This window comes from Triturus cristatus, chromosome 3_1, assembly GCF_964204655.1.
Source record: "Triturus cristatus chromosome 3_1, aTriCri1.1, whole genome shotgun sequence".
Classification (NCBI taxonomy): domain Eukaryota; kingdom Metazoa; phylum Chordata; class Amphibia; order Caudata; family Salamandridae; genus Triturus; species Triturus cristatus.
In genome coordinates this window covers 519,406,156-519,982,871 of record NC_140583.1, presented here as the reverse complement: position 1 = coordinate 519,982,871, position 576,716 = coordinate 519,406,156, and the positions used below count along the sequence as shown (strand labels likewise).

General features: G+C 45.8%; 1 protein-coding gene and 1 pseudogene across 3 annotated transcripts; both read right to left on the bottom strand.

Moving 5' to 3' along the window:
- Positions 1–117,663: 117,663 nt before the first annotated feature.
- Positions 117,664–566,639, bottom strand: KIF7 (kinesin family member 7). Of its 3 annotated transcripts, XM_085644436.1 has the most exons (18): positions 566,213–566,639; positions 511,678–511,878; positions 489,796–490,213; positions 475,687–476,233; positions 474,461–474,586; positions 460,431–460,658; positions 437,114–437,319; positions 376,843–376,973; positions 353,697–353,861; positions 349,965–350,167; positions 349,524–349,721; positions 348,758–348,883; positions 312,408–312,584; positions 277,276–277,491; positions 248,252–248,458; positions 164,059–164,257; positions 122,943–123,119; positions 117,664–119,643 (listed from the first exon to the last, which is right to left on the bottom strand). In XM_085644436.1, exons 1-18 carry the CDS (start codon positions 566,523–566,525, stop codon positions 119,231–119,233), a joined length of 4,251 nt encoding a protein of 1,416 aa, XP_085500562.1. In that variant the 5' UTR covers positions 566,526–566,639; the 3' UTR covers positions 117,664–119,230. The 3 variants fall into 3 exon arrangements, with proteins under 3 accessions (XP_085500562.1, XP_085500561.1, XP_085500563.1); XM_085644435.1 differs by lacking the exon at positions 122,943–123,119 and having other exon boundaries at positions 117,905–119,643; positions 566,213–566,638; XM_085644437.1 differs by lacking the exons at positions 117,664–119,643; positions 122,943–123,119; positions 164,059–164,257 and adding an exon at positions 247,736–247,857 and having other exon boundaries at positions 566,213–566,638.
- Positions 269,400–270,201, bottom strand: LOC146860523 (fascin pseudogene; annotated as a pseudogene).
- Positions 566,640–576,716: the final 10,077 nt, after the last annotated feature.

The following is a 576,716-nucleotide window of genomic DNA, read 5'->3' as shown; positions in this document are numbered from 1 at the left end:
TTTTTTGCAGTTTTGTAACGTTTTGGAGACTCCTCTCCAGTCAGTCCCCAAATATTTTTCTGTTTTTCCCACTTCCGTGTGAAGTTTTCCTGCCTTCGAAAATTGAAAAATGTTCACAGAACAGGATACGTACACCTGAAGCTCACGTCTGACTAATCTTCGTTAACAGCCGTCCGTCGCTTTCATTCAGCTGGGTGACCGCCAGGCAAGTTTTCACTAAGCCTGATTACTGCCTTTCTCGCGAGGTGCACATCTGTATTCCTTTCACGGTCCCGCCGAAGAGAGGTCGTGATATAATACATATGACTGCCCGCGGGCTGCGCAAGGCGCGGGGTGAAGCTGAGTGCCCTCGGCTCCAACGGAGCCCACACGTGTGTTACCAGCTTCGTGAGAGGTTCTACATCACTCCAAGCGCTAATCATTCATCCAACAACTCAAGGAGTACACGTTCTTATCACAGTGACAGCACCAAAACAGTTAAACACGCGCCCTCCTGAGGTGGAGAGGAAAGGTCACTCGGTGGCAACGGACACGCTTCTCCTGCGTGCCAGATAATTTGGGACCACTATTCAAAACATACGTCATGTTACCGACTAAATCATGTAATTTCAGTCAGTGCAAAGTACACTGTACATTGAAACAAACATTCTCACATGGTTTCAGCAAAATGAATTAACTGCCACGCGTTACACAGGTCTTTAACGCTCGAGACGTGATTTTGGGCTGATGAGCAGATGCAAGGGGATTGTTCTATCTATCAGGTCGGGGGTAGGGGTGGCGTGGGGCATTTCTTCTGCACGGTACGGGCATCTCTCTCTTTCTTTTAGTTGCTTTTGTCAATGTTGCGTTGCTGTATTGCTCACGGGGTAGAGTCTGGGGTCCTCAGCTGTCCACGGGGCCCGCAGGTCAAGGCACTGCCAGGGAGCGTGGGTCCATCTGTTGTAACTTCAAGCCATGTGTTACCTCACGTTTTATCACCGTCCCACTGAATATGCATAACCTGCGACCCTTTAGCACGCCTTTGTGTATTCGTAAACTACGCGTTTGTCTGTGGCCTACTAATTTGCTGCTCACCAAATGTTTGATATTATTGAACGATGCTCATTTTGTCGACTTCGTGAGGATGAAAGGCCCAGGTCAACCACTCCGATCTGAACTCACCGCAACAGGAGAGAAAGGACGAACACAGGTCCTGGGCCTGCATTGAATGCTTTAGTCCACTCACCCATCAGATTCGGCAACGGAACACACATCTTTTGTTTACACTCTTAGGCCGATTGTCCAGTCCCAACTCTATAGCGGTATCTCCCTTTATTCAATCACTACTGCATGTGTGACTGTAAACAATAACTCTGGATCAGCAGCAGAAAGTTAGTGGCCCAGAAATCACCCCTCATTTAGAATATTTGGAGACTCGAACCTTCAGAACCGGGTTCTGTTTATACTCATTAAAGATGCGTCGGAATCTCTCCCTGACAGTCTGTGCCATTTACACACTTGGGTAACTAGTGGCCACCCTCTGTTCCTCTACCACGCATTCTTTGTATTTTTCTGTAGCATGATCTGGGCGGTGTGAGCGGACAGGATTGTGTTGGTGGCTGGTTTTTCATTAACAATGGAAAACATTGTAATTACGGTTCAGCGGTGGTAAGTCATTAGAGCGGCTATTAGTTGATTTCGTTGATGGCTTTTTTCAATATTGTGACAGCGCTGGCTTTTAGGTGTACTTTTTTTTAAAGACGGGGCAGTGTTTTCAATTAGGTAAGGTGCCATATGTTCTGATAGTAAAACGCAGTCGGTGCTTATGATATTCTAGCCTTCTGAAGGTTCCGGCAATATTTTTTACATTCCGTGCACTGAGGCAATGGCCTGTTAAGCGCATTACACGCTCTTTTAACTAAGACAGCAGTAACCCAAACAACCTTCATGAGCGCCATCCATGCTGCTCATAAATCTTCCTAACTGTTAACAGTGGCTTGTCTTATTCACTCAGAGGGCTAACACGGGCACCAAACGCATTTGAAATACAAAATATCTCGCATTTGAGAGAGTTTAAGCTATTGCCATTGTAAATGACAGTGCCTTTTATTCATTTCAAAACAACACATAAATAAAAGGCATTGTCATTTACAATGCCAATAGCTCAAACTCTGGAAAATGCGAGACCTATTACATTGCAAATGCTTGTTTTTCTACCGACTGGGCCATCAAAATAATCTGCTGGCAACCCTAACCATAGGACTGGAAGTTTGTTGCAGGATCAGCACATTATTTATTTCCTTCACCCTCGATCCCCGATTAATGCCGCAATAGTTTAACTTAGATCTTAAACTCTACGCCGCCGTCAATAACATGCTGAGTTACTTCATGGGTCTGGGAATGCACCCTGCATTCAGACAACTCATTCCTCATTCTCACCCTTCATTTTCACGCTCACCCTGCACTCACAGCGATCACAATGCACTCACACTGATCACCATGCACTCACACCATTCACCCGCTTACCCTGCACTCACACTGATCACCATGCAGTCACACCATTCACCCGCTCACCTTGCACTCACAGTGATCACTCTGCCCTCACAATGCACTTGTGCTGCTCACCCTATACCTCAACCTGCAGTCACACGAGTACACTACTCATCCTGCACTCATGTGACACTTCACTCACCTGTCCCCCTCACTACTCAATATACAACTCACTCAAACAAGCCCATCAGTAATCATACATTCATCCCATTCTGAACTTGCATCCGCACCCAAATTCATACGCCACCTCACCCTGCAGTCACTCCTCTTGTCCTACTCTCACACTGTTGCATCTCTCATCGTGCACTCACATGGGCACTCTTGTCACCCACACAGTGCAGAGGGTTAATGTGCCTGCTACAAAGAATATGTACCATGCAGATCCCAGAAATGAGTGTGAGTAAACTATGAGTAGTGCTATAAAAAATGAAATATTTGTCAGAAAGGTGCTATAGATAAATGCGGTGCATTGTTGGTGAATGGCAGTGAAGGAATTCATGGAGAAGGAGGAAACGGGGGTGGGGCATAAAAAAAGACTGATGCACCGGGTGCGACCAGCGTTAGGACCAGCCCTGACTGGGAGTGTTAGCCCCCCCCTCTGACGTTCTGGTCTAGTGGCTCCCCTGCTTCTGCCTATTATTTACATTTGTAGTGTGCTACTGTTACCAAAAGATGTCCTGGGGCTAATAACTATCTACTGCCTGAAGGCAAATGAGAAACACACAGAAGGAGAAGGAGAACCAGCCAAATGGGGTAACCTACAGAGCATAGAGAAAGGTTTTTATATCTTCCTAAAGGATAATATATTCTTGGTGGAACAAAGCAAAGGAGGATGTAAGTTCCATAACTGCATGACCTGCATCAAAACAGCGAGACAGACAACTCATGCCTTCTTGAATTAGGGAACAATAAGCAGAGTGGCACCTGCCGAGAGGAGCATACGGGTCCGACCCGTGTGCTTGGTGATGAGAGGATGAGAGAGGACAGCAAGGGAGTGAGAGAATTTGATTGAAGAGGTCAGGGATGAGGAGAAATGTGAATTGCCGAAGAGAAGTGTGGACACGCAAGAAGTGAGTGTGATCCAAAGGTGAGGGCTTCTGTTAGAACAAAGGGGAGATGTGAAAGAGGAATGGGGGGTCTGGAGAGGTGTAAGATACAAATAGACAAAAATTTGAATAGAGAGACAAGGTGAATGAGAAGTGCTGAGGGGCACGGGAGGTGACAGGGCCAGAGAGACCATGAGATAAATGTGAGAGACTGTTAGAGATGAGGGCAGTGAAAAGACAGAATGGCAAGAGGTGATTAAAGGTGAAGTGAGAGGTTGAATGGGGAGAATTCAGAAGTTGTAAAAAGGGGTGAAAGAAAATGGCCTGCAAAGTGAGAGAGGGATCCGGGGTTAGGAGAGGAGAGAGGGATGGAAGGGAGGGGGTGAGAGGAAAGCTGCATGGGTAAACGGCTTAACTCTGCACAAAACCGCCAGGGTTTTAAGGGACCCCTGCTTCTCCCGGTCAGGGCCAGGTGAGCTTCTAATATGGCAGCACGTATTGCTGCAGAGTGGAAGGCCCTTAACAAAGGTTGACTTGAAATCTTTCTGATGATAATTGCTGTATTTTGGTTATAAATGGGTACTGATTGTGTGAAATCTTTCCTCAGTGTTACTGTGTGTAACAAATGTTAAAATAATGAAGCAATGCTATCCAAAAGTTTGAAGACCTCTGCTCTAGATGCTGTTAGATGCGGCTCTCGTCCTTTAGGCCAGATTGTTGTTGGTTCATAGTTACTCTGTCATATTCCAGGGCACAATCTCAGTTTTTGAGGAAATGCGATTAAGGTTGTAGAAAATCATCCATTCGTCAACAGTACTGAGACAGTAATCAAGCCTAGGTGATTCTAGGTCCTTATGGTTTTTTCAATTGGAGGATAATCCGTGTCATTTGCAGATTAATCTGTGTCATTTGCATAGTTATTCTGTATTAGTTTGAAGGACTGATCAGGTCTGGTGAGAAAGAGGTTAAACAGGAGTGAAGAGGTCATTAAGTCTTCTTGAATGCTACAGTGTGAGGAGTGGGTATATATAATCGTATTTTAAAAAATACAGTGTGGAGAGAAGAAGCGAATAGTGGGATTGCGTTGTGCTTTTGAAACATGCTTTGTGTGTCATTGAGATGGGAGGAGATTCAGTCTTGGATAGTACTTCATGCTGAAGTTTTTTTTTTTGTCTTTGTAGTAGGATTTGGTTATGGATGGTTCCAAAAGCTACCAATAGGGGCACAACACCAGTGCTGCCAGTCCATTAATTACCACCCTCAATTTCAGGTCATTGAAGGTGAATAACAGATTAGGTTCTGCCCAGGCAGAGTCACAGAACATTAATTCGTTAGGTAGTAGTGTTCCTTGCAAAGGAAGAACGGCACACCAGATTAGATACAAGTTTTAGATAGAACAAATAGAATAAAGGCGTATTGATGTCAACAATCTACAGTTGGATTGGGGTGCTCACAGCTAATACTGACGTCTACTACCTGGAGACATCATCCGTATGCACAAGACATACACAAATTGACAATCCCCCCCCCCCCCAAAAAAAAGACTTAAATGGCACACCATAAGTGATATGAATTTTCAGTTTAAGAGACAATGAGGGAAAACAGTTCCATTGGTTGATTATCCTGTTTGATAACAAATCCGAGACCCCTACAAATTCAGTTGCTTGTCATCTTTATTATTTAGGATTGAACATTCCAATACACGAACCAGCCACAGAACATTGTTTGCTAGTCTGAAAGTAGATTGTTCACATGAATAAATGTGGAGACTGGAGAAGAAACATCTCTCGTAAATCAGTTTTGTTATGAATGGGCCATTACCGATCAGGCATTATTTGGATAGTTTAGATAGGTCCTGATTATTTTTTTTTTAGGGGTAGTCTGATGAGGGAGGCCTTCTATACAGAAGATCATGTATCCAGGAATTTTGTTTTGTATGTTATTTGCTGCTGTTGTGGCGCATGTGCTTAGTTGGATGTTTTAGAAGATCTTAGCCAAAACAGGGCACCGTCTAATGGAAATCTGGAATTACTGTTTTTTGCCTTGACTAGTTTGCTGGTGATGGCAGTTAGTGTCAGATATGTATTTGGAGGTTAATGTCTGTTGTGTGTACACATCTTTCATAATGTCATTCGTGTTCTTTGTAGATTGGACTTTGGTTGCTTTATTGCAGAGGTAGTCTTCTAGATTCTTTATTTTGTTGATAAGCTAATTGGTGATGGCGTCACACAAGGCTGTGAATGTGTTATCTCCATGGTGGTGCATTCTGGGATGCAGAACTCTGAGAGAATCCAACGTGGTTTGAGTAATAATTCATATTCATGAAGCTTTTGACGCAATGAAGACTTTTTGTATTTCTTTATTGCCAGTTTGTATAGCCTATTATGGAGAGAATGGCATGGCAACACACCTGTAAACAGATTAGTGTAGTGTTGCATGAGTTTTTGTTTTTTGTTCCAAAGTAAAGTAGTTTTCCCTCCTTGGGCTTGGGCATGAAAATAGGTGGTCAAAATAAGCTTTGTCCAACTTGCATCAATTGTGTAAGACCAGCTTTAAACATTATAATTGGGGGCTGCAATTCTCCGTGTGTTAGGAAGTATAGGGGATGTGTAAGGGATGTGGATTTTGAAGAGTTGAAAATCCATCAATGTGGAAGAGTGTGGTAAATAAGTTAGAATGTTGGCACGGTGAAATGTTCTGATGCTCTGGAGTGACTGGTGTGTCAGTCGCTGTCAGGATCTCAGACAGCAAAGACGTGGCAATCCTATGTCTTGTCGTGGGTGCATGTATTGTTAATAAATTAAGTATTCCTCACTTACTCTGTGTAAGTTGCTTGCTTTGTTTCGGCGACGAGGATGCAATCTATTGTCATGTCGTGGGTGCATGTATTGTTAATAAATCAAGTATTCCTCACTTACTCTGTGTAAGTTGCTTGCTTTATAGTGGCGACGAGGATGCAATCCTATGTCATGTAGTGGGCGCATGTATTGTTAATAAATCAAGTATTCCTCACTTACTCTGTGTAAGTTGCTTGCTTCATATTGGCGAGGAGGATGCAATCCTGTGTCATGTCGTGGGCGCATATTTTGTTAATAAATCACTTATTCCTTACTTACTCTGAGTAAGTTGATTGCTTCAGAGAGCATATATAGCCTTGAAATTGCCATACATCGTGGTTGGCCTACGTGGATGAGTTTAGAAGCCAAGGACTATAATTATGACATTTTGCTGTGTATAAAAATAGGAAGCTTATCAGTATGGGATGCTGGGCTAGTGAAGTTGGTTTTCACCAAGCCCACGAGCCAAAGGAAGTTGGCAGGTGCAGTACTTTTATCATCTCCCTGCATTGCTTTTCGGCGGCAGCCTGGTCCCAGTTCTTTAATCAGCCATGGCCTCTCCTATAAGATATTTATTTATTGGATTTATAAAGCACACTGTCACTCATAAAAATAATTCCCTGTTGCTATAGAGAGTAACTAAAGTCCTAGGTAATTGAGAAAAAATGGGAAAATGTGTAGATGTACTGAATGAAGAGCCAGGAGATGAGAAGCTTCCTAAATGGAAACAGGTCTAAGGCCTATCTATTAGAACATGCAGGGAGTTCCATAAGGAAGTGGCTTTGAGTACCAAATACGAAGATTTATATTACATTCTCTTTCTAGAGGGCAGTCAGTGTAGCGGCCTAAGATAGTACCACTGACCGTGTTTTTTATTTTCATGGTATTTTAGATGAAAATGTTCCCACCACACACCAATAGAGCTGTGTTTTTTTTTATTGTTCAGCTGTGCAATATAGGCAGCGTAAGCTGTAGAGGCAGTCAGTGTTAGCTGCTCCAATAGGAATGTCTGCAGTATTTCCCATTTATAGTGGGAAACACATTTTTATTTTTATTTTGGAGTGCTTTATTGCGCGAACGTGACCGGAAGGTATCGGAGCGCTTTACATGAGCACCAGTTGGGGTACAGACGGACACATTAATTTTGTTAGGCAGGGGGCGATTAAGTGATTTGCCCCAATGCACTGAGCATCCCTGCCCAGACTCAAACCTGATTCCCCAGCTTCGAGGTCGACGTGCTAGCCGTTAGGCCACATCCTCTTCCCAACTATTATAACAGGAACAAGAATGGACAAAGCCAGTAAATCTGGCTTTAATGTGTAAGTACTTTACAGCCAAGCCTAGTAACCTGCTTGTTTTTAAAGAGGTGAATGAGGTGGCATGAAACTAGTGTAAAAGAATGTCTACCTTCTATATTTTCCTGTAAGGGGAGGGAGACCAGACGACCTCATAAGGTAGATGAATTTCTTGAAGGAAGATTGAGCCTTATTTAGAAATAAGCTCGAATAAGACAGCCACTAAAATGATAGATCTTCGCACTTACCTTTGTCGTGTAGTTTCTACTAATCCGTAGGATCTGCGTATTGTTTGGACAACATAATCTAAGGGCTTGGTGCCTAGAGTGATTCAGGACACCCCACAGGATATGTTGGTGTTTTCCCTAAGTCAGTTCTCTCTCTCTCATTACAGCAGTCTGCACAGGTGTGAGAATTTTCTCAGTGGATGCAAAATGCATTTCAGCGTTTGTGTATAGATATGATTTGTATGCTATACGTACCGTATCACCTTCATTGTAAGTGTACCCAGTAGGTCAAGCGACCAACAAGAGATCACCAGGTAAGTTGTGTTGACACGCGTATGTAAATGTCTGGAAGCTAGCATGTCAGCTTGTATGGAACGTAAAATATCAGTATTTTCCGGTGTCCAATGTCGCCCTGAAAAGTTGGGTCTAATTAAGTCGATGAATGGTTTTACCCTTTCTGCATAATCCAAAATGTAAGTTTTGCCAAAATTTAAAAATCCCAAAATGGACTGTTGTCTCTTCAGAGTTGTTAGAGGTTGGTGCAATGTACATTTTTCTTTAAAAATGTGTTGCCCGGCTTTTGCCTTTACCTGATAACTCGTATCCCAAAAACAGGACACTGAGATGGGCTATTTTAGATTTTTATAAATTAAATTTGTAGCCCAGGAAAGTAAACCCCTTCTTTTATGTTGTTTACTCTAGCCAAATGTTCAATTAACTAATTGTTCGTCAGATAAATGTCATCTACATAGGACACCGCCCACCTCCTCATCAATACTTTGAAGTAACTCTGTTACTCTGGCTGAAAACAGCCCTGGGATATTCTTATACACTTGTGGCAAACAACAAAGTTGATACTCAGACCCTAGCGCTGAAAATGCAGTCAGATATCTACTTCCAGGCACTATACTCTGGCAGAAAAACCCATTTTGATGTCTAGTGTTGTTTTGTATTTTTTCTGCGCAATGTTATTCATCAGTACGGCACTGTGTGCATTCTTTACTGCAAATGTGCATGAGGATGCATTTAAATGTCTGTAATCTAAGACTAAACAATATGAATTGTCAGGTTTCATTATGGGAAACAAAGGATTATTCCTAGATGAGGTGCAAATCTCTATTACACCCTGGTACTCAAGTTGATTTAAGATTTCTCTGACTTGTTTCTTTGGTTCATGTTTAATTGGGTATGTCTCTGCGGTTGAGGGATCATTTTTAATGGCATCTCGTGATGAGGAGCCTCATCATCCCACCCAATATAATTTCAGTATAGAGCTGATGCCCACTCCTGGGCGTATACATTTTTTAAAATTTTTATTTGTATTAGTTTATCATAACGAATGTGCTGACAGTATTTGGCATATGCGATCTCATTTTGTACAATTAACACGGTAGCACAATCATTGACATAAAAATACAAATTTACTTTACATATCCACTGTTAAGACATTAAATTAACAAATATCGCTTCCAAGCCGTTTATTTGGTCCCGCGGTAGTGCTTGTGGTCTAGTCGCTTAGATGAGGGTCTGAGGCCTCATCGGGGTGGGGGCGGAAAATATTGCCACGGAATGTGAGGGAATACTGTCTTCTCCGCCACCATCACCCTATCTAAGTCTTGACACCAGTGTTGGTGTGTAGGGGCAGTAGGTACCCCCCAGTGTTGTGCAATATTTTGTTTAGCCAACATGATCCCCAAGGTTACCCAAGTCTGCACTGCATGGTTAAGATCAGTAGGTTCCCAGATATTGAGGAGGCACCACAGGGGTTCTGGGAGGACCTCCACCCCGCTGACCCTGGTGATGGTAGCCATGATCTTTCCCCAGTATTGTGTTATAACGGGACAGCCCCATAACGAGTGGAAGAATGTACCCAATTGCCCACAGCCCCTTAAACATAAAGGTGTCTCGGCCCGTCCGATCTTGTGAAGCGTTGTTCTAGTATAATATGTTCTGTGCAGTATTTTCAGTTGCACAAGTTGTAGGCGCGATGTGATCGCTACCTCCCATGGGGATGCTAGGGCCTCCTGCCAGTCTTGTTCGTCCATGGCCCCCACCTCTGTACGCCACCTCTCTCTCAAGGTGTGCGTGGGGTCTTTCTGGTTATTCACCAGCTTACGGTACGTGAGGGAGATTGCTTTTTTGGTGAGGTGGTCCGTTAGGAGGCGATCTTCTAGTGGCGATGACTCGGGGAGATTGCTACCCTGGGGTATGGCTTTGGTGAGTGCATGTTTGATTTGTAGGTATCGGAACCACTCCGAGTCCGCAATCTGATATGTTGTGCGTAATTGGTCAAATGTCATTATCTCCCCTTTCTTCCATAAGTCACCTACTATGGAGATTCCTATAAGGTCCCATTGAACGAAACCTTTGCTATTGCGGAGCGTACCCAATTTCGGCGAGTCCCAGAGTGGCGTGTGCTTGGTGATTTTTACCTCCCAGCCGAGCGCCCGTTGTGCTTTGAACCACGTGTGTATTGTGTGAGCCGTGGGGCCGATCAATGTGCGTAACTTGGACTTGTCGTAAAGTGGACTCATTAGTCTGTCCGTGCCTAAAGTGTGTCTGTTCATTCGGAGGGCTGGTTCCTCTTGTGGGGCATGGAGCCCCTGGTTCACTATTGTAAGTTGGGAGGCCCAGTAGTACAACTGCACGTGAGGCAGAGCGATGCCTTCATCGCACCAGCCCCTAATTAGTTTTGTCATTGCTATGCGAGGGAGTTTCCCGTCCCACAGCAGGAGGATCACTTCTGCCTCGATAGTTTTAAAATATGAATCGGAGACTGGGGTTGGCGTGTTTTGGAGGATGTATAAAGACCTGGGTAGTGCCAACATTTTGAAGAGGGCTGCCCAGCCCAGCAGGGTCAGGTGAAGGGAATGCCAATGCTTCACATCACTTTTAAGTCTCCTAAGAGGGGGTATGAGGTTATGTTCATAGAACTGAGTGCGGTCCAGGCTGATATGAATGCCTAAATACTTAAACCTGTTGCTTCTTAGTTGTATTGTCACGCCTTTGGGCAGTCGTAGGGGTGGGGGGGACCATGGAGAATGTACATGACCGATTTTGTCCAATTGATCATGGATCCAGAGACTCTGCCGTAGGATGCGCATATGTCTAAGAGGCAATTAATAGAGCGGCTGGGGGAAGCCATATTTAACAGAATGTCATCTGCGTAAAGGAAAAAACGGTCCTCCCATCCCTCCGACCATCGCAGTCCACGTATAACTGGGTCTCCCCTGATCCAGGCTGCCAGAGGTTCGAGCACAAGGGCAAACAGTAGTGGGGATAAGAGAGAGCCCTTTATAATCCCACGCCCCAGGGGGAAGTCTTCGGACACCTGTCAATTAACCACCACGTGTGCCAGTGGTTGTGTGTATAAGAACCGGACCCAGGCCAAAAATTTGGGCCCAAAACCTAAGTTTTGTAGCACTGAGAACAGCAAGGGCCATTCCACCCGATCGAACACCATGCTGGCGTCTAAAGATAGGATCTCCGCCTCTTCCTGATTTGTAGACATTCGGGCTAGCACTCCGTGAAGTCGCCTCAGATTCATTGCTGTGTTGTGGCCAGGCATAAAGCCCTATTGGTCTGGATGGATAAGGGATGCTAGGTAAGGCTGGAGCCTAGTCGCTAGTGCCTTCGCTAGTATTTTGGCCTCTGCATTTAGGAGCGAAATGGGGCGGTAGGAGGTGCACTCGTCAGGGGGCTTGCCAGGATTTGGGATCGCCACCAGGGTGACCAACCTCTGGTCTCTCGGAGCAGTCCCTTTTCTAGGCTGTCCACGTACATCTGTAGTAGGTGGGGCCCTAATATGTCCGCTTCTCTCTTATAAAGCTCCACGGGGATGCCGTTCGGACCTAGTGCTGCGCCCGGTTGGAGTCCCCTGATGGCAGCCGTGATTTCATCAGCCATGAGGGGCGCCTCTAGCGTGTGAATCTCGGGGGCTGTCAACTTTGGCAAACGTATGTCGTTGAGGAAGGCCAGGTTTTCCTGTACGGTGGCGTTCGTGGCTGGCGTATAAACTGTCGTATAGTGATGTACGAAGGCCGTGACTATACCCTGCGGTTCTTTGATTACCTCCCCAGAGAGTGAGTGCACCCGGGCCACCAAACGATTTGCACACTCCTTTTTGTCGAGCCATGCAAGGAGCTTACCGGCCTTGTCCCCCACTTCACAGATTGTGTGTTGTGTTTGTTTTACTCTGGCCTTGGCTTCTTCCCAGGCATGGTTTTGAAGGCCTGCTTGGCAAGGGCTAGTTTGTGAATCGAGTCCTCAGTTGGGTCTCTCATGTGGTCTTCTTCTGCTAGGCTAACTGCCCTCTCAAGCTCCTGCATCTGCTGGGCCTTGTCGCATTTGTGTGAAGTGATCAGTGAAATGGCTTGTCTGCGCAGGACCATCTTGTATGCCTCCCAGAGAATGGAGGGGGAGGTTACTGAGTGTATGTTGTAGTGTTTCGTGGTCTTGTGTAGGGTTTTCCCTATGGTCGGGTCTCTCAAATATCTGGGATATATGGGGTATATGAGCCGTCTCCCAGTGCATTGTAGGGTGTATGTTGCTGAAATCGGGGAGTGGTCAGATATCCCTCTAGGGAGGTGCTTGATTTCTAGAATGTGTTCAAGGCTCGATGGAGACGCGAGTATGCAATCAATTCTGGACATACTGTTGTGGGCCCCTGAGTGATGTCTGTATTGATGCTCTGTGGGGTGGCGTGTGCGCCAAACATCCACCAGTCCTAGCGCTTCAGTGAAATCCCGCAGGGGTGCGGGGGAAGCCCCTTGTTTTCGTGGTGGAAGCCTATCCAAGGCAGTGTCAAGTACAGCGTTAAAATTGCCTCCCATAATAAGTTCTCCTAGGGGTAACGAGAATAGGAACTCACCCAGCGCCGGGAATGTGAGATTGTGAAGCGCAGGGGGAGCATAGACGGAGACTAGGTTGTAGGCCCGCCCCTCCCAATGACATGAAAGCGCAGCGAAACGGCCTTGGTCATCTGTCTTGGTGCTTCGGACCACCAGTGGGCAGCCCTTTCGGACAAGTATACCCACCCCTCTGGAGCCAGAGGTGAACTCAGAGTGAGCTACCATCTTGAAGTCCCATCTGTCAAGCGCCTTGGTGGCAGTCCCCACCAGATGAGTTTCTTGTAAGAGAATCACTGACGGCACGTGTCTTTTGAGGTAGTGTAGTGTTAACCCCCTCTTTATTTTGTCACAGAGACCGTTCACATTCCAGGACATCAGAGTAAGAGGGGGACAAAGCTTGTGTGTGTCCCCAGACTGTGGCTGTGCGGGGGCAGGAGTTACACCCCTTGGGGCATCAGAGTGGTCATTAGGCATTGGACTAGTGTGTGGGGGCCATATATGTGCTAACCTTGGATTGCACTGCATAAGCATTGGGCAGCAAAACATTAACAAAATAAACAATTCAAACGTGAACATAAACATAGGTCCATGTCTGTCAGACAAAAAATGGAACCAAACAGTACATAGCACCAATAACTGTCCCATAAATCCTTCCCTCCTCCCTGCCTCCCTGCCCTGCGTAACCCAAACTACCCGCCTCCCCAACTGGGCAGAGTGCTTATGTCCCAGAACAGGTACTTGCGTGGGGGGTGAGTGATTGTCCGTGACCCTAGGGGCCCTCTCTAAAGGTGTCGCCATCAACGGCTAGTTTTTCTCCTGAAGGTGGAAAAGTTGTTACTATACATGCGGCGTGCCCATTGTTCATACTACTAGGTGAGGTAAACGTGTATTGGAACAGTTTGTGTCTAGGGATGAGTAAGCCCGCGTGTTCGTTCAGTGTTACTGTTGTTCTTGCCCGCTAGGTCGCGTCTCTTTAGTCCCCTTTGTCACTGGAGGCAGACGACTTCGATCTTTGCGATTCGTGGATTCGCTGTTGGTTTGCCGGGTCTTGGTTTGCCGGGTCTCGTTGCCGGACGCCATCCTTCCAGCCTGTCCCTGGCTTCCTCGGGCATAACAAAGAACCAGGTTTTTCCCTCTGCCTCCACTCTGAGTTTTGCTGGGAAGAGCATGGATATTGGAGCTCCCTATCCCGCAGTTCCTTCTTGACGTCCAGGAAGCTGTGACGTTGTTTGGTGACTAATGCTTTGTAATCGAGGTAGAACGTGACCGTGGAGAGTTTTCGATACAGATCGGTGGGGCTATCCTGGCCGTCTATAGGATGGAGTCACGGTCTCGAAAATTGAAGATGCGGGCAAGAATTGGTCTTGGGGGAGCGCCCAGGCGAGGCCTCCCCCCTGGTACTCAGTGAGCTCTTTCTACAGAGAAGAAGCTGGAAAGCCCTTGTGGTTGCAGCTGGTTTTTTATGAGGTCTTCCACAAAGAGGTCCAGCGCCGGTCCACCCACCCTCTCCGGCACGCCAATGATGTGCACATTGTTCCGGCGTGAGCGCCCTTCCTGGTCGTCAGGTTTGGCAAGGATGAGTTTGTTGTCCGCCTCTAGATTGCGTACTTGATGTTGCAGTGTAGCCGTATCCGTGGAGAGGGTCGTTGTTGTAGATTCCACCTCTGTCAGCCTATGTGATAACTTTGAGAAGTCTTCCTGGATCAGAGAAATGTCAGTTGAGATCGTGCCAATAGATGACTGCACTTGTTGGAGGGCGGCCATTATGTCCACCAGTGAAACTGCGTCTAGTTCCTTTGCAGCAGGAACTTCGGATTGCGTCGGGTTCGATTGCGTTTTGTCCGTAGAGTCTTTGATGTGTGCAAATTTATCCAATTTGCCAGCAGGTGCGTCTCGTGTGCCTCGGCCTCCCATCTCCCCTGTTGTAGCTGGGGGTAGCAACTGGTATACTGAGAGGAAGAGGTAGTAATCACCGCTGCCTGCCGTGTGGTGTGGTGTGGTGTAGTGTGGTGTGGTGTAGTGTGGTGTAGTGTAGTGTGGTGTAGTGTGGTGTAGTGTAGTGTAGTGTGGTGTGGTGTAGTGTGGTGTCACGCGGTGTCATGCGCGGCCTTTCGGGTTTCTCACACAGACCCCCACAGTTGGACGTGCTAGTGATCTGGTCACAGGTCGCTTCGCCGCCCACCACTCTACTGTGGGGCGGTGGGTATTTCAAAAGAGAGTCCTGTTCTTAAGAAAGCCTGCGGGCCCACAACAACCCCGCTGATGTTACAAGGTCCGTTGCTAGCCAGCCAGCCCAAGCAATGCCTCCCCCGCCTTGATCACTTACTGCATCTGAGGTGAAGAGCAACGACGCCCGTGGGTGTAAGGTGGGTCCTGGTGCTGTGTGCGCAGTGCTGCTATAGCGCTGCCTGACCACGTAATGCGGTGGTAGAGAGTCTTAGCTAGCTGTGTGGACACTGGTCATTGTGGTCTTATGGTGGCGAGTTGTCCCGGTCGTCTATATCCTGTGCGTGCGCCTGTTCCGGCTGTGGGCCACCGCTTGTGGCAGTGAAGGAGGCCGCTGGGCGCAGGAGCAAGGCCGTGCAGCGGCAGAGCTGGTGGTTGTGGGAATGGGGCCCTGGAGGAATGTAGACGCCACCACTGCTTCGTCGGACACTTTGTTGGACACTTGAGTCCCAGCGTTGCTAATGTCAAAATCGTGGCAGTGGGTACGCGCGGGGACTTGGTGTCCACTTAGGAGCCAGGCCCCAGCCTTCCAGCGCATGAAGCTCCGTGCAGGTATGGAGCGCAGGTTCGTTTATGGGGCCTTATGGATTGCAGCAGGCCACCGTCCGCCCACGCGCTTCCACGAGGCCCGCTGTTGATTCAATTGGGGCCCCCTCGATGCGGTGTTTGCTCGTCGTCTGACTCACCGGGGTCCCAGGCTCCGGGTGTACAAAATCTACTTCCACCCTCCGGAGCGTCCCGGCCAGTCGCTCCTTGTTCCTCAGCTGGTCGTCGCCCCGCACGTTGTCGCCCCCGCCGCTGCTGGTTCCGGCTCGGCCGTAGGTGAAAGGCTCATGCAAAGGTCCCGGCTCCGATAAGGCTGGCAGGCCACAACTCGCCTCCGCTCCGTTTTTCGCCACCGCTTAGTCTACGGAGCTGCAGATAGGCACAATCTGTAGCGCTGACAGTCCAGTTGTGGCGGCGCTTCGATTCCGCCGTATAAGGGCCGGATAAGTGTGCGGATTAATAAAGAGGGTCCTCCCGGTCGCGGAGCTTCACTAGGTTGTGGCCATTTTGCTTGGTCGCTAGCCACGCCCCGGCGTATACATTTTTAACTGATGCTGCTCCAAGGTCAGAGAAAGCAGGTAAAGTTACTTCTTCCTCCATCGGGCAATCTATTACAAACTCAGGTGGCCAATTCTTTTCAGCCAAATGACTGTTGTAACCAAGTGTCAGATCCTCCCAAAAGAGAAACTTCACTCCTCTTTGTATGTCCCCTTCTATCTGAAGCATTATTCTGTGTACACGATGTGGGACACTCACTCTCGTATCAGGTGTTTCCACCGTGATATACTCACTCAGCATTACTGCTTCCAGAAAATCCATCATGTTCCGACAAGCTATTGTGACTTCTGCTGCGCTGGCCAGCATGGTCACTGCCCATTCCCCATTCAGAAGCAGAGTCCTCAGCAGCCTGGGTACATCTGATCTTAATCCCTGCTACCTTTTTATTTTTAAATTGAGGTTTCGTAGATTTTTGTTTATCTTCTTGTTGGATGATGTAGTCTGAAGTGTGATGTATCCCCCTTTTCGGCTTCGTTCGCTCTTCTGATCTTTGCTCTGACTGTCCTCTCTCCGAGCGTTTTTCATGATAATCCTGAATTCACAAGAGGAACGTGCATCATTATACGGATATCTGTCAGGCTTTCTAATGTTATCACTGTTTCTGTGATTGTATCTCTTTTCAGTGTGCTCCTGTTGAGGAGACCTACTCCGTGATTGTTGTTTATTTTGTTTATTATTTTTTTTGTTTATTATTCCATTTCTTTTTAGTAGACTCGGGTGTTTGCTTAGAGTTATCCTTTTCAGAATTACCCTTAACCGCTGGTTTCCCCGGTCTGGCTCCCTGTGGGGAGGCGGTCTCGGGGGCTCCCACCTACCCGACACTACAGCGACCAAGACCCCTTGCGTTAACAACCCGGAACTGTGAGGGCAGATACACACAACAATCGACCGGGAAAAAAGACGCACCCACCTGTCCTGTTTCTCTGCAGCACCTCCCGGAGGCGGAAGGGGGAGGAGTTGACCCCGGAAACACTGCCGCCACAACAGTAAAAGATAGGACGACTCCAGCGGAAGGGTCGTCATCGACCAGCGGAAGGAGAAGGCTTTGTGGAAACCCGGAAGCCCAACGGTACGCTGAGAGAGAGGACGGCAAGCCGAGCGGAACTGAGGAGGCGGAGAAACCAAGGCCGGCGGTACAGCCGGACACGGAACAGAACCCCGGGCGAGAGGACGGCATCCCCAACAAGGAAGAGGAGGCCGACGACCACTGGACGGAGGAGTGGTGGCGTCCACCGGAGGAAGCTGAGGAGCGGCCGCAACTTGCGGGGGTGCCAGTGAGTGATACGGGACCTGAGGAAGGAGGGTTGTTGTTGTTGAGGGAGGAGAGAAGGGCTAAAAGTGCGCACGGGCCCCACAGAGCTCCCCACAGAGAGGCGCAGAGCATATTTTCTTGCTGACCACCCCAGAGCCTGAGCACCGATAATGCGCTACAGTATATTCAGTTTGCACCCTCACTCCAAGCCCTGAGATTAGGCACGTTTTCCCCATAGTGGCTTCTTTTCCCATCCCTGAATAAACACACGTCCCTGATATCTTCCCATCATTTGTGAACACCACCGGGTGCAGGTGACGGGTTATTATAAAGGTCACAGCAATACTGACGGCCTCCATTTCTTTCCCTCCTGGTGAGCCTCTGGGTGAATCTGACAAAACGGACGAGCCAACATCTCACCCCCTGCGAGACAGCCCTGAAGACGAAGGAGGGGAGCAAGCGTCTGGATACTGTCACCCTGAGAGAGAGAAGATCCCTTTAGAGGACGAACGTGTCAACCCTATTGTAACACCCAACACTGTGACTGCTTCTAATAAAACACCCCCTTAGACAATAAATCCAGCCTCCACGTCTGTATAACCGCCCTGCACTCCCACACTCCCAGATTAGCCTTTCCCAGGGAAGCTTAAGTTTCTGTGATAACCTTAGGTAACTCCCTCTCCTGTTGTATAGGATAGGTTTCCCTCAGGTGTTGGCGTATAGCCATTGCGGCTGCCTCCCCTTTTATGTTGCTTAACATAATTGCAGACATTTGGGCAAATTTGCCTATTTGTTTCATCCCTAAGTCCAGGGCAGGTTCTGCCCCCTACTCATTCTGTATTTGTTTCAATACATCCGGTATTACCACTATTGAACGGGTACCATGAGTTATGGTGTAAATGGCAGCAATGACTGTACCCCAATCTTCTATCAGGGGAGCCATCCCCATTGGCAAGCAAATTGTTAGAATTCTGTGTTTTTCCTGTGGGCCCGTATGGGGAAAAACGCTTCAAGCAGTGCTATTTTTTGTGCTATCAAGAACGGTACTTGTTCCTGACTGGTGGGAATTCTTCCCATTATGGCATTCAGGGTTTGAAGGCTGATACCCGTAGTATTCAATTGCGGTTGTGCAGCCCTCACAGACAAACTATAAGTGTTCGCTTTATATATTGTGTAAGATTTCTGTACATTTTCACTAAACCTTCGTATAGTGTGTGCATTTTTGCTGTTCCTAACCTGTAAATGTCTGGGTGTGGTGTATATGAAGCTAAGACTGGTCAGGTCGCTCCTTCTTTACTGAGCGAACCGAGTCTCACGTCTTCTACAGTGTGGGGGAGGGCTCTTGGTAAGTTAACTTGACTATGTCCACATATGGAAAGTATTCATCTGGTGTCTCATCTTCAATGTAAGTGATAAACAGTTTTGTGCGTGTCTGCAGCTGGGAATGTAACCCAAGGATAAAATACCTCTGTCCTGAATGCTTTGTGTACCAAAATCATGAAGGCAATATCTCACCAGTTGCCAGGAGGCCATGTTGTAAAAAGTTCATAGTAACTGCCTGTCTGCAATTTTCTGAAATATTTAGAGTAGCTTCTTGTACTTCAACGCCGTTTCCATGTTCGGAAATGTTTTTAATGAAAAATAAATTTGAGATTCTGTTTGTACAATACGGGAATATTCTTTAATCCTTCAAGATTGATAAAACATACAGCTAATACATAGGACGTACATACTCAGCCGAGGTGGAGTCCCTTTTCCCACTCCGGACGTCTTGGGTATAATGTGAGTAGGGGTCTATGAGAAAGCATGACTGAACTACTCAGATTTGACCGTTAAATATGTGCCTAACCAACATTGGCTGCACCATGTCGTGTAGTTCCTACTGATATGTAGGATCGGTGCATGGTTTGGACAACATAAACCAAGGGCTTGGTGCCTAGACTGATTCTGGACACCCCCACAAGATATGTTGGCCTATAGACTAGCTAGCTCACAGTGCCACTGTAAGCCCCCCAATCCTACCAGGGAGCAAACAGTTTCTGGCAACCACTGAACATGACAACCCTGATACCTCAGGAATCGTGGAAGCAGGACAGAATCTTTTGCTCAGTCATCTGTGCTCACTTTTTCTCAGAGAAATATACAGAGAATACACAGTGGGACGTTTTCAATAATATTTATTGAGCCAATGTTATTCTTGCATAAAATTCATGTGCTGCAATGATTAGGAGACAGAAGCAAATAAAGGAGATTACAAGCTCCAGAAGAGTAAACAGTAGATACATTTAGAACAAAGAATGGCAACTAGCACAACTTACTGCACCACCTAGTATAGTCACACTTGAGTCACAAGTTGTATACTGCCCACATCAGATGACCAGCTGCCACATGGCCATAAATCAATAAAGGTATCACAACAAGATGAGAGGCAATATTGATCATAAATGAAAATCCAAATTTCAGTGGTTTCAATCCACAGTTTCCAATGTGAACAGGAAATTCTTTATTCCAAATTACGTCTATATCATGCGGGCACAGCCAGCCAACGCGTTTTGCCCTACATCAAGGGCTTCTTCAAGGCACTATAAAGTAATATCAATAATTGTTGATCACGGTAAAACACGCCAGATTTCTGCCACAGTTCTTCAATTCCTTTTAGTATTTCCAATTCTGTCGTCCAGTAGATGCATATGTCAGATGATCACATTTCGATTTTGCACGTTATCATCAGGTATTCAGTAGAGTCAGATCAGCGTAAGTAAAGGAACAGCCATAGTTTAAAAGTTTATGTCCCAGTGTCTACACAGGGTCTCCTCAAGTCGTCTGAATCATCATGCCCCTCCCGCGTCTCTTCAGGAATCGTGGTAACAGTACAGAATCTTTCGCTCTGTCACTCGTTCTCAGAGAAATACAGAAAATACACAGTTGGACGTTTTCAATAATATTTATTGAATCAAAATTATTCTTGAAAAAAATACGTGTGCTGCAAGGATTAGGAGACAGAAGCAAATAAAGGAGATTACAAGCACCAACAGAGTAAACCGTAGATACATTTCTACCATGGTGCTGAAGCAATGAATATATGCAGGCATAAATGAAAAAGGGTAATCTAACATATTCCTACAATGTGGACTCTACTCCAAGTGTACCTAGAGTGTGTGTAGAGCCAAGAATCCCCCGTAGGGACGATATATATATGTGTGTGTGTGTGTCCGTGTGCTTGTGTGTATGTATATTTTTAACCTACAATATATCTATAACCACTGAACGGATTTACACCAAATGACAAAAGCACCCTTTCTTGACCAACATCCAGCTTTCTTGCAAATTTGGTGTAATTCCGCTGTTCGGGCTGTAGTTGTGTTCACAATCCGTATGGGATAATAGATAGGAAAAATGTGTTTTGGGCCTCCCCCTTTTTTTTCTTCAGCCCTCGCTAGACAGATCACCCCGAAAGTTTCAACACAGCAGCTGAACTGACTAAGGTATACGTTTTTAATATTTCGCGAAGATTCGTCATACGGTGCCAAAGTTATTGCCAAAATAAAAGAATGCTCTTAATATGGAAACTAGATCGTAACTATAACTACCTACTGGCGAACGCCAGCAGAAGAAAGATATATATATATATATTACCAACTGGCGGTCGCCAGTAGGTAGTTATGATTAGGACCTATTATCCATAGGAAATCCACAACATTCTATTTGGAATAACTTTGGCGCAGGTTGACGAATCTTCGCGAAATTTTCAAAACTGGTGGGGCGCTCCGGTCCACTCCTATCCCGAAAGTCTCGGGGTGATTAGTCAAGCGGGGGGCCTAGAAAAAAGGGGGTCCCAAAACGAGTTTTCCCCATGCAAGCCCAAACTGCTGAACAGAATTACACCACATTTGGCAAAGAAGTAGCCCTTGGTTTACACTTGTGCCTTTTGGTTAAATGGTGTAAATCCATTCAGTAGTTCAGAGAAAATCAAAAGTAAAATCATAGATATATCTATGGCCTCGGAGGATCCGCGCACCCTATGCGCACCCAGCGCGCAACCCTCCCGATCACAAGCTGCATGCTAATTGGCTGTCAACTGGCTGTCAACACTCCAAACCAGGAAGTGTTGGCAGCCATCTTGTGCCACGGCACAAGAAAACAGAAGAAAAAACGCCCAAGTCCCGGGGGCATGCACAAAAATTAGTGTGGGGGCCCAATCACCCCCACACTGCCCCTGGGACCGCCACCCCCCCGGGGCAAAGCATGAATAATTGCAGGGGGGCGCACGGCCCAATGCGCTGCCCCGGGGACCGCCACCCCCGGGGCTTTATAGTATAATGTTGGGGGGGCCGCTAAGGCCCCCCCGTGCCCCGGGGTCCGCCACCACCCGGGGTTCGACTCAATTGTGATTGCGGGGGGGGCACACTGCCCCCCGCAGCCCCAGGGACCACCCCCCAGGGCTTTTAAATAAATTAAAAAATGCCCTGTGTGGGGGGGCTGGACCCCCACACGCCCCCGGGACCACCACCCCCCGGGGCTTTGAAAATGTTGGAAGGGGGGCCGCGCAGCCCCCCTCCTGGAGCCCTTGATGGCCCTGGGGACCGCCAACCCCAGGGCCGGCTCCTGCAGTGTCCCGGCGTGCCCACCCCCGGGACACTGCTGTTTGCTATGGCAGGGCGGGAGCCTCGCGGCTCCCGCCCTGCCATAGCAAACTCTGCTTTGGTATTTGAAAGAAAGAGCAGGAAAACTGCTCTCTCTTCCAAATACTAAAGCAAATTGCTTTTCCACACGGGGAGCTGCATCTAAGCAGCTCCCCATGTGGAAAAGCAATGCCGGCTCCCGCAGGAGGCGGGGGGCCGGCTGGGACCGTGGGGGCATTGGGGCTCCCTCCACGGTCCCCAACGAGGTGGCCAGGCCCCGGGGGATGGGGTCCCCGGGGCCATAAGTGGCCAGGGAGGGTGGCCACGCGGCACCCCTCCCCAATATTATTTATTTAATTTTTTTTTAAACGCAAAAGGAAGGGCCCCGGGGGATGGGGCCCCCGGGTCCATAAATGGTCCTAGGAGGGGGGCCATGTAGCCCCCCTCCAAAATAATATCATTAAAAAAAAGGCCATGCCCCGGGGGATGGGGTCCCCGGGGCCTGGAATTGGGCACAGGAGGGGGGCCCTCGCGGGCCCCTTCCGGTAATATATTTTTTTGTTTTTTACATTGGGGGTCAGGCCCTGGGGTCCCCAGGGCCACACAAAAGAAAAAAGAAGGGAGGCTACACAGTCCCCCTTCCTAAAAAAAAAAGAAAAAAAAGACGGGATCGTGCCTAGGCCCTGCCCCCTCATGGAACCACTCTGCAAACGCGCCCTGTGGCGCATTTTAGATTGGGGAATTAAATCCCCTTCAATACTGGGGGTCCCTGGGGGCCAACTAGCCCACCAGGAACCTTCAGTATACGCCACGGAGCTGCGTTGCAGAGAGGAGTTCTGAGGCCACGCCCCTTTTTACAAACTCTGCAACGCAGCTCCGTGGCGCTTACTGGAGGTACCTGGTGGGCTAGTTGGACCCCAGGGACCCTCAGGATTTAAGGGGAGTTAATCCCCCAACTTAAAACGTGCCATGGGACGCGTTTGCACAGTGGGAAGGAAGGGGCGGGGCCCGAGTTGACATGTGTGCAAGCACACCCTGTGGCACGGTTTAAGTTGGGGAATTAATTCCTCTTCGATCCTGAGGGTCCCTGGGGGCCAACTAGCCCACCAGGTACCTCCAGTAAGCGCCACGGAGCTGCGTTGCAGAGTGTTGTAAAAAGGGGCATGGCCTCTGAACACCTCTCTGCAACGCAGCTCTCTGGCGCATACTGGAGGTACTTGGTGGGCTAGTTGGCCCCTAGGGACTCTCAAGATTGAGGAGGAATAAAATCTCCAACTTAAAACGCGCCACAGGGCGTGTTTGCAGACATGTCACCTCAGGACACGTCCCCTTCCTTCACCATTGTGCAAACACGCCAGTGAGGAGTTGTACGTTGCGGAATTAATTCTCTTTCAATACTGAGGGTCCCTGAGGGCCAACTAGCCCAACAGGTATCTCCAGTATGCGCCAGGGAACTTCGTTGCAGACAGGTGTTCAGAGGCCACGCCCCTTTTTACACCTCTCTGCAACGCAGTTCTGTGGCGCTTACTGGAGGTACCTAGTGGGCTAGTTGGACCCTAGAGACCCTCAGGATTCAAATGAACTTAATCTCCCAAGTTAAAATGGCCACAGGACGTGTTTACACAGTGTTGAAGGGAGGGAACGGGGCCTGGAGGTGACGTGTGCAAACACACCCTGTGGCGCGTTTTAAGTTGGGGAAATAATTCCCCTCCATTCAGGAGGGCTCCAGGGGTCCAACTAGCCCACCAGGTGCTTCCAGTAAGCACCACTGCAGAGTAGGTGGTGCCCCTTTTTACACCTCTCAGCAACGCAGCTATGTGGAACTTACTGGAGGTACCTAGTGGGCTAGTTGGACCCCAGGATTCAAGGGGACTTTATCCCCCAAATTAAAACCGCTACAGGGCGTGTTTGCACACGCCAGCTCGGCCCCCCCCCCCCCTTCACCAGTGTGCAAACACGCCCTGTGGCACTTTTTAAGAGGTAGTTTTAATCCCCCTGCCCTATTATTATACTAGGGGCTTACAGAGGAGGTCATGCTAATCACAGGGGGACCCCACCGCATAGTGTTCCCTAGTGTATGTAGGAGTTTTCACTGTATTCTAAGTGTCTTAACATAACACTGTCTCTAGGACTGGTTAGTCAGACTCTGTTACCACCAGTATCCGTCTGAAAAAAGTTGAGGGTACAGGATGATTTTGCAACATGGCTTCTTTCTACTCCTCTGTTTGTTCTTTCTGCACGTTTTCCTTCTTCCTGTACTTTTCTTCCTCTTTGAGGATTTCTGTTGCTTCTTTCTGCATTTCTTTTTTTTCTTACTGTGCGTTTTCTCTTCTTTCTTCACATGTCCTATCTCTGTAGGCATATTTAGAAATTATCATTTAAAAAAACCTTTAAAATTCACTGAAAAAACCATAGGTTTAATGCACGTTATAGTTAGGAATTAGCATTTAAAAAACCTTAGAAATTCACTGAAAAAACCATAGGTTTCAGGGGCGTTATAGTTAGCTGGACATTTCACTCGTACAAAACCATAGAAATTCCCCCGTTGTAGTTAGTTCAGCTAACTATAACTCGCGCGCCCGCAATGCACTGCTGATGTCATCACATATTACATCACTCATGACATGGTCAGTGACATCACTCATGACATCACTCATGACATCACTCATGACATCACTCATGACATCTCAAATGACATCATCCTTGTGAACGTGGCAGACCTCCTCTCACCCTAATATAACCTTTTATACACACATTCAAAAACAGAAACTAAAATTTTCAAAACAATTGACATACCAATACCAGTTACAACAATCTATTCAGTAATTCTAAGATCTACATACACATCCACTCATTCACCAACAGTCCTATACAGTCACTCATACATGTACTCACTCATCATATGTACTCATACACCTATGCATCCTGTTATACACTGCCACTCATCCATAGAGTTACTCACACACATAGTCACTCATGCTAATAAAGAATCAAACATCCATTTACTTGCTTATACAGTTATACACACATCACCACACTTACTTCTACAGAAACTTACACATACTTAGTCTTTTAAACAATCACTTATAGAAACACATACTTATTCATACAGGAACTCTTCCAGTCTCTCACTCTCACATATACTCACTTATATACACCAATACTCACATAAACTAGTTTAAAATATATGTAGTTACTTATAAAGACACTATTGAGTCAGGCATTCACTCTCTAACACACCCATACACACACCCATACACACACTCATCGACCCATACAGTCCTGCACACATACTGTCTTCAACACATACAAACAGTGGTGCACTCATTCATGCATCTATGCACTAACTAATACCCCCCACTGAACAATTCAGACACTCAGATACTCATACTGATACTCGAAAAATCAAGTAATAACCCATATAGACACTCATGCAGCTACTCACCAACCCATGCAGTCACTTATACACAAAGTGAGACTGATACAGATATTTACATATTTAAACATTACTCACTAACCCATGTATTCACTAAGATACACTTAATCAGTCCGTTATACAATCAATTTTACAAAAAAAATCATCCATTTAGACACTTACATACCCATTTATTGTTTCATCGACCTTGAGATATACATATATAAAACATATTTAATTTTCAGAAAAACACACATTCACTGGATGATGTCATCAGTGATGTCATTTGAGATGTCATCAGGGATGTCATCAGTGATGTCACTGACCATGTCATGAGTGATGTAATATGTGACGTCATAAGCAGTGCATTGCGGGCACGCGAGTTATAGTTAGCTGAACTAACTATAACGGGGGACATTCTATGGTTTTTTACGAGTGAAATGTCCAGCTAACTATAACGCCCCTGAAACCTATGGTTTTTTCAGTGAATATATATATATATATATATATATATATATATATATATATATTACCTACTGGCGGTCGCCAGTAGGTAGTTATAGTTAGGACCACGTTTCCATAGGAAAACCTCAACATTCTATTTTGAATAACTTTGGCGCCGGTCGACGAATCCTCGCGAATTTCTCAAAATAGGTGGGGCGCTACGCTCCGCTCCTACCCTGAAAGTCTCGGGGGGATCCGTCAAGCGGGGGCTGAGATAAAAGGGGGGTCCCAAAACGCGTTTTTCCCATGCATTTTTCCATAGGACCTTTAGAACGAGCTACAGCCCGAACGGCTGAACAGAATTACTCAAAATTTGGCAGAGAGGTAGTCCCTAGGTCAAGGAAGTGCCTTTTGTAGGTTTGGTGTAAATCTGTTCAGTAGATTCTGAGAAAATAGCCTTTAAATCAATATATATATCTGAGCCCGCTTACGGTACGCTTACCGTACGCTTACGGTAAGCGTACGGTGGCGTGCGCGAGCGCGATTCTGATTGGCTCTTAGATCTTAGTAAACATTCGAATCGGCCGAAACCAGGAAGCGGCGGCCGCCATTTTGTGTATTTCACTCTGATAAAAAAGAGTGAAAACAAGGAAAGGGGGCAATGAGGAGAGTTACAGACCCCCTAACATTTGTAAGGGGGTCAAAGAAGGACAGAAAAGTACAAAAAAAACATTTATTGATTTTAAAAAAAATCACGGGGTACGCGTACGGTAAGCTTACGGTAAGCGTACGGTAAAAAAAATAAAAATAAATAAATGAAAAGCAGATTTAAGAGTTTAGAAATTAGGGAGCTCTAAAAAGAGCTGTTGTGTTTATGAAGTCATTTTTTTAGTGGTACCTACAAGTAAGTACCGATGCAGAGTCTAAGGTTCAAGAGGAAGACTCTGTTCCCTTCATCATTGAAGTGCACACCATCTCCTCTATAAATGTCTTGCATGTCATAACGCAAGTTGTTGTGGTAAATGGCACCCATACCATAGTCACGGAGGAAAGCAGAAACAGATTTGTTGACGTGCTTTCTTGCTTTGTCAATCTGTGGACAGAAATGATTGGACCAGTTCCATTTTTGCCTTTGGCATATGTTGGAAAACACAAAGGCAGTTTTAGGGAAAAGTGTAAACAGTTGTGCAAAGGTGTCCTTCATAAGCATTTCCAGACCTACCCCAGTCAAAGTGCCTAGGTCATTGCCACCACAGTGCACTATTATGAGGTCAGGGTGTTGGATTTGAATGAAGGATTTCACCAATGGCATCAATTGGTGCCACTTTAACCCTCTCTGACCAATCCATTTAATGTCTACATTTGGCAAAGCAAGGTCTCTCACCATACCTGTTTTCTCTGCAAACTTTTCACTCCAGAAGACATAGCTGTGCCCTACAATCCACACTGTGAACATCTTCAAAGGAGAACTGGATGCACTCAGGAGGTGCCTTTCAGTAGAATGGCAATATGAAAAGAAAGACAGTTTGGAAATGGAGGCATACATATTTTTTTCAAAACAAAAAGAACTGATTGGCTGTTTCATACCATTCTAGAATAAAAACTAGGCTGTATGTGTAAATTAATAGAAGCATGTTTTGTATTGGTAAAAAAAAATGTGTAACCAAAGAACAGTACTATGGATTTGCTGTTAGGTTTGATAAGTCAAGCACTCTTGCTCTGTGGAATTGAAACATTGTTTGGCGAACTTCTGACCTAACTCAACACAGCAGTGTTCCATGAGCTGTTGCTATGGTAGCAGGCAGAAGTCAAGTTGGGGGAAGGGTACTAGGCAGAAGTCAAGTTGGGGGAAGGGTACTTTTGGAAAAGGGTTGGTTTTCAACCAATAGAAATGTGTGATTACATTTGAAAAAAAGGGGGAAGCACTGAGATTTGAAACTTACAAGTATATGTGTGGAAAAATAGAGGGAAAGTTTGCCATTATCTGGTTCTGCTGAGAGGAGAGAGGTGAACACAACAGAGATCCTGGCTCTGATAATCTGCTGTTTGAGTGTCACATTTCTTTCACAACTAACTAATTTTAAAGGTGAGTTTACAGTTTGAGAGGGGATGTATGTGGTAACTTAAGAAATGAATAATAGAAATGGAAATTGTTTTTGTTGTAGTTACACATGGTGGTTTCATAATGTGTCAGTCTGTAAAAGTGATTTTCACTTGCCCCGAAAAAAAAAAGAGCAGTAAGTGTGCTTTCAAATTGGCAAAGAAATTTCGTTTTGGGACTAATGTGAAAACATGACTCTGTGTGCAGAGAGGAATTATAGGCAGAGATTTATTGCGTATTGCTCTGGTGATTTCACAGTTGCATTAGATGGAAAGGGGGAGCGAATTTTTTGGGGAAGAAGCAGAGTCTTAGCACACACCCATGTGCTTGCCATGTATAGTCATGCACAGTATTTACAAGCGAGTGGGGTTTTCAGGTATCAGTCTGTAATGCAAATACATTCAGCATCACTAAGGCTGGTTGCCCTTGCTGGAGTGTAGGCAGTCACCGAGAATACACATGGTGGTGGTCTGAAAAAACAGTTTGGACATGTGCATTTAAATAAATCAAAAAAAGTGGTTTCATAATGTGTCAGTCTGTAAAAGTGATTTTCACTTGTAAAAAGTGATTTTCACTTGCCCCGAAAAAAAAAAGAGCAGTAAGTGTGCTTTCAAATTGGCAAAGAAATTTAGTTTTGGGACTAATGTGAAAACATGACTCTGTGTGCAGAGAGGAATTATAGGCAGAGATTTATTGCGTATTGCTCTGGTGATTTCACAGTTGCATTAGATGGAAAGGGGGAGCGAATTTTTGGGGGAAGAAGTAGAGTCTTAGCACACACCCATGTGCTTGCCATGTATAGTCATGCACAGTATTTACAAGCGAGTGGGGTTTTCAGGTTTCAGTCTGTAATGCAAATACATTCAGCATCACTAAGGCTGGTTGCCCTTGCTGGAGTGTAGGCAGTCACCGAGAATACACATGGTGGTGGTCTGAAAAAACAGTTTGGACATGTGCATTTAAATAAATCAAAAAAAGTGGTTTCATAATGTGTCAGTCTGTAAAAGTGATTTTCACTTGCGCCGAAAAAAAAAAGAGCAGTAAGTGTGCTTTCAAATTGGCAAAGAAATTTCGTTGTGGGACTAATGTGAAAACATGACTCTGTGTGCAGAGAGGAATTATAGGCAGAGATTTATTGCGTCTTGCTCTGGTGATTTCACAGTTGCATTAGATGGAAAGGGGGAGCGAATTTTTGGGGGAAGAAGCAGAGTCTTAGCACACACCCATGTGCTTGCCATGTATAGTCATGCACAGTATTTACAAGCGAGTGGGGTTTTCAGGTTTCAGTCTGTAATGCAAATACATTCAGCATCACTAAGGCTGGTTGCCCTTGCTGTAGTGTAGCAGTCTGGACATGGGCTTTTTAAAAAATCTGAAAAGTGGTTTCATAATGTGACAGTTTGTAAAAGTGATTTTCACTTGCCCAAAAAAAAGAGCAGTTAGTGTGCATTCAAATTGGCATAGAAATTTCGTTTTGTGACTATTGTGAAAAGAAATGTAGTAATATATTTAAATACAATAAAGGAATTGTTACAGAGAATCGGTGAGATCTGTACAAATAAAACTTTAGAATTTTATTGGATTACCATTGGAAATTTAATCAAAAAAGAATTTTAAAATTACTATTTGGTCTAAAGGAAATGAAATCAGATGTATTTTGGAGTTATTTGAGATATAATATTGTGATTATACTTCTGAAACAAACATATCAGACGGTATTTTAAAGAAATAAGTATTGGTATTAGATGATATTTTTTTAGAATATTATGCATTTCTATAATGTTAAGTTTAAGTAAAAAAAGAATCAGGGCTTTTTTAATACAATCTTTGTGATTGTTATTTTTTTTTGCCCGCTGTAAAATGATGAATGCAATTGCTTTCACAATTTATAGTGAAATGCAATATATTCTGAAAACAGCAAAAATAAGGCACAAATATTTTATGGAAAAAAATGTAAATATGTGTACTGTATTATAAAATGTTTTAAAAATATTAATACTTTTTTCTTTTTTTCCAGATAGATATAGAAAATTTTCGAAAACTACAAACATTTTTAAAACTATTTTAAAAAAAAACAAATGAATAAATATTTTTTCAGTGAGTATGGTAAGTCAATAATAATAATTGTAGTCTCTCAAGGACCTTGTAATGTGTTTATTGATTTTTAGTGTTTTTAAAAAAAAAAAAAAAAAAAAGTACGCGCACCGTACGTGTACGGTAAAAAAAAATAAAAAAAAGTTTTTAAAAACATATGTAAAAAAAAGAAGAAAGATAAGGTTGGCTCTTAAAAGAACCGTTGTGTTCATGCAGGGACAGAGGAAAGGAAGCATGGGAAAATTATTCAAAGCGACAAATGTGCTGATCTATTTTGTTGTTCACTAGGGAAACACTGGTCTCCCTATAGCAAATTAGATCTTGACAAAATGTGCATCGAATATCAACCTTCCAAAATCGAGGGTTGATTTCCAGAGGGCCAGCAAAAGGAGATTCTCCCCCCACAGATGAAGGGCTCACCTGACCTGCAGAAGAAGGAGTCAGCCCTGCAGATGATGGTTCAGGCTGAGCTGCTGTGGATGTACTGGCTTGTCTTTCTGAAGAGTTACCTCCAAAAAGATGACCATGTGTCCTTCTGTGTACATCCTGGAGGTGTCTCTTCATGGTGTGATTCCCAAAGGAATACTTCCTGTTAGGATTACCTCTAGAAAGTACACGCTTACACAGCTTACAAGTCACTAAGGGTGCATTTACCTTTTGCTGGCCTTCAGGAAAAGTAAAATAATCCCATACATAAGAGGGCTTTTGTTTCCTCGATCTCTGCCTCAAGACAGTGCTGCTAGTGCTAGCCTCACTCTCAGAAGAGCTCTGCTGTTCTGCCATCGTATCCCAAAGACAAACCAGCTCCTTCTCCCAAGGGATCACAAGCAGAAATGAGGGGAATGGGTGTGGTGTAGGAGAGTTCTAGAACTGAAAGTAGTTTCAACCAATCAAAAGTTGTGTTTCATGATCACATGACCTACCGTACGCTTACGGTACGCTTACGGTACGCTTACGGCAAAAGTGCGCATGCGCGTAAAAAAGACACGCGCTTGCGCGCATGCGCATAACAGTCACTTCCGGCACTTCCGCGTAACGTGCGCGTGTAGCGTACACGCGTACGCGTCCCACGCGGAGTACGCGCGGCTACGCAAATTGCGTAACTATACGCAAGCAGCGTAGGAAAATTACGGACGTTGCGTAAACCGTACGCTTACCGTGAGCTTACGGTACGCGTACTAAAAAAATTTAAAAAAAAATAGAAAAAAAGTACTGCAAATAAATTTTACATGTTTATTTTAAAAAATATATAAAAAAAACATATTAAAGAATTTTAAAAATTTAATCATAGTCTTTATAAAAGGTAAGAAAATTAAAATAAAAATGTTAGAAAAAATAGAAGAAGAAAAAAAAATTAGCATTTAAAAAACCTTGCAAATTCACTGAAAAAACCATGGGTTTCACACACGTTATAGTTAGGAATTAGCATTTAAAAAACCTTGCAAATTCACTGAAAAAACCATGGGTTTCACACACGTTATAGTTAGGAATTAGCATTTAAAAAACCTTAGAAATTCAGTGAAAAAACCATAGGTTTCACACACGTTATAGTTAGGAATTAGCATTTAAAAAACCTTAGAAATTCAGTGAAAAAACCATAGGTTTCACACATGTTATAGTTAGCTGGACATTTTACTCGTAAAAAACCAATGAAATTCCCCCGTTATAGTTAGTTCAGCTAACTATAACTCGCGCGCCCACAATGAACTGCTGATGACGTCACATATTACATCACTCATGACATGGTCAGTGACATCACTCATGACATCACTGATGACATCTCAAATGACATCACTGATGACCTCACTGATGACATCATCCTTGTGATAGAGTGGCAGACCTCCTCTTCCCCTAATAAAACCTTTGATACACACATTCAAAAATAGAGACTAAAATTTACAAAACAATGGACATACCAATAACAGTTACAACAACCTCTTCAGTAATTCTAAGATCCACATACACATCCACTCATTCACCAACAGTCCAATACAGTCACTCATACATGTACTCACTTATCATATGTACTCATACACCTATACATCCTGTTACACAATGCCACTCATCCATAGAGCTACTCACACACATAGTCACTCATGCTAATAAAGAATCAAACATACATTTACTTGCATATACAGTTATACACACACCACCACACTTACTTCTACGGAAACTTACACATACTTAGTCTTTTAAACAATCACTTATAGAAATACATACTTATTCATACAGGAACTCTTTCAATCTCTCACTCTCACATATACTCACATATATAAACCAATAGTCACATATACTAGTTTTAAACATATGTAGTTACTCATAAAGACACTATTGAGACAGTCATTCACTCACTAACACACCCATACACACACTCATCCACCCATGCAGTCCTGCACACATGCTCTGTTCAACACATACAAACAGTGAGTCACTCATTCATGCACCTATGCACTACGTCATACCCCCCACCGAACCATGCAGACACTCAGACTGATACTCAAAAAACCAACTAATAACCTATATAGACACCCATGTAGCTACTCACCAACCCATGCAGCCACTTATACACAAAGTGAAAAAATGATACAGATATTTATATATTTAAACATTACTCACTAAGCCATGTATTCACTATGATACACTTAATCAGTCAGTTACATAATCAATTTTTCAAAAAGAAATCATCCATTTAGACAGTAATATACCCATTTATTCTTCCATCAACCTTGAGATATACATATATAAAACATATTTAATTTTCAGAAAAACACACATTCACTGGATGATGTCATCAGTGAGGTCATCAGTGATGTCATTTGAGATGTCATCAGTGATGTCATGAGTGATGTCACTGACCATGTCATGAGTGATGTAATATGTGACGTCATCAGCAGTTCATTGCGGGCGCGCGAGTTATAGTTAGCTGAACTAACTATAACGGGGGAATTTCATTGGTTTTTTACGAGTAAAATGTCCAGCTAACTATAACATGTGTGAAACCTATGGTTTTTTCACTGAATTTCTAAGGTTTTTTAAATGCTAATTCCTAACTATAACGTGTGTGAAACCTATGGTTTTTTCACTGAATATATATATACACACACACACATACATGCAACCATAAACACATATATATAATTTTAATCACTATTATTCATTTTCAGTATGTATTGAGGAATCAAGCACATCTGTCATATATGTATGCTGTAATGATTTCTTACAAAAACAGAAAAAACTGTTGATGATTGAGAGGTTAGTACCATTATTTATTGGCAAACATTGTCTTTTCTTGTGCAACATATGATGCCCTGAAATAAGTCTATACTGAACCACTGTTTAATAGTTGCATTTACCCACACAAAGTAAAATATATTCCCAAGGTGGAGAAGTGTGGCTCAGGGGTTAGAGGCGGCAGACCCGGAAGCTGAAATCGGTCCTGGACCAGGGTTCAATTCCCGCCTCGGCGGGTCTTGGGCTAAAAATTCCACGGACTCGATAATTATCGCCCCGGTGCCTCCTCGACTCACGGGTTCACACTCTGCGACTCTGGGCAATAGCTTGCTTAATCTCCACAACGGCCCCTCGCGGCGGGATGCCTGACTTTCACCTTGTGGATACCCTGTTATCTCACAGGGGAATACCAGGACGGGTTCCCTAAGCAAGCGCCGGGAAACCCACAGCGGGTAGCTGTGCGCTATATAAGCTCCACTACAAGGTGGTACACAACATGGATGGAAAAATAATATATGCAGGGATGGAATAAGGTGAGCAACGCATTGTCTAAGCTATAATAGAAAGACTTGGTCTGTTGAGATTAGAACATCATTCTTAGAGCTGGCCTTCTCAAAGCAGCAACTTGAATTCCTTTTTTAAAAGTTTCAGGGGAAGGGATCCTACGGTTGTAACCTTGTACTCAGTCTCTGCACCTTTACAAACCTAAACTGTGTCAAGGCAGTCTGACACTCACACTTAAGGCTTCAGAAATGGGTGAAGTTTCGATGTACAAAGGGATTTTTAGGGTTCAGAAATGGGCGAGTTTAGAGTTGAGTAGGAGATTTTTTAGGATTTAGGGATGAGTGCAGTTTAGGGTTAGACATGGTTTTAGGGATCATGGATGGGTGAAATTTAGGAGTGATGGGAGTTTATGGATGGCAAGGTTTTTTTTTTAGGTATCTGGCATGAGTGATGTTTGTGGTGTGAGTTTTAAGAGGTCAGGGATGGGTGGGGGGTTTAGGCATATAAAGTGATTTTTAGGGTTTAGAAACTTTCAGAGATGGTAGAGGTTAGGAGCCTATATGACTTTTAAGGTTCAGGTATGGGTGAAGTTTAGGGGTCAAGAATAGGTGGAGTTTCTGGTGTGTTTTGTTATGGTTCAGGGATCGGTGTGGTTTAGGGGTAGAGAGGGCTTAAAGGTTCCAGGATGGACGATTGCATTGCAGAGTTGTTTTTTACACAAAAGGCCGGTTTCCAAATGCTTACAGACCAAAGAACACTAGTGGCTCGAGGAAAGATGAAAGGCCTGGGTAGTGGACGTGCCACATTTTCCCACAGTGCACAGTTCAGCTGAGAGGGAAGCTGATTTGACATGCCCATGGCCATCCCTCGGTTTGTCAATCTTCCTCAAATGGGTGAGCATATTTTTGCACCCCTTAACGCACGGAAAGCCCAACAGATTATGCCTTTTCTGATGCCTGAGGAGCATAGAGGGGTGTAGATGGAATACATTGTTCCATAAAGATTTTCAGTAGTCAAAGCGGATAATTAGCAGACTAGGCACTCAGAGGGGCATGCAGATTCCGAGAAGTACCAGTCAGTCAGCAGCATTGAGAGCCCTTCCACCTCTGTAAAATATGTTTCAATAGTTCAAGCCAAGAAAGTCCATAATCAACTGATTCACTGTTTAAAAAGGTTCATAGAATTCCTCGGAGCTGGGGTTCCACAGAATAAGGCAATTGTCCTAGCTTACAGGAGTAACAACACCACAATTAATGTGCGCATATGGAGGTGGTAGCAATAGTGAACCAAAGATCATTGTAGTTCACCATGCAAAACACATTTTATCCACTTACCAAGACTGAAGAACACTTGTACTCCCTATCTGTGACAATGGAGAATGAAAGTGATTTAGAGGTACCGCCGACTAGAAGTATTATTCAACCAGACAGCTTTCATAGATTCAGAGGTCTTGTGATTTTGAGCTATTGCAGGAATCTGAATCTGAAGACCTCACTCGGAGTCATGCAGCAGAGGAGCTAAGCCTTATTTTGGAAGCATTCTGACAGAGCCTCTTGAAAATGACTCAGCTAGGGGGCGTGGCCGAGCCGGCGACTAAGATGTCCGCCTGACTCAGAAGCTCTAGAGCAGAGGTCTTCAAACTTTTGGATGCCGAGACCCCCCTGTCAACATTTTGAGGCGTAAGGACCCCCTCCTGACAAAAATGTCTAAACCTGTTGACTAAATTGTGTGGGATGAAAATGTAAATGAGGTTATGTGATGCCGCGTATTTTGGGATAGCATTGCTTCATTATTTTGACATTTGTTACACAGAGTAACACTGAGGAAAGATTTCACCCAATCAGTACCCATTTATAACCAAAATACAGCAATTATCATCAGAAAGATTTCAAGTCAACCTTTGTTAAGGGCCTTCCACTCTGCAGCAATACGTGCTGCCACATTAGAAGCTCACCTGGCCCTGACCGGGAGAAGCAGGGGTCCCTTAAAACCCTGGCGGTTTTGTGCAGAGTTAAGCCGTTTACCCATGCAGCTTTCCTTTCACCCACTCCCTTCCATCCCTCTCTCCTCTCCTAACCCCGGATCCCACTCTCACTTTGCAGACCATTTTCTTTCACCCCTTTTTACAACTTCTGAATTCTCCCCATTCAACCTCTCACTTCACCTTTAATCACCTCTTGCCATTCTGTCTTTTCACTGCCCTCATCTCTAACAGTCTCTCACATTTATCTCATGGCCTCTCTGGCCCTGTCACCTCCCGTGCCCCTCAGCACTTCTCATTCACCTCGTCTCTCCATTCAAATTTTTGTCTATTTGTATCTTACACCTCTCCAGTCCCCCCATTCCTCTTTCACATCTCCCCTTTGTTCTAACAGAAGCCCTCACCTTTGGATCACACTCACTTCTTGCGTGTCCACACTTCTCTTCGGCAATTCACATTTCTCCTCATCCCTGACCTCTTCAATCAAATTCTCTCACTCCCTTGCTGTCCTCTCTCATCCTCTCATCACCAAGCATACGGGTCCGACCCGTATGCTCCTCTCGGCAGGTGCCACTCTGCATATTGTTCCCTAATTCAAGAAGGCATGAGTTGTCTGTCTCGCTGTTTTGATGCAGGTCATGCAGTTATGGAACTTACATCCTCCTTTGCTTTGTTCCACCAAGAATATATTATCCTTTAAGAAGATATAAAAACCTTTCTCTATGCTCTGTGGGTTACCCCTTTTAGCTGGTTCTCCTCCTTCTGTGTGTTTCTCATTTGCCTTCAGGCAGTAGATAGTTATTAGCCCCAGGACATCTTTTGGTAACAGTAGCACACTACAAATGTAAATAATAGGCAGAAGCAGGGGAGCCACTAGACCAGAACTTCAGAGTGGGGGGGGGCTAACACTCCCAGTCAGGGCTGGTCCTAACGCTGGTCGCACCCGGTGCATCAGTCTTTTTTTATGCCCCACCCCCGTTTCCTCCTTCTCCATGAATTCCTTCACTGCCACTCACCAACAATGCACCGCATCTATCTATAGCACCTTTCTGACAAACATTTCATTTTTTATAGCACTACTCATAGTTTACTCACACTCATTTCTGGGATCTGCATGGTACATATTCTTTGTAGCAGGCACATTAACCCTCTGCACTGTGTGGGTGACAAGAGTGCCCATGTGAGTGCACGATGAGAGATGCAACAGTGTGAGAGTAGGACAAGAGGAGTGACTGCAGGGTGAGTGAGGTGGCGTATGAATTTGGGTGCGGATGCAAGTTCAGAATGGGATGAATGTATGATTACTGATTGGCTTGTTTGAGTGAGTTGCATATTGAGTAGTGAGGGGGACAGGTGAGTGAAGTGTCACATGAGTGCAGGATGAGTAGTGTACTCGTGTGACTGCAGGTTGAGGTATAGGGTGAGCAGCACAAGTGCACTGTGAGTGCAGAGTGATCACTGTGAGTGCAAGGTGAGCGGGTGAATGGTGTGAGTGCATGGTGATCAGCGTGAGTGAAGGGTAAGCGGGTGAATGGTGTGAGTGCATGGTGATCAGTGTGAGTGCATTGTGATCGCTGTGAGTGCAGAGTGAGCGTGAAAATGAAGGGCGAGAATGAGGAATGAGTTGTCTGAATGCAGGGTGCATTCCCAGACCCATGAAGTAACTCAGCATGTTATTGACGGCGGCGTAGAGTTTAAGATCTAAGTTAAACTATTGCGGCATTAATCGGGGATCGAGGGTGAAGGAAATAAATAATGTGCTGGTCCTGCAACAAACTTCCAGTCCTATGGTTAGGATTTCCAGCAGATTATTTTGATGGCCCAGTCGGTACAAAACAAGCATTTGCAATGCAATAGGTCTCGCATTTTCCAGAGTTTGAGCTATTGGCATTGTAAATGACAATGCCTTTTATTTATGTGTTGTTTTGAAATGAATAAAAGGCACTGTCATTTACACCGGCAAGAGCTTAAACTCTCTCAAATGCGAGATATTTTGCATTTCAAATTCATTCGGTGCCCGTGCTAGCCCTCTGAGTGAATAAGACAACCCACTGTTAACAGTTAGGAAGATTTATGAGCAGCATGGATGGCGCTCATGAAGGTTGTTTGGGTTACTGCATTTCTCACCAGCTGTCTTAGTTAAAAGAGTGTGTAATGCGCTTAACAGGCCATTGCCTCAGTGCACGGAATGTAAAAAATATTGCCGGAACCTTCAGAAGGCTAGAATATCATAAGCACCGACTGCGTTTTACTATCAGAACATATGGTACCTTACCTAATTGAAAACACTGACCCGTCTTTAAAAAAAGTACCCCTAAAAGCCAGCGCTGTCACAATATTGAAAAAAGCCAACAACGAAATCAACTAATCGCCGCTCTAATGACTTACCACCACGGAACCATAATTACAATGTTTTCCATTGTTAATGAAGAACCAGCCACCAACACAATCCTGTCCGCTCACACCGCCCAGATCATGCTACAGAAAAATACAAAGAATGCGTGGTAGAGGAACAGAGGGTGGCCACTAGTTACCCAAGTGTGTAAATGGCACAGACTGTCAGGGAGAGATTCCGATGCATCTTTAATGAGTATAAACAGAACCCGGTTCTGAAGGTTCGAGTCTCCAAATATTCTAAATGAGGGGTGGTTTCTGGGCCACTAACTTTCTGCTGCTGATACAGAGTTATTGTTTACAGTCACACATGCAGTAGTGATTGAATAAAGGGGGATACCGCTATAGAGTTGGGACTGGACAATCGGCCTAAGAGTGTAAAAAAAAGATGTGTTCCGTTGCCGAATCTGATGGGTGAGTGGACTAAAGCATTCAATGCAGGCCCAGGACCTGTGTTCGTCCTTTCTCTCCTGTTGCGGTGAGTTCAGATCGGAGTGGTTGACCTGGGCCTTTTATCCTCACGAAGTCGACAAAATGAGCATCGTTCAATAATATCAAACATTTGGTGAGCAGCAAATTAGTAGGCCACAGACAAACGCGTAGTTTACGAATACACAAAGGCGTGCTGAGGGTCGCAGGTTATGCATATTCAGTGGGACGGTGATAAAACGTGAGGTAACACATGGCTTGAAGTTACAACAGATGGACCCACGCTCCCTGGCAGTGCCTTGACCTGCGGGCCCCGTGGACGGCTGAGGACCCCAGACTCTACCCCGTGAGCAATACAGCAACGCAACATTGACAAAAGCAACTAAAAGAAAGAGAGAGACGCCCGTACCGTGCAGAAGAAATGCCCCGCGCCACCCCTACCCCCGACCTGATAGATAGAACAATCCCCTTGCATCTGCTCATCAGCCCAAAATCACGTCTCGAGCGTTAAAGACCTGTGTAAGGCGTGGCAGTTAATTCATTTTGCTGAAACCATGTGAGAATGTTTGTTTCAATGTACAGTGTACTTTGCACTGACTGAAATTACATGATTTAGTCGGTAACATGACGTCTGTTTTGAATAGTGGTCCCAAATTATCTGGCACGCAGGAGAAGCGTGTCCGTTGCCACCGAGTGACCTTTCCTCTCCACCTCAGGAGCGCGCGTGTTTAACTGTTTTGGTGCTGTCACTGTGATAAGAATGTGTACTCCTTGAGTTGTTGGATGAATGACTAGCGCTTGGAGTGATGTAGAACATCTCACGAAGCTGGTAACACACGTGTGGGCTCCGTTGGAGCCGAGGGCACTCAGCTTCACCCCGCGCCTTGCGCAGCCCGCGGGTAGTCATATTTATTATATCACGATCTCTCTTCGGCGGGACCGTGAAAGGAGTACAGATGTGCACCTCGCGAGAAAGGCGGTAATCAGGCTTAGTGAAAACTTGCCTGGCGCTCACCCAGCTGAATGAAAGCGACGGACGGCTGTTAACGAAGATTAGTCAGACGTGAGCTTCAGGTGTACGTATCCTGTTCTGTGAAAATTTTTCAATTTTCGAAGGCAGGAAAACTTCACACGGAAGTGGGAAAAACAGAAGAATAGTTGGGGACTGACTGGAGAGGAGTCTCCAAAACGTTACAAAACTGCAAAAAAAACAAGACAAGCCCGGCGGAGCGTGGCGCGTGCGCTTGGCGGGGGCGGGGGAGCGCATTCCAGGCGGGTGAGCGGACCCTTTGAAGTACGATGCCAAACGGATTGCATGGCGGCACGATGCACGTGATTGTGCGCGTGCCGCCATGCAATCCGCTTTTGGGAGCCCTTTTGGGAGCCCCTTACTAGTGTCTCGCTGCGCGATCGCTTACGCGATAGCCAGGCGAGACCTAAAAAGCAGTCACCTAAAGCGGTATTTTCAGCGCTTATCTGTGCATACTTCCAACAGCAAATATAAATAGAAAGCACTTTGAATTGTGTTCTAGGGCTGCCTCAATGATCCATGACTGATAATTAAAGAGAACAGAAAAGTCACATAACGAATGCATATATACCTTTTTATTTCTAAGTCTATTTAGTACCAAGAGGAGATCTTTGCAGGCTCTTTAAACAAAACACGGCTGGCATTTTTCTTTTGGCAAGCCTACTTTGTATTCCATTCCATGAAATGCATTCTCACTCTACAGCAGTAAATGTAAAATACAAATGTAAGGAATAGGCTGAGTGGGGACGCAGGGGGTACTGGAACCAGCAAAAAAACCTAAACCTCTGTAACCAGTTTGCAAAGGCATGTAAAAATGCAAATGGTCTTTAAAGACCTGTAAAAAACACGGGGGTGCCAGAGATAAGACTCCAGACACTGCCCAGCTGAGCCCCCAGCAGCTCAAGTTTCACTGCAGCAGCCCGGGCTGAGACACAGGACGGGGGAAGTGGGGGGGGGGGGGGGGGCTGAAACCCTTGGGCCTGGGCAGAAGTGTGACTGGGAAGGCGCGACCCCCTTTGCATCACTCCACGGCCCCCCTGTGGGTCGCACCCCACAGTTTGAAGACCCCTGCTCTAGAGCAATCGCTAATACATTCCTGCCTGCCGGTGTCCCAATGATGTAAATCAAGCCTCTGCGATGTGGCGTACACACCTGGTCCGTGGGCAATAGTTCGCTCCAAGAACTGCTGCTGAGGGTGCCCGCTGTACAGAGATCTGAGCGGCTGCGCTCCCGAGCCTGATGCGGCCCTCGGAGGCCCCGAGTTGACAGGGGACTCAGGTGAGCCTGAGGGCGGGGCTCGGTGCGCATCGACGAGATGGTACGTGCCGGACAAGTCGCGACCACCTTTCGAGGGTGAGTGCAGCCGGAGTGAGACACCGTCTGCCCCGCGACTGGCGTCGGCGCCCTCGACTCACAGAACGCGGAGGACGAATCAATCCTGCTGGCGGCTGAAGTGAGATGCAGGAACTGGGCCGAACAACGGTAGAAGGCAAGGTGCGGATGTCGAGCTTCACTGCAGTAGACCTCGCATGACTCGCTCTGGTGTGACACGCAGTTATTTACCGCACTTCCCGGGACTCAAACGGCATACATACGCAGTTACTCTTGCCCCAACCCGGGCTACTGGGATGCTATAATTAATGCGCATATACACAGTCCTAAACAGCTGGTAACCGCCCTGATATCCTCACGCCGTACTACTCTGGGCTGTGTGGTGGACTGTGCCACTCTATGCAATTTGCAGCGAGCAGCTGAGGCCTACATATATACTTTGTGCTAGACCAGGACACTATAGTGGCTTGAGCCTGGGTGTTGGATTACAGCGCTTGTATCCATACACAGAGCGCATTATCAGTTCCAGCTGCGGCTATTTCCGAACAGCTGCTTTCTCACCTCCTATGATCCACAATGGGCTGCACTGACTCTAAACAGAGGCAGCTTAATTTTGAGGGTGGGAAGACCCCCCAGGCATGAGGAGAGAGACAGCGCCACCGACCCAGAGCAGAGCCTCTACGAAAGCGGAGGATTTGGAAGCACGCTTGTGCAGAAATAACCTACGCGTCGCTGGTATTGCAGAAACTATGAACATGGGTCCCATGACCAGATTTATTGAATCCGACCTAGTGGAGTTATGTGGCATTGAGTCCTTCTCTGCCACATTTGCTGTTGAATGGGCACACCGATCAATGGGGCGCTCCCCGCCACCTGGACAGTGTCGACTCGTCCAGGGTGTGCTACGGAGCGGCAGGGCGAGGCGGAGGAGGGGCAGGGTGGGGGGTAGTAAACTCCGGCTTACGGCCGAAGAGAGTTAAGTAAATAAATATATAAATAAAATAATTTACATTGTGCAACGCAGAGTTGCCGATGCAGCGCGCGCAATGTAAATTGTTTTATTTATATATTTATTTACTTAACTCTTCGGCCCTAAGCCGGAGTTTACTACCCCCCACCCTGCCCCTCCTCGGCCCGCCCACAGCCCCGCAGCACACCCTTGACGACACGCCACTGCACCTGGAGCATCCCCTAGGATAATCATCGCTAAACTTCTCAATTATAATGACCGGGATACGGCGCTCCGATTGTCCAGAGAGCGTAGTTCGCTCACTTACCAGGGCTCAAATATTTCACTGTTTCTGGACTGGACGCCCTTAGTACAAGAAGCCCACAGCAAATATGTTGACGTTAAGCGTGCACTCCAGAAGGCGAATGTTAGATATGCTATGTTGTACTCTGCCAGACTTCGTATTCGGATCGGAAACCAATCCCACATCTTTGACACTCCAGATGCAGCGGCCAAAGTTTGGAAAAACCAGCAGCAAGCGTTGCAGCGGCAGGGAAAAGATGGCAGACTCGAACCCGCCCCTTGATGCTCTTCGAAATCTGTCATGACGCCCCACATGCAGAACATTGCCTGTGATGGAGGAACGTTGGTGAAATCATTGACTCCTGTGAGATGGGATTGACAGTTGGTTCATACAGTACATGCACAGAGCTGTTATTCTACACCTCGGTTTGGCGATACGGACCTATGTTCACAATACGAGACCGGACTGGGCAGGCATATTTCCATCATTGACTATCCGGAAGTAAGAAGGCTCCGTTGGGATGTTGCTACCCCCTTCAGGATAACTTCCTGCACTTTTCTCCCCTTTCCTCTCCTCCCTTTCCCTTTGTTTACTGTCCCTCGCTTGGGATTCACGAGGTGCCTTGTTTTTGTGTATACGCTGGGGATGGGATTTTTGTTGTGATGTGGCTATTGTTAGTTTCTTAGTTAGTTCGGAGCACATTATCTTGTACAATATGGAAGTTCGCAACTCAATATCCTCGGTTAGTAATAACTAGACCGTTAGTGGTTGACTGATTTCAGATGATGTAAACACCTCTGGATTGCACCTCTGAAGTATGTCTTGGAATGTAAGAGGGCGGTCATGCCCGAAAAAGAACAGACAAGTGTTGGCATATCTAGCGAGGCATTCCATCCAGATCGCCTTTCTCCAGGAGACACATTACGCACCACTCCCTACACATGGGTTTGCAGCGACATGGGGGTCAGAATCGGTTCTTTTCCTGGTACAGTACCTATTTGAGTGGTGTGTGCATCTTAGTACACCGCTCTCTCCCTTTCCAGAACATAGCAGTAGTGACAGACCCCGAAGGCAGATATTTCCTTGTGCAGGGATCTCTGTGGGGCAGGGGGTGTCTGTGCTTCTCATTAACATATATGCTTCAAATATAGACACTTCTGACTTTTTCCCTACAATAGCTACGCACATTGACCGATTAAATGCGGATACTATATTAATGGGCGGGGACTTTAACCTTACACTAGACCCTACTACTCACACTACCGGATCTGGGTGCACTACAAAGCCACGAGCTGCGAAGGGCCTTCTAACTCTATTAGTTAGGTGGAGAAGTGTAGCTCACTGGTTAGAGGAGGCATACCCCGAAGCAGAGGTCAGACCCGGGACCGGGGTTCGATTCCCGACGCGGCAGGGTCCAGAGCCCAATTGTCCACGGACTCGATAATTCTCGCTTCGGTGCCCACTCTAAGCACGAGTTCACACTATGCAGCTCTGGGCAACAAGCCTGCTTAATCTCCACAACGGCCCCCCGCGGCGGGATGCCTGGCTTTCACCTTGGGGATGCCCAGTACGGGTTATCTTACAGGGAAAAACCAGGACGGGTTCCCAATGCAAGCGCCAAGATGCCCGTAGGGTGATAGCTGCGCTCTATAAGTACATCAATCAATCAATCAATCATTACAGGCAGCATTGCTGGAAGACCCCTGGTGCATTAACTATCCAGGAATTTGTAACTACTTCTTTTATTTGGCCCCACACGGCCCCAAATTGACCATTGGTATCACACCGCAGTTGCTCTTGGAAGTACGGAGGGTTGAATAGCTACCCCGCACTATATCCGATCATTCCCCGGTACTGCTAGTGGTGGATTTCCCTTCAGTTCACAAACAGCGGCCCTTATGGAGATTCCCTACAGCTGCTCTGCTTGACCTAGTGTTCCGCAGTGAAGTGGGAGATGCTTTTAAAGAATTCTTTGAATTGAATGAGGGAACAGTAGAGTCGCAACTGGTACTTTGGGATGCCTTTAAAGCTTTAATTCAGGGAGTCTGCATCTCGAAGCATGTTAGGGTGCTGCGCTCCATATAGGGGGGAATTAGAAAAAATAGAGCAGAAACTAAAAGACATTGACGCTACCATGCAGGGTACCCCATCACTAACACTACTTTGTGATCGATCTAGTCTTGTGGCTGAATTCACTGACGCTGCAGCCCGAGAAGTTAAATATCTTGGGAAATATGCTATGGCCCGAGTATACGGTGAGGGAAAGAGGCCCGGCAGGACACTTGCCCGCCTCCTCCGACCACAGTATCAATCGACATTTGTGACATAATTTGTCACTGACGCAGGCGAATCACTAACAAAAGGAGCAGACATTACTCCGGCTTTTCTTGATTATTATACTCAGTTGTACCAGACGCAATGCCCACCTGCGGGACAGGCCCTTAATGATTATTTGCAGAAGATAGCTATGGTGTGGCTTGAAGGAGGACAGCGGGATGTTTTAGCTTCTCCAATAGATGTAGAAGAAATCCAACAGGCGATAAAAGACCTGGCCAGCAGCCGTTCCCCGGGTTCTGATGACCTCTCTGGAGACTTTTACAAAGCCCATCAACACGAACTTGCTCCACGCCTCTTGGCGGTATATGATGAGGCATAACAAAGCAGATCACTCTCTCCAACAATGCGCAAAGCCATAGCCACGCTATTACTTAAACCAAGCAAGTCACCACATAAATGTCAGTCTTACAGGCCGCTATTACTACTTAATCACAACTATAAAATTCTTGCCAAAATACTTGCCACTCGACTGGCACTGTTAGTCGATACCACATTATGCCACTTTCAGACCGGATTCATTCCCGGTAGATCCATGACATTAAACCTACGTGCAGTCTTTTCAATGATGAATCAAATGGAACCTACTTTACCGGCGGCAGTGGTGATGCTGGATGTCGAAAAGGCCTTTGATTCCTTAGAGTGGTCTTTTCTATATGCTGTAATGCAGAAATTAGGTATCCCCATCGGTTTTTAAAATTTAGTTCACCTGCTGTACTCAAACCCGGTGGCACGGCTGAGGATAAATGGGATGATAACATCTCAGTTCCCTTTAACGCGTGGCACTAGACAGGGGTGCCCACTCTCACCCCTGATATTCATAATAGCTATGGACCTGCTTGCCCGTCACAAACAAGAAAGACATCCGCACCCTGGGTTACAGCTACATACGGGCCCACTCCCCACCTCATTCTATGCAGATGACATAATGCTGTTTGTGCGCAAACCTGCCAAGAATCTGTCCCCTCTTCTGAGAGAGGTGGTCCGATTCGGGGTGTATTCGGGTTTAGTTACAAACTGGACAAAATCAGAAATATTTCCGTTGACCCCTGCCACTATCCCTGGAGACCTCGAGTTTCCTTTGCGCTGGTGCACTGACCCCCCCCCCCCCTAAATACCAGGGCATCTACCTACATTGTAGCGCTCCCGAGGTCATCCGTTTGAATTATGGTCCCACGATTGACCGACTTGGGACACAAATCCATAAATGGACGAGAGTTCCCCTCTCCATCGCTGGTAGGATTGCCATGTTAAAAATGGTGGTACTGCCACGTTTTCATATCTCTTCTTAAACATCCCCATCGCCCTGCTGGCGAACTTTTTTAATACACTTCGATCACTCCTGATACAACTGGTCTGGGCGGGTAAACAGCCGCGTGTGAATTGGACCACCCTGACTATGTCATATGAACGGGGAGGTTTTTCAGTCCCTGACTTTTACCTGTACTACCTAGTAGCCCAAGTCCACTTTACGTATTACTGGTATGACCCAGATGCCCAAATTCAATATCTCAAACCTAACAGATCACAGATATACCCTAACTTGTTTTCGACAGTACTGCCTCGAGGCCTGCCACAATGTGCTACTGAAATACAAACAGTGCCTACAACATGTTGGGCATGGACCAAGTTTCTGAGGTATCTGCAATACAAGTCCCTATACTCTCCACAATAACCATTAGCAGATAATCCGTGGATACCCCCTGCCATGGAGAGGCTTACTAAAAAGACACTGCTTAAACATAGACTTCTAAAAATGGGAGACTTGTTTCACGACTCCAGGCCATGTACGACTGCCGAGCTAGCCTCCCGAGGAGCCGCTACATACATGGATTTATTTTTGCTCCATAGAATGTGCGGGTCCCTATTGGAAGTTATACCAGAATCCTCGTCTGAACCAGATGACTTTCCCCCAATTACGCTGGTTATAAACTCACTAGATAACACTCATCTAGTGTCTCGCATATACCATTTATCGCTGTCTCTCCGCCCAGCAGTGGGCATTAAAGCATGAGCATCCTGGGAACGGGATCTTGACATTACTATTACCGATGACATATGGTATTATTGTTGCGCACAGACACGTTACATCTCAAACAATTATAGGCATAAATTACATTTCAAATATCTCCATATAATGTACGTAACTTCAAAACTATTATCCAAAATAAATCCAACCATGTCGAATGCATGTATGAGATGTGGAACTCCAGAGGCAGACTTTTCGCACCTTGCATGGCATTGTACACTTGTAAACCCATACTGGGAAGAAATCTTTTGACATCTGTCCATCATGGTGGAACAAACTATACAACCCATGCCGCTGACGGCTCTATTGGGATATGTCAAGCTACTTAAAAGAAGCATTAGACGGTTCTCAAAGAAATATCTATTGATAGCAAAGCTACAAGTTTCATTACACTGGGGCAGAGCGCAGACACCATCAGTACGGCCATGGCTTCAGGACCTCACTTACTGTGATACTATGAGTGATATTTATGCCACACTACTGCCCATCTCTTCGCGCCCATGTGATATTTGGCAACCACTGAAAAACTATCAACGAACCCACTCCATTGATAACGACTGAGAAGGGTACACATACACAGATAAAATATAACTATAAAACAGGCTGGAAATAGGCGCAGACTGAAAGGTTCCAGGACAAATAACCACTGCAAGAGTTGAAATGTACGAAACTGTACTGATGTCACGATTAATACTGTGAAACCACTGTACTGTGATTATTACTAGACTATTTCACGATGGGATGCTTCTTTGTAATTTGTTTTTGTGTTTGATGAAGGAGAGTGCTTTACAATTGTCATAATGGTACAGTAGGACCTGCACTTGCGGGCCATTGCTACTCACTCCCTGATTGTTTTTATTATTTTGAAAAATGCAAAAAAGAAAAGAAAATGGCTCAGCTGGCACCCTCTCAGTAGAAAGCTCCACTGTCTATTGCCCTATACTCAAGTAATCTAAGAAAGAAGGATTCACATCTAGACCCCACATGGGGTATTTTCTAGGTGTCTATCAGTAACAATTTAAGGTCATTTTCACTCTGTTCTAATGTCAGCAGGATATTGGATAACTCAAAGCCCAATTTTTCACAGTTGCATGGGCAAATTATCAAATGAAAGCAACAGCTTAAGACAAATAATACATCTGTGGTAAACCATCTAGAAGAATGTAAAGCAGGACTTCGGGATACAAAGGACAATTCTGCAAAGAACAATGTCAGACAAGGGTTGCATAGGAAAGTGCTTTTTGACATGGTCACCCCCACGTTTTGCCTGGCATTTAATGCAATTTTGACAAAAGTGCACTGGGTTCCTGCTATCCAGGTCCTCAGTGCCAGATCTCTTTGCATAAAACAGTACAAGTGTTCCCTAAATTGGCAATACCTTTAGCACTCACCTGTAAGTCCCTAGTAAATGGTACACCAAGTACCTAGGGTAGGGAAGCTAAAGAGAATCCCTAAGAGCTGTAGCAAGTATAGTGTCACCCTCAGCACACTCATACAAACTGCCATTGCAGGCTGCGTGACATGGTGTAGAGAAAAATGAAGGCACGACATGGCACACCTCCTGTGTGCCTGTTCTGCAGACACTGCATGAAGTATAGGTAATTCACCCCTAAAGCAGGCCCTACATACACTATACTACATGTGTGGACATATCTGTATGAGCAGTTGTGCCCCTGTGATATCTAAATAGATTCTTAGACATTACAAGAGACAGGGAAGCCATTTAAGTACATGTGCTGGACACTGGTAATTACCAGTTCCCCAACTACAGGATGGCAGCACTGAAACTAGAGATGTTCACTATCAAACATTTTGTAATAATGAGGACACACCAATTCCATTGATGGATTTAATAATACAACACCCAGGGGGCACCTTATAGGTGCCCCCTGAAAACCTACCAACTACCAGTGTAGTGGCTGACTGGTGTAGACCAGCCCAACACCACAGACAGGTTTCTGACCACTTGCAGGGGAGTGCTCACGCTCTCAGAGGGCAGAACATGCCTTCTATGGCCGGCAGTGTTGTCACCTCCTCCAAGCAAGATGGCTAATTATCAGCATATCAAAGAAGGAGGCTTCAAAGGCCTCTGCCACCTTTGATATGCAACCTTGGCTTCCCCCAGACAGGGGAAATGCCACCCCTTTCCCTGGGCCCATTTGGTACCAGGACAGGTGGCAAAAATTAGTCAGGAGGCGTGTTCCCCATCAGGCTCGTTCCACCCCTAAGGTGGGCTACCTGATGTGAACACAAAAAATTAAATTACACTATCTTGGTTTTTGGTGGAATTCGGCTCACTGGGTCAAGGCTATGCCCACTTCCCACAGGAAGTGGTCATAGAGGGGGTGTAGTCGCCCTAATGATAAGTAGCCATTAGCTACTCTTAACCCCCTAAATTTAATGTTTTGGTGGCACCCCTTATGCCAGGAACCTCAATTCAATGGATCCAGAAGAAGAGGACAAATAAGAGTCACAAGACAACAAGAACTGAAGACTGATGTGGACCTTTGGCGCCAAACCATGTCTGCCTACCTACACCAGTCTCGACAATCATGACCAAGTTACTTGTCCTGCAGCTAAGCAACTACCAAGAACCCTGGTAGACTGACTACCAGCCCTTGACTAACTGCAAGCAATCTCCCTTGGAGTAGAGGATATACTCCCAGGCAGTCTGCAAGCACCGAAGAACCAAAGTCTGGTTTACCATGCTGCAGCTCCCCAGCCAGCCTGACGCAGCAGCCCCTCAGGAAGTAGTACCTGTGCTCCTAAAGTTCAGATCTGTCGCTCCACCAAGTGAGAGGACACCAGGACTGACCGTAGCAGCACAGCACCAATACCCGGGGTACTCGACCCCTTGCAGCAACCAAGGCCTGTTTAAGTCCCATCAGGACTCTAACAGCACTGAGACCGAGCAGCCATCGAGGGACATCAGCACCATAGAGATCCACTTCCAGAATAGCCCAGCTGTCCTGATTTCTGCACCCTCAACCAACGAGACAGACAACCGCAAGGACCTAGGATACACAGAGTCCAGATGACATATCGACTCTGTATCCGAGCACCCCAGCCTAGGTACCGACCAACCGGCTGTGCCTCCTTGTTCCCAGGACCCTTGTGATTCATGCCATCCCGTTGGAGTTCCTGAACTTGTCCCCATGCCGCCCTATGCAGACTGTTTCTAGGTGGCCCCTCTTCTTTTCACCAGCATAGCGTGCAAAGCTATCAACCGGACCAGCACCCCTGCACCCAGGACGCCACAGGGCATGTAACCAGTAGCTGCTGGTGGCACTTTGTACCTTAGCCCCTTACAACTCCAAGTACCAAAGGAGACCTGCCCCCCCAACCCCCCCAAAAACCAACCGTACATAACTGTATGCAACAAATGTGGTTTTTCCCCATAGGAAAGCATTGCTGCGTAAAGATGCATTTAAGTCAACTGTTTACTCACCTGTGAAATTCAATATTTTAAAAAGTACTTACTTGATAATGAAGTTCTTGGTGTCAAGATTTACCTAAAAATACGACTTTTTCTAAATTGGTCTTGGATTTATTCGTGTGTGTCTCATTGCCTCTGTGAGTACAACAAATGCTTAGCACTACCCTCTGATAAGCCTAAACAGCTCGCCCACACTACCACTAAAGAGAGCATTTAGGGTTATCATTTACCTCGTTTTGGTCCACTATATAATGAGCCAGCTTCCTAAGTTGGTGTTGGAGCAAGTGTATATATAATAGTCAGTTGAAATGGATGAGGTGGGTAGCTGGCATTCTTGGTCAGCCTTAAGGTAATTTGTATAAAGAGTGCTGCTGGGATCAGATTTAAAAAACAAAACAAAAGGTGTGTGATTAAGCTCCTGACTCAAGCCTCATTACCAGTTCTCTTTATTGAACTGGCAATGCCCTCACTATTATGAAAGTGAGCACACCCTTCTCAGTCGGGACCACGAGGTGTTTTGCAGTCAAGGTCATATACCTTTTTATTAGCCAATTATACAGCATTACAAAACAAATATGCTACTTTCTTTATGCCCCAAAAGACCACCTCAGCCTTGGCCTACCAGTCTGCCATAATCGTCTCTCAAATACTGAGCAAGGATTAACCTTTCTCCTTCGTCCCACCCACCTTGTTGTAATAAACTTTGTACTTGCATTGGGCAAAGGTCACCATCAAATCTCAGATCCAAGAACACAGTGGAAAACATCAGACGTCACTCTGAAAATATTCCAGTTCAAAACCAAAGACTAGGCCTAAGCTGGCACACACCTTTGTACAGCAGAGCTCTTAGAATGGCAATATCCCCTCTGAAAATCTTCCCCAGTCTCCACAATCCCTGAATCTTTACCAGGATGCAAAAAAACTCCCCATCTGTAGAAATGATCATGACCTGCCAAAACCCAATATACCTTCTAAAGAATGCACAGTGATGATTTCATTTTTTATTAGAAGATTTATATAGCATGAACTTGATCTATGTGAATGATAGAAACTTGTAAAGCGCCAACAGGGGCGTCTAGATTTTCTGGCTCTGACACTGCAAACACATTGACAGAAAAAACATGGGAGAAAAGCAGGGCTTGATTTAAAGCCTCTTGATAACCAAGATGGTCAGAATTCATCCCGATTGGGCGGCAAGCTGATGGAGCAGGGCAAAATATACAAAAAATGTTGTACCCCCTTCAAAATTAATGACCTCATAACCTTAATTTTACTAATTGTTTGAATGAATGTACTAATCAATCAATTTACTTACAATCTAATTTACTTACAGATGTGAAATTAAACTAACATAGCTTTGTGCTTCGTGTAGAAAATAGAAGTAAAATTGTATGTATTACATGTGTAGTTAAATATATTGTGGCAAAAAATGCAGATGGTAAGTAAAATGGCTTTAAATGTCGCTTATGCTAGGTAACACCTAACACGGGTCATTAGAATGGTGGGTGGTAAACAGAAGGGCTTATTTTCTATGTCTAATTCCTGCTATGTTGTTTTCACATTAGTTCCGTTCAGGCCTGCTAGGCCTTGCTGAGAAAATGGCCGCTGCCGAGAGATGTGATCACGTGTGATCAAGATGGACCCTGCGCATGAGCAGAATGGAAGTTACAGTCACGAGTGTGGCCTATGCCTGGAGTGTCAAGGTCGCACTGGTCTGGGGCAAGAGTGGATGCCAAGATTTCTTTATACAAGAGCCTGGGAATGGATGAAGAATTTGGACTGCAGCATTTATTAAGAATAACAGTTGTTACAAATGGTGGAACATGACAAGTCACAAGGATGCATGAATATGTAATTTACGGAACCAGTTTAGGCAAGGAGGACAATGAGGTGACCATCATCAACCCTCCAATGGACCTATGGAAATTAATCACAGCCCTTAAAAAGTTTCAATCCTGGGTATAGCAAGTTAGTGAAAGGGTATAAAGTTTGGTGCTTATGATGACGTTGTGGCACTTGCTTATTTCTATTCAACACAACACGCTGTCTGTTGAAACAATTTATCTCCCTGATGCTGAAAAGACTTTGAGAAATTCTGATCTTCGAACTTTGATGGGAGAAAGGAACTAGACCATCGCGGGATTCAATCCTGGGAGGTAATACGTCAGAGGAGGTTAGAGGGACAGTCAGTTTGGGAACCTATCCTATGATCTGCGGTTGATGCTTCGGTGAACCATTCTCGTCATCGCCCTAAGGCTAAGGGTAATGAGTATTTTCTATTTCTTTCTGAATCTTTACTTGGAAAACTTGTGAAATTAATGATTATAGATTGTCTAATAAATTTACTTATTCAATTTATTCAATGAATCTAGATAAAATGTCATGCTAACTCAAACTGAGTCTGGGGTTATTAGAATTAAAGTTAAGATCTATAAAAGTTAAAGGTTTAATTGTGATTGAGCTGGACTTGATCGCTTTCAACTGATTCCTACTAGTTGGTCCATCGACCCAAAATAATGGATTACCTTGATGTTTAAATCGGGAAAACTCTAGAGTTAAATGTATATAATGTATATAGATATTAATTAGAGAAATAATAGTAATAAGGTACCCTGTGTTGTCTTGCAGCTCGTCAGCTTGTCACTTATCCGGAAAACTGAATGAATGTGTGTTTTCGGTGTTATGGGCCCCACCGATGAATAAGTGGTGTGTGTGTTTTCCTGGGTTGGGTGACGTTTGTAAAGGGTTTGTTTTAGTCACGCTGCATCAGTTTTCTTGGTAGCAGAGGATGGTTTCAATAGGTCAGTTAAGCGGATTATTGATTATGGATTATTAATCTCTATGTTTAACACTCCATGTTGAGTCTGTGTCACGTTATATGTAGTCGGAATTTGAAGCTTTCGGGAATTAAGAAGTGGATTTGTGTGACGAGAGAAGTCACATGGAATTGTGCATTGTCTGAATTCAATCTGGTGATAACACAGGATTGTGTTATGTTAGGGAAATTCATGTGTGAATTATGTTGAATGGAATAGTAACAGGTTTTCTTGTGAAACTCTGGACTTAATTCTTAGGAGCAGTGTAGTCTCCACATGTGTTTTATCTCCAGAGAAACGGGTTCACCTCTTGCTTGAGAGAAGGGAAAGGTAGAGGGAAGTGCTAATTTATTGTCGAAACTAAATTCTGTGGTAGGGTAGAGGTAAGCGCTGACTACTGGAAAAACAATTCTTGAATGTTTGGGAAACTATCACTTTTGTTTAGCTAAACGGACAGTGGAAAACGTGTTTGTGTCGTAACTAACCGACTTTGTAAAATAAACAAGTCTTAAAATTGTGCCGATACATTTTTTAAAGGAGGGGTGAGCAGAAGCAGGAGTAGAGCTGTCATCAACAATAACTGCGCTGGGATTGGTCAGTTGCGGAAATACGAAGAACTCTCCGATTGGTACATAGGTGTGAGTCGCGCTGAGATTGGTCAGTGTGTAGGTGATGTAAAAGCTTTCTCATTTGTGTGTTAGTGTGGTTCGCGCTGGGATAGGACAGAATAGTTAAACATATTGTAGAAGAGTTGTGTGAATTGTTTTGGCAAATAATTGTGAAATATGACTTATTATGATGGAAGAGAGATAGAGAAACCTTCATGGTTTAAGAAATTCAAGATTTTTTTTAAGAAAGATAAAAGGATTGTGACGAGAGAAGGAGAAGTGTTTCCTCCACAAAAAACACCCACATCTTACATGATGATGAAATATGGTTACCATACTTGTATTTGGTTGGAAAATTGGGCAAAAAATACTCAAAATGATGGAGTATTGGCATTTCCAGAAACTGGTTCATTTAGCACAGCTATAATATGAAATTTAAGAAATAAAATGATGAAGCGTGAACCGAGACCTAGACTGACACAGTTTGATGCTCTAGGTGAATGGGAAGAAGAGATGTTTGAAAGAGAAAGACACAGAGGTACAAAGGATGATGGTTTAGTTCCTGGAAGAGTATGGGGTTGGAATCATGAGGACAGGATGAGACGATGGCGTAACGCTAATATGATGGATGGTAGGTTTCCTGCTAGAACAGTTGAAGAGGGAACAAGGAAAAAGTGTACGGAGAAAAAGAACCATACAATAACAGAAAGATGTGGATATGGAGACAGTGATACAGATGATGAGTTGCTGGAAGGCATATTAAATAAAAGACCCCCTCCATATGAACAGGTTTCTGCGGTGGTCACACCAAATGCACCGCCAATGTAAACTGGGATAAATCAAAATCTAGAACGATTTTCTGAAGTAAATAATTCATTTAATAGACAGAAAATACCACATACTGTAGAACATGATAATCATAATGCATCTGAACTGGCAAAACAACAAAAGAATTGGCTGAAAAGATAAAAGAATTGACAAAGAATTTAGAAGCTGTAACTGTGCCAGTAACTATAGGTCCAGTGATACCTGTATTTGAAAATCAGATGATAAATTAACATTCCTTAACGATTCCCTCAAATTCCAGTATGAAAATGAAAGAGAAAAAATGTATCCTGAAATTAGGGAAACGAAAGATTCGGTCAGATTAACTCATCCTATGGATTTGACAATAAATCAGAGTCCGATAAATAAAATTCCTATGGGAACTGAATCCGCAACAGAAACACCAGAGAAAAGTGTGAATAGGGTAGATTTAACTACGATCCCTGTGGGTCCAACGGCAGAAGAATTAAGTGATTGGGTCAGGAATTTGCAGAGAAAAGATACAGAACCACAACCTTTGGATATAGTGAGATTAAAAATAGACATGGAAGAATTGATTATATGAACTATTGTAGTGTAGTTCCTATATCCCTGATAGGTTCTGCGCATTGAAATAGTATACACTATAGTTTTGACATAGGACTGAGGTCAGTGTGTCTCTATCGAGTACATTAAACTTAATTACTTGTATGTGCCAGCTAACTCAGAGGTCACTAGAAACTTCTCGAATACACAAGAAGGGATCAGTTTCTGACAACCACATAAACATGACAACTTTGTTTCCCTTAGAGTCGAAACAATCTCAGAACCGTGGAAACAATAGACAACAGTTTCACTCAGTCAATCGTGCATGCTTCGTTTCTACAGAGTTACACAGAAATAGATAGACAGCGTTTCAATAAAAAAGGGTTTATTGAACAGTCTTATTTCTCGTGCAAGGGGTATGAACTGCTACAATCGTAAGACAGAATGCGAAGTATAATATGTACAGCGTGATCAGTAAGATAAAATAATACTGCAATAGCATGGTTTGTAGCGATGACATATTCATAAAAATACATACATAAATAAATGAATAACTAAGTCTAAAATGTTAATACTCATCTGATGCTTCTAAATAGTTCTACCCCAGTGTACTTAACCTAAGTGTAGTACGAGGTAAGAAGTAGGTGCTGTTTTCTAAATTATAGCTAGCTATAGTTTTAGTTTTGCCAAGAGTTGCCAAAAGTTTCTCTAAGTTCTAGTCTGCTCCATACCTTAGAATGTGTGAGGTTGGAATCTCTTTCCGGGATTCGATATCCAACACCCCGCAAGGGGAGTCAGAAACACTGGAGCTGGATTCTCTGCGAGGAGGATGACAGCGTCTGGTCAGTGCGTCAGGCGGGAACTCGATCTTCTTCCGAACTGGTCGTGGCGAACCGCAAGTAGGCAGTCTAACTGGACCGTACCGGAACCGTGGTTTGCCAGGGCAAGTGCAGATATAGTCATACCTTGAAGGTGTTTAGGAATGCCTGTATTGACGTAAAAGTCGGGCATCGGAACGTCATGAATGAACCCCTAAGGAATAGATGTTCATGCATAATAAATGAGTTATTGGAGAAATCAATATCCAAGCAAGGGAAATTCCTAAAGGCTTAAGAGTCTGCTCTTCCAAGAACTCGTTGTGACGTGTATTGACGGATGTAGGAGACCATGCCTGTATTTGGTTAGCATGGACAATGCCTAAATAAGGGCTGGATTTTCTATTCCTAAATAAGGGCAATATGAATTGTACCTATATAAGGGAATAAATCGGGAAACCTATATACGGAATCTAAATCTACACACAATACTATTGGTACAGATCGGTTAAAAACATACCAAGATGAAGAATTAATGTTCAGGTGCAAAAGTATAATGTGGAGAGCTAGGAATTTGCATGAAAAATTGGAAGAAACAGCAAGTAGATTTTGCAAAAGTTAGGGGATTACAGAAACCTTATAGAGTAGATTTTAGTGAGAAAGATATAGAGAATTTGAACACTTCAGGACGGTGAAGTACTGGGAATTTTAAGCCCAGCGGTGCAGGGGAACACACCCTAAGACTTCAGGTTCTTCCTGTTTCAGACCAACAGAAACACAGAGTCTTCTAGGTGAAGTCAAAGATCGATTTATTGGCTGCAGACCAATTACAGGTATCCGAGAAGTACAACACAATGTATGTTCTCAGGAGACTGCTTAAAGTTACAGAAACGGGCTTCTCCTTAAATACAAAATATCATGCTTCAGGCATACATTCCTTGTTTTACGATATGGCCATATACATGTATCCATTACAAACGAAAAAGCAGAGTCATGATGACCATCCCACATTCCAGTTAAGCCAGCCCACAATTATTTACCCAGCAAGGCTCAGATCCCACATCAGATATCAACAGGCCCCAATAAACATGAACATCTCCTGTTTGGAAAACAATCCATAAAGCAGGAAGAGTCAGGTGTGAAAGAGATTAGCTGGAGGCTTGTGTGGGATGAAAAGGCTTTATGGTGTGTCAAACCCTGATGCTAATCACAGGTGGCCGTAGGACGGGGAGCTCGTGAGACCGGACTGACCGGGGGCAGCTGAGCCAAGCTGCCCAGGTCACAGAGAAGTCAAAGGAAGGCACATGTGCTCTAAAGGCCCGTATTTGCTCGTAATGTGTAGCCTAGGTGAGGGCAACCATAAGATGGCCACCGCTCTAAGATGGGACCCACGAAGTCAATGTATAATAACGTATACACAGTGCATTTATAGCTAAAACGTTCTACAAAGCACTTGTACATACCGCATTGACCATTTGCGGTTCGCTAATACCGGGATAGACAGGGGTAGGGCCCTTCCTCCCACGCGGTCCCAAATTCTAAAGTACCACAGACCCTCCTTTTGCCCTTACATAGGCAATAACTATACTCACATCAATCCGAGTCTAGGTCAATATTCACGAAGTCATGGAGATGTTGCTGTAGCATCATCCTATTACTTAGCTCGTCCCTCGATACAGGTTTCCTTACACATAATGTAGCACAGAGGCCACATATCGCAGGAGCACACTGTATGCACAGACAGAACAGGAAAAGGATGGCTAAGATCATTCCAATGACCATCATAATCTTCCAACCCCAGGCAGATATCAGTTCCCAGAACCACCCCATCAGTGACCAATCTCCTTTATCCACGTGTATGGATTCAGATATTTTATGCAGTTTGGAGATGGCTTGATAAACTGTTGGAGCGTTATCTGGTATGAAAATGCAACAACTAGATTGGATAACCTTACATACCCCACCGCGGTCTGCAAGTATGACGTCTAGAACCATGCGGTTCTGCAAAGTCATGAGGCGATCCGCTTGGAGCTCAGCTGTCAAATTACCAAGGGCACCAGCCGTAACATTGACAGTGGATTCAACCACACGAGTCAGTTGTCTCAGGTTCCTACTATTAACCATAGGTCCCCAAAACGGCAGGAAACCCAAAAAGAAGTCTCCCGCTTCCTGACCGGCAGTATCCTCCTTACTAATCACGCCTCTCACAACTCTGGTCTTGTGATAGTCAGAGGCAGCAGTAAATGTCGGCGGTAGCAGATTTGCAATACAGCATGTGCCCGAGAAATCAGGGGGCAACCATGTATATGCTCGGTCATTGCAGACAAAATATGTACCCTTGGCAGCCAAAAACGCAGGGGAAAACTGTGATGGAAAAGTGTACGTTTCAGTACAGTCACTTCTCCCCAGTTGAGCTCTTGGATTCTGACCATTACCTTGTAAACAGAACCGACCTATGTGGGGTACGACCCAAATTGGGGATGAGATTTTTCGCTGTCTTTCACCCAGACTAATACTATACCCAGTCGCGTTCCACCCTACATAAGCTCTCAATTCATCTTTGGGAATAGATGAGTATGCATCGATATCTCTGCTCATATCGGCAACTACTTTCATTAAAGCTTTATTATTTGTGCTAGGTCTGATGGAACGCGGTTGTCGCGGGGAGTAGGTATCTAGTGCAAAGAGAAACATGGTCTGAAATGCCCATGACGATCCATTGTAACTAAACGGTAGCACTAGATAAGGAATACCCTTATTAATGGTATGTGGCATTAAACCGCACACCCAGCAATTGGTTGTATTCATGACTAGTTGGTGCTGGTGCAGGAGCTGAATAAACGAGTTGTTTACAAACTCTGATCGTCTAGCTTGTTCGTGTTCAGGCAGAGGGTGAAAAGAGTGTGAGGAGACAGTAGGAGGAGGTATAGGCTGTACAGTGGGTGCAATGGGCTCTTGAGAGGAGAAGAATACAAATCCTACAGTAAACACTATCATACTACATAGTATAAACAGACATAATAATACAAAACGTTTGCTCTTCATTATTTTACATATTTTTGCTTTAAAGTTCATTTCCTCAGCGAGTCTCTCCATCTTGAAAAACTCCATCCTCTAATCGTGCCGCTCGCGGCGGGTGAGTATCTTCTGCTAAGGAGTACGCCTGTCGGTCCAGGGAACGCCCTAGACCAACCAGAACCGTTGACCTAACGTCTTCGGCCTGTACCCCAAAGTCTGGGCACCGCGACCCTGCGGCTGAACCCGGATGGTGGTTCGAAAAACAAAAATCAAGAAAGTCCTTCAGATGGGAGAGCTATGGTATCAAAAACAAAAAGGTAAGGGAAAAAGAATATTTATTTGTCCATAGGCCTTGGTCTCAGGTTGTAGTGGAAACGGCCAGGTACTGTCTGATCTTGAAACAAGAGTTCAGGCTCTGTGGTGTGCAATCAAATTGACGGTGGCACAGCTTCTTGCAAAATATCGTCACTCTGTTGTGCTGAAGTTGTGCCTCTTACGCGTGCATCACTGAATGGTACAAAACGAGGTACAGTGTCTGTTTCAGAATCGGCGATACCCTCCTGGACCCACTGGTCATACGGTAGAGGCAAAGGGATCCTTTTGATGTGGGCGCCGTGAATCCAGTTTTTCTTCCCCTTTACTCGAACAGCTGATCTTGTAGACAGAAGTACGAGGTGAGGGCCAATCCAACGGGGCTCATCGTTGCTCTTTCGCTGGAAGTTCTTGATGAGCACCCACGTGCCAGGGTCAATAGGGTGTCCTGGAGCTTCAGAGGCCTGAGGGAGAGTATCATGCACCTGTTGGTGTAAAACACGCAATTTAGCCGTCAATTCATACAAATAATCAAGCAGTACTGGATGTTCGATTTCGCTGAATTTCGTCGGTCTTGGCACACCCCATACATTGGCCGGGCGGCCAAAAATTATTTCATATGGGCTAAGTCCCACTCGTGAATGCACAGTCATTCTTGTGGATAGGAGTGCTAAAGGCAGAGCGTCAGGCCATTTAAGACCGGAGCTCGCCTGGATTTTGGCCAGCTTTAGCTTCAGAGTGCCATTGTAGCACTCTACTAATCCAGCTGATTGGGGGTGATTTGCAGCGTGAAACTTCTGCTTAATCCCTAATCCCTCACACACATTCTTCATCACTCGACCCACAAAATCACTCCCATTATCACTCCACACCATTCTTGGCATTCCAAACCTGGGAAAGAATTCCTTCACAAGGGCTTTGGCTGTGGATAAAGCAGTGTTGTCCTTTAGCGGATATGCTTCTATCCATTTTGAAAAAGCGCAAACAACAACCAGTACATATTTCAGGTTGTTGCACCTTTCCATGTGGATAAAATCTAGCTGCAAAACTTCAAATGGATATGATGGAGGCGCAAAATGACCAGCTGGAGTTGGGGTTCCTCTACCAGGGTTGTACTTCAAACATACCATACAATTCTTGACTACATTCTCTGCACACTTGGGAATTCCAGCATTCTGCCATACTGGAGCCAACAACTTACAGATTCCTTTCATACTGATATGTGCCATTCCATGTGCCATAGTAACCACTGGAAGCACATATGCATCAGGTAACAACCATCGCCTATGTTCTGACAGATCAATCCAACAACCATTCTCATCCAATTTACCCGTACTTTCTCTCCACTTGCTCAACTCTTTCTCTGTGGCTTCAGCTTGAAGGGACTTCACACTCTCTATTGTGTTTTCACACATTCCAACATCACCAACCCATCTTGCAGGGCCATACATTCGAGTCTTCACATCTTTTGCTGTTTCTTTCGCGGTTTCATCAGCAAACGCATTACCACGACCAACATCATCAGTGATTTTCTTGTGCGCACTGCATTTCATAATCGCAACTTGTAATGGTAGGGTCAGCGACTCAAGGAGATCATTCACCAACTTGCCATTCTGAATTTTAGCTCCATGCGAAGTCAGGAACCCACGTTCCTTCCATAGGCGCCCAAAACTGTGCGCCACGCCAAAGGCGTACTGGCTGTCAGTATATATGTTCACTTTCATTCCTTCAGACAACACGCATGCTCTTGTAAGGGCAATTAATTCTGCTGCTTGGGCCGAATTATGTGGCACACGTGCAGTTTCCACAATCGTGTGCAAAGTCGTGATAGCATATGCAGCAGTCGTATCACCATTCGGAAGCTTGAAACACGAACCATCCACCCATAAAGTACCATCACACTCAGTCAGGGGAGTATCTTTAAGATCTATTCTCCCTTTCGTCTCTTCTTCTGTTCTGAACAGACAATCATGTTGCTCAATCTCATCTAGGTCTGCTGGAATTGGTAATAGTGTAGCTGGATTCAACGTGTTGCATCTCTTTATGTGTATATGATTTGCTAACAGTGTTAATTCATATCCTGACAATCGCGCACTAGTTAAGTGCTGTGTCTTGGTCCTGTTTAACAATGTGTCCACAGCATGTGGAACCATAACAATCAATGTATTATCCATTACTAGTCCAGCAGACTGTCGTATAGACATAGCTGCTGTAGCTCTCAGACAAATTGGCAATGCCCTCGCTACCGGGTCCAAGGTTGACGAAAAATATGCGTATGGACGCGGTCTGTCGCCATAAGGCTGTGTCAACACTGATAATGCGCAACCATCTTTTTCATGAACATACAATGTAAAAGGCTTGCTGTAGTCGGGGGTACCCAACACAGGAGCTGAACATAATGCATTACACAATTCCAAAAAACTTTTCTGACACTCCTCAGACCATGGGATAGGATTCGGTGTGTCTTTACATGTTAATGCTAACAAAGGTTTTGCCAGCAAGGAGAAATTTGGTATCCAGTGCCTACAGTATGAAGTAATGCCCAAGAAAGCACGCACTTCTCTCTGTGTTCTAGGCACACTCAACTGTGCAATGGCTTGAATTCTTTCTGGGGTCAGTTTCCTTCCCTCCTTCGATAAGAGATGACCTGGAATTTTAAGCCCAGCGGTGCAGGGGAATACACCCTAAGACTTCGGGTTCTTCCTGTTTCAGACCAACAGAAACACAGAGTCTTCTAGGTGAAGTCAAAGATCGATTTATTGGCTGCAGACCAATTACAGGTATCCGAGAAGTACAACAATGTATGTTCTCAGGAGACTGCTTAAAGTTACAGAAACGGGCTTCTCCTTAAATACAAAATATCATGCTTCAGGCATACATTCCTTGTTTTACGATATGGCCATATACATGTATCCATTACAAACGAAAAAGCAGAGTCATGATGACCATCCCACATTCCAGTTAAGCCAGCCCACAATTATTTACCCAGCAAGGCTCAGATCCCACATCAGATATCAACAGGCCCCAATAAACACGAACATCTCCTGTTTGGAAAACAAGCCATAAAGCAGGAAGAGTCAGGTGTGAAAGAGATTAGCTGGAGGCTTGTGTGGGATGAAAAGGCTTTATGGTGTGTCAAACCCTGATGCTAATCACAGGTGGCCGTAGGACGGGGAGCTCGTGAGACCGGACTGACCGGGGGCAGCGGAGCCAAGCTGCCCAGGTCACAGAGAAGTCAAAGGAAGGCACATGTGCTCTAAAGGCCCGTATTTGCTCGTAATGTGTAGCCTAGGTGAGGGCAACCATAAGATGGCCACCGCTCTAAGATGGGACCCACGAAGTCAATGTATAATAACGTATACACAGTGCATTTATAGCTAAAACGTTCTACAAAGCACTTGTACATACCGCATTGACCATTCGCGGTTCGCTAATACCGGGATAGACTGGGGTAGGGCCCTGCCTCCCACGCGGTCCCAAATTCTAATGTACCACAACGGTTAACTCAGATAAAAGAACTAATAGTGTTACTGAGAAAATGGGGAGATGTAGATAAATGGAGAAGTAGATGGACAAATAAAAAAGAAGATAGGACTGATAAAATGACTTTAGCTTTCCCAGTACAGGAAAAGGAACCAATAGCGGCAGAATGTCCAATGAGAGAAATTCCAGGAGGAGGTTATGTACATGTCCCATGGTCTAGACAGGATATATTGTCATTTACAAATGATTTTCCGAGATTGAGAGAAAAGCCTGTATAGTGGTACAGACAAGTGGAAAGATTTCTAAAGGTATCGAAGGTATTGTGGGAAGATTTGGATAAACTGTTTGAGATTGTTGTACTTGCTGATTTATGGACAGAATGTAAAATTACAATTGATTGGCCAAAGGAAGAATATCCTAGAGACGCCAAAACAGGAGCTCCAGGTCCTGAAGTAATGAGAAAATATGAACAAGTAATCACATGTTTGAAAATAAGATTCCTCCGAGAGAAACAGATTGGGTAAAGATAGATAGAACGACACAGGAAGCAAAAGAGTCTGTGCATGCTTATTATGAAAGGTTGCTTCTAGTTTTTAAGCAGTACAGTGGATATGAGAGCTTGAGTGAAAAGGACATGAGTCACTTTGTATACCGATTTGTGTATGGTCTGAGACCCGAGATAAGTGAAATGATTAAACAACACATGATATGTTGGCAGTCTAGTACAGTGGATGAGGTGGTGAGGTATGCAAAATATTGTAGTGATGACATAGAAGCTAGACAACGTAAGCTCAAAGAAAAAGCAATGTGGGCACAGGTAAAGGTCGCAGAACAGCAAGAAGCTCAAATACTTGACCAGATTAATGACGCAGGGCAGACAAAGATGAAACCCAACATTGGTAAGGGAAAAGGTCAGATGAATATAGAAGAAGCTAAAAAGAAATGGCCATGTCATAATTGCGGAAAATTATGGCATTGGAGAAACGAGTGTAAATTACCTCCAAAAGTTAATCCGAAAATAAATCATTAAATCCATAGGTGCAGAATGAGGTGGGCTATCAACAACTGCCACAGCAACAGGTAGTTACTCTACAGAGTCAGGTGCCGCAGCCACCTCTCCCAAAGAGTGTAAATCTTCAAAGATACAGTGCAGAGACAGGATTCTATGGTGGAGAGCAGGTAACGAAATTGCCGTGCGCAGCTGCTGTTTCACAGTATTGGCTACGACCGGATGTAAATGAATCGGATGAATTATGATGGTGCCTAGGAGGGGAAGAGGAGTGCGAGCTTGGCACAACTCTAGAGGTAGATCAGTCAGGTCCGTTTGTGGATTGAAAGGTGAATGGTGTACATGTTACTTTCCTTGTGGACATTGGCGCTACCCGTTCAACTGCAAGATCAGTTGAAATTCCAAACCTTCCTCTCTCAGGTGATTTCATCCAAGTTGTAGGTGTTTCTAACAGACAAATTAAAGCCCCTCTTACTAAACCAGTAGAGGTGGAAATTGGTCCCTTCAAAGACATGCACCGTTTTGTAGTGTGCGATTGCAGTCCCATAAATCTACTTGGACGCGATATCCTTTGTAAAATGAACTGTGCCATCTATTGTACCCCAGATGGTATTGCATTTCAGACCTCAGATGCAGCTGTTCTGTATAAAGTGACTATGGCAGCCCTTGAACCAGATATTTGTGATACACTTCCTGTGTTTGATGCAGAGAAATTCCCTACTGAACTGAAAGGAACAGTGAAGACAGATGTATGGGATTTTACGGGTGAAGACATAGGTCTAATGAAAGGAGTTAACCCTGTAATAATTACTGTAAAAGAAAAAGCAATTTACCCGAATATTCCACAGTACAAATGAACACCAGAAATTATTTGAAGGAATAACACCAGTGATTGATAAAATGATTGAAAAAGGGATTTTGAGAGAAATAAAAAGAGTAGCCCATGTAATTCACCTATAATGGGATTGAAAAAGCCTAATGGAACCTATAGAATAGTGCAAGATCTGCGAAAAGTAAATAAAATTGTTGTTCCCTGTTGTCCAATTGTACCAAACCCTGCTGTAATACTGTATCAAATTCCACATGATGCAGAATGGTACACAGTCATTGACTTGTGCCATACATTCTTTTCAATTCCATTGCACCCTGATAGCCAACCATTATTTGCTTTCCGGTTTGGAGAGCGCATTTTGGCATGGTGCCGAATTCCTCAAGGGTATACTGAAAGTCCTTCCATTTTTAATCCGCTTTTGAAGAAATTTTTAGAAAGTTTGAGAATGCTAGAGAAATCTGTGATGGTCCAGCATATTGATGACCTGTTGGTGGCATCAAAGACCAAAGAGGCATGTATTACCGACACCATTGTACTGTTGAATCATTTGGCAGAAGGAGGACATAAAGTGTCTCCATCCAAACTGCAGTTCTGTCAACAAGAAGTACAATATTTAGGTCATAAGATTGAAAAAGGGATGAGGAAAGTAACAACAGAAAGAATCAGGATTATCAAAGGAATGAGAGCCCCAATGACACAGAGAGGTGAGAATGTTTCTTGGCATGGTTAGTTACTGTCGGCAGTGGATAAATGGATTTTCATTGATTGCCAAACCTTTACAGCTGTTAACAAAAAGTGATGTAAAAGATCCAATTGTGTTGAATGAGCAAGAGATGGAAGCTTTTGAGCAACTGAGAAACAGGTTGTGTGAAGCTCCAGCATTGGGAATGCCTGATTATGAGAAAGAATTTGAGTTGTACTGTAGTGAAAGAGATGGATGTGCACTTTCAGTACTAGTACAAAGGCATGGAAGAATGAGATAGCCCATAACGTACTTTTCAGCTGTTTTAGACCCAGTAGCAAAGGCATTGCCTGGATGTCTAAAAGCAGTAGCAGCCACTTGTGTGAGTTTGGAACAGAGTGAAGGTATTGTGATGGGATATCCATTAAAGGTGTATATCCCCCATTTGACCAGAACAAAAACCCAATTCATGACACAGTCATTTAACCAGATATGAGAAGGTGATTTTGGGTGCAGACAATGTAACGATTGTGAGATGAATAAGTGTGAATCCTTCCACTTTATTACCTGATGCAGTAAATGCAGAGGTCAAAGATGACGTTGATCACAATTGTCTGGATGTACTTGAATTCTGTACAAAGCCTTGCCCTGACATCAAAGATGAACCTCTGGAAGATTCAGATTATGTGATGTTTGTGGATGGATCATGCTTGAGAACGAAAGAGGGAATTTTGAGTGCCGCATATGCTGTATGTACGGTGGCAGACATCATGAAAGCGTCTTGTTTGAGAGGAATACATTCGGCCCAAGTTGCCGAGCTGATTGCTCTGATTCGAGCTTGTAAACTGGGAAGAAATTTCCGAATCACTGTAATCTCGGATAGCCAGTATGGCTTTGGAGTGGTGCATGATTTCGGACAGATCTGGTCCCAGAGGGGATTCATGATTTCTTCGGGATCTCCAATTAGAAATGGTGAATTTGTGAAATTGTTGCTTGAGGAGATACAGCTGCCTAAATGGATTGCAGTTGTGAAGTGTGCTGCACACAAGAATGGTGATGACTAGATTACAGAGGGCAATAGGTTTGCTGACTAAATAGCTCAATATTGTGCCAGACATACAATCTCAATGAATCGGAGAAGGGAAAAAGAAAATGTTTCATGTCCTTTGATGTTTACTAACACAGTTGAAACGTGGGAAGAAGTTGTAATGGTTCGCAGGATCTTCTGCAGGAGCGTCAGGAATCAGAAGAGTAAGTCTCCGTCTTCCCCTACGGCCTTCCGTCTCTATCAAACACTAGAGAACCGGATGACACGCCAGGGGAAAACAGGGTAACAAAACAAGGGAAGGAGGGTGTGACTTCAGTGGTGTGGCCGTGTTGGAACCAAGGACGTAGTTCTTCTCTGAGTGCTGCAATAGAAAATCCTACTTACTTTTACGCATCACCTCATGCACTTCACAACCGTAAACATATACCTAACCCACCTACCACTGGGGTCTTGCTTTTGTATAAGAAGGTGTCACCTCCACTGGGTTTGTATGGGACTCAGGACGGGGCAGGCTTGGAGCAAGCAGGCCAAGAATTCCTACACCCTATAAGGTAAACAATTCAGTGAATGGTCTGCCTGCAACATCAAATTCTGCATACAATTTCTTATCGGTCTATTACTCACTATGGTTATATACATATGCTTCCCTCTATTTCCACATGGTAGGTAACAACGAAAGGCTATTTAGGAATAGGTCAACTCCTAGAGAAAAAGACAAAACAATAACAATTATATCCACCCACCCTGTGCTGTATTCCTAAGTGCAAGTGAAATGAGTAGCGCACTGCGCTGTTACCGTGCTTCAGAAGAACACTGGTCTCTGTAACGTGGTCCACGCTAGCATCCCCTATGGATGATTCGATCTTCTGTCTCAGGGGAAACCAGCACCACTGAAGAGAAGTAGGAAAAGGGCTGAACAGGTACGGTGTGGGGTAGGAGGTGTGTGGTCTCCGCTGAGGATCAGGCGATACTAAGGCGCAATATTCAGCAGAGAAGGAAACTACTATTCAGGGCAACAAGAAAGGGAATGTGCTTGGAAAAGGAGCTCTGGCACCCTTAACCTCGGAGAGGGGATTGGAGGACAAGGTAAGTGGGATACAAACGTAACATACACACAACCGCCACCCAGGAGTGAGTACCCCCCACGACGCAGCAGCCCCGGGGAAGGGACAGTGCTTGCACTCACTCGTAACTCCGCCACTCTTGGCGGGAATCAAAAATGCTACTAAAGCAGAAACGAGCCTCCCAAATGGCAAAAGGGCTCACGAACAAAAACTGTCAGGCGTCTGTAGCAAGACGCGGAACACACGGGTAGAACCCGCGAAGGCTCAGAGCTCTGTAGCGCGACCGCGGAAACAGGAAGTTCCCTCCGGAAGTCAGGCAACCTAAACAAAGACGGAAACCAGGGCATCAAGCTAGAATGCTAAGCGCGTTCGTACGCGTCTAAGGTCCTTATATACTGGATCGTCTGTCGATCCGGATCACGGGGCATGACAGCACAATCCCCCCACAACGGTCCCCCACCGCTTTGGGTTTGTCGGGATGTTTCAGATGAAACAGGCGAACAAGACGAGGGGCATGCACATTGGTAACTGGTTCCCACGTACGTTCCTCTACTCCATATCCTTTCCAATGTATTAGATATTGGAGTGTATTCCGTACCAAACGTGAATCCACAATGGATTCCACCTCATACTCAGAATCATCTGAAAGAGAGACCGGAGCTGGACGTCGCGGGAGTCGGGTACCAGGTTCAACGGGTTTTACCAAGGAAACATGGAACACGGGGTGTATCTTCATAGAGGCAGGTAGTTCCAATTTCAAAGCCACTGGGTTAATCACACTGTGTACCTTGTACGGGCCTATGTAAGCAGGGTTGAACTTGCGTGGACCACGAAGTGCCAGATGTTTAGTGGAAAGCCACACCTTATCCCCTGGTTCATAGATAGGTTCTAACCGTCTATGCTGATCGGCCCCTTCCTTATATCTTGTCTTTGCGGCGTCCAGGTTCACTAGTGTACTACTATGTATCTCCTGCAGTTGAGAAATAAGCTCATTGGCCGCTGGGGTAGGGCCGTCCGGGGATACCCCTGTGGGTAACAACTTGGGATGGAACCCGTTGGCACAATAGAAGGGTGAATAGCCCGTAGAGGAATGGGGGTTGTTGTTATAAGCAATCTCTGCCACCCACACCCATTCATCCCATTCCACGGGTTTCTGCAGGGCCTGTGTTCTTATGTATTGCCTATAAACATTGATTGACCCTTTCGGTCTGCCCATCTGACTGCGGGTGATGACTCGAGGACAACCTGACGTCTATCCCAAGAAAAGAGCGCAAACTCCTCCAAAATCGTGCTACGAACTGTGCTCCCCTATCAGATACTAATACAGAAGGAAACCCATGTAGACGGACGATCTCACGTAAAAACACTGACGCAAGTTCACTGGCAGTAGGTAACCCACTCAAGGGGACAAAATGAGCGGTTTTAGAAAACATATCCACCACCACTAGCAAGGTATTATTCTGAGTTTGGGTCATGGGCAGCTCGACAATAAAATGAAGGGACACAGTATGCCAGGGTCCAGGCGGAGCAGGGAGAGGCAAGAGTAAGCCCACGGGGTTTTGGCGGGAGACTTTGGATTGAGCACATACATGGCAAGTCTTGACGTACGTAACTATGTCTTTCAGCATGCCTGGCCACCAGAACCGTTCACGTACTACTTGTGTAGTCTTCTTGATCCCTGGATGGCCCGCCAAGGAATGGGAGTGGTACCATTCTAAAACCTGGTGCTGCAGTTCCTTAGTGGGCAAGACCACACCCCCTTGTACACAGACACATCCGTCCTGAATGGTAGTTGCATGAGATCCTACGATTTCCCTCATCTCCGATGACAACTGGTTTTGCCGAACCTGGGTGAGAAACTTTTCTTCAGTAAGTACCCCCCCTACAATAGCCTCACTGGGAACAATGGTCGGGGATTCTAAGGGTATATCTGGTTGATGAAAACCTAAGCGAGACAATGTATCTGCCTTCCCGTTCTTCCGTCCTGGACGGTATTGAATACAAAAATCGTATTCGCAAAAGAATTGTGACCAACGCATCTGTCGCATGGACAAGGCCTTGGCGGACTTCAAGTATTGGAGGTTACGGTGATCCGTTAGGACCGTTGTTTGATGCCTGGCCCCCAATAAATACTGACCCCACTCCTCGAAGGCCTTTTTGATCGCAAGACGCTCTTTTTCACCCACCGCATAATTGTATTCCGCCGGGGTGAACTTGTGTGAAAAATAGGCCACAGGGTGAGTCAGGCCGCTAACAGGGTCTGTTTGGCTGAGAACCCCCCCCACAGCCACTTGTGAAGCATCGACCTCCACAACAAAAGGCAAGGCAGGATCTGGGTGGTGAAGAACGGGGGCTCTGGTGAAGGCCAAGCGCAACTGTTGGAAAGCATTCTCAGTTTCTCTAGACCAGATATATATGACACCCTTCTTCAAGAGAGCCGTCAGCGGTGATGCCAATTCCGAAAAATCTTTGATGAACCTCCTATAAAAATTGGCAAAACCCAAAAAACTCTGTAACTCCTTGACGGTATTGGGCGCCGGCCAAGACAGAACAGCCTTCACCTTACCGGGATCCATAGCTAGACCCCATGGAGATACAACAAAGCCGAGAAAGGGCACTTCTTGCGTGTGGAAAGTGCACTTCTCCAGTTTGCAGTATAACCTATTGTCCTGGAGGCGTTCTAAAACCTTCCGCACATGCAACACATGATCAGACAAGGAGACCGAGAAAATTAACAGATCGTCTATGTAGGCTATCACAAAGTCCTCCAGCATGTCTCTCAGTACTTCATTTATAAAGAATTGAAATGCTGCAGGAGCATTGCAAAGCCCAAAGGGCATGACCAAATACTCGTACAACCCGTATTTGGTGCAAAAGGCTGTCTTCCACTCATCTCCCTCCTTGACTCGCACAAGATGATAGGCTCCACGTAGGTCTAGTTTCGTGAAGTACTGTGCGCCCCGTACCTTGTCAAGGAGGGAGGCAATGAGGGGCAACGGGTAGCGATTCTTAATGGTGACTTGATTAAGCCGTCTGTAATCAATGCAGCATCTCAAACCCCCCTCCCGCTTGGGAATGAAAAACAATGAAGAAGAGGCTGGAGAACGCGAGGATCTGATAAACCCTTTTTCCAGCATGTCGTCCAGGTACTGTCTTAGATAGACATTTTCTTTTTCCGTTAAAGAGTATACTCGACTGCACGGAATTCTAGCTCCCGCCTCCAAGTCTATACGGCAGTCATACGCTCTATGAGGGGGTAGGGTTTCTGCCTCTCGGGGATCGAATACTGCTTTTAGATCATTGTAGCAGGTAGGTAACTCAGGCGACTGTTCCAATGTCTCCGAGGCAATATTTCCCAGAGTGCCTGCTATCACCGCCTCTTGCCTTTGGGAAGGTCGGAACTCTAGAGTGGAATTCTCCCAATCAATGAGGGGATTGTGGAGCTTTAACCACGGGATTCCTAACAAAACAGGAATATGCGGGGAATGGATTAGATCGAAGGACAGGTCTTCCTGATGGTGGGGTTCAATACTCATGTGTAGCTGTTCTGTTTGATGTGTCACAGGCCCTGAGCTAAGAGGCCTGCCATCAATAGTGGTAACCCTATTGGTGACGTCTTTCTTTTTACATGGTATTAGATTGGTCTTAGCCCAATCGACATCCATATAATTCCCTGAAGCCCCAGAATCAATCATGATTCGTACATGAAGGCCATGATGCTCAAGTGCGATATACGCTGGGACATAAAAGTGTGAGGTAGAAGCCATGTCTTGATCAACGGGGGAGACCGTATAACCTGTACTGCCCGGGAGCCTGGCCTCGGAAGACCCCGGACTCTCTAGTTTCCCTGTCGGTTTACAGTACTTGGCTTGACCGGGCAGGCTCTTACGAAATGGCCGGCTTTACCACAATACATGCAGAGTTTCTCTGCTCGTCTTCTTTGCCTCTCTTCGGGTGTCAAAGGGCCCCGCACCATGCCTATTTGCATAGGCTCACTCTCATCCACAGACTTGGGTAGATCACTCTTTTTCTCCTTGGAAAAGATATATCGAGGTTCACCTTTTCCCTTTTCGTGTTTTCGCTCTCTTAGCCTGTGATCAATTCGGACTACTAAATCTATAAGGTCAGAACAAGAGTCGGGTAAATCGACTATTTGGGATAGCGCGTCCTTTATGTCATCCCGCAAACCTCGGTAGAAGAGCGTGCCACGCTTTTCTTCTGGCCAATTGGCCTCCACCACTAGTCTCTGGAATGAAGTTATGTACTGAACTAACTCATGACTGCCCTGCTTCAAGGCCAACAGCTCTGTATCAGCCACATGGGTATACATGTGTCGATCAAATAGTTTACGAAATTCCCTCCGAAAGGCTCCGTAATTATACAATAAAGGGTCGTCTCTATCTACCAAGGGTATAGCCCAATCCGCTGCGGACCCACTCAAATAGGATATGGCAAAGGCTACCCTGGACTGCTCCGTGGGAAAACAGTTCGCCTTGCACGAAAAGTGCAACTGGCATTGACTAAGGAAAGCGGCACATCTAGCCGCGTCTCCTGCAAAGCGCTCAGGCGGAGCTAGAGGAATAGACTGGGGAGTAGTGACTTGGATCACCGGTTGTTGGACGGTGCTTCTCTCTCCCACAGAGGCCACTCTCTGTTGACCCTGTAAGGTATCTACTCAGGCCGCCAAAGCCTGAGTTTTGACCTGCAAATTGCCTATCATGTTGGCTACATCTGCCAACGTTATTGTTCCCAAGTCCATGACGCTCGGGCAGAACACACTGTTAGGCTTAGCGTTCTGTAATGGTTCGCAGGATCTTCTGCAGGAGCGTCAGGAATCAGAAGAGTAAGTCTCCGTCTTCCCCTACGGCCTTCCGTCTCTATCAAACACTAGAGAACCGGATGACACGCCAGGGGAAAACAGGGTAACAAAACAAGGGAAGGAGGGTGTGACTTCAGTGGTGTGGCCGTGTTGGAACCAAGGACGTAGTTCTTCTCTGAGTGCTGCAATAGAAAATCCTACTTACTTTTACGCATCACCTCATGCACTTCACAACCGTAAACATATACCTAACCCACCTACCACTGGGGTCTTGCTTTTGTATAAGAAAGTGTCACCTCCACTGGGTTTGTATGGGACTCAGGACGGGGCAGGCGTGGAGCAAGCAGGCCAAGAATTCCTACACCCTATAAGGTAAACAATTCAGTGAATGGTCTTCCTGCAACATCAAATTCTGCATACAATTTCTTATCGGTCTATTACTCACTATGGTTATATACATATGCTTCCCTCTATTTCCACATGGTAGGTAACAACGAAAGGCTATTTAGGTATAGGTCAACTCCTAGAGAAAAAGACAAAACAATAACAATTATATCCACCCACCCTGTGCTGTATTCCTAAGTGCAAGTGAAATGAGTAGCGCACTGCGCTGTTACCGTGCTTCAGAAGAACACTGGTCTCTGTAACGTGGTCCACGCTAGCGTCCCCTATGGATGATTCGATCTTCTGTCTCAGGGGAAACCAGCACCACTGAAGAAGTAGGAAAAGGGCTGAACAGGTACGGTGTGGGGTAGGAGGTGTGTGGTCTCCGCTGAGGATCAGGCGATACTAAGGCGCAATATTCAGCAGAGAAGGAAACTACTATTCAGGGCAACAAGAAAGGGAATGTGCTGGGAAAAGGAGCTCTGGCACCCTTAACCTCGGAAAGGGGATTGGAGGACAAGGTAAGTGGGATACAAATGTAACATACACACAACCGCCACCCAGGAGTGAGTACCCCCCACGACGCAGCAGCCCCGGGGAAGGGACAGTGCTTGCACTCACTCGTAACTCCGCCACTCTTGGCGGGAATCAAAAATGCTACTAAAGCAGAAACGAGCCTCCCAAATGGCAAAAGGGCTCATGAACAAAAACTGTCAGGCGTCTGTAGCAAGACGCGGAACACACGGGTAGAACCCGCGAAGGCTCAGAGCTCTGTAGCGCGACCGCGGAAACAGGAAGTTCCCTCCGGAAGTCAGGCAACCTAAACAAAGACGGAAACCAGGGCATCAAGCTAGAACGCTAAGCGCGTTCGTACGCGTCTAAGGTCCTTATATACTGGATCGTCTGTCGATCCGGATCACGGGGCATGACAGAAGTGAGACAATTGCAGGAAGAAGCAGGTGATGATGAAAAAGAGATATGGATAAAATCAGGCTGCAAACAAAGAGAAGAAGATGAAGTTTGGGTTTACAGGGATGAAAGACCAGTTATGCCTGATAGCATGATCTCTAACATGGCACAGATATACCATGGACAAGCACACATAGGTAGAGATGCAATGATCAGACTTTTTAAACAGACTTGGTACAACCCAAAATTTAGGGTTATAGCTGAAAGCCTTTGTCAAAGATGTCTTATATATCAACAATTGAATCCAGGAAGGAAAACAGTAGAGAGTCTAGGACCAATAGGAAAAGAGGTAGGTCCTTTCACCAGAATGCAACTAGATTTAATTGAAATGCCCCACGAGTAACAGATTGAGATATGTCTTGGTAGTTGTGTTTGTTTTCTCGTTGGGTGGAGGCATATCCGACAAGAAGGAATGATGGAGTTACTGTAGCTAAACTCCTGCTGAGAGAATTCATTCCTAGATATGGTTTTCCAGTCACGATAGAAACAGATAGAGGAAGTCATTTTCAAAATGAGTTCATCCAGCTGATATATGAAGCATTAGATATTCAACAAAAACTACATTGTGCCTACAGACCAGAAGCTTCTGGGGTGGTTGAGCAAGTAAATGGCACAATCAAGAATAGGCTAGGGAAAATGTGTCTCGCCACAGGACTCAAATGGACAGATGCCCTACCTCTTGTGCTTATGAGCATGAGAACCGTACCAGACAGAAAAACTGGTTTGAGTCTGCATGAAATCATAATGGACGAGTAATGAGACAAGCATTCGTACCCGTCAACAAACTGCTGACTATAACTGATGATCTTATTCTGGACTATTGCAAAGGATTGGCTGATGTAGTGCATTCTGTGTTTCATCAGGTTGGACTGGATGCGATCACACTTGAAAGAAACCCAGCTCATGATCTGAGTCCGGGAGACTGGGTCCGCATAAAAGTCCACCGAAGAAGAAATTGCCTGGTTCCTCACTGGGACAGACCACGACAAGTGATCCTAGTGACTAACACAGCAGTTAAGAGTGCAGGTGTGAAAAATTGGGTTCATGCCAGTCTTACGATCAAAGTCCCAGAACCTGGAGATCGACCTGTGAGCCGACATCTGGAAATGTCAGACACCAGTTTGGCATCTGAGACGGAAACTGAAACAATCAGATTTCCAGATCCTGAAGATCGACCTGTAAGTCGACATCTGGAAATATCAGATACCAGTTCGACATCTGAAACAGAACAATCTGAATCTGGTGAAAAGGAAACTGAAGACATTGAAAAGTAAACTGAGGACATTGAAAAACAGACAATTGATATTGAAACAGGAGAAACTGAAATAATTCACAGTGATGTCGAACCACCATGTACAGGTTTTAAGGAAATCCCTTCAGAAGTAATCGAAAGAAATGAAATTCAAATGGTGAATTAGAGATCATAAAGTTCAAAATTAAGGAGAACGAAGTAAGGTCTGAAATAGAATCAGAAGAAAGTGAAGAAGAACTAAGACAAAGGAGAGGACCAAGAAAGAGAGCTTGGAAAGTGGAACGAGAGGAAACAGAGGCTGGACTAAAAAGGCCACGAAAAGGAGATAATCGGCCCGACGAATATAAAAGACTGAGATACAATATAATAAATCTGAACAAAGAACAGGAAGAACAAGTGAATGAAATAAGTCAAAGAAATCAAATACATTTGGATAAAGGACAATTGCAGAGACCGAAAAGAGTAAAAAGACCTAATTTGAAATATAAGTCATCTGAATGGACTTACATAGCACTGCCTGACATTGAAGAGGTGGATAGCAGTCAAGAGAACTCAAAAGAAAATTGTAAACAGGAGGGTGAAAGTGAATTGTGCCCATCCTGTAGAGACTGAAGAAGCCAGAATAAGGACAAACTGATGAACTTGAAAAAGATTTGAAAGGACCAAACAGTGTGCCAAGGGCAATTGGTTCAAAGGCCATATACTTTGAGTGTGGAGAGATACATTTTTCTGTACATATCAGATTATAGTTTATCATGGCAGAAATTGAAAATAGAAGATCTAGGTGTCGTTTTCTACACAGATGGTGTAGAATGTGTTTTTACTGTACAGGTTTACTGATGCTTATTTGGTTCATTTTAGCAACAGTCATCCTGCTTAGATTAACTGCAGAAAATACATCTGGAAAGAACAATAGAACAAATAATGATAAGGCACATAACGCAAAGGATACTGCAACACTGATAGATAATACTGAGACACAGAGACAGGTAAATAAAGGATTTTTCTAAGAATATTTTTACAAAGTTTTAAAAGGAATATGTAGAAACAATGGATGTTAGGGATTGTTATGTCTGTATGAAGTTATCTGCGTCTGTGACAGAGGGTGTGCCATATCATCACCTTCCCTTGACGTATGGAATAACTTGCAGTGTGTTGGCTAGTTTATTTTATAAGACCGGCAAACTAGAATATTACTATACTGATATGGATGCTGTTTTTACTAAAGTTTCTGAACTAAACAAGGTGAAGCCTAGTAAAATATTTGGAGAATTTTTCCTAGAAACAAAAGAACTAACACTAGAATATGCATTTAGACATAACCTCACTTGTAGATTGAGAAAAGAAGAAAAAGTATTTTTAGATATGGTAGAGGATAGAAGGGTTAAGTTTCAAAGAAATGTGGCAGGAGAAAGGATGAAAACACCACCTTGGGGTTTTGAGGAAGGAAGTTATGATAAGAGCGATACTAATGTAGCAATAGGGCAAGATTTGCCTCAATAATGGAAATTGTGTATTCGTAGAGATAACACTATGTATGATAACTGTTTTGTAGGTGCTAGTGAATGTCGAGATACAAACAGAATTATAGGGGGATGGGGATTCAAAGGCGGTAAAGATCCAGTATTTCCAGGGATCTATTTTATTTGTGGAAACAAAGAAGCTTATTATAGGTTGCCGGACCATTGGTACGGAACATGTTATCTAGGTCTGGTCTTTCCAAAGATATATCAAGTAGATAGGGGAACTAGAGAAACTCATGAAATAGGTAAACCACTAACACGTAGAAGAAGGGAGAGTTTCTCGGAGGTAATAGGTGACATTTTTGGAGCATTGATACCAGCAGTGGGTGTATCTTTTAATGCATATAAGATTCGGAAATTGTCAACAATAGTAGATCGTTTATCAACAAATACTGCTGGAGGGTTCTTGATGGTAAATACCGAGATGGTTGCCATGAGAGCAATGGTGATGCAAAATCGACTTGCCCTTGATATTCTTTTGGCAAAAGAGGGAGGAGTCTGTGGAATGCTGAAAGTACAACATTGTTGCACTTACATTCCTGATAAAAGTCAGAATATACAAAAGTATATAAAGAATATTACTGAATTGCATAAAGAAATTTCCCCACTGGAGGTTGATGGTGCTTGGGAGAAACTTGGTAAGAGTTTTTCCTCAGTAAATAAATGCTTCACAGAAGTAGGTAGTTCATTAGTTGGGAAAATATTAATACCAGTGACAATAGTTATATTAATGACATTAATATTGAAATTAGCATGTGTATGTATTCGAAAAAGAAAAGGAGTACATAGGTTAAAAAGACAAAATAAGAAAAATAAACAAAGGGAACGGGAAATGGGAGAAAGTGAACTAGAAGAATTTAAAGAGAAAATGTACAACAAACCTAAGAGACAGAATGTGAAGAATACAATTGTTTGAACTAATGAAATAAAAAGGACAGGAAACATGACTACTGATAAATTGGTAAAGATGGTTTTTGTGGTGATATTAAAAATCACCAAAGGGGGAATTGATGGAGCAGGGGAAAATACAAAACTTTTTGTACCCCCTTCGAAATGAATGACCTCATAACCTTAATTTTACTAATTGTTTGAATGAATATACTGATCAATCAATGCACCTTTAATTAGACACTACACGCGGGAAAACTAACTGGCATATGCAAAATCTAATTTACTTACAGATGTGAAATTAAACTAACACAGCTTTGTGCTTTGTGTAGAAAATAGAAGTAAAATTGCGTGCATTACATGTGTAGTTAAATATATTGTGGCAAAGAATGCAGATGGTAAGTAAAATGGCTTTAAATGTCGCTTATGCTAGGTAACACCTAACACGGGTCATTAGAATGGTGGGTGGTAAACAGAAGGGCTTATTTTCTATGTCTGCTATGTTGTTTTCACATTAATTCCGTTCGGGCCTGCTAGGCCTCGCTGAGAAAATGGCTGCTGCCGAGAGATGTGATCACGTATGATCAAGATGGTCCCTGCGCATGAGCAGAATGAAAGTTACAGTCACAAGTGTGGTCTATGCCTGGAGTGAGAGATGTCAAGGTCGCACTGGCCTGGGACAAGAGTGGATGCCAAGATTTCTATATACAAGAGCCTGGGAACGGATGGAAGAATTTGGACTGCAGCATTTATTAAGAATAACATTTGTTACAAATGGTGGAACATGACAAGTCACAAGAATGCATGAATATGTAATTTACGGAACCGGTTTAGGCAAGGAGGACAATGGGGTGACCATCACCACCCCTCCAATGGAAATTAATCACAGCCCCTAAAAAGTTTCAATTCTGGGTATAGCAAGTTAGTGAAAGGGTATAAAGTTTGGTGCTTATGATGTCGGTGTGGAACTTGCTTGTTTCTATTCAACATGACACGCTGTCTGTTGAGACGATTGATCTCCCTGATGCTGAAAAGACTGACAAATTCTGAACTTCGAACTTTGATGGGAGAAAGGACGAGACCATCGCGGGATTCAATCCTGGGAGGGAATCCATCCGAGGAGGTTAGAGGGACAGTCAGTCAGTCTGGGAACCAGCACCTTGAGACCCTCGCGGGTTAGTAGCGCGCTCTACAAATGTCCTGATTGATTGATTGATTGATTGATCCTATGATCTGCGGTTCATGCTCCGGTGAACCATTCTCGTCATCGCCCTAAGGCCAAGGGTAATGAGTATTTTCTGTTTCTTTCGGAATCTTTACTTAGAAAACTTGTGAAATTAGTGATTATAAATAGTCTAATAAATTTACTTATTCAATTTATTCAATGAATCTAGATAACATTTCATGCTAACTCAAACTGAGTCTGTGGTTATTAGAATTAAAGTTATGATTTATAAAAGTTAAAGGTTTAATTGTGATTGAGCTGGACTTGATTGCTTTCAACTGATTCCTACTGGTTGGTCCATCGACCCAAAATAACGGTGTACCTTGATGTTTAAATCGGGAAAACTCTAGAGTTAAATGTATATAATGTATATAGATATTAATTAGAGAAATAATAGTAATAAGGTACCCAGTGTTGTCTTGCAGCTCGTCAGCTTGTCACTTATCCGGAAAACTGAATGAATGTGTGTTTTCGGTGTTATGGGCCCCACCGATGAATAAGTGGTGTCTGAGTTTTTCTGGATTGGGTGACGTTTGTAAAGGGTTTGTTTTAGTCACGCTGATTCAAAGCACATAAGAGTTTAAAAAATCTTAACCCCGCAGAATCATTAGATTATATTTTATTGAAGATTATGTTCCAATCAAGTAAGAAATGCAGTTTGTGATAAAACAACGTTTTCAATCAATTAAGCAGGACTTCTAGAGTGCAGCTAATCACCCGTAAGGGTATCCGGCGCTGAGAACACTGCTACTTCGGGAGTGATCATTTGAACATCCAGGTCTTGAGTCTTTTATTGAAATCCAGTAAGAAGGAGGAGGTCCGGAGGTGGAGGGGGAGGTTGTTCCAAGACTTTGCAGTGATGTACGAGAAGGAGCGACCTCCACTGTTGCTTTGGGCCGTGCGGGGCATGTGTGTGAGGTAGAGGAAGATGAAGCACTGGTGTCTGGAGGGTTGATCGAAATTCAGGCAGTGGTTGATGCATGCTGTTCATTGATTGTAAAGGGCCTGGTAGGTGTGGATCGGCATCTTGAATGGACATTTCTTCTGAATGGGGAGCCAGTGAAGCTTCTTGAGGTGGGGGTCATGTGGGTTCGTTTAGGGAGGTCGAGGAGTAGTCTGGCCACTCAGTGCTGTATGGTCTGAAGTCTCTTCAGGAGGTGAATTTGGGGATGGCGTCATAGAAGCTGGGCGTAGTTCTAGGAGTGTGTAGGCGAGGGTGCTACTGATGGTGGTTTTGCTGTTTGTCTGAAGCTGGAAATTGAGGTGTTCCATAATCAGGGTGATGTCGTCTGTGGTCGTCGTGCAGTAGATGGTTTCTTCGTGGATCATGACGATTCCACCTCTGTGCTTGTTGATGCAGTCTCGGTGTGCTATCTTGTAGATGTCGGGCGGGATGCAGGGTTGAGCCAGTTCTCAGTGAGGAAGATGATGTCAGGGGTGAGGAAGATGATGTCAGGGGTGAGGGAGGTGATGGTGCCCCAGATCTCTGTTGCGTGCTTGCCGAGTAATCGTGCGATAAGCAGGAGGCAGTGGAGTTGTTCTGGAGCAGAAGTGGTCGGTGTGGCAGTAGTTGTGTGTGCTGGTAATCCGGTATTGCAGCAGAAGAGACAGTGCTGGCAGGAAAAAGGTCCTTCCATAGATTGTGTAGAGGTGCAGTTGTCATTGGGCAGCGTGGAGTCCAGGTATCAGAGCTCAGCGGCAGTGTATCTGTGAGTAGCGAAGGAGCCAGTGTTCCTGCCGCTGGGCGCGGTCCACGCATGGACGGGAGCAGACTGCTTGCCTTGGGCGCTACGGCTTCCATTAAGTAGGTCCCGGAGGGTGGGAATGACTAGGAGGGTGGTGGGCAGGGGCAGAAACGGAACGGTTGGGGTGGTGGGCAGGGCTGCAAAACAGGCGGGAATGCGGGTGGCAAAACAGGTTGGAAAGGAGCGGGGGGACAGAGAACAGGAGACAAAAAACATTTTATTTAAATAAGTCTAGTACCACAAAGCAATGCATAATGGGCAAGTCTTTAACCAAAACGAGTAAGCAAGCAAAATAACACAATAAGGGTGTGTGCAAACAGAGTGAAACAGTCTTTATAATACTTAACAGAGCAAAGCAATACAAAATGGACACGATTATAACCAAAAACGAGTGAGCAAAACAAAATAGCAAGATAATGGACAAACAAGCTGTGCGGGCTAACAGAGAGAGACAAGTAAGTGATCTAAAAACAATGCAGCTCAACAGTCAAGAGAAAGGCCAAACCGACGATTAGCAAGCAGAAGGCAGCGGACCTGGTGAGCGAGGGAGCAGGTCATGTGAAGACCAAAAAAACAGATGCGAGTATCCAAACATCTAGTTTATCCTTTCACTTTGTGGGCAACCACCCATCACCTTGGAGCAGACACTGGTTGCTTCAAGGATCACTTGCCACCCATGCTGTCAGGGAAGAGGAAATTAATGCAGGGGTCCAAAGACATTGTGTCCTGACATCTCAAGAGGTTCATGCCAAATGTTGGGATATACTAAACTGCATGCTAGAATTTTCCAGTCAGTCATGGGATTGAAAGGCCGAATGATGATCTAAGTCGAGGATGGTGTCTGTGCAAAAGATGAGGGTGTTGCAATTGCTGGAGGAAAAAAAGCTTGTTTTAATTAAGCAGTTTATGTGGGTGGGTGGCCTTTTCCCCTACCTATGTGGCCGCCACCATTTATGCCATATTTTATTGTGTTAATAGAGCTAAATGATTAGTTAGGGGTTTAGTTATTGAATGTGACATGGTTGCCTACATATTATGGATGTGTCCTTTCTTACAAATTCATATCAAGAACAGACTACTGATACTTAGTCCTTCTGGTCCTTCCTTCTGCAAAAAGCAGTGTGCGACAGTGCACAAGCACTCTTCCAGCCTTTGCCCTTGTGCCGACGTACAAGACACCAGTCTCTGGAAGCATTTCAGTCCTTCCGGATGCCCCCTCAATTCAGTTTGACAGTCTCTCAAGGCCTATTAGGGGCACAGCAGCAGAACAAGAAATCACTATAAACTGCCGGTTGATGAAAACATAAAAGTCTTAAACTCCCTTATGACTTCAAGAACGCCATGTCACTTACAGCCCCAAACTTAGCTCTGTCTCATATGTCCCAGTAAATCCGTGCTCACTACCGCCTACACGTTGTCTGTAATCCCTCACAACCTCGAATGATGAACGTATACACTCTACCTCTTATGAACCCTCATTTCCCCATGCCCCTCAACTTTAACCAGGACATATAGTCCACTGGAGGAGGAGGTGAACAGGAGGCTTTTGTACCCCCAGTCATCGAGAATCCACCTAAAATTAAATATTGTGTAACTATCTAACCTGACATACGAACTTCTGCTGTTACTGCACTAAAGGACTCTAACCTGGCAACAGCCAATCCTGGCTGGCCCACACCATACCACTCAACTAGATATTGCTTGCTGACGAAATCAAGCCAACCAGGCTGTTGATGATTCAAACACCCCTTCCTGTCTGCTCTTCTAGCAGTAGCGCCCCCCCCCCCTCCCATCCGTCTTAATGGACCTCACAATCTATAGAATATCCCTTTCCAAACCAACCAGGATTTGAGTTCCATCCAAAAAACTGCTAAAAACTCTGTTTTCCCTTGGGTCGCGCCGGGACACTCCTTGGAGTAGCTGCGCGCGATATAAGTTTAAATAACATAACATAACAAAACAAACTTCCCCAATTAAAAGGCTCCCAAATCAACAGATCCCTGTCCAAGATGACACCTAAAATTCTGAACACCTAAAATAATAACCTATTCGTGCTTTGAAGAGTCCAGATTCATACCGTCTGCATATCGTCAGCATAGTTGTAAATCTGTACGCCCATCTGACGAAGCATGAAAATGAGGGGGCGAATATACACATTAAAAAGGTGCGGGGACAGAGAAGAGCCTTGCGGTACTCCGCAGTTCAAGTTGACAATGCCGGATTTGTAAGGCGAGAGTCACACTGATTGTTTCCGGCCCTCTAGGAAGGATTGAAACCAATTTAGGGCAGCACCTCTGATACCTGCTGCAGCAATACGTTCCAAATTCAAATCTGCTTTATTTCGATTCTAAATAAAAAATCATAAAAGCATACAATAAAATGATCATTCATGAGAAACAGACGATAAAATACCAATTTTAAAAACAAGATATTTACACAACAAAATGTATACCCTACCTCACGTTACTGCGAGGTATCTTTATGTAGGATATACACAACATTTATTTATCGCACAGTAAAAAATAAACAGTTCACAATCGAAAAGAGAGGGGTAAATCCATTGCTAATTATCTGATCCGTAGCTAATCTTCATTCTATAATTAATCTAGATTCCTACGGTGACGGATTATATATTTCAAAAAGCTAGCTATTATATATACTAACTTTTCGCTATCTAGCAACTGCAGAAAAAGTAAAGCTGGGCGACATTGTCTATGGCCAGAATGCCTTAAAAGCGGAATAAGCCAGTTTTTTCCTTGGTTCCATATAGAATTTACAAAAAAGAATAGTATGCAAAGTTGATTGTGGAGAAATGTCATCACAAGGACAAGGAGTAAGAACCTTAGCCCAATCGTTACAGTCTGGAAATGTAACCATTCGATGAAAAATATTCATCCTAAATCTTACCAGTAAGTACCGCTCGTAACTCGTGATGTTAAAAGTGAGGTACGGCTGTATTGTAGGGACCAGTTGTGTCATTAAACAGTGGGTAACAGTGGGTTTAATGATTTTGCTCATTAATCTCAATTCCTCTAAGTGGGCGAGACCTTTATTTTTTAGTGTATTCCTCGAGACCTCTCGTATTGAGGAGGGGTTGAGAAAATATTTGTCCCAGCCCAAGTCATGGAAAAAGTTTGCTATGTACCGTATCCACCTGGACCTACGGACATTATCCATGGCTAAACAATCAGACAAGATGGATTGAGTAAGGGTTGCTTTGTCTGAGGACCAAATCCTATGCCATAATAAAAGTGGTTGAATTTTGGCTAGGTCCGTCACATAGGCTAAACCCAATTCTATGTGACAAGCAAAGTTGCCCGCACTCCCAGGAAGTGCAAGGACAAACCTTAGGAACGAATTTTCAACTTTCTGGATTATATTTGTTCCCACAAATCCCCAAAGACCTGCACCATACAGAGCCACCGATAAACACTTGGCTTTGTAGATCGTAATGATTTCACGGGGAGCTTTATTTCCCAACCCTCTGGTAAATTTAGCCAGGGCTGTAGTTGTTCTTAAAAAAAGTAGTTTCCTTGTTTCCACAGCCAGTTTCCAGGTCAATTTATGGTCTATTATTATACCTAGGTAAGGATATTTTTGCGTGGTGGCTATTTTTTCTTTATTCAAATAGATACCCCTCATTTTACTTACAGTTTTATGACAGGAACTTGCCCTCATTACAAATGTTTTGCTAATATTTATCCTAAGGTCAAGGCCTGCCATAAATGTGGAATATCTATTTAAATTCTTTTGAAGTTCGCGAGGGGTACGTGCTAGAATAACAGTGTCATCTGCATAAAGAAGTGCGGGTATTGGGCGGTTATGAACCATTGGGAGGTCTTGGGATCCCTTCAACATCTCCTTTTCGAGGCCATTTGTATAGAGGGTAAAAAGAAAAGGGGCCAGGACACACCCTTGCCTAACCCCTTTTCTTACCGGAAAATCTTCCGTCAGCTCTCCCTCCACCCCGTAACGCACTCTTGCAGTGGCATTTGCGTAAAGTTCCCTCATGAATTTAACCAAGTTCAATGGAGCCCCCATATCAGCCAATAAGTTCCAAAGTTTAGAATGAGAAACACAATCAAATGCGGCTGATAAGTCTACATAGACCATATAAAGGTCTCCTCCTTTTATGTAAATGTATTTGTCTATTAAAAGTGACAGATTTAGGGCCTGTTCAATAGTCCCCAATCCCTGGCGAAAGCCGTACTGCAAATCAGATATAATCCTACCCTCCTCCGCCCACTCTTGTAGTTGCTCTAAAATGACTCTACCTGCAACTTTTCCCAGGGAGTCTAAAAGAGAAATGGGACGGTTGCAGGTTACTGAATACCGATCTCCTTTTTTGAAAGATGGGAACTAGTACGGATTTTGACCAAGAGGTTAACAGACCTATATTACAAGACGCATTCAGGACTCTAGTCAAAAGAGGAGTCCAGAGGTCCATTTGAGCTTTAAATAGATCGATGGGGACACCATCTGGGCCCGGTGCCTTTCCATTTTTACTTGCACTCAGAGCCTGAATGGTTTGTTTCAATGTGAACTGTAAGTCAATTGGATAAATAGTGTCTAAATCGTTCCAAAAATTAGGGTCCTGCAATTTTTGTTCCTGCGATTTAGGAGAATCCGTATCAACTGAAAAGATCTTAGAGAAATAGGAGACCCATTCCTTTTCCTCTATTGCTACATCTAGCTTTGGTTGATTAGTATTGTCTGCTAGAAAGGGAGACTTGACTATTTGCCAAAAAGCAGCCAGATTTTTATGATTACATGTTTCATGTAATTGCTCCCAAAGTTGATTTTTTAATTCCTTTTTTCTGTTTTTCAGTGCAGAGTTATAAATTTTCCTTAATGCTGTTATCTCATATGGGACCCTAACTGATTTCCTCAATGCAGTTTTTAAGTTTGAGTAAGCAATTGTACAGTCATGATTGAACCAGCCCTTCTTATTTTTTGAGTGATGTTTTATTTCTACCCACAAGGCCTCATTGATCGCTTTAACGATCAGTTCAAAATTTGTAATGATTTCTGCGTGGGTAGTATCCAGATTAAGACATTTCAAAATAGAGGAATAGGCCCTCATTATCACCTGTTTTGTAATTTTTACAGGGTCAACTTTTCCCCATTTAAGTGCATAACCATTTAATCTGCTTAGTCCCAGATTACTTTGTAACAAAATGGAACCCAAACCACTTTTTGGTTTGTGGGTCAATGGCAGAGAAATACTGAGGGGATAATGATCGCTTAGCACAATATTATGTCTATTGAATTCTGCATCTAAAATCCTTTCACCATTCGAAACCAAAATATAGTCTATGGTTGTTAAATAGCCTCTACCATGAAAAGTAGGAGCCAATAACAAGGTCTCGTTATTCAAGGTGTTTGCCATAACCAGATCTAGCTCAAGAAGGGATTCATTTAGGTAATTACCTAGAGTGGAATGAGTAAAATGTGGGATGGGGTTTCCAAATTCATCGAGGATACCACAAGTGTTGGTAGTTAAACATGGTCCCAGATTGAAATCCCCACCCCAAATAATTACCTCTTCAGTTACTAACTTCCTCCTTCTAGTTGTTAATGCTGATCGGATCAAGGATGCCATCTTTAATGCCTCAGTCACAGAGAGATTGTTATAGACATTCACTATTAGAAAGTTCTCACTATTGCTTAACATCAATCTAAGTAGCTGGAAATTTGGATCCAGATTTATCGGGACTATTTCCTTTATATTAAGGGTATTTGAAACATACATTGTTAGCCCTCCTTTCGCTCTGCCTGAGATGGAAGGTTGAGCGGGAGAAAAATATGTTTTAAAACCTTCCATATGTATCACATCAATCGTCCATGTCTCCTGAAGTGCTATAATATCAAATTTCGATCTAAAGTTCATCCATATATCATTTGCAACCTTAGAACGATGGCCTGCTATATTCCAAAATAGGGCTGCTATCCGAGGTTTACTTTCTTCCCTAGTACGTTCCTGCGTTTCTAGTACAGGACTAGTAATAAAATGTAAATCCTGTTCTATAATCTGGGTAGATTCAACCTGATTCACAGCTACAGACTTGGCCAATGGGACAATGGATGTGGTCTGGTATCGCTTAGGACTTAAACAGGAGACTGGAAGGGCGAATACAGTGTAACCAGAATTTAACTCTAAGGTCGAAAGAGGAACCTTTCGTGAAATATCCACAAAAACGTTTGATCTACCTTCCAAATCAAGTCAATCTACTCCTTCCAAACCTGATAATGCCGCATAGCGGTTATAAAGGGGTAGAGGGTGATCCTCCTGAAAACTGAAAGTAGGCCCAAAACGATCTTCCCGACAATGTGATAGGGGCCTAAATCGACCAGCCTGATGTTGGGAAGGAAACCTTGGATAATCATTTTGAAACCGATTTAATCGGCTCTGCCGGTCAACCTGGGGGTAAAACTGTGGGGCAGTAGGATAACTCAAAGTTTGAGAAAAAGATCTTAAAAGATCATTCTGATGTTGATATAGTGAGTTAGGACGAAAGTTCCTCTGGGCTAAGAAAGGAGGCCTTAAATGGCACTCCGAATGTTGGAATGAGCGATTTAAATGTTCAGCTTGACGTCCAGGTAGAGGCCTGGGATACACATCCTGTTTTTGGGATGGTGGTCTAATGAAATCATCATTATTATTAGATAATGGATACAGATCTGTTTCAGAGGTTAACATTACTCTAGGATAAAAATAGGGTAAATCATGGGCTTCAATAGAGCTACTATGGTTTGAAGAAGGCCAATTGAGAATGTATTTTACAGCCCTTTTATCTCTGAAATTGATTATAATGATGTCTCCCATGGAATCTTTTTTTCTACATCCTAACCAAGAGAGACGCCTGACATGTAGAATTTCTCCATTTATTTCTGGGGGAAGTGGACAATTCTGCCTGAGCCAATATATGACCTTATTTTTTAATTGAGTGTGATCTTCTCTTTTTCCATCTTTTAAAAGAGGGACTCCCGTGAGGACCACCACAAGGGGAGCTGCTTCCGGAGGTAGGTCCATATTGTAGTTTTTAGAAATAGGGGCCACTGTAGAATCTCCTTTAACAGTTGGCTTTTGAATAATTTGTTGGGAATTAAGTTTACCACTCACCTCTACATCTTTCCCTCTACTCTTTCCCTCTAAACGATGTTTTTGTGAAGACGACGAGTTCAGGATTTTTGAATTTACCTGAGTCAAAGCTTTGTCTCCCTGTTGATCAATAGTGTTTAAGGCTGGGGCAGTGGTAAGAATTTCCGATAGGGATTTTGGTAAATCTTTAGTTCCCTATTTGATCTCCCCAATGGTCTGTTCTAAATTCGCCAACTGGGAGGCTATTCTTTTTAGTCTCTCTAATAGTGGTAATATGAATGATCTAATTAATTTTTCAAACGTTTCAATATTTCCCACTAAGTGGGAATTTGATCCTTCAGATGTTGAAAGATATGATGGATTAACCGATGTGGATAATAAGGATTCTTTTAATGGGGAAGGCTTAGAAATATCAAAAACAGTTGGGTTAGACTTGTCCCTCTTTAGTCCATTCCCCCTCTTCCTTCTTTTCTTTGGTGGTGGACCTTGTGATTGGTGAATTTTCAAAATACTGGTCGTTTTTTGTATAATCACAGGTGGTGATAACTGGGGCTCTAATGAAAGATTTAGCTCTGGAATCGAATCTCTGAGAGGTGGAGACAGAGTTATTATTTAAATCAGGTGAAGGTAAAGATGGAGATGAAAGGGATCTGTCTTGAAGAAGTAGCGGTGTATTATCAGAAAAAGAAGAATCAAGTGCCCTGCTTTCACATGGCATAATAGGTTGCGATAACGTACCTATCAATGATCCTGAGATAGACGCTTATTTTTTACGGACTCAATAGAGCGGCGTCTCTCAGCCCGACGTTCCTCGAGAACAATATCCCTATCGATTGCTATATTGGGCCTGATTACATAGTTATCTAATGTTCCCCTGTTGATGGTCCCTCCTAACATGAGTTTCTCTTTAGGGACAGGTGGAGTCATAATAAAAACAAGATATATAAGAAAACGTCCAGTACCAATAACAATTGCCACTTACACAATAAAGGAATATATCTAAACAATATCTAAAGACAGCAATAGGGAATAACTTAAACAATCAAAGATCACGCTAACAGTCTTAGATACAGAATGTCACAGTCATGGCACTAAGACTCCGGTACCGGAACAACAATGGAGCGGCCCAGCCTGGCCTCCTCAGGCCTCTGAGGGCCCGCCCTTTGCCCGGGCTTAGCCCGCGCGGTCCCGCGAGGCGGTGACTCAGTTTGAATTTAAGCGCCTCCAGGCGCGAGAGTGCAGGAGGCGGGTTCCTGTTCCGCTTCCTGTTCCGCCGCTAAGGATGCTGGAAAACGTAGTCCCCCTCCGCACAGCGGCCGCGTTTGAATGGCGGCGGCGGGAGGGAGACAGACAACGATCGTGGAACAGCACCCAGAAAGATATGCAGGTAAGATGTACCTCAAGCAGCGATGTTGGCCCTCCAAAACAAAAGTCGCCCGCTCTGCCAGTGACTCAGTTTGAATTTAAGCGCCTCCAGGCGCGAGAGTGCAGGAGGCGGGTTCCTGTTCCGCTTCCTGTTCCGCCGCTAAGGATGCTGGAAAACGTAGTCCCCCCTCCGCACAGCGGCCACGTTTGAATGGCGGCGGTGGCGGGAGGGAGACAGACAACGATCGTGGAACAGCACCCAGGAAGATATGCAGGTAAGATGTACCTCAAGCAGCGATGTTGGCCCTCCAAAACAAAAGTCGCCCGCTCTGCCAGTGACTCAGTTTGAATTTAAGCGCCTCCAGGCGCGAGAGTGCAGGAGGCGGGTTCCTGTTCCGCTTCCTGTTCCGCCGCTAAGGATGCTGGAAAACGTAGTCCCCCTCTGCACAGTGGCCGTATTTGAATGGCGGCGGCGGGAGGGAGACAGACAACGATCGTGGAACAGCACCCAGGAAGATATGCAGGTAAGATGTACCTCAAGCAGCGATGTTGGCCCTCCAAAACAAAAGTCGCCCGCTCTGCCAGTGACTCAGTTTGAATTTAAGCGCCTCCAGGCGCGAGAGTGCAGGAGGCGGGTTCCTGTTCCGCTTCCTGTTCCGCCGCTAAGGATGCTGGAAAACGTAGTCCCCCTCCGCACAGCGGCCGCGTTTGAATGGCGGCGGCGGGAGGGAGACAGACAACGATCGTGGAACAGCACCCAGAAAGATATGCAGGTAAGATGTACCTCAAGCAGCGATGTTGGCCCTCCAAAACAAAAGTCGCCCGCTCTGCCAGTGACTCAGTTTGAATTTAAGCGCCTCCAGGCGCGAGAGTGCAGGAGGCGGGTTCCTGTTCCGCTTCCTGTTCCGCCGCTAAGGATGCTGGAAAACGTAGTCCCCCTCCGCACAGCGGCCACGTTTGAATGGCGGCGGCGGGAGGGAGACAGACAACGATCTTGGAACAGCACCCAGGAAGATATGCAGGTAAGATGTACCTCAAGCAGCGATGTTGGCCCTCCAAAACAAAAGTCGCCCATCAAGGACATAGACCACAAGCAGTGGCTAGAGTGTAGATGATGCAGATATCTGAAATAAAGTCCTTAGGACTGTCTGGCCAACCATAGCCTGTTGTCTAGCGAGGATGTTCACACAATAGTGTTTGGTAAACATCTGTGGCACTGAGTAGGTGGCTGCATTACATATGTCCACTAGTGGAAATTCTACAGAAAGGTCATGGTCGCAGCCTTCTTTCGTGTTGAAAGTGCCCGGGGTATAACAGGGAGGGCTGTCTTGGCTTTGTGGTATCAAGTATGAATATATTTAAATATCCATCTAGAAATACCTGCTTTGGATATAAGCGGAAGTATACAAATAAAAGATGAATGTAATACTTGAAATAATCTAAGCCACTGGTAATTACTTGGATCTGCATCCCAAATCATTGTTATTTTGCACACCACACCACCTCAGTTTCGAACCAGCCATATGCAAATCAGTTTTAACCCTGCTCCAATGGGAAAAGTCCAGCCCGAACTGCAATGACTGGTACTCCCTGACCCGGATGGTGGGGGCTATGACAATGAGAGTCTAAGATGTTTGCTGCATTTTCCATTGAAGGAAAGGAAGGAGAGTGAGAGGCAGAAAAGGGTAAGCAAATATTCCTGACCAGTTCACCAATAGTGCATAGCCAGGGACTGTGGGTACAAGGAGACAAAGTTTAGGTTTGGAGTGGTAAATGGATCTACTTGTGGGCTACCCTAGCAGTGGAAGTAGCTATGGAGGACTTGTGGGTGGAGGTCCCACTTGTGGACTTGTTGGTGAGTCCTGCTGAGCGAGTCCACATGGCCGATGTCTACTCCCAGAGGGTACTCTGCCATCAGATGAATATAGTGACACAGTGGCCAATGCTTTAAACTTTGTAGGAGAGTGTTAGAGAGTGAAAGCCTGACTGTTCTTTAGATAATACATGGTGGTCATGTTGTCCATCTTGACAAGTAGAACTTTGCCCTGAACGATTGGAAGGAAGACTTTGAGGGGAAGCTGGATTGCTAGCAACTCAAGGTATGATGCCCCTGCTCCCGCTCCCTGCACTGTAGTGAGATTTGAGATACGCTCCCCAGCCTGCTTGAGAGGCATCCGTGGTTATGGTACCCCGGATCTGGAAGTTAAATGTCACAAGTGGACTTCAGCCCTTATTGTGGCATCCACTATAGTGGCAGTGTAAACATTACTTATTTGCTATCTCCACTTAGGAAACAGCTACAGCGTTCATATTTTGACTTTTTAAAATATTTATTACAATCCTAATTTGCTGGCATTGGCAAAAGCCTTGGGTGTGGGGAGGTCTTCGGTTTCTCTGACAGGTTGACCATCAGGGCTGTGCCCAGGAACTTAACTACAAAAGAGCCTACCCTGTCACAGGCAGATGCAGTGAACACCTGGGCCTGCCTCCTTCCATTGTCCACCAAGCCAGTCCGGCACCTGTGTCGTATGGCTTATACTTTCCCCAGGTAAAACTGTGTGTTTGTTGGACAACATAACTACCAGATCTGTACAAGACTGATTCCACACACACTGTCCAGATATGTTGGCTCAAGTCCAGCTGGCTCACAGTGCACCATCTGTACCCCTACAGGTTAAAAAAAAATATGTGCAACCTCAGAACATGACAACCCTGACTCCCCAAGAAAATTGTGGTAACAGGTCTATAACCCTTTCGCTTAGTCCCTTATAAATACCCAAAGAGATACACAAGAAATACACAGTAATGTGTTTCAATATTTATTGAAGCATTGTGATTCTTTAAAAAACAAAATCATTTATTTTTGACAATATGAACTTACAATCACAGAAATCATGAATGCACGATACGGATTGATGGTTGGGTAGTCTCAGTTGGCATAGGGTAAAAAGCATATCAAAAGTTCCTCTAAACGAGAGCATAAGGTCGGAGTTCAACATAATATATGTATATATGCTAAGGGTCAGGGCCACCTTAATACCTTTCATCAAAGCCGGGCCCGGTCCCACAATCGTCAAGTCTCTTTCCCTGATCCTCCCAGTGGCAAGAGCAATCTCTCTTCTTCATCACCCAACTCAAAGCCATTGTATTTTATCCATGGCGCCCATATCTTTTGAAACTTTCGGGGACAACCCCTCGTTTTGTATGTCACTTTCTCCGCAACCATATATAGATCCATACTTGCTCTCCATTCCTGGAGTGTGGGTAGGCGATTGGCGCCCCAATACCTAGCTATATCCCTCTTGGCTACCACCAGCCCCAAATTAGCCAACAGGAGTTTATGCCTTGTCAGGTCCACATCTGTGGAGATTCCCAGTATGATGAATTTGGCGTCGAACTCAAGTTGAGCCTCCAGTATGTTATTTAGTTCCTGTAATATCTTGCCCCAATATGTTTGAACCCTACTGCACTCCCAGAGGGTGTGAATGAATGTACCGCGTTGTGTGTGACGTCTGAGACAATCTGGGTTATCTGCTCTCCCCATAGAATGAAGTCTTGCTCTGTCAAAGTAGGTCCTATGTAGGATTTTATACTGAATGCGAGCCGTAGCCATAGTTTAATTGCTACTTCTCGTGGGTGCATCAGGGCAGCTTCCCAGTCAATATCCTCTAGTGGGCCAGTGGTAAGCTCCCATTTAGTCCGAAGAGGGCCTAGATTGTCGGGCATATTATTAATCAGTGTTTTGTAGGTCAGCGAGATGGCTTGAGTCGGGATCTCTTCCTGTAAAAGCTTACCTTCTAATGGGGCAAATTCCGGCAGTGTCTCAGCGTCTAGTCCCTCCACCTGCCAGGCATGCTTTAGTCTGAGATAGGCATAGGATTGAGTGTTGTGTAGCTGATATGTGGCTTGAAGCGTCCGAAGGGGGCTAGTGTACCGGTCTGTAGTACATCCCCTACTTTAGAGATCCCTATTAAATCCCACTGTTTAAAGCCTCTTAAATTTTCTAATTTCTGTCAATCTAGTTCCTTTCCATAGCGGGGTCTCCCTTGTTGGTCTCCCGTCCCATTTCATTTGCTTTTCATCACTTTTCCATGCCTCCAGCATGCACTGGGTAGCTGGTAGGAGTCGAGTGCAACCTTTACCTCCGTAGATAAAACATAAGTGTGTACGCTCTCTAAATTGTAACCTTCCTAACCTGTAGATGGGGTGATCTCCTGGAGCATGGATCCATTCATTGATTACAATGAGATGGGCCGCTCTGTAGTAGGCTCTGATATCCGGCAGAGTGAGACCCCCATTGTATGGGTTTCGCTGTAACGTTTGCAGCGCTATTTACGGATGGGCCCCATCCCATAGAAGTGAGCGCAGCTCGCTATTGAGAGTTGTGAACACGGTCTCTGGGATGTTACAATAGGTATTTTGCAAGATGTACAGCAACTGCTATCTTGTACATAGCCGCCCTCCCCATGATTGTCAGGGGAAGTTTCCTCCACCTCTTGACATCTTCTTGGAAGTTCAAGAGAATTTGTCTAATATTACGCTCCAAATTAGTTGCTACCTCAGTGGTAATGTATAGTCCCAAGTAAGTGAACCCCTCCATGGATAATCGTAGGCAGCTCGGGTACTTCTGGGGCTCCAGCGTTCCAGCAATGGGGTACAGGGTAGATTTACCCCAGTTAATCCTGTATCCGGCATGCCGGCGATACTCCTCAAAGATTCGTAACAGTTTGGGAAGTGTCTCAGCTGGTTCAGTGACGTACAGTAAAATATCATCCGCATACAGCGAAATGCGTTCTTCTTCCAAAAATCGAGGCTAGTCTATGAAACCCCTCAGGACCTTGACGAGTTCGAACTACACAGGCTAAAGGTTCTAGTATGAGGGCAAACAATAGGGGAGACAGGGGACAACCATGCCTGGTGCCTCGTTGAATGGACCAACACGCCAAGACAGCTCCGTTAACTCGGACTTTGGCCTCAGGGGTATTAAAGAGGAGTGCCAACCAGTCCCTAAAGATTGGGCTGAAGCCAAACTTTTCCAGGGTGCATCTCATGAAGGGCCAGTGAATGGTATTGAACGCCTTCTAGCGAAAGGAGCAGATGGGGGCTATCTGACTCTGAGCTATGTCTATCCAATTAGCCAAGCGTCGTAGGTTGAAGAGCGTGGCTCGCTTAGGCATAAAACTAGATTGGTCTCTATGTATCAAGGGGGTAATGACCACCAGGAGCCTCGTCGCCAGGCTGGTGGCCAGAATTTTGGTTTCAATGTTGAGCAGAGATATGGGTCGATATGACCCACAGTCTTCCGAAGGTTTCCCTGCCTTATGAATTACCACTACAGTGGCCATTCGAAGATCTTGCGGGAGAATCCCTTGTTCTTTTGCCTTTAGGAACATCTTTAATAAATGTGGTGCCAGCAAGCTGCTATTTGATAAAAAAAAAAAACCCGGGAGTCCATTTGGGTCTGGGGTTTTTCCCGACTTTTGGCGGCTAATGGCCTCTGTCCCTCTCTTCCCGAGAAAGCGAGGGTAGTTCAATTGCGTCTAAGTAGTGGATTATTTGCGCCACATCCACCTGAGATGTAGCTTCATACAAGCACGTGTAGTACCGAGCAAAGGCCCCTGCAATATCTGCGGATGTTGTATAGAAGCATTGTGATTCTTGAGTAAAATATCTGCACTGCAATAAATCAATAGAAGGAAACTGAATAATGTGATTAGCATTACTAGAATGGTGAAAAAGATAAACAGTTCAACAATTTTGCTGATTATAGAGAATATATACTTGCATACATGTACTGTAATATATACTAGCACATTCAATCCTATCATGTCCAGCAGGAGTGAATCTGCCAAATCCCTGTAGCGTGATCTAACTGTGGGTTAGTAACATCAAGCCGCCCTTCTTGTTACAGAGTTGGACAGCATCCCTGGTACGAGGTAAACGGGAATCAGCTGAGCAGGAATTCAAGCACAGATTGACCTCTCAGTGCCAGCGAAATCCTCCTCTGTCTAAACAAAGGCCTGATGTCACATATATATATATATATATATATATATATATATATCAACATCACCCATATTACCATGCCGAAGCCCCAGTCAGGTCACCGTTGTTCAATGTATTGTGATAGCTCTGTCGCCGAGCGGCCATAACAAATAACATCTTGTGTGATGAACTTAGCCCATGTACAGAATATTCAAGGTGTTTTGATAGAGTGCCTACGAAATGACAGTGTAAGCAAAACTGAGTCTGAAGAATATTATCCAGCATGTGCACACAAATGAATGTGTGTAAAATGTCAGCGTGTTTAAGGAGAGAAGGCAATTTAAGAACGTGAGCATGTAAAATTGCGTTTCTTAACCAGGCCTTGTGTAACCACTTGATAACAGTACCTGTTGGAGAGGAGCTGCCGCCACAACGGTTTTGAGTGACCACAGAGGAGGGGTAGCTAATTTCCCTGGCAAGACCTTTCGGGTGGGCACAAGAGCTCTGCACAGAGAAAGTACGGTTCTACCATGTTGGCTTTCCACAGAGAGGGGTATTGTGGGATCGATAACAGTAAAATGAAACCGGGTGTGCTGTAAAAGTGGGTAGGGTCACCCGAGGGAAATTTTACCACATTCATTAGGAGTGGCTAGGACTTGCCCCCACCCACAGAATGGCCCAGGACATGCAAGAGAGATCCTTCGTACCCTCCTCAGATCACTTCTGGACCTATGGACGAAGATAAGAGGACTGTGCCTACTGTCTGTGATCCGAGAAGAACCCTGAAGACTGGATCTGCTCTTCTGCTTCTGCGCAGGTCAAATAAGGGGACTTCAAGTGTCATAAGCATGACCTGTTTGAGCTAAAGGGACACAAAAAGCTTCAAGAGGCCTTTTTCTGAATTTATAGCTAACCAGGTCCAACTGAACCTGCCTGGACCCTACTGCCAGAGTGAGTCGTGACCCCAAAGTGCAGTCCCCAAGGCCTTGGACCCTTACCTCGTGTCAAAATGTACTCCTCTCAAAGGTTTCAGACACCTGGGACATTGAATGTTTTTCCAAATGTTTTGCTCTGAGAACTGACAGGAGACTACAACCAACCTGCAAAGCCAATCTGATGAAGGACTAGTGCCACTGGACAAAAGATTTAGGTTGCTCCCACTTCATTCTGCTTTGCAGTATTGGATCCCACTCAGCAGGCCCTCAGGGAGAAGGTATCCGGATGCGAGGAACCCTCTTTGGCTACAGCCTGCAGCCTTGCCCAGCTGGAAGAATCCAAGCTCCAAAAAAGTGACTAAGTCCGAAGGTATAACTCGTTACACGGCAAAGGACCGAAAAGTATCTGGCTGGCGAGGTAGTCTTCTCTGGACGCAAAATTCAAATTTCTCCTGCATGGAGTTTTCCTGCCAAAAGTCAACGGCTTCACAGAGACCTAGCGAAGAGGTTATTTGGTGATGTGGCACCCTCTTCAGCCACAGCCTGGTACCACGGAGGATTTTTAACTTCCATTCTAGAGACTAAGTCCGAAGATGGAGTTCTTCACTGGGATGAACCTGGTCATTGTACCCAACCTGAGCTCCATTGTGGTAGGCCTTAAACCTTGTCCCAGTCAAGCGCTACCAGATTTCTGCGGTTGCCTTTTGACAGCTATTCTGAACCTTAAACTATAAAAATGAATAACTCCGATTCTGCATGTTGGATTTTTGTAGTTTTTGTGTCATTGTATTTATTAAAATTTACTCAGTTGTTTTTATTCATTTGGGACATTTCTAAAGTTGCATTTTGACTTAATTACAGTTTGAGCACAGTATAAATTCTTTGCACATTGGCTATATGTTAAGCTTGTCTGCTCTGTGCCATAGCTACCACAGGGTTGAGCTCAGGTTATTTTAGGGACATTGGTGGTTCACTTTACAAGAATTGTTGTAATGTTTTGGGATGGGCACTCACCCCCCATCAACTAACACCTGAATTTCTTGCAGTGGTGTTAGAAAAGGGATCCAGACTCATGTTGTTGCTGTACCATTCAATGATTTAAGTTAAAACCCAAAATTACTTTGTAATTTGACATCAAACTCCACTTATATTTTTCAAGTTGTCCTTGGATGTTTAATTGCCCTTTTTTATTTTTCCTAAATTTCTTTCCTACCTTCTAACTTTTTGCATCTGTGATTAAGAGAATGGAAGTGGATCTGAGAGATACCGAGAGCTTCAAGGTAGCAGAGTTGAAGCTGTGCAAGGAGAGAGCTGGCAAATGAAGCCACAAATGTGGTATACCAGATAGCCATGACTATCTGGGAGGAAGTCTGCCTGCTACTGACCCGCACCCAGGAGCAAGAGGATGATGGAAAAGAGAAGGAAGAGGAGGAGGATGGACCTACAGATGCTCCAGTGCCAGGCGAGGATGAACCACAGGAGCTACATACCCTGTCTTATCCAGAGCATGGATTCTAGAACCTCCCCGCAGAATGACCCAGTCAGAGTTGGACGACATACAAGCCAAGAGGGATCTAAAGCTACTGCTGGGAACCCTTGCATTGAAGGAGGAGAAATTGACATAGGTAGAGAAGGTGGCCTGTGTGGCCTAATAGAGGGGCTAGAGAGAACTGGACCGGAGAGCCAAGAAGGCTTCTGAGTCCAATGAATACGGTGGCAGAGACAATGCAGTGCCTACGAGAGGTAAGAGAGTCCACATCCCGATCACTAGCTCTGTGGTAGGGGTTGATATTGATAAGTGGTTTGTAGCTTAGGAGCTGGCCCTGTGTATGCATAGTATCTTAGATGAGCACTGGGAGGTTAGTCTATGGAAGAATACGCCAACTGTTCGGACGGACACCCTGGTGGCAGCTGACCATATAGCTTATGCTGCCATGAAAGCCACCCTTATTGTAAGGCTTGGCCCATCCACTGAGAAGAATTGCCTGAAATTGAGGGATAGCCAGTAGTCACACCAGTCATGGATAGACTGTGGACTCATCAAGTAAGGCACTGGATGGCTGGGTGAAGGGCAACAACGCAAATGATTACAATGGGCTTTATAATTTGATCATGAAGCAGCACATGTTGAGTAATTGTTTACAGAGTTACGCCAGAACTTAAATGATTCTAAGCTCACTCTATCCAGAGTGTCTGGGTGTGGAAGCCTACACTTAATAGACACACTGCAGTGAGCTTTCAATAACTTATCCTCATCATCTACAAGGTGCAAAGTACTAAACGGGACTTGCTCAAAATACAGAAGATGGGTTTTTATAGATGACAACACATATTGCACAAATGATACACAGACAGAGAGAACCAGTTGCTTGGCAAAACAATAGGGGTTTTCCAATCATATATCCATTCAATTTTCCCAATAAAACCTTTGGCTATGGATAGGCATTGATTCATGAAATCAGTAAATGAAGCATAAAACAATTTGCCATGTACTCCTGTGGCATTGCTCAAGATCTTACAGCAGTGTTACAGACAGCTTAAGTCCACTTAGAGGCCTACCGGTCTGTGCATGTTATGCAGGCTGTTATTGTCACAAATGGAACCTGCATTAAAATAGATACCATACTCAAGAACTGTGGTAATGAGGGCACTTTTATCCACATGCTATGGGAGTACATCACTATCCAGAGGAACTGGTCAGCAGTAGCGGGCTACATGGAAATGGTATTGGGACAAAAGATTGACTGTAACATCAAGTTGGGTCTTTTAAATGTCTGGGGCCCGACCGACCTGAATTCCTAGGAACAGTTATGGGTGACTCTGGGGCTGATGGTTGCAAGAAGAAACATAACTCGGAAATGGAAGGTGTGTGACCCACCTAGACTGGATGAGAGGGGGAACGATATGGACTGGTGCATGGCAACAGAAAAGACCATTTACGTATCTAGAGGATGCCCCAACAAGTGGATACAGATCTTGGAGAAGTGGAATACGTACAGGGGAGGTATATGCGAGCCCCTGCAGATTATGGACGACATAGGGATAGGAGGGTTAAATGCTGGGGGTAAGTGAGAAAGCCAATGTTGGGCCAAGTGTTTCTTGTTTGCTGCTCGTCACGTACCAATGTCCTGCCATAATTGCCTGCATACTTTTGCTTTCTGTAATGTCACTTCTTGTCTTTAATAAAAAGAACTATACAAAAAAATAGATACCATACGGGAAAGTAACTGGTGGGACCACAAAAAGATGGATCAGGCCCCCCCCTCCTTTCAACAGAAGGATTTGGGGGTAGCATGAAAATCCAAAAAGAGTTTTATAAAGGCCCCCAAAAGACTTTTCAGGGAACGGAGTCCCAGTCGTCCTCTAACTATAAGAAAGGAACTTTCTTTGGGAAGAAGCCCCAAGTACCCTTTCAGCTTAACTGCTATGAGTGCTACCAGCCAAGGCACAAAAACGAGTAATATGACCCAACCCTGGGTATTACAAGTGCAGTGATGAGGGAGGAGGTGGCCCCAGTTAATTTTGGGGAGAGTGCAGCTGTTACTCTAGTGTCACTGGGTGCCAGAGAGATGGTGCTTAAAGTACACATGCCTGACAACACTAACAAGTACAGACATAGGCTCACCATCAATGTATCAATGAGCAGCGAGTGGATGCTATGAGAGACACAGAAGCCAGTAGGACTACTGTGGGCTGTCATCTGGTGTCTTCAGAACAGGCTACACCAGGTAAGTCGTTACCCGGTGGCTTTGGTTCTCCTAGTGTGGCCTAGTGTGGGGAGGTGAGGGGCTTGGTTACTCTAAAAGTAGCAGTGAGTCCAGCAATTCCTGCCGATTGACCACTGTAGAATGACCTAGAGCACACTAAAGGAAGTGGAGCTGAGGGCTCATCTGTAGATGTTGGGATTGCCTGAGTTGATTCTTATGACCACACTGTCTAAGGCAGCCAGTCAGGGGAGTCAGACTGGCCTGGAGTCTGAAGCAGTACCCCAGATGCCTGCCACGAAGAGGAGGGGCCAGGGCTGCAAATCCACCCTTGAAATTCCCAAGATCTAGGAGGAGCCTGAGGCTGAGGGTGATGTCCCACTACTGGGGAAGACATTGCTGCCTTGGGAGGCCTGTCTAAGATAGCCAATGGCAAGTTGCAGGAGGACCATCTCAGGAAGAGTTCTGCAAGAGTGCCCCAATCTTGAGGGGCTCCAGACTTAGACCAAAACCAATGCATTTTGTAGGTCCTCTGTTACATGCCAGGCCAGTGGTAAGTCAGGGGTACAGCGTAAGGCACCCCTGCAGTCTTTTCCTGAGGTGGAGACCCTCTTTGAGAAGGTGGCGATTGTTATTCTTTGGCCTCTAGACACCGACACAGCCCTGGTCTAAGTGAGCCATGCAACCTGGTACCCGAAGGCCATTTCTCTGAGGTCAATGACTGCGCCTGTGGTGACCAGGGCACTGATGAGGAGCTTTACCAGAGTGGGTTTCCCTAAAGAACTGGTGTCTGACAGGAGCACCAACTTTATGTCTGCCTGCGTGAAGGCCATATGAAATGTGTGGGGTAATTTAAGAGTTATCCAAACCATATTACTCCCATACAAATGGGCTTGCTGAATGATTAAACAAAACCCTGAAAGGCAGGATTATGGCCCAACCAGAAGCCATGAGGCATAAGTGGGCGGCTTGTTACCATGCTTGTTGTTCACCTACAGGGAGGGGCCTCAGAAGGGATTGGTCTTTCACCCATTAAAGCTTCTGTTTGGCCCCCTTTGAGAGGAACTCACTACATTGTTAAGGAGGGGTTGCACCAAGCTGCCAAGAAACCCCCTCAAGATATAGTGAGCTATTTTTAGCCCTTTGGTTTCAGATGAAGTAATTCGGGAAATGGACGACTGAGAACCTAGAGGGAAGCCAGAAATTGATGAAGCAGTGCTATGACCAGAAGGCCACTGCATGAGAATGACAACCTGGCTAAAACATGTGGGTCATGGAAGCTGTCCAGCCCAGAGCCTTAAGAAGACTGGTGGACAGGGCCCAATTAGATCAAGAGTGAGGTCACCTACTTGGTAGACCTTCAAACATCCAGGAACCCATTCGAGTACTGCATGTGAATTGCCTCAAGCCACACTTTGAGAGGTCAGGGTTAATCATACTCATGGTGACAGATGGTGGCGAGGAGAGTGAGCCCCTCCCAGACCTATTGTATTCCAAGTCACTGGTTGGATAGGTGAAAGGAATAGTTCTTTCCACCACACCGAGAGCAGAGGAACAGTTTGCCTCACTTTTCTCACTTACCCAGGCCTCATCAACTAGTGCACCCATGGCACTGGCACTGTGGACAGCATGCCTGTCCAGAACAAAATGTATAGGCTGTCTGACAAAGTCAGAACCAGTATCAAAGAGCATGTTTACACGATGCTGGAGTTGGGAGTTATTGACCCTTCCGGTATCCTCTGGTCCAGGCCAGTGGCTGTTTTAACAAAGGCTACCCACAAGGCACCAGTCCAGAACTCTGGTTCTGTGTTGACTGGAGGGCCTCAGTTCAGTCACCAAGCCTGATACTCCCTCTATTCCCAGAACAGATGAGCTCATTGACCGGTTAGGGGCGGGCAAGTTTCTAAGTACCTTTCATTTGATAGCTGGATCCTGGAAGATTGCCCTAACTGAAGGGGCAAAAGAGTGATCAATATTCTGTTGCTCGTGCTTTGACAGCTGCTCTATTTTTTTTCTTTTTGAGGAAGCACTCCATAATAGTGCATCTGTGAGGAAGCGCTCCATAATACTTCATCTGTTGCCATGCTGTCTATTTCCATCCCTCTCTCCTGCTTCAAAAACTCTTCCCTGTGGCAGAGAAAACGTTAGTTCATAACATGTGTTGCTTTAGATACCAAATCTTGAACGTGCACGGCCAGGGCTCCGAGTTTGAATCATTTCTTCGCTTCCATTCTGGCCCATCGGTATATTCCTCAACTCTGATATTGAAAATATACGTTGAATTCTTTTTCATCCACCTTCTTCCTGGAGACAGATCCACTGAGCGTGCCCTTCTCCTTGACATTTGACGTCTTAAGGAAGAATGTACACAGGGTGATGGAACGGATGCCCTTTCGGAACGAACGTCAGTGCCACACAAAGTTCCTCTGGATCAACCACCACCAAGTGTGTAACCTTCGTCTCCCCAACGATGACGACACCGCGTGCAAGGCCTATCTGACCTTCTGTTCAAAGAAACCACTTTGATATCAACAAGAGAGACAGTGGGCACACTACAAGCTGCAGAGGCAGGCTTATGACAAACGCACAACATCCTCAGAGAACAGCCTTCATCTGGCACTGAGGAAGGTGAAGAGGCTGGACTTTTGGGCCTTCTGCTCGACCAACCATCTATAGTACAGTGGCCAACTTTTCCTCAGGGTCATACCTTGAGACCGAAGACCTCCAGGCTTCTGATGACTCCACACCTTCGGGACCCCGAACAAAGACCTGGCAAGCAGCGCGAGTAGGGTAGAAATCGTATCACACACTGAGTCGAGGCAGAGCACTGCCCTCAAGGGGGTCTGGCTCTGGGGCCGCACTGCTTTGGGCTCTGGCCAGCCTTGACAGAAAACCTTAGTGCCGATGGCACCCCTGTCCACGGGCGCTGCCCCGTTGAGCCCAAAAACACGTCAGTGGCCAAAGATCCTCTGATGCCAGCACTGAAGCAAGCCTCTGCTTCGAAGCGGACATTGGCTCCAAAAACTTTATTGGCAGCCAACCCACCTTCAGATATGAAAACACCCTTGGTGCCTCAGCCGTTGAAGACACCATCGAGTCGGAAACTTCCATTGGCAGCTAAGCCATCAGCACCAGAGACCCCTAAGTGCATGACTTGGACGATTCTGAGTAGCCTATCCTCCAATGCTATGAGGATGAATTAGATGCAAAACAAAAACATCTCTTTATTCATCCTCACACCAGAAAGTGTCTACAATACTACCCCCAGCACCGTTAGAGACTCTGCCTTTGATGAAAAACTAACTTTGGAATCTCCCCCAGTGCCCATAAGCAAGAAGTACAATGAAAGGGGCACTAGCCAGATTCCCTTTAGGATTCAGACTTGGATCATTACCCACCTAGGTCATCACCCCAGATGACAAAAACATGTCATGCGGTCAAACAAAAGGCTGCTGCTTTCAAAAAGGCTGAGATGCAAGTTCTCCATAACGATGACTACTTCCTTGTAGAAACCTTATCTAAATCCGAGGACAGTGCAATTTTGCCTGTGCTCAATGGGATGCTGAAGTTGTGTTGTGCGTTTCCTACATGGACATTGCTGTTTTCCCTATGTTAGCCTAACAATGCATATGGTAGGCTGCTTCTGCTTTACACATGCTACTAAAGCGCATACTTGTTTTTGTGCCACGTTGTATTTTCACATGTAGTTAGCACACGTTTTTTTCCTTATCCTGGAATCTAGTCTGCACAGCCTAGGCAAGGTCAAACAACACAGCTCACAGCTTTTTATTATTCTCGGTGGTCGGACACCAGCACCTAGACATAAGAGACACCCAGCTGCTGTTTTTGAAAACACGTTTTGTCAAATAATTTGGGACATGTTCTAAACACGCAGAGACTAGCAGATAGCGCAAAGGTCCTGAGACAAGAGAGCTGCATTACCTGGATTGTAGAACAACTATCTATGAATGCAAAGGTATGGGATCCGCTGGCAGGCCCAGAGATTTATAATTTATAATCATTTAGCTTCCGTACCGAGGGTGGGTTTAGTCAAATCTGTCAGATAATATGACAGGACTCTTTATGGTATACGGTCTAATAGCTATGCTAGTGACATTACTGGCCTGTATTTGCTTGCTAGTTGTGCGCAACAAATGCACCTTAGAGCACGATAGTTTCAATAAATATAAACTTTCCTTGTGTTTCTTTTTCTTGTGAACAAGTACAAGTGAGAAAGCGAAAGGGGGTGACCTGCTACTGCAGTCTTGAGCGGTTCGGGAGTGTTGTGTTCTGGGGTGCCAAATGGCTTGTCCCTCTGGAATGGTTAGGATGGCAAGTGAGGCACTATGAGCTAGTCGGATCCGGGCCCATAGATGCTTAATGGGGTATGGTGACTCAGTCCCTACATACTGGCGTTGTAAGGCCCCCAAGCATAGTTCTGTTCCTGAGCAGAATCCCTGCAACAGTCTGGTTCGGGCACATTTAAAGTGACAGTAATTCCTAGGGTAGTCATTCCTAGGGTAGACAAAACATACAAACCCTCCTCCAACGACCCTCCATACATCAGAGATCAGGTCATTCCAGATTCCTTGGAAGTCCATAATGCGCACAAGTGTGCTAAGTCCCAGGGCACAGGCAATACACCTCCACCTGATAAAGAGAGTAAAAAAAAGTCGATGGTGCAGGGAAAAGGGAAGTGGTCAGAGCCACCAACCATTGGTGAATCGCCAACTCTTTCGGACTACTCTCTAGGTATAACAGAGCACACTGGGACGAGATGAGCAACCTTATAAAACACCTGCCTGATTAGTTTAAGCAGAGGTGGGAAGAGTTAGTGGCAGAGGATAGGACAATCTCAAATGCCACCATCACATGTGCCCTCGACACGGCAGATGCCACTGCTCAGGCATTTATGAGAGGGTCTTGATCCTGTGCTAAGCCCGGTTCCCCATTTCAGGCTCTAAGCCCAAAGTTAAGTAACATTTGCTCAATCAGCCTTTTGATGGGGAACATCTTTTTAGGCTTCAGGTTGGCCAAATGTTAGAGATAATAAAAAAAGAAAAACACTGACACATTCAAGGACATGGGTGCCCTCCAAACTTCAACCCCTATAGTCTTTCAGAGGCATCAATACAGGGCAGGCTCCAAAACAACCTCTCCCAAATCTACCTCTATGAGACAGCAGCACAGGCCTAGCAGCAGTAATTTCCACGGGTCTTCAGTAGGGGTGCCTAGAGGGGAAATAACATCAAAAGGGGGCTTCTACTACCAAACATCAACTCCCTTCACCCTCCCCCTTCTCCAAATGACATAAAACCAGCAGGGGGAAAATCCAGTATTCCCTTCTACACTGGCAGGAAATCACAGATGAAAAGTAGGTCCAACCATTTCTTCAAGAAGGGGCTATAGAGTCCCACCAACCCCCATCAACAGTATAAAGGGTTTATTCTTTGTACTTTCTCATCCCCAAGAAGGATGGCGCCATTAGGTTGTCCCAAAACCGAAGCATCATGCTTGAACACTTCCACATGCTAACTTGATAAGATGTCATCCGTCTGCTCCAGTAAGATGACTTCATCACTGCGTTAGACCTTAAGGATGCCTACTTCTACATTCCCATCCATCCTGCCCACCAACGCTACCTGCCTTTCATAGTAAGTGGCTGTCATTATTAATTCAAAGTGTTACCATTCGGCGTCACCACCGAACCAAGGGTCTTCACTAAATACCTAGAAGTGGTTGCTGTACACTTGGTTAGGAGAGGCACCCACATCTTACCCTAACTGGACAATTGAATAACCAAGAGTGAAAGCATTCCACAGTGCTTAGCACACATCCAGGCTACCATTTCCAACCTCCACTGCCTTGGAATCACCATCAAAGCCACCAAGTCCCATTTGTTATCCCTCCAGATACAACCATTAAGGTGGTCAACCCTGAATGCAATCAAAGGCAAGGCATATCCCAGTCTGCAAAGACCCTCTGCTCTTCAACAGCTAGTCCCTCTTTTTCAGCCAAATCGTTACCTTACAGTCAGAACTGTTATGCTGTGCCTCGGTATGATGACCTCATGCATTGCCATAGTGCCCCATGCCCGGCTGTACATGCACCTGTTGCAACAGTGCCTCACTGTGCACAATGGTCACAAACAGAGGGTCTATTGGAGGATCTAGTGTTGGTAAAGGCTAGCATAAATGGCTCTCTGCAGTGGTGGAACAGCAACAACCTGTTGCAGAGCAAGCCTTTTCTAGACTCTGTGCTGCAAGTCACCATTATACTAGCAACTTATACAGAAGTTAAACATGCTAATCTGGGTTTTCAAATTTCATGTTGAAAGAGGGCGCACAGACACTTTAATACTGGTTTACAGGGGTAATGTGCACAGAGTTCTACAGCCAGCAGAAACAGTAAAGGCCGAAATCTGGGGTGGTACCACGCAAACAATGGTAATTTCCACCACACTAACATTTGTGGCTTACCAGGGATTTGCAAAATGAGTCGCGGTGTTTGTAAATAGTTACTGGTTACCATGTCTTAGTTAAAAATTTGCAAAATACATCTGTGAACAAGTACCAGTTATTGAGTCCCATTTCATCACACAATTGTTTTTAGCGTAAAGGGATCCCTTGGTACTCCAATGACGTACAACCGCTCTAGGCAAATAATTTCAACAAACAAAGATCGCTTATTTTCAGTGCATTTGTTACAAATGTTTTCCACTTTTATTTAAGTGCACTCGCTGTGTCCTTCGTCCATCAAACTATATGCGCCATTTTTCTTTTTGAGATGGCAGATGTTGCAAAGTCCAAAGCAGTCCATTGTTTAATTTATTGCTATATGAAACAAATATGGTGCCATATATGCTGCGTTGCTCACGCTGCAGCACTGACACTTAGCATGTGCCACATGCACTGCACTTACCTCAAACTTCATATGTTTTTGCGCTTTGCATGTGGGTGATGTCCTTGCCATCTGCTGCAGTTCCCGCATCAGGTCTCACTTTGCCTGGCCTTCACATTGTGTCTTTATCCGCTTCACCACAAGGGTCATGGTTCCTTTTCACCCTCTAGATATCATCATCCTCATGTCCCTCTAGCCTCTGATGTACTAAGCCCAGGAACAACTTGCCCCTACCGAACATTCGCTGCTTCAAGCTTAGGAACAATGTACAGATAGCACACCAGTGACCAGTGTGCTCACTCATTGCCAAATATGCAGTACATTGAAAGACCAGGAAACTAGTTCTAAAGTTGGGAAAGTAATCTTTTATTCCAAAATAATTAAAATTCCACCAGTCTACAACATGATGCACCAAATGTCGGGTTCCAACTAGCATGAACAGTTGCAGCACGAAAAGAGGAGTGCCACTTCATGGAACAGTAGGACACAGCTCAAGCCAAACACTAGGCCAACAAGCAAAATTAAATACAAAGAAGTAAATGTAAATACTATCAGGGAACAAAGGAGACATCACCCCATGAATGACTAGCAAGGAGGACCAATACAAATTGAGTCTGGGTTTTCTATGAAAACAACACACAAAGGCACTTCTCGTTCTGTCCCTCGAAAAAGAAACAAGGCGATGGTGGAAGTGGATTGAGAAATTAATTGCTGGGCACTTGAGGAGCAAAAAACACAAACATTATTGTAGAGGGCTTATTACATCAGCAGCAATTGAAACACGAAACCCAAACTCATTTACAATTACAGCATTTTAATGGACAACTTAAATACATATAGAAAAATATATTTTAATATAAAATGGTCTATTTACACAAGTGTTTCTGTAATGACTACTCCTAGATTTCAAAGTTTGTGGTATACAAAACAGTTTGCAGTAAAAAGCCAAATTAATGCAAAGGAGATTTACATTTGTCGTGAAGAAACACTTTGTTAAAAAAAAAAACGGATTAAGTTGCGTTCTGCCTATTTTATGAGATGCAGCTAAAATGGATACAATTTCAGTACGTATCCAAGTAACACTATACAACTCCAGTATCGGATTTAAATTTAGTTTGCTTGTTGACATGGTATCAGTGATAGGTGCACTAAGACTGATGTCGTGACATTACAGAATGCTATATTTTCATAATGTGTCAGCAACCTCTGGGCTATTCATGTGCATTCATGCATTTTAAGGACAGTGATTCAATGGGAGAACTGCACTCAGGCATAGCACTGTTCAAAGGGACTTGTAGCACACAGGGTCACTGCCAGACTCACTTTAACAAAAATACCAAAGATTAAAAGTGTCCTCTTCTTCATGTAAAGTGATGTTAATCTACACATCTTGAACTATATCATAGAAATGTTAGATACAAATTAAACACAGCTACAGTGTTTTTATGATTGACTCTGGGCTCAAAGTACGCAGGCAAGAACACTCCAGTAGTGGTAAGGCACATAACACAAAACTCTGAGGTAGAACTAAGTAAACAAGACAGTGACAAATGGAACAATATAAAAATGCTACGTAAAAATAGAATTCATTTTGTGTTGTCAAATGGTTGAAATGAGAAGCTCATCACTGGCACACGAGTCATGGGAGAAGCCAGTTACAAGCACCAATTGGATCAGATTTCAGACTATTGCTTTCATCATAAGTAAAATGACAATTAGTTCTACTGTGTGTTCTTACTTAGTATTTCTTGCTGACCAGCGGTATCCATTCCCACAGTATGACCTAGGGTGATGTAATGACACTTCAGACAACTCAGACCAGTGCTCTGAGAGTGGTGGCTTCCAAATATAATGTCGAGTTTCAATGGGTAGTGCATTTGAGGGCTTAAATGAAGCAAATACAAGTCTAGTGCAGTTTATCTTGAAGTTAAAAGCAAACTACAATTTGTAAAAACAGAAGTGTAAGTTCTCAGAAAATGTATTAATCAATGTAAAGGACAGTGCAGGTATTTAGTGTGTCTGAAGCACAGCCTGCATATGAACCAAAATGACAATAACTTGGGTAATTGGAAGAAATGTTAAAGTTCGAAAAAATGCTTTTAGAAAAGCAATCAAGCTTGAAACTGCAACACGTATAACAACTAGATATATATTTTGTAATTTGCAATGGTATAGCTTCTGCTATAGGAAAGGACTTTAAGCTATTCTCAGATCTAATAATGTACTTACAAAGTACAGCCTTGTGGATATTTACACCTGAAATTGGGCGCCAAAGGTCTTCCAATTACACCATTACAGTTTTTAAAGAGGTTTACTAGAAGTCAACCTTCTGATGGCTTGAATTGTCGGAAATTGTGAAGTTACACTTCCTTAAAAAGTTGCCACAATGATTCTTCATGGGTCACATAAATAACTTTTGCCACAGATAGTGATGAAAGTTGATTTTCTGTTACCAAATATGCCCTTCCTTTCAACCTTTAAATGTATTGGTTTTAGAGGATAAGATAGATTTCAGAAATCCAGAATAAGTTCCAGAAAAAATGGAAAGAGCTGGGTCCCCAGACACAAATGCTGATACTCTGTGGTTCCAGCACGATTGCGTGCAGATATTCACACAAATTAAGTGATTAAGTGATCCCCTATGTTAAGTAAAACGGCTGACTTCAACAATCTAATCTTATCCTTTTCTTCTGAAGACGTATTCTGCATCACACCAGGGCAAAAACACTGGAAATAAATAACTTCTTTAACAGATAAGACAATGCTCACAGGCAAATGAACAAATATAGAACACAGGACTCACCCCATGAAAATGAAGGCCAACATGATGAGAAAAAATGTTTTGCCAAAATCAGACGGAAAAAATAAATATAATAAACACACAAATGGTCAGGAAAAACCCAAGACTTGTGGGAAAAAACTCTTTGTCAACAGTAAAACAAAAAAAGGATGTTTTTGAAAATTCCAATCCAGCAACAGTGAAAGAAAGGTGAGCATAACGAGCGTTATTGCACTTTTCTCCTAAGTGCCCTTTTTATACTAGAAACAATTCGGAAATTAGTGTTTCTGTGCTGGATGGATATAGGACAGTCTATAAAACATATAAAAGTTAGTATTTTCCAAAACAAAAACACAAACAAACTTTGCAGACCATCATTTAATTCTGGTGAGCAAGGGGAAAAAGAAAAGGTGTTCCTCTACAGCACACATTCAAATGCACTCTCTTCAGTCACAGTTCCAGTGAAATCTGTAGACATGCAGAGGTAAAGTGACAATTACACAAAGTTTTGCTGATGTGTTTACTGCACAATTAAGAGCTTACATTGGCAGTTTAACATTCTTGTGAATAAGCACTGACGAGGGTGGACATTTATAAAATTATATTTCAGAGTAGGTATTGTGCAAAAAAAAGAAATCCACTTCGCACAACCGTAACCAGCCCTTGAAAATTACCTGTGCTGCAGGGAGGACTAAAAATGCTTCTCAAAAAGATGTAGGCACATTAATGTTTTGCAAGGGCAGCGCTGGTAGAGCTCCAACCGTCTTCAAACACTTATTCTCACATACCTGGTTGAAGCACCACGCAAGCTTATTGAGTGAGTGGACGAACTATTAGTACTGAATCCTTATAAAGTGCCTTACTTACCATTACATTTTATACTGCTATCAACCCTAAACAGCAAACTGATTTCACAGTCTAAATAATGCTGTAAAGGGGAGACTGCATATACCATACCAGGCTCCAAGCAAGAATGTGCAAAGCTTCAAAGATGCATTCTGAATAACAAAAAACAAAAGTTGTGGACCAAGCTTCTGTACTAGAATGATCCTTGATGGGTTTTAGCCTTTGAAAACTCATCTTCGCTACCTTTGTTTTCAATGAGTTAGCATTAAGTTTCTGAGAAGGCTACACTCCCTTAATTTCATAGGATGGAGACAACTGCTTGGGGAAAAAACACCAAAATTCTGATGGACCGCATCTATCCCACCCTGGCACAGCTACACCACATGGGATTGCGGTCCAATGTGAACTGCTGGCGCTGTGGGGCCCCTCAAGCAACTTTCATACATTTGGCTTGGTAGTGCCGGTCCATAGCTAGCTTTTGGATGAAAACACTCAATCATATAGAGAATATAACTGAGCAGACTTTGCTGAAAACCCCTCTGGTGGTACTGCTAGGATATGTACACAATACCCCACCCTCTGTAAGACGACTCACAGCACTGATGCTACTGCTGGCCAAGAGACAAGTAGCCCTGCACTGGGGAGCAACATTCCCCCCTAACCACAAATGCCTGGATGAAAGATATAACATACTGTAGAGATCAACTATCATTCTATTGGGAGCTTTTACTGGAACAATCCCGCCCTAAAGACATATGGTCCCCATTGACAAATTGGCTCTGCGCCGCTGACAGACGCATTAGAGGTCCACCGGGTAAATTTCAGTGTGCTTTATAGTTTGCAGAGTGGCGTTCTGCGCAGGACTGACTGGCAGAGAAATATTGTAAAATCGTATGCTTTTCTGTTTGTAGTGAATTTTGCGGTGTGTGCACTTCGTAATGTATGTAATCTTCCAAAAGATGGACAATGTTTGGTAAAAGAAATCACTGGTAAATCAAATTTATCAACATTAATACTGTGTAAATCGCAGTAATGTGTTTGTTTGTTTTGCTTATTACTGCAAAACTTCAATAAAAAGAAATAAATAAATAAAAAATTCTGATGGACCTTTTTTCTTTCCAGGTATGATTTCAAGGTTCTGGAGAAATCTAGTTTGTGCAACATTCCCTCATTTATGGATCATATGTGCTGCAGGCTGTAAAATAATTTCCAAGTACAATTAAATTATGTTAAAATTCATTAAAACAGAAGATATCTTCTGAAGGGCAACTTATCCCTATGAAAAACAATTCCATGATCTTTGGAAGAAAGAGCCTGATGTTCTCGATCCAACAAAGCAAGGTGAGAGCATTCACAAATACTATTTTACTGGTGAACAAAACAATGTGGAAAGAACAGAAAGGCTTCAAATGCATGTGTGTTAGAATGAACTAGGTTCAGATACCATTTTGGACCTAGATCTCGTATCAGGGGATTTAAACAAAGCAACTCCTCTTAAGATCTTGTTACGGCACCAATCCTTTAAGATAAACACATTTCTACTGAGATCAGTTGTAAGGATAAAATGCTGGTGTTTACAAGAACCTACTAAGATACCTGTATCAGAGAGGAGTGTCATTAAAGACAGAAAAATATGTAGGGATGCATGTAATTGATTCATTTGTTCAGCCTGAGCCCAATTAAGAAAGCTACATGGCCAAAAGGCCAATCATGCACAAACTAGTGGTTTCAGGAACCAGGTTCACAGGCTGTGAAATGGAAGATAAAGACAATACATCCGCCTCTCAGATGATGTTGGGAGAACTCATGTGTGACTGGTGAGAGGAACTAAGAAGAAGGATTAATCTATCAGTGTCATAAATCTATCAAACTGCACGTCATGAACTGAATTGATGCTTTAAGGCCAATACACTTTTCATGGTGGGAAAAGGTCATTCTGACTGAGGTGTCAAATAGTGGTCTAATGAAATACAATTTCAGATACAGAATAAGATGAAACTTCTTTTGGTGAATGGGAAAATCAAGGCACTGAGATGTCCCACAACAGACCAAGATATCAAGTACACTCTTCTGGAGACTGGACCAGTACTAATATGTCAGAGTAGGTATTGATAAAGATGTACCAGCTACAGAATTAGAAGGGCAAAATACCTTTGGGATAAATAATAAGACCATTATTCTTTTATGGAACCAAATGAATGATACCCACCCAGATGGTTTCACTCTCCTCTAATAACTGAATATATTTTTTGATGGTGGGGTAGGTTGGATGGGTTGGATGAACACGGATTCCAGTCATACCAAATTAGCGGACTGTTGGGCAAAATGTGCGTTTGTTGCAGTAGATATGAACATTGTATGGAATCTCTGTTTTTTGTTAGAGAGAGACTACCTACCCTTTGCAGCGAGCCTGGTATTAAATGTTTGTGAGGGCTGATAAGCTTACTTGTGTAGAATTAGCGCAAATGATGGAACAAATGAAAGTTATTTACATTTAGTAAATGTAATTTTGGTGGTCCATCTTACAGCAAAGTCCTCTCCTTATTAATTACCTCTAGGTGCCAGACTGGATCCAGAAACTTTTCTCACAGCAATAGCACTTGAGCGCAGTAAGGTGGTGCCATGTGTCTCAGCAGCAGCTTTTAATATCCAGGATGTGACAACATTAGAGTTATTTAAGGGGCCAGCAGGTGTGTGGACAACAATTCCTGGTATTTTTCTCACACCCCATGAGGCAAACAACATGTTTGCATGCCTTGTTATTAATTAATTAAATTAAAGTGGAATGCACCTGGAGGTGGGGAGGTTATAAATAGGACTTTTAGCTTAGATCATGTTTAACATCTAGAGTGTGTAGGACTCTTTCCACTACTGCATGTCGTTGTGGAAACAAGGACAGAGTTCATTAGTCTGATTCAGGTGTAAAGGAGATACCACCTTGGGGGGAAACTTGTGACTGGTCACAAGAACAACCCCATTTCTGTGAACTTGAATGATTTGTATTTATATAGTATTATTTGTCTTGGGGAAGTTATGGTCATGAGGAAGGATACATTCAAGAAGAGGAACTGTAAGAGGTATTAGTGGAAAGGTTCAAAGGGGGGCCCCATGTGCCTCAAGGCGACTACATTAAGAGTCCACGCAGGGGCATGAGTAATTCCAGACAGTACGACTCTCTTAAGACCGTCTGTGAAAGCCTTAATCACTGGGTTCTATAGGTGGATGAATGTTCCATGTTTTTGTTAAGGCATAGGTGAGGTGCATGTAAAAGACAATGTCCTGGACACTAGCCTTTAGGGGGTCCAGGGTTTTGGAAACGCTATAGTGGACAAATACTTTCCACTTTGCTTTGTAGCAGGCCCATGTAGTGGGCCTACATGCTTCCTGCAGAAGGGTAGCAATTACTAGGGGACATTTAGCCCAACTCCAACACCTTAGGTGCCAGATTACTGAGTTGAACTGTTTGGGTTTGAGTGTCTGATCTCGCATGATCGAGAATACGAGGTTGATCTTAAACTGGGGAGTCGGACTGGGGGGAGGGACCAATTCCTCAGGAACAACAACCCTCATACACCCAGATGGGTGTCATGCTTCCTCATAGGGTGTGCTCCTCATCGGGCCGGCACAGCAGTGCTCTACGGGTACCCACAAGGAGGCTTTTTATCTGAGATCTTTTGTTCCAATGCTGTATGTGAAGTGTGGGTGTAGAGCTATTCGCGTAGATTGGTGTAGAGAAATGTGCATATGTGAAAAGTGAGTATTAAAATGGACTAAGTGGTATTTAATAAGCAAGTCTACTTGTCTGATTAAAAATGTGGTGGCTATCTACACCCACACTTCACATACGGCATTGGAACAAAAGATCTCTGATAAGAAAGTGCATAACCGTTGTTGAAATTCTTGATCCCAATAGGAGCACGTTTGCTGGACCTATAAGCTCTCCAGGTCCCTCTATTTGGATACAACTGAGATGAGAACTCCAGTCTGTAAGGTTCTGAGAAAGGTTTTCCCTGCAACAGGTTATTCCTGTTCCTCCAATGCAGAGAGCAGTGAGTGCTGGTCTCTACCAACACTGGGTGTTCCTAATAACCCACCTCTTCCTCAAGAAGGTGAAAATGTTCTCTGCTGAGGACATGTGCGTGTGGTGGGCTGTTGAGGAGTTGAGGTGTTCTAGGCAGTAGCCTTGATGAACTGCTGCAAAAACCCATTGGTCTGATATGATTAACTCCCAGTGAGAGAGGAAATCCTGTATTCTCTCCCTCAACAGGAGATTTTTGATTGGGAGGGGGTGAGGAGTTGACAGTCATTGCTTAAAGGCTGAGTCTCCTCTACTGAAGCCACTTCTGCCTTTCCTTCCGTTTTCCCTGCACTCTTGATGTGTCCCCAACCAACCTGCTAGTGGAAGGTGTACTGCTGTCTCTGGTAGGACTGGGGTTGATCTGGTGATGTAGCACTAGCTTTTACTCTGGACTGTTGCTTGCAAAAGGAACCTCTTGCAGTGGAGTTTGAAGGGCATCCACAGACTTCGCAGTCTCAGTGTCTTTTATCCTGCATAGCATCTTGACAATCTGGAGCCATAGAGATGATCCCCATCATACAGGAGATGGATGGACTTTGGGTTTGAACCCGGAGAGGCAAAGACAGATGTGCAGTCTAAGGACACTGGAACTGGACTGATCCTGCTGCTGTTGGCTGTGTCCACTAGCAAAACCAAGAGGGGTATACCCAAATAACCCTTAAATACCTGGGTACGGACACATAGTTATATACAAAGGAAAAAAGGTATCAAGGAATCAATACTGATCAATTTTATGAGTCGAGCACATTTAATTACCCTCTCAAAAATAATTAATATTTAAAGTGAATATATCAAAATCAATTTACAACACACACGGGCAAGGCGCCATTTCAAAGAGAAAGCACATGACATATCACAATACAAATTACATGACATTGACATCATAAAACATATACAAAAAAACAACAATAACCCTAAAGATATTATTCGTACTAGTGTCCCCCTTAAAAAATTATGGGCGATCCACTTAGAGGTAGTCCGACGTGAGACACTACAGGGCTAATAAACTAGTTGGCCTAGCTCTAGTGTAACACAACAAGATTTTGAGAATCACTATCAGTCCTGTGACTCCTCCTTCAAAGTGTCGACGTGCCCACGTTTCAGCCTGATCTTCTTAGGCCTCTCCAGGACAGGGGTTATACAAAAATGTCCACAATAATTAGGGCTCGTGAGGTCCCTCCCGCTGAAACAAATTACAGCGACCAGGGGGCTCAACCTTCCTAATAGGTGGGGCACACCCTCTGCAAAAGATTCTTAATACTGGCAACCTCCCGAATTAAACAGGAATACGACTTCAAGAATAGGTTGCTCGATGGAAGTTAACCACGCCGCCCGAATGCATCCGCAATACGCTGTGTCCACAACATCAAGCTTACAATAAATGTTGCCATTAAAGATGGCCTTGCCCTGGAACAGCATCTCCTCCTCAGTCTTCCTGTACTCATCTGGCCAGTGCCAGGCGAGTTCCTGCATCTCCTCACACTGAGTAGAGACATTTTAAGGCATAGGCATAGTTGGCAATTACTCAGAGCCCTCATGTAAAAGTGAACTTTTGTATATTTGACCTCTGATTTTTCCATTTCTCTGTCTGTAACCCTCTCTCCTCTGCCTACCTCTACCAACGACTCAGTCTCTTTACCCAGTGTTCTCTTAAGGAGTTTTAGGAAAGACATTTCAACTGCTGTGTGACCCTGTTAAAGTAGAACATATAATTTATTATTGTTTGACATCACGGAAGGCAAGAATTATCTTGAAATGTGAAATAAAATTCACATTTGTTCCATACAGGGGCCCCAAAAATATTTCTTGTGCGGGGCCTCGAAATACTTTATGAGGACACAGACCTGCCGTACCTGAAGAGGAGCCCAACAAAATGTGCTATTCACCAGTGTCTTGTCTCTAATGCTACCCTCTTCCCGGAGTGCCAAGCCTCTCACTCTCCTTATCAGACAAAGGGATGTACCCTGTGGCCTGGTTGGAGGATAACTCACAAGCAATGTGTTTCTTTGGTGCCATCTCCAGAGGTACTTCTGAGGAGAGTTCTTCTTTGAAAGCAAGCTTTCTCTTATGAGGGAGTGTCTCTGAAGTTCTTGGCACAGTTAGTTTCCCTGAAATTCTCCTGGTGATGGGGACAGTAAAGAGAGACTTCTGCCTGGCACAGAGTTCCACTTGCAGCGATTGTACAGTCAGTACCTTCGATACCAAGATCAGTGAAGCTTTCGTTGTTGGTGGATCTTTGCAACTGGCTTTGGTGGTGCCTTCAGCATCAACTTTGGGTGTGATTGGGGGTTCTTGGCACCACTGAATAGAGTTGAGTTCTATGGCGGTGAGGCTCGGTACCCTTAGGCGGAAGCTTGGTAAATTCTGAAGCCTTCCCTTGTTGCCTACTGGAGCCCAAAGGTGGCAAAGGCCGTGGAGGCAGCATTTTTATTTTTGTATTTGTGCTCAGGACTCAATGATAGACTCCCGCAGAAGCGGTGCTCTTCTGCAGCATGGGACCGTGAGTTTTCCTGGCTTGGTTGCGTGGATCTCAGAGATTGGTGTTGTACTTACAACCCTCAGTGTCGTCTTGCTTTGAGGTCCAGATGTTATCAGTGCTGGTTCCAGGAGTTATTCCTTGCGTTCAGAGCCACTCGAGTAAACAGTCTAAGGAATGGGCAATGGCTGCGCTGACTGGAATCCTGGATGAACCCGTCTCATCACCTGCTTCAGCCCAAAGAGGTCTTATTCAGCGTAAATGTCCAGAGTCTTGAAAGATATACGGTAGTACATTTTGCGTGGTTCCCAATGTCTTTCTCTGCTGTACCTTTTGTCTTCTTGAAATGGAAGGTAAGGCAGAACTCACAGGAGGTGTTGTAAAGGGAAGAGGTAGAAGTTGCAGATGTCTTATGATCTGACCACGGAACGTTTGAATGGCACTAGGGGAAATTTTTGAAGCGTATCCACTCCAGCAATATCTTTCGGCGCAGTCCCCAGTATCGGTCGAAGGACAACATGCAGGGAGAGCAGTGGCTGCAAGAGCCTCAAAGCAGGAGTTGATTCCTACAAAGGGGTCCGGTGGGTTAGCGCAATGATTAACAGTTGAAACACGGACTGTTCTTCTGAAGCATGTGTGTTGAAATTCAACAGTACTAGCCCGAGAAAGATGCATGGTACATAACTAATACAGAACCTACACGTATACATCCAAACCAGTTGACAGAAAAAAAACCAATCTAATATGGAGTCAGTACCTATGCACACAGCCGACCAGAGGAGGGGTCACAGCATATCTTGCGACTCAAAACACTTCTTCAACGAAAAACATTTACAATCGCCCTAGCCCAAAACTAGATGGTAGGAGTATGCAGAGCATGTGTATCTACAGCCACACATGCTATGAGCTAATTTCATAGGGGCAAAGGGAGTGACCCTGAAAAGAGAAACAGTATGAGCAAGCTTAGCAGGAGATACACCGTCTAACATAGAATGAAGGTGTGCATTTATGAACAGACCCATGGTGTAAAACAGAGGAGTTAATGTATGCGTCAACCTTGGTGTGGGACAGGAAGAGCTGGAGGAAATCTAGGTATTCCTGAGGAGTTTCAGAAACCAAGACATCCACAGACTGCAGCGGACTACTGGGGAAAGGAAAAAATATATGATTCAGTAGGAGGCAATCAGTTTAAAATGCGATGGTAAAGTAAGTCTAAAAAAGATCTGCCAAGACAGATTTCATGACATAATTTGGAATTTGTTGCCATGTCATAGCCGGTGGTCAGATGACCTGGATCAATGCCCTCAACCAAAAATTCTAATTGGGACGGGGACACCAAATGGCTTGGCAAAAAAAGAAGATTAGGAGACTGAAAAGCTCTTACATCGGATTCCTCCTCAATGTCAGCTTTGGAAAGGTCAGTAACTTGAGGGGTTGAGTAAGGCTGTGGCACAGCCTTCAGAGGCAAAATGTTACTTCACAAACAGTTTAACTTGATTACTACTATTGTGCCATTAACCTATCTTTTCCTTATCTTATTTTTGTGCTTCCTGTGATGGTGCACTCCAGAAGGTTGGTCCAAGGTAAGTTCTGGAGATTGTATGTGTTTTCAACAGAAGACACAATATGACTATTTTTTTTCTTAAAACCCTTTTTGACTAATTCTTATTCAAGAATGGCTACAACCAGGTTGTCCAAACCAACCTTAAGTAAAAAATGCATTTCTTCTGGTGCGTTTTCAGTTTTCTTTTTTTTAAAGGGGGTCAGGTTATCCTCTTACCCCCCCCCCCCCCCCCTTTGTTCTTTGTCATGATGTTTCATCCACCCGGTCCATTAAAGCACCTTGCGGTGCTTCACTGACTTTTTCTCCCAGCCTCTTATTTCTTTTTGTCTAAACCCTACAACTTATTCCCTTCTGCATTCCCCCCATCCTCACTTCCCACCCCCTTTTCTATTTTCTATTAATAGCTGCGTGCTGTTCTTTTTTTAGTTAATAAAATACCAGTCTCCCTTTCCCACAAAAGTAACATTGTTTTCATGAGTGAGATACTTCATAATTGTGGCATTTCTCCAAAATGAATTTTAGTTTGCCTGATTTCGTCAGGATGGCTTTCTTCATTTTGGAAAATCGTCATAATGACAGTATACTGGGCCTGGTACCTGTCTAGTCTCAGAGTTGCCTACACCTAACCCTTAATCTGCCATGTTGTCCATCATGTGGATCCCAGTAACAGCGAGGGACTTCACAGAGATGTTTGCTGCATCCTTACTGGATCAAGGTCACAGAGGTACTAGTGGATTGGAAATAGACGCTTGGCCGGAGTCTTATGCAACGTCTGAAGGAAGAGAACTGGCACAAGACTTACAAGCCTTTTTATGGTATTTGGCTTTGAAGCTTGCTAAGCTGTGCAGCTCTCCAAGCTATATTGGAATGATGATGAGGCAAAATCACTCCTCTGTAAAAGCTTCACAATCTTGCCTGAGGTGAAAGAGTCACCCAACACTAAAGGAGGGTGGGTCTTGTCCAACCAAATGATACTCAAAATGTGCGTACCCAGAGGTTGTCTGTCTCTTGAATAGCCAACTGCAGGTACTGAACCCATGAGTGATTTCACACAGGTACATATAGGCTTTGCTAAATCAGAAAGTATATCTGAACCCAAGATTCACTTTCAGGAAAAACGGTCAGCTTGCATCTTACTATGAAGCTGAAGGTTTCTTTCAAAATAAACAGGGGAAGCTTTCTGAGAAGCATTTGGAGAATCCCAGCAAATAAACAGACAAACATTTCACAAACAGATAGAGAATTAAGCCTAGACATGATGGAAAGGAATGCAAACAAGGGATCACTGCAATATTTGTGGCAACAGCATATTGTAAGAAGGTTTGTACTGTCCTCCTTGCAACACAGGAGATCTCCAACAACTTAGTATGATGTAAGGAGTGCAAAACAAAAGTATAATGGATGGACTATGGTTAAACACTGGCATAGCAGGTGTCGACCGCAACAGAACCAAATAACCACAAAAAACATAGCCAGGCAAAATTCATAAAAGTAAGCCTGCTCTTCATTGTCACTGGTGCAGGTGTAACAGTAAGTGTATAGCACTTATGTTCCGCAACATCTTTAAGCTGCGATGCTAGGTGGAACAAGCTGCAAAATAATAATTGACCACATAGTGGTCATGTACAGTCCTCTCTGTATTCAGGACCATGAAAGTACTTATAATGGGTGTTTTCTAACATCTATTATCCCAGAATTGGAAAGCATAGGGTTAGCATTAAGGAGAGAAACGCGATGCTCCCGTCGAGGTTTTGCTAGGTATGCAAGAGTCCTCGGAGTGACTGCATCACTGGGCTGCACCACTCTATGTTGCAAATATTCTAGGGAATCCCGCTGACGGACATCATCCAGACCAGGCTGCTCTTCACTTGGTAAAGAAGACCTCCTCCATGTTGGAGGCAGCGGCACATGTACCAGGTCCCGGTTCTCCTCCCTGGGCTTTTGATTTCTTTCACCAACTGCAAGCTGCACATTCTGCTCAAACATTGCACCAGTACCACCCTGTACAAAAGGTCCAACAGCAGTTGTCTGTTTGTCTCCTGGGTGAACAATCCTTCCATCCAATCCAATCTCTGAGAAGAAAGAAAAAAATATATATGAAATGCATTCAAACAAGCCAAATCAAAATTAAAGGCTCTAAAAAGAAGATTTTCCAAAAGTTCTAAGTTCAGCCAGAAAATGTATACACAGGCATATACATCTTTTACAAGCACCATCCAATACGCATTACATTTACCTCCAAAATGATAACTTATGCTCAGAGTACTATAGTGACTTATCCTTTGGCCTTATATACATGTCTAGCATAAAGGTTTGAGGCTTCAACAGAAAGACTACTTTATTTTCGTGTCTACATCTCGTCCACTATCAAGCCTAGCCCCTCCCAAAAGTGACTCTGAGAAACTTTTTGCAAAGTGGACTCATCCGGGAATCTAAGATTCAGTATCTTTTATGTGTAGACTGATAGTTTTTCATTTAGAAACAAAACGATGCATTAAATAGAGGACTCTCCTTTCACAATATCTTAAAGAAACAAGTTTCTTCTGGCACAGACTATCTAGCCACAGACTCCCCATCAATTGAATATTGAATATATCCCATAGGAGTCAAACCGGATCTGGTAGCTTTTCTGTAGTACTTCTACGCACTGGTATGTGGCGCCATGTGGCTCCACACGGATTCCATTCTGCCCCAGAAAGGACATGCACAGGTGGACAGCGGATGGAGTCAAACCAGATAGTCCTGCAGAACTGAGCAAGCAAAGTGCCCTTCTCTGCGGACTTGGCTGTCCAGAAAACAGTGGTTTGTAATTGTATGGAGGGATGCCCACATAACTGGCTGGCAGATGTCTAGGATAGGGAAGCCAGATGCTAACGAAGTGGTAGCAGCTTTTGCCCTAGTGGAGTGGGCACGCAACCCTTCCTGATGCCGCTTCTTTGCCAGTGCATAACAGCATGAAATGTTAAGCTTCTGCAGAGCCTTGCCTTGTTTCTGCTCCGGCGAACTCAACAAAGTTGTGATCACCCACCCGTGGCCTTTGGTACGATCGATGAAGAAGCCGAGCGCTCTCTTAGGGACCAAGTGATGGAGCCTCAGAAGGGTGAGGTGGAGGACAGAATGCCAGCAGAGTGATGGAGTGTCCAACAGGGAATGCCGTCACAACTTTCGGGAGAAATGATCCCCTAGTACATAGAACCTGCTCGTAGGGAAGAATGTGGTGTATGGAGGATAAACGCACACAGGCTGAAGCTCACTCACAAGCTGTGTGGAAGTGATGGCGATCAGTAATATAACTTTGATGGCGAGAAGCCGTAAAACACAACTGTGGAGCAGCTCGAATGCAGTACACCTCAAATACGTAAGGACAAGATTGAGGTCCCACTGGGGCATCACAAACTCAGACTGGGTACCCATGTTGCAGTCCTTAAAAAAAAAAAAAAAAAAAAAAAAAACGCATCATAACAGGTGATTTAAATAAAGAGAGCTGATCAAGAAACTGTAAGAAAGCAGAGCGGGCCGAAAGAACCTTTCAAATTGCGCAGGGTAAGGCCTTGCCAGGCAAGAGACAGCATAAATAACAAAACATCAGACAGATTGACAGTGAGGGGATAAATCTGGCGAGCACCGCACTAAACCACAAACTTGTCCCAACAACCGATGTATAGTTTTCATCATGGGATGCCTGGCTGCCAAAACGAAAACCACCTCCTGAGAAAGGTCAAAGATGTTCTGCTGCCACCGCTCAATCGCCACACACAAATGTGGTGATTGAGAAGGCCACGGTGGAGAAGCCGGCCATTCCGCTGCAACAGCAGCTCCTACAGGAGGGGCAGCCTGATTGGCTGACAGATGCTTAAGCCCAGGAGTTCTGGGTACCATACTCTCTGTGCCTCGTCCGAAGCCACTAGGATGACTTGTGCCCGGACTGTCCTGATCTTCTCAGGAACTCAGGGCAAAAGTGGTATTGGCTGTAAGGCATGCAGGAGTCCCGCGCTCCACTCGAGGCAGAACACATCTCAGAGTAAAAGATACCTTGAAAACTCCAACGGGCAGCTGCAAATTCTTTACCTTAGAATTATTCCCAGGTGTCAGACTGGATCCAGAAATTGTGAGCAGTACCCCTGTGCGCCGGCAGGTGGCGTTGTTCAGTTTTGTGTGGCCTCGTCGGCATCATCCACGTCGGAAGTGAGGTGCACGGTGTAGGAAAGAATTCCTTTTTGACATGGTCGTCCCCACTTTTTGTCTGGTAACTGATGTGATTTTGACTGGAAGTGCACTGGGTTCCTGCTAACCAGAGATCTTTCCCAAAACTGTACAATTGTTTCTCCAATTGGAAAAACCTAGTAAATAGTACACTGATATCTAGGGCTTGAGGTACTAAAGAGGGTCCCCCTAAGGGTAGCACCACCCTAAGGGACCTCTCACCAAGCACATGCAAGGCTGCCATTGCAGGCGGACGACTAGGGTATAGTCAAAAGGTGAGGACTCTGCAGCTAGAAGTCTCTTTTAGAAATCTACTAACTGCATTCGTGTCCAAAAGTACCTTCTTTTGAGCACACTACTTTGTTGGCTTCTTAAAAAGAACCCTATGGAAAAAGGCTGGGACAGTCCTGTTTGCAGCTGCAAAACCGATGAATTGTGATGAGTGATCCAACTATCATAGTTGGATCTGGAAAGTGGGAGCATCACAGCTACAGTTTTATCATCCTCCCCCAAGAAATATAAGCCTTTCAAACATTACAATAAATATGGGCTCCTCTCGCATAATCACAAAAAGGGTTCAATGGAAATTTCCAACCAACAGAAACAAAATCTACTGGCCACATAGACCAGATGAGTTATTGTTTTAACGTCTATAACCTACCTTTTGCTTCCAGTCAGTGAGGATTGCACAGTCTACCTATTTCACTAGTAAACAAGGCAAAATCAATATTATGTCTCTCTTGAAAAACCATGCTTGGAAAGTCACAGATAGTATTCCCCTTTATTTACTCTACCCTTGTGGAACACATACCATGCACAGGCCCCACTGAAAGATATTTGCAAGACCTATTTGCATAAGTTGTTTAGGAATTCGCAATAGAGCTTTGGTGTGCATCCCCATGATCCACTTTGAGGCCACATCTCTCTTAATAAGCACTAATAACCAAGCACTAAACGTAAACCTGATCATTTTAAAGTTTTATTTCTCCCTTTAATCTTAATCATAAATATGTAATGCAGTAGCTAGTTTCAAACAAAAAGAAAAAAAGAAAATACGTCGGAAATTCTGCAGGATGGCTATTTTCCAAGCATAGCTCTCTCACCACCACTCAATGATAGCAATGTTTTTAGCATTCTGGTGAAATTGCAAACAGAATGGACCACCCACCTACACTCTTCCGTTTGCCCTGACAACCTGGCGAATTCTGGGGATGTGGAATCACTTTGGTCAGTCTCAGACTCAGCTCTTGGTGGGCCCATTTGTACCAACCAAGCTCCTGCTCTAGCATTTTGATCCTGACTTCATATTGTCGCTTGCTGCCAGCGATACCTTCACCCATTTGTTCTGAAATTATATTAAAAAAACATACAGCTTTTTAAAAAAAAGACATTCCATCATGTAGACATTTAAGAAATGTATTTCATACCATTAACATTCCACATTGTACAATTTAGGCTATGAAACATAATACTGAAATACATACACATTTCCTTAGTCTTATAGCTCGCACAAGCTACATGCAGAGTAAAAAGACGGCATTCATATCACTTCTGTTGTCCATCAGTCAAAAAAACACATTGTTGCACTGTCTTTAACCCCTTCAGCGCTGCGCGGATTTCCGCGCAGTGCTGAAGGTTCTGAGCGCGGGCGGGGCCATGACGGAACGGTTCCGTCATAAGCACAGCCCAACCGACGTGCATGACGGAACCGTTCCGTCATAAGCGTCGAAGGGGTTAAGTAACAGTTTGTTCGCTGTCAACATATCCTAAAGTGAGAACTATAAAAAAAAAATCTGGTTTACAAACAAATGCAAGTAAGAGACAAAGATTTCCTAGTGAGGTAAGTCATCAACATATCAGAATAACAGAGGCAATTAAACAAACTGCATTTGCCACTCTAGTTGTTGCATTAATTTAGTCCCCAATCATGTATCCAATCAAATAATCAAATTGCATGCTAATGGTGAGAGGAAACCGCAGAGGTACTCTCCCCTTTTCAAAGACTTACCTACATGAAACAAGGGAGTGCAACAGCATCTCATGGCAGACCTTGCCCATAAAAATGAAAAAAAACTTAGCCTCCTGTTTCCTTATCACTTTATTGTGCATATGGGTGCATTTGTTGCAGAGTTCTGCTGGAGGTCCAGGTACCGCATGCAGACACTGAGAAGGGTACAAACATCTGCAGCATTTGCAGGACTGAAAACCAGATATTTAAGTTTTGGCATATTCACAGGACTCTGCTCAAACAGGTAACCATTTTTGATAAAACACAGAAAAAATATAGAGAAGCTACAAATCCTTGTCACAAACGTGTATTCAATTTTTCACTGATATTTTCCAAGGCAGTGTGTAGCCACAGCTGAGGCTTCAAACCACCAACAAGCAATACATGTAGATGTTGCTATTAACTAGATTTGGTCTGGAGCCGTTAAATATTCACAAGGTGAGGTATCCATCACAGCTTACATTTGAAGGGATTACTGGAAATCCAAAGGAATTCTACACGAAAATCAACCATGTGAGCAGATCAAGGGGTGGGGAGACAACAGGCGATTACCTTTTTTCCATCGATTACAGCCTTGAAGTTAAGACGAAGTAAATAGTATACATTTAATTTTCCATAAACAGTGATTTATGTCACATGCATATGTTCTCTATAAAAGCTGTTGGCAGAGAAGTATATTTGTTTTCTTTCTTTAAGAAAAATGCATTTTTATTACAACTGTGTATAACATTTACACCTTGACCCACCTCTATGTCCTTTTTATAAATGCTTATCAGTTGCCATAAACAACTCTGCAAGTAACATTTTGCTTTGCTGCTTTACTGACATGAAATCGGAAAAAGAAACATTACAGTGAATCCTGTGCCTTTTACCCTTTCATATCTGGGTGGGCATGCATACCTGCATCTGCAAGCAGTGACGGCTGCATCCTCTAAGAGATCACAGTCGTCTTCATTTTCTTTTTTATTAGGGACCTGCACTTGTATGTCTCTGCATTATGGACCATTACAATACCCACTTCACCAACCCTTACTCTGAGGCCTTTTCCTGGGGTCCCAAGGATGAGCTGTTACTGGGAACCATTCTCTGTTGAGACGGTTTCAGAGCCACATCACTGGTGCGCTCAAACTGGATGATAATGTTACTCCCTTTAGGAATTTGACTATCAGGGTATTAAGGAGAGGCAGTCAAGGCTTATTCTAGAAAGTAGAGTTGCTCAGGAACTCACACTCTGTACAACACAATAAATACTATGCAATCACAACGGCTAGTCAAGTGTTCTACTTAAACAAGCATTGGCAAAGCCAATGGCCTCGCTCATGAGAGTTATTGACTTTGGCAATGCTTTGTAGCCATGCTGTACAGCAACACTGATTTTTTGCACTGTGGCTACAAAGCTTTCTGAAATGAGTTGTAGCCACACTGCAAAGCATCTATGCCGCTGCACAACATGGCTACAAAACATTGCCAAAGTCAATCTCTCTCATATGCGAGACCTATTGGCTTTGCCAGTGCTTGTTTGAATACGAGGTATAAAAACAAAGTTTTCAAAAAGAGCAGTATAAATATGTGGCTGCAAATAGATAGAAAATTTCCTGAAAAATTGCATTTTCCCCCTGCAATTTTAACGTAAAACAACAAGGATTTGTTTACATTTTAAGTACTTCTGTGCTGTAAAGGCACCGCGTCATGATCCGGTGGCTTGTTTTAGGAGGGCTTGGCTGGCAGCTGGAATAGCAGCTTTGCTTGGTGAGATTGGAAGGGGAGGGTGAGTGAGCACACTGCAGTGGAGCACAGGCCAGGGAAAGAAACATCAGCTCCCTTAGAAGCAAAAAACAGAAGGTGTTAAAATGGATTCATGGGTCATTTTGCTTTTATACTGTGCCTTATGTCAACCAACTGTGATTCATATTGAGATGCCAATAGGGTAAAGGAAGGGGCGTTATAGCCAGAACAGCCGACTTTGGAACTGCATAACCAGATTAGAGTCTCGGCATTGGATCAACATACTGCGATTCTGAACAAATCACCTAATCGCCCGGTGCTTAAACAAACAGGAATGTACATTGTTTAATGTGTCCCTGTGCCTAAATAAAAACAAAATTAAAAGCATTAATGTAACTGGAGCTCATGTAAAGCGCTCCTATACCTTCAAGTAAAGTTCGCTCTGTAGAACACTGCAAAAAAATGGAATAAATAAAAACACCAGGGAGGGAGCAACATCAAGAAGGAGATAGGAGGGAGGGGAAAGAAGCACCAGGCACAATGGGGAGTGGGGAGGGTTGAAAAAAAGGAAATAGTACCTAAAACATAGCGCAAGCAGAGGGCATCCTCGAAATCAAGTGGAAGCAATCTGTACTTGATTTGTGCTCCAGGAAGGGAATGAAACTGACAGCTTAGCCTCTGCTGGTCAATAAAGAGGCACCAACGCAGAGTGACAAAAGAGCCAACAAATGGTAAGCAATGGGCAGGCTGCAAGCCCCTTGTTATATACAATCGTCTTGCAAGCGAGAGCAAATGCGCAAGCAGTGGATGCGCTGTGGCAGGCTCAACCTAAAACTCAGAACCTAAAAAACAGATTACAATGGAAGTACACTAGTATAATGTCCATGCTCCTTAGGAGGGACAACCAGACGAAGAGGAAGGAAGCCTGCAGCAGCTCACCATTAAATATCAAGCAAATGAGAGTGACAAAGAAGCCAACCAATTAAAAGCAAAGGGCGGCCTCTGAGCCCAGTGTTAGAAAACCAAAAGTCTCAAAGATACAGTGCATGCGCTGTCTAGGCGAGACCTGGAAATAGCCACATCAGAATCTAGTCTGCAATGGAGATGTCTGAAAAGTTACCCCAGCGCAACCAGAAAGCGACATAAGGAGGTACTGATGGCAGATTCTGCGCTATTCAGATGAAAAATAAAAACAACAAAAGGGTATAATAATTGAGGAGTAAAACAATAAATGGCATGTAAATTTGTGAAGTACTGGGAATTTAAAGCCCAGCGGTGCAGGGGAACACACCCTATGACTTCGGGTTCTTGCCTGTTTCAGACCTACAGAAACACAGAGTCTTCTGGGTGAAGTCAGAGATCAGTTTATTGGCTGCAGACCAATTACAGGTATCCGAGAAGTACAACAGCATGTATGTTCTCAGGAGACTGCTAAAGTTACAGAAACGGGCTTCTTCTTAAATACAAAATATCATGCTTCAGGCACACATTCCTTGGTTTACGATATGGCCATATAAATGTATACATTACAAACGAAAAGGCAGAGTCATGATGACCATCCCACATTCCAGTTAAGCCAGCCCACAATTATTTACCCAGCAAGGCTCAGATCCCACATCAGATATCAATAGGCCCCAATAAACACGAGCATCTCCTGTTTGGAAAACAAGCCATAAAGCAGGAACAGTCAGGTGTTAAAGAGATAAGCTGGAGGCTCGTGTGGGATGAAAAGGCTTTATGGTGTGTCAAACCCTGATGCTAATCACAGGTGGAGCAAAGGACGGGGAGCTCGTGAGACCGGACTGACCTGGGGCAGCGGGGCCAAGCTGCCCAGGTCACAGAGAAGTCAAAGGAAGGCACATGTGCTCTAAAGGCCCATATTTGCTCGTAATATGTAGCCTATGTGAGGGCAACCATAAGAGGGCCACCGCTCTAAGATGAACCCACTAGTGATGTATAATAACGTATACACAGTGCATTCATAGCCAGAACGTTATATAAAGCACTTGAACATACCGCATTGACCATTCGCGGTTCGCTAATACCGGGATAGACAGGGGTAGGGCCCTGCCTCCTACACGGTCCCAAATTCTAAAGTACCACAGACCCTCCTTTTGCCCTTACATAGGCAATAACTATGCTCACATCAATCCGAGTCTAGGTCAATATTCACGAAGTCATGGAGATGTTGCTGTAGCATCATCCTATTACTTAGCTCGTCCCTCGATACAGGTTTCCTTACACATAATGTAGCACAGAGGCCACATATCGCAGGAGCACACTGTATGCACAGACAGAACAGGAAAAGCATGGCTAAGATCATCCCAATGACCATCAGAATTTTCCAACCCCAGGCAGATATCAGTTCCCAGAACCACCCCACCAGTGACCAATCTCCTTTATCCACGTGTTTGGATTCAGATATTTTATGCAGTTTAGAGATGGCTTGATAAACTGTTGGAGCGTTATCTGGTATGAAAATGCAACAACTAGATTGGATAACCTTACATACCCCACCGCGGTCTGCAAGTATAACGTCTAGAACCATACGGTTCTGCAAAGTCATGAGGCGATCCGCTTGGAGCTCAGCTGTTAAATTACCAAGGGCACCAGCCGTAACATTAACAGTGGATTCAACCACACAAGTCAGTTGTCTCAGGTTCCTACTATTGACCATAGGTCCCCAAAACGGCAGGAAACCCAAAAAGAAGTCTCCCGCTTCCTGACCGGCAGTATCCTCCTTACTAATCACGCCTCTCACAACTCTGGTCTTGTGATAGTCCGAGTCGGCAGTAAATGTTGGCGGTAACAGATTTGCAATATAACATGTGCCCGAGAAATCAGGGGGCAACCATGTATATGCTCGGTCACTGCAGACAAAATATGTACCCTTGGCAGCCAAAAACGCAGGGGAAAACTGTGACGGAAAAGTGTACGTTTCAGTACAGTCACTTCTCCCCAGTTGAGCTCTGGGATTCTGACCATTACCTTGTAAACAGAACCGGCCTATGTGGGGTACGACCCAAATTGGGGATGAAATTTTCCGCTGTCTTTCATCTAGACTAATACTATACCCCGTTGCGTTCCACCCTACATAAGCTCTCAATTCATCTTTGGGAATAGATGAGTATGCGTCGATATCTCTGCTCATATCGGCAACTCCTTTCATTAAAGCTTTATTTGTGCTAGGTCTGATGGAACGCGGTTGTCGCGGGGAGGAGGCGTCTAATGCAGAAAGAAACATGGTCTGGAATGCCCATGACGATCCATTGTAACTAAACGGCAGCACTAGATAAGGAATACCCTTATTAATGGTATGTGGCATTAAACCACACACCCAGCAATTGGTTGTATTCATGACTAGTTGGTGCTGGTGTAGGAGCTGAATAAACGAGTTGTTTACAAACTCTGATCGTCTAGCTTGTTCGTGTTCAGGCAGAGGGTGAAAAGAGTGTGAGGAGACAGTAGGAGGAGGTATAGGCTGTACAGTGGGTGCAATGGGCTCTTGAGAGGAGAAGAATACAAATCCTACGGTAAACACTACCATACTACATAGTATAAACAGACATAAAAATACAAAACGTTTGCTCTTCATTATTTTACACATTCTTGCTTTAAAGTTCATTTCCTCAGCGAGTCTCTCCATCTTGAAAAACTCCATCCTCTAATCGTGCCGCTCGCGGTGGGTGAGTATCTTCTGCTAAGGAGTACGCCTGTCGGTCCAGGGAACGCCCTAGACCAACCAGAACTGTTGACCTAACGTCTTCGGCCTGTACCCCAAAGTCTTGGCACCGCGACCCTGCGGCTGAACCCGGATGGTGGTTCGAAAAACAAAAATCAAGAAAGTCCTTCAGATGGGAGAGCTATGGTATCAAAAACCAAAAAGGTAAGGAAAAGAATATTTATTTGTCCATAGGCCTTGGTCTTAAGTTATAGTGGAGACAGCCAGGTACTGTCTGATCTTGAAACAAGAGTTCAGGCTCTGTGGTGTCCAATCGAATTGACGGTGGCACAGCTTCTTGCAAAATATCGTCACTCTGTTGTGCTGAAGTTGTGCCTCTTACGCGTGCATCACTGAACGGCACAAAACGAGGTACAGTGTCTGTTTCAGAGTCAGCTATACCCTCCTGGACCCACTGGTCATACGGCAGAGGCAAAGGGATCCTTTTGATGTGGGCGCCGTGGATCCAGTTCTTTTTCCCCTTTACTCGAACAGCTGATCTTGTAGACAGAAGTACGAGATGAGGGCCAATCCAACGGGGCTCATCGTTGCTTTTGCGCTGGAAATTCTTGATGAGCACCCATGTGCCAGGGTCGATAGGGTGTCCATCAATTCGTACAAGTAATCAAGCAGTACTGGATGTTCGATTTCGCTGAATTTCGTCAGTCTTGGCACACCCCATACATTGGCCGGGCGGCCAAAAACCACCTCGTATGGACTGAGTCCCACTCGTGAATGCACAGTCATTCTGGTGGATAGGAGTGCTAGAGGCAGAGCGTCAGGCCATTTAAGACCGGAGCTCGCCTGGATTTTGGCCAGCTTGAGTTTTAGAGCGCCATTGTAGCGCTCTACTAATCCAGCTGATTGGGGGTGATTTGCAGCGTGGAACTTTTGCTTGATCCCTAACCCCTCACACACATTCTTCATCCCTCGTCCCACAAACTCAGTCCCATTATCACTCCACACCATTCTTGGCATTCCAAACCTAGGAAAAAATTCCTTCACAAGGGCTTTGGCTGTGGATAGAGCAGTGTTGTCCTTTAGGGGATAGGCTTCTATCTATTTTGAAAAAGCGCAAACAACAACTAATACATACTTCAAGTTGTTGCACCTTTCCATGTGGATAAAATCTAGCTGTAAAACTTCAAATGGATATGATGGAGGCGCAAACTGACCAGCTGGAGTTGGGGTTCCCCTACCAGGGTTGTATTTCAAGCATACCATACAATTCTTGACCACATTCTCTGCACACTTTGGAATTCCAGCATTCTGCCATACTGGAGCCAACAACTTACAGATTCCTTTCATACTGATATGTGCCATTCCATGTGCCATAGTAACCACTGGAAGCACATATGCGTCAGGTAACAACCAACGCCTATGTTCTGACAGATCAATCCAACAACCATTCTCATCCAATTTACCCGTACTTTCTCTCCACTTGCTCAATTCTTTCTCTGTGGCTTCAGCTTGAAGGGACTTCACATTCTCTATTGTGTTTTCACACATTCCAACATCACCAACCCATCTTGCAGGGCCTGCAACATACATTTGAGTCTTCACATCTTTTGCTGTTTCTTTCGCGACTTCATCAGCAAACGCATTACCACGACCAACATCATCAGTGATTTTCTTGTGCGCACTGCATTTCATAATCGCAACTTGTAACGGTAGGGTCAGCGACTCAAGGAGATCATTCACCAACTTGCCATTCTGAATCTTAGCTCCATGTGAAGGTAGGAACCCACGTTCTTTCCACAATCGCCCAAAACTATGAGCCACGCCAAAGGCGTACTGCCTATCCGTATATATGTTCACTTTCATTCCTTCAGACAACACGCATGCTCTTGTAAGGGCAATCAGTTCTGCTGCTTGAGCCGAATTTTGTGGCACACGTGCAGTTTCAACAATTGTATGCAAGGTCGTGATAGCATATGCAGCAGTCGTATCACCATTTGGAAGCTTGAAACACGAACCATCCACCCATAAAGTACCATCACACTCAGTCAGGGGAGTATCTTTAAGATCTACTCTCCCTTTCGTCTCTTCTTCTGTTCTGAACAGACAATCATGTTGCTCAATCTCATCTAGGTCTGCTGGAATTGGTAATAGTGTAGCTGGATTCAACGTGTTGCATCTCTTTATGTGTATATGATTAGCTAACAGTGTCAACTCATATCCGGATAATCGCGCACTAGTTAAGTGTTGTGTCTTGGTCCTGTTTAACAATGTGTCCACAGCGTGGGGAACCATAACAATCAGTGTATTATCCATCACTAGTCCAGCAGACTGTCGAATAGACATAGCTGCGGCGGCTGTAGCTCTCAGACAACTTGGCAATGCCCTCGCTACCGGGTCCAAGGTTGAAAGATATGCGCATGGAGGCGGTCTGTCGCCAAAAGGCTGTGTCAACACTGATAATGCGCAACCATTCTTTTCGCGAACATATAATGTAAAAGGCTTACTGTAGTCAGGGGTTCCCAACACAGGAGCTGAACATAATGCATTACGCAATTCCCAAAAACTTTTCTGACACTCTTCAGACCATGAGATAGGACTCGGTGTGTCTTTACATGTTAATGCTAACAAAGGTTTTGCCAGCAAGGAGAAATTTGGTATCCAGTGCCTACAGTATGAAGTGATGCCCAAGAAAGCACGCACTTCTCTCTGTGTTCTAGGCACACTTAACTGTGCATTGGCTTGAATTCTTTCTGGGGTCAGTTTCCTTCCCTCCTTCGATAAGAGATGACCTAAATAGGTCACTTCTTGTCGACAATATTGCATCTTTGAGAGAGACACTTTGTGATGGAAGGCAGACAAATGACACAACAATGACAATGTAGCTTCTTTGCAAATCTTTTCAGTGTCCGCGGCGATTAGTAAATCGTTCACATACTGAATGAGGGTAGCACCACAAGGTAAAACAAGTGCATCAAGCTGCGCTTTTAAAGCTTGACTGTATATTGATGGACTTTCACAGTAGCCCTGTGGAGCGCGTTTAAAGCGAAAGCTGCGACCTCCTAAACTGAAGCCAAAAATGTCTCTGCTCTCCTCTGCAATTGGGATGCTAAAGAAAGCATTCTTTAGATCGATCACTGAGAACCATGCAGCGGAGGCTGGAATCATAGTTAACAAGGCAGTTATATCAGGGACAACTGGAAACTGTGGCACAACAATCTTATTTACCTCTCTAAGATCAATCACAAATCTGTAAACAGGTGGCTGTGAAGGGTCCGTTCGTTTTAAGACAGGTAAAACAGGACTATTGCAAACGTTGCCTCTTGTCTCTTCAATTACACCCTTTTTAATCAAATCACTGACGATTGCTAACAATGCTTTCTGACCTTCATTGGAGATCTTATACTGGGGAATACGTGGCAATCTGACATTGGCTTTTAAAGTGACCACATATGGCGGTATTTCCAAAAGACCCACATCATTGGGACCAGTAGCCCAAAGGACATCCGGAAGGGATGACAACTCAGGCGGCATCGCATTCTTAGACAAATACATTGGGGAAATCACCTTCTTACCTAATGTAAGTTGTACTCCTGAGGGAGAATATAGCGTTGCATGCAATCTTTTTAGCAAATCTAATCCTAGTAAATTTTCACCACAACCTGTTGTTAGGATGAGGGGTGCTTTTAACTCGCAAGGTCCAACAGAAAGTGACATAGGACTAGAAATCGGGTTCCTAACTGGGGCGCCAGAAAAACCTACTGAAACATTTATTTCGCCAGACAAAGGCGCGCCAGGGAATTTTGAATGCATGATTGAACTCTTTGCAGCACCAGTGTCCAGCAGAAAGGGCTCCGTTACATTTGCTGTAGTTACTTCAACATAAGGACCGCTCTGATCCACTGGCACTGAAACAACTCCCTCTCTCCGTCTACGGCTGTCCTAGTAATCATCATCTTCTACATTGTCGCCTTCTGCATAATAATCATTATTGTAGTACTGAGCTGTATTACCAGTTGCATTGGCTTGCTGATCAAAGCTATTGATCGTATTTTGAGGCGGAAGAGGACACGCGTTCTGGGGAACATTTCCACGCCCCCTACCTCTAGGAACTTGTTGACCACCTCTACCTCTTGCGCCATACGTATTACTATTACGCTGCATTAATTTAGGGCAACTATATTTAAAATGACCTTCCTCTTTGCAATATGAACATTGGTTGGGACCTACAGGGATTCGTGGTTGATAATACCCATTCATTCGCTGATTATTCTAAAACTGTTGGGGTTGCTGATAGATACCTTGTGTTTGCCTATAATTATTCTGTCCTCCATGTGGTGGATAAGCCTGCTGCAAGAGGACCTTCGTTTTCAGTTCTTTCGTTTTCTTATCTGTTCTATCTTTCTCGTCTTTATCTCTATTTTCATAATACTGTGCAGTAGCCAGTATTTGCGCTGAAGAGGAAACAGCCCAAGAACTTTCTGAGTCTTTTAATTTCTTACACAACTCGGGAAGTAGATTCTGCACAAACTTATCCACAAATAATCGTTGGCCACCTTCAGTGCTCATGTCCTGACCACTGTGGTCGATAAACGTTTCTTCAAACCTGGTGAAGAAATCGGACACTGTCTCATCGTTCTTCTGCTTGCATGCGGACAATTTATCCCAATTTACGCGCATCGCAGGCATTATAGTCTTCATGTATGTAATAATTCTACCAGGGAGTTCTGCTACCTAAGGGTCAGGTTTCGCACCACCAACTTGGCCAGCATCTGCAGCAATGATATTAGCCCATGTGTTACCCAATTCTGCAGCGTGATGTACATTACAAATGGATCCCCATAAAGGCTGTGGAACCACATTCCCAAACAGCATATCTATGTCAGCCAGATTCATTACACATGATTCTGCAGTTTGTGATAACTCCTTATAATATCCTGTAGGGTTTTTACGGGGGTCAGGCAATGTCTGCTTAAGCGCTAACACTTCAGATCGTTTCCAAGGGACATGCACCCAAACACGCTGAAAATGAGCTAAGACAGGTGGAACAGCATTTGGATCAGCAGGTCTCCAAACTGGAGGAACCTCACGCATTGGATATTGGCGCGCTTTTACCTTCTTCCCCACAGAGAGTTCCTGTTCGAACAATGATTGCTGACAATCGCCATTTCTGAAGGACAGTAAAGTCGCAACCGCTTTATCTACATTGGGACCCACAATTGTACCTGTTCCAAAATCAAACCGTACTCGACACAATTCCTGTGGGTTTGGGTTTGAACCATTATCCTCCAATTCCTCACATAGGAATTCGCACATCTTGTCAAAGACATACCTCTGTGCTGGGGCATCCCATTGGTGAAAAACGTTAACAACTGATTCCACATTATAAAGTGAAGGGAAACCAATCCACCTACGCGCCAGATGATCCAACACCTCTTTCTCGTCGGGACCAGGCAGCTGACTACGCAGTTGCTTACGCTGTAAGCCGGGAGTCGCACTAGATGACCCAAAGAGAGACGACATTAAACTAGTAACTACATTAGCTAGTCGTTGTCGTGCTGAAGGAGAAGTTGAGGCGAAAACGGGGGGATAGACAGAGGGAAGAAAAACGGAGTCAGATACAGGTACCGGGGTAGTGCAAGAAGGAGCGCCAGGGGAGGCAGCTGATGTGCTAGGCAAAGTCGCAGGCAGCGCGGGGGCAACAGGTAACACAACTGGCGGCCCTTGAGAGGGCTGCACTGCAGGGACAGGAGCCAGCTGAGGAGGAGCTGGCGGATGTGGGAAGGCTTGCGGCATATTTACTGGAGGCTGCGCATTTACAAGCTGTGGAGGTGCGGTGGCATTTTGCGCATACGGGGGTGGCGAACTTAACAAATGGGACATTAGGGAATCTTTCTCTTTCTCTTTTGCCTCATCTTGCACAAAGGGTGACAAAACAGGGTAACATTTATCGATCCCTAGTTTGCGCTGTCTATGTAGCTGTTCATTCATTTGTTCCTCCTCATTATCTTTAAATTGCACAGCTGCTTGCATCATTGACATACCTCTTTCTTTTTTATTCCTTTTCGCTAGCTTAATTTCCTTCTGTTTGGCTTCCTTTCGCCATAGACGGAAGGAATCAAACATCGCCGGCCGGGCTTTCTTTTTAAACAATTTCACTTCCAAATTATCTAAGATATCTGTATCGAAACTACCATTTTGGGGCCATTTTAAAACACCGTCCTTTCTGGTGTATCGAATCCATACTTCATTATATGCAATGGGGCCCACGCCATGTTTTACATAAAGCTCATAAGTTGGAGTTCCAATTGGAGGAACCGGACATGAATCCTCTAACTGGAAGTCCCTTCCACAACCCAAACAAAACAACCTTCCAAATACACTAGCACCAGGCATCTTCGCTAACTAGTCTAGTTCCAAACTTCAAAGGATTATCGATTACGATAGTCTCGTGAATACACGAGTCCTCTGGCTTTGGCGTTTGCAAACTCCAAATCAAAATTATCCCGAAGGATACCAAACAAATTGGGAGACGCTCCACTTATACTTAACTGAATATCGATGATAAATGGCGTCACCAGAAGACTCTCTCAATTGTTTCTCTCTACCAAAATCGTCAAGGGTCTAAAACAGGGCGATTAATCAGGGCAGCAGTCCTTTGTAGCCGTCGGGACGCGGAGAACCTCGCAGAAAAGACTTTTGGACCACGTCGACATGCAGGGGTCGATGAAGTGGCGGCCTTCCTCCAGAATTTCCACACGAAGCTCCTCACGAACCTCTGGCTTGGACTGGTACCGCTGAAATCGTCCAGAGTTGGGCGCCAACTGAAGTACTGGGAATTTAAAGCCCAGTGGTGCAGGGGAACACACCCTATGACTTCGGGTTCTTGCCTGTTTCAGACCTACAGAAACACAGAGTCTTCTGGGTGAAGTCAGTGATCAGTTTATTGGCTGCAGACCAATTACAGGTATCCGAGAAGTACAACAGCATGTATGTTCTCAGGAGACTGCTTAAAGTTACAGAAACTGGCTTCTCCTTAAATACAAAATATCATGCTTCAGGCACACATTCCTTGGTTTACGATATGGCCATATAAATGTATACATTACAAACGAAAAGGCAGAGTCATGATGACCATCCCACATTCCAGTTAAGCCAGCCCACAATTATTTACCCAGCAAGGCTCAGATCCCACATCAGATATCAATAGGCCCCAATAAACACGAGCATCTCCTGTTTGGAAAACAAGCCATAAAGCAGGAACAGTCAGGTGTGAAAGAGATTAGCTGGAGGCTCGTGTGGGATGAAAAGTCTTTATGGTGTGTCAAGCCCTGATGCTAATCACAGGTGGAGCGAAGGACGGGGAGCTCGTGAGACCGGACTGACCTGGGGCAGCGGGGCCAAGCTGCCCAGGTCACAGAGAAGTCAAAGGAAGGCACATGTGCTCTAAAGGCCCGTATTTGCTCGTAATATGTAGCCTATGTGAGGGCAACCATAAGAGGGCCACCGCTCTAAGATGAACCCACTAGTGATGTATAATAACGTATACACAGTGCATTCATAGCTAGAACGTTATATAAAGCACTTGTACATACCGCATTGACCATTCGCGGTTCGCTAATACCGGGATAGACAGGGGTAGGGCCCTGCCTCCTACGCGGTCCCAAATTCTAAAGTACCACATTTGTGGACTTTAAGGGGTTTGCATGCAACAGAAAGGGCACAGTTGGTTTATCGTGGTTATGATTACAGAGTCCCTGGAGTGGAAAAGTGACAGGATATTGCAGGGTTATGTATATACACACATGCCACGCAGACTTACTAGTTATTGCAAAAGTCGCTCAAGGAGGGAAAATACAGAGCCTGAGGAAAGGCAATAGCGCCTGCCAAAAATAAAAAATATCACTTGCTGGGTGACAACATTGCATTCTCACATAAATGTCCCTAAAGAGCCAAAACTGAAGTCCTCATTTGATTTATGGAACACTTAAGGATTAAGAACAGGGCCATACATCACTGATGCGTTCCAGAAATAAGATCCCATCGTATTCAATGGAATTAGAAGGAAAATGCTTCTTACCAGTATGCATCTGTTCTTGGCATGTAGAGCTGCAGAATATCATACTGTTGCATAGATCGCCATCTGGTGTTGGGCTCGGATGCTTGCACCTTGTTGTTGTCTTGGAAGAAGTCTTTTGTAGTCACAAGATAGGTGACTCCTCCCTTGGACGATCGTGCGCATATGCATCGACTCCATCCTCAGATTGTTTTCCGCCATGATGGGAAATGATGGAGTTTGTAAGAAACAGAAAAGATGTCCATGTGAATGTATGCAAGTAAGGTAACACTGGAACAGATACAGGTCCCGGGGAGGCGGGTGGGCTTTTGTTATTCTGCAGCTCTACATGCCAAGAACAGATGCATACTGGTATGTAGCATTTTCCGTTCGAGGCATATGAGCTGCAGAATTCATACTGTTGCATAAACTGTACATCAGTGTCTCCTCTAGCGGTGGTCACCTGTATCTGCTGCAGTGGTTTGGCAAAGTGTCTTCAGAACATCCTGGCCTACAGAAGCCTGTTGCTTCGCCTGCACGTCCACACAATAGTATTTGGTGAAGGTGTGTGTAGTAGACCATGTCGCTGCTTTACAAATGTCCTCTAGAGGAATGTTCCCTAAGAATGACATGGAAGCCCCTAGTTTGCATGTTGAATGCACTCTGGGGGAATTGTTAATGTGCGTTTTGCTTTCTGGTAGCATATTTGAATGCATTTGACTATCCACTTGGTGATCCCAGCTTTGGAGATGGGATTTCCTTTATGAGGTGGAGAAAAAGCTACAAACAGTTGGTTTATCTTTCTAAAAGGTTTAGTCCTGTCAATGTAATAAAGTAAAGCTCTCTTGACATCAAGTGTGTGAAGAGCTCTCTCTGCTACGGAGTCTGGGTTTTGGAAAAACACTGGTAACTCCACCGATTGATTAAGATGGAAAGCAGAGATTACTTTTGGAAGGAATTTTGGATTTGTTCTAAGAACCACCTTGTTACGATTTATTTGTAAGAATGGTTCTTGTATGGTTAAAGCCTGGATCTCACTTACCCTTCTAAGAGAGGTGATTGTGACGAGGAAAGCTACTTTCCATAAAAGGAACTGTAATTCACATTTGTGGAAAGGCTCAAATGGGGGACTCTTTAGTCTAGTAAGGACAATGTTTATGTTCCACACCGGAGAGGGTGGCAGTCTGGGTGGAATTATCCTTATAAGGCCTTCCATAAAGGCTTTTACTGCGGGTACTCTAAACAATGACAAATGTTGTCTGTTTTGCAGGTAGGCGGCGAGGGCAGCCAGATGTAAACTTATGGATGAGTATGCAAGATTACATCTTTGTAAATGCAGTAAATCGCAAACGATGTTCTGAATGGAAGTATCTAGCGGGTCAATTTTGTTGCTATTGCAGTAAATGACGAATCGCTTCTATGTGGCTGCATAGCAAGCTCTAGTAGTAGGGCGTCTGGCTTCTTTGATAATGTTCATACAGTCCGGCGGGAGGTTAAGGTAACCGAACTCTAGGACTTCAGGAGCCAGATTGCTAGATTCAGTTGTGCTGGATCTGGGTGTCTTATCTCTCCATGGTTCTGTGTGAGCAGTCTTGGGGAGAGACGTAGCTTTTGGTGTGGTACTTTTGAGAGTCCGAGGAATGTTGTGAACTACGGTTGCCGTGCCCATGTGGGAGCAACTAGGATCATTTAAAGATACTGTTGCTTGAGCTTGCGTACCGATAGCGGAATGAGTTGGAGTGGTGGAAAAGCGCACGCAAATCTGCCTGACCAGTTCATCCCTATTGCATTGCTATTGGACAACGGGTGTGGAAACCTGGCAGTGAAGGTTGGGCATTTTGCATTTGTGGCGAACAGATTTATGTCTGGGTGACCCCACATGTGGAAAAATGGTTGAAGAACTTGAGGATGAAGTTCCCACTCGTGTAGCTGCTGTGACTGATGACTCGGCAGATCCGCAATCTGATTGTGCACTACTGGAAGATGCTCTACCAGAAGATATATGTTTTGCGTAATGGCCCATCTCCATATGCTTTGTGCTAGGTGAGGCAGCTGCAAAGAATGTGTTCCTCCTTGTTTCTGTATGTAGTACATTGCTGTCATATTGTCCGTGCGGACCAGGACAGCTTTATTGAGGAGATGTGATTGGAATAAATTTAACGCAATAAATATTGCCAGTACTTCTAGGTGATTGATGTGGAGCACTTTTTGGTGAGTTGTCCACCTGCTGTGAATTGTGTGGTTTAGGAGATGGGCTCTCCAGCCAGTGAGTGATGCATCTGTTGGCACTATCTGTGCAATTGGCTCTAGGAACGGCCACCCTCTGAAAAGGTTTTGTGTGTTCCACCACTGCAGAGAGCGGTATGTGCGGCTGTCCACCAACACCAGATCTGTAAGTTGACCTTGAGCCTGATTCCACTGACGCACTAAGCATTCCTGTAAGGGGCGCATCTGAAGTCTTGCGTGAGGTAGTATGAAAATGCAAGAGGCCATCATTCCTATGAGCTGCATAAACACTCGAGCTGGAAGGGAGTGTTGGGGTTGAAACTTTGTGATGAGAGTCTGCATACTGGTTATCCTGAAAGGATTGGGGTATGCTAGAGCTTTGAAAGTGTCTATTGTGGTCCCTAGATACGGATGTAGGTGGGAGGGCAGTAGGTGTGACTTGGAGTGGTTTATTGTAAACCCCAAGTCGTGTAGCAGCTGAATTGTTTGGTGAGTGTGATGAACACACTGACTGTGCGATTTGGCTTTTATCAGCCAATCGTCCAGGTATGGGAACACATGAATTTGCTGCCTCCGCAAGTGTGCGGCTACTACCGTGAGACACTTGGTGAAGACCCTGGGTGCCGTGGTTACCCCGAATGGGAGAACCTTGAACTGATAGTGTTGGCCATCCACTGTGAACCTTAGATATTTCCTGTGAGCAGGGTGTATGGGAATATGTAAGTAGGCATCCTTGAGATCTAATGTGGCAAGGAAGTCGCCTTGTTGGAGCAGTGGAAGGACCTGTTGGAGAGATCATGTGAAAATGATCCGACTGTATGTAGAAATTGAGAGGTCTGAGGTCTAGTATGGGCCTGAGAGTACCGTCCCTCTTGGGGATCAGAAAGTACAGGGAGTAAACCCCTGTCCCTTAAAGCTCTAGGGGAACTGGTTCTATTGCGTGCTTCTGAAGCATGGAGAGAACTTCTCGTTTGAGAAGAGTTAGATGTTCTGTGGACATTGGACGCTGTTTGGGTGGTATGTTGGGGGGAGTTGCCTCGAAACAATTGTTCCAAATTAAGTGTGAGCGTTGAGCGAAGCCCCGGTGAGAGAACAGTATTATAGGCGACGTCCAAAAAGAATTTAATTTGTAGGAGTTCTTTAAAGGAGCTAAGGATTAGAGGTGGGTGGAATTTGCGTAGTCGCGCTACGCAAAGCTTCGCAAAACGGTAAAAAATTTCCGCAATCACGCAGAAATTCCGCGAACATGCAGAATTGCTTGTTCGCGATGCTTTTTTCCTGTTCGCGATCGCGGTTTGCGTGCTCGGGGGTAAATATCTTGCGGACACGCATTTTGAGAACGCGAACAAGCAAAAAATTCCGCGAAGCTGCGGAACACAGAATTTTGGACAATTCCACGTTCTCCGCGGAACGCGAAATTACGCAAATTCCACGAGCGGAACGGAATTTACCACCCAGGCCTACTAAGGACCCATGTGATGCACTATCGCTGTTTCTGGTTGCACTGGATTAGGAGGTGTAGCGCTACTATGGGATGCAAGAAGGGTAGCCATGTAACGTTAGCTATGACAGATTTGAGATTCTGCAGCACTTCAAACAGCAGATGTTAACTAATGTCAGCTGTACTAATTTTCTTCATAGTACCAACGCTTAACTAATTTACCCAGAAATTAAATTTATATTCTGTGGCGGGTCGCACTCAGATTTCTGCAGCAGCTACATCGACGGAGCTATCATACCAGCATGGGCATTAACGATTAACAGGCCATGCTGGGCAGCACTTGTTTCAAGTGTAATTTGTCCTGACATTTTTTAACAAAGTTTTATATATTTAGGAGGAATATTTCTCTGTACAAAAATAACAAGCATTGAAAATGCAATAAGTCTCGCCTTTGAATAAGTTAAAGCCAATTGCTTTGCTAATGGTATTGTATAGCAAAGCAAATGGCTTTAACTTAATGAAAGGCGAGACCTATTGCATTTTCAATGCTTGTTCTATTTGTGTAACTCTCCCATGTCCTCTCCCCCTACAATCCTTGCCAAACATCCCTTCTTCTTGCACCTGCGACTATCCTTAGTAAAGGCCGAGCAGCCATAATCTGCTTTGTAAAGCCTTGTCCACCCGGTAGCGCCCTTTGTCATGCATCGGCTCTACGGAGCTAGTTGTTTCTTTACATCAGAGCTCTTGCCCCTCCTACTCCACTTCTTTTAGTTGCACCCACCTTCTTATCCCCCACCCGCGTGACTCAGGTTTGGGATCAAATGGATTTCGTCTGGACTCCTTCAGATGACGTGGGTCTGTGTTGTGCATGCCCACCTATTCCAAATTTGGCTGCATTGAATTCTGCCTTCATCACTGGGGCGCACAGCGGCAGCATGGCAGCAGCAGCAGCGTGGCGGCAGCAGCGTGGCGGCGGCAGCAGCAGCAGCGTGGCGGCGGCAGCAGCGTGGCGGCGGCGGCAGCAGCGTGGCGTCGGCGGCGGCAGCGTGGCGTCGGCGGCGGCAGCAGCAGCGTGGCGGTGTCGGCGGCAGCAGCAGCGTGGCGGTGTCGGCAGCAGCAGCAGCGTGGCGGCGTCGGCGGCAGCAGCAGCAGCGTGGCGGCGTCGGCGGCAGCAGCAGCAGCGTGGCGGCGTCGGCGGCAGCAGCAGCAGCGTGGCGGCGTCGGCGGCAGCAGCGTGGCGGCGTCGGCGGCAGCAGCGTGGCGGCGTCGGCGGCAGCAGCGTGGCGGCGTCGGTGGCAGCAGCGTGGGGGCGGCGGCAGCGTGGTGGCGGTGGCAGCAGCAGCGCGGCGGCAGCAGCAGCGTGGCGGCAGCAGCGTGGCGGCGGCAGCAGCGTGGCAGCAGCAGCACCGTGGCGGCAGCAGCAGCACCGTGGCGGCAGCAGCAGCACCGTGGCGGCAGCACCGTGGCGGCGGCAGCAGCAGTGTGGCGGCGGCAGCAGCACCGTGGCGGCAGCAGCAGCAGCGTGGCGGCAGCAGCAGCGGGGCGGCAGCAGCAGCAGCGGGGCGGCAGCAGCGGGGCGGCAGCAGCAGCAGCGCAGCAGCAGCAGCAGCGCAGCGGCAGCAGCAGTGTGGCGGCAGCAGCAGCAGCGCAGCGGCAGCAGCAGCGTGGCGGCAGCAGCAGCGTGGCGGCGGCAGCAGCAGCGTGGCGGCGGCAGCAGCAGCGTGGCGGCGGCAGCAGTAGCGTGGCACCAGCAGCAGCGTGGCGGCATTGCTCCCAGATTTCACTGGGAGCCTCACGCAGCTGGGGCCTTTAGGACTGGATGCGAGCACTTACTTCTAGGGCTGCAGCTGCGAGTACAATATGATTAATTTCCCATCTACCAACTCAATTTCCCTTCTGTCTCATCCTCTTTCCCCACCAGAGGCAGTGCTGACAGCATCTGTTACACTGCGATGATTACACAGCCGCGTTACACAGCGCAAACCGAACTACACCCCACCATGTTTGCTGAGCACCCCGTCCAATCACAAACACAAACTACAATGCCAGCTATAAATTTGATCAATTATTGAACAAACAGCAGAAATGAGGAGATGCGCAGTAACAGCGCAGTTTAAAACTTCTGCAAACACTCTGAGCACACAAACACAGAAGGCCGGCACACAGAGGGGTTCCACCGCCGAAGCAGCTGTCAGTCATCCTAGGAGGGCCGTCCAGGCCCCCGCACCTCCGCACTGCGAGGCAACCATCCAACGAGCAGCTTGTCCCATTGTCCTCCAAACCTTCTTGCCACCAACAGCCTGCTACAAGCACACAAAATGAAAAGTGTATATACCGAAAGCTCTGCTTAAACAACCCACAGTGGTTCGTATTTTCATGAGGTTTAAGAAAGCCGATGTAGGGTTGGCAGGGGCCACGAGCTGGCTGTGACTATTCACCATTAAAAAAAAAAAATGGCTCGGCTCGTGCGCAGGTTCGAAGAAGCCAGGCCATTCCATTGGCCCAGTTCTGGCTCGGCTATCACTGTAATTTGTTGGCTTGCCCTCTGTTGTTAAAAGAATCGCAGTGGAAAGCGGGAGATTTTGAAAAATATCACGAGGAATTTATTTTCCCGTTTTGACGTACATTGATTCAGAGTCAATTAAAGGTGGAAGACAGATTCAATAATGCCATTTTGGCTATAAAATCCTGGATCTCTTGCTGAATCGGGTCTGTTGGCATGTGTGTACTTCCAATGCATGTCCCTCCCCCATCTCTGCATCAGGTTTCAAACCTGTTGAGACCTCTTTCCTGTTTATAGTCGCCAGTTTATTTTTTTTTAAAGAAGCGCTCTATTCGGCACTTTTATAAGCTGTAAATAATAGATACTACATTTACTGAAGTTATCAACCACCTCTGAAGGATGGAAGGCTAAGTCAGCCTTCCAAGGTACTCTAAAACAGGACCAGGAGGTTAAATGCATGTCAACACTAAGTGGGTAAGTCAATGACTCTCTCTGCTTGTTATGGGGTCATAGCGCTGTGGCCACCTGGTTAGAAGTAAAATACCAATTATTTGTGTTTTGTGATTTGGAATACCTCAGTGAATACTTGTATTAAAAACTGACTCACATTACCTGCATGATTGGAGAATGTTTTAATTTTTGTTCGCATTTCCTCTTTGATTTTATGCTCTAAATGTCTGTCCTTTCCACTCTGCCCCTAGATTTCTCTAAAAATATCCTGCCATGTAACTTCCTGTGATCAATTGTTAGACCCAAGGTCATAAAATAACAGATTGTGTCAGGCGGTCTCATCAGTATGCACATTCCTACAAACATCTATTTATGTTCAGAGAATGCCAATAAGTATGAAGAGCTACGTGTACATTAGTTGCAACAGCACGTGCCATCTGTGGATTTTAATGACTGCCTTGTTTGCATCCACCGTGTTTAGGCTTAACTATTAATTATTCTTTTAATCTAAAATCTATTATTTGGCACGGTCACTCTCTTGCCCTCTCGACATCTACACATATATACATGCTTCGGAGCTTTTAAAAACAAACCGATTGTATACTCCGTTATCTGGTCCCTATCGCAACCTTGCCAAAAGAAACACGTTGAGACTGAAATAATGCAAAAATAACGTTACACTAAGAACTTGCAACATTTATGACATATAAAAATGATACAAAAGTTACACTTTCACCTTGTTTTATTAACCCATACTACGCTGCTCACATACCCTTTCCTCCAGGCTGTGCTCATGGCTTCGATTCGCAGCTCCTCTCGTCCATCTCCCCGTGCTACCGGAAGTCAAAGACCTTGTAAAGAAGCTTCCTTGGGACACTACATAATAAAATAGGCCCTCACACCCTCCACTCAGAACGAAATCCGGCATCAGCCGAAGAGCAAACAGCCACCTCAAAGTGGAAGATGTATCATAAGCAGCAGGGGAGGTGACCAAAATAACAATTCACTCCCAGAGGTGCCTTGCAGCCTTTTGTTGGTGAGTAAGAGAAGCAATGCTGGCTTAGATCAACACAAGCACGAGAAAGGAGTTCACAGCCTCGGGCCCCCGTCTCAGCCCCTCCCTGCATTTCCACCCCTCCCCTCTAATTGATGCTTCCAAGGCATGGGAAACACCTCATTCTTTTTTTTTTTTTAAAACCTTTATTACAATTTCGAAAAGATACAAGTATGGGCCTACAACCAACAGGCCGGCCGCTAAACGCAGTGTAAACCTAGGCACGACTTAACATGCACATCAATGAAGCAGCAAAAGAGTTACTAAAGTGCTAATTATCGCAGTCAGCCACAGCCGCAGTCCCTAAACAAACAGGAAAGGTTTCATATTTTTGAAAAACAGAAAACATCAAACTCACAAGGCAGAGGAGGTTAATGGCAGAAACATGTGCTCCTCGTATCGAGGGAGTAAACCAACCCGGGTAGACACAAGGGGGGGGAGGGGGGCAAGGCAGAAGCGACAAAGTCGCATGTCGCAGGAGCATACAGGAATGCGGGGGCTAGGGAGACAGAGCGGCATCCATCTCACGCGTCTGGCGCGGGGTGCAAATACCTCCACGATAGGAGTTCCAGGGACCCCACACCTTAATCCACTTCCCATGCTTGCCTCTCGCCACATACACCGTTTTCTCTCTAAACATACACCTTCTCATTCTTGCTCACTTTTAAAACAAGCATCGATCTCTTAGCTTTATGGGGACATGCGTTTCTAATTAGAAACACATGGCCCCATAAAGATAAGAAAGTGCTTTGCGACAGCAGCAAAGCAGGCGACAGTCCAGATCACAGGCGAAAGGGAGTCTACTAAAAACCCTCATTTCCAATGACAGGCCACCGTTTAGCCTAAACGGTGATGCCAGCCAATGGAAATGAGGGGCGGGGCTTCGAGTCCCTTTCTGAAAACCCCTCATCCACAAACCTCGCGCCGAGGCGAGCAACGCTTTGCGCTGCAACGCCACGCGAGACCTAAAAACAGTAAAAAGATTAGTAAATTTGCTGGGAATGTGTTTGATTCATACGGAAGCCTTTGACCAAAAAAAATAAAGAAAGTAAAAGAATAACAAGCATTGGCATAACCAATAGGTCTCGCCTTTGGGGCCTTATAAGTGTTTAGCCATGCAACAGTTGCATAACTAAATACTTATAAGGTCCCAAAAGCGAGACCTATTGGCTATGCCAATGCTTGTTTCACGGAGACTTCAGCATTGGCGCTGTACTTTTAAGGAAACACGTACCAAATTCAAAAACCAAATTGAGTGCAGTCACTACAAAAGCACAAAGGTGTGAAGCTATTGGTGCAGATAGAGCATTACGCTTAGAAATGATTAGCACGAAAAAAGAGCCAAATAAGTGCTTGTGTTGTCAGTGAAGTTAATTCACAAATTTGCAGCAGTTAATGTGAAAAGAGCACCGTGCTACTAGAAGCTCAGTGCAGATGAAGAGCTAGACCATAAAACCATCACTACAGTAAAGATATGGAAATTAGATAATAACAATATATATATATATATATATATATTCACTGAAAAAACCATAGGTTTCACACATGTTATAGTTAGCTGGACATTTTACTGATAAAAAACCAATGAAATTCCCCCGTTATAGTTACTGTAGGCAACTATAACTCACGCGACCGCAATCCTCTGCTGATGCTAATACTGTATTTAGACACTTATTTGCCCATGTCTTCTTCCATTAAATTTTAGCTATACATATATTACAAATATTTTTTTTTCATAAAGACACATATGTCATCAGCAGAGGATTACGGTCGCGTGAGTTATAGTTGCCTACAGTAACTATAACGGGGGAATTTCAAGCTTACGGTACGCGTACCCCGTGATTTTTTTTAAAAATCAATAAATGTTTGTTTTGTACTTTACAGTCCTTCTTTGACCCCCTCACAAATGTAAGGGGGTCTGTAACTCTCCTCATTGCCCCCTTTTCTTGTTTTCACTCTTTTTTTTTCAGAGTGAAACACAGAAAATGGCGGCCGCCGCTTCCTGGTTTCGGCCGATTCGAATGTTTACTAAGATCTAAGAGCCAATCAGAATCGCGCTCGCGCACGCCACCGTACGCTTACCGTAAGCGTACGGTAAGCGTACCGTAAGCGGGCTCAGATATATATATTGATTTAAAGGCTATTTTCTCAGAATCTACTGAACAGATTTACACCAAACCTACAAAAGGCACTTCCTTGACCTAGGGACTACCTCTCTGCCAAATTTTGAGTAATTCTGTTCAGCCGTTCGGGCTGTAGCTCGTTCTAAAGGTCCTATGGAAAAATGCATGGGAAAAACGCGTTTTGGGACCCCCCTTTTATCTCAGCCCCCGCTTGACGGATCCCCCCGAGACTTTCAGGGTAGGAGCGGAGCGTAGCGCCCCACCTATTTTGAGAAATTCGCGAGGATTCGTCGACCGGCGCCAAAGTTATTCAAAATAGAATGTTGAGGTTTTCCTATGGAAACGTGGTCCTAACTTTAACTACCTACTGGCGACCGCCAGTAGGTAATATATATATATATATATATTCACTGAAAAAACCATAGGTTTCACACATGTTATAGTTAGCTGTACATTTTACTGATAAAAAACCAATGAAATTCCCCCTTTATAGTTACTGTAGGCAACTATAACTCACGCGACCGCAATCCTCTGCTGATGCTAATACTGTATTTAGACACTTATTTGCCCATGTCTTCTTCCATTAAATTTTAGCTATACATATATTACAAATATTTTTTTTTCATAAAGACACATATGTCATCAGCAGAGGATTACGGTCGCGTGCGTTATAGTTGCCTACAGTAACTATAACGGGGGAATTTCATTGGTTTTTTATCAGTAAAATGTACAGCTAACTATAACATGTGTGAAACCTATGGTTTTTTCAGTGAATTTGTACGGTTTTTTAAATGCGAAGTTACTTTGCGCCATTCATGGCGTGCGCGCCCACTTAACGCAGTTCGTTCCGTGCGCGCACGGTGCGCTTCGCGCACAGTGAGCACGCGGTGCGCTTCGCGCACCGCGCGCCCACTTTACGCAGTTAGTGCCGTGCACGCACGGTGGGCACGCGGTGCGCTATGCGCACCGCGTTGCCACGTTACGCTAGATGGGCCATGTACGCACGATGCGCTTCGCGCACCGTCCGCACATGGAGGACATATTATGCGCTTCCTTGTGATAGGTAATCTGTTGAAATTTTTTGGGGAAATGCTGTGCTCTTATATGCCATGCACAAATGGTGGACTTCGGCCACCATTTGCACACGGGGTGGAGAGAGTGTGGATTTTTTTTAAAAATTTTTTTTTACCGTACGCGTACGGTAAGCGTAATCGGCGAAATTTTCGAAAAATAAAAAATTCCCGTTTTTTGGCTTGGGGGTTCTTTGAAGACTCTACTAACATGGTTATGTGCATGGGCGCTGTCTAAACAGCCCCTTTATATGTTTTTGGCATTTGTTTATCAGCTCCCCCCTCAGAGTGCGAGAGAGAAAATGGCGGCCGCCGCTTCCTGGTTTCGACCGATTCGAATGTTTACTAAGATCTAAGGGCCAATCAGAATCGCGCTCGCGCACGCCACCGTACGCGTACGGTAAGCGCACCGTAAGCTGGCTCAGATATATATATTGGTTTAAAGGCTATTTTCTCAGAATCTACTGAACAGATTTACACCAAACCTACAAAAGGCACTTCCTTGACCGGAGGACTACCTCTCTGCCAAATTTCAAGTAATTTTGTTCAGCCGTTCGGGCTGTAGCTGTGTCTAAAGGTCCTATGGAAAAATGCATGGGAAAAACGCGTTTTGGGACCCCCCTTTTATCTCAGCCCCCGCTTGACGAATCCCCCCGAGACTTTCAGGGGAGGAGCGGAGCGTAGCGCCCCACCTATTTTGAAAAATTCGCGAGGATTCGTCGACCGGCGCAAAAGTTATTCAAAATAGAATGTTGCGGATTTCCTATGGAAACGTGGTCCTAACTATAACTACCTACTGGCGACCGCCAGTAGGTAATATATATAAAAACACTTCCTGTACCTCCTTGCGGCAAACATGAAAAGCAGCGTCCCACACGAAAGTTTGTTGTTCACAGGTGAGATTTATTTTCTAATTGTATCACTTCACATTCCCCACGACGCGTTTCGGGCATCAAGTGCCCTTGATCACATAATGCTAGATATATATATATATATATATAAAAAACTGAGCGGGGTATTAAATGAACACACCAACCAGTTAGTGGTAATGTGAACAAAATGAAAAGAGCAGAGCTGATCACACAAAGCACCACAATAAACAAAGCGAGACGCGACTAACATTTACTTTTTTTTTTTGCAAAAACATTTTTTATTGCATTACTCAAACACAATTGACATCCACAATGTTCATCTGGCCAGTGGCCGCCATCCGCTTATAAAATCACATCCAAATACAATCTGGGCCACTTCCACCTACCAATGCGCCGTCCCCAAACCCTCCCCTGAAATAATACAGCCCCCCCCCACCCACGTGTCAGTGTGCCGGGACGACTACTACCAGGATAACCTCTCTCAGAAGGAGCCGTATTAAGAGCCATGAGCCACCACAGACAGGCCCCAGGCAAAGAGGAAAAGGAGAGCCCCCGGCCCCCATGAGCCAATCAGCTAGCCTCCCCCACCCCTAAGTACCTGCCTGTTGCTCCAGTGCCGCAGGGCCTCCCTCCCCCGCTGCTCCCCATCCCTGGAGATCAACCATTAGTGCTTCCCACGCCCGAGCCATGTCCAGAGCCTTGTCATCGTTTCGCCTAAGTGCAAGCTGCAGCCTGAACGTGCCCTCGCTACCCGCCCACTTGGTAAATGTCGCTCTCCACCTCGCGACGCTGGGACCCGTCCTCGACTTCCAGTGGAGCGTAATTTCTCGCTTGGCCACCACCAGCCCCAGGTCGCAAAACTTGCTAGTGATTTTCGTGCGCGGCGTGTGTGGAAACCAAAGCAGCAAACAGACTCCCTCGCGACTAACATTTACAACGGTTGAATTCAAATATAAGCAACGTGATAAAAAGTATCAACAATCGCTATATTCAATGTACTGCATGTGTGTCTGGTTCTGCCATAGAAGTTGGGAGACCCGTTTGGAATGGCGATGCAGTCAAATGCGCATAATGGGAGAGGCGAGTGCAACTCTTCTGAATAGTATGGTGGGAACCGACTACTGGAATAAGATTGCCCCTACAGTTGAGGACTCTGTGGTTGGGTGGCAGGGCAGACAAATTCAAAGGCTGGAGCGGTGGAGGGAGAAGAGTGGGGCGGGCACTCTGAAGTACCCCTTACACACTGACAATCCCTCATTGCGATCACTCTAAAAGCGAAAGTGATCGCAATGACGCACGCTAGGGATGCGCACGCAGCAGCGGGGGGAGGGGTATGGTGCTGAAGGCTTGCGCAGGAGATGACTGGCCGAGAAGGGAGGGGGGAATGCGGGGAGCAGCTGGGCGCGTGCACGCCATCGTGCACTGTACCTTGTCGCCAGCACACAAAGGTGGGTAGCACTTTCTAAACCCACCTACTAAATGTCTCGCTAGACCAGCGCATGCGCTGGGTCAGGCGAGACCTAAAAAGGGCTATGGAATGAGCAGCATGCAACGGAAGTGGGGTGAAATAGTACCTGGATTATTTTGGGAGCAGCGGATGGGCACTGATTAAGTTGAATTAACCTGTGCTTCGTATGTGCTCCATAGGAAGCATCGGAAAGGAAGTTTCGGCTCAAGTAGCTAATTAGGGATGCTGCAAAAGAAGAGTGACACTGGGGTGCACAAATGTTAAGTAATAGGTGGGCTCCAAGTCCATTTTGTAAACAAGAGTCTTGCAAGTGAGAGACATGCGCTTGCACATGCACTCGCAGGCTCGACCCTAAAAAGGAAAAAGAACAAGCACCGGCATAGCCAATAGGTCTCGCCTTTTGGACCTTGCAAGTTTGTAGCCATGCATCACATTATCCTGAGTGCTGTGCTGCTAGGGATTGAAGAGCTATACAATTACTATAAACTGTTTTTAACTTCTACTTTAGCCGGGGTGTGAATTGATTTTGTAACATTTTCCAACAGCAGAGCCGCACCCCCAGATTCAGAATGAGTTTGGATAGTGTACTGTAAGAAATCACACTCCTACGACAGGTTTATGTGACACCTTCGAACAGTCCTGGCTTTTTATAACCAAAAGAACATTAGAATTCGGGGACTTGTAGTTTTGGTTTGCTTGTCCTAGGTATGCTCCCCCACATCACAGCATGCTGAGTATTCACTAAAAATACTGGCTGGGCTGGGGCCCACGAGATAGCTTGGCAGCTATGCTGCTTTGGAGGGGTTATGAGCCAAGACCCCTTTTTTCCGCAAGCACAATCTGTGGCAGCAAGCGCTGTGAATAACAAATAAGAGCAGATTTTTAAAACTTGTACCAGGACAATGCTTGAGCAATGTGGAAGCTTCAGTGATACTCCACAAAGTACAGGGGATCCAGCAGTAGAAAGGTGTGGGCACATACCCCTTTAAACGACTGCAGCTCTGAAAAGCACCTGTTTGGGCCTCATTAGTGTCTTACAGGTCATGCATAGAGGCGTGCAGGGGTGCAATAGTGAAGCATGGAAGTGTCTGCAGCAGGGTCCAAGACACAGTACAGCCGAGACTTGCTGTCATCTGCACATTAACAATACAGCAGCTCTGATGAAAAGTGAAGGCCCTGTTCAGAAAGAAGGGTTGGTACTGCTCCACTGAAAGCCTTGCACTTCTTCTCAGTGCTTTACTAAGATGCATAGACGTGCAGGTACTCACTATTCCAGAAAACCTACTGCTGGTACTTTCCAGTTGATTGGCAGTACAGCATCCCTGTTGAGATGTGCTTGTGCTCACTGTAGCAAATAAAATGTGCCAGTGCTCAGTATCTGCCGATGCTAAGCATGAGCACTGTTGGTAGATACCATTACAAGAACTGGTCAGTATTATCATCAATACGGTCATAATTTTCAAAATAAAAGCACCTAGTAGTGCTTTTCAATTTAAAGAACGGCTAGAATATATGTGACCTGAAACTTGCTTCCAACACACAAGATGGTCAAAGGCAAGGGCAAAGATCACCACTCTGACTACGCATTGTCTCTACATTGTGTTCTGTCAAGCCCTAGCATAAAATTCACTTTTTTTAATGTTTTGCTCCAGCCCTTAAAATGTTAACCTGGTCAGCAGCATAGCAAGGATGCAGCAGTCATTTGAACCTCTCTTGATGTCTAGTGTTGTCTTGTAGTTCTCCGAGCAGGGATGGTTGTGGTAAGCGGGTATCCAGTGACTGGTTCTGTAAATAAACTGTGTGTTCAGTTGCAGCCCTTCTATTACCAGAGTATCACTTATGCAAATGTGTGCTGGTGGCAGGGACCTGATCTGGAAGAGGGATGTAAATATTGTGCATGTGTGATATATTATGCCAGCATTACGTTCTTTGTCAAGATACATAAATTTGTTGATTCAGAACACCTGCTCCACGATCAGGCCGATGCCAACACACAAGGTATCAAGTCATCATAAAGTGCCCAACACATGGAACCCTATTTCCTGGGATGGAAAATCACAGCTTTGTACTGAGTGTTAAATTAAATCCCATGTCCTATGAGCTGTAAGATTTTGGGTGAGTACATTAATAATTTCAGTGAGTACTTTGAGTATCTAAGCAGGCGATAATTCTGTTCATGCAGAGATTGCACTCAGTCCTATGTCAAGTGTGACAAATCCATCTTGCACTGCCTTCTGGAACTTGAAGGGTTAGTAGAATGTGTGAATTGGGGCACCAGGAAACAAAGGCAAAATACCACTGGGATGTGGCAGCCCCAGGCCTCAGTGCCAAGGACACAGACTCCAGCAGCTTGGCCAGCCAATGGTATTTCTGCAAACTACCCCAGCTTTTCAGTCACAGAGAAGCCTCTTCCACTACTCATTCATAAAAATAACCATCCAATTGGCCATGCCTACTGTAGGAAACTGGGTTGTGTTGCAGTAGTCCCCCTACCATTTGCCTAGTATTTGATGCAACTTTGCTAACCAGGTACCCAGTGCCAGTTTTCTTGACTCAAATCAAGCTAACTAGTCAACTGATCAGTCCTTTAGCATTTCTGTAAGTCCCTAGTAAGTGATACCCTGGTACCCAGGGCATAGGTACTAAAGAGAGTTCCTAAGTGTTGCAGCATATCTTGTGCCACTCTAAGGGACCAAACTCATGCATACTGGCACTGCAGACTGCGTGACAAGGTGCTCTAAGAAGTGAATTCATGACAAGGCACACACCCTGTGTGCCATGTCCCCTAACATTGCATAGAATATTTTCAAGTCACCCCTACAGCAGGTCGTATAGACCTGAGACAGGGTGCATTATATTACAAGCGAGGACATATCTGCATTAGCAGATATGCCCCTGTGCTGGCCTGTTCAATTAATGACAGTACAAATGAACAAAGTGACCATCTTAAGGTATGTACTGGGCACTGGTCAAAACGAGTTTCCCAGCTACATTATGGCTTCACTGAACCCTGTGTTGTTCGATATCAAACACCTCAAATAAATAAACCCACGCCAATTCCAGTAATGGATTAATACCTGCACCAAATCGGTACATTAGAAGTAACCCCTGAAAATATACCGACTTGTAGTGTATTGGCTGACTTGTCCTGTTCAGCCTGCCAAAGACGTGTTTCTGACTCCCTGAGGGGAGAGCCCAGGCTCTCCGAGGTCGGAAACAATGCCTGTTCGAGCAGGAGGTGTTATCACTGCCTCCAAGCAGAATGGCTAGTAAATTAGAATATCAAGGCAGTAGGCTTCAAAGGACTCCCCTGCCTTTGATATGAGACCCTAGCTTCCCCTAGTCAGGGGAAATGCCACACCCTGCCCAAGGCTCATTTGGCGCCAGGACAGGTAGTAAACTAGCAAGCCTGCAAGGGTGTTCACTCTCGGGCTAGTATCACCACTAAAGTGCGCTACCTGAAGTGAATACAAAAGGAAAATTCCAACATCTTGGTTTTTGTTGGAATTAGGTCATCTGGGTCAGGGTTATGCCCACTTCCCACAGGAGGTGGTCATGTAGAGGGTGCAGTCACCTAAAGGTAGGTAGCCCATTGGCTACTACCCAACACTCCCTGTAATGCACCTAAATACAGCATGTAGATGGCACCCCCATAAAATTTCTTTTTTTTTAAAGGAGTTGACAGAAAAGATTGCTCACCCGAGAACTGAGGAGCAACAACTGACTTGGTGCCAGCCTGCTGCACCATGTCTGTGCAGACTCCAAATAACCCGGAGAACTGCCAGTGCTTCACAAAGTGGCAGGGAAATCCCTTGGAGTTGAGGAGCTATTCCCCTGCGGCCTCAGGCACCAAAGAAGCAAGATCAGGTTCACAGACCTGCTGCTTACTGGGACTACAGATGCAGCAGCTGTCCAGAAGGACATACCCGTACTTTCCAGAGGTCAGATTCACTCTCCCTCCAAGTGTGGGGACGCTAGGACTGACAAGAGCCGCACAGCACGAATACCAGGGGTACCGGATCCCTTACAGCAACCAAGGGTTGTAGTGTCCAGCCCGGACACCAATGCCAAGGAAAACCAACCTGCATATTGAGGGATTTAACGGACAGTGAGACCGACACCTAGAGTGGCCCAGCTGTCCTGTTTGTCCCTTTCTGCAGGACCAAAGAAACAGTGAGCCTCCGATGGCTGCCACTCAACACCTCAAAACACCTCTACACCCATGCTCCACAACCCGAGTCCAATGGATGTGACCGTGTCAATGGGGTCCTGAGACCCTTGTAGGATGAGCCCATCCTTGGGTTTGCCTAGACTGGACTCCCAGTCGCCGCCTGAGGCTTCTTTGTGCAGGCCGCCTCAAAAACGAGTGTCTCTTGCAGCACGGACCCGACACCTAAAGGCACCACTGCACTTGAGCCCTACAGTCTGAGGAGAATTTGAAATGTGCCATGGTGTTCTTTTGAGGGAAAAAACAACTTCCAGCTCTCTAGCTACAGGGATGTCAACCCGTTTTACAGAAAGAAGAGCAAGATGACTTGTAACACAGAAGTTGTCTCGCACTGCTAAAAAGATAGCCTACAGAAGAACTTGTACAAGTAGATCTCTGAATAACGTTGCAGTAGAGCCCTTCACAACGCAAGATATGGGAAAACAAAGGGCAATCTGGGATGTGAGCACGGGTCTGGGGTAACTCTTCTCATGTCCTTTATTTTTGGGCAGTGTCAAAATAAAGTCTTGACACTCATGCTGTCCTCTGCAATGCGTACAAATGGTCTGCAGTTGTTCCTAAAGGGGTACTTTATGAAAGTTTCCAAATGCCTTCTGTCTGTGCCTTCCACGCTTGAAGTTAAATACAGGAAATAAAGATATCAGTTTGGATCAGACACAAATACAGTATTGTCTTCTGAATGACCTAAGCATAGGACGGAGTTCAATATTAAATTGATCTAGGTCACGGAAAAGAGCATAAGTTGGGGATGTTAGTCACCTACAAAGTAAATTTTGTGGGACCACATAGTGCTGCATTCTTGAAGCATCACAATCTACTATGACACCTGCACTTTAGACTCTTGCATCTTTCAATCAGGATACTGGTCATTTTCCTTGTGCCTCAGTAATGTTATGTTATCTGTGTTTTTATGGAGTGCTAATCACACCGGATGGTATCAAGGCGCTCAGTAGCAGGTGTGTGGGGCTATCTGTGAGGTTTAACTCGAAAAATCAGGTTTGCAGCTCATTCCGAAAGTGAAGAAGAAACAAGGAGGCTCTGATGTGTTGTGGGAGGTCATTCCAGGCTTTAGGCGCCAGGTACGAGAATGCATGGCGTCCTGCTCTGCATTTGTGTATGCATGGGGTGTGCTCTAGTGAGACACCAGCAGCACAGAGGTGTCTGGATGGTTGGTGGAAGTGAATGTCACTGTTTAGGTATGCAGGGCCAGTGATCCACCTGCTCTAGAGCTATGGTCCCTTAAGATTACTTAGGCCAAACCTGGCCATCCACTTCCTTGCTACCCTCTGGGTGGGACATTGTTCCTTCTGCTGCTACAATTTACAGAAACAAATCTTGGGTATTTCTTACCCTCTACACTATTGAGAAAGGTTGGTCATCAATATTGAGAGAACTAGGTAGTCCCTCAACTAAGTGATGTCGAGAGCTCCATTCCAATTCAGCTGCCTAAATCCCATGGCTTTCCCTTCCTCAACTTTCTTGATAAGGTTGCCCATAAAGCAGCACCCATAGTCCTACTGAACAGTAATTTCATGTAGGCTGTCATAAAAACGTTCAATGGTCCAGTATGGGTCAGAGGAGTGTGCGCCCAGTATCCTTAGGCAACGTTTTTCAGAGCCCCTCCCTGATGCAGATATTGCATACAGTGCTTGGGGTGAGGCAAGTTCAAGCAGGAAAGTACAGCTGAGATGCTAAGCAAGGGACAGGCATACTGGATTTGCTCATAGTTCTATCGTTCCTAGATCATCCTTCTCAGATACCCTGATATTGTGTTGGAATGTTTGGATACTGCGTTACCACTATAGGTAAAATATTTCTTTTGTTCCTCATACATATCTACCAAATTGATTATGCTACTTACCAGTATGCATCTGTTCTTGGCATGTAGGGCTGCTGACATTCATATCTGTGCATAGATCGCCGCCTAGTGTTGGGTCCGGATGATTGCACATTGTTGTCCTGGAAGAGTCTTCGAAGTATCACGAGATAGGTGGCTCCTCCCCTGGACTACAGTGCGCATGGGCATCCTCTCCATCCTTAGATTGTTTTTCGCCATTGTGGCAGTGATGGAGTAGATATAGTAAGTGATGACCATGCTATACAGAAAATACTGAGTGCTGCAGCCGCGACAGGCGCCGGGGAGGAGGGTGGGCGATATGAATGTCAGCAGCCCTACATGCCAAGAACAGATGCATACTGGTAAGTAGCATAATCAGTTCGAGGCATGTGGGCTGCTGAATTCATATCTGTGCATAGAATATATAGCAGTACCTCCCCTAGCGGCGACTACCTGTGCCAGCTGCAGCAGTCTGGAAAAGAGTTTTGAGAACAGCCTGTCCTACAGCTGCTTGCTGTCTTGAGTGTACATCTACGCAGTAGTGTTTGGTAAATGTATGTATAGTGGACCATGTGGCTGCTCTACAAATTTCGTGTAAAGGGATGTTTCCTAGGAAAGCCATGGATGCCCCTAACTTTCGTATTGAGTGGGCTCGTGGGGGAACCGTTAATGTGCGTTTAGCTTTGTGATAGCAAATCTGAATGCATTTAACGATCCATCTGGCTATTCCTGCTTTGGAAATGGCGTTGCCTTTGTGTTGTGGAGAGAAGGCAACGAAGAGTTGTTTAGTTTTTCTAAAATCCTTTGTCCTGTCAATATAGTACATGAGAGCCCGCTTTACATCTAGTGTATGGAGCATTCTTTCCGCGACATTTTGCGGATTTTGGAAGAAAACGGGCAGTTCGATAGTTTGATTAATGTGGAACTGTGATATGACTTTGGGCTTGAACTTGGGGTTGGTGCGTAGGACAACCCTGTTTGCGTGGACCTGAATGAATGGCTCCTGAATGGTTAGTGCCTGGAGTTCACTAACTCTCCTTAAGGAAGTGATGGCAACCAGGAAAGCCACTTTCCAGGTGAGGAATTGAATCTCACATGAATGGAGAGGTTCAAAGGGCGGACCCATCAGTCTGGTGAGGACCAAGTTGAGGTTCCACACCGGTGCTGGTGGGTGTCTTGGGGGAATTACTCGTTTAAGTCCTTCCAAGAAGGCTTTGATGGCAGGCACTCTGAATAAAGAGAGGTGCTGCCTGTTTTGTAGATAGGCTGCTATTGCTGTTAAATGGATACGTATTGAGGTGTATGCCAGATTGCATCGGTATAGGTGTAAGAGGTAGCAGATTATGTTTTGAATGGATGCGTCTAGCGGGTTAATGTCATTGTTGTTGCAGTAAATGACAAACCTCTTCCATTTAGCTGCATAGCAAGCTCTGGTAGTGGGTCTCCTGGCCTCCTTGATGATCTCCATACAGTCAGGTGGCAGGTTTAGGTAGCCAAACTCTAAGACTTCAGGAGCCAGATTGCCAGGTTCAGCTGTTGCGGATCAGGGTGCTGAATTTCGCCATGGTTCTGCGTTAAAAGTGCGGGTTTGATCCACAGCCTTTGATGCGGCACCACGGAAAGTTCCAGAAAGGTGGTGTACCATGGCTGGCGCGCCCACGTTGGAGCAACTAGGATGAGTGTCAGTGAGTGCTGTCGCAGTTTGCGTGCCACCAGCGGTATTAATGGCGCTGGGGGAAAAGCGTACGCAAATCTGCCGGACCAGTTCATCCATATCGCATTGCCCTGCGACTGTGGATGTGGGAACCTGGCGGCAAAGCTTTGGCATTTTGCGTTTTCGTTTGTGGCGAATAGGTCTATCTCTGGATGACCCCACTGCTGGAAGTACGGTTGGAGTACTGATGGGTGTAGCTCCCACTCGTGCATCTGGTGGCTGTGTCTGCTAAGCAGATCCGCCATCTGGTTGTCCTTGCCGGCGAGGTGTTCCGCCATGAGGAATATGTTCCTTTGAATGGCCCACTTCCACATGCTCTGAGCCAGATGAGACAACTGTGGAGAGTGTGTTCCTCCCTGCTTCTGTATGTAGTACATGGCAGTCATGTTGTCCGTCCGGATCAACACGACTTTGTTGCACAGGTGTACTTTGAATGCCTTCATGGCTAGGAAGATTGCCATCAGTTCCAGAAGGTTGATGTGCATCTTCTTTTGCTGTGTCGTCCATAGTCCCTGCACTGTGTAATTGAGTACATGAGCTCCCCATCCCTGGAGAGAGGCGTCCGCTGTCAGTACTATTTGTGGAACAGGCTCTTGGAACGGTCGGCCCTTGCAAAGGTTTTGTGGATTCCACCAATGCAGAGAGTTGTATGCCCGACCGCTCACCAACACTAGGTCTTTTAATTGCCCGTGAGCCTGATTCCATTGACGTGCCAAGCACTCCTGAAGCGGGCGCATATGTAGTCTCGCGTGTGGGACTATGAAAATGCAGGAGGCCATCATGCCTATCAACTGCATGAATACTCGCGCAGGAAGGGAGTGCTGAGGTTGGAATTTGGAGATCAGCTGTTGCATGCTGTTGATTCTCACTAAAGTTGGCTGAGCTGTGGCAGCCAGAGTGTCGATCGTTGCGCCTAAGTACTGTTGTACGTGCGCAGGTTGGAGACTTGATTTTGGGTAATTTAGTGAGAATCCCAGACGGTGAATGGTGTGGGACATGTGGGTGGCACATTGTTGTGCTGACTTGGCCTGAACTAGCCAGTCATCCAGATAAGGGAAGACGTGAATGTTTTGTCTTCGCAGATGCGCGGCCACTGTTGCCAGGCACTTGGTAAAGACCCTGGGTGCTGTTGTTACTCCGAAGGGGAGAACTTTGAAATGATAGTGATTCCCTTGAATAGTGAATCTGAGGTATTTCCTGTGTGAAGGGTGTATTGGTATGTGGAAGTATGCATCCTTCAGGTCTAGCGTAGCTAGGAAATCCCCGTGACTGAGTAGTGGGAGAACCTGCTGGAGGGTGAGCATATGGAAATGCTCCGATAGTATACATAGGTTTAGGGGTCGCAGGTCTAGGATAGGTCTGAGCGAGCCGTCCTTTTTTGGGATTAAGAAGTACAGAGAGTACACCCCTGTGCCCTGCTGGTCGATGGGCACTATGTAACGCCCTGAACGTCTCAGGATCGTTTAACAGACACGACAATGAGGACGCAACCACTTGTGAAGGGTTTGTTCTTTTAATGAAGGCAAATAAAATACAAAGAACAAACAAAAGTTATAGTCACTGGAATCCTCCAGGCTAAGTACGTTACCAGCCCACAGCACGGATGGTCCTAACCGTCCTCTGCATATACGCCGATCGCGGCGTATGCCAACAGAGGGCAGAAATGAAATGGCCGACAATGCCAATCGGTAGGCTGTGAGGGGCACGAAGAGTGTTGGGGAGAATCGAGGAGTCAGGGAAACACCCAGCCGGGGTCTCTACCTGAAGGGAGCAGCCGCTCAACCTCTTCCTCAGACTGCACCGGGACGCGGAGTCACCTCCTGGTGATGCGTCACCGATACCCCAATCACAAGCAAGAAGACTGAACCGAGAGCAGCCGCTCGATCGATCCTGTGGACTTCCGAGTCTGTAACACGGCAAACACCTCCTGGTGTGCGTTACAGCTGGCAGTCCCTGTGTCTCTGGTCGGGCTGGGAGTTACGACTCCAACCAGCAAAAGCGCCACTGCGCTTGGACTCAGCCGAGTCAAAAAGCGAAGCTCAATGGTTGACCGGTAGAGCTTCCGGGTCCTTCACAGGTGACGATGGGGCAAGACACGGCCCAGGGAGTAACGACTCGACCTACCTCCGTTCTTGCCTTACTGGAGCACCACTCCGGAACACTGCTCTTCACGAAGCAGGTACGTCGGTGTAAACACAATATCCGACAGCCTTGTACCTCCCGGTTCCTCCCTTTATAGGGCGTGTTTTCCTTGAGTTATGTAACAGCTCTCCTGTTTACATAAGGGCGTGTTTCCCTTGAGTTATGTAACAGCTCTCCTGTTTACATAAGGGCGTGTTTCCCTTGAGTTATGTAACAGCTCTCCTGTTTACATAAGGGCGTGTTTCCCTTGAGTTATGTAACAGCTCTCCTGTTTACATAAGGGCGTGTTTCCCTTGTATGACAGGAATTCTTGACACACTACTTCTATTGCCCCTTTTGCGAGCATAGCAAGCACTTCTTGCCGGAGTAAATCTAAGTGTTCGGCTGACATAGGACGGTGCTTTGGTGGTATGTTGGGTGGAGTGGAAGTTAGTTCTAGACAGTACCCATGTTGGATGATGTCCCTGACCCACCTGTCCGTGGTGATGTTCTTCCATGCGGACAGGAACAGCTGGAGTCGTCCCCCGACAGGTGTTATGTGGTCGGGGGGTAAGGAGAGGGCGTCACTGTTTGTTTTTTGGAGAGGACCTGGTGTTGCCATAGCCACGTCCCCTGCCTTTGGTGCTGGATCCACGATATCCACCCCTGTTGTTTTCGTCATAGGTGCTTTGTGCGCCACTTTTAGTATACTGCTGTTGTGACCCCTGACCCCTTGTTGTGCCTCTATTTCCAGTGCGATGAAAGGAGCCACTACGAAATTGCTGCGTTTGCAGAGCCCCCATTGATTTCGCAGTGTCAGTGTCTTTCTTTATCTTTTCTAGGGTAGTGTCAACGTCTGGGCCTAATAAGAATTCTGTGTTAACTGGTAAGTTTAGAATATTGTTTTGGATCTCGGGTTTGAAGCCGGAGATTCTTAACCAGGCATGACGTCTTAGCATGACGCTTGTGTTTATTGCCCTAGCCGCTGTGTCAGCTGCGTCAAGGGCGCATTTTATGGATGCATTAGTGAGGAGTTGTCCTTCTCTAATGAGTAGCTCCGCGGACTCCTTATACTCATCTGGTAGATGTTGGAGCAGTGACTCCAGCGTGTCGTAATGTGACCTGTCATAATGTGCCAGGAGTGCCTGTGTATTGGCAATGCGCAGGATGTTCGCTGCTTGCGCTGCAATGCGTTTGCCCGATGTTTCTAGTACTTTTGACTCCTTGTCTGGGGGAGGAGCATCACCAGTCGTTTGTGAGTGGGCTCTCTTGCGAGCATTGGCAACCACCATGGAGTCTAACGGCAATTGACCCCTAATGTATTTAGGGTCACCGGGTGCAGGCTTGTATTTTTTTTCAATCCTAGGATTTAACACCCGGGCTCTTGTGGTGTCCTTGAAAATGTCTTTAGCGGGTTTGAGAACCCCTTTTAACATGGGCAGGGTTTTGACAGTTCTTTCTGAAGATGCGAAAGTGTCAAGCAGGAAGTCTTCCTCAATGGCATCAGAATGGAGTTCCACCCCATGATGAGCAGCAGCCCGCTCGATGAGGGCATTGAATGCAGCTGTGTCCTCGGTAGGAGACGTTTTTACGTTATAGAGTTGCGCATCTTGAGTATGTGGCGCGACACTTTGGTCTGTGGGGTCATCCCATGCCTGATCCGGGTCTTGTAGGTGCTCATCAGGATCTACGTCCCCAGGGTAGATGGAATCTTCCCCGCCATAGTCCTGTATTGCGTCCGATTCGGAGGGGGTAGGAGAAAAGGACTGCGGATCTGGATGGAAGTGTTGGAAGTGTTCTTGGAGCACTGGTTCCTGCTCCGCCGGCAGTTTGCATTTAAGAGGAATTTTGTAGTGCTCCTCTTCCCTAACTGGCGTTATCTTGCGTTTGTGGAGCATTAACCTGCCAGTGTTGGCGTCGATAAATTGTGGCCCCGAAGACTCTTGTTCTGTAAGGCCAGAGGTGGTGGACTGTGTGTGGAGGACACGTGTCCGAATTTGAAATAGTTTCGGTGCCGATGCCGGTGGCAGCCCAAACGTAATGTTGGAGGGCTCCGAGTGCACTTTACAGGGTTTGGGTGTGTCGGGACCCGAGATAGAGTGGAGGGTTGCCCGGTTACGGATGCGTTGTAAAGATGCGGAGACCTGCTGCACAGTGAACGCAGATGGTGGTTTGATGGGCCCCTTAGTAGTAGACGTCGAGGCCAGCCCCGACTTTTTTGTAGGAAGGGGGTCACTGGCCTGAAGGGATGTATCGACAGTCGACGTAGTCGAGGACTTAGTCGGCGCCGGTGCGCTAGGCGTTGTCGTAGCCGGGGCGGCCATCTTGACTGCGGAGGTTATGGCCTTCGGTGTCGGTGCCGAAGGTCTCGGTGCCTTGAGGTGCCCGAGGGCGTGCTTTTTCTGGGTGTCAACCGTATCCGCTGCGGTGAGCTCGGCGCCGAAGTCTCTTTGTACGCGGTCGGAGCCGACGACTCTTTTCGGCGTCGGAGCAGTGGATGGTTTCGACGCCTTCGATCCGACCACCACCAGTTTCACTTTCGTTTTTGAAGGGACTGGAGCGATGGATGGTTTTGGGTTTAACAACCCGGTCGTCTTCGGTAATAGTGGCTCTTGCAGAGTGTTCGAGGCCGGACCGGAAGGTGGGGCCGAGGAACCATGTGTTTGATCTTGGGTAAGGCCCGAAGGCGATCCCTCGACCGGAGCCTGATGACGACGTACAGTTTCGGCCTCCGTTTCGACGGATTGGCCTAGCTCTTCGGGAGAGCTGTCTTCTTCGGCCCCGTAGGCCTCGTCGAAGTCTCCTACCTCATCGACGGTTTCTTCACGTCGAAAGATCACTTCGTCTTCGTCGTCCGATCGGGAATCGTGTTCTGAAGCGGGGCTAGAGACTACTTCTTCCATGCTCTCGGCGTCCTCGTCCTCGGTGCTGAATATGTTGGTGGGAGCAGGCGCTGCTTGCTGCGCCTCCAGCCTTGCTGCCCGTCGGTTCCGCAGAGTCTTCTTAGATCGGAACCGTGCACAGGTCATGCATTTCGATTCGTCGTGATCCGGCGAGAGACATTTATTACAGACGGGGTGGACGTCGATATGAGGGTACTTCGCGTGGCATAACGGACACCTCTTGAATGGAGTCCTCGATTCCATCGTCGATCGAACTTCGAAGTTCGGACCAAACTGGTCTGAAGTTGGAAGAAGGTGCGGAGCACTAAAGCTAGTAGTCGACACCGAACGGTAACTATACCGACGAAAACTAAAGGCCTTTTGTCCTAAAACTAAGTATTCCTAAGTTGAGCTAAGATAGTCACATCCGAACCCAATGGCGGAAAAAAACAATCTAAGGATGGAGAGGATGCCCATGCGCACTGTAGTCCAGGGGAGGAGCCACCTATCTTGTGATACTTCGAAGACTCTTCCAGGACAACAATGTGCAATCATCCGGACCCAACACTAGGCGGCGATCTATGCACAGATATGAATTCAGCAGCCCACATGCCTCGAACATGATTACATCCAACACGCATTTCCATGTACCCTTGGAATTTATCACCTAGTACTCTGTACTTATCACATATGAACCCCTCCAAACCGCATGCTGAAGCTCTTGGGGCAGATTCAGGTTAAAAAAATCCATCAAATAAAATAAATTATCTGCTGAGATGATGAGAAATGTTTAAGAGCTCTCTTCCAAGACTTTCAACGCTGGTTACCTTGGCACTGTTGTAATAGAAGTTGGAGATTGCGCTCATGTTCTTTCTGTTGCTGCGTCAACTGACGATCCATCTCCAAACGCTGCCGCTCCACTGCTGCCTCCAGCCAGTACACCAACTGCTGCTGCTCATCCAGCTGCATCTCCAGCTCCGAGAAGGCAATTTGTTGTTTGTGCTCTTCTTCTCGCAGCGTCACCACCTACATAATGTGACACAAAAATCAAGCATGCAAATGTCATAACATATTTTTTACCCTACTGAGTAGACTGAATGCAAACGTGCTTCAATACAGTTTGCAAATTTCTTGTGGTACACAAATGATGCGTGCATTCTCTTTGCTTCTTAGTTGCAACAGATAAAGAAGGTACTGCTATATCCCAACAAGTGAAGGAGCTCTGAAACATAGGATATCTCTAAATCAATAGATAACAAATGTTTACTGCTGGTAACCGTATGCTTGAGTAGCACATGAGAAAGTGTTAACTTTGACCCTCGTTCAATATCTTGCGATTCTTGTTTAATTAAAAAACACGGAGTATCTCTGCCCCTTTGCAAAATCCTGGAGCACTGTTAAAAATAGATATCTCCAACAAAAGTGTTTTAATATGCCTATTTAAAAGGTTGCATGAAATGAATTTATTTACTTTTTTAAACACCTCCAATTTGAACAGAAAATAGCAAATCAACTCCTTATAAATTATTTAAAAGGAATAAGATATTTTAAGAAATGGAACTGATCTGAAAACACACTGCTCCTTTGACGGAGTAATCCACTGCAACGCCCCTTAATGCATAGTTGCAGCAGCTTAGCAGGACCCTTTTCTTTCAGTGCTTTAGTGTATGCCAAGGCCTGATGGAGAGAAGTGATGGCTGTTAATTAAAACAATAAATATTCCCGTGATTGCTTTACTGGAACCTTTAATTAAATTTATGAACACTGAATAGAACTAAACTCTGGCCTCAGGAGTAAATGGTAAACACAACAACCAATTGTTTAGTAAGAACAGAACACAAGGAAATAATTATTCACACCGGTTATTCACATTTTTTATTTCACATATTTAACAAGTAATTGAAGCTACATAAAGGAACAAAGCAAACTAAACAATGATCAACAAAAAACATAGCAGTAGCTAATCTCACACAAATATGTTCTCAGGCGGATTAGAGGGTGCAGTTAACATTTCCAGGTTATCGTGGGCACATGAGAGTACTTGATTCATGCATATGCAACAGTGAAAATAGGAGGTCCATTCTATACCCTCATATCATGACACCCGCCTTCTACAGTTCTTTACTCTGAAATCTAAACCTGTGTCTTGTTGACCACGTCACCTATTACCGGCCTTCAAAGTAAAACAGCTGTTGCCTCAACAGCTAGCCCAGGTACAGCATAAGTATATTCAACCGGGGCTAGTAAAATGTTTGTTCTTAATCTAATTTATGTAAATTTAATTTGATATTATGCTCGATACACACCGGGGGGTGGGGGAGGGGATATCTTGGTGCAGGGGCAGATCACAGGCAGAGGGAAAACTACCGAACTAAAACAACACTGTCTTGAGCAGCTCCTTAAATTTAAGATGATCTGTGCACATTCAAATGTGAAGAGGAAACTCACTCCAGTAAAAGGAGGCCAGGTATGAGTAAGACCTGCCACCAGCTCTGGACCTTCTGACCCGTGGGACAGTGAGCGAAGCTTTATCACTGGATCTCAAAAGTCTGATTAGGCAGCTGGGGCCTCAGGCAGTCTATGAGCAAGACAGCAGATGTAATCATTCTTTTCCGGACAGGCAACCAATGTAAAGATTGCGAAAGAGGTGAGTAGGCAGTGCCAGATGGAAGGTTGCAAATGAGACTGGCTGCAGTGTTTTGAACAACTTGTAATTTCGATAATAAAGTCTCATTTGCATGGGTTAACAGGACACCTCCATAATCCCCTCTGCTAATGTGTGCCTGAGTTTTCATCGACGATAGAGGAAGGAAAGGGAAGGTTTTCCGCAACAGGCGCATCATGTGGAAGCAGGTGCTGATGGTACACAAATCCTGCTCTTTCCTGGTAAGGAATTTGGTCCAATCGGACACCCAAGTTCTACCTGTTTAGGTGTCTGAGCAGTCTCTTAATTCTGAAGGCCACCAATCGGAGGACCAGAGCTGTTGGGCCTTACCGAACAGCATCATCTCCGTTTTTTCTGCATTCAACTGAAGGCAGTTCTCAGTCCTCCAGGCTGTAATTGCTTTCATCCTTGTTGAGAAACGTTCTTTTACTTTGACAAGGACATTGTCAAAGGAGATGCCCAACTGTGTGTCGTCTGTATAGGATAGTATTTCAAATCTGAAAGGTCTGACAGTCTTGGCAACGGGGCACATATATGTTAAAAAGCATAGGGCTTAGTCATGAGCCCTGGGGAACCATCTTGTCTAAAAACATGGTACGCGATTTGAAAGACCAAAGGGAGATGGTTTGAGTTCTGTTTGTTAAAAAATCAATTGAACCATTGTGGAGCCACCCCATGGATTCTGATTTCATATAGTCTTTAGAGCACCCTGGGGTGAGACACTGTGTCAAACGCTGTAGATTAAGTCCAACAGCACAAGCATAGATGGCATATTGGCATCAAGACAGAGTCTTGCGTGATCTGCGACCGCTACTGTGGCAGTCTCTCTGCTGTGTGAGGATCTGATCCCTGATTGTGATGGATCCAGGATCTTATTATCCTCTAGATAATCTGTAAGCTGTTTATTTATTTGACCTCCCAGCAGCTTGCCCATAAGAGGAAGCAGCGAAATGGGCTGATAATTAGTGAGGTTGGCATGTGCCATGTTGGCCTTCTTTCGTATCAGTATGACCCGTTTCAACCAAAGCACTGGAAAATAACTGTTATATATCATTCATTCTACTGTTTGCATCGACGTTGTGCCGCCTTCGCTTCAAAGATACTTATGTAATGGGCCTCATATATTTTCAAGGCAGAAGGTCTGGGGCATGAGCAACGTACATCTTTCCCACATCTTGTTGCAATATGCCAAATCTGAGAACAGTCTCTTGGCCACAGGACCCCATTGCTGGGCTACCACCCTTTTGGCCAGCAAAAGTGCCATGGCACAAAGACGCTTCGCAGAACTTAGCAAGTCCTTTACAAATTCCAAAAGGGCCATCAATGGAGCAAGGGTGAGGGACAGCTCTAGAATTGCACACAAATATTGAAGATTCCCTTAAAGTAAGAGGTAGAGCTCTCACTGTATCTGCCTCCAGATATATACCGCAGGCAGTTGAGGAGCTAAAATCTTCAGATATCTATAAAATGATATTGTCACTCACTCATTTGCAAGTGATTTACTCCCTGCCACGGATCTTTATTCTTCCAGAGGTTGAAACATGTTTCAAAAGCCATCTGGCAGTCATGATCCGCTAGCCAGGCAATTGGGACCCCAGCTACATATTATTTTATTCTGTTGTCCTAGGTGGGTGTTTTTCAGCAGTATAGTTGGGTGTAGTGGTTCGAGAAGGCTGACAATGTAGGGGGTGCGCCTAATCGGATTTTCAGTGTCATCTTCCAACTCAATAACCATATTTGGGGGCTGTTGTGGGCATAACAGGATGGCCACTGTTTTGCCTAGTTGCTCTCCTTCATCGTGTACGTTTGCCAGTCGAATATTCACATAAGAATTCAACTTTTCTATCCACTATAATCCTAAATTCTACTAGCAACGTCTTCAGTCTCACTAGTGTGTCAGTTTTGCGTGTCAGGGTATATTCAGTTTCAAATATTTTAATGTCACGCTCAAGACGCTGGAGCATTTGTTCAATAGATGTTTGCATCCCAGTTTGTTTTGAAATACATATTCCTTTAGTGTATGCTTTAAAGGCTTTCCAAAGCTCAGCACGCTTCTTCCAGGCCTAATGTATTCAATTTCATGTAGTCACTAAGTGCCTGCCTCACTTCTGTCTTAAACAATATGCATACAAGTGCCTCTGAGGTGAAGCGCCACATTGGTCTCCTTGTCTCACTGGTAGGTACAATCAAGTCAGTGTCAGAAGTACTAGTGAGTGGTCCGAAAATGAGCAAAGGAAGCAGGTCAACCATGTGCATGCATTCATTGTCACAAGCCAGTGATCAAGGCGTGATAACATGTTTTGCAACTAGATTCCTGTGAATCCATATGAATATGAGGTTGCGTTGTTATGTAATTTGTAGGAATGCTCTAGAGGGCAACAGTAGCAACCTAGCTACAGTCAAAATTCTGTCAATAGAGTCTAACCCCTCTCCCTCACCGCCACCTCAAACAATAACCTGAGGGTTAACCTCCATGTACATACAGATTACTTGTCGAAACAATGTGACATACATTTGGTTTATACATGTTTAAGGGTTATAGGCTCATCATATATTATTAGCCAGTGAACAATTAGGAATATCTACCCTCTGCACCAACGTGGATCTTAATGCATCTAAATGGTAACTTGACACACATTACTATGGTTACCTGCCATGTGTATGCATGGTAGGATGCGAAGTATTGTTGCTCACCTTAGCTTCTGCTAAACCTGGTCTCACTGCTTGGGGACCAATGTCTCTCGAAGCAACACCACCTGTATTTTATGTCATTTTTTAGGATATTACCCATCTAGTTTTCCTAGCATCATCCAATTCCTAGTTCCACGAGATAAATCGTATTCAGGGGTTTTAGGAGAATTAGCCATATACTTTGGAGATGGCATGTGCCATTACATCATCAAATATATTCATCATATCTGAACTAAACTTAAATATTCTAGCCAATACAGATTTATCAAAACCGCTAAACGAAAAAACACATACATAACCCTTACCCCTCCCACACTGTTTTACCAATTGAGTAGAATGCCCCATCCCTCTCACAACTAAAATCTGAAAAACCACCAGAGCGGACTGTAAGTAGAAGCAAGGTAATACCATCTCCCCCCCCTTACATGGTGCTAACTGGTGTATGAAAAAGTATGCCTGCCCACTGGTATTTGCAAGGAACAAAATACTGATTCACTACTTAATTATAATGCTCCACTAAAACCTTCTTTTTTTGCCACTCCCTTTCACATTCAGAAGCAGTTCCTCTTGCCCTCTCACTCCTAGATGCGATCACTACACGAAGGTAGAACATCTTGATTTTTTTTCTAGCGGGGGACAGAGCTCAGTTTAAGGGTAGCCATCTTGAATAGTGGTTATCCATGCATGTTTAAAGGGAGTCTGTTCCTGAAATACCCTGGGGTTGACAGATTTTTCTTGGCAGCCAATGAAAGATGTTCTGCAAGCGGCAAGTTGCCTCTTATTGAACTTCTGTAGCCTGGACAAAGGTTCAAATGCCCATACTGGAGGTATTCGCGAGGCAGTCTGCCAAGCTCGAAGAGAGCAGATAATTTCTTCCACCATAGATAGAAGTTCCAACATGAAAGATGGCAAAATCAGCTGTGACACCTCAGAGAGGTGAAGGGTATCTAGGAACCACTAGTAACTAAGGAGGTGAGCATCCGTCATTCTCTTTGATGGCAATGTCTGGTGAAGCAGAGGCTCTTTGTGTATATTCCTGCATCAGCACCATGGCGGAAGAGACTTAAGGGCTGTGGGACAAGCTCATCTTCTCCCTCAAATTTTGGGCATTTGGCACCATTGATCCTCGAAACTTTTTTCTACAGACTTGCATTTTAGACAAGTATGTGGGCACTATGTGCAAAGCAGGACGCAGCATACCAAATAGGGAGGATATGTGATGTGTTCTTTGATAGCGTTTCAAATGGAGGAAATATTTCTACATTTAGATTATCGATTTTAATTCCCATGTAGTGGATTTTCGGCACTAGAACTGAGATGAACCTGGTGGAGCTGATCATGGACCCCATAATTTAAAGTTATGATGTGATTCTTGCTTAATTAAAAAACACAAGAGTATCTCTGCACCTCTGCAATATCCTGGAGCTACTCATTTGCCATGGTTACTGCTATGACCTGGATATCCCTCCCTCTAAGACTACTAGTTGAAGGTGTTTAAGTAGAATTAAGAAAATGCTAAAAACACACTTATTTGCCGTCACTTTGTAAGGTTTTGTTCCGATTTCCCATATTTCAGTTTACACCAGGAGACCTCTTTTTTAATGACACACTTCATAAACTATAATTTAAAAAACCAATTAAATCAAAGACAGACTATAAGCAATAGGCAAGGTAGACTTTATATGATACCAATCACCACAAGGAGGCATGTCCACACTTCTTAAGTAATACCCATAAGAGGAAGTCTACAGGGTTAAATGCCGATCAGTCTTGCACAGCAGAGAGTCCTTAAAGAAATTAGTTTTGGAAAGGATTTATCTAGAAAAACTGATTACTAATGTGGTATTTTCAGTGAAAATGTCTATTAATGCATTTTCTGGAAAGCAGGCTGAAAGTCTAACTATCCACACCTAGCATCCATGAGTTGGCTTCAAACATATAGCTGATAACATTCAGTTAAGGCCATACAGGTGCACAAAACCCTCTGAAACAACCTTGATTTATATCTGGAAAATACCAAGACCTCCTTTAACTGCTGCAAATTATACTACCATCTACAGCACTACTGTGCCTTCATAATCAACTGCATTATACACTCTGACTACAGGCATGCTATGAGTTTTGTTTCTATTCCAACACATTTCTCTCATCTTGTCTGCTATTCTTGTCCTCTGTATGGCGATATATTCCTTTATGTTAGGTTATATTAGCTTAATTTTGTCTGTTCTGTTTTTCCTACATCATATTATTTTTACAATGTATTGTACAATGCCACTGCCCATATCCAATCTCCATCTGTATGACACTTTCTATGAACCTTGTTACTCAGACTCTTCCACCTCCTTGCTTGTAGGTACTTTGTGAGCAGTGGGTTGCAAACTTATTTTATCATGGGCTTTGTTTATGAAGTCTGGCATAGCAACAGGCTTGCAAGTCTTAGGTTTTGTGTGAAAAAAAAGATTTTTAAATACAACTATGCGTGTATACTTAGCCCCTCCCCCCCCCCCCCCATCTGTGTGTATATGGAAAATGTTACTTACCCTGTACCCATCCGTTCGCAGCGTGTAGTGCTGTAGATGCGTATGCTCTGTTATCTAGTGTTGGACTGGGATGTTTGCAACATGTTGGTCTTGGAAGAAGTCTGAGTCACAAGACCAGTTGTGGCCCTACCCTTGGTCTACATTGCACCATCACACTAGCTCCACTTCAGAATGCTTTCCGCTCAGCAGGTGAGTAGTGTAAGCGGGGTGCAGTGTTGAAAAAGTGTTCTGTGCACAGTAAAGGGAGTGAAAAAAATAATATAGAAACATCTGGGATCATAGCTGTCTTCCAGGGAGGACGGTGGTGCTAGTGAATCTCCAGCACTACACACTAAGAACAGATGGTTACAAGATAGTAACACTTTCCTTCGTACTGTGTGGCTGTAGATAGACATGCTCTGCATAGACTATAAAGCAGTCCCTCTATAAAGAGGTGTCTAGTGAGCAGATAATGCAGATGTTTAAAGAGTGTTATTAAAACAGCCTGGCCAACTAAAATGCTGGTGTGCTACAACATCTACACAATAGAGCTTTGTGAAGGTGTGAGGTGTTGACCTAGTTGTAGCTTTGCAGGGATCAGTTAAAAAGAATATTATCCAAAAAGGCTAGGGTGCTCCTTTCATGCGTGTAGAGTGAACTCAAAGGGGCACAAGGAGTATGCACTTGACCTAAGCAAAGCAAGTCTGGATGAACTCAACAATCCACTGCGCAGTGCCGGCTGCAGACATGGCATGACCCCCAGGTGGTTTGTCGAAGACTACAAAATGCCGATTTGGTTTCCATAAGGTTTAGTTCCAGCAATATAATATGTGTCCTCTTAACTACTAGAGTGTGAAGGGCTTTTTCCATTACAGACTAGAGGTTGTGGGAAGAAGTCCAGCAGCTCACTGGTCAGATTCATGTGAAAAGGTGAGACAACTAGGCTAAAATTTGGGGTTGGTACAAAGAACCACCCTATGCTTGTGAAAGTGATTGAATGGTTCCTGAGTGGTAAGATCTTAGAGCTCAATATTGGTCTAAGGGAGATGATTGTTGTAGGAAACTGGGGGTTTGTTAGTTGCCCCCCCCACTTTTTGCCCCCTTTTAAGCTGTGCCATGCTCTGAAGCCTGCTAACTAGACTTCAGTGCCAGTACTCCTTCCTTAAAGCAAAGTGATGTCTGATTGTTTCAAAATGATCTAAGGACTTCAGCACCCCTCTAAGTTCCTAGTAAATGGTACCCCAAGTACCTAGGGCATGAGTACTAAAGAGGGTCCCTAAGGGCTGCAGCATATCTTATGCCACCCTAAGGAACCCATACACAAATCCCACACAGACAGCCATTGCAGACTGCGCAACATGGTGCAAACCAAGTTTAAAAACATGACATGGCACACTCCTGTGCGCCATGACAAAGACACTGCATGGGATATATGTAAGTCACCCCAACAGCAGGCTTTGAAAACCTAAGGCAGTGTGCATTATAGCATATATGAGAACGTATCTGCATGAGCAGATATGCCCCTGTAATATCTAGTTCCATTGCTGGATATTACAGGTGAGCAGGGAAGCCATCTTAAGGTATGTACTGGGCACTGGTCAAAACTTGTTTCCCAGCTACAATTGGCTTTACTGAAACCTATGGTGTTTGGTATAAAACACCTCATATTAATAAACCCACACGGATTCCAGTGTTAGATTTAATAATACTTGCACCCAGAGGGTAAATTAGAGGTACCCAGTGAAACCTACTAGTCCTCTAGAGTGCTGGCTAACTTGTCCTGTCCAGCCTGCCACCACAGACAATTTTCTGAACCCCTAGGAGGTGACAGCCCGACTCTTAAAAGTCAGAAACAATGCCTGCTCTGGCACGAGGGGTTTACAGCTTCTTCAAAAGGATGCCTGGTAAATTGGCATGTAAGGCAGGGATCTTCAAAGAACACACCACCCTTGATATGCAAGCCTGGCTTCCCCCAGACCAAGGAGCTGCCACTCCCTGCCCGGAGGCACATTTAGCACCCCTAGGATTTCACTATATTGATTTTGGTGAAATTAGGAACTGTGGGTCAGATTGATTCCCACTTCCCACAGCAGGTGGTCATCTAGGGGGTGTAGTGACCCCAGGGGTAAGTAGCCCATTAGCTACTAACCTTCGCTCCCCTTAGCACACCTAAATTGAGTATTTAGGTGGCCCCCTGACATCAGAAAATCAGATTTGCCTGCCTAAAGAAGAAAGAAATACAAAGTAGAGCCCATGACATGAGAACTGAGGTGTAGCGACAGGCATGGCACCAACCGTACCAGCCTGCCTGCTGTCCCAGACAAGAGCAAGGACCCCACTCGTTCAGAAAGAGGTGTCACCTTTAAAAGCTGTGTAAGAGTGATCTACGACTTCACATGGCCAGTGACATCTCACTTGGAGCAGAGGAGCTGCTTTCCTGCAGGTTTGCAGGCACCAAAGGACTGACATGAGAGCCTCTGCCAGCACGGTCCCGCTGGACCAAACAGCACTACACACGAGCCACGCGCCTGAGCTGCCATTAACCGACGGTGCCCCTGAGGTACAGAGACCCTCATGAGTTGAGCTCTCCTTGGGCTCCACTGGACTGGCCCTCCCAGCCCCCATTTGTTACCTCTCTTGCTAGACAGAAAGAACCACGAGAGCCTCGGATGTGAAAACCAGACACCAAGAAGCATCACTGCACTCAAGACCCACAGCCTGGGGAGCCTGGGGAGAAGTGGACCAATGCTGCCAACGGGGACCTGAGACGCTCCTGAGCAGAGCTGGACTGGTCCTGAGCAGAGCTGGACTGGTCCTTCAGCCCTTGCCTGCAGCCTGTTTATGCAGGCCCGCCATGACCACGAGTGCCTCCTGCAGTGTGACCCAGCAGGAGAAATCACCACTGCAGCTGAGCCCACCAGCCCGAGCATCTCAAGGACTGAGACCCCGCCGTGGGTTCACCCAGCCTGGCCTCCCAGTCCCTGCTTGCAGCCTCTTTGTATCGCCCCCCCTACCCATTGACTTCAACAGGGCACCCGACGTTAAATTGCACCTCTGCACCCGGACGCCCCAGAGCTGACCAAGGTGACCTGTTGGTGTTGCCTTGGACTTTGCCCCACACTTATTTTAAGCCCAGAAGAACAGTCCTGAAAGACACTGCTAAGCAGTATGTTTCATCCCATAGGGTAACATAACATTACTACTTCAAAACATACATGCGCCAGTGTACTTCTGCATACTGAAAAACTGTGATAACTCAACCAATGTAAGTGTATTTTTGAATACTTCCACAACAGTGATATCTCAGAACAAAGTACTTACCCAATTACGAAGTTCTTGATGTTAAAAATATATATAAACAGTGTTATTTTTTTTAAATTGGTATGGATCTCCTTTTTGAGTGTGTGCATCATTTATTGAGCCTTTCTGTGTAACAAATGTATAACACTCCTGTCTGATAAGCCAAAGATTGCTCAACCACACTACCTCCAAATAGAGCACCTTGGGTTTGCTAGCGCAAGGCCCTGTCCACTTATAAGGGATACATGGACTGTTTACACAGCAAACCTCTTTTTGATATACTATATAAAGAGCCAGTTTCCTACAATTGTTACTAGGAAGGCAACCATCCAAGACAAGAAGATGTAGCCTAACGGCTAGGGCTGTCGATCCCAAATATGGGGAACAAGGTTTGAGTCTCAGCAATGATGCTTAACATCCTGTGATTCTGGGCAAATCACTTAATTTCCCCTTGCCTAACAAAAAACAAGCATTAAAAATGCAATAGGTCTCGCCTTTCATGAAGTTAAAGCCATTTGCTTTGCTATACAATACCATTAGCAAAGCAAATGCTTTAACTTAATCAAAGGCGAGACCTATTGCATTTTCAATGCTTGTTTCTATTGTGTACTCCACTTGATAGAGAATTAAAGACAAAATAGTTTAACAGTCTATCACACACCCACACGAAGAAAAGCCCATGCATCCTAAATTATGGGTTCTTTAAAAACCGACCTACAAATTTGCAAAAAAATAAAGCCCCAATACAATTATTATGTAGGATGTAGACAAAGATCCCTTATAGAATTTTGCTTGAGACTCCCAATAACGCATCTTTCACACGCATACGACCCATGTTTTGCTAAACGTCTTCAGTGACAGTTTTGCGCAACATGATGGTTTTGCGAAGCCACCTGCGCATCGAAAGGCTGCGAGCGATGCTGAATTCCTGAATGAATGAGTAACAGCAGCACTGGTAGTCTGTGACTTATCTGAATAACGTCTGTGAGCCTTTAATTTCCATAAGCAGACGCACAGGGCTGTCCTGCGAACCAGAGGGCACAGCTCCCTGCCTGCAACTTTACACAACTGACGACAGGAACAACGCACAACAAGATTTTTCTTAATCTCAGCGGCTTTGATTCTCTCCAAAAATTAAGTGATTCATGGTAACACTTAGACATCAGTCATGCACAATTTATAAATGGAAGCTCGGCTTTAGAATTAATGAATTGGGATCAATAGCGAGCCAATGAAAGCGTTCACCTTTTCTATTTCAATACATAAATGTTTCACTAAAGCTGAGCCCGCTCTAGCTGAAGAGGAAACGAGTTAACGTTTTGCACAAAGTTCTTCGTAATTAAATGGGTGTTTCGATGAATGGACGCTTGAAATCTGGAAAACCAGCGGGGGTGTTTTATTCATAATCTGGTTCTGGAAACATCAGCAACGTAATAAAGACCAGTCAAAGGGTGATGGTGACTGAGTCGACGGAGCGCACGCAGCATACTCAAACAAAACTGACTGTAACCTCCATCACTACATTTATGACTCTACCTGTACTGGAAGAGATATCAGTCCTGGTCGAGTGTACAAGGAAGGGTGGAAGGCGGATGGCACGTGGTGTCCCACCCACGTTAGTCTGGTGGCAGCATACACAACAGCATGCATTAAACTACAGCCACCTCAAACACCCACCACCACCTGCGGCAGCCAATCTTGATAACCGTATCCAACACGTGTCGACAGATAGTCTGAGACGCCGCCACAAACTGACACGCGCGCGCACACACGCATCCAGAGCAGTCTTCTAACCATTGTTCTGTGCATCACTCGACCAGTCCTTCCGGTGGCTGCCAGTCTTCCCAGATACCAAAATGCAGATATATGAAGAGTGCGTGACTGCCCAGAACTGTCTAGGAAGCCCCAGCCGGAAACGTCTTGACCTCCCTACCTACCGGCCGTCCTGATTCTTTCCCGCCCGGGTCCCAAGGGCAATAAATGCTGGCAGATACCATATGGCAGTCCACTGTAGAACAGTGATAGCCCCCAGGGCTGCAGTGCTCACCTTAACTGCCCTCAGGCTGACAGCCGCGTTCGCTTAGTGCCATCTGGTGGTTGCCCTGCCATTGAACACACTACGGGCCCTGCCTAGCTGCCAGCCATGCTGCACAGTTGTTTTCCATACTTAGGGGGAAGGGGGGCGGGGGAGGCGGCTTACCTTGTCAGCTCAAGAGTATAAGTATTGCTACAGTTTGATTGGGGCTGTACTGGGAGTTTTCCGTAGGACTGCTGCACTTTTAATGGGGCTGTACTGGGAATACTCGGAAGAGCTGCTACATTTTTTAACGGGGGCAAAAGTGACTCTTATCAACGGGAATGCCATACCATTAACGGGGACAGGACTGGGAGCTCTATGCTACTCCACTTTTACAGCGCATTGAGTGCTGTGCCAGAAGTGTTCATTAATTCATGCTGTATATTGATCACAGTCGTTCCCGGGGTCCGCGGACTGACCCGAAATATATCATTCCTGACGTCTGCCTGACCTGCAGTTCAAGCGTTCAAATAGGAGGCAGGTCAACTAGTGACTTGAAATCTAAATCATGGTAATATCTGTACTAAATAATGATTTGAAACCGATTATATTCAGCGCCATGTGTAATACACTAATATTATAATTACCACATTTCCCAATAAACCAGTCTGTGGGTGCGCACTCCGATGCCTGATGGACAAGACACGTTTCGGCCCTCCGGAACCTTGGTCCTGGAGGCGCCCCCAGACTGGTTTATTGGGAAATTAGTGAATTTTGAAATGGCTGCTCTCGTCGTGACAGTGCATCTGACCCGCGAGGCAGCTCGGAGGATGCACGAGAGTTCAAGGGAGTAAAACAGAGTATAATTAGTAGTATTTCTCTGTTGTGGGAAGGGTAATCCCTTTGAACGTGTTTACTGTTTCAAGTATTCCTTTTTTTATTTGTGTGCATATTTATATAGCGCGAACTCGACCCGAAGGTATTGGAGCCTTTACATGAGCAAGTCTTCGTCATCCCTCTTCCTCCTCAGAAAGCAATGTGGTGGGGAGTATAGGAAGCCGTTACCAGCCCGACTGACCAACACTGCTGTACTTCTAATAGCGCTGCATAAGCCTTAGCAGTGCTGTGTCATGGACAAGACAGTAGAAATGAAAGCATCCTTCACAGAAACACACAGCAGCTATAGCACACTGCATGCTTATGTCTCACCCACAAGTGATGCAGGTACAACAGCAGCTGAGAAACTTAAATTTACACAGGTACGGAATTAAGTAAAACGCACACGCGTGTTTGAAAAAGCCCCTGCTGCAAAATTCCTTGTGCGTCCAGCACTTTTCAGGCAATAATAAAATCACACGACACAATGTTATGAGTGCAAGTGACTTGCTGTTGACGTGCGCTTTTTAAATGCCTCCCAGCACAGCGGCTCCAGTTTGGATGTTGTGTGTGATCCAAAGCCAAAGATTGTTCACAGCAGCATCTAAAGCTAGAAGAAGTTGCGGCCGAAATCGAGTATTTCGCGCGGCGTCAGCCATAACAGAGGGCACGCGGGATAAAGCAGCGCGCAAGGTTTGAATAGCAGGGTCCTTAGGGATGGCATATGAGGGGTCCAGTCCCAGCGCAGAGTCATGTGACCAAGGGAGGGGCCTCCTTTCATCCCGAGCATTTGGAAGAGACGGCAGAGCGAGCACAAGGCGGGCGGAACGTGGTTAGGCAACACCTGGCGAAAGCGACAGCACACGGACAAAAAAATGCACGTGCGTGAGAGATGGCATATGGGGAGTCCAGTCCCAGCGCAGAGTCATGTCACCAGGGGAGGGGGCCTCTTTTCATCCCGAGCACTTGGAAGAGACAGCAGAGCGAGCACAAGGCGGGTGGAACGTGGTTAGGCAACACCTGGCGAAAGCACGCGGACAAAAAAAAATGCACGCGCATGTGCACATCCCTATGCTAATGAAAGTAAAGGCGGGGGAGAGGACCCTTTGAAGTATGATGCCGAGGCTGTGGCTACACGTGCACGAGCCAGTGGGCTGAAGCGCTTCTCAAAACGAATTGCATGGCGGCACGATGCACGTGATTGTGCGCGTGCTCGCCATGCAATCCACTTTTGGGAGCACTTTGAAATGCCCCTCTTACTAGAGTCTCGCATAGCGATTGCGTAAACGCAATAGCTAGGCGAGACCTAAAAATGAATGTGTACTTGTGTGGGCAACTGGTGCTCATATAAAGAGCTCTGATACCCGATACCATTGGGTCAAGTTCGCGCTGTATAAAACTCCCCCCAAAAATCAACACAAAAAAATCACACAAGTGTAGGGGTTCAAAGGGAGGGCCCTTGAGTCATGGGAGTGACACATTGAGGTTCCACATAGGTGTAAGGGCCATAATGACTGGGACCTTAAACAGAGGTGAATGGTTTCTATGCACTGAATCTAACAAGTGGGAAGTATGCAGTGCATTTAAGAGTGATGCAACCAATTATAGGCCCAATATAGGGGGCTTGGTAATGGCTAGGTAGTTTAAGGGGGTTTACAAAACGTTTTAAAACTAATTCTGGAAGTACGATTCACTGCCACATGATTAAGACTGGTGTATACTCTATTGGCTACAACAATGGAAATGTCAGTGTTATTTTAATTTTAAATTCTTCATTACAGCTATAGAAAAAAATGTTTGCAAAAAGAGGAGTGTGTGATTTCTCTGTTGAATGTGGTCTCACTTTGTGTGAGCTAAAGAGTTCCAGTTTATTTTATTTGCATACTTACTTAAAACCAGTGCAATAACACCACCAACACATTGTAGGAAGGTAGGATCCTTCTGCATGGTTACCCCCACTTTTTGCCTGGTGTTGTCATGGTTTCGGATTAGTCTGACTGGGATCCTTCAAATTTGGACCCAGTCTCTGTGCTTTCTCCCCTAAATTGGTATGGTGAGTACTTGGGTATATCCCAGATTGAACACTGGTGTACCCTTACAAGTCCCTAGTATATGGTACTGAGGTACCCAGGGCATGGGTACACCAGGGGTCACCCATGGGCTGAAGAATGCATTATGCCATGGGGGGGTCACTCAAACTGTAACTACAGGCCTGCCATTGCAGCCTGTGTAAGCTGGTGCTAGCACCACTTACGACAGATATAGGTTTCCCTATATATGAGGTCACCGCACTTAAAACCTATAAGTCACCCCTAAGGTAGGCCTTTCAATCCTGAAGGCAGGGTGCTCGGTTCTAAGTGTGAGGATGCCCCAGCATGAGCAGGACATCCCTATAATCTTCGAAGTCCATTCTCCCGGGTTTTAAGTGCATCAGCCATTTTAATTCATAGAGTGGCCATGCGCCATTACACGATGACCATCTCTAAACTGGCTGTAATGACCCTGTCCAGTTTGGTACCCAACATGTTGGAGTCATACTAGCACACCGTAAACGGTGTGGGAGGCATGATTCCATGCACTGTAAAGCTCCTCCTGGAGGACCTCAGTGCTCCCGGTACCAGTCTTCTAGACCCGGACAGCACAACATGGCTGCTGCCGACCAAAGACACGATTCTGCCCTCCTGCTGCTGAGTCAAGTTCGAGCATGGGAAGGCAAAATAACAGGAATGTGTGACCACCTCCCAGACAGGATTTAGTGTATTGGGGCCATGTGGGAGCCCTTGCCAGCGCCACTCAGTCTGCTTGAGGGGCACATTAGGTGCCCTCCTTGCAAAGTCCAGTTCAAACCAGTTCAGGGAGCCGTTGGCTCCCACTCTGGAAACAAACTGGACAAAGGACATGGGAGTATCCTCCCCACTGACCGACCCTTCCCTTGAATGGGAACCCTGAATCGTCCAAACCCTTTTGTTAGGATACTTAAGGGCTTACCTGTAGGTGGGTCCCTAGATTCGTCGTAGGACAAGATTAATTTCAAGACACCACTTCTTCGACCGTCTGGCCACTCTGGACTTCACTCTGGGTATCGAGACTACAACTAGTAAGACTCCCGCTGCTCCTGGTCTCGTCGCCCTGCTTGTCTGCTGTAACGTATGTGCCTGTGCTCCATACAGGAACCTTCCAAGGCCTGTGGACATCCAAGACACCTGAAGGAATCCCCCTTGAAGTGAAGGAGTCACTTCCCTGCATCTGCAGGCACCGCAATGAAGCCGACCGGTCTGCGGAGCCCAAGCTCCCATGGACTCCGAAAGGCTCAGCAACACTGGTGGTGGTTCTTAACATCGCTCGAGGCCTGTCCTGACTTCTCTCCAAGTTTGAGGCTAGTATGCCTAGTCAGAGCCGCAGGAACTGAACACCTGTGCACCGTGTCGACTTGCCATTGAAAACACTTTTTGGATTTCTTCCTCCAAGGTCTTTGGCTTCCAAGTAGCCCCAACCTCAAGCATCTCCTGAGACCAAGTTCTTCGTCCTCACCACATCATTTGCACTGTGGGCCTGCATCTTTGGTGAGCTGCTCGAGGTCCTCTTGCGATTCCAGTGCCCCCAGCCTGTGGGTCCTCTTGAGGGTCTTCTTTGGTTCCGGTGGGCTCCCCTGATTGCTCGGGCCTGTCCAGACTCCCCTGCTTGTGGTGAGTCACACGGACCTTGATGGTCCCGACACTGCACCTTCTATGCTTTCGACTTTGTTTGCAGTTGCCAAGGCTTGTTGGTGCTCCCGAAGGACACCAACCCCTCAACTCTCGACAAAGTGGGACAGCTCGTGAACGTCTCCTGGTCTTCCATAGCGTCGCCTGGTCCTCACAGCTGCAGCTCTAAGGTCACCGTCAACTCTCCTGCAACACCAGACATCGGTGGGCATTTGTCTTCCGTGCCTTCTGGTCATTCCTGAGTGGCATAGACTCTGTCCCCTCTGTTTGCAGGTACTTCTCATCTTGAATCCACCTTTGGGTTCCACCGGACACTTCGACCTTCTCCAGCAGCAGCATCTTCTTGAAGTCCTCCATTGAGTTAGACAGTGGTTTCCGACGCCACTTGACACTTATGAACCCGGCTTCCCTGGTGTAGGTATCCTGGTTTCTAGGGTATCTACGGGTGGGGTGGATCTCCAACCTTCTGTCTTCCACTGGGTTTCTTCAGGGTCCACTGGGAAGAGTCTTTAAAATTGCAACTGCGACTTACCCACTGACTTGTACTGATCCCGCGGTAGTGTTCCCACTCTGCACACGGCCTGGGGTTCCTTGTTACTTGCCTCGGTGGTTCTTTGGGTCCCCAGCACTTCTACGTCTTCTGGGTATAGTCTTGACTCGAGTCGTGGCTCGCATCCCACTATTTTAGAATATGGTATGGTCTCCCCCTGGCGACCGCTGTATATTCGTGCTACTTACCTGTTTCTATTGAAAAGTATTGTGTGCATTGTGTACATCTCCGGGTAGGTGATATCTGTATGTGTTAGTGAGTGTCTTATAATAAATACATATTTTTATAAATACACTGTGTGGTTCTTTTTCACTTAATATATACCAATCTATACCAATGAGATTATGTTATGGTGAAACAAGCTGCTTTACACTCCTTCTGGACTAAACTTGAAGGCTGCTCTCCACAGCTACCACTTAGAGAGCTTTCTAAGGTTGTCTAAGACCACTAAACTCACCATAAGGGTTGTCTGGATTAGTGCAGGGTGCCCACTTACATATGTATGTATCATATACTAAGCCAGCTTCGAACACACGTTAAGAGTAAAATCATTCTCATATACTGAAACCAGTCAAAATTACAACAAAATAAAAAAACATTGTAATGGCAGCGCTAATGATAAAACCATAAATATCAGTATTAAAACATATTTTGCACGTGCAGTAAGTAGAAGTCTTTCTACTAGTCAAAGTGCCAGTGTGAGAGAGGAAGAAATATTCTTGAAGAAAGGGGGGAAAGTGCAAGAGTTCATAAACAAAGTGCAGAGCGCAAAAGCAGAGACAGGATATCAAGGGGGACCTGGTTGGAGGCTACTTCGCATGAGGTGGGAACCAGAAACGCTTGCCCAGCTCGAGTTCAAAGCCCATGTTCAAAAATGCAGAAGATCATAGCCTGTTAGTGCAAGATGCTCAGCCATTGCTGCTATTTCAGTTGTGTGGCAATGGGTGCGGCAGTCTGGGATGGCTGCCAGGTGCAAGGGTTCAGAGCCAGAAAGTGCTGGGTGCAAAGAAAGAGGCTGGAAATCAGGCAGGTCGTAATAGTTTGTAAGTACAAGGCGCCGGGGAGGATGGGGTGGGGTGGGGGTGGGGTGGGGTGGAGAAAGAGAGAGAGAGAGGGATAAAAAGAGAGAGAGAGAGGGATGAAAAGAGAGAGAGGGATAAAGAGAGAGAGAGAGATAAAAAGAGAGAGAGAGAGATAAAAAGAGAGCGAGCGAGAGAGAGGGATAAAAAGAGAGAGAGAGATCAAAAGAGAGAGAGAGAGAGAGAGAGAGGGATAAAGAGAGAGGGATAAAGAGAGAGAGGGATAAAGAGAAAGAGAGAGAGGGATAAAGAGAGAGAGGGATAAAGAGAGAGAGGGATAAAGAGAAAGAGAGAGGGATAAAGAGAGAGAGAGGGGTAAAGAGAGAGGGATAAAGAGAGGGAGAGGCTTTCCCTCCAATGCAAGGAATGTAATCAATTGACAGTTCAGCTGTGGATAGTCGAGAGAAAAGCAGGATAACGCGGCCTGTCTCCGCGAAGAATTGCCTCTTGGGTTGAATGGAGCTTTCAGCATTTGTCTTCTTTCCTCCAGCAGCTCTTCACAGGTGCATAGCAGGTGCAGTAAGTCCTCAGTGTCAGATCTTTGTTATGGATTTTATCAGCCAGTGGGGAAAATGGGATGTACAAGGTAGCAGCCCCAGAATATTTCAAAAATTTCTCTTTGATGGATCTAGGGAAGCCAAGGCTGAAGTATTTCCGGGGTGCTGTTAGAAGTAAAGGTGTTTAATGACATCCAGGCGTGAGCTTTAGCAGAGAATGCTGCCGTATTTTCAACTAAAGAGAGGAGTTTAATTGATTACCACACATATTTCTTTTAATACGGGGTGGCTGGATAGGGTTTCCCATAACTGGGTTAACCCAGTCCTGGACAGGGATTCCTTGAGATTTGCTCTGGCAGGCGGCAACTGCCTTCATCCAGCATTGTTCACCATTTCTCCCTCGCTTATTTGTTCAATGAGCTGGTCAATCTACTGCTTGCCAGATTTGGCTTGTGTTTCGATGGATGTATGCATTGATGATTGTTCTCGGTAGCCTGCTTTTGATGGGAGGTAGAAATTTTAATGGTGTTAATAGATAACAAGGTGAGTGTAAAAGACTAGCGGAGGCGATACAGGCTATTGAAACATACGTTGCCAGGCCTCTCTGAAACTGGCCATACTTTGCCCCTTTAGCTGAGGGAGTAAAAAAAAAAATCACATATATCCCTGCAAATGGTGTGGTCAGTCAGCCAGGTTTCCTGCATTGCATTAAGATAATATCAAAGCTTCTGATGTAGTTAAGAAAGTCCTGGTATGAGATTTTGCTGACAAGACGGTTGACGTTCCATGTACACAGCCTAAGGGCATCTTTGCAGCACATAATATCTGCTGTTGTTGACAGTTTATTGTTCTAGATCCACCTAAGATCCGTGTTCGAGTAGTGTGGGTCGGCTGTGTTCCGGTGACCCCTATGTGCATCCAGGGTGGACTTCGTACTCCTCGGTGAATGCCCCAGAGCTCCTTTAAGAACAGAGTGTGTTTGATTGTTCAGGCCAGCTTGCTCACTGGCCTGGTCCAATGGTAGCAAAGGAGAGGAGTAGCCAGCTTTGCAGAAAGGGGTGATATTTGTACCCTAATTATCGAAAGCAGCGCTTTTTTCACGAATTTTCTGTGAGATTGGGATAGTTCTCCAGATTGTCTTGGTGGCTTCGCCCATCAGCGATGATGCAGGGCGAATTAATCCTTTTGCCATCGTACATAGGCCGGCTATAGTGGGAATGTGTGAGTGCAGCAGTAGGATGTTGCCTCTGTTCAGAATATCGCCCTTACCTCTTGATTTATAGTTGGGTCTAAAATTAAGAGTGTTTGGGTCAGGCTGCCGGTTTGTTACATCCTGGGTTTGATAGATCGTGTCTCCCAGGTGGGAAATACCTCACCTGTCTCGCTCGAGCCAAGGTTGGTTCCATGCATGAGATCGCTTCCCACTTGCCCGTCTAGTAGTATTGTTGGGTCCAGCCTAGGTCTGATGGAATATGACGTCCGAGTGCAAAGTATGAGGACTGTGACCTTCAGACCGCAATTAAAACCCTTCCTAAGTGCTTCCCCCACCTGACGTTGAATCAGTAGGGATGTTGATGATGACTATCTAGGCGACTGTCTCCTCAGTGGTGTGTCTGCTATCCCTGGTAAAAGAGGACTACTAGCCAGTGTTGGTTTCCCTCTATACTTTTTCCAGGACAGGGATTGTGATAGGGGTTGGAAGAAGTGGCAGATTGACAGTGATCTTGGCATCTGCTGTGTTATTGTTTGGCCCACCTCCTGTGCTCACTTCGCTAGTTACTTCCTCTGAGGGGCCCTCTATTGCGAGCCAGGGTTGTGCGCTTGCAGAAAGTGTGGAGCTGCTGTGGGTAATAGCTGGGTTCGTTGAGGGATTCCTTAGAGCCTTGGTGATGAGGGGCCCCTTTAGTTGGATGTTGCTTGGGGTCCCCTGGGACCTCTGGTGATTGGCTGACTTGTTCCATTACTGTATTCATTTTTGTTCCATTATGGTCCAAAAAAATTTGTAGACATCTGTGTTGTTTTGAACAGGTTTTTTGTTCTGGACATTCCTCTTTTGAGCCTGCCTTTGCCTCGCATTTGTTTTTGAGGTGTCTTCTGGGGGCAGATCACCTTTGACAGTTGTACCTGAACCCGCCTTGAGGCCTGAGAGAGCCATGGTGGTTGGGTGACCCGTTTGTGGGTCTTGACCTCTGGAGAGGAGGGATGATAGTTTGTTCACGTTTGGGCCACAACAGCAGCTAAGTTGTGCATCAAGCAAGTGAGACTACGCCTGTTTGAAAAGTACGTTCAGATCCCGTAACTTCCCATCAATACCCGCAACAAACACAGCCAAGGTGTTAAGTAGCGTCAGCTGCACGTCCATTTTGTGTGATATTAGAGAGGCTCCACAAGAAGTTGCATGGCTTTTAACGTAGATGCCCATGCACTGTCTGTACTTGTTTGGTCTGTGCTTGGTCGGATCTCTGCCTGGGTAAGCCTTTTCTCCTCGAGTTGAGCTGGAGGCCAATACCCTGCCCTGTGTGAAGACTGTCGCGTTGGTTGCTAGTTAGGCCTGGGCAGTGAACTTCGCTCCGTTCACAGAGTTTGCAGATCTGCAGCGGAGTTTTTTCCCCGATCGCGAATGGTAAGTTTACAATCGCGAACGGTAAGCTCACGAGCACCAGGAATACCAGCAGAAACTGCACTTCACACTGCACTCCGCCACTCGTGGAAGTTTGCAGAGCTTTTTTGTTACTTCGCGGAGTTCCACGTAGCAAAACCCCGCAAACTACACCCAGGCCTAGTGCCAGGGGCACGTCCTGTGAGTAGGCTGTTCACATGTCCTCTAATTCTTGTCTGCCAAGGTACGATAGCAAACTTTGCTCTTCCACTGTATACCCTTGAATTTCCACTTGAGTGCTAGCTTCTACCGGCTGAAGAGGAGGCTGCAGGCCTTTAATCCTGCTGTTGTGCTGGAGAAGAGGGCCGACCTTACATCTTTTAGAAAACTGAACTTTGAATACATTTTTGGCTGAAATTAGTTAGTACGACATTTCTTTACATTGGCTGTTACCTCACCGGTGTTGCTGCTGCTTCTGTGTCTGGCTCAAACTCTGAGTGGGGAGCGACACTGCATTTGTGCCTGGTTTGGAGCAAATTGTGATTGCCTCTTGCGCTTTCCCCTCCTAGATTTGCTGGGAGGAGGCCCCCTTACTCGTCCTGACCTCATCGGAGATTGTCCAATTGACCACCCAGATCAGGCCTGGTAGTTGGTAGTCAGAGGACACTTTTTTCGTTGGGCTTAAGTCCAGGCGAATTGGGTGCATGGGTATCCCTTTAGCTGCCAGTGACCCCACACCCCCACACTCCCACCTAAGTAGTACTTGCCCTGTCTCTTTGAGACATGCTGTATTCAGGATATGGACACAACGCTTCGCCTACTATATGCCCATCTTTTTAATTGCCTCCTGTTCTTTGTAATGATGGCTTTTCATTGTTCATTAGGCTTAGTAGTCCCTCCTTAGTACCGCCTTCTCTCTTCTTGTAACCTCCTATGAGGACACCCCCGTTACATGTGTTGTTACACCCTAGGTTTTAATTGCAGCCTCAAGGCACTATTTTCTTAAAGGTCTTCAGACAGGACACTCACTTAGTCCTAAACTAGGTTGGCAGTGGTTACTTTACTCGCTAGCACATCTCATATTAGCCCTTCTATAAATATCCCTCCATCAGCTCCACATAGAGTACAACTTAATCCGGAATTAATATAATAATTCTTTAGTCACATTTCAAAGCTATTAATTGTATATATGGACATAGCTAATTGAATGTGCTCATGGTACTGCCTTGCATGCAATGCATTATGGGTAGGGTGGATTTACCATATCTTCTGCAGGGTGCAGTACCATATGTGACCAAAAGCTAATGATGCTCACTAGGGACCTCTAGGAGCAGCTTGCTGTACTGCACCAAGACCAGCAGTGCTGGTGCTTTGCTCACTAGGGACCTCTAGGAGCAGCTTGCGGTACTGCACCTAGACATGTAGTGCTGGAGCCTTGCTCACTAGGGTCCTCTAGGAGCAGCTTACGGTACTGCACCTAGACAAGCAGTGCTGGTGCCTTGCTCACTAGGGACCTCTAGGAGCAGTTTACGGTACTGCACCTAGACATGCAGTGTTGATGCATTGCTCACTAGGGACCTCTAGGAGCACCTTACGGTACTGCATGTAAATTTCCCTTCATCAGCTCCACATAGAGAACAACCTAATCCGGAATAAATATAATAATTGTTTTGTCACATTTCAAAGCTACTAACTGTATATATGGACATAGTTATTGGAATGTACTCGTGGTACTGTCTTAATGCAATGCATTATGGGTAGGTTGGATTTGACCATATCTTCTGTAGGGTGCAGTACCATTTGTGACCGAAAGTTTATGATGCTCACAAGGGACATCTAGGAGCAGCTTGCGGTACTGCACCTAGAAAAGTAGTGCTGGTGCCTTGCTCACTAGGGACTTCTAGGAGCAGTTTGCAGTACTGCACCTAGACATGTAGTGCTGGTGCCTTGCTCACTAGGGACCTCTAGGAGCAGCTTGCGGTACTGCACCTAGACATGCAGTGCTGGTGCCTTGCTCACTAGGGACAGCTTGCGGTACCAAACTGAGACATACAATGCTGGTTCCTGGCTCACTACGCAAGCATTTGCAATGCACTAGGTCTCGCATTGCTGAAAGTACGAGCTATTAGTGTTGCATTTTTATTTACAATGCCAATACCTCAAACTATCAATAATGAGACCTATTGCATTGCAAATGCTTGTTTAATTTGGTGGGAGGATGAGCACGCTTGCTTGGTGGTTGAAGGACAAGTCTGCATGGGTGAGGAGAGTGGGAAGCAATGGGAAGTAGTTGAAGAGGTGGATGGTGAGCCATAAGGCAGCACGCCACACCAAGTCCTGGCACACACTACCACGAAAGAGCATTTCTTGCCAATGTAACTCCTTTGGGGTTTACCTGGACACTCTGCACAGTGTACCTCATTTTGGTGCATAATATAGAGAGCCATGTTCCTACACACCATTGAATACTGTGTTGCATGCAGGCCTTTATCAACACAAGATCTTTCCATTGACCCGCCACTTGTGACCATTTGACTCATGGGGCATATTAGGAATTGGTGCATGTGCAATCTGGCATATGATACAATTGCTATGCAAGACACTATCACACAGAAGAGCTTCCTAACAGTTAGTGGGCGAGTGGACTGAAGCAGAGGCAGCAACTGATGAAATACTGTTGCCCTCTCTTGGTTGGGATATGCTTTGCCTGTGACCGCTTATAAGAATGAGTTGAGGAAGAGCTGGTCTGCTGTGGCTGGTGGAGGTGTGGGGGCAGAACTGGGGAGTCAGTGCTTGTGAGCAATGGTTCCTTTACCAGAGCTGTCTATACCCCTGACCATGCCATTATCACCAAGGCAACATCCCCTGCCTTCTTAGGACTCGTGACATCCTTGATGCTGGTGTGAAGTGAATTGTGCAGGGCTGCATAGTTAGTTCAACCCTTAGAGTGCAGCCTGTGAAAGGAGCGCTAAGTGGGATGGGTATTCCCAGACGTGGGACCCATGCTTACTACGCCAATGGAGTCAAGCTATCCTGGCTGATGATGGCTGATAGCCAGAAACCGGTCCTAGGATGCTTGATTCCGGTCCAGGGAAGACATGGCTTGGCAATTCGGGCTGGACTGTTCCCATGAGGCACAGGGTCAGGACTGATTTGCATATGGCCATGTCTAAACTGGGGTGGCGTAGTGGGCAAAAGAACGATGGATTTAACCCAGATCTCTTGACTGGGGGAGAATGTCTGCATTGTCAGCATTCCGTCCATCATTTGTTTGTTGTAACGCTTGCATAGACTGTAAAGCAGTCCCTCTCCCTAGGCAGTGGTTAACTTGTGGGGGTTGCAGTTGTTTTGATAGAGAGTCCCAAGTACTTCCTGACCAACATTGGCTTGTTATCGTGCAAATAGACCCACACAATGATGTTTTGTGAAGATGTCTGGAGTAGTCCATGTTCCTGCTTTACAAATATCAAAAAGAACAATTGATTCACAGAATGCAGAACAATGTCATACATTCACCCCAGCAGAGAGATCTGGGCATAAATCCATCGTTTTTTTGCTCACCATGCCATTCCAGTTTGAACCCAGCCATAGGAAAATCAGTCTTGACCATATGCCCAATGGGAACAGTCCAACCTGAACTGCCAGGCTAGGTCCTCCCTGGACTGGAACCAAGCATCCTAGGACTAGTTTCGGTGTTTCACCCCAGGATAGCTTGATTCCTGTGGCATGGAGAGCACAGGACCCACATCTGGGCATACCCGTCTCACCCGGGGTGACAAATGCAAAAAGAACAATTGATGGACAGAATGCAGAACAATGTCATGAATTCACCCCAGTACAGAGATCTGGGCCTAAATCCATCTTTTTTTTGCTCACCATGCAATTCCAGTTTGAACCCAGCCATATGCAAATCAGTCTGGACCCTGTGCTCAATGGGAACAGCCCAGCCCAAACTGCAAGGCCAGGTCCTCCCTGGACTGGAACCAAGCATCCTAGGACGAGTTCCGGGGTTTCACCCCTCATCAGCCAGGATAGCTTGACTCCAGTGGCATGGAGCGCACGGGACCCATTTCTGGGCTAGTCGAGTGGGCTTTAAGAGGGAAACAGGTAAATGTCATTTAGCTTTTGCCAAGCATGTTTGGATGCATTTAACTAACCATCTTGAAATGCCTGATTGTAAAATTACCTTTCCCATATGAGAAGGTGCAAAGGCAACAAATACTGGTTTAGTTTTTCTAAATGATTTAGCCCTGTCCACGTAATACATTTATGCCCCTTTGACATCTAAAGTGTGCAATGCACTTTCTGCAACTGTGTCTGGTAGCGCGGAAAAAAACAGGTAAATTAATGGATAGATTAATATGAAAATTGGAAACTACTTTTAGTAGGAATTTAGGGTTAGTTCTAAGCAATACTCTGTCCCGTTGTAGAATAAAGAAAGGCTCTTTGAGAGTTAATGCCTGAATTTCACTGACTCTTCTAGGAGAAGTAATAACAATTAAAAAGGCAAGTTTCCATGAAAGGTACTGCCATTGACACAAGTGTAATGGTCCAAAAGGAGCACCCATTGTTCTTCTTAGGACAATGTTTACTTTCCATCCTGGGGCAGGTGGAAGTCTAGCAGGAAGTATCATTTTAAGTCCCTCCATAAAGGCTGTGTGTTGTCAATTTTGCAGATATGCTGCACTAGCTGCAAGATGTAAGATGTAATTGTATAGAAGTGTGTGCCAATCCTGCAGTTTGTAAATGGAATAGGTATAAAGTAAGTGTTTGCACCTTTGCATGAAGATGGTTGAAGTTTTTTGTGGCAGAACAGAATTAATCTTTTCCATTTTGCTCCATAATTTTGCCTTGTAGTGGGTTACGATCCTCTTTAAGAATGTTCATACATTCTTGAGGTAAATTTAAGTATCCAAATTCTAAGACTTCAGGAGCCAAATTGCAGGATTTATTTCTTTGAGATTGGGATGTCTTAGTGTTCCGTGGTTCTGTGTGAGAAGGTCTGGGTTGAGGTGAAGTTTCTCGTGTGGTACTAAAGATTGTTCCAGGAGCGTTGAAAACCATTGTTGCCGAGCCCATGTTGGAGCTATTAGTATCATGGTGAGAGATGTTTGTCTGGGTGTCCTGACCACTAATGGAAGTAGTGGGAGAGGTGGAAAAGCAAAGGCAAATATCCCTCACCAGTTCATCCATAAAACATTGGCTTGATGGTGTGGATACCTGCTTGCAAAGTGTGGGCATTCCACGTTTTCTTTTGTTGCAGATAGGTCTATCTCTGGAAACCCCCACTTGTGAAAGTATGGTGGAAGAACCTCCCATTCGTGGACTTGTTGTTGCGTTCTGCTTAGAAATACCGCAATTTGATTGCTTGTCCCTGGATTGTGTTCTGCTAGGAGATGAATGTTGTGGTGTATTGCCAATCTCTATATTTTCTGTGCTTAGTGAGATAATTGGAGTGTGTGTCCCCCCTCCTGTTTTTGTAAATAATACATTGTTGGCATATTGTCTGTCCGAGGTAGGACAACTTTGTGTTGTAGGTGAAGTAGGAAGGCTTTGATTGATAAACACCTTGCAGCTCTAGGTGAGTGATATAGAGATTCTTGTGTTTGAAATCCCATATTCCATGAATAGTGAGGTTGTGTAGATGTGCTCCCCACCCTGCTAGGGGAGCATCTGTTAGAATTATCTGCGAAACTGGGTGGTGAAAGGCCACCCCTTGGAAAAATTCTGTGGACTTCACTCTGGCAGAGAGGGATGTGTGCGGCTCTCTACCAACACTAGATTGTGAAGTTGACCCAGTGAATGAGTCCATTCGAGAGAGACATTGTTGTAGCGTTCGTATATTTAGTCTGGCATGTGGGACTATGTAAATACAGAAGCCCATCATGCCAAGAAGTCTGAGGAAATGTTTTGGCAGGAACATGACTTACTGTTTGAAAATGTTTAATTAATGTTACTATATTGTGTATTCTGTCTGTGTTTGGGTATGCTAACGCTAATTGTTTGTAGAGCATAGCCCCGTAGGTACGACTCAGTAGCTGATGGTTGTAGGTTAGACTTTTGTAGGTTGATGGAAACCCTAGTTCATGTAGCAAATTTAGGCTTTTTAGAGTGTTTTGGTTGCAAAGATTGAAGTGGTTTGCTTGGATTAGCCAGTCTAGATATGGGAAGACATTAATGTTCTGTCTGCGCAGCTGTGCTGCTACCACTGCTAGACATTTTATGAATGCTCTTGGTGCAGTTGTAATCCCAAAGGGAAGAACTTTAAACTGATAATGTTTCCTACAAATAGAAATCTGAGGTATTTTCTGTGTGCAGGATGAATTGGTATATGGAAATAGGCGTCTTTTAGATCTAAAGACGCCATGAAGTCTCCTTTTTATAATAATGGAATGATCTCTTGAAGAGTGACCATGTGGAAGTGTTCTGATATGATATAATGATTTAATGGTCTGATATGGAGAATGGGTTGTAGGGATCCATCTTTTATGGATATAAGGAAGTATAGTAAATATACTCTTGTTCCCTGAAATTGCTGTTGGACTGGTTCTATTGCTCCCTTTTGTAACAGAGCTGTTATCTCTTTTTGCAGAAGGATTGAATGTTGTGTAGTTTGTGAGGTTGGATATTTGGAAGAGTTGTTATGAGCTCTGACAATAACCATGTTGGATAATGTACATAACCCATTTGTCTGTTGTGATTGACTTCCAATTGTTGAGAAACTGTTGAAGACGACCCCTGACCGGTGTTAGGTGTTGTGGGGGAATGGTAAAGAAGTCACTGCTTGTTATTGGCATTTGAGAAGCGGGCATTTTTTCCTCTGCCACTTCCTTCAAAATGGTTTCCTCTATAAGAACCTCTGTAGAAGGCTGTGGATGTAGAGGTTTGTCCCAGATTTTTATCACAACAGCTACCACAGAAGTATCTGTGGTAGCTGTTGTGGCACCTTGTTTCTGCTACCTCAGTGTCCGTCTAATTTTTTCAAGGGCTGTGTCCACTTCAGGTCAGAAAAGAAGTTCTTTATCAAACGGGAGATATAGTATGGCCTGCTGTAATTGAGGCTTAAATCATGACACCCTTAACCATGCGTCCCTACGTAATAGGATGCTGGTATTAATACCCCTAGCAGCGCTGTTGGCTGCATCTAGTGCGCATTTAAATTGCAATAGAATTGTTGGCAATGAGTTTACCCTCATTTACTATTTCTTGACCCCTTTTTCTATGCTCCTCTGGGAGGTGTTGAAGGAGCCCCTATATTTCGTCACAGTGGGCCCTGTCAAATCTGGTTAAATGAGCCTGGCTATTGGCTATATGCCAATGATTAGCTGCTTGTGTCGCAACTCGTTTACCAGAGGCATCTATGAGCTTGGACTCTTTCTGGAGGTGGTGCATCTCTAGTGGTTTGTGAGTTCTCTTTTCCCTGCATTTGACCCTACTAGAGAGTCCGTGGTTCGTTGCCCTAAAATAAAAATGGGGTCTGATGGTAGTGCTTTATACTTTTTGTCAATGCGTGGAGTAATTATCTGCGCTTTGACAGGATCTTTAAAAAATTTGTCTGAATGACGTGTCATACATTTTAGTCTCTGTGACGTAGACAACGTCTCAAACAGAAAATCCTCCTCAATTGAGGCAGTCTCAAACAGAAAATCCTCATCAATTGAGTCTTAATATCGAGGAACTTGATGGAATGTGGCTGGACGTGCTATTAGGTTCCTGATAAGCAGAGGCATCACCAGGTGGCGATGCACGAGTGGGATATAAGTCAGGGTCAGTGTCTGCTTGAGGCTCAATATTGAATATGCTACTTACCAGTATGCATCTGTTCTTGGCATGTAGGGCTGCTGACATTCATATCTGTGCATAGATCGCCGCCTAGTGTTGGGTCCGGATGTTTGCACGTTGTTGTCCTGGAAGAGTCTTCGAAGTATCCTGAGATAGGTGACTCCTCCCCTGGACTACAGTGCGCATGGGCATCCTCTCCATCCTCAGATTGTTTTTCGCCATTGTGGCAGTGATGGAGTAGATACAGAAAGTGATGACCATGCTATACAGTAATTCTGAGAGCTGCAGCTGCTACAGGCGCCGGGGAGGAGGGTGGGCGATATGAATGTCAGCAGCCCTACATGCCAAGAACAGATGCATACTGGTAAGTAGCATATTCAGTTCGAGGCATGTGGGCTGCTGAATTCATATCTGTGCATAGAATACATAGCAGTACCTCCTATTAGCGGCGGCTACCAGTGCCAGCTGCAGCGGTCTTAAAAAGAGTTTTGAGAACAGCCTGTCCTACAGCTGCCTGCTGTTTTGAGTGTACATCTACACAGTAGTGTTTGGTAAATGTATGTATAGTGGACCATGTGGCTGCTCTACATATTTCCTGTAAAGGAATGTTTCCCAGGAAAGCCATGGACGCCCCTAACTTACGTGTTGAGTGGGCTCGTGGGGGAATCGTTAATGTGCGTTTAGCCTTTTGATAGCAAATTTGAATACATTTAACGATCCATCTGGCTATACCTGCTTTGGAAATGGCGTTGCCCTTGTGCTGTGGAGAAAAGGCAACGAAAAGTTGTTTTGTCTTCCTGAAGACCTTAGTTCTGTCTATATAGTACATGAGGGCTCTCTTTATATCTAGTGTATGGAGCATTCTCTCTGCTACATTCTGTGGATTTTGAAAGAAGACTGGCAGTTCAATAGTTTGATTCATGTAGAACTGCGATATTACTTTAGGCATGAATTTGGGGTTGGTACGTAATACGACCCTGTTTGCGTGAACCTGTATGAATGGCTCTTGAATGGTTAGTGCTTGGAGTTCACTAACTCTTCTTAACGAAGTGATTGCCACTAGGAAAGCTACTTTCCAGGTGAGGAATTGAATCTCACATGAGTGGAGAGGTTCGAAGGGTGGACCCATCAGTCGGGTGAGTACCAAGTTGAGGTTCCACACCGGTGCTGGTGGGTGTCTTGGGGGAATTACTCGTTTAAGTCCCTCCAAGAAAGCTCGGATGGCAGGCACTCTGAATAAAGAGAGGTGCTGCCTGTTCTGGAGATAGGCTGCTATTGCGGTCAAATGGATACGTATTGAGGTGTATGCCAGATTGCATCGGTATAGGTGTAAGAGGTAACAGATTATATTTTGAATGGATGCGTCTAGCGGGTTAATGTCATTGATGTTGCAATAAATGACAAACCTCTTCCATTTAGCAGCATAGCAAGCTCTGGTAGTGGGTCTCCTGGCCTCCTTAATGATGTCCATACAGTCAGGTGGCAGGTTTAGGTAGCCAAACTCTAGTACTTCAGGAGCCAGATTGCCAGGTTCAGCTGTTGCGGATCTGGGTGCTGAATTTCTCCATGGTTCTGCGTCAAAAGCGCGGGTTTGATCCGCAGCCTTTGATGCGGCACCACGGAAAGTTCCAGAAAGGTTGTGTACCATGGCTGGCATGCCCATGTTGGAGCAACCAGGATGAGTGTCATTGAGTGCTGTCGCAGTTTGCGTGCCACTAGCGGTATCAATGGCGCTGGGGGAAAAGCGTACGCAAATCTGCCGGACCAGTTCATCCATATCGCATTGCCCTGCGACTGTGGATGTGGGAACCTGGCGGCAAAGCTTTGGCATTTTGCGTTTTCGCTTGTCGCGAATAGGTCCATCTCTGGATGACCCCACTGCTGGAAGTACGGTTGGAGTACTGATGGGTGTAACTCCCACTCGTGCATCTGGTGGCTGTGTCTGCTGAGCAGATCCGCCATCTGGTTGTCCTTGCCTGGGAGGTGTTCCGCCATGAGGAATATGTTCCTCTGAATGGCCCACTTCCACATGCTCTGAGCCAGATGAGACAACTGTGGAGAGTGTGTTCCCCCCTGTTTCTGTATGTAGTACATGGCAGTCATGTTGTCCGTCCGGATCAACACGACCTTGTTGCACAGATGTACTTTGAATGCCTTCATGGCTAGGAAGATTGCCAACAGTTCCAGAAGGTTGATGTGCATCTTTTTTTGTTGTGTTGTCCATAGTCCCTGCACTGTGTAATTGAGTACATGAGCTCCCCATCCCTGGAGAGACGCGTCCGCTGTCAGTATTATTTGTGGAACAGGCTCTTGGAACGGTCGGCCCTTGCAAAGGTTTTGTGGATTCCACCAATGCAGAGTTGTATGCCCGACCGCTCACCAACACTAGGTCTTTTAATTGCCCGTGAGCCTGATTCCATTGACGTGCTAAGCACTCCTGAAGCTGGCGCATATGTAGTCTCGCGTGTGGGACTATGAAAATGCAGGAGGCCATCATGCCTATCAACTGCATGAACACTCGCGCAGGAAGGGAGTGTTGGGGCTTGAACTTGGAAATCAGCATTTGGATGCTGTTGATCCTCACTAAATTTGGCTGAGCTGTGGCTGCCAGAGTGTCTATGGTCGCACCTAGGTACCGTTGTACGTGTGCGGGTTGGAGATGTGATTTTGGGTAATTTAGTGAGAATCCCAGACTGTGAAGAAGCTGAATGGTGCGGGACATGTGGCTGGCACATTGCTGGGCTGACTTTGCCTGAACAAGCCAGTCGTCCAGGTAGGGGTAGACGTGAACGTGTTGCCTCCGTAGATGTGCAGCCACGGTAGCTAGGCACTTTGTGAAAACTCTGGGTGCTGTTGTCACTCCGAAGGGGAGGACTTTGAATTGATAGTGCTGACCCTGAATGGTGAACCGGAGATATTTTCTGTGTGATGTGTGTATGGGTATGTGGAAATACGCATCTTTGAGGTCTAGCGTGGCTAGGAAATCTCCCTGTCTGAGGAGCGGGAGAACCTGCTGCAGGGTGAGCATGTGAAAATGCTCTGAGAGAATGTATTGGTTGAGGGGTCTCAGGTCTAGGATAGGTCTGAGTGACCCGTCCTTTTTTGGTATTAAGAAGTACAGAGAGTACACCCCTGTTACCTGCTGGTGTACGGGCACGACCTCTATTGCGCCTTTTTGCAGCATGCTTAGCGCTTCCTGCTGTAATAACGCTAAGTGCTCTGAGGACATAGGACGGTGCCTTGGCGGTATGGTGGGTGGAGTGGAGGTTAGTTCGAGACAGTAACCGTGTTGGATAACATCTTTGATCCACCTGTCTGTGGTGATGGAATTCCACGTGGACAGGAACCGCTGGAGTCTCCCCCCGACAGGTGTTATGTGGTCAGGGGGAAGGGAGAGGGCGTCACTGTTTGTTCTTAGGGGAGGACCTGGTATTGCCGTAACCGCGTCCTCTGCCCTTGGTGCTGGAGCCACGATATCCACCTCGGGTGTTTTTATCATAGGAACTCTGTGTGCCCCCTTTATTGTAGGTTTGCTGTGCCCCCTGTCCTCTACCTGCACCTCTATTTACTCTATTTCCATACCTTGGACTCTTTGTCCGGGGGAGGAGCATCACCCGTTGTCTGGGAGTGTGCCCGTTTGCGAGCATTGGCAACCACAATGGAGTCCAGAGGCAATTGGCTCCTAATGTACGTGGGGTCCCCAGGTGCGGGTTTGTATTTCTTCTCGATCCTGGGATTTATTACCCGTGCCCTGGTGGTCTCTTTGAAAATGTCCTTTGCTGGCTTGAGGACACCTTTTAACATGGGCAGAGTTTTTACAGTCCTCTCGGAGGATGCGAAAGTGTCCACCAAGAAATCATCCTCGATAGTGTCTGAGTGGAGTTGCACTCCATGATTGGCTGCGGCCCGTTCAATGAGGGCGTTGAATGCAGCAGTGTCCTCTGTGGGGGACGTTTTTGCGCCATAAAGTTGTGTGTCCTGTGTATCCAGAGCGGCACCTGGCTCTACGGGGTCATCCCAGACCTGATCAGGGTCTTGCTGGTCCTCAGGGTCCATGTCTTTGGGGTATGTGGCGTCGTCACCCATGTAGTCCTCCACTGCATCCGTGTCGGAGTGCGTTGGAGAGAATGATGGATCTGTGTAAGAGGTGTGGATGCGTTCATAAAGAACTGGTTCCGATTCCGCCGGCATTTTTTGTTTTAGCGGGATCCTATAAGAGTCCAAAGCGTGCCCTGAAGTGATCTTCCGCTTTCGGAGCATAAGCCTCCCGGTGTCGGCGTCGATGAAGTGGGACGGCGATGTCCCAGTAGTCGAGTGTTCGGTAGATGGGGACCTTGTCTGGGTAACGCGGGTTCTGATTTCGAACATCTTCGGCGCCGTGGATGGCGGCAAACCAAAGGTGATGTTGGCAGGTGCCGAAGGTGCCTTTTGTGCCCGTTTCGGTTCGGAGCCCGACGAGGTGTGGAGGGCTGCCTTTTCCCTGATGCGTTGAAGGGACGCTGCCACTTGTTGCACCTGGAACGCCGACGGTTCTTTGGCGCCGAGAGGTTCCGTCGAGGCAGGTGTGGACTTCTTCGAAGTTACCGGGTCATCGAGCCGAGGAGGAGTAGTAGCCGTCGACGGCGTCGATGAATGTACCTTAGTAGGTGCCTTCGAGGTGGATAGCGATGCAGTGGCCATTTTCACCTTGATGGCTGGTGCCGATTGCTTTGGTGCCGGGGGCCTTGGCGCTTTGACGGTACCGATGGATTTTCTTTTTGGGTCGGCGCCGACATCGGCTGCAGCGAGTTCGGCACCGAAGTCCCTTTTGGTGCGGTCGGAGCCGACGGGTGTGGCTGGCGTCGAAGGTGTGGTGGTCCTCGAGCCGACCAGTATCAGTTTCACTTTCGGTTTCTGTTGAACCGGTGCGATGATTGGTTTCGGTTTCGTGGTAGGGAAACCAGTCTTTTTAGGTAACAATGGCTCTCGCTGAACGTCCGTGGCCGGGCCAGAGGGCGGGGCCGAGGAACTGCGGGATTGGTCTTGGGTAAGGCCCGAAGGCGATCCCTCGACCGGAGCCGTCGACTGATTCACTGGGATATCCTCCATTTGGACGGGTAGGCCTTGCTCCTCGCCGGAGCTACCTTCTTCGGCCCCTAAGGCCTCGTCGTAGTCTCCTACCTCATCGTCGGCTTCTTCCCTGTGAAAAAGCTCTTCATCGACATCTTCCGATCGGGAACCGTGTTCGGAAGTGGGGCTGGAGGGTGTATTTTCCACGCTTTCGACATCTTCGTCCTCGGTGCTGAAGATGTTGGTCGGGCCGGTGCCGCTTGCTGCGCTTCCAGTCGCGCGGCTCGTCGATTCCGTAGAGTCTTCTTGGATCGGAATCGGGCACAGGCCATGCATTTCGATTCGTCATGATCCGGTGAGAGGCATTTGTTACACACCGGGTGGACGTCGATATGGGGGTATTTGGCGTGGCAAACAGGACACCGCTTGAATGGGGTCCTCGATTCCATTGTCGAAGGTCGGTCGATGGTCGGATTTAATGGATCCGAAAAGTTGTTAAAATCTCTAAACTAGCCTGTAAACTGTCGATACCGATCGGGAACAGTACCGTCGAAAACTAAAGGCCTTTTGGCCTGAAAGTAGATTTTCTTAACTTGAGTCAAGATAAGCACATCCGAACCCAATGGCGGAAAAATAAAATCTGAGGATGGAGAGGATGCCCATGCGCACTGTAGTCCAGGGGAGGAGTCACCTATCTCAGGATACTTCGAAGACTCTTCCAGGACAACAACGTGCAAACATCCGGACCCAACACTAGGCGGCGATCTATGCACAGATATGAATTCAGCAGCCCACATGCCTCGAACTATAATCATCCCAAGGAGTCCCTCGTTATGTATCATCTGGTATGTACTGATATTCTACCATAGATTGAGGAGATATGTTACCTGCCTCAAAAAAATGTGGCGAGTAAGGTGGTGGAGTAGGTGTGTGTGGTATTGGTGAAGTGGGAATAGGAATGTGCAATGGACTAGTTGTAGCATCCATTCTCCTCTTCTTTACAGGTTGAACAGGAATGTACAATGCCTCTTCAAAACTAGCTGCTTCTTAGAGGTCTATTATTTTGGTGGTTGTATCATTATTTTCTTAGTTCCAAACTGAATGTGCGGTGATTTCTGTTTCGGATCGAGCTTTTGATGAAATTGCTCGAGAATTGGCTCTGGAGGAGAATTTGGACCGAACCCGGATAGCATTTTGGTGGTGGAAGCTTTATTTTGACCAAGGACTATTTGGTTCCGAAATATGGAGTCACCGTTTCGGTCCAGCGACTGAAGATCGAGATGTTATGGCCCTGGTTGTAAAGGAGGTGGGGGCCCTCTGCTGTAGGTTGAACTTTCGGAGCGGAGTAGGAGGGCGGGGCTTCAGAGTAATAATTTCGTTGTGCGCCATGGCTTGTCTGCAGTGATGGCCCGTGAGCAGGTTTTTTGGTGGAGAGATGGTTTGGGCTTAGGATCAGGGGTAGAAGTACTCACTGTCCGTCGTTTCTGCGCTGGCTGAAGAATGGTCGAGTCATCCTCGGACTGAGACTTAGATTTATGGATGGAAAGTGATTCCTCCTGTGCTGAAGAAGCTTCTTCCTCTTCTTCTTGTCTACTGAAGATGTCCGGGACATCATCCGCTTGTTTGCGCTACATTTCCTGCCTTCTCGCACATCAGTCCCGTAGAGTCTTGTTGCACAGAAAGGATTTGCAGGCTTCACAAGTGTTTTCTTGATGCTCGGCTGAGAGGCATAAATACAAAAGGGATGTTGCTCAGTGTGAGGGTATTGGAGTGACACTTCGGATAGAAACGGAACGGAGAGCGTTCCATGAGCCCGTCATTTTTCGAGAGCGTTGGAAATAGAGAAGCTTTTGCCTGACCGGGCACAGCACGTAGGCTGAGGAAGCGAAACAAAGCTCCGCTACAGAAAGGGTGAAGGGACGCAATAGTATACTGATCTAAACAATAAGGGACTGAAGGAGTCTCGAACTGGAGCGTGAGATACTACATCCAAACCAGTCAGCGGGAAAAAAACAATGTGAAGATGGCATTAATGATCATGTGCAGTATTACCAAGAGGAGTCACCACACAGCCTCTTGACTCGAAGAAAACTTCTTGGAACAAAAACAACTTGTAATCATCTGAGCAAACACTAGAGGGCGGACTATATAAACATGTATATCTACAGCACACAAGCCTCGAACATATATTTTAGATATTTATTCCACATTATCTTATACTTTTACTCATTGTTCTTTTAAGAGTCTGTCTTTCATGTCTATTTGCCACGTAACTCGAGTCTAATTGTCAATAGGTGTGTTTTCCTTAATTACGTTCACTATTTAAATGCATGTCTTTTAGTAGCGCGTTATGTGAACAAGACTGATTTGTTTCGGTCAAAACGCGTCAAGCTGAGGCACTGGCCAGGACTGACTGGTTGCTATATATATGCAATTTAAATAAAGCACTGCAGTTCGAAAACGTCTCTTGAAGTGGTCCGTACCTGTGTTTGTGCGCCGTTGGAAGTTGGTGACGATCCAGGATTTGCTCTGTCTCTAATCCAGCTAGAGTACGGCTGTCTCTAGCTCACGGACCCTCTCTCCAGCTCACGGACCCTCTCTTCAGTTTGGGCGAACCGGCGTGCATCCGCCATCGTGCAAGCGAGAATTTCAGACCCGGAAGGAGTATCGGCTCAGATTGCCACAGTCACTGAATAACAAGCCACGAATTAGCATCGTACCAGGAGAAAAAGCGGTGGCCCCTTAGGAGTCAGAGGACACACTGGGTGGCGATCAGGAGATCTCCGGTAAGCGAGCTTGAAAGTTTGATTCAGAACGTAACGGGTGGAGAGATTGGGACACAATTGTTTGAATGCCCATGCATTGGAAAGGCATATCTGTGCCCAATTAAATATATATTGAATTCAGCAACCATGTCTACAGTAGACGCGCTACGAGACCGTGAAGCAGAGGCAGAAGCCCTATTTGAAAATTTACTTGAGGTCACAGATGACCCCGGCAGCAGCGGTAGCAACAAGAAACCGGCAAATACTGATTTAAAGACTTTATTCAAATCGTTAGAAAAACTACAAAAAAATGAGTTAACAAAATGGTGGGAGAAAAAATCCCTGCAGAAATACAGAGATGTTAACAGTGTTCCCCGAGGATTAAGAGTTATGATTGCTCCTACCTTTGAAAACCCGCATCCAGCAATGCTCACTGAGTGGGCAAAGAACAACCTACAGGCGTCTATGAACATGGTCTTGATCTTAATCAAGTACGCCAAAATTGATAGAGAGACCATTTTGAAAGAAATTGATAAAATTATTGCACTACTTGATGGATTTGAACAACATGTCAAAAAAGGTCGTGAAGAAATAAATGGCCGCCTCCAGAAATTTGAAGACACTATTAAAGCTCGGAAAGTGTTCAAGTTTGCACGGGAAAAGATAGATTATGAGATGGGGAGAGTATTCACTTTCTCTAAAATATTTGATACATACAAAAGGCAAGCACTGGTTGAAAATGCACCCCTTTCCCATCCACAATCCACTAGTTCTGTTGATCCTGCTTTAATGAGCTCTGAAGCCAGCTCTACATCAAGTAGTTATGAATCAAATGACAACAGAGAATCTGGTGACACTATCTACTGCTTTACTGGTATCTCGAACACCGGCTGAAGAGCTGAATTTTTTGAGGTATGCCCGGCACCAGACCCTGCAACACCGGAATCCTCAGTACAAGCAGGGAAAAGGAGAAACCAACAGAGGAGGGAGAGGTGGAGGGTCCAGAGGCAACGCCAGAGGAAGAGCAACAAGAACCAAGAAATGGTGAGTCCCAGTAAGTCAAACGATAATACAGTAATCAATCTCTCGGATACCATTTTGACCACAGCGGAAACTCAACTTCTTTCGCTCGGATTGACATTTTGCCCTGAGAGCAATTTTAACTATACTCAATCTCGAGTTGACATTTACAAATTCATCAGGAAGTTCAAAGCTCATAAAATTCTTTCAACTAAAAAATTCCACAAAAATCATAAGTGATGTGTCTCTTCCTGTTAATAGGGGTTTGAACTTACAGGTATCTGATACAGACACATAAACTTCTCCATACGTTAGCCACAGACACTGAATCTATACCCACACAAGAAATTTTACATGAAACTGGTATTATAACTAGAGGGTCAGCAAGCAGTCCTTTTTGTCCTTCATCGACTTTTGTGCCCTCGATGCCGAAATACGCCATAGACTTATTTAATGATGGGGTCATAGAGGATTTGAAAGCATTGACTAGATCGGTCAAATCCAAGCATTGACATAGGAGGCATGTAGAACTGCAATACCATAACCTCATGCACAAATTAAAAGAAAAGAAGAATTTAATCATTGATAAAAGGAGGCAATGTTGTATTGTGGCCGAGAAATCTATACATGGATGAAGCTATGCAACACCTAAATGATAAAGAGTGTTATAGGACGGCATCATTTATGGACCTCAAAAAGGTTAAAGATATGGTCTTTAAAGAACTTTTCCAGTGGAAGAGAAGAGGTCTGATTAGCAACAAGCATTGGCAATGCAATCAGTCTCGCACTAGTGAAAGCTAGAGCTATTGGCGTTGCAAATTACACTGTTTTTTCAGTTATGTTTGTTTGTTTGCAGTGGAGTGATTATGTGACCTATGTTAAGAGATGGGAAGGAAAGGGGATGAAGAGGAAATAGTGACAAGTAGAGGTGGGACGACCAGTGCTGGAATAGAAAGAGTACAGATGGATTTTGAGCATGTGTAAAGTGCCCTTCTAGCACTGAAATTACACCACTGAATGTGTGAATGGAAAATTAAACACGGGTGAGTACCTACCTGAATATTGTATTTATTCTGTATTGTTAGTAAGTTTGTAGATATTATATGCCTTTTATGTAAACTTTCCAGCGTCCTTTTGGAATGTGTAGGCGGTAAGAGCAGGCAGTTTTTCGAAGGGTGGGGAAAAAGGGCAGTTTTAATGGCTCAGGTTGGAGGGGCTGGGGTAGTTTTTGGGGTGTGGGGTAAGGGGCAGTTTACAGGGCAGGCGGCAGTTTTAGACCTTGGGCGGGTGGGGGGCTGGGTTGGGGTAGTTTAGGGTTGTAGGGGACACGTTTTAGGACTGGGACCTGGAGTCAAGGTAGTTTTTGGGGCATGGTTTAATTTGTAGGGCTCAGGGCAGGGGGAAAAGGGATAGTTTAAAGGGCAGGGGTATGATTATAAGCATGCATGTCTCTTTACCCATCATGTCTTTACCACAAAATTGCGTGGTAAAGGCATGGGTGGCAAAGAGGCTGTCATGGTAGAGGCTGTGTGGTGCAGGCATGCCCATCATACAACCATCTGGCTTGACTTTGTGGGTATTTTGAGTAGCACAGTCCTGAGTATCCTCTGGTGGTCAGAACATCCTTCTGTGTTTGTGAGCATTCTTAGAAAGAGCAGAGCACGGGGGCACGGGAAGGAATATTTTGTGTGCCCATGGTTTTAGTTGGGCAAACATATTTCTGTTTAGTCACATTCAGGGCTACCTTTCAAATAAGCGATTAACAGCGAATAGGTAGATTAGAAAGACTTTGCAATGGCTTTTCATTAAAAAGTGAACTCAGAGGAAGAGGAGAAAAAGGGGGGAGACATACAAGTGAGCAGATTGAGAGACTGGAAGAAAGTAAGAGAGGCGAACACAGATCGCTGCTCCAGTTAAATGAGAAAACGAGGCAGAGAAGATAAAAAAAGAGAAAGTGTGAAAGCGAGTGGCAAGTCTAAGAGGCATAGGTGAGCGAGAAAGGCGGGACAGTGCGTGAGTTTGAGAGACCAAAAGGTGGGAGAAAGGGGGCCGCAGCGGTATAACAGAGGGGCCTACAAAACCCCTACAGGGGATGGGGGTGGCGTACCCTTTTGCCCCTAAAAGAATTTAGCCTAGGGCCTAATAAATCTCCAAGATACAAGAGTTTTGGGGGCCCCATCATTTTGCATGACACCAAAGCAGGGGGTTGTGGTGAGAGAGAAAGCTGTGGTAGGCAAGTGGGAGCGATTTATGGAGGAGGCAGGCAGGTGGACGAGCCAGAAGAGAGAGCGACAGAGGGAGAGAGATGTGTGGGAGTGAGAAGGGTGGGAGAGCAGAAAAGAATATTAAGAAAGTGAAAGAAACAAGAGGTGAGACAGAAGGAGAGAGGAAAGAGAAGGGAAATTACAGGGAAAAGTGGGAGTGAGAAAAATGTGGAAAGGGCAGCAGGAAAATTAAGAGGGAGAAAACCGCTAACTGAAGAAGACAGCTTGGAAGGAGGGGAAGAGACGTTTAGGAGCGAACTGCACAGCGACCAAAAAATGTGAAGGAGATAGATTGGAAGATACGGTGGACAGAAAGCTTTAAGTGAGAAGGGAGGCAAGGTGGTTCGATCACACACATTAGAGAGAGGAGGTGTTCAACGCATCTAAGCCAAGATACAGAGTTTGAGGAATCCAGGTACTTAGCAAACAGCACATGCTGGGAATTGCAGGCCACAGTAATAATGAGAAAAGTAAAAAACAAGTCCAAGAAAAAGAAAACAGAAGGCCTGGTCACCCTTATCCCGATACTGGGTGTACTGGAAACGCGAGTGGTTGTAGAGGGGAAAAAAGTGAGAGAAACGGGTGGGAGAAAATCCAGTGAGAGAGAAAGAGTTGATTAATGGGGAGGGAAAGATGGAGGGAGAGAAAGAGAACAAGCATCGCAGCACCAATGCTTTACTTTTAATGTTAAAAGACAAGCGCGGGTGACGCGATTATATCAAAAGTAAAGCAATAGATGTTTTTTTCTATTTCTTTACTTTTGGTATAATCGCGGCACCCGCGCTTTACTTATAACATTAAAAGTAAAGCGCGGGTGCCGCGATTATACCAAAAGTAAAGAAAACACGCTACAAGACATGCCATTTTTAGGTCTCGCTGAGTCAGCGCGCATGCGCTGCTCGGAGAGACTTTAGTAGGTGAGTCTTCAAAGTGCTGCTGAAGACTGGCAGTTCGCGCGTGCACGCTCGCGTGAACGCAAGCTTGTCGCCAGCTAGCAGCACTTTGAAAACTCACCTACTAAAGTCTCTCCGAGCAGCGCATGCGCGCTGACTCAGCGAGACATAAAAATGAATTTTTGTTTCTTAAAAATGAACATCCTATCACACTGATTTTATACTTCATCCCTAAAGTTCATAAAAACATTACCCCTACTCCTGGAAGACCTATTATATCAGCACAAAGGAGTCTTTTAGAACCGGTTTCCAAATTTGCTGATTATTTTTTACAGGAATTTGTATCTAGCCTACCATCTTTCATAAAAGACACTGGGGACTTTCTTCAAAAATTGAAATTTTTTACTTGGGACAGTGATTATTCATTGATTGTTATGGACTTAACATCCCTGTATACGAGTATCCATCATATCGATGGAATCAATGCAGCGACTTATTTTCTGGGGCAGCGTGACATTTGCTTCTCAGAACATAATAGAATATTAATTGATATGATTGAGATTTGCCTCAGAAATAACTTCTTCTTGTTTAACAAACAAGTGTACCATGAACTGCGAGGAGTGGCTATGGGGGCATGCTTCTCCCCCAGCTATGCATGTTTACATGTGGGCTGGTGGGAGGAGCATGTCCTCAGAGGCCAACACAGGGAGTTGTTCAATAATTATGTTCGTCATTGGTGGCAATTTATAGACGTGTGTCTTATCTGGCGGGGATCCAGAACATCAGCTATGGAATTTGTAGATACTTTGAACACCAATGATCTGAATCTTAAATTTACTGCCGCCATTAGCTCTACCAATGTGGAATTTTGAGAGGTGTCAGTATATATTGAGCAAGGTCAATTACAGACTAAACTGCACAGGAAACAGACGGCAGGGAACTCTGTTCTTCACGCTATGAGTTCCCACCCTCAACATCTGATTCACAGTATTCCGTATGGGGAATTTCTGCGCATCTGCCGTATCTGCAGTAATGACAAGGATTTAGAAATCTGCCAGAATGAAGCCATACAAAGATTTCTATCACATGGCTACAGTATAAAAGATCTTAGTTCAGCCTGCACCAAAGCCAATTCCTTGTCACGTGATCATTGCCTAGTCATTTCCATCAGCCAGACTGAAAATGAAGTCACAACCTTTAACACCATTAAGGATACCCCTCAGGAAGGAAGACTCATTACTGGCTACTGTAGACAACAGAAACAGATTAGGAGCATTTTGCATAACAACTAGCCTATAATCCTCACTGAATTACTCTCTCTCAAATTTTACCTACTTCGCCCTCTAACTTTTAAAAGGGCACCTTCTATGAGAGACAATCTGGTAAGGAACAGCGCTGAAGTTACCTTTACCAATACATGGCTGTCACCTAGGTGTGGTTTTTTTAAGTGCAGCTTATGTCGGGCTTGTAAATTCGGGACTAACATGACGGAATACACGACTGCTTTTAGTAACATACCGGTCAAGATACAAGGTTACTATACCTGTCGTACTGACTTTGCAGTCTATGTGCTTCGCTGTACATTCGGCTTGAAGTATGTAGGGAGCACTAAGCTCCAGGTGTATAGCCGCATACTTCATCATCTCAGAGCCGCAGTAAATTTTGACCCGAGTTATCCAGTTGCAAGACATTTAATATTAGCACACAATAACAATTTAAATGACTTGGAATACTTTGTGATTGGGGCAGTTCCAAAATCAGTTCGAGGAGGCAACAGAGAATGCCAGTTGAGACAACTTGAATCCAAATTCATATTACAACTCGATACTAAGATGCTCAATGGCCTTAATATGGGGGAGGATTTGCACAACTTTTTATGACTACATCCAGCTGTTTATATATTTGGTTGTGACATCTCGGCTTATCCAGTACTGTATTTACACATCTTAGGTTTTTATTCCATATTTTTATAAGAATGTATTCCCTATCTTTTCAAATCGATTGATATCTTGCTTTCTGAATGAACTATTTTAGATACACATGTTTTTTGTGCCACACTGTTTACAATTTATGTATTTGTCGAATAGGGTACTTGCCCAACATCGAAGCTGTCTGCCATTGATTTTGCTGTATTTATGGGCTTCCCCGGGGCATTTCTTAACTTTAATAGTATTGGTTTTTTAGATATTTATGCACTTGCACTATTTGCACTTTCTCACCCGACAATGCATAAACTCAAGTGAGTTTGTGACTCTAGACAATCTAATTTTGACTCTATTTTGCACATGAGTGGAAGTTTACAGTTGTATTTTTGCACATCATTGCCTTGAGGGAAGTTTATCCATGTCTATCATCGTTATATGTGATGAACATTATATTGCACTATGTATTTATTTGTAAAGGCACCATTTTCCCTCGTTTTAATGTGGTTGTTGAATTTATATCATTTTAATTCAATTAATTGTAAATATTTTTATATAGCTCATTGAGATATTTTAGATATTTATTCCACATTATCTTATACTTTTACTCATTGTTCATTTAAGAGTCTGTCTTTCATGTCTATTTTCCACGGTCGAAACGAGTCATGCAGAGGTACTGGCCAGAACTGACTGGTTGCTATATATATGCAATTTAAATAAAGCACTGCAGTTCAAAAACGTCCCTTGAAGTGGTCCGTACATGTGTTTGTGCGCCGTTGGAAGTTGTTGACGATCTAGGATTTGCTCAGAGTATATATCATATATTTTTGATTTGGAAGGGTTCAAAGTAACTTCGTGAACAACAGATTGTGGAATTGAATAAAAAAGAAAACGCAGAATTCAGTTTACACATACCATTGATGAAAGAAGCATCACATATTTAGATGTTCATCGTGGTTATCCTGATGAAATGGTGAAATCAGCATTATGGGAATCACACCTGGACTGAAAGAATCTATTGCAACAGAAAAGTACAAACAACCTTATGAAGTTTTCGTGTACAAACTTTCCGTTCAATCTGGTTTTATCCAGCGCATCATAAACCAATGATGGGAACTTCTTCAATGAGAACCTGATTTTCGTTTTGCTTTTTCACCACAAACTCTTTTTGTGCATGAACGTTCTCGTAATTTGAGAGAAAATGTATCATCCACCAGCTTGAAGATCAGCCCATTACACAAAGGGATGAGAAAATGCCAACACTGCACATTGTAGTAATGTTATAGTGGGCAACAGCATTTCGCATCCTCACACAGGCAAACCCTTAAAACTCAAACACACAGCAGATTGCACACACAGCAAGTGATAAAAGTCATCAAGTGTTCTTGTGGCTAATTGAAAGTAGGCAAAACCGAGCGACACATCAAAGTCTGCATAACGGAACACAAGAGTGGGCTCTGGGATGGCAATAGAAATTCCAGTCTAGAGGTCCATTGGTTGGATTAGTACCACAATATTTCTAAACTCTGTTTCACTGCTTGAGACTATGATAATCAATCCAGAAATTAAAACCCAGAAACACCTTGCTCAATCACAGCAGGCACTTTATATACACTCCTATTTGTAAACACATAGTGTGGGTGTCAATATGGAGCACAAGATGAGGTTATTACGTAGGATGGGAGTAGAAGATATTTATTTATATAGAGCGACCGGGGTTATCCTTTTTTTGAGTGGTATTTCCACACATAATGCTCAAGCAGCAGAGTATGCTTTTACACATTAACCTGAGAGTGTCACTTCACCATTGACACTTGTTTGTACATCACTTATTCCCATAACATTAATCTTTTTTATTAGTATGTATGCACATGTGAGAAAGTGCCTCTTTTGACATGGTTAGCCCTCCACTTTTTGCATGGAAAATGATGAGGTTTCTTGAAAGTGCCGAGGGTCCCTGTCAAACAGGTCCCCTGTGCCAGAGCTCCTTCCCTTAAACTAAACCACGATTGGCACTTCAAACTCCTCTGTAAGTCCCTCGTAAATGGTACCCAGGTACCTAGGGCATTGGGACAGAACAGGGTCCGCTAGGGACCCCTCACCAAGGACATGCAAACTGCCACTGCAGCCTGCATGCATGCCTTGGTGCAGAGAAAAATTACTAAGTCGACATGGCACACTGCCTGTGTGCCATGCCAGATAGCACTGCGTAACAAGACCTAAGACAGGCTGCACTACTATATCTCAGGTGTGGGCATATCTGCATGAGTAGATTTTCCCCTGCAATATTTAAGTCTATTCTTAAAATTGTAAGTGCCAGTGAAGCCATAGAAAGTACCTGGGCTGGAAACTAGACAACTCGAGTTCCCCAGCACCATGATGGGTTTAGCAAACTCAGGAGTGTTTGGTACCAAACAACTTCTCTCAATAAACCCACACTGATGACAGTGTGGTATTTATTGAAACATGTACCCATAGGGAACCTCAGAGATCCCCCCCTGAAAACCTACCAAACCTGGTGTAGTCTCTGACTGGCTTTAGGTAGCATGCCACCACCAGTCATGTTTCTGGACCCCCTAGGTCGACAGCCAATGCTCTGAGGCCAGAAACAAAGCACACCCTGGGCAGAGGTATCACACCTCCTCCCCCAGGATGAGCACAATTATCGAAAGGGAAGCTTCAAGGGCCCGGACGCCTTTGTAATGCAACCCCAGCTTCTGCTGCAGCAGCAGATGGCAGCCCCTGGTTCAAACCCCCCACTTTTGGTGGAAGGACCAGCGGGAAAGCCAAGATAGAGTAGGAAGTGTGCCCCCCTTCGCCAATCCCACCCTACAGGTGCTGGAGGCGAATTAAGCACATTTTTCAGTGCCCACCATCTTGAAGATGGTGGGACTTTTCCAATCAGTGCTAGGGCTATGTCCCACTTCCACAGGAGGGTGGCATAAAAGTGAGTAGGTCTAGACATCCCAGGTAAGAAATCCATTGGTCCCTACCTGTTACTTTCCTATAACGCCTCTGAATCTAGTATTTAGGTGGCTTCCCTAAACCCTAAAACCAGATTCCTGATGACCTAAGAAGAGCCGGAAACTTCAGCGTCACACCAGCAGAGAAGACTACAGACACCAACTGACTTGGCGCCAGCCCTACCGGCCAGTCTGCAGCGCTTGCCGATCCTGCGCCAAAAGAAGATCAGTCCTGCAGCCCGGCGACCTCCAAAGCCTTGGGAGGACTACCTGTCTTCCACAAAGACCAAGATCTTCCGTGGACAGCGGGCCTGTCCAGAGCCGGACAACAACTTTAAACAAACATTTGCAATGCAATAGGTCTCACATTTGTGAAACATTTAGCTATTGGCGTTGTAAATAGCTAACATGCTCTAACACTTCTTAAAAATGCAATTTTCAATGATCCAAAATTGCCTCTCCCTATTATTGCACACTATAAGTGTTATGAAGCTGAAATTGATGCAGTCCGGGCTGTTAGAGGAAGAGGAGAGAAGTACATGAGGGAGATAGCTGGAAAATACATGCACAATCATGGAGTGGTTAAAAAAAAGGTAAGTGTAATTTCCAAAAAGTGAGCAATGCAAGGACACAAGTAGAGAGGCTATGCGCCAGAGGAGGAACAAACACATAAGAGGAAGAGAAACCCATATAAGGCAACGAATAAAATGCAAGTTAATGAGAGTGACAAAGCTAAACAATGGCAAGCAATGAATGGGCTCTAAGCCCACTTTAAATTAAAAATAGGTCTTTCACAAGCAGACAGCTTGCACTTCCATACACTGGAGACCTAAAAAGTAATACAAAAGCTGTAGCAGTGTTGTGCCTGAGAGTACCTTGTGCTCGATGATTTTTGATAGTAGACATGAGAGCTTTCAGTTTTTTATATAGAGAACAATTATTAATGGTGGGAAGGATGCCATCAGCACACTGTAAGAACTGTCCTGAATATTGTTTTTCATGGCTGTGTCTTGGGCTACTAAAATGGAGTCACACTGTGCACCTCGGCACATATTACAGAATACAACCAGCAAATGCAAAAAAAAAAGTCACCGTAGTTAAGCAGCAGGATACTGGAGACAAGACGGACGAAATAAAAACAGTGAGGCAGTGCAGTGGGGAGAAGAACGAACACAAACACATTTTCCTCGTATCCTGAACCATTTAAAGACAAGATGGCTGGCCTCAAGCACTGTTTCACAACACAGCTTCAGGTGGGCAGTGAGTGAAAGACTAGTAAAGGAGAACAAAATCTGAGAGGAAAGAGTAAAATATAAAGCAGGCAATTAAAAGCAAATTATATTAGTCTGTACAACATAAAAAAATAACTTGAACAAAAATAAATACTTATGTCTCCAGCTTAACAGAACAGAGGTGCCATTCATCGCAACCTCTAACACATTCTCCAATCTGTCATTAATTTTCTAAAGGACTGTACTAGACTCCTTAACACAAAAACAAAAGAAAAAATGAATGAGGCAGAGAGTTAGAGAGGTTTGGGAGTGGAGTGCAAAGACTTCTTAAAACCAACTTGTGACAAACGATTAAGGATTGGAAGAATGTGAAACCTCTATATAGAAGAAAGACATTTTAAAGTGAGGTCTAGAGTTCAGTTCTTGAGTGTGTGAGACAATCTGCTGACTGAATGTGTACAACAAATGCTTTACACTGTCCTCTGATACTGCCTTACTGCTCGACCAAGCTACCACTTTAGAGAGTAAGGTTATATCTAACCTTAGCCTCTGCCAAACCTCTGGGGACTGTGGATCCTCTGAAACTGCCTTACTGCTCGACCAAGCCACCACTTTAGAGAGTAAGGATATATCTAACCTTAGCCTCTGCCAAACCTCTGGGGACTGTGGACTCTGTGCACACTGAACCTTACTTTTGTGCAGTATATACAGAGCAACTTTCTTACAAGGGGCAGTGCTGTTCACTTAATCACTATGCATTACCGGCAGCTGGTCTCCTCCAAATCAAATTCATAGCTTAATCAACTCTTTTCCCAGAAATGGCTGTTGTGTTTTATAATCTTGATTGTCGAGCTAATGTTACTGTGTGAAATCAAAGTAAAATGAACTAATCAGCAGACACCCCTCTCACCTGGCTACTATAGGATAGCAAAAATATTTAAAAATCTGAACACAAACTTTCCCACCCCGAGCAATGGCTGGCTTTCATGCTAGAGCTCAAGTTCCAGTTGCTTTAAGTTTAATTTGTAGTGAAGTTAACAATTCGGATAAAGTACTGTAATTACGAAAGATCTGGAAAACTTACCACCAAGAGGGTTCTTGGAGACATATTCACATTGTGGGTCTGCTGGCACCGTTATCAGAGATTCAAACTGCAGTTTTTCTCTACCTATTTACAGCTGATTGTACAGAACCGCAGAGAGCAAGCAATTACACATAGTATCCGGGAAACAAGAATGTAGGAGTCAAGCTGTTAGACCTGCCAGTCCTCTGGCTGTCCCCTCCTCATTTTTTCTTCCTTTACCCTCTAATTTTTCTGTCCACTAGTTTTTTTGGTGTTGACTTACAGGCTCTGGGCGCCCCATTATCACTAATTGATGGTGTGGCGCAAGGTGTTTCCCTAAAATGGAGGGAGGGAGAGAGCTCTTCCACAAAATGGTGGCCTAAAACCGTCACCTCAGAACCTGGGCCATAGGCTGGCATGAGGAGTTCCAGAACCTTCTGGACCACTCTGGATAGTCAGGGCCCAGGCTATATATAGAGGTGAGTTGCGGCAGCCATTTTAGGTGGGGTGGAAGTTGTGAAGTGAGGTGGTCAGGAGCAAGGCACCTGAGTGGGGAGGTAGGTGCGCTGGAGGGGGAGAGAACTGACTGTTCTTAGAGCCTGCTGTTTCTCCCCCCACAGTTGATACTACCCCCTACCTCGTGACCTAGCCTTGCCTTCAACCTCTAACTCTGGGAACACGTTAACCGTCTGTGTTTCCCGCCTAGTCAGGACCCCTGAAGAGAACTGAGTGAGAGAGTGACCTTCACCGACCTTATCCACCATTTCCCTGACTTTGCTTAGCTGAGGCGACCCTGTGAGAGTAGGGGGCGCTGGGTGTCAAACAATTCACCACTCCTCAAACTGTGGGCCTGGCCTTAATTTCTACACCCCCCATTGAGGAGATCCTTAAAGAACCCACCACTGTGGCTTGGGGGCCAGAAAGATTGTCCCTGCTATTGCTGGGGCCCGCGGAGAAGCCCAGGGCCCTGTCGCTGACGTCACAGCTGAGTTTGCGTGGTCCCCAGGGCTGAGGAGACCGCTAGAGTTCAGGGAGGGCCTTGTTAGGCCGAGCAGACTAATCGAGGCCGCGTAGGCCTGAAGCCGGTGTCTCCTGTCATCTGACGGGGGCGGACTGTCAAGCGCCGCCCCCGCCGCTTGACCGGTCGCTGACTGGGCCGCGCCCCCGCAGGCCGCACTGTCATTGGCGGCTGCGGGTGCGCCCTGGCTGTGGTGCGTCGTCCGTGCGGAGCCTCGAGAGGTGTGTCCGACCCGGACATCGCCGGGAAACCTGCACGGCTGACGGAGGATCTTCGCAAGGGCCGGTGAGGCCGAAGTCTGAGGTAAACCCTGGGGAGGAGAGCGGGAGGCCTGGGAGAAGCCCAGTGCACGCCCCTCCCCCGGGGAATCCGATCGTCGGGCCTGCTTGGCCCTGCAACTACCCTGGAGTGGGGAAGCGGTCGAACCATGGCCCAGTGAATTCGTGCCAGTGTAATACTAAACGTTTGCCCCTAGAGTGGAAATAACTGCCTCCCCAGTCAACATGAGTCCCCTACGGAGGTAGCCAGTTCAATGCTCAGCGCTTAGTCCCCTTGATGAAAAGCATAAGTGAAGCGCTATATTTAATGACTCTACTCAAAGTACTATGTGATCGCTAAGAGAAACGCTATATTTAATGTCTCTACTTGAAGTGCTATGTGATCCATAAGTGAAGCGCTATATTTAATGACTCTACTAAAAGTACTATGTGATCGCTAAGAGAAACGCTATGTTTAATGTCTCTACTGAAGTGCTATGTGATCCATAAGTGAAGCGCTATAGTTAATGACTCTACTCAAAGTACTATGTGATTGCCAAGTAAAGCGCTATGTATAAAGACTCTATTTAAAGTGGTAGGAAATCGCTATGTGAAGTGCTATGTTTAGACCCTCTATTTAAGGCGCTATGAAATCGCTATAGGTAGTGCTATATTTAATGTCTCTGTCCAAAGCACTATTGAATTGGCAGTAATGTGATTGATCATCGGGTGGCGTGCTTGATTTCGTAACAGATTTAAAATGTCTATGCAATGCCAATCTGGTCACGAAGAAATGTTTAGACCCTAAAGTGAAGCGGATAAAAGCTAAATAGGGCCATTTGAAAGGAAAGGAAAAGAATGATAAAAGAGAAGATAAAGCTTTTCTAATTTCTCTAAATTCCTTGGTGTAGTGTCGTTTTTAGTGGTGGTACGCTGGAGTGCTGAGTTGAGTGGAATGCAAGCACGACATAATACTCCGGAATGAAGCCTTATCACCTGAGCCAAGCTACCAAAGGTCTTTAGGTCCAACACAAGCTGAATTGTTTAAATGTATTTTCTGCTTTAACAGAAGCTTAAGAAAAGCTTAAAATGTGCCTGCGACAAGAAGTGGCGAGTGCAGATACCAGAATTGGCAGTCAAACTGTGTGGATGCCTTTGTGTTCAGTGGAGAAAACAGGAAGCAGGATGGGCATTTTAAATATGGTTTCGCTTAGCTGCCCTATCTCGCTTCACAAAGAGAACATGAGTGATTGGAGAGCAGTAGCCAGGTGAGAGGGGCGTCTGCTGATTAGTTCATTTTACTTTGGTTTCACACAGTAACAATAACTCGAAAATCAAGATTATAAAACACAACAGCCATTTCTGGGAAAAGAGTTGATTAAGCTATGAATTTGATTTGGAGGAGACCAGCTGCCGGCATAGTGATTAAGTGAACCGCACTGCCCATTGTAAGAAAGTGGCTCTGTATATACTGCACCAAAGTAAGGTTCAGTGTGCACAGAGTCCACAGTCCCCAGAGGTTTGGCAGTGGCTAAGATTAGGTATAACCTTACTCTCTAAAGTGGTAGCTTGGTCGAGCAGTAAGGCAGTATCAGAGGACAGTGTAAAGCATTTGTTGTACACACTCAGTCAGCAAATGGTCTCACACACTCAAGAACTGAACTGTAGTCCAATGGTTTGTATATAAAAACTATGTAGTTTTATTTTAGAACCACAAGTAGGTATCAAAATATACTTTCTCAGAATGAGATGCTTTAGTTAAATACTTTCAATAGGCAATAGACTTTTGAATGCAATTGTTACAGTTGTTGCACTAGGCAACACAATTCAAACACAATTATAACATCGAGCTCAATGGGAATTTCTAAGTAAATGCAATTAACTACTTTTTGGATTACTTTTCTAACCACAGGACTGGAGCCTACATTCAGTCCTGTGACATTTCCTGGAAACAGGTGAGTAAATGAGTTTTGGTTAAAAGGTAGGATTTTTAAGGAATATTACTGTATTTCAAAAGTTGACACTTAGAAACTTTTTCACATAGAATCACCAATGTTATCCTATGGGAGGAAATTCACTTAGCAGGTAAGTAGGGTTATCGTTACTTTTTCTTACTCAGTGCTGTGCTGGATCCTGGATTCAGCACTGGTGCATCTCCTGTAAACAGTTGAAAGAAATTGTTTTCCTTATACAGGCGATTTTTAAGGAATATTTGTAGCTTTCAAAAATCGACACTTGGAAGAATTTCCGGTAAAAACCAGGCAATGTTTTCCTATGGAGGAAAATCAAGTCATCGGTAAGTTACAGTTGTAATTACTTTTCAGGGTCAGTGCTGGGCACCAAGATCCAGCACTGGGATCTCTCCTGATTACAGGTGAGTAATTTCGTTTTCGTTGATCGGCTGATTTTTTTGTGAATATTTTAAAGTTTCAAAACTCGACACTTTGAAGAATTTCCAAGTGAAACCAGCCAATGTTACCCTATGGAGAAAATGTAGGTTATCGGCTTTCAGGTAAGTACTCGACTGGCAGAGTTAAGGTTCTGGGCATAGACTCAGTTGTTACACCCTCAGCGGCACAGGGACAGCCGGGTGTAGAGAGAGTTAGGATCAATGTTAGCCTATAGCGGGTAGGGGGCCTTTGGTTGGTGGCTGCTGGCAGGCAGACCACGAGGCTGTGGGAGCTGGGCTCCTGGTCACTTACACAGGGCAAGTGGGGAAGTAAGATAGGATAGATGTTGCACTCCCAGGGGCACTCGGGCAGCTGGGTGCAGGGTGCTTTTGAGCCGTCTGGCGCTCAATGGATTTCAATGGAGAAGCTACAAGACGAACAAAGGCTGCAAGCTGGGGGACGGAGATTCTTCAGGTGCGACCACCACTTCGAGAGGTAAGTTGGGAAGCTGTAGGTTAGGTAGGCACCCAGGAGCTGGGCACAGGGAGCCGCAGGGCGCCGGGGTGTCTTTTCTCGTCGGGAAATCTTACCCTCTACTGGTCGCGGTTGGAGGGGTCCCTGGTTCGGAGGCTGCAGGCGAGGAGGGTCCTTGGGTGCTGGATTCTGGATCACAGTCGCTGGGGGTACGTCCTCATGGTCTTTGTCCACTCAGGCACAGGCCGGGCTCGACAGGTGCAAAGTGTGCTGGATTCGCGGTTCCTGGCTGGTGCCAGGGGTTGTTGCTTGTTGTTGAGCAGGACCACTGCTCGTGGGAGTCCCAGTCTTGGTAGATGAGCAACGCAGTCAAGTCCTCCGGGGTTTTCGAGGTTGCTGACCACTGGAGATGCCGGGTTTCAGCAGGAGCAGGTTCGAGGGTCGTCAGGCCTGTAGGGCTGGGGCCAAGTCAGTTGGTGTCATCCTCTTGTTAGCAGCTGCACTGCAGGTCTTCTTTCTTCTTGTTCTTCTTTCGGATTCGGAATCTGAGGAAGGAAGGTTCAGGGTGCCCCTAAATACTAAATTTAGGGGCATTACAGGTAGGTAGAGGTCAGGGACCAATGGGACCCTTCCCTGGGGTGGGGTGCAGGAGCCTAGTCCTGATTGGGTAGGGCTCCCCATCTTCAAGATGGCGAGAGCCCGGGGTTGTGCTTCACCTCGCCTCCCCCACCTGAGGGGTGGGGTTGGCAGAGGCTGGCACACCCTCTTTCCTCCCTTGGGTTTTCCCGCCAGTCTTCCCGCCAGAGAGGGGGTAAGAACTGGTGGGGGCCAGTTACTGAGTACAGCAAGTGGCATGGAGAAGCTCACAAAGGCGGCATTCCTTTGAAGCTTCCCCTGCCCATCCTAGGGGAGGAGACTTAGCACCTCACCCAGGATGTGCATAGTTGCAGTCTCACGAGAGCGGATGGCTCTCTACCCAGGGGTCCAGCAACATGTCTGCTGGGTGCCAGCCTAGGCAACCTCTCAGTCAGGACGCTGGTTGTTAGTTAGTTTTAGGGGGCATCTCTCAGATGTCCTCTGTCGTGCATTTTACATTGAATCCCACACTGGCATCAGTGTGGGTTTAATGTGCTGAGAAGTTTGATATCAAACTTCTCAGTCTTCAGTGTAGCCATCATGGTGCAGTGGAGTTCGTGATGACGACCTCCCAGCACCATATACTCTTAATGGCAGTACTGCACTTACAGTGCCCAGGAATGGACCTGGGTACTGTAGGGGTACAGGGCTCATGCCCTGTACCCACACCACTGGCATAGGGCACCCAGCTAGAGGGGTGACTGAGGTATGCCAGGGCAGTGTTTTGTGGGATGGCACACAGGGATATGTGCCATGTCGACACTTGGTTTTGTTTCTGCACCTAGACACTCAGCCTGCAAAGGCAGTGTGCGTGTGTCAGGGTACAGGGCCTCTAAGGGTGGCTCAAGAAGTGCTGCAGCCCTTAGGGGTCTTTTCTGGTCAGAGTGCTCTGGGTACCTATGGTACCATTACCAGGGGCTGACCTGTGGCCAGAGATGCCAATTGGGTTAGTTTTTGGGGAAAGAACACAGGCCCTGGGAACCTGATTGGCAGGGACCCAGGGCACACCAAGGAAATGTGCATCAGTTATCAGGCAAAAAGTGTGTGGGGGGGGGGGTTACTGCAACAGAAACCCACTTTCCTACACCCCTTTGTGAGTTAACACGCATCACTCCCATGTGATAGAGGTGTTCCTCAGTAAACGGGAGGGGGGGTTGAGTGGAGACTTCCACACCTGTAAGCAAGAGGGGTCAAAGGAACAGAAATTCTAGATGCTTCGTAATTGTAAAGAATTTCTGCTCCGATTGCCAACAATCTCCCAAAGGACTTCCTTGTGTAAGGGTCAAAGGTTGGACAAAAAAGAAGCTCTGAAATAGAACGACGTGTGGGAGGTGGTTGGGGGACGCCAATACAAACAGGAAAACGGAGATCAGGGATAGGATGGGCAACAAAACACAAATATGACTATTATACGAAAAATACACCTTGGAAAATGCAAGCGTGGCATCCGTAAAGTGGGCGACGTTCCTATACACAAGCCCAAGTCAGCCCCAAAAAATATATTGTGCAGGATGGAACATAAATAAAAAAATGTGTAAGACCACACGTAGCAAAAGCAGTCTGGAGGGTCCAAAACACGAAAAGCATGCTATCCAATCAAAAGCAGGCATGCATGAAGGGCACAAACAAATTGAAAAGTTGGGAGTTGCTGCAAGGAACAGTATACATTACCACATACTTTGCAGAGCAGCACATGATTTGCTCAGGCTCGACCAAAAAACAAAGACCTCTACCATGAGGAAACACGAAACCACCCCCGGACCCACCTCTGCATGGGACTTCCATGGCCCGAGTCCAAGTGACCAGTCCTGTGAAGGTTCTCTTGCGCTTCTGAGCAAAGGTCCACTGTAGGCTGACCCCTGCTGGAGTCCACCTCAAAAACTGCAGCATCAACTCCCCAAGACTGCCACCTGCCCGGTAAGACTTTTCCAACGCCTAAGGACACCCCTGCACTCGAAGCCCCTGAGCGTTGGGTAGCTTGACCAGCGGCTAACTGCTAGAGTAGTCTACCTCAAGCTGGGGAACCGGGTTCGAGTATCGGCAGGGACCCTCTTCAGGGCAAATCACAATCTCCCCTTGCCTAAAAAAATCAACGCGTCCATCTGTAATGCAACTTGTGCTCATGTGAAGAAAGCACTGATACTTTCAGGTCAAGTTTGCAATATATATGACTCAAAATAAAAAAAGAAAACGGTGTCTCTATGTTCCCTAGCAGCTCTACTTACCTGGGCAGCTGTGGGTTTTCTTTGTCTGGTCTCCAGCCCTGAGCCTGCAGGTTTTCCTCAAGACTGATCTCCCCCACAGAATTGCATCGGAAGCCCTGCGCTGTGTTGGTACTCTGCAGCTAGCTGCCGCAGTGCTACTGATGCGTTTGCTGCCTTGTGCCCCCCCGTACTTAACTTAACTCTGGCAGATCGACCCTTGACACAGCTTTACTCACCTATGAGCAGTGCGACTTAGATTACCCGCTGTCGCCACTGATTAACATTGGGCACCTGACCCGGAATGCAACCTCTGCACCATATCGCCCTGGTAGTGCAGCAAGAGCGGGCTCCTGCACGGACCAGGTCCCGTAGGCATATGGCAAATATAGGAGGGGGGCACTTTTAAATATGAATGCGGGTGGGCCTACTGGGCCCATCTGCAACCCCTGGGACCAACCCCTCACCGCTGCTAATTCTAATTGTTATGGGGGGGGGGGCTCGAGGCCCAACCTGCCCTGGGGACTGCCACCACCTGGGGGAACACTTTTTGGGGAAAAAAAGGTAAGGCGTGGGAGGCCCTACAGGTCCCCTGCAGCACCAGGGATCGCCACCTCTCCTGGTCAAATAATAATTAAGGGGGTCTGTTGCGAGCCCCGAGGACCACCAACTCCAGAGGGCTTACTAAACAAAAGAGGGGGGCCTGGAGCCCCCCCTTGTGTAGCCCTACATTGGCCTGCAGACTGCCACCCCCCAGGGCCGGCTCCAGCATTGTCCCGGGGTGCCCACTCCCAGGACATTACAGTTTGCTATGGCTTGGCGGGCTGAAAGCCGAGCAGTTCGTTTCCCTGCCCGCTGTGAAGCAAGCAGGGAAATAGACTTTGCTTTGGGATCCACGGAGCTGCATGTCAGCAGCTCCCAGGATCCCAAAGCAATGCTGGCTACCGCAGGGGCCTTCAGGCTCCCCCGCGTTATACAACATTGGCAGTAGGTGCCCTAGGTTGGGACCAGGACACCCACACTACAAGCTGGGCGAGGGGATGGGGTCTCTGGGGCCTAAATCGGCCCGAAGGGGAGCCGCGCGGCCCCACCTCCTTTTATAAAATGTTTTTTTTCTTTTAAAGAGGGCATGGCCCCAGGTGGTTGGGTCCCCGGGGCCCCAAATGGGCCTGGGAAGGGGTCTGCGCATCGTGGTGTAGAAAGAGGGCGTGGCCATAAAAAACCTCTCATCAAACCCACTGTGTGCTACTTGCTGGAGGTAACAGGAGGGGTAGGTGGCCCCCAAGGACCCTCAATAGCATGGGGACTTCATTTCCCTACTAGTCACTACTAGGAGGCATGTTTGCAGAGTGGTGGAGAAAAGTGGCGCGGCCTATCAGTGCACTACTATTTGGGGGATGAAGTCCACTGCACTCAGGGACCTTGGGGGTAAGAAGCCCTCCTGGTTCTTCCTCTAAGTCCCACAGAGCGGGATTCCTGGGAGCAGGTCAGAGGGCCAGTCCCCTTTCTCCACCACTTTACAAACGAGACTACTATTTATTTGAAAGGTTTTATAGAGCGCGAACAAGACCCTTGCGGGTATCAGAGCGCTTAACAGTCAAATAGAGTTTTTATACATAAATCACAGGGAAATTGTAACATCTATACAGAAAAAACATAATGCAAGAACACAATGAACAAGTACAACGGGCCTCTATCCTCTTGAAACAGTGAAACAGTAAGATGGGATGTCCAAAACTTAGCTGGATCCTTGTCATAGTCCGGGTAGTGGTAACACTATAGCAGATCACAAGTCTTCAATGGACAGTACTCAAGTGAATTTAGCCATGAGAATTAATTTTACTTCCTTTTTGAAGGATGCAGAAGAGGTGTTAAGTCTGGTTTCAGGTGGTAGAGCATTCCAAATTCTTGGTGCCATCCCTGAGAAAGTACGGTTGTAAGTCTTTTTCTTGTTGAATCTCTGTGGTTTTAGAATTAGGTTTTCCGCACTTCTAGAGGATCTGAGCCCTCCGGAGATTGTTAGCTTTTGTGATAGGTATCTGGGTGTATCATGGTGTATGGCTTTGTGCGTCATGCATGCTATCTTCAAGTGAATACGGGCTTCCAGGGGGAGCCAATTCAGGGATTTGAGGTCCGGTGTGATGTGTGTATTTCTTTTAGAACAAGTGATGAGTCTCGCTGCAGCGTTGATTGTGGCTCTTAGTGGTGCTGTGGTTGCCTTGGGTAGGCCACAGAGAGAGACACTACCATACTCGACTCTGGGGATGACAAGTGCTTGAACTGCTTGCCTAAAGTCCTTGGTAGGCAGGACGGGTTTCAGCTTCCTCAGTGTGTTTATCTGGTAGTTAGCTCCCTTCGTAGCGTTGCTGATATGTTTTTGCATACTGAGGTTACAGTCGAGAGTTATTCCCAGTGATTTCGCTGAGTCAACAATGATAGGTTCGACGTTGAGTGCCGTAAGGTGTTTTAACCATTCTTGCATTAAGGGGACTTGGGCGGGTGGAGCTATAAGCAAGAACTCGGTTTTTAAGGCATTTAGTTTGAGATGGTTTTTTGCCAGCCATAACTGGGTATTCTTTTTTTCACTATAAGCAACTGTTGTTGAACTGTAATCCCACATGGACTGCAGTTGTATCAGGAAATCCGTTATCTTAACACCAGATCTCTGAATTTCTTGTTGTACTACGATGTTCACTTGGTCGGGTGGAATATCAAAGATATTGAAGAAGCCGCCTCACTCACATAATAGTGACATGCTTCATCATAGGCGTTTTCTCCACACCCAGACAAGATGGTACTGTCTGGGCGGACTCAACCAAATATGTTTTTTATTGGGAGTTCTTATATAAAATAATAACTGGTTAAGCAGGGAACCAGATTTTTTGGTATAGTAAAAATACCTACAAGTATACCCCGGTCAAATAGTTTATTCTGGGGTACTTGTGGTATCGTTAAAATCATAAGTTGGGGTTCTTTTGAACATAATATTTCAAATATACCCTCATTTAAGTGCCAACATGTTTCGGCCCACGTGGCTAGCCCTATCGGGTCTGGGGCCTTCGTCAGGGCGTTGTTTTTCTGTTCCTTAATTTAAGGTCCCTGCCTTATCTTTACGCATTTACTTCATGCATACCACTCATGAGGCTTAATGCACTCACCTACAAATCTTGTACTCAGACTCCAGTAGATTTTCTATAAGAGTAAAGGCAAGACAAAGGAATATACACATTTGCGCATAGTTGTATGCATCTTTATGCTACAGTGCCTTTATCATACTATTATTCACTATTGTAGTGTTCAGTATGTGTGGACATCCCGACTAAGTGCTCACTATTTTGGTGCTAATAGCCGTTTATTCGCCTTATCAAGTTTATTGCCACTCTACAAATTTCTTCCACCGCACTCTGTGTTCATTCCAAAAAACTTTAAACTCTTCGTTGTGAAACACTTTCCCACGTGAATGCGTGCAACTTATTTTTCAATCACACGTGTGCTATTGTGTTTTTATTCCTATAATCATGGTAGAACATAGTGTTAAGCAAAACGTTGCCCAACTCTCATGATGCCTTAGTTTGTTTTATATCAGCCATTCTAAATTGTACGGATTTTCCTTTCAAAGTGTCGTAATGTTGCTCACCTACTGGTAAATGCTTAATAGCATCATGCAGGACTTGTGTAAAATGGTGGCGTCCTGTAGTCACACGCTGTATGGAACAGATAGTAATTATTACAAGCCCTGTCTTGAAGTTTGCAGAGATACGTTTTTGTAATCTATGCTCGTGTTTACAACTTATTTAGTTAATCAAATAACTCAGCCTATGCTTGTTTTTTTGTTCCGCCCTTATTACTGATGATACCTGGTGATGCACTGGCCTCTATGTGAGGTACAGGACAGTTACTTACTGGACCGTTGAAAACTTTAATGCAAACATTTTCTTAAGCCCATCATTTATTTGTTTGTTTGTCTGTATCTGATTTTAGTGCAAAACACCGGCTCTCAGTCTAGTATATACGGGACATAAGGTCGGGTCTATTTTTGTGGGCCGACTGAACGAAAAGGAAAAAAATAAATAAATAAATAACTGGGTATTCCCCAGCGTTGTGTTGAGCAGTTTGATATCATCTAGGGTGTGGATCTTGAGGTATAATTGAGTGTCGTCAGCGTACATGTGATATTGCACGTTAGAGGCTTGAAGAATTTCGGTGAGGGGTTCCATGAAAAGGGTTGAACAACGTCGGGGATAGAGCAGACCCTTGCGGTACTCCTAATGTTACTGGGACGGGTTTAGACATGGCGTTGTTGACCTTGAATTGTTGTGTTCGATTATGGAGAAATGAGGTGAACCAGTTAAACACTATACCTGATAGACCCATTCTGTGCTTCAGCAGGTCCAATAGATTCTCGTGTTTGACCGTATCAAATGCTGAGGATAGGTCCAGCAAGATGAGAAGGCATGCACTATTCTGATCCAGGATTTGTAACGCGTCATCAATTATGTGTGTCATGGCTGATTCTGTACTGTGACCTGCACGGAAGCCGGATTGGAATTTATTAGGCAGGACAAACTGGTTGATATGCTTTGTCAGTTGGAGGAGTACACATTTTTCCAGAAGTTTGGCCAGTGTGGGGATGTTGGAAATAGGCCGATAATTATTTAGATCCGTGGGGTCGGCCGAGGGCTTCTTAAGAATGGGTGAGACCTGGCCCACTTTGAGGGTGTCCGGAATGCAGCCTTGTTGAAGTGAACTGTTTATGATCTTAGTCCAGAGAGGCAGCAGAAGTGGGGTAAGGGTTTTAACCGCGTTAGCGGGTAGGGGGTCGGAGAAGTGATTGGCAGGGTTCAAGGCCCCAAGTATTTTACCAATGGCTTCTTCGGAGTATGTCGAAAAGGATGCCCAGTCGGCCTTATTTTTTAGGCTAGGCTGTGATGGGGGATGGTGTGGTGCCGTTGGCCTATTTGGGGGGGGGTCGTCTTGTGCTGTCCCGTGTGTAAGATTAGATCATTCAGAAGGTCCGTCTTAATATTGTCTGTCTTCATGGTGAAGAAGGCGGAGAATTCTTCACAGTTGTGTTGCTGGCAATCTATGTGTTGTGGACGTTGCGCAGGGTCCTTAGATTGGGATTTGATAAGTTCAAAGAGTTTTTTGGGACGGTTTCTTGCCTGGTCTAGTTGGTGGCTAAAGAATTCTGCTTTAGTGCGCTTGATCTTTCTGAAATAAGCGTTTCTCTTTTTCCTTAGTGTATTAAGGTGATTTGCTGAGGGAGTTGACCTCCAGGTATGTTCCGTGGCTCGAAGAGAGCGTCTGTCTTCGTTGAGCATTCCATTGTACCAAGGCTTGGAGTCCTTAGTGGAGGCTCTCTTCAATTGCAGGGAAGCTACCTCATTTATTATCCTGGTCATGGAATTAAGGTAGTGATTGGTGAGGACCTGGACTTCTGAGGATCCCATGGGGGGCAGAAGTAGGTTGTAACTGGAGGATGGAAAAGTAGTGGGGTTGATTTTTTTGATGTCTCTTTTCCAAATTTTCGGTCTTGTGGATTGCACAGAGATTGGTTTTGCTATTTCCTTGATAAAAAAGGTGATGACGTGGTGGTCAGACCAGTCACATGGTTGGATAGAGTCTAGCTGAATGCAATCTCTTTTAGAGATTATTAGGTCCAAAATTTAGCCTTTGTCGTGTGTGGGGCTATAGCAGCTTTGGGTGAGGTCTAGGTCTTGTAAGAAATTTTTGAGGCTGTTGACCGCTGCATCCTTGTGGTCGTTCCAATGTAGATTGAAGTCGCCAAGGAATATTTGGGTATTTTGGCGCCCGGTGTTTGTTGAAACCAGGTCCATGAAGTGTTCGGTGAAGGCCAGGTTGTCGCCTGGTGGATGATAAATCGTGTGTAGGGAGCATAGTGGTTTATCATTAATGGAGATGTTGAGGCAAATGTATTCGCAAGATGGAAATACCGGAGCAATTGTTCTGCTTACTGAGATATTGCTTCCGTGTATGCAAGCGATGCCTCTCCCTGTTTTATCAACCCTGTCTAGTCTTATGATATCATAGTTAGGGGGTACTAGTATGTCCATGATCGGAGAGGAGGATTCATTTAGCCAGGTTTCGGTAAGCAATAATAGGTCGGGTTCTTGTGTGAGGATGATGTCCGCTATTTCTGCTGCGTGTCTAGCGGCCAATCTACAATTTAAGAGGATGCATTTGAGGCGGGGGGGAACGGAGGGACGATGTAGGTTCTTGGATGAGGGGGACTCTTTTTAGGTTGTTGTCGATGATGCCTCTACTGTTATGTTTGGTGGTTCTGTGTGGGTTGGGGGGGATAGTTGGGATGGTCATATCAGAGGGAGTGATGGGGTTCGAAAGGGGGGGTGCATATGAGTGAAGTAGCGCTAGTAGGTCCCTCTCTGTCATCGAGTTGTTAATTCGTCGAGGGCGGGTAGAATTATTCATGAAGGGCACTGATTTCCAGTTAGGTAAGATCAGAGATGAGGTATTTGATGGCTGCATCAAGCGCCCGCTGGCTTTGGGTTGACTTGTAGCTCCAGAGAGCCAAGGATGTTTTGAAAACAGCTTGTTAAAAGCTTGTATTTCTACTTTGATTTGATGTAATGCGGTCATGATCTCATCTAATCTGGGGTCTGGAATGATTAGGCGAGGGGTTGTAGGCTGAGATGTGTCAATAGTTGGGAGGATTGTGAGTTGATCGGGTTCCTGGTCTGGTGAAGAAATGGGTGCCGTGGGAGGGGGTGCCGTGGGTGCGGATGGTTGGTTGAGGGATGTGTAGGGTGGGGCTGTTGGCGTGAGTAGCTGGGATGGGGGTATATGAGGTGTCCTTGGGGCCAGAAGGGGCTCCGGTGGTGGTGTATCATCCGTGTGGTGCTGGGACGTCTTCTTGTGTTCTGCCAGCTGAACTGTGTGTGGTAGGGTGGGCTGCGGGCAATGAGTGCAAGGCGTCTTGGTGGTTATTGGCGCTGGAGTGGCTGGAATTTTCGGTGTGGCGGGGAGGGTGATGGCAATCGGTGCCGCTGTGAACGAGTGTAAGGAGGCTTGGTTATCTGTTGGCGGTACAAGTGCTGTCACGGTAGTGTTGGTTTGGAGTATTGCAAGAGGGTCAGGCAATATGGTTGTTACCGTAGAAACTAAGGTGCCTGACGGTTGGTGTACTGACGGAACCCGGTTGTGGTGCAAGCTTGGAAGGACAATGTTCTGCGTGTTGTAAACAGAAGTATTCTGGTTGGCGGTTGCATCTAAATCAGGTGGGGGGAGTGGAGGGGCTGGTGCTGGGGCAGGGCTGTCACTGGGGAGAGGTGCTGGGGTAACTTGTATGGAGTTGGGGAGTGTGGCCTGGTTGCCAGTTTGGGAGTTTGAAACTTGATCTTTAATGATGGGGAAGATGCTATCCAGGAGGTTTAAATTACGGTCAGTGGATTGCATGAGGATGGTCCCGTTGTTGTAAATGGTAATGGTTGCTGTTGCGTGAAAGAACTGGGAGGGGGAGATGTAAATAACTAGGCCGTGTGCCGATTTCCTAGTGGCCGCAATCGTAAATAAGGAAAGGACGGCTTTCCTCCATTGCGCTCTTCATTTCGTATGAAAGATGATATCGGTAGTAGTGTGCCCGTTGCGTGGTGAGAAGTAAGGATCAGCGATAGGCGTTTCAGGATGTATTTTTATGAGATTGTGTTTAAAGCGTTTGGCTGCTTTTTTAGATAAGTTGGCAGGGTAAATGATGGTGTGGATATGAGTGCCTGTGAGTTCCATGGTGGGAGGGAAATAATAGGACGATAAGGGTCTCGCAAAGTGTATAGGGCTTGGGTTGTTATATAAGGTTGGATTGTGGAGGAGGGTGGCTGTGTTAAGGGGGGGTAAACCACTGTGGGGGAATGTAGAGTTGGGTCTGGGTGGGGAGAAAGAGTGGATTCTATGGAATCTGATGGCTATCTGAGCTGACCTGAGCCGCACTGTGACCGCTGGGTAAAGGCAGCTAGCTAAGTATATATATATATATATATATATAAAAAAAAAAGTTAAACAAGCATTGGCATAGCCAATAGGTCTCGCCTTTAGGGCCTTATAACTATTTAGTTATGCAGCACAATAACCTTCGTGCAACAACATCAACTGTTGCATGGCAAAACACTTATAAGCTCCCAAAGGCGAGACCTATTGGCTATGCCAATGCTTGTTTTCCTAGATGTTATAACAGTATATATGTGTCTTACACCCTGCCATTCGGAACGGTCTTCGCTGCATATGAATAAGCGGACTTCCAGGGGTTACACATAATGCTAGTGGTGTGTCAGGACTCGAAACCATTGTGTCCAACAATAGGCCTAAAACTACTTCAGAATAAGGAATGGGTGTAAATCGGTGCCGTGGTGTATTTGAATTGCCTGTTTATGGCTATATCGTTCCTTTTGCAAACGGACTGCACAGAACAGATTTGGGTTAAAAGGACAAAAAAAGAATCACTTAAAATGTTCTCGCGAATTAGCTCAATAAGCTCACTCTAGGGATCTATGGAAATACAATTTCAAAAAGTGGATGGAGACACGTATTTGCTCCGTGAGACGCGAGTCACAAGAAAACACGCAACAAATTACCTCAGCACAGAAAGACACAGACACAACAACCTGGACAAGGTTTAATAGAATTAAAGTTAGCTATTGTGCGCAGGGGTTTACACTACTTCAGTTAGGGCCTCACACTGCATGTCAGGGATCCGTGTAAGCAGAATTACGGTTCCATCCTAACAGAGCAGTTGGTGTATCAATTGGGGCGGATGTGTTCTAGAAAAAACAGAGGGCTGTGTTGCAAAGGGCAGAGACTGAATCGGGGTGAAGAGTGACTGTATGCAAGTGGGGACCCTGAGTGAGAAACAAGGCGGAGGAAGGCTGGGCCTTTCTCTGATGTGTACCTGTCCTGCAGTGCTCGAAGCCCAGCACTGTTTACGGTGTATGCTTCAAGTGCGTGGGCCATCACATTACTTTTGCAATGGCCACATTATGTGAGGCCCTGTGCAAGGCCTGCACTGTGCAGGGACCCAGCACAGTTTAATGTAATTCATAGTGTAACGGTCATCGCCGGCTTTTAGGTTGCAGTAAGTGAACTTCATCCGGGGTGTCTGCAGCGTATGTGGACAAGCACTGTTATTGGTGTGTATGCACCGTGTCTGGCTCATCACCGGCCACTAAAACGTGCAGTCTTAATGGTTGGTCCGTCGCTGCTTCTGGTATGATGCGAAAGTGATCGCGATCACGAAACGAGCTGTGTGGTAAGCACGCGAGCAGTGCACGCGCAGCAGTGATTGGCGGCTGCGCGCGTGCACGCTCGCGCACTGCTTAATTTGTGCCGGTGCTTAGCACCGGCACTTATTTATCAGGGCCGGGTCTAGATGTCAGGGCGAATTCACATCAACTCACATCAACGACTGCACAACTTGCGTAGAGTCAGACGACGTACTTGATTGTGATCACCTTTCTAACATCTCAAAATGTGTGCCTTGTGCATGGCAGAATGTCATGAGGCTGAACACGTAGGAACCACTTTTAGGAACCTGTCCGGCTGCACAGCCAATTACTGGATTAAATGAATCCAATAAATCAAATTTTCAATTCCACCTTTATAGTATTTCCTTATTTTTTACACGTAAACTTTATATTCTTTGCGTTCTTCCTCTTCAATTTATTATACTCATTAGTCCATGAATGATGGTGTTAAAAAACCGGAGGACAGCGTAAATCTGCATATCACGACTTTATTTGCATGACCCAATGCATTTTGGGATTAATTTCCCTTCTTCAGGGGTAGCTGCAATACAAGTATGCAATTACATCAGTATCACTTTACAATATTCCTTAGATACAATGCTCACCATAAACTGAATACATGTGAATTATATACATAGCCTACGCTCCCTCATTTGTAGAAAGAAAGGTTGTTAACTGTTTACCAAACCCCACACTCTAACCTTCAAAACAACCGCTTCCCCACCCCAAATCAATACTGGTAAGGGAACCCCCTATTCTACTTCTGAATCACCTATCCCCTCCTCCTGCCGTTGTATCCCTTCCATTCCGCACTGCGCTTACCAAGATGTATATTTACCGTGATATGTGTGGTTGAGTAAAAGCCAAGCTTCCGAGTTCACAGCCTGTCTGCACAAGATGAATCCCCCAACGTCATGTCATTTCAGTACTGAGCCGGAGCTCTTTCCTTGATCGAACCAGAAAGTTCCTAGCACTGCCGAAAATTCCTTTCTACTTGTACCTCCCTTTTCAATTAGCGCTAACGGTCCAACACACAGAATGTCATGAGGACCATGATAAATTAGTGTCTTGGGTTATCAGTTTTTACCAGATGTCACTACGCAGCCAGTTGGATAAAAAGAATTACATTATTATTAATAGAGAGGGATGTGAGTGAGCCTGGGAACACGAAGGTCAAATGCTTGGTTTTCACGAGTCATTGAATTTTTGGATGTAAACATGGACCAAATTTACATACATAAGACTAATTCGCCCCGTGATTCTCATCCTTGCGGGATAAAAAAATTAAGTTAGGTAGCTGTAAATGGCATTACAACATGAGTGAAGGTTGCACTGCAGCTCCCCATGTGTTGCTGCCTGCCTATTTTAAATTTATGAAGCCTATTTAGAAAAAAGAAATATTAGAAAAGTGTAGATAGCTATGCCATATCTGTACTCCACATCCTTAGAAAACATCGACTCTCCTCTTTATAAAATTGCCAAGGGCTTTTCAGTGGCTCTTCTGCATAAAAATTATTCTTGCACTGCCATTCAATTTGCTCGGGCTCTTCTTTGTGCAAGTAAAGATGTCACTGTCGCTGGCTATTCTGCTGTACTGTATGGGAATGAAGCTTACTCCACTACTGTCTCTTTGGCTGCTCTTCTGAGTTTGTGAAGCTTGCGCTGCATGTTCTGTGCATTTTTTATGCATATCTACATATAGCAAGGGCAATCTTTTCAGCTATGCCACTGTGGCCTGGCGGAGTTTGATTGGCCCCCTTAGACACTGAGGCGGCAATGGGCAGCTTTGATTTCCATGGTGTGCCTGTTGCTGCCAAAATGGTGCCTCCTCTGATCGATGCACAACCCATCACTGCTGCTCTGTGGAAGAGGTTGGTGTGCTTAAGTGAAGCAGCACAAAATATGGAGCATTCTGGAAGTCCGTAAAAGCCATATTTTTCAAAATGCTGGTAAATGTTTCCGCATGAAGTGAGGGTACTAAAGAGGGTTGTTTACCCTCTGCCACTCTTAATGTGGGTTGAGAATGGTCTTAGGCATGTGACCATTCAGGCAAAGGTGACGTTTGCTAAATGCCGATGCAGGGGACGAGGTAGACAGCAAAGTAGTGGAATCGCTGTCTTTAGGCATGAGTAACAATGCGACCGGCTCAGCTCACCGTTCATTGTAGCAGCAGCTGCAGTATTATCTGATGCCCACCCTTCCCACACTGAATCAAGAGAGAGAGGCTCAGGGCCTGCCAATCAGTGCAATGCCAGCATGACCAGTAAGTTCAGGCCTTAGCAGTATTGAGGCAAATGCAATTTCGCAGAGTACAGCAGTCCACCACTGTGAGAGACCACTACAGCAGAGCTCCAGCATTTCCCAGCAGTTGATAAGTGGCCACACCAGTAGGGGCACACACTGGTTAGAGCGTGATGTCTCTAGAGAGCTGCAATGTGGTATATACTTATGAGAGGAAGGAGTCTGGAGTTAATTTGTATTGTAGTAAAGTGTGTGTAGCCAAAATTGGTCTGGCAATTTTTAAACTGTAGTATGGGTTGGCCACTCCCTATTTACAACACTAAGTTAGCATAACCGAGACAACTGTTAGGAAAGCCAGCTTGCCGTTTCTGCTGCTTTGCACGCGACACTGTTATATGTTATTCATTTTAGAAATGCTTACTCGACTTTGCCTTACAGGATAACAGTTTATTGTTTAACATTCTTAACAGTGCGCTGCGACCTTCGTCTGTACATCATGTAAAGAACAAGTCCAGGACACTAGACGGTGCAGAGTGTTGTCTTCAGATTGATCGTACCACTTTTTAGACATATCATGCATGCAGCTGCCAATATCTGAAGGACAAGTGCCTTTAATATTACAAGACAGAATGTTTTAGATTCATTCGAACAGAAGAGCTGATGCATGAGAGCCTAGCTGATCGTGTGATGTGATTCTACTAAGCTGATCTATACGGTATGGGGTTCCCCCTGTTAGCCTAAGAGACCTTCTATAAGTATAATAAACCTATTAGTTACTAGAGAAAGGAGTGTGGCTGCTTCCAACTGTCATTATTATTATGATTGCTCCTTTCATTGTGTATGGTATTGTAACAATGCTGATGGTTCTGATCTTAACCATTTGTCTGCTAGTGGTAGCCAAAGTACTGCATCTTAGGACACGAGGTTTATAAAATAAACTCTTTAAACTTTACCGTGTCTGTATTATTCTGTTGTGGACTGCTAAATAAGTACAAACAGGTGTTTCGGATTCCCACCACTCCTGAGAAATATCTAAGTCGCATGTTCTGGGTTGTCTATACATTGGGACCGCCTAGCTAGATCTAGGCTAACGAATGGGACACTAAGCTAGCCGGATATGGGGTTCTTGGTTCTGAGGGGAGTTTCTGGTACACCACAATTCTCTGAGGTCCTGGTTTCCTGCGCATAGTTCTGTGCATACGCAGAATCCCTGCAACAGAGACAGCAATGTGATTTGTCCGTGGTACTGCAAGCAAGTGTAGTGGAGCAAGTGTGAAATGTGGGGTGTGAGGAGAATGTGCAAGCTCATGGGAGCATTTCAGAGAAGAGTGTTTTGGACAATTTTATAAAGGGGCAGTAGATTAGCGAAATTCCATTCCAGCCTGTTTGCAGCAGTTTCAAGACCTTTTGAAAGCTTCTTGTTGCTCAAAGGAGTGTCATTTTTGATATTTACCTCTTGTGAGAAAGTGCCATCTTTCTTGCATGGTATGCCCCCACTTTTTGCTAAATTGCTGAATGTACTTCGATTGAGTGTACCCTGGGTTCCTGCCAATCAGGTGCCCAGGGCCTATGTTCCTTCCTTAAACCACACAAACTCCAAATTGGCAAACCCTAGCCACATGTCAGCCCCTAGTAAATGGTACCCTAGGTACCCAGGGCCTTGTGACCAGGGAAGGCCTCTAAGGGCTGCAGCACTCATTGTGCCACCCTCAGAGGCCCTGTACCCTTACACGCAGGCTGAGTGTCTGGGTGCAGGACAAAACAAAGAGTCGACATGGCACACATCACTGTGTACCATGCCCATCACCTACACTGCCAAGGCATATGTCAGCCACCCCTCTAGCTGGGTGCATTACGCCTATGGTGTGGGCACAGGAGCAGGAGCCCTGTGCCCCTACAGTACCCGGGTCCATTCCTGGGCACTGTAAGTGCAGTGCTGTCATTTAAGAATACATGGTGCTGAGAGCTTGTCAAACACGAGCTCCACAGCACCATATTGGCAACACTGAAGCCTGGGAAGTTTGGTATCAAACTTCTCAGCACATTGAACCCACACTGATGCCAGTGTAGGATTTAATGTACTAAGCACCCCAGAGGGCATCTTAGAAGATGCCCCCTTACAGCTAACTTACAATCCACGTCTGCTCTGAGGCTGCCCAGGCTGCCACACAGCAGACACGTTGCTGGACCCCTGGGTGGGAGAGCCCCTGCTCTCCCGGGCCTGCAACAATGCACATCCTGGGAGAGGTGAGAAATCTCCTCCCCCAGGATGAGCAAAGGGAAGCTTCAAAGGCATGCCGCCATTTGGAGTTTCCCCAGGCCACTGCAACCCCCCACTCTGGCGGGAAGCTTGGCCGGAAACCCCATACAAGGACAGGGGATGTGCCAGCCTGCCCACCCCACCCCTCAGGTGGGGGAGGCGAGGTGAAGCACATCTCCGGGCTCTCGCCATCTTGACGATGGGAGGCCCTACCCTATCAGGATTAGGCTACTGCCCCCCTCCCACAGGAGAGAGGCAGGATAGGGGGTGTACCCACCCCAGGACAAGGACCCATTGGTCCCTGGCCTTCACCTACCTGTAACGCCCCTAAATCTAGTATTTAGGGGCACCCTGAACCTTCCTTCCTTAGATTCCAGATAGAAAACGACAAGAAGAGCAAGAAGAACAAAGACCTGCCCTGCAGCTGCTAAAAAGAGAAGAAGACACCAACTGCTTTGGCCCCAGCCCTACCGGCCTGTCGACTCTCGAACCTGCACCAGCGCGGCATCCCTCGTGGCCAGCAACCTCACCAACCCCGGAGGACCTGGCTACCTTTTAGCTCTAAGCCCCTGGGACTCCCACAAGTAGAGGCTCTACTCAAGAAACCTATTTGCTATCCCTGGCACCAGCCCGGGACCGCGGACCCAACACACTCTGCACCAGCCAAGCCTGGCCAGTGCCGGAGTGGACAAAGACCCAGAGGACGACCCCACGGCGACTGTGACCCAGAGTCCGGCACCCAAGGACCCCCCTCGACATCCCGGAAGAAGCCTGCAGCCTCAGAACCAAGTGCCACCCCAGCCGCGATCAACCAGAGGGTAAGATTCCCGACGTCAAAAGGCACCCCTGCACCCGGCGCCCTGCGACCCCCTGTGCCCAATCCCGGGGTACCCACCTAACCTACAACTACCCAACTTACCTCTCGAAGTGGTGGTGGCACCTGAAACATCCTCGTCCCCGAGCCTGCAGCCTCTTTCCAAACCGGAACATTCCCATTGATTTCCATTGAGCGCCCTAAGGCTCAAAAGCACCCTGCACCCAGCCGCCCGAGTGGCCCTGGCAGTGCCCTCTCTACACTAACCTACTTCCCCACTTGCCCTGAGTAAGTGACCAGGAGCCCAGCTCCCACAGCCGCGTGGCTTGCCAGACAGCAGCCACCAACCAAGGCCCCCCTATCCCTCATAGGATAACATTGGGCCCAACTCTCTCTGCACCCGGCCGTCCTGAAACCGCTGAGGGTGAACCAACTGTACCTACCTGACACTGGGGGACCCCTGAGTCCATGCCCGGAATTTCAACACTACCAGTCGAGTACTTACCCTTAAACCGCCAACTTCATTTTCCTCATAGGGTAACATTGACTGGCTTTTTCTTCAAAAATCTTCTAAGTGTGAACTTTTCAAAACTGCAAAAATTCACCAAAAATCAGCCAAGTGACAAAAACGAATTTACTCACCTGCTCCTAGGTGAGCTCCCAGTGCTGGATCTTGGTGCCCAGCCCTGACTCTGAAAAGTGTTCACAACTATACTTACCTCTACTCATTTTTCTACCATAGGAAACCATTGTCTGCTTTTCTGTGAAATTTCTTCTAAGTGTCTACTTTTGCAAATTTGAAATATTCTTTTAAAATCGTACCATTTCTGCAAACGAAATTACTTACCTGCTTTTGATAAGGACCCCAGTCCTGGGTCTAGGCACCCAGTCCTGGATTACTAAAGTAACGATAAAGTACTCTACCTGCAATTTGAATTTCTTGCCATAGAGATCCATTGAATGTTTTCTGTGAAATATTTTCTAAGTGCTAACTTTTGAAATAGCTAAATATTATTTAAAAATCATTACAGTTATTAAGTCGACTTTCATCACTTGATTCTGCATACTGACCCCAGGCTAGTTCTAGGAGCCAGACCTGGAATTCCAAAAGTAATCTGAAAAGTAATTTATTACAAATAACCTGAATTTACCATTGAGCTCAATGCATTGTTATGTTTAGGAAATAGGATTGTTTATTGCAACCAACTGTGACTGTTTACACAAATTTATTGCTTAAAACAAAAGTATTTATATTCAACCTCTCATTCTGAGAAAGTATATTTTTACCCCCTTTGTGGTTCTAAAAATAAAACAAGCATATATTTTATATATACAAATCATTGGCCTAGAGTTCAGTTATTGAGTGTGTGAAACCATTTGCTGACTGAGTGTGTACAATAAATGCTTTACACTGTCCTCTGGTACTGCCTTACTGCTCGACCAAGCTACCACTTTTGAGAGTAAGGTCATACCTAACTTTGACCTCTATCAGCCTCTGGGGGACTGTGGACTCTGTACACCCTGTACCTATTAGGGAACAGTATATACAGAGCCACTTTCTCACACCTCTGCATGCAGTTATTTATTTTTTTTGTTTGTTTTATTCACAAGAAAGTGTTACTCTAAGTGTCACACATTTGGTCCGTGAATTTCACATGTAAGTAAACTGAAACCATAGAAATATCACACACATAAGGAGTCTGAAAACTTGGCAGCTATGAGTGGTGTTATTTCTGATATTTATCTGTTTTCCTCTTCTTCATTGCTTGATATTGCTCGCTAGAAAGTGTCACTCATAGTTGTTGAATGTCACTCATAATTAGACTGAAATTATGAAAATGTCACACATATGCAATCTGAAACCTTGGCAGCTATGAAAAAGGCAGTAAACCAAGTAAGTAACCAACTGCTTTTACAGTGGAATCTGCTTGTTTTGAAATGTTTTCTGACCGCAGCTTCTTTGGGGTCACGTGAAAGGTGGCATCTGTTTATTTTGAAATGTTCAGTGTCTGTCATGTCTTTAAAAGTCAATGAAAGATTTGATCAGTTTATTCTGGAAGCTTCGGTGTGCGGCTGTCGCTTAGTGAAGCAAGTTCGTTTTGCACAGTGTGACGGGACAATTAGTTGCAACGACAAAGGATTTCATTGGTGTAATGCTGGAACGAGGTATTGAATTTATGTGCAAAATAATGATCTCGGGCACTCAGGCTATGAGCCCGATAAAGAGAGATAGAAACAGATCGATGGGAAGTGTAGAGTGAGGATGGGTCCTTGCACTTCCCTAGTGCAAGCTCCTTGTGGTTCCCTCTGGCGCCAGCCTATCACACTGCGCACCTGTGATAACTTGTCACACTGATTTCAATGCTATACAAGGGAGTATCCAGGAAATGAAAATATCTCCCTCTTTAACAATCCCTGTAAGGCGCTGGTGAGCAAAACAGGACACCGTCCCCAGAGGTTTAAAGGGGAGTTGGTGCTCAAGAAACCTTTTTTAATAGCTAATGATAAAATAGGGTTTTAAAGTGATTCCCCAAACAAAAAATGGCTTCTGAATGTGTGCCAAAGGAATAATACAAAACGTATTTCCAGTTCGCTGAGGCGGACATAAATGGGGTTTCCTTCCCTTAGTCACCCTTTCTCCACTTTTCCTTTCAATAATGTTTTTTCCTTTTCTCACCTCCATACTTTTTGTTTCCGTTTTGAAAATCCCAGCCTTTTTGACCGCAAAACTCCTTCATAAATCAGCCTTATGTGGGTAAATGTAAAGTCCTGAGTACTGATAAAAAACAATGCTGATGGTGTAACACCCGATATAACGCCAGGAAACATTCCCAGGCCTCAATTCAAATATTCAATTGATTCAAACACTATGTATTGAAGTTAAATTGGAATATATATTTTATGGCACTCGAACATTGATACAGAGTAAATAACACGCCTTGTGTTGGGCTGCAAATAATGACCATGGAGGGAGCCAGTAAGTGCATATTTTGTTACATTTGTCATCATTGACCTCAATTTACCAAGCTCCTTTATGCCTTTCAAAAACATAAATGTCACATACACTACGATTAGCATTCAGCACATCTTAAGTCAGCTACCTTTTAGGTTTGACTTGATCACACCTCCACCATTCATACCAGATTTTTCCATATGATATACATGAACGGATTAGGACACAGGTTTGTAGAATTGCTTGCATTTCTTAGAAAGAAAGAGATATGCGATTATTCCATCCAGGTGTTACAGATATGTCAGCACAGAGGAGCTTGAGGACACACAGAATGTTGTTATAACTAACTTTCTCAACTAGGATGACTCTGAAGCCTTACTGGACAATCTATACCACAATACATCACTGCTCTCTGTGAGGTTGGCCCCATTCAAAACTAGAAACACTAAAGTTGGCATTAAATCCACAAAAAATGATCCAATGTGGTGACAGTGGAACTGAAACAAACCAGTCTCGACCTCTAATGCAAGTTGCACAAGACTATTTTGACTGAAGATAGCCCCTCTCTAAGAGATACCTGTAAGGCCTCCAAAGTGCCATAAAGAGAGCCAAAAAGTCTTAATTTACAAAATTCATCTACCAGGTCTGACTGAATAAGAGAAACCTTCAGCATCTTTTAAGAATTGTCTAATCCAGATGCCCAGAAGAACAACCCCTGCGCATCACAACAATATTGTGACAAACTCCTGTTTTTTTTTTGCTCAAAATTAGCTCCATCCGTGACTCCAACTTCACTGCCCTGTACCATCTGCCTGACACTCTCTCTCCTTTCTTCACAGCGTTAGTCCTTTCTCTGCCTCTGTCTACATCGCTATTGCTCCACTGCCAGCACTCAACCCTCCCTAATATCTCTAGCATGGCATTTTAAAGACATTTTATTTATGAGCGTAGGCATAAACAATAGGAAGACGGGAGCCAAAAAGGTAGTAAAATATAGGTGTCCCCTTCTGAAATTGTGTTTTAAATGCACTTTTTGAATTCAATTTTTTCAAAATGTTCTCAAGTGGGGGGAACCTACTATCAAACCTTTACTTGAGGAAGGCTCCCTTGCTGATATTCAGACCGGGTATTACATCTGGCTTTCAGCAGTGCCAGTTGAGAATCTGGGTGGAGACAAATAAGTGTTTGGAGCCAGTGGAGGAAGTAGGTGGAGCCAGTTAAATGGGTGTGGTCTCCTAAAAAAATGTGAGCACCTGCACTTAATATTTTACAAATTAAGCACTGCGCTCGCGTGAACACAAGCGTTAGGCCAGTGAGGTCTGGTAGCACTTTGGAAACCCGTATACTAAATGTCTCTCAGAGTAGCGTATGCGCTGGCTCAGGCGAGACCTAAAAACCATAGAAATTCACTGAAAAAAAACAATGGTTACAGGAGCGTTATAGTTAGGAAATGGAATAAAAAAAATATCTATCTATATACACAAAAGGAGTGTGTGTATATGTGTATATATCTATCTATATATATATTCACTGAAAAAACCATAGGTTTCACACATGTTATAGTTAGCGGAAATTTTACTGATAAAAAACCAGTGAAATTCCCCCGTTATAGTTAGTGCAGGCAACTATAACTCACGCGACCGCAATCCTCTGCTGATGCTAATACTGTATTTAGACACTTATTTGCCCATGTCTTCTTCCATACATTTTTAGCTATACATATATTTCAAATTTTTTTTTTTCATAAAGACACATATGTCATCAGCAGAAGATTGCGGTCGCGTGAGTTATAGTTGCCTGCACTAACTATAACGGGGGAATTTCACTGGTTTTTTATCAGTAAAATTTCCGCTAACTATAACATGTGTGAAACCTATGGTTTTTTCAGTGAATTTGCAAGGTTTTTTAAATGCTAATTCCTAACTATAACGTGTGTGAAACCTATGGTTTTTTCAGTGAATTTGTACGGTTTTTTAAATGCTAAGTTACTTTACGCCATTCGTGGCGTGCGCGCCCACTTACCGCAGTTCGTTCCGTGCGCGCACGGTGCGCTTCGCGCACCGTGCGCCCACTTTACGCAGGATGGGCCATATACGCACGATGCGCTTCGCGCACCGTGCGCACATGGAGGACATATGATGCACTTCGTTTTGAAAGGTAATATTTTAATTTTTCGTAATTTTTATAAGCCATGCACAAATGGTGCCCTTCGGGCACCATTTGCACACGGGGTGGAGAGAGTGTTGTTAATTTTTTCTTTTATTATTTTTGTTTAAAATATTGTGGTTTTTCACAATTGTAATGAGCCCTGCACATTTGGTGGCCACCGGCCACCAAAAGCACAGGGGGTGGGGAGAGTGTGGATAGTGTTTTTTTTTAACATTTTTAACCGCACGCGTACGGGAAGCGTAATCGGCGAAATTTGCGAAAAAATAAAAATTGCATTTTTGGCCTTGGGGGGGTCTTTGGGGACTCCCTCAACATGGCTATGTGTGTGGGAGCTGTCTAAACAGCCCCTTTACATGTTTATTGGTTGTATTTAACAACCTAGCTCTCAGTGCGAGAGAGAAAATGGCGGCCGCCGCTTCCTGGTTTCGGCTGTTTCGAATGTTTACTAAGATCTAAGAGCCAATCAGAATCGCGCTCGCGCACGCCACCGTACGCGTACGGTAAGCTTACGGTAAGCGTACCGTAAGCTGGCTCAGATATATATATTGATTTAAAGGCTATTTTCTCAGAATCTACTGAACAGATTTACACCAAACCTACAAAAGGCACTTCCTTGACCTGAGGACTACCTCTCTGCCAAATTTCTAGTAATTCTGTTCAGCCGTTCGGGCTGTAGCCCTGTCTAAAGGTCCTATGGAAAAATGCATGGGAAAAACGCGTTTTGGGACCCCCCTTTTATCTCAGCCCCCGCTTGACGAATCCCCCCGAGACTTTCAGGGTAGGAGCGGAGCGTAGCGCCCCACCTATTTTGAGAAATTCGCGAGAATTCGTCGACCGGCGCCAAAGTTATTCAAAATAGAATGTTGCGGATTTCCTATGGAAAAGGGGTCCTAACTATAACTACCTACTGGCGACCGCCAGTAGGTAATATATATATATATATATATATATATATATATATATATATATATAGAGAAGACAAAGGGGTCCTAACTATAACTACCTACTGGCGACCGCCAGTAGGTAATATATATATATATATATATATATATATATATATATATATATATATATATATAGAGAGAAGACACAAATTTCTCCATTTTACCGGGGCCGCCGACTCTGCAGGGCAGGCTCTGAAGACAGGAACGGAGAATCCTGTTAGTAACAATGTGAAAGAAGAAGAGCCCACAGAAACGACATCCTCTCATGCTGACACTTTATTGGGTCTGAGTGTGGCAGTTATAACTCTTGACCTTACGCGTTTCGGCGCGCATGCGCCTTGTTCACAGGTGAGTTCAATTAAGTCCCAGTGGTCAGTGGCCATCAATAAGACCACATTACCCAAAATGCATCAATATTCAAATAACAGGAAAAGTCCTTTGTATTTCACGATGCGCTCGGGTGAAAAATAAAAGCACAATGCTGGTTGCTGCCACACACAAAATTACTTGCTTGAGATGGAAAATCGTAGTCTGTCAGAAAGAGGGAACACCTCCTTCTTCTCCCTTTCTCTCGGCCAACACCCAATTATCACGGAAGTCCAATTGTTGGTGTGGCCACAAAGCGAGTCATGCCCCTCCATTGAAAAGACACAAATTTCTCCATTTTACCGGGGCCGCCGACTCTGCAGGGCAGGCTCTGAAGACAGGAACGGAGAATCCTGTTAGTAACAATGTGACAGAAGAAGAGCCCACAGAAACGACATCCTCTCATGCTGACACTTTATTGGGTCTGAGTGTGGCAGTTATAACTCTTGACCACTGACCACTGGGACTTCATTGAACTCACCTGTGAACAAGGCGCATGCGCGCCGAAACGCGTAAGGTCAAGAGTTATAACTGCCACACTCAGACCCAATAAAGTGTCAGCATGAGAGGATGTCGTTTCTGTGGGCTCTTCTTCTTTCACATTGTTACTAACAGGATTCTCCGTTCCGGTCTTCAGAGCCTGCCCTGCAGAGTCGGCGGCCCCGGTAAAATGGAGAAATTTGTGTCTTTTCAATGGAGGGGCATGACTCGCTTTGTGGCCACACCAACGATTGGACTTCCGTGATAATTGGGTGTTGGCCGAGAGAAAGGGAGAAGAAGGAGGTGTTCCCTCTTTCTGACAGACTACGATTTTCCATCTCAAGCAAGTAATTTTGTGTGTGGCAGCAAACAGCATTGTGCTTTTATTTTTCACCCGAGCGCATCGTGAAATACAAAGGACTTTTCCTGTTATTTGAATATTGATGCATTTTGGGTAATGTGGTCTTATTGATGGCCACTGACCACTGGGACTTCATTGAACTCACCTGTGAACAAGGCGCATGCGCGCCGAAACGCGTAAGGTCAAGAGTTATAACTGCCACACTCAGACCCAATAAAGTGTGAGAGGATGTCGTTTCTGTGGGCTCTTCTTCTTTCACATATATGTATATATATATGTATATATATATATATATATATATATTACCTACTGGCGGTCGCCAGTAGGTAGTTATAGTTAGGACCACGTTTCCATAGGAAAACCTCAACATTCTATTTTGAATAACTTTGGCGCCGGTCGACGAATCCTCGCGAATTTCTCAAAATAGGTGGGGCGCTACGCTCCGCTCCTACCCTGAAAGTCTCGGGGGGATTCGTCAAGCGGGGGCTGAGATAAAAGGGGGGTCCCAAAACGCGTTTTTCCCATGCATTTTTCCATAGGACCTTTAGAACGAGCTACAGCCCGAACGGCTGAACAGAATTACTAGAAATTTGGCAGAGAGGTAGTCCCTAGGTCAAGGAAGTGCCTTTTGTAGGTTTGGTGTAAATCTGTTCAGTAGATTCTGAGAAAATAGCCTTTAAATCAATATATATATCTTAGCCCGCTTACGGTACGCTTACCGTACGCTTACCGTACGCTTACCGTAAGCTTACGGTGGCGTGCGCGAGCGCGATTCTGATTGGCTCTTAGATCTTAGTAAACATTCGAATCGGCCGAAACCAGGAAGCGGCGTCCGCCATTTTGTCTCTCGCACTGAGTGTTGTTTATCAAACATGATGGCCAAAAACATGTTACGGGGCTGTTTTGACAACTCCCTCCCACATAGTCATGTTGAGGGAGTCCCCAAACATCCCCCAAGAGCAAAAACGGTTTTATTTTTTTTTCGGCAATTTCGCGGGGTACGCTTACCGTACGCTTACCGTAAGCTTACCGTACGCTTACGGTAAAAAAATAAAAAATAAAAAAAACACTATCCACACTTACCCCACCCCCTGTGCTTTTGGTGGCCGCAGGCCACCAAATGTGCAGGGCTTATTAATAGAGAAAAAAAACGTAATTTTGGCAACATGAAATTATAAAATCGAAATAAAAAAAACACTATCCACATTGACCTCACCCCCTGTGCTTTTGGTGGCCGAAGGCCACCAAATGTACAGGGCTTATTAAAGTTGATAAAAACCGTGCACGGAACTAACTGCGTTAAGTGGGCGCGCACGCCACAAATGGCGTAAAGTAACTTAGCATTTAAAAAACCGTACAAATTCACTGAAAAAACCATAGGTTTCACACACGTTATAGTTAGGAAATAGCATTTAAAAAACCTTGCTAATTCACTGAAAAAACCATAGGTTTCACACATGTTATAGTTAGCTGGACATTTTACTGATAAAAAACCAATGAAATTCCCCCGTTATAGTTACTGTAGGCAACTATAACTCACGCGACCGTAATCCTCTGCTGATGACATATGTGTCTTTATGAAAAAAAAATATTTGTAATATATGTATAGCTAAAATTTAATGGAAGAAGATATGGGCAAATAAGTGTCTAAATACAGTATTAGCATCAGCAGAGGATTGCGGTCGCGTGAGTTATAGTTGCCTACAGTAACTATAACGGGGGAATTTCATTGGTTTTTTATCAGTAAAATGTCCAGCTAACTATAACATGTGTGAAACCTATGGTTTTTTCAGTGAATATATATATATATATATATATATATATATATATATATATATATATATATATATATATATATATATATATATATATATATATATATATATATATTACCTACTGGCGATAGCCAGTAGGTAGTTATAGTTAGGACCACGTTTCCATAGGAAAACCTCAACATTCTATTTTGAATAACTTTGGCGCCGGTCGACGAATCCTCGCAAATTTTTCAAAATAGGTGGGGCGCTACGCTCCGCTCCTACCCTGAAAGTCTCGGGGGGATCCGTCAAGCGGGGGCTGAGATAAAAGGGGGGTCCCAAAACGCGTTTTTCCCATGCATTTTTCCATAGGACCTTTAGAACGAGCTACAGCCCGAACGGCTGAACAGAATTACTCAAAATTTGGCAGAGAGGTAGTCCCTAGGTCAAGGAAGTGCCTTTTGTAGGTTTGGTGTAAATCTGTTCAGTAGATTCTGAGAAAATAGCCTTTAAATCAATATATATATCTGAGCCAGCTTACGGTACGCTTACCGTACGCTTACGGTAAGCATACGGTGGCGTGCGCGAGCGCGATTCTGATTGGCTCTTAGATCTTAGTAAACATTCGAATCGGCCGAAACCAGGAAGCGGCGGCCGCCATTTTGTCTCTCGCACTGAGAGTGATTTTTAAAATATCAAGCCCAAAAACATGTAAAGGGGCTGTTTTGACAACTCCCTCCCACATAGTCATGTTGAGGGAGTCCCCAAACATCCCCCAAGTGCAAAAACGGTTTTATTTTTTTTTCGGCAATTTCGCGGGGTACGCTTACCGTACGCTTACCGTAAGCGTACGGTAAAAAAATAAAAATAAAAAAAACACTATCCACACTTACCCCACCCCCTGTGCTTTTGGTGGCCGAAGGCCACCAAAAGCACAGGGCTTATGTTAAGGGCAAAAAACACTATCCACACTTACCCCACCCCCTGTGCTTTTGGTGGCCGAAGGCCACCAAATGTACAGGGCTTATTATAAGGGAAAAAAACTTAGCATTTAAAAAACCGTACTAATTCACTGAAAAAACCATAGGTTTCACACACGTTATAGTTAGGAATTAGCATTTAAAAAACCTTGCAAATTCACTGAAAAAACCATAGGTTTCACACATGTTATAGTTAGCGGAAATTTTACTGATAAAAAACCAGTGAAATTCCCCCGTTATAGTTAGCGCAGGCAACTATAACTCACGCGACTGCAATCTTCTGCTGATGACATATGTGTCTTTATGAAAAAAAAATATTTGTAATATATGTATAGCTAAAAATGTATGGAAGAAGACATGGGCAAATAAGTGTCTAAATACAGTATTAGCATCAGCAGAGGATTGCGGTCGCGTGAGTTATAGTTGCCTGCGCTAACTATAACGGGGGAATTTCACTGGTTTTTTATCAGTAAAATTTCCGCTAACTATAACATGTGTGAAACCTATGGTTTTTTCAGTGAATATATATATATATATATATATATATATATATATATATATATTTCTTGACACTTTGGCAGGCGCCTCCAAAGTGGTTATAGTTTAAATGCACTTTCCATTGAAAATGAATTTTTTGTTTATAACTTTTAGCCCTGTTGAACGATTTGAATAAAATTTATTAGCTTTTTTTCTCTGTGTGATGTCTGTTCTCCTCCGTTCACCTGCTGCTATTTTCTAAAAACAGGTTCAGTAAAGAGTTTACATAAGTAATACATTCCCTCTGACTCTTCCAGTTTGAGACAGAAACAATTTTCTTAGTCTGAACAAACACTACTTCTCCCAGACTCAAAAACTGCCCTGTGGTTTATGACTTTTCACAATGTACCAACCATGCATTACTTGACAATGAAAAATACAACAAATATAAATTGGATATAAAAAGGAAACTATACATTTTTAATTGTACCCATAAATAGAATTTATTGACTGATATCATTTGTAGCTCACAGAAATTTGAAATAACCTGATGCCACCTGAACGTGAAGGAGTTTTTTAAAGGGTGCTTTTGGTCATGTTCGCTTAGAAGTTTGATAAACTTTTGCCAAAATCAAGCGGTACTAGCAAATGTTATGTTACTGCATTGCCATATTGCTGCTAAGAACGACACCTCACAGGTGTGGATAGGCATAGCGTATAGAAAATACAATGGACCAAAAGCATGACCATATTTTTCAAGGGCAGTGTTAAAAGAAAGCAGCAAGTGGGTGGGATAGATGCAGCATTTAACCTCATACCCAACCACAAGCCAGAAAACCTACCAACCCAGAATTTGGGAAAAGTAAGAACTCAGAGGTATTCAGATGTATCTGATCGACGGGGATCAACACCGGTTTTTAGGTCTCGCCTATTGATGCAGCGCTTATGCGAGATCTATTATTGTCGACTTGGGTAGGAAGGGGGACAGGACATGTGCACGCGTACGGCAAGGCATGGGCAGGAGATGTGCATGCGTATGGTGCGAGCAGGAGTTGTAATAATGCTGCAAGCCGTACGCGTGCACAACAACTGTCTGTGCCGAAGCTTAACAGACCGGAGATGTGCACGCGTACGGCTCGCGGCGTTATCACAACTCATGTACAGGCACAGCGCGCTTACGTCAGCTGCATGCATTATTAGCCAGAGGCCACGTACAGAATGCCTCTTTAACCACATGCAGGCTCTCGCTCAACCCCTCTCACCGGCTCTTGTGGGGACTCTGCGCTGCTCCCTGGCTGGTCTCCTCGATGGCAGGGGGGACTCGCCTCGTCACCCGGTCACTCTTTGTGGCGCAGCAACAAGCGGGGCTCCGTCTTGCTCACAGGAGCCTCACCTGAAATCCTGCTCCGGCCGCACCATGCGGCATTCACGAAGGCGGGGTGGGCTCCCGCCGGACTTCCCTCTACCGCTTGCTAGTGCGGGGTGAGCTCCTGCCTCGCTTCTCCTACACGCGGGCTGCAACACGTGGGGCTCCCTCAGCTCACGGGAGCCCCGGACACTTCCGGCCGCGCACTCCATGCCCCACCCATGTCCCAGGCAAGGTTGCCTGACTTCAGGGTCGCGCTGAGAGCGGCCCGGAGAAGGCTTCCAGAACACCTCAGGCTGCGGCAGCGAAACGCGGGGTGTGCTGCCGCCTCACCAATAAAACACCAGGCAGACAATAAGGGGTAGGCTCCCTCTCAACTTAAAATATAAAGAGGGGTGGGCACCAAAACCTTCAATGCACAATGCAGCAGTCTGCTAAAAGGTAATGGCAGTTTTGCCATTTCGGACACCAATTGCCAATTAAGGAACCCACCCTGCCTCAGCATGTGAACCCATTGTCCCCAAAAGGATAACAGTCTTTTAATCTTGGCAATGTAGTCTCACTCCTGCCTACAAACTCTCACTGAGCAACGCTCTCCAGCTTTCCTAGACCATCTTGATGCAGAAGTGCCTATATTCAACAATGTCTTTCTGGAAAATGTATTTATCTGCATTTAATTCTTGGTTTGTTAGCAAAGGGGACCGGGAAGTGGGGGGGTGGGGGGGGGGGAGGGAGGAGGGGTGGGCATTGGTACGACAGGACTCTCTCTTCCAGACTGGCCCTCCACAACAAAGTCAATCCTGTTCTAAGAGTGTAACTGCTAACACAAAATCCTCCTAAAGCCATGGTGTGTGCCCCCCTCTGAATAAACATTTTCAGGTCAAGCCTGGGCAGCACATGCGCTGCTCTGCGAGCCATGCTGTATTGGAGTATGGAATAGAAGCCCCGCCCACTCTCCGCCTATATTTGCCATTGTCCTTTGTAAATGCTGGCTTCCGATTCATTAATAGGCTTGTTAGTCCCTTCTGTCTTCATTCGTAACCTCCCATGAGGATTGCCCCTTTTACTTTGGTGGTTACACAGTGAGGTTTTTTTTAGTCTGTAAGCACTATTTTATTTAAATAGTTTCTCCTACTACAGGCACAACGTTTTCCTGCAACATTCAGTGCGTCATGCGCGCATTCACTTTCTAAGCAGCCTGGGACAATAGCGGCCGCTTCTTTCAATAGGTCTCCCATTTATAAGAGTTAGAGCTATTGGCATTGTACAGGACAATGCCTTTTATTTAATTATCAAAACATATAAATAAAAGACATTGTCATTTACAATGCCAATAGCTTAAACTCTCGCAAATGCGAGACCTATTGCATTGCAAATGCTTGTTCTCACCTGTGATCAAATTATGGCAACAAATTCATAAAGTTGCAGTCAAAGTGGTTCACTCCTACCATTTAGCAGCGCCACGCTACTTGCTCCAATGAAATCAGTTGGTAGATGGGCATAAAGTGGAGGAACAGGAAATACACAAGGACCTGTAAATTTATTGTTCCAATGTGGTTTTCAACAACATTTGGTATGACGCATAACAGTTGTCTTTAGTCTTGGCTTTGTGCAATACTTAGGGCAACATGATCAGCCCCGGATATTTTATTTATAGCTTAAGACCCACAGGAATCGTCATGTTCTCTGGAGCAGCCCACTGGGAAGTATGCTACACCATAAATCATTCAGAACACTGCAAATCACCCAGTCTCGAATTGCATCATCTGCAAAAAAAATTGCTGTTCTGAAAAACCAGACTAACTCACATCACGAGGCCCTCTGTTAAAAAGAAAACCGTATTAAAATCACATCGGAAAAGATTAACACAAAACAGCAAGAAGTAAGGGCTAGAAGTATGGTGCCACTTTGAATAAAGAAATGTTGCAAAATAAAAACTTTGCATCACAGTGGCACCTAGTGTTCAATTGATGTACACAATTAACCTCACAGGGAAATGGTAGCAATCAATTTCCCATTATAACTTATTAACAAGGCACACGTGGTGTTATACTTTGGTCACAAGTAATTTGCAAATCTCCCAAACACTGAACTAACTAGATCAATTCAGAGTGAAAAGCGAAACAGAAGCATCAAATGATACTACAAAAGACAGTTTACCTTGTCAAAATATTTACAGAGTAAAGCTCGTGTTTCAGAAGAAGAGAGGTAACTGAGCTTCGACATGAGGTTCATTTCACACTGGGACAACATGCTGGCTGAAGCACGCAGGACATGCTGCCTGCGTGTGATGGATTCATTCTTATACTCAATCGCAGCATCCAAAGCTTCTATAGCTTCATCAAGTTGGAAAAGGGTCCTCTCTTCCTAAAGAGGGAGAAAAAAAAAAAAGATTCATTAACCTTTAAAAAGACAATTTATATTAAAACTCCTGCAGATGCCACGAAAGGAGAAAAGTATTAAAAATCCATAAACAAACTGTTTAACCACATCAGCCAACAAAACCGATCCATTGCCATTTTGTAGAAAAACAAATTATTTTAAATTAGCTAGCAACAGATGCATGTTTGACCAAGACTTCTGGCAAAACAGACTAAAATTGTCTAGTATCAGGCATCAATTTCAATTAAAAATGTAATGATTAAGTTCAATGAAAACACTTCACTGCTTGGTATAAGGGAAGCATTTTCAAACTAACACCTAGAAAAGTGAATTGGCCATTTAATTGGACCAGTATTTTATTAGTACAGTTTCAGACCAACTAGGGGTTAGACTGTCTGCCGCATGCTTCATAGTGCAGATCAAGCAGTGTCGGTAAAGCAGGGCTTTCCAATGTCTCTTAAATCACTACTTTGTGATGTCCAACCATAAAAAAAAAAGGAAAACCAATTTAAGATACCTAAATATCAATGTGTTAATACTAAATGCCTCAATTATATAGATCAACTTACTACATTTAGATATGAGCTAAATAACTTGCTAAAATCAAAGGCCGAATATACCATGTTTCACATAGCATTATCTTTGGACATAACAAAAGAAAACTTGCTAACTTATGACAAAAATACTTTTTCAGCATATCTGTTATTATTAACTAAAGATGAAACTATCAATTAAGTATTTAAGGACAAATGTATTATTAAGATTAATAATAAAAACTATCAGAATTTCCATGCTAACAAAGACACTGATATACTGATGACAGACTCATGTTTACTCCGAGCTTACAACTGAGAAGGATCCCAATAAAAACAATAGATTAGAAGAACGTGTTACCTTTGATAACTATATTTCTGGTGGACACAATCTTTCTGCAGATTCCGCAACTTATAATTATTCTCCAAGCACTAGATTGGATCCAGAAACTCCTCCCTCCCTCAGCAATAGCTCTCCAGTGTCGCAGCTTCAGCCGCAACTCTGCAGATTGAATGGGACGATATTGGAGTATATTGGGCACCAATGTGCCCGGTAGTGTAAGTTGCTCATACTTTTTCTGCACCCCATCAGAGGATGTGGAGAGCAACTGAGGGTATCAGCAACAGCAAACATTACAGCACATAGGATGCTTGCAAGACCGGTCATCTTATCAGTCATGGCACTACCCCAAAGGGGAAGGAGGGCAGTACGATATCTGAATTATGGTATGTTTGCACAAGAAGTACCATTACTGGTGAGTAACTTTTTCTTCTTCCCGCAGATTCCTCACCTAACAAATGAGCCCCAAAGGAATACACTGTGGGAAGTGGGATTGTGTGGTTTGGATCAACCAAGGAAATAATTACACTTGGCCCTTGCAAAGCATTTGTCATTGCGTACTTGAGCTGTGAGGCACTAATGTTAGCAAAAGTGTACAAAGCTAATCATGTCAACAACCAGCCGATTACTACTGCACTACCTCTGGTAAGAGCTGTAAGAGCAGCCATGCCCCGATGGTGTAGGCAATAATGTCCTTAGGAGGGTTTTTCTTGGCCAAGTGTAAAAGATACAAAGGATAACCCAAAATGAAATGATGTGTTTGATCACCTCTTTTACGTTTTTCGCTCCAGCAAGGGCAATAAAGAGCTGGTCATTCACTCCACTGATAAATGTACAGGATGTAATAAACTATGGAATGCTTGAGGTGAGTCTATGAAAAAGAATCTGCATGGTCAGTCCATGGGACAGTGAAAAGTTCGGAGATAGATAAGTTACTGAAGTGGCTATTCTATTACTTTGACTTTTTCCTGGTGGAAGAATAGTGAGCTGCTACTCCAGAAGAGCAGTATGAAACTTAGAGTTCTGGCTTGGGTGGGGTGGGGGGTGATGGACTAAATAAATTGGCTGGGTGCAGGCTGCATGGAAACTAACTTGCACCATCAAGAGTTCCACTAAAGAAATGGTAGGAATGGAAGTAATAAACAGCATGATATAATTTTCCTATTTAATCACGATTCCACCACTTGCACAAGTGGTTCTATCAACTCTAGACATTTTGAAGTCATGTTTAAGTTAAGAAAATATTTCCAACTTCCCATAAGATAAAATATTGTGAATTTCCTTTTTATGTTGGTGCAGAAAATGAACAATAAGTAAAGAACAGCTAAAGGATATTTTTAAAGGAAAGAAGCCATTCCTTGGCTGTAGAAGCAGAGGCACCATGGGCTCATTAAAGTAAATAAGGGCACAGCTGTACTGCAATATGATGAAATATTCTTACCAGGACTAGGAGATAGAAGCTCCATTTGAGAATAGTGTATTGAACAGCCACTTCTCAAATTAACCAGCTTGTCTTTGGGGTAACTACCAGCATGGTTGTGCTCCACAGATGTGACAAGTGGTGCAGATGGGCTTAAGTGCGTTCTCTGCGTGATCATGCACACAACGTCCTTAAATCGGTAAACAGAGTTGGAATAAATGAGCCAGTAAGTAGGCAGAGCTTCAAGTTGCCATGCAATGCACAAACAGGCTTTTAACCGAAGAAGAAAAAAAAAACAGACCATGCAGGCAAACACTCAACGAAACTAGAGCCCAGCTGAGCCGACCTACAGGGATAATGAAGCAAGTTAAGAAAAGGATTAGAAAGAAATCAAACAAAGTAAAAGAACTCATCTTAAAAAATGATTAGTGTGTAACAACTACAAAACAAGCTAATACAATAGATTATGAGCCATGCCCTTTGTTATTCATTTAAAGCACTGTCGAACCTCTATATTATAATAGAAGTCTGCTTACATGTGGACATATTTTAATAAGCTTGTGACTGGAATCTTATTAACTGTATCAGTCTGCGAGTGTGCCCCAGTGCAAAACTGCTGTGACCATTCAGACCCAACTTGAGAGACTGGAATGTGGCCACAATGAAAGGTATACTCTAATGTCCAAATGAAGTAGTTAAGGATCGCATATCTGGAAGTTTCCAATACTGGGAGTGCGAAGCATGCCAGGGTGAGAGCACACCGAGCGTTGAAGTTGAATACTAAAAACACTTCCATCCACATGTTTGAAATTGCCTCGTTTACGGTTTTGCTTGAGGGCGAATATTGTAGAGTTTCACATACTGCATGGATAACGCTCTTCCCCGCAGCCTCTAGTCCACCACTTCGACTGCCTTCCCTTAACCTTGTTATAATTCAGTACTTACCTTGTCAAAGACAGTAGAGGGACAGAATGCGCTGCTTACTGAAATGACAATCTTATCTTCTGGAGGTGTGTTTTTGACAGAAGTGTTCATATTTGAGGAAAGCACCTTAACAATGTCCTCAGTTGACACAAACAAGGGACATGTGTTCAACTGGCTGCAAAGCTTACCTACAATGTGTGGATTATTTCAGAAAGTGTTCTCATTTGAGGAAAGTGCCTTGGCAACATCCTAAATTGCCATTAAAAAGGATGTGTGTTCTGCAGGCTGCAACGCTTTGCTACGTTTGGATTATTTCCACTGAAGTACAGTTCTAATCAAGAATATAACAAAGTTTAAGATTAGTCACTTATGTACAGTGACAGTCATACCGTTGCTTTTTATTTTAATTAGTAGCACAGAATAGGATGCTGTAATTCTTCCCACCTCTGTTCCTGATGCCAGCTGGTCCACCACACATTGAATGGGAAAAGTTAATGGAAATCTTTGGAAAACTATTTAGAGGCCATGAAAGAGCAAGGTGGAGAAAAGAGTAACTTTCAAGATACTCATCCACGCATACAAATGCCCCCACAACACCAGACCCCAGTATCTCAACGATAGAGCAAAAACAGGGGGGGGAGGAGGTGGGGGGACGAGGGAAGAACCTTCTACATCGCTGCCAAGACCTGGAAAGAATTGCAGATCAACATCAGACGCGCCCCCACCCTGCACATCTTCAGGAAGACCCTCCAGACCTGGCTCTTCGACTGACCGGAGCTGCTCCCCTCTCCCGCGCTTTGAGACCCTCACGGGTGAGTAGAGCGCTTACAATTTCCCTGATTGATTGCTGCTAGGCAAAAATAAATGAAGAGAAAAGGCCTGGGAAGACCTTAAAATTGCCTCCACTATGAAAGATTAAAGAGCCTTCTTAAAGAGCTTTCTTTCAGGTGGTTAATTCCCACAACCTGTTAGAAGAGGACACCGCCAAAGTTGAGACCCTTATATCGGCTGGCAATTGGGTGGAATATTTCTTGAAAAGCTATAGCAATTGTGAAGAGAACATCAACGAGAAGCTTGGGGGGGGGGGGTGGGGAGGTGAAACCCCTATGGGTCAAGATCTGGATTTGGCGGTTACCCTTAGTAAGACGATTGAGGTCTCAGATATTACTCAGGCCATATTAAGTAGTCCATCTGACAAAGCCCCAGGTTCGGGTAGGATTCCATCCGATATTTATAAATCCCTCCCACAATTCTTGGGACCTTTAATTACATAAGTTTTGAGGTCCGCAATAGTTGGTTCCCATAGTTAAAGCTTGGCAGGTGGTGATTATAGTCCCCATTTTTGAGAAAGGTGACAAAAGGTCAACCACACTGCTATCGCCCAATTCTTTGGCTGGATAGCTCTGTAAAAATTGTAGGTAGAGTTAGACTAGCCAAACTTAAAAATTGGGTAGCAGAAACACACTGTCTATCTGAAGTTCAGTTTGGGTTCCGCCTGGGCACAATTAAGCAGACCCTGAATTTAACACTGTGTGCAAAAGTACACGAAGCAAAATAAAATGTGTATCCACCTTGCCTTCATTGACTTCACATGTGCATTTGGCACAGTAAAAAAGGTCAAAGCTTTTGGGCGACCATGGAAAATTTGTGGGCTGATACTTCAGTAATAATGCTGCTTCGTAGGCTTCATGCTCATACCTCAGCATAAGTCTGATAGAGCAGAGATGGTGTTTTTCCGTCAGTAATTGTGGTAAGGCAAGGAATGCTGTGTTTTGCTCCCTTTCTTTTCCTTCTATATATAATAATGGTCTTGAGGACGTTCTCGGTCGCCCAGGGAAAGATTTACTCAAACACTGAACTGCATCAGGTCCCTGTTCTACTTGATCTGATCTCGCAGTCCTCATAGCCAGAGCAGCCAACGGCCTTCAATCTCTGTTGGATGTCTATAACACCTTCATGACTAATCTGGGCCTTAGGATAAATAGAACGAAGGGATTGATTACGATGTTGGTGAGTCAGACACAGATGGCTCGCTGGTTGCAGACCCACCAACATCAACCTCTGCGGTCCTCCCAACGCATTATGATGAGGTGGGCGAAGACATCTGGCGGAGGGACCATCGGCCACGCTTCCGACGGCCCGTCAGAGGGTCAGTAATTCCTACAATGAGGGCGGTGCCTGCTCAGACACTCCAGTAGGGATTACAATGTCCCTTTCCACCTGCCCTTTCATGGCGGCTCACCCGCCATTAAAAAGGGAGGCGGAAAGTAACTTTAGGGACCCCTAGTAGGGACCTCTAACCCTCTGGCTCTCCACTATAGGGGCCCCTAAACATCCATGCACCATGTGGCAGGACACCCATGGTGCCTGCCACATAGTGCAGGGATGTTTTAAATGTGTTTATTTTCTATTGTGGCATGTGCTGCAGCTCAAGGAAAAGCAGTCAATGCAATCCTATGGGAGGAAATGAAGTTATCGGTTTAAAGGTAAGTACTTGGTTGTGGGAGTTGGTATTCTGGGGTTAGATCCAGGGTTCCCCAGGGTCGAGGATGCACTCTCAAAGAACCCTCAGTGGCACTAGGGGGGCTGGGTGCAGAGTGCCAAGGCCCAATGCTATCCAATAGGTAATAGGGGCCTCCGGTTGGTGGCTGCTCAAGAACAGGCCACAAGGTTGTGGGAGCAAAGCTCCTGGTGTTAGGCTCAGGGCAAAAGGGGATCCGAGTTAGCACACAAGGTGCACTCACAGCGGCAGAGGGGCACCCGAGTGTAGGTTGCTGGTTTGGCGTCGGATGCCCTGTTGAATTCAATGGGGATCCTCCGGTTGCAACAAACACTACAGGCTCGGGGACTAAGATCTTCTCGAGGCGACCACAGGTTGAAGAGGGAAGTTGGGATGCCTGGGGATGCTGGGACACCGTCGGTTGGGGCACCCAGGGCTGTGGGACGTCGGGTGCAGGGGTGTCTTTAGGCGTTGGGTTTTTCTTACCGGCTCCGGTCAGAAAGATCCTCTAGAAAGGGGCTGCAGGTATCGATTGGAGATTTGAAGCCAGATCTCAGGTCAGGTTCGCAGGGGAGATCCTCGTGTTGTTGGGCCACTCGAACTCGGGCTGTGGGCGTCCGGTGCAGAGTGGTGCAGACTCGCGGATTTGGCTGGAGCAAGAGTCTGTGGGTGAGAAATCCGGTGCTCACGGGAGACAAAGTCTTGGTTTGCGAACGCAGGGCAGAACCTCCGGGTTCTTGGGGGCTGCTGGCTATTTTGCTGGATACGGTTCGAGGTGGTGATAGGCCGTTAGGCCTGGGGCCAAGTCAGTGGGCGTCGTCCTCAACTTAGTTCAGCACAGCTTCTTCGGTCCTTCTCCCTTCTTGTCTTAGGAGGCAAGGTTCCGGGTGGCCCCTAAATACTAACTTTAGGGGCGTTACAGGTAGGTAGAGGTCAGGACCAATGGGTCTCTTCCTTGGAGTGGGTACACCCCCTATTATGCCACCCTCAAGGGGTTGGGGGCATAAGCCTCACTCTGGTTGGCTGGGTCCCCCATCTGCAAGATAGTGGAGACAGAGTTGTGCTTCACCTCGCCTCCTCCACATGAGGGGTGGGGTTGGCAGAGGTAGGCATACCGCTCCTCCTAAATTGATTTTCCCACTGATTCTCCAGCCAAAGTGTGAGTCAGAACCGGTAGGGGTCAGTTGCTGGGAGCAGCAAATGGCTGGGGTAGCTCACAAAGGCTATAAGCCTTTGAAGCTCCTCCTTTGTGGACCCTGCCCACCCTGGGGGCGGAGGCTTGGCACCTTGTACCAGGATGTGCATTGTTTCAGGAACCAGAGCTCAGCAGGTTCTCGACCTAGGGGTCCAGAAACATGTCTGGTGGTGGCAGCTGGTGAGCAGCCACTCAGCGAGGACACTAGACTTATGTTGTTTTTAGGGGGCATCTCTAAGATGCCCTATGAGTGCATTTTTCATTAAACCCCACACTGGCATCAGTGTGGCTTTAATGTGCTGAGAGGTTTGATAACAAACCTCCCAGTTTTCAGTAAAGTCATTGGTAAAGATCGATTGACGCGAGGTAGGCGAGTTTATATGATTTTAATAAGAGTGGCACAGTATAACCAGCTAGAGGAAGCCAGTATTACAATCTGTCGTTAAGCAGTTCTAGAACTCTAAATACTATACAAAAAATGCATGCACATGGAATACTTAGAGCGTGACATAACCAGCATGCAAAAGAAATAAAAGAAAGAATGCAATACCATTATGGTGATATGGAGTTCGTAATGACCAACTCCCAGAACCATATACTCTTTATAGCATTACTCCACTTACAATGCCTAAGAATTGATTTACTTCAAAACTTAAGAAGGACTGAAGTCGTTACAGAAGATATATCCTCATCTTCCCAAGCAAAATGCTGCAACAAACTAAAGGAGGAAATATCTTGAAAAGAGTGAGGGAGTGGGAGTGGAGGTGGGAGTGGGAGAGGGAGAGGGAGAGGGAGAGGGAGAGAGAGAATATATATTATCTACTGGCGGTCGCCAGTAGATAGTTATAGTTAGGACCGTGTTTCCATAGGAAATCCGCAACATTCTATTTGGAATAACTTTGGCGCCGGTCGACGAATCCTCGCGAAATTTTCAAAACTAATGGGGCGCTACGCTCCGCTCCTACCCTGAAAGTCTCGGGGGGATTCGTCAAGCGGGGGCTGAGAAAAAAGGGGGGTCCCAAAACGCGTTTTCCCCATGCATTTTCCCATAGGACCTTTAGTCCGAGCTACAGCCCGAACGGCTGAACAGAATTACTTGAAATTTGGCAGAGAGGTAGTCCTCAGGTCAAGGATGTGCCTTTTGTAGGTCTGGTGTAAATCTGTTCAGTAGGTCCTGAGAAAATAGCATTTAAATCAATATATATATCTGTAAGCGCGATCAGTGCGCTTACCATAAGCTTACCGTACGCGTACGGTGCCGTGCGCGAGCTCAATTCTGATTGGTGGTTACATGACTGTAAACATTCGAATCGGTCGAAATCAGGAAGTGTCGGCCGCCATTTTCTGTCTCTCGCACTGAGAAACAAAGGTGGGGAACGTGAAAAGGGGGCAACGAAGAGAGTTGCAGATCCCCTAGTGTTTGTCAGGGGGTCCAAGAAGGACCCAAAAGTACGGAAAATACATTTAATAATTTAAAAAAAAAACGCGCACGGCAAAAAAAAATAAAAAAAAATAAAGAAGTAACAATCACATTTATTAAATAAATTAAAGGACCCACAAGGGAGAAAAAAACAAATGTTACTGTGTAAAAAAAGGCGAGGCGCGCACGGCATGGACTGCGCAACAGCGCGAGCACGGTGCGCGAAGCGCACCGTGCGCGCAGGGTGTGCGCACAGTGAAAAACCAGAAAAAATAAAAACAAAAAAATACATAACTTAGCATTTTAAAAAACTTACAAATTCACTGAAAAAACCATAGGTTTCACACACGTTATAGTTAGGAATTATCATTTACATACCTTGCAAATTCACTTAAAAAACCATAGGTTTCACACATGTTATAGTTAGCTGTACATTTCACTCGTAAAAAACCAATGAAATTCCACGTTATAGTTAGATCAGGTAACTATAACTTGCGCGACCGCAATCCACAATGTGTAATTTCAGATGTCATCATTGATGTCATGAGTGATGTCACTGACCATATCATGAGTGATGTAATATGTGACGTCATCAGCAGTTTATTGTGGGCGCGCAAGTTATAGTTACCTGATCTAACTATAACGTGGAATTTCATTGGTTTTTTACGAGTGAAATGTACAGCTAACTATAACATGTGTGAAACCTATGTTTTTTTAAGTGAATATATATATATATATATACACACTGAAAAAAACATAGGTTTCACACATGTTCTAGTTAGCTGGACATTTCACTCGTAAAAAACCAATGACATTCCCCCGTTATAGTTAGTCCAGCTAACTATAACTCGCGCGCCCGCAATCCACTGCTGATGACATCACTCATGACATGGTCAGTGACATCACTCATGACATCACTGATGACATCTCAAATGACATCACTGATGATATCATCCATTGAGTATGTGTTTCTGAACAATTTTAATATGTTTAATATATATAGGGAAAGGCCTGTTGAAGAATGAGTGGGTGTACAAGTGAGTGAATGGATGATTTTCTGTGGTGCGTAACTAACTCTATAAGTGAGTCACTAAATGTATCTTACTGCAGACTAGTGACTAAACTGTGTAAATGTCTGTATGTGTCTGTATGTTGGTGTATAAGTGGCTGCCTAGTTTTGTGAACACCTATATGAGTGTCTATATGAGTTATTGATTGCTTGTCTCAGTGTCTGTATGGGTTCCTGAGTGTTTGTGTGGGTAGGGTGTGTGTGACTATGCATAGATGTGTGAGTGGGTGATTCTATGGGTGCATGGTTTTATGAGTGCATCTGTCATGGACTGTATGGTTGAGTGAGTGTATGTATGGGTGTGTTAAGGATTGAATGTATATCTCAGTGGTACATTTGTGACTAACTACATATGTGAAAGGCAGTATATATGCGTGTAAGAGTATATACGTGGGTAGATGTGAGAGTGACTGTATGGATGAGTGTGTGCTTGTATAAATGATTCTATAAGAGAAAAAGAATGTGGTACTATTTTTATGATTAAGTGAACTTGAGTGTGTATAACCGCATAGGTGAGTAAATGGGAGTGTTTTTGCATGACAGACTAGGTGTGAGAGTACCTCTATGGATGATTGGTGGTGTGTGAGTGTCTATATAGGTGTATAAATGCATATGATAGTCTTGTATGGAGTGACTGTAAGTATGAGTGACTGTACAGGTGAATGAGTGGAGGTGTATGTAGACATAACAGTTAATAAGTGGGTATGTAGTTATTGGTATTGGAGTATGTATGGTTTTGAGACTGGAACTCTGAAATTTTGTGTCGGTGTATTAAAGGTTATATTAGGGTGTGAGAAGATGTGGTAATTTATCACATAGATGACGTCATCAGTGATGTCATCAGTGATGTCATGAGTGATGTCACTGACCATGTCATGAGTGATGTAATATGTGACGTCATCAGCAGTGGATTGCGGGCGCGCGAGTTATAGTTAGCTGAACTAACTATAACGGGGGAATTTCATTGGTTTTTTACGAGTGAAATGTCCAGCTAACTATAACATGTGTGAAACCTATGGTTTTTCCAGTGTATTTGCAAGGTTTTTTAAATGCTAATTCCTAACTATAACGTGTGTGAAACCTATGGTTTTTTAAGTGAATTTGCAAGGTTTTTTAAATGCTAATTTATGAATGTATTATTATATTTTTTAAATATTTATTTTACAATAAGCTACCTATATATATATATATAGTTATAGATTAACTTTATCCTGTAATATGGAATGGCTCAGTAGATAATACATTATCTACTGGCGGTCGCCAGTAGATAGTTATAGTTAAGACCGAGTTCCCATAGGAAATCTGAAAATTCTATTTTGAATAACTTTGGCGCCGGTTGACTTATCTTCGTGAAATTTTCAAAACTAATGGGGCGCTCCGCTCAGCTCCTACCCTGAAAGTCTCGGGGTGATTCCCAAAACGCGTTTTCCCCATGCATTTTCCCATAGGACCTTTAGTCGAAGGTACAGCCCGAACGGCTGAACAGAATTACTTGAAATTTGGCAAAGAGGTAGTCCTCAGGTCAGGCATGTGCCTTTTGCATACATGGTGTCAATCTGTTCAGTAGTTCCTGAGAAAATTGCAGTTAAAAGTACATAAGTATCTATATGCGCGCACCGTGCGCGCACGGTGTGCGCACCAAATGTGCGCGAGCGTAATTCTGATTGGGGGTTAGATGTGAGTCAACATTCCAATCGGTCGAAATCAGGAAGTGTCAGACGCGATTTTGTGTGTGACAGTGAAAAAGAAAGGTGGAGAACGTGAAAAGGGCGCAGGTTAGTGATTGAATGTATATCTCAGTTGTACATGTGTCAGTAACGACATATGTGAAATGCAGTGTATATGTGTGTAAGAGTATATAACTATCTATATGTGAGTGTGTGATTGCGGGAGTGGCTGTATGGATGAGTGTGTGCTTGTATCAGTAATTGTATAAGAGCGTCAGAATTTGTTAGTATTTTTATGAGTAAGTGAACTTGAGTGTATTTAATTGTATAGGTGAGTAAATTGGACTGTGATTAATTATTTGCATGACTGACTAGGTGTGTCAGTACCTCAATGGATGATTGGTGGTGTGTGAGTGTCTATATAGGTGTATAAATGCATATAATAGTCCTGTACAGTGTGACTGTAAATATGAGTGACTGTACAAGTGAGTGAGTGGAGATGTATGTAGACCTAAGAGTCAATGAGTGGGTATGTAGTTATTGGTATTGGAGTATCTATGGTTTTCAAAATGGCCGTCTGAAATTTTGCGCCGGTGTATCAAAGGTTATATTAGGGTGTGAGAAGATGCACTAATTTATCACATGGATGACGTCATTTGAGATGTCATCAGTGATGTCACTGACCGTGTCATGAGTGATGATATATATATATATATATATTCACTGAAAAAACCATAGGTTTCACACATGTTATAGTTAGCGGAAATTTTACTGATAAAAAACCAATGAAATTCCCCCGTTATAGTTAGTGCAGGCAACTATAACTCACGCGACCGCAATCCTCTGCTGATGCTAAAACTGTATTTAGACACTTATTTGCCCATGTCTTCTTCCATACATTTTTAGCTATACATATATTACAAATATTTTTTTTTCATAAAGACACATATGTCATCAGCAGAAGATTGCGGTCGCGTGAGTTATAGTTGCCTGCACTAACTATAACGGGGGAATTTCATTGGTTTTTTATCAGTAAAATTTCCGCTAACTATAACATGTGTGAAACCTATGGTTTTTTCAGTGAATTTGCAAGGTTTTTTAAATGCTAATTCCTAACTATAACGTGTGTGAAACCTATGGTTTTTTCAGTGAATTTGTACGTTTTTTTAAATGCTAAGTTACTTTACGCCATTCGAGGCGTGCGCGCCCACTAAACGCAGTTCGTTCCGTGCACGGTTTTTATCAACTTTAATAAGCCCTGTACATTTGGTGGCCTTCGGCCACCAAAAGCACAGGGGGTGGGGTCAATGTGGATAGTGTTTTTTTTATTTCGATTTTATAATTTCATGTTGCCAAAATTTAGTTTTTTTTACCTATTAATAAGCCCTGTACATTTGGTGGCCTACGGCCACCAAAAGCACAGGGGGTGGGGTAAGTGTGGATAGTGTTTTTTTTATTTTTTTTTTTTTACCGTACGCTTACGGTAAGCGTACGGTAAGCGTACTCGGCGAAATTGCCGAAAAAAAAATAAAACCGTTTTTGCTCTTGGGGGATGTTTGGGGACTCCCTCAACATGACTATGTGGGAGGGAGTTGTCATAACAGCCCAGTAACATGTTTTTGGCCATCATGTTTGATAAACAACACTCAGTGCGAGAGACAAAATGGCGGCCGCCGCTTCCTGGTTTCGGCCGATTCGAATGTTTACTAAGATCTAAGAGCCAATCAGAATCGCGCTCGCGCACGCCACCGTACGCTTACGGTAAGCGTACGGTAAGCGTACCGTAAGCGGGCTCAGATATATATATTGATTTAAAGGCTATTTTCTCAGAATCTACTGAACAGATTTACACCAAACCTACAAAAGGCACTTCCTTGACCTAGGGACTACCTCTCTGCCAAATTTCTAGTAATTCTGTTCAGCCGTTCGGGCTGTAGCTCGTTCTAAAGGTCCTATGGAAAAATGCATGGGAAAAACGCGTTTTGGGACCCCCCTTTTATCTCAGCCCCCGCTTGACGAATCCCCCCGAGACTTTCAGGGTAGGAGCGGAGCGTAGCGCCCCACCTATTTTGAGAAATTCGCGAGGATTCATCGACCGGCGCCAAAGTTATTCAAAATAGAATGTTGAGGTTTTCCTATGGAAAAGGGGTCCTAACTATAACTACCTACTGGCGACCGCCAGTAGGAGATATATATTAATATATATATATATATTAATATATATATATATTAATATATATATATATATATATATATATATATATATATATATATATATATATATATATATATATATATATATATATATATATATATATATATATATATATATATCAGTGTGGATATCATCCGAGCAATCTCAGTAAATAATCCAGCGGCACACCCAGGACAGGGTGTGCCGCTGGATTATTTACTGAGATTGCTCGGATGATATCCACACTGAAATACTTAAAACGGAGTTGCGACCGAGGCTGGCACCGGCGTCGATAGGAAGGAGAGCGGAGGTTCGCAACAATCTTCTTGTAAACACATATATATACTTGCAGGGTCCATACAGGACTTGATTATGTGCTTTCCGCACCACACTTCCCATAATGCACAGTCTCATTTGAGCCTCCCATTGGTGGGTGTGTCATATGTTAAATGGCGAAGTGGGTTAGCGGTTGTGCACACCGTTTCCGTTAAAGCCTCTGAAGAGAAGCATATGGAGCTTCGAAACGCGTCAGGCAAATCCACTACGGAGCGGCTCCTACAAGCGGATCCCCGTCCCTACCTACACATAAATCAAGCTGCTGGTCGAGTGCTACTTACAGGTGGACAACCTTGGAGCAGAATATATATATATACACTAATGATCTGAAAAGAACCTACCATGACAAACTCCAAGTCTGACATGACAAAGACCTACTTTCATGGGATGAGAAACAATTCCTCACGAATAATACTCCTACAATCCCGAGACTTTACCTTCTTTCAAAGGTACATAAAGACATGACCGAACCTCCAGGGAGACCTATTGTCTCATCGAAAAATAGTCTACTTGAAAATACTAGCACATATGTAGACCACTTTCTTTTTCCCTTTGTCGAAGACCTCTCATCCTATCTCAGAGACACCACAGATTTCCTACTCAAAATCAAGGATGTTAAATTAGGATTAAATCATTGGATGGTATGTCTGGACGTAGAGGCATTATACACCAGCATCAGACATGATGATGGTGTAAAAGCCTGCAAATTCTTTCTCAAAAAACGAAGAATAGAATTTTTGGAACACACACTCATGCTTTTGGACATGATCAATATCTGTCTAAAGGAGAATGTTTTCATGTTTGAGAAAGAATTTTACAAACAACTACAAGGCACTTCTATGGGCACCTGCTTCGCTCCCAGCTACGCCAACCTCATGGTGGGCTGGTGGGAGAAGCAGGTGCTCTGGAATGAACAAACTGAACATTGGACTCTATGTGTATCAAAATGGCTGAGATACATTGACGATATCTTTTTTGTGTGGGAAGGAACAGAAACCAAACTTAATCTGTTCATTGATTGTATTAATCAGAATGATGTCAATCTCAAATTCACAAGACATTATAGCCAAGAATGCGTTGATTTCCTTGATCTGAAACTCAGTAATGATAACGGCAGAATCAGCACTAATCTTTTTATGAAAAAAACAGCAGGAAATTCTATCCTGCATGCAGCCAGTTCACATCCACCGAGTTTCAGGTGGGGAATCCCCTACAGTGAATTTTTGAGGGCCAAGCGTAATTGTAGTACGAACTCACTGTATGAAAACACCAAACAGGATATGAAAATGAGATTCAAGGAAAGAGGGTACCCCAAGAAAGCAATATTGCAGGCTGAAAAAAGAGTGGACAGTCAATCGAGAGATGAAATCCTTAACAAAACTAAACAGATTTCAACGAATCAGACCACACCGAAAAAAACAGTAAGATTTATAACTAAATATTGCAGTCAATCCAACCAGATGCGAAGTATCCTCAAAAACAGATGGAATATCCTGAAACAGGACCCAATCTTGAAAAATGAAATAGGGGCCACTCCATCAGTTACATTCATGAGAAGTCCATCTCTCAAAGACATGCTAGTACATAGCCATTTACAAACAAAAGAAACAAGCTGGCTACAACAAACGAAGGGTTTCCGAAAATGTGGGAACTGTAAGGCCTGTAGAAATAGTAACAATGTACTAGAAGTCACACTTGAAAGAACTAAAACACTCTGGAAAATTCCGAAACTCATTACATGCAATACTGATTTTGTGGTGTATGCAATAGTATGCCCTTGCCAGTTATGGTATATTGGATCGACTACCTTTCCGATCAAAAAACGTATCCTAGAACACTGGCGAGCAATTACAAATTGCGATCAAACTTACAGCACTGCAAGACACTTCTCGAAGGAACATGGGGCCGACTGGACCAAAGCCAAATATTGGATTGGATACAGTCAAACCCAACCCCAGAGGAGGGAACCGTATTGCCTCTTTACGCAAACTAGAATCACGTCTCATCCTCCTAGCAGGCACCAAATTTCCGGATGGCCTGAATCAGGACGAGGAACTTTATTCCCACCTTTGAGATATTATCTCATACTGAAATATGGAAACCTTGGTAGGCCACTCACGCCCTGTCCATACCTCCCTTCCCTTGGTTTTAAAAACTTCAAAAAAACAATAATGTACTTTTTTCTTCTTTCTGCTTATGTTTCATTGAATGTACAGGTTGAGTAATTATAGAAAACCATATGCAACCAGTGTGAGTAAAATACAGCCTTGTCTGTTTATGGTTTGTTAAACTTTGTTATTAATTAGATCTGTCTTTTTGATCTTATACAGGAACACCACTATGAATCCTCCTGTATCTCACATCTGTGATAAAATTACGAGCACCGGAGTCACCTCTACTCCAAGTCGACATTTGGATAGTTGTTAAAGGGCACTAGACCCTTCATCATATTGTTCGTTTCAACTTGTGAGAAAAACTTCCTTTAACAAAGCATATTGAATCTGTCACATAGTTTACCAATAGGCACTAGTCCTTTATCGTTTGTAAATGAATTCAACACCACACTCTTGCACCAACTGGTTAATAATACGAACTACCAATGAAATGAATTGTATTGTTAGATTACTCTCTGTACATTTCTAAATGATTATTTTGCAAATTGCATTGATATGATTTATTTACATAAGTAAAACACGATTTGTTTATTTCTTCTATGTCTATATTTTAAAAAAGTGCACTTACTCTTCTTAACTGGTGCAAATGGAGATTATGGTCATGTGACCAAGACCACGGACGTGGTCGAAACGCGTCGTCCTCTTCTGCCCTGTGAGGAATAAACTGCTTTGCTGACTAAGTGGGCTCGTGTGGATTCTTTCCTTGACCAGGAATCGACTATTCAAAATATATATATATATATATATATAAATATATATCCAGTTTGCTTAAAAGACGGGGGTGTACTCGAACAACAGTGTACATCCTGCTGCCCATCACATCTTGGGCTGCCTGGCCTGACGCGTTTCGGTCGATGCGGTGAACTTTGTGTCTCAGCCTTTGATAAAGGAAGTTATTTCCGAAATGCGTCAGGCCAGGCAGCCCAAGATGTGATGGGTGGCAGGGTGTATACTGTTGTTCGAGTACACCCCCGTCTTTTAGGCAAACTGAAGCATCATATACACACGGCTGCCTACGCCGTGGGGGAGCGCACCATCGCAATCACAGCGGGCATGGAGCCGTAAATTGTGCCCGGCACACCCATGAAGCAACAGCAGCGAGGATTTTCACCATCCACGCCTTGGGGCCCATCTGAGGGCATGTAGAGGGTATCCCCAGTTCACGGCACCCATTTGGGACTACATTACCCAGAATGCGATATGCAAAAGACTCATTTGAGCAGCCTATTAGGGGGCTAAAGACTCTTTCACAGCGGCCTATCCGAAGGTATTTTATTGAATAAATATGTGAAAGCAGTCGATGCAGTGAACTTTGTGTCTCAGCCTTTGATAAAGGAAGTGATTTCCGAAACGCGTCAGGCCAGGCAGCCCAAGATGTGATAGGTGGCAGGATTTACACTGTTGTTTGAGTGCACCCCCGTCTTTTAGGAAAACTGGAGATGGAGATATATATATTCGCTCCACTTGCACCATGCTCACGCATTCTCGAACGGGTGCTGTTAAGGCTGGGGGTGCTCCCGCCAATATTATTATCGCTCCTCATCTCCTCTCAGTCTCAGAAAAGACACAGCACTCGCGGGGGAGAGTCCTTAGGTTTTATTTAGACTCTCAACGCACCTGGCATCGAGTCCACTCACACACCTTTCCTACAAGGGGTCTCTCCATCTCAAAGATGGCAGGGGCCAAAAGATGTGCTTCACCTCACCTCCACCACCTTAGGCACACCTCCTATTCTTTTTCCCACCAGTTTTCATTCCCAAAGTGGGGGTGTAAACCAGGGGCTGCCATCTGCTGCTAGCAGCAGAGGCTGTGGATCGCATTACAAAGGTGGCAGACCTTTGCAGCTACCCTCTTCGAGCACTTTTTGACACCTCTGCCCGGGTTGTGCATTGTTATTGGTCCCAGAGAGCAGGGGTTCTCTACCCAGGGGTCCACAAACATGTCTGGTGGCTGGCTGCCTACAGCCAGTCCGAGACCACATTAGGGGCGGGAAGTTTTCAGGGGGCCCCTCTGAGGTGTCCTCTGGGTACATGGTACCATCAATCCCACACTGGCAGTGTGGATTTATTGAAAGGAGTAGTTTGGTTTCCTCCTGTGTTCAGTGAAGCCATCATGGTGCTGTGGAACTAGAGATGTCGAGTTTCCAGCCCACGTACTCTCTATGGCTTTACTGGAACTTACAATATTAAGAAATTGGTCCTAATATTGTAGGGACATACCTACTCGTGCAGATCTGTGTCCACCTGTGGTTTAGTGCAGCATGCCTTAGGGCTGTGAGGCCTGCTAGAGAGGTAACTTACCTATGCCTTCAGGTAGCGCTGGTGTGCATGGCGACAGGGAGGGTGCCATGTCGACTGTCGTTTTCTCCCTCACAAGGGCATGCAAGCTGCAAGGGCACTGTCCCAGTGAGGGGGGTTCCATGGGACCCTCTTCAGTTCCTAGGCCCTAGGTACCCAGGCTACACTTAACTAGGGAGGGACTTACAGGGCATAGAAATACCAATTGGGGATTTGATTTTAGGGAAAAAGCAATGGCACAGGGGACCTGGTTGGCAGGAACCCTGTGCACTACAATTGAAACCACATCAAACCCAGGCAAGAAGTGGGGGCTACACATGTAAAAAGAGGCACTTTGTCACAGCAGCAGTCCCCTTCCTCCTGGGGTCACCTTCCTGCCACAACAATCTGCGATGCAGAGTTCCTCTGCCCCCGATGCCACTTTCACGGAGGCCCATCGGTCTGCATGGCAATCCACCTCGCAGCACTCATATTCACAGTTTCAGCTCTGGACCATCACCCTCAGGGACTAGTCTTGATGCACTGCGGCTGCATGTTCATCTGCCTTCACAAAATCATCTTGGTTGTTTCAGCAATGGAGGGGGTAGGGTGGGGGTCCTGCCTTGCACCAAGGTGGTCCATAACCATATTGACCCACGCCTCCAAGGATTTGAGGTCTTAGGACACTGCAGTCAATGACCGCTCTTACTGGTCATTGCCACACCATCAATCCAGAAAGTGGGAGTCACACGGGTGCTTCTCAGCAACATGTTTGACCGAGAGCTTGGCTGGCTTGCTCCTAGAGGAAACGTGGCAACAACTGGAAAGTATTCTGCCGAAGGTGGGAGACTGAGCAGCAGCAAAGATGAGCAGGAGAGTGAGGGAAGCATCAGGAGAAGGAGAACAGAGTACATTAATGTCACACCAAGAAGAGATTAATTTACTGGTGCAAAGAAATGAGCCCAGATGGAACCCCATGAAAATGATGTTGGAAAAGTAGAACATAAAGGGAGGCTTCCTGAGAACAGAAGGAGAAAAGTGACCTTCTATGGCCCTCCGATGATCTGGGCACGTGCAGGGCCATAGCAGGGCCTGCAAAAGAAAGCGGCCACGAAAACTACACCACCAAAACATTCTGAATAAGAAACAATGCAGATTACAATTCCATATGACCGTTTGAAGCCTCCTACCAGACACTGCAGCTTGCTCTTATTCATATGCTACCAGACCCAAGAGACACAAAAAATATTAGGTGCTAGAAGCCTACACATGCAGCTGAAGGGACTATTATTTCTGTCAAATACATACCCCTACACATTCATTTACAAGGCTTGGAATGGGAATTGGGCAAGCTGCAGCAGAAAGAGGTGAAAGCATCTATTTCAGGGAATAAGATACATGCGGCGAAAAACTGGGAGCAAAGGAGAGATCAATTGCCACAAGGCAATAGGGGCTACTGAAAGCCACTCAAAGTACAAGGGCTATAAGAACTTGAAACAGCATTACAAGCTCCCTGGACTGAGAAAGCTTAGGGGTGTCAATAAGAGTGTGCTCCACCTAACCATTCAGTAGTGTTAAGTTTAATGGAAGGAGGTTTACTTAACAACTCCAAGCACTTGCAGAAGCACTGAAGGGATGTTTGAATATCCAAGAGGGTTGCCTGGGATGCATGCTGTCAGAACTCCCCAGTCCCCAAACCACCTCCTTACATCTACACCCACTCACCACTCCTTTTTTTTGCTTCATATTCACTTTGATTTGGGGTATGAACCAAGGGGTCATTTCCACTCTCCTTATCCCACCACATTTTACTCCTCTCTTTAGTTTTACTGGCTGTCCTATAGTCACACACCCATCAGTCCACCCCACCATTTAGTTAATTAACCTAATGAATGTCTGGGAGCCCCCTTGGAGTCGTAGCGTCCATATGACTTTCCTTTGTGCAGGTGTAAGCTCCTCGTTTATGGCCCTCAAAAAAACTGTCCCCTTCATGGCAGCAGATGAAGGTGGATACAATTGGCGGACTATAATTTATGCAAAATAAGTGGAAAAGTTTAATATTTAATGTTTGAGGAAGGAACTGCATACTCAAGAATCAGAATGCCAAAGGGAGATTTGCATTACACACAATCCATTAGTATCAATTGTGTTTAAAATAGTACCTTAAAATAGGACTTCATCCGGCTTTAGTTTTAAAAAACTGTGAAGTCTCTCAGGATCAATACCCGAAGGTATTGGACCACATTACATGAGCACCAGTTCCTTTACACAAGGACACACACATTCATTGCTTTTGTAGGCACGGGAGATTAAGTGATTTGCCCAGAATCACTGGATGTTGAGCCGACACCGATATTAAAGTTTTTATCACTGCAGGCTGTCATAAATGAAGTGTGCAGTCTTCTATAACCTCACAAAGTTTCCCTATTCTTTACAACAATCATCGTACAGTGGAGTATTTGTTCTCACACTGCAGCGCCATGTTTGTCCATGACTTGACTAAGAAGATTAATCGCGTAGATGAAGGCCGGCTCTCAGCCACTCTTGAAACACCCCCCAGGGCGCGCGCCATTGTTCCGCTTGTTATCGGTACTTCCTAAGCGTCACATGTGCACGGAGCAAGCCGTACTGCGTATGAAACAACCTCTGATTTGTGCCACACACCTGCATAGTCTGTTTGTGCATTAGGTGACGGTCTTAAAATACAGTGTCTTTGAACATCTCCTAGGTATGAACGGACTCGACTTGTTTGAAGCCAACAGTGAGCAGCACAGCACCGTTCTAACTATAAATAGGCATTGACAAAGCCAGCAGGCTTGGCTTTCACGTGGCAATGCGTGGGTAATCACTCATTGTTCTGACAAAAAATATGCTAGCTTCAGGAGTCCTCAGCGGTTGTAGGATTAAGTGGAAGAATCGTGTCCCCAGTCACCACCTCACCTTGCCGGGTGGACACGTTCCGGTCGTTGGCCGTCTTGAGCACCACCTGCGAGTAGCTCTGCTCCAGCACGAAGAGCTCGTCCTTGCCGCTCTTGCTGGACTTGAGCGTGCCGCTGGGGCCCGAGGGCGCCAGGTAGCGGCAGTCGCGACAGGCCACCTTGCCGGCGCGGAACTCCAGCGTGTAGCCGGTGGCGCGGTCGGGGGCGTCGCGCAGGCCGCCGTCGTGCGCCAGCAGGCGGTGGTCGGCCGTCTGCACGCTGTAGCGCTGCTCCTGGAAGAGCAGGGTGATGAGCGCGTCCACGCCCCAGGGCACGGCGCGCGCAGCGCTCAGGTGTGCGTAGCGCTTGCGGCTCAGGCTGTAGAGGTTGACCTGCGGGTGCATGGCCAGGTGCACGCTCCAGCGCTCGCCCGTGCCCATGGTCTGTGCGAAGCACCTGATGCGGTCCTCGCTGCCGCCCAGGTAGCGCCTCGCCCTGCAGCGACCAGCGGCCGTCGTCGTGCGCCACGATGGTGAAGCAGCACTCGGGGGCCGGCTCCTCGGCGGCCAGGTAGCGGCCCAGGTGGCTGCGCAGGAAGCCGGACGTCGAGTCCTCGGGCCCCTGCTCCAGCGTCCAGACCTGCTTCTTCTTCATGCTGGTGGCCGAAGCGTTGATCTTGAAGCCGAAGGTCTCCGCCGTCAGGTACTTGTTGCCGCAGTTGATGAGACCGAACTGGATCTGCACCGAGTCGTTGGTGGTCATGGTGAGGGGGCTGCTGGGCGCGCTGCTGCTGCAAAATGGGGGAGCGAGGTGTGTGTGAATGTTAGGATGTACGTGCACCCTCGTGGATGTCCTGTTTCTATTGTGTGCACCCTCTCCACCGAGCAAACCCCTTCTGCTGCTGCCTGCAGAGGAACCAGCAGCCCCGCTCTGCACCCTGACAATGCCTGCTTAACACAAGCATTGGCAAAGCCAATAGTCTCAAAGGCGAGGCCTATTGGCTTTGCCAATGCTTTTTGTACAGGGGGGGCGGCGGCAGTGGCGAGGTGTGCGCGTGCGCGCGCGTTAGGCAGCAGCGGATGCGGTGAGGGGGTCGGCAGCGGCGGGGTGCGCGCGCACGTGTGTGTGTCTGTGCGTCTGCGCAAGCGCGTCCACAGACCCCGACCCCAATCGCTGCGCGTGCTCCGGTCTGTCTCCCTTGAGAGGCATCTCGGCGACAATAGGTCTCGAGAGCGAGACCTAAAAAATGGCAAAGTGAAGGAAAATGGCAAAGTGAAGGAAAATGGCAAAGTGAAGGAAAACGACTTGGATGATAATACAGCAGGTGCAAAAGTAAGTAAAATATTGAAAATGTAGAAAGGAATATGCCACTTACCAGTATGCATCTGTTCTTGGCATGTAGAGCTGCAAACCTACACACTTTTGCATAGATCGCCATCTGGTGTTGGGCCCGGATGTTTGCAGTTTGTTTTTCCTCTTGGAAAGTCTTTGGAAGTCACGAGATCGGTGACTCCTCCTTTGGATCGTATTGCGCATGGGCTTCGGCTCCATCCTCAGATTGTTTTTCGCTAGCAGGGAAAGATGGAGCGTAGTAACAACAGTGAAGAAACCCATGTGTGTTGTATCTAAATAAGATAGACTGGAACAGATACAGGGAGGCGGGTGGGCGTGTGTAGATATGCAGCTCTACATGCCAAGAACAGATGCATACTGGTAAGTAGCATATTCCGTTCGAGGCATATGAGCTGCAAATTACACACTTTTGCATAGACTATATAGCAGTTCCCAACCTTAGCGGTGACCACCGGTATCTGTTGCAGTGGTTTGAAATAGTGTTTTCAGTACAGCCTGGCCCACACTAGCTTGTTGCTTGGTTTGCACATCTACACAATAGTGTTTAGTGAAAGTGTGCGGTGTTGACCATGTAGCTGCTTTGCAGATATCATCTAGTGGGATGTTCCCTAGAAAAGCCATGGAAGCCCCTATCTTTCGTGTAGAATGGGCTTTAGGGGGGAACGGAAAGCGTTCGTTTTGCTTTGTGGTAGCAAATCTGGATGCATTTTACAATCCACCTAGCTATCCCTGATTTTGAGATGGGGTTGCCCTTGTGTGGTGGAGAGAAAGAGACAAACACAGTTGTTTGGTCTTTCTGAAAGGTTGTATTCTTTGGATATAGTAAAGTAAGGCTCGTTTGACATCTAGCGTGTGCAGAGCCCTTTCTGCAACAGTCTGAGGTTGCGAGAAAAATACTGGTAATTCTACAGATTGGTTTAGGTGAAAAGGGGAAATGACTTTAGGTAGGAATTTTGGGTTGGTACGGAGAACAACCTTGTTCTGGTGCATTTGAAGAAAAGGTTCTTTTATGGTAAGTGCTTGTATCTCACTGACCCTTCTAAGGGAAGTGATGGCTACCAGGAAAGCTGTTTTCCATGTGAGGAATTGCAGTTCGCATTTATGCAAGGGTTCGAAGGGAGGCCCCATCAGCCTTGTGAGTACGATATTTAAGTTCCACACAGGTGAGGGTGGTACTCTGGGGGGAATTATTCTTTTGAGGTCTTCCATGAAGGCTTTAATGGCAGGTACTCTGAAAAGTGATAGGTGCTGCCTGTTTTGTAAGTAAGCTGCAATTGCTGCGAGGTGTAACCGAATGGATGTATAGGCTAGATTACACCTGTGTTGTATAGACACGTCTAGAGGATTGATTGTGTTGCTATGGCAATAAACAACAAATCTTCTCCACTTGGCAGCGTAGCAGGCTCTAGTGGTAGGGCGTCTAGCTTCTTTGATGACGTTCATACAGTCAGGGGGAAGGTTTAAGTACCCAAATTCTAGGATTTCAGGAGCCAGATCGCAAGATTGAGCTGCGCTGGGTCCGGGTGCCTGATCTCTCCATGGTTCTGGGTTAGGAGGCATGGTGAGAGGTGTAGCTTTTGGTGTGGTACCACCGAGAGTTCCAGCAGCGTGGTGTACCACGGTTGTCTGGCCCACGTTGGAGCTACTAGGATCAGTGTGAGGGAGTGCTGTTGTAGCTTTCGCACCACTAATGGAATGAGTGGGAGAGGCGGAAAAGCGTACGCAAATTTGCCTGACCAGTTCATCCATATCGCATTTCCTTTGGACAATGGGTGTGGGTATCTGCCGGCGAAGCTTGGGCATTTTGTGTTTTCGTGGGTGGCGAAGAGGTCTATCTGTGGATGCCCCCACATTTGAAAGAACAGATGAAGAACCTGTGGGTGAAGTTCCCACTTTTGGATCTGTTGTGTCTGTCTGCTGAGCAGATCTGCCACGGTGTTTTGGACTCCTGGGACATGTTGAGCTAGGAGAAAGATTTTGTGGGGAATTGGCCATCTCCATATGCTCTGTGCTAATTGAGAGAGCTGTGGAGAGTGTGTGCCGCCTTGTTTTTGAATGTAATACATGGCCGTCATGTTGTCTGTGCGAATGAGGACTGCCTTACCTGAAATCCGTGGTTGAAAGGATTTCAGGGCTAGAAAGATAGCTAGTAACTCCAGATGGTTGATATGGAGTAACCTTTGTTGCAGCGTCCATGTGCCCTGCACTGTGAGATGTAATAGATGAGCTCCCCAGCCGGAGAGCGATGCGTCCGTCGTTAGTATTATTTGGGGAACCGGGTCCAGGAACGGTCGACCTTTGGAAAGGTTTGTGGTGTTCCACCACTGCAGAGAGCGATGGGTGCGACCGTCTACCAACACCAGATCTGTCAGTTGCCCCTGGGCCTGGTTCCATTGGCGCGCTAAGCACTCTTGGAGTGGACGCATCTGGAGTCTTGCGTGAGGCACTATGAAAATGCAAGAGACCATCATCCCTATCAGTTGCATAAACACTCGTGCTGGAAGGGAGTGTTGAAGTACGAATTTTTGTCGTAAAGCCTGAATGCTTGCAATCCTGGCCGGATTGGGGTAGGCTATTGCTTTTGAGGTGTCTATGGTGGCACCGAGGTATTGCTTTATGTGGGATGGTGTTAACTGGGACTTTTGGTGGTTCACCGTGAAGCCTAGTTGGTGATGTAGTTGGATTGTGGTGGCAGTGTGGTGTACACATTGGTTGTATGAAGTGGCTTTTATCAGCCAATCGTCCAAGTATGGGAAGACGTGAATGTGCTGTCTTCTGAGGTGTGCCGCCACCACTGCTAGGCACTTGGTGAATACCCGTGGTGCTGTTGCGACTCCGAACGGGAGCACTTTGAAATGGTAGTGTTGTCCGTCCACTACAAATCTGAGGTACTTTCTGTGAGCATGGTGCACTGGAATGTGGAAGTATGCGTCCTTCAAGTCCAGTGTGGTGAGAAAGTCGTCCTGGGAGAGGAACGGAAGTACCTGCTGAAGCGTTACCATGTGAAAATGGTCTGAGTGTATGTATGTGTTTAGGGGCCGGAGATCTAGAAAAGGTCGTAGAGTCTCGTCCCTTTTTGGTATTAGAAAATATAGGGAGTAAAACCCCAAATTTTGTTGATTGACAGGAACGTGTTCTATTGCGTGTTTTGGTAGAAGGGAAATTACCTCCTGCTTTAGCAATGTGGAATGTTCTTGTGACATTGGGCGTTGCCTGGGTGGAATGTTTGGGGGGTAGATGTTAATTCCAGGCAGTATCCTGAGTGAATTATTTGGGTCACCCATTTGTCTGAGGTGGGTCCAGACATGAAGGAAATTTGTGATTCTGCCCCCGACTGGAGTGGAATGGTCTGGGGGGAGCGGGCGGGGGGGGAGACATTGGGTAGTTGGTGTGGCAGAACGGGCGTTGTTTGTTTTGCCTCTGCCCTTGTTGTTGTTACCCCTGTAGCCGCCTCTCTGGTAACCTTTTGTAAAGGTGGTCTGAGTAGGGGACTTGTACGATGTGGACTCTGTATCTGAGGAGTAGCCTCTGGATGCACTCCGAAAGGATGAGCGGCGAAAGGAGCGTCTGGGCTGGTGAGACTGTAAGGCCCCCATGGATTTTGCTGTATCCGTGTCCTTTTTCATCTTTTCTAAGGCCTCATCCACCTTTGGCCAGAATAGATGTTCCTGGTCAAAGGGATGGTTAAGGATAGAGGCTTGTAATTCTGGTTTAAACCCAGACACTCAACCAAGCATGACGACGGAGAAGGACGCTGGTGTTAATGGCCCTGGAGGCTGTGTCTGCTGCGTCTAGGGCACAACGTATAGAGGTGTTTGTTTTACCCTCTTGAATCAACTCGTTGGCTTTACTTTTATATTTTTCAGGGAGATGTTGCATTATGCTCTCTAATTCGTCATAATGAGCCCTGTCATGTTTGCTATACGCCATATGTTGGTGGCCTGGGATGCTGTGCGTTTGCCTGAAGCATCTAGTAATTTTGATTCCTTGTCAGGTGGTGGTGCATCACCTGACGCTTGTGAGTTTGCCCTTTTACGTGCCGTATAGACCACTAAGGAATCTAGTGGCGCTGGTCCTCTGATGTAAGAGGGATCTGAGGGAGCAGGTTTGTACTTTTTCTCGATACGTGGGTTAAGGACCCTGGCTCTCACTGGGTCTTCTGCCGCATGCTTTACCACCCCTTTGAGCATGGGCAGTATGGAGGTGGACCTCTGTGTGGTATCGAATGTATCTAGGAGGAAATCTTCCTCCACAGGGTCATTATGCATGTCCACCCCATGATAATGTGCTGCTCTTTGCAGAAGATGGTTAAACCCTAGTGAATCTTCAGGTGGAGATGGTCTAGAGGGGTAAATATCGTCTTGTGGGACGTTGGGAATATCTGGTATATGGTAATCGTCCCATGGATCTGGAGATCCTGTAGGGGTGGGGTCTTGTGGCACATCCCCTGTATCATAATATGGGTCCCCATGATCGTCATCGTCTGGAGATGGAGTAGGAGAACGATGAGGTGGGGGTGGAGAGGGTGGAGCAGGTGGAGGTGGGGAAGGAGGAGGAGGTGGGGAAGGTATTCTGAATGGAGAGGTAGCAGAGTCCTTCCTCTTTGGAGGTGGAGGCGGAGCAGGCTTCTCCAAAGGTCTCTTTTTAGTAGAGAGCGTCAAATGTCCAGTTTTTGGATCCTTGGCAAGAGTTTTTTGCAAGGGATCTGGTGTAAATAACTCTGGTGAGGTAATTTGGTCTATCGGCGTCGGGCCGATGATTTTTTAGGTTTTTCCATGCCGGTTTGTTTAGAACCCGGCTTGGGACCCTCCGGTCTCTTGGTCGGCGCCGAGATGTGCTTCGGCTTGGAAGTGTCGGTGCTGGTGGCCTTGTGTGGTTTGGTCAGCACCGAAAGTGGCGTCGGTGCCGAAGAGCTGGGTTTCGACACCGAGGGCTTCGGTGCGGAGCTCGGTGTCGAGGTGGAGGCCATCTTCTTTTTCGGTGCCGAAGTGTGTTTCTCGGCACCGCTGGCAGGCTGGCTCGAGCCCGAGCCGCCGGAAGGCTTACTTGGCTTCTTCACCGGGCCCGAAGGTGGGGTGTGTGAAGCAGTGTCTCTGGTCTTGCCTAGGCCCGGAGGCAAAGGCATGACCGAAGCCTTTTTGGGTGTCGGCGCGGGTGTGGGAGGGGGTAGATTGGTACTCACGACCCTCTGCGCCGGGGTGATGTCCTCCACATCTGACTCGTCGGCCTCGGAAGCGCTGACGAGGTCTTCTTCGGTACGATGATGTTCCGGATCGTCGATGTCGTCTCCGAAGATGTCGACTGGAATGGACGTTGAGGAGCGTGCCATGTTTCTTCTGGCTCTTCGGTCCCGAATAGTCTTTTTGGATCGGAAAGACTTACAGGCCGGACAGTCTCGAGCCTCGTGTTCCGGGGAGAGGCAAAGGTTGCATACCTCATGAAGATCGGTGTGGGGAAATTTGGACCCACATTGAGGGCACTTTTTGAATGGAGTTCTTTCCATGAGCCGGGACCGGAGCCTGGGTAGGCCCGAAGGCCGCCGTCGACGACTGGAACCGAAGGTTTCGGTCTATGAGAAATCGCGTTGATTGAAGAGATCGTGATCGAAAGAATGCAGCGATTAGGGTGAGGATTGCGCGTCGATCGTCGAACTGGAAGCTGTTCGGAACCGGAGCGTGAAGATCACATCCGAGCCCGATGGCGGGAAAAAATAATCTGAGGATGGAGCCGAAGCTCATGCGCAATACGATCCAAAGGAGGAGTCACCGATCTCGTGACTTCCAAAGACTTTCCAAGAGGAAAAACAAACTGCAAACATCCGGGCCCAACACCAGATGGCGATCTATGCAAAAGTGTGTAATCTGCAGCTCATATGCCTCGAACAAAATATTTACGTTTCAGAGCAATAGTTGAATGGTGATGAGGTATCTTAGAACATCAACGGGTCTTGACAAAGTGGCTACAGTCAAAACGTTGTGCTGACTTAACCCCTTGAGTGCCCCGCCCTTTCCACGCCCTGTGCCGGGCGTTTCATTAGCGGGCGGGGCTCATGACGAGATAGTCTCGTCATGGGCACAGCGCAACCGCGGCCCATGACGAGACCATCTCGTCATGGGCACTCAAGAGGTTAAGCTTTATTCACATGGATAAATGACGACATGTGGTAGATCTTGTGAGACACCATTTCACCAGCAAGTAAATGCAAGAAGTGCAAAATGTAGGTAAACATACTTCTTCCCCCTTCTCTGTCTTCTTCCATTTCACAACGGCAACACAACTTTGAACTGTGCAGAGGGTGTAGGATCTATTTCTTTTAAACACAACAATTAACATTTATTTTCCCTTTTTTTCCATGATACTGTTTAAAGCTTTGGTGCTGCCTTACAAGTTACAGGATTGTGCTCGTATCACGGCCTTCATAGCATTGCAAACACAATCCAACAGAGCTGGGGAAATAATAAAAGGGACGATCTGTTTGATTACCTCAGGAGAGAGAAGCGTGCCTTGTCTCAGCTTATCATCAATCTCAACTCTTTGTTTTAGGAGCAGTTCCTTCTCTTGCCTCAGATTTTCAATCTCCTGTCGGATTTGCAACTGGTCATGGGCACTACCATTCCTTAGCTGCCCATTCTTTTCAGAAAGCTCCTTCTCCAGGTCTTCCAGTCGACTCGATACTCTCACTATATCCAAACTCAGAGCCTGTACATAAAATACAAAGTCAGTTATTTATCAAAAGAAAGATTTTTTTCATCAAACTGGTTCTCCAATATGGAGCACATATTAACAACTAAAGTATAATCAAGGACAAATAGGTGCTCCGAACCAGCTGCCAGGATTCAGGGCAACCCAATCACAGTTTCTTCTTTGCATACACCCAAGACAAAGGGTTCATCATTGGTCTTCAGTGTGGGATTCTTCTCCAACATTGAGGTTTTGTGACCTATTTATTTCAGGTAAAGATAACTGTGCAATTCATCATCCAGTTAGTACGCCTGCCAGTGAAATACCTGTAGTCAAATTTAACTAACATATGAAGATGTGGGATTCTTGTTACTACACATGATATGGGTATTTTAATTTAAACCGTATTCCACTTGATCCAATTGTTTCTCCATCACAAACCAAATTATGTTGGTTGGGCAGACCCAAAAGGAGGAGCAGAGAAGGCGGGGCTGCAGAGTTAAATGGAAAATCTGTGAATACTTCAGCATAAATGAATGCTGCCTAATCCGTAGTCTTGACAGAACTAGGCTAAACCCATTTCTGAAATTATTTTAATTGATGTGAAAATACAGTCAGCTCAATAACGCAACAATATGTCACTGCATTTAATCCACACAAGTCACTGGAACAGCTTCAAAAGAGGCTGCTATGATACCATTCAGTTGGCATGGTGCTTTGCAGTTCTGCCCCAAAGGCCAGTTGTTGGCCTGCTTGGATCTATATTCTGGTGCCAGCTTTTCTATTCCAAGCCCTTTCTTGCTGAGGAGAAAAAGTCTCAGCCTTGCTGTCACTCTTGGAAGGAAAGGAGCATATTGATCTGGCTGCAGTAACCATTGATTGGGTTAGCTAGTGTTACATGTTTTGAAGATATTGAGGACCCACTAACAGTTGACTTCAAAAATAAGATTGAACTTTTTAATTTGGATAGTTAATATTTGTATATCATATTCATGTTCAGGAATGGCGCAATCCCTTGACAAACCACCAACTTGCCCTCTATGTCATATCAAGCTGCCCATCTATTGCAGCATCTGTAGCATTTCGGGAACAATTGTGTTAAAGGATGTGCCTAAGGCACTAAACCCTAGTGCTGAGCCTGTTAAAAGGCAAAAGGGGTGAAGCTATCTGCATAGGATCACACAATTTGGACTACATGAGGAAATTATAATTGACAATAATGTCTTCTGGTTACACAAAAAACAACTTTGTCACCAGTTTAAATTAACTACACTGATTCGCGTCTAGTATTTGGAGAGGGACGAAACAAAGGGATGAAGTTACATTTAGCCTACAAAAACACGTTTAGAAGTTTCTCTTTTCTTTAAACCGGATCATTAGTATTGTTATTTTCTGTTGCAGACATACCAGGGATTCAAGCATATTCCATTATAAGTTTGAACGTACAATAAGTCTCTCAGTTTTTTAGTAGACACATGAGGGAAAAAAAGAAAACACGATTATTCATGGATGGCTCTTCATGTGTCACTCAGCCACTACTTCTGTAACACTAGACAATATTTCTATTGTACAAGCAAAACTGTCAAACCAAATTTCATTTTTTTGTTTTTAACATTACTTTACAGTGATATCAACCTTACACAACCAATGAAAGAAACAAGCATTTGCAATGCAATCGGTCTCGCCTTTGGGACCTTATATGTATTTAGCTATGCAGCACATTAGCCTGGGCGCTGAAACATCTACTGTTCTTTAACATGGAGGGAAAGTAAGCACCCAACCGTGTGACACGCCAGGCATGGGAACACATGGAGACCAATATTGCCTTTCAGCGGGAAATGGTATAGTCCAAAGCTCTGTTTTTAATATAAAATCAGGGCCTTCAGTGGTCATATCACTGAAAATACAAGATTGAAAAAAATATTATTGTCTAGGGATGCTCGTGGAAGACAATTTCTATAGACTGGAACCTAGAGAATGCTAAAGTGATTCTGGTATTTTACTGACCTCTGCTGTTTGTTTTCTATCAAGAAAATTAAATAGAGGCAGTTGAACAGAATAAAAGTCCCTAAGCGGAAGCAGACAAGTCCTAGGTCTGATCTCCAGAGCACACAAAGTACATACACATACATGTAAGTATATATTAAAGTATATACAAGAGGTCTAAAAATACCCGACCTAAAAAGGCTGAATCCTGCTTAAAACAAATCTAGCAATATATTCTTTGTGGTGAAATAAGAGATTTGGCATTGACTTCTCCCTCCACTATCTTGGTGTTAGAAAGTAGCAAAGATACAGGTCTATAGTTGCTTAAAGTGGCTATAGTAAAGGAAGGCTGCTCCAGCAAGGTTTTTCATTTTTTTTAGTCAAGGAGGATCAGACCTGAAGCAAAAGAAGAATCAGCCAAGTTGCAAATCACAGGTGCCACAAGAGGATACTACCAGTCATGAAATACAAGTAGGACAAGACTTGGGAAGAGATCCAGCTTTAAGCACCTTTACTAAACACATCATACGATTTTGAATGAGAAGGCTGAATTCAGTTAGACATTTCTGCAAGCCAAGGTCGTTCCAGAAACAACTGAGAACTACTCAGATGGACTTGAAGCACCACTGGATTCTAAGGAGTTATACATGGAAACAATGTTGTCCTGAAAGGAAATAAAAATAGAAAAACAGTGTTGCAGCATTTGTGTAAACGCAATGCACCATAAGGCATTTTGTAAATGATGTTACGCAGGTGTCAAACAAAAAGCAAAGATTAACTTATTGATAAGATCCTTGCTGTACAAATTTAGAAAATAAATCATTCTAGTGCAATCATAATAATGACATTTACTTCGCCCTTTTCATTAAAGTAAATGTAGTTAAAAATAGTTATATTTTATATAAGACAGTAATTTATTTTACTTAAAAGGATTAAAGCGAAGTGTGTTGATCATAAGAGGTTTCAGAGAAAGAAGCTAATTTAGAAAGAAGTTGAAAAATTGAGGAAAAAGCCATAGCACAAGTAACATTTGTGCCTGATATGGGTCTGTTTTTAAAGATAATTGACACCTTTTTGAGGAGCAAAAGTTGGGAGTATTATGTGCAAAAGGTGAATGCACCCATTTTTGTACAACAGTAGCCCTTTTTTTTTTTTTTTTTTACATTTTGCTAAGCGCTGGTGGCTACAACCTATGCAAAGCATGAGCAGTCATAATCTGTGCTCAGTTCATGAGCAAAAACCGGTGCAAACTTGGTTTATGTCCATTTTAGCAGGCAGTTATTTCTCGAAACATGTTCAATGTTAGACAGAATTTACAACAGGGTAGATATGACAAGTGATATATTGAGACACAAAAGAGTTAGAACTGGACGTCAGTAGCACACAAAAGGCTTCAATAGGGATTTGGGGACAGCCGACAGGGGGAGCAAATGTCATTTCTTACATTATTCAATTAAAAATTGGCCACTGTGTCACTAAAAAGCACAGATGATGATAAAACAGCTTTATGAGAGACCTTTTTTTAATACCATTCTCTGCTTGGCCGAAAGGATCTTTGGCTGACAGTTGAGCAGCGAGGGATGACACCGCTCCTCTCCTCAGTCACACGTGTAAACAAACGCCTGCATCACAGTGAGGCTGCCAGTGTTTATTCTTAGAGTTTCAAAACTAGATAGCAGCTGCATCCCTCTGGATTGCTGGTAGCGTCTCCCTACTCCGCCCGGGAACCACGCAAAGGGTGCAACATAACGGGGGCGGCATTTCAATGAAACGTTACAGAAACAGGATTACTGACTTGAAAAACATATCCATTGCAGGCAGCTGCAAGGAGGTGGGCACTGTTACATGTTGCAATCGGACACCCAACTACTTTCATTAACAGTTTTACTGCTAGAAATGTGCGCAAATACAACGTGCAATAGATCTTCCCCTACCTTTTCCTGTGCCTGCACCCTTTCGTAGGAGAAGCGGTCCCTTCCGAACACAGCGTTCAGCATCTCTGCAGTCCCAAATTCATTCACAAATGGCAGCAAACTGGTGCGGCACAAGGACATAGTGTCCGCTCAGAAGCTGCTGGGAGAGAGCGGGGCCTCATGACATCTGGGAAGGGAACCGTTTTTTGGACAGCCAGATCAAAACCAGTGGTTAGCCTCCGTGTTCAGGTGTCACAGTGCTGCTTCCTAGTGCCGCTGTCACCTGGCTTATCCCTCCCCTTCGCATGCATCACGCCCATGCACGACAGGCAGCAGATTAACCCAACCACATGGCTGCCATTGTGCAATATTAAAAAACCCATGGCAGTGTGTACAGTGTATTGAACTATACTGCATTCTACTGTCATGTTAATTCGTCTTTTTGACGAATTTTCATCACTTCGTGCATAGGTTTTAGATGCATGCTTTTACGATAAAGGTCGAACCAATCTTTAGTAGAAGGGTTATATAAAAAACGCATTTGAAGGGTTTAGCAAGTATGTAGTGGTGTTTTGTATTCGTCCAACGCTTCCGCAGCTTTTTTTTCAGTTTGACTCAAGCAAAGATGAGACTCCGAGCTGCGCTGCCAGCAAGGGGAGGAGAACGGTTCGCCTTATAAACCTCCGTTTCACCGGAGCTACGCATTTGTAATTTATGAACGGGCAATAAAGAGTCTGTGGTGCGTAGCTTTAGTGTGGGGGCGAGGCGGGAAGCCCCGTGTCTTCCCTGTGTCTCGTGGCAATGCGCCGTTTCCCTGACAGACCCGCACAGAAAAGATGGCGGATAGCTACCAAGAAACTAACATGCAAGCACGGGCGCCCGCCAACTACAGCCTTTGCAGGGATTCCATCTGGCCAAACCACGCAGCCACTTGCACATGAACGAGTTCCAACACGATATGAGCGGAAGCAAAAGCCATAAAAATAATTTTCGGAATATGTACTTCATTAATAAAATTATTACAACTAAAAAGCGTCCTTTCCCCGCTTTTATTTTGCAGCCTCCACCTATCCCTGAAATAAAAAAATCTCTCTCTGCGGAGAGCAGCCCTGCCCTACAGCAACGCAGATGGTGGAAAAACGGCAGAAAATGGCTACGGCTTAAACTTTGCTCAGAGTTGCTAGCGGTTAAAAGAAAAGCTATGTAAAAAGTTGCTCAGACACACAGACTAACTCGTAAACATACACGCCCCCTATAGATAAGAAATTCAGTCACGACAGCCGGCAAGCAGACAATCCAGTCCGGATGGGCCGGAGGAAAAGGAGACAGGGCGGTAACAAATAAGCCTCATTTCCAATCGGAGGCCAGGCTTTTGCATAAAGGATGACGCCAGCCAATGGGATTGATGGGCGGGGCTTCAAGCCCCCTTCTGAAATCTCCTTAATCACAAGAGATAGCAGAGCGAGCCACGCTTTGCGCTGCAACGCCAGGCGAGACCTAAAAAGGGAGTCTAAGGTAAAACTGGTGCTAAGGGGAGAAAGGTTATGGCAAATAAGAAGGAAGAAACAAGTTATTAACTTGCATCAGGATCATTGGACCTTGAAGAGTTTGAGACACAAATCAATATTTGTGTTGAGAAACCGTATTGGTCTTTATCAAATGTTTCAAAAGGCTCGGACTGCGGACATGTCTGCAATTAGACCTTTCTATGAAATTGCCCAGTGATCTGCAATGTCCTTACATTGGTACCACCTTGAGACGGATCCACCCCACCCTCCCCCTAGCGCCTTGAGACCCTCACGGGTGAGTAGTTACCCGTTACCAACTCTGATCGATTTAGCATTTTTTTGCCTAATTTTATACTATGAGTGCATGCAAGGGCATATTTGAGGTAGGCTGAGTGGGTCATAAGTGTTTTTTGTTTTTTTTTAACTATTCCATTTGCAAAAATATTTTCCGGCATTAACAGTTTTAGATTCAGAGAATGTGTATAGCTTAGCAGTGGTATTTTTGTATCAATGGCTTATTAATCTAAACAATAATACAAAAAGATATTGCATGTATGCTGAATCATAGTAGCTTGCAAAATAAATAGTACAAGTTTACATCTTTTGTTAACTTCAGCTGAGACAGAAACTAAGTGGAGGTAAACATTAGATCACAAAATTTAACATCTCAGGTTTCTTAAAGGGAAGAGAAAAGGAATGTGAAAAGAGCAAAAACGATTACCATTCTAGGGACAGTGTTGGAAGCTGGCTCTTTATGTGAATAAATCAAAAATCTGATAGGCCGTGCAGAGTGTCCAGGGGTTCCCTTATGAGTGGATAGGGGGTTTACTATGCAATACCAAAGTGCTCTATTAGGGGGTAGTGTGGTTGAGCAGCCTTAGGCTTAACACAGAGGAGTGCAAGACATTTACAAATAAAGAATTATACACACAATGAACAATAAATGACACACGACTCAAGGAGATCCACATCTATTTATAAAAATACCAAGTGCCTTTATATATGTTTAGGCATCTGAATTATTTTTCTTAAGGAAAGTGAGTTGTTGAACAAATTCTTTTCACTTTAAAAAGTGGGCACTTAATGTAATTTCATTTACAGTACATCGCCTTACAGGATCAATCTCCAGGTGTTATGGTGAGGGGTCGGCAAGGTCCAAGTACATCATGAGCGGCACAGGGGCAGCTGGGGGCAGGGTGCAAAACAGCATCGGGAACCCAATCTATTTCAATGGGGATCGGTCACTGTAAAAAGAGGCTGCAAGTTCTGACTAGGAAGCCAGCTGGGCTGAACCAGTGAGCAGCCGCAAGCGTTGCGATGCTCAGGGATGGGGGAGGTGGAGGTGGGGTGGCAGGATGTGGGGTCACCAATGGTCCTCTTCTCCAAGGCCCAGGGCGACGGGTTCAGAGTTTTCCTTAGGCAACAGTCTTTTCCTTACCGGAGAAGTCGTGGTCGACGGGGGTCGGGATGCAGGAGACATCGGAGAGTCCAGGAGGGGTGAAACCATGATGGACTCGAGCTCTGGAGGGCTGGGGAACCTTTTTGGCACCATTGGCCCACTTCATCTCGGGCCGGAGATTACGGGTGCAGTGGTGGCTTCAGGTGTCGGGTTTTGGCGGTTCCGGAGGCCTTAGACTCTTCTCTTGTCTTCAGAACAGGTCTGCTGTTTAAGGAAGGTCTGGAGTCTTTTTCGAAGGCAGGCAGTCCTCCCAAGTTTCTGGAGTCATTAGCTGTAGGATGAGTCGACTTGGCACAGTTTGATGAGGGACACAGACAGGCCGGGTGGTGTTAGTACCAAGTCAGCTGCTTCTTCACTCTTGTCTGCTGTCGCGGCTGTTCAGTGTCCTCTCATCTTAGGTCATCAGGATATCTTTTCTCTGGTGCCAGCGCTCTCCCAAATACTAAAAATACTAAATTATAAATAATAGTTTTCACCTCAAAGTAGCACACCTTAGGGGTGGTACTAGGCTGGAGGTGGCACGCCTACCTGACTAGCAAATTTTACCACCTGCCCAGGTGCCGAGAGGGTGCTGGACAAAGGAGAGCGCATTTCAAAGGGGGCAGCTCTTTGAAGCTTGCCAGCCCAAGGAGGCTAATCCGCAGATCACTCCTATGGGAGTGGGTGTTAGAAACTCTTCCTGGACAGGCTTTTGTTCTGTCTCTCCTGAGAGAAAAAGGTTCTCACCCTAGGAGGTCAGAACAGCGTCTCGGGTGGCAGGCTGGCAGACTCCAGTCAGCAAGAACACCAGAGGCTGGTATGTTTTCAATGGGCACCTCTAAGGTGCCCTCTGGGTGCATGTATTGGTAAATACATTAATGGCATCAGTGTGGGTTTAAAAATACGAGATGTTTGATATCAACCATCCCTATTTTTAGTGAAGCCATCATGTAGCTGGGGAACTCTTTTTCACCAGTGTCCAGCACATGTCTGAAGATGGCTCCCTTGTCACTTGCACTGGCAGTAGGACTGACTAGCACAGGGGAATATCTGCTTATGCAGGTATGCCCTCACATGTAGTATTTAGCATCCTGACTTAGGGCTGTTAGGTCTGCAGTGGAGGGGACATGGCATACAGGGATGCGTGACATGTCATGTTTTCACTTTTGTCTGCACCAGGGCATGCAGTCTGCAAAGGCAGTCTTGCATGTGCTTGGTGAGGGATTGCACAATTCATTCTGCTGCCCTTAGGGGCCCTCTTTAGTGCCACAGGCACTAGGTACAAGAGGTATCATTTACTAAGGATTTACAGAGGGTGCTAAAGGTTTTGCCAATTAGGGGAATCAATTCTACAATTTTTAGGGAAAAAACACTGGTACTGGGGACCTGGTTATCATAATAACAGGCAACACTGCGTGGAACAAGAACAGACACTCTGTAATCAATTGTCAAAGTGCTACACAATACACAATGAAGACAAATATCCCACTCAGGAATAGTTGGTAGAAGCTTATCAGTGGTGTAAGATCCAGAATCTAAACAGCTTCAACTATGGTAGGAGGTCTATGACAATGGCCACGGGGGCGGGGGTGGCGGGGGGACTCATTGCACAAATCAGATAATGAACACAAACGCTTGTAACTTTTGACATAATGGGTTTGCAAAATTATAGGATCTTCATTCACTGGTCGACTTATCTAGAAAGGGCTACCAGACTGAAGACATCCATTTGGTCATTAGCCTTGTGTACTACATTTTCACACAAAGCAATCTGTGGCATTTTAGACAACCATTCTTCAGAAGTAGGTGCAAGACATTTTTGACATTATGAAGTGTGGCCAGGTAGACCAACGGCGGGGGGCGGAGGGAGTGAAGCTCATTAGTGGCAAAGACCCTATCCAAACTGCCTTCTAGTATGTCTGCATTTTGGTGCAGTGCCACAAAATATACAACATATCACTGTCCCTGAATGGAGCTCCAGCACTTTGAATGGTGGACAAGGCCTGCTCTGTTCAATCAAAAGAGAGATTTATGCAGGATCTTTTAGGTAAGCTTGTAGGAAGCTGGCTATTTATGTAGTGTACCAAAACTAGGTACACTATGCAGAGAGTCCAGATGGCCCTTATTCACTTATAGGGCTTAAATTAATATTCCCAAATGCTCTCTTCTGTGTAGTGTGGGCAAACAGTTTAGACTTATCAGAGGGTAGTGTTAAGCATTAAACGAGAGGCACACTCAAGAAGAAACTTGAAACCAATTTTAGAAAAATAACCCCAAGAACTTCATAATTGGGTCAGTTCTTTTCCAGTTATCGATTTTCATAGGCAAGTAAAAAAGGTGTTTTTTGCAGTAATGCTTTTTCCCCACTGAGTTTTATATAGCAAGAACTTGACCCGAAGGTATCGGGTATCAGAGCGCTTTACACGAGTACCAATAGCGTTACACAAGGACACCTTCATTTTTGTTAGGCACGGGGAGATTAAGTGATTTGCCCAGAATCACAGGAAGTTGAGTGTCACTGCAGAGACACGAACCCGGGTTCCGAAGATTTGAGATCGACCGCCCTTGCCATTAGGCCACATCCAGAAAGAAACGTATTGCATACAAGTACTTGCAATCGTATTTTGAGGGGTCCCCTTCAGGATTTAAGGTGACAGTTCGGGTTTCCCTGCCCTGAAGTGTCCAGGTGCAGAGGTGCTGGATGGGTTATTATTATTAGCATTTATTGGGGGCAAAACAAATCATCCCCACGGGAATCTCTTGGCGCCACAATATCAGAAGAGTAAAGGAGAGAACCGCTGATTAGTGACTGAACAACCAGGTTTTCAGACGTTTTTTGAACAGCCCAAAGGTGGGGCTATCACGAATGTCGTCAGGCAGCTTATTCCAGTGGGAGGGCGCAAGGTAAGAAAATGAGCGGCCTCCCATTCTGATTTTGTTGATTCTCTTTGGGCACAACAACCGCCGATTGCTCAACCTCAGTTGCCGACATGGAATGTAAGGTATTAGCTTTTTGCTGAGGTAGGCCGGACCATGCCCCTGTAGAGTCTTAAATACCAGACACAGAAGCTTGAATAATGCTCGCTTCCTAATTGGCAGCCAGTGAAGTTGGTGCAGTAGAAGTTCCAAAGGCGAACGGGATGGGGGATTAAGGGCAAGACGTGCAGCAGTATTCTGCACGACCTGCAGTCTAGAGAGAAGATCTTCCCTAATCCCTACCAGTAGGGAATTACCGTAATCCAACCTGCTTACTAGTAATGCCTGAATAACCGACTTTCTTGAAGAGAGGGGAAGCCAAGGAAAGATCTTTCTGAGCATACGCATCAAGCCGAAACAAGTGCCCAAAATGCTTTTTAACGTGTTGCTCCATTGAGAGTTTATCATCCGCCATAATAAATACATTTTTCACCCATTTTTTGGGGGTCGGAGGTTCACCCAGCTCAGGAGGCCACCAATCTATAGACCAAAGCTCCTATGCTTTCCCGAACAACACAATATCAGTTTTGGTTGTGTTCAGCTGCAAAAAGTTAACAGTCAGCTAGGCCGCCGTCATTAACATGCATTTTTCGAATCTTTCGCCGGTAGATGCGGGTTCTGAATCGATGGTAATGATCAGTTGAGTATCATCTGCATACGATACGGTGTCAAACCCACAAGATCTGATAATAGAGGCCACAGAAGATACATAAATGTTGAATAACGTGGGGTTTAGAATGGAGCCCTGGGGTACCCCTTTGTCCACAGCAGAGGTCTGCGAATTAAACGACTCAAGTTGGACTTGCTGAGATCTGTCGGCAAGGAAGCTTTCAAACCATCTAAGTGCCCTTCCTCCGACACCAATCTCTCGTAATCAATCCACTAGGATTCAATGAGAGAAGGTGTCGAATGCGGCCGACAGGTCAAGAAGGATCAGCTATAGTAGGAGTCCCCTTATCCAGGGCAACCTTAATCGTATCAGTGACTTCAGTTAGTGCAGACTCTGTACTGTGCAATGCACGAAAGCCTGACAGAGGAGTCAAGCAAATTATTCAATTCAAGGTACTGAACTAACTGCTTATTGACTGAGGCTTCCATGACATTCTTGAACGGAGGGAGAAGAGAGATCGGCCTGTAATTTTGAAGATCCAGAGGATCGACCAGGGCTTTTTTTAATATAGGTCTAATTTGCGCCAGCTTCCATTTCTGAGGGAAGGTGTCTGTGATTAGAGATAGATTACAAAATTCAGCAATGGGGGCGCTAGAGTGGAGGCCAATGCTCTGATGATATAAGGGGGATCCCCGTCGAGAGGGGAACCATATTTTTGGTGAGCCAGTAACGAGTGGACTTGGTCCGCCGTGATGGCCTTAAACGTTTCCAATGAGGAAGAAATGGAATCATCGTGCTTATATGAAACCACACTAAGTTCCGCCTGAATGTTGAAGGAGTTGTAGATTTGATCAATCTTTAGCTTAAAGTGGTTGGCCAGATAATCACAGAGCTGTTGAGTGTGCGGGATGGATGAGTTATTCACTCTTTGGTTGGTGAAGTCTTTCAGGATTTTAAATAGGCCTGGGCGAAGCACTACGCTACGCTCGCGTAGTTTGCTAAGTTCGCGCTACTTCGCACTACGCGAACTGCACGTAGCACAGTGCGAACACGCGTAGCGTAGTGTTGCGTAGTGCTGCGGTCATTTTTTGCTTGCTCGCGGTCCTCAACGTCAAGTTGGCGACCGCGAGCAAGCAAAATGACATCCTGGCGAGACTTTTTCCTTGTTCGCGATCGCGAGCATGGAAAATAAACCTCCCGGCGAGATTCACAACGCGAGAAGGTCAGGTTTCTCATTGCGAGGGGTCGCGTATGCTCGCGACCGCTCGCGATGAGAAACTACCAGTTCGCGTTGAGAAAGCTGCAGCTCGAGGAAAAATCTACTCGAGCAGCAGAAAACTACAGCTCGCACTGTGCAAGATGCCATTTTCAATGATTGCACAGTGCCGGTTGCTTGTCCGCACTGTGCAATCATTGAAAACAACATCTTGCACAGTGCGAACATGTTACTTCGCAGTTCGCGAAGTGCTACGCGTAGCTCGCGTAGTGCGAACTTCACTTTGCGTAGCTTCGCGAAGTGCTACTTCGCGAACTACGCCCACCCTTAATTTTAAACAATTCTTTGGAAGAATTCTTAGCTTTGGTGATTCTGTTCCTCAAGTGCAATATTTTAGCACCATTACAGTTCTTTAGGTAGTGTCTAAGAGCCGTTCTATAAGCTAGTTTATCTACCTCCTGTTTAGAATTTCTCCATTTCCTTTCCCATTTCCTGCAAACAGCTTTTTCTTTCTCAATACTGTCCTTGTACCAAGGTGCTGGAGCTGATTGTATCCAAGTCTTGCAAACTCTGATTGGGGCGATCGTATCCAAAGCTTTGGTCAGAGAGCCCTCTAGTATTTCCAGTGCCACACCGCTGTCCATACAGTTCTGAAGGACCGGGGCTTTAAATACAGGGATAAATGAGGCTAGGGTCACCTTCCTCCATGGTCTCTGCAGGCCTTGGACAGGTTGGGGTTTATTTATTACCTTTGATAAGTTTAACACAAATTTTAGAGCCGAATGGTCTGTCCATGTCAGGGCTATAGGGGGGTCCACTACTACATCCCGAGTATTAGAAGGCAAATGCTACTTACCAGTATGCATCTGTTCTTGGCATGTAGAGCTGCAGATCTACACACTGTGCATAGATCGCCATCTGGTGTTGGGCCCGGATGTTTGCAGTTGTTTTTCCTCTTGGAAAGTCTGTGGAAGTCACAAGGTATGTGACTCCTCCTTTGGATCGTATTGCGCATGGGCTTCGGCTCCATCCTCAGATTGTTTTTCGCCAGCAGGGGAAGATGGAGCGTAGTAATAACAGTGAAGATGCCCATGTGTGTTGTATCTAAATAAGATAAACTAGAACAGATAAAGGTAGCCGGGGAGGCGGGTGTAGATCTGCAGCTCTACATGCCAAGAACAGATGCATACTGGTAAGTAGCATTCGCCGTTCGAGGCATATGAGCTGCAGATTACACACTGTGCATAGATTATATAGCAGTACCTATCCTTAGCGGCGACTACCTGTATTTGTTGCAGTGGTTTGAAATAATGTTTTGAGTACAGCCTGGCCCACACTAGCCTGTTGCTTAGTTTGCACATCTACACAATAATGTTTAGTGAAAGTGTGCGGTGTTGACCATGTAGCTGATCTGCAGATATCATCTAATGGGATGTTCCCTAGAAATGCCATTGAAGCCCCTAATTTTACGAGTAGAGTGGGCTTTAGGGGGAACGGATAGCGTTCGTTTTGCTTTGTGGTAGCAAATCTGAATGCATTTGACAATACACCTAGCTATCCCCGACTTGGAGATGGGGTTGCCTTTGTGTGGTGGTGAGAAAGAGACAAACAGTAGTTTGGTCTTACGATGTGGTAGAGTAAGGCTCGTTTGACATCTAATGTGTGAAGAGCTCTTTCTGCACCGGTCTGTGGTTGCGAGAAGAATACTGGTAGTTCTACAGATTGGTTTAGGTGAAAAGGAGAAATGACTTTAGGGAGGAATTTTGGGTTAGTATGGAGAACAACCTTGTTATGGTGCATTTGGAGAAAAGGTTCTTGAATGGTAAGTGCTTGTATCTCACTGACCCTTCTGAGGGAAGTGATGGCTACAAGAAAGGCGGTTTTCCATGTTAGGAATTGAAGTTCACATTTGTGTAGAGGTTCAAAGGGAGGTCCCATTAGTCTGGTGAGAACGATATTTAGGTTCCACACAGGTGAGGGTGGCACTCTGGGGGGAATTATTCTTTTGAGGCCTTCCATGAAGGCTTTAATGGCAGGTACTCTAAAAAGTGATAGATGTTGCCTGTTTTGTAGATAAGCTGCTATGGCTGCAAGGTGCAGTCTAATGGACGTATAGGGTAGATTGTATCTTTGTAGGTGTAGTAAATAGCCTATGATGTGTTGAATGGACACATCTAGGAGATTGATGGTATTGTTGTGACAATAGACAACAAAAAGTTTCCACTTGGCTGCGTAGCACTCCCTAGTGGTGGGTCGCCTATCTTCTTTAAGGACGTTCATGCAGTCAGGGGGAAGATTTAGATAACCGAATTCTAGGATTTCAGGAGCCAGATCGCAAGGTTGAGCTGAGCTGGGTCCGGGTGCCTGATCTCTCCATGGTTCTGGGTTAAGAGGTGTGGAGAGAGGTGTAACTTATGGTGCGGTACTACAGATAGTTCCAGCAGTGTTGTGTACCACGGTTGTCTGACCCAAGTTGGAGCTACTAGGATTAGTGTGAGGGAGTGTTGTTGTAGTTTGCGCGCCACTAATGGAATGAGTGAGAGAGGCGGAAAAGTGTATGCAAATCTGCCTGACCAGTTCATCCAGATCGCATTGCCTTTGGACAATGGGTGTGGCTATCTGGCGGCGAAGCTTGGGCATTTGGTATTTTCGTGGGTGGCGAAGAGGTCTATCTGTGGATGCCCCCACATTTGAAAGTACGGGTGAAGAACTTGCGGGTGGAGTTCCCACTCGTGGAGTTGTTGTGTTTGTCTGCTGAGCAGATCTGCCATAGTGTTTTGGACTCCTGGGACATGTTGGGCTAGGAGAAAGATTTTCTGGGGTATGGCCCATCTCCATATGCTCTGTGCTAGCTTAGAGAGCTGTGGCGAGTGTGTGCCACCTTGTTAGGTCTCGCTGAGACAGCGAAAGCTGTCTCTTTGAGACATTTTGTAAGTGGGTTTTTGAAAGTGCTTCCCCTGGCATAGAGCTACAGTGCACGAGGCGTGCACGCGCGCAAAGCAGCCATATGGCTTTACGTCACTCTCCCTCGTAGCCCCTCTCCGCCCCCTTCCCTGCTGCTATTTCACACCAGTTTATCAGAACTCGCGCTTCTCTCCCCCACCCCCCTCCCCACCATCGCGTCTCGCGCGTCCAATTCTTGTTAAATCCTGTGCCACTGTCTGGTTCCGGTTTGCCCCATGGCTGCACCCACAAGGGCTGCAGTCACCGCTTCCTCCTCCTGTGCTGGCCGCGACATTAAGCCTGTAGCACTGCCTGCTCCCATTGGTCAAGCACCGTGCCTCCACAAGGCTGCTGCCAGCAAGGCCGCTGCTTTAGCTCTGCTTGTTAGTATTGGCAATACTAACTTGTGTAGCACGCAAATAGCTGGCCAGGAACAGAGAGTTGTTGTAGGAGGTGGGCAGCAGTTCCCGCCCGCAGAGACGGTGTGGGCGATGGTGGGCGAGATGTCCTTCAGAGGGCTGAGTTGCCATCTCCATTCTGAGGAGCAGCAGAGAGGTGGCGAACTGCTCTAAGGTCGGAAGTTTGTTATTCCGGAAGCTGGGTGCATAGTTTGAGAAGGCCTGCCTTCTGGCGGTTTCTCTTTGCGCTACGCTACTTTTTCATGTACTATTCATTCTGTTTGTATTATGATTACTTTTAAATTGTTGCGAGGTGTTGTTAATATAGGGCTTTTGCATTTATGATAGGTGACACTTTGATACTAATGAACATATAGACACTGAATCAGTTCTGTTGGGATTCAAACCAGCATGCAGCACGGAGATCATAACAGCGCGTGCCTAACCCACTGAGCTATGTTACAGGATTGCAGAGTCCCCATTTAAGGCGTTAATTACTAGGACTGGTTTCGCTTATTTTGTCTTTACAAATTTGCGCGGAATATCGAGCAAGCTCATATACCCAGGTCAGAATTATGGCAGTTCTTTGCTCTACATTCTGTCTGCTGCCCCGTTTCAGCTGTGAAAAACACCACTAAACACTGAACCTACTTCCTCGTGGTCCGCACAGGTTTGTAATTTTATTGTTAAACATATACTGTAATAACGAGGACTACTGTACTTGTTTCAAATGCATCCGAGTTTTCAAAGGAGCGCTTCTGAGTCAAATTGATTAACGTCGCCTCCTTGCAACTCTACTCCGGCTGCTGTTAGGGTAGAGGAGGCGGATTGCCCCGACCAGGCCCCTGTGCGATGTCCTTGGCGTTCCAGTGACTTTTGAGTGTGACACATGAAAGACAAAGCCCGTAGCAACACATCGGCCATCCAGCTATTGTTGCTTTAAGAAACTGTTTCAGTCACTTGATTTTGTCTTCATGTCAGTTTGCGGATGACAGTTTCACCCGGTTGTTCTCCACCAGCAAGCATGGATTGCTGATATTATCAAAGAAACAATATTTTCCAACCATGATGTAGTCTTCTCAGGGGAAATCGTGCAATTCTGTTAGTTGGGCGATGTGGTCATACCTCTTTGGAACCTTCATTGGTCAGAAGCAGTGTGTAGAACCACACCACTAAAAACATTCACATTAACAAGCATTGGCATTGCCAATAGGTCTCACCGTTGGGACCTAATAAGTGTTTAGTTATCCAGCACAATATCCTTGGTGCAACAACATCAAGTGTTGCATGGCTAAACACTTATAAGGTCACAAAGGCGAGACCTATTGGCTATGCCAATGCTTGTTTTTGTATGTAGTACATGGCTGTCATCTTGTCTGTGCGGACTACGACTGTCTTGCCTGAAATCTGTGTTTGAAAAGATTTTAGGGCTAAAAATATGGCTAGTAACTCCAGATGGTTGATGTGGAGTAACTTTTGTTGAGGTGTCCATCTGCCCTGCATGGTGTGATGTAATAGGTGAGCTCCCCAGCCGGAGAGCGATGCGTCCATTGTCAGTACTATCTGAGGAACCGGGTCCAGGAATGGTCACCCTTTGGAAAGGTTTTTGGTCATCCACCACTGCAGAGAGCGATGGGTACGACCGTCTTCTAACACCAGATCTGTTAATTGACCCTGGGCCTGGTTCTATTGGCGTGCTAGGCACTCTTGGAGAGGACGCTTCTGGAGTCTTGCGTGAGGTACTATGAATATGCAAGAGGCCATCATTCCTATTAGTTGCATGAACACTCGAGCTGGAAGAGAGTGTTGTGGCTGAAATTTTGCGCGTAGAGCTTGAATGCTTGCTATCCTGGCAGGACTGGGGTAGGCTAGCGCTCTTGAGGTGTCTATAGTAGCACCCAGATATTGTTTTACGTGTGACGGTTGGAGATGGGACTTTGCATGGTTTACTGTGAAGCCCAGTTGGTGAAGTAGCTGGATAGTGGCGTGCGTGTGTTGTACACACTGGTTGTATGAACTGGCCTTTATTAGCCAGTCGTCTAGGTATGGGAAGACATGGATGTGTTGTCTCCGCAGGTGTGCTGCCACTACTGCTAGGCACTTGGTGAATACTCGTGGTGCTGTTGTGACTCCAAATGGGAGTACTTTGAATTGGTAGTGTTGGCCGTCCACTACAAATCTGAGGAACTTCCTGTGAGCGTTGTGAACAGGAATGTGGAAATAGGAGTCTTTGAGGTCTAAAGTGGTCAGGAAATCGTTGTGGGAGAGCAGTGGAAGTACCTGCTGAAGTGTTACCATGTGGAAATGGTCTGAGTGTATGTATCGGTTTAGGGGCCTGAGGTCTAGGATGGGCCGTAGAGTGTCGTCCCTTTTTGGTACGAGAAAACATAGGGAGTAGACCCCCCCATATTTTGTTGGTTGGTAGGAACCCGTTCTATCGTCCCCTTTTGTAGGAGGGAGATTACCTCCTGCTTTAGTAGTGTTAGATGTTCCTGTGACATTGGGCGTTGTCTGGGTGGAATGTTTGGGGGGGTAGATATTAGTTCTATGCAGTAGCCTGACCGAATAATTTGTGTTACCCATTTGTTTGAGGTGATGGTAGTCCAGACAGGAAGGAAATTTTGGAGTCAGCCCCGACTGGAGTGGGATGGTCTGGGGGGAGTGGAGGGGAGTCATTGGGAAGGTGCGGAGGCAGAGCGGGCGGTGTTTGTCTTGCCTCTGCCTTTATTGTTGTTGCCTCTGTAGCCGCCTCTTTGGTAACCCCTTGTAAAGGTGGATTGGGTAGGGGCCTTATATGAAGTGGAAGCGGTGTCAGAGGAGTTGCCTCTGGATGTGCTCCGAAAGGAAGAGCGGCGAAAGGAGCGCCTGGGAGGGTGCGATTGTAAGCCTCCCATAGATTTCGCCGTATCAGTGTCTATTTTCATTTTTCCTAGGGCCTCATGCACTTTTCGGCCGAACAGATGTTCCTGGTCAAAGGGGTGGTTCAGGATGGAAGCTTGCACTTCTGGTTTAAAACCGGAGATCCTTAGCCAGGCATGGCGACGGAGGAGCATGCTGGTATTAATGGCTCTGGAGGGGGTGTCAGCTGCATCAAGGGCACAGCGGATGGAGGTATTGGTAATGGTTTGTCCTCCTGAATTAACTCGTTTGCCCTATTTTTATATTTGTCAAGGAGGTGTTGCATTATGGCTTCTAGTTCGTCATAATGGGCCCTGTCGTATCTTGCCAGTAGCGCTTGTGTATTAGCGATGCACCATATGTTGGCAGTTTGGGATGCAGTGCGCTTGCCCGATGCGTCCAAGAGTTTCGACTCTTTGTCAGGTGGTGGTGCTTCGCCTGGCGCTTGGGAGTTTGCCCTCTTTCGTGCTGTAGACACTACTAGGGAATCTAGTGGTGCTGGCCCTCTGATGTAGGCGGGATCTGTAGGGGCGGCTTTATATTTTTTGTCTATGCGCGGGTTAATGACCCTGGCTCTGACTGGGTCTTTAAAGACCTCCGGCGCGTGTTTGATAACTCCTTTGAGCATGGCAGCATGGAGGTGGCCCTATGCGTGGTGTCAAAAGTATCGAGAAGGAAGTCCTCCTCGACGGGGTCGGTATGGAGATCCACCCATTGATAGTGTGCAGCCCTTTGGAATAAGTGGTTGAACCCTAATGAGTCTTGTGGTGGGGATGGTCTCGAAGGGTAGAGATCATCTTGCGGGACGTTAGGAATGTCAGGGATGTTATAGTCGTCCCATGGGTCTGGGGAGCATGTGGGAGTGGGGTCCGCTGTAGGTAGGTCATGGGGTACGTCCCCTATGTCATCATAGACATCATCATTATCATCATCCGGAGAGGGTGTGGGGGAATGATGAGGTGGGGGGGAGAAGGAGGAGGTGGAGGAGGAGGAGGTGGAAGAGGGGAAGGTGGAGGGGGTGGAGGGGGTGGAGGAGGTGGTGAAGGCATTCTGAAAGGGGAGGTAGCAGAGTCCTTCCTCTTTGGAGGTGGAGCTGGGGCAGGCTTTTCCAGCTGTCTCTTTTTGATGCTGAGCATCAAATGTCCGGTTTTGGGGTCCTTGATCAATGTCTTCTGCAATGGATGAGGTGTAAAAAATTCTTCCGAGGGTGGTTTGTCCATCGGCGCCGAAGGCATCGGGGCCGTCGGTTTTCTTGTTTTAGAGTGTGCGCTAGTCCGCTGTTTGGAACTATGCGGCCTGGAAAGGGCTGTCTGTTTACTCGGTGCCGAGATGATTTTCGGCTTCGAGATATCGGTGTCGGTGGCCTTGTGTTTTTTGCTCGGTTCCGGGGATGGTGCCGGTACCGAGGAGCTGGAGCTGGTTTTCGGCGCCGAGTGTTTCGGTATGGAGCTCGGTGCCGAGGAGGAGGCCATTTTCTTTTTCAGCGTCGGTGCGGAGGAGTGTTTCTCGGCACCGACGGTGGACTGGCTCGAGCCCGAGATGCCGGAAGGCTTATTAGGCTTCTTTACCGGTCCCGAAGGTGCGGTGTGGGAAGCAATGTCTTTGGTCTTGCCTAGGCGAAGGCGTGACTGTAGCCTTTTTCGGTGCCGGGGTGGGGGGGGTGTACTTCGGTACTCACGACCCTCTGTGCCGGAGTGATGTCCTCCACATCTGAATCGTCGGCTTCGGAGGCGCCGACTAGGCCCTCGTGTGTGTGTTGTCCTTCTGGAGCGTCGACGCCTTCCCCGAAGATGTTGTCTGGAATCGCCGTTGATGAGTGTGCCATAGTTCTTCGTTCCCTTCGGTCTCGAATGGTTTTCTTGGACCGGAAGGACTTGCACACCGGACAGTATCGAGCCTCGTGTTCAGGGGAGAGGCAGAGGTTACATACTTCGTGAAGGTCGGTGTGGGGGGATTTGGACCCACATCGAGGGCACTTCTTGAAGGGAGTCCATTCCATTAGCCAGGACCGGAGCTTGGGTAGGCCCGAAGACCGTCGTCGACGACTGGAATCGAAGGTCTTGATCGATCAAAGCTGCGCCGAGTGTGGAGATCGCGATCGAAAACAATACAGCGAATTGGGGTGAGGATTGCGCGTCGATAGAAGAACTGTAAACTGTTCGGAACCGGAGCAAGAAGATCACATCCGAGCCCGATGGTGGAAAAAAACAATCTGAGGATGGAGCCGAAGCCCATGCGCAATACGATCCAAAGGAGGAGTCACATACCTCGTGACTTCCAAAGACTTTCCAAGAGGAAAAACAACTGCAAACATCCGGGCCCAACACCAGATGGCGATCTATGCACAGTGTGTAATCTGCAGCTCATATGCCTCGAACAAGAGGTTATCCAGTGTGTGTCCGGCTCTATGAGTAGGGCTGAATACTTTGGGTAAAAGGCCAAGAGATTCCAAAGCTTCTATCAGCCCGATTGGAGGTAATATCAAAACGTTGATTGAAATCTCCTATTAACAGAAAGTTGTGTGATAGCAAGGAGAGTGGTGCAAGGGATTCCATAAGTGAAACGCAAAAATCTTTATTTCCCCCTGGGGGATGGTAAACTACAGCTCCCATTCAACTGGGGCCATGATCTATCTCCAGTTTAAAAGCCATCAGCTCCAAGCTGGGGGGAGGAGAAGGAATCCAAAAGCTTAATGCTCAAAGGCAGACGGGTCGCAATGGCTAGCCCCCCACCCTTCTTCCCTGCTCTATCCAGTCTACAAACTCTGTAGTCCTCCAAAAAAGCAATAGCCAAGGAGGGGGTGGCAAGCTGATGCAGCCAGGTTTCAGTAAAGAAGCAAATGTCCAGTTTGGGGGAATCTAACAGATCCCAGATTTCTGCTGCATGTTTAGGAATAGATCGAGCGTTAAAATAAAGACCCTGCAGATTGAATGGTTTCCCACCCTTTTCAGAAAACTTCTTCCTGGAAGCATAGTTATGACCTATAGGGACTTAGGAGCAAGAAAAGGTGGGTCTAGGCTCAAAAAGATCTGCTCCCTACATCTTGAGATTCCCATACATTTACCAATCTCCAGGAGCACAGGTTTCGAATAGGTACATGGGGACATAGCGGACTGCCTCTGAAGGTATGAGAGGCAGCCTCTCTGGCAGCTGGCGACATCCAGGCCCAGATGGGCTTGCCTTCGGCATGCCAGTGGCACGCCCGCTGCGCACGTCAACCAGAATGCTGGTTTTATGTGCCAGGGCCACGGAAGAGAGTAAAACAACTAGAGCGTAAACCGCTCCAAGATGGCGACCGTTAGCACGGACCAAAGACATCCCCAACAGTGCTGCCTCTCTCCATGCAAACGGTCTATTGATGAGACCGCGGTGGACCGGAGAGTAGCCACAAAGAACGCAAATGCCCCAGGTGAGTGAAGAGAACCAAAAAACTGTTAAAACCATACAACGCCAAATAAAATCAAATGGCACACTGTCAGACACAGAGTGCGGATTCTATAACAAGAATCTAATTAATAAACAGTCACAAGATTGGAAGGTCGGCAATTCTATCCGCCTCTGCTATTGTGGTGCACATCCGCGAGAATGCTGGTTTTATGTGCGAGGACCACGGAACAGAGTAAAACAACTAGAGCGTCAACTGCTCCAATATAGCAACCGTTAGCACGGGCCAAACAAACCCCCAACAGGACTGCCTCTCTCCACGCAAACGGTCTATTGATGAGACCGCGGTGAACCAGAGAGTAGCCACAAAGAACTTAAGTGCCCCAGTTATGGTAGCCATGCGTGCTTCACCGTAGGAAAAAAGAGAGAGGCACCTAGAAACAGGCTGCAGAAGGGGACCTGGGAAAATGTCTGGGAGGTCCCAATGAGAGGGTTCAGTTTGTGAGGGTCTTGGGAGCAGGGGGCCACAGTCTGTGTTCGTGGACCTGGGCTGGAGAGCTTTGATGCAGAGGGTTTTGGTTGGCAGGGCCAGTGCATCAAAGGCACTCACGGTTTTCAATCAGACCTGCAAAGAAGGACAAAAGAGGACAGCTGGGCCACTCTTGGTGCTGGCCTCTGCGATGCGGACATCCCTTGTCGGCTGGTCGGGCTTTGTGGTGTTGGGAGTCAGAATTGGACTTCAAACAAGCTATGGTTGCTGCAAGAGGACCGTATCCCGGGTACTGGTTCAGGGTAGCTTCTGGAATTCTGGCATCTCCAAACTTGGTGGAGAGATAGATCTGACCTCAGGGAGCATGGCGACCTTCTCCTGCACAGCTGCCGCGATGGTGAACTGAGTGGTCAGCAGAACATGAACCGGACATTGCAGTCGGTGCCTGCAGGTTGCAGGCAAGTGGCTCCTCCAATTCAAGAGAGATGCTGACGGCTTGGCAAAGTATTGGTGGTCCTACAAGGCTTTTGGAGGATGCACAGCTGCAGGATGAGTCGGGTTGTCGGCATTGGCGGGACAGGAGCAGGCAGGCAGTGTATGGCACAAAAGACCACCGGTAGTCCACAGTTCTAGCTTCTTCTTCAGCTCTTCTTTGTCCTTCTTTTGTCAGTTGAATCTGAGTTCTGGTGTCAGGGGGGCACCTAAAAACAGAATTTCAGGGTGTTAACAGGAGTGAAGGGTAGTAAATTGGCTACTAACCCTCAGGGTCCCTAAATCGCTTATATGACCACTTCCTGTGAGGAGTAGGCATAACCCTGTCCCAGAGTTTGTAATACCACCAAAAAAAAAAAAAAAGATGGTGGAACCCTTCCTTCGTGGAGCACATCAGGGAGCCCACCTTAGAGGTGTGACTAGCTTGGTGGTGCGAAACGCCTACTTGCATATCTAATTTCCCATGTGTCCTGGTGCCAGATGGGCTTCAGGGCAGGTGGTGGCATCTGAAATGCGAGGGTTGCATCTCAAATGCGGCAGAGGCTTTGAAGCTACTGGCCTTGATATGCTAAATTCACTAGCCATGTTGCCGGAGGAGGCGTGATCACCTTCCACTGGGCAGGCATTGTTCCTGGCCTCTGAGAGCACAGGTTCACACCTGCAGGGTATCAGAAATTCATCTGTGGTGGCAGGCTGGAACATACCAGTCAGCCAACACACTAAGTAACTAGTAACTCTTTAGTACCCATGCCTTGGGTACCATTTACCAGGGACTTACAAGGGAGCTAAAGTCCTTGCCAATTGGGTTACAATTAAGCATTTGTCTTGTTTTTAGGGAAAGACCACTGGCACTGGGGCCTAGTTAGCAGGGACCAAGTTCATTACCAATCAACATCATTACCAGTGACCAAAAAGTGTCCCTTTCCTACAGTTGGACGCAGGGCCTGGCCTGCGCAAAGGCCCCGCATGCGGCCTACTCCCCGTAATGCACGGCCAATTCCAGGTTGCAGCAGGGTCCCCAAGGATGGCCCAATAGGTGCTGCAGCCCATAGAGGCCTTCCCTGGTCACAGTGCCCTTGGTACCCATAGTGCCTTTTACAGAGGGCTTACCTATGGCCAGAGATGTGCCAATTGTGAATACAGAAGTTACCGTTTTGGGAAATAACACAGGCACTGGGAACCGGATGGGCAGGGAACCAGGAAACATCAAGTCAAAATGCATCAGAGGTCAGGCAAAAATTGGGGGGGTAACCATGCAAACCGGAGCACTTTCCTACAGTCACTCAGACACCCACTAACAGACCCACACAGACACTCACAAACACTCACAAACCCTCACAGACTCACACACAGACTCACACACCCACTCACACACCCACACAGGCACTCACAGACACACAGATATTCATGCACCCACTCACAGACGCACATACACACCCACTCACTCAGACCCACTCAACCACTCATACACCAACTCACAGACTAATACAGCCACTCGCATACCCACTCACTGACCCGCAAAACCACTAACACATCCACTCACAAACCAACTCCTAGACAATACACTCTGACACTCGGTCACAAAACCATAGAGCTACTCACACACCCACTCACAGACCCATAAAGCCACTCTCACACATCTACTCACACACCCAAAAAACACTCACACAGCCACTCATACACACACTCACAGATCAATACAGCCACTCACTGACCTATACAGCCACTTAAATGCACTCTCAAAGGTTACAGTTAGGAAACAACTTAAAAAAACATAAATTCACACAAAAAACAAAGGTTAATGGAACGTTATAGTTAGGAAAAAGAACCTTAGTAATTCACAAATAATAAATTATAGTTTCAGATTTTAGACACATAAAACTATAACAATTCAGGAGTTAGAGTTATGTCAAGAAACTATATCTCGCTTCCTCACCAGGACTGCTAATTACCCCACATATTACATCCCTCATGACATCATTGATCATATCACTGCAACATTTCCAGAGAAAGTATTGATGAGAAAACTTTGCATAGCGGGGGTGCAAGTTATAGTTACCCAAGGGCACAAGCTATAGTTACTCGAAATAACTTGACTGCTGAATTTCTATGATTTTGTGTGAGTGAAATCTGAACCTAACTAGAATATCCCTGTAACCTTAGTTTTTTTTCTTTTTCATTGAATATATATTCACTGAAAAAAACAGGTTTCAGGCACGTTATAGTTCGAGATTAGCATTTAAAAAACCTTAGAAATTCACCGAAAAAAACATAGGTTTTAGGGAAAGTTATAGTTAGATGGACATTTCACTCGTACATAACCATAGAAATTCCTCCGTTCTAGTTAGTTCAGCTAACTATAACTCGCGCCCCCGCAATGCACTGCTGATGACGTCACATATTACATCACTCAGGACATGGTCAGTGACATCACTGAAGTCCACAAAGATGAAGAAAATTGCAGAAAGAACCAACAGAGGAAAAGAAAGAGGCCTTGTTGCAAAATCATCCTGTGCCCACAACGTTTTCAGACGGGTACTGGTGGTAACTGACTGACTAACCAGGCCTAGAGCCAGTGCTATGCTAAAAGACACTTAGAATACACTGAAAACACCTACATACACTAGGGAACACTATGCGTTGCAGTACCCCTGTGATTAGCATGACCTCCTCTGTAAGGCCCTAGTACATAATAGGGCAGGGGGATTAAAACTACCTTAAAACCCACCACGGGGCGCGTTTGCACAGTGGTGAAGGGAGGGGCCGGGGCCTGAGGTGAAGTGAGCAAACACGCCCGTTGGAGTGTTTTAAGTTGTGGAATTAATTCCCTTTCCATCCTGAGGGCCCCTAGGGGCCAACTAGCCCACCAGGTTCCTTCAGTAAGCGCCACAGAGCTGCGTTGCAGAGAGGTGTAAAAAGGGGCATGGCCTGGACCACCTCTCTGCAACGCAGCACAGTGGCGCTTACTGGAAACACCTGGTGGGCTAGTTGGCCCCTAGGGACTCTCAGGATTGAAGAGGAATTAATTCCCCAACTTAAAACACGCCACAGGGCGTGTTTGCACACATGTCACCTCAGGCCCCGCCCCCTCCCTTCACCACTGTGCAAACACGCCCCGTGGCGCGTTTTAAGTTGGGGTATAAAGTCCTCTTGAACCTTGAGGGTCCCTGGGGTACAACTAGCCCAACTTCATTTTTTTCATTTTCGCAGCCGGATCCGCGGATCCTCCGCGCATCCCGCAATTTTAAAAAAAAATCTTTTTTGAGCCCTGGGGGTCCTTGTGGGACCCCCTGAGCAGGCCTAGGGGGTCAGGGTGTTTCTACCCTACACCCTTTTCCTGTTTTACGCATTTGTTTTTCTGTTTTCTTGTGCCTTTCTTCTACGGAGGCACAAGATGGCTGCCAACACTTCCTGGTTTGGAGTGTTGACAGCCAATTAGCATGAAGCTTGTGATCAGGAGGGTGCGTGGATCCTCCGCGGCCATAGATATCACTATCTTTATTTCTTACATTTTTCAAAAACTACTGAACGGATTTAGACCATTTTTAAAAAGGACGCTTTCTGAGCCAAGCAGTACCTTTTTGCCAAATTTGGTGTAATTCCGTTTTTGCTATAACTGTGTCTAAACTTTCCTATGGGAAATTGATTTTTTGACCTCTATTTTTTGATTTTCTCAGGAACTACTGAACGGATTTACACCATTTAAAAAAAGGTCTCTTTGAGTCAAGGGCTACCGTTTTGCAAAATTTGGTGTAATTCCGTTCAGCAGCTCGTGCTGTAGCCTGTTCCAAAATTTCCTATGGGAAATAACATGGAGAAAACACGTTTTGGGACTCCCCTTTTTTCTCGGCAACCGCTTGACGAATCACCCACAAACTTTCAGGATAGGAGCCGACTGAAGTGCCCCACCAGTTTTGAAAATTTCACGAAGATTTGTCATCCGGCGCCAAATTTATTGGGAAAGGAATATGCTACTTACCAGTATGCATCTGTTCTTGGCATGTAGAGCTGCAGATCTACACACTTTTGCATAGATCGCCATCTGGTGTTGGGCCCGGATGTTTGTAGTTTGTTTTTCCTCTTGGAAAGTCTTTGGAAGTCACGAGGTTGGTGACTCCTCCCTTGGTTCGTATTGCGCATGGGCTTCGGCTCCATCCTCAGATTGTTTTTCGCCAACAGGGAAAGATGGAGCGTAGTCAGTGAAGAAACCCATGTGTGTTGTATCTAAATAAGATAGACTGGAACAGATACAGGTAGCCGGGGAGGCGGGTGGGCGTGTGTAGAGCTGCAGCTCTACATGCCAAGAACAGATGCATACTGGTAAGTAGCATATTCCGTTCGAGGCATATGAGCTGCAGATTACACACTTTTGCATAGATTATATAGCAGTTTCCAACCTTAGCGGCGACCACCGGCATCTGTTGCAGTGGTTTGAAATAGTGTTTTTAGTACAGCCTGGCCCACACTAGCTTGTTGCTTGGTTTGCACATCTACACAGTAATGTTTAGTGAAAGTGTGCGGTGTTGACCATGTAGCTGCCTTGCAGATATCCTCTAATGGGATGTTCCCTAGAAAAGCCATAGAAGCCCCTATCTTTCTTGTAGAGTGGGCTTTAGTGGGAACAGATAGCGTGCGTTTTGCTTTGTGGTAGCAAATCTGTATGCATTTTACAATCCACCTAGCTATCCCTGATTTAGAGATGGGGTTGCCTTTATGAGGTGGAGAGAAAGAGAAACAGTTGCTTTGTCTTTCTGAAAGGTTGTGTTCTCTGGATATAGTAAAGCAAGGCCCTTTTAACATCCAGTGTGTGTAGAGCCCTTTCTGCAACAGTTTGAGGTTGCGAGAAAAAACCCGGTAATTCTACCGATTGGTTTAGATGAAAGGGTGAGATGACTTTGGGTAGGAATTTTGGGTTGGTACAGAGGACAACCTTGTTCGGGTGCATTTGGAGAAAAGGTTCTTGTATAGTAAGTGCTTGTATTTCACTGACCCTTCTAAGGGAGGTGACGGCTACAAGGAAAGCTGTTTTCCAGGTGAGGAATTGCAGCTCGCATTTATGCAAAGGTTCGAAAGGCGGTCCCATTTGCCTTGTGAGCACTATATTTAAGTTCTACACAGGTGAGGGTGGCACTCTGGGGGGAATTATTCGTTTTAGGCCTTCCATGAAGGCTTTAATGGCAGGCACTCTGAAAAGTGATAGGTGCTGTCTGTTTTGTAGGTAAGCGGCAATTGCTGCGAGGTGTAGCCGAATGGATGTATATGCTAGGTTACATCTTTTTAGATGTAGTAAGTAGCATATGATGTGCTGTATGGATGCGTCTAGAGGGTTGATTGTGTTATCATGGCAATAAACAACAAATCTTTTCCACTTGGCAGCGCAGCAGGCTCTAGTGGTAGGGCGTCTAGCCTCTCTGATAACGTTCATACAGTCAGGGGGAAGGTTAAGGTATCCGAATTCTAGGATCTCAGGAGCCAGATCGCAAGGTTGAGCTGAGCTGGGTCCCGGTGTCTGATCTCTCCATGGTTCTGGGTTAGGAGGCATGGTGAGAGGTGTAATTTTTGGTGTGGCCCTACCGAGAGTTCCATCAGCGTGGTGTACCACGGTTGTCTGGCCCATGTTGGAGCTACTAGAATGAGTGTTAGGGAGAGCTGTTGTAGCTTTCGCACCACTAATGGAATTAGTGGGAGAGGTGGAAAGGCGTATGCAAATTTGCCTGACCAGTTCATCCATTTCGCATTGCCTTTGGACAATGGGTGTGGGTATCTGGCGGCGAAGCTTGGGCATTTTTTGTTTTCGTGGGTGGCGAATAGGTCTATCTGTGGATGCCCCCCCCATGTGAAAGAACGGGTGAAGTTCCCACTCGTGGATCTGTTGCGTCTGTCTGCTGAGCAGATCTGCCATGGTGTTTTGGACTCCTGGGACATGTTGGGCTAGGAGAAAGATTTTGTGTGGAATTGCCCATCTCCATATGCTCTGTGCTAATTGAGAGAGCTGTGGAGAGTGTGTGCCGCCTTGTTTTTGGATGTAGTACATGGCGGTCATGTTGTCTATGCGGATAAGGACTGCCTTGCCTGAAATCTGTGTGTGAAAGGATTTTAAGGCTAGAAAGATTGCCAGCAACTCCAGATGATTGATGTGGAGTAACTTTTGTTGCGGCGTCCATGTGCCCTGCACTGTGAGGTGTAGTAGATGAGCTCCCTAGCCGGAGAGCGATGCGTCTGTTGTCAAGATTATTTGTGGAACCGGGTCCAGGAACGGTCGACCTTTGGAAAGATTTGTGGTGTTCCACCACTGCAGAGAGCGATGGGTGCGACCGTCTACCAACACCAGATCTGTCAGTTGCCCCTGGGCCTGGTTCCATTGGCGCGCTAAGCACTCTAGGAGTGGACGCATCTGGAGTCTTGCATGAGGCACTATGAAAATGCAAGAGGCCATCATCCCTATCAGTTGCATAAACACTCTTGCTGGGAGGGAGTGTTGAAGTATGAATTTTTGACGCAAAGCCTGAATGCTTGCAATCCTGTCCGGATTGGGGTAGGCTATAGCTTTTGAGGTGTCTATGGTGGCACAGAGGTATTGCTTTATGTGGTATGGTGTTAACTGGGAGTTTTGGTGGTTCACCGTGAAGCCTAGTTGGTGAAGTAGTTGGATTGTAGTGGCGGTGTGGTGTACACATTGGTTGTAGGACGCGGCTTTTATGAGCCAGTCGTCCAGCTACGGGAAGACGTGAATGTGCTGTCTTCTGAGATGTGCCGCCACTACCGCTAGGCACTTGGTGAATACCCGTGGTGCTGTTGTGACCCCGAATGGGAGCACCTTGAACTGGTAGTGTTGCCCGTCCACTACGAATCTGAGGTACTTTCTGTGGGCATGGTGTACCGGAATGTGAAAGTATGCGTCTTTCAAGTCCAGTGTGGTGAGAAAGTCGTTCTGGGAGAGGAGTGGAAGTACCTGCTGAAGTGTTACCATATGAAAATGGTCCGAATGTATGTATGTGTTTAGAGGCCGGAGATCTAAGATAGGTCGTAGAGTCTCGTCTCTTTTTGGTATCAGAAAATATAGGGAGAAGACCCCTACATTTTGCTGATCGTGGGGGACCTGTTCTATTGCGTGTTTTTGTAGGAGGGAAATTACCTCCTGTTTTAGTAACGTGGAATGTTCTTCTGACATTGGGCGTTGCCTGGGTGGAATGTTGGGGGGGGGGGGTAGATGGGAGTTCTAGGCAGTACCCTGAACGAATAATTTGGGTCACCCATTTGTCTGATGTGATGGACTCCCAGACGTGAAGGAAATCTTGTAGTCTGCCCCCGACTGGAGTGGGATGGTCTGGAGGGAGCAGGGGAAAGTCATTGGGTAGGCGGTGTGGCAGAGCAGACGGTATTTGTTTTGCCTTTATTGTTATTGCCTCTGTATCCACCTCTTTGATAACCTTTTGTGAAGGTGACTGAGGAGGGGATTTGTAGGACGTGCTATCTGAGGAGTAGCCTCTGCCCGTGCCCCGAAAGGAAGAGCGGCGAAAGGAGCGCCTAGGAGGGTGTGACTGTAGGGCTCCCATAGATTTTGCCGTATCTGTGTCTTTCTTCATCTTCTCGAGGGCCTCATCTATCTTTGGACCGAATAAATGTTCCTGATCAAATGGATGGTTTAATATAGAGGCTTGTACCTCCGGTTTAAAGCCTGAAACTCTAAGCCAAGCGTGTGGACGGAGGAGGACACCAGTGTTAATGGCCCTGGAGGCTGTGTCTGCTGCGTCTAAGGCACAGCGTATAGAGGTATTAGTTATGGTCTTACCCTCTTGAATTAATTCATTGGTCCTATTTTTATATTTCTCTGGGAGATGGTGCATGATGGTTTCTAGTTTATCATAATGCGCTCTGTCGTATCTGGCCAATAGCGCTTGAGTGTTGGTGATACGCCATATATTGGCTGCCTGGGACGCAGTGCGTTTTCCTGACGCGTCCAGGAGCTTTGAATCTTTGTCCGGCGGTGGTGCTTCGCCTGATGCCTGGGAATTAGATCTTTTCCTTGCAGTGGATACCACTAAGGAATCCAGTGGCGCTGGCCCTTTGATATATGCAGGATCTGTGGGGACAGCTTTATACTTTTTTTCTATGCGTGGGTTTAGGACCCTAGCCCTGACTGGGTCTTTAAAAACCTTTGGCGCATGTTTTATTACCCCTTTGAGCATAGGTAGTATAGCAGTAGACCTATGTGCATTATCAAAGGTGTCTAGGAGGAAATCTTCCTCTACTGGGTGAGTGTGTAGCTCTACCCCGTGATAATGTGCCGCCCTCTGAAGTAGGTGGTGAAAACCTAGTGAGTTTTCTGGTGGAGATGGCCTGGATGGATAAAGGTCATCTTGTGGGACATCTGGAATGTCTGGATTATTATAATCATCCCAGGGGCCTGGGGATCCTGTGGCACATCTGCTGGGTCGTAGTATGGGTCCCCCTGATCATCATGGTCTGGAGACGGGGTCGGAGAGCGATGAGGCAGGGGTGGAGAAGGTGGAGAAGGTGGAGGGGGCGGAGGTGGAGAGGGTGGAGGAGGCACTCTGAAAAGGGAGGTAGCACAGTCCTTCCTCTTTGGAGGTGGAGCTGGTTTGTCCAAATGTCTCTTTTTAGAAGACAGTGCCAAATTTCCAGTTTTTGTATCGTTGGTAAGTGTCTTTTGCAAAGGATCCGGTGTAAAAAGTTCTTGCGACACTGGTTGTTCGGTCAGCGCCGACGTTTTTGGGGCCGATGGCTTTTTAGGCTTGTCTGTGCTGTGCTTTTTTGGGACCTCCGATTTTTTGTTCGGTGCTGAGACAGGCTTCGGCGCGGGAGTGTCGGTGCCGAGGGCCTTATGATGGTTGGTCGGCACCGAGAGGCTGGGTTTGGACACCGAGGGCTTTGGTACGGGGCTCGGTGTCGAGGTAGAGGCCGATCTCTTCTTCGGTGCCGAAGGGTGTTTTTCGGCACCGCTGGCAGGCTGGCTCAAGCCCGAGCCGCCGGAAGGCTTACTTGGCTTCTTCACCGGGCCCGAAGGTGGGGTGTTCGAAGCCGTGTCTTTGGTCTTGCCTAGACCCGGAGGCGAAGGCGTGACCGAAGCCTTTGTGGGTGTCGGCGCGGGTGTGGGAGGGGGTATTTTACTCACGACCCTCTGCGGCGGGGTGATGTCCTCCACATCCAAGTCATCGGCTTTGGAAGCACTGACTAGGTCCTCTTCGGTGTGCTGCTGTCCCAGAGCTTCGACGTCGTCCCCGAAGATGTCGACTGGAACGGAAGTCGAGGAGTGCGCCATTTTCTGTCTGGCCCTTTGATCTCGAATACTCTTTTTGGATCTAAAAGACTTGCAGGCGGGACAGTCTCGAGCCTCGTGTTCAGGGGAGAGGCAGAGGTTGCACACCTCATGAAGATCGGTGTGGGGGAATTTGAACCCACATCGAGGGCACTTCTTGAATGGAGTTCTTTCCATCAGCCGGGACCGGAGCCTGGATAGGCCCGAAGGCCGTCGTCGATGACTGGAATCAAAGGTGTGTCGAAGAAGAAGGTGATTGAGGAGATCAGTATCTAAACAATACCGCGGAGAGCGAGGATTCCGCTTCGATCGTCGAACTGGAATGTTCGGAACCGGAGCGCGAAGTATTACATCCGAGCCCAACGGCGGAAAAAAACAATCTGAGGATGGAGCCGAAGCCCATGCGCAATACGAACCAAGGGAGGAGTCACCAACCTCGTGACTTCCAAAGACTTTCCAAGAGGAAAAACAAACTGCAAACATCCGGGCCCAACACCAGATGGCGAGCTATGCAAAAGTGTGTAATCTGCAGCTCATATGCCTCGAACAGAGTGTTACGAATTTCCTATGGATAATAGGTCCTAACTATATATTATCTACTGGCGTTCGCCAAGTAGGAAATCTGAAAATTCTATTTTGAATAAGTTTGGCGCCGGTTGACGAATCCTCGCGAATTTTTCAAAATAGGTGGGGCGCTCCGCTCCGCTCCTACCCTGAAAGTCTCGGGGTGATTTAGTCCAAGGTACAGCCCGAAAGGCTGAACAGAATTACTTGAAATTTGGCAGAGAGGTAGTCCTCAGGTCAGGGATGTGCCTTTTGAATATCTGGAGTCAATCTGTTCAGTAGTTCCTGAGAAAATGTAAGTTAAAAGTACATATATATCTATAGGCGCGCACCGTGCGCGAGCGCAATTCTGATTGGTTGTTAGAGGTCAGTAAACATTCTAATCGGTCGAAATCAGGAAGTGTCTGCCGCCATTTTGTCTCTCGCAGTCTGAGGCAGTGAAAAACAAAGGTGGAGATCGTGAAAAGGGGGCAGGGTGGACAGTTCCTGACCCCCTAGCCTTTGTCAGGGGGTCACTGAAGGACCCCCAAGGGTGAAAAAAACATTTATTTTTTGGACGAAATAGCGCGGAGTGCGCCCACGGTGAAAAACCTGAAAATAAAAAAAATATTAATAAATACATAACTTAGCATTTAAAAAACTGTACAAATTCACTTAAAAAACCATAGGTTTCACACATGTTATAGTTAGCTGGACATTTCCCTCGTAAAAAACCAATGAAATTCCCCCGTTATAGTTCGTGCAGGCAACTATAACTCACGCGACCGCAATCCTCTGCTGATGACGTCAGATATTACATCACTGTATTTAGACACCTATTTACCCATGTCTTCTTCCATTAATCTTTAGCTATACATATATTACAAATATTTAATTTTCAGAAAGACACATATGTAATCAGTGATGTAATATCTGACGTCATCAGCAGAGGATTGCGGTCGCGTGAGTTATAGTTGCCTGCACTAACTATAACGGGGGAATTTCATTGGTTTTTTACGAGGAAAATGTCCAGCTAACTATAACATGTGTGAAACCTATGGTTTTTTGAATGAATATATATATATATATATATATATATATATACACACACACACACACATATACATGTGTGTGTATGTATATACACACATATATACACACACACACATACTTACATGTCTATGCACACATATTTGTATATAAACCTACATATAATTATTTTTGGGGGACGCATTTGACTGCAAGACATTCACAAAGCTGCAGTACTGCAAGGCATAATTAACCAGATGCAAATGCTTGAAGAATTCTTCACAAAAGTAGAGATGTGGCTTCAACATATATTTTTGCACTTACACTTTTGCAACTCTAATAACCTGTGTTTGTTTTCAATGGGATACATAAGTGTGTCAATGCTGGTTTGCAATGAGTTAAATTCTGCAGCATTCAATAAAAGTCATGGTTATGGATGAATGACAGTTGAACGAACAAACAAAAGGATTGCATACTTACATCTTGCTTTTTTATCTCTCTCTCTCTCTATATATATATATATATATATATATATATATATATATATATATATCTATAAATCTATATCTACACACACAAATATATACTAGATTTCACTCTTAAGCCATATGAAGGAGTTTGAATAAACCCTCACAAGTTGATGGGGTGTGGCTTCAACATAAACATACACATACACTTTTTACACTAATGATTTTTTAAAGGCTAAATAAATGTGCTAAAGCAACATAATGAGTCAATAATTCAAATTTCATAAAATGTCTTTATTGTAAAGAAGACACTGATGACAACCTAATATACTATAAGTCACTGGTAAGTACAAATGCCATTAACATTAAACTGTTGGCAGACTGCCTTTGAGGTGGATAAATGTTAATAAAATGCACTCCTTCAATTTGATAGGAAGAAAGGACTGTGCAAACAACTGCAGTCAGTTGACCCATGGTCCACTACTTTGGGTGGCAGAAATGTGACTGAAATTTGAGCAGGCCAAAGAAAAAAAAAAAGAGGACCTGAATAAATCAATATTCATATATGTTTTTGCATTATGATTTGTATGACAAACATGATAGTATCAAGACATAAGAGTTCCTTCAAGTAAGCGGTGGAAGTACACAACTTTTTTAGTCAGAACTCTCAGACCAACATGCTCCTGACTGGAACAAATACACGAATAGGGAATAAAGACATCTAATCATGAACAAACAACAGAGACAGACAACAAAGCCATCCTATCTTGAACAAGGCACTGACAAAGGACACTAAGTATAATGGAAACACTAGTTATGCGTATTAAGAGCTGAAGTTCCCTGTTGAAGAGACCTAAAAATCTAACTGATCAGGGAAACTAGAGATAGAAACCAGGTATGCAGCTATGGCTGAGGGAACCGCCTGACATTCAAGAGGAGATATATGGACTTAATGGCAGCAGTTTAAGATCTATTTTTGAAAGCCTGTTGAGATGTAAAATGGTAAAGTTAGGAAAGGAGGGAATGCATACTATGTGTGGCAGCATGAGAAAACTGGCAAAGTGAGTTTGTCTTTTTTTTTTTTTTATCAAATGGTTCTGTGCTACGTATGAATCTCTGGCTGGAAAACTTGTCAGCCAAGTAGTAAGAAGGACCTCCGTGTGACTTTGTGTAGAGTAAGGTAGATTTGCATTAATTAGGAGACACTTGGGGGATGAAGGGGTCAGGTCCAGAGTTCTGAAGTTGTGGTTGAAACACAGAGTGCCTGAGGCCCATACTAACACAGACACAAGATTTTGGCCAATGTTGATGACAATACCACGCTCATTCATTATTTAATCTCTATGTTGCAAGAAAAACACACCTGACTTGAACGAAGCCTTTTACTTTCCAAGGTGTTTTTTTCCTCCAAAAGTGCCTCTCTTTTCTCAAGTATGCCCTCCCGCTTTCGGAGCTCCTCCTCTAGGTCATCCAAAGCTCTGCGTTGATCAAGCACTTTATCCATTTCCATGTCAAGCCACTTTTTCTGCTCTTCAATTTTCTGATAAGACAAAAAACGGCAACACCATAGACAAATAAAACCACAGTTGTTTTTGAGAGAAGTCTTCCAAACGTTGCAAAGACATTCAAAGATATAAATGGAAAGATCACCAAATGTAGTAAATTCAGCACTCCTAACAGACTGTATTTGGTCTTGAAGGAGACCATTAGATGTGCAATACTAACACCTCAGGAACAAGGTATTCAACCTGAGCGATAGAGGGGAGGCCAACATTCATCTTTCAAAGCATGATTCAATTGAGACTACAGAGAAAGAGCTTGGGCAAATAAAAGACATTTGAAATTTCACTGACGGTTGTGCTTTAGGATGCTATTGGAAGGAAAACTGCACATGCATTTTTGTTTTTAAAGAAAATCTTGCTTTGCAGACATTAGTAGATGCAGGCTTTGTTTTGCTTAGCACATAGAAGTAGAAAAGACCTACTATGTAACAGTTGGTAAATTTGGATACCCAAAACAGCCTGAAGGAAGAAATGAAGCAAAAGGGCCTTCACTATAAAGTCATCAATGTACATACATTATGAATCCATCTGCGGACCAAAAAAGAAGGCTGCCCCTTGGCTCTGAAGGAGGTACTTGGTCACACAGATTTTAGTATAGAGAACGCTAATCAACAAACACAGGAAAAAAAATGGAATATGCTACTTACCAGTATGCATCTGTTCTTGGCATGTAGAGCTGCAGATCTACACACTTGTGCATAGATCGCCATCTGGTGTTGGGCCCGGATGTTTGCAGTTGTTTTTCCTCTTGGAAAGTCTTTGGAAGTCACGAGGTCGGTGACTCCTCCTTTCGATCGTATTGCACATGGGCTTCGGCTCCATCCTCAGATTGTTTTTCGCCAGCAGGGAAAGATGGAGCGTTGTAATAAACAGTGAAGATGCCCGTGTGTTGTGTCTAAATAAGATAAACTGGAACAGATAAAGGTAGCCGGGGAGGCGTGTGTAGATCTGCAGCTTTACATGCCAAGAACAGCTGCATACTGGTAAGTAGCATATTCAGTTCGAGGCATATGAGCTGCAGATTACACACTTGTGCATAGATTATATAGCAGTACCCACCCTTAGCGGCGACCACCCGTATCTGTTGCAGTGGTTTGAAATAATGTTTTGAGTACAGCCTGGCCCACACTAGCCTGTGGCTTAGTTTGCACATCTACACAATAGTGTTTAGTGAAAGTGTGCGGTGTTGACCATGTAGCTGCTCTGCAGATATCATCTAATGGGATGTTCCCTAAAAATGCCATTGAAGCCCCTATTTTGCATGTAGAGTGGACTTTAGGGGGAACGGAAAGCGTTCGTTTTGCTTTGTGGTAGCAAATCTGAATACATTTGACAATCCACATAGCTATTCCCGACTTGGAGATGGGGTTGCCCTTGTGTGGTGGAGAGAAAGAGACAAACAGCTGTTTGGTCTTGAGGAAAGGTTGTGTTCTCTGTATGTAGTAGAGTAAGGCTCTTTTGACATCTAGTGTGTGAAGAGCTCTTTCTGCAACGGTTTGTGGTTGCGAGAAGAAAACTGGTAGTTCTACTGCTTGGTTTATGTGAAAGGGAGAAATGACTTTAGGGAGGAATTTTGGGTTGGTACGGAGAACAACCTTGTTATGGTGCATTTGCAGAAAAGGTTCTTGAATGGTAAGTGCTTGTATTTCACTGACCCTTCTGAGGGAAGTGATGGCTACAAGAAAAGCGGTTTTCCATGTTAGGAATTGGAGTTCACATTTGTGCAGAGGTTCAAAGGGAGGCCCCATTAGCCTGGTGAGAACGATGTTTAGGTTCCACACAGGTGAGGGTGGCAGTCTGGGGGGAATTATACTTTTAAGGCCTTCTATGAAGGCTTTAATGGCAGGTACTCTAAGAAGTGATAGATGTTGCCTGTTTTGCAGATAAGCTGCTATGGCTGTGAGGTGCAGTCTAATAGACGTATAGGCTTGATTGCATCTTTGCAGATGTAGTAAATAGCCTATGATGTGTTGAATGGACACATCTAGGGGATTGATGGTATTGTTGTGACAGTAGACAACAAAACGTTTCCACTTGGCAGCGTAGCACGCTCTAGTGGTGGGTCGCCTAGCTTCTTTGATGACGTTCATACAGTCAGGGGGAAGATTGAGGTAACCGAATTCTAGGATTTCAGGAGCCAGATCGCTAGGTTGAGCTGAGCTGGGTGTCTGATCTCTCCATGGTTCTGGGTTAGGAGGTGTGGAGAGAGGTGTAACTTTTGGTGCGGTACTACAGATAATTCCAGCAGTGTTGTCTCCTGAGGTGGGCTGCCACGACTGCTAGGCACTTGGTGAATACCTGTGGTGCTGTTGTGACTCCGAATGGGAGTACCTTGAATTGGTAGTGTTGGTTGTCCACTACGAATCTGAGGAATTTCCTGTGAGCGTGGTGTACAGGAATGTGGAAGTAAGCGTCCTTTAGGTCTAAAGTGGCCAGGAAGTCCTTTTGGGAGAGCAGTGGAAGTACCTGCTGAAGTGTTACCATGTGAAAATGGTCCGAGTGTATGTATGCGTTAAAGGGCCGGAGGTCTAGGATGGGCCGTAGAGTCTCGTCCCTTTTTGGTATAAGAAAATATAGGGAGTAAACCCCCAGATTTCGTTGGTTGGTAGGAACATGTTCTATCGCCCCTTTTTGTAGGAGGGAGATTACCTCCTGCTTTAGTAATGCTAGATGTTCCTGTGACATTGGGCGTTGTCTGGGTGGAATGTTTGGGGGGGGGGGGTGGTAGACATTAGCTCTAGGCAGTAGCCTGACCAAATTATTTGTGTCACCCATTTGTCTGAGGTGATGGTAGCCCAGACATGAAGGAAATTTTGGAGTCTGCCCCCGACCGGAGTGGGATGGTCTGGGGGGAGTGGAGGGAAGTCATTGGGCAGGTGAGCGGGCAGTGTTTGTTTTGCCTCTGCCTTTATTATTGTTGCCCCTGTAGCCGCCTCTTTGGTAACCCCTTGTGAAGGTGGATTGGGTAGGAGCTTTGTATGACGTGGAAGCGGTATCAGAGGAGTAGCCTCTGGATGTGCTCCGAAAGGAGGAACGGCGAAAGGAGCGCCTGGGAGGGTGTGATTGCAAGGCTCCCATAGATTTGGCCGTGTCGGTATCTTTTTTCATTTTTTCTAGGGCCTCATCCACTTTTGGGCCGAACAGATGTTCCTGGTCAAATGGATGGAAGCTTGCACTTCTGGTTTAAATCCTGAGATCCTGAGCCAGGCATGGCGGCGGAGGAGGACGCTAGTATTGATGGCCCTGGGGGCGGTGTCTGCTGCATCTAGGGCACAACGGATGGGGGTATTAGTGATGATTTTACCCTCCTGAATTAACTTGTTTGCCCTGTTTTTATATTTGTCAGGTTGGTGTTGCATTATGGCTTCTAACTCGTCATAATGGTCCCTGTTATATCTAGCCAGTAACGCTTGTGTATTGGCGATACGCCATATGTTGGCAGCTTGTGATGCAGTGCGCTTGCCGGATGCGTCCAAGAGTTTTGACTCTTTGTCCGGTGGTGGTGCATCGCCTGACGTCTGGGAGTTGGCCCTCTTCCGTGCTGTGGATACTACCAGGGAATCTAGGGGTTCTGACCCTCTGATGTAGGAGGGATCTGTAGGGGCAGCTTTGTATTTTTTGTCAATGCGCGGGTTAATAACCCTGGCTCTGACTGGGTCTTTAAAGACCTCTGGCGCATGTTTTAGAACTCCTTTGAGCATGGGCAGTATGGAGGTGGCCCTATGCGTGGTGTCAAAAGTATCAAGGAGGAAATCCTCCTCCACGGGGTCGGTATGTAGATCTACCCCGTGATAGTGTGCCGCCCTCTGGAGTAAATGGTTGAACCCCAATGAGTCTTAAGGTGGGGATGGTCTCGAGGGATAGAGATCCTCTTGTGAGACGTTAGGGATGTCGGGGTTGTTATAATCGTCACATGGGTCTGGGTAGCCTGCGGGAGTGGGGTCTCCTGTAGGTAAATCATGGGGCACGTCCACCATGTCATCATCTTCATCATCTGTATCGGCATGATCATCATCATCCGGAGGGGGTGTTGGGGAATGATGAGGAGGGGGTGGAGAAGGTGGAGGGGGAGAAGGTGGAAGGGGTGGAAGAGGTGGGGAAGGCATTCTGAAAGGTGATGTAGCAGAGTCCTTCCTCTTTGGATGTGGAGCTGGGGTAGGTTTTTACAGCTGTCTCTTTTTGATGCTGAGCATCAAATGTCCGGTTTTGGGATCCTTGGTCAATGTCTTTTGCAAGGGATCCGGTGTAAAGAGTTCTTCTGAAGGTGTTTAATCCGTCGGCGCCGAAGGTGTCGGGCCGTTGGTTTTCTGGCTTTAATGTCCTGTTTGGAAGTATGCGACTTGGAAATGGCTTTTTGTTTGGTCGGTGCCGAGATGTGTTTCGGCTTCGAGATCTCGGTGCCGGTGGCCTTGTGTACTTTTGTCGGTTCCGAAGATGGAGTCGGTACCGAGGAGGTGGAACGAATAGTTTCTTACCTGTCGGTGTAGTTTTGCAGCTTGAAGAGCTTTCTGGATTCACTATGCTGTGCATTATTCCGCGGTCTGGTGGTTGGTTTCGGAATCGTAGTCTTTCTTTTGTCTTTTTTTTTTTTTGTAGCCCAGGTGGGCGTCGACGTCCCACCATTTGGTGTACTTCTCGGGACGTCGGCATGCTTCCTGCGGAAGTCCCACCTTGGGGCGCCATCTTCGGGTTCTTTTTTCCCCTATTTTTATTTTTTTTATTTTTTAACCCTAGGCGTTCTTTAGTATTTTCCTCTTTCAATGTGTCCACTTTCAGTATTCTTTTGTTCTTGTATTCTTTGTCCGTCCACCTTCCTCTCCTGCTCATCTTTCTGGCGGAGGTGGGTGGGTTCGCTAGTGAATCCAGAAAGATCTTCAAGCTGCAAAACTACACCGACAGGTAAGAAACTATTCGTTTTGCAGCGTGAATCTTTCTGGATTCACTATGCTGTGCATAGACTTTGTAGCAGTTTGTCATCTTTGTGGCGGCTGGGTGGAAGATGAGCGTTGGTCGTTGAATATATGTTGAAGCACCCTTTGCCCTACTTGTGCTTCCTTGTTCATTTGTATATCCACGCAGTAGTGCTTAGTGAACGAATGCACCGAAGCCGATGTTGCCGCCAGGCATATGTCTTGAATGGGTGTGTTTGCCAGAAAAGCAATCGTTGCTCCCCTCTTTCTTGTGGAGTGGGCCCGTGCCCCCTCAGTTAGCTCTTGCCCTGCCTGTGTGTGGCAGAATTGTATCGTTAGTGCGATCCATCGCGCGATGGTGCTTTTTGTCACTGGTCTACCCAGGAAGCTGGTTGTGAAGGACACAAAAAACTGCTTGGTTTTCCTGTGCTCCTTTGTTCTCTCGATGTAGTGCATCACCGCTCTTCTAGCGTCTAGAGTGTGTAGTGCCCTCTCTGTGCTTGTGACTGGGTTTTGAAAGAAACTAGGTATTTGAATAGTTTGGTTCATATGGAATGCTGACACAACCTTAGGCATGAAGTGTGGGTCAGTCCTCATTACGACTCTGTCCTGGTGTATTTGGATGTAGGGCACTTGCAGCGTTAACGCTTGCAGTTCGCTCACTCTGCGCAGCGAGGTTATTGCTACCAGAAAGGCTGTTTTCATTGTCAGAATTTGTAGTGAGGCCTTGTGGATGGGCTCAAAGGGCGCCTTCATAAGTTCCGTCAGGACTATGTTGAGGTTCCATGCCGGCGGCGGAATCCTCTTTGGTGGCGCTATCCTTTTTGCCCCTTCCAGGAATCTCTTTACTACTCGTGACGTAAAAAAAACTTTCTCCCGTCAAACCTCGTGTGTAGGCCACAATCGCCGCTAGGTGGACCCTTAGCGAAGACGAACTTAGCTTGGCTTTTAGTAGATGCGTGAGGTATCCAAGCACCGTTGATTCCCTTGTCAACTTATTTTGTAGTTTATTTTTTCTGCACCACAGTGTGAACCTCTTCCATTTCTACCCATAGCATTTCCGTGTTGTCGGTCTCCTTGCCTCCTGGAGCATTCGCATAGTGCTTTGGGGTAGCTTAAGGTGTGCGAACTCTGTCTTCAGGAGCCATGCCGCTAGGCAGAGGCTCTCTGGCTCTGGGTGTAGAACTTCTCCGTTCTGCATGGAGAGTAAGTCTTTTCTTTTTGTGAACTTGTGTGGTGGCCCCTGTGCCATTTCCACTATTTGAGAGTACCATGTCTGTCTTGCCCACAGTGGTGCCACTAGGATCAGCGTCATATTGCTAGTCCTGCACTTGTTGAGTACCCTCTGTATCAGTGGTATCGGTGGAAAAGCTTAGGCAAATGTTCTTGACCAACTTATCCATAGGGCATTCCCCTTGGATAGTTTTCCTGGTTGTCTGGATGCGAAGTTTTGGCATTTTGCATTCAGGTGTGTTGCAAACAGGTCTATTGTTGGTGTGCCCCACCTCTTGAATAGTTTTTGCGCTTCCTGCCCATTGAGTTCCCACTCGTGGGATGTTGAAGTCTGCCTGCTGAGCCAGTCTGCTTCTACATTGTCCTTTCCCAGTAGGTGTATGGCCAGCAGGTCTATTTTGAGCGTGATGGCCCATCTCCAAATTTCCTGTGCCAGGTTGGACAGGGGGGACGATTGTGTCCCTCCCTGCTTGTTTATGTAGAACATAGTTGTAGTATTGTCCGTTTGTATCAACACCCTTTGGTTGTACAGTTTTTTCTGGAAGGCCTTCAGTGCTACCAGTACGGTCTTTAACTCCAGATAGTTAATGTGTCTGACCGCATCTGATAGAGTCCACAGACCCCTCACTCTGAGCTTGTTCATATGTGCTCCCCATCCTATCTGGGATGCATTTGTGGTGATGGTCACTGTTGGGCTTGATGGTGTTAAGGGCTTCCCTATTGTTATGTTCTCCCTGTTCCACCATGCTATCTCTTCTTGCACTGCGTGCGTTACAACCACTAGATCCTCCCAACTTCCGTTTGCTTGTGACCATTGCTGTTGCAGCCATTCCTGGAATGGTCTCATGTGTAGGCGTACATTGGGAACTAGGTGAATGCATGACGCCATCATCCCCATGATCTCGCTCGCTATTCTCACTGTCAGAGCTCGCCCCTTCTGGTAGAGGCGCGTCTCCTTCAGCAGGGCTAGTGTCCTCTTCTCGCTGGGCATCACCGTTTTCTTTACGGTGTTGATCTGCGCCCCCAGGAAGAGCTCCACTTGTTCTGGTTCCATTGATGATTTCCCCCAGTGTATTGAGAACCCCAGCTTTGTCAGTGTCCTTGTGACACGCGGTGCGTGTTCCTCGCATTTTTCGTGTGAACTTGCCTTTATTAGCCAGTCGTCGAGCTAAGGATACACGTGAATTCCTTCCCTCCAAAGGTACGCTGCTACTGCTGCAAGGCATTTGGTGAAAACCCTTGGTGCGGACTTTAGACCGAATGCCAAGGTTGTGAATTGGTAGTGATCCTTGTTTTTTTTTTTTTTTTTTTTAAACCGTTTATTACAGGTCTTAAAAGTATACAAGTATGGGCCCACAACCTTCCGGCCGGCCGCTAGCAATGGTAGGAACATACGACATACATTTATGGAACACGTGGTATTACAGGAGGAGCATTTCTCCGTAAGTAACAATGTCAAAGCCACATCATCCAGGCCCCAGTATGCGGTTTCATTTTAAATTCAGAACAACAAAAATTAAAACCACACCCACAAGGCAACCCACAATCAAAAATAGCAGCACGTGCTCCCCTAGCGGGGGGATCCCAACTATACACAGAAGTGTGAGGAGGGGGAAGAGAACAGAGCGAGGACTGGGGGAACCCAATGCCCGGCAGCGGAGGAATGAGTCGGCTAAGGGGATGGGGCGGGCGAGGCACCAGGCAGCAGCGGTGGTGCGCAGATACCCCCTCGGTAGGCCAGCACCCAAAATGCAACAGATATTAAACATTTGTTATGTCATAAATAATTGTCGACAGTTTGTCTTTCAAAAAAAAAAAAAAAACATGGACTTTCAGCAGAGATGATTCTTTTCCTTTTTGATCCTTTATTCAGAAATTTTCTTTCAACATGTTAAAACAGACCATAGCCAACGCGTTTCATCCTCGCGGACTTCTTCAGGGCTATAAACAATACATATATATACATAAAATTAATATACACTATTTACACAAGGTTTTTCTTTTTATATTACACTTTATACAATACAAACAATCATTACATCTTATTATATAAAAATAAAAATGAATTAGAAAAGGAAATTGCTGATATAAATTTAAAGGAAGCTATTGCTAAGAACTATGAAATCCTTAAAAAGGAATTGGTGGCATACCAGATTTATTTGAAAGACAAAAAACAGAAGAAAATATTACGAGATGAGGCAGATTATGCGAGTGGCCGCATCTTTACTTTTTCTAAAAAATATGATGATGTCTCATCCAAAGTTACTAAAGCCACTGAGAAGGCGGAAAGTGTGTCTTCCAATACTAGTGCTTCCCTTTCCTCTATTGAAAGTGATCTGGGGGAGGGAGTAAGTAATCTGGAAACCTCTACCTCGTCCCATTTTTTAAGGGAGGTACAACGTTACAGACTGGGGAACAAAAAGAAAAACCCAAACCAAGAATCAGGAGGGGAGGGAAGAAATACAAAAATAGGCGTACAAACCAGAATGCAAAGCAAAACACAAGTGAGGAAGTGAATACCATATTGGATGAATGTAATAACGATGATGAAATTACTGCCAATGATCTAATCGCTAATGAGTTGAATATTGTAAACTTGTCAGGAAGAACTTTGACTGACTGTAAAAAGGACATCCTACGTAAAGGATTGAGCTTTTGTGTTACGAATTCATGTGATTTTGTTGATGTTCACATTGATCTCTTCAAATTTGTAAGAAAACTGAGATTAAAAAAGTTCTTTGAAAATCGACCTTGTATGCGAAATGTATTGTCTGATCACCCAAATGTTTCCTCATTAACTATTGCAGATCTGAATGCTACACATCTTTTGGCTACCCTAGATAATGATGATGACAATATTGATATCACGGATACTGCAAGTATGCTAGAAATTTTTGAGGACACCTCAATAGATAGTGGCTTGAAAGATAGATCAAGGTTTCAACCACCAAGAACACAGGACACCTTTATTGCTGAGTTCTACAATAGGGTTACACAACAGTTACATCAGTTGGAGGACAAACATACCACCAATGCCCACTGTAAGCACAAATATAATATAACTAAAAGAGAAAGGGAATTGTTAACATCATTAAGGGAAGATCCAGAGATAGTTATAAGAGAAGCTGATAAGGGAGGAAATATTGTGGTGATGAATAGATGTGACTACTTAGGTGAAATTGACAGACAATTGGGAAATAGTGACTGTTACACACAACTTAAGGAAGATCCAACGAAACTAATTGAACAAAATATCAATGCTAGTCTACGTGATTGGCACGAATCATGTCTTCTGTCTGATAAAGAATATAAATACCTACTAGCACAGGATTCTAGAAAACCATGTATCTACATTCTCCCGAAAATTCATAAGGGAGGGGGAGGATTTCCCCCAGGAAGACCAATTATCTCGGGTAATGGGGGACCAACTGAGCACCTCTCGGAATATGTAGATGGGTTTTTACAACCCTTTGTTAAGAATCTGCCATCGTATCTTAAGGATAGTAGGGATGTCCTTTGTAAGCTGGAGGATTTTATCTGGGACAGTAGTGATCTTCTATTTGTATCCTTAGACGTTGAAAGTCTGTATACATGCATAAAAACTGATGTTGGACTGGAAGCTCTAAGACATTTCCTATACAAACGAAATGCCTGTCACCTGGAGCATACTCTTATGCTCCTTGAAATGACTCGCTTGATTCTCAGTATGAATGCATTTTTGCATGGTGATAAATGGTTTCTACAACAACAGGGCACGGCCATGGGATCCAGGTTTGCTCCGTCTTATGAAAACCTTTTTATGGGTCTGTATGAGACGGAGCACGCCTGGGGACCAGGCTCAAAAAACTGGAGCAACAATATCATTTTCTATGGGAGATACATAGACGATGTGCTCCTAATATGGAATGGAAGGGTGGAAGACCTATTGGATTACCACAAATATCTAAACCAAAATAGATTTAATGTGAAGATGACCATCAATTACTCTAGAGATTCAATTGACTTCCTTGACTTAAACCTATATGTGGCAAACAATCAAATACAAAGTAAAATGTTTGTTAAACCAACTGCATGCAATAGTATTCTGCATGCTGAAAGCTCACACCCCAGGTCTACAATCAATGCCATACCCTTCGGGGAAATGATTAGAGCACGGCGTGTTTGTAGCGAAGAAAGCAATTTTAAAAAAAGCATTAAAAACATCAAACATAAATTCAAAAATAGGGGATATACAGAAAAATGTCTGAAACAAGCAGAATTAAGGGCATTAAAAATAGATCGCAAAACTACTTTAACATCAAGCCAACAAAAAGAAAACAGAGGGGCAAAAACGGAAGAAATTCTGTTTATAACCAAATATAATGCCTATAGTGATCATGTATATAATATCCTGCGAAAAAATTGGCATCTAATTGCCACTGAACAAATGCCACCTGGTAGTGTATCTAAAAAACCGAGAGTGGTTTATAAAAAAGGTGAAACATTGAAAAAGATTCTCTGTCCAAGTTACATTAAAAAAAACGATACAAAACCAACCACATGGCTTCCATATAAACCATCAGGGTTCTTTACATGTGGTTCGTGCAGTGTATGTAAATTTGGATGCAACAAAAAAACAGATTTCCGGTATAACACACAAAAAGGCTATACAATTAATACTTTTATTAATTGTAATTCAACTTACACAATTTATGTCCTTGGATGTGCCTGTAATAAAATATATATAGGCAGTAGTATCAGAAATTTTAAAACTAGGATCCAGGAACACATAAGGGCCATAAAAAACAAGGATGAACGTTATCCAGTAGCAATACACATCCACGAACATCACCCATTGAAAACAGACATATGGTTTCATGCATTGGAACACATAAAAATACCGGAGAGGGGCGGAAACAGAGAATTGATCCTAAGAAAAGCGGAAGCTGGTTGGATTTGCCGCTTAAGAACAGTAGCTTTGGGTCTAAACACAAATGATGAACTTTATCATTTTTTGTGAATTTGAATGCCCTAAAACGATTACAGATGAATAGTTCCATCTCTAAATAAATCCTATATGGATGATGATTGACACATATATAAGGGGTATGTAATTATTAAAAACTGGCCCCCTTGAACCTTAAGTTTTTCCCTTAAAAAGACTATTAAGAACTACCTGGGGTATAATGCCACTCATGGGAGAGAATCGGAATATAAACTAATGCTTTCAATCCCCCCATGATAAGTGGTGCAAATAAAAATATAATTTAGATATTGTCCGGAATATCTTTTTTGAACACATGGTACAATATTCAGATGACTCACGACGTGATGTCATGTAAAGTTTAATATCATAAAGAACCATGACAATTAGATCACTTTATATACTATAAAAACTTTTCCATTATATAAATGAGATAAATAGAATATCATTCAAAGATGGCAGAATCTAAAAAGAGCAAAAATTGATTAATAATCCCTTAAAGAGATTTTAGTACATATTATATAACTACACAAAATAATAAAGGGAGAACCTAATAAGTCATATAGGGAGCATGTCATTGGGAGCACAATGTAGGATTATCGGCATTGTGAGTATAAAACAGAAATCCTCAATACACTAAACCCTCGTAATGTAAAAAGTGGTGTGTATCCTCAAAAGATTAAAAATTTAAATTAACAAAACTTACCTGGTATTAGAAAAATTTGGAGAGTTTAATATGAGACATGAAAGATTACTGTATAGTACCTATATACGAGCACTAATGAAATGAGGAGTTTTTATATACATTGAAGCATTCCCTATCCGAAATGGTGGTTTGCTTTCAATACAAACATAACAATAATATATAAACAAAATTATTGTTGATAATATGTTTGAATAACAATATATAGTATTCAGACATACGCAAGTATGAAAAATCATGTGACTAAGAATGTATTACTTAAAAAAGCGCTGTTGATATGCGTAAATAACAATATACAGCATATATACATGCGCGCCATTGAAACAATTCTGTTTCAAAAGGGTGGTTTACGCTCATAAAAAACCAAATATAATACACTGCAAGATCGAGCATAACTAAAGAATGATTGACAATATATAGAATATATGTCGAAAGATATGTAAAAGGAGACGCTTTCGAAACGTGTGTGGATATACTAAAACCTTTGAATTTGCTATTACGCTTTTGGAAACCATTCAAAGATGGCGATATGAAAATATCGGCATACGTTTTTATAAAGAGGGACATAATGCACTGTAAGATCGGATATAACCGAATGATGTTGACAATATATAGAGTCATGTCACTAAGAACATAAAAATATATAAATAAAAGGAGATGCTTTCGAACGCGTGTGGATACATTAAAAGCTTCTAATTAGCTATATGGCAGCACGCTTTAGTAAACCATTCCAAGATGGCAACATAAAAACATTGGGTGAGGCTTTGCGATGGGTTAATGACTACATGACTGGGCTTAAAGAATAGGAAGCGGATAATATATACACGCATAATATTATGCTTGAGCTTACCATATGAATAAATCCTTTTAAGTAAACAAAACGAGAATAATATATGGTAAAGTACCTATTCTAAGATGGCGACCAAGATTAGAAATTGTTAATGGACGAGGCGCCGACTTGATACAGGTGCGGGTACATGATTGGGCTTAAAGAATAGGAAGCGGATAAAATATATATACGCATAATATTGTGCTAGAGTTCACCATATGAATAAATTAAATGATTAAATAGATCCTTTCAAGTAAAAAAACGAGAATAAGATATGATAAAGTACCTATTCTAAGATGGCGACCAAGGTAAGAAATGGTTAATAGACGAGGCGCCGATCTAACACAGGTGCTTCACATTTCAATTAGAGCGGGGTATTTTGGCAATACTGACGCCACGCGATTAGCCGGCAGATAAAAAACGGAAAGGTAAGCCTATGGATATACATATTGGAACTAACTGAGATTAGTGGGGAATTAATAGAATACCAGGGAAACTGCCTTTATTTGCAGCCAAAACATTTGTGTGATATGGAATTGAGGAGATATATCCATTTTAGAAGTGAGGGTTGTATTAGTATTGAATCCCTATAGTCTTTTGAGCACGTTTAAATCATATTTATATAAAGACCTGGGACTAAAATTAAAACATACTTAGTTTTGGACTAACAATATATCCACATTGAGATAATAACATAGTAGCTTGTGTGCATGAAATAGAAAAGAGACAAAAAGAAGAAGAGGGAAAGGAAAAAAAAGGAGAAATAAAGGGATACATGTATACTGGCCTATGATTACCATGGATAGGGGTAGCCACATACTTTATGTTGTTTACTTTTGGATAGATACTTACTGACTGAGGAATGGCGGATATTGACTAACCCAACGAACCGGGAAAATATAAGGAACTGAATTTTCCAATCGCCAGATCACTCTGTCAGGTAGGGATACGCAAATCCTTTCTAAATTGGCAACTTAGGAAATAAAAAATAGCATAAATCCCTGTGTCCTAACATTATTATTTTATTATGCTTTTTGCGAATAACTCTACAAGTCTGTATACATATTTCGCACCTTAAAAAATTAAAAAATTAAATCTTTTCTTTGATAGATATCGCAAAAACGTACACAACAATTAGACTACAAAGACAAGAATACCGCAATCTAAACGATAGAGCACAGACCACAGAAAAACAAAGCTACTACTCAATGGTAAGCCTGATGGAATTGATACTTTTTTCCTATTTTAGCCAAGGGTCTTGAGATGCTCCAGTATGACAGTATATATTCATGTACAACACATACGGAAATGTAAACAAATGATATGTTCGAGGAATAGTATATATAATTGTTCCTCTCTTACAATTTAGAATTCGGCAGAGTGATTATGATCCCATAGGAGATGTACTGGAAATGGGCAAAAGGAAGGAATGAGTTTTGAGAACTTTTGCTTTATTCTTTCATGTTAAAAGAATTGTTGATTCATTGTCTTAATCACAAAGAATTGGGAACCTCGAACCACTATGGTTTGTACATTCATTTTTATTTTTATATAATAAGATGTAATGATTGTTTGTATTGTATAAAGTGTAATATAAAAAGAAAAACCTTGTGTAAATAGTGTATATTAATTTTATGTATATATATGTATTGTTTATAGCCCTGAAGAAGTCCGCGAGGATGAAATGCGTTGGCTATGGTCTGTTTTAACATGTTGAAAGAAAATTTCTGAATAAAGGATCAAAAAGGAAAAGAATCATCTCTGCTGAAAGTCCATGTTTTTTTTTTTTTTTTTGAAAGACAAACTGTCGACAATTATTTATGACATAACAAATGTTTAATATCTGTTGCATTTTAGGTGCTGGACCATTGGATTGTGCTTTGGTTGTTTGAAGCGTGGAGCTTCAGGAGATTTAGAGGTTTTGGATCTCCGGTCATTAGCACCATACTTTTACATAATCTCACTAGGGATAGGTGCGGTTGTGCTTTGCCCCAAATCCTCTCTTTTTTCTAACAAACCCCCTCGGTAGGCGTTCCAGGGGCCCCATACTTTCACCCATGTCCCAGGCTTACCCCTCGCCACATACACCACCTTTTCGCGAAACATGCACCAGTCCATGTGTTCTTTCCAGGCCGAGACCGTCGGGGGCCTCTGGGATCCCCACAGTTGAGCAATATCACGCTTGGCTATCATATATCCCAGAGTCACCCACCACGTCTGCGGCGCCGAGCAATCAGTTGGTTCCCACACATTCAACAGGCATCTCCTCGCTTCAGGCAACAACGCCACATGTGTAACCAGTCGCAGCACCTCATGTACACCACGCCAGAACCCCTCTACCTCCGGGCACTCCCACAAAATATGCATAAAGGTCCCCAAAGCACCACACCCACGCTTACACAACCCATCTCCAGCATAGCCCATACGCAGAAGCTTTGGCCCCGTCATGTAGACCCGGTGGAGTATCTTGAGCTGGACGAAGCGAAGGCGAGCCGGTATGGCCACCTCCTTCGGGGAGGCCACCGCGGAGGTCCAGTCCTCGTCGTCCAACTCCAGCCCGTCAGCAACCCAAGCCGCACGAAGGGCAGTCAACAGGCCCGAGCGGTCGTTTATGAGCTTTTTGTATATAAGTGAGATCGTGCTGTCTGGGACGTGCCCATCCAGCATTCTATCCTCCAGGGGGGAATATTCCGGGATGGAGGCAGCGTCCGAGAAGACGGAGCCCAGCGCATGACGGACCTGCAAATACCGAAAGTATTCACTGCCCTGCAACTGAAACTCCGTCTGTAGCATATCGAACGTTTTAAATCCTCCCCTCGTCCAAAGATCCCCAACTTTACTGATACCTATTATGTCCCACTTCTCGAAGCCCTTAGAGGTCCACAGGGAACCTAACCGCTCAGACGCGTATAGTGGTGATGCCCGGGTCAAACGGTCCTTCCACCCCATAGCTGCATTGGCCGCGTGCCAGACTTGCACCATGACACGCGTGGGGCCCGTCAGACGAGCGTCGGGCGCGCTAGAATAGAGCGCTCGATTGTAGTCGCCACCTGGCAGGAGCATCTTGTCCATTGCAAATGCCGGGTTTAAGGCGGGCCCGAAGAGGCCATGGTTAATGGCGGCGAGCTGGGAGGCCCAATAGTACCGTTTAATATCCGGGAGGGCAATCCCCCCGTCAAACCATGGGAGCGTCAGCTTAGCCAGAGCAATGCGCGGCCTCCCGTCCCAAAACAGGCGGCGTTGCAGACTCTCCACCTCACGGAAGTAGCGCGCCGGGACCAAGTCCATAGTGTTCTGCAAAGCGTACAGAAAACGCGGCAGAGACATCATCTTGAACAATGCCGCCCGGCCGAGCGGCGAAAGCGGCAGGCGCCGCCAGCGTGCGACATCTACCCGCAGACGCTGGAGGGGGGGAAGCAGATTCCGTTCATACCGGGCCTCCGGGTCCAGAGTAATGAAGACACCCAAGTACCGAAATCCCTGCGGGGCGATCTGGATCGGACAGCCCCACGGGAGAATAGGAGCCTCCCCAGAGAGAACATACACACACGATTTAGCCCAGTTGATGACGAGACCGGAGTTACGACCAAACGAGTGTAAAACATCAACTAGCACTATAAGTGATTTACGTGGGGAGGCTAGGTACAGAAGGATGTCATCAGCGTATAGGGATACGCGGTCCTCATACTCGGGGGTCCAACGGAGACCACGGATGGAAGGCTCCCACCGCAGCCACTCCGCCAGGGGCTCCAAGGCAAGCGCAAAAAGAAGCGGCGACAAGGGACAGCCCTGTCGCGTGCCCCGGCCCAGCTCAAACGGGGCCGATACTCTTCCGTTCACGACCACCTGCGCCATTGGGCCCGCATACAACAATTTGACCCAACTGATGAATCCTGGGCCAAATCCGAACTTCGCGAGCATCGCCCAGATGTATGGCCACTCAAGCGTGTCAAACGCCATGGTGGCGTCTAAGGACGCCAAAATGGCCGGTTCCCGTATAAATGGGACGCGCGCAAGCACCCCATGCAAACGCCGCAGATTAAGGGCTGTATTGCGATGGGGAATAAAGCCAGACTGGTCCTGATGAACCAGATCTCCCACAACACCGACCAGCCGATTGGCGAGTACCTTAGCGAGAATTTTGGGCTCCGCATTCAGTAGTGAGATAGGCCAATAAGAAGTAACCCGATCCCGAGGTCTCCCCTCCTTATGGATCACCACGATTGTAGCCAGACGCTGGTCAGGCGGGAGGGAGCCCAACGAGTGGGCCGCGAGGAACATTGCGCGGAGGTGAGGCGCCAATGTATCCGGTCGCAGCTTATACAGCTCGATAGGGATACCATTCGGGCCCATGGCCTTGCCAGAAGCGACCGAGCGTATGGCGAGGGCGATTTCGTCGGAGGTGGGAGCAGCGTCCAGCGACACCCTGTCCTCCCCGGACAGGGAAGGCAGCGCGATATCCCTGAGCAGGGCACGGGAATCCTCTTCCGAGCAAGAAGAGACCGGGGAATACACCTCGCGGAAATACTCCGCGAAACAGGAGACAATTTCTTCTGGCTCAGTTACACACACACAATTCGTTTTCTCAATCAGCGGGACCACACGATTCGCTCTTTCCTTTTTATCCAACCACGCTATCAGTTTACCAGCCTTATCACCCACATCATACAGTCGCCCCTGTTGCTCTCTACTAAGGCCCCTGGCCGCCTCCGTAACGAGGGCCCTATAAGCCGCCTGCTTGAGCTGGAGGACATGTAGTGCAGCGTCCATCACCCCATCTTCTAGATTACCCTCCAGCTCCGCTATTTCAGCCTCCACCCGGGTCACCTCCTCCCGCTCGCGCCTCCGGGCGTGGGAAATAAGGGATAGGGCCTCCCCTCTAAGTACTGTTTTGAAGGCCTCCCACAGGGAGATAGCTGAAGGCACTGACCCCACATTCTCCTCAAAATAGCGCTGGAGGGATTTAATCAAGTCAGCGCGAATGGCGGGGTCGCGCAGGTACCAGGAATTGATTGGGACCACCCTGCTCTCAGCCCTCGGAAAGACATCAAAATGCAACAATAGCGGGGAGTGGTCCGAGATACCCCGTGCCAAATGGCGCACCTCCCCCACCCTCCCGACATGGGCCGCCGGGACAAGGACATAATCAAGCCGTGAGAGACTACCATGGGCCCCCGAGTGGAAAGTGTATTGCAACTGCGTGGGATGTTTTAAGCGCCAGCAGTCCACCAATCCCAGTGTATCCAAGAGGCCGGACAGCCACGCCTGTGCCCGGGGGAGGTCCCTAGGGGGGTGACGATCCACAGTCCCAGAAACCACCGCGTTGAAATCCCCCCCCCACCACCAGAAGCCCCCCCGGAAGGCCAAGGAGGAGGCGCCCCAGATCTGCAAAGGTGGTCGACTGCAACCCCGGTGGGACATACACTGACACAAAGACAACCACTTTGCCCTCCATTCTCCCCGCCAAGACAGTGTAACGTCCCCTGTCATCGTGGAGCACCTCATCAATTTCTAACGGGAGCGAGTTCTTTACCATGATACCCACACCCCTCGAGCCTGACGTGAAGCCCGAATGGGCCACGAGGCGGTAGCCACGCCGATTCATGGCACAGAAGGAATTGCCAATAAGGTGTGTCTCCTGCAGGAAGACCACATCAGGCGAAAGTCGCTTCAGATACTGTAGGACCACACCTCGTTTGATCCTGTCCCCCAGTCCATTGACGTTCCAAGACAACAAAGTCAATTCCCTACCCCCCATCATACACAGAAACCATCATTCGTCCCCCCGAGAGCACAGTAGAACCAACACAAAAAAAAGGGTTGCCTTGTGATAATAACGAACAACACCCCATCCCTGCCCACCCACCCCAACAAAACTCCCCCCTCCCTGCACCCCTGCATGAGCCCAGACAGCCCCCCCAACGTGCAGTGTGCCTGTCGCCCCATAGATAGTTAAACTAACTAAACCCCCAGAGGAGGAGGGAGAACCCCCAAGAGACCCCACACAACCTCCATAGGAGGGGAACTTAAGCAATCCGACGTATAGTCAAAAGTGGCATCATTTTTGTCCCGAGCGAGGCATAATATTAGTCCCTCAGTCTTGATCCGGCGAGCCCTCTCCCCCGGCCGCTCCACCCCGCCACCCCGATCCCGTTCTCCGGACAGAGTATCCAGCCAGTCCCCGGCCGCTTCGGGACGATCAAAAAAGTGTGTGCGACCTTCCACCTCCACTCGCAGCTTAGCTGGGAAAAGCATGGCGTATTTGAGATTTAGGTCCCGAAGACGGCGCTTGACACCAAGGAAGCTCAGTCTCTGTTTCTGGACCGCAGGGGTGAAATCAGGATAGAAATTAATGCCCATATTGTCAAGTCTAATCGGTCCCTGTAGTCTGGAGGATTGGAGGATAGCGTCTCTGTCCCGAAAATTAAAAATCCGGGCGATGAGAGGTCTCGGAGCGGCTCCGACCTTAGGCCTTCCCCCGGGAACCCTGTGGGCCCTCTCCACTGCAAAGAATTTACTCAGCCCCCGTGGCTGGAGGTGGGTAACAATCAGGTCTTCCACAAAGAGGTCCGCCGCCGCTTCCTCGCGTCCCTCAGGCACCCCGATGATACGGATATTGTTCCTCCGGGCCCGACTCTCGGAGTCCTCCAGGCGACGATCCATCAGCGCACTCGCCCGAGCAAGCCGGCGCACCTCCGTTTGCAGGGCCGCCACGTCTGTCGTAAGGCCCGATGCGGTGTGGGCCAAAGAATCGACTCGGTCGTTGGTCTTGGAGAGATCGGCCCTTATCAGGCCAACATCTACGAGGACCGAGTCGATCTTCTGCGCCAGTGTGTCAAAACGCTGGCCCACAGAGGCCTTCATCTCGGCGATGGCGCCCATGACATCCCGCAGAGTCAGATCCGTGGGCAGATCGGGGGCATCAGTAGGGCCCTCAGGGGACCTGCGTGGCACCTCAGGAGATCCCTTCTGGAGGGTATAGCGATCCATGCTGTTGGACTGGTGGGCTGCGCCACGTCGGGTCGATTTTACCTTTGCCCGATTGCGATCTTGTTTCGTGGTCATGGTCCCAGTCTCCCAATCGCACCAGCCACGTCGTGAAGGGCGGACAAGTCGGTCCACGGGCTCCGGGGGGGTGCTACCCCAGATCTGCGGGGCGGATCACAGCCGGCGGGCAGGCAGGGCCCCCCAGCGAGGCCACACCAACACACGAAGCCCCGCGACCCAACCTCGCATATACAGCAAGGAGGGTGCGAAAGCGAAAGTGAGAGTGCGGGTTACGCGAGCCACCAAGCCCTGTCCGCCGCTGTTATTCACTTCGTCACTGGATCGCCCCACAACGCAAATCCGGGGTTCGGCTAGGAGAAGGCCGCAAACCTCAATCGGTGCTAAAGTCGGTGTCCGAGGTCCGATTTGGAAGCGGAAAACGGGCGCCACCTCAGCTCGGGCTCACCAACACAGTCCCCTCATCTAGGACAGGATATGTTCAGGATAGTCATAGGAGGTCGCGGAGGTCCTCGGGAGCCTCGCACCTACGCGGCCATCTTGGTTGCGCGCTAGGCTCCTCCGGTAGTGATCCTTGTTGATGGTGAACCTTAACAGATTCTTGTGCTGCCTGTTCATTGGGATGTGCAGGTAGGCATCTTTGAGATCCACGGTGGACATGAAGTCTCATCTCTCATTTGTGGGAGTAATTCTTGTAGGGATGTCATTTTGAATTTTTGCGTCCTTACGTACTTGTTTAGGAATCGTAGATCCAGGATGGGTCTTAGTGTTTCGTCCACCTTTGGTACCAGGAAGTAGTTTGAGTACACTCCCTTGTTCCTTTCTTTGAAAGGTACTGGTTCTATGGCCTTCTTTTGGAGTAGCTGTAGTGCTTCCTCTACGAGTTGTGCTAGCTCTTGTCCTGAGTGTTCCCTTCTCTTTGGTTTTTTGTTTGGGGGTCTCCTTTCCAACTCTATGCAGTATCCGTACTGTATGATGTTGAGAATCCATTTGTCTGTTATTTTTCTCCATTCTTGGAGGAAAAATCTGAGTCTGCCGCCCACCGGTGTTGCATGCTCGTAGGCGTTTGGTTTGTGTAACCCTCTTTTGTTGGTTCCTTTGTGCTCTACCCTTGGAGGGATGTTGTGGGTGAGCACTCTCCTCCGTGCGAAGTCACTTTGAGGCGGGTTGGTCTCCCCCTCTTCTTCTTTGGCCTCGTCCATTTTCCCCTACTGCGAAAGGACTGGCCCCGAGGCTGGTACTGCCAGTTCTGTTTCTGCTGCCCCTGTTGCCCGTGACCCTCGCCTTGCTGGAATGTTTGATGTGACGTTCTAGGCTGGTTTCCTCCCCTTCTGTAAGGTCTCCGTGTCGGGGTACCCCTTCTCATCCCTCTGAATTGCAGGGCCTCCATGGACCTCGCCGTCTCATTCTCTTTTTTGAGTTGGGTGAGTTTCTCATCGACTGGTGCCCCGAACAGCGTTCCTCCGTTGAAAGGGGTGTTCAGGATGTTGTTCTGTACCTCTTGCTTGAATCCTGAAATTCTGAGCCAGGCCTGTCTCCTTTCAGTGATTCCTATTGCCATCAGCCTGCTTGATGTCTCTGCCCCGTCCAACGCTGTTTTAAGGCATGAATTTGCTATATTCTTCCTCTCTTCCACTAGATGCGAAGCTCTTTGTTGGTATTGCTCGGGGAGATGCTTGATTAGGTCCCCCATTTCGTCCCAATGTTGGTACTGGTGCCCGTTCAGTAGTGCATTGGAGTTCGCCATGCGCCAGTGCATTGCCGCGTTTCTCTCTATTTTCCTGCCAGTGAGGTCCATCCTTCTGCTCTCCTTGTCAGGAGGTGGCCCAGAGGTTGCCGGAACATTGGCCCTCTTTCTGGCTGTAGATGCGATAATGGAGTCTGCTGTGACAGATCCTTTGATGTATGGAGGGTCCTGAGAGGAATGTTGATATTTTTTCTCTGTTCTGGGTGTGATGGATCTGCATGTTGCAGGGTCCTTGAACGCCTCCTTCCCCTGGTTCATGACACACTGAAGCATGGGGAGGAACTAGCTCCTAGTTTGGATGGGGAGCAGTGTCTCGAGTAAAAAATCCGCTTTCGGTTTTTCCTCCACTAGTTTCACGCCAAAAGCTGCAGCCGCACTCATTACGACCATGTTGTAAGCCCCAATATCATCTGGCGGCGAAGGCCTCGAAGGATAAGTCTCCACGGGCTCTTCTGGATTTTCGGCGTTGAGGTCCTGCTATTCCAGGTCTTGCGTCGTCGAACGCGCCGAGCCGTAGTTCAATTGCTGTTCCTCTTCTTCTTCTCCCTCATAGTAGAGGTCATCTTCCTCTTCTTCGGGAGTTTTCGACTGCTCTTCGGCGTCGAACTCGTCCTGGTCTTCGACCTCGATAACCGTCGGTGGTTTCGTTGGGATTGTAAATTTCTTCATCTTCTCGTCGAACTCCTTCCTTTGAAGGATGCTCTCCATCTCCGCCTCGAGCCTTCTCTTTTTGTTCTCCATTTCGGAGGCATGTTCGGCGTAGAGCGCTGGCCTTTTCGACGGAGCTTGCGTCGACGCAACCTTGTCCTTCGCCGTCGAACGACCAACCTCGTGGGCCTTTTTCGACTAACTTTTTTTTTCGCCGGCCTTCGGCACCTGGGAGTCCTTCTCGAAGGATCCGCTGGGCCCTTCGTCCTTGGATCCACTCGCGGTCGTCGAAATATTCGGCGCCGGTGTTCCGTTCGAGGACTTAAACTCTGTTTTTCGAGAGTCAGTCTCTGGTTTTCGGGGCCCTTTCGGGGTTTTTGTGCTCGATGTCTCTCCTACCTTGTCAGACGTCTTCTTATCGGTCTCTGCAACCGTGAAGTCATCAGGTCCCTCGGCGACGTTGTCTTCATCGTCGGTGGAGAGGCCCAGGTCGTACAGAGACGGGGCCTTACCCTTGCCTTCCATGTTGTAGTTGGCTCTCCTCTGCCTCTCTCTCACCCTGAGTGTCTTCGGTGTGAAGGCGGAGCAGGCGTTGCAGTCTTTGCTCTCGTGGTCGACTGGCAGGCAAAGGTTGCAGACCGGATGTTGGTCCTTCTGCGCGTACTTGTGGTGGCAGTTACGGCAGAATTTAAAAGGTGTTTTGTCCATTCCTGCGCTCAGTGTCCCCGAGTGCGCATTCTCCGTTGGACGTCGAAGATCTCGAGGTTCTCCTCCTTCTTCGGCGTCCCGGCTCGATGTTCTTTCTGTCTGTAGTCTCCTTTAATTTTCCTCCGATGAAACTCGTGCTCTTCGTTAAAAAACTCTGGAGCTTCTCGGTGACGATCCAGACCCAACGGCGGAAAAAAGAATCTGAAGATGGCGCCCCAGGGTGGGACTTCCGCAGGAAGCATGCCGATGTCACGAGAAGTACACCAAATGGTGGGACGTCTGGGCTATAAAAAAAAAAAAAAATGAGAAAAGAAAGACTACGATTCCGGACCCAACCACCAGACCGCGGAATAATGCACAGCATAGTGAATCCAGAAAGATTCACGCTGCAAAGGAATATGCTACTTACCAGTATGCATCTGTTCTTGGCATGTAGAGCTACAGATCTACACACTTTTGCATAGATCGCCATCTGGTGTTGGGTCCGGATGTTTGCAGTTTGTTTTTCCTCTTGGAAAGTCTTTGGAAGTCTAGAGGTCGGGGACTCCTCCCTTGGTTCGTATTGCGCATGGGCTTCGGCTCCATCTTTAGATTGTTTTTCGGCGTGTGTAGATGTGCAGGTCTACATGCCAAGAACAGATACATACTGGTAAGTAGCATATTCCGTTCGAGGCATATGAGCTGCAGATTACACACTTTTGCATAGACTATATAGCAGTTCCCAACCCTAGCGGCGACCACCGGTATCTGTTGCAGTGGTTTGAAAAAGTGTTTTAGTACAGCCTGGCCCACACTAGCTTGTTGCTTGGTTTGCACATCTACACAGTAATGTTTAGTGAAAGTGTGCGGTGTTGACCATGGAGCTGCTTTGCAGATATCATCTAATAGGATGTTCTCTAGAAAAGCCATAGAAGCCCCTATCTTTCGTGTAGAGTGGGCTTTAGGGGGAACAGATAGCGTGCGTTTGCTTTGTGGTAGCAAATCTGTATGCATTTTACAATCCACCTAGCTATCCCCGATTTAGAGATGGGGTTGCCTTTATGAGGTGGAGAGAAAGAGACAAACAGTTGCTTTGTCTTTCTGAAAGTTTGTGTTCGCTGGATGTAGTAAAGTAAGGCCCTTTTAACATCCAGTGTGTGTAGAGCCCGTTCTGCAACAGTTTGAGGTTGCGAGAAAAAAAACGGTAATTCTACCGATTGGTTTAGATGAAAGGGTGAGATGACTTTGGGTAGGAATTTTGGGTTGGTACGGAGAACAACATTGTTCGGGTGCATTTGGAGAAAAGGTTCTTGTATAGTAAGTGCTTGTATTTCACTGACCCTTCTAAGGGAGGTGATGGCTACAAGGAAAGCTGTTTTCCATGTGAGGAATTGCAGTTCGCATTTATGCAAGGGTTCAAAAGGAGGTCCCATTAGCCTTGTGAGCACTATATTTAAGTTCCACACATGTGAGGGTGGCACTCTGGGGGGAATTATGCGTTTTAGGCCTTCCATAAAGGCTTTAATGGCAGGCACTTTGAAAAGTGATAGGTGCTGTCTGTTTTGTAAGTAAGCAGCAATTGCTGCGAGGTGTAGCCGAATAGATGTATATGCTAGGTTACATCTTTGTAGATGTAGTAAGTAGCATATGATGTGCTGTATGGATGCGTCTAGAGGGTTGATTGTGTTGTTATGGCAGTAAACAACAAATCTTTTCCACTTGGCAGCGTAGCAGGATCTAGTGGTAGGACGTCTAGCTTCTCTGATAACATTCATACAGTCGGGGGGAAGGTTAAGGTATCCGAACTCTATGATTTCAGGAGCCAGATCGCAAGGTTGAGCTGAGCTGGGTCCCGTTGTCTGATCTCTCCATGGTTCTGGGTTAGGAGGCATGGTGAGAGGTGTAATTTTTGGTGTGGCACTACTGAGAGTTCCAGCAGCGTGGTGTACCATGGTTGTCTGGCCCATGTTGGAGCTGCTAGAATGAGTGTGAGGGAGTGCTGTTGTAGCTTTCGCACCACTAATGGAATTAGTGGGAGAGGTGGAAAGGCGTATGCAAATCTGCCTGACTAGTTCATCCATATCGCATTGCCTTTGGACAATGGGTGTGGGTATCTGGCGGCGAAGCTTGGGCATTTTTTGTTTTCGCGTGTAGCGAATAGGTCTATTTGTGGATGCCCCCACATCTGAAAGAACGGGTGAAGAACTTGCGGGTGAAGTTCCCACTCGTGGATCTGCTGCGTCTGTCTGCTCAGCAGATCTGCCATGGTGTTCTGGACTCCTGGGACATGTTGGGCTAGGAGAAAGATTTTGTGTGGAATTGCCCATCTCCATATGCTCTGTGCTAATTGAGAGAGCTGTGGAGAGTGTGTGCCGCCTTGTTTTGGATGTAGTACATGGCGGTCATGTTGTCTGTGCGGATAAGGTCTGCCTTGCCTAAAATCTGTGTGTGAAAAGATTTTAGGGCTAGAAAGATTGCCAGTAACTCCAGATGATTGATGTGGAGTAACTTTTGTTGCGGCGTCCATGTGCCCTGCACTGTGAGGTGTAGTAGATGAGCTCCCCAGCCGGAGAGCGATGCGTCTTGTCAGGATTATTTGTGGAACCGGGTCCAGGAACGGTCGACCTCTGGAAAGATTTGTGGTGTTCCACCACTGCAGAGAGCGATGGGTGCGACCGTCTACCAACACCAGATCTGTCAGTTGCCCCTGGGCATGGTTCCATTGGCGCGCTAAGCACTCTTGGAGTGGACGCATCTGGAGTCTTGCATGAGGTACTATAAAAATGCAAGAGGCCATCATCCCTATCAGTTGCATAAACACTCTTGCTGGGAGGGAGTGTTGAAGTATGAATTTTTTACGCAAAGCTTGAATGCTTGCGATCCTTGCTGGATTGGGGTAGACAACGGCTTTTGAGGTGTCTATGGTGGCACCGAGGTATTGCTTTATGTGGTATGGTGTTAACTGGGACTTTTGGTGGTTCACCGTGAAGCCTAGTTGGTGCAGTAGCTGGATTGTAGTGGCGGTGTGGTGTACACATTGGTTTTAGGACACGGCTTTTATGAGCCAGTCGTCCAGATACGGGAAGACGTGAATGTGCGGTCTTCTGAGGTGTGCCGCCACTACCGCTAGGCACTTGGTAAATATCCGTGATGCTGTTGTGACCCCGAATGGGAGCACCTTGAACTGGTAGTGTTGCCCGTCCACTACGAATCTGAGGTACTTTCTGTGGGCAAGATGTACCGGAATGTGAAAGTACGCGTCTTTCAAGTCCAGTGTGGTGAGAAAGTCGTTCTGGGAGAGGAGCGGAAGTACCTGCTGAAGTGTTACCATGTGAAAATGGTCTGAATGTATGTACGTGTTCAGAGGCCGGAGATCTAAGATAGGTCGTAGAGTCTCGTCTCTTTTTGGTATCAGAAAATATAGGGAGTAGACTCCTACATTTTGCTGATTGTGGGGGACCTGTTCTATTGCGTGTTTTTGTAGGAGGGAGATCACCTCCTGCTTTAGTAACGTGGAATGTTCTTGTGACATTGGGCGTTGCCTGGGTGGAATGTTGGGAGGGGTAGATGTGAGTTCCAGGCAGTACCCTGAACGAATAATTTGGGTCACCCACTTGTCTGATGTGATGGACTCCCAGACGAGAAGGAAATTTTGTAGTCTGCCCCCGGCCGGAGTGGAATGGTCTGGGGGGAGCAGGGGAAAGTCATTGGGTAGGCGGTGTGGCAGAGTGGGCAGTACTTGTTTTGCCTCTGCCTTTATTGTCATTTCCTCTATATCCGCCCCTTTGATAACCTTTTGTGAAGGTGGACTGAGGAGGGGATTTGTAAGACGTGGACGCGGTATCTGAGGAGTAGCCTCTGCCCGTGCCACGAAAGGAAGAGCGGCGAAAGGAGCATCTAGGAGGGTGTGACTGTAGGGCTCCCATAGATTTAGCCGTATCTGTATCTTTTTTCATCTTCTCGAGGGCCTCATCTATCTTTGGGCCGAATAAATGTTCCTGATCGAACGGGTGGTTTAATATAGAGGCTTGTATCTCCGGTTTAAAGCCGGACACACTCAGCCAAGCGTGCCGACGGAGTAGGACACTGGTGTTAATGGCCCTGGAAGCTGTGTCTGCTGCGTCTTAGGCACAGTGTATAGAGGTATTGGTTATGGTCTTACCCTCTTGGATTAGTTCATTGGCCCTGTTTTTATATTTTTCTGGGAGATGGTGCATGATGGTTTCTAGCTCATCATAATGCGCCCTGTCGTATCTGGCCAATAGCGCTTGAGTGTTGGCGATACGCCATATGTTAGCTGCCTGTGACGCAGTGCGTTTTCCTGATGCGTCCAGGAGCTTTGATTCCTTGTCAGGTGGTGGTGCTTCGCCTGACGCCTGGGAGTTTGATCTCTTTCTTGCGGTGGATACCACTAGGGAATCCAGTGGCGCTGGCCCTTTGATGTAGGCAGGGTGTGTAGGGGCAGCTTTGTACTTTTTTTTTTTCTATACGTGGGTTTAGGACCCTAGCCCTGACTGGGTCTTTAAAAACCTCTGGCGCATGTTTTATTACCCCTTTGAGCATAGGTAGTATAGCAGTAGACCTATGCGCTGTATCAAAGGTATCTAGGAGGAAATCTTCCTCTACTGGGTCAGTGTGTAGCTCTACCCCGTGATAATGTGCCGCCCTCTGAAGTAGGTGGTGAAAACCTAGTGAGTCTTCTGGTGGTGATGGCCTAGATGGATATAGGTCATCTTGTGGGACATCTGGAATGTCTGGATTATTATAATCATCCCAGGGGTCTGTGGATCCTGTAGGGGTGGGGTCTTGTGGCACATCTGCTGGGTCGTAGTATGGGTCCCCCTGATCATCATGGTCTGGAGTCGGGATCGGAGAGCGATGAGGCAGGGGTGGAGAAGGTGGAGGGGGCAGAGGTGGAGAGGGTGGAGGAGGTGGAGGAAGCGGGGAAGGCACTCTGAAAAATTAGGTAGCACAGTCCTTCCTCTTTGGAGGTGGAGGTGGAGCTGGTCTGTCCAAAAGTCTCTTTTTAGAAGAAAGTGCCAAATGTCCAGTTTTTGGATCCTTGGTAAGTGTCTTTTGTAAAGGATCCGGTGTAAAAAGTTCTTGCGACACTGGTTTTTCGGTCGGCGCCGACGTTTTCGGGGCCGACGGCTTCTTTGGCTTGTCTGTGCCGTGCTTTTTAGGAACCTCCGATTTTTTGTTCGTGCCGATACAGGCCTCGGCGCGGGACTGTCGGTGCCGAGGGCCTTATGATGTTTGGTCGGCACCGAGAGGCTAGGTTTCGACACCCTTGGGCTTTGGTGTGGAGCTCGGTGTCGAGGTAGAGGCCGATCTTTTCTTCGGTGCCGAAGGGTGTTTTTTGGCACCGCTGGCAGGCTGGCTCGAGCCCGAGCCTGAGCCGCCGGAAGGCTTGCTTGGCTTCGTCACCGGGCCCGAAGGTGGGGTGTTCGAAGCAGTGTCTTTGGTCTTGCCTAGGCCAGAAGGTGGAGGCGTGAACGGAGCCTTTTTGGGTGTCGGCGCGGGTGTGGGAGGGGGTATTTTACTCACGACACTCTGCGCCGGGGTGATGTCCTCCACATCCGAGTCGTCGGCTTCGGAAGCACTGACTAGGTCCTCTTCAGTGTGCTGGTGTCCCGGAGCTTCGACGTCGTCCCCGGAGATGTCGACTGGAACGGAGGTTGAGGAGTGCGCCATTTTTCTTCTGGCCCTTCGATCTCGAATAGTCTTTTTAGACCTAAAAAACTTGCAGGCGGGACAGTCTTGAGCCTCGTGTTCAGGGGAGAGGCAGAGGTTGCACACCTCATGAAGATCGGTGTTGGGGAATTTGGACCCACATCGAGGGCACTTCTTGAATGGAGTTCTTTCCATCAGCCGGGACCGGAGCCTGGAGAGGCCAGAAGGCCGCCGTCGATGACTGGAATCGAAAGTGCGTTGAAGAAGATGGTGATTGAGGAGATTAGTATCTAAACAACACCGCGGAGAGCGAGGATTTGCTTCGATCGTCGAACTGGAATGTTCGGAGCCAGAGCGCGATGGCGGAAAAAAACAATCTGAGGATGGAGCCGAAGCCCATGCGCAATATGAACGAAGGGAGGAGTCACCGACCTCGTGACTTCCAAAGACTTTCCAAGAGGAAAAACAAACTGCAAACATCCGGGCCCAACACCAGATGGCGATCTATGCAAAAGTGTGTAATCGGCAGCTCATATGCCTCAAACATACTTTACCCGTAACTTGAATTTGGTTAGGAAACCATTGACTATTTTTCTGTGAAGTTTCTTCTAAGTGTCGATTTTGCAAACTTATAAATATTCGTTAAAAATCGCCTGTACAACTTAAACTGCTTACAGGTGGTACCCTAGTGCTGGATCCAGCATCCAACACTGACCTAGGAAAAGTAACCATAACCCCACTTACCTGCTAAGTGAATTTCCTCCCATAAGATAACATTGGTAATTTGATTATAAAAAGTTTTAAAATAGCAAAATATTGCTTAAAAATCACAACAGTAACTAAAACGTATTTACTCACTTGTTTCCAAGAACTGTCCCAGGACTGAATCTAGGATTCAGTCCTGGAGTTAGAAAAGTAATCCTGAAAGTAATCAATTGCATATAACTTAAAATTCCCATTGAGCTCAATGTATTATTGTGTTTGAAATTGTGTTGCCTATTGCAACAAACTGTAACTATTGCATTCAAAAGTCAATTGCCTATTGCAAAGCATTTAACTAAAGCATCTCATTCTGAGAAAGTATATTTTGATACCTATTGTTGGTTCTAAAATAAAACAACCATATATTTTTATATACAAACTATTGGCCTAGAATTCAGTTATTGAGTGTGTCCTCCGATACTGCCTTAATGCTCGACCAAGCTACCACTTGAGAGTAATGTTATATCCAACTTTAACCTCTGGCCAAACCTTTGGGGGCTGTGGACTCTGTACACACTGTACCTATTTGGGAACAGTATATACAGAGCCACTTTCCTACAGTGTGTGTAAAGGTACAGAGCTTTTAAGGGTGGCACAATAAGTGCTGCAGCACTTAGAGGCCTTCCCTGGCCACAGTGCCCTTGGTACCCATGGTACCTTTTACAAGGGACTGGCATGTGGCCAGAAAGGTGCCAACTAGGGGTACAAGGTACAGTTTTGGGAAAGGACACAGGTCCAGGGAACCTGATTGGCAGGGACCCAGGGCACATCAAGTCAAAGTGCATCAGTAGTCTGGCAAAAAGTGGGAGAGTTACTGCAGCAGAAACCCAGCTTCCTACAGTAACTCAACCGATTGGTTTATATGAAAAGCAGAAACCACTTTGGGATGGAATTTCGGGTTGGTGCGTAGAACTACCCTGTCTTTGTGTAGCTGAAATTAGGGTTCTTCTGAGGTTAATGCCTGTAGCTCACCAACTCTCCTCTGTGATGTTGGGAAAGCAACCTTTCATGCGAGAAATTGCAACGGGCACTAGTGCAATGGTTCAAAAGGTGGACCCAGGAGCCTTGCGATAACAATATTGAGATTCCAAACTGGAGCAGGAGGAATCCTTCGTGGTATTACTCTTTTTAACCCTTCCATGAAGGCTTTGATCACTGGAACTCTGAATAGTGACAGATGTTGCCTGTTCTGCATTTACGCAGCTACTGCTGCAAGGTGCAAACGAATAGATGTATATGCTAGTCCAGTTTGCTGTAAGTGTAACAGGTAACGGATAATGTTTTGTTTAGAAGCATCTAAAGGATTGATTTTATTATTGCAGTATACAGCAAATCATTTCCACTTTGCTGCATAACAAGCTCTGGTGGTAGGCCTTCTTGCTTCTTTTAGAATTTTCATACAGTCTGGTGGTAAATTTAATTAACCAAACTCTATGACTCCAGGAGCCAAATCGCTAAGTTCAGTTCTTTGGAACTTGGATGTCGCATTTCTCCATGGTTCTGTGTGAGGAGACTGGCGGTGAGGTGCAGCTTTTGATGGAAACTAGTGACAGCTCCAACAGGGTGGTGTACCATGGCTGAAGAGCCCGTGTAGGAGCTATTAGAATTAGTGTGAGGGTTGTTTGCCTGAGAGTTCAAACCAGACATAAAATGAGCGGGAGAGGCAGAAAAGCATAGGCAAATATCACTGACCAGTTCATCCATAGGGGATTGCCCTTTCAGAGCAGTTGTGGGAGCTTGAAGCCGAAGCTTGGGCATTTTGCATCTTCTGCTGAGGCGAACAATTCTATTTGTGGGAATCCCCATTGATGAAAGCACGGAAAGAGAACTTGGGGATGGAGTTCCCACTTGTGAAGTTGCAGTCTCCTTCTGCTGAGAAGGTCGGCAATTTGGGAGGTGTTCTGCCAGAAGATAAATCTTGTGATGGATCGTCCAATTCCATACAGCTTGAGCGAGTCTTGACAGTCAGAGAGAGTGTGTCCCCCCCCCCCTTCTTTTGCACATAATACATTGCTGTCATGTTGTTTGGTCAGACTAGAACAGTTTTGCCTATGAGGTGAGTTTGAAAAGCTTTGAGCGCTAGAAAAACGGCTAGAAGCTCTAGATAGTGGACGTGGAGGCTTTTGTGTTTGTTGCTCCAAAGGCCTTGTATTGTGTAAACTTGAAGATGTGCATCCCAACCAGAGTCAGAGATGCGTCTGCTGTGAGCACAATCTGTGGAATAGGGTTGATGAAAGGCCGTCCTTTTGATAAGGTTTTGTGGGTTCCACCAATGCAGAGAGCGATGGGTACGGCCGTCTACCAACACTAGATCAGTTAATTGACCGTGCAACTGATTCCAATGAGGTGCCAAGCACTCTTGTAGGGGACGCATGTGAAGTCTTGCATGGGGTACAATTGCGATGCAAGACTCAACCATTCCCTGTAGTTTCATAGCCTGAATATTGTGAATTCTGGCTACGTTGGGAGAGGCCGGGACTTTGACTGTGTCTAAAGTGGCTCGTAGGGAAGACTGCATCTGTGACGGATGCAGGTGAGATTATTGTGCATGGACTGTTAAGCCCAGTTGATAAAGTAGGTCTATTGTGATCTGTGTGTGTTGTAGACAGTTTTGGAAAGTGCTTGCTTTGATGAGCCAGTCGTCTAGATAGGGGAAGATGTGAATATGCTGTCTTCTGAGATGAGCTGCGACTACTGCCAGACATTTGGTAAATACTCTGGACACTGTAGTCACTCCAAAGGGAAGTACTTTAAACTGGTAATGCTTGCCTCCTATCACAAATCTGAGGTATTTGAGATGAGCTGGATGAATTGGACCATGAAAATATGAGTCTTTTAAGTCAAGAGTAGACATACAATCTGCCTTTTGTAAAAGTGGAATTACCTGTTGAAGGGTCACCATGTGAAAGTGTTCTGACAGTATATAATGATTCAACTCTCTGAGATCCAGAATAGGTCTTAGGGAACCGTCCTTTTTGGGAATGGGAAAATACAGAGTAAACCCCTGAGCCCTGGTACTGTGTTGGAACCAGCTCTATAGCTCCCTTCAGTGAGAGAGATTACACTTCCTGTTCGAGCAATTGTAGATTTTTTTGGAGACAATTTGTGAGATTGAGGTGGAATGTTTGTAGGATTGCTGATAAGCTCCAGGCAATAGCCATTTTGGATAATTCCAATCACCCATTAGTCTGTTAGAGATTTCCAAATGGGGATAAATTATTGAAGTTTTCCCCTGACCGGTGAGGTATAGTCAGGAGGAATCATGGGCAAGTCACTGCTTATTAGGGGAAGGGGAGCTACAAGGTGTGTTGCCCTTATCCCTACCTTTAAAGTTGTTCCGTCTAACACCTCCTCGAAAAAAGCCTCTTGAGGGAGAGGACTGGTTATTACCTTTTGTAGGTTGAGGTATTCTGGTCTGAGGATGTGGTTTTGGACCCCCCTCTCTAAAAGGAAAGACGAAAGGAGCCACTGTTTGATGGAGACTGGAGCGCTCCCATAGACTTGACCATTTCAGTGTCCTTTTTCATCTTTTCTAAAGCCTGATCTACGTCAGGACCAAACAGATGTTATTTATCAAATGGTGTGTTAAGAATCGATTGTTGGACCTCGGGCTTAAACCCAGAGATCCTTAACCAAGCATGTTGTCTAAGCAAAATCCTAGTGTTGACCTCTCGAGCCGCGGTATCAGCAGGATCTAGAGCACACCTTATGGAGGAATTTGAAATTAGCATACCCTCATTTACTAAATCCCACGCTTTAGCTTTATGCTAATCTGGGAGATATTGAAGCAATTGCCCCGTTTCATCCCAGTGTGCCCTGTTGTACATGGCTAAAAGTCCCTATGTATTTGCAATGCGCCATTGGTTTGCAGCCTGAGTAGCTATGCGCATACCAGAAGCGCCTATTACCTTAGATCATATCTATCTGATGGAGGAGCATCCCCTGATGTTTGGGAATTAGCCCGCTTATGAGCATTAGACACTACCAGTGAATCTAATGGCAACTGGCCCTTGATAAATACAGGGTCTGTTGGGGAGGACTTATACTTTTTGTCAACCGTAGGACTCAAGATGCGTGCTCTTACTGGGACCTTAAAACTTTCATCAGCGTGTCTCATCATGCCCTTAAGCATAGGAAGTGTTTGTGATGACCTATGTGTGAATCCTAAAGTCTCCAAAAAAAAAAATCTTCTAATGATTCTTTGTGTAGTGCCACTCCATGATATTGTGCAGCCCTGGCAATAATTTCCTGGTGGGATACACTGTCATCTGGAAGAGAAGGCTTGGATGGGTAAAGGTCTGGGTCATTATCTGCTGAAGGACCAATTGTATAATTCGTCCAAGGATCTAGTGGCAAATGTGTTCCTCCATCAAGGCATCGTCATCATGGTGAGATTGTGGTGAATCCTGAGGTGTGATTTGCAAAGGATTTGCAGGTGGAGGAGGAGGTGGTGGAGTGGATGATGGTGGTAGATGAAAAGGACTGGGCGCAAACAAATTTCCTCTTGAAAGGGATTTTGTAGGGAGTGTCCTTATCAGGAAGCTTATGTTTCGGAGGCAGCTTCGTATGAATAGGACCAGTCTCAGGGTTAATATATAGTCTTTTTTGCTTGGGATCTGTTTTCGGTGGGACAATGTTTAAATTCGGATCTGAAGGGAAATCTTTCGGTTTAGGCGCCAACATTTTCGGTGCCGGTGTTTTCGCTGATGGTGTGGGCTTGCTTGTCGGAATGGAAGATTTAGGCTCCGAGACGGATTTGTGTTTGGAACCAGAGGGCTTTGGTTCCAATGAGGACTTTTGCTGACTCGGTACTTAGCCAGAAGGCTTGACTGGGTGTTTCGGAGCTCGGTCTGGAGGCGGGGCGTCGGAAACTTTGTCTCGTTGCAGACCATGGTCCGAAGGCAGACGTGGAGCCAAAGGCTTGTGCTTTTTGGGAGTTTGAAGGGGGAAGGGATCTTCATACTCGCATCACCTTGTCTCTGCGGTCGTACTTTGGCGTGGTGGTCTATCGTGAGCTCCAAATCAGAGTCATTCATGAAGAAGGTTTCTTCCTCCGCTGCCGCTGCAATGTCTTCTTGATAAAAATCACCACTGAATATGTCCGGCGTGTCTTCTATGCTCTGATGGTGCATCTCGTGACGTCGAGCCCAACGATCGCAAAGAGTTTTCTTCGATCGAAACAATCTGCAAGCGTCACTGTCTTTTTCTTTTTGCTTAAGAGACAAGCACAAGTTACACACCCTGTGTGAATCAGTGCGCGGATACTTGGCGTGGCACTGAAGGCAGAATTTGAACGGTGTCCATTCCATCGACGGAGAGCTGATCCGATGTGGTTAGGCCCGAACGACGTCCACAAAGCTTTCCGATCGAAACTTAGATTGCGGAAAAAACAATCTAACAATGGAGTCGATGACCATGCGCACTATCACCGAAAGGAGGAGTCACCTTACCTCTTGAGTTGGAAAGACTTCTTTGAAGAAAAACAACTTGCAAACATCCGGACCCAACACTAGATGGCAGGAGTATCCAAAGCATGTGTATCTACAGCACACATGCCTCAAACTAATTTTTATTTAAGTATAGATTGAATCTCAATCGAAAACAATACGGACGTTATTAGAAAAGGGTCAAAATGATGGTGTCGTCCGGAACAGAGGTGCACAAGTCCAAACCCGACAGCGGAAAAAAAACAATCTAACAATGGAGTCGATGACCAAGCGCACCACAAGAATACATGCAAGAGGGCAAGTCACTAACTTGTGACTCAAAACAATTCTTTAAAGAAAAACAACTTGCACACTTCCGAGCCCAACACTAGATGGCGCACTTATGCTAAGCCACACATGCCATCAAACACACACACATACACATATCCATACATATACACATATATACATATACATATCACATTATATACATCTCTCAAAGTGTTTTCAAACCGTGTAGAATTCTAAGTCCTGAGGTAATGGCACCACAAACCAGTCTTGCAATTCTGCAATGTCACCCCAGAAGTGTATATACGAAGCCAGCCAACCCATACTTCTTCCACCAACAACCTTGAAAGCTGATAAGTGTTGCTTATCTTATTTCACTTCTTGCACCTGAAGTTTGTCAGGTTACCATAATTCCAAAATGAATAAGTCATATTTAATGTGCACAAAAATGAATCCCATCCCTTCTGGAGTCAACATCTCAGCACATAGCCTGATACTTGACAAAAGAAAAATTGAGGGATGCATGGCTTTTGAGGTAGAAGCCTCAACACAAAGGAGATGAGAAAAACATTACTGTCAATTAGATGCACCATATATTCCATAACTTGCTAGCAGTAAAAAAAAAAAAAAGGAAATCCGATATTAACAAGTATTGCAGATTTAACCGGTCTATTTTTAATGTGCTGACGCATGAAGCGTTAGCACATTAGAGTGAGAACCTCGAGAGGGAGCCAGCAGAAGTGGACAGAGCAGGCTATAGTTGTGAAGTAGTCCCTCAAGCAGTTTAATGTAGCAATGATGTGGAGGCAAACAGATATACCCAAACAGCTAATAGTATTAGGCAAGAGATGAATACTCCAGTGGGCAGAGACAAGAGAGGACTGAAGGTCTCCACCCTAAGGCTAAATAATGCCTTTCAAAAAAAGCCAATGGTTAAAAGGGGCGGACCCAATGTCCCCCTATGTAAATTATTAGCAATAGGCCTACTGAACAGCTGTGCTGTCTAAACACAGACCTAAAAAAATAAAGCATGAACGGGGCATAAAGTGGCCAGAATTCAAATATGCAGATGAGGAATATACATTGGAGGGAACATTGTAGATTACTCAGAATTGCTAGGTTTTTAGTAAAGGTTATAGTTTAGCTACACATTGGTGTCTACCTAAACTAATGGAAGAACTCTGGAGAAAAATGACCAAAAGGTTGATCACATCAGCAAATTTGGCAACTTACTGGCAACAGATATTATACCAGGTGTCTACCCGAGGTAGTCCTACCTGCTGCTGTTCTAGACTTATGACAGAGCCATTACTCCCACTTCTTCTTTTCCTCTGGAATGCAGCAATCTCCTCCGTTTTGATCCTCAGGATCTTTTGCTGTTGGTCATGCTTCCGTTCCAGCTCCTAGCAATCAAAAGTGGCTGATTTAGAGAAGACACAAACTGCATATAAAGAGACTCAACTTTATGTATTTCCAGTGAATCCTGAAATTATTCACACTGGAAAAACACATTTAAACCAAAATGGAATTGATGTTTTCACTTACATATCATTACTACCAAGGTAATGTTTTGCTATGTCAATTTTCTACCATGCATATCTGTAGGTCTGCTTTTATTGCTAACACCAGATTTCAAGTCCATCAATATGTATTTTTATGACATACAGATTGAACAGATATGAAACCATTAAAAGATGAATCCACAATACAGGCTGTTTAACATGTTTCTGTTGGAAATAATGAAGGTTAGAGAAGGGCGGACAGTGTAGGTTATATTAGTAACTCTCATCCATTAAAAACAGTGATGATTAAAAGAGACTAGAATATGAAACTCTCCTCCAGTAATCTGTAAAGATAAGGATTTAATTATAGAGTACTATACCAGTCTTAAAGCACTCGCGTGGGGTTCAACCATCTAATATTACATTTGCCAAATGCTGGAATCTGGTATAGATCTTTTATCAATTCAGAAGGCCTTGCAACCTGTCATGTAATCAGACAAGAGCCTACCACTGCGAATGAATCCTGTTCTCAAATTCTTACCACCACTCTGTGACTGCTCTTCTGCATTTCATTCTCCAGCCGCCGTTTCTGATCTGCCTCTACTTTCAATTTCTTCTGCAGCCGTTCTTGCTGCTGTTTCATCAACAGTACATTACGCTCTAGCTCCTGTATTCGCTTCTCACTCTGAGCCGACAGGGACACCAACTTCATTGTGGCTTGCTTTTTCTCCTTCAAGACCTGCAGAGTTAACCAAAAAGGAGCTGGGAATAGAGACACTAATTCTACGTTATCAATGGTGAAGAATAAACTTAAAGAGGGAGGCTGAAACGTTCGCAACTTTGGCTGAAGCTTACACTAGATATAAACCACATGCAAAATAACAAAATCACTGAAGAATATGGAAAAGGGCCAGCGGCATAGTATGCCATATAAAGTCTTTCAAAACCGAATTCAGTCCTTTCTGGAAGGCACAGTACAAACCTGAACTTTACTGTGAGCTGCAGCTATTTTCTGGCGGTATTCTTGGACTTTGCATTTCTCTGTAGGGTCTGTAGTGTCCTTTCCTTCAAGCTCTTGCAACTGTCCCTGACACTCAATTAGCTCTTGCCGTACCTGCTCAGTCTCGCATTCAAGATCTGAAATTTTCAGACTGTATTGTTTGTTCAAAGCCTGAGCATCCTTTCCTAAAATGAAACAAGGACATTCGATTTATTATAGTTTTCGGTCAAAAATTATATCTCCTTCCACACAAACTGCTTTTAATGTAAAATCGGTCAGAATTGATGTTATCCACCCATACCTCAGAAAAGTTGAAAATTATTTGGTTCTACTATGTAAGAAACTGGCTCCATTTATACTGCACCAAAGTGAGGTACAGTGTGTATACAGTCCAAGGGTCTCCAGAGGTTTGGCAGAGGTTAAAGTTAGATAGAACCTTACTCTCTAAAGTGGTAGCTTGGTCGAGTAGTAAGGCAGTATCAGAGGACAGTGTTAAGCATTTGATGTACACACTCAGTCAGCAAATAAATTCACACACTCAAGAACTCAACTCTAGGCCAATTGTTTTTGTATAAAAAATATACTCTTGTTTTATTTCTAGAACCAAGCAAAGCCTGGCTCAGGTAAGCATGTAAATACTTTTCAGCTACAAGGTGCTGTTGTTGAATACTTTCAAAATACAGTAGGACTTTGTACCAATTCGAGTTTACATGGGTTGCAATGTAATGCACAAACTTAGTAGACTCAGTACAAAGGAATCAATAGGCTTTTTCAGTAAAATGCAATTAAATTACTTTACAGATTACTTTTATAAAACACAGTGCTGAATCCTAGATTCAGCACCAGGGCATTTCCTGAAAACAGTTGAGTAAATGCGTTTTAGTTAGTTGTACGATTTTTAAAGAATATTCTTGTATTTCAAAAGTTGACACTTGAAAACTTTTTCACATAGAATCACCAATGTTATCCTATGGGAGGAAATTCACTTCGCAGATAAGTTATTTTAACGATCCGTTTCTTACTCAGTGCTGGATACCTAGATTCAGCACTGAGACATTTCCTGAAAACAGTTGAGAAAATGTGTTTGTTATTTGTGTGGTTTTTAAGGAATATTCTTAGTTTTCAAAAGTCGACACTTTTTGGGGAAAAAAGTGTCAATGTTATTCTATGAGGAAAAACAGGTTATCGGTTTCGAGGTAAGTAATCGGTCTTTTAAATTAGGGTTCTGGAGTTGGACTCAGAGGTCTCCCAGGGTCAGTGATGCACTGTTGCACCCTCAGCAGCACTCGGGCGGCCGGGTGCAGAGTGTTGAGGCCCAATGTTATCCTATGGAGGATAGGGGGACTCCGGATGGTGGCTGCTGGCAAGCAGGCGACGGGGTTGTGGGAGCAAAGCTCCTAGGGTTAAGCTCAGGGCAAGTTGGGGACCAAGTTAGCACCAAAGGGGCACCCTCAGTGGCACTAGGGCGGCCGGGTGCAGGGTGCTGTTTTGAGGTCACGTGCCCTGTTGATTTCAACGGAGATTCTCCGGGACAAAGAAACACTGCAGGCTCAGGGATGAGGATCTTCCAGAAGTGACCACCACTTTGAGGGGTAAGTTGGGATATCGAGGGTTGGTTGGGCACCGCTGGGTTGGGAACACAAGGACGTGGGGCGTCGGGTGCAGGGGTGCCTTGGTACGTCGGAGTATCTTACCCGCTCCTGTCGCGGTTGGGGGGATCCTCTGGATTGAGGCTGCAGGCGTCGTCTGGAGGCTTGAGGCAGGTCAGGGGTCGCCGGATCTCGGGTCAGGATCGCCGGGGGGACCTCCTCGTGGTATTTTTCCAATCGAACTTGAGCCGGGTTCAGCGTGTGCAGAGTGGGCTGGATTTGCGGTTCCTGGCTGGCAGCAGAAGCTGCAGTTCAAACACGTCCGGTGTTCATGGGAGAAACAGCTTGGAAAGTGAAGGCAGGCAGATCCTACGGGGTTTTTGAGGTTGCTGTCCACTGGACACGCCGGGGTTTTGCAGGAGCAGGTTCGAGGGGAGACAGGCCTGTAGGGCTGGGGCCAAATCAGTGGGCGTCGTCCTCTTGTTAGCTCGGCACGGCTTCTCGTCCTTTTTCTTGTGGTTGCTGGATCTGAGGAAGGAAGGTTCAGGGTGCCCCAAAAAAATAAATTTAGGGGCGTTACAGGTAGATAAAGGACAGGGACCAATGGGCCCCTTCCCTGGGGTAGGTACACCCCCTATTCTGCCACTCTCCAGTGGGAGGGGGCAGGAGCCTGTCCCTGGTTGGCTGGGTCCCCCCATCCTCAAGATGGCGGGTACTCAAGATTGTGCTTCACCTCACCTGGAGTTGGAAGAGGTGGGCACACCTCTCTTCCTCACTTGTTTTTACCGCCGGTTCTCCCGCCCAAAGTGGGGGGTAGAACCAGTGGGAACCAGTTGCTGAAAGCAGCAAATGGTCTGGAGAGGCTCACAAAGGCGGCATGCCTTTGAAGCTTCTCCTTCATGAACCCTGCCCATCCTGGGGGATGAGGCTTGGCACCTCGTCCCAGGATGTGCATTGTTTCAGGCCCCCGAGAGCAGCAAGCTCTCGACCCAGGGGTCCAGAAACATGTCTGGTGGTGGCAGCCTAGGCAGCCACTCAGCCAGGTCACTGGTAGTTGGTCGTTTTTCAGGGGGTATCTCTAAGATGCCCTCTGTGGTGCATTTTACATTAATTCCCACACAGGCACCAGAGTGGGTTTAATGTGCTGAGAAGTTTGGTACCAAACTTCCCAGTCTTCAGTGTAGCCGTTATGGTGCTGTGGAGTTCGTAATGACAAACTTCCAGCACCATATACTCTTAATGGCGGCACTGCACTTACAGTGCCCAGGAATAGACCTGGGTGCTGAAGGGGCACAGGGCTCATGCACCTGTACACTCACAACTGGCATAGGGCACCCACCTAGAGGGGTGACTGATGTACGCCAGGGCAGTGGTATGTGGGCATAGCACACAGGGATGTGTGCCATGTCGACTCTTCGCTTTGTTCTGCACCCAGACACTCAGCCTGCAAAGACAGTATGCGAGTGTCAGGGGACAGGGCCTCTAAGGGTGGCACAATAAGTGCAGCAGCCCTTAGGGGCCTTCTCTGGTCACAGTGCCCTGGGTACCTGTGGTACCATTTACCAGGGGCTGACCTGTGGCCAGAGATGCCAACTGGGTTTAGGGTTCAATACAGTTTTAGGGAAGGAACACAGGCCCTGGGCACCTGAATGGCAGGAGCCCAGGGCACACTCAGTCAAAGCACATCAGGAAAACGTCAGGGGCATACCATGCAAGAAAGAGGGCACTTTCTCACATACTAAAGGGTAAAAGTTAAATTTGTCCTCAAGGTCAAGTACGGCTCATAAAAGAAAACACGTCTTTGTAAATTAATCAAGCAGCATCACACAGAAACATGTGCACAGAAGTGGCAAAGGCTATGTGTATGCAAAGTAGAGACAGACCATTATTCTTCCTGACGTTTACCCAACAACTGAAGCGATGTAATATGAGACACGAGCCACAAAAAGAACATTCATTGTTTGGACCAGTAGAGATTAGAAAAGATTAGCCTTAGCATTTGAAGCATTACGGTACTGATTTAGGTCACCCAGCTCCAGCAGAAATTTGCAACAAGGTACATTCCAAATCCAACAGCGGATACACTGAATTATTTTAGTTGGACACTTAAATGTCATCTTCCTACCCGTTTTAATAAGCTCCCTGATCAGCTCTTCCTTCATGCGGATGTTGATAGCAAGTTCCCTGACCTTTTGTTGGGCTTGCAGTAGCCTCCACTCTTGATCATGATTTTTTACAGAGCGTACCAGCCTTCCTCCGAAACCACTGGAATTCTTCTTGAAGTCAACAACTGAAACAGAAAAAATTACTTTTATACTTTATTTCCAAGAAAACATTCTACAAATAAATGCATTGTTTAGTTCTATTATAAAATTACATATATGTACATATACACACATGTACATAAACACAAACACACAGATATTAGCCATTTTTAACCACTTATATTGAATCAAATTCAGTTTCAAAACACTATTGGGTATTTTGACAAACATTTGCAGATTATGATGGCTGTTTGGCCTTGATGAAGGTTCCCTCATCACACCGGGTATCTCACAATATAATCAACATCAAGATTAATTAAAAGGAATTTCTCTGTAGGGTATTTTACACTAAAATAATTGTAAACGTTTTATCTGTGGTGTTTTTAAGTATATGGGTGTAGCTCTAACTAAATGCCATCATCAGATGCATCTATTTGTAGGTCACAACACAAATGTATTTTCAAAGTGTTACACAAAATATCACTAAAGAAGGCATACCATTATCCATTAGAAAGTAATGACTACTTTGTTTCAAACATAGTATTAAGGATATCCACATTTCAGTGCTTCTGAAGGCTGAATATTAATGTGTAATTGCACATCAAGAATGGAGTAATGCTGCCCTCTAGTGGTCCAAATGTACAACACTCATTGTTGCCTAACAAACCATGAATTCTGGGCCATCAAAATTTCTTAGTAGAGTGCATATTTAACTGAGCTAGAAAATTGTACTTGCATCTCTGGTTTCAAGAGGGATCACAGAACGTTAGTAAACAGTACCATGGAAGTCACAGCACCTCCATAACTACTACAATCAATACAAGTGGAAAACCATGAGAACTACAGTTCTGAAACAAGTCTCTTACCCCTTTTCCACCCCTCAACAAATTTCTGAAATCCATGCACAACTACCTCAAAGTTCTCTATGGAGTAGGTTCCCTGAAATTTCTTTGCCACCATTGATGAATTAGACGTGCCAAATAGTTTATGGAGAGAACTCACTACACTGAGCAAAAAATAGTGGCACGCCCCAGCCAGTGCTTGTTTAACAAAAGCAGGAAGAGCTACAAGTAGAACCTGGGTATGGTTGCCATTCTCCCTCTGGAACAGGTTTACCTGTGAGTGTAGTTTGCAGCTGTAAGAATTTACGGGATTCACATGCTGTGCATTATGCCTTCTAGTGGTTGTATCCGGAATTCTCATTTTTTTGGTAGTCCTCCTAGTTTTGTTTTTTGTTGTGGTTGAGTGTTGACGGATCCCCCATTTGGTGCACTTTTGGTCGCTATCTTCAGAATCTTTTTTTTGTTTTTTTGCCTTCCATTTTCTGGGTTGAGGTGGGTGGGTACCTTGTGAATCCAGAAAATTATTCAGCTGAAAAACTACCCCTATTATTCGTTTTGCAGCTAGAGTCTTCTCTGGATTCTCATGCTGTGTAGATTTTGTAGAGGTTTGTTAGTGTTGTGGTGGTTGGGTTAAAGATAAGCTTATATTTGTAAACAGGTATTTTAAAACTTTTTGTCCCACTTGAGCTTCCTTGTTAATTTGAATGCCTATGCAGTAGTGTTTTGTGAACAAGTGTATTAATAACCACGTTCCTGCCAAACATATACCCTGTAAAGGTATATTTGCTAGAAAGGCAATAAATGCTCCTTTTTTAGGTCTCGCCTGACCCAGCGCATGCGCTGGTCTGGCGAGACTTTTTGAGAGGGCTCCAAAAAGTGCTACCAGGCCAGCCTAGAGCTACAGTGCATGTGCGCGGGCGCGCGCGCCGCACTTTACCGCGATTGCTTTCACTTTCGCGGCGGCACGGCCGCTTTGATGTTTCATCGTCATCGCGATCACTTTCACGGCCGCTTGGCATATCCGATAGGTCTGGCTTTTGGGACCTTATAAGTATTTAGTTATGCAACTGTTGCATGGCTAAACACTTATAAGGTCCCAAAGTCGAGACCTATTGGCTATGCCAATGCTTGTTCTTTGTTGAATGGGCCCTTGGGGTTGAGTTGGTTTCTCCCCTGCACTTGTGTGGCACAGATGAATTTGCCTGTGTGATCCAACTGGCAACTGTACCCTTAGTTACAGGTTTTGTCATATTGTTGTCTGCAAATAAGACAAATAAGTTGCTTCGTATCCTGTTTGTCTTTGCCTTTTCAATATAGTACATAATAGTGTGCTTTGCGTCTAGCGTGTGTAACACTCTTTCTGCTTCATTTTTTGGTGGTTGGCAAAAACATGCAATTTGTATTGTTGTATTTATGTTGAAGTGTGACACTATCTTAAGTAAGTACTGCGGATCTGCTCTCATGACAATTCTGTTTTGCGAACCGGTAAAATGCCTCTCTAATTGAGAGTGCCTGTATTTCACTGATCCTGTGATGAGATGTAATGTAGCCCTCTGTAAAGGCTCAAAGGGTGCCTTCATTAATTGAGAGCGAACCGCATTCAGATTTCATGTGGGTGCAGGTACTTTCCTTGGTGCTGCAATTCTCTTTGCCCCTTCGAAGAAACGCTTTATCACTGGAGCTGTGAAGAAGTTTCTTCCTATGTGACATCTTGTGTAGGCCACGATTGCTGCTCAGTGTACTTTTAGAGATGCATATGTTAATTTCCAGACAATTAAGTGTGTTAAATATTTTAGCAACGATGCATCCTTAGAATTTTTCCTTAATAAACCCTTTTTAAGACACCACAAAGAGTATCTCTTCCAATTAGCACTTCCTAGTTGTTGGCTTTCTTGCTTCTCTAAGCACAGCCATTATGTTCTCTGGTAGTTTTAGATGACTGAATTCCAAGTCTTCAGGAGCTAGGTTACCTGGCTCAAAGGTTCTGGGTGTAGCACCCTTTAGTATTCCATTCACAACAGGTCTTGTTGTGATGGTAGTTTCTGAATGTTATGCAAATATCCCTGACCAGTCTATTGACAGAGCATTCTCTAGGAATTGGTGGTATGGTTGTCTGGACGCAAAGTTCTGGCATTTTGCAATCCTTGGTGTTGCGAATAGGTCTATTTTTGGAGTTTCCCCAATTCCAGAAGATCTCCTTGAGTACTGTATGATAGACTGACCGCAGGCAAGCAGCAGTAATTTTGTTTTACCACGCACTGTTTTAATTCTTTAAACCATTCTTAACTATTTTGCTTTTCATGAGTAGGCTCTAATCTTACTTAATCTTACCTACTAAGCTCGCTCTGCTCTCCGTTCCACCTCTTTTTCCATTTGTTGTGGAGTGAGCAGGTGAGCTTTCCTACTTCCGGTTTCTGGCTGGGGACTATGAGGGTCAGCAGTCTAGCTGTGCTCTCGGTCTCCTAGTTTAAATCAGATGTCGGCACTGTTGCCCAGTGGGCGCGCTGATTGCGCACCCAAGGTACACCAAAGGCAAGCCTGTCCGTCGCCAGGAGCCCTGCTTTGTTCCCAGAAATTAGACATCCAGTTAAAATCACCTATTCTGCGGAAGAACTTATCCGCATAGGAGATCAAGGTAAGGGATCAACCCCTAATGAATCCTGCTGAGGAAGATTTCCACCTCACCCAGAAGGTCCAATAACTTGATTAAGATGCCATTTTCAAAGCCTTATGCTGAACCCAGTAGGAAAGCGCCCTCTGAGCCCACCTAGAGAGACCTCTAATAATCTTACCTATACTTCTTTCTATGACTTACCCTTCTATGTCCCCTTAGGCCCTCTCCTTCAGTCCTCCCGGGACTGTAACGGATTTTTATGCACATAAGATCACTACCCAAATACGTGATCGAAATGTGGGACCTGTTGGCCTCTATGACACCTGAATTGGGATTTTTAACAGGAACTTGGCTAAAACCTAATTCGGCGCCCTCCATTGCGTTATCTCTTCCAAATAACTATCGCACATTGAGATCATTTAGGGAAGATAGAATGAGTGGGGGAAGAGCCATCATTTTTAAAGTCTCATTGAAAGTCCCCCTAATTGAGACACTTTCTGAAGAATGGGTTGAGATATGTGTTTTCAAGGTGGAACCCCCTCCCCAGGTTTGATGGAGAAGTGCCCCCGTATATCGTACCCCTGGACACACAAGAGACTTCAGACATGGAACTTATTGCCACTCATTTGCCATCATCGAAGCATTTTATTTTAGTGGGCGACTTTAATGTCCACAGTAAAGACCCCACAAATACAGATGCTACGCAACTTCTCTCCAACTTGTCAACGCTAGGTCTTAAGCAGATAGTCAAAGGAGCCACGCATACCGTGGGTCACACTCTGGATCTGATATTCACTAATTCTCCATTTGTGTCCAGTGAGCCCACTTACCCCGTCCTTTGGACAGATCATTGGTTGTTCGGGTTTCGGGTCACTTCCACGTGTGCACCTGAACTCCCTTAAAACCTAAGCAAAATCTTGTGAGACAATGGCGCAAAGTCACCCTGAATCACTAAGGAGTTCAATATTCCGGTGATAATGGAGGTTGGGGAAGTGGACAAAGCACTATCTGACTATCATGAGTCTTTAAAACAGCAATAGACAAATTGGCCCATGTAAAAAAAAAATACATGAGTTAAACATGGTCCAAATGCTCCATGCTATACTCTAGATTTGCGAAGTGCGAAAGCCATGTGTAAAAATAAATGGAGAGAATATGGTGGCAAGCCCATAAACTCATTGAAAGAGAGGCTTATAAAAAAAAAAACATGTGCTTTACCATAGCAACATAAAAAAAAGCGCAAGTCACAAATCGCACTACAACCAGGCTGGGAACTCCTCTAAAGCGCTATACAAAGTACTTAAATCCTTCATAAACCTGCATGCCGGCTCAGCAAAATCCCTACCTTCACAAGCCTTATGTGACGCTATTGCAAATCGCTCACCCAAGGGTGACATGCTTCATCGTTGGGTTCCTCCAACACACTGGGACCGCAAGGTACCCAGTGTGGGCTACAACTCCCCCTCAGGGAAGGAGCAGGAGTGTTCTCAAAAAAGCACGTGAAAGTATATGCCTCAAAGGTGTTACTGAGGGGCAGAGTGCAAAATAAAGCAAATAGTGTGTTTCAGTAGAGACAACCAATCTTTATTATCATGTCCTACTGGACAGACTAAAAACAGCAATGTGAGACAGGGTTATAGATGTCTACCCTGGAAGGACACATCAAAAGAGAACTTATTGAGTTTCTAGAATCTAATAGGATTCTGGACTCCTCCTAGTCCGCGTTTAGACCCATGCATAGTACGGAAACTGCGCTCATAGCGATCATGGACTACAGCAGATGCTCTCTGGTTGAAAATTAGCCCTCACTGTTCGCGCTGCTTGAATTGTCAGTAGCATTTGGCACAGAGTCTTATCATAGATTGCTCCAGAGACTAGATGAGATAGGGATTCGTGGCACAGCCCTGCTATGGTGCACTAGGTTCCTATCACACAGAACCCAGACCATCAATCTAGGTCTATTTAGATACCGTACCATGGAGCTCAACAAGGGGGTGCCTCCGGGATTCGGTATTAGCCCCACACTATTTAACATCTGTATAGCCCCCCCCTTGACGAAATCTTCAGAGCTTATAGGTTCACACCGCTTTCAAATGCGGAGGACACAACTTCTTATCTCTTTTGATTAAGACCCCCACAATATGAAAGCACGTTTTGCAGAAGGGATGAAAGTTATCTCTGCTTGGATGACAGAGAACTTTCTCCAGTTGAATGGCAGCAAAACAGAGATCATGCTCTTCAGCAGAGCCCAACTACTCTGGTCCCCGGACTGGTGGCCAGCATAATTAGGTGCAGCACCTACCCCCAAATCGACAGTAAAACCCTGGGTTTTTGCCTAGATCAGACTCCAACCATGAAAGATCAGGTAGTAGGTACCACTGGCACATGCTTTCAGATGAGTCTGCTGCTCCTCTACTCCCACTCTCGGTGCGCAAAACTTTAGTACAAGCGCTGGTGATTAGCCACCTGGACTATTGCAATGCCCTCCTAGCCACCACAAACGAGTCTTTACTTGCCAAACTACAAGAGGTCCAAAACACAGCGACCTGCCTCAACCAAAAACTGCCTGCCAGAACAGTCTTACGCTCGCTTCATTGGGTTCCTGCACGCAAAGCGTATTCCTTACCAGCAAGGCAGACCTTTAAGATCCACGGTCAAATAATTTCTTACCATTCCCGGAATTAGGAAAACACTCCGGTGGTAGAGCTTTCTCTTACTTGGTCCCCACTACTGGACTAAACTACCCACTCACATACAGAAGTGCATGGACCACCTTCAATTTAGAAAGCTTTTCAAGACAGAGCTATTTATACACTAGTGCTACATCTTCTTCATTTCTCTTCAGCGCTGAGATACCCCTCCTGGGATGATTCATGCACATTATAAGTTAAATTAACATAACATTGAGTTCGGGAGAGCATGATGCTTGTCTGCTGAGTCTATCCACTTCTACATTGTCCTTTCCTGGTAAATGGACTGCTATTATATCCATATTGCTCACTTCCAGATTTCTCGGGCTACCTTTGATAGGGAAAGGATTGAGTTCCCCGTTGCTTGTTGATGTAAAACATGGTACTTGTATTGTCTGAATGGTTCAATATTGTTTTTCCTTAATAGGTCCTTCTGGAAGGCTTTCAAGACTAGGAACACTATCCTTTGTTCCAAGATATTGATATGATGTACTGCATCTTGTTCCTTCCCAATTCCTCGGACTTTGAGTGAGCCCCTGTACGCTTCCCAGCTCATAGGAAAGGCATCTGTTGCAGTGGTTACTGTTGGAGTTGGCTGTGTAAATGTCCTTCCTTGCGTTCCTTGTGATTTGCTCCACCACGCCATCTCCTCCTGTAGCTTGTGTGTGACGACCACTAGATCTTCCCAACTCCCTGTTGCTTGTGACCATTGGTACTGTAGCCATTCCTGAATTGGTCTCATCTGTGATCTCGCATATACAATCAACGAGATGCATGAAGTCATCTTCCCTAACAATCTACCTACAGTCCTCACTGTCAGAACTTGCCCCTTCGTGTAAAGGTGAACTCCCAGCATTAGTGACTATATTCCTTTTTCGGTGCGATATACCGTCCCTAGGATTCATTCATGCTCCTAGGAACATTTCTTCTTGTTGTGGTGTTGACTGCTCTAGGTTTATAGAGAATCCCAGTGTGAAAAGTGTCCTCAATACCTGCTGTATATGCTGCTTGCATTTGTTGTGGGAGTTCTCCTACTAACCAGTCATCCAGGTAAGGATAGACATGCATGCCTTATCTTCTTAAGTGTGCTGCCACTGCTGCTAGATATTTTGTAAAGAGTCTTTGGGGCAGATTTTATTCAGAAGGCCAATACTTTGAACTGGTAGTGTGTTTTGCTCACCACAAGTCTCAGGTTTTTTGTGCGCTTTTCATTCATGGGGATGTGCAAGTAAGCATCTTGTAGATCTATAGCTGCCATGAAATCCCCTTTTTACAATTATGGAATGACTTCCTGTAAGGTTATCATCTTGAATCTTTGTGTCTTTATAGACTTTTTATTGAATCTGGGGTCTAGAATTGGGAGTAGAGCCCCATCAACCTTTGTGTAGGAAGCTGGTTCTCTATCAAGTGCACTAAAACGAGAATACACTGTGCAAAGAGTCCAGGCAACCCTTATTGATTTACAGAAGCAAAAATTATAACATTAAATGCTCTCTTTTGTGGTAGCGTGGGCGAGCAGTTTAGGCTTACCAGAGTGTAGTTTTAAGCATTGGTTGTACTCAGAGGGAATAAATGTGACACACACTCAAAGAATAAATCAGATACCAATTTAGAAAAATAACTTATTTTTATACACATTTTGATACCAAGAACTTTGGAAGCAAATAAGTACTTTTTAAAATATTGAATTTCACAGGTAGGTAAAAAGATCCCTTAAATGCGCCTATACATTTAATGCTTTCCTATGGCGGAAAAAAGACATACAGCATACAGGCACTTGCAGTAGGTCTCCGGAGGTCCCCTTCAGGACTTTAGGTGGTAAGGTCCAAAGTACCACCAGCAGTTAGAGTTTACCTGCCCCAGGACGTCAGGGTGCAGAGGTGCTGGTTGGGTTGGTAGTAGTCTGTTACACTGAAGGAGGGGGCACCTAAAAACAGGCTCCTGAGTGGGACTTAGGGACAAGTCCGGATGCTCAAAACGGGGGGATCGGTTCACGAGGGTCCTGGAACTAAGACAGTTGGTTCTTGAGAATCCAGGCCAGGGCGCTCAAGTGCAGAGGGGTTTGTTTGGCTGGCCTGGTGAGTCACAGGATCTTGCGGTTGTTGCCAGTTGAGGATGCAAAAATCAGGACAGCTTGGCCACTCTGGAAGTGGGTCTCTGCAGTGCCAATATCCCTGGACAGCTGTTCAGTCTTGCAGTCCAGAATGGCCTCAACCAGGTTTTGGTTGCTGCAAGGGGTCTGCTACCAGAGAATTGGTGCTGTGCAGCTCTAGTTAGTCCTGGTATTGTCTCCCTTGGAGGGGAGACGGATCTGACCTTCAGGAGCAAGGTGACCTCTCCCTGGGTGGCTGATTCGTTGGTAGGACTGGGGAGCGGCCTCACAGTAAACCTGACTTCTCTATTCTAACAGAGGTTGCTGGCAATTTGCAAAGGTCTGGCAGTCTACAGGGTTTCTTGGTAGAGGCTCAGCTGCAGGAACAATCTGGTTCTTCACGATTGTCGAGACTGGTGTAGGCAGGCACACTGTGGCGACAAAAAGTCCACAGCAAGCTTTCAGTTCTTGTTTTCATAGCTCTTCATTGTCCTCTTCTTCTAGATCCATTGAATACGAGTTCCTGGCATCAGGAGTGCTACCTAAACACTCAATTTAGGGGAGTTAAGGGGATTGACTGGTGGTAACTAATGGGCTACTCACCTTTAGTGTGATTACACCCCTTATATGACCACTTCCTGTGGGAAGGGGGCATAACCCTGACCCAGTGAACCTAATTCCACAAAAAACCAAGATGGTGGAATTCTACGTTTCGGGATCACATCAGGTAGCTCACCTTTGGGGTGGAACTGGCCTGATAGTGCACACGCCTCCTGACTAGCTAATCTTTCCCTCTGTCCTAATGCCAAAATGAGCCCGGGCCAGGGGGTAGCATTTCCCCTCTCTGGGGAAAGCCTGGGTCGCATATCAAAGGCGGCAGATGCCTTTGAAGACTCCTGCCTTGATATGCTGATTATTAGCCATCCTGCTTGGAGGAGGTGACAAAACATCTGGCCGGAGTAGGCATTGTTTCTGCCCTCAGTTTGGGCTCTCGCCTGCAGGAGGTCAGAAACCCATCTGTGGTGGCAGGTTGTTTACAACAGTCAGCCAGCACATGTATTAATAAATCAGTCACTGGAATCCGGTTTATTAATATGAGATGTTTCACACCAAACATCTGTGGTTTCAGTGAAGCCATGATGTAGCTGTGAGGACATATCTCATGCAGATATGTCCTCAGATGCAGTATAAGCACCCTCCCCTTAGTGCTGTAAGGCCTGCTGTATGGGTGATTTACATAGATCACAATCCGTGTCTACAAACAAGGTGCACGCACAGGAGGCGTTTCATGCCATGTCTTGACTATTATCTGGACCATGACAGGCAGCCTTCAATAGCAGATTGCATGAGTGTGGGGAGGGATCCCTTTGGGGAGCACAATAAATGCTGCAGCCCTTAGGGACCTTTTTTAGCATCCATACCTTAAGTACCAGAGGTACCATTTACTAGGGACTTACTGGGTGCTAAAAATATTGCCAACGGGGGTGGGGGTAACAACGGTAGAGTTTAAGGGAAAGAGAACCATTAATGGGGGCCTGGATAGCAGGAACCCAGTGCAAATGTGTCAAAACTGCATAATTTACTAGGCAAAAAGTGGGAGTAACCATGTCAAAAAGTGGCACTTTCCTACACCCCCCTCAAGTGAAAAAGAATGAGACTAATGCTTCAAGAGAGTCCTCATCATCCAAGTGGGAAAAACCTAGAAAGGCCATCTGCATTGGCATTTTTAGTCCAAGGTCTGTGCTCCACAGTAAAGTCCATACACTGCAAGTAGATGGACCACCTCAACAGGTCTGGGTTTTTAACCTTTCATTTGCATCAGCCATCTGAGAGGCTTGCAGTCAGTTTGAACAAGGAAGTGAGAACCAAAAATGTATGGGCTCAACTTCTACAGGGACCAAACCACAGCAACGGCTTCCCTCTCAATGGCATTCCAATGCTGCTCTCTGGGAGTTACCTAATGCTAATGAAGGCAACAGGGTGGTCAAAGCTATCATCATTGAACATGGATAGGAGCCATCCTATCCCATTCCAGAGGCATTGGGCTGCACTCTGAACTGCTTAGAATAATCTAGAGCTTTTAGAATGGGTGCTGAGCACATTGCTTCCTTCAGAGTGTCAACATTGTTTTGACAGCCCACTGTCCACTTTACTTTCTTTGGAATCTTATTGGAGTTCAGTTCTGTGAGAAATGCCAAAATGGTGACATACCCCTTCACAAAACTCCTGTAGTACCCAGTCAAGCCAAGGATGCCCTGACTTGAGTCTGGGTGGTTGGAGCTATCCAGTCCACAATTGTCTGGATCTTGGGTTGTAAGGGTTTAACTTGGCCTCCACCTACAACATGGCCCAAGGATTCAACAAAGTCCTACCATGTCTGGCATTTGCTTGCTTGATTGATAGCGAGGCATGCACTCTGCAGAGCCTCAAGGTCCTTTCCTAGGTGGATCAGGTGGTCTTTCCAAGTGGAGATATAGATAGCAATATCATCTAGATATGCTGAACTAAAATCTTCCAACCCAGCAAGGACTTAGTTCACCAACCTTTGGAAGGTGGCAGGGGCATTCTTTACTCCAAATGGCATTACTGTAAATTGGTCATGTCCATCTGGTGCCGAGGTTGCCAACTTTACTTTTCCTCCAGGGTTCAGACCAATCTGCCAATACACTGGTAATAAATCCAAAGTACAGAGAAACTTGGCTACCCCATGCCTGTCAATAAGCTCATCTGCCCTTCGGATAGGGTGTGTGTCTTAGTGACACCATTAAGATCTCTACAGTACACACAAAAACCTCATCTCTAGTTTACCACCTCGAATGAGGTTTGGGGACCAAAACCACTGGGCTAGCCCAGGGACTTTCAGAGGTTCAATCCCCCCCAACTCCTGATCTTGCTAACTTCAGCCCTGATGCTTTCCTTCACTTGGTCAGACTGTCTAAATATCTTATTTTTGACAGGCATGCTGTCAACATGGTCTACATCATGGGTACACCATCTAGCCTGACCAGGCGTGAAGGAAAAGGGCCCAGCATACTGCTCTAGGACTTGTCTACAGTCAGCTTCCTGTTGGGCAGAGTGTGTCTGAGAACACCACTCCATCAACTGGCCCATATTTAGGACTGTGGGAGAGTTGTTCAGGGAGAGGTTCACTCTCTTCTTCCTGATCTTTATCAGTGACCAACAGTATGGTCACATCATCCCTGTCATGTAAAGATTTCAGGCTGTTCACATGGATTACCCTGCGAGGGTTCCTGTGCGTGGCTAGGTCAACTAAGTAGGTGACATCAAGGATAGGGTACGGACCACTGCATTTGTCCTGGAGAACTCTAGGAGCCACAGGCTCTAGTACCCACGCAGTCTGCCCTTGTTAGAACTCCACCAGTGCACCCTTTTGGTCATACCAGAGCTTTTGGAGCTCTTGGCTGGCCTCAAGGTTTTTGGAAGCTTTCTCCATATACTCAGCTATCCTTAAATGTAGGCAAAATACATAGTCCACAATAACTAGCTTAGGCTCTTTGGGAGGTCTTTTCCTGCATTACTTCACCAGACACAAAGGTACCTTCACAGGATCACCAAACAGAAGTTCAAATGGACTAATGCCCACTCCTTTCTAAAGCACTTCGTGTAGGCGAAAAGCAGGCATGGCAAAAGGGCATCCCATCTCCTTCTACGTTTCTCAGGAGTACCATGATCATGCCTTTCATGGTTTTGTTGAATCTCTCAACTACACCATTGGTTTGTGATTGATATGGGATAGTGAACTTGTAAGTCATACCACATTCATTCCATATGGCCTTTCGGTAAACCAGACATGAAGTCTCCTTTGGAAAATGAACTCTTGTAAAGCTACCCAAGAGAGCTCTGGCAACTGCAGGAGCAGTGTCAGTCCTAAGTGGGATAGCTTCAGGGTACCAAGTGGCATGATTCACTGCCACCAGTAAAACTCTGTTCTCTGATGCTGTTGGAGGGTCAAGGGGGCGAACAACATCAACCCCTAACCTTTCAAGGGGAACCACAACCATTGGAAGTATAATTAAGGGGGCCTTTGTGTGGTCACCTGTCTTGCCTTGGTCTTTCGACGACTATGTTTTTTGAAGAATACTAAATTCCTTTAAGGATGCATTGGAATCCTTTTTCTGTATTAAGGTGGCCATTTCAGCCTCGAGGTGCCTCCTTCTCTCGATCTCTGCAGAGTGATCTTCTGGATCAAGTGTCTACGCTGATTTTCGTTTTGATGTAGAAGAATCCTTCTATGATGCTTCGGTCATCGAGCTTCTATTCTCGTCCAGGGATTCATCTTGCTTCGACGTCGTAGCTTCTCAACCTCATCAGTCTTTTGACAAGCATGTCTTCACAGGAGACAATAATGCACAGCATGTGAATCCAAAAAAGCTTCACGCTCTAAAAAAACAGACTGCACCAGCTACAAAGTGATCAGATTATAAGATATCAGCAGGTCCAGTTGACTGACAGGACCATCATGAATGAATCTCAAGAAAACAGAAGGTAACTGCAACTTGGTACCAAGAACAAGCAATTTAAGACCGGTCAAGGAGCTGCCTTCAGCAGTTGACAAACGACAAACCTAGGTTGTGCATGTACCTACCTTTTTTTTTTAAGCTCCCTTAGGGGGCCAGGAGACAGTCACACCATAACCCTCAATGTGTGTACCTGTTCCACTGGTGAGAGGTAGTCGTTGTGAACCTGACTCAGTTGAAATCATCGTTTGAGCCCTTCTGGTTGAAGATATATAACTGGCTAAAGCCCCAGTGGTGACTGATGTTCATAGAGACTGCTGAAATGCCCTTTTAATCCAAGTAGTTGGGCTATTCAATTCAAATAAACTTTATTCGGTCACAGAGGCAACTATATAAGCAAACATAAAAAGATACAGTAACATTTTTACAGATGTTTATTTCACAATCTGCTACTCAAAAGTGACAAAGTGCATAAATATTAACAACCGAGAGAAAAATAATACTAACACAAGACCAAACTATCCAGCCAATTAAATTATTTTGAACCTATAGTACATGTAACAAGGATATATAGGTGATAACGATAAAATCTATGTATTAAAATAACGTATTACGTGAGTGAACAGCTGCATAAAGGAAAACACTTACGCAAATCATGTATATTCATCTGGCAGCTGTTTGAGGAAATAATAGACTGGAATTCCCTGTCTATAATTTCATGAAATAAGCTAAAACTTGCTGTGTACAATTTATAAAAATCGCAGAAAAAATAAAAAAATGCAGCATAATTTGTTCAGAGGTTCCATTACAGGGGTATAGCGTCCCTGCGAGATTATTTTGATACTTTAAGGGAAAACTGATAAAAGATTTGACTGTGTTGGTTCTAAACCCAAATAACAAAGAGGCGTTCCCAAATACCAGCCTGCTGCCACACATAATTGGTAGAGGAAGGCACTGTGCTAATTCTCAAGTAAGGTATTACTGTATGTTTCAATGATTCAAGGTTTGCCATTTCTTCTTCCATTTGTGCTAATACAAGTGCTGATAAATGCTTTTTGTTTCAGGTGATACATGATGAGATATCAACAGACACTTTCCCAATACCAATCCCTTCTAGTAATTTTTATAAGTGTGCTAGCCATGGAGTTGATAATACCCTATCACAGGCGAGGCAATCAGTGATAATCTCTCTAGTTAGGGAGGCTTCCTCTACCCACAACAGAGGGGGTCTGGCAATCAGGTATTTAAGGTCCAACTCTTTGTGGCATGCATAGTGTGAAGTTGATATCGGGGCGACCAGTATTTTCCCGCAGGGGCAATTTTCTTCCCTTTACAGAGCTGAGCTATCAAAAATGCCCCAAATAACTGCCCCTTATGAAGGAATTGGGACACATATCAAGGCATTACATATGTGGAGTAGGGGGCCAGTGCATTACTGCCAGAAAGGAATGGGAGACTTGGTAGCGACCCTATCGTTCTACCTAGCTTTACCCTACTTTTGGAAATGTGTAGGGGTCCATGAGCCTGCTGAACTAAACGTTAACGCCCAGATAGGGAAAAGTATTTGTACTAAACAAATAATTTGAACCACTTCTTAAGCTAGAAAGTTGCAAGCGCTTCCTGCCACAGGACATAATGAAAGATTGGAGAAGTTAGTCTGCAAGTCTAATCTGGCCATATAATCCACAAAAGAAAGGGCTAATTAACGTGGAGCATTCGGGGATCGAGCCATTTACATGGCATCGTCGGTATAAAGTAACACAGGAAGTGGGACGCCGTTAATTTTAAGGGTGTCAGTGTACTCGCAGTTAGGTGTGGGCAAAGATAATTGATATACAAAATAAAAAGCAGAGGTGCAACTATGCAACCATGGCAAACTCCGTACCCAATGTTTCATATGTAAAGATGCCAACATACAAGGGCAGAATCTACACCACCTCTTTCACGACGTGACACAACATTGACCTCTTAACACTGTCAAAAACCATGGACAAGTCCATGAACGATAGATACAGTGGGGCCTGCTTCGCCACAGTATATTAATCAATAACTAAATTTAATTTCAGGCATTGTTCTGTTGTACCGATTCTGGTGCGGAAACCGTGTTGACTAGCATGAAGGATATTATTATCAATTACCCATTCTCGTACCTTATTATAAAGGACCCTCCAAAGAATTTCTGCGGGGCTGTTGATCAATGAGATGAGTCGATAATAATGGCGTTTCAACCGATCCCCCTCCCCCCCCTTTTTTTTATTTTTAAGTTGGGCTATTATTAAGGACACCACCATTCATGCGGACTATTTGAGGTTATCACAGGAGGCTACTTAAAATAAACAGCTGTGTAATAATAAACCTACATCCAGACAATGACCTCCATCTTTTACTAAGGAACTGAACACTTCAGAAAAGACCCAAGTCAACCCCAAGCATCCTCCATAATTTATCAACAGCTATAGGACTCAATGATAAACACAATTAGGGCCAGGGAGGCATAGAAATGTGTAGAAATCAGGGCATAGTAGGCTTAAAAACTTTTTGTTTTTATAAGTTTATCATATATTATTAAGTCAACTATTTCACTTACCTACTATATAGTGCTATTCTGCTTCTAGAACACTGACTGGACGTTGGGGTTCACTGAGTGCAATCTATAGTCTGAGTTTTTAAGCTCCTTCACCTCCTTGTATAAGCTCTGACTGCTTGCTATCCTACAAAAGTGTATGAAGAGATAATCTGGACTATCCAATTTGGAGTGCAACAGTACTGTGGTCTTGGGATTAAGTGTTAAATAATCTTAAAGACTTGCTATGCCCATCCACCCTCTCATGCTCGGCAGCGTGGACGCTGCTGCTATCTTCATTGGGGACCCGGTGGATCTATGACGGACGCCCCGCCCCCCCCTCATCTGCAGCTACACCCTACCCCCCACCATTATGGCCCTTGCTTGATAGGCCTGTCGGGCGCGTGCTTCCTCGGACTGGAGGTGCTTGGCGAGTCTGTTTTCCTATGAGGACATCACCATGCCTGGTCGCCAGGACTGAAGAGGAAAGGAGGCGGCTGGGATTTTCCTGCCCTTTCCGACCTGCTTACCCGTGAGGATGGTTACTCTATCTGCTCCTGGCTGGGCCCCGACCTCTAGGTGGCCTTCCCTCTTGCTGCTGGGGTGTGGGATGCTTTCTGCGATTTTGCTTGCTGGACTGGGTCACCCCTGCTCCGGTTCCACTTCTGCCATCCGTCATTTTGGCCGGACCGCCGGGACATGCACCTTTCCCATCCCTCCCCCACAGGACTGAGTGGTATGCGCCTGTCATCAAGATGCAGGAACAGTTGAAGTCTCCATCCATCCCTGGGGCCGCTGGTTGGGCTCTCCCCCTCCCTGCGCCAGCCAATCTTTGCCTATGGGCTCGGCATACCGATGGGGAGGAAACCGACCCCCAACAACTCCTGTTTTTCGAGATGGTGCACCTTACTCAAACACCAGTGCAACGCCCCTCTGCAGCACCGGTTGCTAACATGGAGGCCCTCCTCAAGGAGATCTCGGCCATCGGATCTACCCTTACTGCCATGGATGCTAAGATGAGGACTCTCACGGCTGATGTACACTCGGTTCGCTAGGTGGTGTCTTCCCTTCACACCCGATTATGGTCCACCACCGACTGGATGATGAGAAGAATCGCTATGGTCACTTACCAGACTGGGGCTGGGACATTGAATTTTTGCTTCACAAGGTGACTGATGTGGAGGATCGAGCCCGGAGAGACAACTTTCGTATTAATGGTATGCATGAGGGCTTGGAGAAGGTGATATACTAGGATACCTGCAGTCAGTTGCTGGTTCTGCTACACCTCCAGTGATGCCTCTCCTGCACGCAGCAGCTCCAAGAAATGGGTGGTGGCCATCCTTATATGGAATTCCCTAACCTGCAAGATACTTAAGACATGGTCGGAGGAGGTGGGACTGTTGGGTGCTGGCCACAACAGGCAAGACTGAGCCCTTTTTGGTAACATATTGGACGTCTATGCTCTGGTGGACGTGTGGCTGTTACTGCACCTGGGGGACAGGGTATACACGTTCCTCTCCTGCCTGCACAGGACTCAGTCCGGGATTGATTACTTCCTGCTGCATGGTCAGCTCCTACCTGTGCCATTTTGGAGGCAGGCATGCCGGGTCATAGCTCGGTGCTGCTGGCTCTGGACATTGGATGCTACATGCCCCCTCCTCCCTGCTGGCGCATGAAGGCTTTGCCTTCATTTTCAATTGTGCGACCACATATGGTCCTACTTATCTGGTAATGAGGGCTCCGTATCCTCTCACAGGATCTTGTGGGCTGCTGGTAGGCGACTCAGGTGCTCTATGATGGCAGACACAGTGGTTGCCAACCACAAGCCATGGGCAGACAGGGAACTGCTGGAATGGGAAATATACACTCTCACAACCCAGTCCATGACCTCTCTCACATCAGCTGGGCCTTTCTAAGATCTGGCTGACTTTCTACTTCACGACAGCTGCAAGAAAGCACTGGTTAAACTGCAGTCGTGACGATATGATCATGGTGAGAAAGCAGGTCGACTTCTGGCCGCCAATCTGAACCAGAGGGAATCACAACTTGCCATACCGGCGATGTGATCCTGCGAGTGCCCTTCTAATATCCCCTGGTGACATTACCTCTTGATTCTCTTCCGTCTACGCTTCCCTCTACACAGAGGACCAAGGGGCCACATTGGAGGAGATGTAGGCCTTCCTGGCCACTTTACATTTGCCAGTGTCATCCACTGTGGGCAAGGAGGAGCCAACACTGAGGAGGAGGTTGCCGAGGATATAGCAGCCCTCCCGACGGGCACATCCTCAGGGAAGGTTAGGTTTCCAGGTAAATTTTATAAGGCAGGGAAGGACATCTTGCTACCCTACCTGACGAGGGAATTTCAGGAGGCAGAGGAGGCCGAATCCTTGGGGCCCCCTCCAACAAGGCCACAATTATCCTTATCCCCAGGGCTGGCAAGGAACCCCAGGCCTATGCCAGCTACCGGTTGATATCACTGCTTATTGTTGAAACAAAGGTGCTAACCAAGTTGCTGGCTATCCACTTAAGCAAAGTAATACCCCTCCTGATCCACGAATCCCAGGTGGGCTTTGTCCAAGGCCACAGCTTCAGTGATAACCTCTGCTTTTGCAGACAAAGAATGACCCCTCCGAATTATTGCCACTTTCATTGGATGCCAAGAAGGGTTGACTGGTGTTACCTTAGGGATGAGCATCCCCCCCTGGCTTGGCATGATACGGTCCTCCAGGAATCCAGACTCAAATTCCTGTACTTCAACGTGCTGCATGATTGGTACTGGTCACCATGGACACTTGAGCGGGCTCAGTTGCTTTCTCATGATCGATGCTGTAGTTGTGATGCCAACCATTGTGATCTGTTACACATCCTCTGGGCATGTTAGTCTCTTGTGGCCTAGTGGGGGGCATATGGACTCCGCTACGCCATTACTGTCCCTTTCCTGTTCCCTCCTCGTCTCACCTCGCTCTTTTTCATGACACCTAGAACAGCCAGGACCTCACTTCCCACGAGCACCAATGGGTTGCCGATGCCCTTGCCAAGCTTTGTATCCTCGGCACTGGCAGCAGCCAGCCGTACCCACCTCTAATGAATGGAGCATAGAACTACACAGAATTGCCACTCATGAACATATGACCATAAACTCAATGACAACTTGGATGCCTTCGAGCGGTCTGGTGCCCCTTTCTTGCTGTGGACAGCTCGGTTCTGTCCTGACAAGGCTTCTCAGACCCTCCCCTTAGAGTCCCAGACATCCCGGCTGCACCCTGACCTGCTGCATTTATGACCATATGCTCCATATAACTGCTACCCATCTTTCCCATGGAGGCTGCCCCCGGCTACCCTACACCACCCTGTGGTATCAACTTGCCCTTCCCTTCCCCCAGGCCAGTGGCCCGTGTTCTCCCTGCCCCCACCCAGCCTCCTGCCACTGGGGGCTCCATGCCACTGGTCCACTATGCTATTGTGGGGCTGGTCCCTCACAGCCAAGCCCTGAGCTTCAGCCCTCATTCCTCCTTCTCTGGCTACCCTGTGAGGGCGGTTTAACCTCCTTCGGGGTCTGTATAGGCCCATCAGCGTCCCCAGATTGTTAGCTCTATTGTTGTAAATGCACACGGTTTGCAGGCTGTATCATGTTTGCGTGTTGAAAACCATAATAAAAAAAGTTGCAAAAAAAATAATTTCATTAATTTAAAGTAAATGTTAAAACATAGAAGTTCAGCTTTGCCTACTATATTATGGTGGATGCATCTACCTTATAAGGTTTCTTTTGGGCTTTTGCAATGTAGCAGTTCTAAGAAAATGCTATTAAACCAAGAGTTTTACTCACAAATAAACAAAAAGTAACCAAAAGAGAGCACAGAGAGCACAGAGGTCCAAAAACACTTGCCCCAGGAACCCATGATAATAACAAGCATTTACAATGCAATAGGTCTCGCAACTGCGAGATTTTGAGCTATTGGCATTGTAAATGGCAATGGCTTATAAAATATTAAAAGGAATTGTCATTTACAATACCAATAGGTCAAACTTCGCCAAAAGCGAGACCTATTGTAATGCAGAGCACAAGTGCAGTGTCTCTGAAGCAGGCGCCGTGCTCACCAGTGAAGTTATGAAAAAAACAAAAAGAGAGAGAGAGAGACAGCGCAGTGTCCCTGAAGCATGCAAGTTTATTCAAAAGAAAAAATGAATAAAAGGTAAAAGAAAGCATGGTGTCCCTGAAGCGGACGCACATTTTTCTTAAAAGTAATTAAAACAAAGAAATTGCGTTAAGTTTTGCCTTAGTTTACTCTGTAAGTCTCGAGTGTTTCGAATCCATGATGAACCTTTAGGAATGGACGCGTGAATTTAGTGACTCCTGACACACCATTGTGATAAATGTTGTGCATTCAGGGGTGGACGGGTGAAAGCCTGGTCTTGAGACAGACATTAGTGCATCTTGTGGTAGGTAATTAATGTCATTTATTGTCTGCATAGATGGGTAGGCAAAGCTAGGCAGGGACAGTGTGAGTATTCCAACACTACCCCCCAAAAAAGGACTTTTTGCCTCTGCATGAGGCCTGTGCAGCGGAAAAGGCCTTTTGTGTTGTCTTGCTGTAATTTGATGCCACCGACAGAAGGAGCCCTAAACCTGCTGCCTTACTTTTTCATAACATGACAAAAACATAACATATTCTTCCTGATAATGACAGGTGTCTTAAGTGCCCCCCCCGAGATGGACGTGCAGACTCATGCGCCGGGTTATGCCCGAGGCAGCAAGGGCAGTCGTTTCTGGGGCCACTAACATTTGTCAGTTAAATACAGGTCATTCAAAGCCTAGTGATGAACACAGAGGGGGCTATTGTTAGTCGATAGGGAACAGATCCCTAAATGTGCCCCAATGTGTGCTCAGAACCGCAGGTGAAACACGTGCAAGACATTTTACGAGGGGTGTGTCATGTGTTGTATGTTCCGAATATGCCACTCTGATATGGCCTCAGCCAGGCTTCTCCACTTCACTGAATTGAGTCATCCTCGACCATTCGTGAACGAGCTAGTGCCAAGTTTTAGGAGGTATGATGAAGCTAGAGAGTTCCAAGGGGTGTGATTATTAGTTGAACTATGCAGGGAAGGGGAAAATGCATCATTTTAGGAGACGCTTTAAATAGGACATAGACAGGAGACAGCAATGTATTTACTCATCCAATATTAGTCAAGCAACTTGATCAGTGTATGTATTTTATAAAGTTTTATCATTTAAGGAGCAGCGATTAGTTTTGCCTTTGTTTATTACACTCCTAAATAAAACATACGAATGAAGATACCTCATTTCAAAGTTGGTGAGGCCCCCTGAGATTATGGTCACCTCTTTTGTAATCGCAACACTGAAATCCTTATGCCTGGCGCCCCTCAAACTCTTCCAGGCACCCCAGGGGTCAACTGCACATTTCAGGGTATCCAGAATGATTAATAATAATACAACTAAGAGTATAACTACAATAAAAGCGGATGCCTTTTGGTTCGCGGTTGGAAGGCAACAAACGTGCAGTCACAGTCCAGAACATTCAAGTGCAAAGCGCTTCAACGCCTCGTCAGGAGAAGTAGGCGCTAAATAAATGCAAAAATAATACAAATGCAATATGCAAAGGAATTTGACGTATTGAGGGGAGGATTGGAAAGTGGTACAATAAATAGTATTTATTGTATAGTGCCTGATGTCACAGCCACTGTGCGTTGGTATTGCAGATAACGTATTTTACTGCTACGCATCACAACGTTTCTCAGACTGCGTAGGAGCAGACTAAGCTCACACCATAATTACTGCAACAGGTATATTAACCCACCCAACTGTTGAGAGGCTTTTGTGTAAACACATAGTGCCAGGCAAAAGGGAGAATGAGAGGAAGGCACACTTCAAGGTACATGAGACAGCAGTTTACAATGGGGTGGAGTGCAAAAACAGCATTGTTGAGGCACAATGGAGAGAAAGCACACAAGTACATTTGAATTTTGACGAGAGTTTTATCCAAATGGATCAATAGAAAAGGACATTAGCACCGATCGGCTAGCGCCAAAACACAGATTTGCTCTTCCAAGTCCATGCTGCACATATTGTATTGTGCATTTAACTTTCAAGATAAGCTCTGACGTGGTATGTTATGACGAGTTAAACTGAGCTCTGTTAAGTGAATGCAGCGTGGTGCAATACATGTTACAAGCTGGTATAGACCAGGTTACTACGTGACTGGCTAGTTTTATTCCACAAGAAGCGGAGATATTCCAGAGGGATAATTTTACACCTGTTAGTTATGTTCCTATAATCTGCCCCATGGCCACTGTGTCTTCCTGTCTGCCCCTCCGCCACTCCCTTCTGCCTCGCCACCATTGCTGTCGCCTGTTAACCCCCACCTCTTTTACATTGTCCTCTCTCTAACAACCCGGCACGGTGTAGTGTGGATGGATTTGAGCCACACAATTCCCACATACATACATCCCTGTGAATTATGAATTTCACACAACCGGAGGCCTTATGTTTAATTATTTCCTTCGCCCCACATAATCACCTTCTAAACATAACGATGCATTTATGTAGTGCAAACATCAAAAACTCCACTACATCAGTGCCCTTTGTGAAGCAGCACCCTCTCCAAGAATGGTGAAAGAAACCCGAACATTGCACTGGCAATCAGGGCAAAAACTGTTTATATGTACAACCCTACATACCAAGTAACACAACTAACATGTTTTTATCCTTACACTGCCGACAACCACACTGTACAGCACTTTAGTTAAGTTGCCGGCTCCTAGAACCCTTTTTATGCTTAAAATCAGTCCCTTTAAAGCGTACTGCCAGCCACGCTGCTCCCTGGGCCTCAGGCCCTGCAGCGCACGCTTGGACTTCCAAAGGGGCCGCACCACCCGGACGATCTCTGGCAGCTCCCATGACCAGGATGCCCACTGGACAAAGAGGCGGCTCCTCCTCGGCAGCTGCCCAACTACGTCCCAGCTCGGCCGAGGAGAGGAACTGGTCTACCACTGGCATTCGGCACACCGACCGCCCCTACTGCAGCATTATCCAGGCTGTTTTAAAAGTGAAAGCGGGCGTTGCTGCTAAATGTAAGCGAAGCTAGTCGTCCGCCGAATGGAGAAACCTAATAAAGGAAATAGTACACGCCCTTGTAACAACCAAGTAAAGGGGCCAGTAGCCATGGCAGGATACAAATGACGACATGGCTGTACTAAGGAGGGACTAACAAGTCTCATAATGAACCAGAAGACGGCATTTACAAAGGACAAGCACATAAGCCAATGAAAAATAAGGGCGGGACAGTGGGCAAAGCTTCTCTTCGTACTGAACTACCACAGCTCTTCGAGGAGCAGCGCTTGTGCGCTGGCTCTCACTTGGACTTAAAAATATAATTACGAAAAGAATTAAGAGCTGAACTTATTTTACAGGTATCAGCTTGCAAAACTAGGTCAGTCTTTTGAGAAGGACATTCAAAACAATTATAAATAAAGATTATTTTTTCTAGTATCAGGACTACACAAGTTGACGGGTATATTCTGATGGTTATAAACACAAATTAATATCTTGAGTTGAGAAGTGACAAAATATTTGCAACACTCAGACTCTTTGCCTGGCAGAGACCCTTTTTACATTATACAAAGCATGCATATCTAGTGATAAGCATACTGCAAAGGTTTTGTGAAAACAAAAATACATACAACCATGCTTGAGCTAGATGAACATACATTTGCACAGTTCTCCGTGTAACTTAATAGTAGCATCCATATCTTGAATTTGTTCTAAGCCAGTTTGGCCATGCTCAAAATTTGCCTTGAGATGAATACTGTCGCCATCAGCATATATCAGGCTGCCATTTCTGAAAACACAAAAAAACAGACTAGTCCATATCTCTCCATGTGCACTAAAGATAATGCAGCTCTTACAAATTGCATTAAGGTAAACACCAAATGCACATAAATAAGTTTTCATTCAGATGGAGTGGCAGGTACAAAAAGTTACTTTATGTAATGATATTTCTAGTGGATACATGATCTTCAAGCAGATTCCTCACCTTAAGAATTATCCTTAGAAGCATCTGGCTAGTTCACATACCCTTTACCCAGCAAATTTTCTCAAGCTTCAGCCGCAATTCTGCTCTCGGCAGGATGACACTGAAATATATTCGTCTGCAAAAGCTGCGCTGGCTTCAGGTCCTGGTAATTTTTCTGAATTCCAACACCACGTACATAACATGTTTGCTTATCTTGGGATCTTACTGGTCATGGCACTCTCTCACAGGGGAGTAGGAAGGGATCTTCGAGAAGATTATGCACGAGCATTAGCGTTACTACAGGCAAGTAAACTTTTATTCTGATGGGTACATCTTTCAGCAGTTTACTCACCTGATGAATGGGGACCAAAGTAATACCTTCCAGGTAGGTGGGATGAAGTAGCACAAGTTAACTAAAAAAGTGACGCAGCACCACTCATGGAAAGTACCCATCACTGCATACCGGAGATCTGAGATTTAGTGCTCTGCAAAAATATGTAAAGATGATCATGTAGCTGTCTGAAAGATTTCACCAACGCTTCTTGAAAGGGCATAGGAGGATGTCAAGGCCCTAGTGGAATGTGCACAAATGCCCTAGGAGAGATTCTTTGTGGAACAGTGAATCAGGGCATTGCAAATCTAGATAGAGAAGCTAACCCAACATGAATTGGTGCATTTGGTCACCATCTTGCTATTAGCTCTAAAGAAGCACACAAAGACCTTATTGTCTTCAAGGTAAGAAGACAAGCCAGGCAACTGTGCTTTGAAACCAATGGCGAGCCATCAGAAAGTCAGCACAAGGTTCAAATACCACCAAGGAACCTTCTAAAAAACGTGGCAATTTGAACAGGGAAGGTCGATCAAGAAGACAAATTCAGATAGTGCAGTCAAGTCGTTTTTAATTGTAGCCACTGCCAGGCGCGGATGTGCAAGAATAAACAAATTTACTCAAGCGACCTACACAGACTGATTTGGTAGAGAGTTTCCTGTCTACTAAGATAACATTTTTAAATTCATCAGGAAGGCAAAAGGACTATATGGCACCGCGCAATCTCCACATATGCAGCAGTCACATTTAAGGATAGGGGTGAAGGCTAACAAACCACCATCTGCAAAAGCCTGTCCTCTAGCCCCAAGGGAGGAAGAGATGACCTAAGGCTGAGTACTAGGGTCAGCTCAGTGTACCCAATCTTCTCATCCAAACTAGGGTGATCCGAGATCAGCCGCGCTTGATTTTCCTGCACCTTCCACAGGACTATTAACAGAAGCTAATTGTTGGAAACTTATACTGTATATCAATCAATCAATCAATCAGGGAATTGTAAGAGCGCTACTCACCGGTGAGGGTCTCAAGACGCTGAGGGGAAGGGGAAGGGGGAGGGGGGAGGGGGGTGGGGGGGGTCCGCAGATCTGATTAGCGGGTCCGCAGATCTGATTAGCCTTAGAGCCAGGTCTTGAGGGTCTTCCTGAAGGTTTTCAGGGAGGAGGCGCGTCTGATGTCTGACGGTAGCTCATTCCAGGTCTTGGCTGCAATGTGAGAGAAGGATCTTCGCTCTGCTCTGGCTCTGTTGATGCGCGGGGTTTCGACCAGTGCGAGGTCGGAAGATTGGAGTTTTCTTTTGGGTACGTGGAAGTTGATTCTGTCGTGGAGGTATTTGGATCCGTTGTTGTGTAGGCATTTGTAGGCATGAGTGAGGATTTTGAAGGCGACTCTTGTCCACGGGGAGCAAGTGGAGACTTCGTAGGTGTTTGCCGATGTGTTCGTGTTTTGGGGTGATGCAGAGGACGAGTCCGGCAACAGTGTTCTGTATTGTCTGGAGTTTGCGAAGAAGGGACTTGTTGATGCCGGGGTAGAGTGCGTTTTCATAGTCCAGTCTGCTGGTAATGAGTGCGTGGGTGACTATTAATTCCTTGACTCAGGGGGGGGTTCCACTTGAAGGTCTTGCAGAGGATGTTGAAGCAGCTGGAGGTGACGGCACTGACCTGTCGGTTCATGGTGAGTGATGAGTCGAGTACGATGCTGAGGTTCTTGGCGTGGTCTGAGGGGGTAGGTGGGCTTCCGAGGGCGGTTGGCCACCAGGTGCTGTCCTATGCAGAAGGGGTGGTACAGAGGACGAGGACTTCTGTCTTCTCGGCGTTCAGCTTCAGGCAGCTGTTGGTCATCCAGACTGTGACGTCTTGTATTCCTTTCTGGAAGTTGAGTTTGGCAGTGGTGGGGTCTTCGGTGAGGGAGAGGATGAGCTGGGTGTCATCGGCGTAGGATACGATGTTGAGACCGTGTTGTCGGACGATGTCTGCGAGGTGGGCCATGTAGATGTTAAAGAGGGTGGGGCTCAGTGATGAACCCTGTGGGACTCCGCAGGTGGTTTTCGTGGGATCGGAGAGGAAGGGTGGGGTGGGAGTCTGATCCTTTGGCTTCTTCCGGTGAGGAATGACCGGATCCAGTCCAGGGCTGTTCCTTGTATGCCTGCGTCATGTAGTCTGGCGACTAGTGTGCGGTGGGAGACGGTGTTGAAGGCCGCTGATAGGTTGAGTAGGATGAGGGCTGCGGAGTGGCCTTGGTCCAGGAGGGTACGGATGTTGTCTGTGGCGGCGAGTAGGGGGGTCTCTGTGCTGTGTAGATAGGAAGACTAGCTGAGCATGAAGGGAACCATTCAGAGGGAACTGTATCACAGAAAACTAAGGAAACCTGCTGGGAAAAGGCAAACAGATCCACAAATGAAACACTAATCTGGAGAAGATCACCGGTCACTCTATCACTTTGGGTTGTAGCTTCTACTCAGTCTTGCAGTAAGAGTTGACTAAGAGCACCTGCCCTCACACTGAAAGCCTGCAAGGTGAGCCATAATCGGGAAGATTCCTTGTCCCTGTTCCACTGTCACAGGTGAATCTCCTCCCAACATAGGGCCCACAAACCCACACTACCTTGTCTGCCGATATAATGACCATTAGTGGTGTTGTCCAACTGAATCTGAATGGTGTGTCCTGAGATGTCAGGAATGAGTTCCTTCATTGCAAGTCAGACCACCCACAGCCGGAGTAAATTTATGCAAAGGTTCTGCCATGATACGGACCAAAGGCCCAGCTTCATGTTGCTCAGATGTACACGCCAGACAAGCGAGGAGTTGTCTGTGATCACAGGAGCAAGAGTCCTGAGAAGGGTGAAAGGATCAAATACCAAAATGTTGGAGAGGCCCATACACCAATGCAGATCCAGATGAACAGTGCAAGATCTGTGCTTTAGCTGCCTGCTTCCACTGATACTGTACCTAGTGTGATATGAGGTATCAATGAATGTCTCGAGTCCGCTATCTAGAATGGAATACGAGGCCAAGCAGATGCATGTTCTGCAGAACCGGGATTCAATTCAGGGTCAGAATATTTCAATTTATCTCCTGGTAATCAAAAAAGCTTGAGGAACAAATGATGAATGGAATGCTGAACAATGCAAACATTCACCCCAAGTCACAAAGATCTGGGTTCAATCCATTGTTCTTTTGCTCACCACGCCACCCCAGTTTGGACCCAGCTAAATGCAAATCACTCTTGACCCTGCTCCTCATGGGAACAGTCCAGCCCGAACTGCCAATCCAGACCCCCCCTGGACTAGAAACAAGTATCCTAGGACCGGTTTCGGGGTATCAACCCTCAGCCAGAACGATGGATTAAACCCAAATCTGTGACCGGTGTTGGGGGGGGGGGGGGAGGGGGGGGGGGTTAGGGGGGGGTCGAGCCGTTGAAGTTTCAGCACTCCGTCCATCATCTTGTTGTTTTTGCTATGTTTGACTAAGTGGCCAAGGGTATGCCCAGATGTGGGTCCCTTGCTCGCTGTGCCACTGGATTTAAGCTAGCCTGGCTGATTAGGTTTAATATCCTGAAACCAGTGCCAGGATGCTTGTATAAACGTGTATAAATCCCTAGTGCAGCTTGAATGAAATTATATGGGGTGACTCCCCCCAGGCATGGCGTGGTATGCATGCATGTGTCAACAACAATGAAAGATTAACAAAACGCAACTGTCAATGAGAAAAGGGGCAAGCGGTAAAGGAGCTGCCGGGCCACCTATTGTCCAACACACAGGTACTGAATCAAAATGGCAAAGATTAGCAAAAATATAAAAATATGCACTGAAGACTAGTAGAAACAGCAATAGAGAAGGAGTGTGCTTGCGGTATATATATATATATATCTATATCGCTTCATCTCCGTAAGCAGCTGTAGTTTTCTACTGCCATAAATCAGAGTGCAGACCACAGAGTCCGTGTTGCCATTCAAGATTTATTCAGCCACAGCTAACACGGTCGGCATGACGCGTTTCGATCCCAGAAGGACCTTGATCACATGACGCGCTCATACATCTCAAGGTATATTAAATAACATTTTTTTACATTTTTTTGCAATTTGCTTAAAGAGACATGCATGCAAAGTTCAGTTGGGTCATAGACACAGAAGAAATCTTCAAAGTGAGTTTTTGGTTTCATGTTGTAACTCATTCAATGTGCAAATAGCAATTGTTAAAATTGTTTCACAATGCTAAAACACATAAAAAAAGGCTACTTAATGTATATACCTTCATAAAAAGTATGTAAACATTATTACCAGGCAATCAGCCATGTTTAAAACTAATATATATATATTCACTGAAAAAAACATAGGTTTCAGGCCTGATATAGTTAGGAATTATCATTTAAAAAACCTTAGAAATTCACTGAAAAAACAATAGGTTTTAGGGGTGTTATAATTAGCTGGACATTTCACTCGAACAAAACCATTGAAATTCCTCCGATAAAGTTAGTTGTACTAACTACATGTCGCGCGCCCGCAATCCACTGCAGATGATGTCACATATTACATCATTCAAGACATGGTCAGTGACATCACTGATGACATCTCAAATTGAAATGAAGTGACATCAGAGATGTCATCACTGATGTCACTGACCATGTCATGAGTGATGTCATATGTGACGTCATCAGTAGTGCATTGCGGAGGCGCGAGTTATAGTTAGGTGAACTAACTATAACGGGGGAATTTCTAGGGTTTTGTACGAGGGAAATGCCCAGCTAACTATAACGCCCCTGAAACCTATGGTTTTTTCAGTGAATTTCAAAGGTTTTTTAAATGCCAATTCCTAACTATAACGTGCATGAAACCTATGGTTTTTTCAGTGAATTTCAAAGGCTTTTTAAATGCTAATTCCTATCTATAACTTATCTCTAAAGATATCATGTTTAATGATTTTCATTGGATTTCTATATTTTTCAAATTCAGTGTGTCAATTTCATTAATTATGTTTTTTTGAAATTCTTTTTTAACACTATTTTAACCTATTTTTTCAATTAAATATTTTCAAAATTAAAAAATATTTGTTTTTATTGGGTTTTTCAAACATTTTTTAAAATATTTTTTAACTATATGTTCAAAACTTTATTTTATATATTTTTTTCCATGTTTTTTTGATCCGCGCACCCTATGCGCACCATTCTCGATCCCTACGTGATAGCATCCGCGCATGGTATGCGTTGGGTACGTGTTTGGTGCGCGATCGCAATGCAACCGGTACGCGACTCCCAGCCTATACGCGACACGTTCGATGTATGCGACGTTTACGCGCTTCCGCGATGCGTCATCTGTGTCTATGACACGGTAGGTGCGCGGATCCCGCAAAATATTTAACATTTAAAAAAACATATATATGTATTTCATGTGAATATTATTTGAAGACAAACTCTAAACTAGTCTTAAAAGTAATATTTTTACATCTAATCCTATATTTCTTTTTAATTCAATTTTGCGGATGCGCGCTGGGTGCGTGATGCGTAAGCGCAGGGTGCGCGGATCCCATGTGACCTGCAAAAAAAAGGGATTTGATTGGTTCATTACACTTCCTGTTCTAACTATTGAAAGACCCCACCCAATTCAATCATTCTTCTTTGACCTTCTTTGGAGGAGTAACTCTTTGCAGAGAAGAAGATTTTTTTAGACTAAGTTTACACTTAGCTCTAACTTTTTTCAACCAAAAATGGCTTCAGGGCAGCAGGCATCACCTGCATCTCCTCATACATCTGAGGATGAATTTTTGGAGGAGACACCACGCACAACACGTTTTTCATCTGTGGTGTGGAAATTTTTTACTTTTCCCGAGGGGCAAACGAAGGCCAATGCCACCTTGGTCACGTGCAAGATTTGCAAAAGAGTGCTGTCTCGAGGTGATCCTAACAAAAAATACTCTTGCGGGACGGCTAGTATGATGAAGCACCTGAGGACCCTTCATCCTAACAATCTTGCACGAGAAAAATGCCGACGGATGAGAGACACTCCTGCGCCTTCCACCTCATCGCAGCCAAGCACTTCAAGAGTGCATCCATCAGGCCAAAATTTGGACATCCGTCCTCAATTTCAATTTTTAAAAGTGCTCTGCACTAAGTGCAATGCGACTTTGTGCTACAGTGAGCAGTCGATCGATCTGATCTGCCGCCAGCAAGAAAGTCACAATTGCTAGGTTTTTTTTTTTGTTGGTTTTTTGTTCCCTGAAGTTCATTGTTTGGTTCCTCCAGGTTTTTTTTTTTTTTTTGGTACTTATAAGTACCATGTGACAGACCAGCGGGGGTTACACAACAAGAGCTCCCCGGGGGCACTCGGACGGCTCGACTGGTGCTGACGCTGACGACAGAAGGAGGGCGGAGCCGAGAAGCGGACGTAAACCCGGAAGCAGACGCCGTGGAGGAGAGACGCAAAGGAGGCGAGGAGTTCGAGGGAGACGAAGGAGACGGAGGGAGCAGAAGCAAGGCGACGGTGACGAGCACGGAGGAGTCCAGCTGGGCGGCAGCTCGTGGAAGCAACGACGAGGCGGGAGCGAGGCCCCAGGCGAATCCCGAGGAGGACGATCTGGACGAGGCGACCGGGTCCCTGTCAGCGGGCTCCGGTTTCAGGCGAGTAGTGGGGAATACAGGGCGGTCCTTGTTCGGGTGGTGGCAGAAGGAGGCGGGTTTCTCAGGTCTATAGACTGGGTGGGCTACGGCAGCGGGGACGGGTAAAAGAGGGAACTGAGTCCTCACGCCCATAGCCGATAACAGTCCAGACCAGAGAGGATACCGCAGAGCAAAAGAGGGGGTATCCCATTAAACCCCATCTCCCTGAAGAAAGGGCCCAGGGAGGTGGATAGGGTGAGTGAACCCTCGGAATCACACGAACGCAGCGCAACCTAGGGAGAGGAATCCCTGTGCAGAGCCAGGTAGTGTAGGGCCAGAAAAGCCCACTGACGCGGGTTAACTAACCGCCTGTCCTTTTCTATTTCCGAGGGGACGTCTGGCGAAACCAGCCCCGCGAAGAGACCCGAGCAGACGCTAGAAGTCCCAAGAACCCAGAGGAGAAACTGACGGCAACAAGGAGCGACCCTGAGCCACAGGAGGACAATCACCCTGGTGTTACTCCCTTGTATAGGGCCAATAAAAGCCTACCTACCTCATAATCTAGTCTTTCGCTTCTGTGGACCGTGACAGTGGTGTCAGAAGTGGGATCCACCACACCCGAACGCCATGTCGCAACCCATTGGATTGAACGAAATGCTGACGCAATTAGCAGAAGGACAGCGCCATCTGCAGCTAGTACTGGAAGCACAGTACACAGAAGCAAAACGGGACAGAGACCACCTACAAGAGGCTCTCCGAGCACAGGCCGGCCTCATGGTACAAAACCAAGCAGTCCAAGATACAGCCATACAGAAGCTAACAGAGACCATCGCAAGTACGAAAGTGCATCCCAACGTGCGAGCTCAGTTTTACAAAAGTACAGGGCAGGAGAGGACCCGGACTTCTTTTTTACCAACTTTGAGCGAGCGGCAAGCACGGCCCAGTGGCCCACGGAGAGGTGGGGCCAGTACATCGCCCCCTTACTGTCTGGTGACCTACAGACAGCCTATCAGGCAGCGAATCCTGGAGGAACTACCCCCTATGAAACAATAAAGAAAACGATCCTGGAGAGACTTGGATGTGACCAGGAACACTATCGTGCCCGTTTTCGGAGGGAGAAGTGGCAAGCCCAGGACAACCCCCGGGCTTTCTATTATCGCATCTAAGACCTCGGGACTAGGTGGCTACACCCCCACTCCTCTAGCATGGAAGAAGTAATGGATAAAGTGCTGCTTGAACAATTCGTAGAAGGTCTCCCAATGGCCACCCGGTTGTGGGTCCGACAACACCCAAACCTTACGGTGCCCTATGCCATAGAGCTAGCATGTGCGCATCAGCGAAACCCAGAAGCTAGACCCTTCACACCCCGGCTCCCGACCACCCTTATCCATCGATGGAGGGCCGCCACACCAAACCCCTTGGCTCCTGCCCCTCGTCCGCTCATTGACCCCCGGTTCCTGCCCCGTCAATCCCCCAAAGAGGGAACACAAGGGCCCTAATGCTTCCATTGCGCCGAATGGGGTCATATCTCCCGTAAATGCCCACAGAAGCCGGTTAGTGCTGAACCCATGGACATCGGATACACAAAGGGGAGGATACTCTGGGCGGGAGACGGGAAAGAGGCGTACCACCTGACCCTGCAGGTAAACGACGTAGACACCAAGGTCCTAATAGATTCCGGATGTAGGCATTCTGTCATTTCCCAAGAGCGGATACATCCCCGCCAGTGGCGGGAAGGAGAGAGTGTATCCATCACGTGTGTCCACGGGGATCAGAAAAGCTAACCCGTCGCGGTGGTATCTCTCAGCAACGGCGAAACCAAAGAGTGGATTAAGGTAGGGGGCATTCCCCGAATGGTGGAAGACATGATTATCGGGACAGACTATGTTAATTTCCCCTCCCTGCTCTCTATGGCCATCAAAGAGAAAGACACACGGGGATGGCTACAGGATGCTCCCCTATACAACGCCGAGATACAGCCGGGTGTGTATAAGACAAAGAAGACCCGTAATGAGAAAAGAAAACAGGGAATGCTTAAGGTGTTAAACGGTCTGTCTAACACACCCTCTCCCTCCTCCCTAGGTACAGAGGATGCACCCACGCCACCACCCAGCTTTAGGGCTGCACAAAGAGAGGATCCGGCTTTGGAACAAGCCTGGGCCCGAGCAACGGCCGACGAGGATAGCCAGATAGGCCCTTGTTTTATTATCACAAAAGGACTGTTGTATAGAAAAATAACAAAGTCCGGAGACATAGTAAGACAACTCCTGGTCCCTTTGTCGTTCCGTGATCAGGTACTCTATTTGGGCCATAATCAAGCTGAAGGGGGCCATTATGGGAGGAAAAAAACCGAGGAATACCTCTTAAGGCGGTTTTACTGGCCTGGGGTCTTTCCCGATATCAGGAGATATTGCACGGCCTGCCCCACATGTCAGGTGACCAATCCCCCACATGTCCCCAAAGCTCCGCTACAACCCCTTCCTATCATAGACATACCCTTCTCCCGAGTAGGTATGGACCTAGTAGGACCCTTGCTCATTTCGTCACGGGGCTATAGGTATATCCTCGTGTTGGTTGACTATGCGACTCGCTACCCCGAGGCCATCCCCCTCACGAGCATGACCACTAGTAGCGTAGCCCAAGCGATTATCACGTTCTTTAGCAGGGTGGGGTTTCCCAAAGAACTCCTCACCGACCAGGGAACACCCTTCATGTCCCGTTTAATGGCCCAAATATGTTCTTTGCTAGGGGTACGACAGATTCGCACATGCGTCTATCACCCCCAAACGGACGGCCTCGTCGAGAGATATAACCAAACGGTGAAACTCATCCTGAAGAAAACCGTGTCCGAGACCGGGAGGGATTGGGACCGACAGTTGCCCTTGACCCTTTTTGCCATACGAACACATACACAGTCCTCTACCGGGTTTAGCCCCTTTGAACTGGTGTTCGGTAGAAAACCTAGGACTCTGGTGGATATGGCAGCCGAACAGTGGGAGGAGGAGGAGGAGGATGAGGGAAAACCACTCCTCGCATACACCACTCAGCTGAAAACCCGATTATCAACACTTTGGAACCAGGTTAGGGACAACCTCGATGCGGCCCAACACAGACAAAAAAGGGTATACGACCGACACACCACCCTCAGACACTTCACCGTGGGTGACAAAGTTCTGCTCCTTCTACCCACCTCCGATAACAAACTCCTAGCCCGCTGGCAAGGACCTTATGCGGTCCTCGCCCAAATCACACCTGTCACCTACAGGATAGCCGTGCCTCACAGCGGCACGAAAGGACAGATATATCATGTCAACCTACTAAAACTGTGGGTAGACGACGCAGACAACCCAAACAAACCATCCCCAACCCTACTCATCACTGACAGCAAACCTCTTGATATATCCTTTCCCTCCATGGGCAGTGTTACTATTCCTGAATCCATACCCAAAGGTTCCCACTTAAGCCCTGAACAGAACCATACCCTCCTAGATCTCCTTCGAAACTATCAGGACGTGTTCTCCACTAACCCCGGGAGAACCACCCTTGTACAGCACGATATCCGAACCAATGGGGCGACACCAATCAGACAACGACCCTATCGCATTCCAGAGACAAGACGACAGGTCGTAGAAAACGAAGTGCAAGACATGCTCTCCGCCGGCATTATTCAACCATCTTGTAGTCCTTGGTGCTCACCCATCGTTCTGGTACCCAAACCGAACGGCACTGTGCGCTCCTGTGTTGACTATAGACGCCTGAACGCCGTGTCACGCTTCGATTCCTATCCTATGCCACGTGTCGATGAGATGCTTGACCGCTTAGGGACAGCCCGTTACATGACGACACTTGACCGGACGAAAGGGTATTGGCAGATAGCGCTATCCCCGGACGCACAAGAAAAGACGGCCTTTGCCACCCCTTCGGGCTTATACCACTTTCGAGTCCTTCCCTTTGGGTTGCATGGGGCCCCTGCCACCTTTCAGCGTCTTAAGTACATTGTACTAAAACCCCACCATAAGTATACGGCCGCCTATTTAGATGACATAGTCGTCTTCGGCACCACCTGGGAGAGACATTTAGAACATCTAGGGGCTGTCCTACTTAGTCTTCGGGAGGCCGGACTCACTGCCAACCCAGATAAGTGTATGTTAGCAACAGACAACATTAAGTTTCTAGGCTACCACATACAACATGGACTCATTAAACCACAAGTGGACAAAGTGAACGCTATCCAAACCCTAACCAAACCAACCACAAAACGGGGTATCAGGGCGTTCTTGGGACTTGTGGGTTATTATCGACGCTTTATACCCAGGTTTACTGAAGAGGCCGCCCCGCTCACAGACATGTTGAAGAAAACACAACCAAACACGATCCATACTTGGACCCCAGAACAAACTCACAGCTTCGATACCCTCAAGTCCCGACTGTGCAACAACCCCCTTCTGATTTGCCCGTATTTTGCCCACCCGTTCACGCTTCAAACCGATGCATCGGACAGGGGCTTGGGAGCGGTCCTTTCACAGGTGGCGTCCTCCGGGGACTCTCACCCAGTTGTCTACCTTAGCCGCAAACTCCTGCCCCGAGAAGTCCACTACTCCACAGTGGAGAAAGAGTGTTTGGCGATCCGGTGGGCGGTCCAGGCCCTGCAATACTACCTCCTGGGTCGTTCTTTTACCCTGTTAACCGATCATGCCCCTCTGGTATGGCTGGCAAAACATAAAGACACCAACCCCCCCGTGTTCTTCGATGGTTCTTAGCCCTACAACCTTTTTCCTTCCAGGTGACACATTGTCCGGGCGCTCAGCAGGCTAACGTGGACTTCCTCTCACGCTGCCCGACGTCTTCATGGCCCGATCGGCCATGCCGGGTGGAGAGGTACTGTGACGGACCAGCGGGGGTTACACAACAAGAGTGCACTCGGACGGCTCGACTGGTGCCGACGACAGAAGGAGGGCGGAGCCGAGAAGCGGACGTAAACCCGGAAGCAGACGCCGTGAAGGAGAGACGCAAAGGAGGCGAGGAGTTCGAGGGAGACGAAGGAGACAGAGGGAGCAGAAGCAAGGCGACGAGCACGGAGGAGTCCAGCTGGGCGGCAGCTCGTGGAAGCAGCGAATCCCGAGGAGGACGCTCTGGACGAGGCGACCGGGTCCCTGTCAGCGGGCTCCGGTTTCAGGCGAGTAGTGGGGAATAACAGGGCGGTCCTTGTTCGGGTGGTGGCAGAAGGAGGCGGGTTTCTCAGGTCTATAGACGGGGTGGGCTACGGCAGCGGGGACGGGTAAAAGAGGGAACTGAGTCCTCACGCCCATAGCCGATAACAGTCCAGACCAGAGAGGATACCGCAGAGCAAAAGAGGGGGTATCCCATTAAACCCCATTTCCCTGAAGAAAGGGCCCAGGGAGGTGGATAGGGTGAGTGAACCCTCGGAATCACACGAACGCAACGCAACCTAGGGAGAGGAATCCCTGTGCAGAGCCAGGTAGTGTAGGGCCAGAAAAGCCCACTGACGCGGGTTAACTAACCGCCTGTCCTTTTCTATTTCCGAGGGGACGTCCGGCGAAACCAGCCCCGCGAAGAGACCCGAGCAGACGCTAGAAGTCCCAAGAGCCCAGAGGAGAAACCGACGGCAACAAGGAGCGACCCTGAGCCACAGGAGGACAATCACCCTGGTGTTACTCCCTTGTATAGGGCCAATAAAAGCCTACCTACCTCATAACCTAGTCTTTTGCTTCCCTTTTTTTTCCCTTGGATCCGTGCACCCAACGCGAGGGAATCTGTGCACCCAACACGATAGGATGCGCGCACCGTGCACGCATTTTGCCGTTTTTTTTAAAAAAAAGGGGGCCCCAGGGGGTCCTTCTGGGACCCCCTTAAGCAGATCTAGATAGTCAGAGTATTTCCACACTGCCCCCTTTATATGTTTTACACACTTATTCCCCTTGCTTATTCAGCCTCGCTTCTACTGAGGCAGAAAATGGCCGCCAACAGTTCCTGGTTTCGAATGTAGACAGACACTCGACAGCCAATTAGCATTCAGCGCGTGATCGTCAGGGTGCACGCTCGGTTCGGGAAGGGTGACCTTACGGTGCGGGTAGGGTGCGCGGATCCTCCCCGGCCATAGATATCACTAACTTTTTTACCCTAATATTCTCAGGAACTACTGAACAGATTCACACCACTTATGCAAAAGGCACAAGTCTGAACCGAGGACTACCTCTTTGCCAAATTTGGTGTAATTCCGTTCAGCGGTTCGGGCTGTAGCTGCGACAACAGATCCTATGGGAAATTGCATGGGGGAAACGCGTTTTGGGACCCCCCTTTTGTCTCGGCCCCCGCTTGACGAATCACCACGAAACTTTCAGGGTAGTAGCGGAGCTGGCCAAAAGTTTGGAAAATTTCGCGAGGATTCATCAACCGGCGCCAGAGTTATTGGGAGTAGAATGTTGCGGATTTCCTATGTAAAATAGGTCCTAACTATAACTATCTACTGGGAGGGAGGGAGGGAGGGAGGGAGGGAGGGACAGACAGACAGACAGACAGACAGACAGACAGACAGATAGATAGATCCAGCTACCTCGCTCTCCTCAGTGCGGGTGCGCCAATTGCGTGGACGATACCGCAAAAATATTTTCGGAAAGAACCCGCCTCACCAAAGAAGACGTTCAGCGCACTCCAGCTGGATCACAAAAGTATTTTATTACTTTTTCAAAAGATAGCTAACACACGTGTTCCGGCACCCTGGCCTTCGTCAGTGTTACTTTGTTTACATTATCACCGCCTTTAAATAACAGGCTTAACCATTCGTCCTCAGGGTCGTCCAGCAACATAAACAAAGGACTTTCCAACATGACATAAACACCAGTGTTATTAGCACGGCCATTTTGCCCTAGTTCATGTATCTCGTTCTGTTTATGGCAATACATTGTACAATGACATTTATATTTCAAAATTCATTCTAATGAAACATAAAATCCTAAAACAAAAAATGGATTGATCAGAGATATGCTCCTTTTCAGATTTTGGTTTGGCATCATTTATCGATTAAATCCACCGTAATGTTGATATCCATTTTTTGTATATACCACCATAAATAATCTCTAGAGCTGATTCATTCAGCAATATTAAAATTTAAATAACTTCAAAATTAAGCCCTCAAATGGCCTATCAATAATCACTTGAAGTATGAATCAACCATGTTTTAACAAAATTCAGTGTCATACAAAAAGACGGTTCACCAAATTATAATACCCAATGAAAAACTATGCAACGAAGAATAAAGGACAGAAAAATAGAGAATAGAAAATAGAGAATAGGAGGCAGAAGATAGAAAATAAGGTCTGGGGAATATGGAATTGCTCTTACATCAATCTAAGAAAATCTTAGGAGATCTAACAATAATGTTGGACAATTTAACCAATAAAAGACAACAATTCCTCCTCCATGTTCAATCCCCCAGGTGTGCGTGTTTGAAGCTCGATGATAAATCTTGCCTCAAGTTGTCGCAACTCTTTAACCCTATCTCCTCCTCTTTCTGTCACTGGTACATGATCCAAACAGAAAAATCTTAGTCTATCACTGCGAGATTCATGCATTTCAGCGAAATGCCTCGCCACTGGATAGGCTGTATCATGATTGGTAATTGGCCGTGTGTGCTCCAATATCCGTTTTTTCGCTGGATGGATTGTACTTCCAATATAGCGGAGACCACACGGGCATACCAAACAATAAACCACAAAACTGGTGTTGCAATTCATCAATTTGTTGATGCTGTGTGTAACCTTTCTGCCCGGAACAGCATATTCTTTTACCTTTTTGCTGTTCTTACATGCCTTACAGGCAGCACATGGATAAAAACCAGCTAAAGTAGTTTTAGAAATACCTTCTGAAAAGGGACTCTGCACTAAGAGATCTTTCAAAGATTTACTTTTTCGATATGTAATCTCAGGTCTACTCGGTAAGGCCTTACCGATGATATTGTCTATCTGCAGCACTTTCCAGTTCTTTTCTACTAACTTCCTGATAGCACCTGATTCTGTGGAAAATCCCAAAATAAGTAGTGGATTTTCTATATTATCACCTTCCCGGGTCTCCATTGATTCTTTAGATCCCAAAAGTGATTGCCTTTCGATAGCCTGTACTTTCAGAGCCGTTTCATGTAAGAGACCACTTTTGTAGCCTCTCTGCCTGGATCTGCCCAATGACTCACTTGCTGCCTGAACATAATCCGAGGGGAGTGTGCAATTCCTTTTAAGTTGCAGCAACTCCCCATATGGGATACTGTGGATCAGTGTACGAGGGTGCTGGCTCCTATAATGGAGAACTGTATTCCCAGCAGTTGGCTTCCGATAAAGCTTCGTACAAATCTTATTATCAGCCACAAAAACTGAAAGATCTAAAAACGGCACTATGGTCTTGCTCATATAGCTAGTGAACCTCAAATTTAGTGTGTTATCATTCAAGATATCAATGTATTCTGCTGCCTCCTGTGGTGTACCTTTCCAGACAATAAAAAGGTCACCAATATATCGCACCCATAGGGCGATTTTTTCGACCCACCTTTCATTGTCATCCGCCCAGGCCACGTGCTTCTCCCACCAGCCCACGAACAGGTTCGCGCAGCTGGGGGCGAAGCACGTGCCCATCGCGGTACCTTGGGTTTGTAAATACAATTGGCCACCAAACAAAAAAATGTTATTATGCAAGCAGAAATCGGCAAATTCAAGTAACATTTTGTTATGCATCTGAAATTTAAGAGGCCTAGTTTTGAGGAAATAATGGAGTGCTTATAGTCCATTATTATGTGCTATACAGGTGTATAAGCTGGTTATGTCCATGGTGATAAGGAGAAAGTCAGGTTCCCACTGTATCTCCTGAATACGCTTGATGAAATCAGAAGTGTCTTGGATAGAAGAGCTTAAATCTCTCCCCAATGGAAAAAAAAAAATGGTCCACATAAATGGAGGCTTTCTCCAGCAGGCTTTCTTTGCTGGAGACAATTGGGCGACCTGGTGGTTTTATGTATGTATGTATATATGTATGTGTATATATATGTATGTATATATGTATGTGTATATATATGTATGTATATATGTATGTGTATATATATATATATATGTATATATATATATATATATATATATATATATATATATATATATACACACCACACTCCTTCGCTGTCTGCAAGAAGTAGAGCACACACGGGGATCTCAGGTAGAACTGCGCTTTGATGTGAACACTCGGAATGACGCGTTTCGTTCTTACGAACTTCCTCAGATGCCGTGATTAAGTGAACTGGTTGCCGCCCTCAGTTTAAAACACAATGTTCCCTTGTGATTGGTGGGATACACTGCGGGCACTGGTGCAGGGAAAGTGCGGCCCGGATTCAACTATGTGCATCCGTGCATTAGCAGACAACAGGCGTTAGTACTGGCCCAAGTGGACGGTGTCTGCTAGTTCTCCCCGCATGCCAAAGATCTTCTTGGGCGTGATGTTAGGCAGGCAGCAGTTCCTCTGACCCCTCACCTCACCGCTAGCGTCCTGGAACAGGATCAGCAGGAACCCCCTAAGTAAGAGATCTCCTCCTGCGAAGTCGCAGTCCGTCAGTTAATGGCAGAATTCACCGTTCCAGGTAAGCAGGGGTCCAGCGTTTTCAAAAAGTTTTTGAATCACCAACACTTTGCCACATATTCCGCTGGATCACTTGAAAGGTGGGCGCTCACTGGGTGCTAGTGGCTGCACCCAAAACATACACACCACACTCCTTCGCTGTCTGCAAGAAGTAGAGCACACACGGGGATCTCAGGTAGAACTGCGCTTTAATGTGAACACTCGGCATGACGCGTTTCGTTCTTACGAACTTCCTCAGATGCCGTGATTAAGTGAACTGGTTGCCGCCCTCAGTTTAAAACACAATGTTCCCTTGTGATTGGTGGGATACACTGCGGGCACTGGTGCAGGGAAAGTGCGGCCCGGATTCAACTGTGTGCATCCGTGCATTAGCAGACAACAGGCGTTAGTACTGGCCCAAGTGAACTGGTTGCCGCCCTCAGATATATATATATATATATATCCAGTCTCTTCACCACAAACGAAAGAGTGTGACCAGCTCCGGGGGTACAAACAGACAGCTTTATTGCTGAAATGCGTAGGCAAGCAAAGGGTCCCTGAAACGCTAGGCAGAAGCGTTTCAGACATTAATTGTCTTTCTTCAGTGCCCGTTTCAGATGTGTCCTTCTTGTTCACGGGGGTCCGTTACTTTGGTGTTGGTATATATATATATATATATATCCATATCCAAGCACTTCATCCACAATTTTCTCACAGAAAGAACAAACGTAGACCTCTTTCAATTTGGTGAGTAAATTTATTCTTCCTCGCCTGCCATTACGCGTTTCGGCCATCCAAGCGGAGAAGAGGCTCCCCAATCAATCCCAAAACAGCAGAAGAATCCAACCATGACCGTACCAGCTTTTCCGCTCTACATGCCCTGCATGTTAGGATAGACTCCATTCTGTGTAGTGGCTCTCTGGCTCCCAAAATGGCACACACGGAGTATTTAACTAGGACTATCTCCGATCATAATCCGCTGTTGCTGACGGTGCAGAGGCCGAGGTCGGCAGTTCCGACGTGGAGGCTGCGACCTGCCGCATTAGAAGATACGGTGTTTAGTGATGCAGTCCTGCAGGGCATTGAACTCTATTTTAGGGAGAATGAGGGCTCAACCACCACAAGGGCGATGGAATGGGATGCAATGAAGGTGGTGACCAGAGGTGTTTGTCTGGGCCGGTTCTCGAATGTGCGGACGACGGTCCTGGCTGACCTGGCGAAGGCGGAGGGGTTGCTGCGGGACTTGGAGCGGGGCAGGCCTGAGCGACCAGAATTACAGGATAGGCTGCTTGAGGCGAGGGAGGTGGTTGCGACTGAAAACGGAGCGGCTGAGGTGCTTTGATTTAAGCTGTATGCGGCCAGAGTGCATGCGGAGAGGGATAAGGTGGGAACACTCCTGGCCCGGCTTGCTAACCCGGAACCTCGGGGTTGCCCGGTCATGAGCATTAGAACAGAGACAGGGGAGGTAGTCTACACACAAACGGCGGTATTAGAGCGCTTCCGGTCGTATTATACGGGCCTGTATAAGAGCCAAATGGGGGCGGGGGGCCGCCCAATGGCCGACTTCCTGGAGACTGTTCATCTCCCGAGGCTGGAGGCCGAGACCGCGAAAGATTTGGGTGGACCTGTCACGCTCTCGGAAATCCGGGTGGCTATCAAGCAAATGGCTCGAAACAAAACGCCGGGGGTGGATGGCCTGCCGATTGAATTTTGTGCGCAGTATGTAGACGTTTTGGCGCCCAGGCTCCTGCTGGTCTATGCCGAGGCCTTGACGCTCGGGCGACTGCCCCAGTCGATGAGGGAAGCACTAGTGGTACCGCTGCTGAAGCCGGGCAGAGACGCTTCTGATGTGACCTCGTATAGACCATTGTCTATGCTGACGGTCGACTATAAAATATTGAGCCGCATCCTGGCCACCAGATAGCTGCCAAACATGACCCGGCTGGTTCACGAGGACCAAGCTGGATTTATCCCCACTAGGAGCACGGCCATGAATATTCGGCGCCTGGTCCGCATACTGGACAGTGGTTGGGACCCTACCCAGAAGCCGGCAGTATTATCTGTGGATATCGAAAAGGCCTTTGACAGCTTAGAGTGGGGCTACCTTGATGCGGTACTGGAGAGGTTGGGCCTAGGGGATGGTTTTGGGCGTTGGACGAGTGTCCTTTACTCTTTTGCTACGGCTAGAGTGTGCCTGGGATCGGTGGTTTCCTTAGCGTATCCGGTGTGCAGGGGCACGAGACAAGGCTGTTCGTTGTCTCCCCTGTTGTTTGCCCTGGCGATGGAGCCTTTGGCAACGCGGGCGAGGACGGGGTTGATGTACGGTGGGATCCGGTGTGGAGAGGCGACGCATTATATTTCCCTGTACGCTGATGATCTCTTGCTGTACCTCGAGAATTCAGAGGAAGCTCTGGAGGGGGCGGTGGAGTTGCTGTCGGGCTTTGGGGAGCTGTCGAGCCTCAAGGTAAATTGGACCAAAACTTGTGTCTTCCCGCTGCGGGCAGATGTACCGTACCCCCAGCTCACGATGGAGGTGGTTTGGGAGGCCACGTGCTTCACCTATTTGGGGGTCCGGATTTACCGCAACGTCGGGGACTTGTTAGAAGGCAATATAGGGCGTAGTGTGCGGGCCCTGAAGGTATGTATAACCTTTTGGGCCTCTCTACCGCTGTCGGTGCTGGGCCGGGTGGCACTTTTGAAGATTTGCCACGGCTGCTCTACTACTTCCGCACCCTGCCGATCTGGATCCCCCAGCGGGTCTTTGCAGTGTTGAGGACACTGATTGTTAGCTTCCTGTGGGGGGGGGGGGGCGGCGGAGGGTGTCCTTGGCTACTCTGGTGCGACCCAAACTCGATGGTGGATTGGCGGTCCCTGATTTTGAATTATACTACCTGGCGGCACAGTTACAGGTTTTAACGCAAAATGTCGCTAAAGTATTTAGAGGCCCGGAGCATGAGAGGGAGACCGGTATCCAGAGACACATTTTGTCTTACATAGTCATGCAACAGAAACTAGACATGAGAGACCTCTCCATAGAGGAGAGAACCCTCCGGCAGTGCTGGCGCAGGAGCATGAGGAGAGCGAAGACAGCACGGCCGTATGCGCCGGAGATCCCGCTGGGAATGCTGACAGCGTTGCCGCATGGCGGTGACTGGTCCCCGTTGGCGGAGTGGGAGGAGCTGGGGTTACAGATGGTGGGAGACCTTTATGTTGACGGGGCGCTCGCCCCCTTTGGGGTGCTGCAGGAACAGTTTAGCCTCCCGAAAGGGAGTTACCTGCTGCACGCGGCGGTGAGCGCGGCGATACAAAAGCACTGGAGGGAGGGACTGGCGGAACCCGCCGTGGCCCTGACCTGCCAGTATGTGGTGATGGCGGCGGGAAGAGTCAAGGCGGTAACCTGCCTCCACTCCCGACTGCTGCGGGAAGGTCTGGAGCCGCTTACGGCACTAAAGGAGAAATGGGAGGGCAGTATAGGCAAACCCATCCCGGATACAGTGTGGAGTCATATTATGCGGAGGACGTGGAAGGGGAGTAGGAATGCCCGCTTTCAGCAGGTACACTTCTTCGTACTGCATAGGGCCTATTTGACCCCGGGAAGGATTAAACGGTATTTTAAGGTGCAGGATGCGGCGTGCCCGAGATGTCTGGTGCTTGGAGCGGAGCTCGACCACCGCCTGTGGGGGTGCCCCCGGCTAGGGACGTATTGGGCGGAGGTGGGGGAGCTTTTGAATGCAGTCACCGACCGCGAGGTGGAGTTCGACATGGCGGCCTGTTTATTGCTCTGGTTCCCTCACACAGCAAAGACGAAAGTGACGAGTAAATTTATAGACTTAGGCCTCATGCTGGCCCAGAGAGAAATTACATGGCACTGGAAATCCCGAGAGGGTCCGTCGTATGGGAGATGGATGGCTGAGCTGCTGAAGTGGGCTAGCTGTGAGAGTGTGATTAGGAGGCGACAGGCGACCAGGGCAGGGGATGAGAAGGGACTGGAATGGGTGAGGGCATGGGAGCTGATAGTACAGGCTCTGAAGGATTACCAGCTGGAGAGTACAGAGCGTGAAGGTCCGGAGGGCGGGGTTCCATGAGGCCTGTGAGATGCATGCGAAAACAGATAGCAGTAGAACCAGTGCGCTAGACCCCACGGTCGGGGCCCACGCCAGCAGTAGTTGGGGGGTGGGTAGGGTGGGGGGGGGAGTGCCTGGGGTGTTGTAGCAGTGTGATGACTGTTTGCAGGGGATCGAGGCGGATGTGTAAAAAAGCAGATATTATATTGGGCTGTTGACCTGCTACTTTGTGAAATGATCGCCATGACACTCAGAGTCTTTGCATTAATGTGCCGCCCGGCCTCCGGGATGTGGGCTGAATGGCTGTGTACATTGTTGTGACGATGGGTGGGCTCTGAGGTATCATGTGTCCATAGGTTGACATCACGGAGTTCTCATTCTTAATTCTGCAATAAAAACACGTTTAAAAAAAAAAAAAAAAAAAAATGACCGTACCAGAAGAGGTAAGGCAGCGAATCATAGTCTGGTGATGGAGGGTGACATTCCCCACCGGCCTGTCACTATTTTTTCGTGCTTTCCCCTTGGTCTGTCATGAGGGCTGGAAACACCAGCCCCCCCACGTCCCCAGTCAAGTAAAGAAAGGTCTTGTAGATCAGAAGGCTGATCTACACCAGCCCAATGCCTCATGGGCTTTCTAGGGCATGTGGGCAGCAATTGTCTTGTCCATTTGAGTGAAATAAAGGTGGAAATCCGGCCTTTGGAGCATGTCGCGGATGGAGTAAGAGCGCTTAGTTTCAGTCTTATGCGCCGCCATGATGAGACAAACACAACAAAGCCGCTCAAACTGCTGCGTTCAACTAGACTAATTCAGTGCCTTCACTGACAGTTCAGTTCAGTGTTACACCTGCAGTGCCAGGAGACAGGACACGGAAGTAGCAGGTGCCCAATATGCAAAGCATTGCGCAATTAACTCTATGATCATTTCATTGACGTAGAGCGCTTAAAGCACTATGCCCATATGGTCGCTGGTATAACATCTGGCACCAGGTGATGAGATGAGGGGCAAGGCTAAATGGGGCAGAACAGTTATGCTGTAAGGAAGGAGCCCAGTTTAGCTCACCAAAGGTTTCACAAAGCAAGTCAGGAATTTAGTATGGTGCAGCTCTCAGGCTGCAGTGCAGAGCGTAATCCTCACCTCACACAGTCACTCCTATACTGGGGGATCACCAAGCCCAAGCAACTTCAGAAACAGCTCAGGGTCCAGCATGCAGTGCAGCACTACTACTCATGACCGCTCCGCTCCTCCCCCTCCGGCCCAAACTCATAACCTCCTGCAAGTCGCCACGTGTCTCGGGCCAAAATCCACTGCCTTGTGCGAAACCTGTGTGTGTGTGGGGAGGGGGTGTCGTCGTGGCCAATGTCAGAGGACGTCAGGGCAGGTAAAGGGAGTTATAGGCATCTGCATCGGGTGGGGGGTCCAAAAACAAACCACGAGGACCGGCGTGACCCCTGGAGGCTCATTGATATTTGCAGCGTTCCCGGCCTGGGCTCGTCGCAGCGTACATGGCAATGGGCAAACTGTGAGCAGAGGCACCCAGCTCGTATGTACCAGGGCAGACAGGCGCAGAGGAAGTTCACCACCGCCAATGGCCCCAGTTCACGGCGCTAGAGGGGCTGCTGTCACCTGCTGCCAGTGTGTGCCTCCTTCAAGGACGCCACAGCCTGCTCATTGCTCTGGGCACAGTCCTGGCCGGACCCGCGTCTCGTCAGCACCTCTCCTGCACAGGGAGCGAAAACTGGTCTCTGTTCACTGTGCCATGATCACGGGGTGGCAGAGAAATTGCAGAGGAGCAACTCAATCGACGATAATGGGCCATTATGGGGGGGTTTGGGGACCCGATGCGAGGAGCCCATGTGAGAAGTATTTTGCCAGGTCTCCTCCCTGGCCAGGCCTCCCACACAATGCATATTTAACTTGTTCTAACAAAGGAACAGGGAAGAACGAGAAGATCTAAGATGGGCTTCAGGCCTCGGTCCTTCTTGGGGGACAGAGTCTGGGGTGTAGAATTCTGTTCCCAGTTTGCCCAAGAAGTACCACCTTTATGCCCCCCTTTATTCAACAGAGCAAGAACCTAAAATGTCTGTTTGCAGATGAGCAAGTTCTGTAGGAAAGAGGTTTGTCCCAAGGAAGGGACGTGAAGGGTAGGGCACAGCCCCCGAAAATCAGCTGAATAACCTTGTGATCTGTTGTTATGGTCTCTAAACTGGTGGAAAAATGGACAATTGTGGTTTGTGAGGGGAAACGTAGAAAGGTTCGGAGGCAGAACATGGAATTGCTGTGAAGGTTGCCTCTGCTGAGATTTGGCTGCCCTGGAATACTCTCTTAACTTCCTAAAGCACTGATGAAGTGTATCACTCCATCAGCTATTTTTTAAATGTACCAGGGAGGAGTCAGCCTTTGCTTTGAATAGCTGCTCACCATCAAACAGCATGCCAATGTCCAGGAGTGTGGCTTAGCCATTTCCAGAGGGACCAGTGGAATGCATCCAAGTATGTCAGCACAGCAGGACAACAATAAAATCTGCAGAATCCAAGTTACATTTCAGTCTAGGACTAGATCCTTAAATGGCTTTTTTGTGTTGTCTAGTAAACAGATCACTGTACGTTTTGCCAGGAAGCTACGAACATAATGGCACAGAAAACAGGTGGCATTAGCAGTGTGACAAGTAAGGTTACCAGATAGAAGACATTTTTGCCCACGGAGTCTGCCCACAGAGTCAAGTTTTTTCAAAACTTTACTTTGAGGGACTTTCGGAAAGTGTGAGAAAGTGGCTCTGTATATACTGTTCCTTAATAGGTACAGGGTGTACAGAGTCCACAGACACCAAGGGTTAACAGAAGTTAAAGTTAGATATAACCTTACTCTCCAAAGTGGTAGCTTGGTCGAGCAGTAAGGCAGTATCCGAGGACAGTGTAAAGCATTTGTTGTACACACTCAGTCAGCAAATAGTTCCACACACTCAATAACTGAACTCTAGGCCAATGGTTTATTTATAAAAAATATATGCTTGTTTTATTTTAGAACCAACACTTGGAATTAAAATATACTTTCTCGACAGGAGATGTTTCATAAAAATACTTTTGTATATGCAATAGACTTTTTAGTAAACAGTTACAAGTAGTTGCAGTAGGCAACTCTATTTCTAAACACAACAATACATTGAGCTCAATGATAAATTCAAGTTATTTGTAACAGATTACTTGTTAGATTACTTTTGTAATTCCAGGACTGGATCCTAGATTCAGTCCTGGGTCAGTTCTCAGAATCAGTTGATGAAAGTCGACTTTGGTACTGTAATGATTTTTAACTAATATTTAGCTATTTTAAAAGTTAACACTTAGAAAATATTTCAGAGCAAACAATCAATGATTGCCTATGGAAGAAAATTCAGGTTATAGGTACAGTATTTTCTCGTTACTTTTGTAATCCAGTACTGGGTGCCTAGACTCAGTACTGGGACCTTTATCCAAAACAGGTAAGTAATTACGTTTTCAGATATTATACGATTTTTGAAGAATATTTAAAGATTGCAGAAATCGACACTTAGAAGAAATTTCACAGAAAAACAGTCAATGGTTTCCTATGGAAGAAAAATGAGTTAAAGGTAAGTATAGTTGTGGGTACTTTTCAGAGTCAGTGCAGGGCACCAAGATCCAGCACTGGGAGCTCACCTAAGAGCAGGTGCGTAAATTCGTTTTTGTCACTCGGCTGATTTTTGGTGAATATTTGAAGATTTGAAAAGTCCACACTTAGAAGAAATTTCAGGAAAAAGCCAGTCAATGTTACCCTATGAGAAAAATAGAGTTTGCGGTTTAAGGGTAAGTACTCGACTGGCAGAGTTGAGGTTCTGGGCACAGACTCCGGGGTCTCCCAGGGTCATGTAGGTACAGTTGGTTCACCCTCAGCGACTCTAGGGCGGCCGGGTGCAGAGAGTTAGGCCCAATGTTATCCTATGAGGGATAGGGGGCCTTGTTTGGTGGCTGCTGTCTGGCAAGCCACGCGGCTGTGGGAGCTGGGCTCCTGGTCACTTACTCAGGGCAAGTGGGGAAGTAGGAAAGTGTAGAGTTTTCACTGCCAGGGCCTCTCGGGCGGCTGGGTGCAGAGGGCTTTTGAGCCTTCGGGCGCTCAATGGATTTCAATGGGAAATCTCTGGTTTGGAAAAGGACTGCAGGCTCGGGGACGAGGACTCTTCAGGTGCCACCACCACTTCGAGAGGTAAGTTGGGTAGTTGGAGGATAGGTAGGTACCCCAGGATTGGACCCAGAGGGCCGTGGGGCGACGGGTGCAGGGGTGCCTTTTGGTGTCGGAAAATCTTACCCTCTGTTGATCGCGGTTGGGGTGGCACACTGTTCTGAGGCTGCAGGCTTCTTCAGGATTGTCGAGGGGGGTCCTTGGGTGCCGGACTCGGGGTCACAGTCGCCGTGGGGTCGTCCTCGTGGGTTTAGTTCACTCCGGCACCGGCCAGGCTTGGCTGGTGCAGAGTGGGCTGGGATCGCGGTTCCGGGCTGCTGCCAGGGGTGAAAGGTAGGTTCTGAGTAGAGCCTCTACTCATGGGACTCCCAGGGAATCAGAGTTCAAAGGTAGCCAGGTCCTCTGGGGTTTCTGAGGTTGCTGGCCACAAGAGATGCCGCGCTGGAGCAGGAGCAGGTTCGAGGGTCGACAGGCCGGTAGGGCTGGGGCCAAAGCAGTTGGTGTCTTCCTCTTTTTAGCAGCTGCAGGCCAGGTCTTTGTTCTTCTTGTAGTTTCGAATCTGGGATCTGGGGAAGGAAGGTTCATGGTGCCCCTAAATACTAGATTTAGGGGCGTTACTGGTAGGTGAAGGGCAGGGGCTAATGGGTCCCTGTCCTGGGGTGGGTACACCCCCTATCCTGCCTCTCTCCTGTGGGAGGGGGGCAGGAGCCTAGTCCTGATTGGGCAGGGCTTCCCATCTTCAAGATGGCGAGAGCCCGGAGATGTGCTTCACCTCGCCTTAGCTGGCAGCACTGCACTTACAGGACCCAGGAATGAACCTGGGTACTGTAGGGGCACAGGGCTCCTGCCTCTGTGTCCACACCACTGGCATAGGGCACCCAGCTAGAGGGGTGGCTGATGTATGCCAGGGCAGTGTAGGTTGTGGGCATGGCACACAGGGATGTGTGCCATGTCGACTCTCTGTTTTGTCTTGTATCCAGACACTCAGCCTGCAAGAGCAGTGTGTGTGTTAGGGTACAGGGCCTCTAAGGGTGGCACAATGAGTGCTGCAGCCCTTAGAGGCCTTCCCTGGTCACAAGGCCCTGGGTACCTAGGGTACCATTTACCAGGGGCTGACATGTGGCCAGGGTTTACCAATTTGGGTTTTGGCTGCTAGGCAGTTTTTAGGGAAGGAATACAGGCCCTGGGCACCTGATTGGCAGGAGCCCAGGGCACAACAAGGAAAAGTGCATCAGCTATTAGGCAAAAAAAGGGGGGGGGGTTACTGCAACAGAAACCCACTTTCTTACAGAAAGGCATTCAGATTTTGCTTTGAGAAGGAAGCTTGCACTACCTGATTTTCTGAAGAAGGGTGAGAAGACAAAGTGGGGGTCCCCTGGAGCAGGCGTCCGGCCATCCGTCTGTGGATCGCTGGGCCCAACAAGGATTTTTCCCCATGCACCCATGGCCGAATCCAAAAGAGCATTATTGAAGGGAAGCAAGGACTCTGCCACTGAGAAGGAGAGCCGCAAGATTTCAGTCAAAATTTAGGCATTTTTGTCTGCATAGGGCAAAGTTCATCCAAGAGCTTCTGGTGGTTTTTGCACCCCAGTGTTACATGAGGAACCTACCTATGAACCAAGGCAGAGAGGTAAGAGATGTCCCCTTCTGGTGAACTGTCTAGGCCACTACCATTTTTTATTTCAGATATAGGCCAGTATCAGTTTTATAATGTGAAAGGAGGTTAAATGCCTCCAAATCATTGTATTCTGTGCAGTCAAAGTCCTTACCAGGTATCGAAGTTAGATCTCAACAAGTCTTCCACCTAGGAAGGTGCCCTGCTAAGGAAACATCATCGAAGCTCACTTTAACCTTCCCTCTTGTCACATGAACGGTCTCCTCTGACATCAATAGCTTAGTGCGAACAAAGCAAACACAAGGAGATAATGGACGGAGCACTGAAACTTTTCAGACACTCACCCCCAGTCACGGATCTGGGATGAATCCATCATCATTCTTTAGCTCACTTCGCCACCTCAGTTCAGAACCAGTTATTTGCAAATCCGTCTTGACCCTGTGCCTCATGGGAACAGTCCAGCCCGAACTACCAAGCCAGGTCTTCCCTGAACCGGAAACAAGCAGCCTGGGACCGGTTTCTGGGTAACACCCTTCATCAGCCAGGATAGCTTGAATCCAGTGAATCTGCATATGGCTGGGTTCAAGCTGGAATGGCACGGAAAGCAAAAAAACGATGGATTTAGGCCCAGATCTCTGTACTAGGGTGAATGTATGACATTGTTCTGCATTCTGTCCTTCATTTGTCTTGACGGGTATGCCCAGACATGGGACCTAAGCTCTCCATGCCACTGGAGTCATGCTATACTGCTTGATAAGGGGTGAAACCCCGAAACTGGTCCTAGGATGCTTGGGAGGACCTGGCCTGGTAGTTCGGGCTGGACTGTTCCTATGAGGCACAGGGTCAAGACAGATTTGCATATAACTGGGTCTGAACTGAGGTGGCGAAGTGAGCTAAAGAATGATGGATTCAATCCAGATCTGTGACTGGGGGCGAGTGCCTGAAAAGCTCTGACTAAATGGAGGCAGCACTTTGGCAGGCATCAACTTAGTCTTGGGCAAAAGGGCAGAAACACATGAAGGCGTGGAATCTGGATGCACTGGGGTCACCAAGCCCACAGTAACATTCTCTTTCTTGATAAACAGCCCAAAGTGTGGTGAAGGAGTCCTGATCAGGTTCAGCATAGTCTGCTGGAAGGTCTCAACTTGCACAGGTGGCCAATTGGCAAGGATACTTCGGGCTGAATATGAATGTCAGGATCTTATGCATCAATGAAGAAGTCTGGCATGAGCAATAATGTCAAGGCTTTAAAAAGTCTCAGGAGAGACAGTTGCAGGAGGAAGGGGATGTCTGTTTCCTACGGGGGGGGTGGATATCTCTTAGGACGTTACTCCCTGATGGATGACTTATTTGGTGATGTTCTGATCTCAGACACCACATGCAGTTGTTACGTAGATCCAACACGATCCACTGTGGCACCAGTGACTGGGATTAATTCCTAAAACTATCATAGCACACATCTGTGTGAAAATTAAGAGGAATTTCTTCAGTGATACATCAAGAGAGCTACAAACTTGTGTTGATGAGGCACAGAAAAACAGGTGCCTCAGTTGGTGCCTAGTATAGTCCGAAGACAGCATGGCGGCTCAAGCTATATGGCGTCAACTCACGGCGCTTGTAAGGTGGCGTCATAAGGGACCCCTCACCAAGCACATGCAAGGCTGACATTGCAGGCTGAGTGTTTTGGTGCAGACAATAGTGAAAACATGACACGTCACACATCCCAGTGTGCCATTTCCATTTTTTTGTGGGTGGTAAACTTGTATATCCTCCTACACTCAGTCCACATGGCTTTTAGGTAGCCAGACATGAAGTGACTATCTCCATCGGCCACCACCTCCTTTGGAAAACACACTTGTAAAAATACTGTAGAGGGCTTTGGCAACTGCAGGAGTAGTGACAGTCATAAGTGGAATAGCTTCAGGGTACCTGGTGGCATGCTCCACTACCACCAGTATAAATCTGTTTCCCTGATGTTAATTTAGGATCGAGGGTGCCAACAACATCAACCCCTACTCTTTCAAATGCAACCCCAACCACTGGAAGTTGAATTAAGGGGGCATTTGAGTGGTTACCCGTCTTGCCACTGGCTCGATAGGTAACACAGGGGTTACTAATCTCCTTCACGTACTGGGGCATGTTTGGCAAGTAGAAGTGGGGGACTAGCCTTCTCTAAGACTTGCTCTGGCCAAGATGACCAGCTAGGGGGATGTCATGGGCCAACGAGTCTCCTAGTGGCACCCAGTTTGGGGTCTCTCGCCTCAGTATACAGGGGTCGCGCCTCCAAATAGGTCCTGCGAACTCCTGACATCTGCCTGTTCCTGTACAGCAGATTGCTGTCTCAGGCCTTCAAGAGTAGGACAGTTCCTCTGTCCTCAACACAGTCCTTCCCTAGAGGGTCCCCTGGGCCTAGGTGCTCTGTCGTGTAAGGCCCAAGTTATTGGGGCTCAGTTCTCTCTGAGGAGAAGGGACCTGAGCTTGTGGCTGTACAGAATCTGGCTTTCTAGACATCTTATCTTTTTTCTTGGAGGGCTGGTCCATAATTCCAGACGCCAACTCCTTCTTTTCACCCCGGAGTTTGCTCTGTGCTCTGGTTATTACATACACCCTTTCAAGGATTCCCAGCAAGGCTGCATTGGACCTTAGCTCTACCTCAGCCCATGCGGAGGACTCCAGATCATTCCCTAGCAGACATTCAACAGGAATTGCAGAGGACACAACCGTCTTTTGGACAGTAACCCCTCCCCACTCCAAGGACATTCTGAACAGGTCTGGGTACACGAAGGATCCCATCTGGAGACTTACCACCCCAGCAGTAGCTGGAGGTGGACTAGAGGAATTCTTTTTGGGAAAGATAGGGCCTCCAGGTCGGTGACCATTGGCTTTGCAATTAAAGCACCAAGCCTTCTTGGGATCCCAGTTTTTACCCTGGTACCCTCCCTTTCAGCTGTGTACTGTCTCGGGCCCACCCTCATGAACAGGTTTTTGGGGGGCCTTTAGAGGACTTTTTGTTTTTATCTTTAGGTTGCCCACTCTCTTTCCCTTGAGGTGGGGGGGATTAGCAACCCCTTTCTTTTGGTCACCCCCTTCATGAGATGTTTTGGACACCCTAGTCTTGAACCAATGGTCAGTCTTATTTCCCAATTCTTGGGGAGAGGCTGGGCCTAGGTCCACCAAGTACTGATGCAGTTTTTTGGAAACAGTTACTTAACAGATGCGGTTTCATAATAAGATTATAAAGCCCATCATAATGTTGCACCTTGTTACCTTTTAACCGGCCACCTAGTGTTTTGACTGAAGTCAATAAAATCTACCCAGTTCTGACTCGAGGTTTTTCTAGTGTCCCTGAACCTAATTCTGTACTCCTCAGTGGTGAGTTCAAAGCCCTCAAACAGTGTCTCTTTCATGAGGTCATAGGAACCAGCATCTGTCTAAATAAGCGTCTGTAGTCTATCCCTGCACTCTCCTGAAAACAGCTCCCAGAGTAGAGAACCCTAATACTTCTGGCTGAGTTTCCTGATCTTACAAGCTCTCACAAAGGCTGTACACACACTTGGTAATATCTCCTTCTACATATTTGGTAACATTCCCTTTGGGGAGTTTAGGGTTGAAAACTTAATCTTTTTCAATTTAAGATATTGCTGCCATCAAAGATGGGTCCTAAGCCCATCTCAGCTCTTTCTTTTTCTATGGCTAAGAGGGTAGAGCTAAGCATTTGTTGTACTCACAGGATGCAATAAATGAGAGACACTCAAGAATAAATCTGAGACTAATTTAGAAATAAGTCGCATGTTTATATAAATTTTGATACCAAGAGTGTCGTCATCAAGTAAGTACTTTTTTAAATATCGATTTTTACAGGTAAATAAAATATTCACTTAAATGTGTCTTTACGCAGCAATGCTTTCCTATGGGGGAAGAAAGACACGTGTTGCATTCAGTTATTTATGGTTGGTTTCTGAAGGTCTACTTCAGGACTTAAAGTTGAATGGGGCCAAGCTCCAAAGTACCACCAGCAGATACGTGTTACTTGCCCTGGGGCGTCCGGGGGCAGAGGTGTTGATCGGGTTAGTAGCTTTGCACACTACAACGGTGGAAGGAAGGGGGGCCACCGAGAAATAGGCTGCAGAGGGGGGACTTGCAATTGGAGGCTCGAGTTACAAGGGTCCTGGGAACAAGAAAGCACAGTTGTTTCTCGGGTACCTGGGCCAGGACGCTCGGGTGCAGAGTAAATAGGTCGGCTGGGCTCAGTGAATTAAAGACACTTGCAATTGTCGGTCTCTCTGGTTGAGGGTACAGAAATCAGGAGAGCTGGGCCACTCTGAAAGTGAGTGTCTGCCGTGCAGATGTCCATCAACTGCTGCTTAGTCTTGGTGTGGATTGGACTCACACAGACTTGGTGCTGTGCGGCTCCGGTCGGTCCTGGTGTGTTCTCACTCAGTGGGGGGACAGATCTGACCTTTGGGAGCACAGGTACGTCTTCCAGGGCAGCTGCTGCATCGGACTGGCAAGGGGGGGGGGGAGAGGAGGCTTCTACACGGTGAATCAGACTGTTTCTCAGGTGCCTACGGACTGCAGGGGAGTAGCTCCTCTACTCCAAAGGAGATATCTGGTAATTTGTGAAGTGTTGCCAGTCTACCGGGGTTGTTGGCAGATGCTCACCTGCAGGACGAGTCACTGGGTCACAACTGAAGGGACTAATACAGGCAGGCAGATATTGGTGCCAAACATCCACAGCAAGTCTTCAGTTCTCTTTTTCTTGCAGCTCTCTGTCTTCTCCTTAGGGTTAGGTTAAGGGTAGCCACCTAAATACTCAATTTAGGGGCGTTAAGGGGATTGACAGGTAGTAGCCAATGGTTTACTTACCCTTAGTTGACTACACCCCCAATATGACCACTTTGAGGGGGAAGCAGGCAAAACCCTGACCCAGTGAACCTAATTCCACTAAAAACCGAGATGGTGGAATTCTAGTTTACATTGAGACATAAGGTAGCCCAACTTAGGGGAAGAACAAGCATGACAGGGAACACACCTCCTGACTAGTTAATTTTAGCACCAGTCCGGGTGCGGGTAGGTGGTGGCATTTCTGATTACTTAGCCATCCTGCTTGGAGGAGGCGATTTTGTTTCTGCCCTCAAATAGCATGGACTCTCGCCTTACAGAGGGGTGGGAATCAGAAGCCTGTCTGTGGTGGCAGGCTGGTCTACACCAGTCATCCAGTACCCTAGAGGTTGTTAGATTTTTAGGGGGCACCTCTAGGGTGTATTATGGTTGCACGCATTAATAAATCCATCACTGGAATCAGTGTGGGCTTATTAATCTGAGATGTTTGATACCAAACATCTTTAGTTTTCAGTGAAGTCATCATGTAGTTGGGGATCTCGTTATCACCAGTGTCCAATACATATAGTCAAGATGGCTTCCCTGTTCACTGGCAATGTCCAAGAATCAACAGGAACATCACAGGGGCATATCTGCTCATGTAGATATGTCCTCACATATAATGCACCCTCCCTTAGGGCTGGAAGGCTTGCCGTACAGGTGACTTACTTACATGACATGCAGTGTCTGCAGACATTGCACACAGGAGGTGTGCCAAGTTGTCTTCACTTATTTCGGCACCATGTCACGCAGCCTGCAATGACAGTTTGCATGAGTGTGCTAAGGTGTCTCTTAGGGTGGCACAATACATCATGCAGCCCTTAGGGACCCTCCTTAGGCTCCCTATCCTTGTTACCAGGGGTACCATTTACTAAGGACTTACAGGGGGTGCTAAAGTAATTGCAAATTGGGGGAATAACTGAGCAATTGTATGGAAAGAGGTCAGGCACTGGGGACCTGGATAGCAGGAACCCAGTGCACTTCTGTCAAAATTGCATCAGGCAAAAACTGGGGGTGATCATGTCAACAAGCATTTGCAATGCAATCAGTCTCACCTTTTTGAAAGTTAGAGCTATTGGTGTTGTAAATTATATTTTTTACTAGAGGAATGTAGAGGACTAAGAATGAGTTATTAACACTGGGAGCAGAGTAGTAGCTAGCAGCACTGTCTAGAGGACTCAGAATGAGGAATGAGGAATTACCATTGGGAAAAAAGATACAGCTGCAGCACTGCCTAGAGGATTAGAATGGAGGAGTTCCCAGCAGGACCAGAGACGCAGCTACCAGCACTGTCTAGAGGACTTAGAATGAGGAATTAACACTGGGGCCAAAGAAGCAGCTGCAGCATTGTGTAGAGGAGTAAGAACGAGGAATTCCCACTTGGACCCGAAAACTAGCTAGCAGCACTGTCTAGAGAATTAAGAACGAGGAATTACCACTGTAACCAGAGACACAGCTGCAGCATTCTTTAGAGGACTACGAATGAGGAATTACAACTGGAACTAGAGACGCAGCTGCGGCACTGCCTCAAGGACTGAGAATAGCTTTCCCCTTTTGCTTTCTGGGATTTGTAGCCCTGGTTAAACGTATACAATTGGAACTACAGCTTAGAGAAGGCAACAGGATTCAATGGGACAGTAAAAACTTTCACACCGTGAGTTAAGTATTCCTCACAGTTTTGGTTTATTAAAATACACTAGTTACTCGCCAACAAAAAATTCTTTCAAGGGCACACGGAGTTGGCATTTTTAGCAACAAGGTAAAAGGAATACTTATTTCTCCAAGATAATTCAACGGTTATTTTTTTATGAATGCAAACATTTTAAGCAAACCCTTCCCCAGGTGAAAGCCTGATAAAAGGCTAGTATGCCTGAAGTGAAAGATACTGTGCTATTACATTAAAAAAAAATCGCTTTGAATAGTTCGCTGGGAAGTATTAAATGATAAAGTATATTACATCTAGTACACTAATTATAGATTTAATAAAATTCACCACAAATATAATGTGGCAGAAATTCTTTTCACACAGTGGAAATAAAGGAAAAACACTTTAGGGTTACGAGCAAATAAATTATTAAAAGGGAGAAGAAATGGCACTGAAAAATTCTGTAGCAATAGGAACATCACTTAACAGAAGATCTATGCTTTCTGACACGTTTTACAGTGTTACAACTTAAAAGGCATAAATATAATTTTATTTTTAAGAGATGCGTAGTGAGAAATGGTGAAAGCGTGTTCTGGTACACCAATGTGAACAAGTGATTTTTCTGTTGAATGCTTGCTTTGGTACACAGTAACACAAAGACCAAATGATATTAGAGATCTGTGGGGAGACTGCAAAAGGAATACTTCAGGTGCTCTGACAAGGACACTGTGGGAGGTAGGGTGGCAAATTTAGTTACCAGTGCGGCTCCCAAAACACAGCACACGGTGTTAAGCACTGAAACTGATGGAGTAAGTCACAGAAAATTACACTATCCTACAGCCATTTGCGTTTAATCCATAGTGCGGACTTGTGTCCTCCAACAAATTAGGCCACTGTTCATGATACCTAAACCATAACACATGCATATCTTGTGATCCCTGGAAAACACCCAGTCTGGCAAACCGCTTAATCCTTAGGTTATCCCAGTCATTAGTCCCATAAAAAATAAATTCAAGCATGAGTCAGTAGTGCGAGGGGTGTCCTGTTGCTTTGCGTCCATGAGGCTATTATGCGCTGAACTTTGGGATGGGAAGGTGGGAAGAAGAAAACTTAATAAAGGATTGAAAGCAGATTTCCATAGTGCAATACAAACAAGAAAATTCCCATAAAACTGCAGATTCATACCTAATTTACTTCTGTAATAGAGCTGTGTTAGAAACATTTCACAAAACCTCAGGTTAAATTGCACGTGCAGTACATACTCGCCTTCCTTCGTTTTCAATATTTACAGTTACAACAAACCTTGTAGCTGAAAAGTAATTATAAAATAAGGAATAAGGTAAATCCAGCACAGGAGCCGCAATACGAAACGCACAGTTGGTCACCACTTGAAAGTACTTCAGTTAGAAAAAACCTACTTCTTTCGGGATTAACGTCACGAGTCTGGCATACTAGAAACAACTGGAATTTGTACATAAGGAATGTGTTGATGAAGTTGGGAATCCCACATATGGCGTAGGAGGGCTACACATTAGAACAAGCAGTTAAGAAGATGCATTACAGGGTTGCGCTTCGGCTGCCGAGATTTTTGTGCAAACAAAAGCTACTAGGTACGATCCCTAGGAACAAAGAGGTCTATTGCGATGGTGGGCAGACAAAGTCCGCCCGCCACCGCAACGGCTACAGGGACTGCCTGCCGTAGATGCGGCGGTCCCGCCGCTGGCATTAGGATGCGCCCGCCACACTGGCGGGTACATCCGGCATTTTTCACATTGCGGCAGGCGATGCTGCATGAAGCACCCGCCGCAAGGTAAAAAATACATGCTGTGCATTTGAATGCACAATGTGACAGGCACCTTGCGGTGCCTGCCCCCTTTTGCATGCAAATGCTAGGGGGTTCCATTGGTACCCCCATGTGCACCCTCCACCTCCCAACACCCTGGGGGCCCGCTATGGGCCCCAACAGCAAAGACCGTGAGCCTTTCCATGGCGGCAACACTGCCATGGAAGGGCTGATCTCCGCCTGCATCAAAATATGGATGGCTTGTGTCTTGCAGACACCGCCACCATATCAAACATGTTTTCCGCCCAGTTGACGAGTCAACTGGCGGAAAACCGACACCATAATGTAATCGTAATGTGGCGGGGGGAAATGGGAGGCGGGCGGGCGGTAGAGATTGCTGGGCGGATCGCCACCGCCATGCAGGCGGTGGCAATCCACCCACCCACATAATCGGCCCCAAAGTCCCAAAACAGCGAGCAGCGACTCAGGACAACGCTCTATTCTTTTTTTCTATTTTTTGTGGGCAAGAATGAGCAAGTGCGACTGAACCACTACGGGATATTTAAACTGGCCTAGAGTGCGCCCGAATGGATTTTGCACACATTTTTGCACTTTAACAGTTGTGAGGCGATTTGTGATTTTGTGGGAAGGAATATGCTACTTACCAGTATGCATCTGTTCTTGGCATGTAGAGCTGCAGAGTTGTACACTTAGCATAGATCGCCATCTGGTGTTGGGCCCGGATGTTTGCAGTTTGTTTTTGTTCTTTGGACAGTCTTTGGAAGTCACGAGTTCGGTGACTCCTCCTTCGGTCCGTACTGCGCATGGGCTTCGGCTCCATCCTCAGATTGTTTTTCGCCAACAGGGAAATGATGGAGCGTAGTAATAACAGTGAGAAACCCATGTGTGTTGTATCTAAATAAGATGGACTGGAACGGATACAGGTAGCCGGGTGGGCGTGTACAACTCTGCAGCTCTACATGCCAAGAACAGATGCATACTGGTAAGTAGCATATTCCGTTCGAGGCATATGAGCTGCAGATTGTACACTTAGCATAGATTATATAGCAGTACCCAACCTTAGCGGCGACCACCAGTATCCGTTGCAGCGGTTTGAAAAAGTGTCTTTAGTACAGCCTGGCCCACACTAGCTTGTTGCTTGGAATGCACGTCTACACAGTAATGTTTTGTGAAGGTGTGCGGTGTTGACCATGTGGCTGCTTTGCAGATGTCATCTAAGGGTATGTTCCCTAGAAAAGCCATAGAAGCCCCTAACTTTCTTGTAGAGTGGGCTTTAGGTGGAACAGATAATGTTCTTTTTGCCTTTTGATAGCAAATTTGTATGCACTTTACAATCCACCTAGCTATCCCTGATTTAGAGATGGGGTTGCCTTTATGTGGTGGAGAGAAGGAAACAAACAATTGTTTAGTCTTCCTGAAAGGTTGCGTTCTTTGTATGTAGTACAGTAAAGCCCTCTTAACATCAAGTGTGTGTAAGGCCCTTTCCGCAACAGATTGAGGTTGCGAGAAAAAGACAGGTAATTCCACCGATTGATTGAGATGGAAGGGGGAAATGACCTTGGGCAGAAACTTCGGATTTGTACGAAGTATGACCTTGCTGTGATGTATTTGTAGGAAGGGTTCCTGTATAGTGAACGCTTGTATTTCACCAACCCTTCTAAGGGAAGTGATAGCTACGAGGAAACCTGTTTTCCAGGTGAGGAACTGTAGCTCACATTTATGCATTGGTTCGAAGGGTGGACCCATTAGCCGTGTAAGAACTACATTTAGATTCCATACAGGGGAAGGTGGTGCCCTGGGAGGAATTACTCGTTTAAGGCCTTCCATAAAGGCTTTAATAGCGGGCACTCTGAACAGTGATAAATGCTGTCTGTTTTGTAGATAAGCAGCAATCGCTGCTAGGTGTAGGCGTATGGATGAATATGCCAGGTTACACCTGTGAAGATGGAGCAGATAGCATATGATGTGCTGTATGGATGCATCTAAAGGGTTGATTGTATTGTTACGGCAGTAAACTACAAATCTCTTCCACTTTGCGGCATAGCATGCTCGAGTGGTAGGACGTCTGGCTTCCTTGATAATGTTCATGCAATCAGGGGGAAGGTTAAGGTATCCAAATTCTAAGATTTCAGGAGCCAGATCGCAAGGTTGAGCTGAGCTGGGTCCGGGTGCCTGATTTCTCCATGGTTCTGAGTTAGGAGGCATGGGGACAGGTGCAGTTTTTGATGTGGTACCACCGAGAGCTGTAGTAGTGTGGTGTACCACGGCTGCCTGGCCCATGTTGGAGCTACCAGAATGAGTGTGAGGGAGTGCTGTTGTAGCTTCCTTACCACTAATGGAATTAGCGGGAGAGGTGGAAAGGCGTATGCAAATTTGTCTGACCAGTTCATCCATATCGCATTGCCTTTGGACAATGGGTGTGGGTATCTGGCGGCGAATCTTGGGCATTTTTTGTTTTCGTGGGTGGCGAAGAGGTCTATCTGAGGATGCCCCCACTTTTGGAAGAATGGGCGAAGAACTTGTGGATGCAGTTCCCATTCGTGTAGTTGTTGCGTTTGTCTGCTGAGCAGATCTGCCATGGTGTTTTGTACGCCTGGAACGTGCTGTGCCAGGAGAAAGATGTTTTGAAGAATTGCCCATCTCCATATGCTCTGGGCTAAGCGGGAGAGCTGGGGAGAGTGTGTCCCCCCCTGTTTTTGAATATAATACATTGCAGTCATATTGTCTGTGCGAATGAGGACTGCTTTGGCCGAAATCTGTTTTTGAAAAGATTTTAGGGCTAGAAAGATCGCCAAGAGCTCCAGATGGTTGATGTGGAGCGACTTTTGCTGTGGCGTCCATAGACCTTGCATTGTGAGGTGTAAGAGGTGCGCTCCCCAGCCGGAGAGCGATGCGTCCGCTGTTAGAATCACCTGAGGAACCGGGTCCAGGAACGGCCGCCCTTTGGAAAGGTTTGTGGTGTTCCACCACTGCAGAGAGTGATGGGTGCGGCCGTCCACCAACACTAGATCCGTCAGCTGTCCCTGGGCCTGGTTCCACTGTCGTGCTAGGCACTCTTGGAGTGGACGCATGTGGAGTCTGGCATGGGGCACTATGAAAATGCAAGATGCCATCATCCCTATGAGCTTCATAAACACTCTTGCTGGAAGAGAGTGTTAAGGAAGGGACGTTTGGCGCAAGGCTTGTATGCTTGCGATTCTGGCTGAGTTTGGATAGGCAATACCTTTGGAGGTGTCTATAGTGGCCCCGAGATATTGCTTTGTGTGAGATGGTATGAGGTGGGACTTTTGGTAGTTCACCGTGAAGCCTAGCTGGTGGAGCAGTTGAATGGTGCTGTTGGTATGATGCACACATTGGTTGTAGGACGCGGCTTTTATGAGCCAGTCGTCTAAGTAAGGGAAGACGTGAATATGTTGACATCTGAGGTGTGCTGCTACAACTGCTAGGCATTTGGTAAACACCCGTGGTGCGGTGGTGACCCCGAAGGGGAGAACTGTGAACTGGTAATGTTGACCGTCCACCACAAACCTGAGGTACTTCCTGTGAGAAGGGTGTATTGGAATGTGAAAGTATGCGTCTTTCAGATCCAAGGTAGTGAGAAAGTCTCCCTGACAGAGGAGCGGGAGGACTTGTTGCAGGGTGACCATGTGGAAATGGTCTGAATGTATGTAGGCATTTAGAGGCCGGAGGTCCAGAATGGGCCTCAGGGTCCCGTCTTTTTTCGGTATTAAGAAATACAGAGAGTAGACCCCTAGATTTTGCTGATTGACGGGGACCTGCTCTATAGCGTGTTTTTGGAGGAGGGTGAGCACCTCCTGTTTGAGCAGTATGGAATGTTCTTGAGACATTGGACGGTGCCTTGGTGGGATATTGGGTGGGGTAGATGTTAGCTCAAGACAATACCCTGACCGAATAATTTGGGTCACCCATTTGTCCGATGTTATGGATTCCCATGCGTGGATAAAGTTTTGTAGTCTGCCCCCGACCGGAGTGGGATGGTCTGGGGGGAGCGGAGGGAAGTCATTGTGCGGGCGGGGTGGCAGAATGGGTGATGTTAGTTTTGCCCCTGCCCTTATTGTTGTTGCCTCTGTAACCACCCCTTTGGTAGCCCTTTGAAAAGGTATTTTGAGGAGGGGACTTGTAGGAGGTAGAGGCGCTATCGGTGGAGTAGTCTCTGCCTGTGCTACGAAAGGATGAGCGTCGAAAGGAGCGTTTAGGGGTCTGTGATTGTAATGCCCCCATAGACTTTGCTGTGTCTGTGTCCTTTTTCATTTTTTCTAATGCTTCGTCGACCTTTGGCCCGAAGAGAGTTTGTTGGTCAAAGGGGTGATTTAGTATGGACGCCTGGACTTCAGGCTTGAACCCTGAGATCCTGAGCCAAGCATGACGACGAAGCAGGACACTAGTATTTATGGCTCTAGAAGCAGTGTCAGCTGCATCGAGGGCACACTTAATGGAGGTGTTAGTAATTAGTTTACCCTCCTGTATTAGGTCATGAGCCTTGCGTTTGTGTTTTTCGGGGAGGTGCTGCATAAGAGCCTCAAGCTCATCGTAGTGTGCTCTGTCATAGCGCGCAAAGTAGCGCTTGTGTATTTGCAATGCGCCAGATGTTTGCAGCTTGGGAGGCGGTGCGTTTGCCAGACGCGTCTAGAAGTTTGGATTCCTTATCTGGCGGCGGGGCCTCTCCTGAGGACTGGGAGTTAGCCCGCTTTCTAGCTGTGGACACAACTAGGGAATCTAAGGGAGCAGGGCCCTTAATGTATGTAGGGTCTGTGGGTGCCACCTTATACTTTTTTTCTATTCTAGGGTTCAATACCCTGGCCCTGACAGGGTCTTTGAACACCTCTGCAGCATGCTTGGTGACACCTTTAAGCATGGGCAAGATAGCTGTGGACTTATCCTGAATGTCAAATGTATCCAGTAAGAAGTCGTCTTCCACTGGTTCACTATGCATTTCCACCCCATGGTAGTGTGCTGCTCTCTGCACTAAGTGGTGAAACCCTAAGGAGTCCTCTGGGGGAAGACGGCCTGGATGGGTATAGGTCGTCCTGAGGCACATCCGGTATGTCAGGGTTTTGGTAGTCTTCCCATGGGTCTGGGGTCCCCGGTGGAGTGGGGTCCATTGGGGCGTCCGCCGGGTCATAATCTGGATCCCCGTAATCCGGATCTGGGGACGGGGTCGGGCAATGATGAGGCAAGGGTGGCGGAGACCTGGGAGGTGGAGGTGGAGGAGGGGGAGGAGGAGGTAGTGGGGAGGGCACTCTGAGAGGAGAAGTAGCAGAGTCCTTCCGCTTGGGCGGTGGAGGAGGAGCCGGTGTGTCAAGACGTCTTTTCTTGACAACTAAAGTCAATAGCCCAGTCTTTGGATCCTTAAATAAAGTCTTTTGCAAAGGGTCTGGTGTAAAGAGGTCCAGTGGCACCGAATCGTCCGCTGGCGCCGATGTTTTCGGAGCCGAGGATTTTGATGGTTTCTCTGAGCCATGCTTTTTTGGAACCTCTGTTTTTTTCGGCGTCGAAGTAGTTTTCGGCGCCGGAGCGTCGGTGCCGAGAGATTTGTGTTTGTGTTTTGTCGGCACCAAGTGTCCAGGCTTCGGCACCGGTGGCTTCGGAGTCGAGCTGGGCATCACTTTCTTCGGTGCCGGACGGTGTTTTTCGGCACCAGGCGTCGGCTGGCTCGAGCCCGAGCTGCCGTGAGACTTCTGAGGCTTCGACACCGGGCCCGAAGGTGGGGTGATAGAAGCTGTGTGCTTGGTTTTACCCAGGCCTGCAGGCGAGGGTGTAACCGGAGTCTCTTTGGTTTTGGGCGCGGGGGTGGGAGGGGGTACAGTACTCACGACCCGCTGCGCCGGTGTGATGTCCACCACGTCGGAGTCGTCGGCCTCGGAAGCACTGACGACGTCTTCCTCCTGCTCGGTGTGTAGTTGCCCCGAAGCTCCGGCGTCGTCTCCGAAGATGTCCGGTGGAGTTGCGGTCGATGAGTGCGCCATGGTGCGTCGAGCTCTTCGATCCCGGATGGTCTTTTTTGATCGAAAAGACTTACAGGCGGGGCAGTCTCTAGCCTCGTGTTCTGGAGAGAGGCAAAGGTTACACACCTGATGGAGGTCGGTGTGGGGAAATTTAGACCCACATTTTGGGCACTTTTTGAACGGAGTCCTTTCCATCGGCCGGGACCGGAGTCGAGGAGGGCCCGAAGGCCGGTGCCGATGTGCGGAATGGAGAAAAGTGCCGCTTCGAGAGATGAAGATAGATGAAGAAACTCGAAGAACGAGGATTTTCCGTCGAGGCTGGAACCGTAGAAGTTCGAAGCCGGAGCACGAAGTATCACATCCGAGCCCGATGGCGGAAAAAAACAATCTGAGGATGGAGTCGAAGCCCATGCGCAGTACGGACCGAAGGAGGAGTCACCGAACTCGTGACTTCCAAAGACTGTCCAAAGAACAAAAACAAACTGCAAACATCCGGGCCCAACACCAGATGGCGATCTATGCTAAGAGTACAATCTGCAGCTCATATGCCTCGAACATATCTTTTAACAATACTGTGGTTTTAAACTCTGTGATTTTAGATTATGTGCTTTGCAGTGAACGGGCGAGATCTCTGTCACAACTGTAGTGTTTTTGGGTGTTAAACATTTTTGTGTCTGTTGCCATCAAGGCGGGAATTCCCCTCAGGTCTCCAGAGAAGACATCTGGATGATATCATTCAAAAAGTGCATTCACCAACATCAGAGGGTTTTATACAGTGCACGTCAGAAGCAGACTTCATTAGCCTCAGAAGTGAAAGGCTTGCAGATAAGCTATCCAAGTAGTTGTGCTCCGTCTCCCATACCTTTGCGATTGAAATGGCAGGTAGTACCACATTACTCACAGCAGTGTCAGGGATGGAGGGGGAGGGCAGGAGAGATGGGGCAGTTTTTAGAGGGGTGGGGAAGAGAAGTCTCCAGTAGTCTTGGGGCCGCCGGGCTTCGCCGTCAACCTGGTGCGAGTGTGCACTCTCCTTCCTTTGTTTCCAATAAATAGGAATAGGAAACTCCTACTTATTTTGGGATTAACATGATGTTCTGCCAGGCATTGGTCTCAAGGCCAACCAGGCTTTGCCGTCAACCTGGAGCAGTCCCAGCCGGTTTCAACTGCCTATGAGAATAAGGCTTGGGGCTAAGGATAGGTTTTGACGATGTCACTGGACATGGATGATGCCCAGTGAGAGAGCAATACATTCTGAGACGTAATTTCAGGAAATCCCTGTTGTGCTAAAAAGCTCTCGAATCCGCGAAGATTTGATGTGAAATAGTGAGAATTAAAACATAAAGCATTTAAAATAACAATATTTCTTAACTTTTTTTCAGTGCATACACTGCTGGTGCAAGTTAATTCTTTCTGAAGCCTTGAGTAAGCACATTGTAAGAGAGAAACAAACATAAGCTGGGATATAAAACTCCCCTCCTTCTTCAATGAATTCGCGGGGAGCAGGCGGAATAACCGCTACAGGGAGTGAGCTGCGATGTTGCCTCCATTGTCCAGCTTGTGTGAGGCACGAATGTGTTTCATGGCGAGGTTGCAGGGAGTGGGCACCACCCAGAAGGAAACAAGTAGTGTGCGATTGTTAGATCTGGGGGTCTCTAGTTGGCAGGGTAGGTACCACTGTCCAAGTAGGGACCCTTGCTTCTAGTCAGGGAAAGGGGGATACACTGTTAAGATAACCCCTGCTCACCCTCTAGGTAGCTTGGCCTGAGCAGTCTAGGCTATCAAAGGCAATGTGTAAAGTATTTGTACCAACACTCACAGTAACACAGTGAAAACACCACAGATTTACTCCACACCAGTTTTAGAAAAATAATGTATCTTTACTAAAAACTTCACAAGACCAAATATTACAGACAAACCAACATATAATTCAAAAAGGTTACTTTAAGGATAGTTCAAGAGTTTGCAGAAAGTACTCCAGGATGTCAAAGTCAGTGTCCTGCACAATGCGGCTCTCAATGCACAAAATGCGACACTTTCGTGCCCAACAGTACCTGTAGTTGCGATAAGGTTCCCAAAAGCTATAACAAGGAAGATGGCAAAGGCGATGCGATGCTCCTGAGATCCTGGGGAGGCTTTGCAGCAGCCCTGCTTCACGCAGCAGAGGTGGATGCGCCGGCTCCGATCTGTAGGGGGAGGATGCGATACCTTTGGCTTTCGTTGCGTAGGTTTCTTAGGGGGAAGCTTCACGCACAGGTTCGATGCGACACTCTTCGATGTGGTGCGATGCGTGGCGCAGCGTTGCCTTCCGGCGCCGCAACTCTCGATGCGCCACGGAACGGGACTCTGCGTCGACGCACGCAGCGATTGGAGACTTTTCACGCACCGGCAGTGGTGCGGCCCGCAAACTGGTTCTGCGACAACCCTCGCAATGGCAGGAAGCTTCACGCTTCGGGACGATGCTCGACGCACTCGGCGATGCGGAGACCCTGCGTGTTGCGATGGTGCCGCGATGAAATTTTCCCCGCACTCTCGTCTTGCGACACGCAATCGGATGATGCGTTGGGTACCAGTCACTCTTGTTCACGCTTCTGCTTCCCAGCTCCCAAACACAGCAAAACGACCTCCTGAAGCCCCAAGACTGGGCAAGCACTCCAAGGCAGGTCAGAACTCTCTCAGCAGAGTTCCAGGGGAGCTGGTGGTGAAGTCCTTTTGTTCCTGGGACTTCTTAACAGGGAGCCAGCTCTTCTCAGGCCCTTGGAGATCAGAATCAAAAGAAGGGGACACAGCAAAGTCCTTCCCCTCTCCTTGGCAGCAAAGCAAAACAGCAAGCAGGCAGTCTTCTCCTCTTCAGTTTCTTCCAGCTTTCTCCTTGGCAGAGGTTTCTTCTTAGTTCCAAAGTGATCTAAAGTTTTAGGTGTCTGGGGTCCTCTTCTTATACCCCTCCAAGTCTTTGTCTCTTGTGTTTCAGTGGGGGGGATTCCCCTGCTCAAACCGGTTCCTGGGTGTGCTCTGCTCTGGAGCACCTGGTTCCTTTCAGAGTGAGGGGCAGGGTCGTTAGACGCTCAGCAGGAGGGGGAGCCTTCTTTGTGCCAGCAGAGGCAGAGTCCTCAGCCTGGCCAGCAGGGGGTGGAGCCAGCTTTGTGTTTGTCAGGGGCAGCCCTATTCAGACCCAGGGACTACTCCTCCCACCCATCTAAAGCAGATCTCCCTATTCACCCTGCTGCTGACTCATCCAGGCTCCTGGAGCCACCTAGCACATCACCTGACACCAGTCAGCCAACCAGCACACAGGCACGCAGGAAGGTTAAACAGGAGAATAGCTACTTTCTAAAAAGTGCTATTCTCACACCGTGAATTTAAAAACCATCTTGCTAAAAAGATGTATAATTAAATTCTGAACACAGAGATACCAAACTTGGATTTTCTATCTTGCCCTTATGGGAAGATAGGCATGTAAACAGCCTTCCCCATTCTATCCTATGGGCAAGATAGCCTCTCAGCAGTGAAAAACGAAAATGGCTGTAATTCACTACCAGGGCATGTTACACACCTCAGTACATGCCCTACCTTTCAGATACACTGCACCCAGCCCAGGGGGGTACCTAGGGCCACCATAGGGATGCCTGACATGTACAGAAAGGGAAGGATAAGGCCTGGTCAGTGGGTGCACTGGCCAGGTCGACCTGGCAGTCCTGGACTGCACATAGGCACTGCAAGCAGGCCTAAGACATCATTTTAGCGCTACTCCTGTGGGTGGCACAATCAGTGCTGCAGCCCACTAGTAGCATTTGAATCACCAGCCCTGGCACACGCAGTGCACTTTACTAGGGGCTAACAGGTGAAACAAATATCCCAATCATGGATAACCAATCAACACAATAATTTACCAAGGGAGCACTTGCACTTTGACACTGATCAGCAGTGGCAAAGTGCCCAAAGCATCTAAACCAGCAAAAACGAAATCCAGCATAGCATCAAAAATACAGGAGGTAGAGGCAAAAAGTCAGGGGTAACCACGCCAAAGATGCCAGGTCTAACACGTGTCCCCTCCAGCTGAAAGTGGGGAGAACTACCCACCCTCCTGGGAGTTCTCATCGCTAAGGCGGAAAAACCTGGACAGACCATCAGCGTTGGCGTGTTCTGTACCGGGGCGGTGTTCCACCGTAAAGTCCATCCCCTGTAGGGAAATGGACCACCTCAACAGCTTAGGATTCTCACCCCTCATCTGCATCAACCATCTGAGGGGCCTGTGGTCCGTCTGAACCCGGAAGTGAGTCCCAAACAAGTAGGGCCTCAGCTTCTTCAGCGCCCAGACCACAGCAAAAGCTTCCCTTTCAATCGCACTCCACCTCTGCTCCCTGGGAAGTAGCCTCCTACTAATGAAAGCTACAGGTTGGTCCAAGTCCTCATCATTTAGTTGTGAGAGCACTGCTCCCACTCCATGCTCAGAAGCGTCTGTCTGCACTATGAACTCCTTGGAGAAGTCAGGCGCCTTGAGTACAGGTGCTGTACACATGGCCTCCTTCAGGGCATCAAAAGCTTCTTGGCAGGCACTGGTCCAAATCACTTTCTTCGGTAACTTCTTGGAAGTTAGTTCTGTCAAGGGAGCCACAATGGTGCCATACCCCTTGACAAAACGGCGATAGTACCCGGTGAGTCCTAAGAAGGCTCTCACCGCTGTCTGGGTTTTGGGGGGTTCCCAAGCCCGGATGGTATCTATCTTGGCTTGTAGGGGCGCCACCTGGCCGCTTCCTACCTGGTGTCCCAAATACACCACCGAACCCTGCCCTATCTGGCACTTACTGGCCTTGATAGTGAGGCCTGCACTATGCAGAGCCTTCAACACTGCGCAGAGGTGTTGCAAGTGTTCTTCCCAAGTGGAGCTGAACACAGCGATGTCATCCAGATATGCGGCGCTGAATTGCTCCAGCCCGGACAGTACCTGGTTGACCAGTCTCTGGAATGTGGCAGGGGCGTTCTTCAACCCAAAGGGCATGACACGGAACTGGAAGTGCCCCTCTGGCGTTGAAAACGCAGACCTCTCCTTGGCCCCATCAGTTAAGGCAATCTGCCAGTACCCAGAAGTTAAGTCAAACGTACTGAGGTAGTTGGCAGCTCCCAACCGATCCACGAGCTCATCAGCTCTGGGGATGGGGTGTGCATCAGTCTTCGTGACAGCATTGAGCCCACGGTAGTCCACACAAAACCTAAGTTCTGGAGTGGCACCTGGCGCAGCAGCTTTCGGTACAAGTACCACTGGGCTAGCCCAGGGGCTGCTGGAGGGCTCAATCACCCCTAGCTCCAACATCTTAGAAACCTCCTTCTTGATGCTGGCCCTGACCTTGTCAGCCACCCGGTAAAACTTCTGTTTCACAGGCATGCTATCTCCCGTGTCCACGTCATGGACACACCAGTTGGTGATACCGGGGGTCAGGGAGAACAGAGATGCAAACTGACCCAACACATGGCGACAGTCCCTCTGCTGTTCTGGGGTCAGGGTGGGCGAGAGGACCACTCCATCCACTGACCCATCTTGCTCCTTAGCTGCCAGGAGGTCAGGAAGAGGATCGCTATCCTCCTCCATCCCTGCATCTGTAGCCAGTAGCATTGTTATTTCAGACCTCTCAAAATGGGGTTTGAGGCGGTTCACGTGTAGGACCCTCATGGGGTTCCTGGGAGATCGCAAGTTGACCAGGTAGGTCACCTCACTCTTGCGCTCCACCACCTCATATGGCCCAGTCCACCTGTCCTGGAGCGCGCAAGGCTCCACTGGCGCCATCACCCATACCATCTGCCCAGGTTGAAATTCCATCAGAGTGGTATGCTGGTCATACCACCTCTTCATCTCATCCTGGCTGGCTTCCAGGTTCGCCTGAGCGAGGGCCCGGAAGCGCTGTGTCTGGTTGCGGATGGCCAGCACATAGCTGAACACATCCTGAGGGGTTTTCCCCGGGGATTTCTCCCAACCCTCCTTCACCAGACTGAGAGGTCCTCTAACAGGGTGCCCGTACAAAAGCTCAAAGGGACTGAACCCTAGAGACTTTTGTGGTACTTCCCTGTAGGCAAATAATAGGCATGGCAAAAAGACGTCCCACTTCCGTCTCATGGGCTCTGTCAGCCCCATGATCATGCCTTTCAGGGTCCGGTTGAACCTTTCAACCAACCCATTTCCTTGAGGGTGGTAAGGAGTGGTGAACTTATAAGTTACCCCACACTCCTCCCACAGAGACTTCATATACCTGGAGATGAAGTTGGTACCCCGGTCAGATACCACCTCCTTGGGGAAACCCACACGGGAAAAGATCCCCATCAACGCACGGCCCACCACCGGGGCTGTGGTTGTCCTGAGAGGGATAGCCTCCGGGTACCGGGTGGCATGATCCACCAGGACCAGGATGAACCTGTTGCCTAAGGCGGTCCTGGGGTCCAGTGGCCCCACAATATCTATTCCCACCCGCTCGAAAGGGGTGCTCACTACCGGAAAAGGCTGGAGAGGGCCTTTGCATTTTCCTCCAGCCTTGCCACTTGCCTGGCAAGTCTGGCATGATTTACAAAAGGAAGCGACGTCCGTCTTCATCCCGGGCCAGTAAAAGTGGGTGGCAAGCCTTTGTCGGGTCTTGTCCTGCCCGAGATGTCCTGCAAGCGGCACGTCGTGAGCCAGACCCAGTAGGAAGTCTCTGAACCCTGCGGGTACCACCAGGGTACGTGATCCACTCGGCTCAGCAAACCTAGGCTCACTGTACAACAAGTCATTCTCCCAGTAGAGAAAAAAGTTCTTCGGATCAGCACCTGCTGCCTGGTCTGCAGCCTGGTGCCGCAGACCTTCAAGAGTAGGGCATGTCTTCTGCGCACGGCAGAACTCCTCTCTGGAGGGACCACCCTCTTGCTGCCAATGGGTCAGCTCAGGTATGTCTCCCAGCTCAGCGACCTGTTCCCCTGTAGGCTCCAGGGCATCCCCCGTAGGTTCTGCTCCTTCCTGGATCGTGGGAACAGCGGGGGTGGACGCACCACGCCCCTTGCCCTTCCTCTTTCTGGCAGGGACCTGGGCCACTGTTTCAGGCTCCAGGTCTGCTTCACAGCCCTGTCTGGCTGCCATGGACCGGGTGGTCACACAGACCCACTCAGGCAAACCCAACATCTCCAAATGAGCCTGGCGCTCCACCTCCTTCCACGGGGAACTCTCCAGGTCATTACCTAGCAGACAGTCAACTGGCATGGATGGACTCACAACAACTTTGAGAGGACCTGAGACCCCCCCCCCACTCAAAGGGAACATGTGCTACCTTGCAAAGGCGCACAGAGTTGTCAGCTGACACTACTGGGTGAAGTACGTCTGGAATGACCAGCTCCTCAGGGACCCACTGACACCTGACCGTAGTCACACTGGCTCCAGTGTCCCTGAGAGCCCCCACCCTCCTCCCATTGATGGTCACCCACTGCCTGTACTTCTTAGTGTTATCAGGGACAGGGGTTTCCTGGACCATCTCTGTGTCTCCTAAAGAGACAAGGGACATAACTGCTAAACCCTCCAAATCACTAGAAATTAAATCCCCCCCAAAAGCTACACTAGCTATACCCGGTGTTGGAGCACCAGTGGGTGCCTGGGATTTCTGGGGACACACAGGAGACTTGTGACCCAATTCCTGACAGTGATAACACTTAATGGGACCCTTGTTATCCGACCTGCCCTTAGGGGGCCAGGTTGGTTTGGGTTTGGACTTGGGGGGCTGGGACTGGTTACCCTGGGAACTATTTTGGGGCCCTTGTGAGAACTCCTTTTGGTTACCCTTGTCCCCCCCACTCTTCTGCTGGGGACCCTGCCCACCTTTGGCAACGGTACCCACAATTCCTCTGTGGACCCTGGTACTGGTCCAGCGGTCCGCCTCCTTAGCAAGCTCAATGGGGTCCGTCAACTTGCTATCTAAAAGATGCTGGCGCAGCTCTGGAACACATAGACTACTCAAGTGCTCCCAACTAATTAAATGTAACAACCCCTTATAATCAGTTACCTTGCTGCCCTTCATCCAACCTTCCAGTGCCCGCGAGTACAGATTCACACACTCCATCCAAGTCTCAGACTCTTTCTTCTTGGAATTTCTAAACTGCAGTCTATACTGCTCTGGAGTAAGTCCATACCTGAGACATAGGGCCTCCTTCATATTGGGATAGGTCATGGCACCTGCTAATTCTAAGGGCTCTAGAGCACTCCTCCCAGAAGCCTCAAAATGTTTCCACAGGCCCGCCCCCCAATGCTGTTCAGGCACCCCATTCATCCTCAATGCAATTTCATACGATGTGAACCAGGCATAGATATCCTCACTCCTATTGTAATTCTGTACTAAATCTTTGGGGATATATACTTTACCCCCCTGCACTGGCTGTGCGCTGCCACCATTTGAACCGGACTCCACCTGCTTGGCCTGGATGTCCAGTTCTCTCATGCTCACTTCATGAGCCAGAAGCAATTTCTTCTCCTCCAAGGCACGGGCATTCTTGCTCTCCTCCGCCGCCTTGTCTACTTCTGATTGCTTCATTTTCATTTTCATAATTTCCAATTCATGGTTTCTCACCCTTTGATTCTCCTCCAACTCCTCTGGAGTGAGCCCCCTACTGGAATGGGAGCTGCCAGCCCTTGAGACCGGTCTGCTCACAGGCAGATCTTGGGGAACAAAACCATCCTCTTCATTTGCATCACTTTCCTCTTGGGCCTCCCACCAGGCCTTCAGGACTCTTTGTAGCACATCTTTTCTAGCTCCGCTTTTAAAAGAGCAACCACGGTCTTTGCAGAATTGCTTGAGATCTTCAACTTTGTATGAATATAAATCCGCAATGGAAAACTCCAATTCTGCCTTCTCGCTTGTTGCCACCTGAGACATGATGCTCTTGAAGAGTTACTCAAAAATAGAATCAAAAAAAATATAGTATGTGGTTGTCTATTGGTCTGCACTTAAACTAGTGATGTACACCAATTACTGTGGGTCAAGTACAAATACAAGTTCAATCCTCACCGCTGACCACCAATGTTAGATCTGGGGGTCTCTAGTTGGCAGGGTAGGTACCACTGTCCAAGTAGGGACCCTTGCTTCTAGTCAGGGAAAGGGGGATACACTGTTAAGATAACCCCTGCTCACCCTCTAGGTAGCTTGGCCTGAGCAGTCTAGGCTATCAAAGGCAATGTGTAAAGTATTTGTACCAACACTCACAGTAACACAGTGAAAACACCACAGATTTACTCCACACCAGTTTTAGAAAAATAATGTATCTTTACTAAAAACTTCACAAGACCAAATATTACAGACAAACCAACATATAATTCAAAAAGGTTACTTTAAGGATAGTTCAAGAGTTTGCAGAAAGTACTCCAGGATGTCAAAGTCAGTGTCCTGCACAATGCGGCTCTCAATGCACAAAATGCGACACTTTCGTGCCCAACAGTACCTGTAGTTGCGATAAGGTTCCCAAAAGCTATAACAAGGAAGATGGCAAAGGCGATGCGATGCTCCCGAGATCCTGGGGAGGCTTTGCAGCAGCCCTGCTTCACGCAGCAGAGGTGGATGCGCCGGCTCCGATCTGTAGGGGGAGGATGCGATACCTTTGGCTTTCGTTGCGTAGGTTTCTTAGGGGGAAGCTTCACGCACAGGTTCGATGCGACACTCTTCGATGTGGTGCGATGCGTGGCGCAGCGTTGCCTTCCGGCGCCGCAACTCTCGATGCGCCACGGAACGGGACTCTGCGTCGACGCACGCAGCGATTGGAGACTTTTCACGCACCGGCAGTGGTGCGGCCCGCAAACTGGTTCTGCGACAACCCTCGCAATGGCAGGAAGCTTCACGCTTCGGGACGATGCTCGACGCACTCGGCGATGCGGAGACCCTGCGTGTTGCGATGGTGCCGCGATGAAATTTTCCCCGCACTCTCGTCTTGCGACATGCAATCGGATGATGCGTTGGGTACCAGTCACTCTTGTTCACGCTTCTGCTTCCCAGCTCCCAAACACAGCAAAACGACCTCCTGAAGCCCCAAGACTGGGCAAGCACTCCAAGGCAGGTCAGAACTCTCTCAGCAGAGTTCCAGGGGAGCTGGTGGTGAAGTCCTTTTGTTCCTGGGACTTCTTAACAGGGAGCCAGCTCTTCTCAGGCCCTTGGAGATCAGAATCAAAAGAAGGGGACACAGCAAAGTCCTTCCCCTCTCCTTGGCAGCAAAGCAAAACAGCAAGCAGGCAGTCTTCTCCTCTTCAGTTTCTTCCAGCTTTCTCCTTGGCAGAGGTTTCTTCTTAGTTCCAAAGTGATCTAAAGTTTTAGGTGTCTGGGGTCCTCTTCTTATACCCCTCCAAGTCTTTGTCTCTTGTGTTTCAGTGGGGGGATTCCCCTGCTCAAACCGGTTCCTGGGTGTGCTCTGCTCTGGAGCACCTGGTTCCTTTCAGAGTGAGGGGCAGGGTCGTTAGACGCTCAGCAGGAGGGGGAGCCTTCTTTGTGCCAGCAGAGGCAGAGTCCTCAGCCTGGCCAGCAGGGGGTGGAGCCAGCTTTGTGTTTGTCAGGGGCAGCCCTATTCAGACCCAGGGACTACTCCTCCCACCCATCTAAAGCAGATCTCCCTATTCACCCTGCTGCTGACTCATCCAGGCTCCTGGAGCCACCTAGCACATCACCTGACACCAGTCAGCCAACCAGCACACAGGCACGCAGGAAGGTTAAACAGGAGAATAGCTACTTTCTAAAAAGTGCTATTCTCACACAGTGAATTTAAAAACCATCTTGCTAAAAAGATGTATAATTAAATTCTGAACACAGAGATACCAAACTTGGATTTTCTATCTTGCCCTTATGGGAAGATAGGCATGTAAACAGCCTTCCCCATTCTATCCTATGGGCAAGATAGCCTCTCAGCAGTGAAAAACGAAAATGGCTGTAATTCACTACCAGGGCATGTTACACACCTCAGTACATGCCCTACCTTTCAGATACACTGCACCCAGCCCAGGGGGGTACCTAGGGCCACCATAGGGATGCCTGACATGTACAGAAAGGGAAGGATAAGGCCTGGTCAGTGGGTGCACTGGCCAGGTCGACCTGGCAGTCCTGGACTGCACATAGGCACTGCAAGCAGGCCTAAGACATCATTTTAGCGCTACTCCTGTGGGTGGCACAATCAGTGCTGCAGCCCACTAGTAGCATTTGAATCACCAGCCCTGGCACACGCAGTGCACTTTACTAGGGGCTAACAGGTGAAACAAATATCACAATCATGGATAACCAATCAACACAATAATTTACCAAGGGAGCACTTGCACTTTGACACTGATCAGCAGTGGCAAAGTGCCCAAAGCATCTAAACCAGCAAAAACGAAATCCAGCATAGCATCAAAAATACAGGAGGTAGAGGCAAAAAGTCAGGGGTAACCACGCCAAAGATGCCAGGTCTAACACGTGTCCCCTCCAGCTGAAAGTGGGGAGAACTACCCACCCTCCTGGGAGTTCTCATCGCTAAGGCGGAAAAACCTGGACAGACCATCAGCGTTGGCGTGTTCTGTACCGGGGCGGTGTTCCACCGTAAAGTCCATCCCCTGTAGGGAAATGGACCACCTCAACAGCTTAGGATTCTCACCCCTCATCTGCATCAACCATCTGAGGGGCCTGTGGTCCGTCTGAACCCGGAAGTGAGTCCCAAACAAGTAGGGCCTCAGCTTCTTCAGCGCCCAGACCACAGCAAAAGCTTCCCTTTCAATCGCACTCCACCTCTGCTCCCTGGGAAGTAGCCTCCTACTAATGAAAGCTACAGGTTGGTCCAAGTCCTCATCATTTAGTTGTGAGAGCACTGCTCCCACTCCATGCTCAGAAGCGTCTGTCTGCACTATGAACTCCTTGGAGAAGTCAGGCGCCTTGAGTACAGGTGCTGTACACATGGCCTCCTTCAGGGCATCAAAAGCTTCTTGGCAGGCACTGGTCCAAATCACTTTCTTCGGTAACTTCTTGGAAGTTAGTTCTGTCAAGGGAGCCACAATGGTGCCATACCCCTTGACAAAACGGCGATAGTACCCGGTGAGTCCTAAGAAGGCTCTCACCGCTGTCTGGGTTTTGGGGGGTTCCCAAGCCCGGATGGTATCTATCTTGGCTTGTAGGGGCGCCACCTGGCCGCTTCCTACCTGGTGTCCCAAATACACCACCGAACCCTGCCCTATCTGGCACTTACTGGCCTTGATAGTGAGGCCTGCACTATGCAGAGCCTTCAACACTGCGCAGAGGTGTTGCAAGTGTTCTTCCCAAGTGGAGCTGAACACAGCGATGTCATCCAGATATGCGGCGCTGAATTGCTCCAGCCCGGACAGTACCTGGTTGACCAGTCTCTGGAATGTGGCAGGGGCGTTCTTCAACCCAAAGGGCATGACACGGAACTGGAAGTGCCCCTCTGGCGTTGAAAACGCAGACCTCTCCTTGGCCCCATCAGTTAAGGCAATCTGCCAGTACCCAGAAGTTAAGTCAAACGTACTGAGGTAGTTGGCAGCTCCCAACCGATCCACGAGCTCATCAGCTCTGGGGATGGGGTGTGCATCAGTCTTCGTGACAGCATTGAGCCCACGGTAGTCCACACAAAACCTAAGTTCTGGAGTGGCACCTGGCGCAGCAGCTTTCGGTACAAGTACCACTGGGCTAGCCCAGGGGCTGCTGGAGGGCTCAATCACCCCTAGCTCCAACATCTTAGAAACCTCCTTCTTGATGCTGGCCCTGACCTTGTCAGCCACCCGGTAAAACTTCTGTTTCACAGGCATGCTATCTCCCGTGTCCACGTCATGGACACACCAGTTGGTGATACCGGGGGTCAGGGAGAACAGAGATGCAAACTGACCCAACACATGGCGACAGTCCCTCTGCTGTTCTGGGGTCAGGGTGGGCGAGAGGACCACTCCATCCACTGACCCATCTTGCTCCTTAGCTGCCAGGAGGTCAGGAAGAGGATCGCTATCCTCCTCCATCCCTGCATCTGTAGCCAGTAGCATTGTTATTTCAGACCTCTCAAAATGGGGTTTGAGGCGGTTCACGTGTAGGACCCTCATGGGGTTCCTGGGAGATCGCAAGTTGACCAGGTAGGTCACCTCACTCTTGCGCTCCACCACCTCATATGGCCCAGTCCACCTGTCCTGGAGCGCGCAAGGCTCCACTGGCGCCATCACCCATACCATCTGCCCAGGTTGAAATTCCATCAGAGTGGTATGCTGGTCATACCACCTCTTCATCTCATCCTGGCTGGCTTCCAGGTTCGCCTGAGCGAGGGCCCGGAAGCGCTGTGTCTGGTTGCGGATGGCCAGCACATAGCTGAACACATCCTGAGGGGTTTTCCCCGGGGATTTCTCCCAACCCTCCTTCACCAGACTGAGAGGTCCTCTAACAGGGTGCCCGTACAAAAGCTCAAAGGGACTGAACCCTAGAGACTTTTGTGGTACTTCCCTGTAGGCAAATAATAGGCATGGCAAAAAGACGTCCCACTTCCGTCTCATGGGCTCTGTCAGCCCCATGATCATGCCTTTCAGGGTCCGGTTGAACCTTTCAACCAACCCATTTCCTTGAGGGTGGTAAGGAGTGGTGAACTTATAAGTTACCCCACACTCCTCCCACAGAGACTTCATATACCTGGAGATGAAGTTGGTACCCCGGTCAGATACCACCTCCTTGGGGAAACCCACACGGGAAAAGATCCCCATCAACGCACGGCCCACCACCGGGGCTGTGGTTGTCCTGAGAGGGATAGCCTCCGGGTACCGGGTGGCATGATCCACCAGGACCAGGATGAACCTGTTGCCTAAGGCGGTCCTGGGGTCCAGTGGCCCCACAATATCTATTCCCACCCGCTCGAAAGGGGTGCTCACTACCGGAAAAGGCTGGAGAGGGCCTTTGCATTTTCCTCCAGCCTTGCCACTTGCCTGGCAAGTCTGGCATGATTTACAAAAGGAAGCGACGTCCGTCTTCATCCCGGGCCAGTAAAAGTGGGTGGCAAGCCTTTGTCGGGTCTTGTCCTGCCCGAGATGTCCTGCAAGCGGCACGTCGTGAGCCAGACCCAGTAGGAAGTCTCTGAACCCTGCGGGTACCACCAGGGTACGTGATCCACTCGGCTCAGCAAACCTAGGCTCACTGTACAACAAGTCATTCTCCCAGTAGAGAAAAAAGTTCTTCGGATCAGCACCTGCTGCCTGGTCTGCAGCCTGGTGCCGCAGACCTTCAAGAGTAGGGCATGTCTTCTGCGCACGGCAGAACTCCTCTCTGGAGGGACCACCCTCTTGCTGCCAATGGGTCAGCTCAGGTATGTCTCCCAGCTCAGCGACCTGTTCCCCTGTAGGCTCCAGGGCATCCCCCGTAGGTTCTGCTCCTTCCTGGATCGTGGGAACAGCGGGGGTGGACGCACCACGCCCCTTGCCCTTCCTCTTTCTGGCAGGGACCTGGGCCACTGTTTCAGGCTCCAGGTCTGCTTCACAGCCCTGTCTGGCTGCCATGGACCGGGTGGTCACACAGACCCACTCAGGCAAACCCAACATCTCCAAATGAGCCTGGCGCTCCACCTCCTTCCACGGGGAACTCTCCAGGTCATTACCTAGCAGACAGTCAACTGGCATGGATGGACTCACAACAACTTTGAGAGGACCTGAGACCCCCCCCCACTCAAAGGGAACATGTGCTACCTTGCAAAGGCGCACAGAGTTGTCAGCTGACACTACTGGGTGAAGTACGTCTGGAATGACCAGCTCCTCAGGGACCCACTGACACCTGACCGTAGTCACACTGGCTCCAGTGTCCCTGAGAGCCCCCACCCTCCTCCCATTGATGGTCACCCACTGCCTGTACTTCTTAGTGTTATCAGGGACAGGGGTTTCCTGGACCATCTCTGTGTCTCCTAAAGAGACAAGGGACATAACTGCTAAACCCTCCAAATCACTAGAAATTAAATCCCCCCCAAAAGCTACACTAGCTATACCCGGTGTTGGAGCACCAGTGGGTGCCTGGGATTTCTGGGGACACACAGGAGACTTGTGACCCAATTCCTGACAGTGATAACACTTAATGGGACCCTTGTTATCCGACCTGCCCTTAGGGGGCCAGGTTGGTTTGGGTTTGGACTTGGGGGGCTGGGACTGGTTACCCTGGGAACTATTTTGGGGCCCTTGTGAGAACTCCTTTTGGTTACCCTTGTCCCCCCCACTCTTCTGCTGGGGACCCTGCCCACCTTTGGCAACGGTACCCACAATTCCTCTGTGGACCCTGGTACTGGTCCAGCGGTCCGCCTCCTTAGCAAGCTCAATGGGGTCCGTCAACTTGCTATCTAAAAGATGCTGGCGCAGCTCTGGAACACATAGACTACTCAAGTGCTCCCAACTAATTAAATGTAACAACCCCTTATAATCAGTTACCTTGCTGCCCTTCATCCAACCTTCCAGTGCCCGCGAGTACAGATTCACACACTCCATCCAAGTCTCAGACTCTTTCTTCTTGGAATTTCTAAACTGCAGTCTATACTGCTCTGGAGTAAGTCCATACCTGAGACATAGGGCCTCCTTCATATTGGGATAGGTCATGGCACCTGCTAATTCTAAGGGCTCTAGAGCACTCCTCCCAGAAGCCTCAAAATGTTTCCACAGGCCCGCCCCCCAATGCTGTTCAGGCACCCCATTCATCCTCAATGCAATTTCATACGATGTGAACCAGGCATAGATATCCTCACTCCTATTGTAATTCTGTACTAAATCTTTGGGGATATATACTTTACCCCCCTGCACTGGCTGTGCGCTGCCACCATTTGAACCGGACTCCACCTGCTTGGCCTTGATGTCCAGTTCTCTCATGCTCACTTCATGAGCCAGAAGCAATTTCTTCTCCTCCAAGGCACGGGCATTCTTGCTCTCCTCCGCCGCCTTGTCTACTTCTGATTGCTTCATTTTCATTTTCATAATTTCCAATTCATGGTTTCTCACCCTTTGATTCTCCTCCAACTCCTCTGGAGTGAGCCCCCTACTGGAATGGGAGCTGCCAGCCCTTGAGACCGGTCTGCTCACAGGCAGATCTTGGGGAACAAAACCATCCTCTTCATTTGCATCACTTTCCTCTTGGGCCTCCCACCAGGCCTTCAGGACTCTTTGTAGCACATCTTTTCTAGCTCCGCTTTTAAAAGAGCAACCACGGTCTTTGCAGAATTGCTTGAGATCTTCAACTTTGTATGAATATAAATCCGCAATGGAAAACTCCAATTCTGCCTTCTCGCTTGTTGCCACCTGAGACATGATGCTCTTGAAGAGTTACTCAAAAATAGAATCAAAAAAAATATAGTATGTGGTTGTCTATTGGTCTGCACTTAAACTAGTGATGTACACCAATTACTGTGGGTCAAGTACAAATACAAGTTCAATCCTCACCGCTGACCACCAATGTTAGATCTGGGGGTCTCTAGTTGGCAGGGTAGGTACCACTGTCCAAGTAGGGACCCTTGCTTCTAGTCAGGGAAAGGGGGATACACTGTTAAGATAACCCCTGCTCACCCTCTAGGTAGCTTGGCCTGAGCAGTCTAGGCTATCAAAGGCAATGTGTAAAGTATTTGTACCAACACTCACAGTAACACAGTGAAAACACCACAGATTTACTCCACACCAGTTTTAGAAAAATAATGTATCTTTACTAAAAACTTCACAAGACCAAATATTACAGACAAACCAACATATAATTCAAAAAGGTTACTTTAAGGATAGTTCAAGAGTTTGCAGAAAGTACTCCAGGATGTCAAAGTCAGTGTCCTGCACAATGCGGCTCTCAATGCACAAAATGCGACACTTTCGTGCCCAACAGTACCTGTAGTTGCGATAAGGTTCCCAAAAGCTATAACAAGGAAGATGGCAAAGGCGATGCGATGCTCCCGAGATCCTGGGGAGGCTTTGCAGCAGCCCTGCTTCACGCAGCAGAGGTGGATGCGCCGGCTCCGATCTGTAGGGGGAGGATGCGATACCTTTGGCTTTCGTTGCGTAGGTTTCTTAGGGGGAAGCTTCACGCACAGGTTCGATGCGACACTCTTCGATGTGGTGCGATGCGTGGCGCAGCGTTGCCTTCCGGCGCCGCAACTCTCGATGCGCCACGGAACGGGACTCTGCGTCGACGCACGCAGCGATTGGAGACTTTTCACGCACCGGCAGTGGTGCGGCCCGCAAACTGGTTCTGCGACAACCCTCGCAATGGCAGGAAGCTTCACGCTTCGGGACGATGCTCGACGCACTCGGCGATGCGGAGACCCTGCGTGTTGCGATGGTGCCGCGATGAAATTTTCCCCGCACTCTCGTCTTGCGACACGCAATCGGATGATGCGTTGGGTACCAGTCACTCTTGTTCACGCTTCTGCTTCCCAGCTCCCAAACACAGCAAAACGACCTCCTGAAGCCCCAAGACTGGGCAAGCACTCCAAGGCAGGTCAGAACTCTCTCAGCAGAGTTCCAGGGGAGCTGGTGGTGAAGTCCTTTTGTTCCTGGGACTTCTTAACAGGGAGCCAGCTCTTCTCAGGCCCTTGGAGATCAGAATCAAAAGAAGGGGACACAGCAAAGTCCTTCCCCTCTCCTTGGCAGCAAAGCAAAACAGCAAGCAGGCAGTCTTCTCCTCTTCAGTTTCTTCCAGCTTTCTCCTTGGCAGAGGTTTCTTCTTAGTTCCAAAGTGATCTAAAGTTTTAGGTGTCTGGGGTCCTCTTCTTATACCCCTCCAAGTCTTTGTCTCTTGTGTTTCAGTGGGGGGATTCCCCTGCTCAAACCGGTTCCTGGGTGTGCTCTGCTCTGGAGCACCTGGTTCCTTTCAGAGTGAGGGGCAGGGTCGTTAGACGCTCAGCAGGAGGGGGAGCCTTCTTTGTGCCAGCAGAGGCAGAGTCCTCAGCCTGGCCAGCAGGGGGTGGAGCCAGCTTTGTGTTTGTCAGGGGCAGCCCTATTCAGACCCAGGGACTACTCCTCCCACCCATCTAAAGCAGATCTCCCTATTCACCCTGCTGCTGACTCATCCAGGCTCCTGGAGCCACCTAGCACATCACCTGACACCAGTCAGCCAACCAGCACACAGGCACGCAGGAAGGTTAAACAGGAGAATAGCTACTTTCTAAAAAGTGCTATTCTCACACAGTGAATTTAAAAACCATCTTGCTAAAAAGATGTATAATTAAATTCTGAACACAGAGATACCAAACTTGGATTTTCTATCTTGCCCTTATGGGAAGATAGGCATGTAAACAGCCTTCCCCATTCTATCCTATGGGCAAGATAGCCTCTCAGCAGTGAAAAACGAAAATGGCTGTAATTCACTACCAGGGCATGTTACACACCTCAGTACATGCCCTACCTTTCAGATACACTGCACCCAGCCCAGGGGGGTACCTAGGGCCACCATAGGGATGCCGGACATGTACAGAAAGGGAAGGATAAGGCCTGGTCAGTGGGTGCACTGGCCAGGTCGACCTGGCAGTCCTGGACTGCACATAGGCCTGCTTGCAGTGCCTAAGACATCATTTTAGCGCTACTCCTGTGGGTGGCACAATCAGTGCTGCAGCCCACTAGTAGCATTTGAATCACCAGCCCTGGCACACGCAGTGCACTTTACTAGGGGCTAACAGGTGAAACAAATATCCCAATCATGGATAACCAATCAACACAATAATTTACCAAGGGAGCACTTGCACTTTGACACTGATCAGCAGTGGCAAAGTGCCCAAAGCATCTAAACCAGCAAAAACGAAATCCAGCATAGCATCAAAAATACAGGAGGTAGAGGCAAAAAGTCAGGGGTAACCACGCCAAAGATGCCAGGTCTAACAGCGATACTAACCTATATGGCTCATCATGCACTAATGTATGTACCATGGGCAGTCTCGAAGGCGTAACCAAACCAGCAGAAGGGACAAATGTAAGCTGTAAACCAATGACAAAAAGGATTTTTGAAAAGAACACAAAGGACCCAATCAAAAGCAGTGGGCATGCTGAATGTCCATATAGTGGATGCAGCATGCCTTGCATAGCAGTGCATGCGCTGCCTACACGAGACATAACAAGGGGCTCTTTCCAATAGCGCTGCAGAGATATTGCTGGTGGAAACGTTATCCAGACTGGTCTGAAGTCTGGTAGGATAAGTCATAAGGTGACGAATCTGCAGGAAGATGTATCCATCACATTTCAAATGCATTATTTGTAGAACAAATATGTCTAATAATGTTTACAATATGAACATTTGCTTCGCTTTTAATTGCCAACAGCTAAATAGAAAGTGTAACATTAATCATATCTTACCCATGGTCTGTCAGATATCCATTCATTCTCATGTCTTGGATATCTTCATTTTTTACCCTGACACCTGGCATCTCCAAATCTTCACCAAACTCTTTCTGTAACACCATGTCACCTTCTTCCAGGCTTCGAACTAAACATTGGCTACGGCTCCGACATCGCTCCATCATTTCCCCAGCCACATAAGGCACACCCCTGCTGGGCATAGTCTGCAATCAAGCACATACATTTCACTTATAAATAGCTACAAGTTTGTGGCTATTTACACGAAGGATTGTTCATGAATCTTAATTCTGAGAAGCACTGCACAGTTCTGCAATTTATCTTCTCCAATATGAGATTGTTTAAAGATGGTTTGAACTACCATTTTGCAATCCATCTTTCTCATCACCAACTCAAACCCCCTTACGCACCCCTCACCAAACATACAAATATAATTCAGTGCAACATTCTACAAAAGGTCTTTGGTGTATGGCATGAAATAAATCAACATGACAAATGCATACGGATGCCAAAAGATGGGTAGATATGATTTACATGTAGGGAAGGCTGTGGATGTGTGCTTCACTTCCAGCACTAAAGTCCCCCAATACGCCTAGTCCACAAGCAAGCTATGTTTGATGCTATAGTGCTTGCTACACTTGTTTTTTTGATGTTTGGCTGCCATTTATTTTTTGTGATGCTATAATAAGTAATTGTGTTATTAACAGGAAAACAAGGAATATGCTACTTACCAGTATGCATCTGTTCTTGACACATAGAGCTGCAGATCTACACACTGTGCATAGATCGCCATCTGGTGATGGGCCCGGATGTTTGCACTTGTTTTTGTCTTGGAAAGTCTTTGGAAGTCATGAGGTATGTGACTCCTCCTTTGGGTCATAGTGCGCATGGGCATTGGCTCCATCCTCAGATTGTTTTTCGCCAGCAGGGAAATGATAGAGCTTAGTAAGAAACAGGAAAGATGCCTATGTGTGTTGTATCTAAGTAAGATAATACTGGAACAGATAAAGGAAGCCGGGAAGGCAGGTGGGAATGTGTAGAGGTGCAGCTTTACATGCCAAGAACAGATGCATACTGGTAAGTAGCATATTCCGTTCGAGGCATATGAGCTGCAGATTACACACTGTGCAGAGATTGTAAAGCAGTATCCACCCTTAGCGGCGACCACCAGTATTTGTTGCAGTAGTTTGAAATAGTGTTTTGAGTACAGCCTGGCCCACACTAGCCTGTTTAGTTTGCACATCAACACAGTAGTGTTTTGTGAATGTGTGCGGTGTAGACCATGTAGCTGCTCTGCAGATATAAACTAAGGGAATGTTGCCTAGAAATGCCATTGAAGCCCCTATCTTTCGTGTAGAGTGGGCTTTAGGAGGAACAGATAATGTATTTTTTGCTTTATGGTAACAAATCTGTATGCATTTGACAATCCACATAGCTATCCCAGATTTTGATATGGGGTTGCCTTTACGTGGTGGTGAGAAAGACACGAATAGTTGTTTGGTCTTACGAAAGGGTTTTGTTCTTTCTATGTAGTATAGTAGTGCTCTTTTGACATCTAAGGTGTGAAGAGCTCTTTCTGCGACTGTTTGTGGCTGCGAGAAGAATACAGGCAGCTCTACAGATCGATTGAGGTGGAAGGGAGGAATTTAGGATTAGTTTGGAGAACAACTTTATTAAGATGCATCTGTAGAAAGGGTTCTTGAATGGTTAGTGCTTGTAGTTCACTAACTCTACGTAGAGAAGTAATGGCTACAAGGAAAGCAGTTTTCCATGTTAAAAATTGTAGCTCACATTTATGTAGGGGTTCAAATGGAAGCCCCATTAGTCTTGTGAGAACGATGTTCAAATTCCACACAGGGGAATGTGGTACTCTGGGGGGAATTATTCTTTTGAGCCCTTCCATAAAGGCCTTTATGGCAGGTACCCTGAAAAGTGAGTGGTGTGGTATATTTTGTAGATATGCTGCTATGGCAGCAAGATGCAATCTAATAGAGGTATAGGCTAGGTTGCATCTTTGGAGGTGTAGTAAGTAGCCTATGATGTGTTGGATAGACACATCTAGGGGATTAGTGTTGTTGTTATGGCAGTATACTACAAATCTTTTCCACTTGGCTGCATAGCATGCTCTAGTGGTAGGCCGTCTAGCTTCTTTGATGACGTTCATACAGTCAGGAGGAAGGTTAAGGTAACCGAATTCTAGGATTTCAGGAGCCAGATCGCTAGGTTGAGCTGAGCTGGGTCTGGGTGTTGGATCTCTCCATGGTTCTGGGTTAAGAGGCGTGGAGAGAGGTGTAGTTTTTGGTGTGGAACTACTGAGAGTTCCAGCAGTGTGGTGTAACATGGCTGTCTGGCCCATGTTGGAGCAACTAGGATGAGCGTTAATGAGTGTTGCTGTAGTTTGCGCACCACTAGTGGAATGAGTGGGAGAGGCGGAAAAGCGTATGCAAATCTGCCTGACCAGTTCATCCACATCGCATAGCCTTTGGACAATGGGTGAGGATACCTGGCGGCGAAGTTTGGGCATTTGGCGTTTTCTTGGCTGGCGAAGAGGTCTATCTGTGGTTGCCCCCAAGTCTGAAATAACAGTTGAAGAACTTGTGGATTAAGTTCCCACTTGTGGATTTGTTCGGTTTGACAACTCAAGAGGTCGGCTATTGTGTTTTGGACTCCTGGGACATGTTGGGCTAGGAGAAAAATGTTCTGAGGTATAGCCCACCTCCATATGCTCTGTGCAAGTTGAGAGAGCTGAAGAGAGTGTGTCCCGCCTTGTTTCTGGATGTAATACATGGCTGTCATGTTGTCGGTGCGGACTAAGACAGTCTTGCCTGATATATGTTTTTGAAATGCTTTTAAGGCTAGGAATATGGCTAGTAACTCCAAATGGTTGATGTGGAGTAACTTTTGTTGAGGTGTCCACCTACCCTGCATGGTGTGATGTAGTAGGTGAGCTCCCCAGCCGGAGAGCAATGCGTCCGCTGTCATGACTATTTGAGGAACTGGCTCGAGGAACGGTCGCCCTTTGGAAAGGTTCTTGGTGTTCCACCACTGCAGAGAGCGATGGGTACGACCGTCTACCAACACCAGATCAGTTAGCGGACCTTGAGGCTGGTTCCATTGGCGTTCTAAGCACTCTTGGAGAGGACGCATCTGGAGTCTTGCATGAGGCACTATGAATATGCAAGAGGCCATCATTCCTATGAGTTGCATGAACACTCGAGCTGGAAGAGATTGTTGCGGTTGGAATCTGGTGAGGACTGGGATAGGCGAGTGCTCTTGCAGTGTTTATGGTGGCACCGAGGTATTGTTGCATGTGGGACGGTTGGAGCTGGGACTTGGCGTGATTTATGGTGAATCTCAGGTTGTGAAGTTGTTGAATAGTGGCGCGAGTGTATTGTACACACTGATTGTACGATTTGGCTTTTATGAGTCAGTCGTCTAGGTATGGGAAGACATGTATGTTTTGTCTTCTTAGATGTGCTTCCACTACTGCTAGGCACTTGGTGAACACTCTTGGTGCTGTGGTGACTCCGAATGGGAGCACCTTGAATTGATAGTGCTGACCGTCCACTACGAATCTTAAATATTTTCTGTGAGCGCTGTGAATGGGAATGTGGAAATAGGCGTCCTTGAGGTCTAGAGTAGCAAGGAAGGTGCCCTGGGAAAGCAGAGGGAGGACCTGCTGAAGTGTGACCATGTGGAAATGGTCTGAATGTATGTATACGTTTAGAGGTCTGAGGTCTAAAATAGGCCTTCGAGATCCGTCCATTTTTGGTATGAGAAAATAGAGGGAGTAGACTCCCTTGTTTTGTTGGTGCAGGGGAACTGGTTCTATTGCACTCTTTTGTAGGAGGGAGATTACTTTCTGCTCTAAAAGTGACATATGTTCTTGTGACATTGGTCGGTGTTTGGGTGGGATGTTTGGGGGGGGTAGATGTTAGTTCGAGACAGTAGCCTGATTGAATTATTTAGTGGACCCACCTGTCTAAAGTGATGTTTATCCAGGCAGGGAGATATTGATGGAGTCTTCCCCCGACTGGAGTGGAATAGTCGGGGGGAAGTGGAGGGAAGTCATGGGGTAGGTGTGGAGGCAGAGCGGGAGTTGTTATTCTTGCCTCCGCCTTTGCTGTTATTCCCCCTGTAACCACCCCTTTGGTAACATCTAGCAAAGGTGGATTGTGCGGGAGGCTTTGTAAGAGGTGGAAGGGCTATCAGAGGAGTAGCCTAGATGGGTGCTTCTAAAGGATGAGCGACAAAAGGATCGTCTGGGAGCTTGCGATTGCAAGGCTCCCATAGATTTGGTGGTGTCTGTATCCTCCTTCATTTTTTCGAGGGATAAGTCTACGTTGGGCCCAAATAAGTGTTGCTCATCAAAAGGTTGATTGAGTATAGAACTCTGTACTTCTGGTTTAAAACCTGATATAGGTAACCAGGAATGCCTGCGCAAAAGGACACTGGTGTTGATTGCCCTTGAGGCGGTGTCTGCTGCATCTAGGACACAGCGAATGGAGGTATTAGTGATGGTCTTACCCTCATGGATTAGCTCACTGGCCCTGTTTTTGTATTTGTCAGGGAGGTGCTGCATTATGGACTCAAGTTCGTCATAATGTGCCCAGTCATATCTGCCTAGGAGTGCTTGAGTGTTAGCAATGCGCCAAATATTTGCTGCCTGTGACGCTGTGCGTTTGCCAGAGGCGTCTAGGAGTTTGGATTCCTTGTCTGGTGGTGGTGCGTCACCTGACGTTTGGGAATTTGCCCTCTTCCTGGCGTTAGAGACTACTAGGGAGTCTAGTGGTGCGGGTCCCTTAATGTATACTGGGTCAGTAGGGGGCAGCTTTATATTGCTGCTCTATTCTTGGGTTGAAGACCCGAGCCCCGACTGGGTCTTTAAAGATCTCGGTTGCGTGCTTAATGACCCTTTTAAGCATGGGCAGTGTTGAGGTGGACCTTTGTGTGGTGTCAAAGGTATCCATAAGAAAATCCTCCTCTACTGGTTCTGTAAGCAGGGCCACCCCGTGGTATTGGGGGGAGAGGAGGAGGAGGGGGGGGTAGTGCTTCGGTGAGAGGCAGAGGTTGCACACCTCATGTAGGTCGGTGAGGGGAAACTTCGACCCACATCGAGGACACTTTTTAAACGGCGTCCTTTCCATGAGCCGGAGATGAGGCCCTGGTAGGCCCGAAGGCCTTTGTCGACGACCGGAATCGAAGACTTCGAGTTGAAGGGAGCGTGTGGTTGGAAACACGATCGAAAACAATACCGTTGAGATGGGAAGGATTGCGCGTCGAAGAGAAACCGTTAACGGTTCCGAGCTGGAACGCGAGAACACATCCGAGCCCGACGGCGGAAAAAAAAAATCTGAGAATGGAGCCTATGCCCATGCGCACTATGATGCAAAGGAGGAGTCACATACCTCGTGACTTCCAAAGACTTTCCAAGACAAAAACAAGTGCAAACATCCGGGCCCAACACCAGATGGCGATCTATGCACAGTGTGTAATCTGCAGATCATATGCCTCGAACAGATAGTTTAAAAATGCATGTGTCTGAAACTTCAATTCCTTTAACCCACCATACTCAATCCTTGCTTACTAATGATCGATGATTGGATGAAAAAAGATAACTCAAAATCTCTCCACAAATAACAATTGAATTCAAGGCAATGCCCACTGGCATGCAGACAAGGACTACAGGGCCACAACCTGGGAGTTGGAGTCATTTGCCACTGGTGTCTTGGGGTCCATCCTACTACGACTTTGAAAACTATGCCAATAACACCTTCTGCAATTCACTCACAGGGTAGCGAAGGCAAGCAGTCAAAGGCTTCTCAGGGAGGTAATATGGGGGCAGAGACTCAGCACTCGGTCAAACAATTGAATGAATTCACTGTCCAGCCCAGTGACCATCTTCCTAAAATGAAATGTCACAGCAAAACAAAATACTTTACAGTTCAAAGGAGTTCGCATACAGGGTTTCACAATCCCAACTATGGGCTATAGTTAATCTAGATTGTGCAAGTCCAATTCAAGGATGCCACCCAATATCTATGGTGACTTATCAGAGATAAGGTCATAGGCAAAGATTCTGCACTGGTACACGTTCACTCAAATACCACTTGAGGTAAATCATAAGACAATTCAATCAGATCTTGAGCCAAAGAGTTCACACTGGCAAATAACTTTCTACTAGCAGTTTTCTCTGTTCGAGTTAAAGTCGTGGTCTCTCAATCTTTCAGTCGCAGACCCTGTTTTACCTGCTGAGCTGAGACATGGCTTGATGCAACGCAGGACGGTGTGCTCATCGGGAATCACAGCTGCAGTCTTCTTCAGTGTAGCAGGACGGTTGGCAGCAACCTGGTACCTTGCTTGGAACACTGGGATGAATAGCGTGGCAGGCCAGGTGGGAAGGTGCTAGTCTTCTGTGGTTTCAGCTGTATGACAGGTACTCTGCTACAGCAGCAACGTTGCCTCATGCAGCATCAACCAAACATCAAGCAGTGGCAGCACAAATAATTTGAGCAAACTGCAAGGGCACCAGAAGGCACAGCACTGCTCTGCCTTGTAGATTCTTCATGCACTTCACCCTTTGAAACTTGCTGAAAGATCAGGTTATCAGACAACACTGTCAGCATCATGCTTTGCTGCCGATGTCAGCCTGCTTCTCCTGAGTGCTCCACACACTGGGTATATGCCTGGGCTGCTCTTCCTTGACAGGTTGTTCTTCTCCTGGACCAGACACTCTCCTTCCCTCTATAAGCAGGTAAGTTTCTAGGCACTAGGCAGAACCACAATGTCTCCAGAAAACTGTGCAGACATCCTCTGGGAGACTGGCTGTCCTGCAAACACCAGCCCTGAATAATGGCAACTTTTTGGGTACTCTGCAGTGCACTCATTTCCTTAGTCAAAAAGAAATTGGAACTGAATTAAAGTGGGATGGTATGAATCCCACTTTATATTAATTTCCCAAACTAGGGGTGTGGATTCACTGCCTATGGCGCATGATCTGTTCAGGGTGGCATTTCTTCAAATTTCATTTTCCAGCTGTACTGCAGACACAGCCTTTGTATAGGTGATGGCTCTAAATGACTATTTATCATACTACATATAGCTCCGTATTTGCAAGTTTAGCAGAGCACATATTGGATAATCATTACCCAGACAGAGTGCTACTGAAATACTCCACTGTGCAGCCGATATATGACTATCGCTTTTTGTGAGACAAAATCCCGCATGGCACCTGATGCCAGGTATACTGGGCGCACTATAATCAGTGAAAAATAAGGGAAGGAAATTACACATTATTTCACTGATAACTTGAGTTTGTGTGAAAACAGATTTTTTTGAATGGAAGGAAGGTGGTGGTCCAAGGATATGCATTAAGGCCAATAACAGGTATACGACACCAATCAGAGAAAGACAAAACAAGGCAGGGGACAATACTGACCCACCTGAGTGGGATGATAATGGAGGGAAACAAAAGGAGGAGGGAAATTGGCTAGAAGAAAGACAGAATGACCATTACGATGGAAACTCAGGATGGATTACAATAAATGACATTTCAACACATGCTATACAGCAAGGGGGATATGAAAGGAAAACTGCTAGCTTGGCTGCTTAAATGAGAAAAAACAAACACCTATACTAACTTAATAAGAGACAACACAGGCAGAATGGTTCATTATCAGGAGGAAATACACTGCATTTATTGAGTATACTTGCAAATTTATATAGATAAGGGTCACACAATACGACAGCTAAACAGCATGACTTATTTAACACTCAATGGACAAACCAAAAGATATTTTTTTTTTATGTGAACATCGAAAAATCACCAGGAAGTAGTAGTCTACTGGAAAAATTGGATACATAATATAAAGGTACATTGGTAAGAAGACTGATGGAGAAGCAACTGAATACGGCCCTCTTCCACCCACCATGGGAGAGGCCCTCCTCATAATGGTACCAAAAGTGAATCAAGATCCGATAGAACGTAGATCATACCACCCCTTATCCATAATCAAAAACATTAGGAAGTCACTGGAATCAAGAACAGCTGATAAACCGGGGGGTGGGGGGGGTGTGTTGTTTGTTAGCACCGCAGGGCAAACCCGCTACTATGTTCTTGTTATTAGGATGCTCGATGGGGGACGACCGATTGATTCGACGTATGATGGGGGGTAGGGATTTGACTGTGTTGTCATGGAATGTTAACGGCCTGGGGGATAGGATTAAGCGTGGTGTGGTCCTGCAGTACTTAAAACGTATTTCACCAGATGTTGTCTTCCTGCAGGAGACGCACCTTATAGGTAACTCCTTTCATGCAATGAATCGGCGGGGATATCGTTTGGTGGCGCATTCCGGCTTCACCTCGGGCTCGCGGGGGGTGGGTATTATGATCAAGAACTCGCTCCCGTTGGAGATTGATGAGGTGCGCCATGATGAGAGGGGACGCTACACGGTTCTGGTGGGAAGAATGGAGGGTAGAGTGTTTATCTTTATATCCGTGTACGTCCCGCCTGGGTTACAAGTCACCACATTCGCGGACCTGGGGCGCCTCCTTCTGGACCTTCCGAGTGGCCTGCTGGTGGTTGGAGGGGACTTTAATGCGGTGGCCTCTGGGTCTATGGATCGCCATCCCCCTAGGGACCTCCCCCGGGCACAGGCGTGGCTGCCCGGCCTTCTGGACACGCTGGGCCTGGTGGATTGCTGGCGATTAAAGCATCCCGAATTGCGACAGTACACCTTCCACTCGGGTGCCCATGGCAGCCTCTCGCGGCTTGATTACATCCTTGTCCCGGCGGCCCATGCAGGGAGGGTGGGGGAGGTGCGCCATCTAGCACGGGGTATCTCAGACCACTCCCCATTGTTGTTGCACTTCGATGTCTCCCCGAGGGGGGATGGCAGGGTGGCCCCAATCAATGCATGGTATTTGCGTGACCCCACCATTCGTGTCGATTTGATCAAATCCTTACAGCGATATTTCGACGAGAATGTGGGGTCGGTCTCTTCCGCCATCTCCCTGTGGGAGGCTTTCAAGGTAGTCCTTAGAGGGGAGGCCCTCTCCTTTATTTCCCATGCCCGGCGGCTCGAGCGGGAGGAGGTGACCCGGGTAGAGGCCGAGATTGCAGAACTGGAGGGTGACCTGGGGAGCGGGGTAACAGACGCCAAGTTGCATGTTCTACACCTAAAGCAGGCGGCCTATCGGGCCCTCGTCACGGAGGCGGCCAGGGGCCTCAGTAGAGAGCAGCAGGGGCGATTGTATGATGTGGGTGATAAGGCTGGCAAATTGATTGCGTGGTTGGATAAGAGGGAGAGAGCGAGCCGCGTGGTGCCTGTGATTGAGAGTATTGATGGTGCGTGTGTCACCGAGCCAGAAGCCATTGTCTCCTGCTTCGCGGATTATTTCCGCGAAGTCTACTCCCCGGTTTCCCCCTGCTCGGAGGAAGATTCCCATGCCCTGCTTCGGGACATCGCACTGCCCTCCCTAACGGTGGAGGACAGGGATTCGCTTGACGCCCCTCCCACCTCGGACGAAATTGCCTTGGCTATCCGCTCGGTTGCATCCGGCAAGGCAATGGGCCCCAATGGTATTCCCATCGAGCTCTACAAGCTACGCCCGGATGTGTTGGCGCCCCACCTGCGCGCGATGTTCCTGGCGGCCCACTCGCAGGGTTCCCTTCCGCCGGACCAGCGCCTGGCCACAATTGTGGTGATCCACAAGGAGGGGAAGCCCCGTGAACGTGTCACATCCTATAGGCCGATTTCGCTTTTGAACGCGGAGCCCAAAATCCTTGCCAAGGTGTTGGCCAACCGGTTGGTTGGCGTGGTGGGCGACCTGGTCCACCAAGACCAATCTGGCTTTATACCGCACCGCAACACGGCGCTCAATCTGCGGCGCTTGCACGGGGTGCTCGCGCGTGTCCCCTTTGTGCGGGAGCCGGCCATCTTGGCATCCTTGGACGCCACCATGGCGTTTGATACGCTTGAATGGCCATATATCTGGGCGATGCTGGCGAAATTCGGGTTCGGCCCGGGTTTCATTAGCTGGGTCAAATTGCTATACTCGGGCCCCTTGGCGCAGGTGGTAGTGAACGGGCGAGTCTCGGCCCCATTCGCGCTGGGGAGGGGTACGCGACAGGGTTGCCCCCTGTCGCCTCTCCTATTTGCCCTGGCCCTGGAGCCCCTGGCGGAGTGGCTACGGTGGCACCCCTCTATCCGTGGTCTCCGCTGGACCCCCGAGCATGAGGACCGTGTGTCCCTCTACGCTGACGACATCCTTCTGTATCTCGCCTCCCCGCGTAAATCACTGATCGTCCTGGTTGATGTTTTGCGCTCCTTCGGTCGCAACTCGGGCCTGGTCATCAACTGGGCGAAATCCTGTGTCTATGTGCTCTCCGGGGAGGCTCCGGCCCTACCACGGGACTGTCCGATCCAGATTGCCCCCCACGGTTTTCGGTACCTGGGTATCTACATCACACTTGACCCAGAGGCCCGCTATGAGCGGAATTTGCTGCCCCCCCTCCAGCGCTTGAGGGAGGACGTGGTGCGCTGGCGGCGTCTGCCGCTCTCGCCGCTCGGCCGAGCGGCTTTGTTCAAAATGATGTCCCTGCCACGATTCCTCTATGCCCTCCAGAATACAATGGACTTGGTCCCGGCACGCTATTTCCGTGAGGTGGAGGGCCTCCAGCGGCGCCTGTTCTGGGACGGGAGGCCGCGCATTGCTCTGGCTAAATTGACGCTCCCGTGGTACGATGGGGGGGTCGCCCTCCCGGACATTAAACGGTATTACTGGGCCTCCCAACTAGCTGCAATTAATCATGGCCTTTATGGGCCCGCCTTGAACCCGGCATTTGAGATGGATAAAATGCTCCTACCCGGTGGCGATTACAATCGCGCGCTTTACTCTGGCGCGCCCGACTCCCGTTTGACGGGACCGACGCGTGTTATGGTGCGTGTCTGGCACGCGGCCAATGCAGCTATGGGGTGGAAGAACCGTTTGACCCGGGCGTCACCGCTGTATGCGTCTGAGAGGTTGGGCTCCCTATGGACGTCGAAGGGCTTCGAGAAGTGGGACACGATCGGAATCAGTACGGTGGGAGATCTCTGGACGAGGGGGGGATTCAAAACTTTTGAGACGCTGCAGGCGGAGTTTCAGCTGCAGGGCAGTGAGTACTTTCGGTACCTACAAGTCCGCCATGCGCTGGGCTCCGTCTTCCCGGACGTCGCATCCATTCCGGAGTCTTCCCCCCTGGAGGACAGAGTGCTGGACGGCCATGTACCGGACAGCACGATCTCCCTCATATATAAAAAACTGATCAACGATAGATCGTGCCTGCTGACTAGTCTCCGCGAGGCCTGGGTTGCCGACGGGCTGGAGCTGGACGGCGAGGATTGGATTTCCGCGGTGGCCTCCCCGAAAGAGGTGGCCATCCCGGCTCGCCTTCGTTTCGTCCAGCTCAAGATCCTCCACCGGGTTTACGTGACGGGGCCAAGGCTTCTGCGTATGGGTTTTGCTGGTGACGGACTGTGTAAGCGTGGCTGTGGTGCGCTGGCGACTTTCATGCATATACTGTGGGAGTGCCCGAAGGTGGAGCGATTCTGGCGTGGTGTGCATGAGGTCCTGCGTGTGGTTACGCGTGTCGCGCTGCTGCCTGAAGCGAGGAGATGCTTGCTGAATGTATGGGAACCGAATGACTATTCGGTCCCGCAGACGCGGTGGGTGACTCTGGGATACATGATAGCTAAGCGTGACATTGCTCAATTGTGGGGATCCCAGAGGCCCCCTGCGGTATCGGCCTGGAAAGAGCATATGGATTGGTGTATGTTTCGTGAAAAGGTGGTGTATGTGGCGAGGGGTAAGCCTGGGGCGTGGGTGAAACTCTGGGGCCCCTGGAACGCCTACCGCGGGGGTATTTGTGAGCCACCACTGCTACCGGCTGCCTCACCGGTTCCGTCTCCCTAGACGGCCCCCCTCCCTCGGCCGCGGGCGCGCGGTCCCCCCAGTCCCTGACCTACTCCCATTCCCCTCCTCAGAGTTCTGCTGCTGGTTTGGATCCCCCACTTATGGAGCACGTGCTGTCACTTTAGATCGCGGGTTGCCTTGCGGGTGTGGTTTTTTGTGTTGTTTTGTTTTAAGAAAAGGGAACCGTACTATGGGCTTGGAGCTGTGTGGCCTGCACCACTGATTACTCCTGTTTCACTGCTCTGCACTGCCGAGAGCTTTTTACTGTATGTATGCAATATGCTTGTCATTCTAGCGGCCGGCCGGGTGGTTGTAGGCCCATACCTGTAACTTTTACAACCTGCAATAAACGGTTTCAAAAAAAAAAAAAAAAAAAAAAAAAAAAAAAAAAAAAAAAAAAAAAAGAACAGCTGATAAAATAGGCAGGGTTAACGCATGAAGACCAGTTTGGATTTGTGCTGGTTAGATGGACTGCAGTGAACATAAGGCGGCTGCTGCGTGTCAAGAAGAATGAAAGACTAGTGAGATGGATCTGCTTCAGATGAAAACCTTTAACATTGTATCATGGAAATATTTGTATGCGGGGATGTCAAATAGAATATTAGTCTCAAGTTTATAGCTTGCACCAGGATGCTCTGCAGATCCAATGACAACGGTGAGGACCAATGAAACAACATCAAGTTGGCGCCTGAAACAAAGCACTTGCCAATGCTGCCCCCTATCCCTACTGTCATTTGCTATTACAATAGAGTCTTAAGTTGCAAAACTTTGTGAAACCACGCTATGTAATGACACTAAATGGATGACATGCTGCTGTACAGGAGCAGATCTCTGAACTTAGTGCGCCTGCTGATACCCACACCACTCGGTTTCAACCTTCTGTCTTTATTTACAATTAATCTCGATAAATCAGTGATTCTACTAGGGGTTTAAACAAAACATGATTGTTTGTAAACAAGACAAGTCTTCCTGGTTCGAGTATAGACTGGGCAGAGGACACTGCAGTATCTGGGAGAGGTAGTGGCTGACACAAGGGATGATTTGAGCATGCTGAATGCAGACAGATTACTGGATGGCCTCTGATGAATGAATCTTTAAAGACACTGCCACGCTCATTGGTAAGAAGGTACCCAGGCAAAAATTATTTTGAAGCAGAGATGCTTACACCTGCTCCAAAGCTGTATGCACACATCAATATTTAGAAGTCACCGAACAGCATTATGTCAACTCGTATGTGGAGGGAGAAGTAGAATCGATACACCACTATGAAGAAGGGAAGGACTATACCTGACAAATGTGTATGAGAACAGACAGACTTCATGAGGCTCAGGCTGAGCAAGCTTATTTGGTGGGTCCAGGGCAGTTTCAATACAAACAGGTTAACAAAAACTGCCAGTGACATGTGGGATACATTTCCGAAAACACTGGACACATCTCACACCCCGATTGCTATGCTGGAGGAACAAACGTTCAGGATGATATTTACTAGAAAATATCAGGCCCTTAGGTTAGATATTCACAAACAGACACTGCCTTTGAAAGTGAAGTGAAACAGGGTCTGTGGGAAAGAGCTCAATAATAATGCAAGGAATAGGCTGTGGTCCATATTAAAAAAATCTTCTAGCAGCACATGAATTCACTATGCTACACAAAACAGAATGCAACAATTGCAATACATAACCCAAATTTGAAACAACAGGCTAATTTGTTTTGCAAATAACTCATTTACTCAGTGATCCAACAGTACTGGAAAAGAGCAGCGGACAAATATGACAAGGCCATTGGTCAACAAATCACTCTCGCCCCAACCATTTCTCTACTGGGGATAGCGGCATTTAAGATCGAGGCTAGATACAAGGCAAGAAGTACAATTAACATTGATACTTTCTAAGAAAGGGATAACAACAAGACAGAATAATTAAGAGCCCCAACAATAAGAGAATGAGTTACAAACATAGAAGAGTGGTCAATTGCAAAAGAAATGTACATTAACATGACCAACAGAGATACAAAGCTAGTGAAAGACAACTTCCTGCCAGACTTATAAGCAGGAATTGTAGTATCCAACAGGAACCTTGCTAGCCTGATCCAGTTTAGGACAGTGTGTAGGAGCTGAGTTGCAGATTCTTTTGGTAAAGGATGAGTTCTGAACTTTTCTCTGCTGCACACCATGAGAAGTGCAATGGGAAAGGAACAGTGTTGTGAATAATACAAGTGGCAAATTTAATCCAAAACTGCCATTATTTGTACAGAGGCTTCGTGCAGAAGCAGTACAGGCAGAATTGTAAAAAAGAAAAAGTGATGGTCCCCCTCCAGACAGTGACCATCCAGATTACTTGGGATACTTTTGTTATCGCATACAGTGTTGCAATGATTAGGACTAGGATTGCTTTTTCATTATGGATATAAGAATTAAACAAACTGATGTATTAAAAAAGAAAGCACTCCATTTTCGGACATGTTGTAGTGGAATCAAATAAAGGAAGAAAAAAAGATAAGCAAGGGTAAACTTGGCCAGGAAATTCCTCTCAAAGAAAAAAAAGTCACTAAATCAAGTATTTTCTGTATTTGCTTTTAATTTTAGGATCTCCATCCCAGAGACTATTGGAAACCATGAATAAGTTCATTTTATTTAAGGACGAATCATCTGGTGCATATTGTTACAACAGTTCTTACAGCTATACCAAAAGACAAACAAAGAGATTCTGGAACCCTTTGCCTGGTGGTTGTTGATAAAAGTTAGAAAGGTTTCCTCTTAATCTTATAACTGGATAGCCCCTATAAAGTGCGGTTTATGAGCAGGCAGTTCACTTTGCTACACAATGACCTGGATAATCCTCAGATCTGTCTATATATGCCATTATCTGCAGTATAGGCTGTAAATGCTCAGACTCCAATAGTGGCTTGCTCTTATCTGAGATATGAGCTTTCCTTTAACACAAACCTTGTCTTTCAGTGAGAAGAAAACCACCACCAACAAAAGAGAAGCCTTCAGTCCTGGCTGTTCACCATGTAATTTTCTCTCTAAAGTACAGGAACCCCCTGCAAGCTTCTGGTCATTGGCATCCAAAAGGCCACAACCTTGCAATGGTGACAAAAAGCTTCCACAGCATACATTTACCATTAAGTCAGTAGTTTCAATCCAAAACACAATAGAAAATATTAATTTTCATTTAACCTAATCCACTGCTTAAACATATGAAGTGTGGTCTTAAACAGCACCAAAGTTGACAGAAATTGATGTTTAATTATCAGAACATCCAAAGTTATAGAAAAGAAGCCATAAGGCTGGCTGTGCTTAGTACAGGAAGTTTTATGGGGTGCATAAAAAAGATGTAAAAGTGGTGCCACATTATCAGAAGTATCAAAGGTACATAATAAATTATGTTTAAAAAAAAGAAATGATAGTCTATTATTTACCAGCACAATTTAGTCTTGCATTTTCAGGTTTTGCCTTGACCTTTTGAACAGCAGCAGCATAGGGCCTTCAGATAATTTTGCACTGCTCAATACCATTATCTTTGGACACAATCACAAGGCAATTTCCTGTACACAATAATGCAACAGGTGGTTTAGTAATCCTTTTATCAACGTAAGGATCCAACAGACTGAGAGCTGTGTGTGAAGTTCTTATTCAGCTTTAGGAGATAAAGTAGTGGCATTAATAAAGAATACTTAAAAGATGAATTTTCCAAAGTATTAACTGTACCTAACAAGCATTGCCAAAGCAAATCGGTTTTTCCTTTTCTCACTTAGGGGCTAAGGTATTGTCCTGTCAAACTCACATAGAGAGAGGTAAAGCAATTCCACTCCATAGCCATGCACAAGTGCAGGCATACTGAATTGCTGCACTCCGGGTAATCTACACAAGGCTGTCTCAAGGGCAATAATCAGTTAACTAAAATATACTGCAAGACTATGGTGCCCCACGTATCCTCATATAGAACACAGATAGGTCCACAAAGTACTAAACGTGAAACCCAGCATTCCAATGCCGTAGGAAAGTGCCCCTTGTTGCATTGTTGCCCCCACTTTTTGCCTAACTGTTGATTTACTTTGACTGAGTGTGCCCTTGGTTTCTGTGAACCAGGTACCCAGGGCCTATGTTCTTTCCCTAAATTGTACTGTTGCAAAACACAATTGGCAACTCTCTGGCCACCTGTAAGTCCCTTTTTAAAAGCTACCATAGGTACCAAGGGCACTGTGACCAGGGTAAACCTCTAAGGGCTGCAGCACTTATTGTGCCACCCTGAGAGGCCCTATACCTACACACCTACACACCTACACACACACACACACACCCCTACACCCACACACACACCCAAACCCCCCCCCCCCTTTGCAGGCTGCGTGTTGTGGTGCAAAGTAAAGAGTCAACATGGCACCCATCCCTGTTTGCCATGCCTACAAACCAACCACTGCCCTGGCATGGGTAAGCCAACCCTCTAGCTGGGTGCACTGTACCAGTGGTGAGAGTACAGGTGCATGAGCTCTTTACCCCTACAGTGTCTAAGCCAATTCTAAGACATTGTAAGTGCAGTAATGCCATTAAGAGTATATGGTACTGGGAGTTTGTCATTATGAACTCCACAGCACCATAATGGCTTTACTGAAAACTGGGAAGTTTGGTATCAAACTTCTCAGCACATTAAACCCACACTGATGCCAGTGTGGGTTTTAATGAAAAATGAACTCAGAAAAAATGACCCAAGTCTAGTGTCCTGGCTGTGTGGCTGCTCGCAAGTTGCCACCACCATACAGGTTTCTGCACCCATGGGTCGAGAGCCTGCTGCTCTTAGGGTCCTGAAACAATGCACATCCTGGGACGAGGTGCCAAGCTTCCTCCATCAGGATGGGCAGGGTCCACAAAGGGGAAGCTTCAAAGGATTACCACCTTTGTGAGCTACCCCAGCCATTTGCTGCTCCCAGCAACTGGCCCCCACTGGTTCTGAGCCCCACTTTGGGCGGGAGAATCGGTGAGAAAACCAGGTTATAAGGAGAGGTGTGCCTACCTTTGCCAACCCCACCCCTCAGGTGGGGGGAAGTGCGGTGAAGCACAACTCTCAGTCCCCGCCATCTTGCAGATGGGGGGACCCAGCCAAGCAGAGTGAAGCATATGCCTCCCTCCCACTGGAGAGTGGCCTAATAGGGGCTGTACCCACCCCAAGGAAGGGAACCATTGGTCCTGACCTGTACCTACCTGTAACGCCCCTAAATTTAGTATTTAGGGGCAACCCTGAACCTTGCCTCCTCAGACAATAAGAGAGAAAACGAAGGACCGAAGAAGCCGTGCTGAACTAAGAAGAGGAGGAAGACACCCACTGACTTGGCCCCAGCCCTACAGCCTGTCCCCACCTCGAACCTGCTCCAGAGAAATCCCAGATTGTTTTGAAGCCAGCAGCCCCCAAGAATCCAGAGGACCTGCCCTGCCTTCCCAAACCAAGACTTTGTCACCAGTGAACACCGAATTTGCTCACCTACTGACTCTGGCTCCGGCCAAATCCGCGAGTTTGCACCACTCTGCACTCGTTGCCCACGGCCCAACACCACAAGGAGGTCTCCTCGGCGATTTGGACCCAAGATCAGGTGATCTCTGACCTGCATCGAATCTCCAATCAACGCCTGCAGTCCCTTTCTGGAGTATCACCGTGACCGCGTCTGGAGCTGGTAAGAAAAACCAGATGTCTAAAGACACCCCTGCACCAGACGTCCCACAGCCTTAGGTGGCCCAACCGACAGGGTCCCAGCATCCCCAGGCACCCGAACTTACCTCTCCAACCAGTGGTCACCTCTGAAGACCTTCGCCCCTGAGCCTGCCATGTTTTTGCAACCGGAGAATCCCCATTGAAATTAACAGGGCATCAGAAGCCAAAACAGCACCCTGCACCCAGCCACCCCTGTGCCGCTGCGGGTGCACCTGATGTGCTAACTCGGATCCCACTTTGCCCTGAGCCTAACACCAGGACCTTTTGCTCCCAAAACCTTGTGGCCTGCTCATGAGCAGCCACCAACCAGAGGCTCCCTATCCCCCATTGGATAACATTGGGTTTAGCACTCTGCACCCAGCCACCTTAGTGCTGCTGAGGGTGCTCTGAGAGTGCATCCTCAACCCTGTGGGAACTCTGGTTCTAACCCTAGCAACCCAACTCCCACAAACAAGTACTTACCTGTAAACCGATAACTTCATTTCTTCCCAATAGATTGCATTCACTGCTTTTCTGCTTTTCTTTGAAAAATCTTCTAAGTGTGGAGTTGGTTTGTATGAAACACCAAAACTCAATTACAACCTTTTGTCTAGGAAATGTCCCAGTGTGATATCTAGGCATATCACACTGGTTAGCAAAAGTAACTTAAAAAGTAATCCAAGAAGTAAAGTGTACTGTAATCTACAAAGTAACTGAAAAGTAATTCTGATTGACTTACCTGCAAATCAACCAACTGCATTTGAATCTGCATTCAACTGTAATTTATTACATAAGAATTGCAAAGTATTATTTCACTTGCCTGCATCAGGCCTGGCTTGATTCTAGAAATAAAATAACGAAATAATATTTTTTATTTAAACAAATTGGTCTGAGTTCCTTCTTTGAATGTGTGACATCGTTTCTTATCTGAGTTTGTACAATAAAGGCTTAGCACTACCCTCTCATAAAGCCTTACTGCTCACCCACACTACCACAAATGGAGAGAAAGGTGTTATCTACTTTTACCTCTGCCTACCTTTGGGGTTCCACTGGACTCTGTGCACACTATACCTTACTTTGGATTAGTATATACAGAGCCAGCTTCCTACAGATGCCACAAGCAACGTACAAGGTAAAACAGAGCGGTGTTAGAGGGAACCAATGTAATACAGCATAACTATACTGGCGACTAGTAGCTTCAAGATTCTCGGGATTACCACCCGGGTGTGTAAGACCGTTTTAGGATGCACACTGGTATTAAAGGCTGCCGTTTCAAACCTCCACGCAGCCCCTCCAAGTTTCACACCGGGAAAGGTCTTCTGATGCTCACCTGGAAAAGGTGATCTGATGCTCTTCTCCAGCAGGAGTGAGTTGAAAGATGTATGCCAAGACATAGCGCTGCAAATCGCAGATGTTACTATACCGATTGTTTAGTTAATATTAGCGGGCCAGCATTAGAACCAGCAATGTGACACAGTACGAAAGCATGAATACTGTTAGAGAGTGCCTTACTTTGTTTATCTTTATTGCTATTTTTGAAGATCTGATTATTTCTTTGTTAAGGTCAGCGAAGTCGCACAATAATCACATTACGACACAAAGCATATGGAATGTGTACGGTCTCAGCCAGTGCACCACAAGTCATCAAAAATTATTACGTCAGCATCCAACTTTATATTTTCACATATGAAGCATAGCAGCCACATCCAGAACTCAAAATTTTACTGGTGCAGAGGTCTTACTTGTGTCATACATCCACAGTAACCGAAAAGTATATATATGACAAAGGCTGTAGAACACAGCCGAAACGTGTCCTGTCTGTTGTGGCCTGATGGAATTTGTTGCATTCCAGAGTGCCGTGTTTTTCTTATATGGAAAGGAATATATATATATATATATATATATATATATATATATATATATATATATATATATATATATATATATTCACTTAAAAAACCATAGGTTTCACACATGTTATAGTTAGCTGGGCATTTCCCTCGTAAAAAAACAATGAAATTCCCCCGTTATAGTTAGTGCAGGCAACTATAACTCACGCGAACGCAATCCTCTGCTGATGACGTCAGATATTACATCACTGTATTTAGACACTTATTTACCCAGGTCTTCTTCCATTCATCTTTAGCTATACATATATTACATTTTTTTTTTTTTCAGAAAGACACATATGTCATCAGTGATGTAATATCTGACGTCATCAGCAGAGGATTGCGGTCGCGTGAGTTATAGTTGCCTGCACTAACTATAACGGGGGAATTTCATTGGTTTTTTACGAGGGAAATGCCCAGCTAACTATAACATGTGTGAAACCCTATGGTTTTTTAAGTGAATTTGCAAGGTTTTTTAAATGCTAATTCCTAACTATAACGTGTGTGAAACCTATGGTTTTTTCAGTGAATTTGTACGGTTTTTTAAATGCTAAGTTATGTATTTATTAATATATTTTTTTAAACAAAGCTTTTTCACGGCGCCCTTGGGGGTTCTTCTGGGACCCCCTGACCACGGATAGGGGGTCAGGAACTGTCCACCCTGCCCCCTTTTCACGTTCTCCACATTTGTTTTTCACCCCCTCAGAGTGCAAGAGACAAAATGGCGGCCGACACTTCCTGGTTTCGACCGATTCGAATGTTTACTAAGATCTAAAGACCAATCAGAATTGCGCTCGCGCACGGCAAGGTGCGCGCACCCAGCGCGCACGCTGCGCGCGTACAGATATATATACTGATTTAAATGCTATTTTCTCTGGAAATACTGAACAGATTTACACCAAACCTGCAAAAGGCACTTCATGGACCTTATGGCTACCTCTCTGCCATATTTCACGTAATTCTGTTCAGCCGTTCGGGCTGTAGCTGCGACTAAAGTCCCTATGGAAAAATCCATGGGGAAAACGCGTTTTGGGACCCCCCCTTTTTCTCGGCCCCCGCTTGACGAATCACCCCGAGACTTTCAGGGTAGGAGCGGAGCGGAGCGCCCCATTAGTTTTGAAAATTTCACGAGGATTCGTCAATCGGCGCCAAAGTTATTCAAAATAGAATTTTGAGATTTCCTATGGAAACTCGGTCCTAACTATAACTATCTACTGGCGACCGCCAGTAGATTATATATATATATATATATATATATATATATATATATATTATATATATATATATATATATATATATCTATCAAGGGTACTGGCTGCTCCTGTACGTCACAGCAGCTTCTGCCCATTCTCTTTGATGTTGAACAGCCCCCTCACCCTAAAGACCATCATCCGGAGTTGTTAGACATTCGTAAATGCTCATAGCAGTTTCAAGGATAATTACATCAAAGTCTCAGGGTAGACGCTGTCATCTTGGCGCAGTAGAACAGAAGGGGAAACTGCCTTAACAATAAGGTTTTTACCACGTTGTGTCTTTACCACGCATTTTTTAGAATGCATTTTTTTTACAACGTGCATGTTTTTACAATGCATGCCTTTACCGTTTGTTTAAGGTAAGTTGGGGATGTGGGGGGTCTGCCCCCACAAATACATATATATATATATATATACATACAAACAATGTGTGGTAATAGCATATGTTGTAAAAGCATAAGTGTTTAAAAATAATGCGGGGTAAAAAAATGTGTGGTTAAGTCATGCAAAGTATTTACCCACATTGTTCTGTCGTACAACCGAAAGGAAGTGGAATGGATATCAGAAGTGACTGAGTTTCTGGGAGGTGTGGCACTTCACACAGTGAGTTACAGTTGTTACGACAACCCAAGCTCGTAGTGCTGTGTGCAATGATCGGTTATGAAGAAGATATTTGATAATGCATAAATATTTTAATATATTACAAAAAAATGAAGAGTAAATCTGCTAGCTGTAAAATAATAAACAAAACTTAATTGTTTGTTATAATACAGACACCAGTGGCTGAGATTTGACGTCACGGGTAATTTGCACAGCATGTCTTTGATTTTATAATAAACGGAATTCAAACCCTTAGGGGGCATTTGCTCGAGGTGCATTGTTGAAACTTCAGTTCTGCGGGCAAGCAATGAGGAGAGAGGGAGGAAGCAATAATAAGGATGTATTATCAAGTGGGGGAGGTGCTAGCAATGATGTGGGGAAAGCGTCAGGAAGGAGAGACTGCCTGCAGATGTAGACAGCAAATATGTTAAGAAAAAGTACCTTCTGAAGTGAGTAGCCAGAGGAGCGACCCTGGACACTAGCCAGCGACTGGAAGATTTACTTGGGCTATCTCCACGGCATGGACAGGAAAAGCAGTAAGACGTGAAATGTGAAAGCAGACGACATGATGAACTATCAGAAGCATGAAAATTAAAGTGACATTGATATCAACAAATGGTAAATAAGGGGGGGGGGCACTAAGCCCCTTGAAAGGTTTTTTTTTTTTTTTTAAATGCAAGAGATTTTGCAAGCAGGGTGCAGGCAAAACCTAATTGGTACATCGAACTCAGTGTGCACGTCATCACCATGCTCAAAAATATCTATTTCATCAATAGCAAAAAGATGACATCAGTTGGTGTTGCTTTCTCTCAAAAGGTAACTGCTTTAAATAAAAACAAAAATGTAATCTTGTAGAGGCAGACTTTAAGATAGCGAAGGATGTCGGACAGTCAGGCCATGACATGTCAAGCAGTCTAGACATGTGACTGATGTGCAGTAAAATGGCCCTACTGATCAGCATGGTTCTGTAATCTTTTACTAACATTCCAGAAATATTTAATAGGAAGGTGTAGTGAATTAGTGAATAGCTTTCATGGTGATCTCAAGCAGTCAAACTGGTGGTACTAAACACTGTGCTGATTTAAAAAAAGCTTCCCAAAAAAAAGTAGAAAAGAAAGGTCATAATGTCACTAGGAATGACAGGTTACCAAACAATTCATAAAAGGTATGTATTCTTAAACCGTTATGTTTGCATAACTTACTGATAATGACAACTTTGGATGTTTCTTTTGACTTAATGAGAGAATGAATGTAGATTGGACATTCCAAAGTAATTTCCCCCAGTGCCTGCAATGCTCATACACCCCATATCCACCACTCTGGGCAAAGGCAGAAGTTAGAAAAGTCAGTGAATTCTTTTTTTTTTGCTTTCTAAGTAATTTGTAAATAGTTGCCATACTATGCTGATCCAACTCCGAAATGGCTGAGAACTAACTGGCACCAGCAAAGCTTTAATGGCAATCAACTGGAGAGGTGCCCCTTCTCGCACAATTTCAATTTGAGGCTTGAACTAGCAAGATACTTAGGGAGAACCCACCATGCTCTCGCAGAAGATAATGTGGCTGGGTGGCTGCACTGATGGACTACTGGCTGGTTTTACAGGGTCTGCTCATACATAGGCTTAATGGATTGAGAAGACAAACTTCTTGTTCCTGTCCCGTTTTTATTAGGTACAGGAGGCTAATGGACAGAGATGCAAGGTGATAAAAAGCTAAAGGAAAAATACCTATGATGGGTTCGTGTTTCTCTGGGTAGTTCGTGAATGTGAACTTTTCCAGATATCCCAGCAAGATGTTTTTCTGGTGTTTAACAAACTAGAAAGATAATGCTCCCATAGTCCTGTGACTTCACCAGGGCTCATTGTGTACATCGCGGCCAAGGCAAGCCTCAAGTAAACAATCTAAAAGTGCTTCGGACCTGGAATATATAACCTACCTTGTTGAAAAGGATTTTGCCATTAATACCAGGGAAAGGGCTACTGGGCTGTGCCACATTAAGACTTTTCGGTCGACAATGCTCCAAGGGAGCTGTGAGAGGTCGCTGGCTAGGATCCACCAGGTAGACATTTTCCAGCAGAGCGGATACAGACAGATTCGACCTCATTAGTTCTAGGCTATTTTGCAGCTCTGCGATTTCATCCTTCTGGTCCTGCAACTTGTCACTCTGAAAAAAGGAAAAGAAAGCGGATGTTTAACTAGACATTTCTTAAAGTCACATGCCACTTCTTTTACAACATGCCTTTGATTACAAACAGTAATTTATCCCAGTCTACCCTTTGCATCAAACACAATTGGTATTATTCGAATGTAGGATCATGTCTATTGTCAGGTCGGCTTGGTCCTCTAGAGGTAACTCTCCACAATTTGTGAGCTTACAAAGTCTGTACCTCGCTTGATTATGTTGTTGTTTGCTCTTCTAGTTCTTCCTTCCGATCATCTGAAAAGCGCTTCGATACCCTCACGGGTCATGTTTGCGCTGTATAAAACTTTATAAAGAAATAAAATTCACTAGTGGAAGCTAAATTTTCGTTTAAAATTTAGCATATGCAGGTTCTGTCACTATAAGCTTCAAAGTAAGCTATTCTTATAATGGTACATTGCGCTTAAGTAAAGAACAGTTTACTCAACAATGAGTCATTCTGTAATTTACTTACAATAAGATTTAATCACATCTGTGACATTATATAATGGCTTGGATCTTTCACAGTATAAGGAGTAGGCATATCAAACAACAACGTTGATAAAACCTTTGACAAAGTCAAGAGATGAGCATGAGGAATTTTGGAGTGCAGAGGGTAAAGCATGCCAGCAAAAAGGTGCAGGATGTTGGACTGTGTTCCGCTACTGGCTAAAACTTGAATTTCTTTTCAACAATTATATCTTTATTACATTTTCTGGGAGTACAATAATCCACCATGTGTGGCAGAACTTGGGCATGTAGCAAGCAGGGCAACAACAAATTATTAATCTTTGACAACTTTAACCCACATTATGGCCTGGTCAGATCACAAGCTCAAATCTAAAAAAACATTGCAAAAAGTGGTGTGTCAAACATCATAAAGGAATGGTAAAATGGAAAATATACAAGTTGTTCTCCCTTCCCTCCCCCCAAGCCACGAAGGTTACACTTCAAAGTCAGAGGGTTTAAGTCACAATCCTGCTGGACACTGGGGCGTAAGAAAGGTTTTTTTTCTAGCACACGACAACATTATTTAAATGAACTGTTTTAGTATTTCAGAATATATCAGAATTAGGAACACAAATTAAGCTAATTTTTTGTTATTTCTGAAGTGTGTTGGAAACAAATACTTTAACATGAACAAATAAAATCATTACACCAGGTGATGCAATTTCCACACAATCTTTTGTGCACTGTATACTTTTATTAGTAAACCTGTACGTCTGTGCTGATGTAATGGTCATTTCAACTGAAAATGTGTTGTCTGTAATGGCAGTGCACTAGCCTGCCAATGCATACTCCGCTCTACGCCACTCCACTCCACTGCTAAAACACATTGACAAAGCCAATAACTCTTGCATAGGGTAGACCTATTAGCTTTGCCAATACTTGTTTTATTTGATAAACCATTTTTTATGGAAATTTATATAAAATTAAATAGAACATACGTTCCAGATGAGTTGCTCCAGTGACCATTATAATGTCTCAAAAAGGTTTGCGCCGAACAGCTATACCAACCCTTTTCAAATCATTTACTAGCCCCTAGTGTGTTCACCATGTGCTACATGTCCTCACATGTTTATGGAGACAGCCCCTTGTGTGATAGATCAGGTGTTTTATTTTTGCGACCAGTCTACTTCTGCCCGGAATTCTATTAGTGAGAGTGGGTAATGTGCCCTCCATTTCATTTGCTATACCACACTTCACAATTATTGCAGCTACTCGTACCCACGTGCTCTCGCATTAAGGACACCCAACATCCTCCAGTATGCCCACCCTAGACGCGAGATCTAGTGGTCTCCCTAGGATCTGTGTGAGCGTTCTTTCTATTCTCTTCCAGAACCTTTTTCTGTGTGGGCATGTCGAGACAGTGTGGAAAACATCTGCAAGGGTGCAGTGGGGGCAATGGGCTAGGGTACCAAACCGTCTCGCCATAGGCAGTGAGGTAGGCGATACATAGGTACTTCAGTTGCATCAGTCTAAAGAGAAAGGAGTGACAAGTTTCCAGGAAGGAGGGGGGGGGGTAATCCAGGCATCTCACAAGTCGGTCTTATCTCTGGGTCCCACCTACTTCTTCCGGTTCTACTTGAGGGACAGGAAAGTGTCATGTGCGTTGACAATGAGCATTCAGAATACCTGGGCTATACCACATTTGCCCAGTCAACCCATCAGGAGCTTCGCTTTGAGGGGATTGTGGTCCAGGGTGACTGTCCCACCCGCTATGTGGCTCACTAGTGCATGGTGTAGTTGGAGAAACTTATGGAATTAGGTCTTTGAAAGGGAGAACTGGCTCTGGAATTCTTGGAATAAACGTAGTTATGCCATACATCTGCCAGGGAGGTGATGCCGATTCGGTCCCATCCTGTTAGTTCCTGCAGTCCGGCTGCATGTTGGAGTAGTTTCCCTTGCCATAGGTGTGTGGGTTGTGTTAGTGTGTTGTCCCATCCCAGGAAGCGAAAGGCCGACCACCAGTTGATGACAACTTCTTTGATTAGTTCCGGAACGTGTAATAGGACTGGGTCCCGGTACAGCACACCCACGGCTGAGTTTAAGTCTAGAAGTGCAATCGCTGTCCGGTATGCAGGATCTTATCAACATCTGCTGAGCCAGTTATTGATTACGAGCGTTTAGGCAGCCCAGTGGTACAAGCAGGTATCAGCAATGCTTAACAGACCATCATACTGCCCGGAGCAGTGTGGGTTGGGGGGCGGGCGGGATGCCCATCCCAAAGAAAAGAGTGGATTGAAGAAGTTAGGATCCGGAAGCAGCCCTACCTCCATGTAACTATTTGTAATTCTGTACTTAAAATGCTGTTCAGTTTATTCAAGTTCTTGTCTTTCATAAAGACAAAGCACTGATTTTGAGTGTTATTTGTTGTGTGGTGGAGCTCTGAGTCTCTAGGTCACGGCATCTCCCTGAGAAAGCCTCGTAATGTTCTGCCTCACTACCATGAAAAAATGGTTCTGGGAGAGCAAAGCCTAGTACACATACATTTGCTAAGCTACTTTTTCTATTAGAGAAAAAAATCATAAAACAAGAAACAAATCGATGAGAAAACACACATGGGTCTATATGACTTAAAGCATTTCATATATTCAAATAACGACTGAATTAAAATAGTTCACTTTTATGAAAAAGGTGCTCCATAGTTGCAAAGTGAAAAGGTGCTCGTGCAGTGCATCAAGTAAAAAGTGACTGTACAAATAAACAGAAGACAAGTTCAAGTTTAAATTCTATAATAAGCTTGTCCAAACACTATTGGTTTAAAGTCTCTCATAGATGGGCTGTAGGAAGCTGGCTCTTTATGCAATACCCCACTAAGTGGTTATATTGTGTAAAAAGTCCATTGAGCTCTATTTGTGGTAGTGTGGTCAAGCAGCCTTAGGCCTAACACAGAGGAGTGTAAGAAATGTGTTAGGCACACAGTGACCAATAAATGACAAAATACTAAAAAAGGAGACCCACACCAATTTTAGAAAAATAGCCTTCTTTTCATTTTTAAAATAAGATGTACGTTCCAAGGTAAGTATGTTTTTCACAAGAAATACTTTTCCCTTTAAAAAGTGGACACCATGTAATTTTTCAGTTCAGAAATGTTAACCTGTGGGAGGAAACCATGAATGGGGTTTTGCAGGCAAGTATACGACTTACTATTTTTATTTTCAGGATGAAGAATCAGCACCAGGCAGGGTTTAGGTAAGTAGTAAATCTACACTTCCATCGGCACAGAGACGGCTGGGTGAGGGTTCAACTTTGGAATCTGGTGCAAATGTTATACAATGGAGAAAGGAGGTGATCGAAGAGATGCTGATCACAGGTGAATAACACAGTTTGGTAACCCAGTCTTTGGGGGTTAAGGTAAGGACGGGGGTGGCCACAAGGAAGCACCAAACTTACACCCTGAGTGGCACTGGGGCGGGCAGGTGCAGAGTGCCTACACAGCATCGGGCACTCAATGGTAATCAATGGGGAGAGATCGGTTTTGAAGAAATGCTGCAGGCTCATGCCAGGAGACCGGACGAAGAAAACCTATAGCTGCCCAGGTAAGTAGTGATGCTAGGGGACGTAGGGACACTATTGGCCAAACTCCACAAGGCCCCGAGGCTTCGGGTGCAAGGGTGTACTTTGGCGCCGGGAACAGCTTAACAAGAAAGTCGCGGTCAGGGGGGAGTCTTCGGATCGAGGCTGCAGTCATCGGGTGAAATCCGGCATGAGTCGGCTCACGGTGAACTCTGGCTCAGAATCGCTGCGGAACCTCCGCAGGACTGGTGAACCACTTGGACTCTGGCCGCATGCGTTGGGTGCAGAGGTGGGTCCAGATGCGGTTTTGAGGTTCCTCAGGACAGAGTTATTTTTCTTTTAAAACTGGTTTCTCCTTGAACAGGTCCGCTGTTCTCAGGGAATCTTGATCTTTGTTAAAGACAGGCAATCCTCCCAAGGCTTTGGAGGTCGATGGATGGGTCGTCTTTTGGCGCAGGATCATCTAGGGCTGCAGACAGGCCGGTAGGGGCCAAGACAGTGGTTTCTGCAATCTTCTCTGCTGGTGCGATGCTGTAGTATCCGGCTCTTCTTAGGTTGTCAGGAATCTGACTTCAAGGTCTGGGGGAACCACAGGAGCATTACAAGGGAGAAAAGGGTAGGGACCAATGAGTTCTTTACCTGGGCTGTCTACACCAACTATTATGCGACCCTCCTGTGGAAGGAGGGCATAGCACTAGCCCTGAATGGATAAGTCCCACTGTCTTTAAGATTGTAATTGTAAAGGAATTTATAGAGCGCTGAAATCACGCCCGAAGGGGTATCTCTGCGCTGCAAGAGACGACAATGTACAGGTTCAGCTCAAATCAGTCCCGGAAAAATTCAGTCTTCCTGAATCAGAGAAGACTGGGACAATTGTGCAGTTCCTCAGGCAGAGTATTCCAATATTTTGGAGCAAGATAAGTGAGGGTCGTGCCTCCTGCTAGTAGTTACCTGTAGAGGGGGGCCAACAAGCAGCCCTTTCTCTACAGATCTAAGAAGCCTACTTGGATGGTAGGATTTAGTTTTATCTGCCAAGTAGCTGGGACATCAGCCATAGAGTGAGTTATGTACTAGGCAGCAGAGTTTAAATGTAATACTCTGTCGAATCGGCAGCCAGAGAAGCTGTCTCAGCAGAGGCCTGGAAGAGGTACGTGGGGGCATTTTGAGAGCCAGACGTACGGCTACATTCTGGACAATCTGCATTCTATTCAAAAGTGATTTGTTTGCAGATGCTAGAAGAGCATTGCAATAATCAAGTCGGCCAATAACCAAAGCCTGAATCAGAGTGGAGCGAATTGATAAGGGCAACCACTGAAACACTCTGCACAAGAGACTCAGAGTGTGGTAACAAGTCCCTGTTGTAGTCATGACTTGATCTTTCATGGACAAGGAGTTATCCAAACGTACTCCTAAATTTTTTGCCGTAAGTGATGGAGTAGGTGCAGGGCCCAACATTGTGGGCCACACAATAGGGGCCAAATGGATTGAGCAGAGCCAAATAAGAGAATCTCAGTCTTAGATGCATTAAGCTGAAGGAAGTTTTCAGTCATCCAGTCAGATATGGCCACCATACCCTCCGCGAAACGTTGATCAACTAATTCCGTGTCCTTATCGAAGGACAGAAGTAGAGTGTCGTCAGCATACAAGTAGGGAGTGAAACCATATTCCCTAACAATATTGGCAAGGGGGGCCACATAAACATTAGACAATGTAGGGCTCAAACAGGAGCCCTGCGGCACCCCCTTAGTGAGCTTCAGAGCATGGGAACGAAAAGGACCTAAGTTAATTGTCTGTGTACGCTGATCCAGAAAGCTGGCAAGCCATTTATGTGCCTGTCCCTGCAAACTGAATTCTCCCAATTGGTGAATCAGTTTCTGGTGAGAGACAGTGTCAAAGGCTGCTGTCAGATCCAATAACACAAGCAGCCCTGCCTAGTCTGTGACACCAATGAGAGTGCTTTATTTAGAGTGGTGGGGTCTGAATCCAGATTGAGAGGGGTCAAGTGTTCCTTTAGAATCAAGGTAACCCATCAACTGGTTGTGGACGTATCCTTCCACCATTTTGCTCATAAGTGGCCAAAGCGAGATAGGGCGATAGTTAGCAATCATCTCAGCGGGTATGTGGGCTTTTTTCTTAATAGGTAGCACCCGAGCCGCCTTCCACTCAAGTGGGAGTACCCCCTCGCTCATAGAAGTATTGAGAATGTCACAGATGATGGAAGCTAGGACAGGGGCAAGTAGGGCAAACACAGAGGCTGGCATAACATCAAGAGGAGAACCGGATTTAGACGTTCTCAGCATGGCTTCTGCCTGGGATATTTGCATCGCATTAAAATGTTTAAAATGGAAGGTGTGGGAAGCTGGCTCTGTATATACTATACCAAAATGAAGTATGTAGCACTTTACTCTCTATTTGTGGTAGTGTGGTTGCGCAGTAAGGCTTTATCAGAGGGTAGAGTTAAGCATGTGTTGCACACGCCCAGGCAAGAAATAATGTCACACACTCAAAGAATGAACTCAGACCAAATGGTTTGTATCAAAAATATTATTGAGTTAGATTTATTTCTAGAAGCAAGTCAGGCTTGGTGTAGGTAAGTGATATAATACTTTGCAGGCATACTGCAGTTGAAATACAATTGAAATGCAGTTTGATGCAATTGGTTTGTTTACAGGGAAGTCAACAGTCAAAATTACTTTACAGTTACTTTTGAGATTATTTTGTACGTTACTTTTCAGATTACTTTTGAAGTTACTTTTTCTACTCAGTGTGATATGCCTCAATATCACACTGAGACATTTCCTAGACAAAAGGTAAGTAATTCACTTTTTACACACATGCAGTTTTTCAAGGTGTCATACAAACCAACTCCACACAAGAATTTTCAAAGAAACGAAGTCAATGCAATACTATGGGAGGAAATGAAGGTATCGGTTTACAGGCAAGTACTTGTTTGTTGGAGTTGGGTTTCTGAGGTTAGAACCAGGTTTCCCCCAGGGTCAAGGATGCACTCTCAAAACACCCTCAGGGGTACTAGGGTGGCCGGGTGCTGAGGCCCAATGTTATCCAATGAGGGATAGGGGCCCTCCGGTTGGTGGCTGCTCATGAGCAGGCCACAAGGTTGTGCGAGCAAAGGTCCTGGACTTGAGCTCAGGGCAAAGTGGGATACAGTTTAGCACACAAGGTGCACCCACAGCAGTACAGGGGCGGCCGGGTGCAGGGTGCTGTTTTGGGGTTGGGTGCCCAGTTGTTTTCAGTGGGAGTTGCCGGTTTTGGATTTTTACTGCAGGCTCGGTCCAGGAAGACTTCGGGGAGGAACCAACAGCTGGGCAGGTAGGTTGGGGGGCTCGAGGACATAGGTGCACCTCGGGTTCTATTCTCCAGGGCGGCTGGATGCAGGGGTGTCTTTTGAGGTCGGGTTTCACCTTGCTAAGCCACTTGCGGTTGGGGGGGTGGGGGGTGTCTCCATGCAGAGACTAAAGGGGAGTCCTGGAGGGGTCGACCCACGGTGGACTCGGTCTCTGGAGCGTTAGGGGACCTCGCTGGGACCTTTGAGCTACCTGAATTTGGGTTGTAGGCGTCGGGTGCAGTGGTGGTTCCAGGCGTCCGGTTTCTTTGGCCTCAGCAGGCTCAGAGTCTGTCTTGGGAGCTTCTTTTGAACAGAGCTGCTGTTCACAGAAGATGTGGTCTTTGTTGAGGGTAGTCAGTCCTCTCAGGGGTTCTGGAGGTCGCTGGCTTCAGGAAAAGGCGACTTTTGGCACAGGATCTCTGAAAACTGCAGATGGGCCGGTAGGGCTGGGGCCAAGTCAGGTCTTCTCTGCAGTCTCCTCTGATGGGCGTCTTTTTTCGTCCTTTTTCTGAGGGTTCGGGAATCTGCTTTCTTGATTCACGGCTGCCCCCTAAATACTGTATTTAGGGGGCATTTTAGGGGTCTTGAGGTTAGTAGCCAATGGGTTACTGACCTTAGAGTGACTACACCCTTGGTGTGCTCATCACACGTGGGGGAGTGCAAGAAAGTGGGTTTCTGTTGCAGAACCCCCCCCCCCCTTTTTTGCCTAATAGCTGATGCACTTTTCCTTGTTGTGCCCTGGGCTCCTGCCAATCAGGTGCCCAGGGCCTGTGTTCCTTCCCTAAAAACTGCCTAACAGCCAAAACCCAAATTGGCAAACGCTGGTCACATGTCAGCCCCTGGTAAATGGTACCCTAGGTACCCAGGGCCTTGTGACCAGGGAAGGCCTCTAAGGGCTGCAGCACTCATTGTGCCACCCTTAGAGGCCCTGTACCCTAACACACACACACTGCTCTTGCAGGCTGAGTGTCTGGATACAAGACAAAACAGAGAGTCGACATGGCACACATCCCTGTGTGCCATGCCCACAACCTACACTGCCCTGGCATTAATCAGCCACCCCTCTAGCTGGGTGCCCTATGCCAGTGGTGTGCCCCTACAGTACCCAGGTCCATTCCTGGGACCTGTAAGTGCAGTGCTGCCAGCTAAGAGAATATGGGGCTGGGAGCTTGTCAAACACGAACTTCACAGCACCATAATGGCAGCACTGAAGACAGAGAAGTTTGGTATCAAACTGCTCAGCACATTAAATCCACACTGATGCCAGTGTGTGATTTAATGTACAAAGCACCACAGAGGGCTTCTTAGAGAGGCCCCCTGAATCCTAAACCCACAATCCACGTCTGTTCTGAGGCTGCCTAGGCTGCCACACAGCAGACATGTTGCTGGACCCCTGGGTAGGAGAGCCCCTGCTCTCCTGGGCCTGCAACAATGTACATCCTGGGCGAGGTGCTAAATCTCCTCCCCTAGGATGGGTAGGGGGAAGCTTCAAAGGCATTCCGCCTCTGTGAGCTTCCCCAGGCCACTGCAAACCCCCACTCTGGCGGGAAGCTTGGCCGGAAACCCCAAATAAGGACAGGGGATGTGCCAGCCTGCCAACCCCACCCCTCAGGTGGGGGAGGCGAGGTGAAGCACATCTCCGGGCTCTCGCCATCTTGAAGATGGGAAGCCCTGCCCAATCAGGACTAGGATCCTGCCCCCCTCCCACAGGAGAGAGGCAGGATAGGGGGTGTACCCACCTCAGGACAGGGACCCATTGGCCCCTGCCCTTCACCTACCTGTAACGCCCCTAAATCTAGTATTTAGGGGCACCCTGAACCTTCCTTCCCCAGATCCGAAACTACAAGAAGAGCAAGAAGAACAAAGACCTGCCCTGCAGCTGCTAAAAAGAGGAAGACACCAACTGCTTTGGCCCCATCCCTACCGGCCTGTCGACCCTCGAACCTGCTCCTGCTCCAGCCCGGCATCTCTTGTGGCCAGCAACCTCAGAAACCCCGGAGGACCTGGCTGCCTTTGAACTCTGATTCCCTGGGACTACCATGAGTAGAGGCTCTACTCAGAACCTACCTTTCACCCCTGGCAGCAGCCCGGAACCGCGATCCCAGCCCACTCTGCACCAGCCAAGCCTGGCCGGTGCCGGAGTGAACTAAACCCACGAGGACGACCCCACGGCGACTGTGACCCCGAGTCCGGCACCCAAGGACCCCCCTCGACAATCCTGAAGAAGCGGCACTGGCCGTGAAAACTCTACTCTAACCTACTTCCCCACTTGCCCTGAGTAAGTGACCAGGAGCCCAGCTCCCACAGCCGCGTGGCTTGCCAGACAGCAGCCACCAAACCAGGCCCCCCTATCCCTCATAGGATAACATAGGATAACATTGGGCCTAACTCTCTCTGCACCCGGCCGCCCTAGAGTCGCTGAGGTTGAAACAACTATACCTACCTGACCCTGGGAGACCCCCGAGTCTGTGCCCAGAACCTCAACTCTGCCAGTCGAGTACTTACCCTTAAACCGCAAACTCTATTTTCCTCATAGGGTAACATTGACTGGCTTTTTCCTGAAATTTCTTCTAAGTGTGGACTTTTCAAATCTTCAAATAATCACCAAAAATCAGCTGAGTGTCAAAAACGAATTTACTCACCTGCTCTTAGGTGAGCTCCCAGTGCTGGATCTTGGTGCCCAGCACTGACTCTGAAAAGTACCCACAACTATACTTACCTTTAACTCATTTTTCTTCCATAGGAAACCATTGACTGTTTTTCTGTGAAATTTCTTTTAAGTGTTGATTTCTGCAATTTCTAAATATTCTTCAAAAATCGTATAACATCTGAAAACGTAATTACTTACCTGTTTTGGATAAAGGTCCCACTACTGAGTCTAGGCACCCAGTACTGGATTACAAAAGTAACGATAACCTACTGTACCTGTAACCTAACTTTTCTTCCATAGGAAATCATTGATTGTTTGCTCTGAAATATTTTCTAAGGGCTAACTTTTAAAATAGCTAAATATTAGTTAAAAATCATTACAGTACCAAAGTCGACTTTTAACAACTGATTCTGAGAACTGACCCAGGACTGGATCTAGGATCCAGGCCTGGAATTACAAAAGTAATCTAAAAAGTAATCCGTTGCATATAATTTGAATTTATCATTGAGCTCAATGTATTGTGTTTAGAAATAGAGTTGCTTATTGCAACTACTTGTAACTGTTTACTAAAAAGTCTATTGCATATACAAAAGTATTTTTATGAACCATCTCCTGTCGGGAAAGTATATTTTAATTCCAAGTGTTGGTTCTAAAATAAAACAAGCATATATTTTTTATATACAAACCATTGGCCTAGAGTTCAGTTATTGAGTGTGTGGAACTATTTGCTGACTGAGCGTGTACAACAAATGCTTTACACTGTCCTCTGATACTGCCTTACTGCTCGACCAGGCTACCACTTTGGAGAGTAAGGTTATATCTAACTTTAACCTCTGTTAAACCCTTGGGGTCTGTGGACTCTGTACACCCTGTACCTATTAAGGAACAGTATATACAGAGCCACTTTCTCACAGGGAGTGGGTACAATCTTATCCTGATTGGAGAATGCCTGCCATCTGCAAGATGGCGGGCACTGAAGAGTGGGCTTCACCTCACCTCCTCCACATGAGGGGTGGGGTTGGCAGAGGTGGGCACACCTTCTGGGCTGCTCAAATTTTTCCCGCCTGCCTTTCCGGCAAAAAGGGGGGTGAGAAAGGAAAGGGCCTGCTCCTGACAGCAGTTCGTTATACAAAGGCTACAAGGCCTTTGAAGCTACCCTGCCACAGATGGCTCTTCCTGACCTGGGGGAGGTATGAATAACTCCGCCCAGGAAAGGTTTTGTTTCTGGGCTCAGGGAGCGAAGGCTCCCACCGCAGGGGTGCAGAAAGAGGTCTCGTGGTGGCAGGCTGGTGTTTACCAGTCAAGGAACCCACCAGAGGCTGGTCGTTCTTTCAGGGGGCATCTCTAAGATGCCCTCTGAGTGCATTGTATAATAAATCCCAAACTGGCATCAGTGTGGGTTTATTATGCTGAGCAGTTTGATACCAAACTTCCCAGAATTTAATAAAGCCATTATAGTGCTGGGGAGTTCGTAATGACAAACTCTCAGACCATATTCTCTGTTATGGCTTTACAGCACTTGTCTAAGAATGGACTTAAGACACTGTAGGGGTACAGTGCTCATGCAACTGTACACTCGCCAGTGGTATAGTGCACCCAGCTTAGAGGGGTGTCTTACCTATACTATAGGTAGTGGGTTGCAGGTATGGGACACAGGTATGAGTGCCATGATGACTCTTCACTTTTTATCTGCACCAAAACATGCAGCTTGCACTGGCAGTGTGTGTGTTAAGGTACATGACCTCCAAGGGTGACACAATATGTGCAGCAGCAGTTAGAGGCCTTCCCTGGTCACAGTGCACTTGGCACCCATGGTACCTTTACAAGGGACTTCATGTGGCCCGAGAGGTACTAATCGGGGGTACAAGGTACAGTTTTGGGAAAGAACACAGGCCCTGGAAACCTGATTGGCAAGGACCCAAGGCACATCAAGCCAAAGTGCATCAGAAATCTGGCAAAAAGTGTGGGGGTCGGGGTACTGCAACAGAAACCCAGCTTCCTACAGAAGCGTACTGAAAAATGTGCTTAACCTTGTGTCCAGCACCGGAGGAGTGGAGTTGGCGAAGTAGGTTGAACCTCCAACTCGATCTTGGCTTTTCTGTCATTGGTCCCGCCACAAGGGGCGGGGGGGTGGGAGGGGGGGCGGGGAGGTATGAACCCGGGGCAGTCATCTGCTGCTAGCAGCAGAGGCTGAGGTCACGTGGCAGGCCTTTGAAGCTTCCCTCTTGTGCACTGTGCCTTCCTGGAGGGTGGAGGTGTCACTGCTCTGCCCAAGATGGACTTTGTTTCTGGCCTCAGAGAGCAAGGGCTCTCAAGGGTCCAGAAACATGTCTGGTCGTGGTAGGCTGACTAAAACTAGTCAGGGTCCACACTAGGTTTGGTAGGTTTTCAGGGAGCACCACTACGGTGCCCTCTGAGTACATATTTTAATACATACAACACTGGCATCAGTGTGGGTTTAGGAAGAGGAGTTGTTTGATACCAAACACTCCTTGGTTCAGTGAAACCATCATGGTGCTGGGGAACTAGAGTTGTTGAGTTTCCAGTCCATGTACTCTCACTGGCACTTACAATATTAAGAATAGACTTGGGTATTGTAAAGGCATATCTGCTCATGCAGATATGGCCACAGATGAGATATAGTGCACCCTGCCTTAGGGCTTGTAAGGCCTGGTAGAGGGGTGACTCACCTATACCTTAGGTAGTGCTGCTGGACATGTCACACAGGCAGTGTGCCATGTCGACTTTGCAGTTTTTCACTGCACCACGGAATGCAAGCTGCCGAGGCATGGCCTTGGTGAGGGGTCCCTAGGGGACCCTCTTCAGTCTCCATGCCCTGCGTACCAAGGGTACCATTTGCTAGGGACTTACAGAGGGTCTGAGGTTGTGCCAATCATGGTACAGTTTTAGGTAAGGAGCACTGGCACAGGGGACCTAGAAGCAGGGACCCTGTGCATTTACAATCGAAACCACGTCATTTTCTAGGCAAAAAGTGGGAGGCAAACAATCTCAAAAGAGGCACTTTCTCACATGGGAAACGTGGTCTCACACTGAGAACAACTTTATTGCCACAACACTACACCAATACAACTATTACAACTGCGCCCAGACAACCACAAGACCAAAGTAACAAGAACATAAGTGCCCATTTTGAGCTTAGAATCAAAGAACACCCAAGTTTCAGACTTAATTTACAGGTGTCGGTGACTGACCCAGATTATCTGGCCACCAGGATTTAGACCATACGTCTTGATGATTAACCAATGTTAGGATCTCGTTTTTATCAGTACTGAATTGATGCTCAATTTCTTTCATCCAGATCATTAGAGATTTCAAGCAGTTCTGGAACTTTTTCTAAGCAGGTAGAGAACACCATCTAATCCAACCACCCATTTGGTTATCATCCGCATGCTATATAGTGTAAAGCCAGAGTCAAATAATAGCAGCCAGGGGTTGCACATAAATGGTAAAAAAAATTTTTTTTTAAATAATTAGGCCTATGAAAGCTTTTAAAGTCACCACATTTGACACCGTCTCCTTATATACATTTGTATCATTATGACCGGAAACTGAATCACGTAGCGTAATAGTCTCGAGCCTGGAAGGATAATTCACAAGTTGAGAAATATGTGGAAAATGTATCGATCAGAACAAGGAATAAAAATGTGGCTGAAAAACATATTTTGTTTTATTTAGAGGCGTGCTACAAAGTGAACAAAACTGAAGGCCAACTGAATGAGCAAACAATTGTACAGCTTATACAGTACTTACCTGGAGAGTATATTGTTCCATTGCATCCTCAAGGGCTGCCAGAAAGTCCTTGTTCTCCTCTTCCAAACGCTGTACTTGCCTTTGTAAATCTACAATGCATGGGTTCTTATCGGTCTCGTTCTCCTTCTGCAAGTTAATACAATAACATTATTATAGCAAAAAGAACAGACACATAGAAGAACTTCAGAAACTAATTTGAAACATATGTGATGACCGATGAAGTCTTGAACAACTATGTGGACAAACCTGACTGACTAATTTAAAATCTGCAGGTAGCCCATTAATCAATGTAACTTCAAAAGGTCTGTCAGGAGCATCACTGCACAACATCACCAGATAACACTACCAGTGGGTCACACTGGGTGCGATAAAACCACTAACCTGGATACATTTACGCAGATCATATTACGCAGATCAAACCTGCTGATATTTAATCGGGCGAAATATGTCCAGTAATTACCAAGAGAGTGAATTTTGATGCGTAAGCTCCAACATATACATATTACTCCCTAGTCAAGGAGAATCTCTCATATTTTGTGTTATTTATCGCAACCAATATACAAGATACACCATAGTATTGTTATTTATTAGGTGGCAATACTGGTGTACTCCAAATGAGGGAATAAGTACTTGAATCTGGCTGCAAACTTCTTTTGGCACCCTGGACAAAACCTTACAGTCATCAGTTTCATAGGAAAAAAAACTCCCAAGTGCCAAACCAATATTGAACCAGACAGAAAAACCAACAACCTTGTTCTACTTAAGATTCAACTCCCCCCCCCATTTCAAGTTATGGATTAAGAGAGAACTAAAAAACAGATGTGATTGGGGGTGATTCATTCCCACTCTTAAATTAAATAAATCTGAAGAGGGTGCTCACTTGAAGGGCCTTGTGGTGTTTAACCAATCACAGACATACTCTTAAGGAGCACTCACAACTCTATGCAATTTCTTTCAAAATAAAAACCTAGGAGAATTCAGGATACATGCGCAAGCGAGATGGTGGGAAAATGCATATTATGCAAATCAATTTTTTTAAAAATCATAGGTAATACTCTTTCATTAATGAAGCCTTCTTGTACACTCGTCTAGGAAACATGCGCTGTTTTGTGTGCACCCATCAAATGCCACTGAAAACTACAAAACAACTGATTGTCCAAGGCTCTTATTCCGTTTGAAAATGAAGAATACACAAATCCCGCCACGAATGAGCTGGGGGCTCATACCTGGCCCTTTAGTGTCCCCCGGCCGAGCGCTTTTTGGCTGCGCTCTTCTGCTGCGGTGCTCTCGATTCCACTGTCCATCCCGGAAGAGGAGGTGATCTCACTCCGCTCCTCTTCCACAGCACACAGCCATTCCTTCACGTCCAGGGCCTGGTTGACCGTAAGGTTGCCCTGGGCCTGCAGCTCTGTGAGAAGGCGATAGGCGTCATCCGTGCAGCTTCGGTAGTGCGCGCACTCCGCCACGAGCCGAGACACGCAGTCCTCGGAGGGACGCCACCTCACGGACTTCGCGGGATCCGAGTGACTAATAATGCGAGTTTCTGACCGGTGTCGCTGCTCCAGGGCGCGCTGCAAGTTCCTTATCTTGTGTTCCAAGCCCTCCACTCTTTCGGCCTCTTTCCGCCAGTTCACAACTGCTTTGTTTTGGATGTTCTGTGCTCTGGTGGCATAGTTCAAAGTATTCAACGTTTCATCAAAGTCGGCAGAAGACGGGCTGATGCAAGCAATCATGGCTGTCTTTGCATTCCCGCCGAGCGAATCCTTCAGGATCCTGTGGGACCAGAAAACAGGTGTTTAGGGCTGGGGCAAAAGAGAGGCAGCCATACAAATATCAACAAGAAACATTATTTTCAGGCCAAAACGACAAATCACAGCAGGATAGGGTGACCAACTGGCATGGTGGCAAATTCAGGACGGTGAGTGTAAAAATTCTGGACAAAGGGTCAAAATTCAGGACAGAAGTTCAAAATTAAGGACAAAAATTCTGGGCAAAGGGTAAGTTTTACACACACATCAGAGGAGGTTGCGCAATAGTATATAAGTAAGTAAATAGACAACCAAAATAAGGTTTTTATGTCCCAGAGGAACAGGGAACAAGAATAACTTCCTATTTACAGGGTTTCTTTGTTGTCTAACTGAGTTGTAAATGGTTTATCAGACTTGGAAGGATGGATAGCTGAGCGAGCCCTGACAGGATTCATACTTTGTTCTGTAGGATACACAGGAAGTCAGCAACAGGAATTTGACTCACTGAGTCATCTTACAGTTTACGGTGCTATTGCACACTTTTGCATATTATTTCATAAAGTAGAAAATGTATACTTAGAGGACCATATTCTCTTTGTCAAACTCCACGGTGGCTATCCGATGGCTTGCAATACAGCAGTTGAAAATAAATCGCACATCAGCTAATATTTAGCAGTTCGATCTCTGTACCTTTTTATTTCTCGTTTGCTGTATGCTTCTCTGTCGCTCAAACTCCTATTTCTCAGCTTGCTCTGTCCTAGTCTCCTGGTCTTTCAATAGATTTTCGAGTTCATGAACTCTGTCTACTAACTGTAGCTTGCAAAAACAAAATATCCTGTCTTCAGAAAGCTCCGCGGATTGCAGCAATTAACGCCTCCCAAGCAGCCTTTCATACATTTGCATTTCTTTGGGGAAGCAGACACCCTGGGCTTTCTTCTTTTCAGCGGTCTGCCCATCCATCCGGAATGAGCCCAGGAGACTCCCTTGCACTGTATCTGGGGAATCTAAATTGTGTAAATAAACTTTTGTTCGTTCGAGAGGCTGAAATTACGGACAAATGGCGTCCGTTGAGACTTCTATCACGGACAACAGATTTACGGGCTAATTTACGGACTGTCCGTGAAAATTACGAGCGGTTGGGCACCCTACAGCAGGACTCATTTACAATAACGTGCTGCCAAAAACAGCAGAATGAAAACACATGTCTTTTCTGTACCATATGCAAGTATTCAGAACACAATCATTACCTTGTCAACAGTTACTCACTTTTCGTGTATTTTACTTGTGTATGCTTCTCGCAAATGAAGACAGGTACGATTTCCTCTGAGTATTTCTATAGCCCACTGGCACGGCCAATTTTCTGCTGCCCATTGCCCTATTTTCGCTTTGTCCCTCACCCTCACCTATGGGCTTTCCCGAAACATGTTAGCGCAAGTTCCGGGCCGTCAAGGGGAGGTATTTTAATCCAAGCCTGAGGGGCATTCCGGTGGCGGTGGATACACCAGTGTGCGGTGTCATCTCGGCGGTGCTGTGTGCGCTCTCGGTGTGATTGGTGTGTAGGATATGTGACCTCGGGGGCTGCGTCTGGTCTGTGTGATGGGACTGATCTTGGATGTAGTCGATAGTGTGCAGTTTTGTTTCTGGAGCTTGTTAGCTCTATGGTCGAGTGACCGGGTGATTACGTTCAGATTCCGGAGCATGCAGGCAATAGAAGGTGGCAGGTCAGTGTGGCTCATGCAGGAGGCTTGTGAACGGAGGAAGGCGGGTTACTAAACGAGAAAAGCAGTGAAGAGCATCGTGTTGCCACTTGCCAGTGGTTGCTTTTGGCTCTGCATCGGCTGTGGATTAGGAGCAGAGGATGGGCACGAAGGATAGTGAAGGTGTTTGATTGGGCCAGTGATGCACGACGCACACAGCAACAAGCAAAGAGTGGGAATAGGACAGCGGTATTCGCAGAGACACAGACTGCGGACATCAAACATGGAACCTGCGTTTGATTTGCTGATCAGCCGGAAAGGCAGATATTGTGTTATGTTGCTTTGGTTCACAGCAGAAGGGACACCAGGGAGAAGAGACTACTCAAGTGAAGTGGGCCGTTTGGAGCTAAAGTGAGCCAGTGAGGCCAGGCGGGTGTTGTAGGCTGTACACAAGGGTGTGGTAAATTCCGGTCAAGGCTGGTCTAGTAGGCCTCTTCCGGTCAATCTAGTCATTGGTAGGACAGTTGGTAGGACCCAAAGGTATACTCCGTTGCCAGCTGGACCTGCCCAGGTGACTGATTCTATCATTAAGCCTCTCTCAGGAGGTCAAGTTTCGAGACTGGGTCAGTGGCAGACCCTTCTGGGTTCGAGGGATTCTTCACCTCCAAAGGCTGTCTGAGAAACAGGGGCAACAGAGGTCACTTCTATGCAGGGCACTATCAAGCTGCAGCAAATGGTAAGCGTTTTCCCTTCTTCTCAAATAAACAATTAAAGTGGGGGCAGGGCGGCTGGCTTTGCTCACAACGGGCAGGCATTGACAACGGATGCTTTGGTACAGCAAATGATACAAGGATTCCAGACAGAATTTGATGGATCCCCCGCACAGCTCTGTAGGGTTGGTCCATTGATGTTCTCAGACAGTGATGTAACGAAAGTTGAGGGGGCCCCCTGCAAGGTACATGGAGGGGCCCCCACTCTCGATTTAATCCGGAGCGGTCAGGCCCGAGTACTCTGATAAGGGTGGCCCCCTGTAGCTCAGGGACCCCCTGCACAGCTGGGGCTGCAGGGGCCTGTGTTACGGCACTGTTCTGAGAAAGAGACGCCAACCTAAGACGAGGGAATAGTGGCTCTACTGATAAAGGGAGTGATCATCCTCACCGTACTACATCCCAGAGGGTTCCTGATCAATCTCCTTATAGTGGAAAAGAGGGATGCAGCTCATCGTCCAATAATTAACTTAAGAGAGTTTAGCAAATGGCTGGTGGTCTGCCATTTCAAAATAAAAGTTATACACCTGGTCAGGGACCTATGAAAGGCGGGCAAGTTGACGGCATATCTGGACCTATAAGACCCTGATCTTACAATTCCCATTTATCTTCCACACCCCAGGTTCCTGCAGTTTTCATGGAAAGCTGCAGTGTTTAAATTCCCTTCCCTACCTTCCGGTCTACTGATGGAGCAAGGGCTCATATAAAAGAGACTTGCTCGGAAGCAATCTTCTCAAATAACTTGTAATACCGTAATAATTGTGTTCGTAAATACTAATAATGTATCATAAAATTCGTACACTTAAGCTTAAGGGAAGCTTGCCTATGTGGCATACTAACAAATAACCCGAGAATGATTAAAATGGCTGCTAACGCGGGAATCTTTACTGCGCATGTGTCAACTACATCTACGTAGTAATGACGTACCTATGCTTTGGAGGGAAATCTTTGCAGCTGCGCATTCGCTTCAAAATGGCCGTTTGGAACTCGCATGTTAATGCGCATGCTTAAGCTGAAACTAAACCCTGCAAATTTAATAAAATGCTAATGCAAAAGATTTATATAAGTAAAGGGGGTTAGAGTAGAGATAGGTGGTATACAGTGAAATCATTTTTATTTGAATTTAATATGTCTCTTTCTCACTTCTTTATTAGTTCGTATTTTGGGCCTCAAAGGATGACAGATGTCCATGCCCCCTTGTCTTCTGCACATGCGTATTTGTAACCCACCAGGAACCATGACGAATGCATTGAAACTCATCCAAGGCCACAACCTCTGTCCTGGGAACAGAACCCTCTTCCTGACTAGTGAATGGAGAAGTTATTAAATTGTATAATTTTGATCAATAAAAATGTGAGCTCTGGTGGGAAATAAAGCATGGGAAAGTAAATTAAGAGGCGGGAACATAGAACAATGAGCTTAAAGAAAAATATTAAACTTAGCATGGTGTGATGATCATCTCCCCTTTTCCTGTCCAAATCAGAGTTAGGGGTTTCATAAAGTCGAAACATTTAGAGGTGGTACATGCCATTAGAAAGGTATAATTGAGGTAGTTTAGTTAGTCAGTGGGCAGAACACAGAGACCACGACACACAGCGAGACGGAGAATGCTGAGAGACTGAGATGCTGTCCGAGAATTAAGAAAATACTGAAGAAGATCCAATTTACATACTTAGAACTTTGAGCCAATTAATTAGAAGAACATCGCGGAAGAATCGAGGAGGCACGTAATAGAAGAAGATCGTGGAAGAATCAAGGAGGAACATAGTGTCAGAGAGGGGTGCGACGCAGGCGTCGTATCTAGAAGAGGTCATCTATCCTGTCCCTGAATCCTGTCCTGAGCCTTTGTCACCCGATCTGTCCCAGGGGACCCTTTCCAATTCCTTGGCCCAGGGGTTGGTTTCCACACCATTCTAGGTAACTATAATTCTGTGTATTATGTCATTGTACTGCTCTCTCTGTTTCATCCCTATTCAGGTTCTGTCATCGTAATACCTTTAACGATTATTCTAATCAAATTTTATTCCCTTCCTCTCTGAAGAAAACGGTGTTCTAACTGTATTTTGGTTTTGGCTCACGTGAATTTACAAGATAATCATTTAAAACTCTCCAGAGTCTGTGGTTATTTAAAGAAGGTTTATCCTATGCAATTTTCATCAATTTAGTTAGCTAAAAGGACCATTGACCAGATGAAAATATATTGGATCAAGAGGTTTGGTAAGAAATTCTTAGATAAATTCATCTTACAGGTATTAGCACAACAAATTGACCCCAGCCTATATGACGGAGTGTGTGTTTATGGGCCCAGGTGAGTATATGGTAGTTGAGTACCTGAGGTTGGTAATCTGCTGGATCAGGTCTACCTTCGGTCTCTTGATGTTTCACCAAGGTACTCAAAGCGGTGATGGAAGGATGGGCATGCTCAGTCTATCTAGGAAAGAATTGCCAGCCAAGCTGGCTATGCTGTTATACTTGGTCTCATGCAGGGGAGTCTCAGACATCAGAGCTCTGGATATAACAGGTAAAGTATTTACCCCATAAGGGATTTGTTTTCACTTATCCAGGAGAACAAAATACCATTCTAAGTTAGTTTCATATCCAGCGTTCGGGATTCTCCAAAGTTCTGTTGTGAAATGCATCAACGCCTATGAAATCATGACAGATGATTTGCGCCCTCCAGGAGTGAGACAACTTCTTATTGCTATCAGAAAACCCCACAAAGCAGTTTCTTACCGGAACATAGCCAAATAGATTTGTTGGGTTATGCAGGGAGCTGGCATTGAGCCCCAAATATCTGGTGCCCACTCTGCCAGTTGTGCAATGGCTTTGCAAACGTTTGTGCGGTGCGCTAGGTTAGAGGATATTATGAATGCAGCAGGCTGGTTTTCACAATCAACTTTTAAAAGGTTCTATTTCAGACTAGTCTTTGATGTAGCTACTTATCAGTCAATAAGCTGTGAAACGAGCATAATCCTAGACTCCGGTCTTAAAACATTCTAGCTATCATATCAGAAAGTTTCGATTCCATCAAGGACGCAGAGGCGAGGATTATCTGACCAAAGAACCACGGGATGATGCCCTCTGGACAGATGGAAAAGGGACATTGGCATCAGAGGGAAGCGTTCACTGCAAGTAAAACAGCTGCTCTTGCAAAAGTTCAAATGGAACATGGTAAAATGATTTTCAGGATTGCATTGTTGACAAACTTGATTTCTGGATAAATACATTGCACTATTTGCACTGGTGATATTGATCAGCTGAACTTCATTATACAAAACAGTGATACTCTTCTTTTATTTTAGTTAATGATACTTCCAAGCAGGAATAATTGGGACAGATTGCTCGGTGTTTGCTGCAGGAAGAAATAGGAACGTAGAGGCTGACAGAAGAGTATTATAGACATTACTGCTCTGTGATAGGTTGTTTTTTCGCAAGTGATTTTTCCTCTAGTTCTTGTGGGAAAGCTAGTTTGTTATTATTATTATAGTTACATGGTTGCTTAAGAAAATAAAAAAATATATAGCATAATCCTTGCCTCCGAGCTCTTAATAAAATTGAAACTTTTCGTTACAATGGCTAGGAAATTTTACAATCCGGACAATGCTCTGCATAGACACGAGAGAGCAGGAAATATGGTAAAAGTGACCATTACATTAATGTACGAGGAACATGTGATAGGAAAGGCATATGGTTAAGTTACAAAAAAAAAGTATTAGTGCTGGATGACCTGATGTTTCTAGTGATTGGGGACAACTAAGGAGACCATAGGCAGGGTTCACATAAATGGACCTGCAATCAATGTGCAAACACCCCTCCCACCCATCAAAATGATTCATTCTTAAAGCTGTGAGGTCTCTAAAAGACATGGAGAATCATAACGATGTGGCTATGAACGCAGTAGCAGACAATAGTTCAACCATAAAAGTGTTGGGCTGCATATGAACAAAAATTGTATCTACGAAGAGAAAGACAAAGATCAGTGTAGCAGAAAAAGGTAACGCACCATTAAGGCAGAAAAATCAGGGTGAATTATGTGCAAAATGTAAGCTAAGCACTGATGGCAAACATTTTACAAGTGAGGGAAAATATACATGACAGTATGTGGTAAAGTTCTATCCTCAAGAATGAAGTTCCAGTTTTTAGAAAAACAATTCCCACGCTAGGCCTTTTCAAGATAAAAGCTGAAACTATTTGGCTAAAAGAAGGCTGTGAGGCATTTAAGTGCCTGAATTAAGATGTGTGCATGTGCTTGCGTGCAGTACTCACTAGAAAATACTACTGCAAGACCTATGATATTGCTTTTTCAAGGCTATTAAAAGCTTTTACGGGCTGTCCATCATGGGATGTTTAGAACAAGCACAATAATACAATCATTAAATACTTTTTATTTTTGTTTCTTTATGATCTTTCTTTATAATATATATACATAGAAAAAGTGAAAATTTCATTTCATATTATGGTAAGAAGAAGAAAAAATAGATCGTTATACACAGTTTAAACACACATAATATTCATCCATGCTAGTGTATCAGTATTTATCTTTCAGATGTCTCTCAAAAATCTATCCTGCTAAAAAGAAAAGAAGGTGACAACAGCAGTAGAACCTGTATATACCACCGGCCATGCACACAGAGGCATTATCTGCATTGGGGGCCCTGCTTGTAGACCTCCCGCCGGGGATTTTAATACTAGGGGGAAGACATGAACTCCACTATAGACCCAGAGAGAGATAGAGAAACTAAGGCACACAGGGGGCGGGGAGGTGGAACCACTTCGAGCATTTGTAGAGGCCATAGACTTGACAGATCTATGGCGTCTGCACAACCCCAGAGAGCGACAATACACCTTTTACTCAGCAGTACATAGCAGTTACTCTTGTATAGATCATGTTTTAACACACAGGGGAAGTGAAGGGTGGTTTTAAACTGCCCGAATTGGAACACGGGAAATATCAGACCACTCACCAGTTGAAGTGACGTTGCAGGGCCCGACTAGAACTAACATACTACTGCCGCTTAGAATAAACCCCTTGGTCTTCAAAAATAAGTACCTGGTCGACCAAATTAAAGAAAGGACACAACTCTACTTTCAAGAAAATGAGGGATCAGTAGAATCGGCATGCACCCTATGGGAAGCATTTAAACCAGTAATAAGGGGACATATCCAGGCTCACCTTAGGGGCCGCAAAAAAGAACAAGCATTGAAAATGCAATAGGTCTCGCCTTTTAAGGGCACGGTGAGCGTACTGCCGCCGTATCTCCTGGAAATGTTTGATGAGGCCAGAGAAAGAGGCTGCCTACCACTTGACCAACGAACAGTCACCATTGTGGTAATAGCCAAGGCAGGTAAGCCACCTGATCAATGTAGCTCCTACCGGCCTATATCCCTGTTAAACATTGAGTTAAAATTCTGGCTAAAGTCCTGGCGAATCGTCTAGCGGGGACGATTACGACATTGATACCCCCCCGATCAGTCTGGATTCAAGCCGCTCCAGAGTACCAGGCTAAACCTTAGACGCCTGTATGGCGTGATGCATTTGACCAAATTCCGCCCAGGGGAGGAAGCGGCGCTGCGGTCATTGGACGCATGTATGGCGTTCGACAGCATCGAATTACACTTACTTATTCGCTGTTTTGGAAAGATTCGGGTTTGCCTCCCGGTTCCAATCTTGGATCAGGTTGTTGTACAAGAGCCCACTGGCTAGGGTGCAGGTGAATGGCTCTGTCTCCCGCTCTTTTGCCCTATACAGCGGGACGAGACAAGAGTGCCCACTGTCTCCCATACTATTCGCGCTGGCGTTAGAGCCGCTCACGGTATGATTAAGGGTGGATCTGGTGGTGTATGGAATAGCAGGGAGAGGACAGTGGGAAGAATTAATATCCTTGTATGCGGACGATGTCCTATAGTATGCGACAAGGCCTTGTTTTACTATCAGCAGAATACTACAAACATTACACCTTTTCGGGGGCGATTCAGGGTATCAAATCAACTGGGCTAATTCCCTAGTGTTTATGCTTTCCGATGGGCCAGCACCCACTCTCCCTGGAGGGATAAAGCTCCAATTTAAGGACAGTTTCAAATACCCAGGTATTAACATCGCCAAAACAGAAACGGACTTCATAGAGGGAAACTTGTTACCCCAAATGGAACATCTGCGATGGGATATGGCTCATTGGAGGATGTTGCCGATCTCTCTGATGGAGAGAGCGGCGCTGTTCAAAACGTCACTACCGTGCATGTTATATATTCTTCAAAATACCCCATTTACAGTATCTGACAGGTTCTTCAGAGAAGTGGACAGTGAACTGCGGAAATTGTTGTGGGATGGGGAGGCGCAAGAATAGCACTTGCCAAACTCCAGAATGGAGTATATGAGGGTGGACTGGCGGTACCGGACCTAAAAAAATACTATTGGGAATCGCAATTTATAACAATCAAAGACTGGATTTTTACAGATAGGAATGGCCTGGTCCTGGTAGATCATCTGGTGAGGAGGTCGAGAGGATATCCTGGTGCACTGTACAGAAGCATGGCAGAGAAGCATATGCCACCACATACAAAGACCGTGCTTGAAGTGTGGAAGAGGGCCAATAAGTTCCTTGGGTGGGATAATAGATTGACAGAACGAACCCCGCTATGGGACAGCAATATGCTGGAGGAGGTAGGTAACTTACAGGGCTTTAATAAATGGAAGCTGCTAGATATAGCCCATCTGGGAGACATATGGAGGGGTCCGGCGATACTATTGTTTGAGGACCCACAGAAGGAGTATCAACTAGCGGACTCAGAAAGTACATGCAGTTGGGGCATGCACTTCATAGACATATTAGAGAGGGGGAACAAATTCCAGAGTACAGCCCCCTGTAGGATCGACTCCTATTAGACACAATCCCAGAAAAGGCTTCATCCTTCACATATAGGAAGATTATCAACAATTCACCCGATCCCCTGAATACTCTTTGAGAAGCCTGGGAGGCTGACATTGGCCTACTGGAAGACCATTATTGGGCAGCGGCCATACAAAGCCCAAGAGAGGTAGCAGTTAGAGCGAGATTTAGGCTAATACAGCAAAGGATTCTTCACAGATCATACTCCATGAGTGTAGTTATGCGCAAGCGAGGGCGCACCCACACAGATCGATGCATACGGGGCTGCGACCAAAGAGGTACCTTTTTCCAAACCATCTGGAAGTGCCCAGCTATACAACAATACTGGGGAAAAGTAACAAGTTATGTCCTTGGGGAAGAAATTCCCATACAGCATATACTATGTGTAACAGGGAGAAGACTTGGCCGAAATATCAGAAAATGTGGCTACTGGTGCAACAATGGTGGCCAAAAAGAATATAGCCAGTGCGTTGTGAGTCGCCCTCCCCCTGAAGGTGGGTCAATGGAAGGCCGATCACGATTGGTGTAGCACAGCAGAAAAGATAGTATACGAGAGTAGGGGATGCCCACAAAAATGGGAGGAAATATGCCACCAATGGGAGACGTATAGGGATGGGAGGGAGGATAACATGCTCGACAACAGGGGGGGTGGGGGGGGGGGGGAGGGCTGTTAACAATTAATGGGGTCGAGGAGATGAGATTCAGAAAAACTTTTGTAACAGTGGATTACAGAGTTGGACATGTTGCCTTCTGTGTTTAAACCTCCAAATGACAGCCGATACTATACTGTACAATGCAACTAACGTTATATTTAATAAAAATATATTTTTTTAAAATTCGCAAACTGAACACTGTAGCTTCAGTATTGGTCGCCAGGTATGCATGCAGATGTTAGGGAATCAGTTACAGCATCATAGGGCAGGCGCGCAACACCCATTGGACTCAAAGGGCTTCAGCCCCCCCCCCACCCCTCCGTCGTGTGTGGCGGCCTGGGATGAGACCGCTTCCCGGGCGCACACACACAGCCGCACCCGAGCACTTCACAGGTCTTTAAAAGACCATTTGCATGTTAATGAGGCCTTGCTGTTGTTTCACCCCTTCTAAGAGCCCCTGCAGCTCCACTTTGCCGATTGCTTAAAGATTCAGCCTCCTCCCCCCCCGAAATTTGGCTCTAGTTGCGCCTCTGTCATAGGGTGTGTGTCAATAGCACTGAGGTACAAAACACAAAAGTGCCATCTCTGCAACTGGTAGCGGTGCATGTGTTCACATGGGAAAAGCTGGCTTTCAAATCATTAGTCAACTGGAGGAGCAAATAAGTTATTAGTTTACTACTGAAGTAGAAGATCATGGTTCATAGTGAACTAAGGTGGAATTAAGACTGTCACCAAACAGGTCGAACTATTGTTCTGTAGTAAAATAGTGGAGACATTGTTTTAGAAAGAAAGCTTACCATAATGCATTGCAAAAGGCAATTGCGTCCTAGTCATATCCATGCAGGACTCACTAAAGGAGTAGTATGAGTTGCGCATCAGTTTATATAATTTTATGACCCTCACAGTAATAAACAGGAACAGCGTGACTACCATTATGTCAAGGGGAGCTTTCAATTTGTGTTTTGAATTTGTCTGAAATGGCAAAGGGGTGCTTTTACAAATTATTTTGCCAGGCAGGAATGCAGTTAACAGTTGTATGTTACAATTTCTAACTTCAGATTACCTTTTTGCAGATCTTCAACTTTGGGTTACCTTAATTTGAAACTAGTACATTCCTGGACAGTTATTTTGCATGTATTTATTTAATATTTTAAATTTGACATGATTTTTTTTTTTACAGTTTGTTTTGATTTAGTATTACGTTGGATTATTTTGTAGTAGTATTCCTGCATCTTTTTTCTACCTTTAACTTTTTGAATAGTTATTAAATTATAATTCGATTTTTTTGTTTAAATTGGTTTATTGAATTTTGATTTATACAAAAGGAAGGGAGGGGAGCAACATGCATGCTTACATTTCAACAGATTACACCGTTTGATCACATTCACATTTTAATTGAACAGTAAGGAAAAGACATCACATGTTATTTGTAGCATTTGACAGATAAGTATGTGCGTCACGGCAGTTATCACTACATGACATGTCCAACATGAATGACGTTGCTTGTTGGTGCTAATAATGTTGCGTTTGCATGTGCCATATGCAGTGTGGCCGGGTAGGAGACGGGATTGGGAGGTGAACTCTATTAACTTTCGCATTCAATTATAATTTGATATTTATTAAATTGTATCATAGCTGGGATGGTGGGTGAGGATGTTCTAACAAAAGTCAGTCTAAATTCAGCAAAGAATATATGCCGCTATAAAAAAAAAGGTTTAATCTTATTCTTCATTATTAATGACATCTTAATTGAGAAGCTAGAACTGCCAAAAGCCTCTGGAGGCTTAAAATCCCTCAATATCAGCATATACCAAGATGCAATAAAGGCGCTGTTAGGCACTCAAAAGGAAAATGGCCTAACAACCCAGTGACTCCGCTTTGGGTTAAACTTGAAGCTTCCCTCATAGATCCTCTAGTCCTAACAATATATTCTACTACCAAAAAACAGAAAATCCATTAAAAACTCATTATCCTAGCGTTTATCAAGAAAGTAATCAGCAAGTATAACAAACTTGTGGGCAGTGCTAAAGCGTAGTAGCTCCGTAAATATATAGGATTTAAAATAAATAAAAATAAAAAAAATACATGCCACCCTTTCTGAAACACCAACACAAAGTGGAATGTATACCATTAAAATAATTTCGGAGGGGATGGCAGCCTGATTCTCCAAGCAATAGGCAGAGTGGAGCTGCAGGGGCTCTAAGAAGGGGTGAAAAACAACAGAGCCTCATTTACAAGCAAATGGTCTTTTAAAGACCTGTTAAGGTCTCGGGTGCGGCTGTGTGTGTGGTGCCCGGGAGGCTGTCTCAGCCCGGGCTGACACACACGATGGGGGGCGGGGGGGTGGGGGTTAGGAGAGCTGAAGCCCTTTTAGTCCAATGGGTGTTGCACGCCTGAAGGGAGGCAGTGTTTAGACTGTAGCATTAGTGGGGTGGCGAAAGCCCTACAGAGGGAGCGAGTCGCGAAAGGCGCGTGTGCTGTCATGTGTAATCCCCAAGAAACGCAGCGTATACACATCTTAGACTGTTGCATTAGTGGGGAGGCGAGAGCCCTACTGATGGGGTTTGTCTTTCCTGAATCATAGTTCTTTGTTATTTTTAAAGTGCTTTGTCTGCATCGTTGAAAAGTGTGCTTCATTGCCCTTCCAGAAGTCAGAGCATGTAGGAAAATAAAGGAAAACACGCTGCCAGCTTAACATTACTTCAAACATACATAAGAAACTTCGTGCGGATGAGGGAGAGAGTCACACATGCTGATGTCACATGTAATCCCCAAGAAACGCCATGCGTGCACATCTTCTGTCCGTCCGCGTGCACGCTTTGGAACCCGTATGGATTCCAAAAGGCCCTCGCATGGCGAGAGCTACGCATGTGCGCTGCTAACGCCAGGCGAGACCTAAAAATGCATAGCACGCATTTGCAATGCAATAGGTCTTGCATTTGTGAGAGTTTAAGCTATTCGCATTGTAAATAACAATGCTTTTTATTTATCGGTTTTAAAAACAACACATAAAAGTCATTGTCACTTACAATGCCAATAGCTCAAACTCTCATAAATGCAAGACCTATTGCATTGCAAATGCTTGTTATATCTTTAGGAGTAAGTGTTCATTTTTAATGCTTTACACCCATCCTTGGCTCTATGCAACCATTATTAAACTGATCTAACTCGAAGGTGTTCAGCAAAACCAAAAAAAAAAAAAAACAAGCAATGAAAAATCATATATTTTAAGAATGAAGAATTTGTTTCAATGAACCTCAAAAACACAGACGTTAGGAATCAGTTGGCACATTTTTCATGCATTTCTGTCACGGTCATGGCTGTAGTAAAATCTTTTGAAATATTCAGAAACATTTCCATGCAATTCTGAAGAACAAAAAATAAACTGCTGCACAAAATGCATTTCTGCAATTTATACTGCACAAGTTACCATTAAAGACTGAAAACATTCAGTACTAGTAGGTCAATATTTAGGTGAATACAAACTGTAGCACAAAAATAATAGGCGAGATTGCAACACTCTACCAAGCGAGGAGCAAAATTACTAGAACAGGTACACTCCTCCTCCTAGCTCAACTCCTACCTTGTGATTTTGGAATCCCTGTATGGTATGTGGCTGCTTTTTCTTTTCGAATCCCCCAAGGCACTTATAACATTGCCCAGAGCTAGCAGACCTGAGTTTATCTGAATGCTTTCCTTCAGCCGTTCTCCTGTGTTCCCAGTTTTCACAATGCGCTCTGACCCCGCCAAGTCCACAAAATGAAATTTGGATGTCAGCACCTGCCCTGAATCAATCAGCGGTCCATGTTCTCCAAGAGTAAGTGGGGCAGTGCGACAGGTTGCTCTCCTTTGCTCCATGGTGACAGTGAAGATAGTGTGAGAGCGGCTGGACTTTGCATTGATCCGAGTGGCTCCAGTATGTTTTGCTGTGTTGCCCATTTCCAAAAGACTCAACACCTCGTCCAGCCCCTCCACTTCAATTTCTTTAACTCCACACAAGACTGTAAAAAATAAATGGGTTAAAAAAAAAAAAAAAGTTAGCAGGATTGGAATGTACACATCCTTTAGATTTTAAATCCATATAGCTGCTGAATGTGGCTATTTTGTAGATGATATCAAAAATTAAACCAGCCAGGCTAACTACAAAGGAACTTATTTTTTTAATCTTCCATATGAGGCACAATATTATCTTTACTCAGCATAATGCTAAACAGTATAGAATATTTACCACTTGTGGTTCCATTATATTAGCAGTCTGTCAATCGATCATATCTGTTAACCTATATGGATTCAACAGATAAGGAAAACGTAGATAATAGCTAGCCTTTTATTTTCACAATTTACATTTGAGAAATATTCCTGATGATATGCCTTTAATGGTAGAATATCAGTCAAATAAAATGATGCTCGTTGAGTAGATCTTTACTTTTATTTAAATGCAGTTTAATATGGTGTGGACTAAACGCCTAAGCTAGGCAGAACACTTTATAAATCATCCAGATGAATCCATTTCATATAAAAAAATTGATTGATCTGGAGCATATGGTTGAGACCAAAAATACATTAACTATTTACTCAAGGGCACAAATGTTATGGAAATATTTGATTAATATAGTTAAGAATAAGGCATTGTTGAAGATTAAACGTCTGAAGGGACTAGTAGATATATTAGGTTTTGGAATCACCAGGATGGCATGGCAAGCAGAGTTATTAAAGACCTTCAAAGGCATTTCAGTGAGGGATAAATAATGGCAATAAATGAAAACTGTACAGACAGGAAGAAAACCAAAAAGTACACGTAATTACAGAACTGTTTCTAGTGAAAATTGAATGTAGTACTTTTCAGAACATACCATATGTTGATGTAGTGAGGGCAGTGAGGTGCTATCTATTCTAGATGAGCAGAGGGAACCTATAGATGGGATTACACGGGTGGCAGATTGGTTACACAGCTACTACACTGACTTGTACGCATCACTTATGACAGGCCTCGGTTGACTACCTTGCTCATGTCTCTATGAAATGGTTGTCTAATGCCCAGAGGGAGTGTAAGTAAGTAAGTAAGTATGTTTATTGTGCAGTTAATTAAAACCATTACAAAAATTGACCATCTCTTATTAGCAATAAAAACGTAATTTAAAAAACTGATAGCCATAGTTAAAAATACACGTTTAAGATTGCGGAGAGTATCCACTCCCCCCGGCCTTGGTGACCCATAATCTTGTTTCTTCATTTCTGTTGGCAAATATTAGCGGCAGTTCGTGAGGTAGAATTACCCCCCTGATCAGAGTCTTGACTGCAGAGTGATATCAGGCCGAGGGGTGCAGATTTAAAGTGCATAGTGCCACCTCAAAAAAACAAAGATGGCCATATAGTCAGCCTATTAATGATTTCCTTGGGGCATTTACATGTGCAAAAAACGCTTGAAGTTATGCGCTTAAAACACTGTTACAGTTATGTGCACTTATTTTTAAAACGAAGGTCAGCTGCAGATAAAAATTTTACTAGACCACAGCTTAGTTGAGTGTCTTCGCCAGAGAAGCTTGCAAGCACCGCTTGTCTGCACGACCGTATTTGGTTTTTGTTGAAAGTAGGTCTAAGTAGTAACCAGCGCTCTCACATCAGCTCATGGCAAATAGTTATGATGTGGACTATGTCCTCCTCTCCTTTCCCGCAAAGACGGCACAGTGCTGGCTGTGGAGGGCGCAGCCAAGGGGGAAGATGGTATACCGTCGGTAATAAACCTAATAGAAATTTCAAGAACTTTTCTTTAATGGTTCTGGAGAAGTTAGAGAGGAGGTAAGCTTGAGGAGTCGCTTTTCTGTAGGTTGCATCGTGAGCCAGCCATGTGAACGTTTTATCAAGGCCGCTTTGTCTTGTAAAATAGACTCTTTTTTGACAATGTTGTTTACGATTTTCTTGAAGCTTGCCATGGTCCCTGACATTGCCCAGAGTTGCCGTCACCCCAACTGGTCCAGTGCAGTGTCCAAGAAATATCTGGCTGGGCAAGTTTCTATTGTTTCTACTTCTCTCCAGCAAGTAGAAGTTCAACGTTTCTGGCTGCCCTTTTTTTTTTAATCTTGAACCAGGTTTTAACAAAGGCTCCTTTTCTGGCTAGCTCCTGTCCTTGTATCCCGAATTCCAGCCTCATTTGCGCCGGAGATGTATGTCCAGGGCACCCATAAATTATTCTCAGCGCTCTTGCGATGGTGCCATTTAAAATTTCCGCATCCCTCCCTCTCATGGCTTCGCTTCCATAGGTGATTGATGGTATCAGTTTGGCCTGAATCACCTTGGTCAGAGGGAGAAAGCTTGGGCCAGTGGTTATATTCTTCAGGTTTCTTAAAGCTACTGCTGTTGTTAACCCCCTTTTTTTATTGCCTCAAACTGTGCTTTGTAATTGCCTTTGCTGTCGATCATAACCCCCAGATATTTGTAGTCTTGTACGACTTCAAGCTTGTATTTTGCCAGGTGCCAGTTGTATTTTGTTTTTATTTTCTGGTAATTTACACACCTGACTTTTGTTTTGTCTTGGTTGATACTTAGTTTGTTGTTTTCTGAGTATTGAGATGTGATGTCCCGCAGGCGTTGTAATCCTATGGATGTCCGACTGATGAGTACTAAATCGTCTGCGTATAGGAGGTTAGATATCTGGCGACCTCCCAGCTTCGGAGCATGCGCATTGCTTCCATTAAGTTGGACTGAGAGCTCGGCCATAAATAAATTGAATAGTGTCGGGGCTAATACACTTTACTTGTACCCAGGTGTTACTGTGCAGAAGGGTTAGTTGTCTTAAGAGCAGTGGTGGAATACCTAGCTTTTTTAGATTTTGCCATAAAATATTTCTGTTTATGTGGTCAAATGCTGAACTGTAGTCGATAAAGCAGATGTACAAAGGCTGTTTGATTAAGAGTGCAGCGTCTATCATTAGTGAGAGGGCGGAAATGTTGGTGGCAGTACCCATGTCTCTACAGAAGCCGGTTTGATTATAGGGTATTGCATTGATTTCTGTAGCCCATGTTGTTAATTCTTGAAGGAGTACCCCGGCATAATATTTGGCGTCATTGTCCAAAAGAGCTACCAACCGATAGCTCTTTGGATCGTTCCTGTTGCCTTTTTTGTAAATGGGAGAGATTATTGAGCCTCGCCACGATGATGGTAATATTGACGTCTGCAGGATTCTGTCAAAGACCAGTTTTAGGGCTGTAGCCCAAAATTCAGGATCTGGTTTGAATAATATGGGCGGAATCCCATTTGGGCCAGGAGATCCTTCGCGTCTACCTTTCAAGATTCTTTTGTGAACTTGTGTATTTGTGATTGTAATAGTAAAATTCTGTCCATTTTCTGCATTCAAGTTCAGCTGGAGCGGTTGAATTTCCATACTGGGCACAGGAGTATTTAAGCCAATTTGGGGGGTCTGATCTTTGTTAAAGTGAGGTTCAAGGTAAGTAATCCATGCTTCTTCTGTGACATTGGAGCTGATGCGCTGACCTTGAGGGTTAGATAGGGCATTCATTTTCTTCCAAAATTGTGCGCTATTGTTGTTCTTGATATCGTACAGGAGTCTGGCCCAAAGAGTTTCTTCGGCTTCCTTTTTATTTTGCCAGATACGTTTTTTGCGAGTAGCTTTTAACTGCCTCAGCTCTTGCAATGCCGAGGGATCTTTCTTCAGCCTCCGCAGTGTGAGATTTAGCCGTGTTTTTAGATTTTTTAATTTGGTGTTATTCCGTATATTGGAGCCTGGCCGTGGGGTTTGCGGATACTTTATTCTCCCGTTTAGAGAGTTGCCCTTTATATCTCCGTAGCTGTTGCGTAGGGCGTTTGTGAATGCCTCCCAGCCTCCAATTGTGTCGGGGATAGCTGCTTTCCCTTCTTCCCAGAGTTGTTTTGCTCGAGAGAGTAGTCCTTCAGGATCGTTGGTGCTGCATTTTACTCTTCTCTCGTTGTTGGTATATTCTGAGCAGAATGTATTTGCTGGGGGTAGTTTATAGAATGATGGCTCTTCTACCGTGATTTCCTGGGGTGAATGGTCACTAAAATCTTCGCTCCCAATGTAATAGTTTTTTACTTTTGTGAACATGCAGCGAGAGCAGAATGTGTAGTCAATTGTTGACCTTGTTACAGTGTTATTAAATGTTGCTGTTTGCGGGCGATCTCCTGGGAATCTGAAGTTTAATGCACGTACGCCCAGTTGCTCTAAGAACGACAATAGGTTTTTCGTGATGTTTGCGAGTCTTCCGTCTGTACTAATGTCTTGGGGCATTTCCTCCCAAGCAAATGGATCCTCCTCTAAGTTGATATCATTAGCTCGTCTCCACAGCATGTTTAAGTTGAAATCTCCTGTGATTATCCAATTATTTGTCTTCTCTTCTGTTATTATTTTCACCAACTCCTCCTTTAGTTGTGGACTCCCTTTGTTTTTGTCGCGTGGATGCAAATAGAGGTTTACAAGTATTATGTGTTCTTTACTTGTCTTTCCCTGCAGGGTAATTCGGTTTACTTGCATTTCATTTGGTGGCGCTAGATTGTATGGTAGGGGTTCTATTGCATAAATGCTGCTTATGGAGGTGTATGTGACAAGTCCTCCCTTGTTGTGGCCGAATTTAGCGTTTCTAGTTGCCGGTAGGTGGAGCATGTTATAGCCGTGCAGTGCCGTTGGTAGTTCACTCCATGTTTCCTGGAGCGAAATTATATCAAATTTCTGCAGATAAGTTAGCAGTTCTGGGTCAGAGGTCTTGTCTCCTAGCCCATTGATGTTCCAGGAACAGATTTTCAATAAGTTCTTATGTGTGGATACATTATGCTTAGAGTGTCATGGTCTTCCAGTTTTTATGTTTATTGTCCTGGAGACCCTGCTCCACTCCAGTGTGGGTCTGCTTCTGTCCACGAGTGCCCCTGATGCATTGTGTTCTCCGTTTCCCCTGTGCTCTACGCTGTTGCTACGCGCCCCTCGCAGTACTTAGAATAATCGTGGGTTCGGTTGTTCGTGGCCGGGGTTTTCTTCTTGGCACTTTGATTCGGCCAGTAGGGGGGTCAGGATACCTTGGTTTTGCTAATGGCTGAAGTTTGATGCCCCATTCGTTGAACCTATTTTGTTCCTTTAGGACTCTCTCCGCTAGGTCTGGTGAAGCCCATACTGTTTTCGTTGACTCTGATCCTGGATAATCAGGTGACTATAAACTCAACTGACTCCAGGTCATTGGTTTTTATGTTCTTTAACGTATTGATGGACCTCAGTAAACGCAAGATGTTACCCCTGTTTAGTATGTCAACCCGACCCCTTGATATATACTCTGGGTGAAACATGATTGCTGTCATAGCGCCTGAGTGCCCTGTTTGTTGGGCCATAATGGTCCCTGTCGCTATTGAGGTCTCTGTTGACAGTGATGGCCCACGTGATGTCATAGTCAGGCCTAGTGACTGGCTGTTGCTTACTGAAGCTTTCTCCATGTTCGACGCTGATGTTTTAATTATCTCCCCCCACATGCCGATGCTGCTTTGTGGGACTGTTTTTTCTCCTGCTGGCTCCCTCGAACCATTAGTTGATGTAGCTGAACCTTGTATTGCCTTATTGAGAGTACAGTCCATTATTATTGTTATCGGTGGTTCCCCTGAAGAGCTCCCGCTGTTGTTCCCCGGTTTCTGCTCCAGTCCATCACTGGTCAATTAAATGGCGTTTGTTGGCACAATGATTTCCAGTCCTTTTTCCTGGGTTGGACTCTTTCTCCTCCCGACCTAGGGCCGTGTCTTCTTCCTCCCTACACATATGGACTAATTGGTCATCCCTTAGTTCATCCCGGGTCCTGCAAGTTCTATCCTTGCTGTGTGGCGATGCCTGCATGGGTTTTTGGTTTCGCCCCTTCCTCCTTTGTTTTCTCCGCTGTTTGGCGGATAGTTGTGCCCCTTCAGTCGGTGCCTGTTTTTCCAGAAAGTTGCTGGATTGAGTGATATTACTCATCAGGGCTGCTGTTGCTCCTTCAATTAATGCACTGACGTTTAGCCCTGGTATGGGTGAGTCCCCATCCTCGCAAAGCTGTCTGATGTCTGTGCCGCACTTGCAGTTTGCTTAGCCTGTGCCTTGCGTCTTTTTGGTTTGCTTAGCTTAGTCGTTTGTTGGCCACTGACACTGGAGTGGGTCTCACCTGGCATTGGCTGGGCTGGTACTGCTTTCCTTTTGTCAGCAAGGAGGTTATCCAGTGCTGATGGTAATGTTGTTAGCTTGTCCACAATTGTTATGCAAGTGCAGCTGGCCTGGGCGAATTTTGTCTCTGACCCCTCTTGATCAAATTGTTGTGGTCAGCCAGCTTGTCGTCTATGCCAGCAACAAAGATGGAGAGTGAGTTGAGGACTGACAACTGGAGGTCCATCTTATCTGATTGGTACTGCAATGCGTTCACAGACATTTGCATTGTATGGAGTAGAGTAGACCAGATATCGTCCTTATCCAGTGATTTATCCTTTTTGATGTTGAGTTTTGGAGAGTTGTTATTTCTTCTTTCTGACTCGCCTCCGTTGGCGGCAGAATAGGATGCGACTAATCCCTCCCATTCTTCAGGTGTAAGGTATGATGCCTCTAGTTCGATTTCATGAGACATTAGTGATCGTTCTGTATTGCAATCAAGTTGTGGTGCGACAAAGCTGAGTTGGGTGTTAGATTTTGCCCGGCTTAGTTGAGCGTGCACGTCTTGTAAGGTTGGTGATTTTTCGGTCCTCTGTGTTTTTTTTCATCTTATAGGAGACTATGCTGTCTGCTTCGCTCATATTAGACGTGCTCATCTTAGCTGTGCACACCTCCGGGTGCTTGCGTATTCCAAGTCTCTCCGGTGAATCCTGACCAAAAGTGCCCAAATTGAGAGGGTTATCATTGGGGTTATCTTCTGTTTTGGCCTGCAATGGCGTATCTGGTCGCTGTAAAGAACCATGAGAAGCTGGGCTGTGCTTCTGACTTCCGGAAGCCTCCACCTCTCCTCCCAATTGCTGTGGTAACATTTTGAACAAGGATCCATCCTTAACGTACTTGTAGAGGATGCTGTTGGTGCTTTCCCCCTTTTTTTTCTCCCTACATTCAATTCCTCCCTCTGCAGTGGTTGCTCTGCGACTCGCCGCCTGTTCGGGTGTAATGTGCCTGCTCCCATTGTCTATTGCTTTGTTTATAGGCAGGGCTATCTCCAATTGATTCAGGTCGTCATATCCCAGGTAATTATCTTCCTTGAATACCTGGGTCCTTACCTCCTTGATTATGGCTGGTGCGTCTATTCCCTTATTAGGGCTTACGTTGCCACTGCCAAAGCCGTAGCTTTTACCGGCGGCTGATAGGCTTCTGAAGTCTGGCCCCTGCTGCTGCCATTGCTGCCGCTGTTGTACCAACTGATGTTCCGTTTGGTATGCATTGAGAGGTTGGAGTGGAACTGGGAGGTTAGTTACTTTACTGCTATTTAAGCACAGTACCGGCCCAGCATCTTTTAGGAATGAAAAGTTTGTGTAAATTTTCGATTGGTAAGTTGACTTAGGCAAGTTAAGGTCACTGCTTGAGCTGCTTACCATACCACTCGACGAGGGTTCAGGGCTGGTAAGGAGCGGGGAAATTAGGTTGTGGGCTTCGTCTTTTGACCTCACGAGTTCTTCGGCGCTACCCTTGTTTGTTGACTTCTTGTTTGCTCTCCTGGTTCTTTTGGCAGGGTTTACAAGTTCCTGTTGCCTTATCTTTCCGGATCGCATTATTACGTGCGGGATACTATAGGCTGGTTTAGGTTGAAGTTGCTGCCTCGGCTGTCTACTGTGACCACGATTTTTCCTAGTGTCGCGTCTTTCACGATTGATATCTGGTTCCCGCTCTCAGTAAACCGCTCCTGGCACACCTCGTGGCAAGATGGAGCGGGGGGGAGGGGTGGGGGGGGAAAGCGTATCCTGAATGTGGTTGAATCTGGCTGTTCAGATAGCGGCGACAGAAAGAGATAAGGAGGTGGGCAGAGCTCAAGAAACGGGGTTATAGGCTTGTAAGCTTGCACAATAAACCGGCGGATCAATAATAACTAAATCAGTAAAGTCAGTAAGTCAGTAAGTCAAGAGGGCTCACCATACAGCCCGCTGTGTCTTGTGCACTGTCCTCCGTTCTCCTCTTCCACCGACGCCTCCTTTATTGACCTCTGTGGTCCTCAGGTCCCAAGTATCCAAGCCCTAGGGGGCCGCCACAGCCCCCAGGTGTCCCCAGGTGTCCAGCAACGTGCATCCCTTAGTATCCTACAAGGAGCTGACCCCTGACGTTTTTCCAGAGTGTCCTCGATAGGATTAATTAAAGGGTGTAATGTGCCAATCTGGGGGACCGAGTCGTGAGAGGGCACGCTCAGCTTGATCTCACCGCCCGCAGGTCTCACCACGTCACGCCAAACAGACTCCTTACATCTCCTGCCCTGCCCTGCCGTGCCGTGGTGCATGAAGCACAGTGAGGCACAGAGAGGTTGGCAGAAAACTGAAGAAGGCTGAAGGCCCGATTGAGGGGACCAGGTAGGGACCAGACCAGACCAGACCAAGCAAGTCTGCGTCCACCAGTTTACGGCACCTGGATGAACCTGGATGCACGACCACAGCCGGCAACAGTAGCGGCCAGCCGCAGCCTCTCGCCACTCCCCTTGCGTCCTTTCCGCTGCTACAGTCCTAGGCGTCGGTTTGTGGCGGTATGCCGTATGGTGTACAGATCGCGGTTTCTCGCCGCATCAGCTGCCTCCGCTCCAATCCACTCACAAGTTCTCAGCGGCAGGATGTAGGTATGCAGGTTGCGGTCTGTAGAACTCCTGCCCTCCCGCAAGCCGCCTCTGCCTCTGCTGCCTCTGCTCTCTCATGCCTGGTCACCTGCAAAACCTTGACCAGAGGGAGCGGCTCATGGCACTGCTCAGTCCCAGAGAGATTGATGCAGCACTGAAGGATTTGTCCGGTGGTAAAGCGTCTTGCTCGGACGGTCTGACAGTCGCCTTCTACAAGGCCTACCAAGATAAACTCATTCCCCATTTGGCTAATCTTTGAGGAGATGGTACGCGACGGTTCCATACCCTTAACTATGCACGAGGCTTCTCTGATCACCTTGTTTAAACCAGGCAAACCGGCGGATCATTGCTCGTCCTACCAGCCACTATCATGCGTAAACAAAGACAAAGCTGTTTGCAAAGGTTTTAGCTAATCCTGGCTCCCTGGAATAGTGGGTCGGGAACAATTCGGCTTTATACCCAGCCGATCCCTTATCTACAATCTTCGTACCCTCTTTGGAACAATCTCATGCATTGACCCTGATGTACACGATGGAGCAATTTTTTTAGATGCGGAGAAAGCTTTTGATTCTGTTGAATGGAGATATATATTGCCAGTCTTGCGTTGTGGGGGAGTTGGTGGCATCTTTCTAAAGCTGGTCCGAGTTCTATACGAGGCCTCAACGTCGCGTTTGTGTATTAATGGTCTAGGGTCTGCCCTGATTGCCATCACCAGTACATCAGGGATCCAGAGCAGAATCTCTCTCTGGTCCTTAGATAGGTAGTACGCTGTAGAAAACTGTCTCTGTATATGGTATACCACTAGGTGATTATACCGTGAACAGAGTCCATAGTTTCCCCCAAAGTAAATAGGGCTCAATGCAAACCCAAAGTGCTCTATTTGTGGTAGTGTGGGCAAGCAGTCTTAGTCCTAACACAGAGAAGTGTAAGACATTTATTGCACACACACTGACCAATAACTGACATACACGACTCAAAGAGGAGATACACATCAATTTTGTTCGAGTTTTATTTTAAGACCATGAACTTCACAAAAAGGTAAGGACGTTTTTCAGGAAAAATACTTCAGTCTTTCAAAAGCTGACACAGTGCAATAGTCAAACAGTTCAATGTTAACCTATTGAGAAAAGCAACAATGCGGTTTCAAGGATAAGTACCCAACTTGTAGTTCCAGTCTTCGGGATTTAAGGTCAGCAGGGGACAAGGTTCAAGTAAGCTGCACAGGGGTGGCTGGGTGCAGAGTTCAAATTCGAAGATAGGTTCCGTGCGTTTCAATGAAGACTGGGGGTGCTTAAAGCCACACTGCTTGCAGGCAAGTAAAATCGGATGCAGGGGCCAAGCTTCAGGTGTCAGAGCAAGCACGGGGGGCCACAAGGCAGTACCAAACATACACCACCAGCGGCATAGGGGCAGCCAGATGCAAATAAAATCGGATGCAGGGGCCAAGCTTCAGGGGTTAGAGCAAGCACAGGGGGGGCCACAAGGCAGCACCAAACATACACCACCAGCGGCATAGGGGCAGCCAGATGCAAATACAGCATTGGGCGTTAAATGATTTCAATGGAGGAACTTGGATTTGAAGACAGGCTGCAGGTGGCAAACTGGAGGCTACACGCAGGAGACCAGTAACAGCAGAGTTAAGGGGAGAGGCTGTAGGTCATAGAGACACCATCAGTCGAGCTCCCCAAGGCCCATGGGCTTCGGGTGCAGTGGTGTCTTCTGACGTTGGATTTTCTTACCAGTGCTGGTCGGGGCGGGGCCTTCGGATTTAAACTGAAGGCGTCTGCAAATGCTGGACTTGGACTCAGGATCTCTGGGGAAACTTTTCTGGATCGGTGGGGCCACCTGGACACAGGACGGAGGTGCAGATTAGTCAAGGATCGGGGATTTGGAGGGCACCAGAGTCTTTGGAATTATTTTCTTTGTGGACAGAGCCGCTGTCCTCTGGAGTTCTGGTCCAATTCAGAGGCAGCCAGTCCTCCCAGCGTTTGAGAAAGTCGCTGACTGCTGGATAGGCATGGTTTCTTCTCAAGATTTTCAAGGGCTGCAGACAGGCTGTTAGGGCTGCGGCCAAGTCAGTAGCCATCTTCAATCTTCTGCGTAGCATCTTCTTCGTCCTTTTTAGGTCTCGCCTAGCTATTGCGTTTACGCAATCGCTATGCGAGACTCTAGTAAGGGGCATTTCAAAGTGCTCCCAAAAGTGGTTTGCATGGCGAGCACGCGCACAATCACGTGCATCGTGCCGCCATGCAATCCGTTTGGGGAAGCGCTTCAGCCCACTGGCGCCCTCGGCATCATACTTCAACGGGTCCGCTCCCCCGCCCCCGCCAAGCACGCGCGCCACGCTCCGCCGCGTCGGCGTCCGGACCACTTTAGAAGCCGGGCTTGTTATTTTATCTAGTAATCATGTGGCGCAGCGTCGCATACCCTGTTTTCCTTTTCTAAAAAAATTCCTTCCTTCAGCCGGCCTCCCTCCCCCCCATTGACCCTGTAACCAGACCCGTGCACTGGAAGAAATTGCCGAGCTTCCTCCCCAAGCATACCCCCATCTACCAGATGTCCCCGAAATTCTTAGAGACTCTGATGCCTCCGTGCGAGCCGTCCATCCGCGGTGCAAGGTCACACAGCTGAGGGGGAAGAGAATGGAGAGTGACCCCCACTATTATTAAATAGGGTCCATCATCGCCCTTAGTTCGAGGCTCGGGAGGCTCGGTGGTGTCCCCTGGTGGTATCACACTGTGCCCCCTCACCACTGTCATATCACGCATATGGCATACCCTTGCCATATGCCTCAGGGATCTTTTACCTCCCACTCTCCTCCCTTGGGAGTGCCCCAGGAGGGCGGGCCTTTGTAGCACTAAACCGAGAAGGGACCAGCCCTCCATTCACCCTTCCATCACTTCCATCACTTCCTGAAGCAGGAATGTAAGGCTATTTTATAACGTGATGCTATTTAAAGAATAACAGCAGGAAACCAGTCATTTACGCCCAATTTTTAACTGTATTAAAAGCATCGCCAGCACATTGTATGAAATCACTACTCGTTTGATTAATTGTTTTCAGTTTGAGGCACTTCTAAACTCAGTGGTTCCGGTAAACGTAGAAAGCATGAATAGGAACCTGAATAGAAAATGTTTGTTTCACATTTCTACGTGTTATTGCATTTATTTGTTTATCCAAAACGCATGTGCAGTCGGACGGCCTCTCTAGGGCGCCGATGGCACATACACGTGGGTGTAGTCACTCTACCACACTTTGTAAAGTATCTCAAATGGTGACTTTGAGGATATACGTCATACTCTGTATCAACTGATGAGTTCCAGTATAAACAATTACCTTAAGAAGCATGGCTTCTAAGCAACGTGTGCGTGTCTTTATGGTGCGTTCCACAGCAGCCATGTACGTGTGCTGACTGTTTTACACTCGATTGAATATATATAAATGCATGGATTGATGCTGTAAATGTAAACTTCCATGAGACATAAACCATTCACTTCTTTGAACTCGCAAATAAAACTGGTTCGCAGGTGCACTTGTTTATAGCCTAGACGTGGCTAAATGCATTGTATTCGTACATCACCATCCATACATTACACATATTAGAGATTGAGTCTGCTGCACATAGGCGCATTCCCTTGAAGGCGAGGGTTATGAGGCATGTGTTGTGACTTCACTTCCTACCCCCGTCTACCAGATGTCCCCCAAATTCTTAGAGACTTCGATGCCTCCGTGCGAACAATCCGTCCGCGGTGCAAGGTCACACAGCTGAGGTGCTGCTGGGGCCTCTGTGGTTCGGGCAGAGGGGTGCACTCACCCACCTCAAGGCCCAGCCTTTACTACAGCTGCATCTCCCCCAGCTGGCAGTGGCCCAGACAGCGACCGACCCTCCCCCCCGCCCATGTCTCCCGAGCGCCCGTAGGAATTGCCCTCAAACTACCCGGCCTCAGAAGATTGAAAGGCTACATATATCCATACATCCATCCAAATAAAGAGGCGAGCGCCCGTAGGAATTGCGGGTAACAAGAGACGGATACAAGGGTGTGCTATGTAGTGTGCGGAGGGCTATGAGATGGAAAAGGTCTTCGGGGTCAGTTGGGCCGAGCATTGAGGTGGTTACAAGGATAGTTGGCGGAAGAGTATGGTAAAGTGAGAGGTGCCATGGTTGAGGGGTTATGTGTGGAGGGTTCTGAACCGTTATGTTGTATTGTCCCCTGGTCGGTTTTTTAACCGTCCCCCACCTGTAACTATAGTTTCAAGGCTGGTAATTATGAAATACTGGTAGTGTATTACCCGATATTTAACTCACACTGCTGTTTACTTAGCAATCACGGACGCTTTATGTAGAAGCAGAACTTAGTACATTCGGACCACTTCATGGAGTGCACATCTTTCAAATGCAATTGCGTCTCACATATCCACACATCCCTACACAAGAAGAGGCCTTCGTTCTGAGACTTACAGCACTGTAATTGGGCGACCAGAATCTGAGAGCACCTGGGAACCTACCGATGGTGGTAACTCTCTATACAAAATGCACTTACAATGACATAATGTTACTAATAAAACATTTTATTGTGTGTAACCGCCTCGTCCCCTGCCCTCCCACTTTGCAAGGCGACCCTCTGCTCTGCGCCATCTGCGCAAACGAACCTCGGCCCTCCCTGCTTCCTTGCACCTCTCACCGCAATAACACCCCTTCCCCCCTCCCCAGACATCGCCCGACCCCCTGCCCATGCCTCCCGATCGCCCGCAGGCATCGCAGCTGATGGGAACTGCAACCCCTCCAACCGGCCTTAGAAAGATGAAGGCTGAGGCATGAAGACCGGGCCTCGAACTGCCATCCACGGACACACGTGGCTCCCCGAATCCTCTCCCCATGCGGCATGGAGCCAGAACAGCAGTCACTTCTTGGGCAGGGGACCAAAAACCCTCCCCCTCATTACCCCCCTCACATCCTATGCCTGTGTGAGGCAACAAACCCCCCGCCACCTGACCCATCCGCTGGCACTGCAATTCCCGCTGCTACCCTACCTGTGTGCCGTGCCCTCGGCACTACCTTTACACGGCACAAGCACAGTGAAGTTTTGCTCCAAGATACGCCACATCAACAGGCCAGTGTAAAAATGTTTGCGCCTGCCCACTGACCGGTGCAAAAATAATATTTTCCCTAACCAATTACTAATAAACAAATGTTCAATATGAAGAATGGTGCAAAAAAACTCATTTTCACAACAGTGAATCATTGGAAATGTTGTTTTTGCACAAGTCGGGTACTGCAAATAGTACAAAAGTGCACTGCCCTGGAACAAAGTTAATATAATCTGGTTCAGTTCCAGATAGCTTATCTAGAAACTACTTTTAGTAGTTGCAATCAGTATGATATAAGTATGGAAATGTATGTAGGCAACGGACAAATTCACTTCTGGCTCCATACCAATCAAAACTACACTACCTATATCACCTTGTGCTTGGAATACTCTTTCCACTGAATAATGGAAAGATTCATCTGCATAAACAGAACCAAGACTGAGATGATAGTTTGAGAAATTGACCCCCCCAGCACCTCCCTCCCCCCCTCTGTTGTCAGGGTGCTCCTTTTGCCCACCCTCCGTTCTGTGTGTGGTCCATACCCCCTCCCTCCAACCCTTGGTTGTCTGTCTGCTTACCCCTGCCATTCCAGACTATCCTCCATAGTACCTGTTGAAGCCTCCATTGTCAATGTTGCTCTCCACCTGCCTTCTCTCTATGGTCTGTGTCGCCCCCACTCACCCTCCCTCCGTTGTCCGTGTTGCCCCCCCACCCCGCGCTTCTTACAAACTCATTTACAAACTCATTTTCTTGCGTGCGACTACTTTCTTGCCTTTCCATTTAACGTGGGCTTGTTAATTAACTCTTTAATGAGTTTGTGTGCGTGTGTGTGTGTGTATACTTGCGTGTGTTCCTCTGTCTGCTTCTGTGTGTGACATTTGCAATGCAATAGTCTTGCATTTGCGAAAGTTTCTGCAATTGCCATCGTAAATGACAATGCCTTTTATTTATGTGTTGGATTTTAAAATATAAATAAAAGGCATTGTCATTTACAAAGCCAATAGTTTAAACTCTCGCAAATGCGAGACCTATTGCATTGCAAATGCTTGTTCTTCTTAAGTGAGCAGGAACTAGTTTCAGTATTTGAGGGAACCACCTAAATACTAGATTATGGGGCATTATGGGGGAGTAGCAGGTAGGGGCCAATGGGTACCTGACATGGGGTGACTACATCCACTATTATGCACCCCTCTTGTGGGAGTGGGGATGGCGTCCACCGCCCCATATCTTCAAGATGGCAGGAACTAAAAGGTGTACTTACCTTACCTCCTTCACCTTAGGGGTGGAGTTGGCAGAGATGGGCACACCTCCTATTCGTCATACGTTTTCCCCATCATAAGTAGGGGTGTAAACCGAGGGCTTCCATCTGCTGCAAGCAGCAGAAGATGGGGGTCACATTAAAAAGGTGGCAGGCCTTTGAAGCTTTCCTTTCGAGCACTGTGCCCATCTGGGAGAGGAGTTGTGACACCTCTGCCCATGATGTGCTTTGTTTTTGTTCTGAGAGACCCAGGGGTCCAGAAACATGTCTGCTGGTGACAGGCTGCCTAAAGCCAGTCTGTGGCCACACTAGGGTTGGTAGGTTTTCAGGAGGCACCTCTTAGGTGCCCTCTGACTACATCTGGCATTAGTGGGGCTTTATTGAGAGGAGTAGTTTGGTACCAAATACTGTTGAGTTCAGAGAAGCCATCATGGTGCTGGGGAACTTGAGTTGTCGATTTAAAGCGCATGTACTCGCTATGCCCACACCTGTGGTACAGTGCACTCTGCCTTAAGGCTGTAAGGCCTGTTTAGAGGGGTGACTTGGCATGGCACACAGTCAGTGTGCCATGTCAGTTTTATCCGCAACAGGGCATGCATGCTGCAGTGGCAGTCTGCATGGCCTAGGGGACCCTCTTCAGCCCCAATGCCCCAGGTACCAAAGTATCATTTACTGGGGACTAACAGAGGGCCTGAGGGGCCAATTGTGGAACAGTTTTAGGGAAAGAACACTGTAACCTTGACAGCAAGGACTCAGTACTCTACAGTCAAAGTTGCCTCAAAAGCCAGGCAAAAAGTGTGTGTGGGGCGGGGGTACTGCAACAGAACCCCATTTTCTCACATATGCTTTGACAGCCATTCAGGATAAATTGGGGCAAGTCCCTCATATTTCTCCTTACCACTGCTACGCACCCACACCAACAGAGTTATCGGTCACGCGGACTACTGATCCAGTCAGCTACTTGGGCATTCAGGTCCACACGAATACGGAGGTAGTGATATGCGAAAACTATGGAAGGGCCATACATTGTCCCACAGAGGTGGTGGATCCCTGGATTCATCTTCCACTCTCTCTGTGCTGTCACATAGCCATCATGAAGATGGTTGTACTACCCCCGCTTTTTGTTACCGTTTGCGAATATTCCGATACTAATACAGGTGCGATGTTTCGGACTGTGCTCTCCTTGATGGTGTGCCTGAAGTGGGCCGGTAAACAACTTTGTATACAATGGGATACACTTTGCCTTATGTGGCAGGTGGCCTTAATGCACCTGACTTTGAGACATACTAACGGACGGCCCAATTCATATTTGACCATTATTTGCTGCACGGGCCACCGGATTTGCTGCATCTTTGGTTGGAGCGCGAGAGAGCGTCCCCTTTGTCACTACCCCTTTTCTTATTTGGCAAGCCGTTACACCGCTATCACATAATAGATCAACTGTGTACCTCCTGAAGAAATCAGCAGATATGCAGCAGGCAACCTTGCTTTACACCCCACCACGTCCCCTGGAATGGTGCGGGTGGTTTTCGCTGGGACAGGAGCAGAGCCGTTTACGGCACTGCGTGTACTTAGATGCAGAATATGGGTGACTTTTTTGAGGACAAAGTGCTTTGCTGTGGACCTTGCTGGATGGTACTTTGGCTGAGCCCTCGGAGGTACCCGCCCTTACCTGTCTATTACAGTTGACGACACCACAGCGGGCAATATCAGCGTGTTAATGCTTTAACGGAAGAGGTCAGGCAGCCTTGTATTTCTAAATCTTGCGCTGGCAGTATGGAATACCTGGGCATAGATATTACTGAAAAGCAAAGGACATACTGCTGGTCTTTAGTCTGCACTATTTCATTGATATGTCCGACATCGACTTGTGCATTTAAATTATCTTAAAATCGGGCAGATTATACCCCAACCAGATTATTCTGATATGGTCTGAAAGACTACTCTTGCTGCCCTTGTTGTGGCGTTAAAGACTCTTTGCACACGTAGCATGGTACTGCCCTGGTGTTCAATATTTTTGGCCAAAGATATTCAAGGTTTTGGGAGAGATCATGGGGGATGCCTTGGCCTACATGCAGCTTGTGGCACTTTTGGGTCACGTTTGCGATGTTCCGCAAGCTTACCAGCAACTTGCGGCACTGGGTCTCTTATTGGCATGGTGTAGAGTTGCAATGCGCTGGATGAAGGGACCAACAGTGACAGAATGGCATACTGCAACACACAATCTAATGCTCATCATGATCTTATGCAGCCCCGCTGTAGTTCGAGAGGTATGTGGGGCCCATACCACGAGTATTTGACACATATGTGACATGCCACAGAAGGGGAGGAGGAGCGGGGGGATGTTGCAGAAGTACCCCGCAATGGTGGAAATACAAGTCTCCTCTTGGATGTGACGGGCCCCGATCATGGTGTACAGAAGGCTGAGTGGCAGTGGCTGTCAGCCCCTGTATTCTGGCATTGAATGCCCTTGCATGCCGGATTATTGCTAGAAGGCTCTCAATGGAGTTTAAGTCTAATGTATGTTCACTGGTAACTATTGCTATCGACATTCCATCTACTTATGGAAAAGTGCCATGGAAAAAAGAGGCAGTGTAGGCCTTGGTTTGTGGGCAAGAGTTTGGAGTTTCTGAATTTAGCGTTATGTAGGTTTTGCAAACTACTTTGAAAATCCAGTCCGGCTCATTAGAAAGCCCTCCAATACCAATGACAAGGAAGTGATTAAACTTTATTTAGCAAGTCATTAGTCTGACTGCAGCATGCAGAGGTTGCGGTCTTCAGTGGGGCCAGGCATAATTTGGGAATTCCTATGTACATTAGGCTGCCACAGTATAGCACAAGGGATTTTATTATTGTTGGCCTATGTTGATAAAGAGTTGAAATGCAAAACAAAGGGAGTAGCACATTCAACAATAGGAGGCTAAAGTACAGTAATCCGAGTTCAGATGCTACCTCTGAGATTTTCTATTTTAATGGAATGGAATTAGAGCCAGACACATTGGCATTGAGAGAGCACAAAATAAAAGAAACTGATGCCTCTTAAAGACTGTATGGACTTCGTTAGTTGGCAGTGCTGAATACTTCATAGGCAGAAGAGCGAAGGGTAGGGCTTCTACCAATCAACCACGATAGGTAGAACCCTGCAATTAGTTCTAGGATGGAGTCTTCCACAAATGGGTCACCACTGCTAAGAATGATAGTTGTGAGACCGCAGATTGCTTCGTGTTTCGCCAGAGCAAGTTAAATTCACCAAGAAAGGTAGAAGAAATTGTTTTTTCTCTGAGAAGCGCAAACGAGTTGTTCAACAAAATTTATATTGTCTCCTGGAGGGTGGTCAAATAGTAAAAAGATGGGCTTTTGGACCACCATTTCATTTTTAGCAACCCACTCAAGGTGGATCATACAGTATTCTGACTCACAAGGTAAGATGCCTCATTCGGCCATGGTCCTATCTGGTTTGAGGTTATTTCAGGATATATACAATCTTGAGACTGTTTATGGGGACTTTCTTCAGTGCTTCTTGTCTATACCTTCAAAAATGTCACCCGTCATCACTTATCAAGGAACTCATCACACTGCACAATGAGCAACGTTTGCAGCTCAGCAAGTTCAAGGTCTTATAAAAAGCAGGAAAAATACAAGTAGCATGCTTAATAATTAAGGCTTTTACTAATAAATACATAGGGAAAAAACCCTCTATTAAATAAGGATAAAAACAGAAAACGTGTTGCCAGACCACATGGGGTGTCTGAATTATAGAGAACAAGTCCGACAGGGGTTACTAGGCCCCAACTATGATGACATAGGTAGTTTGTCACTGGGGTCTGTGCTACTATGGCTCTGCAAACTGGGCCAAGTACACACCTCTTCTGCACTTGACTCTTAGGAAAGTGAGGGGAGTGAGTTCGAGGGCAAGAATACAGTACTGTACAGTCATCCAACAGACACAATAAAGTATAGTCTAGTCTAGTGTTCAGCTAAGAAGTTTTTTTAAGGGCAATTAAGAAAGTAACACACAAGGTTGTAATATTGTCTGGGATCTTCCGTGGGGTGCTGCACTTTTATGTACTCGCCCTCCGTTGATTGAGGTCCCCAGCCTCTAAAATGCCTGGCATTTAGCTCCGGACACGGCATTGACCAGACCCAAGCACAGTTCACTCAAATCACCCTGCCCCCCCAAGCGTAGATACGCCCAACAGTTCAGTTTGCTTTCACCTCTTTGCAGTTACTCTGAAAGCCTTAACCCCTTGGCTGCGGCGGATATTCCGCCGCAGCGCTGGGGGGGGTTTGGGGGCAGCACGGTGGCCCTGCGCTCATGACGGAGCCACTCCGTCATGAGCCACGGTTGAGCTGTGCTCATGACGGAGTGGTTCCGTCATGACTCCGCCCAGTTGCGTTGTCCCCCCGCACAGGCGGGGAAACAGCGCCACGTGGGCGGAGCGGCCGGCAACGGTCGCGGCATGACGGAACCACTCCGTCATGAGCACACGGCACCCGTGGCTCATGACGGAGTGGCTCCGTCATGAGCACTGAAGGAGTTAAGATTGTTCCACAAACCTCAGCCTGCTTCTCAGTCTCTTGATCCGCTCACAGTTTTCAAGCCTGGCACTAACCTGCGCTGTGTTGTTACAGTCCAGGATGGTGCCGGAGGATGTTTGTCGCTGACCTTACTGTGTCAGCGGCTCTTGAACTGTAGGGCTGTGATCGTTGCTCAGAACTTGAGGACCAGGACATTTCAGTGTAGCAGCTCACATGGCAGCGCACATCTTTGGCAGTAGCGGCCTCCCTAGGACAGGTGCAACAGGATGCTGGGATGGCGGTCCTGTCTCCGGGCTGATATTAACCATGCGGGGGTCTTCGGCAGTTGCAGCCTCCAGGCCGATCATGGCTCCCACCCAGGTGGTGATAAAGTGTTCAGTCTCAGATTCTAGTAGACAAGTCTCTCAAATAACGGCAGACTGCTTATGACAAGCAATCCTTAAGTCTTGTTATTCACAACAAGAACTGTTCAGGGGACACAAAGGTTTTTCTTAGCTGTGCTCCCTTGTAGTCACTTGCGTTCTCTGGCTATTCCCCATGCTGAAAACATACTGAGCTTCTCTTGCTGAACAGCCTCTACTGCAGCAGGACCAGGCACACGCCTTCCCTCTCTCTCAGCATTCAGGCAGGCTTCTAGGCTCTAGGAAGACCCTCAACTTCTCCAGCAGAAAACGCAGACTTGAGATGATCTCCCCTTACCTCTGGGAGACCGACTGTCATGCAAGCACCAGCCCTGGTCATGCAACAATCTTTCCAGTACTCTGCAAAACAGATTGGAACTGGAACAAAATAGGGTGGTTGGCTTAACTTTCCTAAAAACATTACAGACAAGGGGTGTGGATGCACGATCTAATATTTCAGAACCGATTTAAAGTGATTCTCTTTCAATTAGCATATTCTAACAGTTCCTCACACAGTCAGTGTGCAATATGATGGCTGACACAGGTAGCAATGATGCTGGCTCCAAGCAGAAGTATCCAAAACAAGGGCACAATAAAGTCTGAGATCTCTGCACCAGGCTCTCATCAGCTTTCCTGAAGAATTATTCAGGGACAGGACAGGTTCTGTCTAGAAACTACCCTATAACCTATCAAATGGTGGTGCGAAAGAAGAACTAATCAGCAATTCTTTCCAAATTATGACCTCACTGAATTTAAAAGAGAAGTCCTATCTCCATCCTTATTCACTTCAGTGTCTGGGTCTCCACACTCCAGTCACATAAATGCAGTCAATATTCTTCCACTGTCATTCCACCTTGTGTCATGCTACACCACGGGGCATCTAAAATGGAGTATACTGATTAATTCCAGTACTCAAGACTATCACCACACAGAGTCCCTCCACTATACATGTGTCTCACACTCACTGCACATACATGCATACTGAATGTCAGCATAGTGCCTGGATTTAAAAAAAATAATTCTCAATAGTGTCAGTCTTGATTGCTAGGCCAATAGCTGTGCAGATTGACGTGTTGTTGAGTTTAGAAAAAAAGGTTTTGGAAGCAGGAGATCTACCAGCGTTCACCTATCTTTAGAGTACAATGCTCATGTTTATATATGTGTACACTGATGGATCATAAATGAGTACCCATAGCCTTAAGACTCATCAGGCATTCAAGTAGGAGTGAATATTCATAGGGTAAATACATGCAAAAATGTATTAGTTACTGTTTCACAAAATCCAAAGTAAACACGAATGAACATAGCTAAAATGGGCAATAAAGAAATATGGATAAATTCCGATGAAAATATATATATTTTTAAAATCCATCGAATGAGGACCCTCTATTTATAACTAGAGTCAATATGACCATTACCAGTGTTTCCTTTGTCGTCCTCCCGGATCTGAATGTCCTTACGAGAAGTCTCCACCTCAAGAAGATCCTTGAACTCCTCTTTGTACACTTCCAAGTAGGAAACTCTGACAATATAGTCTATTAGGTCCTTCTCATCAATCAGTTGGAAGATCTCAGCCATTGCACGAGGTATAATACCCTGCTCATCCTCACAGATGGAAGCTGGAAAAAAGGAAAGAGCAATCAATGCAAAGCAGACATCTCTGGCGGAAACACAGTATGTAATCCTTGCCATCCAAACACGCTTTATAATTTTATTAGACTTCTTACAATATTTAACAGTCAGTTTTATACTTTGCTTATTTCTGAAGAATTTCTTCTTAGAATCCTCACATAGCCATAAAGAGCCACATGCTCAGCCATCCTTTTAATATATCAGTTTCTTCAGATCACAGGGTCCCATCACCCTTCACCGGCTGAGGCTATGTAAATAAAAGGTATTACAGTATTGTATTTTATTGTCTCTGCAGGTCCGATTGGGCTCCGGCAGGGTATCCTTTGCTTCCTGTCTAGGATTAGATTAGCACACTGTGTCTGAATATGGGACCCCATACACCTACTTCTCTCAACACCCAAGAAACAGATTGTCTCTGCAGGTGTACGGTAATAGGTTCCGCCTGTCCTGATGAAATGCCAAAGACCCAGTTAGGGCTGTACTAGTCTTAAAACATGTCGACAACCAGACATCAAGTGTCATAACTCACCCTATTGTTTTCATAGTTGCTCTAGGTAAACATCACTAAAGGAAAAGGTAAGTCTTAGGCAATTACAATATTAGTGGTCCAAGGCAGCATATTCAATCAGCCTGCTTTTCACTATAATATTTTTGAAGTCACACTGTTTGAACGCTGATACGGGTGTGAGACTATTACAATCGCTCCATCAAATATAAGAGCAGGGGACGAGGATGGGCACGATAATGTAATATACCACCTTCTGTCGAGGAGGGCCCTATATCCCTTACCCAACACATTTTGTTGAGAAAGAGTGAGTCACTAGAAACTCTTTCCATGCCATATACAACACCTGATTCGGCATTCCCTTTCCCCCCTATAATTCTTAATTAAATTCACTGAAGCACAGCACATAATAGCAATCAGATGGTAATAATTTGACATACAACAAAATAGAACAGCTGATTAGGCATTTCCAATGAAATCTAGTTCCTTACTACTCATTATTTCACAGAACTTAAAGATAAGTCATATTGTAACACTTCTGCGCTTAACATGTACAGATTCCATCATTTTCTTCCTTATTCCCTATGTCTTCTATAACCATCTCCCCCACATTATAGACTCTCAAATCCTCTTGAAGTCTCCATATTCCTCCACCAATCCCTCACCATACTCTCCTTCATCTCCAACCTGGTCTTTCCCTGGCCCAGGGCGCACATTAATGTGTCATAGATAAGTATACGTATAACTGATATGATTGTAAGATGTGGCATGACAAGCGCTCATCCTCCCAAGTCCTGATTTGCACCAGTGATATGTACTATCATTAGCCATTCTGAAAGACTGCTCAAGTAATAGCAGCAGTTGGTTCCATCTAGGTACATGCATTACCAGACCAACAACCACATCCAGCACTCATCAGGACTACCGGAGGCATGAGCATCTGTCTGCACCACCATGTTCCGAGGACGGCTGCGTACAAAGGCTGATACCTCTCCCACCTGCTATTAAAAGGTGGACGTTACCCCACTTTTTCTTTTCATCTTACGCTGCATATGAAGTATAATTTAATGGCTATATTATACATTTCATTCAACCAACCATTCTTCTTGTGTTGGTGTGGTGGGAAAGCTTAAGTGTCTCAACAGAATACTTTTGCAATGGTTAACACAGTTGATAACCATTGTCTACTTTGTGAGGAGATACTCATAATATCAGTCAAGTCATGTAAAACCTGATACATTCAATTTCAGTGTGGCCCAACTGCGATTCTGGATAATCTTAAAATTACTACATTTTAATTGTGCTTCTCATAAACATGTCATGAAGTTCAAAGATTTCAGTCCTTCTCTCTTCAATGCTTTTGTGATCTAGGCATTTTTACCATCTAGTTTGCGGAGTGTCTGCATTATGATAGTATGTAGACTTCACATCACTCACCTACAGTGTCCCCATCCCTTCAGATTTTCTACTATGGGTGAGCCTGGAAGGTGCCATGGTGGTCGCCCAAATTTACTACGTGTACACAGTCAACTGCAGGAGTTTCCATCTTTGTGTTGTTGCGAATCCGAAGTCCCCTTGCAGAGACTGAAATGGCTTTGACCTATTATTCACCACTAAGTGGTGGATACAGCCCTGTTTTCCACTGCATCATCTTTCAGCACACACATATGGCAGCATCATCAATTAGACACTTGTTTGTGAATCCCAGCGCGTATTTTCAAGTATCCATGGCTCAAAAGCTATATTCTATTAGTGGTTTGTGACACTTGGTTTCCAGCCATATTAGACGGGTTGGTTGTTGAGAATAAAGAGACTAGCCCCTTTATATTTCGGTCAAGGGGTCTCTCTGAATTCACCCAGAATGGCACCTTGTTAGAAATGGTGGTCCTAGTTGGCAATGGTTTGCACCTTTGTCCAAATAGGGACACTTGCTCCTAGTCAGGGAAAGAGGCATACACTCCTAAAATAACCCCTGCTCACCCCCTTGGTAGCTTGGCACGAGCAGACAGGCTCATCTCAAAACCTAGCAGAGGCATACTGGATGGTTAGGCAAGAAAATACCAACTTTCTAAAACTGGTATTTTCAAACTCAGAATGTAAAAATCACCCTCACTGAAAAATGCACTTTAACATTCTGAGTTCAGGCACACTAAACTTTATTTTCCTATCCTGTTCCTAGGGCCAGTTATGTTTATAAGATATTATAAACTAACTGTCCATTCTGGCCTATAGGAACAGATAGCCTTGCAATAGTGAAAAACAAAACGGGCAGTATTTCACTCTCAGGACATGCCATACACATCATAGCATGCCCTACCTTTCACATACAATGCACCCTACCCACATGGGTACCTTGGGACTACCTTAGGGGTGACTAACATGTAGAAAAGGGAAGGTTTAGGGACTGGCAAGTGGGTGCACTTGCCAAGTCGACATTGCAGTCCCAGACTGCACACAGGCTCTGCAATGGCAAGCCGGAGTCACATTTTACAGGCTGCTTCTGTGGGTGGCACAATCAGTGCTGCAAGCCCACCTCCAGCATCTGATTTACAGGCCCTGGGTACACATTGTGCACTGTACTGGGGTCTAACAAGGAAATCAAATAACCAATCATGGAGTCACTAATCCATAACAATTTACACAGGGAGCACTTGCGATTTGGCACTTAGCAGTGGAAAAGTGCCTAAAGCATCTAGACCAGCAAAAACATAGCAAACACACAGGAGGCAACAGCATAAAAATGGAAGGGAGACCCACGCCACTGGAGCCAGATCTAACACACCTCCTGAGCGATAAACCGCATACTTGCCAGATGGGAATGTTATAATGCCCTGTGGTAATACTCAAGGCCTAGGTCACCAGACAGAGTGCCTTTTAGCTATCAATTTATGCATTTTTAGTCTTGATTTCCAGTTGCCCCATATAAATAATCACATTTTTTTGTGTATAGTTCATAATAGTTAAATCAGCACCATGAGTATACCCAGTATGTAGTAAATATGAATTACCACGGGGCGTGGCTTGGACGGCGGAGCGGTATGGGGGGGGTGTGGCTTGGACGCCGGAGCGGGATGGCGGACTACGAGTGAGCTCCGCTCGGAAGCAGTATATTCTTCGATCATTAGTGCCTCGAACTGTGGCATTTTCGGGCGCAGATGATGGCCCTTGATTTCTGAAGCGGCGGTGAGTTCAGCAACCGCACTTTCTTTATAATTTCTGCCGTAAGAAGCCTGGAGCCTGCAGCGGTGAACTTCTCATGGAAGCGTGGGCAGAGCCGCTTTTATAACACGGCTTGATTTCAAATGCTGCCGGTTCATTGTTAAGTCCAGCTAATACCATAAAATGAATGCAACTCCTTTATTTTCTTTTTTATTTATGTGTGGGAAAAATATATAGGCATATAAGATTTCTCCACTCTCTCATATCAGTTGCAAGCTTTGGAGTTCCACATAAGCCCATATGAGTTGCTTTAACATATTGCTGGCAGCCTGATGCATGCTTTCCAGTCTGTAGCAGTCATGTGTATCATACATGAGGAAGAACACCCTGATATCAATGTTATATGCTGAATGTGAATCGGTCTATTTTTTTGAGGTCTCAGGGGTGAATTAAATTTTTTTTTCTCTCTCATGTTACCACATAACATATCTCGTATTTTTGCTGATGACGGCATTGCTTTACATGGAGACAATATTGAAAGGTACTTTATTTTGTCTTCATACTCTACAGTAGTTTTCTACAGCGCTATTATTCAACCCAACATTTTTTACTTATTTTGGATGGTTAATACTCCTGCCTGCTTCTCCTTTGGTGTATGTGTCACATTCGTCCGCTTTTAATTACTACTCATCGATCTCTTCCACATTTCAAGATGGCGAATGACCTTCACACCTCCTCTAGATCATCCTCCTCAGGAGCCAAACCAAAGAGACATAAGAATGATCCACCTTCCCCCATTCATACCTCACAAAATCCCGTTCTGGATTCTATTTTAGAGCAGGTACGCGGTCTTCAACCTTTTGTGGTCACTACTGTAGGAGAGTAGGGTCTGCTTCCTATGGTCACCCCCACTGTTTGCTTTTGCTTCACTGGTTTTCGACTTAGATGTGGCTGTGGGCCTGCTAATCAGACCCACAGCCCAGCTGTTCTCTCTCTAAATTCATACTATGTACTTTAGGTGCATAACCCAATTGGTAAGGATCACCTTCTAGGGCCCTGTACAGTGTACCTTAGGTACCCAGGGCATAGGTGTACCCTAGGCCTACCAGGGGCTGCAGCATGTATTATGCCACCCCTGGCTGGCCATCCATTATGACACAACTGGCTGATCACTCAGCTGGGGCAAGGTCGTGTAATCACCCCTTGCTTAGGTGTAGTATTCCTATATCTGCCTTATATATAGACACATGGGTAACCTATCAGTCACTCCTATGGCAGGCCTTAACAATCCTGAAGGCAGAGTGCTTGGTAACATGTGAGATGGTGCTCTAGCATGAGCTGAGCCTGGCTGCAGCTTTCGGAACCATGTCCTTATAGCTGTTCTATGATATCGCCTACCATATACTCTTAAAGTGCCTTATAATCCTCACGGTTATGGTAACTATGGTTTGGCTTTATCAAAACATGTCGTGTAAGGTGTCTAACACTTTGGAATACTACCCCCACACCATTTCTGGCGAGGAGGATAGTATTCCTCCCTTCTAGAGGGAGAAGACATGTTGAAGACCTACTACCCGGTTAAAGTTAACCAGAGCCCCAGCATTACAAAATGGATGCTGCTGCCACAGACACAAGTCTGACCTGCTGCTGCTGGGAGTCCTTCCAGCGAGGGAGGCTTGGACAATAGGTTTCCTGCCTTGGGAGGTGCTAGCACCACCCTAGACAGGACTTAGTGTATTGGGGCAGGGAGGGATGAAAGAAACAAGACACTGCCTGGGGCACACAAGGTGTCCCATGCATAGTCCAGTTCAAACCGGTGCTGGGGAACTCCAGCCCCAGTCCTGGTGCGAAACTGGACAAAGGGAAAGGGGTGTAACCACCCCCCTCCCTGGTCCCACCAATAGGAGGGACCTAGCAGGTAACCCAGCCCCCCAGATTAGTATAAGTGTGGGAGCTGAGTCCCTAGGACTTTGGATTATCCTGAAAACTGAAACTTGAACAGAAACTCTGGACCTTCGACAATCGACTACGGAAGAAGACTGAAGAATCTCCCTTGTGGCCAAGGAGAGGCCACCCTGTGCAAACAGGCACCATCAAGCGACCTGCCGTTTGCTTTGCCTAAGTTCTACGAGGAACCGACTGCAGAGCCCGACCAGCGCCTTGACTTCCAGACTTCTCCGACCCTGATCCACATCCACAGCAAAGCTGAGATCCGTGGAGGCGACGAGAGACGTGGGACCGGCTACCTGGGAAAATTTGCTACTTGCTTCAAGCGCTGCTTCTGAGGCATCCTCGAAGTTGTGCTCTGGGGATTGAGAAGCCCCAACCCCGAGCACCATCTGCACCGAAGATCAGCCCTCCACGAGTTCTGCGTGGGGCCCTTCTGCATTTTCCTGCTCGATGCGTCTGTCCGGTTGCTTGCCCGTTGGCTAGTGACCTCTGCGACGACGAACCCTTGACTTTCCACTGCTGGTTTGGCTCCTCCAGACTGGCCCTTGCTTCCCTGTGAAAGAGAAGCACCTCAGGCCTTCCTGGTCTGCAACAGAAGCGAATCCTTCATTCTGCGTGGGTTGCGCTTGCCAAGGCTTGTTGTGTCCAAACTCGACATAGACGCCGCCGACAGCAAGAGCCCTCGTGGGACAGCTCGCCTCCTGGTTCTGGTCGTCCTCGACGTCTCCCGGTACCCGTGGCTGCTGCGACAAGCTTCACCTCTTCACCTGCATCTTCACGACATCGCCTGGTTCCTTCCCGGCTCCTGGCCGGTGACCTAGACTCTGTCCCCTCTGCTTGCAGGTACCCTCCTTCTTGATTCCAATCTTGGGATCCACTGGACACTCTTCACTGACTGCCTGTCAGCATCTTTTCTTCAGGCATCCATAGGAGTCGACGACGAAACCTGATGCAAGTTCACACCTATGCACCCGCAGCCCGTGGGCTAGGTAACTTGAGTACTCCGGTGCTCACAAGGGTATTGACTATCCTAGTGTCTAGTTTCCAAGTCTCGAACTCCTAGTTCCTTCCGAAGTGTCCTAAAACTCTTAATTTCTAAATACTACTATTTCTATCGACTTTTACGCATTACGCGTGAGTGTTTCCACTCTGCACCTGAATCCCGTGGGCCTCCCACTGCCTAGCAACTGATAGGATAGTGTAGCCCCCGCGATTCCCTAGGCCTAGGCCTAATCTGTGTTCGTGACAGTGGTTCTTATACCACTTACTTAGTATATGGTTTGCGTGGCCCCTAGGGCCTAACTGTATTACTTACCTGTGTGACTTATGTATGCTTAAATAAGACTGTGTTGTACTTACCTCGAATCGCATAAAGAGTGCTGAGGGTATTGTGACTAGAATAAATACATTCTATTTTTATAATATATCTGTTGTGGTGTCCTTTCATTTGGTATTCAAGGGATTGCAAATGGTATAACAGCTGGCTTCCCATGCCATACAGTGTTTAGCCTAAGACTGCTCTTGTCCATGCTACCACTAGGATAGCTGGTCTATAAGGTTGACTTTACAACCAATCACCATAAGGGTTGTTTGGACTGATACAAGGTGTACACTAGAACTAGTGACATCATATATCAGGCCAACTTCTCACATTGGTGAGCAGCGGTTGGGATCTGAGCTTGCTGTTGTGATATCATTGCAATCTTGAGATATCAAATTGAAAGATCACAAGGATATTTGTTAGGTACATATAACATAGCTTATAAATACTTAAGTTCTACTGAACTTAGTTGTTGAAGGGCCTAGCACACCCTGACTACAACTACTAGAGAGGTTTTAGTAGATACAACTAGTGTAGGTAGGTGCACACACCACACCCTCACTAGATCATGTCTCTGAGAGGAGATCAAGTTGATTCTCTCTCAGGAGGGGGATATCCTAGAAAGATACCCTCTAGATATGATACCCTAACTTTTCAGGAGATGACAATTGTGTACCTCCAGAAAGTTAAAACAGGGTTCAAACCATACCCTCATTTATCTAGTGGAGATCTTAGAAGAGTATGATGTTCAGATAGCCTCCCAGGATGGTGCCTAGGTACCAATGAGGGTCTACCCTCCACAGAAGACTCCCCTCACAATACTGATTAAGAAGAGTCAGCAGGGACTTCAGAAGATGAGGTAGACACCCAGGTCCAAGTTAGGAGACTTAGCCAGGCTAACTTAAGCCTACATGGGAGTCTGAATGGGGTCCCCCCATTCAGACCCTCAAGTGGACTTAACCAGAGAAGCAGGAGAGGAAGATCCCCTTCCAGGGAATCTATCCACTCCCATGTCTCTAATAACTCCAATGCCTCTTCTCACAGGGGAATGACTTCTCCACAGAGAAAAGAGCATCAGGCCAGAATGAGGGAAGTCAATCTGAGGATTGAAAGGGAAGAACTTGCCCTTGCCAAAGAGAGACTTGCTCTGGCCAGAGAGCAAAAGTTAAGTGGGCTAGGACCCACTGGTGGCAGCAATATCCCTAAGGATAGAGACAGGGCCTATGATAATAGAAACCTGAGCAAGATTGTCCCTCCCTACAAGTGTGGGGATGACATCCACAAATGGATAACTGCTTTGGAGAGGGCTTGCAAAGTACAGAAGGTACCCCAAAGTCAGTGGGCAGCTATCTTGCGGCTCTCCTTCTCTGAGAAAGGTAGAGACAAGCTCCTCACAGTTAGTGATGAGGATGCTGACAATTACACTGTCCTGAAGAGTGCTCTGATTGATGGGTTTGGCCTAACCACTGAACAATACAGGTTGTTGTTCAGGGATACCCAGAAGACACTGACTCAGGACTGGACTGACTTTGTAGATTGTGCCACTAAGGCTTTGGAAGGCTGGTTATTGGGTAGTGAGGTTAAGGACTATACAGGATTGTATAATTTGATCATGAGAGAACAAATCCTTAACAACTGTCAAAACCAGCTGCTGCATCAACACTTGATTGACTCTGACCTAACTTCTCCCCAGGAATTGGGAAAGAAGGCAGATAGGTGGGTCAGGACTAGAGTTAAGCAGAAAAACCAGAACCAGGGCGGTGATCAGAAAAAGGCAGACCAGAAGAGTAATGAGCAGAAATCAAAAGACCAGAAGTCTTCACCAGGCCCCCAAAAGGCTCAGGGGGAGGGTGGTCCCAAAAAGGATAAAAAGAAAGATGGCCAAAAGAAACCTTGGTGTAACTAATGTAAGTCCAATTCCCATTGGTTTAGTGAGTGCACCAAAAAGGACAAGCCCCCAACCACCATTGCCCCTAAGGCAACTGTACCCCCTAGTCCAGCTGTAAGTGGTGGTTCCCAGCAAAAGGGTGTAATAGGGTTAACCCTGGGAACTGAAGTGGATTCTGGCCTAGTCAGGATACCCACTCAGGCTGTTCTGATCTGTGATGGGGACATAGCTCAGTCCTCTACTGTGGGTCCCAGTAACCTGGGCAAGTACAGACAGACTCCTTTAATCAACCAAAGAATGGCTCAGGCCTACAGGGACACAGGTGCTAGTGTCACAATGGTGACACCTGCCTTTGTGGACCCTGGACCGATCATGCTAGGTGAGAATTACCTAGTGACCAACGCTAGCAATACCACTACCTCCCATAGTGTGGCAATTGTTAACTTCTCCTGGGGAGGGGTAACTGGCCTCAAGAAAGTTGTTGTGAGTTCAGAGCTTCCTGTAGAGTGTCTGTTGGGAAATGACTTTGAAACTTCAGTGTGGGCTGGAGTGGAGTATAGGACCCATGCAGAAATGCTGGGAATAGATGCACATGTCCTTGCTGTGACTAGGTCACAGGCCAAAAAGTGCAACACTGAACAAGTGCTGGATCCTGGGACAATGGACCAGACACAACCCAAGAGAAAGAGCAGTAGGGTTAAGGCTGTGCCTTCCCCCCTGCCTCAGGTAGAGAGTCAGCCCTCACAGGAGGATGATTCTGAGAGCCCTGAAGGAACTGTCCTAGAAGAACTGGAACCTGACCAGGTTGAGTTTCTTGGGACAGGGGGACCTTCAAGGGCAGATCTGAGGCAGGCCCAATTAGACTGTCCTTCTCTTGAACCCCTCAGACAGCAGGCTGCTGCTGAGGCTGCAGGGAATGCTCAAGGTACCCATAGAGTGTATTGGGATGAAGGGCTGCTGTACTCAGAGGCTAGAGACCCCAAGCCTGGTGCGTCCAGGAGATTGGTCATACCATTGAGTTTCAGAGGCTTCCTTCTTACCTTGGCCCATGATATTCCCCTTGCAGGACACTTAGGCCAGAATAAGACTTGGGACAGACTTGTCCCTCACTTTCACTGGCCTCACATGTCAGAAGACACCAAGGAGTTTTGTCGCTCCTGTGTCACCTGCCAAGCCAGTGGCAAATCAGGTGGCACCACAAAGGCCCCCCTCATACCACTACCTGTGGTGGGGGTCCCCTTTGAGAGAGTGGGGATAGACATTGTAGGATCAATGGACCCCCAAACAGCATCTGGGCACAGATTCATACTGGTGATAGTGGACCATGCCACCAGGTACCCAGAAGCTATACCCCTGAGGACCACAACAGCTCCTGTTGCGGCAAGGGCCCTACTTGGAGTATTCTCCAGAGTGGGTTTTCCAAAGGAGGTTGTCTCTGACAGAGGTGCCAACTTCATGTCAGGATATTTGACTGCAATGTGGAAGGAGTGTGGTGTAAACTACAAATTCACCACCCCCTATCACCCACAATGCAATGGGCTTGTTGAAAGGTTCAACAAGACCCTAAAAGGGATGATAAAAGGTTTACCAGACAAGCTTAGGAGAAGATGGGACATCCTTTTACCCTGCCTTCTGTTTGCTTACAGAGAGGTCCCACAAAAGGGGGTTGGCTACAGCCCTTTTGAGCTTTTGTTTGGGCATCCTGTAAGGTGCCCCTGTGTCTAGTAAGGGAAGGATGGGAGAGACCTCTCAGACAACCCAAACTGGACATAGTGGATTATGTACTTGGCCTCCGCTCCAGGATGGCAGAGTATATGAAGAAGGCTTCTAAAAACCTTGAGGCAAGCCAAGAACTCCAAAAAGCTTGGCATGACAAAAAGGCTGTGCGGACTGTGTACCAGCCAGGACAGAAAGTGTGGGTGTTGGAGCCAGTGGCCCCAGCAGCACTCCAGGACAAATGGTCTGGACCCCACACTATTGTTGAACAAAAGGGAGAAGTCCCCTACTTGGTGGACCTTGGGACTCCCAGAAGCCCGCACAGGGTGCTTCATTTCAACAGGTTAAAGGCATATGTTGACAGGGCAGACACGGGCTTACTCATGGCTACAGATGAGGGGCAGGAGGAAGAGAGTGACCCTCTCCCAGACTTGCTGACTCAGAACCCTGATGATGGTTCAGTTGATGGTGTGGTCTTTTCTGACCACACCTGAGGAATGTTTTAGAGGCCCTGCAAAAGGCAGGCCTCACTATCAAGGCCACTAAGTGCCAGATAGGGCAGAGCAAGGTTGTGTACCTGGGCCACGTAGTAGGTGGGGGTCAGGTTCAACCACTGGAGAGCAAGATCCAGACCATAAAGAACTGGACTCCTTCAATTACCCAGACACAGGTCAGAGCTTTCTTGGGTCTGACTGGGTACTACAGAAAGTTTGTTAAGAACTATGGGTCCATTGTGACACCACTTAATAACTTGACCTCTAAGAAGATGCCAAAGAAAGTTCAGTGGACAGTAAGCTGTCAGAAGGCATTTGATGACCTGAAGCAGGCCATGTGCACTGCACCTATTCTGAAAAGTCCAGACTACTCCAAAGAGTTCATTGTCCAGACAGATGCTTCTGAGTTGGGTGTGGGAGCTATTCTTTCACAACTGAATATAGATGGTCAAGACCAGCCCATTGCTTTTATTAGTAGAAGGCTGACCCCTAGAGAGAAACGTTGGTCAGCTATTGAGAGGGAGGCCTTTGCTGTGGTTTGGGCCCTGAAGAAGCTGAGGCCATACCTTTTTGGCACTCACTTCAAGATTCAGACAGACCATAAGCCCCTCTTGTGGCTAAATCAGATGAAGGGTGAAAATCCCAAACTTCTTAGGTGGTCCATTTCCCTACAGGGGATGGACTTCACAGTGGAACATAGACCTGGGACTGACCATGCCAATGCAGATGGACTCTCCAGATATTTCCACTTAGAACATGAAGACTCAACTGGTCAAGGTTAGTTTAATGTCCCTAAGTTTGGGGGGGGAGGGGGAGGGTTGTGTAGGAGTGTAGGGTCTGCTTCCTATGGTCACCCCCACTTTTTGCTTTTGCTTCACTGGTTTTCTATGTGGCTGTGGGCCTGCTAATCAGACCCACAGCCCAGCTGTTCTCTCTCTAAATTTATACTATGTACTTTAGGTACATAACCCAATTGGTAAGGATCACCTTCTAGGGCCCTGTACAGTGTACCTTAGGTACCCAGGGCATAGGTGTACCCTAGGCCTACCAGGGGCTGCAGCATGTATTATGCCACACCTGGCTGGCCTTCCATTATGACACAACTGGCTGATCACTCAGCTGGGGCAAGGTCGTGTAATCACCCCTTGCTTAGGTGTAGTATTCCTATACCTGCCTTATATATAGACACATGGGTAACCTATCAGTCACTCCTATGGCAGGCCTTAACAATCCTGAAGGCAGAGTGCTTGGTAACATGTGAGATGGTGCTCTAGCATGAGCTGAGCCTGTCTGCAGCTTTCGGAACCATGTCCTTATAGCTGTTCTATGATATCACCTACCATATACTCTTAAAGTGCCTTATAATCCTCGCGGTTATGGTAACTATGGTTTGGCTTTATCAAAACATGTTGTGTAAAGTGTCTAACACTTTGGAATACTACCCCCACACCATTTCTGGTGATGAGGATAGTATTCCTCCCTTCTAGAGGGAGAAGACATGTTGAAGTCTGACCTCCTGCTGCTGGGAGTTCTTCCAGCGAGGGAGGCTTGGACAATAGGTTTCCTGCCTTGGGAGGTACTAGCACCACCCTAGACAGGACTTAGTGTATTGGGGCAGGGAGGGATGAAAGAAACACAAGGTGTTCCACGCATAGTCCAGTTCAACCGGTGCTGGGGCACTCCAGCCCCAGTCCTGGCGCGAAACTGGACAAAGGGAAAGGGGTGTAACCACCCCCCTCCCTGGTCCCACCCATAGGAGGGACCTAGCAGGTAACCCAGCCACCCAGGTTAGTATAAGAGTGGGAGCTGAGTCCCTAGGACTTTGGATTATCCTGAAAACTGAAACTTGAACAGAAACTCTGGACCTTCGACATTCGTCTACGGAAGAAGACTGAAGAATCTCCCTTGTGGCCAAGGAGTGGCCACCCTGTGCAAACAGACACCATCAAGCGACCTGCTGTTTGCTTTGCCTAAGTTCTACGAGCAACCGACTGCAGAGCCCGACCAGCGCCTTGACTTCCAGACTTCTCCGACCCTGATCCACATCCACAGCAAAGCTGAGATCCGTGGAGGCGACGAGAGACGTGGGACCGGCTACCTGGGAAAATTGGCTACTTGCTTCCAGCGCAGCTTCTGAGGCATCCTCGAAGTTGTGCTCTGGGGATTGAGAAGCCCCAACCCCGAGCACCATCTGCACCGAAGATCAGCCCTCCACACTCCACGAGTTCTGCGTGGGGCCCTTCTGCATTTTCCTGCTCAACGCGTCTGTCCAGTTGCTTGCCCGTTGGCTAGTGACCTCTGCGACGACGAACCCTTGACTTTCCACTGCTGGTTTGGCTCCTCCAGACTGGCCCTTGCTTCCCTGTGAAAGAGAAGCACCTCGGGCCTTCCTGGTATGCAACAGAAGCGAATCCTTCATTCTGCGTGGGTTGCGCTTGCCAAGGCTTGTTGTGTCCAAACTCGACATCGACGCCGCCGACAGCAAGAGCCCTCGTGGGACAGCTCGCCTCCTGGTTCTGGTCATCCTCGACGTCTCCTGGTACCCGTGGCTGCTGCGACAAGCTTCACCTCTTCACCTGCATCTTCACGACATCGCTTGGTTCCTTCCTGGTTCCTTCCCGGCTCCTGGCTGGTGACCTAGACTCTGTCCCCTCTGCTTGCAGGTACCCTCCTTCTTGATTCCAATCTTGGGATCCACTGGACACTCTTCACTGACTGCCTGTCAGCATCTTTTCTTCAGGCATCCATAGGAGTCGACGACGAAACCCGACGCAAGTTCACACCTATGCACCCGCAGCCCGTGGGCTAGGTAACTTGAGTACTCCGGTGCTCACAAGGGTATTGACTATCCTAGTGTCTAGTTTCCAAGTCTCGAACTCCTAGTTCCTTCCGAAGTGTCCTAAAACTCTTAATTTCTAAATACTACTATTTCTATCGACTTTAACGCATTACGCGTGTTTCCACTCTGCACCTGAATCCCGTGGGCCTTCCACTGCCTAGCAACTGATAGGATAGTGTAGCCCCCGCGATTGCCTAGGCCTAACCTGTGTTCGTGACAGTGGTTCTTATACCACTTGCTTAGTATATGGTTTGCGTGGCCCCTAGGACCTAACTGTATTACTTACCTGTGTGACTTATGTATGCTTAAATAAGACTGTGTTGTACTTACCTCGAATCGCATAAAGAGTGCTGAGGGTATTGTGACTAGAATAAATACATTCTATTTTTATAATATATCTGTTGTGGTGTCCTTTCATTTGGTATTCAAGGGATTGCAAATGGTATAACAGCTGGCTTCCCATGCCATACAGTGTTTAGCCTAAGACTGCTCTTGTCCATGCTACCACTAGGATAGCTGGTCTATAAGGTTGACTTTACAACCAATCACCATAAGGGTTGTTTGGACTGATACAAGGTGTACATTAGAACTAGTGACATCATATATCAGGCCAACTTCTCACAACTACTATCGAAAAGTTAAAACAAATTGAAGACCGCTAGATAGTCATGGAGGGCAAGGTATTGGAGCTTGAACAACGTGTTGGGGATCTCCAAGATATCTCCACTAAAATTCTTTTGTTAGAACAAGAGATTCATAAACTCAAACTTCACACCGAAGACTTGGAAAATCGCAATCGAAGGAACAATCTTCGCCTTTATAGTCTGCTGGAAAATATTGAAGTTCCAGATATGTTATCCTTTCTGAAAAAGTTCCTGCCGGACCTCTTAGATCTTCAATCTTCATCTCCTCTTAACATACAAAATGCGCATCGTTTGGGTCGTCTTCAACCCAACTCGAGCAAACCACGTGGTATCATCATGCTTTTCTTAGAGTTTACTGAATTGATGCATGTCTTGAAAGCGGTTGAAACCAAACTACACCTCACATGGTCAGGTCATAATATTTTTATCTCACAATATGCTTCAAATGCAACAAATGCACGCCGCAAGGAATTTTTGGCTCTTCGTCCCCAGATGAGACACTTGAATATTCAATATGGCATTCTTCATCCTTGTCTGTGCATAGTTACTCATGAAGGAAGGTCATGCTATTTTGATGATCCAGCTAAATGGAAACTCTTTCTCAACAATATTTCTCCCCTAAATATGGAAAACGAATGTTTTATTATTCTCTTAATCTTTACTAGTTATTTGCTTGTTGTTGATTCTAGAATTGTACTTTTACCTTCTTTTTCTTACTTGTTCTTCCTTTATATTATTTTTTATTCCTCAAAACATTTTTACTTTTTCTTCCCTTCACTCTTTTTTTCTTACTACTGTTATTCATTTACTTCTTACTGAGACTTACCCTTATTTATTTACTTGTGCCGCTGTCCTTGCTTTTGTCGTCACCCTGCCCCTCTCATCTCTGTTGCTTGTTTACCTTCAGATCTGGATTTTTTTCCTTGATCTGCTTTCTTTTCTTATTTTTCTGTTTTTTTCTCTTTACTCCCTTCCTTTCTTCTACTATCATCCTTTTATCTTTCTACTTTTTTTCACGGTGCATTTTCACTATCAATTTTATGTATATATGAATGTTTTTCATTATACTTTTCTACGTGCTTATCTTTCTTTAATATGTTGCTTAATGCTCGTACCTATTGTTATTTGCTGTTGAACATTTTTGTTTTGTATTCTAATAAGTGGTGTTTTTCTGCCTCCAGTTGTTCGCCTGAAGTGCATCATTTCCATTCATTTGTTACCCTCCCTTCCCTCCATTATGTGTAATGTCGTCACGTGGAATGTTTGTGGTCTTGGAAACCCCGTCAAAAGACAAAAGGTACACGCTCATTTGTCTAAATTGAATTCTCATGTTTTTTTTACAAGAAATGCATTGTAATGCTATAGAATCACGTAAATTGAAAAGACAATGGGTGGGTCAAGTTGTTTATTCCCCAGCCTCTAATCGGAAAGGTGGTGTTGCTATACGATTTCATAAACTGATACATGTACAAATTATATCTACGCAATGTGATAGTGATGGACGCTGGGTAATGGCTAAGGTTGTTATACAAAATAAAGAACTTGTTTTATTGAATATTTACGGCCCTGTTAAACCAGACCCTGCCTTTTGGAATAGTATTAAGATCTTACTTTCCTCTATTGATTGCCCAAATATTATTGTTGCAGGGGACTTTAACCAATGGTTAGACCCATTCTCGGATAGACAATCCAAATGCAAATTTAATGCTGATAAAACTCATAAATCATTTCAATCTGCCATGGCCTTTTGTTCATTAGACGATGTTTGGAAGACCTGTAACCCTGATACTCGAGTTTACTTTTCTTTCTAATGTTCATCATACTCGTTCTAGAATTGATTACATTCTTGTCAGTAAACCCTTACTCCCATCTATTCAATCCTCTGAGATTGGATCTATTATTATTTCTGATCATGCCGCTGTTTTTTCTGCTTTTGATCTTTCCCGGAGCTCTCCAAAATGTGGTAGTTGGAAACGTAATAATTTTTTGTTGTCAGATACTGCTTTAGTAACTGAAGTTTTTTACCATTAACAACCCCTTGGACACCTTCAATACTAATAATTGGGATGCTTTTAAGGCTTCCTTACGTGCCTTTGCTATTTCATACTCTGCTAAAAAGAAGAAAACTGCTAAAGCCAAGTATATGACTTTACTACAACAACTTAAACTGCTGGAACATAATTACTTCACATCTAGATCTTCCTCTGTTCTCCATGAATTAATTAAGGCCAAATCTGCTTTTAACAAACTTGCTACAATTGATGCATGTAATGTTCTTCTTAAAATTAAGTCTAAATATTACGGAGGTCAAAACAAGGCTGGCAAAATGTTGGCCAATTACTTAAAAATTAGATCTGAACGTAAAAATATTGGTCCTATTCTTAATGAAGCTACTAATAATTTAGAGTCCTCTAATGAAGATATTGCTACTGCATTCCATGATTATTATCAATCATTATATTCTGATGATACGAACCAGTCTAATCAAAACTTACACACCTTTTTTTAGGGCCTCTCTGAACCCCCTCTGCTTCCTGATGAATTTGAATTACTAGAAAGAGCAGTTACTCTTCAAGAGATAACGGAAACCATTAAATCCAGCACCCTCAAAGGAAAAAATAAATAAATAAAAAAAAGAACAAGGTCCTGATGGTCTTTTTGTATTTCTTTCCACTTTTTCCTCTACTTTTGCTCCCAAACTTCTGGCAGTTTTTAACTCATTTATTGTTGCCTCCAAAGCTTCTGGTTCCTTTATGGAGGTTTTGATTGTCCTTATTCCTAAACCTGATAAGGATCAATCCCTCTGTAAAAACTATCGCCCCATTTCATTAATCAATTATGACTAAGATATTTGCTAAAATCCTCGCCTCTCGCCTTGAGAATATTATCCCACTATTGGTTAAGACAGATTAAGCTGGTTTTGTTGAGGGCAAATTGGCTTCGGGCAATGCTCGCATGTTTGCTAATGTTATCTCCTTCGTGAGGAATCACAAATCCCCACTTGCAGCATTGTCCTTAGATGCCGAAAAGGCTTTTGATCATATAAACTGGCAATTCATGTTCAATACACTCCAATGGTTTGGTTTTGGTCCAAATTTTTATTTCTTATGTTAAACTATTATATTCTTTTCCTCGTGCTAGTATTTTTGTTAATAACCATTCTAAATCTTTTCCATTATATAGAGGCACACGCCAAGGTTGTCCCCTTTCACCTTTGTTATTTGTTTAATGTCTTGAGCCTTTCCTTGAACGTATTCGAGTTAATTCTTGTATTTCTGGCATTTCACATAATTTTATAGAAACCAAATTGTCAGCATAACCGGATGATATTCTGGTGTCTATGTCTGATCCTAATACCTCCCTCCCTCCCTTTTTGGATGAGGTTCGGTTGTATTCCAGTATCTCTGGCTATAAGTTGAACTTTTCCAAGACAGAAATCTTACCCTTGAACTCTCTTTGTTATCAATATATGTTTAATAATACTAATTTTACCTGGTGTCCAACAAAAATTAAATACCTCGGTATTTGGTTTTCCTCTACCTTATCTGCCACCATTAGTTATACGTTTGATGTGCTAACGACCAAAATACAATCCCTCCTTTCTTGGCCCCCTCTTCATTTGTCATGGTGGGGTAGATTAGATACTATTAAAATGATGATTATGCCCCATGTCCTTTATACATTATCCAAGTTGTACAAAGTTTTTATGGAATAACAAACACCCCCGCATTGCTCTTATGAAACTCAAACGTCCCAAAACAGAAGGTGGTCTGCGTTTCCCAGAAATCCTATCATTCTGCATTTTTAATTCGGGAATTATTTGCTTTAACTTATGATTTTGCTGATATTCCTATCCCTCATTTGATTGTTTTTGAGCGTTCCACATTAAAAGGTTTTTCTTTTCGAAATATAATTTATGTCTAATTGCACCTTCTTATCAGATAATCCCATTTTAAAATACTCCCGACAATTATTATATAATATGTTTTCCGATGGTCTAGATTCAGATCTATGTTTTTTTGTCTTCCACTATTTGGTATAATACATTTGTCTTAAATATAAACGTAAATCATGTTATTACAAACATTAGAAGGAGAAGGGAATTATTTTTATTCATCAATTAACCCAGCATAATTCTGTTATTCCCTTCCACGAATTACAATTACAATATAATTTACCGAATTCATTTTTTAATGAGTATCTTTTAATATCAACAGCTTTGCAGTCTTATTTATCTTCCAACAATTTCCCTTCAGCTTCTCCCTTACTCAATTCACCCTCTCCGTAATACAGTGTTTCTCAGGAACATAGGCCCAAGGCTGCCTCTATTTATGAGATGTTGTTATCACCCATTACTGAACAACCTAAATCCCATATCGAATTACTCTGGGAAGCAGGCTTATCTTTGTCACTCCCTATCTCTTCTTGGGGCAAATTATGGCTCAAGTTATTTAAAACTTCTATTGCCGCACTTATTACTCAATCCCTTAACTTTATTTATAGTAGAGCTGTTATTACCCCTGTTTATATATCCATGTTTTCCCCTACTTCCTCATCCCTATGCTGGTCTTGTTCTGAATCTACTGGGACTTTAATTCATCAACCTTATTATTGTTCTAATGTATTGAAGTTCTGGCAATCTATTTGGCCCAAATGTATGAACATATTTCAATGTGATATTCCATTATCAATACAAAATGTTTTTCTAGGTTCCTCCTCAACTGAATTTGATGTTTCTAATCATATTACTTTGCTGTTTGATTTATTTATTGCTCTAGCATTTAAAGTGATTTTGTCTTGTTGGAAAGATAACTCTAAATTGTCATTATTAACTTGGTGGAACTACATTTGTGACGAACACAGAATTGCTACTGTTTCTTTTCTTACTCTTTCTCAGATAATTAAATCCGACTTACTTTGGCTACCTTTTACTTCTTATCTTTCTACATATGCACCTGCATCTTAATTTCTTATTTATTCTTAATTTCTATTGCTCTTTTATTCCTTTTTTCTCTTTCTTGCCTTTCTTCCTCTCCTCTATATGTTTCTTTCCTCTTTTATTCGATCTCTTTTCTACTCTTTATTTTCTTTTTTGAATTATTTGCTCATCTTTTCTCTTATATATTGTTATATTTTATTCATAATGTGTTCAATTGATTAATATATGTTTATCTTTTTCTGAAAACTTAATAAAAAAATTATTAAACAAAAAGAAATATGAAGTACCACACCAATTTTTTTGGGTGCTGCCCCACATTGCCGGGAATATGTTAGAATGTTGACCAACTTGGAAACTTATTAGCCGTCTTCGCTATCAAAGGTAGGTAGTTATTTTCCACCATATATTTTAGAACACCACTGATGTAGATAGCTTAGTTTATTCGAATTTCATCAAACGTGATATCGGCAGTTCCCGTTAGGCTCCGCCCTCCCACCCCCTTCTCCCTTCATGCCTCGTAGAAAGATTTTATCAGCGCGTGCGCTTCTAAAGAAGTGGTTAAATGCAATGATAAATACAGCATTATTATCAACCTTTTGCCTGTATGAGGTAACCCCTTTAACACAGGGTTCCCTTTCATTCCAAGCACAAAAATATAAATGATAAAAATGTCAGAGAATTTATCGCCATGTGGCTGATTTCAAATGCTGTGCAAGAGACTCTGCTTTACAATGATTCATTTCTAGGTTTAATGGCGAGTTTTTGTGACTGACTGAGAATGGTGCTGTCGGTCTGGACAGCTTCTCCACAACCAAGAAGAAAAGGTATAGTGACTGAGGTCTTCTGAAAATACAAGTAGTCTGTTAAGCCAGCAAATGCCGGGAAAGACGGCGACCAAAAACATTTTCTAGGACTACTGCCTGCATCGATCATAAAGAATTAACATCACTCTGGATTATATCAGAAAGTGACCTGAGGAATCAATTCATTGAATATTGTTTTCAAAATTCATTTGTAATTCTTGGGTCATGCTGGTTTCTACGACATCTTTTACACTTTTGAAGTTTTGTTAAACGAAGTCACTGGAATGGTGTGATTTTGCAGCTGTGGCGCTTCCAGCATATATATGAATTTACCGCATTTGCTGCATAATCCATCTTCGGAAGCATGGTCAGCAGATGTTAACAAAAAATAGTATTTCTAGCTTAAAAGGATCAAAAGTTGATAAAAATGTGCTGTTGTGTTGCTGTACAGGGACAGTTCCTTCACAAAGGTTGACTAGTTGCCTTTTTGTTGCTTATTGCTGTATTTGAGTGTTATACTGGTGCTAATGAGGTGGAACCTTTGCCCGGGCAGTGTGAACCGGTGTAAAAACGACAAAACATCCAAGCAATACTATCTCAAAATGTGCCTCATTACGCTGCATGATTTGCCTTTTCTTGCCGCGTGATTAGTCAGCATTGCTGCATATTTTGGCCCTCCTTCGGTGCATAATTCCAGTGGCCTTTGTTATGAGCCATCAAAGCAGCACAATTCCTGTTACTGGAGTTGATATTCCATAGCTGGATAGTACTCGTACAGCAAACCTGAGAAGGATGAAAAGCAGAGATAACACTACAACATGTCAAGCCTGTGACTCCCTAAACTATTTTTCTATGTGAGATAATTTAGTAAGAGACCGCCAGGAATACACAAATGACTGCAGGTAGTGGGATAAAATGGGCTATAACTTGCTTTATCACACGTAATACTTCAGGCATGAAGCTCGGTAGCATTTTAATTAGTGAGGATTGCTGCTATCTAGCACTATGCATGGCAGAAATTGTATAATTTTTAGAAGGATGAAAGACCTGGCCAGACATTTCAGGATTTCAAATGTGTGATCTGGAGGCTACGTACATTTGAAGCATTGACAAGGTTGCAGGAGAAGCTGATCGCTTTAGATTGTGCAACTGTATGAGACTGGATTAGTGTATAGTGCACACTTATTTAAGTGATGCACCTTGCACTAATCCAAACAACTCTTTGAGCGCTTTCTAAAGTGGTCTAAAACCACTAAACTCACAATACGTGGAAGCTGTGGAGAGCAGTGCTTAGGCTCATCTTGAAGGGTTTTTAAGCAGCTTGTTTTACCAGATCTAATCAAGTAGTGTAAGTTAAATGAAAAAGAACCACACAGTTTATATCTAAAAATAGTTGTATTTATTACACAACACTCACTAACCCATTAGTATATCTCCTACCCGGTGATATAAACACAAATACACAAGAATACTTCTATTTTAACAGGTAAGTAAGCACAAAATACAGTAGCAGCACAAACCATATACTAAGAAAGTGGAATGCAAAATGTGACCAAAGTCAGGACTTGGGCCAGGAGATTACGAGGAGCAAGGACACAAGGGACTACCCAAGGTAAATACTCAGAGACCACACAAGGTAAGTATCCAGGAACCCCACAGAGGCTGTTTGCAGAGTGGAAACACAGCCGCGTGCCGAATAGAAGTCAATGGGGAAGTCGCGGTTGCAGTTTTAAAGACGAAGGACCCTTCCCAGTGGACCCTGAAGGAACCCTGTGGAAGACAGAAGGTTGGAGAGTCACCCCACCTGTGGATACCCAAGGAACCAGGATACCTAGATCAGGGAAGCTGGGTGCATAAGTGCGAAGAGACATTGAAAACTGCCATAGAACACAATGGAGGACTTCAGAAAAGATGTCGCAGGAGAAGACTGTGCCAGAGACCGGTGGATTCTTGAAGAGGAGAACCTGTAAGCAGAGGGGACAGTGTATATGCCACTCGGAGGTGGCCAAGAGGCACGAAAGAGCAATGCACACCGATGACGGACTTTTCAAAGGAGTTGACAGTGACCAAGCCGCTGCAGCTGTAAGGAGCAGGCGACGCCAAGGAAGACCAGGAGCACTGCACGAGCTGTCCCGCGTCGGAAGTCGAGACCCAGGGGGTCAGAGTCCGGCGGGAGCACCATAAGCCTTGGCAGTTGCAAAAGGCGTGGAAAGCGAAGGAGCAACGTTGAGACCAGAAAGTTCCAAGGGACTCACCACATGCAGGAGAGTCAGAGCAGGCCCCAAGCAAGCAGAGAGCCCAGTGAAGCAGGAGTAGACCCTAAAGAGGACCCACAGGCCGAAGGGACAGGATTCGCAAGAGGACCTCGAGCAGCTCACCAAGAAGGAAGGCCCATGGTGCAGAGGATGCAGCAAAGACGCTGTACTTGGCAGAAAGAGAGGCAGGAACTTCTTGTAGCCCAAAGATCTCTGGAGTGCAGAGCCAACAAGCCTTGTGGAAAGTCGACGCAGTGCACAGGGGGTTGGTCGAAACGGTACCAATGTGGGATACTGGCCTCAAAATTGCAGAAAGGACAGGTCAGGCCTCGAGGGAGTTGCAGAACCACCACCTGTGTTGCTGAGCCTTTCGAAGTCCGTGGGACGTCAGGAGCAGAAGACCAGTTAGCTTTGTTGCAGTGCCTGCAGATGCAGGGGAGTGACTCCTTCACTCCAAGGGAGATTACTTTGGGTGTCCTTGGTGCCCACAGGTCTGTGGAAGATCCTGGAAGAAGCACAGACGAAGAAGACTTGCATAACAGCCGGGCCAGAAGCAGCAGAAGTCTTCCTTGACGCAGTCTTGGTTCCAGGCGAAGTCCAAGTGTCCAGACGGTCGAAGAGGGACGTGGTTTCAGGCTGGAGTCTTGTCCCACGACGAATCTGAGAACCCACCCACAGTTAGGCCCTTAACTACCTTAGGAAAGGGGTTACGACGACTCAGGGGTCCCTCCCAGAGGAGGGGCTGGACAGTGGGGAGGATACTGCGATGTTCTTTGCCCAGTTTTGTGCCAGAGAGGGAGCCAAGGGCTCCCTGAACTGGTTCAGACTAGAGTATGCCAGGAGGGCACCAAATGTGCCATTAAAAGCAGTTTGGTGACGCTGGCAAGCACCCCACCCTAACCCAATATACTAAGTCCTGTCTGGGGAGGTGGTCACACCTCCCTGTGACAGGAAATCTATTGTTCAACCTTCCCCTGCTAGAGCTTGGCTCAGCAGCGGGAGGGCAGAATTGTGTCTGGGGTCGGCAGCCGCACTAGCTTGCTGTCAGACCCTGAAATGCTGTAACCAGGAGTAAAAGGGGGTGCCCTAAGGAAGCCCACAGTACATGGCAGCATACTTCCAACACTGGAGTCAGTGTAGGGATATGAATTCAACATGTTTGATACCTAAGATGACTGGGTTCGGTTCAGCCACTATATAGTTAGACATCTCGTACTGACTGATGTTCACTATATGTATTAAAATGTCTGACCGCACTTACAAAGCCGGGAGAATCGACTCCGGGGTGTCCCACTTATGCAGGGGCACCCTCACACTTATAACCAAGCACCCTGCCTTCAGGACTGAAAGGCCTGCAATAGGTGCGACATAGGTTTTAAGTGCAGTGACCTCAGATGTAAGCAAACGTATATCTGTCGTGAGGGGTGCTAGCACACATTAACACAGGTTGCAATGGCAGGCCTGTAGTCACAGTTTGAGTGGTCTCTCATGGGTGGCACAATACATGTTGTAGCCCATGGGAGACCCCTGGTGTACCGTAGTACCATATACTAGGGACTTACAAGGGTACACCAGTAGCCCATTGTGGAAGTACAAAAGTACTGACCATAGTCAATTTAGGGAGGAAGCAGTGACAGGATCCCAGTCAGATTAGTCAAACAACAGACTGACACCAGCAAAAAGTGGGGGGTAACCATGAAAGCAGATTATACTTTCCTACAAACCAGATGAGAATCCATAATGTCTGTGTGTATAAACATAGCATTGCTAGTGCCCTCTCTCTGCAGATTACAAATGGAGTACCTAGGAGCAGTAAACAAGTTCATAAGACGTTTGCCTCTGGAAAGCCGGGTGGAGTCAGCACACCCCAGACTCTGTACCAGCCCTATTTACATTACATAGGCGTCTGCCTGTTGTGGAATTTCCCACAGCCAGGCCAGATGACATTATTATAAAATGCACATTTTTATGTACATGCCCAGAGAGTGCGGGGTTCGCATGTCACATGAAAATGGCTTACCAAGGTCTGAATTCGCAGTGCTAATCATTTTGCTTTCACAATTACAAATCTAACTACATGTAGCACAATAAAAAGCTAAAAACATGCATGGATTATGATAACCTGATACATGTGGCTGCACTCCAGCTGCAGAAAAATAAATAGAGAGAATTCAGTCAGTCCTCACTGCAGTTTGGCACAGTTTCCAGGAACATAGTCAACTTCAAGAACACCAACTTCAGACAAATATGCAAGGCTAAATAAGGTTGATAAATCTTATGTTACTATTTCTAGACCAACCTCTTGTTCATCCACAATGAGCTGCAGCTGCTCACTGTTGTTTTGTTCATCTTTGGGCAAGAACTTCAGCTAACACGATGCCTCACTGCTACGATGCAAGATATGTCTTTTTTAGAGGTGGGCAAGCCTATAAATTTATAGACAGATGCAGGGGCAGGTCCTGCATAAGGGTGTAGGGGGTGCACCCCCAGTCTCAGAGGAAGGAGGAGATTGAAAGACTGGTCTGAGGCACTTATACTGTCCAGGTTGGCAGCAGTGCAGTGCAGCCGTATACAAACATGCTGCACATGTGAGGTGGCTGACTTCAATACCACTCAAATCATGCATGAGCAGTGTGCATCTGTGTGGCAGTGGTGAGGGAAAGCAGGCGGTACATAAAGCAGCAGTTTTTTCTAGGGCTTCGATCGAATACTCTGCTTGCTCGATCTATGACGTAGCTCAGAACATCCTTCTAGGATTCCGCCTCCTACTGTGACTGGCTGACTCTTGATACTTTCAGCCTATGAGAATAGGAGGTGGGATTTCATGTACTGTTTCCTTTGGCCTGTGTTGGGTTTGTACTCCCCTCCTTCCTTCAACCAGCTGCAGCTGGACCCGAGAGACACCTCTGGGAGAAACACTGTGACCAATCTGAAAACAGTGAGTACAAGTGCACCTTGCCTCATTTCTCAAGCTGCCTTAAAGGCCTAGCGCACGTCATCTGCCTTCGATGGCTGCCAAATTTACAGTCTGCTGGGATAAACGGAACGCCCCTCTACATTCAAAGTTCACCGGCCACCACTGGACAGATGAGCCAGAGCCATATGTGCAGAGGCTTAAGTCGAACCATCGATGCAGGGGAGGTGGGTTGTGTTGCAGTTGAGGACAAATACCCATGTGCTTTGAATTCCAACCTTCCCATATTCAACACTTCCCATTTACTTTAGGTAATAATGCCAACTTCTAATATAGCCTATACCACACTTCTACCCTATAAAGATAAAAGCAGTCTCTCCCTTAGCACTCTTTCTGCTTAATAGGTAAAAATGACACCTGTCCCGCTCTTCTGTTCTATGGAGAACAAAGAAGCCTTTTAATTATAATCATTGCACCATTTATTTACAAAATGCGTGACTTGCCACACTCCAAAGTAATACGGTGGGCAAACAGCTTTTTAACAAGCATTTGCAATGCAATAGGTCTCGCATTTACATGAGTTTGAGCTATTGGCATTGTAAATGACAATGCCTTTTATTTATATTTTGGTTTAAAAATAAATAAAAGGCATGGTCATTTACAATGCCAGTAGCTTAAACTTGTGTAAATGCGAGACCTGTTGCATTGCAAATGCGTGTCTTCATTGGGACGGGTGATGTGGCATTGGAATATCCTCTGGGTGGAAAGCAGCAAGCAACCAACCTCCCTACAAGGTGTGACAAATCGAAAATCTGTGCACCTGTTCTTACTGTTAATTGCCTGTATGAAGGAGACATTAATTCCATACCCACAAGAAAACCGTGCTCTTTACAGAAACACATGCAATGCCCTCCCAAGAAGGGGGATAAAAGAAAACCAACTTTTCAAAATGTGTGCATTTTCAAAATGTTAGTTAGTGAGAGACAGACACGAGTGTCTTTCCGTAAACGCGGAGGAGATCATTGTTGTTCCTTACAAAGAATCAATAGTGTTGAATACATTGTGGTAGTGGTGTAAAATCCGAAATATATATCTTTTTCTTTTAATCCACAATTGGCAGAGGCGTCATGGGGAAGCAAACAGTGCAGTTCTCTGTCTGTGGGGTGTAATGCTAGATAATTTTTTTGGGGCGGGTTGGACATTAATGGAGGCGTGGATCAGGTGATGCATTGGCGTAAATGAAGAACAAACACCGGGGTGCGCATTCCCCCACTGTAGAGAAGCCGCCCCCCTCCCCCCGGAGGTGTTTACAGCTCACCAGTGTTAAAAACCGCTCAGCAGGGGCACAACATCCGCCTGTACCAGACGTGCACGTCCAACCTCAGCAACACGGGGAGAGGGGCCAGAGGATGCCTACGGCATTGTTCTTCCTAAGGCCTCTCCGCACACACATCTTACTGCCAGCATGTGTCAATTACAGCGTTACAGACCCACGCATGCGTGGACGCGCTTCACAAATACTCGTGATATTGGGGACTTGACCCACATCAGTAGTGGCGAGGTCTTCTTGAGTGCGCCCCTAAAACAATTAATTTCTAGCGACACCAGTAGGGGGTCTCCTAAGAAAGGGTTTGGCAACCTGCACTCGCGTGTTTTTTGTAAAATGAATCGCTCCTGTGGTGAGGAGGCTTCATGGCACTATTTCCAAGGCCAGTGGAATTATGAGAGTCTGCCTGCGCCTGTGGTGTTTTCCACATAGTTATGGACTTGCCACATGTTGTATTCCATAAATAGCGACAGCAATCAATGAGAAGTTCTTTAGATCAAGTACTTTATTCAGAGCACAAGAGTAGTGTTGGTGTTCCCAATACAGCCAGCATACAACTGCCAGTCACAGAACACATCTGTGAAACATACCATAGCAACCATAGAACATGACAGTAGAACATAACATTTAAAGCACCACAACCCATACAATGTTTCACTAAGTGCCAAACATAACATATCCTCTTCCCTTTATCTCTTTCCCAATAACTATATACAAAAACCAAATAAGTCGTAACATACAAAATCAATTACTTATCTATCCCCACATACATAATCTTGAAGGTACCTTGGTGGGCACCTAGGTCTTTGCAGCACCATCCTATTATTGACACTCTCACCCCGATCCCCACGGAGAACAGAAGTCTGATTACTACACATTTCTTCATCACTAATGAATAGGTAAGGATTTAAATCACTACCATGCTCAACCACATCATCCTTTCCCCGAATAGCATCCTTTTTGTAAAGTGCCACCCTTCTCAAATTCCAATTCTCTCCATTGTATAATGTAACATGCCTGCTGTGCACATCCTTCACTTTAAATGGACCTCTAAATTTGGTGAATCCAGCCCCAATCCGTCCAGGCTTAACCTTCACCCAATCATTAGGTTTTATGGAAACTCTATGTGAAGATATTTTGTCCTCTTCCCTTTTTTCATAATTCAAATTGGCCAAGCCAATACACTCTTTCATCCATGCTGGAATTAATTTAGTACTGGCAGGACGCCCTCTCATGACAGTAAACGGTACCTTCCCAGACACTGTGTTCACCGTTGTCCGATATGCCCACACCAAATCATTTACCATGGATTTCACATCCCTCCTATTCACTATCGCCATCTGGATAACCCCTTTCACCATTCGGTTTGCCCTTTCCACCACTCCATTTCCCTGTGGGTTATAAAAAGATGTTCTAGTGTGTACTATTCCACATGACTTTAAATACTGAGACATTTCCACAGATGTCAATTGCGTACCATTATCTGTAATAAGCCTAACAGGGTATCCTTCTTCCTTGAAAATATTAGACAAAACTCTAATGGTATTCCTCGTAGTGATTTCCCTTACAAATTCCACAATTAACCATTTGGACATCACATCAACAATAACTATCCCAAATCTCAATTCAGTATTCAAACCTCCAAATGGGCCAATAAAATCCAAACAAATCGTATGCCACGGTAGCTCCGGAACATCTATCTTGCCTGCACTATTTTGACTGCCTACTTTCAGTCTTTTATCACTCTCTACACACTCCGCACACCTTTCAACCCAATCAGAAACCTGTTGGTCCATTGCAGGCCACCAAAAATGTTCCCTTAACCTTTTCTTTGTAAGAGTTTGCCCCATATGGCCCTCATGAGCCAATCTAAACAAAGAAAACCTTAAACCTTGTGGAGGAATAAATTTGTCTTCCTTCATTATGATATTACCTTCTTTATCAAACAAGGAAAGCTCTTCCAAAACCTTCACAAAAGGCCTCACACCAATTGGAAGTGTGCTTTCCCTTCTATTCCCCTTAATAATTAGATCTTTAACTCCTTGAAGAACCTCATCCTTCAACATACCGTCATTCCATTGACTCCTATCTATGGCCCCATTACACAATTCCACTAACTCATCAACTGCTGCAACCGCTCCTTCATATTGGAATGCCTCAACCTTCATTTTGTCAACCTCATTCCAAGGCAACGGTAATCTAGACAACCCATCTGCTTGACAATTTCTCCATCCAGGAATATACTCAACCCTATATACATATTCCTGCAACCGAGCTGCAAGTCTAGCTAATCTTGCCGATCCCTTGCCAGCTCCACCAGGCGATAAGATTTTAATAAGAGGTTTGTGATCCGTCTGCAGAGTAAACTGAAATCCCCACAGATACATACGAAAGTACTCAGCACCCCAAGCAGCTGCCAAAGCCTCTTTTTCAATCACCGAATAATTTCTTTCAGAATCAGTCAAGGTTCTTGAAGCAAATGCTACCGTTTTAATACCCGATGAGTGTCTCTGCGCCAATACAGCTCCTATGCCCACAGCACTGGCATCTACTGTAAGAACTGATTTTAATTTTGTATCAAATGGAGTTAAAATCTTTGCCTCACAAATCTCTTTTTTAATCCTATCAAAAGTGTTTTGTTGTTCCACATCCCAAACAAATTTGTAACCCTTCCTTAAAAGAACTTTAATATTCTCCGTCTTCTCTGCGAAATTCTGTACAAATTTTGCATAATATTCAATGAGTCCTAGGAAGGATCTAAGTTGATCCTTGTCTGATGGTGCTGGAGCCTTTCTTATGGCCTCTACAAGATCCCGTTTTGGTTTAATACAATCACACGACAAGGTATACCCTAGGTACTCGACTTCTTCTACGCCAAATTTGCACTTCTCTTTTTTAAGTGTCAGACCAGCATTACCCATTTTGTGCAATACTTCTTTTAAAACAAAATCATGTTGTTCTTTCGTCTCCCCAAATACCAGGACATCATCCTGAAAATAAACAACATTCTTTGTATCTTTCAAAACTGACCCCATCATTCGTTGAAACACCCCAGCAGCAGATGCCAACCCGAACGGCATTCTGGTAAACTGAAAAATTCCTTCAGTCGTGATGAATGCCGTCAATGGTTTGGATTCTGTGTGTAACTTTATCTGGTGATATGCACTGCGCAGATCCAACTTTGAGAAATACTTTCCTCCTTTCAGGGATAAAATAAGTTCGTTTATATTTGGCAACGGGTAATTATCAACAACAATATTCTGATTTAGTGTGCGCAAGTCCACACAGAACCTGTAACTACCATCAGGTTTGCTTGTGATAACAACGGGTGAAATCCATCTTGATGTTTCAATCTGCTCTATAATACCCTGTTCTACCATTTCACCCAGCATTCGTTTGACCTCTTGTCTAGCAATAATAGGCACTTTTCTAACCTTATGTTGCATTGGCATAGCATCAGGTTTTAAAATAATTTTATGAACATACCCTTTAAGTTCACCAATCTTATCTTCAAAAATGTTGCTCATCCCTTCAACGATCGTATTGGTTGTAATCTCATCTACAACCATCACTTGGTGTTCTGCCCTTGGATTTAAGATTATGTGAAGGTCATATTGATGTGCCCATCCCAAGATAGGTGGTCCACTATGAGCTACATAAACTTTCCCTTTCACACATCTTTCTTGAAAATGTATATCTACTGTCATAAATCCTATAATATCTATTCTTTCCCCTTGATACCCCACAGGGTCGATATCTTTTGGGAGTAATTCTTCATCAGGCCAATTTTGATCAAATACCATGCGGGGAATAATTGTCCAAAAGGACCCTGAATCTACCATCAATTCCACCTCTTTACCATGGACTGTGAATAAAGCTTTGGGTCTTGACCTCCTCCCTGCTGGATCTACTAAATCATCCTCTTCAACACAGAGTATTTTATTTTTTCCTTCAACTTCACATAGGGATGTAATGTTCCCTACCTCACTTTGTACAATCGAAACCTTAGGGTTTATATGTGTTGCACATCTTATAAAAATGACCTTTACGACCGCATTTCTTGCACTCCTTGTCGATGGCATAACACCTTTTATAATCCGCTGTATGATATGTGCTTCCACACCTGGAGCACATTCTCTCATGCGGCTTGTTGGTGTCCGAACTCGAACAAGAGTTACCAGTGTATTTCTTCCCATATGTACTTTTTTTTACATTCATATCAGTGTTTTTGTTTGCACCTACTGCTCCCACATCATCCTTATCTATGCACGTTACTGCTGCTGGGTTCTCTTTTTTTTCCATCTCCTTCATGCATGTCTCAGATTGTTCTACTACCTTAGCTATATCAATTGCATTTGATAATGTGGGATTCTTTGCCGCCCATAGCCTTTCCTGCATTTTTTTGTTCCGACATTGTACAATAAATTGATCACGGATCATCTCTTCCCTCATGCCACCAAATTGACAATTTAAAGACAGCTCTCGTAAACGTGTTACAAACTGATCAATTGTTTCATCACTTTTTTGTGGTTGTGTATAAAATTTGTGCCTACACATTACTATGTTTATTTCTTTAGCATATTGTTTTCTCAGTCTTTCCTTCGCTTCTAAATATACATTAGCTATTGCCCTACCTTCAGCATCCACCCCAACAGGCAAAAATTTAAAGGCATGCTGCCCCTCCTTTCCTAATGTACTCAATAACAACGCCTTTTTCCTTGAAGCACTGAAATCTTTGCCATCAAGGGCTTCTATATAATTTTCAAAAATTTCAATCCACTCATCCCACTCAATAGGAGGATCCCCAGGTTGTTGCAGAAATAACGGTGGCGCAATTACATTAGTGTTATCCATTGTGTAGTATGACTGAATCAAACAATATCACGTGTAAGTATTAAATAAAACAAACAAAACCAAATAAATAAATAAACAAATGAATAAATGAATCTTGTTTTGTTCCTTTTTCCTTTCTTGTTAAATAACACAGTATTTAGAATTAACACCTATCCTTATTAAGCTAGTTCCTTAAAGATACTGTTATCCGATGAGGGTTAGTTCCACTTCTCTCACTCCACGTTTAAATGCGAGAGTTCCAATATCCATGCACACTGCGTGTGTGGTACTTCCTTATTTTCCGATGAAAAGATCGTCTCCCTGGCAACAACACCACAGGTACGACGCTAACACTCGTGTGAATGTGTTCGAAGATTTCGTTTCCTTGGAGATAGTAATCAAGATGGCCGCACCCCTTGCGTGATGACGTCACTCCGTTTTCAGCGCATGCGTTTCAAAGACCTTTCTGCAAACGCGCTCCAGTGATTCCCTACACGTCACTATTGCATGAGGGCTCTGGCACGAAGACGCCGGTCGGATTCTTCTCGTAGAACACTCGTGCCACACGCGCAAGTGTTATTTTACAAAATCCAGGTAACGGCTGCACAAAAAATATATAGAATCGGGGTTTTTCTTCCGTAAAATATAATCACTCCCGAAACGCCGAAATCACCTCACGGCTTTTAAACATCCACTGCTCCACTGATAACAGGGTCAAGTTGCGTCTCCATTCACAACATAACACATTCGGATGCACACACCCGAACAAATGCTTTAAGTCAGATTACAAACTGAACAGCCGTAGACTCCTTACTGCCAAAGTCAATCTGTTTGGTTTCCTTGCCGAGTATTCTTTGTGTTAGGTCAATTCCTTAACACCGCGTGGATTCATCCCCCAACGCCGTCTTCACTCTGTGCTCAATTATTCGCTTCAATTCCTCGCTTACTCGATTCCTCGCTTGCTGGCAAATCGTCACCAATGTTGTATTCCATAAATAGCGACAGCAATCAATGAGAAGTTCTTTAGATCAAGTACTTTATTCAGAGCACAAGAGTAGCGTTGGTGTTCCCAATACAGCCAGCATACAACTGCCAGTCACAGAACACATCTGTGAAACATACCATAGCAACCATAGAACATGACAGTAGAACATAACATTTAAAGCACCACAACCCATACAATGTTTCACTAAGTGCCAAACATAACACCACATTTGACGCACAATCCATTATCTGCAGATTTGAACCCCCAAAAATATTTCTAGCTGAAACATATCAAAAGTTATTACAAATGTGGCTACCGCGGTTGCCACAAAGAGGAGGACCCTTTAAAAACGTTGACTGGTCGCCTTCCGTTGCTTATTGCAGTATCTGGGTGTTAAACGGATACTCGTGAATGAGAGCTTTATTCAGACAGTGTTCGCATTTGTAAAAATAACCAGACAGTTTTAGCATGTGGAGAAATAATTAACAATACAATCACAAAAGGTGTTGCATTATGCTGAATAATGTGCCTTTTCTTGTTGTATAATTTAATTAACCCTGCCGCATAATTCCAGCCTATATTACGCCCCTAGGCACACAGCACTCGGACAGCACTCATTGGTTTCACAGGTACTGTAAGGGTACCTCTACTCCCAGCGATGTTCCTGTGTGCTCGCCTCGGTATGTGGCACTTCTATTTCTGCAGTCCAAAAGGTTGTGTTGGCAGCGGCAGGCCGCTTTGTGTCTGTCAAGGAAGTGAGATCAGCGAGCTGGGACCGCAGATGCACAGAGACAAGTGTTTGGACGAATCCAAGCTCGGCAGGGGAGGAGGTCACAAACATACATACCTTACAGCCGTTTTAGGTCTCGCCTGACCCAGCGCATGCGCTGGTCTGGCGAGACTTATTGAGAGGGCTCCAAAAAGTGCTACCAGGCCAGCCTAGAGCTACAGTGCATGTGCGCGGGCGCGCGCGCCGCGCTTTACCGCCATTACTTTCACTTTCGCGGCCGCACGGCCGCTTGGATGTGTGATCGCGATCACTTTCACGGCCGCACGGCTGCTGTGCATAGCCAATAATTCTCGCTTTTGGGACCTTATAAGTATTTAGTTATGCAACTGTTGCATGGCTAAACACTTATAAGGTCCCAAAAGCGAGACCTATTGGCTATGCCAATGCTTGTTCTGATTATCTCATGGCCCTCCGAATCACTTGCAATGTTTGCCAGAGTTGCAGGTTTGTATTGCCACTAACTGGAGATATGTGTCAAAGTGGCATGGTCCACGAACCCCTCCCCCCCACATCGGAATGGTATGAGCCGAGCTGCACAGCCGGACTGACAACCTAAGGAGTGACGCACCCTAAGTAGGAAACACGGAAGTGGCAGTTGGAGCAGCGCTGACCTGCACCCCTGGTGGATGGACCCAGCCCCGGCCCTGCCGCTCACCCCCCACCAGACAACCTCGAAGAGCAGAGTGCGTTTTGGGGTGCGTGGCAGCAGAGGCAAGAGGACGAGAGAAGAGGAGGAAGGTGAAGCAGAGGTGTGTTTTATTGGGGGGGTGGAATGCGCCTGAGGGAAGTTGTGCACAATCTCCTTGGAGAGTGGAGAGGAATGCACGGAGTGGGGAGTGAAGAAGGGAAGGTGGAGAGGTCAGAGGGAGAAAGGAGGTTATATAGAGAGGGAGTAAAGGAAGTAAAGGTTGGGGTGAAAAAAGTATGAAATAAGAGGAACCGCGGGGCAAAGGAAGGAGGAAGTGCAGACGAGCTGAAACGGAGAAAAGAAGAGGCTTCGGAGGTCAGAGAAAGACCCACGGTAGACGAGCGAGTAAAACCAGTGGTCGAAGCGGATTAAAAAGTAAGGCAACTGTGACGCTGTGCACAACGGGGGCCGTGCAAGGGGGCGGGGTCAAAGGCGTGGCTAAAGCCACAAAATATTCTGTAACCTTCACCTTCAGGTGTGTACATATAAAATATCACACCGCTTAAATGTAACCAGGCTATAGAGCATTATTCAAAGGCAATGGATGAGCCAATAGTCTCAAAGGCGAGACCTATTGGCTTTGCCAATGCTTGTTGTACAGGGGGGGGGGCGGCGAGGTGTGTGTGCGCGCGCGTTAGGCAGCCGCGGATGCGGTGAGGGTCGGCAGCAGCGGGGTGTGTGCGCGCGCGTGTGTCTGTGTGTGCGTCTGCGCGTCTCAGAAGCGCGTCCACAGACCCCGACCCCAATCGCTATCGCTATCGCTGCGCGTGCCCCGGTCTGTCTCCCTTGAGAGGCATCTCGGCGACAATAGGTCTCGAGAGCGAGACCTAAAAGTGTATTCACTTTTATAGTAATGGCCGAGCGGCGTACCTCCATCATTACAATAGTGAATAAATAGTTGTTTGTCTGCCGTATTACTTTGGAGTGATACGAGGCGCACATTTTGTAAATAAAGGCGTGCGGCCCCCATTGCCTGCTACTCGCCTTTGTTTTCGCCGGGGTGGCAGGCAATGACGGTGCTCCTGTATTTTTTCTTCCTCAATATCTACAGATCAAATAATATTTTCGACTGTCCAGAAGAATGCTGTAAACCACACTTCGGAGAGACGTGTATGCGTTACCCCATGCACAGTGTTATTGTATTGCAGTGTATGATAGCACTGCATGAGAGCCTTTTACGTCGTAGCACTAACAGTGGTGGGGCAAAGCTGCAAGCGGAGTGTACGCTCCTCCTGTGCTCTGGGGACAGTGCGTGCTGTACCACCTGTACCACCATGGGAGGTGGGGGAGGGAAGCTGTTGCTTTCCAACCCTTCTCTGTGGAAAATTAGAGCACCGTGCAGCAGTGTGAGCCCCCAGGGTTACAGGGCAAAAGCGACCGCCCTCATTGGGGCTGCCTATGCACATTACGGCAGTGTGAGCCCCCAGGGTTACAGGACAAAAGCGACCGCCCTCATTGGGGCTGCCTGTTTGTGTCCCCACATTTTCCCGGGGCAAGTAGACCTGTGTTATGCATGGAGTGGGGGCAGACTCTACTGATGGACAGGGCTTCAGCCTGGCTTTTTCTTCTCTACCCGTCGGATTTGCTCCCTTAGCCCAGCTCTCTTCCCCTTCGGTATCTGCTGGATCTTTGGCCAAAGTTGGTATGTCTGATGATACCTCCCCGCCCTCACAGCTGGATCGTGGCTGCCAGAATGTGGACGGCCCCTTTCTGTCAGTTGTTGCCTTATCCCCCGCCAACTGATCTGGTCCACAGGTGGTGGTGGCTTTGGAGGGGACATGTCTGATCTCTGACGCTGCTAGCATTTGCCCTTTCTCCACAGTGACATTTGGGCATTTAAGATGTGAGAGATGGTAAAATCCTGTTTTTCACCCCCTCCAAATACACCTTTATGTACACAAACGCCATATTATGTCTTGGCTCTGGTCAAACTTCACTGTGAAAGGAGAGCATGTCTGCGCTGAATCTGTTTTGGAGATTCAGCACAAAAATGCATTTAATTTTATTGTCCAGCTGAGTCCATAAAGCAAAGAAAGTATGTAATAAAAACATTTGCACTCACCCAGAGCATGCCCTCATTAATTTTATGCACTATGCAAGACTTTTCCAACGCTCATATTGTACTGTAGGTCAGCATCTCTACCTTGCTAGTGTCATGTTGACTTGAACGTCATTCCAGTTTCCTTTAGTTCTAATGTGGCTACAATGTCTGATCATTTTCCACTGGTAGCACACCCGCGCAGGGCATATTTTTTTCCAGTATCATTTGGTCCACCATAGATCTTAATTTTTTAATCCGGCTGCCGACAGAAACTGCACATACCCAGTAGCCCAGCGGGCAAAGACACTGGATGCCACACCCCAACAGCCACCACACAGCCCATGACCCCTTCTCCATTGTCAGTTTCATTGCAAAGCACTTTGTAACTGCAAGCTTCAGTCTGGGGTAACTTAAGTACCATGTGTAAGTAACAACATATTACTGCCCAGTGTCACTGTGTAGACTAATATATAACCGAGCACTTCCTCCAGCTCAGTGAGCCTTTCATACCCAAGCCTGACATATAACGTATTCTTCCACAGCTCTGCCAACCTGTGCTGCATGGCTAAATACTTAAAACGTCCCAAAGTCAAGACCGATTGCATTGCAAATGCTTGTTTGAGAAGTGGTCTGACTTCCGTGTGTTTCCATTCCTCTGGGAATGTGGCTGAGGTGATGAAAGCGTTGCGGATGGCGGCGAGTTCTTTGCTGATGGTATTGATCTCCAGGTTGAACATGTTGTGGGGACAGGTGCCCCTGTGTGCTCCTGAATTGGATGGAGCTCATGGTGGCAGTGGTGGTCTGCATGGAGAGTTGCTCACAAGTGGTGAGTGGGAGGTTCAGGTGGGCGTCAGCGGAGTTGAAGAAGCTGACCTCAGAGTTTTTGGGAAGGATGGGGGGGTCGAAGTGTTTGTAGCTGGTGGAGATCTTGCTATGAAAGAAGACTGCAAGGGTGTTGCAGAGTTCTTGAGTAGGGGCGACAATGCTTTTGGTTGCTGAGGGGTTGGAGAACTCCTTGATGATGTTGAAGAGTTATTTACTGTGGTTAGAGCTGGCTTTAAGACAGTAGGTCAGGGTGTTCCTTTGCATATCTTTCAGGCACAGGTGCTAGTTGTTGAGCCACAGCTTGAAGGTGGTGCAGTCGTTTGGCACCTTCCTAGAGCACCAAATCCATTCCAGTTGTTTGCAGTTGTGTTTTAAGGCTCCTAGTTCTGGGTGTACCAACTGGTATGTGTGGTATCCTCCGCCATCGGGGGAGGCGAGTCATGTTTAAGTTTCATCCCCCTTTCCTCCTCCAACATAATGGTTTGTCCCCTCTACTCATGCCAGTGCTGTGTAATGTCAGTTTGACGAAAGTTCTAAGTTAGGCTCCTGTGTGAGTCCTGTGAGGTACCCGGATGAAGACAGTTTTGGCTGAGGTAAATATATATTAACAACACTCCGTCACGTGAACTGAAGATCTCTCCTCAAGAAACAGAAGCAAACCCAAGGTGCGGTGAAAAGAATTCCAATTATTTATTTAAATATAATAGACACCACCGCTGCCATTACGCGTTTCAGCCAGTTACAGGCCTTGGTCACATGATGCGCAACACAACGGATCCACCTTTTAAATATGCTTAGAGTGAGTCACATGCACAAATGGGGATCAATCATGGAAATAGAAGTTAACGTAACGCCTACATTGTTAGTTTGTCTTCACCAAACAATGCCCATCACATTTAGCAATAGCTTGTTATACATCGTATTTACAATTAAAATAAGGCATTTCATCACAAAGCCGCTAATTGCTAGTTACTTCATTAAAAAAAAAATGATCTTATTATTTTTTTTTTTTTTTTTTTTTTTTTGAAACCGTTTATTGCAATCTCAAATATATACAGGTATGGGCCTACAACCTTCCGGCCGGCCGCTAAAGTGACGATAACAAATGAGAAACATACAATGAGGCACTTAGCTTTGCATAGACACTAAGGCAGGAGGTATCAACAACGCAGGCCATATGGCTCAGAGCCCGCAATACGGTTTCATTTTCTACAACACAACAACATAAGTAAACACACACCCGCAAGGCAACCCACGATCGAGAGGGACAGCACGTGCTCCTCAAATGGGGGACCCCAAACCATCCACTGAAAACCCCCAAGAGGGGAAGGGAAACAAGTCCAGGACTGGGGGAACACTATGCTTGGAGCTAGGGAAGGGAGAAAACTAAGGGGATGGAGCTGGTGAGGCTGGAGGCAACAACGGCGGCTCGCAGATATCCCCGCGGAAGGCGTTCCAGGGGCCCCATATCTTCACCCATGCACCAGGCTTACCCCGCGCCACATACACCACCTTTTCTCGGAACATGCACCAATCCATGTGTTCTTTCCAGGCCGATACCGCCGGGGACCTCTGGGATCCCCACAGCTGTGCAACGTCCCGCTTAGCCACCATATAGCCCAGAGTCACCCATCGCGTCTGCGGAACTGAGTAATCGGTCGGTTCCCACACATTCAGCAGACATCTCCTCGCTTCAGGCAACAGCGCGACATGCGTAACCGCTCGCAGGACCTCATGCACACCACGCCAGAATCGCTCCACCCTCGGGCATTCCCACAAAATGTGTAGAAAGGTCGCTGAGGCACCACATCCACGCTTACACAGTCCGTCCTCGGCATAGCCCATACGCAGAAGCCTTGGCCCCGTCATGTACACCCGGTGGAGTATCTTAAGCTGGACGAAACGAAGGCGAGCCGGGATGGCCACCTCCTTCGGAGAGGCCACCGCGGAAATCCAGTCCTCGTCGTCCAACTCCAGCCCATCGGCAACCCAGGCCTCGCGGAGGCCAGTCAGTAAGCCCGAGCGATCATTTATCAATTTCTTGTAAATGAGGGAGATCGTGCTGTCCGGAACATGGCCATCTAGCACTCGATCCTCCAGGGGGGAGGACTCCGGGATGGAGGCCACGTCTGGGAAGACGGAGCCCAGTGCGTGACGGACCTGCAGGTACCGAAAGTATTCACTGCCCCGCAGCTGAAACTCCGCCTGCAACGTCTCAAATGTTTTAAATCCTCCCCTCGTCCAGAGATCCCCCACTGTACTGATGCCTATAGTGTCCCACTGCGCAAAGCCCTTTGAGGTCCACAGAGAGCCCAACCTCTCGGACGCATACAGCGGTGACGCCCGGGTCAAACGGTCCTTCCAGCCCATAGCTGCACTAGCCGCGTGCCTGATCTTATTATTTAAGCAATTTAAAAACACACAAATGGCATGTTTTTAACAATGTTTCAACATTCTGTAGACAGGACTTATTGCCTATTTTCATTTAGCTTAATACGGCCCATGTGGGCCCTTCCATAAAGCCCCCTAATTGCAATAAAGTGACTGTGCAAATTGTGCAAATTCGTGCAAGTACACATATCTGTTACTCAGAGCCACATCCGTGACACCTATTTACAAATAAATATACATTGCCAAATTTATAAAAAATCTAATATATATTCTCTATAAAAGCATTAACCCATTGTGCAAAAAAGTGTATATAATAAATATCTTTCACATTAAAATTCAGTACAATTTTACGAGACAGGGAAATAGCAGCATACATCTAAAATTAATTGAAACTGTATATTACTTTTCTCATAAACTGATGAATATCCAAATTACAAATGAGTATGAAAATCCTCACTTGAATTTAATCCTCTAGGATTCTTACTGTCCAACTCTAGAATATATTTTGTTTCCAATCTCCTTAATAGGACCTCCCGGTTCCCTCCCCTTCTTTGTGTGGGAATTGAGTCTACCACCCAGTAGCTGAAAGCCTCCAGCTTACTGGCATGGTGCTCCTTAAAATGACGTGCCACCGGGTAGGTCAAATCTTTATTGGTGATTGCTCGCATATGCTGGAGTACCTGCTTGTGAACCTGCAGCTTCGTGCTACCCACATACCGCAGGCCACAGGGGCACTCCAGCACATACACCGCAAAATCTGTCTTACAGTTAAGATATTTGGAGATAGGAACAGGTTCAGGAAGAAATGGAGTCAGATATGTTTTTCGATTTACTCCATATCTGCATGCTTTGCATACATTGCAACGATAGAACCCTTTTCTTGCCGATAACCATGATTTAGATAGGGTCAATTCAGGGCTACTACTTACGAGCACATTGCTCATAGAGCGTGCTTTTCTGAAAGCTATCTGTGGTTTCTTTGATAGAGAATTACCCAACACTGGGTCAGCACGGACTAGTGACCAATTGTTGTTAATGATTTTACGTACTGCTCTGTGCTGTGTACTGAAGGTCAAAATGATCCGTGTGTCCTCAGTGTTAATGACTGTTTGATCATTTGGTAGGGCTACTTTGGGTGTCAGTGCCTTAGTTCTAGTGATGTTATTAACTTTTGACATAGCCCTAGAGAGTATAGATTCTGCATACCCGCTCTCCCTGAAGCGTTCCCTGCATTCATTTTGAGCTTTAAGAAAATCAGCTTCTGTACTGCATGTACGACGCATCCTTAGCATCTCACCAAAAGGAATACTATTAATCAGGTGTTGTGGGTGATGGCTAAGTGCATGTAGCACCGTATTTCCCGCAGTATCTTTCCTGTGTAGTCTAGTCTGTAGTTGGTTATTACAAACAAATATTTCTACATCCAGAAAAAAGACTGATCTATTGCTGATTTGAAAAGTGAACTGCAGGTTCAAGTCATTGATGTTAATCGCTTCAAGAAATTGTTTGGCACTGAGTTCATCCCCTCGCCATACCAAAAACAAATCATCAATGAATCTATACCAGCAAATGATATTCGACTCTATGATAGCGCGGTGTCCGGCCATGAGGACCATTTCCTCCCAGTAACCCATGTGTAAACATGCGTAACTGGGAGAAAAACAAGCCCCCATGGCCACACCACGTGTTTGCTGGTATACCTGATGCTGAAACAGAAAAAAATTGTTCTCTAAACACATGGATATCATGGTGAGCAACATTTTGTTGTGAGAGTACATTCCCATAGATCTTCGATTGAGATAATATTCACATGCCCTGACCCCATCCAAGTTATGAATACTTGTATAGAGGGATGTAACATCCATGGAAATAAGTAACATATCGGGGCTCCAAGGGACTTCAACTAACTTTCTTAAAAAGTCCCCAGTGTCCTGTATATAAGATGGGAGACTTTTCATATGTTCCTGGAGAAAGTGATCCACATACTTGGAGATATTTTCCAGCAAACTACCCCTGGCTGAAATGATTGGCCTGCCAGGGGGCTTGTCCATTCTTTTATGAATTTTCGGGATGAAATAGATAACTGGTGTAATAGGGAGGTCTACTTTAAGAAATTTAAATTCATCCATTGAGATTAAGCCTGCAGATTTCCAGGCTAACAGTTTGTTATAGCAGTCCTGTCGTGCTGCATTCATCATTTGAGGCGTGCTCAATTTATAGCAGTTGCGGTTATTGAGATGAACAAGGGCTTCTTCCATATACTGGTTCCTGGGCCATAACACCACATTCCCACCCTTGTCCGATTGCCGCACTATGATGTTATCATTCCTTTTTAATTTCTGCATGAGCTGGACATACTGGTTATCCTGCTTACTGTATTTCTTTGGTGCCCTTGCCGTCAAAGAGTACAGATTCTTCAGGTCCGCTGCAACCTGTTCATTGAATGAATCAAAATTGTCCTTCAAAATGAGGGGATAAAAGGTGGATTTGGGTTTAAAAGGAGTTTTTTTCATTGGTTGATTCAGTGGTGTGCAGCTCACTTCTTCCAAAACTCCTGTTTGCTCATTATGGAGCTGTTGTAAATCCCTAATTAAATCCACATCACCAGCAACAAGATTGTTGTGAATACCTTCTCCATCAACCAAACCATGAGAATGTACCTCTGGTGTATTTCTGGGACCTTGGAGGGCAAAGAATTTGCGCAGCTTGAGTTTGCGCACAAATTTATAAATGTCAATCCTTGTCTCGGCATATTTAAAATCCACCTTAGGGCTGTATGTTAACCCCAATGCAAGGATATTAGTCTCCTCTTGTGTCAGATTGATATCGGTTAGATTGACTACAGTCTTGCTCGTGGCTATACCGGAGTTAGTTATCTCCGTTTCCATCCTCTGTTTGATTTCTTTTTGCTGCCATCGTTTGCGCTTGTGATTTTGCCGGCGCCTCGCCCTGCGCTTTTTGTTCTTCCTGTATCTGCCACTTGCGTAGTTGAGGCTGCAGGGGCTCGGGGTCTCAGGGTTTGCTTCCGATCCTGTCGCATGCAACTGATTTCTTGAGCAAGCGACGCTCTTTGAAACCCCAATCCCGAATTTGATTTTAATTGTTCACTTTCAGATTCACTATCCACCACTGAGCTGAGGTCAGTTGTTGACGTAGATGCCAATTCCTCATCCACTCGCGGGTGAACCTTTGGACCCTTCGCCAGTACTCCTGCTTTAACTGCATCATACTTCTTAGCGAAAGTGAACACACGCCCTTGTTCATAATCTGCTTTATCCCTTTGGAACTTGAAGGTCTTCCGTTTTTTAATCACTTCCTCATCTCTGCGCAAGCGTGCCATCATTTCATCCCTATACTTTGATTTTTCCGATGTGTCTTCTGATTCTGAAATAATCTTTTCCATGTCCTCTATTTCCTTTTGTAAGGCCGCTTGGTCACTGATGGCATATTTAACCAACACTTCCACTAATCGTCTGGAAGAGTCCAAATTAACCGTGGCCCATTCAGTTAACATCGCGGGGTCAGGTTTCTCATAACTTGGGGCCAGCATGATTCTTAACCCCCTCGGGATTCTTCCAACCTCCAAGTAACGAGATAGTGATTTGTGCTCCCACCATTTCGCCTGTTCGGCGCGCATGATTTTCTCCAACTTCCTGAAATGTTCCTTTAAGTTGTTACAGTCCCCCCTTGCTGCACCGTTGTTTACTGGTGAAACAGTCTCATTATTGGGGGGAATCATCAAACATAGTGCATGCTGCCGCTTCCCTGCCTCGTAGCGCATCGGCAAACATGGTGTCAAAGTTAATATATTCCCGCTACCACTTAAATTACCTCGGGCACTCCCGTGTGCAATCCGTGTGGCAACTCCTCCGCCGAGTCTGTGTAATGCCTTTGCCCGCCTGGGGTTTCGACGTCGACTGGTCCTCCGACCCGGTTCTTCGTCTTCCTCTGTAGCGGTAAGGATTTCTTTACTGCTCGGGGGCCGCGGGCGTCTTTCAAACGAAATCCTTTGCGGTTTTCCGGAAACCCAGAAGTGAGCTCTTTTCCCACTCGGCCCTTCGTGGAGGAGGGGTTTGCTGATACCGGTGAAGCTCCTCCGGCACTAAATACAACAACACTCCGTCTTGTGAACTGAAGATCTCTCCTCAAGAAACAGAAGCAAACCCAAGGTGCGGTGAAAAGAATTCCAATTATTTATTTAAATATAATAGACACCACCGCTGCCATTACGCGTTTCAGCCAGTTACAGGCCTTGGTCACATGATGCGCAACACAACGGATCCACCTTTTAAATATGCTTAGAGTGAGTCACATGCACAAATGGGGATCAATCATGGAAATAGAAGTTAACGTAACGCCTACATTGTTAGTTTGTCTTCACCAAACAATGCCCATCACATTTAGCAATAGCTTGTTAAATACATCGTATTTACAATTAAAATACTGCATTTCATCACAAAGCCGCTAATTGCTAGTTACTTCATTAAAAAAAAAAATAATGATCTTATTATTTAAGCAATTTAAAAACACACAAATGGCATGTTTTTAACTATGTTTCAACATTCTGTAGACAGGACTTATTGCTTATTTTCATTTAGCTTAATATATATATATATACACATATATATACACATATACATATATATATATGATTTTACAGAATATAGTACAAAGTCTAGACAATATGTTAAATGAGCCCAAAGGAGAAAAACAAACATGGACAGAATGTCTTGTATGTGCATTCTAACAAAAACAAACATTCAACCAATCAGTCATACCTCACCGACAATCATACTACACAACATAGTTTGACATATAAAAGCATGTTCTGATTAATTTCATAAATATATACAAATAAACGTTTTTTATAATTCTGAAATCAAAACAAATACACTAAACAATACACTACACACATTATCGTTTGTGCGCTGTGTACTTTTATCAGTAAAACTGTATGTCTCTGCAAACGTTATGGTAATTTCAATTGAAAATATGTTGTCTGTAATGACAGTGTGCTACCACATCATGCATACTCCACCATTCCACTCTATGCCCACTACTCTACTCCACGACACCCCACGTCCTGCCTCTCCACTCTACGACACTCCACAACACTTTACTCCACATTCCTACAGTTTACAACACTCCACTCCACTCCACTCCATTCCGTGACACTCTACTCCACTATTTGCACTCCACTGTATGGCAATCTACTACACTCTAGTCCCCTGTACGCAACTCCCTCGACACCTATCCAATGTATGACACTCTTCTCCACTCTATGTCCTTCCACTTTACTCTATGACACTAACTTTTAGTCATGCTTGTGTACAACATGGACAAAACACATTTTCAAAGCAAAGAACTTTTGCACAGGCGTGACCTAATTGATTTGCCAATGCTTGTTGGTTTGTGTTTTCAGCATGACGGTAAGATTGCGTTCAGTACCATACCTACCTCTCATTCCTCGTCTTGGTATTTATTTTTGTTAATTATATATGCATAATAAGACCAACTAATATAATAACAAGCATTGAAAATGAAATAGAACTCGCCTTTTATTAAGTTAAAGCCGTTTGCTTTGCTATACACAATACCATTAGCAAAGCAAATGGCTTTAACTTAATCAAAGGCGAGACCTATTGCATTTTCAAGATGACCAGGTTCACACATTCTGCACCACAATGCAGGTTAAGAATTTGTGCTGCAGAGGAGAGTTCTCATATATGGGCAGAAGAAATAGATCTAGATAGCTCATAGTCTTATATTATCAGCTGTGACCAAAAATACCCTAGAAAAGCCAAACACCCAATGAATGTCTGAAACAAGTTACACATTTGTATTAAAAAGAATTACAGACCACTGTCAGCAGCACAACATCCACAAGAGCCTTAAAATAGCTCTCCTATACCGCTATGTCCTGACAGCTACACGAAGGCCAATAGGCATGCCCACATTACTGGGGATAGATACTCCTTAGGATCTTTTTAAACTTGTCACAACATGGGTTTATCAAACTAGTATAGTGAGTGAGTTCTACAATTTGGGTGCACTTCTTGAGAAAGCTTTGTGTTGAAAGACTATTTCCTGATGGAGGGTCTGCATCTCTGATTGTGCAAGTACCTCAGATCTATCATGTACTCATTCAGAAATCCATGCACTCACACACACACAATCATCAATTCATACTCTTGTTCTGAAGCTCACCAATGTATTAAACCATGTAGTCAGTCAGCCACGTTCATCCCATTGGCCAATTCTTGCCTCCCACCCAGTCACTAACAAAGTGCTTCCAGTTATAGAGAGCCAGCTATTAATTTTGTCAATGCTTGTTTTTACAAAACCTTAAATCTATTCATACACTAGCTTCCACATGTATCCCATCTCTTTATATATACTAGTCACAGTATGCTGCACTTACTTTCACATAGGCTCTTTGCCTAGACCTTTACCTTTCTTATTGTTTCTGGTCTTTTAGTGTACTTGCCTCACAAGTTTCCTTTCCTAGACACGTGTGCACCTCACACACACTGCACCATTTATAACCCACTAAAAACATGTTTCTTTGCCCCAGCCTACCCTCGTACTCTATCTGTAGTTTTGGATAAGTAGGATGCCTTGGCTCTAAATGAAATAAAATCAAGGAAGTAGTGTCCAAGAATTGTACGAGTACATTTAAACACACACTCCCATAGCACCTCCACTGCATCATTAAACCATCCCCTTTATGTGTTTTCTACAAAGTGTAGGCATAAATGTATTTTGTATAACTTTACACCCGTAACTGGTGAATAACCAAAAGTAGTAAAGTTACTCAAAAGAATAAGAATAAACTTGAATGTGTAAATTATGAACACGAAAGTCTAGCTTAGTCAAAAGGCCCCACTGGAATACCTGTCTACTGTTCATCAGCCTTCGACACGGTGTTCCGCAAAATATTAATTGAGCACGTGTCTGCTGTATCCTTATGATCTGAGCCTGATCTTCAGGGTTCCAGTCTTCTTTTTCTGGAAATTCTACATGGTAATGCCCCTAACACCTCATGGTCTTCTCATCCACTCTATAACAGCACCATGTTATTGCCGTTTTTGTTAAACACTTCAAGGGCCCACTATTTACCATGCTCTTAAAAAATCCCATAAAATGTAATTCACATAAGTAAATTCTCATTCTGTTACTGGAACTATAAACTAACGCAATTATTTGAAAGGAAATGTCAAGTTCAATGGAGAAGCTATGAGGTCATGGTTTTCATACATAGTCTTCACAGTGATAAGCAACTAGAATGCTTTTGTTCTACAGTGCTTTGCACATACAGTTTTGTGGGACTTCGGCTGGAGATAGCTACTGGGCATTGGTCCACTGGTTTCCATGGTTTCCTATTCCAGGTCATGTTAGCTGCAATTTCCAGGAAGGTGCACTTTATGTTGTCATGATGAATGGTGAAACAGGTAGGGGGATTTCCAATGAAGAGAGAGGTCAGGACTTGACTTTAAAAGTTTCAATGATGACGAGAAAATAAGGTGCAAAGTGTGGCTAAGTATACACGTGTGTTTGTGGGGGCTGCCAACCTTAGTTTGTCCTTGTCATCCACCAATCCTTGCAAGGATTTTGAGGAAGTATTCAACCAAATGTTGAATCTGCCAAAAAAGGAGCCCTCTCATATGGCCAGAAAATGTTAGGCCAGCTTTATGATCCCCGTACGGAATATAGTGTCTAGTGTCATGGAAGCTCAGATGACCACACAGGTGAAGGATGATGCGCGACTGCTGGCGTATTTTATATACAAGTGCCTGAGGGACTGGTTTAGTTATTTCTCTTATAATTATCAGGCTGTACATTGCTGTGACACAGGAAGTATCAACAGACTGTATGAAAAAATATGTCGTAACAATATACATTTTCCTCTATGCTGCTCTTCTCTGGACGCTCCACTCTGAGAACTAGACTATGGCAGCAGATACATGGAAAACCTGCAAATGACAGGAGCAAATCATTTCAGGACCGTAGACAGCACATAATCCAATTAAAAGTTAGAGCATACGATTAGGATAGCTGCCTTTTCCTGGGTCGTTTGATATACATTTGCAAGGGCTGGGAAGCCGACCTCTTGGTACCATGGCAAATCACCGAGGAAAGTGGCGGGATTTAGTAAAATTTCTTCCGCTTCATCTGAGTTTGCCACTTGCAGGCGAGCAACCCTTGCACAGGCTCAACTTCTCTCCAAGCAGAGCCTCATTCTGCTGATAATGTAGTGATTAATAAGAATATTCTGAGGAGCACTGCTGCAGCTGTGCAAGTGATAAGAGGCAAGTATTCTTGCCAGTGGAAAGAGGAGTGATTAGTCTATAAGGTGCTTGACCACTTCATACCCAAGGTTGAGATCATTGGAAGATTTTCTAAAAGCATGGTGCCTTTTATGGTCCTCTTTCCAAGTTTATCAGACTGAAGATGCGATTTATTGCACCTTGTAAAATGCAGTACCCTGGGGTTCAGAATATATTGGGAAGAATAAATAGCACCTGTTCCAAGTTTTTTGGGGTACAACATGGATTTTTTACTTGCTGTACGAAATCTACATGTCTCAGTAAATGCCATATTGTTTTCGCCTGTTACATTTTGGCAGCTTTGACTTCCACAAATTAATTCCACATTATGTAAATCCCGAATCTATCACACCTAAGGGTATCAAGCATTGTGGGACCATTGGGGAGAATAACTGAGGTATTGCCTATTGTCACATGGTGCTGAGCTGCCACCAGAACCAGGGATCAAACTGTGAGCTCAGTGCTCCGGAGTCAGCCACTCTGGCTGCTGTGCTACACCTCTAGCTAAACTTTAATGAAGGATGAGGCATTTATGGCACCGGGTGAGGTAAATACCACCCAAATCAGAATTTCAACCCCCGCACAGGGGTTTGAAAACTCTGATAAACTGTGTTTTCACAAATTTGGGAGATATAGTTTCACCCTAGCTAACACTGATCTGTGGGATACGAGCCACCAGTAAAATGCAGGGAGTTGACAAACGGCCAAAAAAAGACATCCACCGGCCATAACTGGAAAGGTAACACAGCCCGGACGAGGTTTCAACAAACTAAAGGCCAATGTTGCCATAAACCAGTCCCACACTACGGCTGGTGTTCAGTTTCACAATTCCATTATTGGTACGGGGTCGGCTGTCTGCCCTTAACCAGCCGGGTGACGATGAAGAGGTCGAAAAAAAATGTGCTTGCGGGGTTGAGACTTCAGGATGTGTAAACCCAACACTGAGCATCTGATCCAACATGACGCTTTATCTAATTCACTTGTCTTCATTTGCTTAAGCAATTCTTGCGTTTCACAACCACCAAGCGTCTTCGCGCTCTTGCCCGGGGGGTGCCGTGTCTGCGTCTTCTGAATCCGTTCACTTTCCGATGGCAACGTTTAATTGAAGCTAAATGAACACAAGACAACAAAGCACGTGGAATTCTCGCTGTTGACAGGGCGAGGTAGCGGGGGCACACAGCACATCGGAAAGGCCTGAGGCTCGTCTCTTAAAAGGAGCCATCCTGTAAATGCTGCCACCAAACATCTCAAAATCACAGCTGACACCACCGAAAACAAGCGTGTGTCTGCCTTGTATAGTTGCAGCACGCAATGGGAGCGTGTGAGGCAGAAAGGAGATGACATTCGCGTGTACATCGCCTGTCCGTGCGCACACATGGTTTGCCTCCCTTCGCCCACCAAAGCAACAACAATAGTCTCGCCACGGCGATGCAGCGCATGCGCTGCGTTCGCTAGGCGAGACCTAAAAACGGGAGGTTATACTTCAATTTCTCGTTTGAACCAACATGGAAATCCGTTTTACACCCTTTCTGCTTCCTTCATCTTTCTAGATAATATGTGAGGATTCTAGTTTAAAGTGAATTACTGCGCCAATCCTGAAAGCCTGCCCAGAACCTGTACTAGAACCAAGTCAAACAATGTTTGAATGCATGAAGATATCACAAGCAGGCCTCTTTGCTAGCTAGGCACTAACAAGGCACCATCTGAACCAGAAGGAATCAAGCACAAATAGATGCTCTGTTAGGAGTTAAAAATAATTACTTTGGTAAACCCAGGTGATCGCAGCTAGAGACATATCCCTACAAGAGCGGCAAGGAAGTGAGTGGTGTGAACTAAGTAGCAGCCATTAGGTCTCTACTGCAGCCCCACACAGCATTTCAGACACATTGCGTTAAACCCAGCCGTATCTCTGTCAGTGATTATTATTTTTAATTTGCCAACAGTAAGAGATCACGGAACATACCAATAAGAGATCAAAGAATTGATGATTCAGCGTAACAATTGAAACATGCAATGCAATTCACAGTTGCACAGCAGTCCACCACATGATGCTACGCAACAACAGTATAGTATCTGAGGTCTTACAGGACATCTCGGTCTACCTTTAAAGCGGTCACAAGTGACCATCCACCTGACAACAAGCACTACTCACCAACATAGAATAGAAGCAACAAGGTTGAAAAGACGCTGAATTTGAGGGTGACTAAGAAGCTCAATGGCCCCTGGACACCACTCGGATGATATGCGGGTGCTACAAATTCTCATAACATAGCATAACAACAATGGTGCTGGGAAAGGCACCACAGGCACCGGAGTTGGGAGGGACATTCGCAGGGTATTAAGTAGGATGCAAAAAGTGTGCGTGTCAGGCACGCAACACCCATAGGGCTGAAAGGGCTTCAGCTCCCCCCACCCCCTTCCATCGTGTGTCTCAGCCCGGGCTGATGCGGCTCAGGCTACTGTGGGCTCGGCTGGGCAGTGTCTGAAGTCTTATCTCCGGCAAACCCAAGTTTTTCACAGGTCTTTAAAAGACTATTAGCATATTTACAAGCCTTTGTACACTAGTTACAGAGGCTAAGTTTTGTTTTTGCTTCCAGTACCCCCACTCTGCCTATTCCTTACATTTGTATTTAACTTTTACTGCCGTAGTGTGAGAATGCCTTTTATGAAAAGGAATATAAAGTAGGGATCCCAAAAGAAAAATACCAGCCATTTGTTGTTTAAAGAGCCTGCAAAGGCCTCCCTTTAACCCCTTCGCTGCGGCGGAAATTCCGCCGCAGCGCTGGGGGGTGCGGGGGGGCAGCGCGGTGCTCATGACGGAGCCACTCCATCATGAGCCACGGTTGGGCTGTGCTCATGACGGAGTGGTTCCGTCATGACTCCGCCCACGGCGCTAATCGCCCGCACAGGCGGGGAATTAGCGCCGCGTGGGCGGCGCGGCCGCCAACGGCCGCAGCATGACGGAACCACTCCGTCATGAGCACACGGCAACCGTGGCTCATGACGGCGTGGTTCCGTCATGAGCACGGAACGAGTTAAAAATGATCGGTGTATAAACAAAATTTTAAGTATTCATTTGTAACGTCACTTTTCTGTCTTTGTTTCCTTTAGTTATCAGTCATGAATCATTCAGGCAGTCCTAGAACACAATTAAAAATGCTTTCTATTTATATATGCTGTTCCAAGTATGCATAGATAAGTGCTGAAATTAGGCTTTAGGTGACTGCTTATTTTTGTACAGCCTGGGACATCAGTATAATGAGCTGGCAAGGTAAATCACAAGACTGGAAGTTTGTTGCAGGAAAAGCACAATATTTATTTCCTCTACCCTCGATCCCTGAACAGAGCTGGACTGGGAACACAAACCTGCCTTGGCACTGGAATCGGACTGGATGCAGGGGGAGTGCGCCTGGAAAATACTGCAGTAGCTTTTGGTTCAAGGGGGGCGATATTGCAGCACTGCTGCAAAACCTCCCCCCTGTGTCAAAAATGGCCCCCACCCTTCCTGCCCGCTACAGCCAGTCCGGCCCGGACCCTGAATAATGCCATATTAGCAATAGTTTAACTTATATCTGAAACCCTACGCCAGCCCTCAATACCATGCTGAGTTACTTCAAGTGCCGGGGAATGTACCCTGCATTCAGACAACTCACTCCTCATTCTCGCCCTTCACTTTCACACTCACCCTGCACTCACAGCGATTACCAGGCACTCAACATTGATCACCAGGCACTCACAGTGACCACACTGTACTTATGCCACTCGCCATGAACTCACACAGCTCTCCCTCCACTTACCTTGCTGTCACATGAGCACTCTGCTCACTCTGCACTCATAGTAATCACTCTGCACTCACAATGCACTTGCGCTGTTCACCCTGTACCTCAAACTGCACACGAGCACACTGCTCACCCTGCACTCATGTGACACTTTACTCACCTGTCCTGCTCACTCTACAATCTCTCAAACAAGCCCATCACTAACCATACATCACAGAACTGAGCGTGAGTAAACAGTGAGTAGCCGTATAAAAAAAATGAAATGTTTGTCAGAAAGGGGCTATAGAGAGATGAGGTGCATTGTTGGTGAGTGGTAGTGAGGGAATTCATGGAGAAGGAGGAGGGGCGCCAAAAAAGACGGTTGCACCATGCACAACCAGTGCTAGGTCCAGGGAGTCTTAGCCCCCCAAAGTTTGGGTCAAGTTGCGCCCCTGGCGTGTGGGTATGTGGGTGTGTGTGTGGGGGGCAATCTAAAAGAGCGTGGCCTGTGTAATTAGGAGCGGGACTTAAATAGGAATACCACATTTTTGTGATCCTTATAACGTGCCACCTTACCGGTAGTTTGGTTCAAGATTAAAGTAAAAGCGTGTGAAATTAAAAATCGCTGACATGGATTACCTTAACGTCTTTTACATTCATTGTTCAAAAAGCAATCAGTAGTATGTGCCTGTAGGACCTGGGGTTTCCAGGCCCTATGGGGCGGTAACGTGACACGAGCGGTCGGGCAACCGAAGGTCTGTGTGTAAAGCAACCATACAACACGCACCTCACATGGGACGAGGAACACACACAATAAGTGACGCCACACTGTTGGAGTTATGTAAATACTCAAGTTTATCCAAGTAGATCACGTTAGATGCAGTTCATGAGGTAGCAGTACATTTCATAAGCTGATAATACAATTCCTAGCGATGTACATGTCAGTCAGGAGCTATAAATGCTGGTCATACCATAAATGCAATATAAACTTCAGAGGGTCCCTGTACTACAAAAGAGGGGTAAGTAAGCAGGGATTAAACAGTTCAAAATACAGAAAATGAACCCCTATTAAAAGGATAGCATCTCCATTACCACAGAAAAAATCAGAAGAAAAATATTTTTATATAGCTTTTTCTTGCATTTTTTTTATTATTCTAAAAATATAGAATTATTAATCAGTTTTTTGTTTACACATACATGATTTAAAATATTTTTTGTATTTCAAGGATATTCATTAATAGCCAGCTATTCGTCAGGCTACAATCAACGAGGCAATACAATTTACAGACAAATAAACAACAAAACATAAAAATGACAGTCAGTACAAAAAAATCAAACAAAATACCATATGAATGTTTAGACCATACAAAAAATACACACAAAAGAGAAAAGGACAAGCAGACAATTTGGCCTATCAACAGTCGAGAGAAGGGGCACCAGACAAAACTGGGAAGGCGACAGCGACATGCATATTGGACAATGAAAAGACTGTCACTGGGACAGGTCAGAGAGGGACACGTGCACTATGAGACACTGGCGCGCGCGCGCACACACACACACACACACACACACACACACACACGAAAAAACCACAAGCAGCAGAGAAAAATCTGCAAAATACATTACCAAACACAACCAAGATGGATTGCAAATGGGGAGCACTGTGCTTCATAAAAAACGTGCAACATTATAACTTTACTCTCTCAAACACACTAGCACTGGTACTACAACTGGAACATTGCTCGCTTGCGCTAGAAATTGAACATGGCTCACTTGCAAAAGAAGAGCTACATTACTCACTGACAACAGAAAGGATACACTGATCGCTGGCACCAGTAATTGAACATTATTTACATACACCAGAAAAGGCACTCTGCTCACGTGTATAAGAAACTACATAAAATTGTGTAGCCTTGGTGATATTTTCACCCGTGGGAAGCACGACCAACTCAACTGCTCCCACACAGCCAGGGCCGGCTTTAGGGCGGTGCGACCGGTGCCACCGCACCGGGTGCTGGCTTGGCATGGGGGCGCCTGTTTGCGAGACTATATTGTTTTTAAAAGCACCCGTAGCAGCGTTCCTGACCTCCAGCATTTTTCAGCCAACAATAAAAATTTCACGCCTACTCCGGTGATTGATGCTCTTACTGGAGAGAGACAGAAGTTTTGTCTAGTGGAAGTTTTGACTGGGGGATGTTTTGATTCATCATAAGTAAGTGCAGAGGGTTAATATGCCTGCTGCAGAGAATGTGCATCATGCAAATCACGAAGTGAACATAACGTAAATAGGTCAGGGGGTTACTGCTTTCGTTGGAGACTTTGTTTTGTTACTTGCAGCTTATTAGTTAAAACACTAATAAAACACAGTGAACTATTAACTGTCAAAGAACTGAAATGCAGACTTCAAGTATAGATTAAAGTGCATTGATTTTTCCCCAGCCTTTCAATATCCTAATGTTGCACGAAGTGTTGATTTGGGTATAAATCAAATCCAATTATTAAAGATAATCCCCAACCATGATCTTCGTTTTAAATTCCGGGACTGTGCTACTCCAGACTAAGCCCCCTAAACTTTACTGCCTACCAGAATGGATGATATATAAATCCTACCACTCTGTTTTATGTAATGCTTCCTATACATTGATTTACACACATATGGTTGAGTAATGTGTGTGCAATGTAAAGTGCTCGGACACCCTTCACTTTTATGAGTGACACTATAAAACGAATTGAATGCATCCGAGTAAGAGTGGTTATGGGGACTGCTAAGGGGTGGTGGTAGTGCGGGAATTCATTACGCAGGTTGTGTGTGTGGGGGGGGCGGCAAAAAAACATTGTCCCACTGGGCACAACCAGTGCTAAAGCCGGCACTGCACACAGCCACGAGCCACCGATAGTTGGACGCACAAAACTCAAAAATTGTACTCACCCACACTCGCCTCCCCGATTGTGTAGGTCTTGCCAGAACCCGTTTGACCGTAAGCGATCACGGTAGCATTGTAGCCCTGAAAGAAAGACTGCACCAGTGTTTGCACGCATGCCGAGTACACGGCCTCCTGGTTGGGGGTCTCAGCCCCGAAGACTTGGTGGAAACGGAAAGTGCGGTCCCGTCCCAGAGTGAGCTCCTGCTGTCTCACCCGCAGACAGGGCTGGTGTCCACGGAGCACCTCTACGGGCAGCAGCGGCCGCACACGCACAGACACCCGCACTGGACTGTCATCTGCTGGAAGCTTCCGACCCATGGCGGCGTAGTCAATAACCAAGAGGAATAACTTTTTGCATCCCCAACTAGAAGAGAGAAGATGCCTGGCTGGCCCTTGTACCAAACAACACAGTCGATGAACTACCAATCCAGTACTGTAGACATGGAAGACAGACTGAACCAAGAGAACGACAAAGAAGGCGAAAATAATAGAAGACAGACCACTTATGGCTATCGTCCTATCGAAGCTAGACTAACTAAGGCTCAGGACGGCTGATAAACCACGCCATCGCTGTAAAAGACAGATTAAATCATAGTTGCAAGTTTTGGCCATCTGAATTTTAAATAATTTACATTTTGTACTTTAAATCTGTTTACATGTTTGCTCAATATACAGAAGATATCACATCACAGGAATAACGGATGTCTATTTGTATTAACATTCAGAGAAGTTTGTATTCATGCCCTATGCTGAAATTGAAAAATATATTACTGGAACCCTTAAAACGGGGCTCAGGCGTGGTAGCGGAAAGGGAGGTGGAGGTACGGGGGCGGAATCATTAAAATTGGATGGAGTCAACAGTCTACTTATACGTTTATTGTTTAAAAAAATCTCTGGTTCAAGAAAAATAGCAATAAAGACAGTAATTATGTTCTGGCTTGCTTAATTGGTCACAAAGAGGTTGCATTTTAATATATCTTATTGGGTTAGGGCACCTGCTGCAGAGATCTTTCTGTGCCCGGCAATTTTCAGGGGATAGTGAATATGGTAAGATACCTCTGGTAGATTTGTGTTAAACTAGTCGCAGTTTCACTTAAAGTAGCACAGAGGGTTAATATGCCTGCTGCAAAGTACATCGTGTAGAATGCAGATTTATATGTTTTGTAGACCATTAAGTAGGTTACTGCTTTGGACTCAGAGATTGTTTTGTTGCTTGCAGATTATACATTGCAATCCTCCTAATAAAGTACTGTGAGTTATGAATCGGCATCAGGGAACAGCATGCAAACTGCAAGGCATGTGTTTAGAATCTTACTAGTTTTTTTTCTCAATCTGTCATTATTATGAGTTCGATAAAAGGATTTGTTTGGGGTAGTAATTATGTCTTAGTGTTACAAATAAGCCCAACCAATGCATTGCATTGTTTTAAAACCTGGCGTTATATCCCCCCTTGCCAAAGACTCTTAACATTTAATGCCTACCTCTAAGGACCATAATAGACTCCTACACTTTGTAATCCTCATTGTTATACCTAACATTGATTTTCAATTTTTTTTTTTTAACTGAGTTTTATATAGCGCGAACTTGACCCAAATCGGGTATCGTAGCGCTTTACATAGCACAGTTGCGTTACATGAGGACACATTCATTTTTTTGTTAGGCACAGGGAGATTAAGTGATTTGCCCAGAATCACAGGATGTTCAGCGTCATTGCCGAGACTCAAACCCAGTTCCCCAGATTGGAGGTCGACCGCCCTAGTTAGCGCTTTACATAGTACAGTTGCATTACATGAGGATACATTCATTTTTTTGTTTGGCACGGGGAGATTAAGTGATTTGCTCAGAATCACAGGATGTTCAGCGTCATTGCCGAGACTCGAACCCAATTTCCCGGATTCGAGGTTGACCATCAACTCCTCACCCACATGTGTATGCTTTATTGTCTCTCTATGTGTGTGTGTGTGATGCAAATAATTCTAGCACCCCACAGTGGGATGACTAGCATTATAAAATAATTACATACATTGGTAAATGGTATTTAAATTGTTATATGTGCAGCTTCTCATAGAAACAGACTACACCTGACATTCCTACAGTGCATAAATATCTCTTAGCTACATATACAGGTGTTGAACAAAGTCAGAAACCTGCCTCCAAATCCTAGTTCTCTTAAGTACTTGTGAAGTGATGGCTGTGAGCCTTTGTTTCCCTCTATTGCATTGACATCTAGATATTAGGCTCAAGAATGATACTCTAAAAGCAGGAGGGCTGATGACCCTTTAAATTAGGGCAACTGTAAGTGACAGTAAGAAAGCCCCCTCACTGCCTGATTGTTGTTACTCGAAAAGGAAAACAGACAATGTGCGGTCGCTGTTGAATGTGTCCCGGTGTCTGCAAATTACACGGGGGCAAATTCAGCATATTCACTGGGTCTAGCCCAGATCCCAAATCCGTTTCAATAATAGCTGTTTCTGGGATCGGCTGGATCCCCCTCATTTGCTCCACTGTTTATATCTGTAAACATTTCAAGGGTAACATCTGCGTGGTGCTGAAAACACCATTAGTCGGACCCAGAAATATGTAGGAGCAGAAAAAACGTTTTCTTTGTACATTGTGGAATATGGTGCAAAAAGCTCTGTTGGTCAGAAATGACGGATTAAAAATCACTATGCAGTAGGGACTTTGTGCAATTTAACAGAATGAAGATTTAGTAAATATTTGGGAAATAATTCACTAAAAATTACAAAGTGCCAGTAACTGTTGTGGCCTACTCCTGACACTGAATGCATGCTATGAGGGCAGAGCAGGCATGACACTGTCACACTGTGGTTCTCGTCTGGACTGGGCCATTAGCGATCTCATGTCCTTTTATTTATAACTTAGACTGCACCCAGCCAGAGGTGCATGTTACTTGACTCCAACTATACCAGTGAGCCAGGTTGCTCACTTCATTCCTCTGTACTTTGGATTCTTTCTTGCATCTTTTGTTCTTCCCTCTTGGCACTTAGGGATGGTGTTGGAGCATGCATAGTCTCAGAGTCTCTGGCTACAGGTTGGGTTGGATTGCAGGTTGTACTGTTGCCTTGGATGTGATAGTTGTTTGTGTCAGGAGTGGGATGTCGGGTTATCAGGTAGTTGTCCTGAGGACGCGCTTAGATTTTTCAGGCAAGGCTGATCTTTTCAGGTCGCTGAGGTGCCAGTAAATGGTATGCAAACCATTCTTATTCGCCAGTCCTCTCGCAGTCCTCTCTGGTGGTCCATTTGGTGTGGAGTAGATTGGAGCTGTGACTAACCTGGAAGAATGTGTAGCTGGCCTGTCCAGTGAAGAGAAGAAAGGCCACTGACCAAAGAGGAAGATCAGTCTAAGGCCAAATTAAAGGGTGGATGTGGAGGATGTTGTGGGCTGTGAACACTGAGGAGCCATAATGAGCCCAGTTGGCTAAAATCTCTCACAAGAGTTGAAGTATCTGTAGATTTGCTTTCCTATGTGACAATGGTGTGAGCATAGATCATCCATGATCCATAGATCATCCATGACCTTCTCAGCATCACAGGGATTCTACATTTACCACATCTAACCTGAGAAGGACACAGAGGCTTCACTATTCACCCCTGGCCATGGAGTTGTGTATCGTTGGCTACGTTGGGTTGAATCTCTATCCCCTAAGGTACCAAATATGTATGCATGTGAAGACATACATGAACCCTTACCGTGCATGACAGTTTCCATTTCGAAATTAATGAGCCTTTGGGTCCAGTGTGTGGTGTAAGTTATGAGGGTGCCATGGCAACTGTAAATTTTGATAGTGGCTGACCCTTTTCGGGATTATTGTGTCTGCCCTTTGGTACTTCTAGGGATAGTTTTCTGGGTAACAGCACAACTCCTGTACTTTGTCCGATTTTACAAACCGTGAGACAAGTTACGTTCTTAACTGCTCTCCATCCTGAACTGTACCGCACTAGACACCAACCCCTCAGAAGTATCTTTAACAGGACTGAAACATGACTTTAAAATTGCATTTGGCTCCCAGAACTATGTTTGACTGGTCCGAGACCTCATCTCCGTTGTGGCTGATGAGGTTATGGGTTTACTGGTATTTGTGTCTGTTTTTGCGTGGAAGTGTGCTGGATGTTTCCCAACCCACACTAATCCTTTTACAGGAACCACAGATAAGGGTGGAAATTGAATATCTACCTTAATTCATTATTTCTCAATACGTTGCACCTTTGTCACATGGACTGCTTAGCGTAAACAAACGTTGGCAGTACCAAGGCCAAGCCGAAAGCTACTGCAAAAGTTAACATTGCCCAAAGGGCTCAAGCTTAAAGTAAAATCTAGTGCTTAGCAGTAAACACTATAGGCTACCGAATATTCTAGCACCCTACTGTGTGCTTCTTTATTTGCAAATACTGTAACTTACCTGCGTATGCTGTATGATAAACGTGTGCGCTCACGTAGGGCACAGCCTAGCTCCTTATTGGGGTTTCGCCTGCACAGCGCTGGCGCTGCACGTGCAAAATCTATTGTAAATAAAACAAGCATTGGCGTAGCCAATAGGTCTCACCTTTGGCACCTTATACGTGTTTAGCCCTGCAGCACATTATCCTGTCAGTGCCTGTCAGGGGCAAAAAGGTTTTCAGAATAAGTGTCCTTCCAATCCTTGGCCTCTCTGCAAACAGCATAGACCAATGCTCAAATATGCCAGTTGCAGTTCTGATTCTGTGCAAATATGTGGGTAGAGGGGCACTCAATTTTAATATATATGTGTAAGCCACGCCCTTAATCATACAGGCCACGCCCCTTTCAGGGACCCTCCTCTATTTACACCCCACTTAAAGCCCTTGTAGTGTGAGTTTACACGATTTACAATGATTCACCTGTATTCAGAGGTCCTGAAATGCAGAGGAAGCAAGGAAAATCAGTGACCAATGTAGTGAGTGTAGTGATTAGGAAGAGTTTCCTACATAGTCTTTTAGACTTGCTTTAACGATTTGAAGAGGGGGTGATAGCAGGCCTGGTATAAGTGAAGTAGATAGTCCATTTACTGGGGAACTTCTTTAGAAAATGTGTTTGAGGGAGGAGGTCACTTTGGAATGTAATATTTTGAGGAGACGTGCACCTTTGTTTTTGACTTTTTTTGACCAAACGCCTATAGTTTTTGAGTGAGAATTGGCTGAGGGTGTGGAGGGGTCAGCCGTATCACCCTACAGGAGAGACAAGAAGTCTTTAAAGTACGAACAGAGCTACTTGGTCAGTTTACGAGTTAATGAACATATCGTGCAAGCATTTTCCGTATTGCATACTGAGCAAAAATCATGTTTCCTCTATATTTGATACTCGTGTTAGGGAGTGGAGCAAACCATGTGTCTCTGATTCTAGTTCCATGGTTCACAGCTGCAGAGTAAGCAAAACATAAATTTGAATCATTTATTATTATACACACAGCTAAAATGGCGTATAATAAATTCTCCCTGTCTCTGCCTTGGAGAAAAACGGTGCAAACCTTTACCCTTATAAGTCATTTTTGTTTGTGCAAGTTGAAAAACATCAATGCGATCACAGATGAAAATAATTTTACAGTTAGTTCTAAAGTGCAGATTTCTTATTAGTATAATTGCGTTGTTTTTGTGGCATGCATGAGTTTTCTTTTTCAAACCCTGGAAGTTTTGTACAATTAATCTCTGTAAAGGATTTCCTTTCGCACCGCACCACCTGTCGCTCAGCATTTAGACAAAGGTGTCTGTGCACTCTCCTCATCAAGTCGTGTGTATGCTGAATTATGCCTGCAATAGCCCAAACCTTGAGTTGGTGCCCCTGATGCTATTAGAAACTAATAAGCTGTGTGTGCATCCCAAACGAGAGTTATTGGCCAGCTACTGTTGCAGCGTGAAATACAAAATCCCTCCCTCCGTCACAGACCAAAGATTTCACAAACACACATACTCAATACATTCACTGGTGGGACCCATAACACCAACATTCATTCTTCATCGGTCCGTTATCTAGGGAGGTGGTTGTTCCATACGCTGATATGAAAGGAAATACCTCTTGACCCTAATAAGCAATAAATCTACGTAATCCTCTATAACTCATTAGGCTCTAAATTCCACCTTTGATATTCCTCTCATAGGTTGGGGATGAATCAGCTAGTTGCTGGTTTAGGTTGATTTTCTAATTCTCTATTCACTTCGCATTAATACATTTTCATGAATAAACAACCCAACTCATTTCTGTAATGAATCAAATCAATCTTTATCTAATTAATGCAAGTTGAATCATTGGTTATTCAAGCAGTTGATCATCATATTTACCTATTCTGGCTAATTGTCGTCCTCTAAGTCAAATTCAGTTGTTCTGTCACTCTATGCCCATTAAATTAGAGAGTTCAGTTCATCAGGAAATTGGGCATCAGATCAGTCCATCAAAGATTCAGGGAAACAGCTGTCCTGCAGTGTCACCGTCCTCTCCGTCAGCATAACGTCAGGAAAATGAAAAGCCACCGTACAACCTCCCTATTCTACCATAATTTATAGTAAAATCAATGTTGGAAAGTAACAAATATTGGGTTTTGCCACTCCTGATTGGACAGTCCAAGATCATAAGACAGGGTTCTTACAAAATAATGTCTCTTAGGTCATTGGTCTCGCTTGTTCCGGCTTAAAGAGTAGTCATATTGTTCTTTGGAAAACTGGCTTGTTTCCCAGGGCGACCTTGGTGGGTACAGTCTGGCTAGGGTCAGGACGAGGCCACTGTTGCTGACGTTAGCGCAGGCGCACTTCACCCAGAACCTCCTGGAGCAGCTTATGTCACGCCGAGTACAGAAGGCGGCCATTTTACGATAGGCCCAAATGGTCAACTTAAGCAAAGAAACACAAAAACATAATTAATACATAGAAATGACTAATAAAATGTTACTCCCTCGCTAATACCCATATGTGTATGTATCTATCTAGCAAAAGCAACACTCAATGCGAGTTATACTCACTTTATATAGCACAAATCACAAATACACCACAAAAGCAACATATATCATGCAATATTCGAATTGTTCTATCATTAGTATGCGTACACATTTTAGTTTACGTATTAGTTAGGCCATGCAAATGCAAATCCCACGTATAATTCATATATTAGTAAGGTTGATAAGTAACCACTGCAAATCAATCAGTAAGATTATTATTAGTTAATTAATCAATTAATATAAACATGCAAAATAGAGAGGGTATACAACATTTTAATATTACCCGCTCCAGCAATCCCCCCTTTGGTGATTCTATCACCAAACCCACAAAAAGTTTTGTTTTCCCTTTACTGACATTTTCAAAATGTGTTCTTGCTCTTATTCATAATTCGGTTTCCCCTAATTCTTCTCTTTTTGCTGTTTTATACATACTCTCCTTCCACTCCTCTAATTCTATCTCTTCCAAATCTCTATCTTGATCCTTGTCTTCTCTTTTTAATTTTTCTCTTTTTATTCTATTCTTAGTTTTCTTGTTTTTACAGCACATACAACCTAATCTTATCACTAATATTATGAAGATCACACATGTTAGTGGAAACAATATTTTACCTATAAAGGTACTACCTATCTTAACTAAGAAGTTTTTAATAGCTGATATCTTCTTTCCAATTCTTTCCCAAACACTTTCAACCTCCAGTGGTACAATTTCATCATGCAATTCGGTAATATTTCTAAAGTAAACCTTTAAATCTTTACTTTCATCTGGAATGTAAGTGCAACAATGTTGAACTTTCAGCATTCCACAGACTCCACCCTCTTTTGCTAAAAGTATATCAAGGGCAAGTCGATTTTGCATCACCATAGCACGCATGGCAACCATTTCAGTATTTACCAATAGAAATCCTCCGGCGGTGCTTGTTGACAAGCGATCCACTACTGTTGATACTTTTCTAATCTTATTTGCATTCAGAGATATTCCCACTGCTGGTATCAATGCTCCAAAAATGTCTCCTACAATTTCTGTCCAAGATTCTCTCTTACTACGTATTACATGATTACTTAAACTATGTACACCATCTTCTCCTCTATCCATATGGAAGATTTTTGGAAATACCAGGCCTACATAACATGTGCCATACCAATGGTCTGGCAAACGATAATATGCCTTGTTCCCACAGCTAAAGTATAATCCAGGGAAAACTGGATCTCTTCCACCTTTAAATCCCCATCCACTCATGATTCGGTATGTATCATGGCACTCACTGTTTCCCAAAAAGTAATTATCGTATACAGTTTGATTCCTTCTTATACAAAATTTCCCTTTCTGCGGCCAATCTAGAGTTATTGTTGGAGTAGATTCTCCCTTCATCAAATGTTTTTCCATTTCTACATCCCATGCGGTTTTCTCCACCCTTCCTTCTGATGCCTTTCTTTGCATTTTATGTCTTCTTTCTTCAACCATATCCAAAAATGTATTTTCCTCTTTCTGCAAACTTCAAGTCAAATTGTTTTTAAATATAGCTTCTAATGTTAGTTCTTTAGGCTCTAAGAAAAAATCACCTAATACTTTAGCAGGTTTCACCTTATTTAGTTTATTGTTAGCAGGTACTTGGGCAAAAATGTTATCTATATCTGAGAAATAATATTCTAATCTCCCTGTCTGATAAAACAAACTAGCTATTACACTACAGGTTATTCCATATGTTGCTGGAAGGTGATGATAAGTCACTCCCTCTGCAACAGAGGCAAGTAACTGCATGCAGACATAGAAGTCCCTTACATCCATGGTTTTTACATATTCATACAATAACTTTGAAAACACGTTATTAGAAAAATCTGTTATAGACCTATCTTTGTGTAAATAATTTTTATCTATTACTGTCGGTACTACCTTTGGAATTTTCCCTACATTCATTTTATTTTCACTATGTCCTTCTAATGTATCTATAGTAACTTTAAAAGAGATCACTGGAGCAAGTATGCTCCATAGAAGCATTAATAATCCTGTACAACAACAACACGTTTTACACCATCTTCTCATGAAGGTACATCTACCTTTGCTACTTTCTATGTTAGCCATCTCTGCTAAAATGGACCGTGTCTTTTGACTTAGCCTCTTCCACTTCACAACTAGTTCTCTAACCTAAGGCTCTAAACACCTACTCGGCTCTACCAGTTTCTATCATTTGACCTAATTTTTATTATTTCTTCTTCAGCAGCTTTCTGAATTTATTCAGTTTGGCATTTCATCATCCTTTGCCTCCTTTTCGTAATCCGGATACAGAATTTCCTGAACTTCCGCTTCTTCTTCTCCAATGTCAGACAAGAGAACTCTCAGGATTTCTGATTCTTCTTCTTCTTTAACCACTTTCAGTACAGTCTCCTCTGGATTTCCTTGACTGTCTGCCTCTTGTTTTCTTTCAGGCAGGGCCACGTACGTCCATTCCGGTGACTTATACTTCTGGTTAGGTTTCCTTGTTCTTCTGCTTTCTTTAGTTACACTCGTCTCTTCTTCCTTTGATTTCTCCTGACTTGTCACTTCATTCACCTGTTCAGCTCTTAGTGAATTTACTCAATTTCTTTATTTTATTTGGCCAAACTTCGTCTTTTGCAGCTCTCTTCAATTTACTTCCTTTGTCATTCTTTTCATTTCTCCAAGCTCTCTTCCTTAGAACTCGACCTTCAGGTATTTCATTTTCGCTTTCTTCAGATTCTGTTTCAACTTGCTTTTTCTTTCCAACACTCTCTTTTTCCACCACTTGTTTTGATTTTCCTACTTCTGTCCCTCCTCGAGTCTCCGACACGCAATCTTCCTGCTGACTACTTGTCCCTTCACCTAACTGGATGTTGCTGTTCCCTACACCTCCTCGGGGGTCTTCTGCAGAAATCTGTCCCTCTCTCTCTGTACCTGTCCCTTGTTCACTTAAATTGGTTATTTCAGGTGGAATTTCTCTCAGTCTTTCATCTGGTACTTCCTTTTCACGAACTTCTGTTATTGTCTCTTCATTATTTTTTCCTTTCTTCTTTCTATGTTCTTTTCTAGGACCTTGTGTCCCTTGTTCGTTTTCAGAATCTGAACTGGTATCAGAAATCTGCAATCTCCTTCTCAGAGAGCTACTTCTGGGGACCAATGCTAGACTTGGTTCTGTTTCCCCCCTTTCAGCGTTTTCTCGTGTTTTTGACTCTTCGTCATCTGACTCAGTACTTGACTCTGATTCATCAAAATATTCCTTTTCTGTGCTGTCCACTGGATTTGGAATTCTCAGAGTATGACTTGCATGGATCCAGTTTTTCAATCCAGCACACTTTACAGCTGTGGTCGTGGTCAGAATGACTTGTCTCGGTTTTCCCCACCTTGGGACCAAACAGTTTCTTCTTCTGTGGACTTTTATCCTTACCCAGTCCCCTGGGCTTAGATCATGGGCTGGCTTCTTTTCAAGGGTGGTGGCATCCGCTCCAACCTGATGAAACACAGAATGAACTGCGTCAGCCAGGCCTTTACAGTATTCCAACACCATGTCATCAGTTATAGTCATCAGCTTGTTGA

Bases quoted from the DNA above. Each gene is read 5' to 3' on its own strand.
- KIF7 (XM_085644436.1), bottom strand. From the start codon at position 566,525: ATGGGTCGGAAGCTTCCAGCAGATGACAGTCCAGTGCGGGTGTCTGTG. The intron at 476,234-489,795 runs GTAGGAGTTGAG...CTGGTCCCACAG, and splicing joins AGGGATTCCAAAATCACAAG to GATCCTGAAGGATTCGCTCG. The intron at 349,722-349,964 runs GTTTGTACTGTG...TTAACTCTGCAG, and splicing joins CAGCTCACAGTAAAGTTCAG to GTCTTGAAGGAGAAAAAGCA.